Source organism: Capricornis sumatraensis, chromosome 1 (assembly GCF_032405125.1).
Source record: "Capricornis sumatraensis isolate serow.1 chromosome 1, serow.2, whole genome shotgun sequence".
NCBI classification, from domain to species: domain Eukaryota; kingdom Metazoa; phylum Chordata; class Mammalia; order Artiodactyla; family Bovidae; genus Capricornis; species Capricornis sumatraensis.
The window spans coordinates 49,343,711-49,920,426 of NC_091069.1; the positions used below are offsets into that span (position 1 = coordinate 49,343,711).

At 38.1% G+C, this 576,716-nt stretch overlaps 2 non-coding genes and 2 pseudogenes across 2 annotated transcripts; 2 read left to right on the top strand and 2 right to left on the bottom strand.

Annotated features, from left to right (window-relative positions):
• Nucleotides 1-19,030: 19,030 nt before the first annotated feature.
• On the bottom strand, nucleotides 19,031-19,193 carry LOC138094118 (U1 spliceosomal RNA). The gene has a single exon (XR_011146206.1). It is a non-coding gene; the product is annotated as a U1 spliceosomal RNA (small nuclear RNA).
• Nucleotides 19,194-35,907: 16,714 nt separating this feature from the next.
• On the top strand, nucleotides 35,908-36,804 carry LOC138076955 (etoposide-induced protein 2.4 homolog; annotated as a pseudogene).
• Nucleotides 36,805-84,357: 47,553 nt separating this feature from the next.
• LOC138074859 (ribonuclease H2 subunit B pseudogene) lies at nucleotides 84,358-85,044 on the bottom strand (annotated as a pseudogene).
• A 288,963-nt stretch (nucleotides 85,045-374,007) lies between these two features.
• On the top strand, nucleotides 374,008-374,116 carry LOC138093550 (U6 spliceosomal RNA). The gene has a single exon (XR_011146115.1). It is a non-coding gene; the product is annotated as a U6 spliceosomal RNA (small nuclear RNA).
• Nucleotides 374,117-576,716: the final 202,600 nt, after the last annotated feature.

The window sequence follows — 576,716 nt, forward strand, 5'->3', positions numbered from 1 at the left end:
AAAAGAAAGAAAAAAAAACGAACCTCTGTTAGCCTTTACCCTACTTCATTTTCTACTCCAATGTCAAATTTGCCTATTACTCCAGGTATCTCTTGACTTCCTACTTTTGCATTACAACGCCCTATGATGAAAAGGACAGCTGTTTTGGGTGCTAGTTCTAGAAATTGTTGTAGGTCTTCATGTAACTGGTCAGCTTCAGCATCTTTGGTGTCAGTGTTTGGAGCAGAGACTTGGATTACTCTGATGTTGAGTGGTTTACCTTGGAAATGATTGAGATTATACTGTCATTTTTGAGATTGCACCCAAGTACTGTGTTTTGGGCTCTTTTGTTGACTGTGAGAGCCACTCCATTTCTTCTAGTGGATTCTTGCTTACAGTAGTAGATGTAATGGTCATCTGAACTAAATTCTCCCATTCCTACCCACTTTATTTCATTGATTCCTAAGATCTCAACATTCACTCTTGCCATGTCTTTATTGACCACAGCCAATTTACATGACTCATGGACTTAACATTCCAGGTTCCTATGCAAGATTAGTCTTTATAGTGTTGGACTTGACTTTCACCATCAGACATCCACAATGAGTGTCATTTCTGCTTTGGCCTGGCTGTTTCATTCTTTCTGGAGCTATCAGTAATTTCTGTCTGCTCTTTCCCAGTAGCATATTGGACAGCTTCCAATCTACCACCAGTTTCTTCTGGTGTCATATCTTTTTGCCTTTTCATACTGTTCATGGGGTTTTCACAGCAAGAATACTGATATGGTTTGCCATCCCTCCCCCTTTAGTGGACTATGTTTTGTGAGAACTCTTTACTATGATCTGTCCATCTTGGATGGTCCTTCATGACATGGCTTATAGCTTCATTGAGTTACAGAAGCCCTTTTGCCATGATATGGTTGTGATTCATGAAGGGAATTATACTAGTAAAATTGAGCATTTTAATCCGATATTATTAGATGAATTCCTTATTGTGAAATGGCAAGTTAATTTAAATTTAGAGTTTAAGGAGAGTAGATCACCAAAATGCTGATAAAAACAAAACACAACTCAATGTTGAGGACCACGCTAAGGAAATAGGCAGCAAGAGGAAATTTCTCCCTAAAAACAATCACATTATGGATATTTACATATCCTCATCAGTACAAATAGTTTACATGCTTTATCTCATTTAGTTTCAGAATCTGAAGTTAATTTTTTTTAATTTTCATTGATTTAAAGATTAAGATTAAGAAATGTGTGAAGAGTAATTCATTCAATGTGACTCTGAGAATATCAAATCCTAATGAAGAAATGTTAACAAATTTATCATTTATGGTTCCAGTTATGGGATAATTGAGGAGGGATTAATTAAAAACATGTTTTTTATTACAAACATATGAGCAGATTAAAGGTAAACAACCCAGAGTAAGGAAGTATCCTGTCGCCTAACAGAAGAGAAAGCCCTTGGCCCTCATTCATTGACCTTGTGGGACAGAAAGAGGCAGAACCCTGAGTAATCTGCTGTAGGAGAGGAGATTATTGGTAAAGGTACACAGTCACCTCTTGGTGACCTTGAAGAGAGGTAGGCAGATGAATAATTACCTCTCCTTAAAAGTTGGGTTAAAGCTCAACATTCAGAAAATGAAGATCATGGCATCTGGTCCCATCACTTCTTGGGAAATAGATGGGGAAACAGTGGAAACAGTGTCAGACCTTATTTCTTGGGGCTCCAAAATCACTGGAGATGGTGATTGCAGCCATGAAATTAAAAGATGCTTACTCTTTGGAAGGAAAGTTATGACCAACCTAGATAGTATATTCAGAAGCAGAGCCATTACTTTGCCAACAAAAGTCTGTCTAGTCAAGGGTGATTTTTCCAGTGGTCATGTATGGATGTGAGAGTTGGACTGTGAAGAAAGCTGAGCACCAAAGAATTGATGCTTTTGAACTGTGGTGTTGGAGAAGACTCTTGCAAGTCCCTTGGACTGCAAGGAGATCCAACCAGTCCATCCCAAAGGAGATTAGTCCTGGGTGTTCATTGGAAGGACTGATGCTGAAGCTGAAACTCCAGTACTTTGGCTACCTCATGGGAATAGTTCACTCATTGGAAAAGACCTTGATGCTGGGAGGGATTGGGGGCAGGAGGAGAGGGGGATGATAGAGGATGAGATGGCTGGATGGTATCACCGACTTGATGGACATGAGTCTGAGTAAACTCCAGGAGTTGGTGATGGACAGGGAAGGCTGGCATGCTGCGATTCATGGGGTCGCCAAGAGTTGGACATGGCTGAGTGACTGAACTGAACTGAACCTCTCCTCTACTCTGAACTTTTGCTAATGGATCTCTTTCCCCAAGCTCATGCAGAAAACAGAATAAATGAGCATTTTGATCTAGACCATAGGATCAGCTTCTTGAAATATAAAAAAGAATGGAAAAGTGTTTATGGAGTGAATGTAGAGAGAAAAATAGAAACTATCCATCACAACTCTTTGCATATCATATAGGCAGATAAAAATCTCCAGATAGATAAGATTCACTAAATCAAAATAAAAAGCAAATGAATTATAAAATGGTATAAAGAACAGAAGCCAATGAGAAAACTACATGAAAGGATGTAGAATTTGAGATGTTTGAATGGAGATTTTAACAATAAAATTTGACAGCTGTGTATGTCTATTTGCTTTGAATATTATAATACAACGGCATATTTATATTTTTAACTTTGTATTTAAAACTGAAACTAACAACCACACACTTCAAGACGTATCACTCTCTCAATAACAAGTCTGGGGACCTGAGCCCTCACTACAAGTCTCAGAGGCAGCGGGATGACTATACAAGATACACTTCTGGAAGCCAAGCCAGACTAAGCATCAGAATGACAGACTACCAAATATAGTGGGAACAAAGCACAATAGGAATTAAAACAAATGAGAGTATCAGTCAAGACGCAGATGTGGCAAACTGTTAGTGGTTAACAATAAATAGTGAAGGAAATTCCAAATCAATTGGAGAAAGGACGTCCCTAAGAAATTGTGTAGTACTGAGTACTCTGAATAAGCTACTCATCTTTACAGACAAACATTTCATTATAAATGTTCAAGGTTATATGAACTGTGTTCATATCAGTTGTACAAAAGTAGCTCCATCACATCTCCACACCTTGAATATATCTGTTCAGAAGATGAAAACAGATAAGAAAGCATTTTATAAGTAGCATATACTTCAAATCAACCTTTGAACATTTTTCCTGGAATAAATTCTAATTTAATTCCTGTTTTGCCCAGAAGAGTGGTGGATGTATAGTAAGTATTTAACAAGTATTTTTGAATTAGTAACAAAAAATACAAATAGCTTCCGGGTTAGGAGATGATGCTAGATTTCAGAAGTGATTCAGAATAATTTCAGGACAATCTCAGGAATTTGATAATTCCTAAAGTGTCCTAGACCTAAATCTGAAGGAGCAACAGCATATTTGAAACTCAGGTGTGACATTCTGACTCTCCAGTTAATATGAAGACTGATATGTCAGTTTTTTGTAAGAATGTTATTAAGGATATTAATTATATTGCTGTTTCTTTTGCTTCTTATCCTCTTTAAAAAAAGAAAAAAAAAAAAAGACTAAAAATGTTCGAGACTAAAGCAGCAGTACTCCACAGGTGACTCCTTCTCTCCTGACTCTCATAATTAGACACTGGTGAATGCCAAATGCCTTCTGTGGTTAGAGACTTTTAAGTCTCATGCTTTCCTGAGCTCCATGAAATGGCACTTTAATAAACTTCATCTTGGCCAGTCACTTGTAATGTTACCTTGTAGGCAATCCAAGGATGAGTTGTGAGAATCTGTCTCTCTACCCAGGTAGTAATGCTTATTGCCATTCCTAGTAAACATAAAAGAGATGTCTCTGTTGTGGTATCTTAATAGATCCTGTAGTTCTCAGACATTTTGGTAACTGTTTGATATAATTATTATGTCTCATAAAAAATAAATTTTAAACTGTAATACTCCAGCTTGCTGTGCTGCTTCACTTCAAAATAACTTATGGCTACTGGGTTCCCCTGAACAATATTGGTCCACAACAATAATAAAGTTGTCATCAAGAGGTGATGATAGACCACTTTGCATTGTTATAACTGCCTTTTTGTAGTATAACTGTTTGCAACTTTATGAGGTCTTCATAAATGTGATCAATTGCAATAATAAAGTTGTGAGGCATTTGTGGCAGCTTATTTTTCTCTGCCTCAAAACAGGACCTGCCTTGCTTGTTGGTCTAATGCCTGTGCTTGTGCCACTGACTGCCACAGAGCTCTGGGCTATGAAAGGAACAACAAAATTAGCTTCCTGAGTTGTTTCTTGGCTTCCAGGCACTTCCAGTAATTCATTCATGTAACTGTAAACATATCAAGTTCAAGCAATGGCAGGATAACTTTTTTGCCCTACATAAACTGGGAGAGGCAAGTCAAGCACTCCATAAAGGGTCATTTTTCCTTTTATTTTTTCCAGGCATTATTAAGAAGCTAAGTGGTGATAGTGTTAAAGAAACTGCACTAGTGGTAGAGAATTCTCCTGGCAATGAAGGAGAAGCAGGAGATGTGGGATCGATCCCTGGGTCAGGAAGATCCCCTGGAGGAAGGTATGGGAACCACTCCATTATTCTTGCTGGGAAAATTCCATGGACAGAGAAGCCTGGTGGGCTACAGTCCATGGGGTGGCAAAAAGTTGGACATGAATGAAGCGACTAAGTATGCATATTCTAAGGATTGACTTAAAATTATTATTTGTTTTCATTATAATGAATTCCCTGGTGGCTCAGACAGTAAAGCATTTGCCTACAATAAGGCAGACCTGGGTTTGTATCTGGATCGGTAAGAGCCCCTGGAGAAGGAAATGGCAACCCATTCTAGTACTCTTGGCTGGAAAATCCCACAGACAGAGGAGCCTGGCAGGCTACAGTCCATGGGGCCACAGAAAGTTGGACAAGAAACACAGAGACAACTGAGCGACTTCACTTTCACTTTTCATTATAATGGTAACATACAGTAATATGTTCATTTACTTAACAAATGCTATAAAAATACATATCAGCAAAAATGATAAAGCTTTTGAAAAAGATACCTCCAAGAAAAGGTATTTCTCCATAATAGCTACAGGAAGACATATAGCCCAATTATTTTTTTAAATAAATAATTCTAATGATAATTAAAATGTTATATGTGTTGTGCTGTGCTTAGTGGCTCAGTTATGTCTGACTTTTTGCAACTCCATGGACTGTAACCTGCCCGGCTCCTCTGTCCATGAGATTCACTAACCAGAAATACTGGAGTGGGCTGCCATCTTACTCCTCCAGGGACATATATATATATATATATTACAGACATGGTGTAGATATGGCATATCTATATAGACATGGATATGGTATATATACATATAGATGCATATAGATAGATATCTTTTATATATATATAGATAGATGCTGCTGCTACTGCTAAGTTGCTTTAGTCGTATCTGACTCTGTGCGACCCCATAGACCACAGCCCACCAGGCTCCCCTGTCCCTGGGATTCTCCAGGCAAGAACACTGGAGTGGGTTGCCATTTCCTTCTCCAATGCATGAAAGTGAAAAGTGAAAGTGTAGTCGCTCAGTCGTGTCTGACTCTTAGTGACCCCATGGACTGCAGCCTACCAGGCTCCTCGTCCATGGGATTTTCCAGGCAAGAGTACTGGAGTGGGGTGCCATTGCCTTCTCCAGATAGATAGATAGATAGATGGTGAAAATACACCTACTATATTTTCACAGTCATCTGCACTAGTCTCCAAGCATGACAGCCATAATACAATAAAAGTAGAAAAGATCAATACTACCTTTGTACTGACTTGGTTTTTTAAACCATGTTTTTCCTTTCCTAAAATAATATAGATTGTTTCCTTCTTCCCTTCTCTTGAGACACTTCACCACAAACCCAGTTGAAACATTTATAAAGTAGATAAATGAGTTATACCTGTGCAACATTATTTACATTACTTCATTCAGAAATAAATCAATTAATTGATAATAATCCTAAAATAATTAAATACATGCATTTGAATAATATCTGGTTAAAATTTAAATAACAATTTAAATTTAAAAGCTTATCTATTTTTAAAGTCATGCATTTCAAATTTTTATTCAAAATACTTCATACCGTGTACTTATTCTGTTCAATATTGCATATAATAAGATGCAGTTTAATTAAACAATTAGATTGTAAATTGGGATAGAGTCAAAGTACATATTTTTGATGGATTTTCACTGACCAAGAAAAATATTGATAGTGTACAAAGTATCTATATTAATAAAATGCTTTGTTCCTATAGCATTTAGTGTAATAATCAGAATTTTTGATAATAGCTTTTCTTCCTATAGCATGTAGTATAATAATAAATTTAAAGAAATTAAATATTATGCTTTGAACTATACACCCATTTTTTGCCTCTTGACTTACCAAATGATTTTGACAAGAAGGAACAAAATTAGTAAACAATTTATAGTCTCAAAATTTTTGATTTGAGTTCATTAAAGTGACAGTGAAAGTTGCTCAGTCGTGTGCTACTCTTTGGGGCCCCATGGACTATACAATCCATGGAATTCTCCAGGCCAGAATACTGGAGTGGGTAGCCTTTTCCTTCTCCAGAGGATCTTCCCAACCCAGGAATCAAACCTAGGTCTCCTGCATTGCAGGCAGGTTCTTTACCATTTGAGCCACAAGAAAAGCCCAAGAATATTGGATTGGGTAGCCTTTCCCTTCTCCAGAGGATCTTCCCAACCCAGGGTTTGAAATCCAGTCTCCTGCATTACAGGCGGATTCTCTACCAGCTGAGTTTCATTAAACATTCAATTAATTAATCTCAGGATTATTTTTTTAAAAAGCTCCCCTTTTTAATTAGGTATGTTCAGTATGCATATAAGTTGTCTCCAAATTGCTAGCCTATGCCTTCTCCATTAGTTCTCTGGCTCCTGTGTACACTTGATTCCACATGCTTGCAAAATGAGACCAGAATTGGAATTTCCCAATATTTATGTAAAGCTCAAGCATGAAAAAATCTCTCCAAAGGATTCTGTGAACTATTTAGTTTCTGGCATGTTTGCTGTGGAATGTAAAGACAATATCTTAGGAACAGTGGTATTTTCATTAATTCAGCAATCCTTGGTGGTAAGAATAGTAGGTTCTAGAGTAAAGTCCTAGGTTCAAATACTAACTCTGGTCCTTGTTGGGTGTAGTTTGCAAGAAGAAAGATTAGAGCATATATTAAGGAACAATTTTCTGATACTTCTATATAATTTGAAAGGGAAGGAGTGCTTTGAGAAACAATAAGATCTCATTACTGAATGTGTGTGGTAAATGTCTGAGTAATTTCATATAAAAGATTTCGAAGCAAGGATGAATGCATCAACACATGAATGGTGCTGATTCCCTATGTTTCATGGGGGTCTTTTGATTATTAGAGACAAAGATGTCACCCCATGCATCTTTCCTTAATCATTTCTCTTCACCATTTTAATTTCATGAACCTGACCTCCTGCTATTTCAAACTATCAAGTTATTTTAAATAGGTAATAACTCTAAAGGTGGAGGGCAAGTATGGGATAGTGAAAAATTACTACATTTTACATCATTTTTATGAAATATGAACTTTCACCATCACTGTCAAAAGAGAACTTAGCTGTACTTAATTTTTGCTTTAATTATCTCTGTAGATTATGCTCCTCCACAAGTTCTATAAGTTCAAGGATGCAGATAATTTGGAGACTATCCAGGAAGAAGCAGTGAAAATGATTAAGATGCTGGGAAATTGGCTCTGTTATTAAAAGAAAAAGAATCAGATAGACTGATGGCAATGTGTTTTTTCAAGTATAATTTAAATGTATTCATAAGGTACATAATTACTTTTTCCTTGATATACTCTAAGGACTGGCACAGGAAAATGGGATTAAATTGATTCAAAATTGTAACTATACTCCAATTTTTAAAACCTAACATAAAAGTTGGACATCAGAAAAAAATATGACACTCATTTTGTTCATTAAAAAAGTATTCCTTCAAAAGCAAATATATCAATTACTACTTGACAAAGACATTGGAGGCAGTGAAAACGAACATTTTAGGAATGCCTTCCAAGTGAAGAGCAATTAAATAGGAAAAGTAAACCAAAAACAAAAAGGAAGCTTCTATTGAAATTATAGATTAAGTTAATGAATATATTATTCAATAACTTAAAACTACTGTATAGAATGGGGTGCTCTAAGTTTTGAACCTGTGTTTACCTGAATGGACTTTTAATATCTACACAGAGTTGTGAGTGAACAGTGAGAAATAGAACCAGAATTCAAAACTCAGTAGGTATGACCATACTATTCCTTGCACATACTGTTGATCTACACATGGTTTTACTTTTGTTTGTTTGTTTTTACTTTGCAATATTGTATTGGTTTTGCCATACATAAACATGAATCCACGATGGGTGTACATGTGTTCCCCATCCTGAACCCCCCTCCCACTTCCATCCCCATACCATCCCTCTGGGTCAATCTAGTGCACCAGCCCCGAGCATCCTGAATCATGCATCAAACTTGGACTGGCGATTATCTTCACATATGATATTATACATGTTTCAATGCCATTCTCCCAAATCATCCCACCCTTTCCCTCTCCCTCAGAGTCCAAAAGACTGTTCTATACATCTGTGTCTCTTTTGCTGTCTCGCATACAGGGTTATCGTTACCATCTTTCTAAATTCCATATATATGCATTAGTATACTGTATTGGTGTTTTTCTTTCTGGCTTACTTCACTCTGTATAATCAGCTCCAGTTTTATCCACCTCATTAGAACTGATTCAAATGTATTCTTTTTAATGGCTGAGTAATACTCCATTGTGTATATGTACCACAGCTTTCTTATCCATTCATCTGCTGATGGACATCTAGGTTGCTTCCATGTCCTGGCTATTATAAACAGTGCTGCGATGAACATTGAAGTACATGTGTCTCTTCCAATTCTGGTTTCCTCGGTGTGCATGGCCAGCAGTTGGATTGCTGGGTCATAAAAGAAGAGAAGTAAAAAGCAAAAGAGAAAAGGAAAGATATAAGCATCTGAATGGACAGTTCCAAAGAATAGAAAGAAGAGATAAGAAAGCCTTCCTCAGTGACCCATGCAAAGAAAAAGGTGAAAACAACAAAATGGGAAAGACTAGAGATCTCTTCAAGAAAATGAGAGGTACCAAGGGAACATTTCATGCAAAGATAGCCTCGATAAAGGACAGAAATTGTATAGACCTAACAGAAGCAGAAGATATTAAGAAGAGGTGGCAAGAATACACAGAAGAACTATACAAAAAAGATCTTCATGACCAAGATAATCACGATGGTGTAACCACTCACCTAGAACCAAACATCCTGGAATGTGAAATCAAGTGGGCCTTAGAAAGCATCACTATGAACAAAGCTAGTGGAGGTGATGGAATTCCAGTTGAGCTATTTCCAATCCTGAAAGATGATGCTTTGAAAGTGTTGCACTCAATATGCCAGCAAATTTGACCACTCAGCAATGGCCACAGGATTGGAAAAGGTCAGTTTTCATTCCAATCTCAAAGAAAGGTAATGCAAAAGAATGCTCAAACTACCGCACAATTGTACTCATCTCACACACTAGTAACGTAATTCTCAAAATTCTCCAAGCCAGGCTTTAGCAATATGTGAACAATGAACTTCCAGATGTTCAAGCTGATTTTAGAAAAGGGAAAGGAACCAGAGATCAAATTGCCAACATCTGCTGGATCATCGAAAAAGCAAGAGAGCTCCAGAAAAACATCTATTTTTGCTTTATTGACTGTGTCAAAGCCTTTGACTGTGTGGGTCAAAATAAACTGTGGAAAATTCTGAAAGAGATGGGAATACCAGACCACCTGACCTGACTCATGAGTAACTTATATGCAGATAAGGAAGCAATAGTTAGAACTGGACATGGAACAACAGATTGGTTCCAAATAGGAAAAGGAGGACATCAAGGCTGTATACTGTCATCCTGTTTATTTAACTTCTATGCAGAGGACATCATGAGAAACGCTGGGCTGGAAGAAGTACAAGCTGGAATCAAGATTACAAGGAGAAATATCAATAACCTCAGATATGCAGATGACACCACCCTTATGGCAGAAAGTGAAGAGGAGCTAAAAAGCCTCTTGGTGAAAGTGAAAGAGGAGAGTGAAAATGTCGGCCTAAAGCTCAACATTCAGAAAACGAAGATCATGGCATCCGGTCCCATCATTTCATGGGAAATAGATGGGAAAACAGTGGAAACAGTAACAGACTTTATTTTGGGGGGCTCCAAAATCACTGCAGATGGTGATTGCAGCCATGAAATTAAAAGACGCTTACTCCTTAGAAGGAAAGTTATGACCAACATAGATAGCATACTCAAAAGCAGAGACATTATTTTGCCAACAGAAGTCTGTCTAGTCAAGGCTATGGTTTTTCCAGTGGTCATGTATGGATGCAAGAGTTGGACTGTGAAGAAAGCTGACAGCTGAAAAATTGATGCTTTTGAACTGTGGTGTTAGAGAAGACTCCCTCGGACTGCAGGGAGATCCAACCAGTCCATTCTAAAGATTAGTCCTGGGTGTTCTTTGGAAGGACTGATGATAAAGCTGACTCCAATACTTTGGCCACGTCATGCGAAGAGCTGACTCATTGGAAAAGACTCTGATGTTGGGAGGGATTGGGGGCAGGAGGAGAAAGGGAAGACAGAGGATGAGATGGCTGGATGGCTTCACCGACTCGATTGACATGGGTTTGAGTGAACTCCAGGAGTTGGTGATGGACAGGGATGCCTGGCGTGCTGCCATACATGGGGTCGCAAAGAGTCAGAAATGACTGAGTGACTGAACTGAACTGAACTGATGGCAATTCTATTTCCAGTTTTTTTAAGGAATCTCCACACTCTTCTCCATAGTGGCTGTACTAGTTTGCATTCTCACCAACAGTGTTAGGTGGTTCCCTTTTCTCCATACCCTCTCCAGCATTTATTGCTTGTAGAGTTTTGGATAGCAGCCATTCTGACTGGCGTGAAATGGTACCTCATTGTAGTTTTGATTTGCATTTCTCTGACAATGAGTGATGTTGAGCATCTTTTCTTGTGTTTGTTAGCCATCTGTATGTCTTCTTTGGAGAAATGTCTGTTTAGTTCTTTGGCCCATTTTTTGATTGGGTCGTTTATTTTTTCTGGAATTGAGCTACAGGAGTTGCTTGTATATTTTTGAGATTGCTTCTTTGTCAGTTGCTTCATTTGCTATTATTTTCTCCCATTCTGAAGGCTGTTTTGAGAAAGAAGAATGATACTGGAGGAATCAACCTGTCTGACTTCAGGTTCTATTACAAAGCCACAGTCATCAAGACAGTATGGTACTGGCACCAAGACAGAACTATAGATCAATGGAACAAAATAGAAAGTCCAGAGATACACCACGCACCTATGGACACCTTATCTTTGACAAAGGAGGAAAGAATATACAATGGAGAAAAGGCAATCTCTTTAACGAGTAGTGCTGGGAAAACTTGTCAACCACTTGTAAAAGAATGAAACTAGAACACTTTCTAACACCATACACAAAAATAAACTCAAAATGGAATAAAGATCTAACTGTAAGACCAGAAACTATAAAACTCCTAGAGGAGAACATAGGCAAAACACTCTCGGATGTAAATCACAGCAGGATCCTCTATGACCCACCTCCCAGAATATTGGAAATAAAAGCAAATATAAAGAAATGGGAGCTAATTAAAATTAAAAGCTTCTGCACAACAAAGGAAACTCTAAGCAAGGTTTTACTTTTAAAGTAAATGTCCAATATTAAAAATTAGAAGATTTCATGTCTAATTAGAGGTTTCTATCTTTTCTGGGGCAGCGGGGAATACTATAGGATCAGTCATCAATTCAGTCACTCAGTCGTGTCTGACTCTTTGCAACCCGATGGAATGCAGGACACCAGGCTTCTCTGTCCATCACCAACTCACAGAGCCTACTCAAACTCATGTCCATCTTATCTGTGATTCCATCCAACCATCTCATTCTCTGTCATACTCTTTTCCTCCATCCTTCAATCTTTCTCAGCACCATGGTCTTTTCCAATGAATCTGTTCTTTGCATCAGGTGGCCAATGTATTGGAGTTTCAGCTTCAGCACCAGTTCTTCCAAAGAATATTCAGGACTGATTTCCTTTAGGAAACACTGGTTGGATCTCATTGCAGTCCAAGGAATTCTCAAGAGTCTTCTCCAACACCACAGTTCAAAATCATCAATTCTTTGGCGCTCAGCTTTTTTTATAATCCAACTCTCACATCCATACATGACTACTGGAAAAAACATAGCTTTGACTAGAGAGACCTTTGTTGGCAAAGTAATCTCTCTGCTTCTTAATATGCTGCCTAGGTTAGTCATAAACTTTTCTTCCAAGGAGCAAGTGTCTTTTAATTTCATGGCTGCAATCACCATCTGCAGTGATTTTGGAGCCCAAAATTCTTCTTTGCATGAAATGTTCCCTTGGTATCCCTAATTTTCTTGAGGAGATCTCTAGTCTTCCCCATTCTATTGTTTTCCTCTATTTCTTTGCTTTGATCACTGAAGAAGGCTTTCTTATCTCTCCTTGTGATTCCATGGAACTCTGCATTCAAATGGGTATATCTTTTCCTTTCTCCTTAGCCTTTAGCTTTTCTTCTTCTCACAGCTATTTTTCAAGGCCTCATCAGATAACTTTTTTGCATTTCTTTTTCTTAAGAATGGTCTTGATCACTGCCTCAGGTGTAGTATCACAAACCTCCATCCCTAGTTCTTCAGGCACTCAGATCTAATCCCTTGAATCTATTTGTCACTTCCACTGTATAAGAGGATAAAATGACAGTTTATCTGATTCTTCCCTCTTAAAAATACTATAGGATATGAGTGTCTGCACCCTCTATAGGATAAGAGGATCTGCACCCTCACAGGGAAATGAGTAGGTGAAGCTGTATAATAGCATTTATTCCTTAGGATAAACCACATGTGCTTTTGTTCACCATGATTCTCATTTCCCAATATTAAATAGATTCCTAAAGTATACCAAAGTCTCATATGAGGTATCATTCATCATGTTGGGGCAGTTACATTTCATTTATTTATCAGTTTGTCCTCTACTCATTTATTGAAATTCATGACATAGTGTATTCTGTGCTTTTTCAAAGGCTGTAAGAGGATTCAGCAACAATTTGATCTGTACTGGGTACAAGTTGAGACATTCTTGTCATTAGATATTTGCTTTTAGATACAAAAGGAAAATCCAAAAGGTCACTTGAAATATATTGGCATTTGAAGCATGGGGAGATTAAGGTATTACCATATTGCTGCAATCTGACAAATCATTATGAACTAATTATTAAATTGGCTTTTAGTCACTGGTCATTTGAAGGTCATATAGCAACTGAGACAAATCACGTTCTGTGCTTTCCCTCGTGTTTTCATTACTGAATTTCTCTAATTTCAGTTACTAAATAAATAATGTTAGATAATCCAGAACAACAACAACAACAAAATATGAAAACAAAAACATCCAAGTAAGTTCTGTTTTTATTTTCTTTATATTTCATCAGTGCCATACTTGAATAATTGGGATGTGGTCATAATTTTTCATTTGCATTAAGCATGTTTTAAAAATCTATTATCCTTTCAACACTTAACTAATAAATATATACTAGACAATTATTGGACTGCATCATTTTCTAAGTACTGAGCATAAGCCTATGAGTGAACCACTTTGCCCTCATCCAATTTGCATTCAGGTGGGCAATACACACACAACAAGCAAGACAGATAAACCAATTGTAAAATGCATTTTTGTTAAATGCTGAAGAAAAAAACAGGGAAGAGTGACATAAAAGCAAAAATTAAAATTTTACAAAGTTTGACCAGGAAATAAGCTAACTTTTAATATAAAACTAACACTTGAATCAAAGTCTTGTGGAATCAAATGAGTTAGTTTTACAAATAATATCTGCTGCTGCTGCTGCTGCTGCTGCTAAGTTGCGTCAGTTGTGTCTGGCTCTGTGCAACCCCATAGACAGCAGCTCACCAGGCTCCCCCGTCCCTGGGATCCTCCAGGCAAGAACACTGGAGTGGGTTGCCATTTCCTTCTCCAATGCATGAAAGTGAAAAGTGAAATTGAAGTCACTCAGTCATGTCCGACTCTTAGCGACCCCATGGACTACAGCCTACCAGGCTCCTCTGTCCATGAGAGTTTCCAGACAAGAGTACTGGAATGGATTGTCATTGCTTTCTCCCAAATAATATCTAATTATATACTTATTCAGTATTGTTACATATAGTGTGTTTTGCCATTTTCTTTATAATTATTTACCAGATTGAGCACTGTGATTTTCTTTACCATATCAATATTTCTGGAATTCCATACTGCTGCAAAATATTGCGATACAAACTCACACAAGCAAACAAACAAACAAACAAATAAAAAACACAATGTATCTTAAGCTTTGTTTTGAAAAAATGGGTAAATACATATATAAAAGATATCTACATGTTTGAGGTGCACATCTAAGATGTGTGTACTTTAAGTTAAATATATTTCATCTCAATTAAAAAAATAAAAACAACAACAATAATAGTAATACTACTACTACTATATCTTCATTATTACTCTCACTGTTTGAAGCTTTATTATCTCTAAGGCCTGTATGAGCGATTTTCCATACATTATTTTATTTAGTAACTATTAAAAACTTTGATAGAGGAATATACATATGAAACAATTTGCTGAAAATAAATACTGTGCACTACTGGAGACATACTAATGAAAAATAATGCAAGATGATTCTCCTCACAGATCTTAACTGTAGTAAGACAGACATTAAAAGTTTCATTAATAAGTGTTTTTTCATTAATTAGCTACTATATTTCTTCAATGATTAGGACACATTTCCCTATGTTTTTCCCTTATCCCCAGGGTAAGAGGAAATAACCACCAATAGCAGTTATTCTCAAGCTTTTTAATCTGATGACACTTTAATATTCTTAAATTTACTCAGAACTCCAAGGAGCTTTTGCTTATATGTATATACATTGATACTTACCACATAAGGATTAAAACAGATGTTTAAAATTTCTACTTAGAACTTTATTTTAAAATAATACTGTAATTATCATATGCTAAAAAAAGCACCTATTTTAGTAAAAAAAATAAAAAGCCAATATCTGCTAAAAGAATAATTGCATTGTTTTCCATTTTTGTAAATTTCTTTGATGTGAGGTTTCTGGTTTCTTATATCTGCTTCCACACTGATCATGATTCAATATTTCACACTATGCAGCTTCTGGATAACTCCCTCTACGCTCATAAAAGAAAAAAAAAAAAAAAAAACATTATTATTGAGAAAGTAGTTTTGACCTCATCGGGCTCCTAAAATGGCAACACACTCTAAGATCTGCTGTCCTAAGAGGGAAAAAAAAAAAAAAAAAAATCCCCACATAACATGGGGAACAAGCAAAGTAACTACAAGAATGATAAATCTAACAATGGAGTCAAAAGGGAATTTAGTTGCTGGGGATAATAATAGTAATGTTAATCAAAATCTGGTGAGTCACTCATTATGGGAAATCTGTTACTAATCACCTCCATCACCTAAAGTATATCAAATAAATACTGCAGAGACTTTTAATTTAAAGTGAGGGATTTAAACTATATCCTCAAACTCCCTCTGCAACATGAATATTCTATCATTTTGCAAAATCAAGATATTCTTGGGGTTTCTTCCCACTGCCATACTGAAGATTTTACATAGCAGTGAAGGATAAATAAAGGAACAGAAATGTGTTTCAGAACATAATTGTCCTGCTCACTCTTGAAATGCTGTTACTGAGAAAGCTTCTAAGATGAGCACTGCTCCTTAGGGAGCACAGACCTTTAACAGAAGAGGGGTGAGCATATTCTGAATTAATTATTGGTCCCAAGAATGATAGAATTTAAGCCAGTTAACAACCAGAAGTAGTTACTAAGCCCTTTAACCTGAAAGGATGCTAACATAGCAGAGATTTCTCTGGCAGGTACAGTAAAGTAATGGTGCCTGGGATCAACGGGAGTATAATTTGAAGGTGCTGTGGTCATGGTATCTTTTGATACATGTTTAAACACAACTTGTACTAGTTATAAACTGTGCTTGACACAGATGCTGGTTTACCTGAAAATCTTATTCCTTTCAGATATAGTTTTGTAAACATTTAGTGTTCTACCTACCATTTTTTTTTCCATTTGGGGCTCTGTCCAATCAATTCAACTTGATGTTTTGTAAATTATAAATAACAATGTAAGTGTATTCCTAATAGCTGTTTATAAAATAAGCAGCATATTTCAAGTGATAATGGAACTTTTGTATGTGTGCTTTTTTAAATTCCCATGAGTGTCCTTTTCCTAATTTTTTTATTTATAAAATATCAAGGATTTTTTAGCTAGTTTGTCAGATCACTGTTTTTTTGTTTTTGTTTTTTTTTTTTTTTCCCCAAAAAATAAAGTCTCAAGAATTTGGAATGACTCTAAGTATCATTATGTATTATATAATCAAGTATAATCCTACATTTAGTTGTCTTGAAAAATATAATTCAGTGAAAAAATATCCTTCTAAGCTATTTGTCTGTCAATTGTTCTTTCAATGAAAATGGCAAAACTGTTTACCAGAAACAATTGAATATATACTTATTTTGTTAATAAACATAAAAAAATACACAATAAGAAACAATGGAAAAGCAGAAAATAGCAAGAAGATAAATGAAAAATGAATTGTGCTAAATGTGTAGGCTAATTTCAATAGTATCAAAAACTCTTCTAATTAAACTTACTTTCTAATTATAGTATGATGCATATAAGTCAAATCTTAAACTTATACACTATTCTATCTCAATTATATTTTTAAAAAATGAAAGGAAAACAAACTAAAAAAGCTCTACATATCTGGTTCTCCATATTTTGAGTTTGTTTTATGACCCTAGCTGAGTCAAGCTTTCTTTAATTTATCAAATATTTACACACATTTACTGAATATACTCATAATTGTTCCCCCCTTTGACTTTTTTGTCTATTGTGAATGATAATTTTCCTTCATAATTTGTAAGTAATTATTATGGACATAGAGGGAAGATAGTTATTTAGAGAAAAATCAATTATTTTTATTTTGTTATGTCAGTAAACTATCAATTCTAATTTTTCATGCCTGTTTTAGGGCTTCAACATAAGCTATATAAATAAAAAATAAGAAGTATTTTCCTAAACATAGTTACTTTTGTTGCTTGAATGGGTTATTTTTCTACTTAGCACCTCCAAAACTATGCTAAATAAGAAGGGATTTATAGGAAATGTTTCATTAAAGGCTAATTTTATTTTTTCTCTCCAAAATGTGTTTTCTTATAATTCAAGAAATGTAGATATTCAGTTTAACATATCAAACTCCACAGAAGGTAATAAATGAATTAAATTCTCACTCCTTCCATTCCCCAGTCATTGACTTCTCTTTCATAAATAGTCATTAAACTTTTTATTGTCTTTTAGAATATTTTTATCAGTATTTTTTTTTTTTCACTTCTTCAAGTAGGGAAAAAACTGTTCAAATTTAGTCTAATTCACTCTGATTGCTTTCTATCACTCCATGAATGTTCTGCTGCTGCTACTGCTGCTAAGTCGCTTCAGTCGTGTCCCACTCTGTGCAACCCGGTAGACGGCAGCCTACCAGGCTCCTCCGTCCTTGGGATTCTCCAGGCAAGAACGCTGGAGTGGGTTGCCATTTCCTTCTCCAATGCATGAAAGTGAAAAGTGAAAGTGAAGTCACTCAGTCGTGCTTTACTCTTCGCAACCCCATGGACTGCAGCCTACTAGGCTCCTCTGTCCATGGGATTTTCCAGGCAAGAGTCCTGGGGTGGGTTGCCATGCAGCCAAATGTGATGTTACCCAGAGGAACTCTGAACCCAGGCCACAGATTCAAGTCATTTTCTCAATGTTCTGTCCAGAGATGATATCTCATCTGTAGTATTCCTCCCCACTTTAGTTGTATGGACAGTTAAATGAATTAGATATGCGTGTGTGTGTTTGTGTTCAGCTGCTCAGCTGTGCTTGACTCTTTGTGATCCTATGGACTGTAGCCTGCCACGCTCCTGTGGGCATGGATTTTTCTAGGCAAGAATACTGGAGTGGGTAGACATTCCTTTCCCCAGGGCATCTTCCTGACTCAGGGGTCAAACCTGCATCTCTTGTGTTTCCTGCATTGGCAGGCGGATTCATTACCACTAAAGTCACATGGGAGGCCCAAATAAATTACATGTACCTTAAATATGAGGCTTAAGTAAATTAATAGATATGTAGAGAGATTGTCTACCAGAGAGTAAACACTCTAAGAGCTAGCTATATTTATCAATCCTCACAAATATTGTTGAAGTTGTATTTAATAAGTCTAGATCTCCATCGTATTCTCAATTATTTCCACCACACACACACACACACACACACATATATATATATATATATATATATATATATATATATATATATATATATATATCTTCTTTCTACTGCCAAATAGGCAGCATTTTAGATTACCTTTCCTACCTGGACTACTCACATTCTAAATCATTTTTCCAGAAATAGAGTATGTGTACTCACTAGAGGAGATGTGCAGGATAAACCTCTGAAGTTTCTAAAGATAATTTTAAATTTTATATTTACTTCATGTTTAAAAAGTTGGAAAATGAAGATCGTAATATTTAACCGAGGGTTGTGACCCTGCTGACTACAAGCATCAGGAGAACTCCAATTAGTGAAGGAACATAAGGAAAAGGTGTCCTGAGTGGAAGTCTCTTGCCACTAAAAGGGTTTAATAATGATACTGATAGAGGAATGTATGCATGATCAAAAGAATTTACATATTGTGTCAAATATTTTTTAAGACCATGATCCAAAATTGAGGAATGGCTTTCAAATTTTCCCCATCACTAGGTGAAATTGCAAACACAGTCTCCTGCTAACAGAAGAAATGCAGTTTTGTTTACCACCTTTGTTAAAATTTCAGAGGTTAGCAATTCCGTAGTGCAAGGGATAAGCCTCACCAAGAGAACACCACCTTCTTGATGATGATATCTCCCCTGCTAGCAAGTATCAAAGTAAATATTGACTGAAAAGGGTATTGATCCTACAAGTAATAGAGAATGGAGGGGAAAAGGCCAGACTGACACTTCTACTCCTGACTTGAATTCTACCCCAGCCTCATTATTGCTCTTGTTTCTTGGAACTAAGTCGTGTCTGACTCTTTGAGGTCCCATGGACTGCAGCATGCCAGCCTTCTCTGTCCTCCACTATCCCCCAGAGTTTCCTAAAATTCATGTCTAGTGAGTAGATCATGCTATCTAACCATCTTATCCTCTGTTTCCCTCTTCTTGTGCCTTCAATCTTTCTCAGTATTATGATATTTTCCAAAGATGGTCATCTGAATTAAATTGGCCCATTTCTGTCCATTTTAATTCACCAAGAAAAATAAATTTTAGTGCATTTTAGTTCACAAAGAAAAAGAAATGCAAAAAGGAAAATGATTGGCCAAGGAAGCTTTACAAACAGTTGATCATTATATCTACTACTACAAAAGGGCAAGACTCCCTTTGAAGAATTGCAGCAGCCCTCATAGTTAGTCAACAAGAGTCCATAACGTGGTACTTGAGTGCAATCTCAAAAATGATCTCAGTTCATTCCCAAGACAAATCATTCAACATCACAGTAATCCAAGTCTATGTCCCAGCCACTGATTCTGAAAAAGATGAAGTTGACTGATTCTATGAAGACCTACAACACCAAAAAAAAGATGTCCTTTTCATTATAGGAGACTGGAATGCAAATGTAGGAATTCAAGAGATACCCAGAATAATAGTCAAGTTAGACCTTGGAGTATAAAATGAAATGGGGAAAAGGCTAATCGTTTTGTCAGGAGAATATGCTAGTCATAGTAAGCACCCTTTTCTAACGATCCAAATGATTACTCTACGCATGGACATCACTAGCAGGTTGATACTGAAATCAGATTGATTATGGCCTTTGCAGCTGAAGAAACAGAGATCTATCCCATGTCTCTCTTTACTTTATTTATTTATATCACTAAAAGCTTCTTTCACATCATCACAGAAATTTTCCAAACAAATTTTTAAATAAAATTTTGCATATAGGTAGAAAAGAATACAAAATAAATGTATGAAGTAGTGTCAACTTATTTAAAAAAAAAAAAAAAAGCACAAAGTTAGAGTTGAGAGTCCAGCTTTATTTAGGGCAAAATGAGGACTGCAGCCCAGGAGATAGTACCTTAGATAGCTCTGAGAAACTGCTCAGAAGAGGCGGGGGGAAGGTCAGCATATATGTGATTTTCTTGAAGGAGGAATACATGCAATCAAGCACCTATTTTTCCAGAAGGTTTCTGCTAGTCATGAGAAACAGTTGCCACCGTAAAGGATTTTAGTGCTTTTATATATGATGAGATATGAGGTACAAGAACTGGGCTCATAAAATTAGCTCCTAAAAATATCTATCTGAAGTCCTGTCCTGCCAGTTTCTCCCAGAGCGCAGAGTGCTTCATTTCTGCTCTCCACCCTGAACTCCTTTCAGGCAGTATTGAAGGTCAGTAACTGCCACAGCACATGAATTAATTCTTGTAGAGGAAGATGGGAAGTACCAATTGGTAGCTGACAGTAGTACCACTGAAGTCTTACTTTCATTTAGATCTATAGCCCGTTATGGGCTATCATTTTCAGTAATGACAGATAGTAAAGTCACATAGAGAAATTAATTTAACTTAAAACCACACTTAGGAGCTATTGCATCACAAAGCATCCAATCAATATTTTCAAATTACAAAATAAATGTAATCAAATTTCTCTCACTAAAATTATTGAAGAATATTATGCCAGTGGGCTTCCCTGGTGGCTCAGTGGTAAAGAATTTGCCGGAGTGCAGGAGACATGGGCTCAATCCCTGGGTCAGGAAGATCCCTTGGAGGAGGAAATGGTCATCCGTTCTTCCTGGTAAATCTCATGGACAGAGGAGCCTGGGTGGGTTGCAGTCCATTGGGTTGCAAAAGAGTCAGACAGGACTTAGCAACTAAATAAACAAACAATTACAACAACAACAAAACCCAATTATACCATTAGTCAATATAATAGATATTTTTAAAACTTTGTTTAGTTCTTGTATTCACACATTGTTCATGCTTTATAACATAAATAACATCACAATTAAGTCATATATATATAATTTATAGATAAATACACCAATAAGAAACATGGATAGTCACTTTTTAGAAATGGAATGATCAAAAAGTTTGAAAGGAGTGTTCTAAACATACTTACACTACCTGGAAAACCGCATTTCTATACATTAAATGATATGGAGTCTCATTCCCTTTTCCTATAGTAAAATCTAATATTTCTAAGAGCTACATCTCAAAAGGAAAACTTTAAACTCAACACCTCCTTGGTCATTCCCTGCCAAATTGCTTTCAGAAAATGGAGTATCTAATGAACAGATGACAGCAGAAGGAAGAGGGGGCACCAACCTTCCACCTGGCTCACACATAAACAACTGTTTCATTTTCTAGAGCTACAGAACCCTAGTTTCTGAGTCTGCAAATGGAAAATGTGATTTACAGTATCCTTGCAGTATGGTGATAGTTTCAAGAGCACATTTCTGGGCAGCTTCTGAGATAAAACACACATTTGTTTTGATTTTCTCTTTTTGAACCAGGTGCCTTTATTAGAGCATCATTCCAATGTTTCAAATTATGTTGATTATCAGCTTTATAGTTTAGCGTTGAGAGCATTTGTGTTTTTGTTGCAGTTATTGTCATGTCTTCAATAGAATTTTAGTAATAAAAAAAGAGAATAAGCAATTGGAAGAAGATAAAGAAATAGAGCACTGGGAATGTATATTAGTGCTTTATTGTTTCCTGTAAACATTTCCAGTATGTTTCTGCAAAGTTAATTGTTTAAAGATATTTTCTTGAAGAAGCTTTCCCATATGAGATAATCCTAACTGCATTAAACTAATTAAAAAGTTGTCCCAAACTGATTCATCTCAGTTAAGATTCAGAACATAAATGACAAATTTTCCAGTGTAGACCTTTTTCTTTTAACTTCAGAAGTCACCAATGGTAGGGAAAACAATCACATCAAAAAAAAATCAAGATTTTACATAACACAATTCACCTTTTCAAAAACTCCATCTTACCTGCTTTAAGAGTTAATAAAGATGAAATATTTATATTTCAATGAGTATTTTTCCCTTCATCCCTTTTTATCTTTAATTTGGCCCTGCAGGGTGAAAACTGCTTTGAGCTATGTTACTGATCTCTGAACTTCACAGAAGACTGATATTGCATAATCTCAATTAGAAATCTGCTCCAAATTAGGAAAAAAAAAAAAAAAAAACAGAAATATATCCCAGGAGAAAAATCCAAATATCAGACCCAAGTTGGTCTGAAGAGTAATTCAATTAAAATTTGAGTTTTTCAGACATCTGAAACAGAATGGCCTGAACTATTTATCCATCACTTTCAGGTCCATCCTTAACAAAATAAGAAGTTTGTTTTAGGTAGCTTTTAATTTCCTCTTTTAGTGTTTTTTTTTTTTTTTCTTTTTTCACCCAAGTGTCCATTCCTTTGCAGACCCCTTTTTAATATAGTTTTTCTCAAAGTGAAAGTGAAGTCACTCAGTCATGTCCGACTCTTTGCGACCCAGTGGACTGTAGCCTTCCAGGCTCCTCAGTCCATGGGATTCTCCAGGGGATCTTCCAACCCAGAGATCAAGCCCGGGTCTCCCACATTGGAGGCAGAAGCTTTAACCTCTGAGCCACCAGGGAAGTTTCTCAAGGAGACACTAATTAGAACCCAGTTCCTCTTGAGAACATCAAATTAGAATTAATTTGGCATATATTTGGAACCCAATGTCACAATGTATTACTTTATTGATGCTATAAAATTTTAATAGGAAGTGGGATTAAAACTCCCAAAGATTAACAATACCTTTAAAGTTGCAGTGCTTAAAACTGCCAGATACAGAGGTACAACCTTAAATCTTCTTTCTCAAATTCTAGAATATATTGTTATGTTATTTCCCCACAGAAGTATTTTAGGAGAATATTTCAAAGTTGCAAGCTCTATTTCATTTGCCCTCAAATCATATATAGCAGCTGACAAAATGAGAACACTGTGAAGTCTAACTACTCAGGTGTAAACCACAGCCCTGACACTTGCTAGTTACATGAATTTGGGCAAATTGTATTTAAATTCTCTGAACCTCCATAGGCCAAGCAAGAAAATTATGCATAGAACACAGTATCTGTCCTGGAGAAGGAAATGGAAACCCACTGCAGTATTCTTGTCTGGAGTATTCCATGGACAAAAGAGCCTGGCAGTCCATGGGGTCACAAAGAGGTGGACATGACTGAGTGACTGTCACTCACTTATAGTATCTGTTCAAAAATTTACTAAGAGAATTGTGAAGTAATTTATGTAAAACATTTAACACACTACCAACCACATAAAAAACTCTCAGCAAGTCATGAGCTTTAGAGATATATTAGAGCTAAAAGAATATACATTTTTTAACTCCTGTATCCCCACACCTTCACCCAGCCTAGTCACTGGAACAAATGAGAAACTCAATAGCTATTTGTAGAATGAATGAATGAATGAATGCATTGTCTTGTCCAAATGAGCTGTTTGTTGAAAACAGTAATAAAATTACATGAGATTTTGATTGATTCCTTGCCATGAATCTCTTCCAGATGCTTGAAACATATGGCTGTTCAATAAATATAATTTAACGTGCTGAAGCTTATGAAGCCATGAAGAGTTAATAGCCTTTTAGCAGGAGTATCCCATATTAAATTCTGTTACTTTCTCTTTCACCAAGTTGTATGTTAGAAAAAATGCAATATTTTTGAAAATTTTATTGAGTTTTACACATTATAACTTCATGAAATAAAACTGGTATGTCTAAAGTCTATGAATTATTTTTATGACCCTGGTTAATGGTGGTTTAAGAACACATGCATTTTAGCATCACCTGAGTATAATGTATACAAGTATAGTGTCTTGGCAAGTCAGATAATAATGTTAAGTGGTATTAAAGACTGTATGTTTCATAAATCCCTCTTTGTTTAATTTTTACTTTTATGGGGCTCCCCTGGTGGCTCAGATGGTAATGAACCTGCTTGCAATTCAGGAAACCTTGTTCAATCCCTGGGTTGGGAAGATCCCAGTTCATCCCAAATAGATTTTGCATAATATTTACTTTTATTACTCAAAATTTATTTGGGATGAACTGGAATCATGCCAGCCTGTCATTAAGAATAAATTCATTTTCTCCAAGCTTATGACATAATTTTTTCATTACATACAAAAATGACTTCATTTGGTAACTGGCTTAACTATCTAAGGAACTCCAAATAGATGACAATAATAATATTAACATTTTTGACAAGCAAATGTTATCAACTTAAATGATACAACTCTAAAACACCTTAAATCATAAGCCTATTTAGATGAACTAAGCTAAGCTAAGCTAAACCAAGTCACTTCAGTCGTGTCCAACTCTGTGCGACCCCATAGACGGCAGCCCACCAGGCTCCGCCGTCACTGGGATTCTCCAGGCAAGAACATTGGAGTGGGTTGCCATTTCCTTCTCCAATGCGTGAAAGTGAAAAGTGAAAGTGAAGTCACTCAGTCATGTCCGACTCTTAGCGACCCCATGGACTGTAGCCCACCAGGCTCCTCCATCCCTGGGATTTTCCAGGCAAGAGTACTGGAGAGGGGTGCCATTGTCTTCTCTGAGTTAGATGAACTACTAGTATCTACTTTTGGTAGGAAATTGCATGACTTGAGTACCCTTGGTGAGCAATTGAGAATATCTGCTGTTAAAAAAAAAAAAAAAAAAAAAAAGCTATAGACTATAATTAGCATGGGTAAATCTTACAACATAAATTTTTGTGCTCCCAATCATCCATAATTATTTCTAAAGATGACGCTGTCCACAGATGTTGCTGAGATTTAATTCTACACTGAATCATATTGGTCAGTCATTTCTTACTGATTAGCCTCCTGAATTTGTACAAGAGTAAGCCTGCCTCTCCTTGCTTTCTATTTGCCACTAAGTTATATGACTATTGTTAATCAGAAGCCTTGCATAGCTGCACTCTAGATTTTGACAAAGAGCATAATCTGCAATTTTAGCCACCCACATCTTGGAAAGCTTCAGGAAAGACAGACAATGTTAAAGAAGGTTGCTCAAAATAAAGGAGGTACATTCTTTTATCTATATATTTCACATTTTACCTTTAGGGAGAGTTAGGCTAAGGATGTTGGAAATCTGCTCTAAGATATCTGACCTGTTGTTGTTAAGTTTCTTTTTCAGTTTATGTTTAACAATGAGGAATATTATAAAGGACAACTTTTCTATGGCTCATTATGCTGTTAACATATCAAGTATCTGGGACAAAAAAGAAATTTAGAAATTAAATAATGTATTTCATTATATACTTTATATAAGTATATAAATATTTAAAATTATATATATATATGTATATATACATATATATTCACTCAATCATGTCTGACTCTTTGTGACACCATGGACTGTAGCACACCAGACTCCTCTGTCCTCCACTATGGCCCAGAGTTTGCTCAAATTCATGTCCATTGAGTTGGTGATATTATCTAAACATCTCATCTTCTGCTGCCAATTTCTTTTGCCTGCAATCTTTCCCAGCATCAAGGTCTTTTATCTACTAATTACTTAAAAAAACCCAAATATCTAAACCAGCATTTGACTTGCTTTTGACACACAACTGATTATAGCCCTAAGTCTTAAAACCAGGATGTCTAAAATTAATCATGACTTTTCCCCTCCAAATCTGTTTATCCTTCTAGGTTTCCTAAGTAAAATGTCCTAAGCCCCAAACTAGAAAATCATTCTAAACCAGCAGTCACTTCATTGCCCATATTCAACTAACTACCTAGTTATGACATCTGCATTTTCTAAACATTTCCCAAATCTACCATCTCTACATTAACCTCAACTGCTACAGCCAAAGGCAGAAGCATTTCTCTCTACCATTATGATAACATCCCCTAAACAGTCTCCTGGTCTCCACTAAAGCTTCGTCTCAATCCATTCTACAGTCTGCAAAATAATGTGATTTCTTCATGTAAAATGAATGAAGGCCTTGTGCTGGATAACATGAGCAGACCAAGAAAGTGAACCCAAGCCACTAGTAGAATGCACTGAGCAACAGAGAATGATAAAAGAGAATTCTGAAGAGTTTGGGCCAGATCAAATAATGCAGGGCTTTATAGCTAAGGACTTCAGTATTTATTCTCAGAAAGGATTGTGTTAACAAATTTCAACTAAGTAAACAACATGACTATTTCTGAAATATATTCCGCAACAGTGGAGTCCACTTTGTGGCAGTAACCTAGAAAGAAATGTATGAAGCTGTATGTTAGAAGGAAAGAAAAAACTATTTAGACAATCTTATCCCTTTAAACTGAATATTCATTGGAAGAACTAATGCTGAAGCTGAAACTCCAATACTTTGGCCACCTGATGCAAAGAACTAACTCGTTGGAAAAGTCTCTGATGCTGGGAAAGATTCAAGGCATGAGAAGGGGACAATAGAAGATGAAGTGGTTGGATGACATCACTGACCCAATAGACATGAGTTTGAGTAAGCTCCAGGAATTTGTGATGGACAGGGAAGCCTGGTGTGCTGCTGTCCATGGGGTCACAAAGAGTCGGACTCAACTGAGCAACTGAACTGACTGACTGATACTTTTAAAAATAATGAATCAAAACACATATATTGAGCTGTTCACAAATAACTTTCTGTCAAAGAAGTGATGACCCCAAAATTGTGAAAATATTTGTGTAGATAGATGGAGACCATTTAGATTGCTATTTCATTAAATAAATGAGGAGTGTATGGTATCTCATATTATGGTGGTGATGGCTAATACAGAGTCAAATGGGTTAATAAAAAAGATATTCATAAAGAGTCACTTCCTTATTATGATCTAAGTTAAAATGGATTGTGTTGTTTTTTAGTTGCTAAGTCATGTCTGACTCTTTGCAACCTCATTGACTGTAGCATGCAACCATTCTCTGTCCTTCAATATCTCCCAGAGTTTACTCAAACTCATATCCGTTGAGTAGGTGATACCATCCAACCATCTTGTCTTCTGTCACCCCCTTTTCCTCCTGCCCTCAATCTTTCTCAGCATCAGAGTCTTTTCCAATGAGTTGGCTCTTTGCATCATGTGGTCAAATTATTGGAGCTTCAGCTTCAGAAGTAGTCCTCCCAATGAATATTCAGGGTTGATTTCATTTAGGATTCACTAGTTTGCTCTTCTATCCAAGGGACTCTCAAGAGTTTTCTTCAGCAGCACAATTTGAAAGCATCAATTCTTTGGTGCTCAGCCTTCTTTATGGTCTAATTCTCACATCCCTACATGACTACTGGAAAAACTATAGCTTTAATTATATGTACCTTGGTCAGCAAAGTGATGTCTGTACTTTTTACTATGCTGTCTGGGATTGCCATAGGTCTTCTTCCAAGGAGTAAGTGTCTTTTAATTTTGTAGCCACAGTCACTATTTTCAGTGATTTTGAAGCCCAAGAAAATAAAATCTGTTACTGTTTCCACTTTTTCCCCATCTATTTGCCATGAAATGATAGGACCAGATGCCATGATCTTAGTTTTTGAATGTTCAGTTTGAGCCAACTTTTTACCTCTCTTCTTTCACTCTCATGAAGAGACTCTTTAGTTCCTCTTCACTTTCTGCCATTAAAGTAGTATTATCTGCATATCTGAGGTACTTGGTATTTCTTCTAGTAATCTTGATTCCAGCTTGTGAGTCATCCAGTCTGGCATTTCCCATGATGTACTCTGCATAGAAGTTAAATAAGCAGGGTGACAATACACAGCCTTGACATACTACTTTCCCAATTTTGAATGAGTCAATTGTTCCATGTCCAATTCTAACTGCTGTTTCTTGCCCCATGTGCAAGTTTCCCCAGAGGCAGGAAAGGTGGTCTGACCTCCCCACCTCTTTCAAAAATTTCGACAGTTTGTTGTTATCCACAGTCAAAGTTTGGCATAGTCAGTGAAGCAGAAGTATATATTTTTCTAGAATTTTCTTGCTTTTTCTGTAATCCAGCAGATGTTGGAAATTTTTTTTTTTTGGTTCCTCTGCCTTTTCTAAATTCAGCTTTCTCTTCTGAAAGTTCTCAGTTCGTGTAACGCTGAAGCCTAGCTTGAAAGATTTTCAGTATTACCTTGCTAGCATGTGAAGTGAGCACAGCTCTATGGTAGTTTTAACACTATTTGGCATTGCCTTTCTTTGGGATTGGTATGAAAATTGACATTTTCCAGTTCTGTGGCCACTGCTGAGTCTTGGAAATTTGCTGGCATATTGAGTGCAGCATATAAATGGCATCATTTTTAGGATTTTAAATAGCTTAGCTGGAATTCCATCACCTCCACTCATTCATAGCAATACTTCCTAAGGCCATTTTACTTTATGCTCCAGGATGCTTGGCTCCAGGTGAATGACCATACCATCATGGTTATCTAGGTCTTTAATAAATTTTTTATACTTCTTTTGTATATTCTTGCCACTTTTACTTAATCTCTTCTTCTTGTGTTATGTCCTTGCCATTTCTTTCATTTATTGTACCTATCTCTGTATGCAATGTTCCCTTGGTATCTCCAATTTTCTCAAATATATCTCTCATCTTTCCTATTTGTGGGGAGAGAGCAAATTAGCCAAGATGGCATGTTCAGGCTCTGTTGCCACATGTTTTATAAACAATAATCATGTAACAGCTGATATCATTTATAGCACTGCACATGTGTGTCACGAGTTACTCGCTTGGTCACGAGCTACTTTGTGCTGTACATATGTAGGAGCTTCATCCATAAAGTGAGGGGAACTACTGCTGTGTCGTGGCTGTGTCTGTCATGAGAGGAGAGAATATACTGTGAATGCTGCTACAGCTATTTCATCAGCCAGGAGGAAATATTGTTATGGCCACTGTGTCATCCAGGAGATAGGTTGTGTGTAGTTATGTTGTGTTATGTTATGTCTGCTGCTCCAGCTGTTGTGCCAGCCAGAAGAGAATAAATGTGTCTGCAGTTCCTAAGGCTCCTGGCATCTTCTTCTGGCCTCTTAGCTTGCACCTTGCCTACCCTGGATTCAGCAAGTAGTGTGGACAGTGAGATACAGCAAAACAACTGGCATCAAAAACAGGATCAGCAATACACTATTCTATTGTTTTCCTCTATTTATTTACATTGTTAACTTAAGAAGGCTTTCTTATCTCTCCTTGCTATTCTCTGGAACTCTGCTTTTAATTGAGTATATCTTTCCCTTTCTCCTTTGCCTTTTGTTTCTCTTCGTTTCTCAGCTATTTGTAAAGCCTCTTCAGACAACCATTTCTCCTTCTTGCATTTCTTTTGCTTTGGAGTGGTCTTGATCACCACCTCCTGGATAATGTTACAAACATCTGTCCATAGTTCTTCAGGCCTGTACCAGATCTAACCCCTTGAATCTATTTGTCACCTCCTCTGTATAATCATAAGGGATTTGATTTAAGTCATACCTGAACAGCCTAGTGGTTTTCCCTACCAGCTTTATTTCAAGCATGAATTTTCCAATAAAGAGTTGATGATTTGAGCCACAGTCAGCTTCAGGTCTTGTTTTTGCTGAATGTACAGAGCTCCTCCATCTTTGGCTTCAAAGAATATAATCAATCTGATTTCATTATTGACCATTTGGTGATATCCATGTGGTTTAAAAGAGATTACAAAAGCACTGAAATGTTTTCTAGTGATAGTAAACACCACTTTGACACCCAGAGTTCAGGAAGGTTAAGGTTTAATGATTTTGTGCCTTTTAGATTATGTTTATCATACTGCTTTGGGAATTAGAAAATATAAGAAATTGAGAATAAAACTTGAAAAGCTTATAAAATTAACAATAATATCATAAAAGAATTAGAAAAGTCATCTGAATCTTCAGACTTGTAACAATGAAGAAAGATGGCTAAGAGTCAATCTAGCTAAGCTCTAAGTAACACTTTAAGAGTTTTATAGTAGTAAACAGCCTTATTTGTTCCACAGTCAAGTTTTGGACTTATTTTTCTTAGTGATTTTCTTGTATATTTACTAGCCATGTGTTGTTACATATGTTCTATTTTGTCAAATTGTATAGAAACTTTAAAATATTTATGATATTACCCCTTTCTTTAAAATCCCTCTAAAATTTTCCCATTTGACATAATACACTTATGTTTCTAAAAACTCCAAAAAGTAAAGAGATTTGTTTTGATCTGTGAAACAAAATAATAATTCATATTTCTTCTAAATCTACCTTAATTATTTTATGTTGCTTTGCAATTTTTTATGTTTTAATAAATGCACAATAGATGGTTGGAACCCAGAACAGGAGATCTGTTAATATTTTGAACTATATATAAAAGATATTTTATTAAAATAAATTTATGCTATATTATGTGTAGAAAAAAATCCTATAAAATACTGTTGCAGAAACCAGTAATTGAGAAACCAAGCACCACACTTGAAGAGTTGGAAAACTCAGGTTTATAACGCTGGCGGGTCCAAAGGAGTTAACACTCCGAGCTCTGAACCCTGAACAAATGGGTTACAGAGTTTTTATAGACCGACTATAGTGGGCAATACTTGCTGCTAATAGGCTGGTTTAAACTAAGGGGTTTCACGTGTGCAGGGACAGCAGTCAAGACAGGGAGGGGGCTGCCTGACCTTTACAAGGACAGGCATGATTAAGCAGGTTTGCAGGGGCTGGGCAATTGCAAAGAACAGGGCAAGGGTGAATGAGATAAGCTCCATTTCTTAGTATTCTAAGTCCCCACTTTCTGAAACTACATGATCTATGTGATCCAGGCTTTGCAAGGAGCAAGCTGAGTTACAGGGCAGAATGAACAGGAGATTATGTAAAATTTTATTTTTTCCTCTTCAATGCAAGCTCTTCACACCTTAGAATGTTCATAGGAAAAGATAATCCACAGAAAAACCACGTTATTTTAAAGGACTTTCATATTTACAACCACAAATTTATCAATATTTTACTTTTGTTTAAATTTTTATATATTATCTTCTTTTAGTCATTAACCTGATGAGTAAAATAAGCAAGGTTTTTAAAAAAAGATTACCTTGTTTATATTTATTATCTTATTTGTGGAAATACATCTAGGACATCAATTCTATAAACTTACCCCTTGTGTATTATTTTGAATTAATTGAAAACTACCTTTTAAGTAAGTTAAAAACTGAAACTTTATTTCACATCATCTTGTATTCATTATTCTCACTGTAAAAATGGTACACTTAGAAAAAGCATATTTAAATATAATTCTCCTGAATTGTTTTCAAAACCATACTTACAATTTATGATAATACCTTTTCAAAATGCCAGTTAATATTTTTAAAGTTTTTGAGTAGCATATTTATAGCTTTTACAGAAGTACAAAATTCAAATATTAAGTATATTTCAAATTTCAACTCTTTATGAAAATCAATATGAGTGCAGAGATAAATGACATTTCAGTAGCATGCTAGAGGTTTGTCAGTGAACATTTTCAAACTATTCACATTATTTTCTGATGGCAAAGACATCTCAAAAGAAGTGTGATATGGTCTATGAATACCATCAAACCTCCTTGCTGTCTTACATTCAGCAATCGATGGTAGATTTGCTTTTCATGACAAGATGAATATATTCCAAATGCAGCTGTTATAAAAGTAGCTGACATTATGAATAAGAAATGGGAAGAAGGTCATTTCCATTGAAACTAATTTTAGGGAACCAGACAGGCATCAGTTTTACTCAGAAGAGTGAAGGGTTATCTGAAAATGCCAATATAGATTGTGTGAAAACTGCCAGTGTCCCTTTATTAGCCACAGATTTCTAGGCATGCTAGATTAACTTTAAAATTCTGTTCACAGAATCTTGGGAACTTTCTTGATCTCATCATGCCTGATAGCTGTATGAGAGCAGGTAAAACAATGCCTCCAGCTCCAGTTAGTATAAACTTTGAAAATAGTACACATATATAATGTCTACCTGTTCACAACATATTATTGAGATACACTTCATGCATCATTCATTATCACTGAACATAAAGCTATAGAAGTCAAAGAATGTGCTTTTAGGAGAGTGCCAGGAAGAGTTTATCATGACTACAAATTCCAGATCAAAGGTGCTTTCCCACAAGATGATGTTGATCCGAAAGATTTTCACCAAATATACTCAAAGGTTTAGTGTAATACACTTGAGAATATTATAATAAATAAAAGAATATCTCAGCAGGTAAAGCAATTATATAACATATAATCAAATTTAAGTATTAGAGCTAGCATACAATATCTGAGGTGAAAATATTCTCTGGATAAACTGTATAGTAGAATAGTAAAGAATTAGTGAACTTGAAGATAGATTAACAAAAATTATCCTACCTAAAAAAAAAAAGATTCAGAAACAACTGAAACCTTTGAGACAAGGTTCAGGGATCCTTACGAGGCAGTAAGAAAAGACTGACTGAATATTTGTCAATTGTGTAAGTAATATATATTACACACATACATACACACTGTCTATATGTAAAGTATAACTAGTAGTAAGGCCTAGAAGAAGATAAATTTCCCTGATAGCTCAGTTGGTAAAGAATGCACATGTAATGCTTATTCAATTCCTGAGAAGAGAGACAATAGGTCAAATAAAATATTGTATTTAAAGAATATCAGGCAAAATGTTCCCAAATTTAGTGAAATTTTAAAAGAACAATAAACAAAAGAACTTTGCTTTCCCTAGATAAACTACACTTGGTCATGATATTGTTTGCTTTGAAATTCTGATAATTTAAAATATAGATATCTGTGCTTATGACAAATATTAGTCTATTTTTATTTTCCTGTAATGTCGTTAGTGTGATTATCTGAGAAATTCTGACCTTGTTAAGGACAGTTGAAAATTGTCCCCTTCTTATCTGTGTTCATAGTTTTTGTAGAATAAGTATTGCTTCCTTTATAAATATTTTATAAAATTAGGCAGAATTTTCCATCAAATCCAGGACTTTTATTTATTGACATGAATTTATTTCTTTAATATATAGTACTTATGTATCTATTTTTAATGTGAAATATGATACTCTGTCTTTTGAGAATTTTCTATTTTATAAAAATTATCAAATTTACAGACACAGAGTTGTTTTTAGTATTCATTAATTCTGTTTACTCTTTCTATGGTAGAGATAGACTCAATTTTATTTTTAATATTTATGATCTGTGCTTTATTTTTCTTGGTTAAAGTGGTTAGAGGTTTATCAATTTCATTAATTATTTTTCAAAGAACCAGGTTTGGTTTATTAATATTTTGTATTGTGCTTTTAATTTTCAGTTTCTGCTTTTATATTTACTATTCCCTTCCTTATTCTTGCCTTGACTTTAATTTGCTCCTCTTTTTCCAGTTTCTTGATGTGGGACTTTAGATCAATGAATTGAGACCTACGTGTCTTTGTAACATAAGCCTGAAATGTTATAACTTTTCAGTAATGATGACTTTACCAAATGAAGATATGTTGTGTCTTCATTTACAACCAACTCAAAATATATTCTAATTTCTCTTGTGATTTTATTTTTGAACCATGGTGTATTTAGAAGTGTGTTGTTTTAACTTAAAGTATTAATATTTGAGATTTTCCATAAATTCAGGTATTATCAATATTTAGCTTAATCTGTTTTAATCTGGGGAAAAACGCTTCATATATTTTAATTTTTTCAATTTGCTAAGCTTTGTTTTACGACTCAGAAAAATGTTCTGTTTGTGAATGTTCCAGGTGAACATATTTTAAAATGCGTATTTGGCTGCTGTGGGTGGAGTGTTCTGTACACGTTAACTGATAAGTCTTTAGGGTTGTTCAGGGCTTCTATACATATAAACACACTGATTTTTTATGTACTAGTTCTACTGTTATTCTACTAATTACTGAAAGGTTATGTTAAACAGGAGGTTAGGCATGAGCAAGGATGTGTGGCCTAGCTAAAAAAGACTCAAGCTGATATCTAAACCCCACCCTAGACACGCCCCAACGTGGCACAGAAGAGCTTGCAGATATGCTACAAAATAAGCATAGAGATGGGTCCAACTCTGACGCCTGCACCCTAAATGCACAGTGGATGCAAATAACTACAGGGGCTTCTCCAACTCCCGCATATGCACCTTTGATGCACAGCTGTGTCCTCAGGTGGCCTTAGGCAGCAGGGAGCCAATTAAAGGTTCATAAATATTCTATACATGCATACATATGATTATAACAGATTGAATTATGGGAAAGACATGTACAATAGAGCTGTGGTTATGTAACTTGAAGAAAAAGTGAAAGTCACTCAGTCATGTCCTACTCTTTGTGAACCCATGGACTAAGTCCATGGAATTCTCTACTCACAGGAGTGGGTAGCCTTTCTCTTCTCCTGGAGATGTTCCTGACACAAAGACTGAACCCAGGTCTCCCGCATTGCAGACAGATTCTTTACCAACTGAGGCACAAGGGACTTACAAGATTACTGGAGTGGGTAGCCTATCCCTTCTCCAGTGAATCCTCCCTACCCAGGAATCAAACTGGGATCTCTTTCATTACAGACTGCCAATCAAAACTCTCAGTCCATGCCCACCTGAATGAACATCTAAAAGCCCTGTCTTGAAAAACCTTCATACCTCATCATTCGGGCGCCAGAGCCTCTCTTGGCTTGGTCCACCTCTCTGCTGAGGTGTTCTTTATGTTCTTCCTTCAATAAACCAGGGTCCAGTGCCTCTCTTGGCTTGGCCCATCTCTCCCTTGAGCTGTTTTTCCAGTTGTTTCATCAATAATCTTGTTTTTGCCATGGGTAAGACCTCGGATTCTTCTTTGTATCCTTACCAAGAACAGAGGCCCACAGGGGAGGGTCCTTTTCCATGCTCCCTCTATCCACTAATAAGTAACTGCACATATCATAATGGATTTGTCTATTTTTCTTTGCATTCTTTCAGTTTTGCAATTTTGAGAATTTTTTCTTAGTTGCTTTCACTTTTAATGTTGTTATATATTCATTGGAAATTTATTTATTTATCCTTGAATAACGATCTTCTGGACCTAGTACTTTTTGTATTAAAATCTGTTTATTCCCATATTAATATAAATATTCTAGCTTTTTGAAAGAGTAGATTGGATTTTTCCATCATTTCAGTTTAACTCATGTATATCTTCACAATTAAAGTGGATTTCTTATAAATAGCATATAGGTGGATTTTTTTTTTTCCACTTTGAAAATCTTTACCTTTTATTGGAGTGTTTAGACAAATAACTTTAATGGAGTCATTGAGGCTCTTGATTAAAATTTATCTAACTGCTAGTTGTTTTTTTGTTAGTCGCATCAGATTTTGTCTTTTGTGTTCTTTGGGATTGAATATTTTTAATTTCTTTTTTCTCCACAGTTGTCTTAAATTTTTTCTCTTTTAAAAATTGTAGGGGCCCCATGTGGTCTGGGCATGCTGAGTGGAGATGACAGCGGCCTGAGCAGGAAGCAGAGTACCAGTACAGAATGGTGCTGAGTAGCCTAGTGGACCTTTGGTGGCCAAGGGCAGGGCTGGAAAAGGGTCTGGCCCAGTGGAACGATGGCAGCAAAGCTGCCAGGCCCTTCATGATGAAAGATTTGGAGACACTTCTATCTCCTTTGTATAGTTTATAGTTTGGGTGGTGAAGAGATAGATGGCTGACAGTATCAAAAATTTCTTCAGGGCCTTCCCAGGGGAATCAAAGACTCCATCTGGGGAATTTCTATTAATACCATCTCAAAGCTAGATGCTTGAATTCAGCAAGAGAGAGAGGAACAGTGGAAAAAGAACAAGCAGGATCCTGGTTCAGAGGAGAGTCCAGAGTATAGTAAGGAAGCAAGAGTGTGAACCATATATTTTCAGTAGAATTTTTCAGTGCTGTGCTTAGAATAGTGGCATTGTTTTGGTTCCTCTTGTTTTATCGAATGTTTGTTCCTGTGCTTCAGTCAGTAATGGCCCAAATTACTGGTGACCCATCATGACATGGGAACGTTTGTTTGCAGTTGGAATGCTTCCTCACATCAAATTTCAGTGTTCTTTGGATGCTTCTCCTGTTTGCGTTTAGCAAAGCTGTGAACCCTATTTTGTTTCAGGATGTAGCTGAGCTGGCATTTGAGGTATCAGAGAGGAAGCCTCACTCACTCCCTAGCATCAGCTGAATAATAGCTGATATGCTCTTCAACCTTGTGCTACAGGCTCTCTTCCTCCTCTAGAGGATGTTTGTGAGTCTTTTTCCCATCTATCTTGCTGGTCAGTTGGTTGGCCTCCTGTATATATCTCTTCTCTACTCACTACACTGCTTCAAATATCATTGGTTCAACAAAGGAACTGAAATACATCAGAGGTTGTCAAACATAAAAGAAATTGGCTTTACTACTTTGGATTCAGTTTGCCCTTGGTTTTCTCACAGCGATGAAGTCCCCCTACACAGTCAATGGATGTCTCTTATCTGTCCTCTTTCCTTTATTCATTTTCAGCACCAATGAAGCAAAGATCTCTGCAAAAGCATATCTTTTCCAATTACACCACTTCTCCTTGGGGGTTGTCTTAAGCAACAGAGTCCTCCATAAGATGGTCTACCTTCAGTCTGCCCTCAGTAGCTCCACTTCTGCAGAGAAGTTCCCCTCGCCTCACCCATCTCCTGCAAACTCAAGTTGCTGCTCGTCCCTGGAGTCATCTGCCATCCAGTGGAGATGGGTGGGACAGGAAGGACTCCCTGGCAGTTCTTTACCTTGTTCACCTCCCCAACCAGGGAAGGCAGGACCCACTGTGCCAAGGGCCCTGTGCACATTCCCGTCCCTCTGAGGAATGGGGATTTTTTTTCTCTGGTGCAGGTAAGGCAGAATCTCCCTGCATGGATTTTAAACACCAGTGAAAAGTGAAAGTACCACAAGTTTTTCTGCAGCTCTTTTCTAGCATTGGCCAGCCCCACATCTGGACTAATTTCAGGACTTTTCCTCTCTGTGCTATTTAACCTCTCACTTGTCTTTCCTGTCTTCAACCACACTTGGACGAATGGATTTTTGTAATTCTAGCCATTGTATTCTGTGGACCTGTTATTTTTGTCTTCTGTGAAGCACATATATTGGATGTGGGCGGTAAAAGAAACTCTGCTGCTTCATATCACTCCCTTTATAGCCATCACTGTCTTGTTTTCCATAACTTGGGTTATATTTTGATTTCTTGCTCCACTGTAAAAAAAGAAAAAGAAGAAAAAAATGAGACTGAGGAGATTGCACAGAATTGAAGATCTCACAGTCAGATTTGCTGGGTTTTGAGGAATGATTTTCCTTCTTTGCCTTGAAAGAGAAAAAACTTTTCCCCCACCCCTAGTTGTACATTTAAAGATCCTCCAACTGTAAACGTGAAGAGTGAAAGTGTTAGTCTCTCAGTTGTGTCTGACTGTTTGCAACCCCATGGACTGTGGCCCACCAGGATCCTCTATCCATGGAATTTTCCAGCCTAGAATGCTGGAGTGAGTAGCCGTTCCTTTCTTCAGTGATCTTCTTGACGCAGGGATTGAATCTAGGTCTCCTGCATTGCAAGTGGATTCTTTGCTGCAAATAGAAGCAAATGTTATTTTAATTACATTTCCAAAATCTTTGTTGCCTTATATTGTTGTTGTTCAGTCACTAAATTGTATCTGACTCTTTGCAACCCCATGGACTGCAGCACATCAGGCTTTCCTTTCCTTTACTATCTCCCTGAGTTTGCTCAGACTCATGTTCGTAGTGATGCTTTCTAAGGCCCACTTGACTTCACATTCCCGGATGTCTGGCTCTAGATGAGTGATCACACCATCGTGATTATCCAGGTCGTGAAGATCTTTTTTGTACAGTTCTTCTGTGTATTCTTGCCACCTCTTCTTAATATCTTCTGCTTCTGTTAGGTCCATAACATTTCTGTCCTTTATCGAGCCCATCTTTGCATGAAATGTTCCCTTGGTATCTCTAATTTTCTTGAAGAGATCTCTAGTCTTTCCCATTCTGTTTTCCTCTATTTTTTTGCATTGATTGCTGAAGAAGGCTTTTATCTCTTCTTTCTATTCTTTGGAACTCTGTATTCAGATGCTTATATCTTTCCTTTTCTCCTTGGCTTTTTGCTTCTCTTCTTTTCACAGCTATTTGTAAGTCTTCCCCAGACAGCCATTTTGCTTTTTTGCATTTCTTTTCCATGGGGATGGTCTTGATCCCTGTTTCCTGTATAATCTCACAAACCTCATTCCATAGTTCATCAAGCACTCTATCTATTATATCTAGGCCCTTAAATCTATTTCTCACTTCCACTGTATAATCATAAGGGACTTGATTTAGGTCATACCTGAATGGTCTAGCCATTTTCCCTGCTTTCTTCAATTTCAGTCTGAATTTGGTAATAAGGAGTTCATGATCTGAGCCACAGTCAGCTCCTGGTCTTGTTTTTGTTGACTGTATTGAGCTTCTCCATCTTTGCCTGCAAAGAATATAATCAATCTCATTTAGGTGTTGACCGTCTGGTGATGTCCATGTGTAGAGTCTTCTCCTGTGTTGTTGGAAGAGGGTTTTTGCTATGACCAGGGCATTTTCTTGGCAAAATGCTATTAGTCTTTGCCCTGCTTCATTCCGCATTCCAAGGCCAAATTTGCCTGTTACTCCAGGTGTTTCTTGACTTCCTACTTTTGCATTCCAGTTCCCTATAATGAAAAGGACATCTTTGGGTGTTAGTTCTAAAAGTCCTTGTAGATCTTCATAGAACCATTCAACTTCAGCTTCTTCAGCATTACTGGTTGGGGCATAGACTTGGATTACTGTGATATTGAATGGTTTGCCTTGGAAACGAAAATAGGTCATTCTGTCGTTTTTGAGATTGCATCCAAGTACTGCATTTCGGACTCTTTTGCTGACCATGATGGCTACTCCATTTCTTCTGAGGGATTCCTGCCCACAGTAGTAGATGTAATGGTCATCTGAGTTAAATTCACCCATTCCAGTCCATTTTATTTCACCTATTCCTAGAATGTTGATGTTCACTTTTGCCATCTCCTGTTTGACCACTTGCAATTTGCCTTGATTCATGGACCTGACATTCCAGGTTCCCATGCAATATTGCTCTTTACAGCATCGGACCTTGCTTCTATCACCAGTCACATCCACAGCTGGTATTGTTTTTGCTTTGGCTCCATCCCTTCATTTTTTTGGAGTTATTTCTCCACTGATCTCCAGTAGCATATTGGGCACCTACTGACCTGGGAAGTTCCTCTTTCAGTATCCTATCATTTTGCCTTTTCATACTGTTCATGGGGTTCTCAAGGCATGAATATTGAACTGGTTTGCCATTCCCTTCTCCAGTGGACCACATTCTGTCAGATCTCTCCACCATGACCCGCCCATCTTGGGTTGCCTGGCGGGCATGGCTTAGTTTCATTGAGTCAGACAAGGCTGTGTTCCTAGTGTGATCAGACTGACTAGTTTTCTGTGAGTATGGTTTCAGTGTGTCTGCTCTCTGATGCCCTCTTGCAGCACCTACCATCTTACTTGGGTTTCTCTTACCTTGGGCGTGGGGTATCTCTTCAACGCTGCTCCAGCAGAGCACAGCCGCTGCTCCTTACCTTGGATGAGGGGTATATCCTCCCACCACCCTTCCTGACCTTCACCATGGGATGGCTCCTCTAGGCCCTTCTGTGCAGCACAGCCACCACTCCTTGGGTGTGGGGTTGCTCCTCCCGGCTGCCATCTCTGGCCTCAGGCTCCGCCCCTGGCCTCGGACGCAGGGTAGCTCTCCGCCAGGCTTAGTGTGCCTGCCACCACAGCCTGCTATTATGACCCTATCTCTAGATAAGATGACATTCTGAGATACCTGTGATTAAGATCACAACTTTTTTTTTTTTTTTTTTGAGAGGAAGATATGATTCAACCCATAAATATATCTCTTTATGGTATTTTGGGAGAATTTTCTACTTATGTGAAAATAAATAAAATGAAGAATGCCAGGTCTTAAAATGCAAAACTGGTACCATAACATAAAATCCAATGTATAAAACATGCATTAATATTAATGTTCACAGTTTGTTCTCTCTCTCTCTCTCTTTTTTTTTTTTTTTCTTTTGGTTTCATAGTGCAAAGAATCATCAGCTGGTATTGGTGAAACAGAAAAATAAAACAAAACCAAGACATAAGAAATTTCAAGTTGTTTAGCAACATCAAGTTGATTTTAAATAATTGTAGCATACAAAGGAAAACAAAACTTTCGCTGTCATGTTAAATATTTACATTACAATATCTATGATAAAACCAGTTTTAATACATGCATACAAGCATTCAAATATATTTGACTCTCAAGTGTTAAAATTTGAAGAAAATATCAAGCTTTTTATTGTTCTGAATAGACAGTTTCTTTATATAACAAACACTCTAGTTTCTTAAATAGACTGTTTAAGTACTGATAGACCAAACTTTAGTAGATTCACAACAATATTCTTGCTTCTCAGGAAATAATATTCTTTACCTGATAAGATTTGACCCTTTCTCAGATAAGGAAATCTTTCCATTCATATGGTTTCGGTTGAAAACTTCTGAAGAATTTAGTCTAATGTATTTCTGGTCTGAGTCCTATACCTGGAGTGTTTTTCACCTCCCAGGCTCATATTGCTACAAATGTCCTGTTGTTACTTTACCCTGTGGGGAGATGTTCTTCTCAAAGTATTAATAACTAACCTTCTTATCTAGTGCAGTAAAAGGAAAATCACAAAAAGAAACATGTAGAATTTATTTCTCATCATTTTATCCCCAGAAATATATATATAATATTTTTGTCCATTCTGACTAGGTGGTATCACTCAGAGACAACTTTGAGTTGAAGTTGAGTTTACCAGCTTAATTTATTTCTTTAGCTCATTATCCCTGAATGTAGATTTTTCTACATTCAAGGAGTATGAAAAAATGGTTGAAAAAGAGAAAGAAAGCAGGAAGAAAGGAAGAGGGAAGGAGGAAAAGTATGAATCCCAACCCTCCTAGAAAAAATAATCAGGGCATGGAACCGGCTTATCTGCCTGTTCTTCTCTGAGACTGCCATTTCAGCCTCCCCTTTCTTTCTTTCTTTCTTTCTTTTTTTTGAGTAGAATTTATATTATCAAATAAAATTGATTGAAATAAAAATCTATTTTCCCATTACCCAAAAAGTTGCAGAAATGTGCGTTTTTGTCATTGTGCATTTTTAGCAAGTGAGTCATTTATGCAATTGCTTAACTTTACTTAGGTTCCTAACCCAAATGAAGCACGTCAGCTGCGACGGACCTCACAGAAGCATGGCCGAGAAGAGCTACCCCCGCCTGAGGGCAGCAGCCGGGAGGAGCTAACCCAAGCCTGAGGTCAGGGGCTGCAGCCGAGAGGAGCAACCCTACCTCCAATGAGCGGTGGCTGCCCGGGCACAGGAGGGCCGAGAGGAGCTACTCCACATTCATGGTCAGGAGGGGAGGCAGTGAGGAGATACCCCTCCTCCAAGGTAAGGAGCAGCAGCTGCGCTTTGCTGGAACAACCATGAAGAGATACCTCACATCCAATTAAGAGAAACCCAAGTTAAGACGTAGGTGTTGCAAGAGGGCATCAGAGGGCAAATACACAGACACCATAATCACAGAAAACTAGTCAATCTAATCACATGGACCACAGCCTTGTCTAACTCAATGAAACTAAGCCATGCCCTGTGGGGCCACCCAGGATGGATGGGTTGTGGTGGAGAGGTCTGACAGAATGTGGTCCACTGGAGAAGGGAAAGGCAAACCAGTTCAGTATTCTTACCTTGAGAACCCCATGAACAGTATGAAAAGGCAAAATGATAGGATACTGAAAGAGGAACTCCACAGGTCAGTAGGTGCCCAGTATGCTACTGGAGATCAGTGGAGAAATAACTCCAGAGAGAATGAAGGGATGGAGCCAAAGCAAAAACAAAACCCAGTTGTGGATGTGATGCATGATAGAAGCAAGGTCAGATACTGTAAAGAGCAATATTGCATGAGGTCCATGAATCAAGGCAAATTGGAAGTGGTCAAACAGGAGATGGCAAGAGTGAATGTCAACATTCTAGGAATCAAAGAACTAAAATGTACTGGAATGGGTGAATTTAACTCAGATGACCATTATATATACTATTGTGGGCAGGAGTCACTTAGAAGAAATGGAATAGCCATCATGGTCATCAATAGTCTGAAATGTAGTACTTGGATGCAATCTCACAACAGAATGACCTCTTTTCATTTCCAAGGCAAACCATTCAATATCACAATAATCCAAGTCTATGCCCCAACCAGTAATGCTGAAGAAGCTGAAGTTGAATGGTTCTATGAAGACCAACAAGACCTTTTAGAACTAACACCCAAAAAAGATGTCCTTTTCATTATAGGGGACTGGAATGCAAAAGTAGGAAGTCAAGAAACACCTGGAGTAACAGGCAAAGTTGGCCTTGGAGTACGAAATGAAGCAGGGTAAAGACTAATAGAGTTTTGCCAAGAGAACGCACTGGTTGTAACAAACACCCTCTTCCAACAACACAAGAGAAGACTCTACACATGGACATCACCAGATGGTCAACACTGAAATCAGATCAATTATATTCTTTGCAGCCAAAGATGGAAGAGCTCTAAACAGTCAGCAAATCAAGACCGGGAGCCGACTGTGGCTCAGATCATGAACTCCTTATTACCATATTCATACTCAAATTTAAGAAAGTAGCAAAAACCGCTAGATCATTCAGGTATGACCTAAATAAAATCCCTTATGATTATACAGTGGAAGTGAGAAATAGATTTAAGGGACTAGATCTTATAGAGTACCTCTTGAACTATGGAGGGAGGTTCATGACATTGTACAGGAGACAGGAATCAAGACCATCCCCATGGAAAAGAAATGCAAAGAAAACCAAAATGGCTATCTGGGGAGGCCTTACAAATAGCTGGAAAAAGAAGAGAAGCAAAAAGCAAAGGAGAAAAGGAAAGATATAAGCATCTGAATGCAGAGTTCCAAAGAAGAGCAAGGAGAGATAAGAAAGCTTTCTTCAGCAATCAATGCAAAGAAATAGAGAAAAACAACAGCATGGGAAAGACTAGAGATCTCTTTGAGAAAATTAGAGGTAACAAGGGAACATTTCATGCAAAGATGGGCTCGATAAAAGACAGAAATGATATGGACCTAATAGAAGCAGAAGATATTAAGAAGAGGTGGCAAGAATACACAGAAGAACTGTACAAAAAAGATCTTCATGACCAAGATAATCACAATAGTGTGATCACTCACCTAGAGCCAAACATCCAGGAATGTGAAGTCAAGTGGGCCTTAGCATCACTATGAACAAAGCTAGTGGAGGTGATGGAATTCCACTTGAGCTATTTCAAATCCTAAAAGATGATGTTGTGAAAGTGCTGCACTCAATATGCCAACAAATTTGGAAAACTCAGCAGTGGCCACAGGACTGGAAAAGTCAGTTTTCATTCCAATCCCAAAGAAAGGCAATGCCAAAGAATGCTCAAACTATTGTACAACTGCACTCATCTCACACGCTAGTAAAGTAATGCTCAAAATTCTCCAAGCCAGGCTTCAGCAATGTGAACCATGAACTTCCAGATGTTCAAGCTGATTTTAGGAAAGGGAGAGGAACCAGAGATTGAATAGCCAACATCCGCTGGATCATGGAAAAAGCAAGAGAGTTCCAGAAAAACATCTATTTCTGCTTTATTGACTATGCCAAAGCCTTTGACTGTGTAGATCACAATAAATTGTGGAAAATTCTGAAAGAGTTGGGCATACCAGACCACCTGACATGCCTCTTGAGAAACTTGAATGCAGGTCAGGGAGCAACAGTTAGAACTGGACATGGAACAACAGACTGGTTCCAAATAAGAAAAGGAGCATGTCAAGGCTGTATATTGTCACCCTGCTTATTTAATATATATGCAGAGTACATCATTAGAAACGCTGGGCTGGAAGAAGCAAAAGCTGGAATCAAGATTGCTGGGAGAAATATCAGTAACCTCAGATATGCAGATGATACCACCCTTATGGCACAAAGTGACGAGGAACACAAAAGCCTCTTGATGAAAGTGAAAGAGGAGAGTGAAAAAGTTGGCTTAAAGCTCAACATTCAGAAAACGAAGATCATGGCATCTGGTCCCATCACTTCATGACAAATAGATGGGGAAACAGTGTCAGACTTTATTTTTTTTGGCTCCAAAATCACTGCAGATGGTGATTGCAGCCATGAAATAAAAGATGCTTACTCCTTGGAAGCAAAGTTATGACCAAGCTAGATACCATATTAAAAAGCAGAGACATTACTTTGCCAACAAAGGTCCATCTAGTCAAGCCTACGGTTTTTCCAATGGTCATGTATGATTGTGAGAGTTGGACTGTGAAGAAATCTGAGTGCTGAAGAATTGATGGTTTGAACTTTGGTGTTGGAGATGACTCTTGAGAGTCCCTTTGACTGGAAGGAGATCCAACCAGTCCGTTCTAAAAGAGATAAGTCCTGGGTGTTCATTGGAAGGAATAATGATAAATCTGAAACTCCAGTACTTTGGCCACCTCATGCGAAGAGTTGAGTTACTGGAAAAACTCTGATGCTGGGAGGGATTGGGGACAGGAGGAGACAGGGTTGACAGAGGATGAGATGCCTGGATGGCATCACCAGCTCAATGGACGTGAGTCTGAGTGAACTCCAGGAGTTGGTGATGGACAGGGAGGCCTGGTGTGCTGCAATTCATGGGGTCACAAAGAGTCACACACGACTGAGCAACTGAAATGAACTTAACTCAAGGAAAGATTTGACCATTGAGAGACAAAAAATGAAAGTTCTTAGCAGATAAATGTATTTCCTTTTTTTCTCCAGAAAAAGTGAAGCAGTTGTTAAGAGGTAACACATAGCCTGTTTGAAGATGGCCCATTTGATCTATATAGTACTAGTAGAGGTATTGTTTTCTTTATTCTATAAATAAAGAAACTTAATTAGCTAAGGCTGCTATAACAAAAATATCATAGAATTGGTGGTTTAAACAGCAAATATGTATTCCCCACAAATCTAGAGGCTGGGAAATCCAAGGTGGAGGAACCAGCAGACCAGTGTCTGGTGAGAGCTCAAGTCCTGGTTCATAGAAGAGAATCTTTTTGCCATGTTCTTGCATAGCTAGGGAGGGGCTAGAGACCTCTCTGGAATCTCTTTTCTAAGACCACTAATCCCAATCATCTTTTTTTTTTTTTTTTTTCTGGGGGGTGTTCGTTATGAAAGGTCTTGTAGGTCTTCATAGAACCATTCAACTTCAGCTTCTTCAGCATTACTGGTTGGGGCATAGACTTGGATTACTGTGATATTGAATGGTTTGCCTTGGAAACAAACAGAGTTTATTGTGTCATTTTTGAGATTGCATCCAAGTACTACATTTCAGACTCTTTTTTTGACTATGATGGCTACTCCATTTCTTCTTAAGGATTCCTGCCCACAATAGTAGATATAATGGTCATCTGAGTTAAATTCACCCATTCCAGTCCATTTTAGTTTGTTGATTCCTAGAATGTTGACGTTCACTCTTGCCATGTCCTGTTTAACCACTTTCAATTTGCCTTGATTCATGAACCTAACATTACAGATTCTTATGCAATATGGCTCTTTACAGTATCCGACCTTGCTTCTATCACCAGTTATATCCACAACTGGGTGTTGTTTTTCCTTTGGCCCCATCCCTCCATTCTTTCTGGAGTTATTTCTCCACTGATCTCCAGTAGCATATTGTGCACCTACTGACCTGAGGAGTTCATCTTTCAATGTCCTATCTTTTTGCCTTTTCATATTATTCATGGGGCTCTCAAGGCAAGAATACTTAAGTGATTTGCCATTCCCTTGTCCAGTGGACCACATTCTGTCAGACCTCTCCACCATGACCGGTCCTTCTTGGGTGGCCCCACATGACATGGCATAGTTTCATTGAGTTAGACAAGGCTGTGGTTCATGTGATCAGATTGGCTAGTTTTCTGTGACTGTGGTTTCAGTCTGTCTGCCCTCTAATGCCCTCTCTTAGCACCTACCATCTTACTTGGGTTTCTCTCACCTTGAAAGTGGGGTATCTCCTTTCTGCCACCTCTCCTGACCTTGGATGTGGGGTAACTCCTCTCAGCCACCATTCCTCACCTTGGACGTGGGGTATATCCTCTCAGACACTTCTGAGCCACCCAGCCACCACTCCTGCCACAAAGAGACACAATGCCAAAGAATGCTGAAAGTACTGCACAATTGCACTCATCTCACAAGCTAGTAAAGTAATGCTCAAAATTCTCCAAGCCAGGCTTCAGCAATACGTGAACTGTGAACTTCCAGATGTCCAAGCTGGTTTTAGAAAAGGCAGAGGAACCAGAGATCAAATTGCCAACACCCGCTGGATCATCGAAAAAGCAAGAGAGTTCTAGAAAAATATATATTACTGCTTTATTGACTATGCCAAAGTTTTTGACTGTGTGGATCACAATAAACTTTGGAAAATTCTGAAAGAGATGGTAAAACCAAAAGAGATGGGAATACTGAACCACCTGACCTGACTCTTGAGAAACCTGTATGCAGGTCAAGATGCAACAGTTAGAACTGGCCATGGAACAACAGACTGGTTCCAAATAGGAAAAGGAGTACATCAAGCCTGTATTTTGAAACCCTGCTTATTTAACTTATATTCATAGTACATGATGAGAAACACTGGGCTTGTTTCTTCCAGCTGGAATCAAGATTGCTGGGGGAAATATCAATAACCTCAGATATGCAGATGACACCATCCTTATGGCAGAAATCAAAGAACTAAAGGACCTCTTGATGAAAGTGGAATAGGAGAGTGAGAAAGTTGGCTTGAAGCTCAACATTCAGAAAACTGAGATTGTGTCATCTGGTCCCATCATTTCATGGCAAATAGATGGGGAAACAGTGGAAATAGTGGCTGACTTTATTTTTTGGACTCCAAAATCACTGAAAATGATGAGTGCAGCCATGAAATTAAAAGATGCTTACTTGGAAGGAAAGTTATGACCAACCTAGACAGCATATTAGAAAGCAGAAACATTACTTTGTTGACAAAGGTCCATGTAGTCAAGGCTATGTTTTTTCCAGAAGTCATGCATGGATATGAGAATTAGACTATAAAGAAAGCTGAGCACTGAAGAATTGATGCTTTTGAACTGTGGTGTTGGAGAAGACTCTTGAGAATCCCTTGAACTGTAAAGACATCCAACCATTCCATCCAAAAGATCAGTCCTGTGTGTTCATTGGAAGGACTGACGTTGAAGCTGAAACTCCAATACTTTGGCCACCTGATGTGAAGAAACCCTGATGTTGGGAACGATTGAAAGCAAGAGAAGGGGACGACAGAGGATAAGATGGCTGGATGGCATCATCGACTCAATGGACATGAGTTTGGGTGAACTCTGGGAGTTGGTGATGGACAGGGAAGCCTGGAGTGCTGTGGTTTATGGGGTCCCAAAGAGTAGGACATGACTGAGTGACTGAACTGAACTGAATCCCAATCATGAAGGCTCTATCCTGATGACCTAGTTAACTCTCAAAGACACTCACTCCATAAAACTTTAACATTGGGAGTGAAAGTTTTATCTTTATTTATTTTGAAGAAGACATAAACATCCAGTCTATATCAGAAACAGACAGGAAGAATTGAAATTGCAGGTGGTACAAATTCAATGTGTAGAGTTAAGTCTCTGGATTTCTACCTTGATGTTCTTTCCTTTACACTATGGAGCCTCTGAAGATAGATGAGCAAAATAGTTTAAACAAAATCCCCAAATCAACTTCTGAGCCTTAACAATCCTATTTATCATGTAATCATAATTATGTTTACTAGAGAGCTGTCAAACTCCACTTGACTTTATTCAGGTGTAGGCACAACGTTTTCCTGTGAGTGAGCTGTCCATGTATACCCTTCTCTTTTAGTGATGTACTGTCATGTAGTTTCCTTTCTGACATATTGAAAATAAATATTGGAATAAATAGGGTGCAATCACTCTGGAAAAAAAGCAATATTCCTGCTCTTTTTCCCCCTATGGATAATTACTTTCAAGGATTGGGCATAGCTTCTCCAGGATGAGTAGAAATGCATTCTACAATACAGGTTTTAAAAGGAGCTTTGCATCAGCAAGATTCCATAATTAATTAACTGAATTGGGTAATTTACTCTTCTTAACAGAATATCCTATAATCAACCCACATTTTTTCTAACCCCAGCTGTGATTTAACTAGCAATTCTGATTAATAATTACTCTAAATTCACTCAAATATTCACTGTCAGCTGTTGCCTGCCCATATTCTTATGATTAATTCTGACTTAACTATGTTATTCTGTTTTAAATTCAATTTCACTGTTATGCTTGAAGAATTTTCTTCTGGTACAACACCCATGATTTTATTTCAGATATATTCTGCTTTACAGAACAAGTGTCTTCTAGAGTTCACTTGACTATGGGCTAAATCATAGACATTTATGATACTGTCTGTTGATCTGATTTATTGGCTGTGCATTGCTATTTGAAATAAAATAATGTGCATACAGATATGTCATGGATGCATGTCCACACTCTTAACAAATTATCAGTATTAACTGGATGCCTATTATGTGCTCAACACAGCACTCAATGAGGTACAAAAAAATACTTCAAAGGACATAAAAAGGTTAAATCATCAAAATAAATACTTGAAACAATAGCAAAAGTAAATAACATATATTTAAGTGGTAGTTAAGTGATACAGTATAGCATTAAATTTTACCCCGTGTTGAACATTAGCAGACATTATTCCTCTGTTATTACCTTATAAACACAGTAGGAATGTAGTAATCTACAAAGTCATAGTAGCATTGGAGTAAGAAGTCTGCTTTTTGAAAAATAACCTTTCAACTTCTGTAATTATTATTTTTGAGAGTATATGCTAAACAATCAGTACAAACAGTTCTACAAAAGCTTTCTCTAAGAGAAGTATTCTTTATGATCTCAAGCCCCCAATTTTCCTAGGTCACACAAACATAATTTATATTAAAATTTGGATGCATTTTGGAAGCAAAAGTTCTCTAACATGAATATGGATTTTTATCATGGAAATAATGTCACAGCAGTCGTGGTAGTTTAGTCACTAAGTCATGTCCAACTTTTTGCAACCCCATGAACTCTAGCCTGCCAGGCTCCTCTGTCCATGGGATTCTCCAGGCAAGAATACTGGAGTGGGTGGCCATTTCCTCCTCCAGGTATCTTCCCGACCCAAGCAGATTCTTTACCACTGAGCCACCAGGGAAGCTCAAAAGAACGTCATATGGTTTCTAAGTACAGTGAATTTCATGGAAATGATGATGATGATGATGGATGGTGATCTTACTTTTTACTTTTTTTTTTTTTTTCTTTAGACATTATTCAAAACCAGGTCACTTCTGTGGGCTTTACTTGGTATGTTTTGCTTGGTTGATTGGCTGATTTGTTTTCTAAGTGATTGTGATGGTTTGTAGTACTAATTTTTCAAAAATTTCAGAAAATGTGCTTGTCACAAAATATGCTGGGGAATTAACTACATTTGGATTCCTGTTGGAGTCAATTCAAGTGTTTCCCAAGAATTCCTTTAGCTTTGGCTGCAAATACTACCTAGTTTTTGGTGTTTATGTTCTTAAGCCATGGGGTGCCCACATATTAAAATAGCATTATTATGGGCATTTCTGGGAGAGTGTTTTTAGACGAAGTTAACTTTAAGAATCAGTGAATTGATTCAAACAGACAGCCCTCCATAAAATAGATGATCTTCATCCAATCAGCTGAAGGCTTGAATAGAACAAAAAGGCAGACTCTTCGCCAAGTAAGAAAGAATTCCTGCCTGATTGCCTTCGAGCTGGAAAATATTTTTTTCCCCACCTTATGACTTAAAATAAAACATTGGCTTTTCCTGGGTCTTGGGACCGAAACAGCACCAACAGCATCTGCTGTTCAGGTGTTTCCAGCTTACCTGCTTACCCTGTAGATCCTAAAACTTGTCAGCCTTCATAATCATGTGAGGTAATTCTTTATTATAAATCAGCCTCTTTCTCTCTCTTCTGTTTCTGTTCTATTTGTCTAGAAAATTCTGACTAATACTTGTTCTTTGGCTCAACTCTGAAGGACATTACAGTTGTGTTTTCAAAAATACATTTTAACTAAATTCATCAAATATTATATAAAGATAGTATTTTTTCTCAATTGTCATTTAAAGCATATGAGTCTGCTTGACATTATTTAATTATTTTATAATTGATACTAAGATCAAATTCCAATTCAAGTCCTTTGCATAGATAAGGTGCAAAATTATATAGAATGTGTTTATTTCCCCATGCTTTTACCTAGTTATATTACAGACAGAACTTCAAACGTGCTAAACTTTAGGAAGGTATATTTATTTTAAAGCTTTTTGTAAAATATCAGAATTGTTTTTGAAAAAGTCATTTATTTCTCTCAGTTTCTATGTAACACAAGTATATTTAATTAAAAATGCATCTTCCCAGAAGTAAACCGTTCACTTTTAAGATACCTAGGGTACAATAAAATTATTTTTGTATCCCTCAAATAAGAATGCATAGCCATATGCCATAGGATCACAGTACAACTTTCATCAGCAAGCACATCTCTCAGTCTTTAAATGTCAAATTAAATTGGCATTTAAGAAAATTGCTTCAGGATATATATCACATATCTTTTAAATACTAGTTGGTATTTTTAGCCATTATTTCATTACCATGAAATTGAGTACTAGTGTCCAATTAGACATTAATTACCAGTCTAAATATGGCTAATGTTCTAACCAGGATGTCACTAGGCATTTTAATTTTACTAAATTAAATGCAATGAAATTTAACTTTGCAGATTTCACAATTCAAATACACCTTTATAATTAAAGGTGTATTTGAATGGAAGAGAACAAATGTTCTCTAACCTTAAAACTCTGATTAAATTAAACATGATCTTTAGTGGAATCACCCAAGGAGCTCCGAAGGGTAATGGCCCATTAGGTATCCTTCAGGTAAATCTCCCACTCATCACTCTAAAACCTCCCCATGTCAACCAGAGCCACTGCTTCAACAACTTCAGCAGCAAAGAGTACTAAATGTTGCAAGTGGCTTTCTTTTATTAAGCAAAGTATCCCCACTGTAATGTTAGTCTTTTATTTATGCCATTTGGAGCAGAGTAGAATAAATTTATTACTCGTCAAATATTTGATGATGAGTACTCTATTTTTCCCCTGTTTCATGTTCTCTGGGTTAGCTGGATATATGGCAGTACACCATCATCATTTTTGTTGCTCTCTTAGCAATCAACATCCTTCTTAAAATGGGAGCCTGTGATATGGGAATGGAATCACTCCAAAGTCCTTTCAACTCACATCCTTCTTTAATATAATAAACCATATCCTCTAAACATCTATCAGAAATACCTCTAAAGGCAAAGCAAGAGATGTCTTTGACATATTTTTATACCATAATATCATTTTAAGAATTCTAATTGTTTTAGGCCCTTTAACTTGTGAGCAACAGAAAAGATATGCATAGTCAAAGCTACGGTTTTTCCAGTAATCATGGATGGATGTCAGAACTGGACTATAAAGAAGGCCAATCACTGAAGAATTGATGCTTTCAAATTGTAATGCTGGAGAAGATGCTTGAGAGTCCCTTATACTGCAAGGAGATCAAACCAGTCAATTCTAAAATAAATCAATCCTGCCTATTAATTGGAAGGACTATTGCTAAACCTGAAGCTTCAGTATTTAGCCATGTGATGTGAAAAGCTGACTTATTGGAAAAGTCCCTGATGCTTGGAAAATTGAAGGCAAAAGGAGAAAGGGCTGGCAGAAGATGAGATGATTAGATGGCATCAGTGACTCAAGGGATATGAGTTTGACCAAACTCTGGGAGACAGTGAAGGACAGAGGAGTCTGGTGTGCTACAGTCCATTGGGTCACAAAAAGTAGGACATGACTTGGTGACAGAACAACAAACAAGGCACTGCAAATTTATTTTTCTCTTAAATTTCTACTTGTACAGATTAAAACAATAAAGTGAGTACTTAAATAAAACAAATAGGAAATTGCAAATATCAAAGCAATAACAATAACTCTTCTCTTGAGTCTATAGGCAAATTGTCCAGGAAGCTTACATTTTCTCATCTCTTCCTTATCCTAATTTCCCTTGATTTAAATATATTTTTATCTTGACACAACCAAGTTAACATGAAAATATGTTTTACATTAAAGATTTTAATTGTTAGTTCTTACTAATGCTTCTTCTCACATGAAACATATACTAATATGTTTTTTCAAGATATTACATAGACAGTATAGCTGTAGAGAATCTGTGTATGTGAAAATGTCTTTCAAATCTTAAATAAAGTTTTCTAGAATGTGGCACCCTTTGAACATAACCAATTTGGGTGAAAAATAAAAATTTCAGACTCATGAAAATGTTTGTTTAATTAAAAGAATGGGAACTATCAAAAGTATCAGATCAAGATTCCCTGACATGAAAGGAACTTATAGAAAAGAAGCAAGTAAATTTAAGTCTCCTATTTTTTAAAGAATGTTTCTTGGGCCTGAAGGTCCTTGCAGCTACAAAGCATTAATGACTCAGAAGTCAGGAGAGATTTCTCTGCTATGAAAACACAAATTGAAATTCAAAAATAAATTTGTGATAATGAATGGTGTAAAATATATAATAGAAAACAAAAAATTAAACTCAGTGAATAAAGAGATGCATACAAAGTATCTAATGGAAATAGACTAAAGAGATAAGAAATTCAATAAATGAAAGTTACACATTTGAGAAAAAAGATAAAGAAGTGAAGAGATAAATATTGATAGCAATAATTGGAGAATCATTTTTTTAATCTGAAGAAAATAGTCATTACTATAAGTCAAACTCAATAGCAGAGGCTCCTATGAAATATTTTTAGAGTTATTTTAATTTCAAGATTAACAAAATAAATCCTACAAATGCCAAGAGTAAACAAAAAGGAATTAAAGAAAACAAAGAAACTGAACAAAACATTTCATGGACAAGGCAAGGGGAAGGAATCAGTCTGGAGCACAGCTCTAAGATTCTGAGAGAAAAAACAAGCGAAAAAAAAAAAAAAAAAAAAGAAAGAAAGAAAAAAAGATTGTAAAGTAAAAAGTCTCCATTCTGTCACGGACCCTAGTGATGTCTTGAAAAGAATTACCAGACACAGAGTATCACAGAAATGAGTGAGTTCATTAACAACAAAGGGCAGAGATAATGTGGATGCTGCAAGCACAGCAGGCCAACCTCCAGACAGGCCAGGGAGAGCTGATGCTTTTCGTGGGTTAGTAGCCAATTTTTGTAGCCTGAAGACAAAGAAAATTGCTGCTGGAAATTCCTTCTGGAAGGGTGACATAAGTCGATTAGTTCAGGAGCTATAGGGTGAGTACAAGGGTGAGTGTTTTTACCTAATACGCCATCAAGGAACTGACCAGTAAGGATGGTTTGGCCAGGGGGAGGGCTCTCGGCAATGGTTACAGTGGGGCTCAGTCAGTTCCAGAGATGACCTTGGTACAGGGCTCTGCATGTGTGGTATTGATACAATACCTCTTACCTGTGACCTTGGTAAAGGGTTCCATCGATTTAACCATATGTAGAAACTGCAGGAAAACAGATTACTTATATATCCTCCCCTCCAAGTTCTCAGAAATATTCTTCAGAGCTTATTCTTGTAACCTGCATTCTATGACTGGCTGAGAGATCTAAGAACTCTGTGTCTAGCGGGAAATTCTCCACTCTCCCTTTCACTCATAAAATTCCCCATGAAGCATCCATTGGAATGTGTCTACCCTGTCTTGCTTTAGTAAATCGAACTGTATCCTAAGGAAGATGTCCTGTTTCTAATTCTAAAAGTTACTGGATGATGTATTTCTCAAAAAGTTCTTTCTTGGATGCTATGTATAAATTTGCTATTTTCAATGACTTTTTGAAGGTTGTTGGGGAAGACCTGTAATGATTAAGAATGTTTTTTGCCTCTTGAATCTCTCTCACTTCTCCCAAATCCACCACAAATAAACATAAAATTCGTGGTTTTTGTTTTTGTTTTGTTTTCCTTTGTCTTACTATGTAATTGTAGCTCCAAGAGAAATTCTCTATCTATCCAACTGTATCAATACTCTGAAACCAGCCATTTCTTTTTAGACATTGTATAAAGTTGCCACTATTGTGGGAATAACTAATTCTATACTCTCCAGTAGAATTTTTTGCTCAATTTAGCTTCTGACAATTGGAAAAATGACTGCAGCATCCACACAGCAAATGGATGGAGACTAAATTCCGCAAGGAGTATGAAAGTGAGGCACAAGGTTACAGCATGGACTCACTAGAGTCAGGTCAAAAAATCCATAAGCTAGCTTGCCAGGTTAATGCCAGCTTCTGTTCCCTTCCCAGCAAGACTGTGGAAGTTGGCTTCTGAATCAGTAACAGGAAAAGAGTCCCTTAGAGAGGGCAGGCCACATCGCTAAGAGCAGCAGAGAATACATGAACTGGAGCTAACAGTGCAGGAGAAACCATTCTTGTTTCATCTGTACTGAGTAAATCCATATCCAAAGGACAATAGTCCATTTGAATTTTAACAAACAAATATTTATAAAATGCATATTTTAATGCATTTACTTTTTATTATTGCATCTCCTTTTGATATGCATCAGTCACTTTAGAAATACTTTTAAATACTGGGTGGCAGTGGGGGGAAGAAGGCCCAAGAGGGAGGGGATATGTATATATATATTTATGGGATTCCCTGGTGGCACACATGGTAAAGAATCTGCCTGCAAGCGTGAGACCCTTGGATAAAAGAATGACTATCCACTCCAGTATTTTTGCCTGGAGAAATCCTTGGACAGAGGAACTTGGTGGGCTACAATCCACGGGGTCCCAAAGAGTTGGACACGGCTGAGTTGGACACGACTGTGAGATATATATATATATATATATATATATATACCACACCTGTTGGTGGCACAGTGGTAAAGAATCCACCTGCTGATGCCAGAGACACAAGAGACACAAGTTTGACCCATGGGTCAGGAAGCTCCCCTGGAATAGGGATGGCAACTCACTCCAGTCCATGGGCTTCCAAAGGAGTCATATATGCCTGGGTGATGGAACACGTGCACACATACATAGCTAGCTCACTTAACTGTGGAGCAGAAACTAACACAACATTGTAAAACAATTTTAATCCAATAAAAATAATAAAAAGATAAAATTGTCATTATAGATACAGTACCAATAAAACCTGGACACACAGAATAATAATGACAATATGATATGAAAATGTCTTAAATATAAGAAATCTACCAAAGAACACTACTTTTCTTCCTCCTTACCGCTTTCTGCTCCTTTTCTTCTAACATCTGTCCTCCAGGTCCTGGTGAAACATTTATAAGTGGTTTAACAATTCCATTACTGACAGTTATTTCTAGAAGTATTTCTTTTCTATGATTTTTTAAAGAAAAGGGCATTTATAAGATGTGTGACTTTTTCAGTTCTCCTATATCATATGTTCTTAATAGTTTTATATAGAGGAGACTGACATTTGGCAAAAATAATTTTCTTTCTAAAGTTGAGAGCCATTTTTGTTTCTTTATTTTTTTCTTCAGATTATATGCATAAGCCTTCTATAAATAGACAGTAAATCTATACATGGCCCAAAGGTTGATGGGATCTGACTGGTGTTCTGTCATATACATATATATTTATTCCAAAGTCAGAATCTGGTGAAATGAAGATCATGGCCGCTCCCTTAGGCTCACAAAATGGGGTCATGGGATTCAGAGTTCTCCTGTCTTCAGGTACCCTAGGAAGAAGCATTGTCACCTTGGGGGACCTCACCTGATGGCCAGACCAGGCTATGGACGGGCTCCAGATGTGTGGGCTGTGTTCTCCTGCTCAACCACTTCCAGCTGAAAAATTATTTTTTTAAGCTTCCAAAATATCTCAGCTAAGTGCAGAAATAAAATTTACAATAATTATATAGGATTTAAGATGAATGATGATATTAAATATCAAAATTATATAGAATATAGAGATAAAATATGAATACCAAAATGAGATCTCATAATTTTCAGGTTGGGAGAAATTAACAAAACCAATTATTGACAAGAAGAGAGAAAGAACTTTAATACTCTATTGTAGGATGTATGAATTGCCACACTCACTTTGGAAAGTACTCTGCAAACATCAACTAAAGTTAAAAATGTGTGTGCTTTATGACTAGAAATTCCACTTTGGTATTTGTTCCTTATATAAATGATTTACATATTTGAATAAAAAGCTACACAAGGATAGTCAGAACAATCTCTGCTAAACTAATAAACTAGAGATAATCTCAATACAAACCAGTATTTGAATGCATAAATAAATGGCAGTACATTTAAACAATGAAAAGCTGAACAGAAATGCAATTAATAAATTAGAACTAGCTATAAAAACCAGGATAGATCTCAAAAACATAATCATGGGTGACTGTAAAAATTGCAAAATTATATCTTTAAGTCCATGTTAATAACATATAAGTCAATACCAATATATACCACAACTTATTCTGGCTAAAGTGTAGAGAAATTATGGGCAATAGGGAGGCAGTAAATATGGTGAAATATGAAAGTACCATGACTACACTGGAGAAAAGAGAGATTTCAAAAATAATTCAAAGAAACATGTTTCTCTTTGTAAATGTTATTTCTTTAAAAATGTCTAAAAAAATATGGGGAAGATAGTTAAATCTAGTGATATTTCTTGGGTGTTTATTATTCTCCAGTGTAATTTTTGCACCCTTGATATATTCCAGTAACACAAAAGGACATATTTTGAAATAATTATAATTAACTGGGTTTCTCTGATAGAATAGCTGTGAAAAGAAGAACAAAAGACAAAGGAGAAAAGGAAAGATATATCCATCTGGATGCAGAGTTCTAAAGAATGGCAAGAAGAGATAAGAAAGCCTTCCTCAGTCATCGATGCAAAGAAATAGAGGAAAACAACAGAATAGGGAAGACTAGAGGTCTCTTCAAAATTTAGAGAAACCAACAGAACATTTCATGCAAAGATGGGTGCAATAAAGGACAGAAATGATATGGACCTAACAGAAGCAGAAGATATTAAAAGGAGGTGGCAAGAACACACAGAAGAACTATATAAGAAAGATCTTCATGACCAGGATAATTATGATGGTGTGGTCACTCACCTAGAGGCAGACATCCTGGAATGCGAAGTCAAGTGGACCTCAGGAAGCATCACTACGAACAAAGCTAGCGGAGGTGATGGAATTCCAGTGGAGCTATTTCAAATGCTAAAAGATGATTCTGCGAAAGCGCTGCATTCAATATGTCAGTAAATTTGGAAAACTCAGCAGTGGCCACAGGACTGGAAAAGGTCAGTTTTCATTTCATCCCAAAGAAAGGCAATGCCAGAGAATGCTCAAACTACCACACAATTGCACTCATCTCACATGCTAGAAAACTAATGCTCAAAATTCTCCAAGCCAAGCTTCAACAGTATGTGAACTGTGATATTCTAGATGTTCAAGCTGGATTTAGAAAAGGCAGAGGGACCAGAGATCAAATTGCCAACATCTGTTGGATCATCAAGAAAGCAAGGGAGTTCCAGAAAAATATCCATTTCTGCTTTATTGACTATGCCAAAGCCTTTGACTTTGTGGATCACCACAAACTGTGGAAAATTCTTAAAGATAGGGGAATGCCAGACCACCTGACCTGCCTCTTGAGAAATTTGTATGCAGGTCAGGAGCAACAGTTAGAACTGGGCATGAAACAACAGACTGGTTGCAAATTGGGAAAGGTAATATTTTGTCACCCTGCTTATTTAACTTTTGGGCTTCCTTTGTGGCTCAGCTGGTAAAGAATCAGCATGCAAGGCAGGAAACCTGGGTTCAGCTCCTAGGTTGGGAAGTTCCCCTGGAGAAGGGAAAGTCTAATCAATCTGGCATTCTGGCCTATAGAATTTTGTGGACTGTATAGTCCATGGGGTCACAAAGAGCTAGACACAACTGCGTGACTTTCACTTTTGGTTTTCACTTTCACTTATTTAACTCATATGCAGAGTACATCATGAGAAATGCTGAGCTGGATGAAACACAAGCTAGAGTCAAAATTGCCAGGAGAATTATCAGCAACCTCAGACATGCAGATGACACCATCCTTATGGCAGAAAGCAAAGAAGAACTAAAGAGCCTCTTGTGAAAGTGAAAGAGAAGAGTGAAAAAGTTGGCTTAAAACTCAACATTCAGAAGACTAAGATCATGGCATCTGGTCCCATCTCTTCATGGCAAATAGATAGGAAAGCAATGGAAGCAGTGATAGATTTTATTTTTGAGGGGTGCTCCAAAATAACTGCAGATGCTGATTGCAGCCATGAAATTAAAAGACACTTACTCCTTGGAAGGAAACTTATGACCAACCTAGATAGTATATTAAAAGGCAGAGACATTACTTAACCAACAAAGATCCATCTAGTCAAAGCTATGATTTTTCTAGTAGTAATGTATGGATGTGAGAGTTGCACCATAAAGAAAGCTGAGCATCAAAGAAATGATGCTTTTAAACTATGATGTTGGAAAAAAAAACTATTGAGAGTGCTTAGACTGCAAGGAGATCCTACTAGTCTATCCTAAAGGAAATCAGTCCTGAATATTCACTGGAAGGACTGATGCTAAAGCTGAAACTCCAATACTTTGGCCACCTAATGTGAAGAGCTGACTCATTTGAAAAGACCTTAATGCTGGGAAAGATTGAAGGCAGGAGGAGAAGGGGACAACAGAGGATGAGGTGCTTGGATGGCATCACAGACTCAATGGACATGTGTTAGAGTAAACTCTGGGAGTTGGTGATGGACAGGGAGGACTGATGTGTTGCAGTCTATGGGGTTGCAAAGAGTCAGACACGACTGAGTAACTGAACAGAACAGAACTCTAATAGAGTGTGTCTTGTGGGTTTACTGCAAACAATTTCCAAAGCTCTCCCCTCTTCTACATACTGAATTCAGGATGGCTTTACCTTCTGGATTCATAATCCCCATTAGGAGCCCTGGATGTCTTCCAACAGGTTCTACAGCTTCGTTAGTGATCAGTGTTCCTCTTTTTGCTGTTTTTTAGTCACTAAGTTGTGTCTGACTCTTTGTGATCCCATGAATTGCCCCACACCAATCTTCTCTGTTTTTCACTATCTTCCTGAGTTTGGTCAAACTCATGTCCATTGAGTCAGTGATGCCATCCAACCAGGTCATCCTCTGTTGTTCCTTTCTCCTCCTTCCCTCAATCTTTCCTAGCATTAGGGTCTTTTCCAATGAGTCAGCTCTTCACATCAGGTGACCAAAGTATTGGAGATTCAGCTTCAGCATCAGTCCTTCTTTTAACCTTATGTAAATTATGTCTGCCTAAAATAAATTATTTACTTTTTGGGCTCCAAAATCACTGTGGATGGTGATTGCAGCCAAGAAATTAAAAGACGCTTACTCCTTGGAAGAAAAGTTATGACCAACCTAGATAGTATATTCAAAAGCAGACATTACTTTGCTGACTAAGTTCCATCTAGTCAAGGCTATGGTTTTTCCAGTGGTCATGTATGGATATGAGAGTTGGACTGTGAAGAAAGCTGAGCAGTGAAGAATTGATGCTTTTGAACTGTGGTGTTGAAGAAGACTCTTGAGAGTCCCTTGGACTGCAAGGAGATCCAACCAGTCCATCCTAAAGGAGATCAGCCCTTGGATTTCTTTGGAAGGAATGATGCTAAAGCTGAAACTCCAGTACTTTGGCCACCTCATGCAAAGAGTTGACTCATTGGAAAAGACTCTGATGCTGGGAGGGATTGGGGCAGGAGGAAAAGGGGATGATAGAGGATGAGATGACTGGATGGTATCACTGACTCGATGGATGTGAGTCTGAGTGAACTCCGGGAGTTGGAGATGGACAGGGAGGCCTGGTGTCCTGAGATTCATGGGGTTGCAAAGAGTCTGACATGACTGAGTGACTGAACCGAACTGAACTAAAATAAATTCTGAAGTTGACTTCAAAACCAATGAAAAATGTCCAAAACCAAAGGAAGGTGCTGGTTGATATTCAGTAGTTTGTTTGTTTGTTTTAATCCACAGTTAATTCTAGGTTGCTTTGGTCTAGGGTTTCAGGAAATTTTGTTTATAAGAAACTTTGATCTTTTCTTAGAAATGTTCTTAACCTTCCAAGACCCAGATTTTAGCTAATGAAAATATAGAGCAATATAGTAGCAAAATCCACTCCCCACTCTAAAATTTAAGAAAAATTATCCATAAAAATTCAGTGTCCTTAAAATGAAAAGAAACTTAAAATTGCAACTTAAATATTATTAATGACTATTGACTCAGTGTTTTGGTTTCAAGAAATTTCAACCATACTATGTCAGCTATCATATCTTCCTCCAAATACAGTTATACCTAAATGTAGTTTACTATAGCAAAGTAAGGGCTTCTCATTGAAGAAAATGACCTATCATAAAATATTACATTTTAGCTATTTAAAATCCAAAAATAAACACTGAATATTTGAGAAGCCAAGTCAGTTCTTAGAATGACCCAGATAAATAAATATGAAGCTGAGATTAGAACCTGGATCTCTTGATTACCAGACTCAAAAAAGAAAATGGGCCCAAGTATTTTGCTGTATGAACATGTAGACAGACATTTAGTTTCATTTGTATGTAATCATTACTTCACTCATAGTTGTAAGAATAATCGTCAAGGACAGGAAGTTCAGTGAAATAACATTAGATGCTGATTTCATTTCATATGTACCACAGACAGAGATCTGTCAGCACTAATAGTGAGTAAGAGAGATTCCTGAAATTGAAAGTGAGTGCAGGAAACCTTTTATGTTTAGAATAAAAATTACCTAAGAATTGGCTGCAGCCCATCTCAAAGTGGATTGACATTGTAGCTCAACATTAATTGACTTTCCAGAATATTTTGTAGGAGATATGTTACAATCCCCTATAAATACCACTAATGTTTTCCATGCAGAACAGTTAGAAACTAAAAGCTAATGCTTCAAGTCATTTAGAATACTCTCAGGGCTCATAACTACTCTGACTGAAAAAATTATGATCAACAAACATATATGAAAGATTTTGAAGCCAAAATAATAATAATAAAAGAACTACTATAAAATCAACATGTTCAACTGATACCACAATTTATACTGACTGCATAGTCTGGGTCTCTGATTTACAGGAAAACTGATTGATGCAATTTGAGTAGTAAGGCAAATGTGACTGGGAAAACTACTTTTGACCTTAGGACTTTTCAATTGTTTTGTTGTTGCTATTTTTGCTTTATTTTGTCATCTATATAAAGTATTGGAGAACACATGTAACTCACAAGTATCTAGTGAACAGTTACCATTTATATGTAAGATTACTGTATAACAATGTATAGTTATCTAAATCTGTGTCTCCTTTTGGGTTTCAGCCCAGTCTCCCCATCCAGGTTCAGCTCAAGTAATGACTGCAGTCATTAAATTGAAAGACGCTTACTCCTTGGAATAAAAGTTATGACCAACCTAGATAGTATATTCAAAAGCAGAGACATTACTTTGCTGACTAAGGTCCATCTAGTCAAGGCTATGGTTTTTCCTCTGGTCATGTATGGATGTGAGAGCTGGACTGTGAAGAAGGCTGAGCGCAGAAGAATTGATGCTTTTGAGTTGTGGTGTTGGAGAAGACTCTTGAGAGTCCCTTGGACTGCAGGGAGATCCAACCAGTCCATTCTGAAGGAGATCAGCCCTGGGATTTCTTTGGAAGGAATGATGCTAAAGCTGAAGCTCCAGTACTTTGGCCACCTCATGTGAAGAGTTGACTCACTGGAAAAGACTCTGATGCTGGGAGGGATTGGGGACAGGAAGAGAAGGGGACGACCAAGGATGAGATGGCTGGATGGCATCATGGACTCTATGGACATGAATCTGAGTGAACTCTGGGAGATGGTGATGGACAGGGAGGCCTGGCGTGCTGCGATTCATGGGGTCGCAAAGAGTCGGACATGACTGAGCTACTGAACTGAACTGAATGTTACAAATCTTTCTCAGCCAATACTCAGACGAATTTCGCCCTTCTTAAAATTAGTGTGACATGCATAGGAAACAAATAAGTTGGCATTTAATCAAAACCCTCTTTTGCTGTTTTCCTTTTGCACTTGAGTAAACCCTGCTTCTCTTGAAGATAAATACAAGAGACAGTGAAGCACAGTACTTAAGAACATGGGTTATGGCAATCAGAAGTTTGAATGTAATTTCTAGGTGTCTAATTATTGACTGGGTATTTTTGGGCAAGAAACAGAAACTCTCTTTATCTCTATTTTATTAAAAAAAATGTGTAAAAAGCAATAATAGACATTTCATAACATTGTTTTAGGGTGTATGAATGTGAGAGTTGGACTATAAAGAAAGCTGAGCGCCAAAGGATAGATTGATGCTTTTGGACTGCAGTGTTGGAGAAGACTCTTGAGAAACCATTGGACTGCAAGGAGATCCATCCAGTCCATCCTAAAGGAGATCAGTCTTGAGTGTTCATTGGAAGGACTGATGTTGAAGCTGAAACTCCAATTCTTTGGCCACCTGATGCAAAGAGCTGACTCATTTGAAAAGACCCTGATGCTAGGAAAGATTGAGGGAAGGAGGAGAAGGGGACAACAGAGGATGAGATGGTTGGATGGCATCACTGACTCAATAGACATGAATTTGGACAGACTCCAGCATCTAGTGATGGATAGGGAGGCCTGGTGTGCTGTGGTTCATGGGGTTGCAAAGTGTCGGACACAACTGAGTGACTGAACTGAAATGAACTGAACTGAAGGGTTTAAATCAACGGGTCTCAAACAGGGAGAAAATTTGTTCCCCAGGGGAATTTGGGCATTGTGTGGAGATATTTACATTTGTTACATCTGAGAATAAGGAGGTGGTTACCTGTATCTGGTAGGTGGAATCTCAGGGTACTGCTTAACATTCTATAAGGCACAGGGAAACCCACAACAAATAGTTATCTTGTTCAAAATATCCTGGTTTAAAAGAATGAATTCATGTAAAACACTTAGAGCAGTGACCAGCACATAGAGAGGGTTCAGTAAAGAATTAAAAGGTATTAGTATGATTATTCTATTTCTCTAATCACTAGAGGTTGACTAAGTTCCACATTTATTACCTATATTTCCCTCTTTCTTGGCATCTTCTTACAACTTATGCATCTCATTGCATTTTCTATCATTGCAAATCCCCTTTATCTGTAAACAGTTGGTTTTCATTTTATACTTCTTTAGAAGCAAATGTCTTCATACTAAAAATGAATAAAAAAAAGTCTGTGAAACATTCTCAATTTTGAAAAGGGTCAAACTAAAGAAAGCCTTAGAGGCCAGCAAAAGATATCACAAAGGCTCTTTTAAAAGAAAAAGTGTCATATCTATTATTAAACTAGAGGATTTGGGCCTGATATGTCACAGCTTTAAAAACTGGGGACTCTGTGTTTTCATGAGGAGTAGGAAAGGAAAATTTAGAAAGGTTCCAAAACCGTACTTTAATGTGTCTCTATGTGTCAAATGAACAATTTTGAATGTAGACTATGAGTCTTTGAAAAATGGATATATATCTGTGATCATGGGTATCTATAAAATAATGAATATAGAGATAAATATGGAGTACTAAACCTTTTGCCTATGCTTCATCTCATTGATTTCTATAAAAATATTGAAGTATTAGCCTGCCATAGGAAAAACGTGAATAAATATCAAAATACAGTATAGTAATTATTGCAGTCAGTTGGCTACAAGTCTGCACAAATTATGATATGATTTTCTTCAGGAAACACATTGTTGAATAATCTAACAATTATCCTAACATTGATATAACTTCAGTCAGTTCTACATTCTACTTATAACAGCTGCACTTGCTCATATCACTTATCAGATTTGGAAAAAAAAAAAAACCAAAACCAAACCGCTAAAGTATCCTCATTCACTTCAAGGGAATACTGAACTAATTTTTATCATCAGATAGGACAGAATAAAAAAAAAATGTGAGAATTCAATTTGTGTTTTGAGAGAGTTAGGAATTGACTTCCTGAATATGATTGATGAAACCCACTTAAATCATTAATTACATCATCACCCACTGGCAAAACAATCACCATAATGACTTAATGGGTGATTAAAATTTTGAAATAGCCAATATGGGACCAAAGCCTGGAATCAATCCATTTAATAATAGATCTTCTTGGGGCTGGTGCATGGGGATGACCCACAGAGATGTTATGGGAAGGGAGGTGGGAGGGGGGTTCATGTTTGGGAACACATGTAAGAATTAAAGATTTTAAAATTTAAAAAAAATAATAGATCTTAATTTATTCAAAAGTAAAACTGCAAACAAATACTTACATTTGTCTTCAAATCAGAAGTAAGAGATGAGTCAAAGTTCATAAGTTTGTGATAATATATAGACATTGATCCTTACTAAACTGGAGGTTAAAAGTAGCAGTATACATAAAGCATTTCTCTCAAAGTTGTTTGTTCCCATAGTGAACATCAATGATTCTGTGACCTCTTCCCTTCTCTCCTGCTAGCATCTATTTCTCCTTACCTCATTTTATCCCTCTTCTTCCTCCTTTCTCTCAATTCTTTCCTCAATCTGAAGACTCTCCCTGGAGATTTTATACATGTATGTGTATACAAGTGTACACATACCTACCTACCTACAAGCATGCATACATATATATATAATGCACCCATGTGTATAAAATTTTATATGTATAAATATGATCTACCTTTTTTATGACCATACCACATTGTCATCTCATTCTCAACATATCCACAAGTATGCTTCCTTTTTCTTTCTAATATAGTAGTTTATCTATTGATAAATCTAGCAGCATTTTTTATGAATTTGTCTGTGAAGGATCAGTCATGCCAACTCTTGAAGGCATTCCTTCAGAGAGTTCACTTAGACTTCTATCAATATTCCCCAATACAGTCCAGGTTTCCTCCCTCGTTATTTTGGCTTGGTGTACAAAGTCCAGGCTCACCTGCCCCATAACACCACCTTTAGGCTCCTATCTTCACTGTGGTGTCATCATGATAACTCCTTCCTTACCAGAGTCTGCAGGTACAGGCTGGTTCCATCTGACTCCTTCTGACATAGCTTCTTGCTGCTGCTCTCACTCCCATACCTATCCTATGACCTCAATGGCCAGCCTGGCTCCCATTGCTCCTACCTGTTATCCAAGAGCTCTTGCACCACTTCCTAGCCATTTATTCCAATTCTATCTCCTGGCTCGTTGGCTTTAACTCTTGGCAACTAGAGGCTGTGTCACCTTTGTTATTTATTTGCTCATTTGTGTGGTTTTGGGCAGGATAGGGGTGGGTATTCCCAGAGACTTCTACTATATTTGGAGGTATCAACTATGCCTCAAGAGTTGTGTGATAGCATCCCTCAAAACCAGTCTAGAGACATCCACAACTGGGGGTTGTTTCTGCCTTGGCTCAGCCTCTTCATTCCTTCTGAAGCTATTTCTCCACTTTTCTCCAGTAGCATATTGGATGCCAACAGACCTGGAGAGTTCTTCTTTCAGTGTCCTATATTTTTGCCTTTTCATACTGTTATTGGGGTTCTGAAGGAAAGAATATAGAAGTGGTTTTCCCAGTTATGGATGTGTCTGGTGGTGAAAGTAATGTCTAATGCTGTAAGAACAAAACTACATAGGAACCTGGAATGTTAGATCCATGAATCAAGGTAAATTGAAAGTTGTCAAACAGGAGATGGCAAGAGTGAGCCTTGACATTTTAGGAATCAGTGAACTAAAATGGAAAGAAATGGGCACATTTATTTCAAATTATATCTACTACTGTGGGCAAGAATCCCTTAGAAGAAATGGAGTAGCCATCATAGTCAACAAAAGAGTCTGAAATGCAATATACTTCAGTGCAATCTCAAAAATGACAGAATGACCTCTGTTGGTTTTCAAGGCAGGTCAATCAATATCACAGTAATCTAAGTATATGCCCCAACGACTGATGGTGAAGAAGCTGAGGTTGAACAGTTCTATGAAGACCTACAAGACCTTCTAGAACTAACACCAAAACAAAAGATGTCCTTTTCATCATAGGTGACTGGAATTCAAAAGTAGGAAGTCAAAAGATACATGGAGTAACAGGCAAGTTTAGCCTTGGAGTACAAAATGAAGCCAGACAAAGGCTAACAGAGTTTTGCCAAGAGAACACACTGGTCATAGCAAACACCCTCTTCCAACAACGCAAGAGATGACTCTACACATGGACCTCACCAGACGGTTAATACCAAAATCAGATTGATTGTATTCTGTATAGCCAAAGATGGAGAACCTCTGTACAGTCAGCAAAAACAAGACCAGAAGATGACTGTGTCTCATATCATGAACTCCTTTTGAAAAATTCAGACTTATATTGAAGCATGTAGGGAAAACCACTAGGCCATTCAGGTATGACCTAAATCAAATCCCTTATGATTATTCAGTGGAAGTGACAAATAAATTCTAGGGATTAGATCTGATATAAAGAGTGTCTGAAGAAATATAAACAGAGGTTGGTAATACTGTACAGGAGGTAGTGATCAAAACTATTCCCAAGAAAAAAGAAATGGAAAAAGGCAAATTTGCTGTCTGAGGAGGCCATACAAATAGCTGAGAAAAGAGAATGAAAGACAAAGGAGAAAAGGAAAGATATATCCATCTGAATGCAGAGTTCCAAAGAATAGCAAGGAGAGCTAAGAAAGCCATCCTAAGTGAAAAATGCAAAGAAATAGAGGAAACAATAGAATGGGAAAGACTAGAGAGCTCTTCAATAAAATTAGAGATACCAAGGGAACATTTCATGCAAAGATGGGCTCAATAAGGGACAGAAATAGTATGGACCTAACAGAAGCAGAAAATATTAAGAAGAGGTGGCAAGAATACACAGAAGAAGTATACAAAAAAAGATCTTACTGACTCAGATAACCACGATGGTGTGATCACTCACCTGGAGTCAGACATCCTGGAGTGTGAAGTCAAGTGGACCTTAGAAAGCATGACCAAAAACAAAGCTAGTGGTGGTGAAGGAATTCCAGCTGAGCTATTTCAAATCCTGAAAGATGACACTGTGAAAGTGCTGCACTCAATATGCCAGCAAATTTGGAAAACTCAGCAGTGGCCACAGGACTGGAAAATGTCCGTTTTCATTCCAGTCTCAAAGAACGCAATACCAAAGAATGCTCAAACTACTGCACAATTGCACTCATTTCACATGCTAGCAAAGTAGTGCTCAAAATCCTTCAAGATAATCTTCAGAAGTATGTGAACCAAGAATTTTAATATGCACAAGCTGGATTTAGAAAAGACAGAGGAACCAGAGAGCAAACTGCCAACATCCATTGGATAAAGAAAAAGCTAGAGAATTACAGAAAAACATTTGTTTCATTGACAACGCTAAAGCCTTTGACTGTGTGGATCACAACTAATTGTGGAAAATTCTGAAAGAGGTGGGAATACCAAACCACCTTACCAGCTTCCTGAGAAACATGTATGCCTCTCAGGAAGCAACTGTTTAAACTGGACATGGAAAAACAAATTGGTTCAAAACTGGAAAAGGAGTATGTCAAGGTTATATATTGTCACCCTGCTTATTTAACTTCTATGCAGAGTACATCATGTGAAATGCCAGGCTGGATGAAGCACAAGCTGGAATCAAGATTGCCAGGAGAAATATCAATAACCTCAGATAGGCAGATGACACGCTTATGGTAGAAAGCAAAGATGAACTAAAGAGCCTCTTGAATGAAGTGAAAGAGAACAGTGAAAAAGCTCGCTTAAAACTCAGCATTAAAAAAAACGAAGATCTTGGCATCCTACCCCATCACTTCATGGCACACAGATGGGGAAACAAGGGAAACAGAGACAGATTTTTACTATGCTGACAGTGCTGACAGTGCTGACAGTGCTGACAGATGCTGACAGTGACCGTAGCCATGAAATTAAAAGACACTTGCTCCTTGGAAGAAAAGCAATAACAAACCTAGACAGCATATTAAAAAGCAGACATATTACTTTGCCTACAAAGATCCACATAGTCAAAGCTATGGTTTTTTCAGTCATCACGTACAGATGTGAGAGCTGGACAGTAAAAAAAAGACTGATCACTGAAGAATTGATGTCTTCAAACTGTGATGGTGGGGAAGACTCTTGAGAGTCCTGTGGATCACAAGGAGATCAAACCAGTCAATCTTAAAGGAAATCAATCCTGAATATTCATTGAAAGGACTGATACTGAAGCTGAAGCTCCAATAATTTGGCCACCTGATGCAAAGAGCCAACTCTTTGGAAAAGACCCTGATACTGGAAAAGTTTAGGGCAAGAGGAGACTGGATAACAGAGGATGGGGTGGTTGGATGACATCTCCAACTCAATGGACATGAGTTTGTGCAAGCTCTGGGAAATGGTCAAGAACAGAGAAGCCTGGAGTGCTGTAGTCCATGGGGTCACAAAGAGTCAGACAGGACTGATGGACTGAACAACAACAATCCCTTAAATGGAGAAATTGGAAGATAGCAGTTACAATTCCAGAATTGTAACTGCTATCTTCCAATTTCTCCATTATCAATATATTCTCAGGAGGTTTGTCAGTCTCTCCATTTCTTCATTTCTTGTGTGTCTTGAATTCTCTCTGTACAGACTTTCTTTCCTACCACTCTACTGAAGTTGTTTATACTGAGGTCATAATGATCTCCATTTTGTCAAAGATCACACTTGATTCTTAATTTCATCTTGCTCAAACTCTCCACAGTACTTACCAAATTCCCTCCTTCATTGAAGTAATTCTGAAACTGGACCCACAAAATATTCTCCTGGTTTTTTTCTAACTCATTGGCTTCTTTCTAGTTTTTCTCTTGCTTCCTTTCTACCCAAACGGTACCCATCCCTGTTCTTGGACCTCTTATTTTCTCCAACTGCATTCTCTACCTTGGTGTTCTCATCAGGTCCTAATGCTTTTAATTTCATCTGCACCTTGTGGATTCCTAAACTTGACCAGTCTTGACCTCTTCCTGACCCTGGGTGCCCCTCATGTATCCAATGCCTCTTTGACATTTCCTGTTGGTATATATACTGTGCAATTCAAATTTAACAGATGGAATTAAACATCATCAACAACAAAACAGAAATGTTGACTCTGCCCAAATACATGTTTCTCTTCTGTTATTCCCCATTTCAAAACATGATATCACTTTTGCATCAGTTGCTTAATCTAAAATTGTTCATTGCTTTGTTACTCTTATGCTATACAAGCAATAAATCCATAAGAGCCTTCAGATTTATCTTTAAAATTCATGCAATATTTCACCACTCTTCAGCACCTCAACTGCCACCACCTATTCCAAACAAATATCTCCTAACCAAACAAACATAATAGCTTTCAAACTCTTCTTCCAACTTTGATTATGACTACAATGTTTAATTAAATGTTGCTTTTGTTGTTGTTCAGTCTCTCAGTCCTGTCTGAGTCCTTGTGATCCCATGGACTGCAGCATGCCAGCCTTCCCTGTCCTTCACCATCTTTCAGAGTTTTCTCAAACTCATGTCCATTGAGTCAGTGATGCCATTCAACTGACTCAATCTCTGTTCTCCCCTCTTCCTCCTGCCTTCAGTCTTTCCCAGCATCAGGATATTTTCCAATGAGTCGACTCCTCTCATTGGAATTAACTAAAAATATTAATTTGATGATATTACTCTCTAATTTTGTTTCCTACCACTGTAATGACTGTGAGAATTACTGACCTTCTTTCCTACACAGCTTTTTGGGCTCCAAAATCAATGCAGATGGTGACTGCAGCCATGAAATTAAAAGACGCTTATTCCTTGGAAGGAAAGTTATGACTAACCTAGATAGCATATTCAAAAGCAAAGACATTACTTTGCCCCACAAAGGTCCGTCTGGTCAAGGCTATGGTTTTTCCAGTGGTCATGTATGGATGTGAGAGTTGGACTGTGAAGAAAGCTGAGTGCTGAAGAATTGATGCTTTTGAACTGTGGTGTTGGAGAAGACTCTTGAGAGTCCCTTGGACTGCAAGGAGATCCAATCAGTCCATTCTAAGAAGATCAGCCCTGGGTGTTCTTTGGAAGGAATGATGCTAAAGTTGAAACTCCAGTACTTTGCCCACCTCATGCAAAGAGTTAACTCATTGGAAAAGAGTCTGATGCTGGGAGGGATTGGGGGAAGGAGGAGAAGGGGACGACCGAGGATGAGATGGCTGGAGGGCATCACACACTCGATGGACGTGAGTCTGAGTGAACTCCGGGAGTTGGTGATGGACAGGGAAGCCTGGCGTGCTGTGTTTCATGGGGTCGCAAAGAGTCAGACACGACTGACCGACTGAACTGAACTAATATATTGACAGGTGCCACCAACATTTCATAAGTAAATAACTATGTATAACATATACATATATCCATGTGTGCGCACATGCTAAGTTGCTCCAGTGGTGTTCAGCTCTTTGCGACCCTATGGACTATAGCCTACCAGGCACCCCTGTCCATGGGATTCTCCAGGCAAGAATACTGGAGTGGGTTGCAATGCCCTCCTCCAGGACATCTTTTTGACTTAGGGATTAAATCCAAGTTTCTTACATGTCCTGCACTGGCGGCAGGTTCTTAACCATTAGTTCCACCTGGGAAGCCCATGTATATCCATGCATATGTGTATTAGAATAAATATGTACAGATGGACAAACATACATATAAAATAACATTACATATCATACATATAAAATACACATAGATATGTCTATATATACAGATACATATGCACATATATAAAAATGTATGCATGTTTGGTTCTATTTAGACTAGATAGTATATTTTATGAGGACAGAAATTTTCCTGTCCTGATTACCTATTTATTCTCATGTTCCACTACAATCCTGGTTCATAGTACATGTTCAGTACATATAAATTGAATAGTAAATAAAAAAAATATACAATAACCGTGAGACAAGATATGCAAAACAACAGAAAAAATAAAGCTATATACAACAATTAACAGCAAAAATTATGATGGGTAATTGTAACACACATTTGCAATTTTAAATGTAACACAATATTTTATACATTGGAAGAGCACACAGACATCTTTCATTTACATTTTGTATTGTGGTAAAATATACATAGCATGCAATTTACAATTAGTGACATATTTTTAATCTTTGAAATTGATTTCAATAACTAAAAGAATGAGAATTTAAATGGCATTTTGCTACATCACTAAGAAATAATGGAATGCTTATCATGATTAGGTACTAGCTCATTCAACTTTTTTTCTGCCAAAATTACATTTAGTTTTGTAATGCCTTTGAAATTTAATTTTTTCATAAACCATACAACAAATTAAACCTCATTTAATTCTTAAATTTGATGTATATTATAGACTGTGACTACATAAAACTAATTGACAAAGAATATTAAAGCTCCAAATAAATCCTACAGAAATCACAGCACAAACATTTGGAAGCTAAACAAAACAGCTTTTTAGTTGTTATAGATGATATTAACAGATCTATTTTCAATTACATACTATTTGGAAAACAACAAAACTGAGAAGAAAACATCAAAATTTATGAAATGCAAAATTTGAGTAGTTTAATTATGAAATAAGTTAATTTTAATATACAAAATCATATTTTTAAGCAAGAACAACAGAACAACAAAAGGAACATAATAAATATAAAAGAAAGTAAATGGTAAAGGCAAACAGAAAATAATTACTTACAAAGCAAGAAAAAAGTAAAGCTGCAATTTCAAGAGATGATTTTTTCCAAAAATTAATTTAATGGAAAAGCGTAACACATCTCCAAGGACAAGCTTCACTACTAGACCTGATGTTTTCATATATTCCAGGCTTCTTAATATATTGGAACTAGATTTATTAAGCTGTTTAAGAAAAACTCCATATGGAAGAGCAAAGTGTTTTGTCTTCCAGACCACCATACACACTTTGGAATGCTTTTCCTTCATGAAGAAATGGTGTCTCTGCTTGCCTGCAACTACCTGCAAGACACCTTACCTTTGACAAGAATGATTCCAAAAAAAGCAAGAGACTTCCAATCCCTTGTTCCAGCATAACAAAATTCAAATGTCATTTTAGAGCCATCCTGGAAAATGGCTAATAGAATTTAGCCATCCTAGCTTTAGAACACTTTATCCTTTGCCTTTGTTATGTTTTTAATCCATTTTTGTCTTTATATATAAAGTACATTTCTTGTAGGCAGAAAATGGTGGCTTTTGTTGCTTCTTCAATCAGACAATCTTTGCTTTTTAACTGAGATGTTTAGATTGGAATCAGAACCCTATCACCAGTGGGGCAAATCTGACTAATGGGTCAAATCCAGCCAGCATTCATACAGTTACCCATTACCTACAGCTGTGTTTGTGCTGTAACAGCAGAGTTCAGCTCTTAACATAAGGCCAAAAATATTTTCTATCTGGTCTTTTACAGAAAAGATTTTCTGATTTCTTGTTTAAATTTAATAGGATTCTCAAAATAATTAAAGGCTATAATTTTGGTTTTGTTTTCTATTTGACCCATTGTAATTTGACCCCTAACTTTTATTACTATTTCTGTCTCTTCTTTATATTAATTGAATCTTTTTATAGTTCCAAATTATCCCCTTTATTGGCATACTAGCTATAACTTTGTTTTGTTATTTTAATAGTGCTATGGTTTAGTAATTACATATTTAACTTATTAAGTCTACATTCAAGTAATATTACACAACTTCATTAAGAGTGTAGACTCCTACAGTAGTAAAATTTCATTTGTCATCTCCTGCAAGCCCCCAGATAACATCATACTCAATAGTTAAAAGCTGAAAGCTTTTTCTCCAAGGTCAAGAACAAGACAAAGGTGCCCACTCTATTTATCATAGTACTGGAAGTCCTAAATATAGCAATCTGGCAAGAAAAAATAAAATAAAAAGCACAGAAAATGGAAAGGAAGATGTAAAATTACCTCTGTTTTGCATATGACATGATCTTATATATAGAAAGTCCTAACAATTCTTTTCAAAAAAAACTGTTAGAAGTAATAAATTAATTAAGATTGCAGAATGCAAAATCAACATGCAAATTCAGCAGTGTTTCTATATATTAACAACAAAATATTTGAAAAGAAATAAAACAACCTCACTCACAATAGCATCAAATAAATAAAATAAAATACTTGCATTTGAAGAGGAAACACCTCTTCAGACTGGCTTCAATGGAGAAAGACTTCCACCTTCAGGTGGCTCTGGGGGCTCCAGTTTGGTGGGGTGAAGTGTAGGATTTCTGATTCCTGGGAGGGTATAGCAATATAATTTCTTTGCAGATCTATCAGCTAAGAGTAATTTCATCAAAGATGGCAGGTGGCTTCTGTGTCCAAAACTAAGGATGTCCTGTATGTGGCAATGGAGGCTAGGGTTACAGGAGTCCTGACAGGTGGAAGCTGCTGGGGCTTCTTCTCTTTTTTTTTTTTTTTTGGGGGGGGGGGTTCCATAGGAGGAAATTTTAAACAAGGGCATCCCTCTTGGCACCAATCCTGGCACACAAGCAGTGAGAGGCTGTGGAGCATGGATCCTGGGATAAGGCACTACTATAGCACCTGGGTCCCAGGGTGCAGGTACAATTACTGTGGTAATGATGCTGGTGGCTGAGGTGTAACCATGCACAGATCTCCTGTGGGATCACAGTCTAGGTCTCAGGGACTTGGCAAAATAATTTAAGGCAAGTGCAGAGAAAAAGAGAGTGAGCTGGTCAATCAGGCAAGAAAAGGGAAATTTATTACAGGGAAAAGAGAAGGTGACTTGCTCTTAAGGAGAACCAGCATCCTCCCTTTTTGATAGGGTCCTTTTTATACCCCACCAATGAAAAATTCTTTGAAGGGATGGCCACTTAGCTGGAGGTATGGAATCTGGTATTCTCATAGCTTTGAGAAGACAGGAGCCAGTGAGAAAACAGCATGCAATTTGGGCAATTTGGGCAATTTGGTCAGTCTCACGGATCACTGTGATTTTATTCTTTGTTTGCGAAGTCGATATAATGAGTCATCTTATCAATGAGACACCATGTGGGCCCTAGCAATAATCAGGCAGGGAAAAGGCAATGGGGAAAATACAGCAGCAGCACTGGTTTGGCATAACAGGATGCAGTGGTGGCTTGAGGGCAGAGGGCAAGACGTGCAGTAGCAGCATAGACTGAGGATGGGGAGATAAAATCGCAACTCTAACCCCAAGGTGAAGTTGCAGAACTGCAGCCTCATATCCATAGTGATGGCCAGTTAAAGTCATGTGTCTAAACCCAGGGGGCAATGTGTAGGGCAGGGGCAGCTCAGCCCAGTTTATGTCAGGTGATAGCCATGACTCAGGACCCAAGGGCAGCCTCCAAACAGCAGCAGCTCCAGTCCTATAGATGGCGATGCTCTGTGGCATGTGGATCCTGAAGGGTAGGTCACAACAGCAACTAGGGGCTCCTGGGGAGCAGCTATAGCTCTAGCCCCAGGAATGAAACACAGAAGAAAATCTCGCTCTGCCAGCTGGGTTCAGTATGATGGTGAAGTCTGTGGGAGTTCTCATAGAAAAGACTGAAAACGCCTGGGTAGTGAGTCTTGCTGGGCTTCTGCTCTCCTTTGTCCTGTGATAAAATTTCTCTGAGGGGATCACTCCTAGTGATGGATTGGGGGATGGGTTGACCGGGTTAAATGCTTCCTTTGCTTTTATCTGCAGACATCCTCTGTTTTTCTGTTCTGGGGCAATTCTGTGCCTTATTATTGTAGTCTAGTGCTTTCCCAGAGCTATTTTTGTCTGTTTGTATCTGTTCACCTATTGTTTGTATATTTTTGTTGTTGTTGTGGAAACAAATGTTGGAACCCCCCAACTCACCATCTTGCTGATGCCATCTCCCTCATTTAGGCTTTCAAATACTGTACAGTTCAGTTCAGTTCAGTGCTCAGTCATGTCCGACTCTTTGCGACCCCATGAATCACAGCACGCCAGGCCTCCCTGTCCATCACCATTTCCCGGAGTTCAACCAGACTCACATCCATCGAGTCTGTGATGCCATCCAGCCATCTTATCCTCTGTCGTCCCCTTCTCAACCTGCCCCCAATCTCTCCCAGAATCAGAGTCTTTTCCAATGAGTCAACTCTTTGCATGAGGTGGCCAAAGTACTGGAGTTTCAGCTTTAGCATCATTCCTTCCAAAGAAATCCCAGGGCTGATCTCCTTCAGAATGGACTGGTTGGATCTCCTTGCTCATTATTAGAGAAATATAAATCAAAACTACAATGAGATACCACCTCACATCGGTCAGGATGGTCATCATCAAAAAGTCTACAGAGGGTATGTAGAGGGTGTGGAGAAAAGGGAACACTCTTGCACTGTTGGTGGGGATGTAAATTGATACAGCCACTTTGGAAGGAAGACAGATCTTTCCATAGTGGCTATATCAATTTGCCAATGAAGGTCCATCTAGTCAAAGCTATGGTTTTGCCATTAGTCATGTATGGATGTGAGAATTGGACTATAAAGAAAGCTGAGTGCCGAAGAAATGATGCTTTCGAACTGTGGTGTTGGTGAAGACTCTTGAGAACCCGTTGGACTACAAGGAGATCCAACCAGCCCATTCTAAAAGAAATCAGTCCTGAATATTCATTGGAAAACCTGATGCTGAAGCTGAAACTCCAATAGCTTGGCCATCTGCTATGAAGAGCTGACTCATTGCAAAAGACCCTGATGCTGGGAAAGATTGAAGGCAGGAGGAAAAGGGGATGACAAAAGATAAGATGGTTGGATAGCATCACCGACTCAATGGACCTGAGTTGGAATGAACTCTGGGAATTGGCAACGGACAGGGAAGCCTAGCGTGCTGCAGTCCATGGGGTCCCAAAGAGTCAGACACGACTGAGTGACGGAACTGAAATGAACTATGGAAGATGGTAAAATACTAGAAATAAAACCACCATAAGACCCAGCAATCCCAGTCCTAGGCATATACTCTGAGGTAACCAAAACTGAAAAAGACACATGCATCCCATTTTTCATTGCAGCACTGTTTACAATAGCTAGAACATGGAAGCAACCTAGATGTCCACTGATAGAGGAATGGATAAAGAAGCTGTGGTGCATATACACAATGGAATACTACTCAGCCATAAAATGGAACACATATGAGTCAGTTCTGATGAGGTGAATGAACCTAGAACCTATTATACAGAGTGAAGTGAGTCTGAAAGAGAAAGAAAAATATTATATTCTAATGCACATATATGGAATCTAGAAAAATGATACTGAAGAATTTATTTACAGGGCAGCAATGGAGAAACAGACATAGACTTATGGACATGGGGAGAGGGGAGGAGAGGGTGAGATGTATGGAAATAGTAACATGGAAACTTATATTACCATATGTAAAATAGATGGCCAATGGGAATTTGCTGTATGACTCAGGAAACTCAAAACGGGGCTCTGCATCAACCTTGTGGGGTGGGATGGGGAAGGAAATGGGAGGGAGGTTCAAAAGGGAGGGGATATATATATACCTATATGGCACCCCACTCCAGTACTCTTGCCTGGAAAATCCCATGGACAGAGGAGCATGGTAGGCTGCAGTCCATGGGGTCGCAAAGAGTCGAACACAACTAAGCGACTTCACTTTCACTTTTCTCTTTCATGCATTGGAGAAGGAAATGGCAGCCCACTCCAGTATTCTTGCCTGGAGAATCCCAGGGACAGCGGAGCCTGGTGGACTGCCATCTATGGGATCACACAGAGTCGGACACGACTGAATCAACTTAGTAGCAGAATGGCTGATTAATGTTGAGGTTTGACAGAAAGCAAAAAAAAAAATCTATAAAGCAATTATTCTTCAATAAAAAAATGAATTAAAAAAGTAAACAATTGGGCTGCACATAAAACATGAATATCCTTTTTATCTTAGCATCCCCATTCATTATCTATCAAAGCGGCCTGATGACAATGAATAATAATTATGGTTTTTTATGAAATAAAGTTGTTTATATATAAAGGATTCTTTGCTGATTTCTATTTTCCTGAACATTCATGTTGAAACAGGTATTGAATGAAATCTTTCAGTATTTCTGTCATCCCTATTTTAGTATCTGTCACAGACAGAATTCAGATGACCTTTTCTGTTTGGTCATTATGGAGTACAGTTAAGAATCGCAGAATAATATTTCTCCAAACGAGGTCTGAATTTTTGGTTAAAAGTTCATGTGACAATAACCAAGAAAAAAAAGTGAAAAAAAAATCTTATTAAATGCCCCCAGAAACAGTCCTGACAGTTTATAATTGAAGAAAATTCTCCCTATCCTAGAAGCATCTTTGTGAAACTCATTCTAGGAAACACAAATTTAATACCTATTATATAATCCCTCAGCATATTAGAGTCAGGAAAATAGTAGGAGGAAATTGACTGGTATCTGGAGACATAGAGTATTGAGAAGTGACAGCCTAGGAGCCCGGAAATGCATACTGTCCTGGGACAATTTATAGGAAGATAAAATTGTCCCATAAACCCTGATAGCTCCTGGGACTATCACTGTATTAACGTGAAACAGCCAAATAACAAATGTTAGTGTTTGATGATGAGATGTCAAAACAAGATAAATTATACTTCTAAGAAAAATGACAACTTGAGGGCAAGCATATAAATCCTCTCCTCCTAAGTACTGACTGATAGAGACAAAGGAATACATTACAATGAATAAACTCTCAAAGTAGTTTTAAAAATGAAGCCAAATTCCAAACACAGGATCTACTTTAAGCAGTTTATTCTAGTCTTAGATTCAATGAGGCCAAATGGAAGAAGACATTAAAATGACTCCCAGCCTCCAATTGTATTACAATGTTTCTGAGTTGTAAGAAATCAATAGCAGAGACTATGGTAGAGCTCCATTACAATCATTCATTTCAGAGGTCAGGGTAAGCCACTGGACAAAAGGAGATCCCTCATTCTGGATCTCTTTTCTCTCCTCAAAAATCAATATCAGTGGAAAATCCAAGGACAAATCTAGCAATATCAAATAGAATGAGGTTAATTTCTCTGTGGCTCTAATTTAACAATAAAGAAAAGTCCCATTTTAAATGGGGCATAAAATCAAGTCCAAACAACTAAAGAAGTAGGAAAAAAAAATGAAAATCTGATTCAGTGGCTTTGAGAAGCAAAAGAAAACAAAAGTGAGTCTGGATATATGTGAAAACTTAGTTCATATACCACACCACTTAATCTGAGTAGAAATTTTAAGACCAAATACCAGAATATAGAACAAATATCAGATATAGACTATGAAAGGCTTATTCCTTTTATGATCAATATATCAAGTAATCTCCAACCGTAAGAAATACTTAAATACCATTTCCCCTAAACGTTTGCTATAGAGAAATACATTATGATAAATAATTTATACATACACATATATCATCTATATAGAATAGATTAGGTTGTTTTGAAAGACTGATATAAAGATATGACAAGGATCTAGATTTTATAAGCAAAATAGTTATAATAATGACTGTTGCTATATACTATGAGTCCATGAGATTGCAAAGAGTCTGACACAACTAGCTGAGTAAGTACAGCACAGCACAGTGGTCTAAAGAAAGTGCAATAGCTGCACTAATGAATGTCAGAAATATTCTAATTTTAATTCTAAGTAAAAAATCTCTGTTTAATAAAACCTTCTCATTTCTTAAAGAAAAGACCGTGTGGGCTTATGGCAAGCTAAATAAATGCAAATAAGTTAGTTTTCTAGTTTCCAAAATTATTTTTAGCCCTCCACAGAGTTACTTGCACATATTTAAACTCCTATCTTCCCTCAAAATGGGGTGGAGAGGGCAGAGTCTTCTTCAAGGTTAAGTCTATCTTAAAGGTTAAGATACAAATATGGTTTCTTACTCAGAAAAAAGGGAATTTTCACTGACAAGATGATTCAAAACATTTCATTTGGTTCTGTGTTACTGACTATCACAAAATCATGTTTGATTCATTTATATTCTTCACCAAGAGAATTAGAATTACTTTTATGTCTTTCAAAAGAAGATGTATCTTTTTAGGGAAAAAATGCACATATATCTTTTATTTCCTCAACTTGTGAGGACACATAACAATAGATACAGCTTTTAAAAAGATATAAAAATTGCTGAAGTTAGAACAAGAATAGATTGAACAACAAGAAAATCATTCAAGTACCTGAAAAACTTGATACATGAAAGAGAAGGGGATATATCAACAAAACAAGAGCAAATGTCAGTGAAGAAAAAAAAAAAAGGGACAAGGAAGAGACAAAACATAGAGATCAATGAACAAAAATAATGTGCAATCAATTATTAAAAATCAGATTTTAATAATAAGAATGAATCTAGCACACTTGATTCAGGCAAACACTTTCCCACAGACATCAACTGCATTCATTTAATAGACTTGTGTATTGCCACATTCCTAGTATGGCCTTCTTTTTATGTTTCAATGGGAATCAAATGATCAACTCAGATAACTTCTTAAATAACTGTTTTACTCATGATCTTCTTTATGTTGCTACAATAATCTACCCTCTTATTTTATAAAAGCATATACAAGAGACTACCTCTTTCTTTCTTAAAACTTTCAAAACGAAAATGAATTCTTCTGAGAATATGATGAAATAGTTAGAAAGCAACTTGAGGATTTTTATCAGAATTTAGCACAACAATAAAAATAAACAGAAATAATAATAAAAATATCTAGAAATAAATCTAGAAGATCAAAATTTTATTATTATAATTTCCAGCAGATGAACAGAGAATTAAGATATAATAGAAAGATTTTCTCCCTGATCTGGCATAGTATTCACATTTCTTAGTGTAATAATCTAATAGTATTAATAATATCTATACCATAATTATGAGAAATAAATGCATGATTAATGTGAAAAAGATGTAGCTCAAAAGGCTAATAATTCAAGTTTCAAGTATTAAGGATTCTCAATTTCTTTTCTCTCCTTTGTCTCTGTGTTTATTACTTTACACATATACACACAACACAAGGGAAATTTTAAATATTCTGATTTAGTAATAATGGAAACACAAAATCTTAATATTTGTGAGACAGAGAAAACAGTGCTTGGGAAAAATGTTATATTAAATGCTTTTACAAAAGACAAAATTAGTAAGTGAAAAAATTCACCTTAAAAACTAGAAAAAGAAGAAAAATAAATGCAGGAAGAAATAATAAAATAATAAAGATAAGAGCAGAAATCACTAAGGTCATGAGAAGAAAAATCACAGAAAAACTTCAGTGAAACTCAATATTTCTACTTTGATCAATAATAATAGATCTCTGAAAAGATCTTTAAAATAAATAGGTATATAATACCATAATTGTCATCAATAAATGAGAAAAAGAATATTTCTGTAGGTTTTAAGGACATTAAAGGCTACTAATGATTATCAATTATCTAGTTTTGCCAGTAAATTTGATATCTTAGAGTGAAATGAATAAATTCCATAGAAGACAAACTACATAATTTACTTGCTGCTGCTGCTGTCACTTCAGTCGTGTCCAACTCTGTGTGACCCCATAGACAGCCGCCCACTAGGCTCCTCTGTCCCTGGGATTCTCCAGGCAAGATACTGGAGTGGGTTGCCATCTCCTTCTCCAGTGCATGGAATGTGAAAAGTGAAAAGGAAGTCGTTCAGTCGTGCCCGACTCTTAGCGACCCCATGGACTGCAGCCTACCAGGCTCCTCTGTCCATGGGATTTTCCAGGCAAGAGTACTGGAGTGGGGTGTCATTGTCTTCTCTGACATAATTTACTTACTAAGAATTAAAATCAGTTTTACCATAACAAAAACAAATTCAAAGATTTTATAAGTGATTCTGAAAGCTTCTAGAGATCAATATTCTCAGAAATATAGCTTCAGATGTCCTTAATGAAATATTAGTAAATCAAGTATAGCAATAAATAAAGATCATTATGCATGATGGCCAAATGGGGTTATCCTAGGAACACAAGGTTAGTTCAAGGTCTTAAATTCAGTAAATGAAAATCACCATAGCAACACACTTCAGAAGAAATACCATATAGCTCTCTCAAAAGATATAGAAAAAGAATCTGGCAAAGCTTCATCCTTTCATCTATTAGGATAAAAGGCAAAATTATCTTTTAATTGGTATGCTTTTATCAATCAAGGATGTGTCACAATTGCAATTGGTAGTATGACTTTTGTTTTAAAAGCTCACAAAATAATGATACTTCTCCCAAATAACAGAATTTAAGATTCAGAGAAATGTAACAGTTACATTATGTAACTGTTCTTCCTGCCCTAAAGCCAGGGTATTCTCTATTTTCATTATACTGTGTATCAGTTTTCCATGGCTGTTAAAACCAATGACCACAAGAACTGGTGGCATAAAACAACTAAAATTCATTCTTTAGTGTGTTACCAACTTGTTTATTAGTGTATTAGCAAGACAGTATATTATCTATTTTCACTATACAGTGTATTAGTTTTCTGTGGCTGTTATAACCAATTACCACAGACTAGGTAACATAAAACCACTAAAATTTATTCCCTCGCTGTTTATTCCCTCACTGATCCAGAGGTCAGAAGTTCAAAATCAAGGTGTTGGCAAGCTTGAATTCCTTTCAGAAGGACTGTGCAGGAATCTTTCTCTTGTTTCTTCTAATTACTGGTTGCTGCCAGCATTCCTTGGCTTTCTTTTTATTTGTATTGTAGTTAAAACGTTTAACAGGAGATCTAGAGTCTTCGGTTTCCCAGGAGGCTAAGTGGGAAAGCATCTGCCTGCCAATGCAGTTGATGCAAGTCGCAGATTTCATCCATGGGTCTGGAAGATCCCCTGGAGTAGGAAATGGCATCACACTCCAGTACAGTACTCTTGCTTGGAAAATTGCATGAACTGAGAAACCTGGTGGGCTACAGTCCTCGGAGCCACAGTAGAACATGACTGGGCACTAGAATCTTAATAAACTTTTAAATATAAAATACAATGTTGTTAACATACAATGTAGTATTGTTGATTACAGACACAGTGTCATTCAGCAGACCTCTACAACTTACTCATCTTTCACAGCTGAAACTTTAGATTTGAATAGCAACTTTTCACTTTGCCCTCATCACAGCCACTGGAAACCAAAATGTTACTCTATGACTTGATGAGTTTTATTATTTTAAATACCTCATTTAAGTGTAAATATTTGTTCTTCTGTGATTGGCTTAGCATACTGTCCTCAAGGTTCATCTGTGTTGTACTTATAGCAGGATTTTCATTTTTTATGACAGTGATATTTGTGTGTATATAACACATTTTCTTTATGCATTCACTTGTTAATGGACATTTAAGTTGCTTCCATACCCCTTGGTTACGGTGGATAGTGCTCCAATGAGCATGGGAGTGTAAATAGCTCTTCAAGATCCTAATTTTGATCCCATTGGATAAATACTTAGCAGGATTGTTAAGTCTTATAGCAGTTATATTTTTAATTTCTGGAGAAATCTCCAGTTTTTCACAGCAGCTGCCCCATTTTACATTCTCATCAATATTGATGATTCCACTTTCTCTGCATCTTCTCCTACACTTGTTATCTTTCTTTTGATGAAGTGTTAATGATATTTCCATACATCCTAACTGGGTCAGGAAGATCCTCTGTAGATGGGCATGGCAACCCACTCCAGTATTCTTGCCTGGAAAATTCCATGGACAGAGGAGCCTGGTGGGCTACTGTCCATGAGATCACAAGTCAGACATGACTGAGAAACTAATGCTAACAGCTGTGAAGTAATAGCTCATTATTTTGATTTGCTTTTCCCTGTTGATTAATGATGTTGAGCATTTTTCATATAGCTATTGATTAATTTTGCATTTTCTTTAGAGAAAGTTTATTCAAATCCTTAGTCTATTTTTTTTTTTTTTTCAGTTGAGTTCTTCGGATTTTTGCTTCTTGAACAGTAGGAATTCCTTATACATTTTGAACATTAACACTTTATGGATATGTTGCTGTTGTTCCATTCCCAAGTCAAGTCCAGTTCTCCATGCTTGTAAATATTTCTTTCCATTCCATAGATTTACATTTTACTCTATTAATTTTCTTTTGCTGTGTGTGAAAAAGCTTTTTAATTTGATGGAATTTTACTTATCTGTTTTTGCTTTTGTTGCCTGTGCTTTGAATGTCAAATCCAAAAATAAATATTGCCAAGATCAATGTCCTGAAGTTGTCTGCAGTTCTCTTCTCTGAATTTTATAGCTTCAAACCTTAAGCTGATGCTTTTAATCCCCTGTTGAGTTGATTTTTACTTTTTTTTTTCTTTTTTTGGTCACATCAGTTTATTGGGGAATTTGTGATGCTAAAGGTTAATTCTATTCACTTGATTATTTTTCATGATGTCAAATAAAACTCCAAAGGCTGTAAGCCATGATGTTTCACAATTACTTTCCCATATTTTTTTTCAGGAAACACAAAATTCAAATCCAAAGAAATGTTCCAGTGAATGTGAAAATTGCTCTCATCCTACCTTTTTTCAAAAAGTGGTAATTAAGGGTTCGGAAGTACAGTGGCAAGGAGGAAGGATGAAAGTAGAACATGAAGAAAGCAGATATTTTCGCTCAATTTCACTTTCAAAGGTCCAAATCATTCCAATTTTTTTTTAACATGTTTTGCACCAAAAAAGGAATCAACACTTTTCATTCCACTTTTGTCAACTTTAGTCAAAGCCTTCTGCTGCAGCTGCGGCGAAGTCACTTCAGTTGTGTCCAACTCTGTGCAACCCCATAGACCGCAGCCCACTAGGTTCCTCTGTCCCTGGGATTCTCCAGGCAAGAACACTGGAGTGGGTTGCCATTTCCTTCTCTGAAAGCCTTCTGAGTTGTGGTCATTTTGCTATTTTTCTTCACGGTATTGAAATCTTTACAGTTAAACTTAGTGTCATATTGTTTTGCTTCTACAGGCTTATCTGATAACTTTGCTTTCTTCTATGGAGGGTTTGGCACTGAAGCTGGAGGTTCTGGAAGGTTTAAATATTTAGATAAGTTATCACTTAATTGTTTAGGGATGTATCAGATATCAGACCATGGGCATAATGGACATAATACTCGTCCTTGTCACTGGAAACCTGGCCACTAGAGAAAAACGTAATAGACTGTACCCTGGCACTGACGTTTACCTTATTGGTTTTTAATGCTGCCATAGTCTCATTAACCTTTTTTTTTTTTTTTTCCCCAAATCATTTTAATGTCTTCTCTTTGCTGTACTTGTAGTATTTCTTCTTGTCTATTTCTTTCTCCTCTGTCACGTGTCCAAGTAACTTCTCAAATTCAGGAAGTTTCACCAACAAGTTGCAATCCAGGAATATGTCATCAATCACAACTTGATCCAGGGGCTGAAACTTTACCTCTTTATTGCCCATTATAAGGTAGTGGAGAAGTAGAGAGCCCATAGATGTGGCAAAGTGAAGAAAACCTCCTGCTTGAACTGAATCATTTATAAACCAAGATTTTTTTTTCCTTGAAAATTTTTATTTCAAACAGCTGCGGTAGACACATATTCAACAAGTAAATGGCTCCTTCCCCTGAACGTGGGTTAGCCAGTTTTACAGACACAAGCCCACTTTTCATCTTCTTTGACGCATCCTTTAAATATTCCAGAAGCAGGAACACGTGCTACCAGGCGCGAGTCCTGTCCCCGCCTTCCGCGCCGCCCGCCATGCCGCTCCTCTGTCTCTCAGCTGCAGGCCTCAGCCCTCGGAGCGCAGGCTCAGCGAGAGGAGGTTGGCAAATGGAGGCAAAAGGGTCGATTCAGGGAAGCGTGGCGCTGCAAGCAGCACGGCCTGCCAGGCGAATGTCGTTTGTTTCCGGAGTCCACCAGCAGCCATGTTTTCAGTGTTTAAATTGAGCGCCAGGCTCAGGCCATCAGCCCACTCGATTTTTACTTTTTTGAATGACGTAATCAAAAGGTAAAATTTTATTCTTTGTGTTCAGTTCAGTTCAGTCGCTCAGTCGTGTCCAACTCTTTGCGACCCCATGAATCGCAGCACACCAGGCCTCCATGTCCATCACCAACTACCGGAGTTCACTCAGACTCACGTTCATCGAGTGTGTGATGCCATCCAGCCATTTCATCTTCTGTCGTCCCCTTCTCCTCCTGCCCCCAATCCCTCCCAGCATCAAAGTCTTTTCCAATGCGTCATCTCTTCGCATGAGGTGGCCAAAGTACTGGAGTTTCAGCATAAGCATGATTCCTTCCAAAGAAATTCCAGGGCCGATCCTCAGAATGTACTGGTTGGATCTCCTTGCAGTCCAAGGGACTCTCAAGAGTCTTCTCCAACACCACAGTTCAAAAGCATCAATTCTTTGGCACTCAGCCTTCTTCACAGTCCAAATCTCACATCCATACAGGACTACTGGAAAAACAATAGCCTTGACTAGACGGACCTTAGTCGGCAAAGTAATGTCTCTGCTTTTGAATATGCTATCTAGGTCGGTTATAGCTTTTCTTCTAAGGAGTAAGCGTCTTTTAATTTCATGGCTGCAGTCACCATCTGCAGTGATTTTGGAGCCCCCCCCCCCCAAAAAAAATAAATAAAGCCTGACACTGTTTCCACTGTTTCCCCATCTATTCCCCAAGAAGTGATGGGACCAGATGCCATGATCTTAGTTTTCTGAATGTTGAGCTTTAAGCCAACTTTTTCACTCTCCTCTTTCACTTTCATCAAGAGGCTTTTTAGTTCCTCTTCACTTTCTGCCTGTATGAAAATAAAGTTTCCCAACACTTTATTGAACAGATTTCTTTCCCCACTATATACTTCTGGCACCCTTGGTAAGGATCACTTGGCTCTACAGACAACCACTGAGTTGCAGTGGTTCAACTTACAATTCTTCAACTTAAAAATGAAAGGAAAGTAATATACACTCAGTAGAAAATGTGCTTTGAATTTTGATTTTTCCCAAGGGTAGAGATATTTGGTATAGTGGCAGCAAGCCACAGCAACTAGGAAGTTAAGCAGTTGCAAGGGGAAATAACCAAAACACTTACAACTGTTCTGTACCCATATAATCATTGTTTGTCACTATCAGTACAGTTTTAATGAATTATTTATAAGACATTAGATACTTTATTATAAAATAATCTTTGTGTTAGATGACTTTGCCCAACTATAATCTTAAGTATTCTGAGCATGTTTAAGGTAACCTAAGTTATGCTGATCCTGACTGATAGGTTAGATGCATAATTGCATGTTTAATTTAGAATATCTTCAACTTAACAATGAATTTGCCAGGAGATGACCTCATCATAAGTACAGGAAGTTCTTATATGCATGGGTTTATTTCTGGGTTCTCTATTGTATTGGACTGTATGTCTTTGAGCAAGAATACTACAGCTTTAACTACTGCAGCTTTGTAATGTTGACATATTTTGAAGTTAAGTGTGATACCTCCAGCTTTGTGATTCTTTCTGAAGATTATTTGGACTACTTGGAGTTTTTGTAATTCCATAATAATTTTAGGATTTTTTTTTTCTATTTCTGTAAAAAATGCCATTGGCATTTTGATAGAGACTGCAATGAATCTATAGATAGTTTGGTTAGTGCACTCATGTTAGCAATACAGTCTTCACTAAATTTTCCTCTTCAAAAATTTAGATTTATGTTTCCTGTAAGTGTGGTTTCCTCCATTTTTATGAATGCTCTTATTATTTCATAATAAAGTGAACAAAAAGATCATCACTGACATGTTCATTGTAAATAATACATTTTAGTGTTAGAAAAATCCTTTATTTAAAACTTTGAGCTGAATTCCTTTGTTTAATATTTAGATTTCACCACTGTGTCTGTACCTTTATTATATACATGTGTCAATATGTCTTTGCCCATCTTTTTATTTTCAATAAATATGGTATATTTTAGATAATTGTTCATATCATACTATGTTGGATACTCAGCAGTGGTGACAGGACTGGAAAAGATCCATTTTCATTCCAATCCCAAAGAAAGGCAATGCCAAAGAATGCTCAAACTACCACACAATTGCACTCATCTCACACGCTAGTAAAGTAATGCTCAAAATTCTCCAATCCAGGGTTCAGCAATATGTGAACTGTGAACTTCCAGATGTTCAAGTTGGTTTTAGAAAAGGCAGAGGAACCAGACATCAAATTGCCAACATCCGCTGGATCATCAAAAAAGCAAGAGAGTTCTAGAAAAACATTTATTTCTGCTTTATTGACTATGCCAAAGCCTTTGACTGTGTGGATCACAATAAACTGTGGAGAATTATGAAAGAGATGGGAACACTAACTAGACCACCTAACATGACTCTTGAGAAACCTGTATGTAATTCAGGAAACAACAGTTAGAACTGGACATGGAACAACAGATTGGTCCCAAATAGGAAAAGAAGTACATCAAGGCTGTATATTGTCACCTTGCTTGTTTAACTTATACACAGAATATATCAAGAGAAACGTTGGATTGGAGGAAGCACAAGCTGGAATCAAGATTGACAGGAGAAATATCAATAACCTCAAATATGTAGATGATACCACCCTTATGGCAGAAAGTGAAGAATAACTAAAAAGCCTCTTGATGAAAGTGAAAGAGGAGAGTGGAAAAGTTGGCTTAAAGCTCAACATTCTGAAAACTAAGATCATGGCATCTAGTCCCATCACTTCATGGCAAATAAATGGGGAAACAGTGGAAACAATGGCTGACTTAATTTGGCGGGGGCTCCAAAATCACTGCAGATGGTGAGTGCAGCCATGAAATTAAAAGACACTTACTCCATGGAAGGAAAGTTATGACCAATCTAGACAGCATATTTAAAAGCAGAAACATTACTTTGTTGGCAAAGGTCCATCTAGTCAAGGCTATGATTTTTCCAGTGGTCATGTATGGATGTGAGAGTTGGACTATAAAGAAAGCTGAGCACCAAAGAATTGATGCTTTTGAACTGTGGTGTTGGAGAAGACTCTTGAGAGTCCCTTGGACTGCAAGGAGATCCAAGCAGTCCATCCTAAAGGAGATCAGTCCTGCGTGTTCATTGGAAGGACTGATGTTGAAGCTGAAACTCCAATACTTTGGCCACCTGATATGAAGAGCTGACTCATTTGAAAAGCCCCTGATTCTGGGAAACATTATGGGCAGGAGAAGGGGATCAATAGAGAATGAGATGATTGGATGGCATCACTGACTCAATGGACATGAGTTTAGGTAGACTCTGGCAGTTGGTGATGAACAAGGAGGCCTGGTGTACTGTGGTTAATGGGGTCACAAAGAGTCAGACAGGACTGAGCGACTGAATTAACTGATGTTGGATACCATTATATAATATGAAAATCTACTCTTTTTAATACAGGAAAAATCTTAATGGCGTATGCTACTGTAATAGCTGTATTTAATATTAATATTATTACTTCCTTGGTGACTCAGAGGTAAAAGAATCTGCCTGTCAATGCAGGAGATGCAGGAGACTCAGATTCGATCTCTGAGCCAGGAATATTCCATGGAGAAGGGAATGGCAGCCCATTCACTTACACTTCTGGTATTCTTGCCTGAAAAATCTCATGGACAGAGAAGCCTGGCAGGTGACTGTCCATAGGGGTCACAAAGTGTCAGACACATCTGAGCCCACACACACTTATTACTTATATTTTAATTCCTATTTTCTGTCGTTTTTTTTTTTAAGTTTCATATATTGTCTCTTTATTTGTATTCAATTATTCTGATAATTAGGAAGGCTTATGCTGAGAGGTTATATTCACAAGTTTATATAAAACCTTTAGTTTTCTAGTCATTGCAACAATATCTATTCTTCTACAAAATTAAAATAGTTAAGTATAGTATTAGTGCATTTAGAGTATTTCCTCTTTCCACTCTTTTCTTACTGTTCAGATTTTGTATGATTAAATATTATTAGGTTTGATTTTAGTTACACAGATGAGGCAATCAGCAAATGACTCTAACCTACTAAAGAAACGTGAAAAATAGGCTTGCTGACAGTCAAACAATACTATTCCCCCAAAATGCTGAAAAACCATGCCATGACCATGTTTGAGACAAGGAAGAACAAGGTCACATCACAAAGACAAAAGAATCTCCAAAATTGCTCTCCTGACTAATATGACTCGTTGATGTTTTATTAAAAATGAAAACTCCAATGGAATATAAATGCTCACATCTCTGGATTAGTGAATTAAGAAATTCTATCATTAAATGGTCCCCATTCTTGACAGCATCTGATTAAATCTGATCTGCTATTCCTTAGTTACTTCTCAGAACCATCCACCACAAATCCATCTCCTCTATGATGTGTTTAGGTGCCCTAGTTTCTCTGGTTAGTGCTCTGCTCTGTGGCACAAAGTTCATTAAACTTTATATATGACAGTAGATGCAATTAATGAAATAAACATATATACATTTTATATATAAAGAATGAATTCAGTTCAGTTCAGTCACTCAGTCATCTGTGACTCTTTGCGACCCCATGAAACACAGCACACCAGGCCTCCCTGTCCATCACCAACTCCCGGAGTTCACTCAAACTCAAGTCCTGCCCCCAATCCCTCCCAGCATCAGTGTCTTTTCCAATGTGTCAACTCTTCGCATGAGGTGGCCAAAGTACTGGAGTTTCAGCTTCAGCATCATTGCTTCCAAAGAACACTCAGGGCTGATCTCCTTTAGAATGAACTGATTGGATCTCCTTGCAGTCCAAGGGACTCTCAAGAGTCTTCTCCAACACCACAGTTCAAAAGCATCAATTCTTTGGCACTCAGCCTTCTTCACAGTCCAACTCTTGCATCCATACATGACTACTGGAAAAACAATAGCCTTGACTAGACGGACCTTAGTCAGCAAAGTAATGTCTCTACTTTTGAATATGCTATCTAGGTCGGTCATAACTTTTTTTCCAAGGAGTAAGCATCTTTTAATTTCATGGCTGCAGTCACCATCTGCAGTGATTTTGGAGCCCCCTCCCAAAAAAATAAAGTCTGACACTGTTTCCACTGTTTCCCCATCTATTCCCCAAGAAGTGATGGGACCAGATGCTATGATCTTTTAGTTTTCTGAATGTTGAGCTTTAAGCCAACTTTTTCACTCTCCTCTTTCACTTTCATCAAGAAGCTTTTTAGTTCCTCTTCACTTTCTGCCATGAAGGTGGTGTCATCTGCATATCTGAGGTTACTGATATTTCTCCCGGCAATCTTGATTCCAGCTTGTGTTTCTAATAGAGGAAACTTATGGATAGAAACTCTAATATATATATGCTGGAACTGTAAGTAGAAGTAAACTTATCTTAGGAAAATTTCCTGGTAAATTTTGCAGATATATGTATATCTGTAAAACACTTTGATCTCAACTCCACAGATATAATTTTTTGTAAGCAATGAAAATAATGTCAAAAAGATTCATATAAATGAGTGATCTTTTTTTTTTTTGGCTTATAAAAAACAAACTTACTTCTCATGGTTCTGAAGGTTCAGTTCATTTCAGTTCTGTCACTCAGTTTTGTCTCTTTGTGACCCCATGGACTGTAGCATGCCAGGCTTCCCTGTCTTTCACCAACTCCCAGACCTTGCTCAAACTCATGTACATTGAGTTGGTGACACCATCCAGCCATCACATCCTCTGTTGTCCACTTCTCCTCCTGCCTTCAATCTTTCCCAGCATCAGGGTCTTTTCTAATGTGTCAGTTCTTCACACCAGGTGGCCAAAGTATTGGAGTTGCAGCTTCAGCATCAGTCCTTCCAGTGAATATTCAGGTTTGATTTCCTTTAGTATTAACTGGTTGTATCACCTTGCTGTCCAAGGGATTCTCAAGAGTCTTTTCCAACACCACAGTTCAAAAGCATCAATTCTTTGGTGCTCAGATTTCTTTATAGTCCAACTCTCACATCCTTACATGACTACTGGAAAAACCATAGCTTTGACTGGATGGACCTTTGCTGGCAAATTAATGTCTCTGCTTTTTAATATGCTATCTAGGTTGGTCATAGTTTTTTCTTCCAAGGAGTAAGCATCTTTTAACTTCATGGCTGCAGTCACTGGCTGCAGTGATTTTGGAGGCCAAAAAGTAAAGTTTCTCACTGTTTCCATTGTTCCCACTTCTATTTGCCATAGACTGATGGAATCAGGTACCATGATCTTATTTTTTGGAATGTTGAGTTTTACGCCAGCTTTTTCACTCTCTTTCATTTTCACAAGAGGCTCTTTATTTCTTCGCTTTCTGCAATAAGAATGGTGTCACCTGCATATCTGAGGTTATTGATATTTCCCCCAGCAATCTTGGTTCCAGCTTGTGCTTCATCCAGCTAGGCATTTCACATGATGTACTCTGCATATAAGTTAAATATGCTGGGTGACAATATAAAGCCTTGATGAACTCCTTTTCCGATTTGGGGCCAGTCTGCTGTTCCATGTCTAGTTCTAACTATTGCTTCTTGACCAGCATACGGATTTCTCAGGAGGCAAAAAAGGTGGTCTGATATTTCCATCTATTTAAGAATTTTCCATAGTTTGTTGTGATCTACACAGTCAAAGTCTTTGGCATAATTAATAAAGCAGAAGTAGATGGTTTTCTGGAACTCTCTTGCTTTTCCTGTGATCCAGTAGATGTTGGCAATTTGATCCTCCTCTGCCTTTTCTAAATCCAGCTTGAACATATGGAAGTTCACCGTTCAAGTACTGTTGAAACTTGGCTTGGAGAATTTTGAGCATTACTTTTCTAGTGTGTGAGATGAATGCAATTGTGTGGTAGTTTGAATATTCTTTGGCACTGCCTTTCTTTGGGATTGGAATGAAAATTCTTCTTTTCCAATCCTGTGGCCAATGCTGAGTTTTCAAATTTGCTGGTATATTGAGTGCATCACTTTCACAGTATCTTCTTTTAGGATTTGAAATAGCTCAGATAGTATTCCATCGCCTCCACTAGCTCTGCTGGTCATGATGTTTCCTAGGCCCACTTGACTTTGCATTCCAGGATGTCTGGCTCTAAGTAAGTGATCACACCATTATGGTTAACTGGATCTTGAAGGTCTGTTTTATATAGTTCTGTATATTCTTGCCACCTATTCTTAATATCTTCTACTTCTGTTAGCCCCATACCATTTCTGTCCTTTTTCTGTCCTCTGCTCATCTTTGAATGAAGTATCCCCTTGGTATCTCTATTTTCTTGAAGAGATCTCTAGTCTTTCCTATTCTATTTTTTTCTCTATTTGTTTGCATTGGTCACAGTGGAAGGCTTTCTTATTTCTCCTTGCTATTCTTTGGAACTCTGCATTCAAATGGGTATATCTTTCCTTTTCTCCTTTGCCTTTAGATTCTCTTCTTTTCTCAGTTATTTGTAAGGCCTTCTCAGACAACCATTTTGCCTTTTTTCATTTCTAATTCTTGGGGTCAGTCTTGACCACTACCTCCTGTAAAATGTCACAAGCCTCTGTCCATAGTTACTCAGGCACTCTGTCTATCAGATCAAATCCCTTGCACCTATTTGTCACTTCTGCTGTATAATCATAAGGGATTTGATTTAGGTCATATTTGAATGGTCTAGTGGTTTTCCCTACTTTCTTCAGTTTAATTCTGAATTTTGCAATATGGAGTTCATGATCTGAGTCACAGTCAGTTTCCAGTCTTGTTTTTGCTGACTGTATAGAGCTTCTCCATCTTTGGCCGCAAATAATATAATCAATCTGGTTTCATAATTGACCATCTGGTGATGTCCATGTGTAGAGTCTTGTGTTGTTGGAAGAGGGAGTTTGCTATGACCAGCGTGGTCTCTTAGCAAAACTCTATTAGCCTTTGCCATGCTTTATTTTGAACTCCAAGACCAACTTTGCCTGTTATTTCAGGTTATCCCTTGACTTTCTACTTTTTCATTCCAGTCCCCTATAATGAAAAGAACATCTTTTTTTTGGGTGTTTGTTCAACAAGGTATTGTAGGTCTTCTTAGAGCCATTCAACTTCAGCTTCTCCAGCATTAGTGAAACAGTAGAACACTCAAGATCAAACAGTCAGAAGATTTAGTGTATGGTAAGGGCTTTTTTTTCTGGTTTATAAGCAGCCATTTTCCTCTGTGTAAGTGGATGGCCATTAAACAAGGCTTTTGTGTGTGTGTATGTGATTTGAAGTCCTGTCTTTCCCGTGAGTTACTCAGTTCCTTACAAAAACCACATGTAACAGCTTTTTTGTATAGCTAACGCTATGTGTCCTGCTGTTGATTCATTTTTAGCTCTCTGTAAATTGTCTAATAAATGTAAACTTGTGTATTCAAATATTTAAGCATTGAAAAGGGTAAATAAGCCATCATGCTTGTTTAGTTCAGTTCATTTCAGTTGCTTAGTCGTGTCTGACTCGCTGTGACCCCCATGAGCTGCAGCATGCCAGGCCTCCCAGTCCAAAACCAACTCCCGGAGCCTACCCAAACTCATATCCATTGAGTTGGTGATGCTATCCAACAATCTCATCCTGGCATCCCCTTCTCCTCCTGCCTTCAATCTTTCCCAGCATCAGGGGCTTTTGCAAGTGCAAATGAGTCAGCTCTTTGCATCAGGTGGCCAAAATATTGGAGTTTCAGATTTAACATCAGACCTTCCAATGAACACTCAGGACTGATCTTCTTTAGGATGGACTGCTTGGATCTCCTTGCAGTCCTAGGGACTCTCAAGAATCTTCTCCAACACCACAGTTCAAAAGCATCAATTATTCGGAGCTCAGCTTTGTTTATAGTCCAACTCTCACATCCATACATGACCACTGGAAAAACCATAGCCTTGATTAGACGGACCTTTGTTGGCAAAGTAAGGTCTCTGCTTTTTAATATGTTGTCTAGGTTGGTCATAACTTTCATTCCAGAGTAAGCATCTTTTAATTTCATGGCTGCAATCACCATCTGCAGTGACTTTGGAGCCCCCCAAAATAAAGTCTCTCACTGTTTCTACTGTTTTCCCATCTATTTCCCTTGATGTGATGGGACCAGATGCCGTGATCTTAGTTTTCTGAATGTTGAGCTTTAAGCCAACTTTGTCACTCTCCTTTTTCACTTTCATAAGAGGTTCTTTAGTTCTTCTTCACATTCCGCCATAAGGGTGGTTTCATCTGCATATCTGAAGTTATTGATATTTCTCCTGGCAATCTTGATTCCAGCTTGTGCTTCTTCCAGCCCAGTGTTTCTCATGATGTACTCTGCATATAAGTTAAATAAGCAGGTAACAATATACAACCTTGATATGCTCCTTTTCCTATTTGGAACCAGTCTGTTTTCCATGTCTAGTTCTAACTGTTGTTTCCTGACCTCCATACAGACTTCTCAAGAGGCAGGTCAGGTGGTCTGGTATTCCCATCTCTTTCAGAATTTTCCACAGTTTATTGTGATCCACACAGTCAAAGGTTTTGGCATAGTCAATAAAACAGAAATAGATGTTTTTCTGGAACTCTCTTGCTTTTTCCATGATCCAGCAGATGTTGGCAATTTGATCTCTTGTTCCTCTGCCTTTTCTAAAACCAGCTTGAGCATCTGGAAGTTCACAGTTCACGCATTGCTGAAGCCTGGCTTGGAGAAATTTGAGCATTACTTTACTAGCATGTGAGATGAGTGCAATTATGCTGTAGTTTGAGCATTCTTTGGCATTGCCTTTCTTTGAGATTGGAATGAAAAAGGACCTTTCCCAGTCCTGTGGCCATGCTGAGTTTTCCAAATTTGTTGGCATATTGAGTGCAGCACTTCCACAGCATCATCTTTTATGATTTGAAATAGCACAACTGGAATTCCAGTACCTCCAATAGCCTTGTTTGTAGTGATGCTTCTTAAGACCCACTTGACTTCTCATTCCAGGATGTCTGGCTCTAGGTGAGTGATCACACTATCGTGTTTATCTGGGTCATGAATAATTTTTCTGTACTCTTCTCAGTATTCTTGCCACCTCTTCACAATATCTTCTGCTTCTGTCTGGTGCATACCATTTCTGTCCTTTATTGAGCCCATCTTGGCAGGAAATGTTCCCTTGGTACCTTTAATTTTCTTGAAAAGATCTCTAGTCTTTCCCATTCTATTGTTTTCCTCTCTTTCTTTGCATTGATTGCTAGAAAGACTTTCTTGTCTCTCCTTGTTTTTCTTCGAAATTATGCATTAAAATGGGTATATCTTTCCTTTTCTCCTTTGCTTTTTGCTTCTCTTCTTTTCACAGCTATTTGTAAGGCCTCCTCAGAGAGCCATTTTGCTTTTTTGCATTTCTTTTTCCTTGATCCCTGTCTCCTGTATAATGTCACAAACCTCCGTTCATAGTTCATCAGGCACAGCACAATAAAATATCATAATTTCATCAATAGTGGCTGCTAATGCATTTATTTTTAAAACATTAACTTCATAATCAGGCAACGTATGAAACTAATGAGAATTACAGTCATCATAACTGTTTCACTCAATTCTGCATTTAATAAATATTTCACATTTATGATACCTCCTTTCCATGTTACACACAGTAAACAGGAAGATAACCATGAAGTCTGTCACTTCAGTCATTCAATCATGGCCATCATTTTGAGCCTCCATGAACTGAAGCACGCCAGACTCCCTCATGGGGAACACACAGTTCTTGCTCAAAATCATATCCATGGAGTCCGTGATGCCATCCAATCATCTCATCTTCTGTCGTCACCTTCTCCTTCTGCCTTCAATCTTTTCCAGCATCAGGGTCTTTTCCAATGAATCAGTTATTTGCATCAGGTGGCCAAAGTATTGGAGTTTCAGCTTCAGCATCAGTCCTTCTAATGAACATTCAGGACTGATTTCTTGAAGATGGACTGGTTTGATCTCCAGCAGTTCAAGGGACTGTCAAGAGTCTTCTCCAGCACCACAGTTCAAAAGCTTCAATTCTTCAGTGCTCAGCTTTCTTTATTGTCCAACTCTCACATCCATACATAACTGCTGGAAAAACAATATCTTTGATTATATGGACCTTTGTCAGCAAAATAAAAGGAAAAAAAAGTGAAAATGAAATTTGTTCAGTTGTGTTTGACTCTTTGAGACCCAGTGGACTATACAGCCAATGGAATTCTTTAAGCCAGAATACTGAAGAATACTTTTCCTTCTCCAGGGGATATTCCCAACTGTGGATTCAAACTCAGGTCTCCCGTATTGCAGGCAGATTTTTTACAAGCTGAGACACTAGTGAATCCCAAGAATACTGGAGTGTGTAGCCTATCCCTTCTCTAGCAGAACTTTCTGGCCCAGGAATCAAACCAGGGTCTCCTGCATTGCAGGTGGATTCTTTACTAGCTGAGCTACCAGGGAATCCCATCAGCAAAATAATGTCTCTGCATTTTAATATGCTGTCTAGGTTTGTCATAGATTTTCTTCCAAGAAGTAAGCATCTTTTCATTTCATGGCTGCAGTTACCGTCTGCAGTGATTTTGGAGTCCAAGAAAATAAAGCCTGTCAGTGTTTCCATTGTTTTCCCATCTATTTGCCATGAAGTGATGCGACTGGATACCATGATCTTCGTTTTTCACTCTCCTCTTTTACTTTCACCATGAGGCTGTTTTGTTCCTCTTCACACTCTACCATAAAGGTAGTATCATCTGAATATCTGAGGTTATTGATATTTCTCCTGGCAATTTTGATTCCAGCTTTTGTTTCATGCAGCTTGGCATTTCTCATGTTATACTCTGCATATAAGTTAAATAAGCAGGGTAGCAATATACAGCCTTGACACGTTCCTTTCCCAGTTTTGAATCAGTCTGTTGTCCATATTCAGCTCTAACTGTTGCTTCTTGGCCTGTATACAGATTTCTCAGGAGGTGGGTAAGGCGATCTGATATTCCTATCTCTTTAAGAATGTGTTTGAATCCTGGCTCTGTTTTTGAAGTACCTGCTTTAATCACTATTTTTCAATAGTTCCTCAATAACTGGATACAATAATACGTATATCATATTTTAGGTTGAGGTTTAAAGAAGAAAATTTTAAATTCTTAACACAGTTGCTGCCATAAACTAGGCCCTAAACAAATTCTAGCTGATTTTACCATGATTATGCCTTTCTTATGAGATCAGTCTTTTCTATCATTTGATACACTTAATTTTACAGAATATTTTACATTCCTTAAAAGTGAGAATTATGCTTTATTCAGTTTCAACCCTCTTCCAAACTAAATGTTAAGGCATTGTTGAAAATAAATTTCTTAAAATTATAGTGTTGAAGAGAATAAAACAATAATATATATGTCAGTTATATCTCAGTAAAGGTGGAAAATAATTAAATTCTAACCTTGTAAATAAGTTATTTGAAATAGAGTATAAATCATATCGTCTCTCAACATAAGATACATTTGATTACTAATCAAATAATCATTTATGTTTGTGTAAAATCTGTAACTTTATTATAAAATTTTTATGGTAGAATAATTTAGAAAAAAATAGCTTTGATTATTGAGTTTCACACTAGTCTCATCACCTAGAGGTCATCTCAGTTTACTCATCTGTAAAATAGGTACAATGACATTAATCCAAAGATATTACCATTCTGAGGGTTACATGAGTTAATGCTTATGAAATACCAAGCTTATGACTGAGAGTTCAGCTCACTCTTCCCCAGCAATGCTAGGGACTGAAATACTTTTACTTTTGACCCTACTTGTAAAATTCACCAAAGACACAGGCAACACCTACACTCACAATATTTTAAAGACAGTTCTTGGGGTGAATTCTTAGGTTGGCTTCTGCAGGAAAAGTTCCAGCAGTATGATATACTAGCTCAGGTGTAATGAAAGGATTTCTCAAATCTATAGGAAGTCGAAAAGTACTATTATTAGTAATAATAATAATTACTGCTTGGTGAATTGTTCACTCCATGCCAGGAACTCTTTTTTGCACTTTGCATGTAATAGTTTATTTAGTCTTCACAAGTCTCATAAGAAACTTTTTAATATTCAATTTCAACAGAAAAGGAAACTAGGCACTAGTTAAGTGGTAAAGGCTGGATTCACACTCAGGCATCCTGAGTAAGTTCTCACAACTACAATGTTATATTGTCTAAATAAGGGGAAGCAATAAATTAGGTCAGAAAGAAGCAAGGACTCTTAGTATATATGCAGGGGAAAATTTCAACCTTAAAGACAGAAGTATAGAAATTTGAAGAATATGTAGAATGACAGAGTCCAGTAAAAATGAAAAACAGAAGGATCCCCTTGTTGTCATAGATACATTTCTAAGAGAATCTATACAATTCATGACGTTTGAGGCCAAGATAAAATTTATGATCCTAATAAAAATGTGTCAATTATTTGTATCATAATTTATTCTCAATCCTAGGAGTTAAATATTAACAAAGAACACATTGATGAAAATTTATCATGATACCCTTTATTAGAAAAATTTCTTTTCATCTTTTGCAATACAGTTAGGTAATGGTACACATTAACTGAAAAATTAGCACTGTTAATAAGTTGTTAGTGAGTAGTTTTAAAGAGTGAAGAAGGCAATGGCACCCCACTCCAGTACTCTTGCCTGGGAAATCCCATGGACAGAGGAGCCTGGTAGGCTGCAGTCCATGAGGTCGCTAAGAGTCAGACACGACCGAGCGACTTCATTTTCGCTTTTCACTTTCATTCATTGGAGAAGGAAATGGCAACCCACTCCAGTGTTCTTGCCTGGAGAATCCCAGAGACGGGGGATCCTGGTGGGAGGCCGTCTATGGGGTCGCACAGAGTTGGACACAACTGAAGCGACTTAGCAGCAGCAGCAGCAGCAGCAGTTTTAAAGAGATGAAATTTGTTGCTACCAATTCTAGCATGTTCTTTTGTTTCACTATTCGTGATATGACACTTGGGACATATTGATACTATCTCAAATGCACTTTAATGACACTCAAGATCTACTTTTTGCATACTGTAATATACCAGAATGCTAGGTGACAAAACAAGTGTATTTTTCTCCTTAAATAAAAGAAAGTAGGTGCCTGATAGGTCTGGGACAGACTGAAAAACACAGCCTGTCTGACACTGTCAAAAGTAAGGGGAAATAGCAAATCCAGCATTCATTCATTAGTACAATCATATGCCAAAGGTGTTTCTTGACTGAATTTTTGAATTCCTGCCTCCCAATGTGTTATTATTTGGAGATAGGAGCTTAGGAAGTTAATTAGGAAAAGACAGGGTCATGAGGGTGGGGTTCTCATGATGGGGTTAGTGGTTTTATAAGAAGAGGAAGAAAGAATGCTCTCTCTACCATGGGAGGATGCAGAGAAAGTGGCCACCTGTAAGCCAACGAACCATATTAGCTGGCGCTTTGATCTTGGACTTTCCGGCTTCCACATCTATGAGAAATACATATCTATTGCTTAATCCAGCCAGTGCATGGTAATTCATTATAGCAACCCAAGCAGACTATATAGGTTTAACTTTGTAAGTGGCCACAGGACTGGAAAATATTAGTGTTCATTTCAATCCCATAGAAGGACAATGACAAAGGAGGTTGAAACTACCATGCAATTGTGTTCATTTCACATGCTGAAGATTATGATCAAAATCTTTCAAGCTCTTCAGCAGTATGTGAACTGAGCACTTCCAAATGCACAAGTTGGGTTTCAAAAAGGCAGAGGTACCAGAGATCAATAAGCCAACATTAGTTGGATCATGAAGAAAATAAGGGGATTCCAGAAAAAAAGATACTATCTTGGATGAATCATAAATTATACTTGATTCCAGGGAGGAATATTAACAACCAGAGATGTGCAAATGATATCACTGTAATGGCAGAAAGTGAAGAGGAACTAAAGAGATTCTTGATAAGGGAGAAAGAAGAGAGTGAAAAGCTGTCTTGAACTCAACATTAAAAAACAAACAAACAAACAAAAAAAAAAAAACTAAGATCATGGCATCTGTTCCCATCACTTCACAGCAAACAGTTGGGGAAAAATTGGAAGCAGTGACAAGTTTCATTTTCTCAGCCTCCAGAATCACTGTAGATGATGACTGCAGCCATGAAATTAGAAGATGCTTGCTCTGTGGAAGGAAAGCTATGACAAATCTAAGCAGTGTAATAAAAAGCAGAGACATCACTTTGGCTACAAAGGTCTATCTAGTTAAAGTTATAGTTTTTCCACTCATAAATGGATGTGAGAATTGGACCACAAAGAAGGCTGAAACTGAAGAATTAATGCTTTCAAATTGTGGTGCTGAAGAAAACTTTTGAGAGTCCCTTGGACTGTAAGGACATCAGACCGGTCAATTCTAATGGAAATCAATCCTGACTCTTCATTGGAAGCCCCAATACATTGGCCACCTAAGGTGAAGAGCCAACTCATTGAAAATACTCTGATGGTGGGAAAGATTGAAGGAAAAGAAGGGGATGGCAGAGAAGGAGATGGCTAGATAGCATTGATAAAATATAATCAACAGCAGTGCAGAGTCAGAAAGACCAGAAAAGGGTAGTCCTTGATAAATATTGCCCACTGAAAAACAGAAACTAAGCTTACCAGATAGGAAATGTGCACCAAAGTTGAAAATTTCTATATTCTCTCTTAAACATAACAGCGTCCAGGGAAGGGTTTGAGTTACTGATAAAATGTTACCCAAAGACAGGAGGTGAACAAAATCTGTTGTAACACAAACTCAAATGGTATTCAATATCAGGACCCTAGCCACAAGAGAGAAAAGCTTTTTCTCTGCTTTCACTCTATGACCCTGTTCCCTGCTCTTCTATGTTTCTGCTATGATGCAAGTGAGAGAAAGTAAGGGTTTATTATTTGTGCATTGAGATTCTCCCTGAGTCAGAAAATTTTGCCTATCTCTAGTGCAACTTTTTGAAAGTAAACATTTTAAATGATCATTTACTTTTAGTATAAAAACCTCCCTTAGGAATCATACATATAAGGACCACTTTCACCACTGAAAAGTGTTTTTAAAAAGTGTTATTAGGTGAGTCGTTTTATAGCTTACATCTTTATAGAGCCTGATTACATGTTGCAAAATTTTAAAATTTTCAAGAGGATTGCAATTGGGGTAAAAATATCAGGGAAATGATATAGTGAATATCCTCACATGCATAATATTTCATTACTATAACAAAATGTATTTGAGACTTGCTGCTAAGCTTGAGAAAGATCCATTTAATAATATTAATGAATATGAAGAAGGAAATGGCAATCCACTCCAGTATTCTTGCCTGGAAAATTACATGAACAGAGGAGCCTGGCGAGATACAGTCTGTGGGGTCACAAAGAGTTCGGACATGACTGAGCATGCACACATGCAACGTATAGTATATAATTTTTACTCCTGTGCAAAACAAAGATCTTTCTCAAGATTTTCTAACTTAAAATAAGAATATTAATAAATAGATCTTTAGAGCTGTGTCACTAAGAATTGGGCTAAGAATTAAGAAATGTCCTCAAGTTTCAGACACAAGTTGGCTGTCAACAGAGCCTACACACTTATTTTCATTAACATGTATCTTGAAGCAAAATGAAATACATGTAATTTCTCATATGCATATGTTTTATTATTTCCAAGAAGTTCATTAGTGTATATATGACACAGAGTTAAATATCTTAGAAGAATAATTACATTTAACGTTGCAAAGTAGAAATTCATTATTCTTTAATATCACTCAGTAAAATAGTAACAGCTCTTTCCCGTGTTGTTTGATTTGTTATGTGAATTATAAAAGTATGCAAAGCTTCCTTTTAAAATAATCAATACTCCTAAGATTTCACCCATGAATTTTATGCAAAAGATAATACATTTTTTTCAAAATTACTGATTCTAACATTCATTCTGGAAAAAAAAATTTAATGTAGACTAGCCAAAACAATTTTACAAAAGGGAAAGTTTATAAGATTTATAATACATCATTTCAAAATTAATTAAAAACCTACATTAAACAAAACCTTGTGATATCAAATCCCAGTTATAATAAGATTGGTGGACTGGAAAAAATACCTAAGATGATAAATTAATTTTAAATAAAGATTTAAAGACAGTTCAGTAGAGAAGGGACCACCTTTTCAATAAATGTACAATAAGATACATATTCATAGAAAAAAAATGACCTTCAATTCATACCTCATACCATGTACAAAACCTCTAAATGGATCATAGATGCAAACACAAAACCTAAAACTATAAATATAATAAGGATAACATAAGAGAAAATATTTGTAAACTTGAGTTAGGTAAATATTTCTTAGATACAGTACATAAAACAATTAATAAATGAATAAGTTGTTAAATAGGGTTTCATCAAAATAAGAAGTTATGTTCTTTAAAACACAGTCAAATGGCAAGTCACAAACTGGAAGAAAATATTTGCAAATCATATATTTGATATAAAATATCTACATCCAGAGTATATAAATTTCTAATCTCAATAATAAAACAAGAAGAAAAACAATAACATTTTAAAATTGCCCCCAAATTGAACACTTTACCAAGGAACATGTACAGATGAGAAATAAGCATATGAAAAGATATTTAACAAGATTTTTAATTAAAGAAATGTTAATTAGAACCAAAGATTCTATCACTTAACTATTGTGGTGATTTAGTCACTAAATCATGTCCAACTCTTGCAAACCCTTGAACTGTAGCCCACCAGGCTTGTCTGTGTATGGGATTTCCCAGGGAAGTACACTAGAGTGGATTACCATTTCCTTATCCAGGGGATCTTTCTGATCCAGGAATCAAATATGTGTTTCCTGCATTGCAGGTGAAGCTATTAATATGCCTAAAATTAAAAAGATGGACCTCATTAACTGTTGACAGGGATGAAAGTCAACTATCAATAGAAGTCCCATATGCTGCTTCCTCCTACTACAGGACCCACCCCTTCTATAATTACACATTTTATCAAATAAATAAAAATACATTCCTATATAGAAACCTGTATTCAAATGCTCATAGCAGCTCTATTTAAAATAACCATATATTCTCCAGTAACCAAATGACCATTAATAAGTGAATGGACAAAGTAATGTGATATATTCTCATAATAGATTCATTGGAAGAAAAGCAATAACAAACCTAGACAGCATATTAAAAAGCAGAGACATTACTTTGCCTACAAAGGTCCATATAGTCAAAGCTATGGTTTTTCCAGTAGTTATGTATGGGTGTGAGAGCTGGAGAAAAAACAAGGCTCAGCTCCAAAGAATTAATGCCTTTAAACTGTGGTGCTGGATAAGATTCTTGAGAGTCCCTTGGACAGCAGGGAGATCAAACCAGTCAATTCTAAAGGAAATCAACCCTGAATACTAATTGGAAGGACTGATGAATGTGAAGCTCCGATACTTTGGCCACATGATGCAAAGAGCCCACTCATTTTAAAAGACCCTGATGCTGGGAAAGATTGAAGGCAGAGGAAGGGGATGACAGAGGATGAAAGGGTTGAATGGCATCACTGACTCGATGGACCTGAGTTTGAGCAAACTCCAGGAGACGGTGAAGGACAGAGAAACCTAGCATGATGTAGTCCTTGGGGTCTCACAGTCAGACACAACTGAGCGACTGAACAGCAACAGTGATATTAAAAAAAAGAAGTACCGATACCTGTAACAACACAGATGAATTCCAAAAGATTTATGCTGAATGAGAACCAAACAGAAAATGCAGTCTCAGGGACTCCATATGTAAAAAAAAAATTGTAGAATACTCAAGCTAATCTATAATGTTAGAAATTATATCAGTGGTTATCCACGGATTCCCAAGGGGTGTGAGTCATCTTTGAATTGTGGTGTATATGTTAATTATCTTAAGTGTGGTTATAATTTCACTTGTGTCAAAGTATTAATTCTTTCGTTAAAGGGTGAATTATTTTTTGTATATCAGCCATATCTAAATAAAGCTTTTTTTTTTTTTTTAACGAAGAAATGAAACATCATGATTTCCAGGGATAAACAGTTTCAATTCTAGATTCAAAACTAACCATATCTAAGATTATTTGTTCAATTTTAGGTAATATGTCTTCCTATGATTGGCTTATCTAGTTTCAGTAATTAGGATGGGTCCTTTTCAAAAAGAAAGCAAATAAAAATGTTAATAGAATCTCACAGTCATTGGCTCTACCCTGTCTACTATGACTGCATGCCTCCCAAATATGAACTATCTTTGACATTAGTTGACCAATATGCCTTAAGTTAGAGTCGTCTTTCATTCTTTTGCCATACACTGTTTTTGTCCATTCAAAATCATTCCTTACAACCAATAAACCTACTGATGTGTAGTGACTTTGATTTCCTAACATAACCCAAGACCATTGTTTTTGAACAGAAAGGGCATAGCATTTGTTTATTCAGGTATTTCTTTGCTTTTTTTTATTGAGATATATTTGACATAGAAAATGTATTTCGTTTAGATATACAGCATAATGATTTAATATATGTATATTTTGTGAGATGATTATAATAGTTCAGTTAACATTCATTAGTTCACATAGTTATGAATTTTTTTCTTGTGACTAGAATTTTTAACATATACTCCCTTAGTGGCTTTCAAGTATACAAAAGACTTCCTTGGTGGCTCAGTAGTACAGAATCACCTGCCAATGCAAGAGACCTGGGTTCAATCCCTGGGTCAGGAAGATCCCCTGGAGAAGGAAATGACAACCCACTCTAATATTCTTATTGAGGAAATCCCGTGTACAGAGGAGCCTGGCAGGCTGCAGTCCATGGAGTCCCAAAGAGCCCTACACCACTTAGCAACTAAACAAACATGGATAACTATCATGAACACAGTGTAAATTGCATTCCAGGGTCCTATTTGTCTTAAAGCTAGATGCTTGTATCTTTGGATCACCTTCACCTTTTAGCCCAGCCCCCAACTCCCACCTCCAGCAACCACCTATATCTTCTCTGATCACCATTTTTTTAAATCTCATCTATGAGTTACCTTTTATTTTCCACCCTGCATGTAAATAAAATCGCACAGTATTTGCCTTTCTCTGTCTGCTTTATTTCACTTAAGGTAAGTCCTCAAGTGTCATCCACATTGTTGTCATATTTTGCTATTAGAATGTATGAATCCTTTATATACCTTGCATTTTAACCCTTTTCAGATGTATGATTTGCAAATATTTCTTCTCATTCCATAGTTTGCTTTTTCATTTTCTTAAGGATTTCCTTTGCTGTATGTTTTCAGCTTAATGTAGTATACTTGTTTATTACTGATTTTGTTGACTTGATTTTGATGTTAAATTAAAAAAATCATTGCCAAGGCTTTTGCCAACATCAAAAAGCTTACCTCCTCTTATGTTTTCCTTTAGAAGTTTTATGGTTCCATATCTTCTGTTCAACTGTTAATATATTTTGAGTTGATTTCTGTGTATGGAATAATATACTGCTCCATTTTCATTCTTTGTATGTGGCTCTCTTGTTTTCTCAACACCATTATCCTTTCTCCAATATATATTCTTGACTTCATCAGTGTAAATTAATTGACTATATGTACATGGGTTTATTTCTGTGCTATTCTATTCCATTGATCCCTGTGTCCGTTTTTATAATGATACTATATGATTTTTGAGGGCTCCCCTTGAAGCCCAGTCGGTAAAGAAGCTGCCTGAAATGCAGGAGACCCGGGTTTGATTCCTGGGTCAGGAAGATCCCTTGGAGGAGGAAATTTCAATCCACTCCAGTATTCTTTCCTGGAGAATCCCATGGACAGAGGAGCCTGCCAAGCTATAATCCAGGGGGTCACAAGAGTCAAACACAACTTAGCAACTAAAACACCATATGATTTTGATTACAATACCTTTGTAATATGGTTGAAAATAAGAAGATGTGATGCCTCCAGCTTTGTTCTTTTTCTCAAGATTGCTTTGACTATCAGGATTTTTTCTTTTTTTTTTTTTTTGGTTCAAAACAATATTTAGAATTATTTGTTCTAGTCCTGTGAAAAATGACGTTGGATTTTTGATAGGAATTGCCTTGAACCTATAGACTGCTTTTGGCTGTGTGGTCATTTTAGCAATATTATTATTATTATTTGATCCCTGAGCACAGAAAAGATTTCCATTTACTTGCATCATCTTCAATTTCTTTCATCAACGTCTTATCCTGAAACCAATCCACATGTTTTTAGAGTTGTGCATGATCAAGATTTTCTAAGATTGGGTTAAATCTGGTTGGGTGAACAGATTTTGGTGGGAATGGGCTAGGGCAATTTCAGATTAGGTTTCTTGCTTCAAAGTTTTCTTGGAATACTGCTTTTAACAACAATTTGTGAATTTCTTTGCCTTTAAGTAATCTGTATTCCTGCTTCCAAGGTAGGTGTCTCAATGGTACAGAGCCTGCCAGCCAATGCAGAAGACACAGGAGTCACTGCTTCCATCCCAGGATCTGAAAGATACCTTGGAGGAGGAAAGAGCAATCCACTCCTGTATTCTTGCCTGGAGAGCCCCATGGTCGGACAAGCCTGGTGAATGGCATGTCCCAGGGTGTCACAAAGAGTCAGATACAACTGAGAGATTGAACATGCATATATGCAATCCAGTTTCACCTTTGAAAGCTTTTCACTTTAGTAAGGTGAATAAGTATCAAAACCATCCTCAAGAAAAACAGTGCAAAAAGGCAAAATGGTTGACTAAGGAGGACTTAAAAATAGCTGGGCAAAGAAAAGAAGTAAAAAACAAAGGAGAAAGGGACAGATATATCCAACTGAATGTAGAGTTCCAAGGAATAGCAAGGAGAGATAAGAAAGCCTTAAGAACAATGCAAAGATATAGAGGGAAAAAGACTAGAGATTCTCTTCAGGAAAATTGGAGATACCAAGAAAACTTTTCATGCAAAGATGGGCACAATAAAAGACAGAAATGGTAAGAACCTACCAGAAGCAGAAGAGATTCAGAGGGGGCAAGAATACACAGAAGAGCTGTACAAAAATGTTCTAAATGACCATGATGGTGTGATCACTCACCTAGAGCCAGACAACCTGGAGTGTGAAGTCAAGTGGGCCTTAGAAAGGATTACTACAAAAAAGAAAAAGAAAAAAGAAAAAAGAATCCAGGGGAGGTGACAGGATTTCAGCTGAGCTATTTCAAATGCAAAAAGATGATGTTGTTAAACTGCTGAACTCAATGTGCCAGCAAATTTGGAAAACTCAGCAGTGGCCGTAGGACTGGAAAAGGTCAGTTTTCATTCCAATCACAAAGAAGTGCAGTGCCAAAGAATGTTTAAGCTACTGAGCAATTGCACTCATCTCACAAGCTAGCAAGTTAGTGCTCAAAATTCTCCAAGCTAGGCTTCAACAGTATGTTAACCAAGAACTTCCAAAAGCACAAGCTAGATTTAGAAAAGACAGAGGAATCACAGATCAAATTGCCAACATCCCGTGAATCATAGAAAAAGCAAGAGAATTTCAAAACAAACAAACAAACAAACAAACAAACATCTACTTCTGCTTCATGAACTATACTGAAGCTTTTGACTGTGTGGATAACCAAAAACTGTGGAAAATTCCAGAGAATACCAGACCATCTTACCTGCCTCCTGAGAAACCTCTATGCAAATCAAGAAGCAACAGTTAGATCCAAACATGAACCAATGGATTGGTTCAAAATTGGAGAAAGAGTACATCAAGACTGTATATTGTCACCCTCCTTATTTAACTTATATGCAGAAGGCTTGCATGTTTGCTTTGTCACTTTAATAGTATCTAACTCGTTGTGACCCCATAGACGGTAGCATGCCAGGCTCCTCTATCCATGGGATTTCCCAGGCAAGAATAGTGGAGTAGCTTGCCATAATACATCATGTGAAAGCCAGGTTGGATGAATCACATGTTGGAATCAAGATTGCCATTAAAATTATCAACAGTCTCAGATATGCAGATATCACCCTAATGGCAGAAATTGAAGAGGAACTGAAGAGCCTTTTGATGAAAGTAAAAGAAGAGAGTGAAAAAGGCGGCTTAAAACTCAACATTCAAAAAACAAAGATCATGGCATCCAGGCCCACTACTTAATGACAAATAGATGGGGAAAAAATGGAAACAGTAACAGACTTTATTTTCTTGGTTGCCAAAATCACTACAGATGGTGATCACAGCCATGAAATTAAAAGATGCTTCTTGGAAGAAAATCAGTAATCCTAGACAGCATTTTATAAAGCAGAGACATCACTTTGCCAGCAAAGGTCAACAACATAATCAAACAACTATGTTGTTTGCCAACAACATAGTCAAAGCTGTATTTGATTGATTGTTTGTTTTTTCCAGTAGTCATGTACAGATGTGAGAGTTGGACCGTAAAAAAGGCTGAGCACCCAAGAATTGATGCTTTTGGAATGTGGTGCTAGAGAAGACTCTTCAGAGTCCCTTGGACAACAAAGAAATTAGACAAGCCAATCCTCAAGGAAATCAACCCTGAATGTTCATCGGAAGAACTGATGATGAAGCTGAAGCTCTAATAATTTGGTCATCTGATGTGAAGAGCTGACTCACTTGAAAAGACCCTGATGCTGAGAAAGGTTAGAGGCAGAAGGGGTAGAGGATGAGATGATTGGATGATATCACTGACTCAATGGACATTACTTTGAGCAAAGTGCGGGAGACAGTGAAGGGCAGGGGAGCCTAGTGTGGTGCACTCTGTGGGATCACAAAGAGTCAGAGATGACTTAAAACATAACAATAATGTTGTTCGACAGTTTCTAAATATTCTTTAGACCTCCAACTTACTTTTAGATGCTTCAGAGGGCCCCTAAGCATCTCAGATAGAAATATTTAACTCAAATATTTTGTATGTTAAGTTAAGGAAAGATTGAAAGCAAATGGAGAATAGGATGGCAGAGGATGTGATGGTTAGACAGTATCACCAACTCAGTGGACAAAAATTTGAGCAAACCCCTGGAGATAGTGAAGTACAGGGAAGCCTGTCATGCTGCAGTCCATGGGCTTGTAAAAAGTCAGACAGGGCTTGGTTACAGAACAACAACAAACTGACAAGGAACTACTGTATAGCACATGGAACTCCACTCAGTATTATGTGGCAGCCTGGATGGGAGGTGAATTTGGAGAAGAATGGATATATGTATACATACGGCTGAGTCCCTTGCTTTTCACTTATAACTATTACAATACTGTTAATCATCTATGCATGCTATGCATCCATGCTACGTCGCTTCAGTCTTGTCCGACTCTGTGCGACCCCATAGATAGCAGCCCACCAGGCTCCTCTGTCCCTGGGATTCTCTAGGCAAGAACACTGGAGTGTGTTGCCATTTCCTTCTCCACCAGTTCTATCAACACAAAATTATTAGTTTGAAAAAATAAGAACAACAAAGATCAAGTTACCTGAGAGAAGACTAAAAGAGTGCAGGCTCTACCCACATCCTAATCTTATCAGAGGCCCCATCTTTGAACCACTATTAAACCTTCATTAAATTCTATGCGATTAGGGCACATAGTTTACAAGACAGAGGCTTAATGAGTCTCTCTTTGCCTGGCAAAGCAATAAGACTATCCTTTTCTACTTCACGTGGGCTTCCCTGGTGGCTCAGACGGTAAAGCGTCTATCTGCAATGCTGGAGACCAGGGTTCAATCCCTGCAGAAGAAAATGGCACCCCACTCCAGTACTCTTGCCTGGAAAATCCCATGGACAGAGGAGCCTGGTAGGCTACAGCTCATGGGGTCACAAAGAGTCGAACACGACTGAGCAACTTTACTTTACTTTCTACCCCATCCAAAACTCATCTCCAAGATTGGATTCAGTACTGGTGTACACAGACTGAGCTTTTATTTTTTTTCTTTATTTTAATTTACAATACTGTAATGATTTTGCCATACATTGACATGAATTCACCACGGGTGTACATGTGTTCCCAAACATGAACCCCCCACCCACCTCCCTCCCCATAACGTCTCTCTGGGTCATCACCATGCACCAGCCCCAAGCATGAACCACTTCACACCAGTCAGACTGAGCTTTTAATAAAAATACTATTCACTTATAGGTTTTTCATCTCATTGGTTTAATTTATTCCAAGATGTTTTATTCTTTTTGATGCAATTTTAAGTAAAATCATTTTCATATCTCTTTCTAGTAGTTCGTTATTAGTGTTTAGGAATACAACTGAATTTTGAATGGCAATTTTTTTCCTGAGACTTTACTGAGATGGTATTGCATTTGCTTATTCCAGTGTTTCTTAAATAACCATTACCATTATTATTTATTGAGTTCCTACTTCAGTTAGACATTTATTCTCCTGTGATGATAGGTTTTAGAGGTCAGTTTGCCTAGGCTACAGTCCTCAGTTATTTAATCAAATATGAAACTAGCTATTACCTAAAAGGGTATTTTGTAGTTTTGATTAGAGTCTGCAATCAGTGACTTTAAGTAAAGGAGATTTTTCTAGATGATGTTGGAGCACCTGAGTCAAAACAATCTTCTATGAAAAGAAACTTTAGCTAATATCCAAAAGTTTCAACCTGCCCTTCCTGATGGCCGGCCCAACAGATTTTGAACTTATCTTACCAGCCTTCACAAGGGTATAAGCCACGTCCATGAAATATATATGTGTACCTACACATAATCACATACCTCTTCTATAGGTTATGTTTCTATGACTGAACATTATTTCTTAAACCAGTGATTATGGTGTTTTCTATGCCTTTAAATTATTTTTGTAGCTTATAATTTCTACTCCTTAGAAGGAAATTTGTCTAGCTTTCTAAGTATCTAGTTTTAATTGCATCCAAAGATTTCAACCTATCTAAAAAGTTTTGGGGATATTTTTCTCTAAATGTTAAGATATAATATAAAAGCTCCTTTTTTTTTGAATTTTTATAGAATTATTATTATTATTTTTTTTTTCAGCCATCCTCTTACCTTCTCTAATCGGGACTGTTTGCATTCTAGGACCAGTAGATGGTGATCATTCTGGGACTTCTCCACACTACTTTGCACTGGATAACATGTGCCTTGAACCTCATATCTTCTATTGTCTTCTTTCAATCTTTCATCTTGCTAAAGCACATTCTCCAGCAATATTGTAAGGAAAAGTATGTGGCAGGTACAGCCTTTACTACTTGCATATCTATAAATTTCTTTATACTAACTTGCATATTTCAGAGTTTGCATAAGAAAAAAAATAATTGAAAATTATTTTTCCTAGTATTTTTGAAACATTGCTCCATTGTCATTTTTCATCATAAATTGATGTTGAGAGTCTGATGATGTTTAGAGTATAGTTTTCTTCAGGTAACATTTGTTTATAATTTTATCTGACATTTAAGCCTTCTTTTTAGTGTTGTTCTGACAATATTTCACAATGGTGTGCTTTGCTGCATAATTATATAAATATGAAAAACAAAACTGAATATTTAAGTCAATAAGTGGATTCTTTTTCCTTTGTGTAGGGAAGTGTAGCAAAATTCATTAAGGAAAAAACTGATACATATAGACATATAGATACATATTTATATATATATGTAATATTTTTTAAATAAGTAAAATTTGCATATCATAAAAATATAAATGAAGAATTCTCACCTGGGGCAAGATATTTGTTATAAATAAATGACAAAGAATCAATATATTAAATATATATTACTTTTACAGATCAAAGTTGTTTTTCTTTTTTCTTTCTTTTTTTATTTATTTTACTTTATTTTTCTTTACAATACTGTATTGGTTTTGCCATACAGCAACATGAATCCACCACGGGTATACACATGTTCCCAATCCTGAACCCCCCTCCCACCTCCCTCCCCATACCATGTCTCTGGGTCATCCCAGTGCATCAGCCCCAAGCATCCTGTATCCTGCATCGAACCTAGACTGGTGATTTGTTTGTTATATGATATTATACATGTTTCAATGCCATTCTCCCAAATCATCCCACCCTCTCCCTCTCCCACAGAGTGCAAAAGACTGTTCTATACATCTGTGTCTCTTTTGCTGTCTCGCATACAAGGTTATCATTACCACTTTCTAAATTCCATATATATGTGTTAGTATGCTGTATTGGTGTTTTTCTTTCTGGCTTACTTCACTCTGTATAATCGACTCGTTTCATCCACCTCATTAGAACTGATTCAAATGTATTCTTTTTAATGGCTGAGTAATACTCCATTGTGTATATGTACCATAGCTTTCTTATCCATTCATCTGCTGAGTTACTCGGACCTGTTTTTCTTTTTTAAAGCTAAAAACCCAATAATTTGGCAAACATATGAAGATGAAACCATTAATCATGTAATGTATTTAAACTAGTAACTTAACAGTTGGGAAAACACGAATCAGTCACTTTCTACTATTTGTAATCCAATTTAGGGATATTTTATACTCTAGGAGCCTTTCATTTCAATTTTTCAGGGAAATAAACTTTATTATTTTATGTTACATAGAAAGGGGATAAGAAGAAAGGAAGCATCTTTGCAGCTGATACTATGAGAATAAGACAGTGGAAGGGGAAATAAAGTCCCATATATCGTGCTCAAAGATTTATTGTTATCTCATTTGTCCACATAGTCTTTTGAGACATTTCTATTATTATGTTATGAATAAGAGAACCAAATCTCATATTTACCTTTCTACATTTTTCCTATTGGCATTTATTTTTATTAAATGTTTTGTCATAGTTTTATTGGATCATTGTTCTTCATTTTACTATGATCTTGGTGGTGTTGCTGTTGTTCAGTTGCTAGGTTGGGTCCAATCTGTTGTGATTCCATGGACTGGAACATGCCAGTCTATTTTGTCTTCCACTATATCCTGAAGTTTGCTCAAATTCACATCTACTGAATTGGTGTCTATTGAGTTTAGTTGCTACCTAAAGTCTTCAGACCCCTTCTCTGTTTGCCTTCAATCTTTCCCAACATCAGGGTCTTTTTCAATGAGTTGGTTCTTGGGGTGAATATTAACAAATCTTATTTTTATAAATTACCTTGCTCCTACTATTTTAGCTGTAGCTCATGCAATAATTTTAGATATCTAGTATTCATATTTTGCATTTGTTATGTGTAAATTTTATTTCTTTGAAAGACAAATTGAAAGAATATTTTTGCCATATAATTTAGATAAATCCATTTTTTCTCAAATGATTCAGAAACTGCAAATTTTGTTTTCATTTTTCTATTCTTTTTAGTTTTCAAAATTAAACTGAAATTCATGTTCTTTATCAAAATCCTAACACTGATTATCATATTATATCATTCTTTATGGAAATATATTTTTTCAGGTTTATTTATCCTTTTCCTTATCCAATTTTCATATGCTTGATGAACTAAAATTTTTAATCTAAATTGTTATAAAATACACATTTTTCCCAAAAAATACTTGATATTTTTATTAATTTTGTAATTTTATAATTGAGTCATCAACAGAGACATCAGTGATTTAATGTATGGGGATACTTACACACCTGGTACTTACACACAAGGTCCTGGAGTCCTTGATGACCACCTGAATTCCACCATGTGTGCAGCTAAAAGAGGCCATAGTGGCAGTCTGAAAAACCAGCAGAGGGGCAGACCCACCACTGCCTCACTGATAAGAGCACTCTCTAGCTGTGGCCTAAGAAATTCAGATTGTAGATTGCAGTGGAAGAAGGCATTGGTTGGTTGACCAGGGGATGTATGGAGATCAAGACAACAGCCATTTCAAGTGGCCTGATCATACACTTATTAACACAGGTTATTCAGACAATGTTTCTGATTTTTCTGTTCACCACCCTTCCTTTTTTTTTTTTTTTTTTTTTTTTGCTGAGGAAAGTTCTTTTTTATTTTTTTTTAATTTTTATTTTTACTTTATTTTACTTTACAATAGTGTATTGGTTTTGCCATACATTTTTATAACTCATCTTACTCATAGTCTTGTTTATTTTTCTCACATCAAGAAGCACTTGAAGATATATGAAGTACTTACATGTCAGAACCTCCTCTTGTTTAGCTTTATAAAATTATGTACTAGGTTCATATTTTTTAATCCATTTATGAGTTTATTTCCTTAAAAATCTTAAAATTATTTTTATTATTTTATGACAAAATTTCATAGAAAATTTCAGAAAATAATGTAATATTTTTGCTCCTGTAGGTAACTTGATCTTTTATTTTCTGATTATATGATTAAAGATTATTTTTTCTGTTCCATTTTCTGTAAACTTGAGAAATTTGATTATGATATCCAATTGTGGCATTCTTCTGATCAAATTTGTTTAGAATAGATAGAATATATTTTTTCTTGTTTCTTTTGATATCATTATTTAACTGGATAACATTTACTTTAATTTCCTACAGCGGTCCTTTCTATTTGATAGCTACCTGTTCTGAAAGTAAAGTTTTGCTTAGTTTTGTACTTATACCTTTAAAAAATATGTTTTCTACTTTTTGTCCAAATTTAGATATGATAGTTTGAATTTATAGATATTGCAGGTCTGTGTTTAAAACATTTAGTCTCAGAAAAAGAGAAACAGAAAAAAGTTGATCTTTTCTGTTATTTCATTTCTCTAAATCATGAATTGACAAAGTACAGTGCATGTGTATCCCAAAACTGTCTAATATCTGTTTTTATAAATACAAGTTTACTGTAACACAGGTATCTCCATTTATTCATGTACTGTCTATGGTTACTCTTGCACTAGAACAGCAGAGTTGAGTGCTTGCAATAGTCTAGGCTGCATGGTTTAACAAGTTGAAAGCAATTACTACTCTGGTCTTTATGTAAAATGATTGCCAACTTCTAATCTTGAATATGGGCTTCTCTGGGGGCTCAGAATATAAAGAATCCACCTGCAATGTGGGATATTTGGGTTCAATCCCTGGGTTGGAAAGATCCTCTGGAGGAGGGCATGGAAGCCCACTCCAATATTCTTTCCTGGAGAATCCCCATGGACAGAGGAGCTTGGTGTGCTACAGTCCATTGGGGTCACAAAGAGTTGGACATGACTGAGGGACTAAGCACGTGGAAGTATAATCTTGAATATACATGATTTATAATCTTGAATATACAGTGGATGTATAATCTTAAATATGCGTCTATTTGACCTATGTATTGGAATGGGCTATTGAAAGAGTAAGTAGTACAGTAGAAACTTAATTTCACAAACATCCTTCTTTAAATGGTATAATAATTCCCCCTGGAACTCAGTGACAGCTGTGCCTTCAAGTTTACCCAACTCAGCATCAGCAGCAAGTTGGGACTTTGAGAAAATACCTTGCATCCAAGCATAGTCTGCCCAGTCAAGTAAATTTCTGCCATCTTGAGTTTTATGATATTTTTTGCATTTTGATAAAATATCCCTCTATTCTCTTTATATCCATTGATTTTTGGACTGCCCATATATCCTTCAACCAGCTCCACCTTCATCATCTTAAAAATCATGTTGTTTTTTTTTACACTAAAAATTAACACATTTATTTTCTATTCCAATCTCAAAGAAGGGAAGTGCCAAAGAATATTCAAACTACTGTAAAATTGTGCTCATTTCCCTTGCTACCAAATTTATGCTCAAAATCCTTCAAGCTAGGCTTTAGCAGGACATGAACTGAGAACTTCCAGATGTACAAACTGGGCTTCAAAGAGGCAGAGAAATCAGAGATCACACTGCTAATATTTGTCAAATCTTGAAGCAATCAAGAGAGTTCCAGAAAAATATCTACTTCTGCTTCATTGACTATGCTAAAGCCTTTGACTCTGGGGATCATAAATAACTGTGGGATCATAAATAACATAATAAATACTTAAAGAGATAGGAGTACCAGACCATCTTACCTGTCTCCTGAGAAACTTGTATGCAGTTCAAAAAGCTACATTTAGAATCAGACATGGAACAACTGACTGGTTCAAAATTGGGAAAGAAGTAGATTGTCACCCTGTTTATTTAACTTCTATGCAGATTACATCATACAAAATGCCAGGCTGGGTGCAAAAAACGCCAAGTTTGCTGGAAGGAATATCAACAACCTCAGATATGCAGAATTCAGTTCAGTTCAGTTCAGTCACTCAGTCACGTCTGACTCTTTGCAACCCATGAATCACAGCACGCCAGGCCTCCCTGTCCATCACCAACTTGCGGAGTCCACCCAAACCCATGACCACTGTGTCAGTGGTGCCATCCAATCATCTCATCCTCTATTGTCCCCTTCTCCTCCTGCCCCCAATCCCTCCCAGCATCAGGGTCTTTTTGAAACTCAATATTCAAAAAACTAAGATCATGGCGTGTGGTCCCATTACTTCATGTAAACTAAAAGGAGAAAAAGTGGAAGTGGTGACATATTTTATTTTCTTGGGCTCAGAAATCACAGCGTATTGTGAGTGCAGCCATGAAATTAAGGGGTACTTGCCCCTCGGAAGGAAATCTATGACAAACCTAAAGTGAAAGTGAAAGTGAAGTCGTGTCCAACTTTGCGACCCCATGGACTGTAGCCTACCAGGCTCCTCTGTCCATGGGATTTTTCAGGCAATAGTACTGGAGTGGATTGCCATTTCCTTCTCCAATGACAAACCTAGATAGCATGTTAACAAGCAGAGGCATCACTTTGCCAACAAAGGTATATATAATCAAAGCTATGACTTTTCCTCTAGTCATATATGCATACGAGAGTTGGACCATAAGGAAGGCTGAGCACTGAAAAACTGATGCTTTCTAACTATATTGCTAGAGAAGACTCTTGAGAGTCCCTTTGACTTCAAGGTGATCAAGTCAGTCAACTCTAATGAAAATCAAGCCTGTATATTTATTAGGAAGACTGATACTGAAGTTCCAACATTTTGGCCATGTGATCTGAAGAGCTGACTCATTCATTGGAAAAAATCAAGATGCTGGGAAAGATGGAAGGCAAAAGGAAAAGGGGTTGTCAGAGGATGAGATGGTTAGATAGCATTGCTGACCAAATGGTCATGAATTTGAGCAAACTCTGAGAGATAGTGGAGGATGGGGGAACCTGTTAAGCTGCAGTTCTGGGGTCACAAAGAGTCAGATATGACTTAGTGACTGAACATCAACAGTATCTATTTTCTAGCCCAGTCCATTTGCCTATTCTCTTATTTTATGTACATATATTTAGTCCTGTAGGATATTTCTTAAACTAAATAATTAATTTTTGCAGGTCATAAACATTTTATTATGAAGAATACTGTAACAATATTTTTTAAAAGTTGTTATAATAGTAAAAATTTTAAGAGTCACTATATTCAGGGAATAATTAAAAATAGCATTTAGACACTACATGGAAAGCAGTACAACTAAAAGGAAATTGTCTCCTTTTAATTTTTCTGGAAGTAGAATTAATATATTGGAAGGGATCAAGCTAGTCATTAACACTGCTAGTAAAATTCAGCATCAGATACAAAGAACTAGATTAAAAACTGGAGATAACACTGACTGTGCAGTCATATCACATAAGTTTTACACATTTGCCATTTTTATTTAACCTGCATGGTTTTAACAATACATTAGGTGACAGCCAATCTTTACCAAAAGTTAGGACATTAGTTCTAGTTTTCTGCATCTGGGAGTCTCATAGAGAAACTAAAATCTCCTATAATCCAAACCACTACTAGCCAACTTTCCTTAGGACCTCAGTACTATTACATACTTTTCTCTTTCGTCTAAATCATGATTATAAAAATTTTCAGAGTACTATTTTCCTTCTCACATTTAGAGTTTTGGAATCAACTACTTGAGGAATCTCTTTCATGGATCACAGCCTTGTTATGGTGAAAGGGCTTATGTAACTCAATGAAGCTATGAGCCATACTGTGCAGAGCCACCCAAGTCATACAGATCATAGTGAAGAGTTCTGACAAACCATGGTCCACTGGAGGATAGAATGGGAAATCACTCCAGTATTCTTGCTGCAAGAACCCAAGAACAGTAGGAAATGGCAGAAATCTGGAATGGCATGAATTTTCATAATTTCTGCTTAGATATGTTTCCACATAAAATACATAATCAACCACCGAAAATTAATTCCAAAGAGAATATAAATAGCAAGATTTACTGAACTTAATGCACTGACATGTTGCAAATAGGACCTTTCACACTATAAAGTGAACATCATATTCACCTCAAAGGGGTTATTATGTAGACTAAAATTATTCAGCAAATTTGAATAGATTCCATTCTGTAGGCACTAGGCTAACTGTTAGGAATACAAATAAGATATAATTCCTGTTTTAGATTGTTTCCTATCTGTTAGTGCATACAAAACAGTTACTATAAATGATAGAAAATACTCTGTTATAATAGAGTGATATACGATATGAGACCATATAGAAGAGACACATGATTCAGGTGGAAGCTAGCAGAGCAAGGTTTTATAGCAAAGATAAAATTAAACAGCCCTACGATGAATTGTAATCAGGAACAAGGAAGATATATTCAATGTCATTGGAGCAGCATGTAGAGAAGAGTGAAAAATATAGTTTTCTGGTATAGCTGAGAAAATAAATATGCAGCTGAAAGTGAAATAAGGGAGCAGATGACAGATTAGGAGTTTTCAGCTTTTTTCTCTCACAGATAACATCAAATTTGACAACCATTCATGCACTAGAGTAGTTTTGAGGGAATCTAGTTCAGCAGAAACTATGTCTTCTGTGTCTTCTGCATTGCAGGCAGATTCTTTACCCACTGAGCCATTAGGGAAGCCCTTTCATAATAAAAATCCTCAATAAATGAGGTGCAGAAAGAATATGGCTCATAATGATGAATCTCATATGTTACAAGACAACAATTAACATACTTTATGGTGAGTAGCTGAACATTTTTCCTCTAAGATTAAGAACAAGTGAAGGGTTTTCAGTCTTACCATTCCTATTCAACATACTAGAAGTCCTAGCCAGATCAACTAGACAAGAAAAAGAAAAAAAAAAGTCATCCAAATCAAAGAAGCAAAATATTTCCTAATTACAGATGATATGATCTTCAAGAAGGAAATCCTAAAGAGTTAAAGAAAAAAAAATATTAAAACTAATAATAACAAAGTTTCAAAATACAGAATTAACATACAGCAGTCAATGGTATTTCTTTACACTGACAATGAAATTGTTGGGGGAACCACTGAGAGAAAACTTTCCCCCTGGCTAGGCTTGATTGTAATCACTTACATGAGTTACCTTATAAGAGGAAATCCTGGTAAGAAGAAACTAACACTATACCACCAAGCAGAAGAATTTGGGAAAGGTCAAAAGAAAAGAGGAGAAATCAATGTATATGTCTTACCACTGAACTGAACTGAACCTCCCCACATCCTTCTCACTGGAGTTTATCTTGGCTGAGTGATGTGTGCATGACCAGGAAGAACCCTGAGTCAAAATAGTTGTCCAGAGACAATCCAGAAACCAACCCCATTACCACGAAAACAACTGTGAGCCACATGACAGAGCAGTTCTTCCAGATTCTTTACCCAGATGCTCTCTGTTTAGGAACCCCTTCTTGGTGAAGTATCTTGCTTTTTCAGCACATTTTCTCCTTAGACAATTCATTCCTGAGTGTTAGACAAGTTCTCACTCTCTGGCCCTGGAAGGGATCCCCCTTCCTACAATGAATGCCAATTCAGGTGGGGTTTCTTCTCCACCATGACTGACATTCTGAGAGTTTCGCGTAGTCAGGGACCAGCTTGCCCACTGATGAACCAGACTTAGAATGTAAGTGGGACCTTTTTGACCCTGATCTCCCTTGACATGGATGATTGTCATGTCATTCCAACCAGATTAGAAACAATAGACTTCTTTATTGATATATTTTCCCTTCCAGACATACAAGCTGGACTTTAGAAAGTACAGAGGAACCAGAGATCAAATTGCCAACATCTGGTGGATCACAGACAAAGCGAAAGTATTTCAGGAAAATATATTCTTCTGCTGCAAAGATTATGCTAAAGCCTTGTCTGTGTGTATCACAACAAACTGTGGAAAATTTTTATAAAGAGATAGGAATATCAGACCACCTTAGCTGCCACTTGAGAAACCCATATGCATGTCAAGAAGTAACAGAACTGGACATGAAACAATGGACTGGCTCAGAATTGAGAATGGAGCACATCAAGGCTATATATTGTCTTATTTAACTTATATGCAGAGTACGTCCTGAGAAATGCCAGGGTGGGTGAATTATAAGCTGGGCTGAAGATTGCTGGGAGAAATATTAACAACCTCAGATATGCATATAATATTATCCTAAAGGAAGAAAGTGATGGGCAATTAAAGAGTCTTTTGATGAAAGTGAATAAGTAAAGTGAAAAAGCTGGCTTAAAACTCAACATTCAGGAAACTAAAACTACAGTACCTGGTCCCATCACTTCGTGGCAAATAAATGAAGAAAAAATGTTAAGAGTGACAGATTGTCTTGGTTTAAAAAATCACTGCAGATGGTGACTGCAGCTATGAAATTAAAAGATGCTCACTTCTTGTAAAAAAAGGAAAAAAAAAAAAAAACTGTGACAAACCTAGACAGGATATTAAAAAGAAGAGACATCACTTTGCCAACAAAGGTCCATGTAGTCAAAGCTATGGTTTTTCCAGTAGTCATGTATGGATATGAGAGTTGTATCATAAAGAAGTCCAAGTATTAAAGAATTGATGCTTTTGAATTGTGGTGTTGGAGAGGACTCTTGAGAGTCTCTTGGACAGCAAGGAGATCAAACTAGTCAATACTAAAGGAAATTGACCCTGAGTATTCACTGGAAGGACTGAAACTGAAGTTTCAATACTTTAGCCACCTGATTGGAAGAGCCAACTCATTGGAAAAGACCCTGATACAGGGAAAGATTGAGGGCAGCAAGAGAAGGACAGAGGATGAGATGGTTTGGTGGCATCACTGACTCACTGGACATGAATTTGAGCAAACTCCAGGTGATAGTGAAGGACAGGGAAGCTTGGCATGCTGCAGTCCATGGGGTCACAAAGAGTTACACACAACTTAGAGACTGAACAGCAACAGCTGGTTGTTTCTGGATAGAGAAGAGAATGGAGGACAGGAAAGGATGGAAGTTTTGTGGATGGTCAGGGCTGACTAGGTTTAGACTGTAGTTCACTGAGGAAATGAATCTTGAAAGTAAGTTGGTATAAAACCTGAATTTGGCTTTTCTCTTTGTTAAAATGACAATTTTCTTAAAGTGTTAAACTGCTTCTGGTAACAGATTTTAAGTTCTTTCTCTAAGTGATCTGTTCTATATTTGCCTTTGAAATGTTTTATCACCACTTTGGCTAAGTGATTAACTATTGCATCACAGTGACCCATGATCCTATTCGACTGAGTCTTCTCAAATATTTGATATTTTTTGACAAAACTTCCTAAACAAATATTCACTGCAATTCTTTTGAACTTCAGCTAACTTTGAGATGCTTTAGAAGGCCCATGTGGCATCTCAGACAGAAATATATAATTAGTATTTTAAATTACATGGAGAGTATTATTACCATAGTGATAAGCCTTTTAAATATATACTGTATGGATAAATGTTATTAATATGGATATTCTAGAAATCACATAGAATTCCTCAAAGTCTAGTTTGTCCTGGAAAAATGTTACCATTCATAATTTTAGTTACTTTAAAATGTTACATATCACAGCAGTAACAAAGTTTATCTTGTCAATTACATTGTGAGCAAATTTAGTAATGACTTTTTTGTGTTTCTGTGATTTACAGACATTTATTGTTGTATTCTGATAAATCTCAGATTATATTGGGGAACTGGGTAAATTTTAAAAAAAAAATCCTTGGGGAAAACTTAATGGCTTCATAAAAAGTTAATCAAGAGGGTTATTTACAGATTGAAATTACATGATTATAATTTTTATGGTTTCTATCTGAAGCATTATTAGCTTTTAATCTATGTTTTCCAGATGTAAAGAAACATTTATTCACAAATTAATAATGACATACCAATTTGGTAACTTATACCTTTGCAAGGAGAATTTGGGCTTCTCTGGTAGCTCAGCTGGTAAAGAGTCCACCTACAATGCAGGAGAAGCATATTCAATTCCTTGGTAGGGAGGATCCCCTTGAAAAGGGATAGGCTACCCAATGCAGTATTCATGAGCTTCTCTGGTGGCTCAGACAGTAAAGAATCCAACTGCAATATAGGAGACCTGGGTTTGATCTCTGGGTTGAGACGATCCCCTGCAGGAGGGCATGGCAATTCAGTCCAGTATTCTTGCCTGGAAAATCCCCATGAACAGAGGAGCCTGTCAGGCTACACAGTCTGTGGGGTTGCAAAGAGTTGGACACTACTGAGTGATAAAGCACAGCACAGAACAAGCAGATTGCTACACTTCACTTTTCTCTCTACATGGTCCCTCCAGAGACTGGAGACTCCCAGGTTCCCAAAAACTTTATCAGTTAAATTAGGAAGTCTAACTGCTGAAAGGTGCAAGACTCTGAAGGTATTTTGTAGACCTCAAAAAGGGAGGAAGTTTCCTGAATCTATAAGGCAAAACCTGACAAGTCCTTGGCATGGCTTTCCCGGAATTGGAAAGACTTTTATCGATTAATCAAACTTAGTTTGCAGACAAAGTAGCTTTGATTTGGCTATCTTTGATAAAAATGAGAGTAATTTTAGAGAAAAAGAGATATTGTAATGGATATCAAAATAGAATTCTGTTTACTGAGGTCTGTTTTCTCTAGATCTCACTTCTCAGAGTGAATGAGACATTTTTATGTTATGTTGTTGTAAGGTTTAACTGAATTATTAGAAGGACATTTTGAATTTGCTTCTGAAGTTTAAGTAATCTATCTTTGGATAAAAATCAGATGCTCCATGATCTGCAGTCAGGTGGTTAACATCAGATTATGGTTCAGTACAGTTCAGTTCAGTTCAGTTCAGTCGCTCAGTCATGTCCAACTCTTTGCGACCCCATGAATCGCAGCATGCCAGGCCTCCCTGTCCATCACCAACTCCCGGAGTTCACTCAGACTCACGTCCATCGAGTCCGTGATGCCATCCAGCCATCTCATCCTGGATCGTCCCTTTCTCCTCCTGCCTCCAATCCCTCCCAGCATCAGAGTCTTTTCCAAATTTCCAAATTTGCTGGCATATTGAGTGCAGCACATTCACAACATTATCTTTCAGGATTTGAAACAGCTCCACTGGAATTCCATCACCTCCAGTAGCTTTGTTCGCAGTGATGATTTCTAAGGCCCACTTGACTTCACATTCCAGGATGTCTGGCTCTAGGTGAGTGATCACACCATCATGATTATCCGGGTCATGAGTATCTTTTTTGTACAGTTCTTCTGTGTATTCTTGCCACCTCTTCTTAATATCTTCTGCTTCTGTTAGGTCCATACCATTTCTGTCCTTTATCGAGCCCATATTTGCATGAAATATTCCCTTGGTATCTCTAATTTTCTTGAAGAGATCTCTAGTCTTTCCCATTCTGTTGTTTCCTCTATTTCTTTGCATTGATCGCTGAAGAAGGATTTCTTATCACTTCTTGCTATTCTTTGGAACTCTGCATTCAGATGCTTATATCTTTCCTTTTCTCCTCTGCTTTTCACTTCTCTTCTTTTCACAGCTATTTGTAAGGCCTCCCCAGACAGCCATTTTGCTTTTTTGCATTTCTTTTCCATGGGGATGGTCTTGATCCCTGTCTCCAGCACAAGGTCACGAACCTCATTCCATAGTTCATCAGGCACTCTATCTATCATATCCAGGCCCTTAAATCTAATTCTCACTTCCACTGTATAATCATAAGGGATTTGATTTAGGTCATACCTAAATGGTCTAGCGGTTTTCCCTACTTTCTTCACTTTAAGTCTGAATTTGGCAATAAGGAGTTCATGATCTGAGCCATAGTCAGCTCCCAGTCTTCTTTTTGCTGACTGTATAGAGCTTCTCCATCTTTGGCTGCAAAGAATATAATCAATGTGATTTCAGTGTTGATCATCTGGTGATGTCCATTTGTAGAGTCTTCTCTTGTGTTGTTGGAAGAGGGTGTTTGCTATGACCAGTGCATTTTCTTGGCAAAACTCTATTGGTCTTTGCCCTGCCTCATTCTGCATTCTAAGGCCAAATTTGCCTTTTACTCCAGGTGTTTATTGACTTCCTACTTTTGCATTCCAGTCCCCTATAATGAAAAGGACATCATTTTTGGGTGTTAGTTCTACAAGGTCTTGTAGGTCTTCATAGAACCGTTCAGCTTCAGCTGCTTCAGCATTACTGATTGGGGCATAGACTTGGATTATGGTGGTATTGAATGGTTTGCCTTGGAAACAAACAGAGATCATTCTGACCATTTATGCGCAGCAAAAGAAATAATCACAAAGATGAAAAGGCAGCTTATGGATAGGAGAAAATATTTCTACACCATATATCTGATAAGGGGTTAATATAAAAAATACATATGGAGCACTTACTAAAATCGGGAAAAAGAGACTTTCCTGGTGGTACAGTGGATAAGAATCTGCCTGCCAATGCAGAGGATAAAGGTTTGATACCTGGTTCAGGGAGATTTCACATGTGCAGAGCAGCTAAGCTCATGTGCCATAGTAAAAGAAGTCTGCCTCCTCTAGAACCTGCACATCACAATTACTGAAGCCTGTGTGCCTAGAACCTGTGCTCCACAACAAGAGAAATCACCGCAGTGAGAAACCTGTGCACCTCAACAAAGAGTTGCCTCCAGTGGCCACAACTAGAGAAAGCCTGAGTGCAGCAATGAAGACCCAGTGCAATCAAAAATTAATTTTAAAAATTAAATTAAAACAAGAAAAAAGTTAACCTAAAAGAATTGGGAAAGGACCTTAATAGATGTCTTTTAATAGAAAGCAACCCCATGGACTGTAGCCTATCAGGCTTCTCTGTCTATGGGATTTTCCAGACAAGAGTGCTGGAGTGGATTGCCATTTCCTTCTCCAGGGGATCTTCCCAACCCAGGAATCCAACCGGGGTCTTCCGCATTGCAGGCAGACGCTTTACCATCTGAGCCACCAGGGAACAATAAAAAGCAAAAAGAAAATATGCTTAAAAATCAGTAATCATCAGTTCAGTTCAGTCTTTCAGTCGTGTCCGACTCTTTGCAACCCCATCAATTGCAGCACACCAGGCCTCCCTGTCCATCACCATCTCCCAGAGTTCACTCAGATTCACATCCATCGAGTCAGTGATGCCATCCAGCCATCTCATCCTCGGTCATCCCCTTCTCCTCCTGCCCCCAATCCTTCCCAGCATCAGAGTCTTTTCCAATGAGTCAACTCTTCGCATGAGGGAAATTTACTGGAGTTTCAGCTTCAGCATCATTCCTTCCAAAGAAATCCCAGGGCTGATCTCCTTCAGAATGGACTGGTTGGATCTCCTTGCAGTCCAAGGAACTCTCAAGAGTCTTCTCCAACACCACAGTTCAAAAGCAGCAGTTCTTTGGCGCTCAGCCTTCTTCACAGTCCAACTCTCACATCCATACATGACCACTGGAAAAACCGTAGCCTTGACTAAACGGACCTTTGTTGGCAAAGTAACGTCTCTGCTTTTGAATATGCTATCTAGGTTGGTCATGACTTTTCTTCCAAGGGGTAAGCGTCTTTTAATTTCATGACTGCAGTCACCATCTGCAGTGATTTTGAAGCCCCCCACAATAAAATCTGACACTGTTTCCACTGTTTCCCCATCTATTTTCCATGAAGTTATGGGACCAGATGCCATGATCTTCGTTTTCTGAATGTTGAGCTTTAAGCCAACTTTTTTACTCTCTACTTTCACTTTCATCAAGAAGTTTTTTAGTTCCTCTTCACTTTCTGCCATAAGGGTGGTGTCATCTGCATATCTGAGGTTATTGATACTTCTCCCAGCAATCTTGATTCCAGTTTGTGCTTCTTCCAGCCCAGTGTTTCTCATGATGTACTCTGCATATATGTTAAATAAGCAGAGTGACAATATACAGGCTTGACGTATTCCTTTCCCTATTTGAAACCAGTCTGTTGTTCCATGTCCAGTTCTAACTGTTGCTTCCTGACCTGCATATAGGTTTCTCAAGAGGCAGGTTAGGTGGTCTGGGATTCCCATCTCTTTGAGAATTTTCCACAGTTTCTTGTGATCCACACAATCAAAGGCTTTGGAATAGTCAATAAAGCAGAAATAGATGTTTTTCTGGAACTCTCTTGCTTTTATCAAACTACTGCACAATTGCACTCATCTCACATGTGAGTAAAGTAATGCTCAAAATTCTCCAAGCCAGGCTTCAGCAATACATGAACTATGAACTTCCAGATATTCAAGCTGATTTTAGAAAAGGCAGAGGAACCAGAGATCAAATTGCCAACATGACGATCTGAAGAGGTATAAATCTCCATAACCACTGCTTTGTCATTTTCACAAGACACTTTAGGAAAAAGAATGAATGAGACAATATTCTTTGAATGTGTTGCATTGCACAAAGCTTGGAGAAAAAATAAATAGTAATATCTTTCTTCTTTTTCACACTTTCCGCCTATAAGGGACTATACAGAAAAGAAAAAAAACATGCATAAGGAAAAATTTATCTTAATAGTAAGAGTTGTAGCAGTTTTCCATGACTGCCATAAGAAATTATGACAAGCTTTGTGGCTTAAAACAATAAAAATTTATTCTCTCACAGTTCTTCAGGCCAAAAACCCAAATTCAGTTTTATTGAGGATAAAATAAAGTTTTAGCTGAGGTTTAGTTCCTCAGGAGGTTCTAGGGGAGAAACTGCTCATTTCCTCTTTCATCATGTGGTGGCTGCCAAGCATTCCTTAACTTGTAATCATATCACTCAAATATCTGTCTGTGTGGTCACATTTTTCTCTCGTCTTCCTGTCAAATGTCCCTCTTATAAGGATATATGGCCCACTCATACAATCCAGGATAATCTTTCCAATGCAAAAACTTTAATGACATTTTACGTGCTATATGGCAGTGTTTGAATGTTCCAGGGGTTGGGACCTGATTATCTTCTGGGAGCTTAGTGTTAGTATTAGATGACCAAAACTAAGAAATAGTTTTTTGAGCAAGTTATTTTCTGAAGTCTTATTTAAGTCAGGGTTTTCAAGAGAAACAAAAACAATAAGATATAGAGAGATGATAGATATAGATACAGCTATTTTCTGTAGCTTACTGCCAAATTCAGACTTAAATTGAAGAAAATAAGGGAAAACTACTAGACAACTCAGGTATGACCTCAATCAAATCCTTTATGATTATAGTAGGCTTCCCTGATGGCTCAGACTGCAAAGTGTCTGCCTACAATGTGGAAGACCCGGGTTCAATCCCTGGGTCAGGAAGATCCTCTGGAGAAGGAAATGGCAACCCACTTCATTACTCTTGACTGGAAAATTCCATGGACTGAGGAGCCTGGTAGGCTACAGGCCATGGGGTTGCAAAGAGTAGGATATTACTGAGCAACTTCACTTTCACATTTTTCGCTTTACCATTATAGAGTGGAGGTGAGAAATAGACTCAAGGAATTATATCTGATAGAGTGCCTGGTGAACTATGGAAGGAGGTTTGTGACATGGTACAGGAGACAGAGATCAAGACCATCCCCAAGAAGAAGAAATACAAAAAGCCAAATGGCTGTCTGAGGAGGCCTCACAAATAGCTGTGAAAAGAAGTGAAAAGCAAAGGAGAAAAGGAAAGATATATGCACCTGAATACAGGATCCAAAGAATAGCAAGAGAGATAAGAAAGCCTTCCTTAGTGATCAGTGCAAAGAAATAGAGGAAAGCAATAGAATAGGAAAGACTAGAGAACTTCTTAAGAAAATTAGAGATACCAAGAGAACATTTCATGCAAAATGAGTACAGTAAAGAAGAGAAATGTTACGGACCTTACAGAATCAGAAGATACTAAGAAAAGGTAGCAAGAATACACAGAAGAACTATACAAAAAAGATCTTCATGACCCAGATAGTCACGATGGTATGATCACTCAACTAAAGCCAGGCACCCTGGAATGCCAAGTCAAGTGTGCTCTAGGAAGCATCACTACAAACAAAGCTAGTGGAGGCAATGGAATTCCAGTTGAGCTATTTCAAATGCTAAAAGATGATGCTGTGAAAGTGCTGCACTGAATATGCCAGCAAATTTGGAAAACTCAGCAGGGGCCGCAGGACTGGAAAAGGTCAGTTTTCATTACAATCCCAAAGAGAGGCAATGCCAAAAAATGCTCAATCCACTGCACAACTGCACTCATCTCAGACGCTAGTAAAGTAATGCTCAAAATTCTCCAAGCCAGGCTTCAACAGTGTGTGCACTGTGAAATTCCAGATGTTCAAGCTGGTTTTAGAAAAGGCAGAGGAACCAGAGATCAGGTTGCCAATATCTGTTGGATTATCAAAAAAGCAAGGAAATTCCAGGAAAAAAAAAAAATCTGTTTCTGCTTTATTAACTATGCCAAATTTTTGACTGTGTGGATCACCACAAACTGTGAAAAATTCTTAAAGGGATGGGAATAGCAGACCATCTGAACTGCCTTCTGAGAAATCAGTATGCAGGTCACGAAGCAATAGTTAGAATGAACATGGAACAAATAGGGAAAGGAGTACATCAAGGCTGTGCATTGTTACCCTGCTTATTAACTTATATGCAGAGTACTTCATGAGAAATGCTGGGCTGGATGAAACACAAACTGGAATCAAGATTGCTGGGAGAAATATCAATAACCTCAGATATGCAGGTGACACCACCCTTATGGCAAAAAGCAAAGAAGAACTAAACAGCCTTTTGATGAAAGTGAAAGAAGAGAGTGAAAAAGCTTGCTTAAAACTCAACATTCAAGAAAGTAAAATTGCGATACCTGGTCCTATCATTCCGTGGCAAATAGATGGTTCACAGTGACAGACTGTATATTCTTGGGCTCCAAAATCACTGCAGATAATGAGTGCATCGATGAAATTAAAAGATGCTTCTCCAGGGAAGGAAAGTTATGACCAAACTAAACAGCATATTAAAAAGGAGAGACATTACTTTGACAACATAAGTTCGTCTAGTCAAGGCTATGGTTTTCCCAGTAGTCATGTATGGATGTGAGAGTTGTATTATAAAGAAAGCTGAGAGCTGCAGAATTGATATTTTTGAAACATGGTGTTGGAAATGACTCTTGAAAGTCCATTAGACTGCAAACAGATCTGACCATTCCATCCTAAAGGAAATCAATTTTGAATATCCAAAGGAGACCACTCCTGGATATTCATTGAAAGGACTGATGCTGAGGCTGAAACTCCAATACTATGGCCACCTCATGAAAAGTGTTAGCTCATTGGAAAAGACCCTGATGCTTGGAGGGATTAGGGGCAGGAGGAGAAGGGGACAACAGAGGATGAGATGGCTGGATGGCATCACTGACTCAGTGGATGTGAGTCTGAGTGAACTCCAGGAGTTGGTGATGGACAGGGAGGCCTGGCGTGCTGCGATTCCTGGGGTTGCAAAGAGTTGGGCATGACTGAGTGACTGAACAGAACTGAATTGAAGTATATATATTCAATGGAATAAATATATGAATATACACAAAGATATCACTTTGCAGACAGAGGTCCATATAATCAGAGCTTTTTCCAGTAGTCATGTATGACTGTGAGAGTTGAATCATGAAGAAGACTGAGTGCCAAAGAATTGATGCTTTTGAATTGTGGTGCTGGTGAAGACTCTTGAGAGTCCCTTGGACCACAAGGAGATCAAACCAGTCAATCCTAAAGGAAATCAACCCTGATTATGGATTGGAATTACTGGTGATGAAGCTGAAGCTCCAATACTTTGGCCACTTGATGTGAAGAGCCAGCTCATTGGGAAAGACCCTAATGCTGGGAGATTGAGGGCAGGAGGAGATTGAGGCAACAGAAGATGTTTGGGTTGGATGTCATCACCGACTCAATGGACTTGAGTTTGAGCAAGATTTGGGAGATAGTGAAGGACAGGGTATCCTAGTGTACTTCAGTGCATGGGGTCACAAGGAGTCAGTCAGGATTTAGTGACTGAACAACAATGTATAGATAGATATTGAGTTAAGTCCCTGTCTGAGTCTGAAGCCAAAGGTAAGAGATGTTCTAATGTTCCAGCTAGAAAACAGTCACACTGTGTGAGCAATTCTCCTGCCATTTTCTTTTACTCAGACCTTCACCAAGTTGGATGATGCCCATCCACACAGGGGAGATAATCTGCTTTACTCAATCTATTGATTCAAATATTATCACCCAGAAACACCCAGAAATATGTTTAACCATTATATGAGTACTGCACAGCCCAGTCAAACTGGCATATGATTAATAACCATCTCAGGAATCTAAATCACTATTTTAGAGGTAGCAAATATCAATTATAAATGGAATTCTTGTTAGGTTGCTCCTCCTACCTCATTATTTGAAGCACTGTTATCAGTAACTACTCTAAGTGTTTCTAGATATTAAAGAAGATGAGAAAAGTGTACCTTACATATGTAGCAAAGCAGGCACAGTGCATTATTTACCTTAGATTTCTCCTAAGACTAGGGCTGATAGCAGAAGCTACAAATACCAGTGTGGAAACAAAATGTAAATATTCTAGAACTCAATTATAAAATATTTTTCCTACTCTATCGTGTGATTAAAGCACTTCTTATCTCATTGCAGACCACTAGTCTCTATACAACATAATATCCTACTTTTCCAGTAAAAAATACACTGGACTTTGAAAACAACTTTTCTTCTAGTTCTCAGCCTTATTATAAAATGCAGATGTCTTTGAAGTCAAAAGTTTATAGTAACCCAACTTTCAAAATATCAACTTAAATCTTTTATGATAGAATAAATACTACAGTTACATATAAAATTTCTCCATATAATAAAATGCTCAAGGTTATTTCCAACTGTGGTAATTTACATCACCTGGTTGTGAAGTTTCTGACAACTCTAACACATGGACTTTTGACTAAATGGACCATCTGTTTTTCCCTCACACAATGACAGCTAGGGCCCAACTCTGTGTGAAAATCTATCAGAGCTTCTTTAGATTTACCTGGTCACTGGGAGTGCTGAGAATCCAGACTGTTTGGTATTCATACAAGGGACTGTTTCCACTATTCACCACATTTTGAGAAACACTATAGTTGGCAGTTTTACTAAACAATGGGGGAAAACAGCTAGTGCTACAGAATTGTAGAATCCATGTGATTTACAGAGGGAGTTATAGAAAGTTGTAAGGTGAAATTATAGGTAAAATAAAGGAAGTCTTTTGAAGCAATCTTTCCACTAACAGTTTATGGAAAGTTTAGTATTGCAGCTGTCCAGGAAGCCTAATTATTCCATTCTCTGTTGATTTACAAAACATCCACACAATAGAGCAGGAAGGCAAGTGGGAAGACAGTAAAACTTAAGCATTCTTCTTTCTCTTTATTCCAGATACATAATAAAATCATTGCATTGTGAAGAATTATACAAATTTAGTAAAGACTTTAAAACAGAAAACTCTAGTTTCAGTATCACATAAACCATTTTAATAAAATAGAAATGCATATCATTATGTAAATTACTGCTATCAAAATAATGGAAAAATACAGAATAAAGAATATGAAAGTGAGATGAATTTAAATGTATATATTATGAATATTTAGAAAGTACCAACTACTATAATTATGTATTAAAAGTTGGTGATATGTATTTTACTACAACAGATGGAACATAGGATGAGTATTATAGATTATTCTAAAATGATTTTGAAACACAAATATAGTGATATCAAATATTAAAGTAAGAGGAAATATACCAACACATGACAAATATGACTTTACTAAGTAGGATACTTTTATAATATTTAAAACTATTTGCTCCACAGTTGACTATAGGTCTTGCCACTCTCTTTAAATTTAGTAAATTCACAATAAGGAAGCTTTTCAAAATTATTTAGCAGGTGAAAGTGCTGCACTCAATATGCTAGCAAATTTGGAGAACTCAGCAGTGGCTACAGGACTGGAAAAGGTCAGTTTTCATTACAATCCCAAAGAAAGGCATTGCCAAACAATGCTCAGACTACCACACAATTGCATTCATCTCACACGCTGGTAAAGTAATGCTCAAAATTCTCCAAGCTAGGCTTCAGCATTACGTGAAACGTGAACTTCCTGATGTTTAAGCTGGTTTTAGAAAAGGCAGAGGAACCAGAGATCAAATTGCCAACATCCACTGGATCATGGAAAAAGCAAGAGAGTTCCTATTTCTGCTTTATTGACTATGCCAAAGCCTTTGACTGTGTGGATCACAATAAACGGTGGAAAATTCTGAGAGAGATGGGAATACCAGGCCACCTGACCTGCCTCTTGAGAAATCTGTATGCAGGTCAGGAAGCAACAGTTAGAACTGGACATGGAACAACAGATTGGTTCTAAATAGGACAAGGAATACATCAAGACTGTATATTGTCACCCTGCTTATTTAACTTATATGCAGAGTACATCATGAGAAACGCTGGGCTGGAAGAAGCACAAACTGGAATCAAGATTATCAGGAGAAATGTCAATAACCTCAGATATGCAGATGACACCACCCTTATGGCAGAAAATGAAGAGGAACTAAAAAGCTTCTTGACAAAAGTGAAAGAGGAGAGTGAAAAAGTTGGCTTAAATCTCAACATTCAGATCATGGCATCCGGTCCCATCACTTCATGGGAAATAGATGGGGAAACAGTGGAAACAGTGTCAGACTTTATTTTGGGGGCTCCAAAATCACTGCAGATGGTGATTACAGCCATGAAATTAAAAGACGCTTACTCCTTGGATGGAAAGTTATGACCAACCTAGACAGCATACTGAAAAGCAGAGACATTACTTTGCTGACTAAGGTCCGTCTAATCAAGGCTATGGTTTTTCCAGTGGTCATGTATGGATGTGAGATTTGGACTGTGAAGAAGACTGAGAGCCGAATTGCTGCTTTTGAACTGTGGTGTTGGAGAAGACTCTTGAGAGTCCCTTGGACTGCAAGGAGATCCAACCAATCCATTCTGAAGGAGATCAGCCCTGGGATTTCTTTGGAAGGAATGATGCTAAAGCTGAAACTCCAATACTTTGGCCACCTCATGTGAAGAGTTGACTCATTGGAAAAGACTCTGATGCTGGGAGGGATTGGGGGCAGGAGGAGAAGGGGACGACAGAGGATGAGATGGCTGGATGGCATCACTGACTCAATGGACGTGAGTCTGAGTGAACTCCGGGAGTTGGTGATGGACGGGGAGGCCTGGCACGCTGTGATTCATGGGGTCGCAAAGAGTCGGACAAGACTCAGCAACTGAACTGAACTGAACTGAAAAGAAGACAACCTTTGCCAAGTAGAGACACTTTGTATCTGTGGGCTCCACATTCTAGGATTCAACTAACATGGATGAAAAATATTTGAAAAAATTCAAAAAGTTTCAAAAAACAAAACTTCAGTCTGCTGCACACCAGCAATTTTTGACATAACATGCACATTATATTGTTTTATTATTAATTTTAAGATAGATGATTTAAAATTTAGAGGAGAATGTGCACAGATTTCAAACAAATACTATACCACCATTTTATTTAAAGGACTTGAACAGCTTTGGATTTTTTTTTTTTTTTTTTTTATTGGAAGAGAGATACTCCTAGAACCAATCACTTGAAGACATCAAGGAATGCCTAATTACTTTCCAGGAGAATTTTTCAGAGTTAACAGAGGCTGAGGAAAATCTGCACAGTAAAGAAATGATTCCAGTTTTGAGGGCTTTCCTTGTAGCTCAGCTGGTATAGAAGCCACCTGCAATGCAGGAGACCCTGGGTTGGGAAGATCCCCTCGAGAAAGGATAGGTAGCCCACTCTAGTATTTCTGCCTGGTGAATCTCCATGGAGAGAGGAGCCTGGAGGGCTACACTTTATGGTGTCTAAAAGAGTCAGGCAGGACTGAGCAACTAAGCACAGCACAGCACACCAGTTTTGGAGAGTCTGTAACTTAGCAGACAGTATAAGATCTAGCATACTTGAATTCTGCTGTTTTGGGACCCAGAATCCTTGCCGTGTTTGACCTGAATAGGGAAGCTAGCAGCGCTGCATTCTCCTTCAAAACTGAAGCCAAAGTGAATTGAGCTATGTAAGCTATAACCAAACCTCCAGCTAATTCAACTTCTAATAAGATCAATGATAACAACAGCTCAGCTTAGTGGAAGTTTGGTAACCAATTAAAAAAAAAAAAAAAACTGAGATCATAGAATTTCGGGTTTGGAATGCCAAAACCTTTTTGTTAGAAAAAAAAAAAAAAAAGAAAGAAAGAAATGTTGCCCCTTTGAAAGAATAGTGCAAATTCCTTGAAAATCACCATTTATAAACTGAAACAATAACATAGAAAACTTGAATAGCCATATTAAAGACATTAAATTCATACCAATAACAGTTTTAGAAAGTTCTTCCCAAGAAATCTCCAGGCCCAGAGAGCTTCACTGGTGAATTCTATTAAATTTTTATGTGTGAATTATGCCAATAATTTTGTAAACTTTTTTTCAGAAAATAGAGGAAACTCATCTCCATTCATTTTGTGAGGACAGCATTACCACAAAACCAAACTGGATGATCATATCACAACTTAAAGAACTTGATTTAATGCTGCCATCATGTTGAAATACTTAGTCATTTTTTAACCCAAGGCCCCAAAATTTCATTTTGTACTGGACCTCCCTTAATTTTAAAAGACTGAGTGCTTTCTTCTTAAGATCAAAAAAGGTCGATATATACACTTTCCCAACTTCCACTTGAACTTTCTATTCGAAGCCCAGCTGGAGAGGAAAAAAGAAAAAGAAAAGCAAATTATCTCCAGCTCTTAAGCAGAAAAGCCCAAAAAATATATTATAAAAATTATTAAAATTGTGAAGTCAGTTTATCAATCTGGCAGATAAAAAGCCAATACACAAAAATTATTCACATTTCTACATGCTAGCAATTAACAAGTTGAAAAGGAAAATTTCAAATTAACATCTAAATTTGTATCTAACATAAAATGGTATTTAATTTCACAAAAGATGTGTAAAGTCTATACTAGAAATATATAAACATTAGAGTGAGATATTAAGGGACTATTAAGTGAATGAAGAAATAGACCATGCTTATGAATTAAAATACTCAACCTTGTTACAATAACAATTCTCCTCAAATTGATTTATAAGTTAAATTCCAATAAAAAACCCAAGGGTTTTTTTTTTGTGTTTTTTTGTTAGTTTGTTTGTTTTTGGCTTCTTAGAAATTGACAAAATGAATCAAATTTATTGGAAAAAATAGCTTTTAGAAAGGCCATAACAATTTTGAAAACAAAATTTAAGGAAGGATTTGCACTACTTGATTTTTAAACAATGTGAAGCTGAAGATATATTGATGAGAACAATAATAAATACATCAAATGTATAGAATAAAGGAAGCTGAAAAAAATCAACGCTCATAGTCAGTTGATTTTTAACAGATGAGCCGAAAGAATGCATAGGGAAAGGAATTGTCTTTTCAAAAAATAAGTGATGCAACATCCAGGTGTCTGAGGTTGTAAATGTGTAATATTGATCCCATTAAAATATTAATGGAGGATGGATCATAAAAATAAAAGCTAAAGCTATAAAGACTCCAGAACAAAACACTAGAAAATATCTTAGCTACCATGAGATGGATAAAGATTTCTTGTTAGGTATAAAAGAAAGCATAATGAATTGGATCTCATCACAATTAAAATCTTCTACAGTTCAAAAGGTAGCTTTAAGCAAGATAGAAAACAAAACACAATATAGACTACAGGAAATATTTATAATAAATATATCTAACAAAGTCTTTATGCTTAAAATACATAATCTCTATAACCCAATAACAAAAAATTATAGCTTAAGATGAGTGAAACATGAACATATATTTCATGAATACAACTTATATCTCAATTCACATAGTTTCATGGCTATATACATTTTATAAAACTCACCAAATTGTATTGTTAAAATCTGTGCCTCTTATAGTAGTTAATTATAATTAAATAAAATTGATTAAAAATTAAAGTGGAAAATGTCCCTAAAATCCCACAATAGGTAAAAATATTTAAATTTCTCTGTAGAGTTTCCACACTTTATCTGCATGTTTATTTTTTGCCTATCTATGTTTATAAATATTTTTTGTTAGTTTCACTTCCCATTAATTGAGAAAGAAAATAAAAATAATTTTCACAATTTCAATTCTGTTTTTATGATAACCATTTTATTAGTTCCTCCATTTCTAATTGTCATAGCCATCACTAATGGAGGATCTCTTAGTTTTCTGGCAATGTATAAGGTCATTTGCATGCATTATTTCATCTTAATCCTCAACTTATCGTTTAGAAAACAGTTACCCTAATGAGCAACATTATATTGATTTACATTCTTTTTTAAGAATTAATGTATCTAAAATTATGCATCTACCACTGAAAAAGAAATATCCCCACTTTCTCATGAAGACATACTGTATGCTCACTATTCATATTTCTTCATATTCAGTGCCATTTTTCACTCTCATTTTTTTTGAACTATAGGAGTTGTTTCTAGGTGTATCAATTTCCAAGAGCGGTGTATTGGCTAGAATTTTTAGTTATAAACACTAGAATCTACGTTAGCTAATGGAAGAAGAAAGATATGAATAAGGATATAGAAATATTGGGAGAGATGAAGAAATAGCTAAACTGAACTTCTACATGAATAGTTCTTTAAGGTTTAGCATAAGAACTTGTCTGCTGAAGGACTGCTGCTTCTCCTATAACTAGGACATTTCAAGATATTGCTACCACTGCTTCAGGCTCCGGAGGTACTCTATCTTTCCCAAGCAGAAATTCTATTACTGCCACTGATTGCAGGAAATGACCATGAAACAGATATTGTGCTCTCTGCCTGATTTTGTCCACATGACTTTTTCCACATCAAAGTAAATGAGTTCTATGAGTATATCAGATTGGCACAGCCTAAATCACAGGTATGTATTCCGATTGCAAATGAAACTGGAAACGCAGAAGTTTCATTCATTCATCCATTCATTCATTCACTCTCCCACTGAGTTAATTATATTCCACAGTAAGGATCCAGGAAGGATAAGCCTCAACATGGTGGGAAAATTGAAAAAGAATTTAGACAGTGTTGAATAACAAATTCACAAACTTAATGGAGTTGAATCCTTGTATTTTAACATTTATTTAAATGTTCCTCCCCAAATAAGCTGTACTATTTTGTTCTTTAATTTTATAATTTATTGATATTTTCTTTTTGTCTGATGCATGATTAATTTTAATGCTCCATAAATGTGGAAAAATTGCATATGATTTTTGTCAGGTGCAAAGTTTGACACACACACTGATAGCTATCACTCTTCTATAGCTATCATTTTTCATAAGCTCTAACCAAAAGTGACTTCTATTGCTTTCCAGTCACTGATTGGTTGTTTTTCATTGTTCATCAGCTGCCTGAACAGTCATTTACCTCTTTGCCCTATTTAGATTGCATCTTTCATTTCTCTAATTTTATCCTTACATTCTCAATTCCCTCTGCATACTTTTCCATCCAGTGGAACCTCAGACACCTGGATGTTGCATCACTTATTTTTTGAAAAGACAATTCCTTTCCCTATGCATTTTTTCCATCCAGTGTCCTCACATGGTAAAATCCAAACCATTGTTAAAATCTTCTTTCTATTAAGTTAGGTGTCATACACAAGCAGCTGAATCTATCTAGAGAAATGCTAAAAGCAGGATGACAGATTTCACTTTCCATTTATATCCATGAATATCAAATACATCCTCAGAACTTTCAAAATTCTGTTTTCCTCATCGATTCATTCTTTCAGTTTCCCAGACTGCAATTTCATAACTTTTGGTTCTCAGACTTCTCACAGGATAATCTTGAATTTGAGTAGTTGAGAAATTTTAGAAGAAAACTTCAGGTTGCCACCCAGCAACCTCCCAACTTCATACACACACACTCTACCTTCTCTCATAAGGAATTACTGTGCATCCCTGCTCCTCTTTAAAGGCAATTTGTTCATTTGCTCTATTTAAAGGTTTGGTACCTGTAATATATATTTTTTTCTACCATATCATCAAATTCTTCTCTACTGTATCATTTCCAGAGACACATAAACATGCCATTATATATATTTTTTTTAATTGCATTCTCTTATGTACCCATTCAGTTAACCACCAATCCACTTATTTGCTTCTTTTTAAAGGAAAGTCCTTGAAAGAGATAAAATTTAAGGTTACTGTCTCCTCTTCCTCTCTTGTATTTTCTTCTCAGCCTAATCAAGCTTTCATTCCCACTACATTACAAAGCCATTCTCAACAGACGTAAGTATGTTGTAAATCAATAAATTATGTGTCAGTGTAAGCAGCTCCATTGCCCCTTTTCTCTTTGCTCATCCCTATTTTCTTTAGACCTTAATCACAAAGATGAGCTCATTAGGCAACAGTTAACTTAGCTCCGGATTTCTGCTTTGCTAAATATACACAACACCTTACCTAACATGTTGATTCCTTTCCTAGATTAAAAGGAGTAAAAATGAAGGAGTACGTACTTAAAGAGTGACTGACCGTGACCCCTAGCTTCCTTTAGTAAATATGCTGGTGGATCCCCCCAGGTGCAGTAGATCAGATGGGCAAGAGAGCATTCAAATGCAGGCAGATCATGTGAACTAGACTGCTTCCCAAGAAAGACTCGAAGTCAGCAGTCCTATATGCCATGGAAAAATGGCAAAGAATCTGATTTCCTGCCTTAACACCTGAGATTCTTTCCCCCATTTCCCTTTAATCTTCCAAGTTGATTTTTAGACATAAGTTCACCCTCTCCCCAGATTGCTGGCTTTTTTGAGCAAAATAACTTTCTTCCCTTCCAAAGCTTGCCCCTCAATGTATTGGCTGTTGAGTGGTGAGCAGCTAAGCCTGTGTTCAGTTACACTGGGCCCCTTGCTTTCATCCAGCCCTGTCAACGCCCTGAAAGGGCTCTAGCCAGGTTTTCACATTGTCATATATTATTGCTCTTATTGTTTTAATTTGTAAAAGAAAGACAAATTAACAGCAACTTGGTCGGACAGCTGTCTCACGGCACCCATTGCATCATGCTATCCAGCCCAGCCGCCTCTACTTCTTGCCTGACTCATTAAAATGACCTCTTTATTGGTCTCCCTCAGCCACTCTGCCATCTCTTCCAGTCAAGTATACATAAGAGAAAGGTAGATCTTCCTGAAATATAAAGTAAATGAGCTCTCTCCTGTGAAAGATTCTGAAAGACTAAAGGTTTTCTACAGTAGTCCTCCTTTAGCTCCCAGTCACCCCCCTCCATCCTTCTAAATAAACCCAGATTGTCCAACCATGGCTGCTAAACCAGAACCCCAGGCTTGCTGCTCCTAATAGCCTCTCCTGTAACTAACTCAACATAAAATTTCCCGACATTTGAACTGCAGCAAATTATCAAAGAAACTGACTTTTCCTTAGCTATTCTATAATGTCTTTAGCTACATACCCACCCAGAACAGTTTTTTAGAGTTACTCTCACACTATATTTCTATAAAACCTTGTGCTTATGGGCCTTTGTCAATTTTCTCCTTTGAAACTGATAGACTCAATTCTAGCTTGTGGATTCCTTTAACAGAAAGTAAATTGATTAATTAATTAATAGATTATAAATTTGCTCATAACCTTTCCTACCATTGATTCCTTGCTCACTGTATTAGCTACACAGGGCTACCTGTTTTTCAGATAAAACAAGATATTTCCCCATGATGTCTTTTGTTCATATTGTTTATTATGTCTAGAAAATGCTTGCCTCATGACACTCATGTGTTTACATGACTTCTTCTCTCACATATTTTTAGGTCCTTTATCAAATGTCACCCCAGGGAAAAACTGGTTCTTAGTAATCGATCCATGGTAGTACTGCCAACCTTTCCCTGCCCTTACCTGCAACTCTTTCCCCTACATTGTGTATTGCTATCATAGTACACAGTCTTATATGCCTTATATTAATATTTGATTATTTAATGTTTTCCTTTCATTGACAGTAGGAAGAACCAGGAATTAAGAAATATTTCTGGCCTCTTCATCAATCACTTTTTATATTTCAATCATTTGATTTTTATAAATAAATTAAAAGTTAATATCATTTGACATTCAAAGATTTCTAGCAAATATTTTTTATGTTTGGACTGAACCCTTTACCCAGGGTGGTAACAAATTACCATTGATAGGATTATGAAGACATAAAAACGACTGACTTTCCCTGTCTATGTGGAACAGAATGTTCAGAACATGGGCAGAAAATGAGAGGATCATTCTGAAAGCTTCCATATCTATGGCATGCTTAAATAAGTTTCACTAAAGATGCCTACACCTTGATTCCCAGGATGGCAAAAGGTATTACAGGGAAGTGATAAAATGCAAGAGTGTTGTAATGGAGACATATACCCAGATTATCCAGATGGGTTCTAGATAATCACATGAATTCTTAAAAAAGAGAGGCGGGAGTATCAGGGGCAAAGGGAAACGTGACAACAGACACAGAGATCAGAGAAGGAGAATGGACAATGCTTCTCTGCTGTTTGAAAATAGAACAAAGAGCCACAAGAAGGGAATGCAGGAGGCTGGAGACTTTTAAAGGCTGGAAAAGGCAACAGGCAGATCCTCTTTCAGAACTTCAAAAAAAAAAAAAAATAGCCATGCTGACTTGCTGATTTTGGCCCTATATATGAAACTCATTTTCAGACTGATGACCCCAGAACTGCACAGTTAGAAATTGGGTTGCTTTGAGACACTAACTGCCAACATCTGCTGGGATCATCAAAAAAGGAAGAAAGTTCCAGAAAAACATCTATTTCTGCTTTATTGACTATGCCAAAGTCTTTGACTTTGAAAGAGATGGGAATACCAGACCACCTGACCTGCCTCCTGAGAAATCTGTATGCAGGTCAGGAAGCAACAGTTAGAACTAGACATGGAACAACAGACTTGTTCTAAATAGGAAAAGGAGTATGTCAAGGTTGTATATTGTCATCCTGCTTATTTGATTTACATGCAGAGAACATCATGAGAAATGCTGGACTGGAAGAAACACAAGCTGGAATCAAGATTACTGGGAGAAATATCAATAACCTCAGATATGCAGATGACACCACTCTTATGGCAGAAAGTGAAGAGGAACTAAAAAGCCTCTTGATGAAAGTGAAAGTGGAGAGTGAAAAAGTTGGCTTAAAGCTCTACATTCAGGAAATGAAGACCATGGCATTCGGTCCCATCACTTCATGGGAAATAGATGGGGAAACAGTGGAAACAGTGGCTGACTTTACTTTGGAGGGGCTCCAAAATCACTGCCGATGGTGACTGCAGCCATGAAATTAAAAGACACTTACTCCTTGGAAGGAAAATTATGACCAACCTAGACAGCATATTAAAAAGCAGAGACATTACTTTGCCAACAAAAGTCCATTTAGTCAAGGCTATGGTTTTTCCAGTAGTTATATATGGATATGAGAGTAGGACTATAAAGAAACTGAGCGCCGAATAATTGATGCTCTTCAACTGTGTTGGAGAAGACTCTTGAGAGTTCCTTGTACTGCAAGATCCAACCAGTCAATCTAAAAGGAAATCAGTCCTGAGTGTTCATTGTAAGGACTGATGTTGAAGCCTAAACGCCAATACTTTGGCCACCTGGTGTGAAGGGCTGACTCATTTGAAAAGACCCTATTGCTGGGAAAGACTGAGGGCAGGAAGAGAAGGGGAAGACAGAGGATGAGATATTGGATGGCATCACCAACTCAATGGACATTAGTTTGGGTAGACTCCGGGTGTTGGTGACGGACAGGGAGGCCTGGCATGCTGCATTTCATGGGATTACAAAGAGATGGACACAACTGAGTGACTAAACTGATCTGAACTGAAAACACTAAGTTTGTGTGAATGTCTTACAGCAGTAATGGGACAGTAACACAGATGCATCATAGTTCTCAGATACAAAATTGTTCATTCCTTTTTGATGCATGAGATCTAGAATTTGCCTCTGGTTTAATAATATGGTGGATGATGTGATAATTCTGAAGTTCTCTTTTTCTCTATAGTTTGCATAGCTTGTCTTTGCTGATCCACTCTAGACTTTTCTCACATTATAAGAGAACTCTCTTTTAGAACTCATGAATTTTACTTTGCAAAGTGTATTTTTTTTAAGATAGGTTTTAGTCTTTTTACAATTTACCTTGGTTATATGTATTTGGACTAAATTAAATCATTCTACTTTATCTACTTGTGTTTACTTTTTATCTATTTACTGTCTTATTTATCCTCTGTAGCTGTATCTCCTTTCATTCTAAACCTCCACTTTCCTGTTTTTAACTCTAAGTATCATGCTAGTCTCTACTCATATAAATGAAGAAACTATTTGTGAACCTTTAGTCCATCCTGAATTATGTTAAGAATCTCCTGTTTATCTATAGAGTCATTTTTTTTAATCAGATATTTTCTTTGCTTGAAGAAATTTTACATGCATTATTTGTTTGATTCTCCTAGAAAAACCTGGAATGCAGGTAGGGAAGACCTCATTGTTCCCATTTCTGTAGACTCCTAGTAGTTTTAAGCCCATTAAACTTCTTTCCTTATCAGCACTGCCTTTAGTCTCAACCAATTATCTCAAGTAAGAGCAGGGAAAGACAGTGGTACAATGCAGGTAACGGAAAAATCATCATTAGTTTGTTGTATTATCACTAATACACTTATATCTGAACTATAGTTTGTTATTTTAAAATAAATCAGCTCTTGGTGGTAGTGCTGACTCTCATGTGACTTTAGTGTGAGAACCGGTAGAGGGAATTACTGACAGTGAGAAGATATCAGAAATTAAATTAGAATGGAGTGGCCAGGATAAGCAGAAATAAAACCTAACCCTAAAGTTGCTAATGGATAATTTTGTCATTAAGTCATTTCATTTACTCACTTTGACACATTCTCTGACACATAACGTAAATTGGACTTCTGTTGCACATATTTAACCAGAAAGAAAAAAAAAAAAAGCATAGCATCAAACTGTGTTTGAAGGGAAAGCTAGATAGTATTAGAGAAAATATATATTTAACATAATTTTTAGGAAACTCTGATATCCCAACTTCAGATACTGATACAATTATAGACAGTCCAGGGTTATAATAACTGCTGTCAGATCAACAGAATAATTTTTTATTATTCTTCCACCCAAGTAAGAAGAAAATAAAACGCAATTTGTTGAGTACCTTTGAATGCTAGGTATGGTACTGAGAACATTTATGTATGTTCTCATTTCATCTTGTCCCAGTAAATCTGGTATTTTTATTATATTCAATATATTATTTAGAAAACTATGATTAGAACACACACACACATTTAAAAATGACCAAGAACAAAATACACAGTAAGCATAGTATTTCATATAACAGTCTACAAAATCAGGCTCATATAGAACATAGAAAAGAAATACTTTATTTATCTTGTTATAATATTCAATTCTGAAAAACATAAGCTTCCTCTGTTGTGATGGTTCTCCAAATGAGGTCCTGGATCAGTAGAATAGGCATGACAAAGGAAATTAGCAGAAATGAATACTATTGAGTCCCTCCCTAGACCTACTAAATGCAGCAATCTGTTTTAACAAGACCCCTTGGTGATTTTGGATGCCTCGAGTTTGAGTTTGAGAAGCAATGCCTAGTCTTTGCCTCTCTGCTTCATTCTTTTCTCCTTTTCCCATAAAAAGTGTGTTAGTCGCTCAGTCGTGTCCGACTCTGTGAGATTCCAAGGACAGTAGCCCACAGGCTTCCCTGTCCATGGACTTCTCCAGGCAAGAATACTGGAGTGGGTTGTTGTTCCTTTCTCCAGGGGATCTTTCCAACCCAGGGATCGAATCAAGTTCTCATATATCACAAGTAGATTCTTTACCACTGAGCCATCAGGGAGGTTCTTTCTGTAAAAACGTTCCTTGCAAAATCTTCCATAAGACAAGACCCCCACTGAGAAAATTATTTATTTTGTTTCTTAGGTATTTTCTTGTAGAATGGATCCTGGAGTTTTCTAGACCTTCCTTGGGCTTCAATATAGTGTGTCTGAATCTTATTCTCTTTCCACATTGCTAAGAACATGTTTTCTATTCTTCTAGGAGCTCCAGTTTACAAGTTTATATATATATATATATATATATATATATATATATATATATATATATATATATATTATATCCACATTTAAGGGTATGAAAAGGGAGTGGGCACTTAAGGAAAAGATCAACTAGATCTTTGGTCAGTCTTGATTGATCTGTGTGATTTTTGTGATTTCTTTAAATGTCTTTTGCTAGGGATAAAAATGTAGAATATCTTATTTTTTAAGGAATGGGAGATGTTATGCTTAAGCTCAATATTATTTACTCAGTATAGGGTCCTGGAATCATTTTTAATGATTAATTGCCATGGGCATATGCTAAGGTGACTCCCAAAGGTTTCTACCTTCTGGTGTTCAAATCTTCATTAAGTTAGTTTTAAGATTTTTTTTTAAATCTTGTTGACCATTTTTAAAAACTATTGAATTTGCTACAATATTTCTTCTGTTTTATGTTTTGTTTTGGTGGGGGTGGGGGGGTGGCTGAAAGGCATGTGGGTTCTTAGCTCACTGGATAGGGATCAAACTGTACCTCTTACATTGGAAGTCCCTTCATTAAATTATTTTTCCTTGGTATGAGCAGGACCCATGACTAGTGTCTCACCAACGGAAGATGGCCAAGGTGATAAGATGTCACTCCTATAATTAGATTTGTTATTTATACAATTTTATCATAGCTCACTGGAGCTAAAAACTCTCCTTGCAATCTTGAAGTAAGTGGCCATTTGGGATAGTCCATGTCATAAGTGTCAGCTACAAATTGACACTTGCCATCTATATCTACAAAGATTAAATCATGTGCTACTGCAGCTGCTGAATTTCAACACTCCCTGAAAGGACTTCAGGGTGAAGAGCAGAAATAAGGAAGTTTGTGCTCTGGGAAAAACTAGCAGAACAGGTCTTCAGAGAGTTAAATATTTTCTGGAGCTGATTTTATGAGCCCAATTCTTGTATCTCCTAAGATCTAGAAAAGCACTATAATCCTTCATGGTGATGACTGCTCCTTGTGACTAGCAGAAACCTTCTGCAAAAAATATACGTTCTTGATTATATGTACTCTCCCTTAACTAAAATTACATGTATACTGACTTCATCTTGCCTGGGAAATCTCATGGAGAGAGGAGCCTGGTGGATTATAGTCCAGGGAAGTCACAAAGAGTCAGGCATGACTTAGTGACTAAACAATAAATATTGACCTTTCCCCTTGCCTTATTAGAGCAGTTTCTCAGAGCTATCTGAGATGCTATCTATTGGACTGTAGTTCTCATTTTACCCCAAATGAAAGTTGACTCACAACTTTGTGAATTTTTTTTTTTAACTTGACACGAGGAAATTTGGGCAGCCTGAAGGGAAACTACAACCAGGATAAAGCTAGAGATCATGGTCATATAGCAACAAAGAGATCTATTCTTCCCACAAAATGAAAGAACTTAGAAGTAGATTTTTCCTCACCTGAGCCTCAAGATAAGGATATGATCCAGCCAATATCTGCCTTGTGGACCATGAGACCAATTCTGATTAAAAGACCCAGGAAAGCCATGTTAAACTCCTGATTTACTGAACCTTTGAGGTAATATTTCCAATTTTTTTTTTTTTTTTAAACTGCAGGTTTGAGACCATTCTGCTACTGCTGCTGCACTGCTATGTCGCTTCAGTCGTGTCTGACTCTCTGTGACCCCATAGACCGCAGCCGACCAGGCTCCCCCATCCCTGGGATTCTCCAGGCAAGAACACTGGAGTGGGTTGTCATTTCCTTCTCCAATGCATGAAAGTGAAGAGTGAAAGTGAAATCACTCAGTCGTGTCCGACTCCCAGCAACCCCATGGACTGCAGCCCACAGGGCTCCTCTGTCCATGGGATTTTCTAGGCAAGAGTACTGGAGTGGGGTGCCATTGTCTTCTCCATGAGATCATTTTATTATACATCAATACAAAATTAGCACACTATTTTCCTCTGGTTTTCAACTCTTGTTACACTTTTCACTCTTCTCTGGCAGCAGCCTGTAAAGGAAAAAGACAAGGAGAATCTGATAATGTGGACCACACTGTTCCTAGTGGACTCCTATCTCCCTCTTCCCTGCAGGCTGCCCAGTTCCACAATAGTGCACACCTTGCTTAGTTTCTCTTTAGGATCAGTCTTGTTTTGGGCAGAAATAATTATCTCTGGAATATCAGAATAATATTAATTGGTCTATTTCCCTTTTTCCTCACAGAATGAAAATAAAAATTGCAAAGTTTGTGAAGGCCCCCACCCTCCTGATAACTTTGCAGTAATTGTTGATGACTTCTTTTCCAGGAGTTTTCAAGTCATTCCTACTGACTGCTTAATTATCTATCTCTTCAGTCCACTTTTTTTCTGAATATGAAGCATTTGTGAGATTGTATCTCACTGGCTTCCCAGTACTGCTTCTGGGAAGGCTGAGGTAGAAACTAAGACTTTGTTATTGCTATATTTTTCTCTTTCTCTCCCTGTTCACCACTTTTTTAAAACAATTATGACATAACACTGTGACTTTTCTTTTAGTTTCAGTAATATGGGTATTGTTTCCTAGTTTTCATCTTATTTTTTGTTATTTTCTAGAAAGGATATATTTTTTGAAATATCTTTTGTCCTTAAAATCCTCTTGCCCTCTGGCTTCCCTCCTATTGAATCAATGTGTTTCAGTGCTGCAAGGGAAAGATAAATTACCAGCTAGGGAGATAAAATCATTTCTCAACTTTGTTATTTCTTCTTTACTCTTTGCAAACAATAATTTTGAAATCGAAGTCTGGCTTAAAAAATAAAATAGAAAGTTTTACACATTTCTTGAGCTACCATTATGTTATCATGGGTTTCCATTGCCTTCTCTGAAGTTAGCAACAGCTGTGCTTATATCCTGAATACTTCCACTAATCTGAGGAATCTAGAATAGACTCAGAAAAGCAGAGATTGGAATGGTGGTGGCCAGAGGTTGGGGTGGGGGGCCGGAATCAGAATTTTCAATGAGTATAAAGTTTCAGTTATGTAAAATGAATATGAATATGTAAAATGAGTCTAGAGAGCTGCTGTACAGTATAGAATCTAAAATTAATATCACTGTATTGTGTGCTTAAAATGTGTTAATGGGCAGCATACAGAATACAGTTAATAATGTTATAATAACTTTTTGTGGTGACAGATGGTAATTAGACTTATTGTGGTGACTATTTTAAAATGCACATAAATATTGAATCTCTGTGATGTACACCTGAAACTAACATACTATTAAATGCAAGTTATAAACCAATAAAAGAGGGTAGATCTTAAGTGTTCCTGTTAGGAAAAAAAAAAAAAAAAAGACAAAAACAAAAGTGAAGGGGCACAAGGGAACTTTTAGAGGTAATGGTTATGTCTGTTACCTTTATTTGGTGATAGTTTTACAGGTGCATATGTTTTATACTCAAGCTCATCAAATTCTATATATTACATATATGCATTTTTTTTACATCACTTATACCTCAGTAAAATTATTTTTTAAAAAGCAGTGCTCATGTACTTGTATGATAATTTTTCTGTAAGTCAGTGCTTCTCAAAGTGTTGCCCCTAGACTAGGAACATTAGTATCATCCTAGAACTTACAAGAAATGGAAATTCTATGCTCCTTCCCAGGACTATTGAATAAGAAACCCTAGGAGTGAGGTCTAGCAATCTCGATTCATGAAGCCCTCCAGGCAATTCTCTTGCATAGTAAAGATTGAGACCTGCTACAATGAAGATAGGTGTTGAAAGAGAAGATAGCAGTGATGATGTACATTTAAGAATTTGCTGAAAAATGCAAAAGATCAAAGTTCTACATCTCTAGCTAGCTTCAGAGACATAGGAAGAATAAATGAAGAACTGTAACTAGTGGAACTCTCTAAATATATCTGGAGACTTTGAAAATATTGGAGCCTGTGGCCTATTGTCCTGGGCATTCCCTAGAGTTTGGGTGGGATACAATCCTTAGGAGAAGTTTCACTTTAATGTTGTTTCAAACGGTGTCAGAGCAATAGAGTATGTTTGGCAGAAGGAGATTTGTGAAATAGATCTCATGGGATAATGCTGTTGCTACTCCATGTGTTATGCACAGTATGCAGGACACTGAGATTTTCCTCTTTTACCCACATAGGATCCCAGAAATATAGAAAGGATGTTAAGGACCTTTGGTTGGGAATATGAAGCTATGTGAGGAAAACCCAGTGAAAAGAGATGATAACAAGTGATTGACAACCATCTGGTTAATTGCCAGCATCATTGGGCACCAGCATATCCCCAAAGGTCAGGCAGCACCAAGCATATCACAAGTGGGGTAGGTGTGGGAAGAGGCTGCTCTCTAGACATAAGTGAGCTACAATAGCTCAGTTGGAGGCCCTAGAGAAACACAGCATATGTAATTCCTCCCTCCTGCCAATAGTTACTGTGAAGACTCATGTTCACTACATTTAGTCACCATATTGTGAAAGAACAGAGGGAAGAAGGGAGAATTCTTTTTGAGAGTTTGATTTATATTGATGCAATATTTAACAAAAAGGGAAAAACTTCAAACAAAAAGGATATTTAAACCAATGATCACTGATTTATCCTTGAGAGATGAGTTTATACACATACCTCATAATCTCCTATCCTGCTTCCACTTGAGATATAGGTGAATGAAATTAATAACATCTGTTATAGAAAATAAGGCTTTATTTTTAGTAACATAACATAAGCTTGAGTTAAATTTCAGTCTTATTGGATTATGTTAATTGTTAGGAATAAGAATTTGAGATTCAACTTTTATTTTTTGCCATTTTACAGTGGCTTCCCTGATAGCTTAGTTTGCAAAGAATCTGCCTGCAATGCAGAAGACCCTGGTTCGATTCCTGGGTCGGGAATATCCACTGGAGAAGGGATAGGCTACCCACTCCAGTACTCTTGGGCTTCCCTTGTTGGTCAGGTGGTAAAGAATCTGCCTGCAATGCAGGAGACCTGAGTTTGATCCCTGGGTTGGGAAGATCCCCTGGAGAAGGGATAGGCTACCCACTCTAGTATTCTGACCTGGATAATTCCATGGACTATACAATCCATGGGGTCACCAAGAGTCTAACATGACTGAGTGACTTTCACTTTCACTTTCACTTTTCACAGTGGCTATTAGAATACTTCTGTTTACTCTGCTTCTCAAGGACAAAATATAAAGTTTTTATTTTTTTAATTTTATATAAAATATTTTTAATATTTGTCATATTTATGCAGGTGACTTAGTTTTAATCTAAACAAAATATTTTTAAACTAGCTCAATTTATATGGTTAATCTGATTATGTTTAATTTGAGAAAAAGAATAATTTTTATTTAATCACATATTGAGTGCATATATTTCCCTCAGGTTTTTAATTTAATTTTGCTTTTAGGTGATTTGTTTTGAATACACACTGTATATATTACCATTATATGTAACTATAGATTCCTTGATCACAGTATCGATTATTACAAAGATATTTTCAGAACAGTGATAAAATCAATAATTCAGCCTCCAACTGTAACAGCAGAAAGTGCTTTCCAGGTTGAGCCTAGAGATTACATGGTTAAGTTCAGGGCTTTGATTGCATTTTTTCCTGTTTGTAGATGTATAAAGAACCTGTAGTGGGTTGAAGAAAGTTCCACATGATTATTGGTAATGTGAGAAGAAAAAAATGTTGATTTAATGTGTTTGGGTTCATTCATTTGAAAATATGTTTTAAATTATTTTTTTATTTCTATCTTAAGCCCTTGGGACCTTGATGGGGTCAGGGTAGATGTAAGCTTCTCTCTATAACTTGTTCATGATATAGTTTAAAGACAAAATGTAACTGATGACAGAGTAAATAACACTTTCTGAAAATGGAACTATATTCAAAGTATAATTTTATCATTGGAGAAAGATACACTAAGTCAGCCTGTAAGTGATCAGGACAACTTCATAAAAGTGGCAAAATATGAGCTAAAATTTAAAAAAGACAATCTAGAGGGACAAGCAGGGGAAATATATTCTAGAAGAAAGGTCGTTTATCCCTTGATATACTTCTGAGAAAGATTGGAAATTTAGAGTAAAATGCTCCGTTGTAAGCTACAGAGATAAAACTGTAAGAATAAAATTGTTAAAACTGGAAAACAAAGGTTGTTCTCCATCACTGAAATAAAGACAGTGAATCTGTGATTACAGCTAATTAAAAGAAACTCAGATATGGTTGGTAAATCCTGGAGTGGATTGTGCAGACTGTTTAATATCCTTCTGAACTATAGACAAAACTGTCCTTGGCTACTACTTTGTTAGAAGAAAAAAAAACCATGAAAAATTTCAAGTCAAAATTTGTACTGCTTTACTATTGGGAAACAAGCCACTGTCTCCTGATTTTTGAACAACAAAAGAATCCCAACTAAAGTGTGTCTCATAATATCAGCACCAGCTGAAACCACAAAAATATCAACTTGTGTAAATGAAGCTTGCTCTCCTCTTAATAAGCCAGAATTTGAAAGAAATACTCTGTGACCTCTGCTATTAATATATGGTTGATAAAGTTTCAAACTTAACTGTCCTCCATTGAGAAATGACAAAGACATTGTATGTGTGGTACACATTGGGTAATGGCAGAGTTGTCCTCATTGACAGAGTATTAAATACCCTTAATTGTACTTTAACGGTATTGCCCTATGCTAGTTTCTGTCACATTCTCTCTGGTTCTTCACTGCCTTTGATTTATCTTAGAAACAATCTCTGAAGCTCTAGTCAAGTGGTACTGCTTTGAGTACAACTGGCTCTGCTTCCCAAATATAGTGCAAGGCCATCAAACCTGTCCAAAATGCTAAATACTGTTACATAAAACTCTAAAATTGATTATCAAATTGCACTTTCTTACTCCTTATTTTCATAAAGATGTTAGTTTCAATGGCAAAGATGTAAGAAGAAACCCACTGTTACCAGAATTTAGGTGAGTTCAGTGCAACAAAAGAGCACATTTTGATTGGTAAAAACAATCTTTTAAATTCTAGATCCTTTGCTTTTATGATAGGTAACAAAATTCACTGAGTACAAAAATGAATAAATAAGTTATTTTTTCTGCTAGTTCTACATGCAGTGACTAAACTCACATCCATTTGAACTATACATATCCATATTCTTTCTCTTTGTATATTTTATTTTACAACACAAATATAGTTCTGTTCACTTGAACAAAGGGAACTTATTCTTAATGGTATAATAATCCCAAGCTAAGTGACTGATAATATCAGAAAATTATATGTGACAATGGAAAAAAAAATTATTATGCAGAACAAAATATAGAAACTGTTATAAAAGGTGTCCTGTAATCTATGTTCTATTTACACTGTATGAAATAGTGCAAGGAAAGAACATGTGTTGTCATGACCTGGAATAAGTTGTTTTGTTTGTTTGCTGAAGTCCCTGCAGACTGGTCTGGCCACCCCATTATTCCCCTGGCTCTCAGAGCCATATATGAGCACTCTTAAATGTGACAGGAAAAAAAAAAAAAAATGGTAGAGACAGGGCTGCTGAGTGCAGACTCTTCCCAGGACAGATTGGGTCACAACTTCCTTCCAGGCCACTTAAGGACCAACCTGAATCAGCAAAAGCCAGAAGTGAACCACTGCTGTTCAGACCTGGAAAAAGAGAGAGTTCTGTCACTTTTGCTCATGGCAACTAGGGAATTATCAGATGGCCAGGTCCACTTAGGACATGGGCTTCAACAGTATATGAACCAAAAACTTCCAGAAGAACAAGGTGGGTTTTGAAGAGGAAAAGGAACCAGAGATCAAGTTGCCAACATTCATTGGATCATGAAGAAAGAAAGGGAATTCCAGAAAAATATCGATTTTTGCTTCATTGACCCCTTGAAAGCCTTTAATTATGTGGATTACAACAAACTGGAAAATCTTAAAGAGATGGGAATATAGACCACCTTACCTACCTCCTGAGAAACCTATATGTTGGTCAAGAAGCAGCAGTTAGAACTGGACATGGAACAAAGGACTGGTTCAAAATCAAGTAAGGGATATGACAAAGCTGTATAATGTCATCCTGCTTATTTAAGTTCTATGGAGAGTACATCATGCAAAATGTCAGGTTGGATGATAAATCACAAGGAGGAATCGAGATTTCTGGGAGAAATATCAGTAACTTCACATATGCAGATGATACCACCCTAATGGCAGAAGTTGAGCAGAATGAATGAGCTTCTTGTTGAAGGTGAAAGAGGAGAGTGAAAAAGTTGGCTTGGAACTCAACATTCAAAATCTAAGATGATAACAAAAATAAATTAAGATCATGGCATCCAGTCCCATCAGTTCAGTTCAGCTCAGTCCAGTCGCTCAGTCCTGTCTGACTCTTTGCGACCCCATGAATCACAACACGTCAGGCCTCCCTGTCCATCACCAACTTCCGGAATTCACTCAGATTCACGTTCATCCAGTCAGTGATGCCATCCAGCCATCTCATCCTCTGTCGTCCCCTTCTCCTCCTGCCCCCAACCCCTCAGAGCATCAAACACTTTTCCAATGAGTCAGCTCTTCAAATGAGGTGGCCAAAGTACTGGAGTTTCAGTTTTAGCATCATTCCTTCCAAAGAAATCCCAGGGCTGATCCTCCTTCAGAATGGACTGGTTGGATCTCCTTGCAGTCCAAGGGACTCTCAAGAGTCTTCTCCAACACCACAGTTCAAAAGCATCAATTGTTCAGTGCTCAGCTTTCTTCACAGTCCAACTCTCATATCCATATATGACTACTGGAAAAACAATTAAGCTATTTTTAAGATTTTTTTTTTTTTTAATGTGGACCATTTTTAAAAACTGTTGAATTTGCTACAATATTTCTTCTGTTTTATGTCTCTTTGGGGGGGTGCTGAAAGGCATGTGGGTTCTTAGCTCACTGGATAGGGATCAAATCTCTACCTCTTGCATTGGAAGTTTCTTCATTAAATTATTTTTCCTTGGTGTGAGCAGGACCCATGACTAATGTCTCACCAATGGAAGATTGCCAAGGTGATAAGATGTCACTCCTATGATTAGATTTGTTATTTATATGATTTTACCATAGCTCACTGGAGCTAGAAACTCTCCTTGCAATCTTGAAGTAAGTGGCCAACTTGGATTGGATTACCGTGATATTGAATGGTTTGCCTTGGAAACGAACAGAGATCATTCTGTCGTTTTTGAGATTGCATCCAAGTACTGCATTTTGGACTCTTTTGTTGACCATGATGGCTACTCCATTTCTTCTGAAGGATTCCTGCCCGTATTAGTAGATATAATGGTCATCTGAGTTAAATTCACCCATTCCAGTCCATTTTAGTTCGCTGATTCCTAGAATGCCTAAGTTCACTCTTGCCATCTCTTGTTTGACCACTTCCAATTTGCCTTGATTCATGGACCTGACATTCCAGGTCCCTATGCAGTATTGCTCTTTACAGCATGGGACCTTGCTACTATCGCCAGTCACATGCACAGCTGGGTATTATTTTTGCTTTGGCTCCATCCCTTCATTATTTCTAGAGTTATTTCTCCACTGACCTCCAGTAACATATTGGGCACCTACTGACCTGGGAAGTTCCTCTTTCAGTATCCTATCATTTTGCCTTTTCATACTGTTCATGGGTTTCTCAAGGCAAGAATACTGAAGTGGTTTGCCATTCCCTTCTCCAGTGGACCACATTCTGTCAGACCTCTCCACCATGACCCTCCCATCTTGGTTTGCCCCGCGGGCATGGCTTAGTTTCATTGAGTTAGACAAGGCTGTGGTCCCATCACTCCATGGCAAATAGAAGGGGGAAATATGGAAGCAGTGACAGATTTTCTTGAGTCCCAAAATCACCGTGGACAGTTACTGCAGCCACAAAACTAAAAGACACTTGCTCCTTGGAAGGAAAGCTATGACAAAACTTTAGTTTACTAAAAAGCAGAAACATTACTTTGCCAACTAAGGTCCATATAGTCAATGCTGTGGACTTTCCAGTAGTCATGTGCAGATGTGAGAACTGGACCATAAAGAAGGCTGAGTGAAAAAGAATTGATTCTTTTGAACTGCAGTGCTGGAAAAGACTTTTAGAGTACCTTGGACCACAGGGAGATCAATTCAGTCAATTAAAGGAAGTCAACCCTGAATTTTCATTGGAAGGATTGGCTGAAACTCTAATACTCTGGCCACCTAATGTGAAGAGCTGGCTCAGTTGAAAAGATCCTGATGCTGGGAAAGAGTGAAGGCAAAAGGAGTAGGGGGTGGCAAAGGATGAGATGGTTAGATAGCATCACCAACTTAATGGATATGAGTTTGAGCAAACTCTGGGAGATAGTGGAGGACAGACAAATCTGGCAAGCTACAGTCCATGGAGTTGCAGTGTCACACATGACTGAACAACAACAGGTCCATTGCCCCTTCTAAAATGGATAACCACATCCCCTTACTCTGGTATCTAAAAGTGGATTTGTTAAAGTCTTTGAGCCTCAAAATATACGTTTTATTATTTATGATAATATGTTATAAAAATTATATGTAAGCTATAGCTCTTAGAATACTGTCAACAAATGTGGCTGTTTTCATACATTTAAAATAAAAAAAATAAATAAAAAGCTTTTTTTGTGGTTCTGAGTACACTCTCATATTTACTACCTTTCTGAGACTTTATTTTGGCCACCTATATAGCTGATTTCTACAAATGATCTATATGTTTAAAAAAGATAGTGCTTTCTCTATATCTCATGTTAGAGCTAACTGTCCTCTATCTAGCTATTTAACATGATCTATTTTTCTGTTTCTCCACCGATAAGACATTATTTTTATACATACACCACAGACACAAGCACACACGCCAAATCTTTCCTTTTCTGTTTTTGCTTGATCATTTTTTTCTGCTAATGATTTAAAATAATTCACAAATAATGATTTGTCTATTTTTCCATCTTTGAGAGTTATATTTTCCTGTATTTTGAAGCAAGTCAGTTAGATGCATATTCATGGGCTATTTTCAATGCTGTCTTCATCATTTTTATCAGGACATAGTTTTATTCTATATTTCTCATCTTAAATTTTGTTTCTCTCTGAAATTAAATTTATTTAACATCTTTTCCTTTAGCCCATAATATGTTTCTAATTCTTTATTTTTATTTTTCTGAATCATATCTATCTAACATGTTTGTTTAAATTTCAAAATATTGAATCTCATGTGATTGTTGAGCCTGACGGTATCTCTACTTTGATTTTTATATTTAATCTCATGATTATTATTATATTGGGATATATTTGCTTTTTTAACTCATGATTTATATTTTGCAAATTTTATTTTTTCCTTCCCTTTTTTTTTTTTTTTTTACTTCTTTCTGCTTCCAGTTAGAGTGCATTTCAGCTGCTAGACAGAAAATTATTCATTTAAATATCTACCTGATGTTTCCTTAATAATCATATTTATATTTATTTTTCCCTAATCCATCTTTAAATATATGTAATATTTCCCTAGACAAACAACTTCTCTCAGCACACTTTCACTTCCTGGTTTCCTTGCCTGTGTTGATAGCAAATGGACTTTTGTTCTGTTTCTGGGTATGAGACGAAGGTGAGGGACTGCTGCATAGCTTCCCATTAGATTCCTTTTCTTCCTTGTCTTCTGCTTATTCTCTTGCTTTCTGAAATATTCTATTTTAATCTTTCACTTCAAAAGTAGTGAACCAGATATAAAAGTATAGGATACAATTTCTTTCCCTCAAAACTTTGAAAATATGTCTATTTTCTCCTTAAAGTTTTTGTTAAGAAATTTGATGTTATTTTAACTTATGTTTGTACTATTGCTGTCTGCCAAAAAAATGTGAATTTTTTACTGTCTAAGATATTTGGCTTTTTATAAAGATTTTCAATCTGATTTCTTTCACATTAACTATAGAAAAATCATAGTCCTGATTTTCTCAAGCCTATCATCCTTTCTATTTATTTTTATCATATTCATAATTAGATTATTTTCCTTTCATTTACCTTAATATTATTTTAATTTTTAAAACTTTCAAATGTTTTTGCAGTATAGTTTCTCCATTTGACAATGCAGCATAACAATTCAGCCATGGATTATGTATATTCACCTATATTTGAGCATTTTGAACTATTTCATATATTTCCAATTGGTTTTTATTTATTATTATACTACCCTTAGGCTTTTGAAAAATTCTCACTTATTCACCCTTCCTTATTAATTCTACATCTGATATGAATTATGCTCCTCAGAGTCTACACATTTGTATTTCTTTGCAAAACCTATATCCCTCTTAGTCTATATTGATCAGTCATATGTACCCAAATTAAGGTACTAAAATCCCAAGCCTAACTAATAGGGTAATAGGTACATATTTAATTTTATAAGAAATTCAGACAGTGCTTTAGAAAATGGCTGTAAAATATGATATTCACAACAAATCATTGGAAATTCTTGTTCCTCTGCATAATGAACTGATGATGAACATTTTCTCATGTGCTCATTTTCCACCTGGATATCTTCTACACTGAGCTGTTTTTTCAAATCTTTCATTTTATCAATTTAAATATTTTTATTGAGATTATTGTTCTTAATATTTTCTAACTACAAAATCTTTGTCATATATAAATATTAAAATAATTTTCTCCTAGGTCATGTCTTATTGCTTTATTTTCTCTGCGTTATCTTTTCAAGAGCAACAGTTTAAAGTTTGGATGAAGTAAAATTCATTTTTCTTCATTATGTATTGTGTTTTTGCTGTGATACACAAAAAATATTTATTTGAAGGTTGCAAAGATTTTCCCATATGTTTCTTATAGAAGTTTTATAACACTAGGATTTTTTTTTAATCTATGATTCATTTTGAGTTGTTTTCGTATGAGGTGAGGCATTAAATTTTTTTGTTTTTCATTCAAGTATCCCCTGAAGTAGGAAATCCCTATAGTGTGATTGTTAGGAAAATTGCATGGACAGAGGCTGGCAGGCTATATAGTCCATGAGGTTGCAAAGAGTTGGACATAACACACACACACACACACACACACACACACACACACACACACACATACACACATTCAACATTTCCATCACCATTTGTTGAAAAGATTATTATATTCCTCATTGGATTTCTTTGTACCTATATGAAAAATCAATTAACTACTTATGAATGGGTATATTTCTAGATTTTTGTTTTATTGATTTCTGTGTCTGTTCTTTAACCATATTCAGTGTCTTGTTTATTGTATTTAGAGTAAATCTTAAATTTAAATACTGTAAGTCTTCAATCTTTCTTTTTTAAAAAGTTTTATTGGAGGATATTTGCTTTACAATATCATGTTAGTTTCTGCTATACAGCAAAGTGAATCAGTTATACAAATGCATATATCCCTTCTTTTTTTAGATTTCTTTCCCATTTAGGTTGCCACAGAGCATTGCGTATAGTGTCCTATGCTATACAGTAGGTTCTCATTAGTTATTTTACACATCATTGCTATTTAGTGGCTAAGTTTTATGACTCTTTTGCAACCCCATGGAGTACAGCCTGCCAAGCTCCACTGTTCATGGGATTTCCCAGGCAAGAATACTGGAGTTAGTTGCTATTTCCTTCTTCATGGGATCTTCCTGATTTAGAGATTGAATCCACCTTTCCTGCATTGGCAGGTGGATTCTTTACCTCTGAAACACCAGAAAGTGAAAGTGAAAGTAAAAGTCACTCAGTCATGTCCTACTCTTTACAACCCAATGGACTATACAGTCATAGAATTCCCTAGGCCAGAATATTGGAGTGAGTACCCTTCCCCTTCTCCAGGGGATCTTCCCAACCCAGCGATTGAACTCAGGTCTCCCACATTTCAGGCAGATTCTATACCAGCTGAGCCACAAAGGAAGTCCAACTGTACTGGAGTCAGTAGCCTATCCCTTCTCCAGCAGATCTTCCTGACCCAGGAATTGAACCAGGGTCTCCTGCATTGCAAATGGATATTTTATCAACTGAGCTGTCAGGGAAGCCTGAACCATCAGGGAAGACCTATTTAATACATAGTAGTTTATACATGTCAATCTCAAATTCTGATTCTTCCTACCCTTCCCTTTTCCCCATAGATATCCATGGATTTATGCTCTAAATCTGTGTCTCTCTTTCTGTTTTACAAATATGTTCACCTGTATCATTTGTCTATATGTATATAAACATATCAGTGATAATACAATATTTTTGTCTAACTTACTTCAGTCTCTATGAGTTTTTAGTCCTGTCCATGTCTCTGAAAATGGCACTCTTTCATTCCTTTTTATGGCTGAGTAATAGTTCATTTTATATATATTTATATATATTTATATATATATATATATGTGTGTGTGTGTGTGTGTGTGTGTGTGTGTGTGTGTGTATACACCATCTTCTTTATCTACTCCACTGTCAATGGACACTTAGGTTGCTTCCATGTTCTAGCTATTATATATAGTGCTGCAATGAAAATTGGTGTGCATGCATATTTTTGAATTATGATTTTTTTCCAATTATATACCCAGGAGTGGGATTCCTAGATCATGTGGTAGTTACAGTTTTACTTTTATTGAGGACCTTCCATACTGTTGTCCACAGTGGCTGCACCACTCTACATTTACATTCCCACAAACAGTGTATGATGGTTCCCTTTTCTCCATATGATTTCTCATGGATTAGGTGACCATAGGAGCATGAGTTTATCTCTTGGGCTTTCTAGCCTGTTCCTTTGATATATAATTCTGTTTTTATGCCAGCACCATACTGTCTTGATTACTGTAGCTTTGTAGTATAGTCTGAAGTTAGGAAGCCTGATTCCTCCTGCTCTGTTTTTCTTTCTCAAGATTGCTTTGGCTATTTGAGGTCTCTTTCATTTCCATACAAATTGTGACAATTTTTGTTCTAATTCTGTGAAATATACCATTGGTAATTTGATAGGTATTGCATTGAATCTGTAGATTGCTTTGAGTACTATAGTCATATTCATAACAGTAATTCCTCCAATCAAAGAACATGATATTTCTTTCTATCTCTTTGTGTCATCTTTGGTTTATTTTATCAGTATCCCAGTTTTCTGAGTATAGGTCTTTTGTCTCCTTAGGTAGTTTATACCCAGGTATTTTATTCTTTTTATTGTGATGGTAAATGGGATTGTTTCCTGATTTCTCTTTATGATCTTTCATTGTTACCATTATGGGACTGCAAAATATTACAGTCTAATTATTTTATATACTGCAACTTTACCAAAATCATTGATTAGCTCTAGTTGCTTCATGGTGGCCTTTTTAGGATTTTCTATGCACAGTATCATGTCATCTGCAAACAATGACAGTTTTACTTCTTTCATAATTTGGATTCTTTTTATTTTTAATTTTTCCATCTTTGTACTTACTTTTCAGATTCATTTAGACTAGTCTCATTCCTTTAACTTTCCAGACTAATTTTAGAATCAGCTTAATCATTTTTATAAAAAATATTGGATTTTGATTGGAGCTGTTACATCAATAGATAAATGTTGAGAGAATTGACATCTTAATAATATTGATCTTTTAAACCTATGAGCATGGCTTATCTTCTCATTGATCAAAATGATCTTTACTTTCATAAGAGTTTTGTAGGCTTCAGGATACTGATTTAGTTTATTTACTGTACAGATTTGCTAGATTTAATGTGCATTTATATTTTATGTGCTGTTTTAAATGGAACTATTTTTTAAATTTCCATTTCTGATTTTTGTTTGTCATATAGAGACCACTTGGATTTTGCATATAAATTATACAACTTTGCTAAACACAAATGTTTGTGCTTAGTCGCTCAGTTGCATCCAACTCTTTTGTGACCCTAGGGATTATAGCCAGGCTTCTTTGTCCATTGGGATTCTCCAGGCAAGAATACTGGAGTGGATAGCCATTTCTTCCTCCAGGAGATCTTTCCAACCCAAGGATTGAACCCAAATCTCCTGCATTGATAAGTGAATTCTTTATCAAGTGAGCCACCAGGCAAGCCCTAAACACAAATATTAATTCTAATGTTCTTGGAGATACTTTAGAGTTTTTTCTATATTCTATTGTAAATATAGCTTTATTTCTTCCTTTACAAACTTTGTGCATTATATATATTTTTATGTCATTGCTATAAACATAGCATGTTACTGAACAAGCAATGAGGAGAGGTATGGTCCCAATCTTAGGGAAAATATCCAGCCTTTTGTCATTAAGTATGATATTAATTGTAGAATTTTATAGATGTATTTTATAAGATAAAAACATTTTAATTCTGTTCCTAGTTTTTATGAGAGCTTTTGTAGCACCACTTCAGAACCTGACCTTATTTGGGTTTCAGTTGTCTGTTGATGAATTATATCTTGGCTCCTGTTCAGAGAACTTGTATTTGGCATCCTGTTGTCCACAAGGATTTCAGAAAGACTCCCATTTGAATTTGAGACCTCTCTTTCTTTCTAATCCTGAAAATTAACTCCCACATAGATATACATATATTCTTTTCTCGTTGATATTGTTGAACTCTTCTATATATATTTAAAAATACAATTTCTCAGTGTTTCTGGATGCAGAACATTCATTTAATCTTGCATGTTGCTAAAAATAGAAATTATTATCCTTATGTGACAGGTTATTAATGAAAAATCAGGTACCTTCTATTTTGCAAAAAGGAAAACTGAGTTCCCAGGATGTTAAGAAATGAATAAAATTCAGATCCACCTGATCTTAAAATTTCCCCTTTCTGGTAGTCCAGTTCAGTTCAGTTCAGTTCAGTCCAGTCGCTCAGTCCTGTCTGACTCTTTGCGACCCCATGAATCACAGCACTCCAGGTCTCCCTGTCCATCACCAACTCCCGAAGTTCACTCAGACTCGCATCCATCGATTCAGTGATGCCATCCAGCCATCTCATCCTCTGTTGTCCCCTTTTCCTCCTGCTCCCAATCCCTCCCAGCATCAGTCTTTTCCAATGAGTCAACTCTTCGCATGAGGTGGCCAAAATACTGGAGTTTCAGCTTCAGCATCATTTCCTCCAAAGAAATTCCAGCGCTGATCTCCTTCAGAATGAACTGGTTGGCTCTCCTTGCAGTCCAAGGGACCTTCAAGAGTCTTCTCCAACACCATAGTTCAAAAGCATCAATTATTCGGCACTCGGCCTTCTTCACAGTACAACTCTCACATCCATGCATGAACACTGGAAAAACCATAGCCTTGACTAGACAGACCTTTGTTGGCAAAGTAATGTCTCTGCTTTTGAATATGCTATATAGGTTGGTCATAACTTTTCTTTCAAGGAGTAAGCATCCTCTAATTTCATGGCTGCAGTCACCATCTGCAGTGATTTTGGAACCCCAAAAATTAAAGTCTGGCACTGTTTCCACTATTTTCCCATTTATTTGCCATGAAGTAATGGAACCAGATGCCATGATCTTCGTTTTCTTTTTTTTTTTATTTTTCTTTTTTATTTTTACTTTATTTTACTTTACAATACTGTATTGGTTTTGCCATACATTGACATGAATCCACCACGGGTGTACATGCGTTCCCAAACATTGAGTTTTAAGCCAACTTTTTCACTCTCCTGTTTCACTTTCATCAAGAGGCTTTTTAGGTCCTCTTCACTTTATGCCATAAGGGTGGTGTCATCTGCATATCTGAGGTTATTGATATTTCTCCCAGCAATCTTGATTCCAGCTTGTGCTTCTTCCAGCCCAGGATTTCTCATGATGTACTCTGCATATAAGTTAAATAAGCAGGGTGACAATATACAGCCTTGACGTACTCCTTTTCCTATTTGGAACCAGTCTGTTGCTCCAAGTCCAGTTCTAACTGTTGCTTCCTAACCTGCATATAGGCTTCTCAAGAGGCAGGTCAGGTGGTCAGGTATTCCCATCTCTGTCAGAATTTTCCACAGTTTATTGTGATCCACACAGTCAAAGGCTTTGGCATAGTCAATAAAGCAGAAATAGATGTTTTTCTGGAACTCTGTTCCTTTTTCCATGATCCAGTGGATGTTGGCAATTTGATCTCTGGTTCCTCTGCCTTTTCTAAAACCAGCTTGAACATCTGGAAGTTCACGGTTCATGTATTACTGAAGCCTGGCTTGGAGAATTTTGAGCATTACTTTACTAGCGTGTGAGATGAGTGTAATTATGGGGTAGTTTGAGCATTCTTTGGCATTGCCTTTCTTTGGGATTGAAATGAAAACTGACCTTTTCCAGTCCCGTGGCCACTGCTGAGTTGTCCAAATTTGTGGCATATTGAGTGCAGCACTTTCACAGCATCATCTTTCAGGATTTGAAAGAGCTCAACTGGAATTCCATCATCTCCAGTAGCTTTCTTTGTAGTGATACTTTCTAAAGCCCACTTGACTTCACATTCCAGGATGTCTGGCTCTAGGTGAGTGATTACACCATCGTGATTATCTGGGTCATGAAGATCTTTTTTGTACAGTTCTTCTGTGTATATTGTCACCTTTTCTTAATATCTTCTGCCTCTGTTAGGTCCATACCATTTCTGTCTTTTATCGAGCCCATCTTTGCATGAAATATTCCCTTGGTGTCTCTAATTTTCTTGAAGAGTTCCCTAGTCTTACCCATTCTGTTGTTTTCCTCTATTTCTTTGCATTGATCACTGAGGAAGGCTTTCTTATCTCTTCTTGTTATTCTTTGAAACTCTGCATTCAAATGCTTGTAGGAAGCATTATATAGATGCAAAGAATATCAAATTGGTGGGAAAAGGCATGATTTAAGCAATAGGCATAATTTTATTTGTGACTTCTAAATTATTTGATTTTATAAAAAGTGTGATAAATATTTTGTTAATTTAAAATATCTTCTAATGATGAATTTTTACCTGTTACAACCCTTATTGAATTAATTTTAAGCTATAGCAATATAAAAATATACATAAGACAAAATGATTGGAAGAGATGGTAGAATCTAATAAATAATGGATACTTCTAATTTAATAACAGAAAATTTAAAAATACATAATAATACAGAAAGACTTTCTAATAATCATCTATTTTCATATTTAATGTCTTATAATATAACATACACTTAAGTGACCTTAACTTTAGTTGGTACTATGAATTTGTGTTTAAAAGAGCCAGACCTTAAGTTAAATAAAAGCAACAAGTAAACTGGTTTTTGTTTTGTTTTGAATGAGAGTCAATTTTACCTTTTTAGGTAAAATGAACATGTAGTGCTAGATACAAATCACTGACATTTAAAAAATCTGCTTTATGTTATATTTTGATCATTTTCAATGAAATTCTATGCTTTATTTTGACTTCTAAAGCAATAAAAAATTCAAACTGCCCTTCTGAGGACTATACTTTCAAATATTTTAACACCTTAATGGCTGCACACTGAAGATAAAAATATTTATACATTCATTTTTCAAAGCATTTAGATTATGGAAAGTGCATAATAAGATGTAAAAACAAATTGTGATTACTAGAGCATAATTTTTGTGTGTGTCTACATATGCATAATGAAAGGAAGAAAAATGCCTTACTAAAGCATATTAATACAGATATTCATAAAATGGGAAGAAGGGAAATAATTAATGACTTCCTCCCAGCACGTTATTTATACAAACTTCTTGACAGGATAAAGCAACAGCTACCAAGTTTCCATTTGTGTTAAGTGTTTTCATATGATAACGGATGAAATAACTCTGAATTTAAGAAAATTTCTGATCTGTTCCTTTTTATGTCTCCCGTATTTTCCAGCTGCTCTACCAGTCTTTAATTTATCTTTTGTCACCTGAGCAATTAAAGATGGGCTTTATAGTTAATCATGTTTATCTCATAAACTACTCAACTTGTCATGACAAACACCAAAAATGGCCTCATGTTGTGTCGTAAATAGAACCAAATGAGGAGTCAGAAAATTTACTCTGTAGTGTGAATGCCAAAGCAAGGCAGTCTTATATGCACAAGGGTTAGGTAATCATCTAAATAAGCTCATTTGAGAAGCACTTGGGAAAGAATTCTGCTAGGCCAGGATTTCCTCCACTATTTGACACATTTCCTGAAATTATACATTTAGGATTCAGTCCTGTGGCTTCAGACATTGGACTTTTTAAATTTTTCATTTCTAAAAGGCAGGCGGCCTGGAAATTACAGTAATAGTTCCCAATCTAGCTACTTATCCATTGTTGTTTATAGATCAACTGATTTTATTATAAATAAAATTATAAACATTTTACTTACTAAAATTTTCAATTTGATTTCTCTGGTCCTCTGATACTTGCATCCCCCTGTTCTACTAGTTCATTGGTTCCATTCCCAATATGAGAGAATATCTATCTACATGATAAGCTTTGCTATAGTTTCAGTATTAAGATTTATATGTACCCTATGAAATACTGAAAATAGTCTGTTGCCTTCTCATCCTCAAACATGTTTATACATTTTGCTCACTATAATTCCTTTATTCAAATGACAAAAGTATAGATCTTCCGTGCAGATATTTGTTAATTTTGTGAAAAGCTTAGTGTTAATTTAATAAAAATCTGAAAATAAAACAGCTTGGGCCCTGGGTAGCAATATTTGGTTATTTGGTTACATAATTTAAATCCAGATTATCCTTTACTTATGGGAGATACATGTGTTTAGAGAAGGGACACCATTATTAGGTATTGCTGCTAAAAGCTATTACATTATGAAGACTGACTAGGACTGCCTTACCACTTGTAAGGCATATCAAATTATATCAAATGGAACAGCTGATATCAAACGAAAATTCTCCATAAATTTTGAAGTAAATTCCCCTAAAGTCCATTAGAGATGAGTGAATTTTAGAGATAATCCTTTGACTAAGTTTTATTTTGTTCTGTGATTTTTTCATCAGATCAGATAGCACTTTTGTTTCTTGCATGCATTCTTGGTTGCTCAGACATGTTTGACTCTGCAATTCCATGGACTTTAGCCCACCAGGTTCCTCTGTCCATGGAATTCTCTAGGCAATATTACTGGAACCTGTAGCCATTCCCTACTCCAGGGGATCTTCCCAGACCAAAAATCTAACTTGTGTCTCTTGCATCTCCTGCATTGCCAGTGGATTCTGTCTGAGCCAACAGGTAAGCCCTTCTGTTTCTTCAGTTAAGTTCAGTCGTTCAGTTGTGTCCGACTCTTTGCGACCCCATGGACTGCAGCATGCCAGGCCTCCTTGTCCATAACCAACTCCTGGAGTTTACTCAAACTCATGTCCATTGAGTCAGTGATGCCATCCAATCATCTCTTCCTCTATTATCTCCTTCTCCACCTGCCTTCAGTCTTTCCCAACATCAGGGTGTTTTCAAATGAATCAGCTCTTCACATCAGGTGGCCATAGTATCATAGTTTCAGCTTCAACATCAGTCCTTCAAATGAATATTTAGGACTGATTTCCTTTAGGATGGACAGGTTGGATCGCCTTGCTGTCCAAGGGACTCTCAAGAGTCTTCTCCAATACCACAGTTCAAAAGCATCAATACTTCGGCTCTCAGCTTTCTTTATCGCCCAACTTTCACATCCATATATGACCACTGGAAAAAAACATAGCCTTGACTAGAGAAACCACTGCTGACAAAGTAATGTCTCTGCCTTTTAATATTTTGTCTAGGTTGGTCATAACTTTTCTTCCAAGGAGAAAGTGTCTTTTAATTTCATGGCTTCAGTCACCATCTGCTGTGACTCTGGAGCCCCAAGAAATAAAGTCGTCATGGTTTCCACTCTTTTCCCATTTATTTGCCATGACGTGATGGGACCAGATGCCATGATCTTAGTTTTCTGAAAGTTGAGTTTTAAGGCAACTTTTTCACTCTCTTCTTTCACTTTCTTCAAGAAGCTCTTTAGTTCTTCTTTGATTTCTGCCATAAGGATGGTGTGCTTTGCTTATCTGAGGTTATTGATATTTCTCCTGGCAATCTTGATTCTAGCTTGCACTTCATTCAGCCCAGCATTTATCACGATTTACTCTTTATATAGATTAAATAAGCAGTGTGACAATATACAGCCTTGAGGTACTCCTTTCCTGATTTGGAACCAGTCTGTTGTTCCATGTCCAGTTTTAACTCTTACTTCCTGACTTGCATACAGATTTCTAAGGAAGCAGGTCAGGTGGTCTGATATTCTCATATCCTTAAGAATTTTCCACAGTTTGTTGTGATTCACACAGTCAAAAGCTTTGGTGAAGTCAACAAAGCAGAAGTAGATGTTTTTCTGGAACTCTCTTGCTTTTTTGATGATCCGACAGATGTTGGCAATTTGATCTCTGATTCCTCTGTCTTTTCTAAACTCAGCTTGATCATCTGGAAGTTCACGGTTCATGTACTGTTGAAACCTGGCTTGGAGAATTTGGAGCATTACTTTACTAGTGTGTGAGATGAGTGCTATTGTGCAGTAGTTTGATCTTTCTTTGGCATTGCCTTTCTTTGGAGTTGGTATTAAAACGGACATTTTCCAGTCCTGTGGCCACTGCTGAGTTTTCCAAATTTGCTGGCATATTCAGTGCAGCACTTTCATAGCATCATCTTTTTTTTTTTCCCTTTATTTATTTATTTTTTAATTAATTTATTTTTTTTTAATTTTAAGATCTTTAATTCTTACATGTGTTCCCAAACATGGACCCCCCTCCCACCTCCCTCCCCATAACATCTCTGTGGGTCATCCATATGCACCAGCCCCAAGCATGCTGTATCCTGCGTCAGACATAGACTGGCGATTCAATTCTTACATGATAGTATACATGATAGAATGCCATTCTTCCAAATCATCCCACCCTCTCCCTCTCCCTCTGAGTCCAAAAGTCCATTATACACAGCTGTGTCTTATTTCCTGTCTTGGATACAGGGTCATCATTGCCATCTTTCTAAATTCCATATATATGTGTTAGTATACTGTATTGGTGTTTTTCTTTCTGGCTTACTTCACTCTGTATAATCGGCTCCAGTTGCATCCATCTCATCAGAACTGATTCAAATGAATTCTTTTTAGCGGCTGAGTAATAGGATTTGAAATAGTTCAGCTGTAATTCCATCATCTCTACTATCTTTGTAGTGATGCTTCCTAAGACCCAATTGACCTTGCATTCCAGAATGTCTGGCTCTAGGTAAGTGATCATACCATCGTGATTATCTTAGAATGGCTATTATTAAAAAGACAAAAAATAACAATTGTTGTTGAAGATGTGGCATAAAGGGAATTTTTGTTCCCTCTTGGTGACCATGTCAACTCATGCAATCACCATGGAAAACAGTATGGTGGTTGCTTTAAACATTGAAAATAGAATTATTATATAATTCAGCAATTCCATTTCTAGGTATTTGTCTGAAGAAAACAAATGTATTCACTTTCTCCATGTTCATTTCAGACTTCCATTGAGGCTCAAATGGTAAAGAATTTGCCTGCCAATGCAGGAGACCCAGGTTTTATCCCTGGGTTGGAAGGAAATGACAATCCACTCCTGAATTCTTGCTTGGGAATTCCCATGGACAGAGGAATCCATAGAGTCCCAGACAGTCAGAGACAACTTAGCAACTAAACAGAAGAACAAACATCTATACAACAATTCCCACACACATAATAAAATGTTGCCATTTGAGACAACATTGATGAAATGTGAGAGCATTTTGCTAAGAAAATAATTCAGACAGATAAATACGAATACTAAATCTAAACAACAAAAGGAGGTAAATCTCAAAGGTACAGAGAAGAGATTTGTTATTGACATAGGCAAAGCATGGGAGTTGGGCAAAATGGGTGAAAAGATTTAAAACATGTAAACGTAGTTATATATATTAGTAAGTAATGGCTTTGTACTGTATAGCATGTTGCCTATAATTAATAATATTGTTATATATTTAAAAATTTGTGAGAGGAAATTTTAAAAGTTTATCATGAAAAAATGTGTAACTATGTATGAAGATGGATGTTAATTTAAATGATTGTTATGACAATTTTTCAATATATAAAAATATTGAATCATATTATATACTTGAAACTAACATACTAATATATGGCAATTACTCTGACACATAGAAATTTGAAGTAAACATTAGTGAAAGCTTGATTTAAATTTAATGGGGAGTTTTTTTCTAATGTTTCCCAACCTAACATTGCCTTTTGAAAAGGAATTGATAACATGTTGGCTTGATAGAAGCAAGGTCCGATGCTGTAAAGAGCAATATTGCATAGGAACCTGGAATGTCAGGTCCGTGAATCAAGGCAAATTGGAAGTGGTCAAACAAAAGATGGCAAGAGTGAACGTCGACATTCTAGAAATCAGCGAACTAAAATGGACTGGAATGGGTGAATTTAACTCAGATGACCATTACATCTACTACTGCGGGCAGAAATCCCTCAGAAGAAATGGAGTAGCCACCATAGTCAACAAAAGAGTCCGAAATGCAATACTTGGATGCAATCTCAAAAACGACAGAATGATCTCTGTTCGTCTCCAAAGCAAACCATTCAATATCACAGTTATCCAAGTCTATGCCCCAACCAATAACACTGAAGAAGCTGAAGTTGAACGGTTTTATGAAGATCTACAAGACCTTCTAGAACTAACACCCAAAAGAGATGTCCTTTTCATTATAGGGGACAGGAATGCAAAAGTAGGAAGTCAAGAAACACCTGGAGTAACAGGCAAATTTGGCCTTGGAATGCGGAATGAAGCAGGGCAAAGACTAATAGAGTTTTGCCAAGAAAATGCACTGGTCATAGCAAACACCCTCTTCCAACAACACAAGAGAAGACTCTACACATGGACATCACCAAATGGTCAACACCGAAATCAGATTGATTATATTCTTTGCAGCCAAAGATGGAGAAGCTCTATACAGTCAACAAAAACAAGACTGGGAGCTGACTGTGGCTCTGATCATGAACTCCAAATTACAAAATTCAGACTCAAATTTAAGAATGTAGGGAAAATCACTAGACCATTCAAGTATGACCTAAATAAAATCCCTTATGATTATACAGTGGAAGTGAGAAATAGATTTAAGGGCCTAGATATCATAGATAGAGTGCCTGATGAACTATGGAATGAGGTTCGTGACCTTGTGCAGGAGACAGGGATCAAGACCATCCACATGGAAAAGAAATTCAAAAAAGCAAAATGGCTGTCTGAGGAGGCCTTTCAAATAGCTGTGAAAAGAAGAGAGGTGAAAAGCAAAGGAGAAAAGGAAAGATATAAGCATCTGAATGCAGAGTTTCAAAAAATAGCAAGAAGAGATAAGAAAGCCTTCTTCAGCAATCGATGCAAAGAAATAGAGCAAAAGAACAGAATGGGAAAGACTAGAGATCACTTCAAGAAAATGAGAGATACCAAGGGAACATTTCATGCAAAGATGGGCTCAATAAAGGACAGAAATGGTATTGCCCTAACAGGAGCAGAAGATATTAAGAAGAGGTTGCAAGAACACAGAAGAACTGGACAATAAAAATCTTCATTTCCCAGATAATCATGACGGTGTGATCACTAACCTAGAGCCAGACATCCTGGAGTGTGAAGTCAAGTGGGCCTTAGAAAGCATCACTACGAACAAAGCTAGTGGAGGTGATGGAATTCTAGTTGAGCTTATTTAACTTATATGCAGAGTACATCATGAGAAATGCTGGACTGGAAGAAGCACAATCTGGAACCAAGATTGCTGGGAGAAATATGAATAACCGCAGATATGCAGATGACACCACCCTTATGGCAGAAAGTGAAGAGGAACTAAAAAGCCTATTGATGAAAGTGAAGGTGGAGAGTGAAAAAGTTGGCCTAAAGCTCGACATTAAGAAAATGAAGATCATAGCATCTGCTCCCATCACTTCATGGGAAATCGATGGGGAAACAGTGGAAACAGTGTCAGACTTTATTTTTGGGAGCTCTAAAATCACTGCAGATGGTGACTGCAGCCATGAAATTAAAAGACGCTTACTCCTTGGAAGAAAAGTTATGACCGACCTAGATAGCATATTCAAAAGCAGAGACATTACTTTGGCGACTAAGGTCCGTCTAGTCAAGGCTATGGTTTTTCCTGTGGTCATGTATGGATGTGAGAGTTGGACTTTGAAGAAGGCTGAGCACCGACGTATTGCTGTTTTTGAACTGTGATGTTGGAAAAGACTCTTGAGAGTCCCTTGGAATGCAAGGAGATCCAACCAGTCCATTCTAAAGGAGATCGGCCCTGGGATTTCTTTGAAAGGAATGATGCTAAAGCTGAAACTCCAGTACTTTGGCCACCTGATGCGAAGAGTTGACTCTTTGGAAAAGACTCTGATGCCGGGAGGGATTGGAGGCAGGAGGAGAAGGGGACGACAGAGGATGAGATGGCTGGATTGCATGGCTGACTCGATGGACTTGAGTCTGAGTGAACTCCAGGAGTTGGTGATGGACAGGGGGGCCTGGTGTGCTGCGATTCTTGGGGTCACAGAGAGTCGGACACGACTAAGCAACTGAGCTGAATTGAAAGATCATGTAGGGAAACACTAGCTGCCATGCTTGGGCCAAGCATCTCATTAATAATCTTCTAATCTTGCCTATGAGACCATTGCTTTTATTTACTCCATTTCAAGATGAGCAAAGTTAAGTTCCTCAAGTTATATGACTAGAGAATAAATTTTTGTTCTAAATTAGCTGTCTATTTGAGGATCTCTTTGCCTCTCCGTTCCTGTTCCCCTCTCCTCCCCGATCTTCTCTTCTTCTCTTTCTTTCACTTTCTCAGTGATTTCAGATTTTCACTGAACTGTTTAATATTTCAGTGTCATTTGTATCTTTAAACCCTTAGACATGTTTGAATATAATCTTCACGTTCAAAATTTATACGCAACCAAAGGATCATTGTTATACAAACAAATGATACAAAAGACATTACAGAAGTGAGAAAATGGACACTCAGCTGACAGCCTTGCCCATTATGTTCTTTGCCTAATAGGGATTGGGAGCAGGGGATGCAATTTGAGGATGTCAACTCTTAATTTATTTTCAACATTATGCTGGAGGTTCTAGACAGTGTAATCAAGAGAAAATAAATCATGACCTCTATATTGAACCTGTGGGGCTTTCCAGGTGACACTAGCAGTTAAAGAACCAGCTTGCCACACAAGAGACTAAAAAGAGACATGGTTAGATCTCTGGTTTGGGAAGGTCTCCTGGAGGAGGGCATGGCAACCCATTCTATTATTCTTGCCTAGAGAATGCACATAGACAGAGGAGCCTGGCGGGCTACATTCTATTGAGTCACAAAGAAACACGACTGAAGCACCTTAACACACATGCACTCTTACCATTTCTTTTCACCATTTTACTGGAGGTTCCAGATAGTGCAATCAGGGAAAACTAAATCACGACTTCCATATTGCGTTGGATGAAGCAATATTGCCTATATTCTTAGCTGACATGGTTCCATATGTAGAAAATCCCAAGGAATCAAAAAGAAAGAAAGAGGGAGAGAGAGAAAGAAAAAAAAAAAAAAAGGAAAGACTGTACTAGATCCAATAAACTCATTTATCAAGGTTGCAGGATTCAATTGTGTTTCAAAATATTAGCAACACAATTTGAAAATAAAACTAAGAAAAAATCCATTTAAAATATTATGATAATATAAAATACATAGCAATAAATTTAACAAAGAACAGAACTTAAACACTAAAAACTGCAAAGTATTACTGAGCAAAATTAAAGATCTAAATGAATGAAGAGAGGTTCTATGTTCATTGATTGAAAGAATCAATATCATTAAGATGACAATTCTCCCCATATTGATCTACAGTTTCAGTGTAATCACTATCAAAATTTACAAATTAACCCTAATATTTGTGTGAAAGTACAACCAACCTACGTTTTCAAAACAAATTTTAAAAGAAAAGGCAAATTTGAGTATTTATGTCCCCTTAATCCAAAACTTACTGTGAAGCCACAGTAAATAAGAGAGTGTGTTATTGGTTCAAGGATAAGCTTATTAATCAACAGAGTGGTGGAGAGGGAAACAAGACAAGAATATAGAGAGAAGCATTCCTTTGTTTTCTATCTGCATTAGACTTCACATCTCTGTTTCAAGGTGAAATATAGTGTCTGTCTACCCCAGAACTATAAAATCTGCCCTTTCTCCAAGGGCTTACTCTTAATCTCCTCATGTATTCATTATCAACTCTGGATGAAATAAAGAAACTAAAAAATCTGTCTGCAACTTATTTAATGAGATGCAAAATGAACAACAGTCTTAACATGACATTTGAAACTTCAAATAGTTCACTCATTTCGGGATCAATATGATAACCTTTGCTTCATGAGTAGTTTTCATGTGAAACTATGCTGAAGGCAATCATGTATCATCAAAATTTATGCCTGTGTGTGTGAGTGTGTCTGTGTGATTTTACCTTCTCAATTTTGAGTCATCTACTGGCACCAGTAAATGTATTTCTTTTTTCTTTGAAATTAAATCACTCAGTCATTTCTTCCCCACTATGCTATTAATAAATAGCACCTCTGTTAGATGAAAGAACAGGAACATTAGCTGATAGGTATTAGAAAAATTTTTTAAAAAGAGAAGGAAATACATTGTAATAGGAAAATATAAGACCCTGAATTTTTTCCAGTTCAATTTTCCATTGTGCCAGCATTAAACAGAATTTCCAGAACACTAGCAGTCTCACACGACTGGGTCAAAATAAGCCCTTGATGAGTAATAACACATTGAAATGGCAGGTACTATAGAGAAAGAACTTCTGATGAGGATAGATTTTTTTTTTTTTTAAAAGCCAAATATTTAAAGGACAGTTCACTTGAAAAGTTGTTTAAAAAAAAACATACATTTAAGTAGTGATTATTTTTGTGAAGGGTAAAAAGAGAAATCTCACTGTTGTATTTCTTTTATTGCTATTGCTTTCTTTATAAGCCGTATGATTGTAAAAATACAGGTAATAGCAGAAAATCTGGCCTTCATTCTGGCTTCATAAGTTTCTTTTCTCAAGGGGAAAAAACAACAACAAAAAGAAACTAGATGTACTTTGAAAAGTTATGTTAAAAGTATAAGCATATAAATGTTAAATAGTATTTTAATAAATCATATGTCATTTTATTTGGCAAAATTTATCACATTCAAAAAGTGAATTTAAAGTTATAAAGAATAATTTTAAAATAGTTCCTTTCTGTTAAAGTTTTACTATTTGCTCTGAACTCACTAGGCTATTTAGCTCATTTACTGTTGGCAGTATTTCTATGAAGTTGATATAATAGTACCACTTAAAGAAAAAATAATCTTCATTCATTCAAAAAAATTTATGACTTCCCAAGAAGGCATATGACCTCCTTAACACCACTCTGCAAGATAACAGTTTGAACTGACATTGAAATCCATTTTGACTTTACAGCACATATCCTTTCACACTGATTCTATCTTGCAAAGATATTGAAAATACATGCAACTGATATATTCTTATGCAAAGTGTCTATCTCAATTTTTATGTGAACATCACCATTACCTTTATCATTAAAGTAAATTTACAGAAACATAAACATGAAAAATTAATATTAAATATAATTTTAACATCTAGAATACATCATATATAGCCTTCCAGGTCTTTTTCTGTGAATTTATGTGGAAAATTTATCACAGTGGCACCCTAGACCTGAGGCTATTGTATTTGTTTTAGATGTTGGGACTACTTTACTCAATTCTCATGACTCTAAGAAAAAGGCATTTTTATCATTTCAAATTTACAAGTGAAAAAAGTGATACACTTTCCAGTTTTATCTTGTACATTTATTGCCCTAGACTGGGAGTTCACAGTTTCTCCAAGTGGCCATAGTTTCACCTTTTAGTTGGAAATGGTATTTGGCATTAGAGGTACCATTTATTCTAGACATTTTCAATGGACAACTTTGGTGAATAATTTTGTTTACAGATAAAATACATCTTGAGCTCATACTGATATTTTCAATTCAAATATATCCCACATTACATTTGAGTAACAAACTCAACAAAACAGCAAAAGCAATAAATCTGGATACAGTTTTGTTTTCTTTTCACAGTTCTTCTTTTGTTTTTTTTAATCCTTGGATTATCCTGAAATAACATATCTTCAAAATGCTTATTTTAAAAGTGATTTGGAATAGTTCTTCTTTGCTCCTTTCTCTAAAAAGAGACATACTTTGTTCCTTTTACTTTGACTTTTGACATTTAGGCTTTTTTTTTTCCACAGAATAATTTTGTTTTGCAATTACAATTACATAAACTACCTATCTTCTTTTTCTGTCTGTTCCACTGTCCTTTCTCCCCCTCTTCAGAGGTAAACATTTTAACAATTATATAAGTTATACTTCCACTTAAGTATAATGAATTATATAAACAAAGATTTCCCTATTGTTAGAAAAATAATAGCATATCATAAGATTTTTCTTTACTTTTTTAATATAAAATCTTAGAGATCATTCCATCAAAATATATGGCTAAATACCTGATTCTTTTGACAGTTGAGTAACATTCATTTACTCCTTGTGTTATATCTTATTCAATCTGCCTTTTATTGATAGATGATTGGGTTACTTCCAGTCTTTGACTTTAAAAATGGTACAACTATTTCATTTTTTAACCAGTGTCATCAGAATGGGCTCTTAGAAGTAAAATCACTAATCAAAGTGTAATTGCGTATGTAATTTTAGTGGGTATTGCCAAATTCCCCTTCTAGAGGTTGTACCAGTTTGCATTTCTGCCAGCAATTATGAGAGTGCCTATTTCCCCATAGCCTTGCCAATAGAGTATATTGTCAAATTTTTGAATTTTTGCCCATTTAATAGATGACAAATGTTATTCTCCTGTAATTTTACTTTACATTTCTCTTATTATGTGCAAGGGTGATCATTTCATTGTGTGGTTAATAGCTATCTGCATTTCATTTTATGTGATTTTTCCTGTCCATATTTCTAACATCTCTTTTAAAAATTCATTTTTTTATATTCTTTGTGTATAAGGAATATAAAACCTCTAATATAATAGAAATTCAAATAAATTTCTCAGTTATTTCTGATTATATGATACATATAATATTTTAAAAATTACAGTTAACTATAACTATATAGATGTAATAATAATGCCATGCCAAACTTTCTTTTTAATTTTTATAGTCTATTTATCTATGGTTTTATTTTTTTGCCACCTGGATTTTTGCCACCTAGAGTTAGGAAAAATTTCCTTACTGTAGTTTATAGAGGAATTCTTCCATGTTTCTTATAATAAATACTTATATATTAGTTACATTTAAATGTTTAATCAATTTGAAATTTATAGTTATATAGTTTATACTGACCAGATACAATTTTTATCATTTTATTATGTGCTTGTTTAGTGAGAAGTTTCTTTCCATTACTAACTTGAGATAGCATCTTTATAATTTAGTAAATCTGCATATGTAATTCAGAGAAGGCAATGGCAACCCACTTCAGTACTTTTGCCTCGAAAATCCCAGGACAGAGGAGCCTGGTAGGCTGCAGTCCATGGGTCGAAAACAGTCGGACACGACTGAGCGACTTCACTTTCACTTTTCACTTTCATGCATTGAAAAAGCAAATGAAAACCCACTGCAGTATTCTTGCCTGGAGAATCCCAGGGACGGGGGAGCCTGGTGGGCTGCCATCTATGGGGTCGCACAGAGTCGGACACGACTGAAGCAATGTAGCAGCAGCAGCAGCAGCATATGTGATTAGATATCTTTCCAGATATTCTGCTCTCTGCCATTGTTTGTTCTGAGTATGTGACAATACTAATTTTTTAAACTTTAGAGTATAATTTATGTTAAAGCTAGACACCTTCTCCAATTCTTTTGCTTTCAGGGTTTCTTGTCCATTCTTTGTTTAAATATGCAAATATACTGACCTTCATGCAAATATATTTTATAAGTTTTTTTCAGAACTTTTCAATATGTTAAAAAATAAATTTCAGCAGTAGTACATTTTGCATACGTAATTCAATATATTAAGCAATTCATGAATTGGGAAACAACTCATCTAATAAGCAGCTAGATATTCAAAAAATTAGTACAAGATGGAAGGTTTTCATGGACAGAATTGTGGGACAAGGAATTATTAGCAAAAAGTATAGAATCTTTCAAAGGCCAGGTCATTTTCTTTGGGGGGAAGGGAATGGCATGGGAAGCATTATGCAAATTACCACAGTTCAGTTCAGTTCAGTTCAGTCCTCAGTCGTGTCCGACTGCTTGCGACCCCATGAATCGCAGCACGCCAGGCCTCCCTTTCCATCACCACCTCCCAACTCGTGTCCATCGAGTCAGTGATGCCATCCAGCCATCTCATCCTCTGTTGTCCCCTTCTCCTCCTGCCCCCAATCCCTCCCAGCATCAGAGTCTTTCCCAATGAGTCAATGCTTCACGTGAGGTTGCAAAAGTACTGGAGTTTCAGCTTCAGCATCGTTCCCTCCAAAGAAATCCCAGGGCTGATCTCCTTCAGAATGGACTGGTTGGATCTCCTTGCAGTCCAAGGGACTCTCAAGAGCCTTCTCCAACACCACAGTTCAAAAGCATCGATTCTTCAGCGCTCAGCTTTCTTCACAGTCCAACTCTCACATCCATACATGACTACTGGAAAAACCATAGCCTTGACTAGACGGACCTTAGTTGGCAAAGTAATGTCTCTGCTTTTGAATATGCTATCTAGGTTGGTCATAACTTTTCTTCCAAGGAGTAAGCATCTTCAAATTACCTCACTAGTGCTAATTAGGAAATTTCAGATAGTCTGTTTAAAGGTCACAGACTAAAACCTGTGACTAGAAGTTTCCTAGAAGTTGAAAGTACAATTAAATCTTGGCTTTCTGTTGGCTTCCCTGGTGGCTCAGCCAGTAAAGAATCTTCCTGCAATGCAAAAAACCCAGGTTTGATTCCTGGATTAAGAAGATCCCCTGGAGAAGGAAATGACACCCCAACCCAATAATTCTTACCTGGAGAATTCCATGGACAGAGAATCCTGGCAGGTTATAGTCCATGGGGTCGCACACAGTTGGGCACGACTGAGGGACTAAGACACACACACACACACACACATACACACGCATACACACACACACACACACATTCCTGTCTGTTGAGGGGGCAAATAACTCCTCCCTCGTGGCTTAGACAGTAAAGTGTCTGCCCCAGGGTTCGATTCCTGGGTTGGTAAGATCACCTGGAGAAGAAAATGGCAATCCTCTCCGGCACTCTTGCCTGGAAAATCCCATGGACAGAGGAGCCTGATAGGCTACAGTCCATGGGGTCGCAAAGAGTCCGACACGACTGAGCGACTTCACTTCACTTTCACTTTCATGCCTATCATCTCTTTTCCTTTTTTAACAGTATGTTTTAAATTAGTTAAATACATAAAAGTTTTTAAAAATTGGTACAATAAAATATACTTAGTTTTCATATGTGCAATCATGCTTGGAAAGTCCTGGAACATTTAAAGTACAAACAGAAAAATCATATCTTAATCTAATTTGTGCCATGCTTTTTTGTTTGTTTTCTTACACAAAAATATTAAAGGATAAAGAATGGCTCAAGCTTTTTTTCCCAAAAGATGTTTTTTGGCTCAATACTGTTTGCTAAATTAAAAATATTTTTGTGTTAATTTAAAACATCAAGATTATTTTCACTTAAATTTTCAAGATACTGGAAACTGAAGTTTGAGAGGAGTTCCTCAGGCAGAGATCTTTTTTTTTTTTTTTTTTTTTTTCCAAAAAGGCCTTTATGCACAGAAAAGGCAGTGGTTGGTCTGAGAAGGAAGGCTTCAGTGCAGTGTGAAAACACACAGACTATGAATAAAACATTTATACCCTTGAGATAAAGGAAGTTGTTGAAATCCGACTGCCAGGCCTCCAATGTTCCATTAGGCAGTTTTAAATGTCTGGGAGCAGTACAAACAAGTTTCTCTAGTTTGTATTTCAGACAAGTGGGACTAGTGAAGTAGACACTTTGAGGCCTTATTAGTGTGTCTGCACGCCCTGACCCCCAGAATATTGATTCATGAATATTATCATTTTGTCAGTAGAGCAATACCATAATGATTGTATAGTGGTGAGGACTGGGAATTTTAGGATCTCCAATAAGACCGGGTTGTCATTTTGTTCAAATCAGAGTTTTCTCTTTATCAAATGAACAATAACTGAATATCCAATCTTGTTTTTCCTTGGCTGAGATCAATTGTTGAGCTTCTTTAACCAGTTTCTCAAAATTATGATTTTGAGGAAAAAATCTTTTGGACCATAACAGAGGTGTCTTTCATTAGTCTTCTTAAGGATTGCATTTCTTAAAGAAATATCAGCAAGGAGATTTCCAGAGAGTCAAGTTTAGATTACCCTAGATTCTTAATAATAGCTAAAGCAGGAGGAACAATATTAGATCTAATAATTCCTGAACATGGAATCACTTTAAATTTTATTTCCTCTGTAAATTAGGAAGCCACACTGCTTCCACACAATTCCAAAATCATAAGCTACTCTGAAACCATATCTGCTATCAATATTAATATTGTCAGTTTGATCCTTGGCTATATTACAAATCCACGTGGAGCAAACAATTCAGCCTAATGGGCTAAAGTAGTCATAAGTAAAGATTTTGTATGAAAACATCCAAAGCAGTTACAATATAATAATTAGAGAAATGTAAAACTATAATGACCTATCATTTCACACTAGTTAGAATGGTCATCATCAAAAAAATCTATAAACAAAATGCTAGAGAGGGTATACCGACTTCCCATACTGTTAGTGGGAATGAATTGGTACAGCCATTATGGAGAACAGTTTAAAGATTCCTTAAAAAACTAAAAATAGAGCTACCATATGATCCTGCAGTCCCACTGTTAGGCATATATACAGAGAAAAACATGGTTTGAAAGGATACTCCAATATTCATTGCAGCAATGTTCACAATAGCCGAGACATGTAAACAACCTAAATATTAATTGACACATGGGTGGATAAAGAAGATATGGTACATAAAACACAATGGAATATTACTCAACTACTAAAAAGAATAAAATAATGTTGTTTGTAACAACATGGATGGACCTGGAAATTATATTAGTAAGTGGAGTAAGTCGAACAAAAACAGCTATCAAATGATATTGCTTATGGGCTTCCCTTGTAGCTCAGTTGGTAAAGAATCTGCCTGAAGTGCAGGAGACCTGGGTTTGATCCCATGGTTGGGAAGATCCCCTGGAAAAGGAAATGGCAACCCACTCCAGTATCCTTGCATGGAAAATCTCATGGATGGAAGAGCCTGGTGGGCTGCAGTCCATGGGGTTGCAAAGAGTCTGGCATTTCTGAGCAACTAACACTTACTTATTTATATGTGGAATATAAATGTAATTATTTGCAAAACAGAAACAGACTCACAAACTAGAGAACAAACTTATGGTTACCAAGAAGAGGGATAAATTTGGAGTTTGGGATTGACAGGTACATACTGGTGTATTTAAAATAGTTAACTAACAAGAACCTACTGTATAGCACAGAGACTCTGCTCAAAATTCTATAACAACCTAAATTGGAAAAGAATTTGAAAAAAAAAAATTATACATATGCATATGTATAACTGAATCCCTTTGTTGAATACCCAAACTAATGTAACATTGTTGATCAGCTATACTCCAGTGAAACAAAAATTTTGAAAGAAATAAAATAGCAAGAGTATACAAGAACAAAACGTTTTCCATTGTCACCTTTTAAAATAGGAATCATCAATGAAACCAAGTTCCCCTGAAGCTAAGTTCTTCTGCTGACTTTATGATTAACTTCTCTATCCAAAACTTTATTCCTTTTCTTTTCCCACACCTATTCCCCTCTAGATTGAGGAGTATCAAAGGAATGGGAGCATTAAAACCAAGCAGGACCCTGAAGGGCACTCACAGTTACAAAAACCTTTCCAAGTCCCCTGTGGGGAGAGAGCCAATTAAAAAGATGGCATGTTCAAGCTCTCTCGTGCCATGTTTTGTAAATAATGACTATGTAACAGCTGAGACCATTTGTAGCACTGTGCATGCACGTCATGAGGTACCCACTTGGTCATGGGCTACTTTGTCATGTAGGGATATGTGAGCTTCATCTAAAAAGCAATGCGTATTACTGCTGCATCAAGGCTATGTCCACTGAGTCAGTCACAAGAGGAGAGAATATGGCGTATCTGCTTCTATGGCTCCTGTGCCCACCAGAAGAGAATACTGCTTTGGCTGCTGTGTAAACCGGGAGAAAACAAATGTGTCTGCAATCCCTATGGCTTTTCAAGTCTTCTCCCAGTCTCTTAGCTCACTCCTTGCCTAGGTTCAGTGAGCAGTGTGAAGAACAGGACAACAGGCATCATCAACAGGGTCAGCAATACCTCCCCCATTTTTTGTTTGTAGAAAAAGGCTTCCAAGGGGCAGATTCAAATAGTTACTAATTAGGAAAATGAGGTAATGCAGAAACAAAAGAAAAGAAGTCAAGAAAAAATGGTGCAGGAATAAAGCAGAGTCCTAGTTCCTCCACAAAATGTATACATATCAATCAGGTAGAGCTGTTTGAATTCTTCTACAGACCCTCATTCAGGTGGAGAATAGAAACTTTAGACAGTATAAGCATTTAGATTCCAGAAGGCTGATTGTTATTCTTGAAACATCACCATGTTACCTCACCATCAACCAATCAGAAGGAATTCATAAACCTTGCAGTTCTTCCCCCCAAATTTGTCTTTAAAAAGTGTTTCTCAAAGACTATTAGATAGTGCTGGTCTTTTGAGCATGAGCTGTCTATTCTCCTTGCTTGGTGCCCTAAATAAAACTCTGTTACAAACTCCAGTGTTGCAGTTTGTCTGGCTTCTCTGTGCATCAAGCATGTGAACTTGGGTTTGACAATATCAATGAACTATGAGAAATCAGTTACCAAGTGGCATTTCCTATAGATCATCACAAGGAATCAGGAAGTGATGCATCAACATGAAGCAGTTGTAATGATTTTTACCATGGCTGGAGGGGAGATGAGCTGCAAATTTAAGATTATTCAGTTTAGTTCAGTTCAGTTCAGTCACTCAGTCGTGTCCGACTCTTTGCGACCCCATGAATCGCAGCACACCAGGCCTCCCTGTCCATCACCAACTCCCAGAGTTCACTCAGATTCATGTCCATCGATTCAATGATGCCATCCAGTCATTTCATCCTCTGTCCTCCCCTTCTTCTCCTGCCCCCAATCCCTCCCAGCATCAGAGTCTTTTCCAATGAGTTAGCTCTTCACATGAGGTGGCCAAAGTACTGGAGTTTCAGCTTTAGCATCATTCCTTCCAAAGAAATCCCAGGGTTGATCTCCTTCAGAATGGGCTTGTTGGATCTCCTTGAATTCCAAGGGACTCTCAAGAGTCTTCTCCAACACCACAGTTCTAAAGCATCAATTCTTCAGCAATCAGCCTTCTTCACTACTGCTTATTTAACTTATAGATAAACCACATCATGCAAGAAACTGTACTGGATATTTCACAAGCTGGAATCAAGATTGCAGGGAGAAATATTAATAACTTCAGATATCCAGATGACACCACCCTACTGGCAGAAAGTGAACAGGAACTAAAGAGCCTCTTGATGAAGGTGAAAGAGGAGAGTGAAAAAACTGGCTTAAAACTCAACATTCAAAAAAATGAAGATCATGGCATCTGGCCCCATTACCTCATGGTAAATGGATGGGGAAACAAAGGAAATAGTGATAGTTTTATTTTCTTGAGCTCAAAATCACTGCAGATGGTCACTGCAGCCATGAAATTAAGATACTTGTTCCTTAGAAGAAAGTCTATGACAAACATAGACACCATATTAAGCAGAGGCATCATTTTACTGACAAAGGTCCATATATTAAAAGCTACACTGATGTAAGAGTTGAATCATAAAAAAGGCTGAGTGCTGAAGAATCGATGCTTTCAAACTGTGGTGCATGAGAAAACACTTGTGAGTCCTTTGGATAGCAAGAAGATAAAACCAGTCAATCCTAAAGGAAACCAACCCTGAATATCCATTACAAGGGCTGATGCTGAAGCTGAAGCTCTAATACTTTGGATACAAGATAATGAAGAGCAGACTCATTAGAAAAGACCCTGTTTCTGGGAAAGATTGAGGGCAAGAGAAGGTGACAGCAGAGGATGAGATGGTTAGATAGCATCACTGATGCAATGGACATGAGTTTGAGCAAATTCTGGAAGATAGTGAAGGAAAGGGAAAGGCGGCGTGCTGCAGTCTATGGGTCACAAGGAGTCAGACATGACTGAGAGACTGAACAACAACATATATGTGTGTGTGTCTGAATGTGTGCATGATCATACGTTAGTTGCTCATTTGTGTCTGACTTTTTGCCACCCGTGTGTGTGTGTGTGTGTGTGTGTGTGTGTGTTAATTGCTCAGTCATTTCGGACTCTCTGTGAACCCTGTAGCCTGCTAGACTCCTTGATCGATGGGATTTCCAGGCAAGAATACTGGAGCAGATTGCCATTTACTTCTTCAGGGGATCTTCCTGACTTCCTGACCCAGGGACTGAACCCAGGTTTCTTGAATTATAGGCAGACTCTTGACAATCTGAGCCACCAGGAAAAGGTATATATATATACACCATATACACATGTAATCTACCATGGTAGTAAAGTAATCCTCAAAATTCTCCAAGCCAAGCTTCAGCAATACATGAACCACAAACTTCCAGATGTTCAAGCTGGTTTTAGAAAAGGCAGAGGAACCAGAGATCAAATTGCCAACATCCTCTGGATCATCAAAAAAGCATGAAAGTTCCAAACAAAACGTCTATTCCTGCTTTATTGACTAGGCAAAAGCCTTTGACTATGTGAATCACAATAAACTGCAGAAAATTCTGAAGGAGATGGGAATGCCAGGCCACCTGACCTGCCTCTTGAGAAACCTGTATGCAGGTTAGGAAGCAACAGTTAGAACTGGACATGGAACAACAGACTGGTTCCAAATAGGAAAAGGAGTATATCAAGGCTGTATATTGTCACCCTGCTTATTTAACTTATATGCAGAGTACATCATGAGAAATGCTGGGCTGGATGAAGCACAAACTGGAATCAAGATTTCCGGGAGAAATATGAATAACCTCAGATATGCAGATGACACCACCCTTGCGGCAGAAAGTGAAGAAGAACAAAACAGCCTCTTGATGAAAATGAAAGAGGAGAGTGAAAAAGTTGGCTTAAAGCTCAACATTTAGAAAACGAAGATCACAACATCTGGTCCCATCAATTCATGGGAAATAGATGGGAAAACAGTGGAAACAGTGTCAGACTTTATTTTGGGGGGCTTCAAAATCACTGCAAATGGTGATTGCAGCCATGAAATTAAAAGACGCTTACTCCTTGGAAGAAAAGTTATGACTAACATAGATAGCATATTGAAAAGCAGAGACATTACTATGCCAACAAAGGTCCATCTAGTCAAGGCTATGGTTTTTCTAGTGGTCATGTATGGATGTGAGAGTTAGACTGTGAAGAAAGCTGAGCACTGAAGAATTGATGCTTTTGAACTGTGATGTTGGAGAAGACTCTTGAGAGTCCCTTGGACTGCAAGGAGATCCAACCAGTCCATCCTAAAGGAGATCAGTCCTGTATGTTCATTGGAAGGACTGATGTTGAAGATGAAACTCCAATACTTTGGCCACCTCATGGGAAGAGTTGACTCATTTGAAAAGACCTTGATCATGGGAAAGATTGAGGGCAGGAGAATGGGACGACAGAGGATGAGATGGCTGGATGGCACCACCGATTCGATGGATGTGAGTTTGAATGAACTCCGGGAGATGGTGATAGACAGGGACACCTGGCATGCTGCAATTCATGGGGTCGCAAAGAGTCGGACATGACTAAGCGACTGAACTGAACTGAACTGAAGAGGATTTAGGATATGAAATTCCAGCTTAGCTAGCTGGAATTTGTTCCTAGTAATATTTCCTAAGGCCCACTTTACTTCACACTCCAGAATGTCTGATTCTAGGTTAGTGACCATACCATCACTGTTGCTGATGCTGCTGTTAAGTCACTTCAGTCGTGTCCGACTCTGTGAGACCCCATAGACGGCAGTCCACTGACCCTTGGATTTTCCAGGCAAGAACACTGGAGTGGGTTGCCATTTCCTTTTCCAATGCATGAAATTGAAAAGTGAAAGTGAAGTTGCTCAGTCCTGTCCAACTCTCAGCCACTACATGGACTGCAGCCTACCAGGCTTCTCCATCCATAGGATTTTCCAGGCAAGAGTACTGGAGTGGGGTGCCATTGCCTTCTCCTCCATCATGGTTATCCAGGTATTTAAGACCTTTTTTTGTATAGTTCTCCTATGTATTCTTGCCACCTCTTTTTAATATCTTATACTTATCTCAGGTCCTATGAATCAGATACTTTAGATGTCCAAGGGTAAAAGGGTTTATCAAACTCTCCTTTAAGACTTTGAAAACTAAGCACTCTTTTGCTTTTTCCCATAAAATTTGATTGGAGTGGTTATTGCTGAATAAAAATATAGATAACATCCATAAAAGAGAAATTTGGAATTCATTTCTGGCAAAAATCAGTTAGTGCTAGAAAACCTATTACTGCTTAGTTTTGGTTTTCAGGAAACTTAGGGCACCACAAAGTCTACCTGGATCTCAGTTTAGCCCTTGTTCTAATAGCAGATGCTCTAAATATCAAAACTGGACTTGGGAAATTGCAATTTTTTGTTGATAAATTTATGTCCTTTGAACACTAAAAGCTTTAGCAAGTGGATAATGTCTTCCTATATGAGGTCTGAGAAGGAGAGCAAAGAAGCAAAGCATCCATATATTGCAACAAAGTAGACCCTCTAAGGAACTTTAAAGCATTCTGATCAGCCTTCATGATTTGTGAGAAATGAAGAATCTCAATAAAATCCTAAAGCATTGCTGTCTAGGTAAATTATTTCTCTTCCTATGTGAAGGCCAAAAAGTACTGGCTAGCTTTATCAACTGGAATACTAAAGAATACACTACATAAATCTATTATTGTAAATAATTTGCTTCCACTGGGAGTGGATGCTAGTAAATTATGAAAGTTAGGAACACAGAACATGAGGTGTCAAGGGATAGCAGTGCTGTTTATTGCTCAGAGGAGACATTGAAAATACTTCCCTCCTTGGCCCTTAGATTTTCTCACCACTAAAACTGAGAGTGCTACAGGGACCTAAGACAAGGGAGAATGAGAGCTTAAGCCTTGTAATCTTCTATTATCGGCTTTATGTCTTGCAGGGTTTCTTTACTTAAGAGTATTGATTAATTCTGAGAAGTTTTAAGAGGTCTGTTTGAATATTGATGAGAGGTCTGCTGTGAATTTTGTAACATCAGCTGGAGATTTCTGTCTCCAAGAAAGGGGTACATTATACAATATGGACAAATTATCAAGTTTCTAGAATTAGTTCTAGTGGCATCAGAAATGGAAAAAATCATAGATGTCAAAGTGTTATTTTATTCAGCTGGTTGGTTACTTTGATGACTACTGTCAATTTCTGTCATTATTTTTCCCTTTTGGGAGGAAGAAAATTTTCCATGATATATATCTAAGAAGTTTGACATAGTAAATGGGCAGGGGTAGAGGAAGTAAGGAGAAAAGAATGTGTATCTCAAAAATCCTAAACAATAGAGAAAAAATTTCGGAGACAGAAACCTTTTGAGGTTCATTAGTGATCTCACAATTTGAATAGTACTCTGGGGCAGGAGTTGTTTTATGAGTGGGGTTGAATAATGAGCATGTGGCTCTATTGTCAATTAGAACTGGAAGATATTTGCCCTCAATCTGAAGAAATATTTATCTAGGACTATATAAAGGGAATGTTGGGAAGAACTTCTGTAGTTCTTCAGAGCAACATCATTAAGGACTGAGAGAATGTTGGAAAGGCTGCATAGAGAGCCAAAGGAACCTGAGTGCTTAAATTTGTAGCAGTGACTTTTCCAATGTCCTACCTTTTGCAATAGTAATAAGCTAGGTAGAATTTTGTATTTCTTAAGGAGCCATCATTTGCTGGAGCAAAGATTAAGAATTTGGGTGGTCTTCCTTGGAAGTGATTGTTCTGAGTGTGAAAGAGTTTCTCTACCAGATGAAGTAAATACAGAACATATTTTCCATTCCAGTCCACAAATCAAGAATGTGTGTCTTACACTGTTGGTGGGAATGCAAACTAGCACAGCCACTATGGAGAACAGTGTGGAGATTTCTTTAAAAAATGGAAATAGAACTGCCTTATACCCAGCAATCCCACTGCTGGGCATACACACTGAGGAAACCAGAATTGAAAGAGACACGTGTACCCCAATGTTCATTGCAGCACTGTTTATAATAGCCAGGACATGGAAACAACCTAGATGTCCATCAGCAGATGAATGAATAAGAACGCTGTGGTACATATACACAATGGAGTATTACTCAGCCAGTAAAAAGAATACATTTGAATCAGTTTTAATGAGGTGGATGAAACTGGAGCCTATTATACAGAGTGAAGTAAGCCAGAAAGAAAAACACCAACAGAGTATACTAATGCATATATAGGGAATTTAGAAAGATGGTAACGATAACCCTGTATGCGAGACAGTAAAAGAGACACAGATGTATAGAACAGTCTTTTGGACTTTGTGGGAGAGGAAGAGGGTGGGATGATTTGGGAGAATGGCATTGAAATATGTATAATATCATACAAGAAACAAATCGCCAGTCTAGGTTCGATGCAGGATACAGGATGCTTGGGGCTGGTGGACTGGGACGATGCAGAGGGATGGTACGGGGAGGGAGGTGGGGGGGAGGTTCAGGATGGGGAACATGTGTACACCTGTGGTGGATTCATGTTGATGTATGGCAAAACCAATACAATATTGTAAAGTAATTAGCCTGCAATTAAAATAAGTAAATTTAAATTAAAAAAAAAAAAATGTGTGTCAGACCTTCATATCTTTCAGCAAACTAAGAGTCTTGAGTCTTGTTATGGTGCTAGACAATAATCTAAGTTATTACCAGTTTCCCAACCCAATGAGTATTCTGTATTTCTCTGTTTTCACATTTCCTGATCATTAGCTCTTGAACCAGTTTTCGGAGACTCAGGGGAGTCTTGAGAGGCCAAAGTGAAAGTTTTCTTATTGTTGTTTTTTAATCAACAAATCATGTTAGACTCTTTGTGACCTCAAGGACTGTATAGCACATCAGACTCCTTTGTTCACTATCTCCTGGAGTTTCCTCAAACTCATATCCATTGAGTCAGTGATGCTATCTAACCATCTTATCCTCCACCACCCTCTTCTCCTTTTGTCTTCAATCTTTCCCAACATCAGGATCTCTTCCAATGTATGGGCTCTTCACATTAAGTGACCAAAGTATTGGAGCTTCAGCTTCAGCAACAGTCCTTCCAAAGAACATTCAGGATTGATCTCATTTAGGATTGAACTGTTTGGTCTCCTTTCCATTCAAGGGACTCTCAAGTGTCCCATCACAAACAATTCTAATGTATCAATTCTTCACCACTCAGCCTTTCTTGTGGTCCAATTCTTACTTATATAAACAACTACTGGAAAACAAATATACAGACCTTTGTCAACAGAGAGATGTCTCTGTTTTTCAATACACTGTCTAGGTTTGTCATAGTCTTTTGTCTAAGGATCAAGCATTTTTTAGTTTTGTGGCTGTAGTCACTGTCCACAGTGATTTTGGAGTCCAAGAAAGTAACATCTGTCATTGCTTTCAATATTTCCCCTACTATTTGCCATGATCTTAGTTTTTTGAATGCTGAGTTTCAAGTCAGCTTTTTCACTGCCCTTGTTCACCATCATCAAGAAGCACTTTAGTTCCTCTTCACTTACTGCCATTATGGTGGTATCATCTGCATGTCTATGGTTTATAATATTTTTCCCAGCAATCTTGATTGTACCTTGTGATTTATCTAACTCAGAATTTCACATGATATAATCTGCATATAAGTTAAATAAGCAGAGTGACTATATACAGCCTTGCCATATTCCAATACCAATTTTGAACCAATTAGCTTTTCTATGTTGGATTCTAAATGTTGCTTCTTGACCTCTGTGTAGTAACATGATATGGTATTCTTATCTCTTTAAGAATGTTTCCCACTTATTATGATCCACACAGTCAAACTCTTTAGCCTAGTCAATGATGTAGAAGTAGAGGTTTTTTCCTGGAATTCCCTTGTTTTCTCCTGGAATTCCCTTGTTTTCTCCATGAACCAATGAATGTTGCCAATTTGATTTCTGGTTCCTCTGCTTTTTCTAAATCCAACTTATACATCTGAAAGTTCTTGACTCACATACAGCAGAAGCCTAGCTTGAAGGATTTTGAGCATAAACTTGCAAAATGCAAAGTGCAAAATGAACAAAACTAAATGGTAGTTTGAACATTCTTTGGAATTGCCCTTCTTTGGGATTGGAATGAAAACTGACCTTTTCCATTCCTGTGGCCATTGCTAAGTTTTACAAATTTGCTGGCATGTTTGAAGTGCAGCACTTTAACTACATTATCTTTCAGGATATTAAATAGCTCAGATGGAATTTCATCATTTCCACTAGATTTGTTCACAGTAATATTTCCTAAGGGCCCCTTGACTTCACACTTCAGGGTGTCTGGCTATACGTGAATGACCACACTATCGTGGTTATCTGGGTCATTAAGAACTTTCCTATTTTGTACAGTTCTTCTGTGTATTCTTGCCACCTCTTCTTAATATCTTCTGCTTCTGTTGAGTCCTTGACTTTTCTACCCTTTATCATGCCCATCCTTGAATGAAATAGTCCCTTGATATCTCCAGTTTTCTTGAAGGGATCTCTAGCCTGTTCCATTCTGTTGTTTTCTCTATTTCTTTGTATTGCTCCTTTAAGAATGTATTTTTATCTCTCCTTGCTGTTCTCTGGAACTCTGCATTCAGTTGAGTGTATCTTTCCCTTTTTCCCTTGCCTTTCACTTCTCTTTTTCCCTCAGTTATTTGTAAAGCCTCCTCAGAAAACCATTTTGCCTTTATTCATTTCTTTTTCTTTAGGATGGTTTTGATTGCTGCCTCCTTTATAATTTTACAAACCTCCTTCCATAGGTCTTCAGGAACTCTGTCTAGCAGATCTATTCCTTTGAATCTCTTCATCACCTTCACTGTATAATCAAAAAAGATTAGATTTAGATAATATCTGAATGGCTATTGGTTTTCCCTACTTTATTCAATGTATGCCTGAATTTTACAATAAGGAGCTCGTGATCTGAGCCACAGTCATCTCCAGCTCTTATTTTTCACTGACTATATAGAGCTTCTCCATCTTTGGCTGAAAAGAATATAATCAATCTGTTTTTGGTATTGACCATCTGGTGATGTCTATGTGTAGAGACATTTCTTGTGTTATTGGGAAGACATGTTTGCTATGATCACTGTGTTCTCTTGGCAAAACTCTGTTAGTCTTTGTCCTGCTTCATTTTGTACTCCAAGTCCAAACTTGCCCGTTATTCTGGGTGTCTCTTGACTTCCCACTTTTGTATTCAAAACCCCTATGATAAAGAAGACACCTTTTTGTGGTGTCAGTTCTAGAAGATCTTGTAGGTCTTCATAGAAGTGATCAACTTCAGCTTTTTCAGAATCAATGGTTGAGGCATAGACTTGGATTATTGATGTTGAATGGTTTACTTTGGAAATGAACTGAGATTATTCTGTCATATTTGAGATTGCACCAAAGTACTATGTTTCAGAATGTTTTGTTAACTGTGAGGGGTACTCTATTTCTTCTAAAGACTTCTTGCCCACAGTAATGGACATAATGGTCATCTGAATTAAATTCTTCCATTCCTGTCCATTTTAGTTCAATTATTTCTAAGATGTCAATATTCACTCATTTCATCTTCTGATTGACTGTGTCCAATTTATATTGATTCATGGACCTAACATTTCAGGTTCTTATGCAACAGTGTTCTTTACAGCATCAGACTTTCCTTTCACCACCAGACACTTCCATAACTGAGCATTGTTTCCACTTGGGCCCAGATGCTTCAGTCATTCAGGTTGTTGTTGTTGTTCAGACAATGAGTTATGTCCAACTCTTTGAGACCCCATGGACTGCAGCATGCCAGGCTTCCCTGTCCTTCACCATCTCCCAGAGCTTGCTCAAACTCATACACATTGAATCAGTGATGCCATCCAACCATCTCATCCTCTGTCTTCCCTTCTCCTCCCACCTTCTATCTTTCCCAGCATCAGGGTCTTTTCCAATGAGTCAGCTTTTCACATCAGGTGGCCAAAGTATTGGAACTTCAGTTTCAGCATCAGTCTGAGTTTTACCTCAAGAGACATGGACACAGGGTTTCAATTCCTCCCTCACTTCTTTGATACTCCTCAGTCTTGAGGAGAACAGGTTTTGGACATGGAAGGGAATAATGTTTCGGATAGAGATGTTAATCATGAACTCAGCAGAGGAACCTAATTTTAGTGGCACTCAGTTTAGCGCAGGAGGAGAAGGGGATGACAGAGAATGAGATGACTGGATAGCATTGTTATGGCCAAATGCTCTGGGGAAAAAAACTCACTCAGAAGGACAGTGTGGACAGTGGAGTGCAGTTTATTACACTGGTGGGTCTGAGGCACAGTTTCCTGTTTAACCAGGGACCCAATGACTTTTGTGAAAACCTTATAAACTTTAAGTGTACTGCTCAAGCCCACATCCCCAAATTCCTTAAACCTAGCCTGGAAAGAGTTAAAGAGAGATACAATCAGGTTACAGCCATGATTCATAATCAGAAGGGTCAGCTGGTTGTACATTGTAGCCTACACCAATGGGTGCCACAAAGATTAAAGAGGTGATTGACTACATAGGGGATTATTACATTCTTTTTGGAGATAGGAAATCTTGGTATGGAATCTGGTGTTTATCAGTCTGGGAGGCCAGTTCTGCCATAGGTATGTTATCCCCAGGGCTACCAGGCACATAGTCCAAAGCTCACTGAAAGTTCAAGATGGAATTTCCTTTTTTTTCAAGATGGAGTCAGCTCAGACTGTTCCTTTCCTCCATCAGCATCACCAATTCAATGAACATGAATTTGAGTAAACTCCATGAGATAGTGAAGGACAGGGAAGCCTGGCATGCTGCAGTCCATGGTGTCATAAATAGTCAGACACAACAGGGTAACTGAACAACAACAGAAGTATCAGGCATGTCCTTTACCGAAGAGCATACGGACTAGTTGATTTAAGTCAGAGAATCTAGGTTGATCAATTTGAGTGACCATATTAAATTTATCAGCAAATCTGTGAAGATCTTCAGTTACTTTGGGAAATCTTTGACAAATATTTAAGGGTTTAACTTCTTGGTCCTCAGAAGGCTTAATTTTGAGGAGGGCCATTTTTGACAATTTCAGAGGAAAAAGGGTGACAACAATTTCAGAGAAAAGTTAAATTCAGTAAAGTAATTAGTATGAGGGGATTGAGGGTATAAAAGTGGAGAAGGCAATGGCACCCCACTCCAGTACTCTTGCCTGGAAAATCCCATGGACGGAGGAGCCTGGTAGGCTGCGGTCCATGGGGTCGCTAAGAGTCGGACACGACTGGGCGGCTTCACTTTCACTTTTCACTTTCATGCATTGGAGAAGGAAATGGCAACCCACTCCAGTATTCTTGCCTGGAGAATCCCAGGGACAGGGGAGCCTGGTGGGCTGCCGTCTATGTGGTCGCACAGAGTTGGACACGACTGAAGCGACTCAGCAGCAGCAGCAGCAGAGGGTATACAAGAAGCATAAGACATATAGAAGGAAAGGAGAATGATGGCACCAGGAGAGGGACTTGGCCATAAGGATCCAAGGGAGAGAGAAATAATGACACAGATCCTGAGACAAGAAGTGAAGAGAGAAGAGCCTGAGGCTTTGGAAATCACTTTTTGTTTTTAAAATTATTTATCTGACTCAGTTAATCTTAAAATCTTATTTTGCAGAGAGGCAATTTTAGACTCCTGATTGCCGGGAGCCAGTGTGAGGAATCCCGCCCGTGACAAGGTCATGAGGAAGGAAGCTGACATACGCAAGGCATGCTCAGACTTCAGGGACCCCTCTGGAAATTCCTAAGCATGTACCCCAACAAAAATCTGCCGGCTTTTGTGCTCTGCTTTTCCGCTTTTCTGATATTTTCTGGAAAGAAGTCAATTCAGGGTTTTAGTCTTCTGCATTTGAAAGGGATGTTTCAGTTAAACCCCTCTGATAGCTCTCTAGCCTGCCTAACAGGTTCCCCAGACCTCTTGCAGCTTGTGAATTGCTTACAGCCCCCCAACCTCGGGAGGCACAAAGCTTAAAATCATCTTAAAGATACAGAGCCTTTTCTAAAGAGTTAAAAATTATATTGGTAGAGGGTTTTCACTGTTGACTCAAGGATTGCTGCCAGACCTCCATATTCTTTATATTTTAGGCACCTGAAAAGATGTTAATGTAAGCAGGATGTAGAAAAAGATACATAGTAGTTTTGATGTGAGCAACACTAGACTTTTGAGTTAATTGCTTCTCTTTTGCTGTAAATCACTGCACTCCCTCTACTTGTTATAAGTTGCTGTATCCTTGCTGTGTAAGAATGTAACTTTATTTAGTGCTTTCTGAGAGTGGCACCAGACCTTGGGAAGATCAACACAAATAAGTCTTGTGGTTGACAAACCCTTATCAGAAAAAAGGCTGTAAAATGTTAATTGGCCCTTTTGGTTGGAAGATGATGTAAATTACCTAAGACGTGTGTATACAATTAGGTATGCAGAGAGAAAAGCCTGGTTTTGATAAGAGTCTGCACTGCTAACACTGCATAACTTTGTGTTACCCATTGATCTCCATGTTTTATCAAAAGTATAAAAGGCCTTCTGAACAATAAAGGACGGGACCAGATTCTCGGACCAGTTTCTCGGACTAGTCTCGGCCTGGTTTCTTGGGAATCTGGCTCCCCCCGTGTCTCTCTCTCTCTCTTTTTCTCTCCCTTTTCTTCCCTCTGCTCTTTACTTTAATTTCAGGCTGAATTTCCATCTGGGGCGCGGAGGCTCGCCAGGTCTACTTATTTGCCCTGGTTATTAAGATCCGCGCGAAAGGGAGCTTAAGGCGAGGCACCCTTAGATATTCAAGTGGGCACCGGTGGCCCAACGTAGATGGTGTAAATTCCTTGTCTGGAATTTTATTGGTCTTCCACGTAAACCAAGCTATTCAGCCCTCTTTCTCCACTTAATCTTCCTACTGCACTATAGTTTCTTAATCTAATCTTATATTAATAAATAAACAAGTCTTTCCACGCCAACACCGTCCACCCTTCGAATTCCCTGGATCCACCGGGGCTGGACCCCAGCACCTGATAAACTGAGAAGCATGAAAATACTAATTAAAAACAGGCATTTCACTCATTCTAGAAATGTCTGAGCTGTTTTTAGTCCAATTCAGTTTTAAAAAACAAGTTTTGGCATCTCACTTTTATTTTTTTTTTTTATAATGGCTTTAGACATTACGTGTTGCTTTTGGTCAGATTGGTCAAATTAGTTATAAGGGCATATGATGATTTTAAACATGAAATCAGTTACAGTCCCTGTTTGGGAAGGGTAATCTCAAAATATTTAGATAACTGGAATCCCATTTCTCAGAAGGTTTTCTTCAGATGTAAAATAGCAGTTTTCAAACAGTTGTCTTTTCAATTGTAGAGTGAAAAATTTATGTTAGTTTTCATTAAATCTTGGGTTTTCTGAGGATACCTTCTGGTCTTTTAGACTTGGCTATGCACTTGCAATCATCTATGATCTATTGCAGCAATGTCTTCGGCTTCTTCCTGTCTATGTCACTCATAGCTTGTCATTATAAGGTAAAGCATTACATGAGGCCAACAGTTGCTAATGCTCAAGGATCCATTGCCCAAAATTTGGAGTCTCTGTGATAAGGACAGAGCAGGATAATCAAATAGCTAGTTTAAAATTCCCACTTGGGATCAGAGAGGGAATTTTCAGAGACCCCTGTAGTTAATAATCACTCAAGAAAGTAGGCTTCAGTTCACTCAATTCAGTCCCTCAGTCATGTCCGACTCTTTGTGATGCCATGTACTGCAGCACGCCAGGCCTCCCTGTCCATCAGTAACTCCCAGAGTTTACTCAAACTCAAGTCCATTGAGTCGGTGATGCCATCCAGCCATCTCATCTTCTGTTGTCCCCTTCTACTCCTGCCTTCAATCATTCCCAGCACCAGGGTCTTTTTCAATGAGTCAGTTCTTCATATCAGGTGGCCAAAGTATTGGAGTTTCAGCTTCATCATCAGTCCTTCCAATGAATATATAGGACTGAATTCCTTTAGGATGGATTGGTAGATTTCCTTGTAGTCCAAGGGACTCTCAAGAGTTTTCTCCAACACCACAATTCAAAAATATCAATTCTTCCATGCTCAGCTTTTTTATAGTCCAACTCACACATTCATACATGACTACCAGGAAAACAATAGCTTTGACTAGACAGACCTTTGTTGGCAAAGTAATGTCTCTGCTTTTTAATATGCTGTCTAGGTTGGTCATAACTTTTCTGCTAAAGAGCAAGTGTCTTTCAATTTCATGGCTTCAGTCAGTCACCATCTGCTGTGATTTTGAAGCCCCCCCAAAATAAAGTCTATTGCTGCTTCCACTGTTTCCCCAACTCTGCCATGAAGTGATGGGACCAGATGTCATGAGCATAGTATTCTGAATGTTGAGTTTTAAGCCAACATTTTCACTTTCCTCTTCACATTCATCAACAGGTTCTTTAGTTCTTCTATTTCTGCCATAAGGGTGGTGTTTTCTGCATATCTGAGATTATTGATATTTCTCCTGGCAATCTTGATTCCAGCTTGTGCTTCATTCAGCCTAGCATTTCTCATGATGTAGTCTGCATATAAGTTAAATAAGCAGGGTGACAATATACAGCCTTGATATACTCCTTTCCCAATTTGGAACCAGTCTGTTGTTCCAAGTCTAGTTCTAACTCTTGCTTCCTGACCTGCATGGAGGTTTCTCAAGAGGCAGGGCAGGTGATCTGGTATTCCCATCTCTTTCAGAATTTTCCACAGTTTGTGATGATCCACAGAGTCAAAGTCTTGGTATAGTTGATAAAACAGAAATAGATATTTTTCTGTAACTCTCTTGCTTTTTTGATAATCTGATGGATTTTGGGAATTTGATCTCTGGTTACTCTGACTTTTCTAAAACCAGCTGGAACATCTGGAAGTTCACAGTGCATGTACTGTTGAAGCCTAGCTTGGAGAATTTTGAGCATTACTTTGTTAGCATGTGAGATGAGTGCAATTGTGTGGTAGTTTGAGCATTGCTGTTCTTAGGGATTAAAATGAAAACTGAACTTTTCCAGTCCTTTGGACACTGCTGAGTTTTCCAAATTTGCTGACATATTGAGTGCAGCACTTTCACAACATCATCATAGGATTTGAAAAGCTCAACTGGAATTCCACCACCCTCCACTGCCATGGTTCACAGTGGTGCTTCCTAAGGTCCAGTTGACATCACATTCCAGGATGTGTAGCTCTAGGTGAGTGATCATACCATCGTGATTATCTGAGTCGTGATGAACTTTTTGTATAGTTCTTCTGTATATTCTTGCCACATATTCTTAATATCTTCTGCTTCTGTTAGGTCCATGCCATTTCTGTTCTTTATTGAGCACGTCTTTGCATGAAATGTTCCCTTGGTATCTCTAATTTTCTTGAAGAGATCTCTAGTCTTTCCCATTCTGTTGTTTTCCTCTATTTCTTTGCATTGATCACTGAGGAAGGCTTTCTTATCTCTCCTTGCTATTCTTTGGAACTCTGCATTCAGGTGCTTATATCTTTCTTTTTCTCCTTTGCTTTTTGCTTCTCTTCTTTTCACAGCTATTTGTAAGGCTTCCTCAGACAGCCATTTTGCCTTTTTGCATTTCTTTTCCTGAGGATGGTCTTGATCTCTGTCTCCAGTACAATGTCATCAACCTCCATCCATAGTTCATCAGGCACTCTATCAAATCTAATCCCTTGATTCTATTTCTCACTACCACTGTATAATTATAAAGGATTTGATTTAGGTCATACCTGAATGGTCCATGAGTTTTCCTTACTTTCTTCAATTTAAGTATGAATTTGCCCATAAGGAGTTTATGATCTGAGCCACAGTCAGCCTCTGGTCTTGGTTTTTGCTGTCTGTATAGAGCTTCTCCATCTTTGGCTGCAATGAATATAATCAATTTGATTTCAGTATTGACTGTCTAGTGATGTCCATGTGTAGTCTCCTCTTGTCTTGGAAGAGGGTGTTTGCTATGACCAGGGTGCTCTCTCAGCAAAATTCTGTTAACCTTTGCCCCGCTTCATTCTGTACTCCGAGGCCAAATTTGCCTTTTACTCCAGGTGTTTCTTGACTTCCTATTTTTGCATTCCAGTCCTCTATAATGAAAAGGACATCTTTTTTTGTGTGTTATTTCTGAAAGGTCTTGTAGATCTTCATAGAACCATTCAACTTCAGCTTCTTCAGTGATCCTGGTCAGATCATAGACTTGGATTACCATGATATTGAATGGCTTGCCTTGGAAATGAACAGAGATCATTCTGTCGTTTTTGAGATTGCATCCAAGTACTGCATTTTGGACTCTTTTGTTTAGTATAATGGTTACTCCATTTCTTCCAAGGGATTCTTGCCCACAGTAGTAGACATAATGGTCATCTAAGTTAAAGTCACCCTTTCCAATCCACTTTAGTTTGCTGATTACTAAAATGTCGACTTTCTGTCCTGCCACCTCCTGTTTGACCACTTCCAATTTACCTTGATTTATGGACCTGACATTCCAGGTTCCTAAACAAGTATGCTTACTTAGCAACAGAAGCATGAGGCATATTCCAAAACAGGGCTGAAGTGAGACCTATATCCTGCCCATTGAGAATGGCAAATTAATGATCCCCAAGAAGGGGTTATTTCTGTATTTACTAAGAGCAGAAATATAGGGGAAAGGTGAATTATACTTAAACATGAGATGATTTGCCTTTACTTTAGCATAGGTTACCACATTTCTGCTCATTAGCATAGTTCCATAACAGTCCTGGTTGAGCCATATAGGTACAATGCCCCCCTCATTCAGCACCCCACACAATATAGAGGAGGAACTGATGATGGAAGCTTAACTTTCATTCAAGAATGAGGAAGAAGGTGGTCTTTTCCTATCTCCCCATTTTTCCTTTGATTATAAAAATGCAACACCTTTTGTTTTCAGGGCAGTACACTCTTGCCTGCTGCTTGTATACTTCACAAGCACCCTATACTAGTGAATCACTAATAAATCTGACCTATCATTTGCCTCTCACTGAATTCTTTCTGTGCTGAAATGTAAAGAACCTGAATTCCATCAAGCCCTGAGATGCATTCTGTGGTTTCATCTGTATGATCACATATATTTGTGAGGGTAAAATGGGAACAGAGGTAGGAACACTCTCTCTTTGTCCCATTTTAGCACTCAAGAAGAACATTCAAGTGAACAGACACAGTGCTTTAGCTTTCTAATATTATTTCCAATCAGTTTCTATTATAAGTAATAAAACCAAGTAACACCAAAAGCAGAAGTATAAATGGGCTTTATTTTTAACTCTGCTCCATAATTAGCAACAATTGTTTTATCTGTGAGTGTTTTCCTTCAAAACTCTTTTGTTTTCTTCTTTTAGCCATCCAAAATGATTCAGTGTGATTTTGACAGAATGTTTCTGGAGATCACTGGTCAGATACCATTTGAATGCAGAAATCAGCAGTTGTCTTTTAAGTGCAGAAAGCAATGATTTCATTATCCTAGGCAGTCTTTTTTTTTTTTTTAAACAAATTATTTAAATTGGTAGTAGAAAGTCAACATGACATTAATTATTGTTTGCCAGCAGTTCTCTGTATGGACTAAATTCAGTTTATTCATTGTCTTTTTTAAAACATGGAATTAAAGTTCTGCATTTGAGGTTTTGATATCAGTGGTTAATTTTCTTTTCACCTTGAAAATGACTGTAGCAATCTTCAGTGTTCCTGAGTGTAAATTTCACTTATTTGTGGCTCAGTAACTCTGCTTTCAGTTTCCTACCCAAAGCTACAAAATCATTTTGTAGAGTACCATATAAGTAAATTAAGCCATCAAGTCATCAAGCTAGGAATGTCAAACCCAGGAGGGTACTTTAATGCTGATAGCAGTTACTTTGTGGCTCCAAAAAGAATTTCCCAGTGCTGAAAGCATTCCCAGGCTCAGATATTTCATGGGACATAAACCTTTACTTCAAAAATAAAATTTGTATATTGAAAACAAACCATTTATTGTTTGTATAAAAGGTCACTGAATTTTGTTAGAAAGCAATTTAACAACTCCAATTTATAAAAATATGTGGACAAGTGATTACATATGTAATTTTTACTTTAAGTCCATATGCAGTTTAGCCCCTTGATTTTAACACTATGTTGCTTAGCTGTTTGCACAGAGCAATTTCTGGGACTCTAGCACTATATATATATATATATATATATATATACTTTCATTGATTTTTGTTTCTTAGTGCATGGATCTTCCCCTCACAAATAGACAAAGATTTAGAGAACATGTACAAATGTACATGAAATCTTGTCAAATTTAAAGCAAAATTCACTTTATATATCAGTTATAATCATTTGCAATAAACTTATAAATAATACCTAAAAGCAAATTGATATATATGGATCTGTTATATTTCACAATGTACATAGTGTCTGACTGAAAAAATAATGCACAACTTAAAAGTTGAGAATTATATTTTATTTGGTGTATAAAATTAGGACTTAAGTTTAGGACATAGTCTGTCAAGACAATTCCAAGAAACTGTTCTGAAGAGGTAAGGGGGGAGCCTGGATATATAGGAGCTTTTGCAGCAAAGACCAGGTAGAGTCAGAACCTCAAAAGCTTATTATTAAAGAAAATCTGAAAAGCTGAAGCTCTAATACTTTGGCCACCTGATGCAAAGAACTGACTCATTGGAAAAGACCCTAATGCTGGGAAAGATTGAAGGCATGAGAAGAAGGGGATGACAGAGGATGAGATGTTTGGACGTCATCACTGACTCAATGGACATGAGTTTGAGCAAGCTCTGGGAGTTGGTGATTGACAGGGAAGCCTGGCATGCTGCAGTTCATGTCTGTGCACAGAGAGTCAGACACGATGTAGTGACTAAGCAACAACTGCTAACTTCAGGGCAGATATATCTGAGGACATGTTTAAATACCGTTTCCATGCACTCTTAGATTTATTTTCCAAAGCATTAACACAGGAGTAACAGATAACTTGTATTAAAAAAAAAATAAATAACTTGTAGAGAATAAATAGTAAATAGATAAATAAATAACAACACTTAAAACAGAAATGTTGATACCAGCTCACTCTATTTGCTAGATAATCAGTGCTGGACATTATTATTATTGTTGTTACATTTTAGAATCTTTATGATATTTAGCTATTCTTAATCCCAAATACATAAATCATGCTATAGTCATAATTTGTTTCTGATAATGATGTTCAATATGAATATTTCCTGGAGATGGATAGGGAAAAGATGAAAGATGGAATATGGGGGGAGAGGCGTTGACTCTTGGGTAATATGTTTCTGAGAGAGAGTTCTCACCTCTGAGAAATATATGCTGTCAAAAAAGACACATTGCACTGGAGAAAATTAACAGACAAGAAAGACTTTTATATTATTTTCAGTTTTACTGAAATACAATTCAAAATTAAAATTGTGTATATTTAAAATGTACTACAAGACCATTTGATATATGCATACACTATAAAATGAATCCTGTAACACAATCAAGTTAGTTACCATGTCTATCATCTCATATCAATAATTTATGACTATTTTTACATGTAAGAATGCTTAGCATATATTTTCTTAGCAAATTTTGTGTAATGTCAACCCACTCCAGTACTCTTGCCTGGAAAATCCCATGGATGGAGAAGCCTGGTAGGCTACAGTTGATGGGGTCACGAGAGTCAGACACGACTGAGCAATTTCACTTCACTTTAATACAATATTATTTACAGTTAATATACACTATACATTAGATTTCTTGGAATGGTATTATAAAGGAAACTTTGTAATTTTGACCAACGTCTTCCCATTTCCCACACTTTCACTCATCCCTTAACAATTAGTCAACTCTGTTTCTGTGACTTCAACTTATTTTTTTAGATTCCACATGTAAATGATATGCTTACCTATGAATAAGTCTAGCTTATTTCAGTGAGCATAATGTTCTCTGGTTTCATCAATGGTCTCACAAATGACACTGTTTTCCCTTTTTCATGACTGGATAATATACCACTATGTATAGAGAAATTTATTACAGATAGGTATGTGATAGATAGAGAGATACAGGGAGATATCATAATTCTAACCCATTTATCTGTCAACAGACATGCTGTTTCTAGATCTTGACTATTGAAGACAATATTGCATTGAACACAGGGATGCAGATAGCTCTTACAGATAGTAATTTTATTTCTTTTGTATATACACCCCAAAGTGTAATTACTGGAGCATAAGGTCATTTTATCTTTCAATTCCTCTGTACTGTTTTCCATAATGTTTGTACCAATTTACATTCCATTAACAGTGTATAAGGGCTCCCTTTTCCTCATATCCACGCCAACATTTGTTATCTTTTGTCTTTTTTTGTTGTTGTTAGGCATTCTAACTGATATAAGGTGATATCTAATTGTGATTTAGATTTGCATAATCCAAAGGAATCCTTTAATCAAGCGTTTTGCAATAAGAGAAAGAGGCCAGAACCAAAATCTGAACTCAATGACCCTAAAAGAAGGGGGTGGAGAATTTTCCAAGATGAAGTGAGTAACATTACCTGTATTTACTAATGACCTTTCTCAAAGGAAAAGCAAATTTATTCTTACCACAGAAGAGGAGGTAATTTTACAACTTGGAGCAAGACAACCACAAAAGTCAGGCTCCTACTCCCTCATGTGGACTGGAACAGAGGACTCTGTCTTTGATGATTAGATTTCAAAGAGATGTTTCTCAGGTCTTTAAGAAAGACATTCCTGGTTTGTCAAACTAGTAAGAGGCACACTTTTTAAAAACATTGAAAATATTTATTTTTTATTTAAAATAATGTTAGTTTCAGGTGTACAATGTAGTGATTCAATATTTTTATAGATTATAATCCACTTGAAATTATTACAAAATAATAACTGTTTCCCTCTGTTGTACAACATCCTTATTGCTGTTGCTTATCTATTTTATGCATAGTAGTGGGCAAGAGACTTTTTAAACATTTACCTCTTGAAGGGGAAGAGAATGGATTTGCAATTGCAAGTTTTCTAAAGTAAATGTTCTAAGAAAAGGGGAAACTGGGTCTTAGAGTCTTAGAGTCAGGAAGAAGCCTATTTAAAGATTGATCAAGATAAAGGAAACATTAAGAGAATTTTGGTTTGTGAATTCTCTCTTTACAACCTATGAAAAGTTATTTATAAGAAACTAAGTCACATTTCAAATATACTTTATAAACTATATAACTAAATGTTAATTTTAAGGATTTGATAATTAGTTTAACTCTACCTAAGAAATTTTTGTTGAAGGATGATCTATAGTGTTAAAAAAATGAAAGCAAATAACTGTGCATTAGTATGAAAATAGAAAACAGATTGTGATACAAACATACTATGACGCATGAAGCAGCTATTGCTATAAATGTAACAGATGTATACTAAAGGGATTCAAAATGAGCCTCTCCAAAATCTGTAACTTTGCCATTTAATACTATGTGAGCTAAAGGCAATCAAGATCCAGTAGAGTCAGAGCAAAAAGAAAACAAAAACTTGTATCTTCCCCTTAAATATCTAAAAGAATTTAAATAGGGGACTTGGCCCAGAAAGAAAGCTATTACCAAGGAATAGCATTTTATCTGAACGACCTATCTCTATGGCAGGACAAACATCTAATTACCAAACACCTGCTCTTCTTATCTTCCTGTGAATCACCCTCCTCCCCTTTGAAGCCCCAGGTGGCTATTCCATTCCTCAGCTCAAGATGGTATATAAGCTTCAATTGTCAGGATTGTCCTTGAATTTCATTGTCTTTGTGGGGCTCCCATACTAACATAATTAAATATATATATATTTTTTTTTTCTCTTGCTAGTCTATCTTATGTTGATTTGATTATTAAACCAGTCAAAGAACATAGAAGAACAGCAGAATATTTATATAATTTTCCTTAAAGGAATATGCAAAATACATTACTTCAGTTGCTCAGGCCAAAATCCTTATCTACATATCTCTCACATTCCACTCCAAATCCTTCAACAAAGCCTGTTGGATCCAATCTCACAATATGTCCATAGTCTGATTTCTTCTCATTACCTCTGCTACTACCATCTGGCCCATTCATCATCTGTATCATGGACTGCTATGATAACCTCCTCGTTGGTCTCCCTGCTTCAAGGATGCCTATCTTTCCAAAAACATAGCCTCACACTGTATTCAAAGTCAGCTTTAAAAAACTAGAGCCACATCAGTAGGTCAGATCATGTTAACCCTCTGCCTCAGTTACTCACTAACTCTGTGATCTGGCCCCTTACTAATCCCCAAACATCTTAATGCCCCAGTGCTTTGCACAGGCTGCTTCGTTTCTGGGTTGCTCTTATCCCATCACATCTAACTGTACCAGTTTAAATTCTGCTAAAATCTCACACTTTCTTACTGAGGTCAATTCTTCCCATTCCATTTTAGAGCACAGCCTGCTATGCTTCCAATGTACTTCCAAACTCTCATCCTGATGGCTTTTATCACCTTCTAGCAAACTTGTGTTTACTTAATTTTATGTATATGATCTATTTTCTGTCTCTCCCCCTAAAATGAAATTTCTACAGAAGTGAACAATCTGTGCTTTTTGTTTTTTCCTGACACAGATGCTGCCCATAAAATGTTTACTTGATATATGAATGTATGATAGACAAAAATATGTCACAAGAATAAGGTAAAAAAACTCATGTGAACTATCAAACTGTACCTCAATATCTTATTTATTCAGTTTAGTTCAGTTCAGTTGCTTAGTCATGTCCGACGCTTTGCCACCTCATGAACCACAGCACACCAGGCCTCCCTGTCCATCACCAACTCCTGGAGTCCATCCAACCCATGTCCATTGAGTCAGTGATGTCATCCCACCATCTCATCCTCTGTCGTCCCCTTCTCCTGCCCTCAATCTTTCCCAGCATCAGGGTCTTTTCAAATGAGTCACCTCTTCACATCAGGTGGCCTAAGTACTGGAGTTTCAGCTTCAACATCAGTTCCTCCAATGAACACCCAGGACTGATTCCCTTAGGATGGACTGGTTGGATCTCCTTGCAGTCCAAGGGACTCTCAAGAGTTTTCTCCAACACCACAGTTCAAAAGTATCAATTCTTTGGTGCTCAGCTTTCTTTATAGTCCAACTTTCACATTCATACATGACCATCGGAAAAACCATACTCTTGACTAGACAGACCTTGGTTGACAAAGTAATGTCTCTGTTTTTTAATATGTTGTCTAGGTTGGTCATAACTTTCCTTTCAAGGAGTAAGTGTCTTTTAATTTCATGGCTGCAATCACCATCTGCAGTGATTTTGGAGCCCAGAAAAATAAAGTCAGCCATTGTTTTCACTGTTTCCCCATCTATTTGCCATGAAGTGACAGGACTGGATACCATGATCTTAGTTTTCTGAATATTGAGCTTTAAGCCAACTTTTTCACTCTCCTCTTTCACTTACTTATTCATGAGTATGTTTTTTTTAGTAGTCTTAATATACTAACAGATATTATAAATATACACCTATCAAAAACATTTTAAAACTAGCTTTAATATTATGAATGTCAAGTTAATTGAAATATGTATATTACATTTTAAGCTATTAAGTCCACAAGTATGATTATTAATAGTGAAGTTTTTATTATGAACACTTATCAAAAACACTTATCAAGATCAGGATGCATATAGATTAAATTAAAAAGTAAACATAAACTAGGAAATATGACTCAATACTTATTGGGATAAAACTAGAATGATGTAACTGGATTTTCAATGAAGTATCCATGTAGATAAGGCAAAATTAATATCCTTACTCATTATTTATTTGTGTAATCAAGGCAAGATTATTAACCTGAGCAGAAGATTGTTTAATGTTACTTTAGGGGAGAAAAAAGTAGAATATGCCAGTGCACTGTACTGACTCATTTTTAAATTATTGAATGATCTAAATTAAAAGATAAATAAACTGAGATAAAATCACCGTAGAAAATATGTTTCTGGGACAACTTTTGGATTTTTAATTTATCTGTTTGAAGTGATTCTATTTAGAATACTTATTTTGGATTGTAATAATAATTTGTTTGATTTATAAATATCTTACCACCACTAACAAATTTTATGATATATTTTTCTTAAAATAAAAGATTAAATGTGTCTTACTTTTCTCACCCTTTTCTTTTTTGTTTTGTTTTGTTTTCAAAATACTCATGCAAGACCATGAACATGATAGCACAACAGAGGTAAGCATGTTAGAGAAAAAAATAATAATCTTGTGCCACATGGATAATCTTTTCTTTAAAAGCAAAGATAGGTAAATAAAAAGCTCTACCAATCAAAATTATCTAAGAGTTATATTAAAATAGCTTATTTATTCTTGAAATGCTTATCTGAATTAAAGTCACAATAATTTTTGACTGAGCCTTCACTATCTTCCAAGAAATAAGATATGGATAAAGTTAAAAATTAGAAGTATGTTATGATGTACTGAAGCTACCTTCTGGGAAATACACACACACACACACACACACACACACACACACACACACACACATAAATGGAAAATATGATATTTGCTATTGGATGAAAATAAAGAAAGTCAATAATTCATAGCACCTGCTCCCCCAAAACCAAGCCATGACAGCAACAAATACTAAGGCTATTTGATAAGCCAGAGGTTATTCACAAAACAAAAATTATATGCTTTGTATTAACTGTATTTCTTGATAATGAACACTAGAAATTTATTCTGGCTACTCTAATGAGAAAAAAAATGTTTTCTGGAATAGTATTGGGTATCTCTGCAGAGTAGAATACAGCAAAAATCACACTGCAGGAAGAGGCAGCCCAACACTAGCACCGCCAAGAGTTTTAACTGTCTCTGTTTCTTTGAACCATTCTTTCCCCATTCAACATCCAGGCCTGGAGTATGGTTCAGTGATCTCATATATGGCTGTGCTCCAGTAATAGCCAAGGTCTAGTTTATCTGTCTTCATCTAGAAGCAGGGGCTCTGGGTTCTAGTTCTAGCTTTGCTATAAATGGTTATAATTTTTAGTAAGCAACCTGACTATCTCATTTATAAAAAGAAAAGCCTATAAATGATCTTGAACGCTACTGTGGCATTTTTTAAATGATGGCTCCGAAAAAAAAGGAAATATAAAATCCTCCTGAAAACTGAGATTAACATACCTCATATTATTATGCTTCACTTTATTGCCCTTTATTACATGTTTTACACTTTTAAGATTTGTGGTAACACTGAGTCAAGCAAGTTTTTTGGCATCATATTTTCCAATAGTATTGCTCAATTTGTGTCTCTTGTTGTTGTTGTTGTTGCTGTTCATTCACTCAGTGGTGCCCAAATCATTGCAACCCCATGGACTGCAGCTAGCCAGGCTTCTTCACTGTCTTTCACCATCTGCTGGAGCTTGCTCAAAGTCATGTCCATTGAGTTGGACATCCAACCATCTCGTTCTCTATCATCCCCTTCTCCTCTGGCCTTCTGTCTTTCCCAGCATCAAAGTCTTTTCCAATGAGTCAGCTCTTTGTTTCAGGTGGCCTAAATATTGAAGCTTTAGCTTCAGGATCTGTCCTTCCAATGAATATTCAGGGTTGATTTCCTTTAAGATTGACTGGTTTGATCTCCTTGGAGTTCAAGGGATTCTCAATAGTTTTCTCCAACTCTATAGCTCAAAAGCATCAATTCAAAAAGCATCAAGCTCAGTTTTCTTTATGGTCCAACCCTCACATATGTACATGACTACTGGAAAAACCATAGCTTTGACTATACGGACATTTTTTGGCAAAGTAACGTCTCTACTTTCAATATGCTGTCTTTTGTCATAACTTTTCCTCCAAGAAGAAAACATCTTTTAAATTCAAGCCTGAAGTCACCATCTGCAGTGATTTTGAAGCCCAGGAAAATAAAGTCTGTCACTGTTTCCATTTTTTTTCCTCATCCATTTCCCATGAGGTAATGGGACCAGAGGATATAATGTTAGTTTTTTTAATGTTCAGTTTTAACTCAGTGTTTTGACTCTCCTCTTTCACCTTCATCAAGAGACTCTTTAATTCCTCTTCACTTTCTGCCATAAGGGTGATGTCATATGTGTATCTGAGGTTATTGATATTTCTCCTGGCAATCTTGATTCCAGTTTGTGCTTCATCAAACCAGGCATTTTTCTCATGATATACTCTGCATATGAGTTAAATAAGCAGGGTGACAATATGCAACCTTGACATACTTCTTTCCCAATTTTGAACCAGTCCATTGTTCCATGTTGAGTTTTAACTGTTGCTTCCTGATCTGCATACAGATTTCTCAAGAACTTATGAAATTCTTGGTCTGGTATTCCCATCTCTTTAAGAATGGGTCTGGTCTGGTATTCCCATCTCTTTAAGAATTTTCCACAGTGTGTTGTGATCCACACAGTCAAAGGCTTTGGTGTAGTTGATGAAGCTTAAGTAGATGTTTTTCTGGAATTCCTTTGCTTTTTTTTTTTTTTTTAATGATCCAATGGATATTGGCAATTTTGATCTCTACTTCCTCTGCCTTTTCTAAATCCAGCTTGTACATCTGGAAGCTTTCAGTCCACATACTTCAGTCCTCTCTAGCTTGGAGGATTTTGAGTATGACCTTGATAGAAAGTGAAATAAGTGAAATTGTGCTGTAGTTTGAACATTCTTTGGCATTTCCTGCCTTTGGGATTGTGATGAAAACTGACATTTTCCATTCCTGTGGCCACTGCTGCTGCTGCTACTGCTAAGTCACTTCAGTTGTGTCCGACTCTGTGCGACCCCATAGACGGCAGCCCACCAAGGTCCTCCATCCCTGGGATTCTCCAGGCAAGAATACTGGAGTGGGTTGCCATTTCCTTCTCCAATGCATGAAAGTGAAAAGTGAAAGTGAAGTGAAGTCACTCAGTCATGTCCGACTCTTAGCACTCCATGGACTGCAGCCTACCAGGCTCCTCCAGCCATGGGATTTTCCATGCAAGAGTACTGGAGTGGGGTGCCATTGCCTTCTCTGAATAGTAACAGCTAATACCCTGGTAATATTTTCTGTGCTAGGCACTGTTCTAAGCACTTACATACAAACTATACTAACTACTTTGTGGCAAGATTGTGAAAATACATTTCACCTGACACAATATAAACACACTGCTACTGTTTTTAAACCAAAAAACTTTCAAGGTCAAGTATGTCATTTAAAAAAATTAAGGTAATGTTCTTACAAACTGCTCCACTTCAGTAAACTCACTGTTTTCTGAAAGTAGTTTGCCCAGTGCACGAGCAGAGCAGGCTGAAGGCCAGTTTTTTCCTGGCCTCGTAGAGTGTTTATGTCACGATGAAATAGAAGTTGCAATTTTGCTGAAGTCCCAGGTACTGCTTTTCTAGTTTTCCAAATTTGCTGGCATATTGAGTGCAGCACTTTCACAGCATCATCTTTTAGGATTTGAAATAGCTCAACTGGAATTCCATCAGCTCCACTAGCTTTGTTCATAGTGATGTTCCTAAAGCAAACTTGACTTCATATTCCAGGATCTGGCTTAGATGAGCAATCACACTATCATGGTTATCTGAGTCATTAAGATCTTTTTTGTGTAGCTCTTCTGTGTATTTTTGCCTTCTCTTCTTACTGTCTTCTGTCTATACAGTTTCTGTCTTTTATTATATTTTGCTGAAAGGTGAAGGGAAAGTGAAAGTCATTCAATCATGTCCAATTCTTTGTGACCCCATGAACTTGTCCATGGAACACTCCAGGCCAGGATACTGGAGTGAGTAGCCTTTCCTTTCTCCAGGTGATCTTCCCAACTCAGGGACCTAACCCTGATCTTCCTAGTGTCCTGTACTGCAGTTGGATTCTTTACCAGTGGAGCCACAAGGGAAGCTCAACAATATTGGAGTGGGTAGCCTATCCCTTCTCCAGCAGATCTTCCCAACCCAGGAATCAAACCAGGATCTCCCTCATTGCAGGCAGATTCTTTACCAACTGAGCTATCAGGGAAGCCCTTACATTTTGCTACTTCTGGCAATATTGCAAACTTTTTTTTATTATTTTCATATTCTTGGTGATGATTGTTTCAGGGCACTACAAACTGCACCTATTTATAAGACAGAAAATTTAATAAATGTTGTGTCTGTTCAGACTTTTCCATTGATCAAATGTTCCCCCATCTCTTTCCCTCTCCTTGGATCCCCTATTTTATTAGACACAATATTGAAATTAAATTAGTTCATTACTCTACAATTGCTTCTAAGTGTTCAACTGAAAAGAATAATCACATCTCTAATTTTAAAACAAAAGCTAGGAATGATTAAGCTCAGAGAGGAAAGCTTGCCAAAAGATGAGACCATCTTCTTGTGCCAACAGTTTGCCAAGTCATAACTGCAGAGAAGAAAATACTAAAAGAAATTAAGAGTGCTATCTCAGTGAAAGCACAAGTTATAAGAAAGTGAAACAGCCTTACTGTTGATAAGCAGAAAGTTTTGGAGGTCTGGATAGGAGATCAAACTATCCACAACATTCCCGTAGCCAAAGCCTAATCCAGAGCAATGTCCTAAGTCTCTTCAATGCTGTGAAGACTGAGAGAAGTGAGGAAGCTGAATCTGAAGAAGAAATGTTTGAAGCCAGAAGAGGTTGGCTCATGATGTTCAAGGAAAGGCTTCTCTATAACAAAGCAGTGCAAAGTGAAGCAGCAAGTGCAGATGTAGAAACTACAGCAATTTATCCAGAAGATTTAGTTGAGATGATTAATGAAGATGGCTACTACTCTAAACAGCAGATTGTCGATGTAGATCAAGTTTTCCTTATATTGGAAATAGATGCCACTTAAGCCTTTAAAAAAATAATAAATAAATGTATTTATTTATTTATATTTTTTGACCGTGCCACATCTCATGACTTGTGGGATCTGAGTTCCCTGAACAGGGATTTAAAAACTGAACCTGGGCCCAAAGCAATTAAAATGGTGTGTCTTAACCACTGGATTGCCAGGTCATTCCCCACTAGGTCTTTCATAGCTAGAAAGGAGCAGCCAATGCCTTGTTTCAAATCCTCGAAGGACAGGCTGACTGTTTTCTTAAGGAGAAGTCATAAACTAATGAAGTTTGTATCTTTAAGTTAAAGCCAGTGCTCATTTGCCATTTCAAAATATTACGGCCCTTAAAAATTATGCTAAATACCCACTGCCTGTGCTCTGTAAATGGAAAAATAGAGCCTAGTTTTACAACGTGTTCTATAAAATATTTTAAACCCACTGCAAAGAACTACTTCTCAGAATTACTTTCAGAGAATTATTGCCTTTGACAATGCACTCTCTGGTGGCTCAGACCGTAAAGAATCTGCCTGCAATGCAAGAGACCCAGGTTTGATCCCTGGATTAGGAAGATCTCCCAGAGAAGGAAATGATAATCCACTCCATTTGCCTGGAGAAATCCATGGACGGAGGAGACTGGTGAGCTGCAGTCCACAGGGTGACAGAGTCTGACATAACTAAGAGACTAACTCTTTTATTTTGGTCTCCCAAGTATTTCAGTGGATGTGTTCAATGAGATAAATGCTGTTTTCACACCTGTGAACACAGGATCCATTTTGTACCTTATGGATCTTTTGCTTTCAAATTTTATTATTTAAGAAATAAATATTTTGTTAATCTATAGCTGAAGGATCTGGGCAAAGTCAATTAAAAGCCATCTGGAAAGGGTTGACCATTTTATTTGCCCTTAAGAATATTTGCGATTTATGGAAAGAGCTCAAAATACTAACATGAACAGGAGTCTGAGAAAAGTTTATTCTAGCCCTCATGGATGACTTTGAGGGCCTTTAGACTTTAGTGGAGGAAGTAACACCAGATATGGTGAAAATAGCAAGAATTAGAAATAGAAGCAGAGCCTGAACATGTGCTTGAATTTTTTCATCGTTATGATAAAACTTTAATGGATAAACAGTTGCTTCTTATGAATGAATAGATAACATTTCTTGAGATGAAATTTGCCCTGGTGAAGACACTGTAAAGATTGTTGAAATGACAACAAATGATTTAAAATAACACTTAAATTTAGTTAATAAAGCAGTGTCAGGTATCGAGAGGATTGATTTCAATTTTGAAAGAAGTCTCACTATGGATATCATGCTATCAAATAGCACTGCATGCTACAGAGAAGTCATTTGTGAAAGGAGTTAATCGATCTGCAAACTTTACTGGATCTTATTTTAAGAAATTGCCACAACTACCCCAACTTTCAGCATCCATCACCCTGACCATTAAGCTCTCTGAAGGCTCAGATGATTGCTAGCATTTTTTAGCAATGAAGTATTTTAAAATAATCTATGTACATTTTTTAGATATGCACACTTAAATAGATTGTGTGCTTAGTCGCTCAGTCATGTCTGACTGTTTGCAAGCCCATGGACTGTAGCCTGCCAGGCTCCTCTGTCCATAGGATTCTCCAAGTAAGAATACTGGAGTGGGTTGCCATCCCCTTCTCCAGAGGATCTTCCTGACCTAGAGATCAAACCCAGGTCTCCTGCATTGCAAAAAGAGTTTTTACAGCATGAGCTACAAGGAAGTTTCTTAATAGATTAGATATAGTAAAAGCATAACCTTTACATGCACTGGGAAACAAAGAAATTCATATGACTCACCATATTTTATATTTACTTTATTGCAGTGGTCTAGACCTGAACCCACATTTCCAAAGTATGCCTATAACAAAGTGTCAGAATCTGCTTGGCTAATAGTGGATAGTGACAGATTAAGAATTTAAAATACCTTCAGGAAAGGTGGTGGTGGGTGGATAAATTAAGAGTTTACAATTAGCATATACATACTGCTACATATAAAATAATCAACAAGGATCTCTTGTATAGCACAAGGAACTCTAATCAATATTCTGTAACAATCTACATAGGAAAAGAATTGGGAAAAGAATAGATATATGTATATCTGAACCACTTTGCCATGCACCTGAAATTAACACTACATTGTAAATCAACTCTTGTTGTTGTTTCTGTTCTATTGCCCAGTCGTGTCCGACTCTTTGTGATCCCATGAATCACAGCATGCCAGGCCTCCCTGTCCATCACCAAGTGCGAGAGTTCATTCAAACTCACATCCATTGAGTTGCTGATGCCATCCAGCCATCTTATCTTCTGTCGTCCCCTTCTCCTGCCTCCAATCCCTCCCAGCATCAGAGTCTTTTCCAATGAGTCAATTCTTCGCATGAGGTGGCCAAAGTACTGGAGTTTCAGGTTTAGCACCATTCCTTCCAAAGAAATCACAGGGCTGATCTCCCTCAGAATGGACTGGTCGGATCTCCTTGCAGTCCAAGGGACTCTCAAGCGTCTTCTCCAACACCACAGTTCAAAAGCATCAATTATTCAGCGCTCAGCTTTCTTCACAGTCCAACTCTCACATTCATACATGACTACTGGAATAAAACATAGCCTTGACTAGACGGATCTTTGTTGGCAAAGTATTATCTCTGCTTTTTTTTTATTTTTATTTTTTTTTATTTTAATTTTAAAATCTTTAATTCTTACATGTGTTCCCAAACATGAATCCCCCTCCCACCTCCCTCCCCATAACATCTCTGTGGGTCATCCCCATGCACCAACCCCAAGCCTGCTGTATCCTGCGTCAGACATGGACTGGCGATTCAATTCTTACATGATAGTATACATGATAGAATGCCATTCTCCAAAATCATCCCACCCTCTCCCTCTCCCTCTGAGTCCAAAAGTTCGTTATACACAGCTGTGTCTTTTTTCCTGTCTTGCATACAGGGTCGTCATTGCCATCTTTCTAGATTCCATATATATGTGTTAGTATACTGTATTGGTGTTTTTCTTTCTGGCTTACTTCACTCTGTATAATCGGCTCCATTTTCATCCATCTGCTATCTAGGTTGGTCATAACTTTCCTTCCAAGGAGTAAGCATTTTTCAGTTTCGTGGCTGCAGTCACCATCTGCAGTGATTTTTAGTAAACCTGAACTTGATTTCTAATGAAGTAATAATCTCATCTACATTCATACTTCAAATTGTTATCTATACTGACACAGAATAATGCTCTGAAGCATAAAGCAGTGAGTGTGTATGCTTCTTTTCTTCCCATGTCCTTCCAGGAAGAGAGTGGCCTTGAGTGTGTTTACTCTAGAAAGAAACATGGTAGGCAGGCCACAGAAATGCATGAAAGCCTTTGTTTTTTTTTGTTTCAAGAGCTTCAGGAAGCATAGTATTTTCAGTATATACAGAAACACCTGGAAGAACAAGTGGGAAGAGACTAGTGCTTCTATCCAACTTAGACAAAAAATGTCTTCTCAGATAAAGTGAGGAAAAGAAAGGTAAGTGAACGAGCAGAGAACCCTACATGAGGCCAAAAGCAGTGGTAAAATCCAAAAAGAGAAAAAGTCTGCATGACTCCTCCAGTCAGAAGGTCCATGGACAAATTCAGCAAAGATTCCTCTATGTCAGAATGTTCCAGTAGCAGCCAAGGGTACCCCAAACCACAGAAAAGTGAAACTAGATGGAGTGTCTGAATCTAAAGTGACCATGTGAACAGAAGAGAGAATGTGAATGTAGATTCCACAAGGACAGGCACTTTCTCTTTCCTCTATTTCTCCAGTTGCAGAACATGCCAATCACATTATAGATGCACAGTTAATATTTGCTGCAGAGCGACAGGGAAGCCTGGTGTGCTGCATTCCGTGGGATCATGAAGAATTGCATATGACTGAATAACAAAAATGACTTCCCTGGCTATCCAGTGGTTAAAACTCTGGACTTCCATTTCCTGTGGCATGGATCCAATCCCTGGTCAGGGTACTAAGGTCCTGCAACATGCACAAGGCAGTCAATTTTTTTTTTTTTCTTTACTGCATTATAAACAAATGAGTAAGTATAAATGAGAACTAGCTATGCCTCATGGCAACCCAGTAGAACAAAGGGTGAGAGGAAGCTAGCTATATCTGGCAGTGCATTGCTTCTGGCACATTTTTTTTGAGGGCTAGTTTCATCTTGTATCCACCTTTGCTTTGATGTCCCAATACAATATTCACTGGGCTTCCCAGGTGGCACTAGTGGTAAAGAACCAACCCAGGCAGATTTGATATCTGGGTGAGGAAGGTCCGCTGGATGAGGACATGGCAATCCACTCCAGTATTCTTGCCTGGAGAATTCCATGGACAGAGGATCATAGGGTTGTAAAGAGTCGAACATGACTGGAATGACTTTACCACATATGCACACACTATCCACAGCAAGGAATTCAGACATATCTTCAAAGAAACTGTAGGGAAGTGTGATGGAGATGAAGATTTTGCCCCACTTCCACAGTAGAATTTCATACTAGAATGTAGCTCGTTTATTCTTCAACAGTTATTTATTAACTCCTCTTATGTGCCAGACACTATTCAAGGTACTAGGTAGATGTCAGTAAGCCAGAGTAGAGTTATAGAAACACAAAGCTACATTTCGTGTACATAAGTAATATTTTTAGTCATGATTATAAGTCATTGTTGTCGCTTAGTCACTAAGTCATGTCCAACTCTTTTGTGATCCCATGGACTGTAGCCCTCCAGGCTTCTTGATCCATGGGATATTACAGCTCAGGTATTATTAAATGTATTATAATTAATAACTCAAAAGAACATTCAGGTAGATATTATGATAACAAATGTTTTACAGATGAGAAAACTAAAACACAGAAAAGTTAAGCAATTTGTTCAAGGTCATAAAATTAGAAAGTGTGGATTCATAATTTGAACCCAAAGCCATTCAAGTTTCAATTCTATACTCTTAACTATGAGTTTGTGAGCTGATATTAAATTGTTTACATCCTAATTTAAAGAAACAACACCCTCAAAAGCACATCTCTACTCAGGACCTCTTGCTGGGGCCCCACATCCCTACATCCAATTGCACAGGCACCTCAGACTCAATTTACATGAATTCACCACAATTCTTTGCATTGATCACTGAAGAAGGCTTTCTTATATATCCGTGCTATTCTTTGGAACTTTGCATTCAAATGAGATATATCTTTCCTTTTCTCCTTTGCCTTTGGCTTCTCTTCTTTTCTCAGTTATTTGTAAGGCCTCCTCAGACAGTCACTTTGCCTTTTTTTTGCATTTCTTTTTCTTCCAGATGGTCTTGATCACTGCCCCTGGTACAAGGTCATGAAGCTCTGTCCATAGTGATCTGATCACTTACTTAGAACCAGGCATCCTGGAATGCAAAGTCAAGTGGGCCTTAGGAAGCATCACTGTGAACAGAGCTAGTGGAGGTGATGGAATTCCAATTGAGCTATTTTAAATCCTAAAAGATGATCCTATGAAAGTGCTGCACTCAAAATGCCAGCAAATTTGGAAAACTCAGCAGTGGCCACAGGAATGGAAAGGGTCAGTTTTCATTCCAATCCCAAAGAAAGGCAATGCCAAAGAGTGTTCAAACTACAAAATTCTCCAAGCCAAGTTTCAACAGTATATAAACTGAGAACGTCCAGATGTTCAAACTGGATTTAGAAAAGTTGGAGAAACCAGAGATCAAGTTTCCAACATCCATTGCATCATCAAAAAAGCAAGAAAATTTCAGAAAAATATCTACTTCTGCATTATTGACTACACCAAAGATTTTGATTGTGTAGATCATGACAAACTGTGGGAAATTTTTAAAAGAATGGGAATAGCAGACCACCTTACCTGCCTCCTGAGAAATCTGTATGCAGATCAAGAAGCAAGAGTTAGAACTGGCCTTGGAAAAACAGACTGGTTCCAAATAGGGAAAGTAGTATCTCAAGGCTGTATACTGTCACCCTGCTTATTTAACTTATATGCAGAGTATATCATGCTAAATGCCGGGCTAGATGAAGCACAAGCTGGAATCGAGATTGCCGGGAGAAATATCAATAACCTCAGATACATAGATGACACCACTCTTATGGCAGAAAGCTAAGAAGAACTAAAGAGCTGCTTGATGAGAGTGAAAGAGGAGAGTAAAAAAGTTGGCTTAAAACTCAACATTCAGAAAACTAAGATCATGGCATCTGGTCCCATCACTTTATGGACAATAGATAGGGCAACAATGGAAACAGCAAGAGGCTTTATTATTTTGGACTCTAAAATCGCTGCAGATGGTAATTTCAGCCATGAAATTAAAAGACGCTTGCTTCTTTTATGAAAAGCCATGACAAACCTAGACAGCGTATTAAAAAGCAGAGACATTACTTTGCTGGCAAGTGTCCATCTAGTCAAAGTTATGGTTTTTCCAGTAGTCATGTATGGATGAGAGAGTTGGACTATAAAAAAAGGCTGAGAGCCAAAGAACTGATGCTTTTGATCTCTGGTGTTGGAGAAGACTCTTGAGAGTCCCTTGGGCTACAAGGAAACCCTACCAGTCCATGCTAAAGGAAATCGGTCCTGAATATTCATTAGAAGGACTGGTGCTGAAGCTAAAACTCCAATATTTTGGCCACCTGATGGGAAGAACTGACTCATGGGTAAGGACCCTGATGCTGGGAAAGACTGAAGGCAGGAGAAGTGGACAACAGTTGATGAGATGATTGGATGGCATCACCAACTTGGACATGAGTTTGAGCAAGCTTTGGGAGCTCAGGATGGACAGAGAAGCCTGGTGTGCTACAGTTCATGGGGCCACAAACAGTTAGACATGACTGAGAGACTGAACTGAACTGACAACAATTCTTCTCAACCTTGCCTGGACTTCCTACATCAGGGAAGGTATTTCTCTTGATCTTTCTGGTTATATAAAATATCTGCTTTTCATCCTTCCTTCTTTCCTTCCTTCCCTCTCCCTTAAGCACAACAAAACCTTCATCTAGTCAAACACCATCTCCTGTTGCTTCTCTGTTTGTAACATCTGCTAAGGCTCTTGCAAACTGGGCTGCTCTCATTTCTTATTTATATTATTTTCATAGTATAATTATTAATATCTTGTCCTTCCAACCCAAGCTTCTGCATTACAATCTCCACAATCCAGCCAAACTGAGATTTATGAAGGAAAAATCTAACTGCTTCATATTCATGTCACCATAGCTTATGAACAAATCCCAATGTTCTTTTTAACATACCACATAAAATGAGTCATGATGAATACACTCTGTGGCCCTAGCTTCATCTCTCAGACTCTTCCCTTTCAGTTCTGCTGAACTTTCTGGAATCCATCAGATGCATATTCTGCATCTTTGCAAATAATTTGTGTTTTTGAATAAATCCTTCATAATTCCTTCTTTATCAGGATAATCCAATCCATTGTTATGATATCAGTAGATGTAGTTTCCTCCAAGAAGACTTTTTGAAACTTTTCAAGCTAGTTTAAGTGACCCTTCTGTGCATGTTATTGTTTATTCGTTCATCTTCTCTTCAAGACCACACTTTCCTTGTGGGGTGGGACTGTGTCTTCAGAACTATGTGTACACTTATTTATCTAGGAAGAGTGCAATTAAAAAAAAATACTGTTGAGTGAATGAAAAATGATTACATTAATTAATTCTTGCTGGATAGTGAGTAAGCAATAAACCAATCCAAATATGGGGGAGAAAACATTTTAAAGTAATATTTGGCATAAAGGGAGTGTGAAATTAAAACAAGGATGTGATCATAAATCTTATACTAACTGAATCAAATCATTAGCATTCTCACTTGCCATCAGCCAAAATACACAGCAACAGCCACAGCTGCCTTTTCTTTGAAATACAAAAATAAGAACAGTTTTCACTGTACTGGTTTACTGTACTAACAATGATCAATAATTGGGGATATCAGTTTATAAACAAGCAAGTTAGGTGATTATATTAAAACACATAAATCTTAAAGCAAGATAACAGTTGAATTAAAAACATTCCTTGGTAGAGTGAGTCTGGACAGCCAGGAACTGAGTAGGGTCCTTGGCTAAGGTGTTTAGATCTAAGTAGTTTATGCCTAAAAGGATACTGTATAAGGAAACACTTCAAGACCTAACCTCCTTTCAGGATAATAGGGATTTTATCAGGATTCTGAAACTCTCTGCTCTCATGGTGTTAACTAAGTCATTCTCATTTTTAAGTTAGTAATAACATCTTCCAATTGCCTCGGATGTTGTGAAGCTCAAGTGATAGCAAGACAAGTCCAAGGTGTGACACTTAATGATGTTTCTATTTAAAGACCTCACTACCAAGAGATCTCCCAGTGAAGTGAGGGTTAAACCAGTGGTTCTTAATAGGTGTGTTACCACCATATAGAATGTTTTAGAGATCTGTGTATGTTTTAATTGACAATGAGAGGGGCTATTGAAGTTAAATGTGAAGTGAACAGTGATGCAAGTAATCTTGCAGTGAGCAGAAAATTTCAGCATTATAAAGAATTTTCTCTTGTATGGCAAATTTTAAATGATGAAAAATTCTTCAACTTATGGGAAGATTTTACTAACTATGGAGATAGTGAAGAACAGGGAAGCCTGGCATGAGGCAGGTAACAGAGTCACAAAGAATTGGATGCAACTTAGCAACTGAACAACAGCAGCAATGGAAAACTTTAAAATGTCTTGATGTAAGTGAAAAGTCTGTCTACAATAAACACAAAAGCCTCTGCAGTGTTTGTCCACTGCACAAGGATTCCTGGCTATAAGGCCACATAAGGCCTTAAATTGAAGAAAGTAGGGAAAACCACTAGACCATTCAGGTATGACCTAAATCAAATCCCTTATGATTATACAGTGGAAGTGAGAAATAGATTTAAGGGACTAGATCTGATAGAGTGCCTGATGAACTATGGAATGAGGTTCATGACATTGTACAGGAGACAGGGATCAAGACCATCCCCATGGAAAAGAAATGCAAAATGGCTGTCTGGGGAGCCCTTACAAATAGCTGTGAAAAGAAGTGAAGCAAAAAGCAAATGAGAAAAAGAAAAATATAAGAATCTGAATGCTGAATTCCAAAGAAGAGCAAGAAGAGATAAGAAAGCTTTCCTCAGCAATCAATGCAAAGAAATAGAGGAAAACAATAGAATAGGAAAGACTAGAGATCTCTTCAAGAAAATTAGAAATACCAAAGGAACATTTCATACAAAGATGGGCTCAATAAAGGACAGAAATGGTATGAACCTAACAGAGGCAGGAAATATTAAGAAGTGGTAAGAATACACAGAAGAACTGTACAAAAAAGGTCTTCAAGACCAAGATAATCACGATGGTATGATCACTCACCTAGAGCCAGACATCATGGAATGTGAAGTCAAGTGGGCCTTAGAAAGCATCACTACGAACAAAGCTAGTGGAGGGTGACGGAATTCCAGTGGAGCTATTTCAAATCTTGAAAGATGATGCTGTGAAAGTGCTGCACTCAATATGCCAGCAAATTTGGAAAACTCAGCAGTGACCACAGGAATGGAAAAGGTCAATTTTCATTCCAATCCCAAAGAAAGGCAATGCCAAAGAATGCTCAAACTATTGAACAATTGCACTCATCCCGTATGCTAGTAAAATAATGCTCAAAATTCTCCAAGCCAGGCTTCAGCAATACGTGAACTGTGAACTTCCAGATGTTCAAGCTGGTTTTAGAAAAGGCAGAGGAACCAGAGATCAAATTGCCAACATCCACTGGATCATGGAAAAAGGAACAGAGTTCCAGAAAAACATCTATTTCTGCTTTATTGACTATGCCAAATACTTTGACTGCATGGATCACAATAAACTGTGGAAAATTCTGAAGGAGATGGGAATACCAGACCACCTGACATGCCTCTTGAGAAACTTGTATGCAGGTCAGGAAGCAACAGTTAGAACTGGACATGGAACAACAGACTGGTTCCAAATAGGAAAAGGAGTACGTCAAGGCTGTATATTGTCACCCTGCTTATTTAACTTCTATGCAGAGTCCATCATGAGAAACGCTGGGCTGGATGAAGCACAAGCTGGAATCAAGATTGCCAGGAGAAATATCAATAACCTCAGATATGCAGATGACACCACCCTTATGGCAGATAGTGAAGAGGAACTAAAAAGCCTCTTGATGAAAGTGAAAGAGGAGAGTGAAAATGTTGGCTTAAAGCTCAACATTCAGAAAATGAAGATCATAGCATCTGGTCCCATCACTTCATGGGAAATAGATGGGGAAACAGTGTCAGACTTTAATTTGGGGGGCTCCAAAATCACTGCAGATGGTGACTGCAGCCATGAAATTAAAAGTGCTTACTCCTTGGAAGGAAAGTTATGACCAACCTAGATAGCATATTCAAAAGCAGAGACATTACTTTGCCAACAAATGTCCATCTAGTCAAGGCTATGGTTTTTCCAGTGGTCATGTATGGATGTGAGAGTTGGACTGTGAAGAAAGCTGAGAGCTGAAGAATTGATGCTTTTGAACTGTGGTGTTGGAGAAGACTCTTGAGAGTTTCTTGGACTGCAAGGAGATCCAACCAGTCCATTCTGAAGGAGATCAACCCTGGGATTTCTTTGGAAGGAGTGATGCTAAAGCTGAAACTCCAGTACTTTGGACCCCTCATGTGAAGAGGTGACTCATTGGGAAAGACTCTGATGCTGAGAGGGGTTGGGGGCAGGAGGAGAAGGGGATGACAGAGGATGAGATGGCTGGATGGCATCACTGAGTCGATGGATGTGAGTCTGGGTGAATTCTGGGTGTTGGTGATGGACAGGGAGGCCTGGAGTGCTGCAATTCATGGGGTCGCAAAGAGTCGGACACGACTGAGCGACTGAACTGAACTGAACATGTCTGGTTTATATGGCATTTATATGCATAGTTAACAGCTATATATAGAGATATGCACCCATTTAATATTTCAAAAACAAAAAGAATCATCCAGTAAGACTAATGTTTTCATGAAACAATATAAATGGCTAATATCTAAGATTTAAACTTGCCTTCTAAATCTTGATTTTATTGACCTCTCTGTATATCACATAATCATTTTCATTAATCAGGCATCAATTTAGATATTGTCCATTTCTTGTTATTTTAAATGAAATAATAACAAAAATCCATATATGTGTGTATGTATAATTCATGTATATATTTATCTACCTCATTATTTTCCAATATACTTCTAAAGTATATTGCTTGAATTAATATCACAGTCTTTATTAAATTACTTTTGTAATATTTCTGATATCTGAGAAGGCATGTGTCCTTAACTCATTTTTCTCTCCAAATAAAAACTCATTCTGCCCTTTGGCACTTATCACACATTGTAGAATTAGCTTATCAATTTGCATGAAAATTTTCCATAGGTTGTGGTTGAAATCACATTAAAGTTGGAGATAATATCTTTATCATATTGACACTTCTCAAACATTGACACAGTAAATATTTCTATGAGCTTTATCTTTTAAAATCTTTTAATAAAGTTTAATAACTTTCCATGTAAGTCTTGCACATTTATTATCACATTTATTCCAAGTCACCATATAATACTTTTATTAGTATTAAAATTTTGTTGAATGTTGACACGCAGCCAATTTGCTGAATTTTATTACTCATTCTAAAAATTCACTCACATACTTTCAAGATATTTGTACAACAAATCGTATCCTGTTAAATGAGATTCATTCTTCTGTTTCATTTTATCTTTATCCTTTATTTACTTTTCTTAAATCTTGTCAGTTCAGTTCAGTTCAGTGGCTCAGTAGTGTGGTACATATTTAAATAAAATCTCTTTTAGCAGGCATCTTATCTCATTCCTAATTTTAGTAGGAATTTAACATTTCAATCATAAGTATGATGCTCTCTGGAGCACCTTATATTTATGCTTCCCTTCCACAATGATTTATAGTATCACCCCTGTCATATATAATTCCCATACTTATGTGGATCTGCTTCTTTTTTCACAATTCTATTCCATTGATCTATTTGTCTATCACTGTGACAATGTCAAATATTATTAGTATTGCATAAATGATCATTAGTATTGCTATTGATAAGGGACACAGTTTAAATATATTATTCTTTAAAATTAACTTAGCTCATTTAAGAACACTCTTTAATGTGAATTTCAGGATCACTTTGAGTTTTTCATGAAATATCTTGTTTTGATAGTTTTTAAGATTGCACTGAATATTTTTAGAAAAATTAGGAATTACTGACATAATTAAAATAGCACTATTTCCTATCTAACAATATTCCATTTATTTGAGTATATTTTATTGCATGAAGAATTTTATTGACAATTTTTAGTGTAACTTAAAGGAGCAGTGGCTGCTTGGGCGCAGGAGGGCCTAGAGGAGCTATTCCAAGTTAAAGGTCAGGAGGGGCGGCAGTGAGGAAATACCCCTCGTCCAAGGTAAGGAGCAGTGGCTGTGCTTTGCTGGAGCAGCCGTGAGGAGATACCTCACTTCCAAGTAAGAGAAACCCAAGTAAGATGGTAGGTGTTGCAAGAGGGCATCAGAGGGCAGACACACTGAAACCATACTCACAGAAAACTAGTCAATCAAATCACACTAGGACCACAGCCTTGTCTTACTCAGTGAAACTAAACCATGCCCAAGGGGCCACCCAAGATGGGCGGGTCATGGTGGAGAGGTCTGAAAGAATGTGGTCCACTGGAGAAGGGAATGGCAAACCACTTCAGTATTCTTGCCTTGAGAAAGCCATGAACAGTATGAAAAGTCAAAATGATCAGATACTGAAAGAGGAACTCCCCAGGTCAGTAGGTACCCAATATGCCACTGGAGATCAGTGGAGAAATAACTCCAGAAAGAAAGAAGGGATGGAGCCAAAGCAAAAACAATACCAATACCCAGCTGTGGATGTGACTGGTGATAGAAGCAAGGTCAGATACTGTAAAAAGCAATATTACTGAGGAATCTGGAATGTTAGGTCCATGAATCAAGGCAAATTGGAAGTGGTCAAACGGGAGATAGCAAGAGTGAACGTCGACATTCTAGGAATCAGCAAGCTAAAATGGACTGGAATGGGTGAATTTAACTCAGATGACCATTATATCTACTACTGCAGCAGAAATCCCTTAGAAGAAATGAGTAGCCATCATGGTCAACAAAAAATCTGAAATACAGTGCTTGGATGCAATCTCAAAAACGACAGAATGATCTCTGCTCGTTTCCAAGGCAAACCATTCAATATCACAGTAATCCAAGTCTATGCCCCAACAAGTAATGCTGAAGAAGATGAAGTTGAAAGGTGCTATGAAGACCTACAAGACCTTGTAGAACTAACACCCAAAAAAGATGTCCTTTTCATTATAGGGGACTGGACTGCAAAAGTAGGAAGTCAAGAAAAACCTGGAGTAAAGGGCAAATTTGGCCTTGGAATACAGAATGAAGCAGTACAAAGACTAATAGAGTTTTGCCAAGAAAATGCACTGGTCATAGCAAACACCCTCTTCCAACAACATAAGAGAAGACTCTACACATGGACATCACCAGATGGTCAACACCGAAATCAGATTGATTATATTCTTTGCAGTCAAAGATGGAGACGCTCTATACAGTCAACAAAAACAAGACTAGGAGCTGATTGTGGCTCAGATCATGAACTCCTTATTACCAAATTCAGACTCAAATTGAAGAGTAGGGAAAACCACTGGACTGTTCAAGTATGACCTAAATCAAATCCCTTAGGATTACACAATGGAAGTGAAAAATAGATTTAAGGGACTAGATCTGACAGAGTGCCTGATGAACTATGGATGGAGGTTCATGACATTGTACAGGAGACAGGGATCAAGACCATCCCCACGGAAAAGAAATGCAAAAAAACAAAATGGCTGTCTGAGGAGGCCTTATAAATAGCTGTGGAAAGAAGAGAAGCAAAAAGCAAAAGAAAAAAGGAAAGATATAAGCATCTGAATGCAGAGTTCCAAATAATAGCAAGAAGAGATAAGAAAGCTTTCCTCAGCAATCAATGCAAAGAAATAGAGGAAAACAACAGAATGGGAAAAACTAGAGATCTCTTCAAGAAAATTAGAGATACCAAGGGAATATTTCATGCAAAGACGGGCTCGATAAAGGACAGAAATAGTATGGACCTAACAGAAGCAGAAGATATTAAGAAGAGGTGGCAAGAATAAACAGAATAGCTGTACAAAAAAGGTATTCATGACCAAGATAATGACGATGGTGTGATCACTCACCTAGAGTCAGACATCCTGGAAGGTGAAGTCAAGTAGGTCTTAGAAAGCATCACTACGAACAAAGCTAGTGGAGGGTGATGGAATTCCAGTGGAGCTATTTCAAATCCTGAAAGATGATGCTGTGAAAGTGCTGCACTCAATATACCAGCAAATTTGGAAAACTCAACAGTGACCACAGGAATGGAAAAGCTCAATTTTCATTCCAGTTCCAAAGAAAGGCAATGCCAAAGAATGCTCAAACTACCACTCATTTGTGCTCATCTCACTCACTAGTAAAGTAATGCTCAAAATTCTCCAGCCAGGCTTCAGCAGTACATGAACCGTGAACTTCCAGATGTTCAAGCTGATTTTAGAAAATGCAGAGGAACCAGAGATCAAATTGCCAACATCCGCTGGATCATGGAAAAAGCAAGAGTTCCAGAAAAACATCTATTTCTGCTTTATTGACTATGCCAAATACTTTGACTGTGTGGATCACAATAAACTGTGGAAAATTCTTCAACAGATGAGAATACCAGACCACCTGCATCTTGAGAAAACTGTATGCAGGTCAGGAAGCAACAGTTAGAACTGCACATGGAACAACAGACTGGATCCAAATAGGAAAAGGAGTACGTCAAGGCTGTATATTGTCACCCTGCTTATTTAACTTCTATGCAGAGTACATCATGAGAAACACTGGGCTGGATTAAGCACAAACTGGAATCAAGATTGCCAGGAGAAATATCAATAACCTCAGATATGCAGATGACACCACCCTTATGGCAGATAGTGAAGAGGAACTAAAAAGCCTCTTGATGAAAGTGAAAGAGGAGAGTGAAAATGTTGGCTTAAAGCTCAACATTCAGAAAACTAAGATCATGGCATCTGGTCCCATCACTTCTTGGGGAATAGATGGGGAAACAGTGGAAACACTGTCAGACCCTATTTTGGGGGGCTCCAAAATCACTGCAGATGGTGATTGCAGCCATGAAATTAAAAGACACTTACTCCTTGGAAGAAAAGTTATGACCAACCTAGACAGCATGTTGAAAAGCAGGGACATTACTTTGCCAACAAAGGCCCATCTAGTCAAGGCTATGTTTTTTCCAGTGGCCATGTATGGATGTGAGAGTTGGACTGTGAAGAAAGCTGAGCACTGAAGAATTGATACTTTTGAACTGTGGTGTTGGAGAAGACCCTTGAGAGTCCCTTGGTCTAGAAGGAGATCCAACCAGTCCATTCTGAAGGAGATCAGCCCTGGGATTTCTTTGGAAAGAATGATGCTAAAGCTGAAACTCCAGCAGTTTGGCCACCTCATGTGAAGAGTTGACTTATTGGAAAAGACTCTGATGCTGGGAGGGATTGGGGGCAGGAGGAGAAGGGGACAACAGAGGATGAGATGGCTTGATGGCATCACTGAATCGATGGATGCGAGTCTGAGTGTACTCCGGGAGTTGGTGATGGACAGAGAGGCCTGGCATGCTGCAATTCATGGGGTCGCAAAGAGTCGTACATGGCTGAGCGACTGAACTGAAGTGAACTGAGTGTAACTTAGAAAGAAAAAGATTGTAATTTACCTAAATAATGAATTTGATCAGTTCTGAGTTATTTCTGTTTTTTCTCATTGTACCACCTTTAAAATTAGGGTGCATGACATAGTAGTTTTGCTAAGAAAGCATTGTGTCCTCCTTTAAATCATGAATTAATTCTACATTTTACTGAATGAATGGGTTGAATCAATTTAAATTTCCATGTATTTGATATCTTTTAATGGTGGAGAATTATATTGATATATTTGTATTTCCTTAATTTTCCCAAACAAACTTTACTTGTCATTATGTATAACACTCACAATATTATCTATGTAAGGTAGTTCTATAATTATTTAATTTGAAACAATAAAAATTGTTATTTTGCACTTATATTCAGTCAGTGCAATTCAGCTCTTTCTTATTCTTGCTTTTTCCAATTTGAGTGTTGTGATAGGCAAACTGGATGTTCTTCCTAAAGATAGCCCCTAGAACATATACACATATTATGTTACATGGTATGAAAGAATTAAGATGGAAAATAGAATTAAATCAGTTGACTTTAAGGTAGAGAAATTCTCCCGAATTATCCAGTTGGGCTTCATGCCTTCACAGTGCATTTAAACCATAGCAGAGGGAGATAGAAGAGTCAGTGTTGAAGTGATGTCATGAAAAAAAGCTTCAGTCACACATTACAGACTCTGAAGAGGAAGAGGTCCAGGAGCCAAGAAATATAGGCACCCTCTAAGAGATAAGAGGCAAGAAATGCATTCCCCCCAGCACCTCTGATAAAAGACTGTAGCTTTGCTAATGTCTTGATTTTAGTCCAGGGACACCCATTCCAAAAGTCTGACTTCCATAACTCTAAAAGTGTAAATCTGCCTCGTTCAATGTTCACAGTAATTTGAAACTAATATTAGGAATGATTTTAGGAAACTATTACAGGTATGCTGCTGCTGCTGTTGTCACTTCAGTCATGTCCAACTCTGTGTGACCCCATAGATGGCAGCCCACCAGGCTTCTCTGTCCCTGGGATTCTCCAGGCAAGAATACTGAAGTGGTTTGTCATTTCCTTCTCCAGTGCATGAAAAGTGAAAAGTGAAAGTGAAGTCATTCAGTCATGTCTGACTCTTAGCGATCCCATGGACTGTAGCCTACCAGGCTCCTCCATCCATGGGATTTTCCAGGCAAGAGTAATGGAGTGGGTTGTCATTTCCTTCTCCAAATTACAGGTATAATAATTATATTAGCTTTTACAAAACTATGATATTTTACTGAATCTAAGGTGTCATTCAATTCAACACAGTCTTTGTGGCCTAGTATCTGATAGTTCAGATAGACTTTATCTAAGGCTGTTTGGTTTTTTTCTAATGATAAATAATAGAAATATATCTGCAATTAGAGGGTTAAATATAAATTGGAAATTCTATAGGGAAAGAGAAAGATTGTGATTTTACTTCTGTCCATATCATCCATATTCTCATTGCACCTTGCCCAAACTTTAGCCCATTTGGCAAACAACTAGAACAATATTTAATATGGATAATTCAATCTCCTTGTTCAATTACTTGTATTTAACTAATGCTTTTTTGCAAAAGAGGTGCTAAGACCCTTCTGAGCATTAACTACCTTGACGTGGGGTTCTCCTCTTTGCCGCTGCTCCTGACCTCGGACGTGGCGTAGCTCCTCTCAACCCCACATCCAAGGTAAGAAGCAGTGGCTGCACTTTGCTGGAGCAGCTGGAAAGAGATACCCCATGTTCAAGGTAAGGGAAACCCAAGGAAGATGATAGGCCACTGAGAGAGGGCATCAGAGGGCAGGCAGACTGAAACCACAGTCACAGACAACTACCCAATATGATCACATGGATCACAGCCTTGTCTATCTCACTGAAATTAAGCCATGTCATGTGGGGCCACCCAAGACGACAAGCAATGGTGGAAAGGTCTGGCAGAATGTGGTCCACTGGAGAAGACAATGGCAGACCACTTCAGTATTCTTGCCTTGAGAACCCCATGAACAGTATGAAAAGGCAAAAAGGTAGGACACTGAAAGATGAACACCCCAGGTCAGTAGGTGCATGATATGCTACAGGACATCAGTGGAGAAATAACTCCATAAAGAATGAAGGATGGAGGCAAAGAAAAACATCACCCAGTTGTGGATGTGACTGGCAATAGAAGCAAGATCTGATTTTGTAAAGAGCAATATTGCATAGGAACCTAGAATGCTAAGCCCATGAATCAAGGCAAATTGGACGTGATCAAACAGGTGATGGCAAAAGTGAACGTCAACATTCTAGAAATCAGTGAACTAAAATGGACTGGAATGGGTGAATTAAACTCAGGTGACCTTTATATCTACTAGTGTGGGCAGGAATCCCTTAGAAGAAATGAAGTAGCCATCATCAACAAAAGAGTCTGAAATGCAGTACTTGGATGCAATCTCAAAAACGACAGAATGGTCTCTGTTCATTTCCAAGGCAAGTCATTCAATATCATCGTAATCCAAGTCTATTCCCTGACCAGTATTACTGAAGAAGCTGAAGTTGAAAGGTTCTATGAATATCTATAAGACCTTTTAGAACTAACACACAAAAAAGATGTCCTTTTCATTATAGGGGACAGGAATGTAAATGTAGAAAGTAAAGAAACATCTGGAGTAGTAGGCAAATTTGGCCTTTGAGTACAGAATGAAGCAGGGCAAAGGCTAATAGAGTTTTACTAAGAGAAGACACTGGTCATAGCAAACACCCTGTTCCAACAACACAAGAGAAGACTCTATATATGGATATCACAGGATGGCCAACACCAAAATCAGATTGAATATATTTATTGCATCCAAAGATAGAGAAGTTCTATTCAGTCAGCAAAAATAAGACTGGGAGCTGACTGTGGCTCAGATCATGAACTTCTTATTGCCAAATTCAGACATAAATTGAAGAAAGTGGGAAAAATAACTAGACCATTCAGGTATGACCTAAATCAAATCCCTTATGATTATACAGTGGAAGTGAGAAATATATTTAATGGACTAGATCTGATAGACAGAGTGCCTGATGAACTATGGATGGACACTGTACACAAGACAGGAATCAAGACCATCCTCAAGAAAAAGAAATGCAAAAAGGCAAAATGGCTATCTGAAAAGGCCTTACAAATAGTTATGAAAAGAAGAGAAGTGAAAAAAAATGGAGAAAAGGGAAAGATATAAGCATCTGAATGCAGAGTTCAAAAGAATAGCAAGGAGAGATCAGAAAGCCTTCCTCAGCAATCAATAATATAATTGGAAAGACTAGAGATCTCTTCAAGAAAATTAGAGATACCAAGGGAACATTTCATGCAAAGATGGGCTCAATAAAGGACAGAAATGGTATGGACCTAACAGAAGCAGAAGATATTAAGAATGCACAGAACTGTACAAAAAGATCTTCACTAGCCAGATCATCACAATGGTGTGATCAGTTGCCTAAAGTCAGACATCCTGGAAATATAAAGTCAAGTGGGCCTTAGGAAGCATCACTATGAACAAAGCTAGTGCAGGTGATGGGATTCCAGTTGAGCTATTTCAAGTTCTAGAAGATGATGCATGTATATTTTTGAGATTAGTTGTTTGTCAGTTGCTTCATTTGCTATTATTTTCTCTCATTCTGAAGGCTGTCTTTTCACCTTGCTTATAGTTTCCTTTGTTGTGCAGAAGCTTTTAAGTTTAATTATGTCCCATTTGTTTATGTTTGCTTTTATTTCCAATATTCTTGGATGTGGGTCATAGAGGATCCTGCTGTGATTTATGTCGGAGATGTTTTGCCTATGTTCTCCTATAGGAGTTGTATAGTTTCTGGTCTTATGTTTAGATGTTTAATCCATTTTGAGTTTATTTTTGTGTATGGTGTTAGAAAGTGTTCTAGTTTCATTCTTTTACAAGTGGTTGACCAGTTTTCCCAGCACCACTTGTTAAAGAGATTGTCTTTAATCCATTGTATATTCTTGCCTCTTTTGTCAAAGATAAGGTGTCCATAGGTGCATGGATTTATCTTTGGGCTTTCTATTTTGTTCCATTGATCTATATTTCTGTCTTTGTGCCAGTGCAGCTCAAATAAATGACCCAATCAAAAAATGGGCCGAAGAATTAAATAGACATTTCTCCAAAGAAGACATACAGATGGTCAGCAAACACATGAAAAGATGCTCAACATCACTCATTATCAGAGAAATGCAAATCAAAACCACAATGAGGTACCATTTCATGCCAGTCAGAATGGCTGCGATCCAAAAGTCTACAAGCAATAAATGCTGGAGAGGGTGTGGAGAAAAGGGAACCCTCCTACACTGTTGGTGGGAATGAAAATTAGCACAGCCACTATGGAGAACAGTGTGGAGATTCCTTAAAAAACTGGAAATAGAACTGCCTTATGACCCAGCAATCCCACTGCTGGGCATACACACTGAGGAAACCAGAATTGAAAAAGACACGTGTACCCCAATGTTTATCGCAGCACTATTTATAATAGCCAGGACATGGAAGCAACCTAGATGTCCATCAGCAGATGAATGGATAAGAACGCTGTGGTACATATACATAATGAAGTTATGACTTAGCCATTAAAAAGAATACATTTGAATCAGTTCTAATGAGGTGGATGAAACTGGAGCCTATTATACAGAGTGAAGTAAGCCAGAAAGGAAAACACCAATGCAGTATACTAACACATATATATGGAATTTAGAAAGATGGTAATGATAACCCTGTATGCGAGACAGCAAAAGAGACACAGATTTATAGAACAGTCTTTTGGACTTTGTGGGAGAGGGAGAGGGTGGGATGATTTGGGAGAAGGGCATTGAAACATGTACAATATCATATTTGAAACGAATCACCAGTCCAGGTTCAATGCATGATACTGGATGCTTGGGACTGGTGCACTGGGACGACCCAGAGGGATGGTAGAGGGAGGGAGAAGGGAGGGGGGTTCAGGATGGGGAACACGTGTATACGTGTGGTGGATTCATGTTGTTGTATGGCAAAACCAATGCAATATTGTAAAGTAATAAACCTCCAATTAAAATTAATAAACATATAAAAAAAAAACAAAAATAAAAAAATAAAGATGATGCTGTGAAAGTGCTGCACTCAATATGTCAGCACATTTGGAAAACTCAGCAGTGGCCACAGGCCTGGAAAAGGTTAGTTTTTATCCCAATCCCAAAGAAAGGCAATGTCAAAGAATGTTCAAACTACCGCACAGTTGCACTCATGGCACATGCTATTAAAGTAATGCTCAAAATTCTCCAAGCCAGGCTTCAGCATTATGTGAACTGTGAACCTCCAGATGTTTAAGTTGGTTTTAGAAAAGGCAGAGGAACCAAAGATCAAATTGCCAACATCTGCTGGATCATCAAAAAAGCAAGAGAGTTCCAGAAAAACATCTATTTCTGTTTCACTGACTATGCCAAAGCCTTTGACTGCATGGATCACAGTAAACTGTGGAAAATTCTGACAGAGATGGGAATACCAGACCACCTGACCTGCCTCTTGAAAAACCTGTATGCAGTTCAGAAAGCAACAGTTAAAACTGGACATGGATCAGCACACTGGTTCCAAATAGGGAAAGGAGTAAATCAAGGCTGTAAATTGTAACTCTGCTTATTTAACTTATATGCAGAGGACATCATGAGAAACTCTGGGCTGGAAGAAGCACAAGCTGGAATCAAGATTGCAGGAAGAAATATCAATAACCTCAGATATGCAGATGAGACCACTTTTATGGCACAAAGTGAAGAAGAACTAAAGAGCCACTTGATGAAAGTGAAAGAGGAGAGTGAAAAACTAAGATCATGGCATCCGGTCCCATCACTTCATGGTGAATAGATGGAGAAATAGATGTTTCCAGCCACAGTGGAAACGTGTACTGTCTTTATTTTGAGGGTGCTCCAAAATCACTGCAAATATTGATTGCAGCCATGAAATTACAAGATGTTTGCTCCTTCGAAGGAAAGTTATGACCAACCTAGACAGTGTATTAAAAAACAGAGACATTACTTTGTCAACAAGGTCCATCTAGTTAAGGCTATGGTTTTTCCAGTAGTCATGTATGGATATGAGAGTTGGACTATAAATAAAGCTGAGTGCTGAATAAATTGATGCTTTAGAACTGTGGTATTGGAGAAGACTCTTGAGAGTCCCTTGGACTGCAAGGAGATCCAACCAGTCCATCCTAAAGGAGATCAGTACTGAGTGTTTATTAGAAGGACTGATGTTGAAGCTGAAACTCCAATATGTTGGCCACCTGATGTGAAGAGCTGACTCATAGGAAAAGAACCTGTTACTCAGAAAGATTAAGGGCAGGAGGAGAAGGTGATGACAGAGGATTAGATGGTTAGATGACATCACCAACTCAATAGACATGGGTTTGGGTGAATCCGGGAGTTGGTGATGGACAGGGAGGTCTGGCCTGTGCGGTTCATGGGGTCGCAAAGAATTGAACACGACTGAGTGACTGAACAGAACTGAACTGAGCCTTAATTAGAAAGGAAAAAGGATAAATTTTAATTTTGACTTCAGATTAAAATGGCTAGTAGTTTCATTCCCTTAAGCACTGCCACTTGACTTTGAAATGAGAAGTGAGCTTGTGCTATACCTGAAGATTTTCGAGACAGGTGTTGTGAAATTCTATGATTTAGTGCATTCTGAGTACCTACTTTGGTATAAATGAAATGAGAGACCAAGACATTGTTGGAATATAAGGATTTTTATAGTTATATTTAACTGATAGATTTAAAAAATAGAGTTCAATGATGTTAATACTGATTTCTGTAAATTTGTGGGGTGAAAGAAAGGAAAATATATGCTTTATAAGAAATAGTCATTCTGAGTAGAAACACTTTCTGCTGAGGTAAGCAGAAATGACATGGGGATAGCAAAGAACAATGATGTCCAGATGCTACTGAATTTTAACCCGAATAACGATGGGGTCAAGATGTGACTAAGTTACCAATGTGTTGCTGAGGAAATTATTAATAGGCTGGAGAGGAAAACAGGAAGGTTATTGGGGTTATTGACTAAATTTGTTGAGGTCACCAGTTAGAATAGATAAGTTAGCCTCTCTTTCAAAAGAGGGCAGAATGGTCAACAACAGTGTTCTGAATTGACACTTCACACACAAAAAAGCAAGTTATGTCTTGGTCCTAGGGGATGAAGTACAGGTAATGAAAGAATAGTCTCTATTAGATATTTCCTAGATAAAAAGTTATTTATTTTAGGATGTTTAGTTTCAGTTAATGTAGATAGGCATTTTCCATGGGCTTTAAAACAGTTTTGCCTATGTTTTTCAATAATCTTTGTTAAATTAGTGAATTTTATATGTGTTCTTTAGATATTAATTAAATGTTCTCCATATTAGGTACCTATTATTTCTATTTCTTTCTTCACTATACACATATTTCCATTAACAGGAAATACTGAGCAATTAGAATTTAGACTTTATAAATTTTAGAATTATCTACACTGATTTTCATATTTTTACAGGTAAGCAATTACATCTTCACATGTCTAATGTTACTGAATTTTGTCATCTGGAAACATTAGCAACTTACCCTTTTCAACCTTCTCATGAAGCTGAAAGTTATAATACCTTATATTTTATCTAATGTATTACCATTCTTAATCATGAGACCACGTCATTGTACTTAAATCATCTTTCTCAATTTTCCTTCTTATAAAACCTAGAAAATTATTTAGTCCAACCACCTGATTTTTTTTTTCTTTTTATCTTTCATTCTTTGGCAAATAATTAGAAAACATAAAAAAATTCAACGCTTCTTTATTGTAGGTCCTTCAGACTATTTTGAAAAACCACTTAAATATTTGAATGGTCCATAAATTAATCTTAATAAATTGTATGTGTTTTTAAGATAACTTAATTAAATTAAGCTATTGTTCAAAAATAATGCTTAAATACTATCAGAAACATTTACAGTTCAGATATATGATTCAAAATCTTATGAGAAAATAATTTTGGAATTCTAAAATGACCTTTAAAAGAGGCATTGCCTAGATGAAAATTGTGGGGATGAGGAATAGGTGAAAAGAATAAGGAATTTTTATTACAATAAAACATATTATATGTGATAAGATATGAGTCAAACTAAAGGATTCAGCTAGTTACATTCATCATTTGTCAAAACTAATGTATTGTTTCCTTTTTTGTAATTTTCTTCTGTATTCCAGCCACAAGAATTCAAGAGGGATAGAGGGGAAAATTCCCATTCCCTAACAAGGTTATGTGATTCACCCATTGCTATTTACTCAATGAAGGCTTGAATCATTATTAAGACCTATACTCACATTCCAAAGAACTATTATAAGTGCATTGAAACAAAGATTTGAAAATTCTAAAACTGGAAAAAATGATTAGTGTAGTTAGCTATCAAAGACACATTATAATTTAGATACTATAAAACAGCAATGAAGTTAGAATGTGAGTATAGGTCTTAATAATGATTCAAGCCTTCATTGAGTAAATAGCAATGAGTGAATCACATAACCTTGTTAGGGAATGGAAATTTTCCCCTCTATCCCTCTTGAATTCTTGTGGCTGGACAAAAAGAAAAAATGACATACTAATTTGACAAAAGATGACAAACTAATTTGTGGTTACTATGCCATACATGTTGCCTATGTCTATGTTTATTTGTTTTAATCTGTTAGTCACTTAAACTCAATCATATTTTAAAAGATTTACACATTCTACTCTCTTCCCCTAGACTTCATGTTTTTGATGCCATATTTCAGATCTCAATGTTTGTTCCTTCACTGTTTATTGTAGTTATATCTTCACTGTTTATTGTAGTTATATTTGGTTTTACATATATATTTTTTTTTATCTTCACATTACCTTACTTAAGTGGTTTGTACTCAACATTTGCTATATATTTACCATTACTACTGGGATTTTTCCTTTCCTAAAGATACTTCTTGAGATAGCATTTTTCACTTAAAGAACACCATTTTAATATTCCTTTTAGGGATATTTCAGTATTGATGGAATCTTCGAGTTTGGTTGTTTTGAGAAGTTTTGGTTGTATAAGGATTTCTTTATCTCTTCTTCAGTTTTAAAAATAATCTTGCTGGGCATAACATCCTAATTTGATTGTTCCCTCTCGTCACCTTTCAGCACTTTAAATATATCATGCTTCTCTCCTCTGGCCTGCAGTGTTCTTGCAGAAAAATCAGCTTATAGCCATATGGAAATTCCCTTGTATACAACTCTTTGTTTTTTTCTTGCTGCCTTTAGAATTGTCTCTTTATCTTTAACTTTTGCTATTTTAATTATGGTATGTCTTGGTGTGGATCTGTTTCAGTTCATCTTGTTTGGGACTCTCTGTTTCTTGTATCTGGTTATCTGTTTCCTTCTTCTGATTTGGGAAGTTTTAAGCCATAATTTCATTAAATATATTTTAACCTCCCTCTCTTTTTTTTTCTCCTCTGTCACCACTATTATACCAATGTTGGTACATGTAATGTTCTTTATTCCATTTTTTGGTAACTTATTGTAATTTAAATAATTGTCATTTTGTTCACCTATTTTCCTTAATTTCATTAGCATTCCTATTACTAATGCTTTGAATTATTCCTCTGGAATAATTTGTATTTTTTTTCAGTTGTTTTTCATACTATTTCTGTTGAAAGCAGTACCTTTGTATCCTTTTGATAAATTTTCTCTCTTTGAATTTTCTATATTTGAATTTTCTCTCTTTGAATTAAGTGAACCAGTTCCCTGTTGTGGTTTTAAAGTTGTATCCTTAAACAGTTGTGTACAGTCTGTGTGTGCCCAGTGCCTTTGTTGGAAGAGCTGGGTTTGATATAATTACAAGTCACATCTTTCCTCAGGGTCTACTGGCAGCTCTCACCTTTGTAGCAGGTTGAAATACACATGCTGGGGCCAGGCTTGAGCCAGGATTTTCCCTCTGCTCACTGGCCATCACTACCCAGGTGTGGGGTTGGATCCTAAGTTTCTGGAGCAGAATCCCTGAAGGATTGGGTCCAACTTTCCTCTGTCCATTTTAAGTGTGTGCTCTTCCATCTGCCAGCATTGGTACCTTTGACTCAGAGAGGAGCAGTGCTGAAGCAAGAGAGTCTCATGCACATTTCAGTGAGACGCCATAGACAGATGACCAAGCTGCATCTGATTCGCCACCTGTGTTACCACCAGTAGTGGCTTCTCCCAAACTCCTCACATACAATTTCAGGTCTGTTTCTTTTGTCCATCATAGGACACTCTTCCTAGGGTAGATCTTCTCCTGTGTGTTTTCTCTCTCCTTCTGAGTCATCATATTCCTGATTGCTTCTTTTTCTTTCCTACCCAATTTCATGTGGCTCTTTCTTACAACCCATCTGCCAGTTTCCAATTAATTTTAAGTCAAGATTGCTTCACAAGTAGATGAATTTTTTATGTGTTTGTGGAGGGAGGTGAGTTCCATGTTCTCCTAATTCACTATCTTGATCAATCTCCACCTTTACTGCTGGGCAAGAGTGTCTTAGAAGTTTGTGTTTTAAAAGGATTTCCTTCTTTTTTTTTTTTTTCTTTAATTTCAATTGCACTAATCTGTACATTGAATGAATATTCATTGAAAGGACTGATACTGAAACTAAAACTCCAATACTTTGACCATCAGGTACTGACTCATTTGAAAAGACCCTGATGCTTAGAAAGATTGAAGCCAGGAGGAGAAGGAGATGACAGAGGATGAGATGGTTGGATGGCATCACTGACTCAATGGACATGAGTTTGAGTAAGCTCCAGGAGTTTGTGATGGACAGGGAGGCCTGGTGTGCTGCAGTCCATGGGATTGCAAAGAGTTGGATATGGCTAAGTGACTGAACTGAACTGAACTGAATCCATACATGCAGATAGCGAACAGGCATATGAAGAGATATTCAACACCACTAATCATCAGGAACATGCAAATCAAAACCACAATGAGGTATCACCTCACAGTTGTTAAAATTATCATTATAAAAAAAATGTAATTGTTTCCAAGGATGCAGAGAAAACACTTGTGCACTGTTGATGGAGATGTAAATTGATGCAGCCACTATAAAAAACAGTACAGATAAGCCTTGACAAATTAAAAACAGAACCCCATACAATTCAGCAATGCCACTTCTTGGTATCTATCCAAAGAAAACAAAAACACTAATTTGAAAACATATGCATCCCTTTGTTCATTGCAGCATTACTTGCAATGGCCAAGATAAGGGAGCAACCTAAGTGCACATCAATAGATGAATTGTTAAAGAATTTGTGGACAAATATGCAATGAGATATTACTCACCTATAAAAAAGAATGAATTCTTGTCATTTGGGAAAACATAAATGGACCTACTGGGTATCAGACAGAGAAAAATAAATACTGTATAATTTCACTTATAAGTGGAATCAGAAAACCAAAACAAATAAACAATATCAAGATAACAAGAGAGAAACAGAGTATAGATATAAAAAACAGACATGTGATTGCCAGAAGATAGGTGAGGTGGGAGGGAAATTAAGAGATACAAACTTCCAGTTGAAAATTAAATGTGTCTCAGGTATAAAATGTAGTGGGGAGAATATAGTCAATAATTAAATTATGTAATATATTTGTATATTCAGAGAGTAACTAGATTTATCATGGTGATTGTTTTGAAATGTATAGAAATATTGAATTACTAAGTTGTATAAAAGAAACTATCATGCTGTTGTTATAGGCTAATAATACTTCAAAGTAAACAAGCTAATAGAAAAAGATCATATTTGCAGTTACCAGAAAGATGGTGTTGGAGACTGAGTGAATTGGATAAAAACAGTAAAAAGGTATAAAGTTCCAATTATAAGAAATATAAGAACTAAAGATGCAATGTGTTATAACAGATACAATTAATATTGTTATATTTTATATATGAAAGTTGTTAAAAGATTAAGTGTTAAGATATCTCATCAAAATAAAAAATTTCCTATTTCTTTAATTTTACGTCTATGTGGATGTTCACTAAACTTGCTGTAATAATCATTTCATGGTGTATATAAGTCAAAGCATTATGCACTACACTTTATAAAGTGCTGTCTGTCATTTATATCTTAATAAAACTGAAAGGGGAAAAAAGTTTTTCTTTCCCTCTCTCTTGTTTTTTTGATCATTTGTTTGTTTTAGTTTCTACCAATTGATCTAACCCAGGCTCAGTCTCAGCCAATGCAGGCTGTATTTGTATTTCAAAGACATGATAAGATTTATAAATAAAAGTGCAGAGAATGAAAATATAAATTTTATCCTGAGAGTTGGAGTATATTTCTATATTAGCCTAAGTCTTAGGATAATTATTATTCAAAAAATGTCTTCTTTAGTATAGTTTTGCTATACCCTGATCTTTTATAATATCTGTAAGCATTTGCAAAGAAATAGCTGAGAACTTGACATTGGTAAAGATAGGTGGGTTTTGATTTGCTTTTAGAGCTATAATTCCAGTTTTGTAGAGATTTCAAGATAAATACAACTATTATCATTAACCCTTGAATATTGGCCTCTAACAGATTTATTTTCTAATTATTTGTAAGAGGGCCTAGGGAACTGTTGAGGAGATGCGGCAATTTAGAAGTGGAATTTATGTTTGACGTTTTAAGTCTAATGTCTAGCCATTATCCTTTTTTTCACTTCACTTTTATTCCTCTAGCAGTACCAACTTGACAGCTGTTTATGATAAGCATTCTCAAAAAAACTTTCCTATTAAATATAGATTAGATCCATTGTCTGGCCATTGAGAAGTAAGATCTTACATAATTTCAAACAAAAACTCAAACCACTAAGTTTTTTTTTTTTTTTTTATGGCTTAACCAAATACACAAGAGGTATCCCACAAGAGAAGATGTTGCCTTCATTAGACCCAGAAAGTTCACTTCCAGAGGTAGCCAAAGAAAATCAAACCCTTTGCTGCTACAGGAGGTAAGAATGCAGCGAAAATGGTGTCTCCATTTTCCCGTGAAAATGGATGCCTCCAGTCACAGACCAAGTGTGGGGAAATTAACAAGAGGCGTCATTCAGGCTCTCTCAGCCCAGGCTCTCAGGCTCTCTTGCCCATGTTCTGCAAACAATGATGGCACCTTTAGGTAACAGTTGAGGTCACATATAGCACTGCGCATGTGCCTCATGAGGTACTCGCTTGGTCACAGGCTGCTTTGTGTGGTATGCCTATATAAGCTTCACCAGGAAAAAGCCCTGAAGGGTTGTGTGTGACCATGTTATGTTATGTCATGTCTGCTGCCGCGGCTGGCTGTGCCAACCAGGAGAGAATAAGTGTGTCTGCAGTTTCCGTGGCTCCTTGCCTTTTCTTCCAGCCCCTTAGCTCACATCTTGCCTACCATGGGTTCAGCGAACAGTGTACCCAGTGTGAACAGCAAGACGACTGGTGTTATGGACAAGATCAGCAATAACATCAGGTATGTGACACTGCAGGAACTGGACTTTTTCAGCACTAACAAGGCAACAAAGTTTGAGATAACAAAGGACCCTTATGGACTGGGACCTCTTATGACAAATTCCGGTGAGATCTGGCACAGCAGGACAAAGCGCTACTTGTGATTTTATGTCTTGACTCCAATCTATGGATGATTCACTAGGTGCATTATGGTGAATGCACCTTCCATATATTGAAGACCAGAGAAAATATTCTCACTGGACAAAAAGCCAATCTTTCAAGACACAGAACAAGGTGGAAGGAAAAACTTCATCTGGTTTCTGTATAGAGCTGCTACTGCTGCTAAGTCACTTCAGTCGTGTCGGACTCTGTGCGACCCCATAGATGGCAGCCCACCAGGCTCCCCCATCCCTGGGATTCTCCAGGCAGGAACACTGGAGTGGGTTTCCATTTCCTTCTCCAATGCATGAAAGGAAAAGTGAAAGTGAAGTCACTCAGTCATGTCTGACTCTTAGCGACCCCATGGACTGCAGCCTACCAGGCTCCTTCATCCATGGGATTTTCCAGACAAGAGTATTCTGTATAAAGGACCCACAGAAAAATTTGTCTAAATAGATGTTGATCTGGTGAGAGATATTAATACCAATCTGTGAGGATGGCTTAAACAGCAGGCTTCCAAAGGGCCTTTGCCACGGTTCTGCTGTATGGTTCTTCCTCATGACAAACAACACAACAGACAGAGACAAACAAAAACAGTTACTGTCTCTGGAAGAAAAGGATCAGTACAAACCAACAGTACTCATTAATTGAATATCAGAGCTGCTGTGTCATAAGGAATTAGTTCCACAAATATTTTCTCCTTCTTTTCTAAATATAAAGCAAAAGCAAAAAAGGACTTTCTCCACTTTTCCTTCCACTACATCCTGCAGGCAGAGATCCACGAGGCTGATGTGGTAGGAAATTTCACATCTGCTTGCAGTTGTCAGATGTTGCAGAAATTCTCAGCTGTAACTGCCTTGGTCCAGGGTCCATCCAACCTCCTGCCTGGCTTGCCAGCCATCATGGAGGGGGAAATTTCTCCCTCTACCCTTCTTGAGTTCTTGTGGATAGACCACTAATAAAATTGGCATAAGATAGATTAGCAGAAGGAAAATAAACAAATTTCATTTGCACCCACAGATGTCTCATAGAAATGGCACCTAAGAAGTGGCCAAAGCAGACAGCTATTATACTTTTTAAACAAAAGAATTGACAGGACAAATAGGCTTTGGGTGTTTACTTAGTAAGGAATTTAAGCAAAGTTTGGACGTGAGTAGAAATTAGTAAAGAAGTAACAAGGTTTGTTTCTTTAACCTTCTTAACCCTGAATTCCCTTTGTCTGGTGATAAGGATGTCTTTCAACTCCTGGTATAAAGAGGGCACCTTTCACATGGGAGATATGTTTACTACTTTTAGGAAGACTAAAAGAAGGGTCAAAATGTCACTCTTGCATTTTCCATTTCTAAAGTAACTTTAATCTGAAATAATCAATTTTGCTCTTGTGGCATATTTGGGGGTGGCCTACCCTGGGCCCCAAATCATCACAATTCCTCAATTTCCTTTTAAGCAATATGGGAGTAAATATATTGCCTTCACAGTAGGAAGATTTAATTAGAAAATACATGCACAAGCACATGTAAATCTCCAAATCAATGGTTGAATTTTCATTAGGTAAATCTCAATCTGAAACTGAAGTGGATAGACACAACTGACCATAGAGAAAGATGCTATTTGTATGTTTGATATTCTTCCATAAAAAATAGAACAGACAGAATCTTTATAATATTTTGTCCATTGAAAAAAGTGTTAATGTATATTGTACTTAAAATAGGAAAAAATGTAGTTGGCTTAGGAAAAAATGTAGTTGGCTTTTTAAATGTTTGTATACTTTTAATACTGCCTGTATAGTGTTAGAATGGATATTGCTATAAATAAAATGTGGTTAAGAAAGTGAACTGGACCATCTAATTATCTAAATTATTAGTAAACTATAAAAGTCTATAATTTTTATATCTATAAAATTTATTGACCTATAAAAACAATAGATAAAAAGATGATAGTCATCAATCACTAAGGTTGTAATTATAAACAGAAACTTTGCCCCAACACTCCTGAGAACAATACCTATAGTTATTTCAGTTCATAGATATTTTTTTTCTTCTTGGGAAAACTTATTTTTGTCTGTGTGATTTGGACTGCAATACTTACTTATAATTTCTTAACAGTTAAAGAAAGCCCCATTCTTTCTTTTTATTGCTGTTTATTTTTAGTGGCAATTCCCACTAGAATTAATGTTTTAGGCTTATTTAGGACAGAGGATAGTCTCTTAGTCTTAGCATCCATTATGCATAGCTCAGAAATTACTGGGACCCATAGAACTGTAGTCTGTTTCAGTCCATTAATCCTTGATTCTGGACAGCTTAATGCATATGTCTTCTTAGTTGAAATCTTAAAATCTCAGGATAGTTGAATAGAAGAATGTCTTTATTATTTGGAATGATGAATAAAAGTATATAAGAAAAAATAAGATATTCCACTATACATCTGTAACGGAATATGTATACATTATATAATTTATTGTATTTTAGTGTATAAATTTGTATGTATGCAACATCTATAATGCATATAATAAATTGAATATCTGAGGCTTTTTCAGTTTGAGAGTTTTCTAAAATTTCAAAATTTCTGTACCATTAAAACAAACAAACACAAAAGAACCAGATAAATGATCTTTACTTTAAAATTCGGAATATTTAAGAAAATATACCCTTCCATCATCATAACCATTATCGTAACTATCACATAATCTAACATCTCGTGATTATTGTTTGATAGATTTTATGCTAGATTTGTATAATCAAAGCAGCCTGAGCAGACAGAGCATAAATAAAACTGCTAGGCTTCTATATGTGAGTGTCCAACAGAAAATACAGAGCTGGTGTTGAAGATTGGGGACAAAAGTGAGAGCATAGATGTTTTGTGTGAAACTTGAAGTCTTGTCATTCTTTAGTCAGCATCAGAAGACATTTAAAATGACTTGCAACAACAGAATAGAAATAATGTTTGTTTCCTCTCTTAAACTCCTTAAATTTATACATAAATTTATAACTGCTAGATTTCATGAACACATATGTATAGAAATCACCTTTTCATCTTCATTATTCTATGCTATTATTTTTTTAATGAAACAATATACATGGCAGCCCTCCTAAAGAGTGAAGCATTCATAAGTTTAATTGGCATAATTTAGGATCCTCATTCTTTCCCAGACCTTGAAGTCTCCTTACTTCAAGGAACATAGTGACCCTTGGTGGTCATTGGCTTCTCTCTGAAAACTTTATTTAATGTAGGATGGATCTTGGACCAAGTGACCCAAGAAGTCTTTCTGTGATTTAACTGTTTTTATTGGCCTAATTAATTTAAAAAGCTTAATTATGAAGCCACATGAGTGCTCTGCAAAGTCTGTAAAGTACCATTCAATGACAGTCAGATGAAAAATGCATCAGTAGAGCTTTTTTTTTTTAACCTAATTAGCCAAATAAACTAGAGAGATTTATAGCACAAACTGTACTCTAAATAAAATAACTCTACTTTTCCTAAATTATCACGGAAATAGTAATAGGAATTTTATTTTTTATTTATTTATTTATTTATTTATTTATTTATTTTTGTTGCATCCCTGGGCTTCTCTAGTGACTCAGTGATGAAGAACCCACCTGCCAATGCAGGAGACATGGGCCCAGTCCATGATCCAGGAAGATCCCACATGCCACAGATCAACTAACCATGTGAGCCACAACTATTGTGCTTGTGCTTCAGAACCAGAGAACCACAACTATTGAGCCCATATGCGCTGAGTACTAAAGCTCATCCACCCTAGAGCCCAAGCTCAGCAACAAGAGGAGCCACCACAATGAGAAACCTGCCCACTGCAACTAAAGAGTAGCCCCCATTTGCTGCTATTACAGAAAAGCCAGGGCAGCAATGAAGACCCAGTCCAGCCAAATGTAAATAAATAAATAAAATTATAAAAGAAAATTGTATGCATATGCAAACATTAATAAGTTACCATATATTCCAGTTGCTATTGCTAAGTCACTTCAGTCGTGTCCGACTCTGTGCGACCCCATAGACGGCAGCCCACCAGGCTCCCTCGTCCTTGGGATTCTCCAGGCAAGAACACTGGAGTGGGCTGTCATTTCTTTCTCCAATACATGATAGCAAAAGGTGAAAGTGAAGTCACTCAGACATGTCCAACTTAGCGATCCCATGGACTGCAGCCTACCAGGCTCCTCCATACATGGGATTTTCCAGGCAAGAATACTGGAGTGGGGTGCCATTGCCTTCTCCATATTCCAGTTATCTATTAGTTAATAAAATATAAACTCCAAACTTCATGGTTCAAAGCAATACCAACCATTTTTATTGCTCATAGATCTGGAGTGGACTGAATTCAGCTAGATAGTTCCCACACAGGGTTTCATATGTTTGTTGTCAAACCCATCCAGATTTGCTGGGAGGGAAATAAACTACCCCCCTTTAGGGAGATAACCAACACTCTGGAAGTGCATGTGAACCAGAAAATAACATGTAGCCATTTTTGGTAAATACAAACGAGTATTGTCAATCAATACTCAGGGAATGTTAGATTATGTGATAGTTATGATAAACTGTCAAATGGGCTCATTTGAAGGCTCCCTCACACATGCATCTGTCACTTGGGTTGAGAAAGCTGGTTAAACTGGAAAAGCTGGGGCCCTTCAGAAACATCCTTCCACTGAGATGTTCTTTTCACATGTTCCACCCAGGACAGCAGCTTTAGAGCAGCCGGACTTTTACGTGGTGGTTCAAGGCTTCAGAGGCTAATAACCCACAAGAGAGAGAGAGAGCCTGGCAGAAACTGTATCACCTTTTATAACTAATGCTCATTTTTCACACAGAATCACTTCTGCCCCATTTTATTCATAGATCGTAAAAACCCAACCAGATTTGCTGGGAAGGAAATACACTACCTCCCTTTAGAGGGATAACCAATACTCTCAAAGTGCATGTGAACCGCAAAATAACATGTGGTCATTTTTGGTAAATACAGTCTACCATACCATTCTCATGCTGGAATCTTTATATCTATATCTCAGGCAAGTACAGACAAGAGGGGATAGAGATAGGAGCCACCAAACATGTGATTTAACACATAGAAAGGAAAAGCACATCCAGGGCATCAGGAATGGATACCAGCTAACATTCTTCCCCTCACCAAAACCCCTAAATTCCATAAAAGAAAAAGAGAATGATGATGTCTGTGGGGGTGAGTCTTGTTCAAGGAGAGATCAAGCAGGAGAAGGCAAGGAGGAGGAGATGAAACAAAAGAAGGCATATGAAGTGATAAGAGAAAAGGAAGCAAAATTATATTTTAAAAAAGAAGCAGAAAATTAAGTGGCCTTGAAAAAAGTCTATCTCTTCAAGACATTACAAAAATATCTTACTGACTTTAGTGAGAAAAAGTTACAACCAAAGAGATTTGGGTTCTGCAATTTTCTATCTGTTTGAGAATGGAGAAGTCATTGGACCTTTCTCAGCTTTTCTCCTGAGCCATAAATTTTAAATAATGTTTGTATCTAAATCTTATCATCAGAGTGAAAATAAAATAAAACAATACGTAGAAAACACCAGGAACTGAGCGTGAGGGTCTAAATGATGCTCACTATTCCAGCAATAGATGACAGGTATCAAAAATTCATTTTTATCTTCGTAGGCTCAGCATGCTAACTTCAAGATATATAATATTAAATTCATATATTCCTCGGGTTTGTTTATTGGTTATTAATTATATATTTTTTTAAAATTTCTATGTATCACTGTCAAGAATACTGTTAAAAGTATTATAACCATTATATATGCATATACCTATTTATTTTCAAAATATTTTTAGTCTATTCTTAGATCACCAAATGTCCAGAATGTTGAAGGGTAGATGCTACTATTGAATAAGTCATTAAAGGGAAAGGAATTTTGATACCATTTCCCCCTGGCAATTTATGATTCTAGGAAGAAGTAGGATACATTGATGCAACTCTTCTCTAGACTGTGAGAGGCCATTTGACAATATTTAAACTTCACAAAGTTAAAGGTCCAAGGATTTTACATTTAATTGACAACATATGTGTAAAGATCTAAGTAAAATGTAAAAGCAATAGTCATATTAGCAAATGATTTTTATGAATCAAATGCAATGTCTACAAAATTTCAAGTATGGATCACAGATGGATACAGATGTATACCTTGAATAATTAGTAATGACTAATGTCAATATTGATGTGATTAATTCTGTTGCAGTTCATGAAATTATCTGGCTGAAGGAGTTATATGGATTTTATTTATAAATAAATGATAGCAATCAGCTCTTAAATTCTATGAAACAAGTTTTTAATGTATTTAAATTATGAGATATAGTACTTGTGTAACTATGCTCAACATTTCTATAGCCAGCTATAAGATCCGGGAGAGTGGCAAACATCATCTTTCAAATGCGAGAGATGGGAGAGTTTGATGATCAAAGGGGATGATAGTTGAGAAATTTTTATATGCCAGGCAATTGTGATAACTACTATCCTGTGAAGTGTTGTTTTTCTCATCATATGTATGAGAGAAATGTAGTTCAGAGAGGGAGCATTGTATGAAAGGAAATACACATGCATTACAAATGCATACACAAACCTCCTATATGAGGAAAGCTGGCCTTGATTCAAGTTTTTCAGATTTTAAAGCCTAACTTCCATCATCTCTGCCACATTGGTTCTCACTTTCAGGAAGTGGCATCATTCACATGTTGTTTTAGTCACTAAGTAGTGTCCGACTCTCTGAGACCCTGTGGACTGTAGCTGAGTAGGCTCCTCTGTCCATGGAATTCTCCAGGCAATAATACTGGAGCTAGTTGCCATTTCCTACTCTAGGGTATCTTTCTGACCCATAGACTGAACTTGCATCTCCTGCACCTCCTGCCTTGGCAGGTGGATTCTTTACCACAGCACCACCTGGGAAGTCACTGTGCCACTGCAGTAGTATATGGTATAAACAAAGTGACATAGATAATAAAAATAAGTATAATGCTGATTGCAGTATTATCTGTGTAATATCCTATAATATAGGATTATCTGTATTATCTGTGTAACATCTGTGTTATCTGTGTAACATTATCTGTATTATTATCTGTATTATCTGTGTAACATCCTATAATAGATGATACATGTAATTAACTCTTCCTCTAATAGCCACTAGACACACATAGCTAATGAGCATTTCAGATGTGACTGATCTGCGTTCTGATGTGTTGAAATGTAAAATATATATCAGATTTCAAAGACTTAGTGTCACAAAAATAATATGAAATATATAGAAATATTTTATCATGATTATAAGCTGAAATTATAATATTGAATGAAGCAGCTAATAAGAATTAATTTCACCAGTTTCTTTCTACTTTTTAAATGTAATCTCTATAAAATTTAAACTCATGTATGATTCATATTTCTACTGGAAAGCACTGACTTAGAAGCATGGGGAAAAAATGGATTTACTTCTCATGTTCCATACAAGAAAACTGAGGCATAAACTTATTAAGTTACTGGTTCACATTTATTTAAAGCTGGAGGGAAAGAAATTAGCCATTTCATCTTAACTATTGAAACATGATCTTTTAAACAGGAAGCGACCTTCAATATAGTCTGCTCTGATTCCTGTATGTGAGCATTTGAGAAACTTAGACTGGAGAGGTTACAAAACTGTCTTAGAGGGAGAACTATTGAGAACTGGAATTCTCAGTCAAATGTTTGGTCTACTCCATGACTCTATCGGTACATGCCATCATCCCATTAACTAGCCATATTAATTGCAAAAAAATATTAGGCTTACTTGGGACTGTATAATGAATAATCTTTACCAGGTAGAACCACTTTTTTTTTTTTTTTTTTCCAAACAGAGCCAGTTTTTAAGTTCTTAAACTCGGTGTCAACTCATCAATAAAACAAGGTTGCAGTTTGGACATTTCAGCAACTTTATTCTGAGGTAGCACCATTCTTTCATCTGGCTACATAGCAAAAGCTATCTGAAGCCTAAATAAAAAAATATTAATATAAAAGGTTTTGACTTTTTGCTGTAAAATTGAGATTTCATAAGGCCAATTCACTTGGCATATTGAAAAATAAAATGCACAAACCACAGTTTGAGGTTTTAATTTTCTTCTTAAACTTTAGATTATATAGCAACGAGTCTTCCCAATGAAGAGAACTAAAATCTTTGCTTTCTTTTTCTCAGCATTCGTTGAGCAGAAAATTACCTTTAAACACTGCTGACTATGACCTTAGAATAGTCATATTGGAAAACTCAGTACTGTTAAGATATTCAGGGAGCGTGCATAACATAGTAACAGGAATTGAGGTTTGGAGCCTGGATGCTGTGTTCATGTTCTAATCTTTCTTAGGTAAGATGTTTAAATGTTTCAGTATCTCAGTCTCTTCTTTAGAAAATTCACAATTGAATGTTATTTCCCTCTTTTTTGTATTGCTGTAGCAAAATGAGTTGGTGTATGAACTTATGCGGCATGTTACCTGACACAACATAGGTACTCTAAATACTTGAGTATGAATGCTTTGCAAGTATACTTACCACTGCTTGTCCCATGTAGAGAATCCTGTGGGCAGAGGAGCCTGGTGGGCTGCTGTCCATAGGGTTGCACAGAGTCGGACATGACTGAAGCGACTTAGCATGCAATAACACTGTTATCTTTCATAGATTAATTAGAGCTTATTTAAATAAATAATATCATATTAAGATGGAAATGCCATATGAAATCTAGTACATTCACATCCATAAGAATTTGTATATATAAGATTGGACAAATAGACAATTTACTTATTTTTACCTTTATTAGGGAAACAAAGGTCAGAGGAGAAAACAAATTTAAGTTTAAATTTAAACTTTAAAAATGTAAATTTTCCCCAAATTTAATAAGAAAACTACTCTGTCTTCTAAAAAGCATGTAGTGGAATTAAGGGTGCCTTAAAGTGAAAGTAAAAGTGAAGTCGCTCAGTCGTGTCCCACTCTTTGCAACCCAGTGGACAGTAGCCTACCAGGCTCCTCCGTCCATGTCCATGGGATTCTCCAGGCGAGAATACTGGAGTAGGTAGCCATTTCCTTCTCCAGGGGATCTTCCCAACCCAGGGATCAAACCCAGACTCAGGTCTCCCACATTGGAGGCAGACACTTTAACCTCTGAGCCACCAGGGAAGTTTCTCTGGGTGTCTTAAGTTCAGTTTAAATAATATACTAAATGGCCCTGAGAAACTCACTGATTATTTTCCTCTAATTTACCTATTGTTGCACTTTCTTATAACTATATGCCATTTGGGGCTTCTATTCTACTTTTCATTTCTAATATTTCTACAAGTAAATTTTATTTTCTGGATTTTTAATCCTATTAAAGATTATCATCACTTTTCAATTCTCATTCTAAGAGGACATCACTGACTTCATTATGATAAGCCTTCCCAAGGCCATTTATAAAACCAAGAGAAAGATCAATTCATTATCTAATGGCTTTTCTTGAAACTGAAACCATTGAAAGTCTCTGTCACTAAGTGAAACAACACCAATTTATAAGACATATTATTTATGCCAAACTAATCTACTTGGAGAAGGTGAAACCAATGTTAACAATTTGATCAAATTAAAATAAAAAGTGGCTTTTAACTAAAAATGATTAGTGAGAGACAGCAGAAGTAATTTTGTTTAATATGTAAATGTACATCTACTAACACTGAATCTTCTCTAGATGTAATCTCATAAAATTTAGTGTTAAATAGAAGAAAAATTCTGGCTGTGTTTCTTTTAAATAAAATTGGATTGAAAATAACTTGATTATAAATGAATTAGAGAAGTAATGAAATTGCCTAAGTATTTTAAGTAATTAAGGCTGTGGGTTTTCATTTGCTTAAAACTAAACTATTCAACTGTAGAAGTGACATATTTCTAGCTTTCCATATTATAATGCTTTTTTTTTTTTTTTAACTACAGGATATTGTCTTCTTGTACTGTTTAAATCTATGCAGAAAAATAATTAATCCAGAAGTCCTTATTATAAATACTAAACTATTGATTGGAGCAGTGGCTGCGCAGGCACAGGAGGGCCTAGAGGAACTATCCCATGCTGAAGGTCAGGAACGGTGGCGGTAAGGAGATACCCCTCATCCAAGGTATGGAACAGCGGCTGTGCTTTGCTGGAGCAGCCGTGAAGAGATACCCCACACCCAAGGTAAGAGAAACCCAAGTAAGATGGTAGGTGTTGTAAGAGGGCATCAGAGGGAAGACACACTGAAACCATACTCACAGAAAACTAGTCAATCTAATCACACTAGGACCACAGCCTTGTCTAAATCAATGAAACGAAACCATGCCTGTGGGGCAACCCAGGACAGGCGGGTCATGGTGGAGAGGTCTGACAGAATGTGGTCCACTGGAGAAGGGAATGGCAAGCCACTTCAGTATTCTTGCCTTGAGAACCCCATGAACAGTATGAAAAGGCAAAATGATAGGATACTGAGAGAGGAACTCCCCAGGTCGGTAGGTGCCCAATATGCTACTGGAGATCAGTGGAGAAATAACTCCAGAAAGAAAGAAGGGATGGAGCCAAAGCAAAAACAACACCCAGTTGTGGATGTGACTGGTGATAGAAGCAAGATCCGATGCTGTAAAGAGCAATATTGCACAGGAACCTGGAATGTTCTATTTATGCTTTTTGACTATGCCAAAGCCTTTGACTGTGTGGATCACAATAAACTGTAGAAAATTCTGAAAGAGATGGGAATACCAGACCACCTAACCTGCCTCTTGAGAAATCTGTATGCAGGTCAGGTGGCAACAGTTAGAACTGGACATGGAACAACAGACTGGTTCGAAATAGGAAAAGGAGTACGACAAGGCTGTATATTGTCACCCTGCTTATTTAACTTCTATGCAGAGAACATCATGAGAAACGCTGGAATGCAAGAAACACAAGCTAGAACCAAGATTGCCAGGAGAAATATCAATAACCTCAGATATGCAGATGACACCACCCTCATGGCAGAAAGTGAAGAGGAGCTAAAAAGCCTCTTGATGAAAGTGAAAGAGGAGAGTGAAAAAGTTGGCTTAAAGCTCAACATTCAGAAAACGAAGATCATGGCATCTGGTCCTATCACTTCATGGGAAATGGATGGGGAAACAGTAGAAACAGTGTCAGACTTTATTTTTGAGGGCTCCAAAATCACTGCAGATGGTGACTGCAGCCATGAAATTAACAGACACTTACTCCTTGGAAGAAAAGTTATGACCAACCTAGATAGCATATTCAAAAGCAAAGACATTACTTTGCCGACTAAGGTCCGTCTAGTCAAGGCTAGGGTTTTTCCTGTGGTCATGTATGGATGTGAGAGTTGGACTGTGAAGAAGGCTGCGTGCCAAAGAATTGATGCTTTTGAACTGTGGTGTTGGAGAAGACTCTTGAGAATCCCTTGGACTGCAAGGAGATCCAACCACTCCATTCTGAAGGAGATCAACCCTTGGATTTCTTTGGAGGGAATGATGCTAAAGCTGAACTCCAGTTCTTTGGCCACCTCATGTGAAGAGTTGACTCATTGGGAAAGACTCTGATGCTGGGAGGGATTGGGGGCAGGAGGAGAAGGGGAGGACCTAGCATGAGATGGCTGGATGGCATCATGGACTCGATGGACGTGAGTCTGAGTGAACTCCGGGAGATGGTGATGGACAGAGAGGCCTGGTGTGCTGCAATTCATGGGGTCGCAAAGAGTCGGACACTACTGAGCGACTGAACTGAAATGAACTGAACTGAACTGAAACTATTGAGTTGTTGAAATAACAGTAAAATGTTATATAAAGAACACTAGATTTTCATCTTAATAATTGAACTTCACACTAGTTGAAAAGCTAGACCTTTTACTAGGGTAAGAGTAGAGCATAGTTTCCAGAAGGTAGAGAGATACTGCTGGCATGTCTAGTTCCTAGAAGTGAGAAAGTGATGGCTCTCTTTCAAACCACTGGATTTTTATTTCTTCCTTCTATAATTCATCTAGCATGACTGTCTTAAAGATGTTATTATTTGTGCTGAGAATATACCCAGGAAGGTAACATTTTTTCTGCTTTTATGTAGCTCATAGCATAAGTTGAGAAACAGGCACTAAACAAGCATATTTGCATTACATCTAAGTAGTGTGATGTTATCAGAGCCACAGTGTCTTCTACAGAAGAGAATAATGAGAGGACCTCACTGTTAGGATGGTCAGAAAAATGCTATATGAATATGTGAGGGTTAACTGAAGATTTGACAAGTGTATTCCCCTTTACTTGGTGAATGGGAATGACAAAGGGGTTTGATTTTGCTGTGCATTAGGTGTAGCTGGTTTAAGAGAACTGTAAGCAAAACGGAGACTCTATGTGAAGATCTCTAGAGGGGGATGAAATTGTAATTGTTGCAATTCCAGAGACAAATTAATGGTTCAGGTAAGCCAACATCTTGTGGGCCTGTTAAGGGCTAGTGGTTTTACTTGAAGGCCAAAAATGAAGTGACGTCGCTCAGTTGTGTCTGACTCTTTGCAACCCCATGGACAGTAGCCTACCAGGCTCCATGATCCATGGGATTTTCCAGGCAAGAATACTGGAGTGGGCTGCCGTTTTCTTCTTCAGGGGATCTTCCCAACCCAGGGATCGAACCTGGGTCTCCTGCATTGCAGACAGACCCTTTTCCGTCTGAAGCCACTTGAAGGCCAAAGGAAAACCCAAATAAGATATGGCATAGCTTCCATTTTTGGAACATCTCTTTAGCTGCAATAAGGAGGATGAACTTTACATAGACATTGTGTCTGAAGAGAAATGAATTAGGGGACTATTGCAATATTCCAGGTGAAAGATTATGCAGACTTAAACTAGGGTTTTGATAGTGCATATATATATATAAAGTCTAGAGTTATTCCAGAGTCAGAGACGAATTATTCCAGAGTTAGAGACAAGAAGATTTTGTTATGTATCAGATAGGCAGAGGATGTTCACTACTGCATCAATGGAAGAAACTGAATAGATGACAAAAAACATTAATGACTAACAGAGAAAAATGTAGTTTAGAAAGAAAGATTATTAAATTTATTTTACTTATGCAGCACTTGAGACACCTTTTCTCCTAAAACTAGGGGCATCAGTAGAGAGTAGATTAAGGATCCTCAAGTTAGGAAAAGATGAACAGGCTTAATTCAAGCTTTGGAATTAGAAGTATGGCCCAAATAACTTCCAACTTGGGAATTAATGCAATGACCAAAGACAACAGTAAAATTAAAAGAGAAGAAGGCCAAAGGCAAAGCAATGATGAACTCTGTTATTTAAGGACTAGATGGAGGATATTAAAAATAATGACTAGAGGAATAGGACCAAGAGAGGTAAGAAGGAACAAGAAGTATGATATCAGAGGAATCAAAGGACATGTTTTAGGAAAGGGAGAATGGACAATGATTTAAATTGTTCCTGTTGAACTTGAAACATGAAAATTGCTGGTGATACTGAAAGTGGTAATTTCAATTGAATCATTGAAGGCAGAAGTCAGATAACTGCTGCTTAACGATGGGCAGAAAATTGTGAAAAATATGTAATGCATGTAGACATTTGTTTCATGAAATTTGACTTTAAAAGAAGTAGGTAAGATTGAAATTATAAGAGGACGTCAGGGTTAAATAATAATGTTAAGGGAAGAATGTGACTGATGCAATGAATGTTTCTGTTTTATTTTGAAGGTGGAAATCAATAGAACGTTCTTCAAGGATAACACAGACGATTTTGGAGAAAAGGAATGTGGTTTACTCTACAGGTAAGAGCGAGGATGCATAAGCAAAACACTTGAGATGATAGGGAGGTACAATAGTGAGAGAATGGAGAGGTAAATGAAGGCTCATCAAGTCCATTGCAATAGAAACATGAGCAAGTTGGTTTCTTGGTGGAAAGAAGAAACAGTCCACATCTGATAGCTTCTATATGATAGCAAGGGTATATACAAAAGAAATTTGAAAATATTTTATTGACTCATATATATTTAAAGTGTACAACATGATGTTTAGATATACATATACATAGTGAAATGATTACTATAGTCAAGTTAATTAATATGTCCATCTGTTCACATAGTTACTTTATTTGTATGTGCCAAGAGCACCTGAATCTACTCTGAGTAAATTAATAGTATATAATATAGTATCATTATCAGTCACCATCCGATAGATTAGATCTTGATACCTTATTCATTTTACACAACTGTTAATTTTTGCACTTTGACCAACATCTTATTTTCCCCACTTCCCCATGCTTAGTAATCACAGTTCTACTCTTTGTGTCTACTATTCAACGTTTTTAGATTCCACATATAAGTGCAGTAATTTTCTTTGTGTCTGGTTTATTTCATATAGCATTATGCTACAGTCCATGGGACTGCAAAGAGTCGGACACAACTGAGTGACTGAACAACAATATCTTGCAAATGTTCCAAACGTCAGAATCTTCACAATGTTCCAACTGTCAAAATCTTCTTTAAGGCTGAATAATATTTCATTACAGATAGGTGCATAAATATAATCTATTTATGTATACATATTTTATTTATTATGTATGTATGTGTAGCCTATTTCATTATATATATCATCATATATAATGTATTCCCATATATATTAATATATAATTATAAAATATTGTATATAAAAATATAATATATTATATGTATAATTATATTATGTATATATGTATATAATATATTACATATATTAATAAATATATAGATATATTAATAAATATACTATATTGTATGTATAATTATATTATGTATGCATGTATATAATATATATTCCATATATTAATATATAATTATAAAATATTGTATATAATAAATACAATAATTTGTATATAATAAATGTAATATCAGTTCAGTTCAGTTCAGTTCAGTCACTCAGTCGTGTCCGACTCTTTGTGACCCCATGAACTGCAGCATGCCAGGCCTCCCTGTCCATCACCATCTCCTAGAGTTCACTCAGACTCATGTCCATCGAGTCCATGATGCCATCCAGCTATCTCATCCTGGGTCGTCCCCTTCTCCTCCTGACCCCAATCCCTCCCAGCATCAGAGTCTTTTCCAATGAGTCAACTCTTCTCATGAGGTGGCCAAAGTACTGGAGCTTCAGCTTTAGCATCATTCCTTCTAAAGATTTCCCAGGGTTGATCTCCTTCAGAATGGAGTGGTTGGATCTCCTTGGAGTCCAAGGGACTTCCAAGAGTCTTCTCCAGCACCACAGTTCAAATGCATCAATTCTTCGGCACTCAGCCTTCTTCACAGTTCAACTCTCACATCCGTACATAACCACAGGAAAAACCCTAGCCTTGACTAGACGGACCTTAGTTGGCAAAGTAATGTCTCTGCTTTTGAATATGCTGTCTAGGTTGGTCATAACTTTTCTTCCAAGGAGTAAGCGTCTTTTAATTTCATGGCTGCAGTCACCATCTGCAGTGATTTTGGAGCCAAAAAAAGTAAAGTCTGACACTGTTTCTACTGTTTCCCCATCTATTTCCCATGAAGTGATGGGCTGAATGTTGAGCTTTAAGCCAACTTTTTCACTCTCCTCTTTCACTTTCATCAAGAGGCTTTTTAGTTCCTCTTCACTTTCTGCCATGAGGGTGGTGTCATCTGCATATCTGAGGTTATTGATATTTCTCCCAGCAATCTTGATTCCAGCTTGTGTATAATATATATTATATGTATAAAATATATACATATATTTCTTTATCCACTTATCTGTCAACTGATATTTAGGTTGTTTCCAAGCCCTGGCTATTATGAATAACCCTGCAGTGAACATGGAAGTGCAATAATCTCTTCAAGGTACTCATTTCACTTCCCATGAAATCAATAAATCTTTTTATGGAAAGAAAGGAAGAAATAAAAATAGTATGAAGAGAATAAGGAAGTTTTAATGTTTTCAAAGTCTGAAACTGTGGAAGATCAAATAGAAAAGAGAGATGACCACAAGTGGGATTGGGAGTGGGAGATAAAATAGTAAGTAGGTCCAAGATCTAATACTTTGACCAAATCAATAAAACAGGGTTTTAGCATATCTTTTACAGAGAAAATAAATAAATACAGAAATGTAAGATTTGGAATTTATATAAGAGAAGGCAATCAGGAAATTGAAGAAAGGATGAAAATAAGTAAGAAGTAACAAAATAAAGTGATAAAAATGCATTCTGGAGTATATGATAACCCAAGAGAAAGAGATATATCATGGCAAGTGTTTCATTTTTTTATAGAAAGTAATAAAATTCTGAATAATTTTAATAAATTTAAAGTGAGTAAACAACAGTAAGAGTTGACTTGGAAATTATAAAAATATAGAATTAAATTGAATGACACAACAACACCATAATGGAAAGAGTAAACATATTATAATCACTTGAGAATGGATTTGCCATGCCTTAGGAATAAATACTCAGTTACTCAATAGAGTAAGCATTATAACTGAGATTATAAATAGATATGAAATTACAATGAAAGACATGAGAAATTACATTAATATACACAGTCCAGCAAAAGAAAACTAGGTATGCATAAATTAATACCCAGTTGACTCTTAAAAAGTATTAATATATAGTTGCAAAAAATTCCCAGAAAGTAAAAATAAAAGTAGATTCAGATACATACGGCATTTAAAATATCAGGAAACAATACAGATCAATTTGTGCTGATGAATTCTTGGTTAAATTATTAAAATGCCAAGAGGGAAAAAATAAGGGCATTAGGCATTTAGGCTGAAAATCAAGTTATCATCCAAGGAGAATAATTGCAACACAGGCCTCTCCAGAGCAACTCCTAAGACAGATGAAAATAGAGTGCTATATACAAAGTGCTGATGGAAAGAAAATGTAATCAAGAATATTATACAAGCCAAGTTATTTTTTAAGTTAAATAAAACAGAAGCAAATTATAAATATTCAGCAATTAAACCATTCATCTTAATATAACCAATCATCAAATAAAATCCAGCAATAGAAATATGAACTGACAAGCTGGGGACAAAAATTAATGACAGAAGACACTGTAACTATGTCTTTAAGCTTAAATAAAGAAAAGTAAGAGATTTTTCTTACTAATGTAAAGTATCACATAGGAACTATTTACCATGTAATAATTTAAAGGATATAATAATTATAAACTCCTCAAAAATATTAACAATAAAATACAGATAGTCAAATAATGAATCAAAACTTGAGGTAATAAACTTGAAGATAGAAGGGCTAGAACTGGAAATAATTGGTTATAATTAGATATAGTTCAATATTCAGTTGGCTAAATTTAGTTTAATATATAGTTCAATATTTAGTTGACTAAATATCTGTCTTAATTATAATTGCAGAGTGGAATGTAAAAGGTATAAACATCAAAATACAAAAATGATGCAAAAGTCAAAATTGCTAGATTGGAAGAAATGTGGGAAAATGTGTTTAATAATACTGTAGCTATGAAATGTGAAGTTGAACAACTAAAACCATAATGATTTATCTCTTTTAAATATTTTCATATTTTCATAACTTTTAGAAATATTTTATTGGTACCAATTGTTATAAAAGCATATGTATATATATACACATATATATGTACTTCATTTTTTAACTCCAATTTGTTTACTATTAACAATTTAAGCAATGAGAATTTAAAGTAATTTCTGAAAATGTGTGTAATACTATATTCACTGTAGTACAACAATGTCTGCAACATTCCAACAATTTCTCTCACCATTCCTACATCTACATGATATCCATACTTGCAAAAAAGAAAAGAAAAGAAGAGAAACATCTAGAAAAATATTCCAATAATGATAAAAATAGCTTTATTTTTTCTTCCAAGTAATGGAAATGTTAGTGACATTTTTGTGTGTTTGCACTTGTATTTCTTCAGTCATATGAATATTCAGAAAAGACCCTGATGCTGGGAGACAATGAAGGCAAAAGGAGAAGGGAATGGCAGAGGATGAGATGGTTAGATAGCATTACCAATTCGATGGACATGAATTTGAACAAACTCCAAAAGATAGTGGAGGACAGAGGAGCCTGGTGTGTGGAGTCCATGGGTTCGCAAAGAGTCAGACATGACTTAGTGACTGAAAAGCAACAACAAACACATTTCTTATATTTCTTTTCAAGTAGAAGCCATTATTTACCCCAAATCTCTTATTTCAGTGGTCTCCAACCTTTCTGGCATAGGGGACCAGGTTTGTGGATGGCAACTTTTCCCAGACCTGGGGGGAGAGGGCAATTGTTTCAGGATGATTCAAGCACAATACTTTCATTATGTACTTTTTTTCTATTATTATTACATTGTGATATATAATGAAGTAATTATACAGCTCACTATAATGCAGAATCAGTGCCAGCCTTGAGCTTGTTTTCATGGAACTAGACAATCCCAAACAGGAGTGATTGAAGACAGTGACACCCAGAGTGTGTTGGTCTAGTCTATAACCTGGTTTTGGCTGCTGTCACTACAGAAAACTCTGCTTCACAAAGATAGGAAGTTGGAAATGGAAGCAGACTCAGTGCTTTTGTGGCAGTCTCAGGATATTCTGACTTAGCTTTAATCCAGAAATATGGAGATTTGAAGTTGTCTCAAACACATTTTTAAGGCTACTGTCATTTGTGACCTCAAGCAGTTGATACTTTTCTAGCACAGACAAAGTTGATTCACCTGGCTTATTCACAAATAGGTCATGGATCCATTCCTTCCCAGTTTCGGGATCTTTTGTGATTGGGAAGTAGTGCTCAGACTCTGAAAGCTGAGGTAGGTGATTATGAACCAGCTGGAAGAAAGAAGGCCCTTGGTTCAGTCTCTTTCAAAATCTCCACTAATGTTTGAAACATGTCAAAATTCAGAATGTTCACTCATCGCCCCCGTAACTCCAGTTTGGCTTTGAATGAAGCCACTTTATCTCAGATTTGAATACAATTGTCATCTTCCCATGATGTGACAGACTGAGTTAGTCGAATAGGTTGAATATGTCACACAAGTAAATTTTGCTACCCATTCTGTGTTACTGAAATATGCTGCCAATGGTGACTGTTTTTCTAAAAGGAATCTCTGGAGCAGCTCTCATAATTCAAAAACTCTGTCCTTTCTATAAATGAGAAGACATATGTGCTCTGTGTCCATATCCTAACAAAGCGGCACAAAGACACGAGTTATGAGCATGCACCATAATGTGGCTGATGATTTTAACCATACCCAACAAAATGTTTTTAAGTTTAGGTGACATTTTTCAGTTAGCCAGCATTTCTCTATGGATGACACAGAGTGTAGGTTCGCATTCAGAAGCTACCTCTTTGACCTGAGTAGCAAAACCAGAAAGCCATCCAGTCATGACAACCATTCTGTCCTTACGTATATCGACACAGAATGACCATTTCAGTTTTCCTGATATGTAAATATTCAAAGACATGAATGGTTCTGCAGCTGCAGTATTGGTTGGCAACAAAAGTACACACGACATATCCTTGTGCACATCTTCCTGAAGATCTATCACACAACACAAAACATTCTTGTGCTGTTGTCAACACTGGTAGACTCCTCAGCCTGGACGGCACACCACAGTGCCCCAGTCCTCTCCAGCAATTGTGCCTCAATATCCTCTGCTATTTCATCACTTCATCTAGCTATGGTCCTACCTGAAAGAGGAACCCATGCCATCTTTTGAACTGCAGCCTCTCCTTAAAGTTCATGGCAAATGTTCTTAGCAGCAGATATCACCAACTCTTCACCAATAACAAAGGATTTTTTAGTTCTAGCAATGTGACTATCCACGAAGAATAATACTGTCAGTGCAGACACATTTAATGAAGTGGTGGCCTTCAATAATCGCTTCTATTCTTCATGTTCACGTTTTTGTTTTTGTTTTTAAACCCCAAAGACTGGTCTTTTAATACAGGGTGCTTGTCTCCATATGGCAAAGCAGTTTTGAAGGTTTCATGGCTTCATTGGATAGCCAGTTGCCATGTATTTTACAAAGCAGCCTTGAAGAATGTAAATCACTTCTTGCAACGAACCTATAATTTAAGTGGGATTCTTGACATTTTCTTTTAAATATGGCTTTCTTTTCTTTTCTTTTCTTTTTTTTCTTTTTTTTTTTTTTTTTTTGCAGTCAGAGTCTTCTGTATTCTTCCTGTTGGATCTTTCTCCCTTTTCAAAAATGCTCTCCAGTGACATTTATTTTTTACTAATTTTGGTTAGGGTAAACTTCTGGGCTCACCAAAAATGTGATTGAGACAAGTGCTCAGAGCAGGAAGGAGGCACAGATGGAAGTGGTAGATAAAATAATGGGCAGGTCATGAGCAGATTAAGCTGTCGGATTCTAACTTAAAGCCTGATACCAGATGTGGTTTAATTGTCACTTGCCCTCACTGATAGTTTTGATATGTCTGTAAACAATTGACTTATTATTGCCTCTGTGCAATCAAACCTCTCTGCTAATGATGATTTGTATTTGCAGCCATTCCCTAGCTCTAGCATCACTGCCTAAGCTCCACTCAGTTCATCAGGCATTAGATTTTCATAAGGCGTGCTCACCTTAGATCCTGAGCATGCTCAGTTCACAATAGAGTTTGCACTCCCATGAGAATCTAATGCCACTGCTGATCTGACAGGAGGTGGAGCTCAGGGGGTAATGCAAGCAATGGGAAACATCAGCTGAAGCTTCACTCACTCACCCACTGCTCACCTCCTGCTGTGTGACCCAGTTTCTAAAGGGCCATAGACCAGTACCAGGGTTGGAGACCCTCCTCTTATTTAATTTTAAATCTTTAAATATAAACTAAATAAATGTTATTTAACTTAAAATCTCCACTAATCTACATAAAAATTTTCTACTACTTTTGATAAATCTGACATATTTCAAACATCAAAAATCTAAAAATCACAGAACAGAGGACACAATGTGTAGTACATATGATTCTGGATATAGAAGTAAATTTTTTGTATTTAATACTTGGTATCCAAATGTCAAAAATAATTTTATAAAGAACTTACAGAAAACATAAACTTTGTATTGGAAATGTAATATAAGAAGAAAAATATTAAGACATCAATGAGAAATTATATTTTCAATTTTTATTATTTTTCCTTTAAGGAGGTATTATTACTATACAACTATGTTACAGGTGAACAATATAGTGATCACAATTTTTAAAGGTTGCATTCTAAGTATATTTATTATCAAATATTGGCTGTATTACCTGTATTATACAATACATCCTTGTAACTTGTTTTATACCCAGTAGTTTTTAATTCTTACTCCTCTATCCCTTTATTGCTCTTCCCTCTTTCACTCTACCTGCTGGTAATCACTAGTTCATTCTCTAAATCTGTGCGTCTATTTTTTTTTTTTTCTATATTCAGTAGTTTGTTTTATAACTGATAATATGTAGTATTTCTCTTCCTCTGTCAGTTTACTTCACTAAGCATAATATATTCTAGGTCTACCCCTGTTGTTGCAAATAGCAGAATGTTATCTTTTTAAGGCTAATACTTCTCTCTCTTTCTCTCTCTCTCTCTCTCTCTCTCTCTATATATATATATATATATATATATATATATATATATATATATACATATAATATGTACATCACATATGTATATATGCATGTACATAATAATATAATATTCCCCTATATATGTGTATGTGTGTGTGTGTGTGCATGTATGGCACTGGTACTGGTTAGTCAATTGTGTCTGAGACTTTGTGACCACATGGACTGTAGCCTGCCAGGCTCCTCTGTCCATGGAATTTTCCAGGCAAGAATACTAGAGTGGGTAGCATTCCCTTCTACAGGGGATCTTCCTGACCCAGGGAAGGAAGTAATGTCTCCTCCATTACAGGCAGATTCTTTACTGTCTGAGCCACCAGTGGTACTGTTGTATATATGGCTATTCCCCTGCTACTGCTGCTGCTGCTAAGTCATTTCAGTCGTGTCCAACTCTGTGTGATCCCATAGACGGCAGCCCACCAGGCTCCCCTGTCCCTGGGATTCTCCAGGCAAAAACACTGGAGTGGGTTGCCATTTCCTTCTCCAATGCATGAAAGTGAAAAGTGAAAGGGAAGTTGCTCAGTCGTGTCCGACTCTTCGCAACCCCATGGACTGCAGCCTACCAGGCTCCTCTGTCCATGGGATTTTCCAGGCAAGAGTACTGGAGTTGGGTGCCATTGCCTTCTCCGGCTATTCCCCTATATATGTGCATATATGCATATGTATATACTAGTATTAGATTATTTATATTATAAATATTGCATTATTTATTATGTTTTACACTGCATTCTATTATGTATTATATTGTTATATATGCATATATAATGCATATATTCATATACTACTCATGTACATATACACATATGTGTGTGTGTGTTAGTCGCTCAGTCATGTCTGACTCTTTGTGACCTCATGGACTACAGCTCACCAGTCTCCTCTATTCATGGAATTTTCTAGGCAAGAATATTGGAGTGGGTTGCCATTCCCTTCTCCTGGGGATCTTCCCAACCCAGGGATCAAACCCAGGTCTGTGGCATTGCTGTCAGATTCTTTACCATCTGAGCCACCAGGGAAACCCCATACACATAAGTGCACACATACCACATTCTCTTCATCCATTCATTTATTGATGTATACCTAGCCTTCTTCCACATCTTGGCTATTGTAAATAATACTGATATGGATATTGGGATATATATATCTTTTCAAATCAGTGTTTTCATTTTCTTTAGATATATTCTCAAGAGTGGAACTGCTGCATGTTATAGTAGTCCTAATTTTAATCTTTTGAGTATCTTTCATAATTTTTCCACAGTGATTGCACCAATTTGCATTTCCATCAACAGTGTAAAAGGGTTACTTATTCTTCACATCCTCTCTAATATTTCTTGTTTGTGGTCATTTTGATGATAGCTATTCTGACAGGAGTGAAGTGATAATTCATTGTGGTTTTGATTTCCATTTCTCTGATGATTAGCAACGTTGAGCATCTTTTAAACTGCCCATTGGTCATCTGCATTTCTTCTTTGGAGAAATGTCTCTTCAGGAAAAATTTTAAATGAATTGTTTGATATTTTTCTTTAATATCATGAGGTGTATGAATTGTTCACATACTTTGGATATATAATTCCTTATCAGTCATATTGTTTTCAAATATTTTTCCCATTCAGTAGATCATGTTTTCGTGTTTTCAATGGTTTACCTTTCTCTGGAAATTTTCTAAGTTTAATCAAATCACATTTGCTAACTTTTGCTTTTGTTCCTTTTGTCTTAATACACAGACCCAAAAAACAAACAAACAACAACAAAACATTTCTATAATTTATGCATTCTTCCTATGTTCTCTTTTAGGAGTTTGCATGGTTGAAGTCTTACATTTAGGTTTTTAATCTATCAATATTTTGATTTTTTGAATTTGGTGTGAGGAAATGTCTTAATCTCATTGTTTTAAATTTAATAGTCAAGTTTTCCCAGTATCACTTACTTGAAGATACTATCTTTTCTCTGTTTTATAATCTTTCCTACTTTTTCAGTAATTAATTGTGTGTGGTTTTACTTCTGAGCTCTCCAATGATATAAATGTCTATTTCTGAGCCAGTGTGTACTTTTTTTTTTTTTTTAATTGTAGCTTTGTAGCATAATCTGAAGTCAGGGAGTATGATTCCTCCAGCTCTGTTCTTCTTTTTCAAGATTGTTTTCTCTGTTTGGAATTGTTTGTGTTTCCATATGAATTTTAGGACTTTTTTAAAGCTCTTTGAGAAACGCCTTTTGTATTTTGATAGAGATTGTATTGCCTCAAGTAGTATGGCTATTTTAATAACATAATTTTTTCCATTTAGTGAACAGTATATTTTTCCATATGTGTTGTCTTGAATTAGTTTCATCAGTGACTTATAGTTTTTTGAGTACAAATAGTTTACCTCTTCAGGTAGTAAATAAAATACCCTCCTGGGTATTTTATCCTTTTTGATATAATTGGAATTGGAATTGTTTTCTTAATTTCACTTTCTAATAGTTCATTGTTAGTGTATAGCAATGCAACAGAGTTCTGTATATTAATTTTATATCCTGTAACTTTACTTAGTTAGTGATTGGGTAATTAGTAATAATTTTTTGACATGTATTTAGGATTTTCTAAGTATAGTATCATGCCATCTATAAACAGTAATGGTTTATTTCTTCCTTCCCAATTTGGATTTTTTGTATTTATTTTTCTTGTCTAATTGTTGTGACTAGAATATCCAATGCTGTGTTGAATAAAAGTGGCCAGAAAAGGCATCTTTGTCTTGTTCCTGATCTTAGAGGAAATGCTTTCAGCTGTTCACAGTTATCTGTGGGAATAACACATTGGCCCTTACCATGTTGACGTATGCCCACTATATCCACTTTCTGGAAGGCCTTTATCATAAATGGATGCTGAGTTTTGTCAAAAACTTTTTCTGAATCTACAGAGATGATCATATGGCTTTCATTCTTCAATTTTTTAATGTAGCGCATCACATTGATTGAGCTTCAAATACTGAACCATCTTTGTGTCCCTGGAATAAGTCCCACTTGATTATCATGTATGATTATTTTAATATATTCTTGGATTAAATTTGCTAATATTTTGTTGAAGATCTATGTTCATCAGTGATACTGGCTAGCAATTATCTTTATTGTGATATTTTTATCCAGTTTTAGAATCAGGGTAGTTTTATCCTCATAGAATGAGTGTGAAAGTCTTTCTTCCTCTACAATTTTCTGGAATAATTTGAGAATGATGGGTATTATTTGTACTCCAAATATTTGGTAGAATTCACCTGTGAAGCTGTCTAGCTCTGAACTTTTGTTTCTTGGGAGATTTTTTAATTACTGATTAAATTTCTTTGCTGGCATATGATTCATTCATATTTTTGATTTCTTCCTGGTTCAGTCTTAGAAGACTGTTCATTTAAAGAATTTATCTATTTCTTTTAGATAGTCCATTTTATTGGCATTTAATTGTTTGTAGTAATCTCATGATCCTTTGTTTTTCTATAGTGTCAGTTGTTACTTGTACTTTTCTCTCCTGTTTTATTTTTTTTATTTTATTGATATGGGCCGTCTCTATCTCTTGATTAGTCTGGCTAAAATTTTATCATTTTTTTTTTTCTATTTTAAATGAACCAACTCTTAGTTTCATTGATCTTTTCTGTTTTCTTTGTCTCTATTTCATTTATTTCAGCTCTAATCTTAATGATTTATTTTCTTCTACTAAATCTTAGGTTTGTTCTTATTTTTCTAATATCTTTAGGTGTAAGGTTAGGTTGTTACATGAGATTTTTCCTAAAGTGAGCTTGTATTACTCTAAACTTTCCTCTTAAATCTGGTTTTGCTGTGTCCCATAGATTTTGGATCATGGTGTTTTTTTGTTTTCACTTTTCTTCAGTTATATTTGAGTTCCTATTTGATTTTTTCAGTGAACCATTGATTATGTATAGTATGCTGTTTTTAGCCTCCATGTGTTAATGTTTTTTGTAGGTTTCTTTGTAATTGACTTCTAGTCTCTTAGTGTTCTAGTCAGTAATGAAGCTTGATATTATTTCAATTTTCTTAAATTTACAGAGGCTTGTTTTGTGGCCTAGTAGGGCTCCCCTTATAGCTCAGCTGGTAAACAATCTGCCCGCAATGCAGGAGACCTGGGTTCAATCCCTGGGTTGGGAAGATTCCCTGGAGAAGGGAAAGGCTTGCCCACTCCAGCATTCTGGCCTGGAGAATTCCATGAACTGTATAGTCCATGGGGTTGCAGTCAGACACGATTGATTGACTTTCACTTTCAAGACTTTCATATGGCTTCCCAGGTAGAGTTTGTGGTAAAGAAACTGCCTGCCAATGCAGGAGACTTTAGAAATGCAGGTTGTTCCCTGGGTCAGGAAGATTCCCCTGGAGGAGGGCACAGCTATCCACTCCAGTACTCTTGCCTAAAAAATCCCATGGACAGTCTATCACCATACCGCCCTGAACACACCTGATCTCATCTGATCTTGGAAGATAAGTAGGGTTGTGCCTGGTTAGTACTTGGATGGGAGAATCCCATGGACAGAGAAACCTGGTGCACTATGGTCCATAGGGTCACAAAGAGTCAGACATGACTGATACAACTTAGTACAGCCCAGCACAGCACAGCACAGCACATGTAACCTATACTGGAATATGTTCCATGTACACATGAAAAAGAATGTGTAGTCTGCTCCTTTTTGATGCAGTGTTCTATATATCAGTTAAGTTCATCTGGTCTAATGTATCATTTAAGATCAGTGTTTCCTTATTTATTTTCTGACTGGATGATCTGTCTGTTAATGTCAGTGGGCTTTTAAAGTTTCCTACTATTTTTGTGTTACAGCCAACTTCTCTTTTTATATTTGTTTACAGTATTCTTGCCTGGAAAATCCCATGGACAGAGGAGCCTGGCAGGCTGCAGTCCATGGGGTCTCAGAGAGTCGGACACGACTGAGCGACTTCACTTTCATTTTCACTTTCACTTGTATTTTCTTTATGTACCCAGGTGGTTCTATGTTGGATGCATAGATATTTACAATTGTTCTTTCTTCTTCTTGGAATGATTCCTTGATCATTATATAATCAAGATAATTCTCGTCTTTTGTGATAGTCTTTATTTTAAAGTCTATTTCATCTGGTATAATTATTGATAACTTGGCCTTTAAAATCTCTATTTGAATGAAATAATTTTTCCCTCCCCTCTATTTCAGTCTACATTATTTTAGATCTAAAGTGAATCTCCTATAGGTAGTATATATATATATGGCTCTTTTTTTTTTATCAAATAAACTATGACTTTATTATTCATTTGTAGAAATTATTTTTAAAACTTTATTTATTTATTTATTTTTGGCTGTGCTGAGTCTTCACTGCAACACAGGCTTTTCTCTCATTGTGGCAAGTGGGGGCTGCTGTCTAGTTGCAGCATCTGGGCATCCTATTGCAATGGTGTCTCTTGTTGCACAGCATGGGCTCTAGGGTGCTCAGACTTCAGTAGATGTGGCATATGGAATAAGCAGTTGCAGCTTTCAGGCTCTAGGGTGAAGAATCAATAGCTGTGGTGCACAGACTTAGATGCTCCATGGCATGGGGGATCCTCCCAGATCAGGTATCAAACCTATGTCTCCTGCATTGGTAAGCAGATTCTTTATCACTGAGCCACAAAGAAAGCCCCAGGATCTTGTTTTTGAATCCATTCAGCCACTCTATGTCTCTTGTTTGGAGTATTTAGAACATTTATATTTAAAATAATCATTGATATATGTGTACTTATTGTCATTATGCTAGCTGTTTTTTGGATTCGTTTTGAGGTTCTTTTTTGTTCCTTCTTCTTTTTGTCTCTTATGATTTGATGTCTAGTTTTATTAGTGTGTTTGAATTCCTTCTGTATGTTGTGGGTATATTTACTATTTTTCTTTTATTTGTGGTTATCATGAGGTTTATATATATAATCTACCTGTACAGGGTTATTTTTAATTGGTGGTCTCTTAATTTGAAACATTTTAATGCACCTACATTTTTACCTTCTTCCTCTTGTATTTATTGATTCTGACACCATGTTTTACATCTAATTATTTTGTCTATCCCTCAACTGTTTATTGTGAATAAAGATGATTTTACTACCTTTGCCTTTTAGTGTTCTCACTAGCTTTGTAAATGGGTGGTTTACTATGTTTACTGTATGTTTGCCTTTACTGATGAGATTTTCTTTGAGTATTTTCATGTGTTTAGTTGTGGCTTTTTATTTTATTGTGGCCTTCCCTTGTGGCTCAGAAGGTAAAAAACCTACCTCGATACAGGATATCTTGGTTCTATTTCTGAGTTAAGAAAAATCCTCTGGAGAAGAGAATGGCTACCCACTCCAGTATTCTTGCCTGGAGGATTCCATGGACAGAAAAGCCTGGCAGGCCACAGTCCATAGGGTTGCAAAAGATTTGGACATGACTTAGCCACTAAAACACAAAAACATGGCACTAAAGTCACCCAGTTTATTCCTCTACTTCTATTATTTTCTTCTCCATTAATCTTTACTTTCTGTTTTCTGATATTTTTAAATGGTAGATAAATCTTATGAAGGAAACATTTCTGCAAGGGTGATTTTTTTCATGGAACATGAGCATTTTCATTAAAATCACCCATCTCCACATGTTCTTATAGACATCTTTTATATATGCATTTAATTTTATTTAAAATATTCAAAAGAACCCAAATTTTTTATAGTTTCTACCTAATATCAATAAACTGAATTACTTTGATCTCTTTCTGTTATGACTTCTATTTTTAAACATTGTTCAAATTTTCAAAAAAATGAATAAATTTTTGTTAAGCTCAAGTAAAAAATTATGTTCTGTTTTCTTTCTATGTAATTTGAGGTAAATATTGGTTTTATTTTCTCTCACACAAGGCTTGTTATTATTTTTATGTAAATTATTATTTTTCAGGACTTGGGCTTTTATAGCATGACTTTCTTATTCTTGATTTTTTTATTTTTTTTAGTCTCTTGCTTAACTGGAGTAATTTTAAGACTTATTTTTCAAAGAATATATGGCAGCTATTTATACTTTGGGACTTGAATATCTGAAAATTCCGTTCAGTTGTTTTCACACATAAATGATAACTTCACAAGATGTGGAATTCTGAAGTCACAAATTCTTTTCAAAGTTTTCTGATGGTTCATTACCTTTCAGTCCCTAATGTTTAAAAGAGAAATAAGATCCAACTTATTTTTTCTAGACTCATATCTTATAAAACTCTTGGGATTAAAATGGATGATATTGGGGTGAAGATCAAGTCATTGGTCAAGATTTCTTCCATCTCCTTTGCTTAAACTTATACTTCTCAAGAAGATTAATCATGTTTAAAGCCATGAGAGACCTTCTACAATCTGTTTATGTCAACAATAAACAATTTCAGAAAGTTGCCACTGTTTGGATAACATTCTCAACTGGTTTCTATCACAAATAGATTTTTCCCTTTATCTTCACATTTCTTAAGTAGGAACTAATTACTGAGGTGGCAGTCAGATATGTATGTATTATTAAGCCTCTTACTTTCTAGAAAATTTCAAGAATATTTTCTACATTAAATTCAGTAATAAATACTTATTTCTTATTATTATATATGCAGTATTGTTTCTTAAAGAAACATTTGACAAAAGACAAGGGCCTGCAATTTTAAACGTAATTAAGTACAGGTGATGTGATTCTGCAGCATACTAATAAACAATCGTTATGAACAATCTTTTATTGGTGAATAATAGTTTTATAGACAGTTATAGGCTCTGTATAATTTTCTTTATAGATTGCTTTAAAAAAATTGCTTATACTTTTAATAGAATTCCTGATGCTATTTCCTCGGACGAAAACCACTAACTGGGAGATCATGTTGACTTAAAACAAATAGACTGCTGATTATTTTTCCAATAAAAATAAGCCTATTGGTATCAGCAGCAGATTGCAATTTGGGGTCTGCAATGATGGCCAGCTATGTATAATTCTCAGTACAGCAAGGACAGGAAAACTCTTTTAAAGGGGGTAAAGGATATTGGGAGAACTTTAATAAGCAAAGAGTCCATTAGAGGAATTGAGAGCTCAGTGTATAGTGTATTTTGTTTCTCTGAGTTGTCACTGTCTCTCATGGATTGAGTGTGCCAAGGAAGAAGAGAAAGTCCTTTCCTGTTGGGCTTTGCTATTGTCATATGGCTTGAGAGTTCCCCTTTCTGGCCTCCTGACTATTTTAATGACTTATATTTATTAATCTTTATATTCCTCCATCTTTGATAAAGATCTTTATCTGAAAGTCCCTCTGATCAAGAGTCAGGTTTTCTGGTTTCAGCAGCTTATTTTACCCTCAAAGCCAGGAAGAACCTTTCTGGATGTAGTATCTTATGTCAGAGGGAAAGCACACTGATCACAAAACTATTGAGATCATACTTGAGTAACAAAGAGGAGTAGGAAGAAGAACTCACAGGCACTTTCTATCTAAAGTCCATATGTTTTAAATTATAGACATTGGCGATCACTTAAAGCTTTGTGATCATCAAATGTTTGATAGGCAAACTTCCAATGCACCTGGTTCAGATGTCTTAGGAAAGCTGTCTCATCATGTCAGCCACTTCAATTGTGGGAAGTCTTCCCTTTAAATCACCAACTAATGTTTAGGTACAGTCAGTGTTGGGTATGGGTATTTTGGAGTGTCCTATGAATCCAGAAAGTGTTTATTCCCTAGAAAGCGGTGGTACAAATGTTGGTTAGCAGTACCAGACAGGGGTCTTTTCAATAAGGTTGAAGGGAATCCTTTTGTATATGTTTTTACGAATATATGAAATTGTCATGGTGCAAGGTGTAAGGAGGTTGTTGTTGTTCAGTTGTTAAGTCGTGTCTGACTCTGCAACCCCATGGACTGCAGCATGACAGTTTCTCTGTCCTCCACTAACTGCCAAAGTTTGCTCAGATGCATGACCATTGAGTCAGTGATGCTATCTAACCATCCCATCCTCTTTTGCCCCTTTCTCCGTTTGCTGTCAATCTTTCCCAGCATCAGAGTCTTTTCCAATGAGACATTTCTTCACATTAGGTGGCCAAAGTGTTGGAGCTTCAGGTTCAGCAACAGTCTTTCCAATGAATGTTCAGGGTTGATTTTCTTTAGGATTGATGGGTTTGAATCCTTGCAGTCTAAGGGACTCTTAAGAGTCTTCTCCTGCATCATAATTTGAAAGCATCGATTGTTTGGTATTCAAACTTCTTAATGGTCTAACTCTTCTTTATAGCCCATCCATACATAACTACTGGAAAAACAGTAGCTTTGACTTCATGGACCTTTGTCAGCAAAGTGATGTCTCTGCTTTTTAATATGCTGTCTAAGTTTGTTATAGATTTTCTTCCAAGGAGCAAGTGTCTTTTAATTTTATGGCTAGTCACTGTCTGCAGTGATTTTAGAGACCAAGAAAATAAAATCTGTCAGTGCTTCCATTTTTTTCCCTTCTATTTGCCATGAATTGATGAGACCAGATGCAATGATCTTACTTTTTTAATGCTGAGTTTCAAGTCAGCGTTTTCACTCCCCTGTTTCACCTCATCAGTAGGCTCTTCAGTTCCTCCCCATTTTCTACCACTAGAGTGGCACCACCTGCATATCTGAAGTTGCTGATATTTCTCTTTAGCCACAGAAGAGGCAGTAGCCTGTGCAAAAGAAAAATTCTGTATGTGAAGCATAAAGACCATGACAAAAACATAAAAATCCTTTGATTTTTATATCCAAAAACATAGTTATATAGACAAAGAATACTGTATGAAATATATTTGCCAGAACTTAAATGGTCCATTAGGCCATTAAAATGTCCAGTAAATGTAGTAACAGACTTTCTTGGTTTGTTTTATGTTTAACAACTGGGATTAGTAAGGTAGGCACTTTTTGCAACCTCGTTAACATTTTTCCACCAATATTGACTCATGAATGCTTTCATTTTGTCAATAGACAAATAGTTCAATGCATTGTACAGTGGGGAAGAGTGAGAATTTTTTTTTCTTTTTTTAGGTTTCCACTGTTTATTTATAACAAATATTCCATGTCCGGAATCCTCTTCAGTCAGAAGTTCTTTGAGATGATGCTGTCGGCCTTGGCCAACAGGAGAAGTCATCTGATTCACCCATCCTGCGAATGGCCCCTCAGATAGCACAGGTTTTAAAATGGCCGTTGAACCTGCCTGTCACCTTGTCAACCTTGGCCACGTTCATCTGGATGGACGGGTGGTCCTTGGCGCATATGATACGGTTGCTGGCAGAGCATTTCCGAGGCACATACAGGTCCACGAACTCACCGGCGTCATTCTGCATGTTGAGCAGGCGTCTCAGGCCTCGCATCGTCCCCTTTGCCCAGACGCTGGCTACGCAGCCCGCCTGATGGTACAACGATGAGGGCGAGCACAGGAGTGGGAATTTTTAAAGTCTGTAGCAGGACTGAGTTGTTATTTGGTCCAAATTTGGTAAATGGGAATCCCACAATCGTTTGCTCAATAGCTTTAAACAAAAAGGCAGTAGCAGTAATGGTTCTAATAAGGCAGGTATCCCCATGCCGTAGAGTCCAGTTGCTATAGTACCTTTTTGGCTATAACATCCTATATAGGTAATTGGTGACCTCTGTGTTTTTGAGTGAATATCCTGAGGGCAAACACTTTTTATATACAGAAAGACAAAAGGAAGTTTGATAATTTGGATACTCAAGGGCAGGTGGGTTCATTAAATTCTCTTTTAAGTTGTTATAGGCTGTGTCATCAAGTTCTCCTCATAAACATTGAGTTGGTATTGTTATTATTCAGTGAAAAATGCAGACATTTAGCTACAAGAGAAATTTGAAATCTATTTTTTGCAATAACCAACTCTCCTGAGAAAAACTAAGAGTTGGTGTTTAGTTTGGGGTTTGGAGAAACTTAGGACACCGTGAAGTATATCTGAAACTAGGTGAAGCCCTTGTTTTGATATCAGATTCCCTAAACATTGATCTTGGGTTTGGGAAAACAGTTTTGGGGACAATCTTTCCACTGAAGACCAAAAGCTTTTGCAAGGGGATGCTGTCTTCAGGTTAGGTGAGCAAAGAAGCAAATCATCTGCAAATTGTAACACAGTAGAACTTACAGGGCACTTTTTAACACCAAGCTCAGCCTTCAAGATTTATAAGAAATAATAACTCCAAGTAAAATCTTGAGTCATTATTGTCCCAGTGAATTATTTTTCTTCCCAGTTCAGTCAGTTCAGTTTCTCAGTCATGTCTGACTCTTTGTGACCCCATGAATTGCAGCATGCCAGGCCTCCCTATCCATCACCAACTCCCAGAGTTCACTCAGACTCACATCCATCGAGTCAGTGATGCCATCCAGCCATCTCATCCTCTGTCATCCCCTTCTCCTCCTGCCCCCAATCATTCCCAGCATCAGAGTCTGTTCCAATGAGTCAGCTCTTCACATGAGGTGGCTTTTTTTTTTCCCAAGTGAAGGCAAAAAAAGCATCTGCTAGCTTCATCAACTGGAATACTGAAGAATGCACTGTATAAATCTATTGCAGTAAAGAATTTGCTTCCGATAGAAGTGGACACTAGTAATGCATTGAGAGATAACAATGTTTTTTATTGTTGTTATTACAATGTTGTTTATTACTCAGAGGTCCTGAACAAACTCTACCTTCAGTCCTTAGATTTTCTCACTAGTATAATAGGAGTATTTTATCAGACATTGTTAAAATAAAAATATTGCAGATATTAAGACTTGAGCCTTATAATCTATTATGGGTTTTAAATCTTAAAGTTCTTCCTCACTTATGGGATACTGATTAGCTCTGGGAAGAGATTTTGAAAGATCTATTTGAACACTGATGAGAAGTACATTGTGCATTTTGTCAATATCATTTGGAGATTTTGCCCATAAGAAGGATGGTGGCTGAATCAATAGAGCCAAATAATCAGTGCTTCCAGAATCAGCTCTACTATACTCAGGGACAGAGCAAATAAAAGACATCAAAAGGTTGTTTGATTCACCTGGTTGGTTGCTTTGATTGCTACAGTTGACCCTTGAACAACATAGTGGCTAGGGGCTGTGAATTTCTGAACTGCTAAAAATTTGAGAAAAACTTTACAGTCAGAGTCAACCAACTGCAGAAGTACTACTATAATACTTATTTAGGAAAACTTCAGCATATAAGTGGACCCAGGCAGTACAGACCAGTGTTGTTCAAGGGTCAACTGCATTACAAATTTTAGAATTATATCCCCCTTTCAAGAGTAAGAAATTCCAGTATGATGCTTTCCTAAGAAGTCTTTGCCTAATAAATGGACAGTTGCTGAGGAGCAAAAGACAAAAGGATTCACATGTCTCAAAGGGTTTAATAAAAGGAACTAGGTTCAGAGACAGAAACCTTTTGAGGTTCATTAAAGATCCCAGTATTTGCACTTGCAGTACTCTGAGGCAAGGGATGCTTTATGTTAGTGGGACTGAGCTCTTAGAGTGACTCCAGTGTCAATTAGGACAGCACAGCTTTAATGGAACAGCCCAATTCCCAGGGAGTCAGGGCAAAGGCTTAACAGTGCAGTTCCAATAGAACAGCCCCTGTTCTGAAAGGTACCAAGCTAAAGCCTGCATTGGCACCATTTCAGTGAAACAGCCCCTGTTCCAAAAGAAATTGGCCCCAAAGCTAGAAGAGTTCCAATTGAAACAGCCTGATTTCAAAATACTATCAGGCTGAAGTGCCAAGCAACTACTTACAGACAGAACAAAGCTTAAACAAAAAACATGGAGCCTTAAAATGTATCCCAAACAAAACCTGGGAGAACTTCAAAACATAAAGAAGGCAGAAGCTCAGATCCAAAAGAAAGACTTACCTTCAAACCCCAGGGCTGATGGAAAAGCAGTGTGCAAAAATGGACTAAATGTTGACCTCTCTACTCACCAGCCTCAGAGTCACTGAATGTCTTCTCTGGACCCCCATGCATGTCACAAAAATTACCTAAAATAAATATATTTCCAGTTATTTCTCCAGTAAAAATGGGCTTTTCAGTATCAGCAAATAATTACGATTCAGGGTCTGTAACCATGGTGAGCCATCTGTAAGTCCCAGCACAGCAAGGAGAAAATAACTCTTTTAAAGAGGAGAAAAGGAAAAAAGAGGAGAAAAGTAGGGCTGAAGTAAGCACAGCTCATTGAAGGAGTTGAGATTCAAAAAGCATAGTGGCTTTTAAAAAACTTTAATTTAAGAAAAATTTTAACTTGGAAGACGATTGCCAATATGTTGTGTTGGTTTCTACCATACAGCAAAATGAATCAGCTATAAGTATACATATACCTCCTCCATCATGAGCCTTCTTCTTATCCTGCCATCCCACCCCTTTAGGTCTTCACAGAGCATGAAGCTGGACTCCCTGAGTTATGCCACAGTTTACTTCTAGCTATCTATTTTACACATGCTAGTGTATGTATATATCAATGCTAGTCTCTCAATTCATCCCACCCTCTCCTTCCCACACAGTGTCCTCAAGAACATTTTCTATGTCTGCATCCCCATTCCTATCCTACAAATAGGTTCATCAGTACCTTTCCTCTAGATTACATATGTATGCATTAGTATATGATATTTCTTTTTCTCTTTCTGACTTACTTCATCCTGCTCTAGGTTCATCCACCTCACTACAATGTTCATTTTTATGACTAAGTAACATTCAGTTGTGGGCTTCCCTGGTGGCTCAGTGGAAAAGTATCCACCTACAATGCAGAGATGCAGGAGACACAGATTCAGTCCTTGGGTCAGAATGATCTCCTGGAGCAGAGCATGGCAACCCAATCCCATATTCTTGCCTAGAGAAATCCATGGACTGAAAAGCCTGGAGGGCTACAGTCGATAGGGTTATAAAGACTCAGATATGACTTAAGCATCTGAGCAGGCAGACATGTAATATTCCATTCCATTCTGTGGTATATATGCACCACAACTTCTATTGTAAATAATGCTGCAGTGAACATAGGGGTACATGTGTCTTTTTGAATCATATATTTTTTTCAGGGTATATGCTCAGTGGCAAGCTTGCTGAAGTTATAGCAGTTTTATTCCTAGTTTTTAAGGAATTTTCATACTGTTCTCCATAGTGGCTGTATCAATTTATATTACCACCAATAGTGCAAGAGGATTTCCTTTTCTCCAAATTCTCTCCACCCTTTATTGTTTGTAGGTTTTTTGATGATGGCCATTCTGATTGGAACCAGTCTGTTGTTCCATGGCCAGATCTAAATGTTGCTTCCTGATCTGCATATAAGTTTCTCAAGAGGCAGGTCAAGTGGTCTGGTGTTTCCATCTCCTTCAGAATTTTACACAGTTTACTGTGATCCACACAGTCAAAGGCTTTGGCAGAGTCAATGAAGCAGAAATAAATGTTTTCCTGGAACTCTCTTGCTTTTTCCATGATCCAGGGGCCATTGACAATTTGATCTCTGGTCTCTCTGCCTTTTCTAAAACCATCTTGAACATCTGGAAGTTCATGGTTCACATATTCCTGAAGCCTGGCTTGGAGAATTTTGAGCATTACTTTAATATTATGTGAGATGAGTGCAATTATGTGGTAGTTTGAGCATTTTTTGGTATTGCCTTTCTTGGGATTGAAATGAAAACTGATTTTTTCTAGTCCCATGGCCACTGCTGAGTTTTCCAAATTTGCTGACATATTGAGTGTAGCACTTTCACAGCACCATCTTTTCGGATTTGAAATAGCTCAATGGGAATTCCATCACCTCCACTACCTTTGTTCCCAGTGATGCTTCCTAAGGCTCACTTGCCTTTACATTCCAGGGTGTCTGGCTCTAGGTGAGTGTGAGTGATCACACCATTGTGATTATCTAGGTCATGAAGATCTTTCTTATACAGTTCTGTGTATTCGTGCCACCTCTTCTTAATATCTTGTGCTTCTGTTAGGTCCATACCACTTCTGTCCTTTATTGAGTCTATCTTTGCATGAAATGTTCCCTTGGTATCTCTAATTTTCTTGAAGAGATCTCTAGTCTTTCCCATTCTATTGTTTTCCCCTATTTCTTTGCATGGACCACTGAGGAAGGCTTTCTCATCTCTTCTTGCTATTCTTTGGAACTCTTCATTCAAATGGGTATATCTTTCCTTTTCTCCTTTGTTTTTTGCTTCTCTTCTTTTCACAGCTACTTGTGAGGACTTCTCAAACAGCATTTTTTTTTTTTTCTTCTGGATTTCTTTTTCTTCGGGGTAGGCTTGATTCCTGTCTCCTGTACAATGTCACAAACCTCCATCCATAGTTCATCAGGGACTCTATCAGATCTAGTCCCTTAAATATATTTCTTACTTAAACTGTATAGTCCTAAGGAGTACATCAAGGCTGTATATTGTCACCCTGCTTATATAACATATATATATAGTACATCATGAGAAACGTTGGGCTGTAGGAAGCACAAGCTGGAATCAAGATTACCAGGAGAAATATCAATAACCTCAGATATGCAGATAACACCACCCTTATTGCAGAAAGTGAAGAACGAAAGAGCCTCTTGATGAAAGTGAAAGAAGAGAGTGAAAAAGTTGGCTTAAAGCTCAACATTCAGAAAACGAAGATCATGCATCTGGTCCCATCTCTTCATGGCAAATAGCTGGGGAAACGGTGGAAACAGTGGCTGACTTTATTTTTTGGGGCTCCAAAATCACTGCAGATGGTGACTGCAGCCATGAAATTAAAAGACACTTACTCCTTGGAAGGAGAGTTATGACCAATCTAGACAGCATATTAAAAAGCAGAGACATTACTTTGCCAAAAAAGGTCCTTCTAGTCAAGGCTATGGTTTTTCCAGTGGTCATGTATGGATGTGAGAGTTGGACTGTGAAGAAAGCTGAGCACTGAAGAATTGATGCTTTCGAACTGTGGTGTTGGAGAAGACTCTTGAGAGTCCCTTGGACTGCAAGGAGATCCAACCAGTCTATCCTAAAGGAGATCAGTTCTGGATGTTCATTGGAAGGACTGATATTGAAGCTGAAACTCTAATACTTTGGCCACCTGATGTGAAGAGCTGATTCATTTGGAAAGACCCTGAATCTGGGAAAGATTGAGGGCAGGAGGAGAAGGGGGTGATAGAGGATGAGATAGTTGGATGGCATCACCAACTTAATGGACATGGGTTTGGGTAGACTCCAGGAGTTGGTGATGGACAGGGAGGCCTGGCGTGCTACAGTTCATGGGGTGTCAAAAAGTCAGAGATGACTGAGCGACTGAACTGTCTGAACTGAATTCTAATTGGTGTAAGATGATGCCTCATTGTAGTTTTGATTGATTGACTGAGCTGTTGTCATGCAAGAAGAAAATTTTCTTCTCTTTTGGGTTCTGCCATTGTATAGGTCATGAGAGCATCCCCTTCTGACTTCCTCACTCTATTTAAATTGAGTTTCTCTTTATCAATATTTACAATCAATATGGCTGATTTAAGGTAAATCTGAGAAAGTAAGATAAGTATCTATCGGGAGTGAAATATTCTCTTTCTTTATAAATTGGGAATATTAGCCAGAACTCCCACCCACATGGGGAGCTACTCCAGTGCTGCATTGAGGCTGATATAAGCTTCTTTGTGTCTTTTGCTCATGTTGTATTATACTGTCCACTCAGCTCCTATCTTTCATCTGTTCTTTTCAACTTAATGGCTAAGTTTATTTCCCAATGTTTTTTTACATCTGACTTTTTCTCCCAGTTTTATTAAGATATACAAATAAAATTATATAAATTTAAGGTATAAAAGATGATGATGAAGAATTGATCACAATAAAGTCAGTTAACACATCAATCACCTTGTACAAAGCTCTATATTATGCTGGGGGAAAACACTCAAAATCTACTCTTTTACTAAACTCAAGTATACAATACAATACAATAAAGACTATAAGACATTGATGAGACAAACTGAAGACAAAGAAATAAAAGATATCTCATGTTCATGTACTGATAGAATTAATAATTCTTTGTTATTGTTAAAATGTCTATACTACTCAAAGCAATTTATAGACTATATGAAATTTCTATAAAATTTTCAATGACTTTTTACAGAAATAAAACAATAAACAATGTTAAAATTCATATGACATCAGAAAAGATCCTTAATTGCCCAAGCAATCTTGAAAAGGAAGAGCAAAGCTGGAGGCAATTATGCTCCATGCTTTCAGGATATATTGCAAAACTTTAGTAATCAAAGCAGTATGCCCTGGCATAGAAACAGACACATAAACTGACTGAATAGAATAGAAACCTAGATATAAACCCATGCATATATGATCAACTAATATTTGACAAGTCATCAAATGGACTAAGTTGCTCAACATCAGTAATTATCAGGGAAATGCAAATCAAAACCATAATGAGATATTACCTCATACCTTTTAGTGTCTATTACCAAAAAAAAAAAAAACAAGAGGTAACAAGTGTTAATGATGATGTGGAGAAAATAAAACAAGTGTGCATTGTTGGTTTTAATGTAAATTGATATAATCACAATAGAAAAGAATACGGAGAATCCATGAAAAAAAGTTTTTTTAATCTACCATATGTTGTTTATGGGCTTCCCTGGTGGCTCAGCATAAAGAGTCCACCTGCAATGCAGGAGCTGCAGGAGACAAAAGTTCAAACACTTGGTTGGGAAGATGGAGGAGGGCATGGCAACCCACTCCAGCATTCTTACCTGGAGAATATCATGGACAGAGCAGTGTGGCAGGCTACAGTCTATAGGGTCACAAAGAATCAAACATGACTGAAGCAACTTAGCATGCATGGACACATGCTGTTTATAGCTTGCTGTGAAAAAGCTTTTAAGTTTAATTAATTCTCATTTATTTATTTTTGCTTTTATTTCATTACTCTAGGACGTGGATCAAAGGGAATCTTGCTGTCGTTTATGTCAAAGAGTGTTCAGTCTATGTTTTCCTCGAAGAGTTTTATAGTTTCTGGCCTTACATTTAGGTCTTTAATCCACTGTGAGTTTGTGTATGGTGTTAGGAAATGTTCTAATTTAATTATTTTATGTGTAGCTATCCAATTTTCCCAGCACCACTTATTGAAGAGGCGGGTTTGTTGTTGTTGTTGTTGTTGTTGTTTTTGTCCCATTGTGTATTCTTGCTTTCTTTGTCAAAGATAAGGTGCCCATAGTTGTGTAAGCTTATCTATGGGCTTTCTAGCTTGTTCCATTGATCTATATTTCTGTTTTTGTGCCAGTACCCTACTGTCTTGATGACTGTAGCTTTGTGGTATAGTCTGAAAGATTGATTCCTCCAGCTTTATTTTTCATTCTCAACATTTCTTTGGATACTCAGTTTTTGGGTTTTTTTTATGTTTCCATTAAAGTAGTGAAAAAAAAAATGTTCTAGAAAAAATAGTTCCAAATGAAGCAGCTGACAAAGGATTAATTTCCAAAGTATATAAGCAGTTCATGTATTCAAAGTCAGAAAAACAAGTAAGCCAATCAAAAAATGAGCAGAAGACCTAAACAGACATTTCTCCAAAGAAGACATGCAGATGGCCCACAAACACGTAAAAAAGTGCTCAGCATTGCTCATTATCAGAAAAGAAGCAAATAAAAACTATGATGAAGTATAACTTTACACAAAATTAGAGAGGTCATCATCAAAAAATGTACAAACAATAAATGCTGGAGAGGATGTGGAGAAAGGGAATACTCTTGAACTGTTGGTAGGAATGTAAATTGAGATAGTCACTATGGAGAACACTATGGGGATTCCTTAAAAAACTAAGAATAAAACTACCATATGACCCAGCAGTCCCACTACTGGGCATATACCCTGAGAAAACCATAATTCAAAAAGACACATGTACCCCAATTGTTCATTGCAGCACTATTTACACTACCCAGGACACAAAAGCAACCTAGATGTCCATCAACATGAATGGGTAAATAATTTACAGTGATATATATATATACATACATATATATATATATATATATATATATATATATACATATACATACAATGGAATTTTACTCAGCCATAAAAAATGAATGAGTTTGAGTCAGTTGTAGTGACATGGATGAAGCTAGAGCCTGTTATATAAGGTAAGTCAGACAGAGAAAAACAAATATCATATATAACACATATATATGGAATCTAGAAAAATGGTACTAATGAACTTATTAATAGGGCAGAAATAGAAACAAAGATGTAGAGAACAGACTTTTGGACACAGCAGGAAGAGGGGAGAATGGGAAAAAAATAAGAAAGTAACATTGAAATATATATACTAACATATGTAAAATAGATAACTAGTATGTAGTTGCTATATAACACAGGGAGTTCAGCCTGATTCTCTGTATTAACTTAAAGGGATGAAACTGGGGAAATAAGTGGGAGAGAGGGTCAAGAGGCAGGAGATATGTATATATAAATATATATATATATATATACATATATAGTATATATACATTTATAGCTGATTCATATTATTATACAGAAGAAACTAACATAATATTTTTAAAGTAACTATTCTCCAATTAAAGATAAAAATTAAAAATAACTGCCATATGACCTAGCAATATTGCTTCTTAGTATTGATATGTATAGTAAGTAAATGAAATCACTATCTGAAATCAATATCTATACTATGATGTTTATTTCACCATCATTCACAATAGCCAAGACAAGGAAACAACCTAAGTTTCTGTCAACAGATAAATGGATATAGAATGTGTTCTGTAAATGTAGATATATAGATATGCAGGTACACAGAATCATATACCTAGATAATACAGATATAAATATAGATGATATAGATATATATAGATACATATAATGGAATATTATCAGTCACAATAAAGAATGAAATCCATCCATTTGAGACAGTATGAAGGAATCTTAAGGGTATTATGCTGAATGAGATCAGATAGAGAAAGACAAATACTTTAAGGTATTGAATATATGTGGGATCTAACAACAACAGCCGAAGTGGTTATAGTGTAGAACTGTGGTTCCCAGGATCTCGAGGTTGGGGGAAATGGAGAAATATTGGTCAAAGAATACAAATTCTCAGTTTTAAAATGAATGAGTTCTGAGATCTAATGTATAACATCTTTACTATAGTTAATGATGCTATATAGTATTAATTTGTCTATCATAGTCTTCCAAGGGGCCTAACCCCTCTGACTTCAACATTAGGATGCCTTCAGTGGGTGATTTAACAGCATTAAAAGTGTTAACAATTCATTTCCTTGTGCTAACCAATATATCTGCAACCCACCTATTTCACCTTGGCAATCACGGTTTCCAATCAATATTAAGGATATTAACTCAGTTAGAGTATATCAAAATGAACCCAAATTATACATGTGGCATCCAGGAATTATGGGGAAATAAAGATTATGAAAGATAAGGGTTGAGAGGACTTATTTCGGCATATAGTGGATTCTCAAAAAAGCTAAATTCAGCTGGTTATCAGGTGGTTATTCAGGTGATTATCTTTAATTCTATTTAATATTTAAAATTGTTAAAGAAAAATATTGGTGAATATCTTATGAAAACAATCTTTTAGCTATATTTTAAATGAGGAAATGGAATTTCAGAAAGACATTTAGAAATCAGGCTTTCTGACTCTTGAATGCATAGCTTGTTTTTCTTCAATATATAATATAGAAGATGCCTTCTGGCTTTAATGGTCTGTGTTAGCTGATAAAGAAAAATTATAATAAAGGGGAGGAAACCAATGTTCCCCTTTACTCTTGGCATACTGATTATTGCATTGGGAGGAACTGTGGGAACTCTATATTTTCAATTGTTTAATTTTCCATTTTGACTCATTTCTTTACTTTTTCCTTGGCTCAGTGCCAAAACTATTCCATCTGAAAGCCCTTTCTTGACCAGCTTATCAGAAGGGCCCTTCTTAACCACTGTAATGGATTGAATGTTATCTGCCTACCCAAAAAAGACAGGTCAGTGGTCTAATCATCAGAAACTATAAATGTGAACTTATTTGGAAAAATTTTTTGCAAATGTAATTCAGTTAAGAATATTGAGATGCCATCATTCTGAATGACCCAGTTGAGCCCAATTACAACGTACTTATAAGAAAAAGAAGGAGATGAAAATAGAGACTGATGTTGTACAATGACAAGCCTTGGATATATGGAACCATTAGATACTAAAATAAGCAAAGAAAGATCCTCCTATAGAGTCTTTTTTAAAGATTTGTTCTTCTTTTTGGATGTGAACCACTTTTTTCTTCTTTTTTTTTAAATAAATTTTTATTTTTACTTTATTTTACTTTACAATACTGTATTGGTTTTGCCATACATTGACATGAATCCACCCCGGGTGTACATATGTTCCCAAACATGAACCCCCCTCCCACCTCCCTCCCCATAACATCTCTCTGGGTCATCACCGTGCACCAGCCCCAAGCATGCTGTATCCTGCTTCGGACCACTTTTAAAGTCTTCATTGAATTTGTAACAATATTACTTCTGCTTTATATTTTGGGTTTTTGGCTGTGAGGCATGCAAGATCTTAGCTCCCTAACCAGGTATCAAACATGTATGTACCCTTTGCATTGGAATGTGAAGTCTTAACTTCTGGATAGCCAGGGAAGCCCCTTAGAGCCTTTTGAGAGAGCACAACCTTACCAACACTCTGATTTAGGATTTCTAGCCTTTGAACTGTTGTAGCATAAGTTTATGCTGTTGTAAGCCACGAAGATTTTGGTAATTTGTTACAGCAGTCTTAAGAAACCATTACAACTACCCTATTTAAAATAATACTTTCTATTTCCTCATCTCCTTTATTTTGTACCTAGTACATATATTATAATATGTTTTATACTTGTTTATGTTACGTGCTTTATTGCTGTCACTAGCTTCAGACTGGCAGGAAGTTTGCTTATTTTTATTGACTACTGTATCCCTGATGCTTCAACATTATCTAATTCATGGGAGTAATTCATAATTTGAATGTATAAAGAATAAAGAAAGGAAGAAAAGGAAAGAAAAAGAGAAGAAAGAAAGATGGGGGAAGAAAGCAAGAAGGTAATGAGAGAAAGGAAGAAAGGAGGAAGAAATGAGGAATTCATATGATTAAAAGCTTCTTGCACAATCTTCACAAATCTACATTTGGAGTTCTATAAGAAATAGGAAAAGAAAACTCCAGGTGGCTCCCCACTGAACCCATTAAAACAGAACTGACTGCGAAGTGAGCTGCTTGGATTTGTTCTATCACAATTATTACAGCAGTGAGAGAATCAGCCAATGATTCTTAGGCACAGTCAACAAGATCAACTCCAAACGTTCAGTGGAAACTGTTATTCAGCGGTTTTCCTTCCTGCTTCCTAGTCATGCAGCAAGGACAGGGCAAACAATATCTGCTTTCTCAGTGTCTCTCTATTTTGCTTGTCATTCATACAACCATGGTGACAGAGTTACTTCTCAGGAGCAGGTCTCAGGGCTCCTGTTTAATAGGGCTGTGGGAGAAGACTCCTGAGAGTCCCTTGGACTGCAAGGAGATCCAACCAGTCCATTCTAAAGGAGATCAACCCTGGGATTTCTTCAGAAGGAATGATGCTAAAGCTGAAGCTCCAGTATTTTGGCCACCTCATGCGAAGAGTTGACTCATTGGAAAAGACTCTGATGCTGGGAGGGATTGGGGGCAGGAGGAGAAGGGGACGACCGAGGATGAGATGGCTGGATGGCATCAAGAACTGGACGTGAGTCTGAGTGAACTCCGGGAGATGGTGATGGACAGGGAGGCCTGGCGTGCGGTGATTCACGGGGTCGCAAAGAGTCGAACACGACTGAGCGACTGAACTGAACTGAACTGAAAAAAATCTATACCAGTTTTCAATTCTACTCCTCTACCCTGAAGCATGAGGTGGAAAAAGGAGCGTGGAATTCCTCATGGTGCCATGGAGTGGCTGTATTTAGCAAAATTCTCAAACTCAACCTTACTGACTCCAAATACTGATTCTAGACTGTGTCATAACTCAGCTACAGACTTTAGTCTTTTAATTGACTTTAGAAGTTAGAAGAATTTTTGCCATTCTGAATATAAGAGGTATATCTGAAATTGAAGGCATACTGGTTGAAAAGTTGGTAATTATCTAAAGCCTAGGATGAATCTTTGGTATCCCTGGTGACTTCTTTCATTGCTGAGGTCTAAAATTTAATCACTACCAGTTTAGAGCTTTTATAGTCACCATACACTATGTAAGTATGGCAAATTTCTTTTTATTGGCTTATTATTTATTTTATTCATTCTCTTTTATTAGCACTCACTTAAAAAAACTTTAAAACATGTATTATAATTGAAATTAAGAAAATTCATTTTCTTTTTTAAGGCTGAAAAATATTCCTCTGTATATATTCACCATTTGCAACAACATAGATAAAAATGAAAGACAATATGATAAGTAAAATAAGCCAGACAAAAAGGATGAAAGTGCATGATATCATGTATATAATCTTAAAAAATTGAATACATAGAGGCAGAGAGTAGAACAGTGGTTACCAGGGTGGAGAGGTGGAGGAAATGGGGAAATGTTGGTAATAGGACAGAAAGTTGCAGTACTATGGTATGAATAGGCCTATAGTAAAGTACAACATACTCTTGAGAGTCCTTTGGACTGCAAGGAGATCCAACCAGTCCATCCTAAGGAAATCAGTGGCTGATTTTGGGGCCCAGAAAATTAAAGTCAGCCACTGTTTCCACTGTTTGCCCATCTATTTCCCATGAAGTGATGGGACCAAATGCCATGATCTTAGTTTTCTGAATTTTGAGCTTAAAGCCAACTTTTTCACTCTCCTCTTTCACTTTCATCAAGAGGCTCTTTAGTTCTTCACTTTCTTCCATAAGGGTGGTGTCACCTGCCGGTCTGAGGTTATTGATATTTCTCCCGGCAATCTTGATTCCAGGTTGTGCTTCTTCCAGCCCAGTGTTTCTCATGATGTGTTCTGCACATAAGTTAAATAAACAGGTTGACAATATACAGCCTTGACATACTCCTTTTCATATTTGGAATCAGTCTGTTGTTCCATGGCCAGTTCTAACTGTTGCTTCCTGATCTGTATACAGGTTTCTCAAGAGGCAGGTCAGGTGATCTGGTATTCCCATCTCTTTCAAAATTTTCCACAGTTTATTGTGATCCACACAGTCAAAGGCTTTGGTATGGTCAATAAAGCAGCAATAGGTGTTTTTCTGGAACTCTTTTTCAATGATCCAGTGGATGTTGGCAATTTGATCTCTGGTTCCTCTGCCTTTTCTAAAACCAGCTTGAACATCTGGAAGCTCATGGTTCACGTATTGTTGAAGTCTGCCTTGGAGAATTTTGAACATTTTACTAGCATATGCCATGTGTTCAATTGTGTGATGGTTTAAGCATTCTTTAGCATTGCCTTTCTTTGGGATTCGAATGAAAACTGACTTTTTCTGGTCCTGTGACCACTGCTGAGTTCTCCAATTTTGCTAACATATTGAGTGCAGCACTTTCACAGCATCATCTTTTAGGATTTGAAATAGCTCAACTGAAATCCCATCACCTCCACTAGCTTTGTTCATAGTGATGCTTCCTAAGGCCCACCTGACTTCACATTCCACGTTGTCTGGCTCTAGGTGAGTGTGAGTGATCACACCTTTATGATTATCTGTGTCATGAAGATCTTTTTTGTACAGTTCTGTGTATTCTTGCCACTTCTTCTTAATGTCTTCTGCTTCTGTTAGGTCCATACCATTTCTGTCCTTTATTGAGCCCACTTTTGCATGAAATGTTCCCTTGGTTTCTCTAATTTTCTTGAAGAGATCTCCAGTTCTGTCTAACAAGGGTTTGCTGGATGATTGATATCTTAGGTACCAAAAATATCTTTTTTTGCTCCTTGTATGTAAAAAGGATAGGATCTACATAAATTCTTCAAAAATTGTCAATTTGAAAAAAAATTCCTACATGCTCATGATTTATAGGTAAAATTGATGTTGAGTCAAAGTCACTCAGTCATGTATGACTCTTTGTGATCCAGTCAAGGCCAGAATACTGGAGTGAGTAGCCATTTCCTTCTCCAGGGGATCTTCCAAACCCAGGGATCAAACTCAGTTCTCCCTCATTGCAAGCGGATTCTTTACATGCTGACCACAAGGGAAGCCCAGAATACTGCAGTGGGTAGCCTATCCCTTCTCCAGCTGATCTTCCCAACCCAGGAATCAAAACAGAGTTTCCTGAATTGTAGGCAGATTCTGTACCAACTGAGCTGTCAGGGAAGCCAAAATTGATGCTAATGGACCATATATTGGCATATATAATCTGTGTATGACTAAGTATACACCTAGAGCCAGATATCCTGGAGTGTGAAGTCAAGTGGGCCTTAGGAAGCATCACTACTAACAAAGCTAGTGGAGGTGATGGAATACAGGCTGAGCTATTTAAAATCCTAAAAGATGGTGCTGTTATAGTGATGCACTCAATATGCCAGCAAATTTGGAAAACTCAGCAGTGGCCACAGGACTGGAAAAGGTCAATTTTCATTCCAATGCCAAAGAATGTTCAAACTACTGCAAAGTTGCATTCATTTCACAAGCTAGAAAAACAATTCTCAAAAGCCAAGCCTCAAAAGTACTTGAACAGAGAACTTACAGATGTTCAAACTGATTTTAGAAAGGCAGAAGAACCAGAGATCAAATTGCCAACATCTGTTGCATCATAGAAAAAGCAAGAGAATTCCAAAAAAACATCAACTTCTGCTTCACTGACTATGCTAAAGCCTTTGACTGTGGATCACAACAAATTGTGGAAAATTCTTCAAGAGATTGGAATACAGGCCACTTTACCTGCCTCCTGAAAAACCTGTATGCAGGTTCAGAAGGAACAGTTAGAAACAGACATGGAAAAACAGACGGGTCCCAAATCAGGAAAAGAGTACATAAAGACAGTATATTGTCACCCTGTTTGTTTAACTTATATGCAGAGTACTTCATGCAAAATGCTGGACTGGATGAAGCACAAGCTGAAATCAAGATTGCTGGGAGAAATATCAATAACCTCAGATATGCAAATAACACCACTCTTATGGTAGAAGGCATCCGGTCCCATCACTTCATAGTAAATAGATGGGGAAACAGTGTCAGACTTTATTTATGGGGGCTCCAAAATCACTGCAGATGGTGACTACAGCCATGAAATTAAAAGACACTTACTCCTTGGAAGAAAAGTTATGACCAACCTAGACAGCATATTCAAAAGCAGAGACATTACTTTGCCCACTAAGGTCCATCTAGTCAAGGCTATGGTTTTTCCTGTGGTCATGTATGGATGTGAGAGTTGGACTGTGAAGAAGGCTGAGCGCCAAATAATTGATGCGTTTGAAGTGTGGTGTTGGAGAAGACTCTTGAGAGTCCCTTGGACTGCAAGGAGATCCAACCAGTCCATTCTAAAGGAGATCAACCCTGGGATTTCTTTGGAGGGAATGATGCTAAAGCTGAAACTCCAGTACTTTGGCCACCTCATGAGAAGAGTTGACTCACTGGAAAAGACTCTGATGCTGGGAGGGATTGGGGGCAGAAGGAGAAGGGGACAGCAGAGGATGAGATGGCTGGATGGCATCACTGACTCAAGGGATGTGAGTCTGAGTGAACTCCAGGTGTTGGTGATGTAAAGGCAGGCCTGGCTTGCTGTGATTCATGGGGTTGCAAAGAGCCAGACATGACTGAGCAATTGAATTAAACTGAACTGAAGAGGAACTAAGAGCCTGTTGATGAAAGTGAGAGTAGAGTGAAAAAACTGTCTTAAAACTCAACATTCAAAAATCAAAGATCATAGCATCCAGTCCCATCACTTCATAGCAGATAGACGGGGAAACAATGCAAATAGTGCCAGACTTTCTCTTCTTGGGTTCCAAAATCACTTCAGATGGTGACTCCAGCCATGAAATTAAAAGATGCTTGCTCCTTGGAAGAAAAGCTATGACCACCTAGACAGAATATTAAAATGTTTAGAAGTTATTTTTCTGACAAAGGTTCTACTGGTCAAAGCTATGATTTTTCCAATAGTCATATATGGATGTGAGAATTGAACCATAAAGAAAGGTGAGCACTGAAGAATTGATACTTCTGAACTGAATTATACTGCAATCATAATTCTGTACAAATATGTACCCACAAAATGCAACTGTGTTATATTAGCTTAAAAATGTCCAAGGTTTGGTTGTTTTTCTTAAAGCCTTTCTTGATTAAAATACAGTTTCATTTTTCCCATCTTCATAATAAATGCAACTAAAGTGTGCAATGATGACACCTGGGGCTTTATTGATTGTTTATATTCATGATTGGCTCAATAAAGGGAATGTTGAGAGTGAAAAATGACAAAAAGAGTGATAAACAATCACACTGACAGAAATCATCATTAGTCCAATCTTTTTCTGTTGACTAAAGATCTTACTTAAGTTAACGAGGATATACAGATTAATGAAACACAAACAGCTCATCCTTTGTCATTTTTCCAACTAAACTTTGAGGGAAAAGCCACCCTAACTATAAAAACTGATGGAAATACATAAGTACTTGGCCAATTAGTCTAAGCATCTTTAAAAAAAAAACTCAGTTGTCTGATGCCTAGATGAAATGAGTGGGAACAAAATAGCATATCTCAAAGCACTGTAAACCACCTCTATTTTAATGATGGCTTGAAAAGTCTGGGCATCTCTGATCAACCTAACATGTGATGTTAGGAACTAAAAACTAAAATCTGCATTGATATTAGGCTTACTAATCTCCTCTGAGTTCTCTAGGTACCTCAAGATCAACAGAGCTGCAATATTTTGCATTTTTCTATGACTAAGAATTTGTTTATCCTGGTTAGCTACATTTTTTCCTATTAAAAATATTTTCTTGTTAGTTATAATGGTTGCTTCTAATAAAGAATATTAAAAGTTTCCTTTAAAAATACCTTCTAAGATCAGCTTGACTTTTGAAAAATCTTGCTGTATGCAAATGAGAAAGCAAAATGCACAACCACACTCACATACAGATGCACACACACATACACACACACACACACGAGTCTTTCACTGAAATGCCTTATATAATGGGAAATATTAAAGGAAGAAACTCAGTTGTCTTCACCTTGCCAGTGTCTTCTCATCTCTACTAAATGAAGTGAGATGAAAGCCCAAAGCCCTTCTCAGAATGCTTTCAGTTGCCTGTATCCAACCAGCAGCAGTCTCTCCATGCATCTCACCCTGCTGGTGGGTAATGGATGTACCATTCTTTCCCTTTATTTCCTTACCTGTTTACCAAGTACCTGATTTCTATAGAACATATCACCATACCTTGTTTTCTAGTTAGAAAACAATCAGAGAGAAGTAGCAACACAAAACCAAATGTAGTAAGTGGGGAAGGTCAGGTTACTTGTTCTGCAGACTGCTTGCTGCCCCTCCAGGACCATAGTTTGGACAGTGTTGTCTTTCTTTTGTTCTTCTGCCCAAGACCTCAGATGCTGTGGGAAGTCTCTTTCCTATGTCAGCAATGTCTGCGAGTTCTAGTAACATTCTCCTCCTGCATCTTCAAGCCCCATGGTTTCCACTGTTGCTATCCCTGGATGTGTCATTCTATTCTGCTTCTCCAAATGCAGCTCACATCTCTGTAAGAGAGTCACTTCACTAAATTCTCTTCAGGTTATTCTTTGAATGCATCCTGTTTATTGACGTGAATTTGACTGATAGATCAAATTTAGAAGTTACTGCATCTGTCCAACATCTCGTTCATTATTTTAATGATACTTTTTATAACCTCCTTTAATCATCTGTTTACATATTTTTCTCTCCCATTAGACCCCGAGTTACTTGAGGGCAGAGATCAAGGAAATTTAATTATCAATATACCTTTAGCAGTTTACACAATACCTACTAAACAAATGTGTGGTAGGTGAAAGAATGGATACACACGTTTCTAATTCCATTCCACAGCAGCACATTTCAGTAAAAAAATTAAGCCATGCCAAAACCCACTTTTGCTTGGTTTGAAATACAGGATTAGTCATACAAGAGACAAAAAGTCCAGAGGAAAACAGTTTTAAACCTGCATCTGCTAATATTTAAACAGAAATCTGTGCCCCAGGCATTCAGATCAGTAACTGGGAGAGGCTTACAAAAGAAAGAGATTAAGGCCAGCATGTAATAGTACTTCACAAGCTGCATGTCGGGTTATACTAAGCCAGTAAACAAATAATTAACATGGATCTTTTACTTGTCATCTTCATGGTAAAGCAATTTAGAAGACATCTACTGTGTTATTCATGGGCTCCTTAGGAGGGGGCACCCCTTCACACCTAAATGAGGGGAATAGCAAAAGATTAGCAATGGCTGCAAGATAGATCCTTCTCCTAGATATTACATCACATAGATGCACAAAAGCACTGATTAGTTCAAGGGCCACCAAGTAATGCAATTTGTTCAAAAGGTACAATGACAATCTCGACTGTCCACAACGAACTCCCAAATTTTCTTAAAATCCTGTAACTGCTAACAATCTCAGATGCTAACAGTGGCATGTTAATGGAGATAACTGGGAATAGATTAATTTGCACAGTTAGTAGGAATTGTAGGCTGTAGTCCCACTGAGCAATCATGGCCAATGTCAGAAATGATATCTTTCATAAGAAGAAAAGTTTACTCCATATCAAAGCTTCCTTCTTCCCATTCATATCTTGTTCATTATACACATAGCATGTCAACAGTCAGTAAGACAACAGATAGCAACTTGACTGGGCAATCAGTCAAGCTGATAATTGTAAATTGTTTATTAGCAATATTACTTGACTTAAATGTGAAGTTTTCACTGTGGATTACCCACATGTCACCACTGTATTCTATCTAGTTCATTCTTAAAAGAATATTTATTTGAATAAAGTAGCTACCTCTCTCTCATGTAGCTCAATGATGCAATGGAAGTTCAGCTCACCTTTAGTTTCAGGATTGAATTTTAGTCTAAAGCTGTAGTTCTCAACAAGGGACAGTTTTGCCTTCAGGGATAATTTGTAATGTGTAGAACATTTGGGGGCTTTCCAGGTGGCTTAGTAGTAAAAGAATCCTCCTGCTAATGCAGGAGGCATAGAAGACGCTGGTTCAATCCCTGGATTGGGAACATCTCCTGGAGGAAGAAATGGCAACCCACTCTAGTATTCTTGCCTGGAGAATCCCATGTACAGAGGAGTCTGGCAATCCCCAGTCTATAGAGTTGGAAAGAGTTGGACACAGCTGAGCAAGCATATAGAGACATTTTGGGTTATCACATTGGGAAGGGGGCATGATATTTACTGGGTGGCATCCAGGCATACTGCTAAACCTCCTACCATGTATAGGGAAGTATTTTATAAATAATCATTATTTGGTCCCAAATGTCAATAGTGTCAAGGTTGAGAAACCTTGATTTAAAGATAATCCCATCATTTTTTTCAGGTATTTGTTTAAGGATAAACATAAGACCAAAGTCTGCCCAAGAATCTAAGAAAAGCTGATGGTAATCTTCAGGGAAAGTTCTTCCTTCAATCAGAAGCAAGAACCTTGAGAAGAGAACAGCAGACTGGAGAGGGACACCAAAGACCTGAACGTGTATAGATGTACTTTAGTTCGTGAAAGCACAGATTTCACCCAGTTCTAAAAATCTGCCTCATGTCTCATCACATGGTCATGTGAGCTTAGGACAGTTTTGTGTTCAGATTTCTGTTACATGCATCCACAAACATTCTATCTGGAGCACATCTGCTCTGTATGATGATTCATTGAAGTTTATGTTGGCTCTTGTGATCTGAGTGTTAATGCTGAGAAGTCAAGAAATGGGCATTAGTCCAGAAGCAAGAAAGATATGAAGTTCAAATATTCCTTGGAATAAAAGTAGATGGTAAGATATGTGAGAAGACAGAGAAGAGAAATGCATAAGTATGGGCATCAGTTAGTCATTCTGTCATTGAACTTTTTAGACAAACTCCATTTTATTAGAGGTTAAGTAGACAGAAAAAAGGCAAGAACTGGCACCAATACAGGCTCAGGATGGAGTATAGTTAATGATTCCTTTAAGAGAGGGACTACCTATTTCTAGGTTTTCACTTCAATTATATTTCTATTGTAAATTCCCAAAGAATCTTAGCAACTAGTAGCATGAGCATTCTAGCAGCCCTGAACTATGGCCAGCCCCAGACTTCTTATCATGGGGCCCTGTCTTATTTCTGTCTTTGGAAGCTAGAGGTTGCTTCCTACTGGCCTGTTCTCTCACAGCTTATTTACAAAACATAGTATTATTTCTGGCTGCATCAGTGATTTCTAAGATTGCTGTATTGGAATTGTGGGGCAATGGCACCCCACTCCAGTACTCTTGCCTGGAAAAGCCCATGGACTGAGGAGCCTGGTGGGCTGCAGTCCATGGGGTCGCTAGGAGTCGGACACGACTGATTGACTTCACTTTTACTTTTCACTTTCATGCAGTGGAGAAGGAAATAGCAACCCACTCCAGTGTTCTTGCCTGGAGAATCCCAGGGACTGGGGAGCCTCGTGAGCTGCCATCTCTGGGGTCACACAGAGTCGGACACGACTGAAGCGACTTAGCAGCAGCAGCAGCATATCATTCTCCAAACCACTTTAGTCAGCCTTGTTTAGCAAATTGTAATATTAGACACCATTACTATTTCAATGCCCAGATGTTTCTTAAAAATGTGGGAAACTGTAGTAAAAATGCTTTTTTAGTAAGCAGATATTTCTAATAGTTTATTTTCTTATTATCCATGGTTAGGCAATACTACATAGCACTATGATAAAAAATTCCATTTGCACTTAGATTTTAGCACTAAGTGGAAAATAGTGCTAGCCTTCATGTTGTACACACTAGGGCTTTTTAAATAGGATAATCAGAAACAGAGTATAGATGAATATATGGCTATCTCAATGAAATGGAAAATAGTAGCACCAAAGATGTTGGAAGGATGATTCAGATTTTTGTTTTAAAGACAATTCCATTAGTTGTTCAGTTACTAAGTTGTGGACTGCAGCATGCCAGGTTTCCCTATCCTTCACTGTCTCACAAAGTTTGCCCAAATTCATGTCCATTGAGCCATTAGTTACTAATAGTTATTATAAGAAGCACTATATTCTGCAGTGAAGGCAGCATTACCATGATAATGATCATCTCAGGTCCTGGTCTGAGTTTTGCACTAACTAGCAAATTAGTTGGGGGTTGAGGGTGCTCAAGTAAGTCCTTGGGTATTGAGTTATGTAAGCTTCAGAGTTTAGAGGGGATAATCTCAAACTGATATTGTGATGTCTTCATTAACGTAGCAGCCAGAGCAATTGTGTATATGTTTGTGTGCAATATGTATGTAATATCCCTCACGTATGAAATGCTTCCCAGGTGATGTCGTGATAAAGAATCCACCTGCCAATGCAGGCGATGCAGGAGATGTGGATTTTATCCCTGGGTCAGGAAGATCCCTTGGAGTAACCCACTCCAATATTCTTGCCTGGAGAATTCCATGGACAGAGGAGCGAGGTGGGCTGCAAGTCATGGGGTCACAAAGAGTCAGACACCACTGAGCACGTGCACATATGGACTTCAGGGAAATTACCATTAATGAGAAGGCGCCTCATTTCTGGAAAAAAAAAAAAAAGGTAAATTTTATACATGAAATTTTGGAGGGAGCATCTTTTCTTCATACTTTAAATATTCCCCTCTAGCCAATCACAATTTGTGTGCCTCCTTTCCTTATTCTGTCCAGTTACTCTTTCTCTTTGACTGGCATATTTGATACCAATAGATGGAGACAGGTACGTGGGTCAGCTTTTTTCTCCTTTTGTAAGTAAACTAACTACTGAATTTAACCATATCATAATCTACTTTTCCATAGTGGGCTCTTCTCTGGTCCAACATTATTTCCCCTGTATGAGGGTCTTGCTTTGGTCTAACATTGCTACAATTTGTTCGGTAACTTTGCTTAGTTTGGGAATTCAATTAGAAAATGTAACTGAATCTCACACTAAGATATTTCTTCAAAATTAATCTGTATCATTAAAATGAGGAATTCTCAGACCAAAGTTTCAAAAGGGAACATGCTATGCTTCTGTGTCCTCCTCTCTACTTTTCATAATGGAATTGGTGGCACCTCCCAAATGCAAAGGTTTGTAGTTTAAGTATATATTTCTAATGTCAATTAACAAATACTTAGAATGTAAACTGATAGCTGATACTCAAGGCTTGATTATTATAAAAGTTGTGACTATTGTGGTACTGGCACTGTGAAAAATCCTATCAATTTAATCCTCTGTAACAATGGAAAAATGGGCACATAAGGATTTAAGATAAAAGTAATCATAATTTGAATGTTCCAATGAAATTAGTATCAAAACAAGACGTTTCATCCTGAAGCTGCAAAATGTGGACCTATGTTATAGTCAAGTCACTAAGTGAGATGTCTTGACAATCAACTAGGAGAAATGGAATAGGGACTCCCTGTTTCTCATTTTATTGTAGAGAGTTGTCTTTAAAAACATATATTGTTTTTATTGTCATTATTGTAATTTTATTGTCATTATTGTCTCTGAGCCAGTTTATTCCGGCTCAGAGCCAATAGCAGCTACAGTGATTATTTATGCAACATCTCTTGCTCCTTATTGTCCTTTGTTGGGCTTCCCTGCTGGCTCAGCGGTAAAGATGCCACCTGCAGTACAGGAGGCAAAGGAGATGCCGGTTCGATTCCTGGGCCAGGAAGATGCCCTGGTGAAGGAAATGGCAAGTCACACTCTAGTGTTTTTCCCTGAAGAATTCCATAGACAGAGGAGACTAATGGGCTGCAATCCATGGGGTAACAGAGTTGAGAACAACTGAGAGACTGAGCAGGTCCTTTGTTAATAAAACTGTTACTATTTCCAAACTCAGCACTGATGTAAGCTAATCATGGTGCTTACAGTCCTATTCCAGGAATATTTTTCCCAATTTCTCTTATAGTTAGTTGAATGGACCATGTGACCCAGTCCTGATGAATGAGAGAGAAAAAAAAAAAAGAATTTTTCCCAAAAATACTCCCTTTTTTCTTGCTCAGGATATTCATGTGAGAACATACTGGCTGAAACTGCAGAATCCATTTTGGACCATGAGCTAGCATGTTTATGTTTTTTCCAGAAGTCATGTATGGATGTGAGAGCTGGACCATAAAGAAGGCTGAGCACCAAAGAATTGATGCTTTTGAACTATGGTGTTGGAAAAGACTCTTGAGAGTCCCTTGGACTGCAAGGAGATCAAACCAGTCACCCTTAAAATAAATCAACCCTGAATATTCATTAGAAGTACTGATGCTGAAGCTAAAGCTCCAATACTTTGGCCCCAACTGACTCATTAGAAAAGATCCTGATGCTGCGAAAGACTGAAGGTAGGAGAAGAGAATGACAAAAGATGAGGTCGTTGAATGGCACCACTGACTCTATGGACATGAGTTTGAGCAAGCTCCTGGAGATGGTGATAGACAGGGAAGCCTGGCATTCTGCAGTCCATGGGGTTGTAAAGAGTAGGACACAACTGAGAGACTGAACTGACCTGAACTAGCATATTAAAGTGCAAAGAACCAGAAGATAGTAGTACAGAAGATGTAACTTAAGAGTCTAGTATTTTGATGATATTGTGAAACACCCTATTTTGAGACTTCCTGTAAAGTAAGCAAGAGAGGTTATTTTCATAGTTACATTCCTGGAACTGGTTGTTTCCTACATAAAATAAAAGGTAGAGAATAGATCAGAGACATTCACTAAAACTCATCACATTAGTTTAAGATGAACTGGCGGAAGCAGCAACAGAAATTTAAAAAGCCTCTTGTTGGATAGAGAGTGAAATCAGCTTTTCCCAATAAAACCTGAGAGTAAGAAAAACTGCTGCTGCTGCTGCTAAGAAAGACTAGACTCCAGCAAAAAAAAAAAAGGAGACTCCCTCACACTTAGGGAGGGGAATGGGGGAAATGCTATACCCCAAGAGACTCAGAATACATGCATGATAAAGAAACATTTAAAGATTTTAATCCTCCCAAAATTAATCTTTAGGAAAAGTAAATTTATGTTATTTAATTTTTAAAATTTTATTTTATATTGAAATATAGTTGTTTAACAATGTTGAATGAAGTTCAATATTACATTTTCTTGAATGTTGCTCTGTAATTTTAGAGTTCATTTGAAAGAATAAATATGTCATCCAGACCAACTAAGCAAAATCTGTTAGGAATAATACTTTGACTTTATATGACACTGAAATTGTTTATAAATTAACAATAATAAAGACATCAGTGTTCACATAGTAGTAGACAAATATATAAAGGAGAAAAAATGTATAAAAATGAAACAAAAGCAATTCTAACAGTCTATAGTTAATATTAATTTTTCAATTTTGTTAAATATACTTATGCAAGATGTTAATGGTGACTGCAGCAATGAAATTAAAAGAGGCTTACTCCTTGGAAGAAAAGTTATGAGCAACCTAGATAGCATATTCAAAACCAGAGACATTACTTTGCCGACTAAGGTCCGTCTAGTCAAGGCTATGGTTTTTCCAGTAGTCATGTACAGATGTGAGAGTTGGACTGAGAAGAAGGCTGAGCACCGAAGAATTGATGTTTTTGAACTGTGGTGTTGGAGAAGACTCTTGAGAGTCCCTTGGACTTCAAGGAGATCCAACCAGTCCATTCTGAAGGATCTTCTTTGGGATTTCTTTGGAAGGAATGATGCTAAAGCTGAAGCTCCAGTACTTTGGCTACCTGATGCGAAGAGTTGACTCTTTGGAAAAAACTCTGATGCTGGGAGGGATTGGGGGCAGGAGGAGAAGGGGAAGACAGAGGATGAGATGGCCGGATGGCATCACTGACTCAATGGACATGAGTCTGAGTGAACTCCGGGAGTTGGTGATGGACAGGGAGGCCTGGCATGCTGCGACTCATGGGGTCGCAAAGAGCTGGACACGACTGAGCCACTGAACTGAACTGAACACTAGAATAAACTGGATAAAGGACAGAATGAAAACTCTCTGTACTACTTTACATTTTTTCTGTAAATTTAAAGTTATTCCAAATTAAAATTTCTTTTAAGACCTTATTACATGGTGAAATAATACTTAGAGTCAGTTAGATTCCTAGCTAATGACTTACTAGACAAATCAGATATTTATCGATTAAAAAAAAAAAAAACGAAACTCAAATGTTCCACTAACATGAACTTATATCAATAAAAACATGAATCTCTTTATGTAAGCCTTAAATATATACAAGATTTTTAGGAAACACTGTAAAAAAAGATAAAATATAGACAGAAAAATGTTTTCAACATACATATGATAATAATTAGTGATAATTATTACTTTGGCCACCTGATGCAAAGAGCTGACTCATTTAAAAAGACCCTGATACCGGGAAAGATTGAGGGCAGGAGGAGAAGGGGATGACAGAGGATGAGATGGTTGGATGGCATCACTGACTCAGTGAACTTGGGTTTGGGTGGACTCCAGGAGTTGGTGATGGACAGGGAGGCCTGGTGTGCTGCGATTCATGGGGTTGCAAAGAGTCAGACGTGACTGAGCAACTGAACTGAACTGAATGATTATCTAAAAGAACCATGTAGTTTAAATGTGACAAAACTGAAAATAAGGTATCAGGTGCTCATATTTTATTTCATCTCTTTCAATTTTAATTGTTTAATATTTTATTTCATTTATTTCCATGTTACTGGAAAGCAAAGATGAATGTAACTTTGTTCAATGGAGGTAATCATATTCCAAAGGGCCATGAGCCCCAAAAGATAAGTGCAGTTGTCTAAATTGGTAGTCTCATTATCATTTCCTTGGCTAATGTCAGTGGACTGCCAGCTGCCTCTGGCCCCTCTCCCTTTAGTTCCATTCCATTTGAACTGCCCAACCTCAAACAGTTCCAAACTCTTCTCTTTGGTCTGTCCAAGACCAGATCAAAGTAGTTCTTTCTCTAAGGCTAGATCAGCAATTAGAAGTGAAGAAGTGAAGTGAAGTCGCTCAGTCTTGTCAGACTCTTTGCGACCCCATGGACTGTAGCCTACCAGGCTCCTCCGTCCCTGGGATTCTCCAGGCAGGAATACTGGAGTGGGTTGCCATTTCCTTCTCCAGGAGATCTTCCCAACCCAGGGATCAAACCTGGGTCTCCCGTATTGCGGGCAGATGCTTTACCATCTGAGCCACGTCTCTCCTGCATATCAGCTGTTAACTATTGCCAAATTGTAAGAGGCTAGTGAAAGAAAATCTCTTTATCCTTCAAGTCAGGGGAAGCACTGAGTTGTAGTTTTGTTCCCATTTACCAACCGTTGAGTTCTTTTCAGATATTTTATTTCATACTAAAAAGATTTCAAATTGATTCACAGATCTTGATTTTTTTTTTAATCTTACTTTAACATATATAGTTTATTTTCTTATAACCCACACTATAATGGCTTTTTCTGGATTTTTACATGCACTTGAGAGTGAACAAAATTGGACTTGTATTCTTAAAGGTGAATATCTTGCTGAAATAATGAAGTAAATATGGCAAACAAGGACCACTGCAAATAATTGATTCAATTATTCGAGTTTTTATAAAAGTAGAGTTTTTGTCTACTCTGCTTAAGTTAAAATTACTATATCCCTTTAGCTGGCATTCAACTTAAAATGAAGTGTAAAATAAGCTATGTTCCTTTCTATTGATCAAGGGAGAAATTAAACATGTAAGGAGGTGCAAGGGAAGAGTTGGGAAGAGAGGGAGATGTCATTTCAGCAATTATGCAAATGTATTTCTGTAGAATAATACTGTTAAGGTCATTTTGTTAAGACCCTGAATACTGTTAATTCTAAATACATATTACATTTTAATCAAACCACCTACTTCCCACTCTTTGCTGAGAAATTTACATTCTGACTACATTTCGAGGGCAGTTAGAAACTAGCTAAGCTCTTAAATATAATAAGTATCAGGAAATTGTCCTGAATTATTCATGTTAATTATGCTGAACTAAACATTGTAGATAGGAAAATGTATTTCCCACTGAAATATGTTTGCCTTACAGAGATTTCTAAATTGATCATAGTCTCCTTTTCTTTTGATAAGACCTAAAAGCCCCTAGAATGAACAAAGAATTGAATTCCAAACACCATCAAGCTTTTAAAGCACAAATAACATCATCTGAATCAATTCTGTATTTTTCCTCAGTTTCAGAAATAATCATAGCTAAGCCCCAGTCTAAGTCAATTATCAATCATTGTAGCACACATCTATTTGGATTATATAGGGGAAAATGATTGTTGGTTGCATTCTATTTTTATACACACTTTATATTTCATATCATAAACTTCATAGCATATAAAATGTATCATTAATTCATTTTTATTTGTTCATTCACAAATTTGTTTATTCATTCAGTTGTTCAGAAAGGAATTATGAAACAGTAATTATGCATCAAGTATCATGTTCACAAATTTTCCCTAGTCTTGATTACATTTTGTGGTGTGCTTTCTATTATAGTTTGCCATGAAAGTGAAAGAGGAGAGTGAAAAAGTTGGCTTATTCAGAAAACTATGATCATGGCATCTAGTCCCATCTCTTCATGGCAAATAGATGGGAAAACAGTGGAAACAGTGTCAGACTTTATTTTTGGGGGCTCCAAAATCACTGCAGATGGTGATAGCAGCCATGAAATTAAAAGACACTTACTCCTTGGAAGGAAAGTTATAACCAACCTAGATAGCATATTAAAAAGCAGAGACATTACTTTGCCAACAAAGGTCTATCTAGTCAAGGCTATGGTTTTTCCTGTGGTCATGTATGGATGTGAGAGTTGGACTGTGAAGAAAGCTAAGCACTGAACAATTGATGCTTTTGAACTGTGGTGTTGGAGAAGAGTCCCTTGGACTGCAATGAGATTCAACCAATCCATTCTAAAGGAGATCAGCCCTGGGTGTTCTTTGGAAGGAATGATGCTAAAGCTGAAACTCCAGTACTTTAGCCACCTCTTGAGAAGAGTTGACCCATTGGAAAAGACCCTGATGCTGGGAGGGATTGGGGGCAGGAGGAAAAGGGGATGACAGAGGATGAGATCGCAGGATGACATCACCAACTCAATGGACGTAAGTTTGAGTGAACTCTGGGAGTTGGTGATGGACAAGGAGGCCTGGTGTGCTGCGATTCATGGGGTCACAAAGAGCCGGACACGACTAAGGGACTGAAGTGAACTAAACTGAAAGGATTTCAGGTACTGAAAGTGAAAAGTGAAAGTGAAAGTGAAGTAGCCCAGTTGTGTCCGACTCTTTGCGACCCCATGGACTAGTAGCCTATCAGGCTCCTCCCTCCATGGGATTCTCCAGGCAAGAGTACTGGAGTAGGTTGCCATTTCCTTCTCCAGGGTATCTTCCCAACCCAGGGGTCAAACCTGGGTCTCCCACATTCCAGGCAGAGGCTTTAACCTCTGAGCCACCGGGAATTCTGCTAATCATTATACTTATTTAATTATATATTATCATAATTTTTTATCAATTTATTAGTCATTCATCCTGCAACTGCAATCCCTTTTCTAACCTTAGCAGTTGCCCTACACAGGGCATACTCACTCTCTTTGGTTATATATTTGTATATTTAATCCAAATGAAAATATTGTATTTAGTATTGTTTTTGGTAAAATATGCTTTAATGTAGTAACTGGTATTGTGCTATATGTCTCATTCTATATGCTACTTTTTCACACTACATAATGTTTAATATAGATTTATCTAGTTGCTTCTGACAGCTGTGTGGTATTCAAGGACAGGCATATTCTACTTAATTTTTATTGATCTATGATGGACTGCATGTATAATAAGTATCTGATATATTCATACAGTGGACTATTATTCATCCTTAAAAATAAGTAATATTGTTCTTTGCTACAACATGGCTGAACTTGGAAGACCTTGTACTAAGTAGAACAAGCCAGACACAGAATGACAAGTAACACATAATCCCACTAACCAAAATCTAAAACTAGTTGAAATGAATATTCTACATGTTATGTGATGGAATAAAGACTTCAACTCTGCTTAGAACAGACAAGTCTGAAACAAATATCCAGTGAGCACCTCTGTGCATCAGTGTCAGCACTTCTTTAGGTTGTACAGGTAGGATAGAATTGCAAATATTCTATTTCATTGTCTAGGAAGGGCCAGATTCCTTTACAGATTGACCACACTAATTAACAGTCCCACCAGTCTTAAACTCCAGAAGCTGACCATCCATTTTTTTCTGCCAATGTGAAATGTAAATGTTCTTTCCATGTTAATTTAATTTTTATTTCTTTGATAACCAATCAAGTAGAATGTCAATTTGATAGCCCTATTGCTAATTCTTGTATGGAGAATTATTCACATTTTTTTTTTTTTTTTTGCAATTTCAATTCTACCATATCCTATGTATTTTTATTGTTGAGTTTCCAAGTTTCTTGGTTATTTGTAGACAATGCAAATATCTATCCCAATCTGTCACACAGCCTGTTTTATTTTTATTTTTATTTTTCCAGAGAATTAGTGACTGGAAGGGAATGTCCTAGCAGTGGGGAGCTCAAGAGGGCATGCAGTATTTGTTTTGTAAACAGACTTTGAACCAGTCCTTCTGTTTTTAAACCCATTTTTTACCATTGCTTCCAAAAGTAACTAGTCCTTCCATACTAAGGCACCTTGGAGGGTTAAGCCCTCCATAGATATTATGTTGCATACTAGATTTCCCTATTTCAACTTCAGATTCCATTTTCTTAGTTCTATTAAGTCATTGCCATTAGGCAAATATTTTCCAGCTTCTGACATTTTCTGCTAGTTTGTCTTCACTAATCTCTTTTAGTCCTTGAAAGTAGATGTCTTTTATAAAATTTCCTTGTCATTTAGTGCCTGTCAGAATGGAGAAGAGCTCAACATACTTGTGCAATCTGCTGTCTTTAACTAGAACTTCATTATATTTCAAGAATTTTTAATAATATGTTTCTCTTGAACTCTCTTTTTAGTTTATAATCTGTTGATAGGTTTACTCTGACATTATATCCTGCAGAAACTAGCTCCATAACAAAATCTTTCCTTAAAAATATAAGGAATCATGTATTAATCTTTGCCCCACCAAATTCTGACACTTTACTGTATTGCAGAGACTTTTGTAGAAATGATAATGGGTGAAAATAATATGATTAGGAAAATTATTTTATATATGCAAATAACTACAGTACTAAGCAGAACATTGCACAAACCCTGACAGATCTGGTTAAGCTATTCACTTCCCTCTCTTCCTTTCACCTAAAATTGCTAGAGGGGTTATATACAAAAAATACATTATTTTCATAATCCCTAGACCCTTTATTCTTTGAGACACATAGTAGTTTAAAAATAGCTTTGTTTCTTGAATGTATTGATGTAAATATAGACACAGAAATAAAAGCATCTGAAAATTGTATGCAACTCTTTTAAAATGGATCTAACTAATTTTACCTGTCTTTTTTCTGAATGAGTCTAAATTTTTACAATAGTAGTGTATCTGGCAAAATTTCTCATTTTTCTTTCCTGAAAGCTCTAAACTCAACAGAAATAACCTCTCCTGAACATAATTTCAGTATTCAATAAACAGAAGAATTATGTCCTGGTGCCCAAAGTTTGCTGATATACTCTCTCTAAGTTCACTTATCCCTAGCACTTCAATCTAATTAAGTGTTACCCTAAATAATTTAGTCATTAGGAGCCAACACTCCTTTAAGAGATTGCCAAACATATTGTAAAGGAATAAGCCTGGCAGAGGAACACATATTCAATTCCAAAAACCCAGCTGTGACCTGCTTCTCGTCAATCTATCAACATTTGATCAAATAAGAGTGATACATCAGCATAGAAAATATCAGCTAATTCATGTCCTATTTTGCCGTATAGAATCCCAACAGCTCACTAGAACCCCATTATGACTGAATCCTTGAGACAGTCTGTCATAAAAGCAAATTACTACCACTGTTGGAAGGAAGCTACATATAACTATCGCCAGATTTATAGTTCTGCTGCAAACCCTGTCATTTTGATCTAGTTGAATTTTCTGTCACTAAAACAGATGGATGTCTTGAGAAATCTTAACCTGATGAATACAAGGAATACCAATTAAAATGTCATATCCTTATTTCTAATCTCCAAGAGTACAGTTTCCACAGGATTTCATAAATATTTTAGATAAATCAGCACCTTTGTATTCCCACATCCCCAGATAAAATTATTTTGTTTGATATTGTTGGGATCCAAACTGTTATAACAAACTTAAGGTCTCAGAGGGATTCTTTATAAATAAGTATTTAAAAATTGTTGTAAATACTTAGTCAATATGTTGTGTTCAACTCTTTTGCAACCTCATGGACTGTAGCCTACCAGGTTCCTCTATCCATGGGATTTTTCAGGCAAGAATACTGGAGTGGGTTGCCATTTTCTTCTCCAGGGGACCTTTCTGAGCCAGGGATTGAACTGCACTATATCTCCTTCACTGCTGACAGATTCTTTACCATTGAGCCACAAGGGAAGCCCAGTGATATTTTAAAATCTCTCTGAACAACTAATCCCTCAGCGAAAGAAAATTAAGAATCTGCTTCAATATGAAAAAAGAAAACCTCAATATCTGAGTTTAGAATAAGGCCAGAAGGGGCAGGGGTATTGTTGAGATATTTGAATATGTGGGATGCAAATTAGAGATAACAAGGGAACATTTCATGCAAAGATGGGCTCGATAAAGGACAGAAATGGTATGGACCTAACAGAAGCAGAAGATATTAAGAAGAGGCGGCAAGGATACACGGAAGAACTGTACAAAAAAGATCTTCACGACCCAGATAGTCATGATGATGTGATCACTAATCTAGAACCAGACATCTTGGAATGTGAAGTCAAATGGGCCTTAGAAAGCATCACTACAAACAAAGCTAGTGGAGGTGATGGAAATCCAATTGAGCTGTTTCAAATCCTGAAACTGATGCTGTGAAAATGCTGCACTCAATAGGCCAGCAAATTTGGAAAACTCAGCAGTGGCCACAGAACTGGAAAAGGTCAGTTTTCATTCCAATTCTAAAGAAAAGCAATGTCAAAGAATGCTCAAACTACTGCACAATTGCACTCATCTCACATGCTAGTAGAGTAATGTTCAAAATTCTCCAAGCCAGGGCAATACATGAACAGTGAACTCCCTGACGTTCAAGCTCATTTTAGAAAAGGTAGAGGAACCAGAGATCAAATTACCAACATCCACTAGATCATGTAAAAAGCAAAGGAGTTACAGAAAACCATCTATTTCTGCTTTATTGACTATGCCAAAGCCTTTGACTGTGTGGATCACAATAAACTGTGGAAAATTCTGAAAGAGATGGGAATACCAGACCACCTGACCTGCCTCTTGAGAAATCTGTATGCAGGTCAGGAAGCAACAGTTAGAACTGGACATGGAACAACAGACTGGTTCCAAATAGGAAAAGGAGTACGTCAAGGCTGAATATTGTCACCGTGCTTATTTAACTTCTATGCAGAGTACATCATGAGAAATGCTTGACTGGAAGAAACACAAGCTGGAATCAAGATTGCTGGGAGAAATATCAATAACCTCAGATATGCAGATGACACCACCCTAATGGCAGAAAGTGAAGAGGAACTAAAAAGTCTCTTGATGAAAGTGAAAGAGGAGAACTAAAATGTTGGCCTAAAGCTCAACATTCAGAAAACAAAGATCATGGCATCTGATCCCATCACTTCATGGGAAATAGATGGGGAAACAGTGGAAACAGTGTCAGACTTTTTATTTTTTGGGGCTCCAGAATCACTGCAGATGGTGACTGCAGCCTTGAAATTAAAAGACGCTTACTCCTTGGAAGAAAAGTTATGACCAACCTAGATAGCATATTGAAAAGCAGAGACATTACTTTGCCGACTAAGGTCCGTCTAGTCAAGGCTATGGTTTTTCCAGTAGTCATGTATAGATGTGAGAGTTGGACTGTGAAGAAGGCTGAGTGCCAAAGAATTGATGCTTTTGAACTGTGGTGTTGGAGAAGACTCTTGAGAGTCCCTTGGACTGCAAGGAGATCCAACCAGTCCATTCTGAAGGAGATCAACCCTGGGATTTCTTTGGAAGGAATGATGCTAAAGCTGAACTCCAGTACTTTGGCCACCTCATGAGAAGAGTTGACTCATTGGAAAAAACTCTGATGCTGGGAGGGATTGGGGGCAGGAGGAGAAGGGGACCACCGAGGATGAGATGGATGGATGGCATCACGAACTCAGTGGACGTGAGTCTGAGTGGACTCCGGGAGATGCTGATGAACAGGGAGGCCTGGTGTGCTGCGATTCATGGGGCTTGCATATAGTTGGACATGACTGAGCGACTGAACTGAACTGAACTGAAACACAAGCAAGAGTTTCTCTTCATTGATGCTCAACTTGCCACTCTCTTCTTTGTTTCTGAAATGGTAAGAAGCTAAATCAATAATCTCCTCTGAACTTGTAAGCCAAACAATGAAAATTAGATATTTCTAAAGTAGTAGATGAGTTATAAATGTGACCTCTAAGAAAAAAAATTCTTATTTTATCACTCAAGTGTAGGGAGACACTGTATTGATAAAATTTCATGGAGGATTATTGGCCTGATGTAGATAGGAAATGGGGTACACCAGTGGCTCAGCAGTAAAAATATGCCTTCAATGCAGGAGCCACAGGATACATGGGTTTAATCTCTGGGTTCAGAAGATCTCCTGGAGCAGGGCATGGCAACTCACTTCAGTATTCTTGCCTGGAGAATCCCATGGAACGAGGAGCCTGACAGATATATTCCATAGGATCACAGTCAGGCTCAATAGAAGTGACTGAGCATGTATGCACACAGGCATGCAGGTAGGGAATACTGTGCCTGGGAGTTTTACTAGGGTAGATGGAATCCCTCGGGGCCTGGAAATCACACTGCAATACATGCTGCCCACTTTTCTTAAATGTAGGGACATTTCTGATATCCTGACTACAGCAGCTCATCAGTGTAACCATCTACCTGAGGTCCATTTCTTGCTTTCTCATAACTGAAGGGCACTGGAGTTTCTCTAGGTGAAAGGATGGGTTTCCCAAAAAAGCCTGGTTACGGGAAAGCTTCAGACAAGTTATTTTCAGACTCATTGGTTAATTTGTTGTCATTATTATCCATGTCACATAGAAAATGGTGACATGGTTCTAAATTGTTGACCCTGAGGAACAGAATAATGTTCTCAAAAGGACAGGCTGAAGCCTGGGGCACATTATTTGAAACAGGGGAATAATGTGTTGCCATAAAGCCAGAATTTACCTAATTGTTATCACAGAGAAGAATTTCTCTAAGATCATGCCAGGCCCCTTAAGTGCCAACTTCTTTCTCTTGTGCTGAAGCTGAAAGATTATACAAACTGATAGTTGTCCTGAAAGTGAAAGTCACTCAGTCATGTCCAACTCTTTGCAATCCCATGGGATACACAGTCCATGGAATTCTCCAGACCAGAGTACTGGAGTGGGTAGCCTTTCACTTCCCCAGGGGATCTTACTAACTCAGGGATCAAACCCAGGTCTCCCACATTGCAGGCAGATTCTTTACCAGCAGAGCCACAAGGGAAGCTTGATAGTTGTCCTAGCATGTTTTTATTAGTGAATCAATTCACTTATTCAGTGGCTGTAACAAACATTTTTTTAAATAATCAAAATTTATCAAGCTCAGTCATGCCCAACTCTTTACAACCCCATGGACTGGAGCCCATCAGGTTCCTCTGTCCAAGGAATTTTCCAGGCAAGAATACTGGAGTGGGTTTCCATTTCCTTCTCCAGTGGATCTTCCTGACCTAGGGATCAAACTCATGTCTCCAGATTCTCTTGCATTAGCAGGCTTATTTTTTTACCACTGCATCACCTGGAAAGCCCTCAAGATGGGTAAAAGGTATCCAAATAAAACTAAAATCAGTTCTCCAATCTGAAACAACACTGTTTTTGTAGAGATATTGATATATTCTACAAAACAGTAATTTCCATTGTAGTGTATGAGCAAATTAAAAAATTAATATAAAATTTGAAATTATTAATATTAAACATAAAATTTAAAGAGGAATCCCCACATAAATAATAAGAAAATAAATATTAGTAAAAAACATTTAATATATACCATGCTGCTAGCTAGATTATAAATTAATCCAGCATAGGACACATGAAGACAATGTTACATGTGAATCTGGTGCAGTTTTTAGCTTGTTTCTTTTCTTAATTTTTAATGGGATCAAAGTGTACATGTCCACTGTAGTTTATGTAAAGATTTTGTTTGAGTGGTAATAATAGCAACCCACTTCAGTACATGCTATTATATTGCGCCCATTCTGGTCCATTATTTTCTATTCCATCATATTTTATTTCACTTTTTAAAAATTCTGCTCATGGCACAGTAAGTCTATTTAATAACTCTATAACATGTCACAACATGTGCTGTTCTATAACATATTATCTGCATCTTCTATTTGATACATCGTTCTTCTGTCACAGGGTCATTCACACAATTCCAAGAAATTTCTGGAAAATGTGATTAATATTTCAGGAAAGGTACCAGATTAGAGAGAATCAGAATCTGAGGGGTGCTGACATTCACTTTAAGAACTTCTCTTATAATGCCAGCCATAAACTAAAATTCCCTGAGGGTCATGGGCAGAGGTAATAGTGGAGGTGGTGGAAACCCAGAGTGAAAGCTTTTCTATCAAGCATCAAGCAAAATACATTATTGTAAATAAAGCTATGTCATTATGAGGATCAATCTAATAAAGTGATTATTAGCTCTGAGTAGGGGCTGTGCATGTTTATTTTAAAATGTTTTTACTGAACACCTAACCACCTAAAATGTAGCTCTGCCTCAGATGATCCACTGGAACCTGACTTACCAAATCTTAGTAGGCTATGCTAGACCTCCCTATAGTTCAAAACTATTATAAAACATTATACCACAGTATTTACTGAATTGTTGTGCCTTAGTTCCAGAAAAACATCTATTTCTGCTTTATTGACTATGCCAAAGTCTTTGACTGTGTGGATCACAATAAATTGTGGAAAATTCTGAAAGAGATGGGAATACCAGACCACCTAACCTGCCTCTTGAGAAATCTGTATGCAGGCCAGAAAGCAACAGTTAGAACTGCACATGGAACAACAGACTGGTTCCAAATAGGAAAAGGAGTATGTCAAGGCTGTATATTGTCACCCTGCTTATTTAACTTCTATGCAGAGTACATCATGAGAAATGCTGGACTGGATGAAGCACAAGCTGGAATCAAGATTGCTGGGAGAAATATCAATAACCTCAGATAAGCAGATGACACCACCTTTATTGCAGAAAGTGAAGAGGAACTAAAAAGCCTCTTGATGAAAGTGAAAGAGGAGAGTGAAACAGTTGGCTTAAGGCTCAACATTTAGAAAACGAAGATCATGGCATCTGGTCCCTTCACTTCATGGGAAATAGATGGGGAAACAGTGGAAACAGTGTCAGACTTTATTTTTGGGGGCTCCAAAATCACTGCAGATGGTGACTACAGCCATGAAATTAAAAGACGCTTACTCCTTGGAAGAAAAGTTAAGACCAACCTAGATAGCATGTTGAAAAGCAGAGACATTACTTTGCCAACTAACGTCCATCTAGTCAAGGCTATGGTTTTTCCAGTGGTCATGTATGGATGTGAGAGTTGGACTGTGAAGAAGGCTGAGCGCCAAAGAATTGATGCTTTTGAACTGTGGTGTTGGAGAAGACTCTTGAGAGTCCCTTGAACTGCAAGGAGATCCAACCACTCCATTCTGAAGGAGATCAACCCTGGGATTTCTTTAGAAGGAATGATGCTAAAGCTGAAACTCCAGTACTTTGGCCACCATGCTAAGTGTTGACTCATTGGAAAAGACTTTGATGCTGCGAGGGATTGGAGGCAGGAGGAGAAGGGGATGACCGAGGATGAGATGGCTGGATGGCATCACGGACTCAATGGACGCAAGTCTGGGTGAACTCTGGGAGATGGTGATGGACAGGGAGGCCTGGCGTGCTGGGATTCATGGGGTCGCAAAGAGTTGTACATGACTGAGCGACTCAACTGAACTGAACTGAAATGAATTATTTGTTTCTTAACATTTCATGTCTTTGCCTATGCTATCTGAATTACATAATAATTACTTTAAAGATAAGAAACTTATCTATAACTCTCCTACTATACTGGTTTCACACAGTAGATGCTTCAAACATATTTAATGGCTTACTGAGAAACATCAGAAGTCATACTCTTCCACCAAATTGATGATTTATCTAGGTAAAATGTTGCAGTTATTAAGATGCAAGATTCTCTTTCCCTATTCGCATTATCCTTACTTTTCCAGAACCATATAATTATTAGTCACTTAGCACCTCTTTTTGGATATATTAAAGTTACCCTAAATATATTATCTATAAAATTAACTGCATCATATTCCTCTCTAGTCCTGTTCATGTCTCATCTTTAATCTTGTTCCTTGTCTCAGAAAAGAGATTTATTATATACTTGGTTTTGCAAACTGAAAAAACCCGGCAATTATCCTTGTCATTTCCCTTTCTTATACCTCTCTTTCCTAATTCACCACCAAGTTCTCAGATTTAACCTTTAATATATCACCCAAAGTCATTGGCTTCCCTTCATCTCCACCAGTGTCACTTTTGTCTAGGCTTGCATCTTTAACATCCATCATCCACAGGCCTCTACTTCATTCTCCTCTAAAATTCTTTCTTACTCTCCAGTGTTATCAAAACACACATGCAAGCATGATTACTTCATGCTTAAAACTCTTTTCATTGTTCTTTTGATAAAAGCCACACGTCCTTAACATTTCCTGTGTGGTAATTTTTAATCATGGCCACTAATTCTTTGACTACCCTCCATCAAGAGCTGAAGTCAATATTTCTTCCTCTTGTATCTGGGAATTACGCAACCAATAGAGTACATTAGAAGTAACATTATATGGCTTCCAAAGTTAGATCACATATGGCCATGCAGTTTTCCTGTTGGTAGAACACTTACTTCTAGAGTACTAAGCTGACAAGTAGCAAGTCGTTTGACCCTAAGACTGATTTGCTAGAGGGGCCACATGTAGACACCTTTTGCCAGCCCCAGCTGTGTCATTCTTCAGTCATCCAACTTCAGTTGCTAGATATGTGAATAAAGAAAGGATCTTGGAAGGGGATGTTTCAAGCCCAGCCATTTCATTCTCCAACTATTCAGGTCATTCAGACACCACGTAACAGAGAAGGGCCATCCTCATTGTGCTCTCTCTGTGTTACTGATAGGCACTATCTTTGAGCATAATAAAATGATTATCTAAGTTATAGGGTTGTTTGTTATGCTGTAATAGATAACCGAAACATACTGAAAGTCATGGCAAAGTCCCTCTTATCAAGCTATCCTGCCTCATCTAACATCATATTCCTCTTCATTTTTACTCTCTAGACATAATCTCTCTGGTTCCTGAACTTGGAGTGCTCCCTTTCAACATATGGCCGCTGAACAGGCTGCTTCCCTCTGCTATATCCTTTTACTATTCACATTGCTAAACCTTTGCAACACTCAAATCTCAAGTAAAAAATGTTTCCTTACCTCTCTCACTTAGATCATATCCCAAAATTATAGTATCTAGTAAGCCAGAAATGTCTTTTTAGCACTTTTAAAAATTACAGTTTTATATTTGTGTGTATGATTTGTGGATTAATATTTATTTCCCTCTTCAACATTTACCCTCAAAAAGAAACCACTTGTGTCTGTGCTAAGCATTGGATACTCAATATTCGAAGTCATATCCCTGGTAACTATTGCAGGTCAGTTCAGTTCAGTCGCTCAGTCGTGTTTGACTCTTTGCGGCCACGTGAACCACAGCTCACCAGATCTCGCTGCCTATCACCAACTCCTGGAGTCCACCCAAACTCACGTGCATTGTGTTGGTGATGCCATCCAAACATCTCATGCTCTGTCATCCCCTTCTCCTCCTGACCTCAATCTCTCCCAACGTCAGTGTCTTTTCAAATGAGTCAACTCTCTGCATCAAGTGGCCAAAGTATTGGAGTTTCAGTCCCTCCAATGACACCCAGGACTAATCTCCTTTAGGGTGGACAGATTGAATCTCCTTGCAGTCCAAGGAATTCTCAAGAGTCTTCTCCAACACCACAGTTCAAAAGCTTCAATTCTTCTGCGCTTAGCTTTCTTTATAGTCCAACTCTGACATCCATACATGACTACTGGAAAAACCATGGTCTTGACTAGATGTTCACAAAGTAATGTCTCTGCTTTTTAATGTGTTGTCTAGGTTGGTCATAAATGTCCTTCCATGGAGTAAATGTCTTTTAATTTCATTGCTGCAATCACCATCTGCAGTGATTTTAGAGTGCAGAAAATTAAAATCAGCCACTGTTTCCACTGTTTCCCTATCTATTTGCCATGAAGTGATTGGCCCAGATGCCATGATCTTAATTTTCTGAAAGTTGGCCTAAACCAACTTTTTCACTCTCCTGTTTCAATTTCATCAAGAGGCTCTTTAGTTCTTCTTCCCTTTCTGCCATAAGGGTGGTGTCATCTGCATACTTAGGTTATTGATATTTCTCCCAGCAATCTTGATTCCAGCTTTAGCTTTCTCCAGCCCCACATTTCTCATGATGTATTCTTCATATAAGTTAAATAAGCAGGATGACAATATACACCCTTGACGTACTCCTTTTCCTATTTGGAACCAGTCTGTTGCTCCATGTCCAGTACTAACTGTTGCTTCCTCACATGTATACAGGTTTCTCAAGAGGCAGGTCAAGTGGTCTGCTATTCCCATTTCTTTCAGAATTTTCCACAGTTTATTGTGACCCACACAGTCAAAGGCTTTGGCATAATTAATAAAGCAGAAATAGATGTATTTCTGGAGCTCTCTTGCTTTTTCCATGATCCAGCAGATGTTGGCAACTTGATCTCTGGTTCCTCTGCCTTTTCAAAAACCAGCTTGAACATCTGGAAGTTCATGGTTCAAGTATTGCTGAAGCCTGGCTTGGAGAATTTTGAACATTACTTTATTAGCATATGAGATGAGTGCAATTGTGCAGTAGTTTGAGCATTGTTTGGGATTGGAATGAAAACTGACTTTTTCCAGTCCTGTGGCCACTGCCGAGTTTTCCAAATTTGCTGCCATACTGAGTGCAGCACTTTCACAGCATCATCTTTTAGGATTTGAAGTAGCTCAACTAGAATTTCATTGCCTCCCCTAGCTTTGTTCATAGTGATGCTTCCTAAGTCCCACCTGACTTCACATTCCAGGATGTCCAGCTCTAGGTGAGTGTGAGTGATCACATCTTCATGATTATCTGGGTAGTGAAGATCTTTTTTGTACAGTTCTTTTGTGTATTCTTGCCACCTCTTCTTAATATCTTCTGCTTCTGTTAGGTCCATACCATTTCTGTCCTTTATTGAGCTCATCTTGGCATGAAATGTTCCCTTGGTATCTCTAATTTTCTTGAAGAGATCTCTAGTCTTTCCCATTCTACTGTTTTCCTCTATTTCTTTGCATTGATCGCTGAGGAAGGCTTTCTGATCTTTCCTTGCTATTCTTTGGAACTTTACATTCAAATGGGTATATCTTTCCTTTTCTCCTTTGCTTTTCACTTCTCTTCTTTCCACAGCTATTTGAAGGCCTCTGCAGATAGCAATTTTACTGCTTTGCATTTATTTTTCTTTAAGATGATCGTGCTCCCTGTCTCCTGTGTAATGTCATGAACATCCGTCCATAGTTCATCAGGCACTCTATCAGATCTAGTCCCTTAAATCTATTTTTCACTTCCACTCTATAGTCATAAGGGATTTGATTTAGATCATACCTGAATGGTCTAGTGATTTTCCTCACTTTATTCAATTTAAGTATGAATTTGGCAATAAGGAATTCATGATTTGAGCCACAGTCAGCTCCCGGTCTTGTTTTTGCTGACTGTATAGAGCTTCTCCATCTTTGGCTGTAAAGGATATAATCAATCTGATTTTGATGTTGACCATCTGATCCAGGAACATATTAGATACTCAGTAAAGATTTACTCTTTGGAAGATTTACTCAGTAAAGATTTACTCCTTTGAAAAAAAGTTATGACCAAGCTAGACAGCATATGAAAAAGCAGAGACATTGCTTTGCTAACAAAAGTCTGTCTAGTCAAAGCTATGGTTTTTCCAGTAGTCATACATGGATGTGAGAGTTGGACTATAAAGAAAGATGAGCAGGGAAGAATTTATGCTTTTGAACTGTAATGTAGGGGAAGAGTTTGACAGTCACTTGGACTGCAAGATCAACCCAGTCCATCCTAAAGGAAATCAGTCCTGAATATTCATCGGAAGGACTGAGGCTGAAACTGAAACTCCAATACTTTGTACACCTGATGTAAAGAACTGATTCATTTGAAAAGACACTGATGCTGGGAAAGATTGAAGGCAGGAGAAGAAGAGGCTGAAAGAGGATAAGATGGTTGGATGACATCACCAGCTCAATGGACATGAATTTGGGTAAATCTGGGAGTTGGTGATGGACTGGCATGGAGGCCTGGCATGCTGCAGACCATGGGGTCAAAGAGTCGGACATGACTGAGTGACTAAACTGAACTGAACTGAAAGATTTAAATCTTGGTATGTTAATGTTGAGCAAATTTCAGAGCAAGTATATACTTCCACTTCTCAGAGGGAATTTGGAAAGGATAAAAGAATAGTACATGTGTGAGTTTTTACTCTTATTTATCAGGTTTCTTTTGCCAGTTTCTTTGGAAAGCAAATATCCTAAGGTTGAAGAATAAAGGTACAATAATGATTATTATTTTCCAATTCTAATCACTTCACATTTTAAGACAATGAGCTGTTTCCAATGTTCAAGGAATTAAAAATGAAAATTACAGTCATTGCAATTCTCACTTGCTGTTCTCTCAAGCAATCCTTTCATCAGCCTTCCAAAGGGATTATACTTGTCTTACAGATGAGTAAACAGATCCAGAAAACTAGATGAAAGCTGACCAAGTGGCAGAGAAAAAATCTTTTCAACATCCAGTTTCTTTATGCTACTCTATATTAGCTTCAAATCAACTGGCAGGCAAAGAAGAGGAAAGGAAATGTGCTTTCCTGCTATTGGGAGGAATAGTTACAAGACATTTGCCCCATAACTAGTGAACTATTCTCTTCTCCCATAGCTCTATAACAAAGTCAGAGAAAGATTTTTGGGAAACAATGAAGCTAATAATGTTATTTACTAATTATAAAATGAACAAAATACGGATATTTGATATTTACACAACTTCTAATGCTTCCTGTGTAAATCTAAGGACACCAACATCTTATGAACACAATTGCAGTAAAGAAAAAGTGCCCTTAGAGTGCTGTTTAATGAAAAATGGTATCACTGATACATACATATCAAATAAGAAATTATCTACAAATAAAATTTAAGATTTATTCTAGCTTTAATACAGTTACAGATAGTCAAGACAAAAATCAAATCTTATTAATAAGTTAAATAATTAATTTGTTTAGTACAAGGTGGCTTGTAGATACCAGTGAAGCATTTCTCAATGTTCAACTGAAATGCTTGGAAACAGAGATAAAGAAGATTCAAATTTAAGATGAAAACAAAAAATAACATCAATAACTTGAAGGTTAATAGAACTAATTGGACAGTCTGTGACCACCTCATCAGAGAGAAAGCAAAGCCAGCAATTAGATGGCACACAGCAAGAATCTTCATGATTTCCCATATATATGAACCCTGGTTGAAAAACTCCAAGTATCCAATAATAATATGATTTACTACAGTATCCCACTGCATTGCTGTTGATTGTTGAAGCAAATATTGTGTCCTTTACTTCGTCAGTTATGTCCTCTACTCCATCCCTGGTGGCTCAGATGGTAAAGAATCTGCTTGCAGTGAGGGAGACCTGAGTTTGATCCTTGGGTTGGGAAAATCCCCTGGAGGAGGGCATGGCAACCCACTTTAGTATTCTTGCCTGAAGAAACCCCATGGACAGAGGAGCCTGGTAAGCTATAGTCCATGGGGTCACAAAGAGTTGGACATGACTGAGTGACTAAGGACACAAACACACTCTATCAATATCTATTTTTATACACAAATGAGCAGAAAATAAAGGAGAAAACTGACAATGGTATAGCCCCAACAGTGAAAGATCTGCAGGCACTAGAGAACAACAACAAAAAAGAGCAGAAGTAAAACTAAGTTTTAGTTTTGTTTCATTTGGGGGGAGGTGTTTGCTTTTATTAATGTACTTTAACTGCTAAGAGTACCATATAATGAGAGAATGATAAAGAGAAGGCTCCATCTAGGGTCACTAAGACTACTTTTGATGAAATCTGACAGACTTCTTTTTCCTAGAAATTGGGGACCGGCAGAGAGATGTGCCTGCATCTATCTCTTTTTTATTGTAATTCTGAGAAGAGAATGAGACTAGCGTCAAATGCACACAGAGAGAAGCTTAAGGGCAAACCACCCAATTTATTTTGGTCACTACAGAGTCTAGATAGATTTCTCATTCTGACTCTCTCTCTGGCTTTATCTCTATCTCTCTATCTCTTTTCTGGAGGATGAGTAACAGGAAAAGTGGACATAGAGAAAGATCATATTAGTTAGGAAATAAAAATAATTCTGAAGGTTAAGAGAAGGAATAGCTCTAAATATGATTATAAACAAATTTAGAGGACAGTTTACTATTGTCAACAGAATGCAAGAACACACAGCTTCAACAATATAAGAACAATAGTAAATTTAAAAATATATATATTAAAATGAAACAAAATGAAACAAAAAAGAAAGTTGGGTAAAGATTTTTCATAAAGTTACTGATCATTTGTATTCCTTCTATAGTGAATTACCAAGCCAAAACAGCTTTACACTTTCTTCTATGAAAGCATTTTAATTGTTTTCTTTCTTTGTTATTAATAAATTTTAGTTTTTTACTAAACTCTTTTTATATTATACTAATATAAAGTACAAGAATGAAAATAAAAATCAATTATAAACTTATTTAGTAAAAGAAAACCACTCAGATTTTGTGGCTGTATTTTCAGTGCCTGTACAGGACGGTGTAGGCTATAGAGCTGAGCATTTACTTTCTACCACATCACTAATGTCACTACATATTTAGCCACCTAATCTTGTTTATTGCTCCCCTGACCAAGATCATTGTTTCTTTAACTCTGCATTACCCTCTAGTAAGGATACTGGTTTCCTCTTCCATTCCACACTGATCTGAATGAGAATCAGCACAAATATTCCTTTGGAGAATCAAAGATACCAATTATTAGATCAGCTAAAGATGTCATATTTCTTCATAACTACTTTAATAACCTTTTATCTGCTAAATAAAAAGGAAGGTCAGACAAAACATTTAAATATAACACTGTTACCCATAGCAGAGAACTGGAACTGAACAAAGATTACTAATACTAAACCTCTAAAGACATAATTAATTGCTTAATTTAATGACCCCCGTTAATTATCAGGCCATAAACATAGCTGAAATTACAACCTGAACTTGAATCTTAAGAGACAAGTTGACTTCATCTTATTTTAAGATTCCTAAATTACTGATGAGTCTTTCTTGATTGGAATATGGGCAAAATGAAAGATTAGATAGATCAGTTTCTAAAATGTACCATGGTAACAATTTCAGGAGATTATGTGAAAGAATATTTTTTTTTTGGCTTTTTGTTTTAAGATAATTTTGTGTTCATATGCAGTTGTAGGAAATGCTACAGAGAGATTCTTTGGACCTTTCAGTCATTTTTCCCCAAGTGTAACATTTTACAAAACTCTAGGACAAATCACAGCTATCAACACTAGTATTAATGTCAAGATTCTACCACCACTAAGATCTCTGGTGTCTGTTTATAGTTATGCCAGCCTACCTTCTATATTTACCTGCCATGGTCTAAAGCCTTAGCATTTACTAGCGTGTTCTTCATTTCTTAATTCTTGTCATGTGAAGAATGTTACATTTGAAATTTTAGATTATGTAATTATATATCCATATACTGAATAATTATATAATCTTTTGATTGACATTTAGTGACTCAGCATAATTACAGCCAGATTATCTAAGCTATTGTGTCCAAGGATATTTCATTACATTTTCAGATCACTTCAGTTCAGTCACTCAGTCGTGTCCGAATCTTTGCAACCCCATGACTCACAGCACACCAGGTCTTCCTATCCATCATCAGCTACCAGAGTTCACTTACTCATGTGCATCGAGTCGGTGATGCCATCCAGCCATCTCATCCTTTGTCATCCCCTTCTGCTCCTGCCTCCAGTCCCTCCCGGCATCAGGAATTTTTCCAATCAGTCAACACTTCATATGAAGTGGCCAAAGTATTGGAGTTTCAGCCTCAGCATCAGTCCTTCCAATGAACCCGAGGACTGGTCTCCTTCAGGATGGACTGGTTGGATCTCCTTGCAGTCCAAGGGACTCTCAAGAGTCTTCTCCAGTACCAAAGTTCAAAAGCATCAATTCTTTGGCGCTCAGCCTTCTTCACAGTCCAAATCTCACTTTCATACATGACCACTGGAAAAACTATAACTTTGACTGGATGGACCTTTGTTGGCATATAATATCTCTGCTTTTTAATATGCTATATAAATTGGTCATAACTTTCCCTCCAAGGAGTAAGTGTCTTTTAATTTCATGGCTGCAATCACCATCTGCAGTGATTTTGGAGCCCAGAAAATAAAGTCTGACACTGTTTCCACTGTTTCCTCTGTTTCCCCATCTATTTGCCATGAAGTGATAGAACCAGATGCCATAATCTTCGTTTTCTGAATGTCGAGCTTTAAGACAACTTTTTCGCTCTCCTCTTTCACTTTCATCAAGAGGCTTTTTAGTTCCTCTTCACTTTCTGCCATAAGGGTAGTGTCATCTGTATATCTCAGGCTATTGATATTTCTCCTGGCAATCTTGATTCCAGCTTGTGCTTCTTCCAGTCCAGCATTTCTCATGATGTATTCTGCATAGAAAGTTAAATTGGCAGCGTGACAATATACAGCCTTGGCGTACTCTTTTTTCTTTTTGGAACCAGTCTGTTGTTCCATGTCCAGTTCTAACTGTTGCTTCCTGGCCTGCATACAGATTTCTCAAGAGGCAGGTCAGGTGGTCTGGTATTCCCAATCTCTTTCAGAATTTTCCACAGTTTATTGTGATCCACATAGTCAAAGGCTTTGGCCTAGTCAATAAAGCAGAAATAGATGTTTTTCTGGAATTCTTTTGCTTTTTCCATGATCCAGCAGATGTTGATAATTTAATCTTTGGTTCCTCTGCCTTTTCTAAAATCAGCTTGAACATCTGGAAGTTCACCGTTCAGATATTGCTGAAATCTGGCTTGGAGAATTTTGAGCATTACTTTACTAGCGTGTGAGATGAGTGCAATTGTGTGATCGTTTGAGCATTCTTTGGCATTGACTTTCTTTGGGATTGGAATGAAAACTGACCATTTCCAATCCTGTGGCCACTGCTGAGTTTTCCAAATTTGCTGACATATTGATGCAGTACTTTCACAGCATCATCTTTCAAGATTTGAAATATCTCAACTGAATTCCATCACCTCCACTAGTTTTGTTCATAGTGATGCTTTCTGAGGCCCACTTGACTTCACATTCCAGGGTGTCTGGCTTTAGGTGAGTGATCAGACCATTGTGATTATCTAGGTCATGAAGATTTTTTGTACAGTTATTCTGTATATTCTTGCCACCTCTTCTAAATATCGTCTGCTTCTGTTAAGCCCATACCATTTCTGTCCTTTATGAGCCCATCTTGAAATGAAATGTTCCCTTTGTATCTAATTTTCTTGAAGAGATCTCTATTCTTTCCCATTCTATTGTTTTCCTCTATTTCATTGCATTGATCACTGAGAAAGGCTTTGTTATCTCTCCTTGCTATTCTTTGGAACTCTGTATTCAGATGCTTATATCTTTTCTTTTCTCCTTTGCTTTTTGCTTCTCTTCTTTTCATAGCTATTTGTAAGGCCTCCTCAGACAGACATTTCGCTTTTTTGCATTTCTTTTCCATGGGGATGGTCTTGATCCCTATCTTCTGTACAATGTTACAAACCTCCGCCCATAGTTCATCAGGCACTCTGTCTATCAAAGCTAGTCCCTTCAATCTATTTCTCACTTCCACTTTATAATCATAACGGATTTGATTTATGTCATTCCTGAATGGTCTAGTGATTGTCCCTACTTTCTTCAATTTAAAACTGAATTTGGTAATGAGTTCATGATTTGAGCCACAGTCAGCTCCCAATCTTGTCTTTGCTGACTGTATAGAGCTTTTCCATCTTTGGCTACAAAGATTAAAAAGAAAATTGAATATAATCAATCTGATTTCGGTGTTAACCATCTGGTGATGTCCATGTGTAGAGTCTTCTCTTGTGTTGTTGGAAAAGGGTGTTTGCTATGACCAACGCATTCTCTTGGCAAAACTCTATTAGCCTTTGCCCTGTTTTATTCCATATTCCAAGGCCAAATTTGCCAGAATGTGGTCCACTGGAGAAGGGTATGGCAAACCACTTCAGTATTCTTGCCTTGAGAACCCTGTGAACAGTATGAAAAGGCAAAATGACAGGATACTGAGAGAGGAACTCCCCAGGTCGGTAGGTGCCCAATATGCTACAGGAGATCAGTGGAGAAATAACTCCAGAAAGAATGAAGGGATGGAACCAAAGCAAAAACAATACCCAGTTGTGGATATGAGTGGTGATATAAGCAACGTCCAATGCAGTAAAGACCAATACTGCATAGGAACTTGGAATGTTAGGTCCACGAATCAAGGCAAATTGGAAGTGGTCAAACAGGAGACGGCAAGAGTGAACATCAACATTCTAAGAATCAGTGAACTAAAATGGACAGGAATGGGTGAATTTAACTCAGATGACCATTATATCTACTACTGTGGGCAGGAATCGCTTAGAAGAAACGGGGTAGCCATCATGGTCAACAAAAGAGTCTAAAATGCAGTACTTGGATGCAATCTCAAAAATGACAGAAGGATCTCTATTCGTTTCCAAGGCAAACCATTCAATCTCATGGTGATCCAAGCCTATGTCCCTACCAGTAACGCTGAAGAAGCTGAAGTTGAATGGTTCTATGAAGACCTACAAGACCTTTTGGAACTAACACCCAAAAAAGTTTTGTTTTCATTACATTTTACTGCTACCTAAATTATCATACAATTTTATAATCTCACCCACAATGTATGAGTTATTTTTTTAAAATAATAATATTTGATATTGTTATTATTTTAAAAAAACTTTAGCCATTCTGAGAGTTTGTAGTAGTATACCATTGTGGTTTAACTCTATATTTCCCTAATGTTTAATGATGCTAAACATTTTTCATGTGCTCATTTGCCATCTGTTTGTCCTTATTAGTGAAATGTCTGCTCTTATCTGTTGCTCACTTTATAACTGGATTGTATTTTGTTTTTTTCATTTTACTGTTGATTTTTGAGAGTTCTTTGCATATTTTAAATTCAAGTCCTTTGTTGAACCTGTGATTTTCAAATACTGCCATCTACGCTGTAATTTGTCACTTTATCTTCTTCACAGGGTCTCTCAAAGAGCAAGCAGTTTTAATATTGATGAGGTATATGATGCTCTTTTAAATGAGGAACAGGACAATATTCTGTTTCTTGGAGATTTCTTGCAGTATTCTATCAAGTTCTATGAGGTTCACCAGTATTCTTACCTCTAATGTCGGTGTCATTTCTAGTAAATCAAATCCTCAAGCTAAATAAAGTGTGGTGGTTCCTATAGCTTATCATTGAGAATACTTACTTGCAACTATTTATTATAAAATTCAGTATACTGAATTATTCCTTTGCAGTGTTTATCCATATGAGTCTATAAAAGACCAAGTCATGGGTAGGCCAAGTCATGGATTTCCAAATGTGTGGGACATCTGGTGATCAGGTTTCCCACTTTTCCCTGTGTACTCCCATGGCCTAAGTAATACACTTGAGTTTGAAAAAAACTCAAGTTTATCTTTAAGATTATAACATAAAAGGAAGAGAGTGCATCTCTAAAACCTAAATAAATTACTGTACACATATACTGTTGATTCCCCACAATATAAGTAGATATGAATCTAGGTGCACGGAGAAGCTAAAAATGATGACAAGGATTAGGAGTTTAATTTGTGGGACCCAGCATGAAGGCAAATGAGAAACTCTTTGTTCAAATATTACTTAAAAATTCAAAATGGTGACAGCAGCTGGAAACCAAGCACAGGGTCCTTCTCAGAGTGAGGACTTGTGCTACTGCACAGATTGAACGTTCATGAAACTGGCTCTAATATTGAAAACAGATCTTCTACTGTAAGATAAACATCTGTACTGAGAATTGATAAGAGGATGACATTAGAGTTGATACTACTGGAAAGAGAAGTGTACAAACCTATCAAGTTCTCTTTAGTCTGGTACAGAGCAATATCCTTACCCATTTGCCTATTTGACAAGCAGAAAGGAATGTTTCTACAGATAACACAAGGGATAGTATTCCTTTCTTCAGTTAGACAGATTATAAACATTGTATCTATTTAAGTTGAATAACTTTTATAATCTTTATAACTTAATTCTCTTGTTTAAAGATTTAATTTTTTAGTAGGCATGGTGCTAGTTTTCATAAAGGCAAAATCAGTTCAGTTGAGACTTTTAAGGGTTTGAGTATTTGTCCTACATCTGGGTCACCTTTGTCTCAGAGACTATGTGGGACAACTTACATTTTAAATAAGGGAAATATCACAAAGTGGGTAGTTAATCTGTATCATCAAATGGCTGAGGATTCTTTAATGGGGCCAAGAAGGCTTTCTGACTACCTATGGTGATAGGATTAGTGATTGAATTATAGCTTGTTTGTCCACTAGGAAAGGGATATTTCATCCCTACAACTGAAGAAATATATTCCCTTCAGAACAAAGTGGGAATTGTGGACACAGAAAGTACACTACTTCCTTGGACAGCCCTCTTGTAGAAAAAGGGCTTTATTCTGTTTCCATTTTTTGTGTTTTTGAGCCAATTCTGGGCAATTAATTGTCCAATGATTCTTTCTCTTACAATATCACCAAATGCTCTTATCTGTTTGTTTTCAGTTAGATATTTTCACTTAGACTTTCACTTCATGATTTATCTAATTATTTAAGTTGGAGGACCATCAGTTTTTTTATGGTGTTTTCTCTTTCTTCAAACAATTCTATCCTAAAATGATCTGTATCCTGCAACTTAATTGAAGAAGTAGAAGGTCAGAGAGTGTTCTGGTTTTTCATGGTTCAATTTATTGAAAGTTCTTGAATATCTGTAGAGAAGTTAGAGAGGGTAATGGATATGTCTTTTTCCTCTTCTAATATTGGATATACCTTGCAAGTTTGTAATATTACTCAGCCATAAAAAGAAACAAAATTGTGAAATTTACAGAGATGTAGATGGACCTAGAGCCTAAAGACTAAAGTCAGAAGGAGGAAAACAAATATTGTACAATATCTTTTATATGTGAAATCAAGAAAAGTGATACAAATGAACTTATTTGCAAAGCAGAAATAGAGAACGGATATATGGATACCATGGGGAGAAGGTGGGGATGGGATGAACTGAGAGATTGGGATCGACACATATACACTGTGCATACGCGCTTGCCAAGTCACTTCAGTCATGTCCAACTCTTTGCGACCCTATGGACTGTAACCCACCAGGCTCCTTTGTCCATGGAATTTTCCAGGGAAGAATAGTGGAGGGGGTTGCCATGCCCTCTTCCAGGGGATCTTCCCAGTACATACACTGGGTGCATGCTAAGTCGCTGCAGTCGTGACTGACTCTTTGAGATCTCATAGACAGCAGCCCACCAGGTTCCCCTCTCCATGGAATTCTCCAGACAACAATACTGGAGTGGGTTGCCATGTCCTTCTTCAGGGGATTTTCTTGACCTAGGCATTGAATAGTATCTCTTGTATCTCAGGCAGAATCTTTACCATCTAAACCATCAGGGAGCCCCAAGGCAACTATACCCCAATAAAAGAAAAAAGCTTGGGACAGCCCAGATTGTCCCTAAAATCCAGAACAGATTCTGTTTTTTCTTTATTTATAAGATTGGATTTGAAACCAAGAAATATTAGCTGTTAATACCTTAGGGAACAGAGAGGAGGGATCACATCCTATTTCAATTCCACCGTATATAAATGTATATTTTTCAGTTAATGCTAGGTCAAGTTGGACTAAATCTTCTTTGTAACCTAAAATGAAGACATTATTTGTCAGTGTTCCTTGTGTATTTCAAAAAAATGTATAGTCTCTGATTTCTGTTAAATAAGAATTTCTGAATATATTAAATTAACCCAAATTGCACTATGTACATTGTGTGTGTGTATGTGTGTATTTGTATTTTCCTTCTGCTTAACTTCTCAGTTCTTGAAAGAAGAGTGTGGCTGGTTGTGAATTTCATACATTTTTACATTATGCATCTTGAAGTTACTTTTGAGATCCCCTATTTAACATAGAACTTTAATTTTTTTCTGACTTTATTGATACATTATTGAGAATTTAAAGGTGTATGTATTTAGGTTGTATATTTGATTTTTAAATGTACAGTGTGATGATTTAATAAGCATATATACTGTGAAATGACTACCACAGTCATCACGTACATAGTATCTGAAGGAAAATTATCTGATTTTTTTGCATTCTATCTCTGTGGAGTTTTATACACTTGATTTTTGTTTCTATTTTATTGACATTTGGTTGGATTAATTGAGTCCCTATTTTGTTATTCTAAGTTTTATTTCTACAGACTTGACAGTTACATACTTCCAAATTCAGTCTTTTAGTAGCTACTTTTGAAATTTATCATATAACATAAATTAGTGTGCATGCTCAGTTGCTTCAGTCATGTCTGACTCATTACAGCCCTATGGACTGTAGCACACCAGGCTCCTCTATCTATGGGAATTCTCCAGGCAAGAATACTGGAGTGGGTAGCCATGCTCTGCTCCAGGGAATCTTCCTCACCCAGGAATTGGACCCACGTCTCTTATGTCTCCTGCATTGGCAGGCTAGTTCTTTATGACTCACACCACCTGGGAAGCCCATACATAAACTTATAAACCTCTAATTAAATTAGTACTTTATATATTTATCTTGGAAAACAAAAGAAGATTAGAATATTTTAACTCTGATTGGCTCACTCTCAAAGTATATTTTAAGATATCTGTATACCTGTCTGTGTGTTTTTACCAGTTACGTTACTCATTCTTGCATCTCAAAGCTTCCAATCAATTGAAACTAATTTTGGACTACTTGTCACAGTGGCCAGATTACAGCGACTTTAATAAATCAGGAGTTATTTTTATCATGTCTAAGAAGTTTGGAACTAGGCAATCCAGAGGTGTGTCTGTGATTCAGTAAAGTCATTAGAGATTGTTAAAGAACAATAGTACTGGACAAGATGGACAGATTCGATTTATTCAGATACTATTGCCAGCAATAAAGAATAGACTACACACAAGTCTGGATACCCAGTTCTGCTGAAACAAAGGTCAGGAGAAATTTTAAGAGCTAGGGTCATCAGTGTTTCTTAATTAGCATCACCCAGAGGAAAAGCAAACCTTCTCCTCTCTTCCTGGCAAGACGTAGTTTTTAACTAGGTGAAAGCCATCTGCTGAAGTTCAGCTCCTATCCTTCAGCAGAGACTGGTATATAGGTTCCTATCTTTTTTTGATGCTTACATTTCAGAGAGATGGTACTCAGGTCCTTGGGAAAGAGGCTTTTAAGGAGATTAATATACCTTTCAAATCTGCAAGATAGGATTTACAGTTACAAATTTTCTAAAGTAAACGTGGTAAGAAAAGGAGACTCAAAGGCTAAGTACCAGGAAGAAACTTGTCTACAATTTAGTCAACCTGAAAGGAACATTATGACCATCTTGGTCAGGATCCAGAACTTTCTCCCTTTTTGCAAACCACCTTTGGTGTGTTGCTTCTAACTTCAAAGTCACAGGAGGGCTGTAAGACTCTAGCCACAATGCTTGTATCCCAGATTGGAAATAAAGTGTGAAAAGTAAAATGGCAGTCTTCAAATCTGGACCAACTACCTTAAAGGAAATACTGGAAGTGCTACCCAGTAATTTCTGGTTACATTTCTTTCCCATTTTGGTCTTCAATGAAGCTGGAAAATTGCATACTTTAAGCAATCAATAAAATCAGTTCAGAGGAAAATGAGAATTCTGTTTTAAAGTTGAAGGTGAAATGGAATATTTGATATCCTATACAGTCTCTGTGACAGCCCCTATTTAACTACACGTATATTTACAGGTCATTTTTCTATTAATAAAAGTACTTTTTTCCTCGCCAAAAGGCAACAACTCAGTTTCTAAATGTGGTAAGTGCATCCAGCTCAAAGCCCAAGTATATCAGGTCTCCATATAGCTTCTGTGATCTGGTCAATTGTAAATTAATTATGTTTATCTGTCCTCCCATCCCAACATACCTAATATAAGATAGGGAAAGTATAAAAAGAAAACAAATAGATGTAATAAAAATGTCTATTTGAATAAGAAGTATATCACCACCACTGGGCCAGAACAATAAACCTAACCTATTTGGAAGAAAGAGTGGGAAATCTCTTCCTGGCAGTGAAGCACATTCTGTGAGTAACTCATCTGGTGATCTCTGTACTGCCTTCCATTTCTTTCCACAGCCTCTAGCTCTTTCATCCAAGAACTTTGTCCGCCCATTTTCTCTCATGGTCCAACAAGGTAAGCATGGGCAAGGCTGTTCGCCCTGGAATCCACATAGATTTAACAACTTCATTCCTCTTGGTAGACGTTTGGAGGCAGGTTATTGTTGTGGTAATTTAACAGTAAGAGACTATTATAAGCCTGACTTAACAGTTCTTTAGAAAAATTATTTTCAAACCTTGGTAGAACCTCAATGTATTGGCTTCTGGTCAGGCTCATGATCAAGTAAATACAGCCAAAGGCTAGACTGAATATTTTGTATAAAGCTAAGAAATTCTCTCCAACTTTCTGGCTTCTATACTCTGCCTATTCCCTTACTGTTGCTGCTGCTAAGTCACTTCAGTCGTGTCCGACTCTGTGTGACCCCGTAGACAGCAGCCCACCAGGGTCCCTCATCCCTGGGATTCTCCAGGCAAGAACACTGGAGTGGGTTGCCATTTCTTTCTCAAATGCATGAAAGTGAAAAGTGAAAGTGAAATCGCTCAGTCGTGTCCGACTTCGCGACCCCATGGACTGCAGCCCACCAGGCTCCTCCATCCATGGGATTCTCCAGGCAAGAGTACTGGAGTGGGGTGTCATTGCCTTCTCCAGCCTATTCCCTTAGCTCCTAATTAAAAGTGGCTACTTTGAGTCTATTTGAAATAAAAGCCTCTGTCTGAAAGTAATACTGCTAACTGACCACTGCTGTGCTGTATGTGATTATGCCTTCAGAAATTTTACCATTTGTTCCACTAGACTGCCGTATTTATGTTGTAAATTATTCTTGTTATATTGTCACTGTTTTTGAGAATTATTGTGGATCCTCAGGGACTTCATCTCTGAAATGCATATAATCCCAAAATGAATCCTAGAATTTTGTATGCTTTAAGGGGACACGGAAACAAAAGAGATGATTTATTGTGAGATACTGGACAGTTGAGAGAGCAGCAATTAAAGAAGAATGGCAACCAATTTCAATTTATGAAAACAAAGGTTCTTTGGAAATTTCCATTTTATTTGTAGTCTTTTGGGTGGTAAGCAAAAAGCACAAATTTGAACTTAGAAGTTTTGTGGAAAAAAAAAAAAGATCTCTAATATAATAATGATAATGGCAGTGATGAATAAGACAAGTTTCAGAGCTGAGTACTATGCTAAGATTTTACATGGAATATATCACTTCATTCTCAAACAAGTTGCTGTTTCATGTTTTGGAAGGTGATTACTAGAACCTCTCATCTGGTTCAGAAGTAAAACATTTAAATTACTTAATTTTGGCACAGTTCCTGGGCATTTACATGAAAGCCAGGTCTAAAGTAAGGAAACAAAAGGCATGAAATTATGTATTGGATACCTTCTGTAATGTTTACCATCTATGTCCGTTTTTTGTTGTTATTTTAATTTTAGGTGTCTATGCAACACTTTAAGACCACATGATTCTCTAAGGGTCTTTTATTAAAATCCATCAAATGTTGATCCTTTTATAATAGACACCTCTGCCTACTCCAGCTGTCACTGTGGCAACAAGATGTGTATTAACCGTGACTTTCAAGCCAGAAAGTTTCACATTTGTTTTGACAGCCTACAGTGAATTCTCTACCAAAAGCAATTTCTTGTGAGAGTATTGTGAACAAGTCCTTGCAAAGAGGAAAATGTGGGGACGTTTTGATGTGAGAACTTGCCTTCTCTATACAGCATTGTATTATTGACCAAGGCTGTTGTCTAACAAATGACCCATTTTATAAACCCAGTTTGTTTTCAGGATGGTACGTTTAGCTTTTAAACTGTCTTTTTTAGGTTAAGACAGCAAGAATGTTGTAGAGAAGATGAACAGAATTTTGTTACTTGTAAAGCATAACCTGTGTCAATGATTTCCTTGTCATACAGTGTTTTGCTATAGGACATAAAACAAAGGCTGATGAAAGAAGTATACATTACCCTCTCTCTGTAAAGAAATGCAGCATGATGATGCCGAATTAAAAAGCACACGAAAGAGAAAATGGAAATATCTGGCTACCTAAAAATGAAAGTCTGAGCTTCTCTGTGTGTGTGTGTGTGTGTGTGTGTTTTGAGGGGAGTGAGGTGGGGGAATGCAAACAGTAAATAGGAAAAAAAATACTTGCAATATTTTGTATCAGGTAATTTTTCATCATTTATCATCTGTCAAACACAGTATTGATTTTTCACGGCAACCCTGTGAATTAGGTATTATAGGTTGAATTGTATACCCTGGAAATTCACATGTTGAAGGCCTGATGCCTATTATGGCAGAATGTGAGCTTCTTTAGAAGTAGGGTCATTGCGGATGTAAAGAGTTTTCCTAAAATGAGACCGTACTGGAATAGGATGGACCTCTAATCCAAAATAACTGTGTTCTCATAAAAAATAAATATAGGTACAGAGAGAAACAGGGAGATGGGCATGTGAAGACTGAAGCAATTCTGCTACAAGCCTAGGAAAGCCAAAGATTGCTGAAAAACCACTAGAAGCTTGGTTCGAGATAGGGTACAGATTCTCCATTACAACCCTTGGAAGAAACCAACAGCTGACACCTTGATTTCAGACTTCCAGTCTCCAGAACTGAGAGACAATATGTTTTTATTGTTTTAGCCACTGGTTTATAGTACTTTCTTATGGCAATCCTAGAAAACTAATATAGTATTATCATTATTCCCACTTTTAGATTAGAAAAGACATGTTCAGAAAGTTTCAATGATTGTTTTATGGTCATGAATTTAGTAAATGATTAAATGGGTATTACAACTAGGCCTTTCTAATGCCAAACTACCGACTTGGCAGTAGCAGACTAGGTAAAAGAGCATTCTAGGTGGTAGGAATAGCCAGTGAAAAAATATGGAGATAAGGAGTGAGGTGTTTTGGGAATTGGAGAATAATTTTATAGAGAGAAAGATTAAGGTCAAGAGGTTCACGAAGTGAGTGGAAGAGACAGAGCAATTGTTCTACTTGAGATGACTCTTTTATGCAATATTCAAAGTTGATTTATCCACCATGGCTGACAGTGGTTTTATCAATACTAGTTCATGTTCCCAGGAAGATTTCCAAAGTGATTTCTTGAACAAGCTATCTGAGTGCTGTATGGGCCTTATTCAGATCATTTCTTAGCCAGTGACACACTGTTCATGCAGAAAGCAGTCTCATTGATCCACAGTGCAGATATCAAATGGAGAGTGAGTTCAAATATTTATTCACAATTCCTAGTTGCCTTTGGACTCTTCATGAAAACTCCTTCCCCACCCCCCACCCCCCCATGGAAAAGATCCCTTCATTTTCCCTCTGTTCTTATTATTGTATACCTCATTATATTCCTGATTTCTAGGCATAGACGTTTCTCTGGCATTCAGCTTTTAGTACCTGCCTAATTAATCCCACTATTAACTGAATTTATATTTTTCCTGCCTATGGCCTTTATATATCCAGTCTAGGAGACATAACATACTATTATTTGGTTTAGAATTCTTTCATCTTGTTTCAAACACAAATTTGTATAATTTTATATGTTTTAAAGCCAATTACTCAAGTATACTTTCTCTCTGAACATCACCCTACATGCAGTCCAATGTTCCATTTCTGATACAAGCATCTCTGTTTATGTTTCTCCATTTTTCTTGAGCCACAAAATGTGTTTTATGTGCTTCTTATATATCTAATAGAGTGGAGTAGCAAAAAGAAAAATTAGGAAGCACTGCTTATACATAAATAAAAGCAAATATTATGTTATAGCTTTGAATTTCCCTGGTATCTTAGGAGTAAAACATCTGCCTGCAATGCAGGAGACACACGAGACATGAATTTGATCCCTGGGTCTGTAAGATCCTCTGAAGGAGGAAATAGCAACACACTCCAGTATTCTTCCAAGAAAACTCTATAGACAGAGGAGCCAGGTATGTTACAGTTTTTGGGATCACAAAGAGTCAGACATGACAGAACACACACATACACACAAATTGTTTACAGGATAAAGTAGTAAATGATAATGAAAAGAAAAAAAAAAAATCTTACAAATTAAAAGACATGGAAGATGACAATTGGCTTTAGAAATTCACTTAATTGCCAAAACATTTAAAATATCTAAATGACTATTTCAATGCAATTTGTGGTAGTGAAGCTGTTGCAGGAAAGGGGACCCCTTCCAGGGCCCGAAACTGGGCTCTTGTCTAACACTTGGAAATGAATTGTCCGAGGAGAAGCATCTGCTGACAAAGCAAGAGATTTTATTGGGAAAGGGCACCTAGGTGGAGAGCAGTAGGTTAAGGGAACCCAGGAGAACAGCTCTGCCAAATGGCTTGCAGATTCAGGTTTTATGGTGATGGGATTAGTTTCCGGGTTGGCCTTAGTCAATCATTCTGACTCAGAGTCATCCTTGGTGGTGCATGCCTTGTTCAGCCAAGATGGATGCTGGAGAAAAGGATTCTGGGAAGTGGTCGGACACGTGGTGTCTCCTTTTGACCTTTCCCAAACTCTTCCAGTTGTTGGTGGCTTATTAGTTCCATGTTCCTTAGCAGTACCTCCTGTTGTAAAACAACTCATGCAAATAGTTACTATGGTGCCTGGCCAGGGTGAGCAATTTCAATCAGTGTGCGTCCCCTAACAAAGCCACTGTTCCAATGTACTTCAGTTTCCTTAAGGCAGCTTATTTATGTCAAGTCACTGCAACCAATATTTACTTACTCAGTTCAGCTAATAAAGGCTAGTCCTACTATGTACTAGATTCAGGTATATAGCAAGAAAAAAAAAATCTTATCTACACAGATTTTTCAGAAATCTCCAATTAAAATAAATAAATTTATATTAAAAAATAAATTTAAAAAAACAAGCTAGGAAATACAATTATTATAGAATGACATTATACTAAGTACTCTGCTAAAATGAATAGAATGATAAAATTAAATACAACTGGTAGACATCTCTTTAGTTGCAGGGTCAAAGATTTGAAGGATAAAACTAGTCCAGCTATTCAGAGTTGGAAAAAAAATAATTTGTACTTGTTTTCTTTTGCTGCTTAATATATTAGCACTTGGTGGTGGTGGTGGTTTGGTTGCTAAGTGGTGTTTGACTATTGTGATCCACGAGGCTCCTCTGTCCATGGGATTTCCCAGGCAATAATACTGGAGTGGTCTGTCCTCCTCCAGGGAATCTTCCCTACGCAAGAATAGAACCCACATCTCCACCAAGGCCATGTCTCTGTCATACTCAAGTCTCCTTCACTGCAAGTGGATTCTTTACCACTGAAACACCAGGGAAGCCCAACTTAGTGGCTTAAAAAATACAGCCATATATTAGCTCACAGTTCTGTTGGTTAAATGTCTAGCAGGCTCAACTGGGTTCTTGTTTAGCCAGAAGTTTTCACTTTCATCTCAGGTTCAAAGGATTTGTTAACAAAATAAGCCACATGTTATATACAAATAAATAATATAAATATTTATTAGAGAATTATCTAGCTTACTTTCAACACACTAACATTAATAGAAAAGAAAAATAGAAAGAACAGAGAATACATCACCAAATTGGGTTTTGACTAACATCTAGACTTAAACAGTGCTGGGAAGTCCCATGTCACAGCACATCAAGAGTCCCAACTGTGAAAGGGTCCCAGGCAGCGTGTCCACTCCATGGGTGAGATCAAAGATTGCAGTTCAGGATTCCTGTTTATAATCCCAGGACAGAAGGAAACTGGTATCATCATCAATCTGTGACCAAATTGCAGCTCTGGTTTCATGTTAATGCTGTTTGTTTTGTTGTGTAAAACTTGGAATGTGGTTAAGCCTGGAACTTTGTTGGCCAGGCCCCCTCCAGGGTCTCAACAATCTCAAGATTTCTCCCCCATCTCATCTATGGTACTACAAGTCTTACAATGACAGCAGACAGTCACTCCCAGTCAGGGCAGTGTCCAGGCAGGTTAGAAGCAAGGTCAGAGGCCTGCTTTGCTTTGTCTCTGAAGCCTAAATAAGGCTATTCATTTAATTTCCCTAACAGTTCTCTGCTTAAGTATGACAAGTTCTAAATTAAAGGTTGGCTGGCTGGGCTTTTATCTGGAGACATTGGGAAGAATCTGCTTTCAAGTATATTTAAGTTGTTGACAGAATCCAGTTCTTTATGGCTATAGGTTTGAGGTTCCCAGTTTCTTGCTGGAGCAGCCATCAGTCAACCATTCTCAGCTTCCAGCCACCTGCATTCCTTCTTATATGATTCCACCTATCTCATTTAATCAATAGAGTATTGAATCCTTCTAATGCTTCCAATATCCTTGATTTCTTCTGCTTTTCTTTCCCCCACTATTCAGAGGAACTTATCTGCTTTTATAAGCTCATGTGAGTAGATTAGGCAAATCTGGATAATCTATATTTTTTAAAGCACAACTTTAACCTATAGCATAACACAATCTTGGGAGAAATATATAATCACATTCATGGCCTTTGTGGATTCAAAGGATTGAGATTTGGGGGGACATTTTTAGAATGTGCCTTCTATAGATTTCTAAAGTCTAATATATACACCTAAGACCTTAGCTTAGTTTGCTGCTATCTTTGCTTACTTTTGTCTCTTGAAATTCTGAAGAACCACTGTACGCTTCTGAAGTCATAATATCAAAAAGCAAGGCATGGGAAAACATTTAGGAGAGAAAGGAAGTGCTGATAGTGACAAAATCTAGGAATTTGTGGAGCAGGTTAATTGAAGGCCTTAAACACAGTGTCGATGAATGAGTTATGAGTCAGCATTTATGGGATCACATCTATGCTGTCTCACAAAATTCTGATCTGGTTTCATTCTATTCCAGCTTGCCAGCATAACAGGGCTCAAGTCCATTGGCAAAATTATTAAATTTTCCTCCAAGAAAAGCAAAAGGGAATTTGGCACTGTAGATGTTACACTGAGTCTGCTATTGAATCTACTATTTGGTATTGTACAGTGTGTAAAATTGAAGAAAAATTTTGCTCATTATAGAAGAAGAAATTTAAATCTCCTAGGTGGTCAAGCAGTGACTCTCCTTGTAAGAAACATGAAAAACCAAATTTTCAACACATTGTACTTTGGATAAGTTGTCTACTTGCCTACTTTCTTAGCTCTAGTAGAGAATTATACCTATTTCATAAAATTCAATATCTAACCCATAAGATAGTATATGTGCATATGCCTTGCATTATGCCTGACAAATAGCTTCTACTCCAAATCCTAAGTCCTTTATTATTTTCCCTTCTTTGAGCCCAAGGTCTTCTTAACTATAGCAAAGTATAAAGGAACCTCTGTTCTTTGTCTGTGTTTGTAAGACAATCAATGATTTTACTGTTAACATTTATTTAAAGGTATGGGTTGACATTTACAGGTTGCATTATATTTTGTTGTGCTGGGTTTTCTAATTAAAGCATTCAGGATTGGGGTTTATAATCTATCACATGGTCATTTAAGTATCTCTAATGTAAAAAAAAACTGTGGAAGAAACTCATGAAATTTGTTGTCCCAGGGCTGAGTGGCAGCTAGAGTGACTCTGCATGTAGACTACAATAGAAAATGGGAAAAACCAGGTAGTACGTTGGTTTTCTGGGCCTAATGCTCAGATATTGGGCATGTTTAATTTTTCACATAAAGTATCACTGTGTTCAGTTTCCCCCTTGAATTCAAGCTAGAAATGATGTTTCCCACAAACACACTGATCATATGACTTTCCCATCACTGCAACTATGCAGAGAACCATGATAGCTAGTCAGAGAAACCAAAACTTCAGTGGAAGAACTCCAATCCTTCTCAGCATGTCACAAAGAAGACCACCAACACAGAAGGTTGCTTTTAGCAAATATTAACCATATTTACATGAAACAGATGATACATGAAAGCTAATGCTAACACACAACATTAAAATATTTATATTTATTTTCATCAAATATGTTTATTACTCTTAAAACTCTCATTTTTTCTCTTAAGTGAGGACAGCCTATATCAGTTTTTAGAACTGGGAAACTGCCTGGACTGAGAGTGAAGACAGAAAAAACAAAACAAAACAAAACAAAAAAAACTATATTTGAGGATTTAAATATCTATTATTGTGATATTCTAAAGCAAAATTTCAAGTAGTCCCATATTTACCTGAGATCCCTCTAACTATCCCTGGATTCTGGAAAAGTAGAAAGAATCAGAACGAGATTTGCTCCTTGGCCCATAACACATTTAGAAAAATGCTATGATAGGTCTACATAGTACACAAATTACTACTTAGTTTCCCTTTTCTCAGAAGTAGCTTATGGACACTTCATGATCTACTCTCCAGTTTGGGAAAATCTTCAGTAACTTTTGAAGGAATAAGCATAAGAACAAGGAGAAGAATAAATATGACCACCAGACACTTGTGAATGAAGGAAAGGAGGTAAAAGGAACTATCGTGAAGGAGTTAAATTGAAAAGTTCTTGGCTGATTTGGTTGCTAAAAAATCTACAATCTTGGTCCCATATCTAGTTGAGCATCCATTTAGTCTATCTTTTTATCCAAAAGACATGGAAGGTCATGATACTATCCAGAACGAAGGAAAAAATGGAGAGAATAATTAATTTAGAATGATTGAGCGCCACTTTGCTGTGATTCATGTATATGATAAATATCTGTGACATGTGTACTCAGTAGCTCCTGACTCTTTTTGACCCTGTGGACTGTAGTTTGCCATGCTCCTCTATCCTTTGGATTCTCCAGGCAAGAATCCTGGAGTGGGTTGCTATTTTCTCCTTCAGGGGATCTTCCTGACCTAGGGGTCGAATCCTCATCTCTTACATCTCCTTGCACTGGCAGGTGGGTTCTTTTACCCCCCAGTTACCTGGGAAGCCAATAAATACCTATTGAAGTCCTTATATTAGCCCAGGTGGGGAACAAATATTTCCGGTAATCACATGCAATGACAGGAAATGACTTTTTGGTCAATATCTAGGGGTTATCTAAATCTAGAAGTAAAAAGGGAAATCTCATTTTCTAAAAAAATGGCTTACCATTTTCTGAAAAAAATGATATTTTTCCTGTGTGAAATGGGCACATTAGCTGAAAGAGTCCTTAGGCCATCCCTCCTAAGACCATGCATTCTGAGATCAGAGAGACAGTCATCTCCCCAAATTCCCCAACAACACACATTGCTACTGACACAAACCTATGCACTTTTCTTTCTTTTAGGCCAGAATTGGGCAGCTGAGGTCCCTTGCCAGGTTTGGGGATCAGTGGACACAGGCTGCACAGTATGCATATGACCATTGCCATGGCCTGCAATTTAGCATTCGTTTTTTTCTCATAGCAATTAATAATGATAAAGTCTAGATCAGCCTTTGAACTGCCTTTAAGTAAGAGAGAAGATTCTTGTCATTATTCTTTCCATGCTTGAGTTATTGAAAAAAGAAAGCAGGTCACTCCTCCACCTCCACCAAATTAGATGGAATTGATTAAGATTGCCTGTGTTGCGGCTACACTGGAGTTGGATGGTAATCATAAATAAACTTATATATAACACAGTCAATAAAATAAGAATTAACTGAAGTTTTAAAAAGTCCCAGGAAAGTTGTTTTGCTTTTGTTTTTTAATTTGGCAAATGGCTAACAGTCCCCAAATTCATTCTCTCCTAATATCTCACAAAAATACCATCTAAAACTCATAATGATAAGAAAACAGAAAATGTCACCAACAGATGAAAGAATACCAAGACATAGTGTAGTGGAATCTTTGAACAATTGTAGGAAATACATAAGACAGATAGAACCGGATTGTGAAAGTCTGTGCAATCTTCATTCTAGCTCTGGCTAAATGTCATGGAACACCAACTACTTTAAAAAAGCAGGCCTTTTATTCCAATATGAATGTGCTATGAATCCTTCTTGGATTCTTCATTTCAATTATATTTTACTTCCTTATAATGCACTCTATTTGAACTAACTGGAGTGAGTTTCTGTACTTGATAACTCAAATCTCTAATTAAAGCATATTCTCACCTTCTTCTTTTTCTGTTTTTAATACTTTTCACTTAAAACTATTGTTTTGAAATTCCAGTTTTCTAACTTTAAGCATGTCATGTGCACACACTTACACACAGTGTTCACAGCAGCAAAGCTGTGTGACATTCTAAAGGCCTGTCCTGGTGACTCACCCATGAGCTCAACAGTTAGGGATAAAAAATTATGTAAAGCTTACTAGTATTAAGTTGTATGGAAGAACCAAATGCACTAAAATGCCTTTTCCCCCCATCTTTTCCTCTTGTCAGACTTCATGACTATTCTTCATGACTCATCTCAGGTATCATATTTTCTGGGAAGACTGCATTGACAACCTTTCAGTCACTCCACAAATGTGCCACATGCTGAATTATCTTCCCTGGATTTGCACCATGAAAATAACAACAGCAGTATCAAGATCAATAGCTAACAATTTTGAGTGTTTGACATGTGCTAAGCAATGTGCTAAATGCTTTATACACATTGGCTCACTCAATCTTCACTCCAAATTCAGGAAGCAAGATCATTTCACAGATGACAAAACCATTACTTTACAGATGAAAAAACTCAGGTTCCAAGCACTACACTCTGCACTTTACACTTATTGCTTCATTTTATCATCAGAGTGATCATTTGGAGCAATTCTGAGCCCTTCTGTAAAGATGAGAAAATTAATGCTCATAGACTTAATCATCTAATTATTTTGTTTTTATTTCCATTATATCTACTATAGAATTTATTCAAATGGAAATGATCTGTTTAAGTGTCCATCTCCTCTTAACACAATAAGCCAAAGATAAAGGCTGTATTTTATTCATTTTTGAATTCCAGATTTTGTGCTCTGTAAATGTCTACTTAGCAATGGATGTTAGTCTTAAGATGCTTAAGTTTTAAATATGCTTCAGTGGCAAAATTAACACAACTGCATTTTCTTTGAAAGACCATAGCATTTTTATGTTTCCACTACATTGCTGTCTCCTCTGCAAATGATCCCCAGGGAGTGACTTTTTAAAAAATTTTATTTCATATTGCAGTATTGACAATGGTCCATATAGTCAAAGCTATGGTTTTTCCAGTAGCCATGCTTGGATGTGAGAATTGGACCATAAAGAATGCTGAACACTGAAAAATTGATGCTTTCAAGTTGTGGTGCTGGAGAAGATTCTTTAGAGCTCTTTGGACAGCAAGATCAAGCCAATCAATACTAAGGGAAATTAACCCTGAATATTCATTGGAAAGATTGATGCTGAAGCTCCAATAATTTGGCCACCTGATGTGAAGAGCTGACCTGGTGGAAAAGACCCTGATGCTGGAAAAGATTGAGGGCAAGAGGAGGAGGGGGTGACAGAGGATAAGATATTTGGAAGGCATCATCGACTCAATGGACATGAGTTTGAGGAAGCTCTAGGAAATGATGAAGGACAGGGAAGCCTCGTGTGCCATAGTTGATGGGATCGCAAGGAGTCGGACACGACTTAGTGACTGAACAACAACAGTATTTATTTAACAAACAATGTTGTGATAGTTTCAGGTGAAAAATGAAGGGATTCAGCCATACATATACACATAACCATTCTGCCCCATAACCCCCTCACCTCCAGACTGCCACATAACATTCCAAGTGCTATACAGTAGGTCCTTGTTGGTTATCCATTTTAAGTATAGCAGTGCATACATATCCATCCAAAACTCCCTAACTATCCATTCCCCACATCCTTCCCTAATGAAGCCATCAGTTGAGTCTCTAAGTCTGGAATCACACTCTTTGAGGAATTCAGCCCAAAACACATCTGATGGCTGCTCTTTCCCTTTCTGGCCTTAAGGCAGGAACTCTGCTCTGTTGTGGCTCAATCATTAGTCATACTTCCTCTTAGGCCATTCAAGGACTTTAAGGTCATGGCCATTAATTCTGGTTGTGCCCAACAATCCATGCATGACCCTGCACTGTTGCAGGCAAAGCTGTAATATGGAGACAGTAGCAAAAAGCTTGTGCTATGGGCCATTCCAAACCTGACTGTGAGAAGCTGGGGAAATTTCACCTCCCAACACCAGATCTCCTCAAGCCTCTGAAACCTTGACTTCAGCCTCCTTTTCCAAGGACGCAGAAAGAAACTTGCCTTGTCCATATCCTCAGATTTGTTCCTTCACAGTCGTGGTAACAAGCAGCATCATCATTCCTCTTCAGGGCAAAAGGATGTGTCACTGCCAATGACCCTCAAAAGGGAATCAAGGAAATATTAACACAGTCTAAATTCTTCCCTTTTATCATCAGTTACCTGGTCACAGTCACATTACAGTGGCGGAGGTGAAGGTAAAATGGCCCTACCTAAAAGCATATAATGAAAGTTAATGTGAAGAACGTGTCTACAGACTACTAACTGCACAATCGTGATGAAGAAAAGCCCTTTTCCTGTAAAGCAAAAATGTGGGTGATAAACCACCAAGGCACTTCTGTGCTGTGGAGTGATTAAATCCTGCAGTCAGTGCCAGGCAGCATTAATCCTACTGCTTCAGGGGCAGAAAACACGTCATCAAACTGTCGGAACGTCACTGAATTTTTCCGAAGTGCTTTTCCTCTCATCTGGATTGAACATCTAAATCTTTTCTTCTACATCACAAACAAAAAATGAATGGATGAAGAATGGCTTGAAATCTCTTTCCAGTAACTATGAACATTACGATCTTATGAATGAAGCTGGGCCTCTTGTGCTCTCAGAGTCTATAGGGACTGATTTATAAATTAACTGCTAATGCATTGATCTCTGCTCATTACTTTCTCTATAAATCTCTTTCGGTGAGTTATCTGCACATCAACCTCGGAAAGGCACCTTTCCATGTCTGGAGTCTGGCTCTCTCCATAGTGCAGCAGTCAACATGCTTGTACAATAGATTAGTCTAGACCTTACTGCCCTTCAAATAAATCATTCTAAAATCCCTTCACACATTTCTTATTATTTCTAGGTCACCAGTAGATAATTTAGATGGCAAAAGAAAACCAAGATTTTAAATATATTTTGCATATTTTTAGTCAAATACATATTAGAATGTAATATATATTATAATGTAATATATATTAATTAACATTTTTTATCTTCTCAGCCACATCATCTAATTTCTGAAGTAAACTGTAGGGATTTGTTAAACAGATTTAAACAAAGATACTACTGCTTCACAGTTATATAAATGGAAGACTCAAGAAGATAGATGATTAGCCTCAAATGGATAGATAGATTCAGCCTCAAAGAGAGGCTGAATATGTTTTTTAAGGAGGTATGCATACACTTTATGACACCACTAGGAAATCCTGGGAATAAACTCTTCTTCCTTCTATAAAAGGAAAGAAATGAGGGTTTTCTTTGTTGTTTCTTTTCTGTTTCTTTTTCTTTTCCTGTCTTTCCTTGTATTCCCCTTTGCATTAGATGTTCTGATCTGACATTTGATATGAACACAAAGAGCTGGAGGCCTTTGTTGACTTTTAGTAAATCTAGGAAATGGAATGGGGGAGTTCTATACTGCAGTTTTTGCTAAAATTCACTTGTAATGGTTTGATTTTTTTCCTTAATGTGTGCTCTTTGCCCACTGTCCTTATTTCTTGCTGTAGATGACTTATTCTGCATTCATGCCGACTATGTTGCAAGTCTGTTTCATCTAATTAGCTGAAATTAATGCTTAATTAAAAAAAAAACTTTGAAAGAAGATCTCTAGTGGTATAGGTAGCTTACTGTTGTCACTGCTGCTGTGTTGACTTTTATTTCAGATTCCAGAATTATCCTCACCACCAGGCTCAGTCTGTTTCATGAGGCTATGAGTCAGTCACTTTAGGTATACAGATCAGGGGAGCATCAAGTTAATGTTAGCAGAGAATGCACTCAGCTACACCTCCAAGAAGGTGGAAACTTGAAGAATAATATGCAAGTATTGCCTAGGAAATAAAAAGGTGATGAAAAAGTAGAGAGAGATAGAAATTTTAAAACTAAGAAAAATAATCACAAAATTTCAATTAAGTTATCAATATTCTTCTTAAAACCTGGGGCCAGCTCAGAATGACATAAAATTATAATGAAAGAAACCAAGAACTTTCGGAATTTTATCTTACTTCAATGGGTGTGCGTTTACTCAGTGTCATCCCTCATCAAAGTGAGAAAGCCTGAGATATGATTTAGTAAGCTTTCTGGTGGGGGACAGGGAGGGGAAGGGGGGACAGGGAGTCCTTTAGTTGCATTCCTGAGTTGGAAAGATCCACTGCAGGAAATCATGGCAACCCACTCCAGTACTCTTGCCTGGAGAATCCCCATGGACAGAGGAGCCAGGCAGGCTGCAGTGCATGAGGTCATAGAGTCAGACACGACTGGGCAACTAAGCACACAATATATAAGGGCTAGGCATTAGTGTTTGGGACAAAAATTCTACTTAGTAATATAACTTACCTGGGATTGCTCCCTGGGTCAGAAAGATCCCATGGAGAAGGGAATGACTACCTGCTTCAGTATTCTTGCTTGGAGAATTCCATGGAGAGAGGAGCCTGGTGGGCTGTGGTCCATGGGGTCTCAAAGAGTTGGATACAACTGAGCAACTAACACAGAGATTGCTCTCATGTGTTGCTCTACAATGACCATTTTCTCTTATGGAAAGCTTCAATAACTTTTCCCTAACTACACCAAAAAAATATTATTATTCCTCAACCATAGACAGGATGTCAAAATTGGACTCAGAAATAAAGAACAAATCCAAAGTTGTTCTCCAGCACTGACTAGGGCCCAAAACTCCCAAAGTATTAGAGGGAGAAAGAGTTAAGATGGAAAACAAGAGGCTACAAGCATGGCATTAATGACAACAAATTGCAAATAGACTAAACTCCTTTCCTATTGTCAAGAACTATGTCAGATGAAAATATGGAATTAAGCAATGTGCTACCTATTCAACATAATAAAAGAGTAAGAGACAAGAATTGGCAGAGCAAAGGTAGAAATATTAATTTCAAATAAATTTGAGTTCAAATGAAAGGCATATTTAAGAAAGTGAGGGTCATCAACACACTAACAAAAGAAACAGCATAAAATAAACTCATACATGGACTTGCATATTTTTTTAGATAAATAAGAAAAAAGACTGATGAAAATGTCAATGAAAAATGACAACAACACTATTATAAAAGGTACTTTCATCATCCACTGCTCAGTCATTAGATCATCTACTTAGTCATTCTGCAAATATCTCCTGACAATACATTTTATATAAGTCCTGTGTGACATATATATGGAATTTAGAAAGATGGCAATGATGACCCTGTATGCAAGACAGCAAAAAAGACACAGATGTGTATAGCGGACTTTTGGACTCAGAGGGAGAGGGAGAGGGTGGGATGATTTGGGAGAATGGCATTGAAACATGTATACTATCATGTAAGTATCGAATCACCAGTCTATGTCTGATGCAGGATACAGCATGCTTGGGGCTGATGCATGGCGATGACCCAGAGGGATGTTGTGGGGAGGGAGGTGGGAGGGCGGTTCATGTTGGGATGGCATGTACACCCGTGGTGGATTCAGGTCAATGTATGTCGAAACCAATACAGTATTGTAAAGTAAAATAAAGTAAAAAATTTAAAAAAAAAAAAAAAAAAAAAAACTCCTGTGTTAGGTATTAAAGCTACAGTGATGACCAAGATAATGATGGCTCCTGCCCCATGGGTCTTAGAGCTTGAGGCCAAGACATTTACTGATTAAACAATTAATAAAAAGTTAAACAGTGTGGTTAATAGGAAAAGCAGGGACAGGATATGAGACAACGTGAGACAGGCTGATGACAAAGCTTTCTCTAGGGACATAAAATTTAAGTGGAACCTGCAGGCCAATTATGAATCACATAGGTAAAGAGCCAAGGAAAATTTCTTCCACAAATAGAAAAAGCATGAGCGAAGGCTAGAAAAGGCCATGTGGCTAGAATGCAGTAGAAGGCATAAAAGTGAGTTTGGAGAGTTAAACCAGAGTCAGATCATGAATGCCTTATTAGACCTTGGGAAAAGGTTACAATTCTAATGCTTGTACTTCCTTGATAGCTCAGTTGGTAAAGAACCCACCCCCAATGCAGGAGACACTGGTTCGATTCCTGGGTCAGGAAGATCTCTTGGATAAGGGATAGGCTACCCACTCCAGTATTCTTGGGCTTCCCTGGTGCCTCAGCTGGTAAAGAATCCACTTGCAATGTGGGAGACCTGGGCTCTATCCCTGAGCTGGGAAGATCCCTGGAGAAGGGAAAGCTACCCACTCCAGTATTCTGGCCTGGAGAAGTCCATGGAAACCATAGGATTGCTAAGAGTCGGATACAACTGAGAGACTTTCATTCACTTCACTTCACTAACCCTAGTGCAACAGGAAATCATTGGAAGATTGAGAAGACAGATGAATTTATATATATATATATATATAATCATGTTGCAAACTACATGAGGAATGGACAAATGTGGAGCAAGTTGGGAGTTGGGTTATATGATGAGGCTTCTTTCAATAGTCTAGGGAAGAGATGTGAACAGGCACAGTTTATAATTTGATATTACAATAACAAGACCTAGTGATATTTGGCATCCCACTCCAGTAGTCTTGCCTGGAGAATCCCAGAGACGGCAGAGCCTGGTGGGCTGCCGTCTGTGGGGTCACACAGAGTTGGACACGACTGAAGTGATTTAGCAGCAGTAGTGATATTTTAGATTTACCAAGTGAGGGGGAACAATGCATTGCATCTTCCTTTTGAGCAATGAGGTAGTTGGTAATGCTACTGATGAGATGGGAATTCCTGGGAAAGAAATATATTGGAATTGGAAAATTCACTTTCAAACATATTAATTTTGTTGCCTAACAAATAGGAAACTAAAATATGGATTTCAAACACAAGGAAATAGAGATAAAAATGTAAATCATTACGATTTATTTGATATTTAAATTCATGGAAAATAATTACTAAGGAGAGAATGAAAATAATATAAGGATGCAATCCAGAATAGAGACTGAGATGCTCCAACATTTAGAATTTAACTGAAATTGGAGACTGCAACTAGATGGGGAAAAATTGGAAACAGTGACAGACTTTATTTTCTTGGGCTCCAAAATCACTGCAGACGGTGACTGCAGTTTATGAAATTAAAAGATATTTGCTCCTTGGAAGAAAAGCTATGGCAAACCTAGACAGTGGAAAAGTGAAGTCGCTCAGTCGTGTCTGACTCTTTGTGACCCTATGGACTGTAGCCTACCAGGCTCCTCCGTCTATGGGAATTTCCAGGCAAGAGTACTGGAGTGGGTTGCCATTTCCTTCTCCAGGGGATCTTCCCAACCCAGGGATCGAACCCAGGTTTCCCGCATTGTAGGCAGAAACTTTACCATCTGAGTCACCAGGGAAGTTTAGACAGCGGAGGTTAACCACTATTAAAAAACAGAGACAAACATGACTTTGCTGACAAAGGTCTATATAATAAAAACTATAGTTTTTCCAGTAGTCATGTATGGATGTGAGAGTTGGACTCTAAAGAAAGCTGAGCACCCAAAGAATCGATGCTTTTGAACTGTAGTATTGGAGATCCTTGAGGGTACTTTGGACTGCAAGGAGATCCAACCAATCTATTCTAAAGAAAATCGTCCTGAATATTCATTTGAAGGACTAATGCTGAAGTTGAAACTCCAATATTCTGGCCACCTGATGCGAAGTACTGCCTCATTTGAAAAGATCCTGATGCCGGAAAAGATTGAAGGCAGGAGGAAAAGGGGACAACAGAGGATGAGATGATTGGATGGCATCGCCGACTTAATGGACATGAGTTTGAGCAAGCTCCAGGAGTTGGTGATGGACAGGGAAGCCTGCATGGCACTGGAGCAGCGAGTGGTGGCTGCGCAGCCTGGAGCAGCCATGAGGAGATACCCCATGTCCAAGGTCAGAGAAACCCCAGTAAGAGGGTAGGCTCTGGAGTGGCTGTGAAGAGATATCCCATGCCCAAAGGCAAAAGAGAAGCCCCAGCAAGATGGTAGGAGGGGCAAATTCACATTTAGAATCAAACCCCATTCCCACCAGAGATGCTAAGAGGGCTCAAACAAACCTTGTGCACATCAGGCCACAGGGACCCCACAGAAACTGACACAGAACTATGTGTGAGCATCTCCTGTGGAGGCACAGGTCAGCAGAGGCCTGCCACAGGGACAGGGGCTCTGGGTGCAGCAGACTTAAGTATGACATTAGCCCTCTTGGAGGAAGTTGCAATTAACCCCACCATAGAGCTGCCAGAAATTACACAGGCCTGGAAAATAAACTCCTGGAGGGCACAAACAGAACCTTATGCATCAGGACCCAGGAGAAAGGAGCAGTGACCCCCACAAGAGACTGACCCAGACTTCCCTGTGAGTATCCAGGAGTCTCCAGTAGAGACATGGGTTGGTGGTGGCCTGCTGCAGGGTTAGGGGCATTGAATGTAGCAGTAAATGCTTGGGATATTTTGAAGGAGGTCACGATTATCTTCACTACCTCCACCATAGTTTGGCCCCAGGTAAATATCAGGGAGGGAACATAGCTCCACTCATCAACAGAAATTATTTTTTTTTTACTTTTTTTTAAATTTTTCAACAGAAAATTGGATTAAAGATTTGCTGAGTATGGCCCTGCCCATCAGAACAAGACCCAGTCTCCCCCTCTGTCAGTCTCTCCCATCAGGAAGCTTCCATAAGCATCTTATCCTTCTGCATCAGAGGGCAGACAGAATTAAAACCATAATCACAGACAACTAACCAATCTAATCACATGGCCTGTCTAACTCAATGAAACCATGAGCCATGCTGTGTAGGGCCACCAAGACAGATGGGTCATGGTGGAGAGTTCTGACAAAATGTGGTCCACTGGAGAAGGGAATGGCAAACCACTTCAGTATTCTTGCCTTAAGAACCCCATGAACAGTATGAAAAGGCAAAAAGATAGGACACAGAAAGATGAAGTCCCCAGGTCAGTAGGTTCCCAATATGCTACTGGAGATAAGTAGTGAAATAACTCCAGAAAGAATGAAGAGATGGAGCCAAAGCAAAAACAACACCCAGTTGTGGATGGGACTGGTGATAAAGGCAAGGTCTGATGCTGTAAGAGCAATATTGCATAGGAACGTGGAAAATTAGGTCCATAAATCAAGGCAAATTGAAAGTTGTCAAACAGGAGATGGTAAGAGTGAACATCAATATTTTAGAAGTCAGTGAACTAAAATGGACTGGAATGGGTGAATTTAACTCAGATGATCATTATATCTACTACTGTGGGCAAGAATCCTTTAGAAGAAATGGAGTAGCTATGTAGTCAACAAAAGAGTCCGAAATGCAGTACTTGGATGCAATCTCAAAAGCAACAGAATGATCTCTGTCAATTTCCAAGGCAAATCATTTAAATATCACAATGGTATTCCAGGTCTATGCCCTGACTAGGAGTGCTGAAGAAGCTGAAATTGAACAGTTCTATGAAGACCTCCAAGACCTTCTAGAACTAACACCCAAAATAGATGTACTTTTAAATATAGGGGACTGGAGTGCAAAAGTAGGAAGTCAAGAAACACCTGGAGTAATAGAAAAATTTGACCTTAGAGTACAGAATGAAGCAAGGCAAAGGGTAAAAGAGTTTTGCCAAGAGAACGCACTAGTCACAGCAAACACCATGTTCCATCTACACAGGAGAAGACTCTACACATGGACATCACCAGATGGTCACACCGAAATCAAATTAATTATATACTTTGCAGTGAAAGATAGAGAATTATCTCTATTGAGTCAGCAAAAAAAAAAAAAAAAGTCCAGGAGCTTACTGTGGCTCAGATCATGAACTTTTCATTGCCAAATTCAGACTTAAATTGAAGAAAGTAGGGAAAACCACTAAAACATTCAGGTATGACCTAAATCAAATCCTTTACTATTATACAGTGGAAGTGAGAAATAGATTTAAGGGACTAGATCTGATAGAGAGAGTGCCTGATGAACTGTGGACAGAGGTTCATAACATTATACAGGAGGCAGTGATCAAGATCATCTCCAATAAAAACAAATGATAAAAAGGAAAATGGCTATCTGAGGAAGCCTTACAAACAGCTGTGAAAAGAAGAGAAGCAAAAAGCAAAGGAGAAAAGGAAAGGTATAAGCATCTGAATGCAGAGTTCCAAAGAATAGCAAGGAGAGATAAGAAAGCCTTCCTCAGTGATTGGTGCAAAGAAAAAGAGAAAAACAATAAAATGGGAAAAATTAGAGATCTCTTCAAGAAAATTAGAGACACCAAGGGATCATTTCATACAAAGATGGGCTCAATAAAGGACAGAAATGGTATGGACCTAACAAAAGCAGAAGATATTAAGAAGAAGTAGCAAGAATACACAAAGAACTGTACAAAAAAGATCTTCATGACCCAGATAATCACGATGGTGTGATCACTCATCTAGAACCAGACATCCTGGAATGTGAAGTCAAGTGGGCCTTAGAAAGCATCACTACGAACAAAGCTAGTGGAGGTGATGGAATTCCAGTTGAGCTATTTCAAATCCTAAAAGATGATGCTGTGAAAGTGCTATAGTCAATATGCCAGCAAATCTGGAAAACTCAGCAGTGGCCACAGGACTGGAAAATGTCAGTTTTCATTCCAATCCCAAAGAAAGGCAATGCTAAAGAATACTCAAACTATCACACAATTGCACTCATCTCACATGCTAGCAAAGTAATACTCAAAATTGTCCAAGCCAGACTTCAACAATATGTGAACTGTGAAATTCCATATGTTCAAGCTGATTTTAGAAAAGGCAGAGGGGCCAGAGATCAAATTGCCAACATCTGCTGGATCATCAAAAAACCAAGAGAGTTCCAGAAAAACATCAATTTCTGCTTTATTGGTTATGCGAAAGTCTTTGACTGTATGGATCACAACAAACTGTGGAAAATTCTTAAAGGATGGGAATACCAGACCACCTGACCCGCAGATTCTTGAAAACTCCGTATGCAGATTAGAAAGCAACAGTTAGAACTGGACATAGAACAACAGACTGGTTCCAAGTCGGCAAAGGAATACATCAAGGCTGTATATTGTCACACTGCTTATTTAAATTATATGCAGAATAAATCATGAAAAATGCTTGACTAGATGAAGCACAAGCTGGAATCAAGATTGCCAGGAGAAATATCAATAACTGCACATATGTAGATGACACCACCCTTACAGCAGAAAGTGAAGAACTAAAGAGCCTATTGATGAAAGTGAAAGAGGAGAGTGAAAAAGTTGACTTGAAGCTCAATATCCAGAAAACTAATGTCATGGCATCTGGTCCCATCACTTCATTGCAAATAGATGAAGAAACAGTGGAAACAGTGGCAGACTTTATTTTGGGGGGGCTCCAAAATCACTGCAGATGGTGACTGCAGCTATGAAATAAAAGATGTTTACATCTTGGAAGGAAAGTTATGAACAACCTAATCAGTATATTAAAAAAGCAGAACATTACTTTGCCAACAAAAGTCCATCTAGTCAAGGCTATGGTTTTTCCAGTAGTCTTATATGGATGTGAGAGTTGGACTATAAAGAAAGCTGAGCACCGAAGAATTGATGCTTTTGAACTGTAGTGTTGGAGAAGACTCTTATGAATCCCTCAGACTGCAAGCAGATCCAACTAGTCAATCCTAAAGATGATCAGTCCTGAGTGTTCATTGGAAGGTCTGATATTGAAGCGGAAACTCCAATACTTTGGCCACCTGATGTGAAGAGCTGACTTATTTGAAAAGACCGTGATGCTGGGAAAGATTGAAGGCAGGAGAAGAAGGGATGACACAGGATGAGATGATTGGATGGCATCACCGACTCAATGGACATGAATTTGTATAAATTCCAGGAGTTGGTAATGGACAGGGAGGCCTGGCATGCTACAGTCCATGGGGTCACAAATAATAGGACCCAACTGAGTGACTGAACAGCAATAAAAAATTGTTGGTATTGCAAGGGAGAATAAGAAAGACAACCAGGAACATGAAAATAAATTGATAAGCAAGGATATTCTAAGGAGGAAAGAGTCAACTCCATAGAATGCTTTGAAAAGTTAAATAAATGAATCATACACAGGAACTCACATGCAGAAGATTTGAAAAGAGACATTGCAGATGAACTGTAAGGATGAGAATGTCTTCAGTCAATCAGAAATTACGATGAATCCCTTAAAGATTGAAGGTACATGGGAATAAGTTGAAAGAGGAAAAATTAAAGTTCAAAACTTGCAGGGAAATTTCAACTAAAAACAGTGGCAGTTTTCTCTGAAGTGAGCCTTAGAGCAAGCTAAAATCCAACTTCAAGTCTGATCATCATATTAATAAAACTGGATGAAGGTTCATCTCCCATCCTCCACTGTGTTGCAAGAAGCAGAGGCTTCTGCCTCAGGGAACAATAAACAATGAATTCGAGTGCTTGGGATGAGTGAGAGAACTCTGTTTTTGTTGCTAGAAATTCTAAAATTCCAACCCTCTAGTATTCCATTTCCTTATTAACAGAAACTGAGTAGAATGAAATATCACTCCTGTGACTGTTAATATATGTCTTAGCAAAGTTGAATTTAAAATACAGTAAGTTCTCTACATATAAATGGGTTTTGGAAGCATGTTCATAAGTCTAATTTGTTCATAAATGCCACAAAATTAGCCTAGATATGGAAATAACACAATTGACTACATAGTACTATACTGTAATAGGCTTATAATACTTTTCATACAAATAATACATAAAAATAAATACACAAATAATAAAGAAAACATTTTAACCTTATAGTATAGTACCTTGAAAGATACAGTAACACAGTACAACAACTGGCATACAGGGGCATATTAGTAGCTTTGAAAGTTTGCAACTTGAAGGTTCATATGAAGGGGACTTACAGTGGGGAGATTATTCCAGATTATCTGGAGGTGGATCCAATATAGTCACAAAAACCCTTAAAAAACAAAGCTGATTCCCTAGATGGAAGGATAAGGGCAGGCTGGAGAGATTCTAAGAGTGAGGAAGACTTCACATAATTTTCTTGATTTGAAGATGGAGAAGGAAAAGGAATGTGAGCAGCCTCTATGCTGTGAGTTGACAGTTGGCACTAGTGGTAAAGAATCTGCCTGCCAATGCACAATACATAAGAGATGTGGGTTTGATCCCTGGGTCAGGAAGATCCCCCAGAGAAGGGAAGGGCAACCCATTCCAGTATTCTTGCCTGGAGAATTCCATGCACAGAGGAGCCTGGCAGGCTACTGTCCATAGGGTCACAGAGAGTCAGATGCGACTGAAGCAACTAAGCATGCACACAAGAAAACAGAAACCTTGACCCAGATCCACAAATAAGCTTCAGACCTATATCCACAAAGAAATTGACCCTGTAACAACCTGAGTGACCCTTGAAGCAGATTCCTCCCCTGAGCCAGCAGATCTTTACAGCAGTTCAGGTGATTTTTATCTCAGCCTTGTGAGATCCTGAGCAGAAAATACAGCTAAGCCCACCTAAACATCAGGCCTTCAGACCATTAGGTAATAAATGGGTATTGTTTTAGGTCACTTCCTTTGTGGTAATCTGTTACACAGTAATAGAAAAGTAACCTCAAAGGTCCCCAGTCACATCATTTCCCTACTTCCTGGAGACAGACCAGTGTAAACAGATAACAGAAAACAAGGTAAGGTGATTGGGAATACTAAATATAAGATGAGCACGCAATCAAGAAATATCAAATATATTCGAAAAGTCAGCCAGAAAGAATGACATCTGGACTGAGAATCAATAATAACAGCAGATGAGAAAAGAGAGGAGACAAAAGGAGACTCAAAAATAAGTTTTAAAAATACTCAAAAGTACAAGAAAAGACAGAACAACACAGAAGAGATTGCTTTATAAAATACAAATTACAAATCCTGGTGATTAAAATATATGATTATTGAAATATTAATGAAATAAACTCAAACATAGGACTAAACAGTTAAATGTGTACATTTGATAACAAATTAGTGAACTGAAAGATAGGGCCAAAGAACTCTCCTAATATGCTGTGAAAGAGGAAAAAAGCATGGAAAATAAAAGTTAAGGGATATTGAAGAAAGCATCAGAAGTTCCAACAGAGGAAATAGAGAATGACAGGCAAGGAAATAGAGAAAGACATTATGAAATAAAATTCTTTAGACTAAGCAAATGCATCATATTTTCTACCATGGAAACCACCACTTAGTTTCATTTAAAAAATAAGTTAAATAAAATAAAAAATTTAATTTAAATATACATACAACCACTAAGAAAATTTTTTAAATTAATAAAATGATGAAAAATTATAAAAGTTTTCATAGCCTACAAATTAAGATTAGAATCAGACTTGACACTTTAATATTAACTGCAAGAGAATATTGAATGGGTCAGTATATTTAATATTATGCATGAAATTGATTTTGAAGCTAGAATTATTCTTTACGTATTTAAGCAATTGTTCTAATCATGATGCTAAACAAATATGTTTGGATCTATAGTGTCTCGAACATTGTACTACAAGTCATTCTATGCCGGATCAGAACTGAAACTGTCCACAGGAAGCTCCTGGTAACAAATCTCTCAAAAATAGTTTCTTCAACAAATTAGTCTCTCTCTGTGTATAGAGAGATATCTATGCTCTGCCTTCCTTCCTTTTCTTTCTCCCTCCTCTCCTCTTCTCTTCTCTCCTCTTCTTTCCTGTTACCACCCCCTCCCGAAACATCTTCTCTTATAGAAAAGAAATCTGGAAATACTTCTAGCTGCTCAACATGCTATCCTTGGGTTATGACTCCAGTCTTCCTATATGTTCTCAAGGTGCCTGACAAAACCCTAGGAAAAAAAAAATGTACATACAAAAGCTGAATCAAACTGTATAGTGTTCCCAGAGCCCTCCAAGTTGTTCTGTATTTTTCTTCCTGCTGTGTCTATCATCAAAGGACACTGAGACATTGCCAGACCAAATAAAAGTGGAACTCTCTTGATGAGGAATATAGAGGATGGCTATTGGGTGCTCCAGACTAGTAGTAAAGTTGTTTCGGATGCTGATGATTTTCAAGATTAAAAAAAGCAAGGAATCCACAAGTCTAAGCTTTTTCTGTCTGGAGTACATTTCACTCCACAAGGGCTGTCAGGACCACTGATTTGGGGACAGTCTGCATAAGGCATAAAGAAGAAAATGGGGTGCTGCATATCTAGGCTTAGATTCTTACCACATCTGTGTTCATTCCACTACCTGTTTGCTACTTCCAGGTCAAACAAAGTGAAAACAACCCTTGACTCTTCCAGTCATCCTTCTCCTTCAGCCTTGCACTGAAACTCCATTTTCTAACTTAGCTCTTCCTCTCTGAACAAGTTTCCTGAAGATTAACTCCACTGTTAAACAAAGATAATGGATACAAGAAGCATTATAACAAAAACAAAACAAAAAACAAAATGTAGTGAAACACACCTAGGTTTAACTACATAGTCATTATTTAAAATCTAATGTGACAGAGGATGAAATGGCGGATGGCATCACTGACTCGATGGACGTGAGTTTGAGTGAACTCCAGGAGATAGTGATGGAGAGGGAGGCCTGGCGTGCTGCAGTTCATGGGGTCTCAAAGAGTCGGACATGGTGGAGCGACTGAACAAAAAAAGAAAAAAGAAAAAAACCACTTGGAAATAAAATCATGAACTAGAGTGATACACAGCAAATTTATGACATATAGTTGCTTCTGGAGATGAAAATAGGGAAATTGGATTTAGGAGGAGAACAAGTGGGGATTCAACATTGATTGAGATTTTATTTCATACACGCACACACAGATATAACTGCATATTCTAAGCAAAATAAATTTTTAACATTTGTGCATTCTCATTTCATGAATATTGTCATCACAATTTCTATGCATTTTGAAGTTTTACAATATTTAAATAGCAATAAAAATTGTGAAGCCTTGTAGACTAAGAATGCTGCTTGCCATACCAGTAAACAAATGATGTTGAGGACATCACACCTGCAGCCACTGCAGCAGACCCTGATTGTGTACCCTGACGAGATTTAGGATGGAGAAAAGGGGTGTACTGGCGCTAGATAGTTAAGGTTGAGCCCAGACTCTGGCATCTTCCCATGCATAGAAAAGCACTAAATTAACTTGAGATGTCCAGTCTTCTTTAATTAATAGTAATATTTTAATGTTTCAACTACATGCTTTTTGGTGCAAAACTCCCATATATCCTGGTTCTTCACTTATTTCTTTGGATCAGTCCCTCAGAGCTGAGAGGCTGCCTCCCAGGCTTGAGTTTTCAGAAATACCTCAGAATAAAGCATCAGTTAGTCAGTCAGTCAGTCAGTTCAGTCACTCAGTCATGTCCAACTCTCTGTGACCCCATGAATCGCAGCACGCCAGGCCTCCCTGTCCATCACCATCTCCCAGAGTTCACTCAAACTCACATCCATTGAGTTGGTGATGCCATCCAGCCATTTCATCCTCTGTCATCCCCTTTTCGTCCTGCCCCCAGTCCCTCCCAGCATCAGAGTCTTTTCCAATCAACTCTTTGCATGAGGTGGCTAAAGTACTGGAGTTTCAGCTTTAGCATCATTCCTTCCAAAAATCATCCAGGACTGATCTCCTTTAGAATAAAGCATAATACTCAGCTTTTAGGTTGTGCCTTTTTTTTTTTTTTTTCAGTTGATAGCCTCATAAGTAATTTAAAATGCAAAATAAACATTATGATTCTCGTTCTTTTCCCCTATTATGTCAGCAGAAGATGTAAATAGTTATTTCGAATATTAGAGTCATGTATGTCACTGGTACATTTGATACAATTATTTTAGAAGTTGATACAGACATGTTTATCCAAAGAGTTAGTAATGCACAACCATTTTAATCTAGAAAATCCCACTTCTGGGAATTTGTCCTAAGAAAATAACATGAAAGGTATATAAACAGACAAATATAAAATTCTTTATTAAAATATACTAGCAAAAGGGAAGAAAAAAGGAAACATGGACAAAAAAAAAAGAGAAAAGTACTTAACCATGGCTTATGGACTCAGTAAAATACAATATAATCTTTAACAATGAAGTGGTAGAAGTTTATGTTCTCATTGAAACCCTTATCCAAAAAAGATACAGAAAATGTTAATGGAAATTATCTCCAGATGGTGAAATTATAAGAGCATTAATTTATCATTTTAGGAGTTTTTTTTATACTTCCTAAATTCCCCAAAATGAATATGCACTACTTTAGTAGGGCAAAAAGATTATTTTTTAGCAAAAATTAACAAGTTGGAATTAAACTCAGTTTGAAATAATGCAATTACTTCAATGTTACTTGTGTAAAAGTTCACTGCTTAGAAAAACTAATTTGAATGCCAAGCTTTTACCTAAATGATTCTATTTTTAAATTTCCTGACCACTTGTATAAATTTTGATTATTATAAATTCTTTTGTTTGGTCCCATAAAATAGCTTAGATTTAATATACTTTATTAGCTCTGTTATTAATATATTATCATAAAAATATAATTATATATTATTTTTAAGTAGAAATTAATCCATCAAATTCAAGGCTCTGTCCACTCCATTATTAAAGCCCATGAGGCCCAAATTAAACAAAGTTCATATGCATCAGTTATTCATTCTTTTCCTAGCATATAACTAAGAAGTATTTACCAGTAGGTATTAAATTCTACTTCTTAAGCATTCCAGCGAGCTCCATAAATGTGTGAAAATTCCCTATATGTATATTTTAAATGCAAATTTCTGTGACAATTTTATGAACAGCTGTAGAGTTCAAAAAAAGTGCATTTCCTAATTCATACTATCTATATGCAAAGTCACGGAAAATATCAGATGTGATATGCTATAGCTTGTTTCAGTAGAATATAACCATTTATATTTATAGTGCACAGTACCCCTCTTTCCCAAGCACTTCCTTAACTCAAAGAGAAAAGTTAGTTTGCTTGCTGTTACAAAGAACCATCTTCAGGATGAAATAATGGCATCCTCTCAAATATGAAGCTATAAGCTGCTTCAAATTGAAGGAAAGAAATTATGACTGATCAACCTCAAGAATGTTTTTAAAGGTTGAAGTGAGCTTAAATTTCGCTGAGAAACCAAAGGCAGTGTAATTAAATGAGTATCAGATTGGAAATCAGAACCATGTGCATGTTCCAGTTCTGAAAGTAGGAAGCCATTGGCCATGAGCAACCACTCAATTTTCTGAGGTCTCTCCAAAAAGAGTAAAGGGGAAAACCTAAAAAGTCTTTAAAATCCTATCCTGTTCTGCATTACTCTTAGTAGACAAAACTATTCTAGCATATAAACTCTCCTTCATCCCAGATATGAGCACATACTGATCCTAAGGGAACAAAATAAATAGAAGGACAGTGAAAGAGAGGGAATAATGGTACTTTCCCCTTTCAAGTCAGTGGAGCAACAGGGGGGAAACACACACACACACACACACACACACACACACACACACACTCACACACGAAAGATAAAAGACCCATTACTGTAAAGAAACATGTATTGACCATACACACATTCTAGATCTTTTATTAGACATTTTGAAGACAAAAAAGTGAAAGTCTCTCAGTAGTGTCCAACTCTTTGCAACCTCATAGACTGTAGCCCATTGGGCTCCTCTGTCCATGGAATGCTCCAGGTAAGAATCCTGGAGTGGGCTGCCATAGTTACAATCATAGTTACTTATTGACAGAAAAGGTGCAAATCTTAGAATCAGATTGGACACTGGCACTTTCATTTTCCATTCCATATTGATTTTCACACAAGACTTGCTTTTTGTTGTTGAAACCACAAAAAAACAAGCAAAGAGTTTCACAAAGATTGGATACCAGTGAAAAAAAAAAAATGTAGCACAATCTAATATTGAAATTAGTAAATACTTCAATATTATAGTTCCTGTGCCTTTTGACATATAGCAAGTATTGCTGTATTTCAATAGAACTTTAAAATACTATATATTGACCTGGGAATTTTTTAGGGACCTGGGGTAGTTCAGTGTACATTCCGGGAACTGCTATTTTAGTGGGGGTTTATTGCTAACTGTGTTTAATATATAATACCACAGGCCCCTCTGGAGTTATCAAATTCTCTATTGCACCTCAGTAGCCTTTTCCACTCCAGCCTACACTAATAGACTGAATTCACCTATAAGTGCCAACAAAGACGGTATGACTTAAGAAAAGAAGCCACCGGTCAGAATGTGCAAATTCTCAGATAGAGGATTGTGAAAGTTTTCTGTTAATCAGAAACTGAATGAAATTAAGACCAGGGAAGAGAAGACAGGAAAGAAAGAGACTATACAGACAGAATAGGAAGAGGTAAGGAAAACTTGACCCTGGGTTAAGATGAGGGAATGAGGGTCTTGTAGCCCCTAGCATTCTCTTCATCACTGAGGAAGAAACATACCCATACCAACAAAAAGCTTCCTCAGGGATTGAATGGTGTAATTAAAAAAAAAAAAAAAAGTTTCACCACCTAACCAAGTTGGGACTCTACAAAATAACCAGAGATTGCTCTCTGAACCAGGAGAGCAGTGAAGAGAACACCTTGATTGCATTCATTCCTTAGTTATGAGAAATGGGGTATGTGGATTATTAATTTATTCTGGAGAACAGAATCCTCATATTCCTTTTCTGGAATATAATTTATCCAAGTAATTTGCTTTCTGAGAAGCCAAAATTAGTCATCACACTGTCATTTGTGGAGTTAAGAAAACAAAAAAGTTGCAAGGAATAAGAGATGCATATACCCTGAAACATGGAAATTCTCTTTGACCTACTGCAAATTTTACACCCATGGAAGTTTGGCAATTTCATTATTTGTGTGCCACCTTCCTCCCACAAACTCTGGCAATATCATTAATTAATCAGGGAATGCTTTCTCAGTGACCCTGGAAGCATCCTGATAATCATTCCCATTACACTTTCAGACACTGTTCCACAACAGGTTACTCAGAAATGAAATGTTTTCCAGCACAGGCCTGCAATGATAGGAATGTTCATTTCCATATCTGCATCTCTCTTTTAATACAATTCTGGGTAAAAACTACTAATTTTTTTTTTTTTGTCCAGATTGCATTTTTCTATTCTTCCCATCCCCTCTGTAGCTAAAACTTTACTTATATGAATTAAAATCACTAACTATGGTAAAAGCAAGTTGGCATGCTAGTGATTTCTGGTGAGTGCTGGAAACTTCCACCCATGAGATGCTGAACTAACAAATTTCAAACTGATGAGATGACCTAATTTTACACTCTGGAATCACATCATGTTTTCACTACTCTGCATGGGTGCATCTTAACAATCAGGAGAGGGGTAACACGGTGCTTAACTCTGAATACAGTAACTAATCCTCCACTGCTCAATTTTGGAAAGTCAGTACCTTGAGAAAGAAATGGATTCACTCTGTTAAAACTCACATGAGGTTGTCAGAATCTTACTACCATATTCCCTAATAAAAAATATAATAACCACATGGAACATTAGGTTATCAGTTCATTTTCTCCCTGCTGGAGATCCTCCCTTAGGAATATAAGACCACTTAAAAAGGATTTGGAGCAAGAGCAATCAATGCGACTAACAAACATAATCTAGCTCAAGTCAACCAGATGCTATCTTTGGCTAGTCTCTGTTTTCTTTTGCCAAGCAGTGCTATAACATGACACTCTGCTAGCTGCCATCTCAAATCTTTTGGTTTCTGGAAAGGATCCTAATCTCTTCAAAAAGAGAGCTTCTATAGATAGTAATCTCAAGCACATCTTGACTTTAGAGGCATCTGCCTACACAAGCATTAGGACAATCCAAATAAGGCAATTTGAGAGCAAAAATATTTTAATAAATAGACCCGAAGTAACATATCTTCTACTCATCAAATATTCAACATTCTCATGAATTAGTTGCCAGTAGTACTTGCATTGAATACCTTTATCTGGAATCATACAGTTTTTGTTGTTGTTACTGAGGATTACATGACAAGTTATACAGTTCCAAGACAAATGTACATTAGTATATGCACAAAATCAAGTATAGATTTTTTCAGCTTTGCAAAAATTAAACTTTAGCAAAGTCTTTCCCATTTTAAATGAATGGAACTTAGCTAGTTAATTGTTTCCATTTTAAAATAATTAGCAGTGGAAATTATCCACATATGTAATTGTCTTACACATAAATAAAAAGAAAATATGTTAATCATCTGAAACTGCATCACCATATTAAGTCCCAACATTTTGGTTTTTTACCAGAAATTGGCAAATATTATCTTCCAAGTGTCAGATGGCAAATATTTTAGGTTTTACAGGTTATGTAGTCTTAATCTCAACAATTTAACTATGCCACTGCAGCACAAAACAGCCAAAGATAATAAATAAACAAATAGACATGGATATGTTCCAATAGTTTTATTTGCAAAAACAGAGAGCAGGCTTGATCTAGACTAAAGGCTGCCATTTCCCTACCACTGGAATACACACTCATAGAATTGTTTTCATTGTAAATATACACGTGCACACACTCACAAGTCTACATATTTACATGTGTGCTTACAAATATATATTAATATATGCATATTCATATATGCATGCATGTCTTTATACATACACACCAATATGTCTCTGTGCGTTCACAAAAACATATTTAGGAAAATCTCATGAGGTTAGATAATCTATCCATGAGGTTTTGCAAGATCAGGTTTTCCCTAGAAAAAATATTACTTATAAACAAGAATATATTTAAAAGCTGCAAAATATTAATTGAATAACTAGATTAGGATTCATTTTCTTAATTCTATCTTGTATTTTTATTCAGTTTATTGTTATACTTTTTAAATGATGCTTTAGTTCAGTTCAGTTCAGTCGCTCAGTCATGTCCGACTCTTTGCGACCCCATGAATCGCAGCACGCCAGGCCTCCCTGTCCATCACCAACTCCCGGAGTTCACTCAGACAGTGATATCCATTGAGTCAGTGATACCATCCAGCCATCTCATCCTCTGTCGTCCCCTTCTTCTTCTGCCCCCAATCCCTCCCAGCATCAAAGTCTTCTCCAATGAGTCAAATCTTTGCATGAGGTGGCCAAAGTACTGGAGTTTCAGCTTTAGCATCATTCCTTCCAAAGAAATCCCAGGACTGATCTCCTTCAGAATGGACTGGTTGGATCTCCTTCCAGTCCAAGGGACTTCCAAGAGTCTTCTCCAACACCACAGTTCAAAAGCATCAATTCTTCGGTGCTCAGCCTTCTTCACAGTCCAACTCTCACATCCATACATGACTACTGGAAAAACCATAGCCTTGACTAGACAGACCTTAGTCGGCAAAGTAATGTCTCTACTTTTCAATATGCTATCTAGGTTGGTCATAACTTTTCTTCCAAGGAGTAAGCGTCTTTTAATTTCATGGCTGCAATCACCATCTGCAGTGATTTTGGAGCCCCCCAAAATAAAGTCTGACACTGTTACCACTGTTTCCCCATCTATTTCCCATGAAGTAATGGGACCAGATGCCATTATCTTCGTTTTCTGAATGTTGAGCTTTAAGCCAACTTTTTCACTCTCCTCTTTCACTTTCATCAAGAGGCTTTTTAGTTCCTCTTCACTTTCTGCCATAAGGGTGGTGTCATCTTCATATCTGAGGTTCTTGATATTTCTCCCGGCAATCTTGATTCCAGCTTGTGCTTCTTCCAGTCCAGCGTTTCTCATGATGGACTCTGCATAGAAGTTAAATAAGCAGGGTGACAATATACAGCCTTGACACACTCCTTTTCCTATTTGGAATCAGTCTGTTGTTCCATGTCCAGTTCTAACTGTTGCTTCCTGGCCTGCATACAGATTTCTCAAGAGGCAGGTCAGGTGGTCTGGTATTCCCATCTCTGTCAGAATTTTCCCCAGTTTATTGTGATCCACACAGTCAAAGGCTTTGGCATAGTCAATAAAGCAGAAATAGATGTTTATTTGGAACTCTCTTGCTTTTTCCATGATCCAGCGGATGTTGGCAATTTGATCTCTGGTTCCTCTGCCTTTTCTAAAACAAACTTGAACATCAGGAAGTTCATGGTTCACATATTACTGAAGCCTGGCTTGGAGAATTTTGAGCGTTACTTTGCTAGTGTGTGAGATGAGTGCAATTGTGCGGTAGTCTGAGCATTCTTTGGCATTGCTTTTCTTTGGGATTGGAATGAAAACTGACCTTTTCCAGTCCTGTGGCCACTGCTGAGTTTTCCAAATCTGGCATATTGAGTGAAGCACTTTCACACCACCATCTTCCAGGATTTGAAACAACTCAACTGGAATTCCACCACCTCCATTAGCTTTGCTCATAGTGATGCTTTCTAAGGCCCACTTGACTTCACATTCCAGGATGTCTGGCTCTAGATGAGTGATCACACCACTGTAACTATCCCAGTCATGAAGATCTTTTTTGTACAGTTCTTCTGTGTATTTTTGCCACCTATTCTTAATATCTTCTGCTTCTGTTAGGTCCATACATTTCTGTCCTTTATCCAGCACATCTTTGCATGAAATATTCCCTTGGTATCTCTAATTTTCTTGAAGAGGTCTCTAGTCTTTCCCATTCTGTTCTTTTCCTCTATTTCTTTGCATTGATCACAGAAGAAGGCTTTCTTATCTCTTCTTGCTAATCTTTGGAACTCTGCATTCAGATGTTTATATCTTTCCTTTTCTCCTTTGCTTTTCGCTTCTCTTCTTTTCACAGCTATTTGTAAGGCCTCCCCAGACAGCCATTTTGCTTTTTTGCATTTCTTTTCCATGGGGATGGTTTTGATCCCTGTCTCCTGTACAGTGTCAAGAACCTCATTCCATAGTTCATCAGGCACTCTATGTATCAGATCTAGGCCCTTAAATCTATTTTTCTCTTCCACTGTATAATCATAAGGGATTTGATTTAGATCATACCTCAATGGTCTAGTGGTTTACCCTGCTTTCGTCAATTTCAGTCTGAATTTGGTAATAAGGAGTTCATGATGTGAGCCACAGTCAGCTCCTGGTCTTATTTTTGTTGACTATATAGAGCTTCTCCATCCTTGGCTCCAGAGAATATAATCAATCTGATTTCAGTGGTGACCATCTGGTGATGTCCATGTGTAGAGTCTTCTCTTGTGTTGTTGGAAGAGGGCGTTTGCTATGACCAGTGCATTTTCTTGGCAAAATTCTATTAGTCTTTGCCCTGCTTCATTCCACATTCCAAGGCCAAATTTGCCTGTTCCTCCAGGTGTTTCTTGACTTCCTACTTTTGCATTCCAGTCCCCTATAATGAAAAGGACATCTTTTTTGGGTGTTAGTTCTAAAAGGTCTTGTAGGTCTTCATAGAACCGTTCAATTTCATCTTCTTCAGCGTTACTGGTTGGGGCATAGACTTGGATTACTGTGATATTGAATGGTTTGCCTTGGAAACGAACAGAGATCGTTCTGTCATTTTTGAGATCGCATCCAAGTACTGCATTTCAGACTCTTTTGTTGACCATGATGGCTACTCCATTTCTTCTGAGGGATTTTTGGTGAATATCATTGCTTGGCATCTGAGCATCTGACCCCCTAGAGTAATTCCCCACATGTAGAATTATATGAGGTGGAGTCGGTATATGAATAGGTCAATTTCCCACTCTCCTAATTAACCGAAGTATTATGCTCAGTGTTGTTTTTCAAACTGCTACCTGAAAAGTAAAATATTTAAAATTTTCATTGCTTCGATTGAAAATCTTTATGTGATGTCCTTCCCTTTCTGTGCACGTGCATTTAGGATGGATGAGAGGATTCATATTTTGTAAATTGGTTTGTAAATTTGCATTCTTCATTTCAAGAAATAGAAGCCTAATCAATGTGACTCAGAGGGTGTTCTGTGAATAGTGGGAAAACAGGGAGAAATTGTTATTTAATAGAGAAACATTCTATATAAAATCCTATTGCCTCATTGTCCACACAGTAGAATTAAGACTTGAAAAATTATCTCATACCATGAATCCCTTACTTTGTTTGTCTTTTCATTTTTTTCTCTCTGCAAGTAAGTTTCCTTGGTGGGTTGTTGTTCCTCTACCTACAATGTCAACAAGAGCAAAATAACAGTAGAAATACTTTCATAATCATTATAAAATTGCTAGGCATAGTTTTAAGTTCTTATTTAATCACTCAGTTGTGTCCAACTCTTTGCGACCCCATGGACACCAGGCTCCTCCGTCCATGGGAGTTTCTAGGCAAGAGTACTAGAGTGGGTTGCCATTTCCTTCTCCAGGGAACTTCCCAACCCAAGGATCGAACCCAGGTCTCCCACATTGTAGACAGATGCTTTACCATCTGAGTTACCAGGAAGTCCAACTATTAATCCTTGGAGTGAAGTGAAGTGAAGTGAAGTCGCTCAGTCGTGTCCGACTCTTTGCGACACCATAGACTGTAGCCTACCAGGCTCCTCTGTCCATGGGATTTTCCAGGCAATAGTACTGGAGTGGGTTGCCATTTCCTTCTCCAGGGGATCTTCCCAACCCAGGGCTCTAACCCGGGTCTCCTGGATTGTAGACAGATGCTTTACTGTCTGAGCCAAAAAGGTAGGAACTATTATGATCGCCACTTCAAAGACAAGAAAACAGGCATGGAGAAGTCAAGTAACTTATTCAAGGTTACACTTAGAAGTGGTAGAGGTTCAATTAAAAAGTAGGCAATCTAGCTCCAGAGTCTTGAGCTTTTCCACCAAACTGCACTAACTCCTCAGTTCACTTACCATTGGGGTTGCCAAGATGTCAATTTTGGTTCCATCTCCACATGGTCATATAGCTTGTGAGCCCTTGAAAATTCTTGTTTGACTTAAAATATATTTCTCAATTACAAATTTTGCCAGAAGTTGATTGGCTCATTTTGATTCAGAAGTTGGCACAAGCTACAACATCTCAAGACAAGGGGAAAAAAAAAATGTGTAAACATGTAAAGCATACAATATGATGTTTTGATATATGTTTCTACATTGTGAAATGACTACTACAATCAAACTAAAATATGATCTCCTCACATTTTTTCTGGTAAGAGAACTTGAAACAAATTCTCTTAACATATTCCTAGTATTCAGTACATTATTATAGTAGCCATAATGTTATATATTAGATCTCTAGAGTTATTAATCATTCAGTTCAGTTCAGTTCATTTGAGTAGCGCAGTCGTGTACGACTCTTTGCGACCCCATGAACTGCAGCACGCCAGGCCTCCCTGTCCATCACCAACTCCCGGAGTTCACTCAAACTTACATCCATTGAGTCGATGATGCCATCCAGCCATCTCATCCTCTGTCTTCCCCTTTTCCTACTGCCCCCAATCCCTCCCAGCATCAGAGTCTTTTCTAATGAGTCAACTCTTCCCATAAAGTGGCCAAAGTACTGGAGTTTCAGCTTTAGCATCATATCTTCAAATAACACCCAGGGCTGATCTCCTTTAGAATGGACTGGTTGGATCTCCTTCCAGTCCAAGGGACTCTCAAGAGTTTTCTCCAACACCACAGTTCAAAAGCATCAGTTCTTCAGTGCTCAGCTTTCTTCACACATCCATACATGATCGCTGGAAAAACCATAGCCTTGACTGAATGGACCTTAGTCGGCAAAGTAATGTGTCTGCTTTTCAATATGCTATCTAGGTTGGTCATAACTTTCCTTGCAAGGAATAAGCGTCTTTTAATTTCATGGCTGCAATCACCATCTGCAGTGATTTTGGAGCCCCCAAAAATAAAGTCTGACACTGTTGCCACTGTTTCCCCATCTATTTCCCATGAAGTAATGGGATCATATGTCATGGTCTTCGTTTTCTGAATGTTAAGCTTTAAGCAAATCTTTTTACTCTCCTCTTTCACTTTTATCAAGAGGCTTTTTAGTTCCTCTTCACTTTCTGCCATAAGGGTGGTGTCGTCTGCATATCTGAGGTTATTGATATTTCTCCTGGCAATCTTAATTCCAGCTTGTGCTTCTTCCAGTCCAGTGTTTCTCATGATGTACTCTGCATAGAAGTTAAATAAGCAGCGTGACAGTATACAGCCTTGATGTACTCCTTTTCCTATTTGGAATGATTCTGTGGTTCCATGTCCAGTTCTAACTGTTGCTTCCTGACCTGCATATAGCTTTCTCAAGAGGCAGGTCAGGTGGTCTGGTATTCCTATCTCTTTCAAAATTTTCCCCAGTTTCTTGTGATCCACACAGTCAAAGGCTTTGGCATAGTCAATAAAGCAGAAATAGATGTTTATTTGGAACTCTCTTGCTTTTTCGATGATCCAGTAGATTTTGGCAATGATCTCTAGTTCCTCTGCCTTTTCTAAAACCAGCTAATTAATCATTAAGTAACTGAAATACTGCACTTTTGGACCAATATCTCCTCATTTCCCCTTACTCTCAATGCCAAGAAACCATACTTCTACTTTCTGCTTCTATGAGTTTGATTTTTTTTTTTATATGCCACTTATAAGTAGAACATGTTGTATTTGTGTTTCTGTACCTAGGTTATTTTGCTTAGCATAAATCCTCCAGATTCATCCATGTTTCCAGAGGTGGCAGGATTTCCTTGTTTTTATGACTAAATAATATTTCTTTATATATATGCTATATATATATATGTTACATATTATATACATACACAGTATACATTATATATATATATATATATATATGTTTTATCCACTTATCCTTAGATGCACACTTAAATTGATTCTATAACTTGGCTATTATAAATATTGCTGGAAGGAACAAGGGAGTCTTGATTTCAAGATACTGATTTTGGAATGCTTTTGATATATGAAGATTTTTTTTTGAGAAACCTCCATATTGATTTTCATAATGGCTATACTGATTTTCATTCCTACTAAGAGTACACAAACGTTCTTTTTCTCTACTTCTCTGCCAATATTTGTTACCTGTTGTCTTTTCAATAAAATATTCTAACATATATGTGATGATATGTCTTCATGGTCTTATATACATTTAGTTGCTCAATCGTGTCTGACTCTTTGCAGTCCCATGAACTGTATAGCCCGCCAGGCTCCTCTGTCCATGGAATTCTCCAGGCAAGATCACTAGAGTGGGTAGCCATTCTCTTCTCCAGGGGGTCTTCCTGACCCAGGGATCTAACCTGGGTCCCCTGCATTGCTGGCAGATTCTTTACCATCTGAACCATGAGGGAAGCCCCTTCATGTACACTGACCTGATGATTAATAATATTGAGCACTGGTATGTTTTCTTTTGAAAAATATCTATTGAGGGACATTGTCCACATTTTAGAAGATTACCTATTTTTTGTTCTTCAGTTGTTTGAATTTCTTATTAATTTTGGATGCTAACCTCTTTTTAGATAAATGGTTTACAGATAATTTCTCCAATTGCATAGGTTGCCTCATCACTCTGTTGATTCTTCCTTTTGCTGTGCAGATATTTTTAATTTGATGAATCTCCACTTGTCTATTTTTGTTTTTCTTGCCTATATATTTGACATTATATACAAATACTATTAACCATATTAAGAAGATTTTTCCTACATTTTCTTCTAGGAAGTTTACAGTTTCAGGTCTACATTTATATCTTTAATCCATTTTGAATTGATACTTATTTATGGAGTGGGATAAGGTCCAGTTTCACAGGTTCTTTCTAATATTTTCTAACTCTTTGTAGATGTTCTATGTTTTTTCATTCTTTTTCCAAATTTGATCAGCATCCTTATGACCATTACCTTGAATTCTCTATGAAGTAAATTGCTTATCTCTTTTTCATTGTTTCCCCCCCGCCACCCTCCACCTGGAGGTTTCTTTTTCTGTCTCTTCATTCTGTTTTACTTCCCGTGTTTGTTTGTACAGATTAGGCAAAACAGCCACCGCCCCAGGTCTTGAAGCTGTGGCTTTGTGTAGGAGCATCGCTTGTGTAGACTGGGTGTTATGCAGCTTTGACAGGCCAGCTGGAACTGGAGTTGGTGTGTGCTAGGGGATCCCAGGGCATGCACACCAGGACTGCTTTGGAGGGATGGCTATAGCTAGTGTATAATATGAGCCTGGGGTGTTCTGGGGCAGCCTGTCAAACTGGTAGAGTGCCTGGATGGTGTTCCTGACTCTGCTTTCAAGGTTAAAGAATGCAATAAAAAATACTCTTCTGCACTGCCTCAACCCCAGAGAGAGTTCCAGCTATTTCTCAAATCTGCTTGGCAGATGCTCTGCTGCTACTGCTACTGGTGCTAAGTCATTTCAGTCGTGTCCGACTCTGTGTGACCCCATAGACGGCAGCCCACCAGGCTCCCCCGTCCCTGGGATTCTCCAGGCAAAAACACTGGAGTGGGTTTCCATTTCCTTCTCCAATGCATGAAAGTGAAAAGTGAAAAGGAAGTTGCTCAGCCGTGTCCAACTCTTCGCTACCCCATGGACCACAGCCTACCAGGCTCCTCTGTCCATGGGATTTTCCAGGCAAGATTACTGGAGTGGGGTGCCATCGCCTTCTCCGGGCAGATGCTCTAGGTTTAGTAAATGGATTTCCTTAACATGTAGACTAGATGCTCTGTAAACTGCTGAGTTTTTTCTTTACCTCAAGGCAGATGAGTCTGTGTGAAAGTCTCTGAGTGATATCACTTCATACTGCAGGTTGCTGTGACAGGCATGGGGTTACCATCAAGTTTGTGTCTCCATCACTAACCATCTTTATCTCTATGTGATGCCTTCATGGTTTGTTGCATAGAAGATGTTCAGTCAAAACTGTTTTTCTTCAGAAGAAATTATTTTATATGTAAATGTAGCTTAAAATGTCCATGGGAGGAGGTGGGTTCAGGATCTTTCTGCATCAACCCATCTTGATCTGAACCTCCACTAGTGGAATATTAATAGAAATTGCATTGATTTGTAGGTCATTTTAGCTAGTATGAATACTTTAACAATATTAATTCTCCCAATTCATAGACATGAGATATCTTTCTGTTTGTGTGTTCTTCAGTTTGAGATGATGTGTTTCTTAGATCTACACATCCCAAGCTGTGTTTAAAGACTTTTATCCAATTCTACAGTTTTCAGTTTTCTGTAATCTTTTTCACATCATGCCACACAAAGAGATCACAATACTCATGGCACAGTGGAGAAAAATATGAGGCCCACTGCAGTCAGATACTCCATACCCTTCCCAGTGTTCAAATTGATTTATCTCAGTCCATCTATAAATTCATCATGAGACATCAAGGCACCACAGTGTACTGCTTAGGGAATTTTTCTCCAAGTATGTGGGAGACATAGGAGAGAAAGTATTGCAAATATTTAAATAAAATATGAATTACCTGATTATGAAACATATAGCAAATTTTTTTACAAGATTGTGATATGTCCTATTTTTACCTTGTACATTATATATATTCCCCATGTAATTTTTTTAAATAATGAAATTCTATTAATCTTCCCTTTCATGGGTTAGAATCTAAAGATTTTTAGTTATTCATCCAAATATTTTAGTATAGGTATATTTTTACTTCATGTTTAAATCTATATTAAATTCAAACATATTCAAAGGTAATATAAATAATCAGGATCAATTGTGCTTTCTCCCCAAATATACCAAGCCAAAAATCTTGTCACTGTTTATTGAATAACTCTTTTTTTAACCCCTAATTTTAAATTCCATTTACTTTATGCAGCAAAGTTTACATAAATATAAATTTGGTTTTTTGTATTTTTGTTTTCACATCTGATTTACTGATCCACCTGTTTACTTTAGCACCAACAGCATTCCTTCTTATACATTTATTGTGGCTTCAAAGCATATTTTTATACCTTGGAAAGCTAGCATTTACTCTTTATAATTTTTTATTTCAAATATTTTCTGACAGTTCTCATGCATTTGTACTTATAAATATTTCATAATTATTTGGGGTAAAGTCCCCAGTTGTTTTTATAGTAAAATATAAGAAAACCCAACACCATTTTTATAGTGGGCACTCCCACAGGAATGTACTATTTATCTCTTCATTTGCACAATTCCTATTTTATTTCCCTCAGTAAAATGTTGAGTTTTCAGTGAAGTAGTGTGGTAGGGCTCATCAGTTAGGTTTAATCCTAACCATTTTATTTTAATGGATTATCTAACTATAGGCACAGATGATATTGATGTTGGTTTATTATTATGCTAGGCTTAGACTTGAGTGTTATGCTGCTGCTGCTGTTGTTGCTGCTGCTGCTCTTGCTAAGTCGCTTCAGTCGTGTCCGACTCTGTGCGACCCCATAGATGGCAGCCCACCAGGCTCCCCCATCCCTGGGATTCTCCAGGCAAGAACACTGGAGTGGGTTGCCATTTCCTTCTCCAATGCATGAAAGTGCAAAGTGAAAGTGAAGTCGCTCAGTCATGTCTGACTCATAGCGACCCCATGGACTGCAGCCTACCAGGCTCCTCCGTCCATGGGATTTTCTAGGCAAAAGTACTGGAGTGGGGTGCCATTGCCTGCTCCGAAGTTATATGCTAGCTGGTGTAAAAGAAATTGAGAAAATTTTTCTTTCTGTATATCTGTGTTTATTTTAAATGGAATATGAACTATTTTCCACATGAAATTATGTTGGCTTATCCTTTGTGGAGAAGAAAATTAGTTATTTGGCAACTTTCTTAATTACTTTCCTAATTATTGGCTATTTAAGGATTTTTATCAAAAAGTTTTCTCTATATTTCTAAAAAATATTTCATGTAATTCAGATTTTGAAAAATATTAGCCTAATTATAAAGCACAATCTCTATATTTATTCTAATTCATCAATAGTTGTTATTATAATTCTTTTCTCACTTATAATTTTCTGATTTTCTAATTTTGTGTATTTTTATTCCATCCACATGCAAATTTTTAGTTAGAATAATTAGTGGCATATGTGCTTCATTTGTCTGTTAAAATTTTATTTTAGGTCTTAGCTTTATATTTTTAATTAATTTATTTGTAGGACTAATTTTTCTTCTGTTCTTCCTCCTGTTTTATACAGGTTTTGTTTTATCTTTTAATATGATCTCTTGAATCAATATTATAATTCATTTATATTCATTATCTTTTAGTAGGAAAACTCTTATAAACTTTTCTCTACGTACAGCTTAGCCACAGTGTTTAAGCTTTTATAATGATTTTAAGCATTGCTATCATTTTCTAAATATTCTGAAATCACTGAAATGATTTAAGATTTAAGAATTATTTGGGAGGCTTTTCATTTAAATGAAGTTTTTGTCTTTACTTTTAGAAGTTAATTGAATTTGGGTCACAGAGCAGGACATATTCAATATTTTTTCTTTTAAGAACTGACAATTTCTTTGTGAATACTTATTTTTTTTTAATATAAATAGCCCATGGAAGCTGATAAACAAAATATATTTTCTGTTGAAGATACAAAGTGCCTTCCCACTGAGGAAGAATTCTTATGAAGCTGAAATGTACTTCTTAGTAATTGAGAGTCTGTTTTTCCTTCCTTCAGCACACACTTGCAAGTTGGACAACCCTTCATCAAAGCAGTGACAAAAGGAAAACTCAAAAAGAAAAAAGAAAAAAAATCTCAGAAAAGTGCTGGAAAGATTTCTATGCATGATTGCAGAGTTTGTTTCTCAGTTTCAGAGAAAAGAATAGACCCATATAGTATACTTAATTACTTTGTTTCAAAATGAAGTTCATTAATTTGCAGAATCCACTCTAAGTTACTAATTAGGCAATTCTTACTACCATACCCTGATGAAAAACAACCACCATCACACATTTTTATCTTGGGTGCTGGATGAGGCATTCAGAGCTTTGATTCCATTTTATAAACCCCAGTCAATAAATGAGATCAACATTAGCTGATGCTATTATTCTAAGTTTATATTAGGACTATTTAACTGAACTGACTCATGGAAAAATTGTCCTTATTTTTTTTCCTCTAGAAGTCAACGTTTATTTTAAATTAATCAAAGTTCTCAGCATCTTTTTAGATTATTTCCATCACTTTTTAACTAGCTCGCATGCTTCTGCCCTTGATTCTCATAGTCTCTTCTTAAAGAGAACTGGAATGATCCTTTCAACTAGAGAATTGATATATTTTTTAAAATTTATGCCTGTCTTCAATCTTTGCACTATTTACTACTTCTGCCTAAAATGATTTTCCCTCATATGACTACAAGCTTAACTTCCTCACTTTCTGAATGTCTTTGCACAATTTTTTTTTCTTTTCTATAAGGCCTAATTTGATCTCTTAATACTACTCTCTTCTCTGATGCCAGCATTGCCAACCTTGCTTACTTTGTTCTCCTTTCCCATTTTTCTATAGCACCTTCTGACATATTATATGTATTTATGATTTGTTGGTTTATTCTCACTGCTTAAATGTAAGCAGCAGGTCAGAGATCTTCACCCTTTTTGTTCATCAAGGTATCCCAAGCACTAGCCCAATTGCTTCTACATAATTGGCACTCCATACATATTTATTGAGTGTTTGATTAACAGTATGATTTTCAACTCATTTGTGCCTTTTTAAAACACAGTATTAAAAAAAAAAGCAATCAAACTTACTACAATAATTTAAAAGTCTAAACACAAACATTTAAACATGCAAAGGAAGAATTAAACAAACACTAGTCTTATGATGACTAGTGAGACATGTCATACATTTATCCACAAGGAGGTGAGGGTATAAGGAACAAGGGTGCCCATGAGCTCTATTTGGGTTTATGCTGAGCATGGAGAAGCCTTAGTACAGTGTGATAACCAAGTGTACAGTTTTATGGGAATAAGCGTTCATGTGCCTGCATTTACCATGAACACATGAAAACACAACAGATCCAACAATTCCTAATCAAGGGCATGTTTCTATCAATTCAGATTGATGCATGGAAATTTCAAGGAAATTTTTGTTCTGAGGTTTTCATAACACCAGTTTCTTCCAGGCACATTGGTAAACAGATTGTTTAAGTCCAATGTGTCAAAATATAGAAAATGATGCATCTGAATGTGTTTATTTTAAAATTAAAAACTGTCCAAAACATTAAAAAGAAACATGAATCAAATAATTGCAAAACATTTTTTCTGATTGCCTGAAATAATAATAGACATTATGATGTTTGCTGTCACTACAATTAGATAGGACTTTTAAGAATTTATTCAATACCCATATTCTCTAAAGCTAATTTTAAATCTCAAGCAGTACATACATGTTCAACTCTGTAACTAGTGACTGTGTACTTGTGGCATGTCAGCCAGAAGCAGCAGACACCAGAGTGTCCTACCCCCATTCTTCAAACTTCATGTGATCTGGCCAACTTCCAATGGCCAGGGTCTTTATCTAGATGCCTGGAGAGGTTTTATTTTTTTGTTTTTTGTTTTTGTTTTTTGCCCTACATCTTAGGAAGACTCCTTTGTCTTCACCAGTAGATCATACACCAGTGTCTCTCAGAGAGCTAAGTATCCTATCTCCCTCATCCTTGCAGAGATTTTAATGCCTATGTTTTAGGCATTTGTCAGTTTTCCCACAGGCTTAAAATAACACACCCTTTATCATTCGCCTTGTTGTCTAAGTAGTACTTGCTCATTGCTCTGTAAGTAGTTTCCGAATATCTAAAAAAAAATAGTACTCTCACACATATCCTCAAGTTACCAGATAATTAAGCTACAGCCAGCATAAAAACACCACCAAGGGTTGATGATGATACATGGGACATTTCCAAAAGCACTTTTTCTGTCCAAATATGGCACATTATAATGAACTGTACACATTTTATTGATGTAAATGTACTGGATATATTCTTTTTTTTTCCATCTAAATATATTTTCATCCTTTTACATCTTATTCTATTTTGCTCCCAGTTTAGATCTCCATGGACTTGGCGGACTCCCTTGACCTCTGATTTCTGACAGGTTAGCCAATGGGAGGAACCTACAAGATATTAAGAGTTAAAGGTGAAAGGAGTTAGGGTATTCATTCTCTTGGTGTTTTTCCCCTTTTGGCATCATTATGGATTGGCTGCACTCTCTTCCACAGGTTACCCTTCTGTCATGCTGTTCTAACCAGCTAATCTTCCCCATTTGATGATCACTCTCTCTCGTTCTCCTTTAGATTCAGGTGTAATGGCTTCCTGGGGCTTTCCAGGTGGCTCAGTGGTAAAGAATTGGCCTGCCAGTGCAGGAGACATGGATTCGATCCCTGGTAACAAAGATCGCCTGGAAATGGCAACCCATTCCCGTATTCTTGTGTGGGAGATACCACAGACAGAAGAAATTGGCAGGCTGGGCTACAGTCCATGGGGTCACAAAACAGTTGGACACAGACTTAGAGACTAATTAACATCAATAATAATGGTTCACTACTGTTACTAAGCCAGGGTGAAACATTTCTACTGTTGGTTGAGAATGTCATATGGAGATTTCTATGTATGCATATACTCAACTAAGGTATGTAGAAAACTCCATAGGGCATTCTCAACAAATGGACATGGAAATTGAGGTTGATCCTTGTGATTTCCTAAAATGTAGTGGAAAGCACTTTTACATAGGAAAAGAAGGGTTAGGGTCACTGGCAGAAGTTGTCCTGGGATGTACAGTGTGTTGGGATAGGTTGTCTTGGAGGAAGTTGCCATTAGGCCCATCATAGAGACAGTAGACTTACCATAGAGACTACAGACTCTAGGACTGGGCTGCCTCAGGACAAACTACAGGGAGTGAGCATAGCCCTTTCCATTAGCAGAAAATTGGATCACAGATTTATTGAACTTAGCCCTCCCCACCAGAGAAAGACCCAGCTTTCCTCATAGAAGTCCCTTTTATTAGAAAGCTTGCACAAGCCTCTTAGTCCTATCCATCAGGGGGCAGACAGAATGAAAACCACAATCACAGAAAACTAACCAAAGTGATCACAATGATCACAATCTTCTATAACTCAATGAAACTATGACCCGTGCCATGTAGGGCTACCTAAAACAGATGAGTTATGGTGGAGAATTCTGACAAAATGTGGTTCACTGGAAAAGGGAATGGCAAACCACTTCAGCATTATTGCCTTGAGAACTCCATCACTTCATTTCAGTTCAGTTGCTTAGTCGTGTCCAACTCTTTGTGACCCCATGAATTGCAGCATGCCAGGCCTCCCTGTCCATCACCATCTCCTGGAGTTCACTTAAACTCATGTCCATCGAGTCGGTAATGCCATCCAGCCATCTCATCCTCTGTCATCCCCTTCTCCTCCTGCCCCCAATCCCTCCCAGAATCAGAGTCTTTTCCAATGAGTCAACTCTTCGCATGGTGGCCAAAGTACTGGAGTTTCAGCTTTAGCATCATTCCTTCCAAAGAACACCCAGGACTGATCTCCTTTAGAATGGACTGGTTGGATCTCCTTGCAGTCCAAGGGACTGTCCAGAGTCTTTTCCAACACTACATTTCAAAAGCATCAATTCTTCAGTGATCAGCTTTCTTCACAGTCCAACTCTCACATCCATACATGACTACTGGAAAAACCATAGCCTTGACTAGACAGACCTTTGTTGGCAAAGTAATGTCTCTGTTCCCCCATGACACTGAAAGATGAATCCACAGGTCTATAGGTATCTAATACACTACTAGGGAGGATCTGAAAAAAACAGCTCCAGAAAGAATAAAGAGGCTGAGCCAAAGCAGAAACACCAGTTGTGGATGTGTCTGGTGGAGAAAGTAAAATCCAATGCTGTAAAGAACAATATTGCATAGGAACCATGAATATTAGGACCATGAATCAAGGTAATAACATGGAAGCGGTCAAACAGGAGAGAGCAAGATTAAACATTGACATTTTAGGTATTCTTGAAATAAAATGGGCAGCAATGGGCAAATTAAATTTGGATGACCATTATATATCCTACTGTGGGTAACAATCCCTTTCAAGAAATGGAATGCCCTCATAGTCAACCAAAGAGTCTGAAATGCAGCACTTGGGTGCAGTCTCAAAAATGACAGAATGACGTTGGTTCATTGCCAAGGCAAATCATTCAACATCACAGTAATCCAAATCTATGCCCCAGCAATTAATGCCAAAGAAGCTGAAGTGGAATGGTTCTATGAAGACCTATAAGACCTTCTAGAACTAACACCAAAAAAAAAAAAAAAAAGTCCTTTCATCATAGGGGACTAAAAAGCAAAAATAGAAAGTCAAGAGATACCTGAGTAACAGGCAAGTTTGGTCTTACAGTACACAATGAAGCAAGGCAAAGGCTAACAGAATTTTACCAAAAGAACACACTGGTCAAAGCAAATACCCCCTTCCAACAACACAAGAGATGACTCTGCACATGGACATCATCAGATAGTCAGTATTGAAATCAGATAGATTGTATTCTTTACAGCTGAAGATGGAGAAGCTATATATAGACAGCAAAAGCAAGACTGGGTGCTGACCACCACTCAGATCATGAACTCCCTACTGCGAAATTCAGGTTTACATAGAAGAAATTAAGGAAAACGACTGGGCCATTCAGGTATGACCTAAATAAAATCCTTTATGATTATACAGTACAAGTGACAAGCAGATTCAAAGGATTAGATCTGATGGACAGAGTACCTGAAGAACTGTGGACAGAGGTCCATAACATTGTAGAGGAGGTAGTGAACAAAACCATCCCCAAGAAAAAATCAAGAAGGTGAGGACCTAACAAAAGCAGAAAACATTAAGAAGAGGTGGCAAGAATATACAGAACTACACCAAAAAAGGTTAATGACCCAGATAATCACAATGGTGTTGTCACTCATCTAGAGCCAGACATTCTGGAAAGTGAAGTCAAGAGGGTCTTAGGAAGCATTACTATGAACAAAGTTAGTGGAGGTGATGGAATTCCCACTGAGCTGTGTCAGATCTTGAAAGTTGTTGCTGTTAAAGTGCTGAACTCAACATGCCAGCAAATTGGGAGAACTCAGCAGTGGCCACAGGACTGGAAAAGGTCAGTTTTCATTCCAATCCCAAAGAAGGGCAATACCAAAGAATGTTCAAACTACTACACAATTACATTCATTCCACATTCTAGCAAGGTAATGCTCAAAATTCTTAAAGTTAGAATTCAACAATATGTGAACTGAGAAGTTCCATATGTACAAGTAAGATTAGAAAAAGCAGAGGGGCCAGTGATCACATCAGTGGGCTCATAGAAAAAAAGGGAAACTCCAGAAAAACATCTACTTCTGCTTCATTGACTATGCTATAGGCTTTGACTATGTGGATCACAACAAACTGTGAAAAATCCTTAAAGAGATGGAAAACCATACCAGCTTATCTGCCTCCTAAAAAACCTGTATGCAGGTCAAGAAGCAACAGTTAGAACCAGACATGGAACAACAGATTGGTTCAAATTTGGGAAAAGAATACATCAAGGCTGTATAGTGTCACCCTGCTTATTTAGCTTATATGCAGAGTATATCATGAGAAATGCTGGACTAGATGGAATCAAGATTGCCAGGAAAAATATCAATAACCTCAGATATGCAGATGACACCACCCTTATGGCAGAAAGCAAAGAGGAGCCAAAAAGCTTCTTGATGAAGATGAAAAACTACAGTGAAAAAGCTGGTTTAAAACTCAGTATTTAAAAACTAAGATCATGCCATCAAGTCCCATCATTTCATAGCAAATAGATGGGGAAACAATATAAACAGGATAGACTTTTTATTTTCCTGGGCTCCAAAATCATTGTGAACAGATACTACAGCCATGAAATTAAAAGAAACTTTCTCCAAAATCACTGTGGATGGGGACTGCAGCCATGAAATTAAAAGATGCTTGCTCCTTAGAAGAAAAGCTATGACAAACCTAGACAACATATTAAAAAGCAGAGATATCATGCTTGCTTCAGCAGCACATATACTAAAAAATTGGAATGATACCGAGAAGTTTAGCATGCCCATTGTGCAAGGATGATATGCAAATTCATGAAGTCCATCATATTTTTAAACATAAAAGCTTTTGCACAATTAAGGAAACTGTAGGCAAGGTGAAAAGGCAGCCTTTAGAATAGGAGAAAATAATACCCAATGAAACAACTGACAAAGAATTAATCTCCAAAATATACAAGTAGCTCACGTAGCTCCATACCAGAAAAATGAGCAACCCAATCAAAAACTGGGCAAAAGAACTAAACAGACATTTATCTGAAGAAGACATCAGTTCAGTTCAGTTCAATCACTTAGTCGTGTTCAACTCTTTGTGACCCCATGAATTGCAGCACGCCAGGTCTCCTTGTCCATCACCATCTCCCAGAGTTCACTCAAACTCACATCCATTGAGTCGGTGATGCCATCCAGCCATCTCATCCTCTGTCGTCCCCTTCTCCTCCTGCCTCTAATCCCACCCAGCATCAGAGTCTTTTCCAATGAGTCAACTCTTTGCATGAGGTTGCCAAAGTACTGGAGTTTCAGCTTTAGCATCAGTCCTTCCAAAGAACACCCAGGACTGATCTCCTTTAGAATGGACTGGCTGGATCTCCTTGCAGTCCAAAGGACTCTCAAGAGTCTTCTCCAATGCAACAGTTCAAAAGCATCAATTCTTTGGCGCTCAGCTTTCTTCACAGTTCAGCTCTTACATCCATACATGACTACTGGAAAAACCATAGCCTTGATTAGACGGACTTTGTTGGCAAGGTAATGTCTCTGCTTTTGAATATGCTATCTAGGTTGGTCATAACTTTCCTTCCATGAGCAACTGTCTTTTAATTTCATGGCTGCAATCACCATCTGTAGTGATTTTGGAGCCCCAAAAAATAAAGTCTGACACTTACAGATGGCTAATAAACACATTAAAAGATGCTCTACATCATTCATTATAAGAGAAGTCCAAATCAAAACCACAATGAGCTACCATCTCACACCAGTCAGGATGGCCAACATCAAAATGTGTACAAACAAATAAATGCTGGAAGAGGGTGTCGAGAAAAGGGAAACCTCTTACACTGTTGGTGGGAACGCAAACTGGTTCAGCCACTATGGAGAACAGTAGAGATTTCTTTAAAAACTGGCAATAGAACTGCCATATGGCCCAGCAATCCCACTGCCTGGCATACAAATTGAGGAAACCAGATTGAAAGAGGCACATGTACCCCAATTTTCATTGCAATGCTGTTTACAATAGCTAGGACATGGAAGCAACCTAGATGTCCAGAGGCAGAAGAATGGATAAGGAAGTTGTGTATATACACACAATGGAATATTCAATTCAGTCTAGTTCAGTCGCTCATTCATGTCCAACTCTTTGTGACCCCATGGACTGCAGCATGCCAGGCCTCCCTGTCCATCACCAACTCCTGGAGTTCACTCAAATTCATGTCCATTGAGTTTGTGATGCCATCCAACTATCTCATCCTCTGTCGTCCCCTTCTCATACCACCTTCAATCTTTCCCACCATCAGGGTCTTTTCAAATGAGTCAGTTCTTCGCATCAGGTGGCCAAAGTATTGGAGTTTCAGCTTCAGCATCAGTCCTTCCAATGAATATTTTAGTACCTATTTCCTTTAGGAAGGACTGGTTAGCTCTTCTTGCTGTGCAAGGGATTCTCAAGAGTCTTCAACACCACAGTTCAAAAGCATCAATTCTTCAGAGCTCAGCTTTCTTTATAGTCCAACTCTCACATCCATACATGACCACTGGAAAACCATAGCTTTGATTAGACAGACCTTTGTCAGGAAAGTAATGTCTCTGCTTTTTAATATGCTGTCTAGGTTGGTCATAGCTTTTCTTCCAAGGAGCAAGCATCTTTTAATTTCATGGCTGCAGTCACCATCTGCAGTGACATTACTCATCTACAGAAAGGAATACATTTCAGTCAGTTCTAATGAGGTGGGTGAAACTGGAGCCTATTATACAAAGTGAAGTAAGTCAGAAATAGAAACATAAATACTGTATATTAAAGTATATATATGGAATTTAGAAAGAAGGTAACAATGATCCCACATGCAAGGCAGCAAAAGTGACACAGATGTAAAGAACAGACTTTTGGACTCTGTGGAAAAGGTGAGGGTGGAATGATTTGAGGCAATAGAATTGAAACATGTATATTACCATATGTAAAACAAATGACCAGAGCAAGTTTGAGCACTCAAAGTCAGTACTCTGGGACAACTCAGAAGGATGAGATGGGAAGGGAGATGGGGGGGGGGGGTCAAATGGGAGAACCCATGTGCACCTGTGGCTTATTCATGTCAATGTATGGGAAAAATCATGACAATATTATAAATTAATTATCCTCCAATTAAAATTAATTAATTAATTTTAAAAAAAGCAGAAACATCACTTTGCTAACAAAGGTCCGTATAGTCAAGGTATAGTAGTCATAGTATGGATGAGAGATTTGGACCATAAAGAAGTCTGATCACTGAAGAACTGATGTTTGACAACTGTGGTACTAGAGAAGATTCTTGAGAGTCCTTTGGACAGCATGGAAATCAAACCAGTTAATGCTAAAGGAAATCAACTCTGAATATCCATTGAAAAGATTGATGCTGAAGCTGAAGCTCCAATATTTTGGCCACCTGATGCAAAGAGCTGACTCATTGGGGAAAAACCCTGATTCTGGGAAAGACTGAGGGCAGGAGAAGGGGATGACAGAGGATGAGATGGTTGGATGGCATCACTGACTCAATGGACATGAGTTTGAGCAAATTCTGGGAGATAGTGAAGGAGGGAAGCCTAGTGTGCTATAGTCTCCAAGATCACAAACAGTTAGACACGACTGAGCAACTGAACAAGAATAAATGTACCTTAGTTGAGTATGTCATGCAATAGGGCTTTCTGTACTGCTTGGGCTTGTTGTATAATAGAGTTCTTTCTACACCCATTGAGATGTTATATGGTTTACTGCTTGGATATATTATATGGATATGTTCCCTAATTGAATATCACATGAAAGTTTCTATGTATGATGATTGGGCATGTCACATGTAGTTTATTTACATATCAGCAATGGGAAGAATTAAATAGACTGGGCAAAAACAAAAAGAAAAAAAAAAAAAAAAAAGAGGTTTATTCTATTGTGTTCATGCCCAAACCTGAAGTCCTTCCCATTCATCTATAAATCATTACACTTCTTAAAAATATCTGTGTCTAGTTTTAGCTGGGATTAAATATTAATCATTCCATTAGTCACTCTTTCTATGAAAATGATTGAACAAAATAGGATAGGGCTTTGCTACCACATCTGAGTTTAAAACTTTCAATAATCTCATTGTAAAGCTAGGCACCTTTTGAGACACTGCTCCATCTCTGCCACTGGTGTTCTCAATATTTGGTATCTGTTCTGCCTCTAGTGTCCTCTGAGACACTGTTTTCTTTATTTGTTTCCCACTGACACTAAACTTGTATTCACATTTTTCATTGTATCTAAGTGTCCTGTCTATTGGTGGTTCTCCATTTAATTTTCAGCTTGATTATGGGTTTTTCTTTCCTGGAGAGACACTATGGAATGGCAGTTAAGACTACTGGTTTAAATTTAAACTCAAATTCTGCCATTTACTCCTTCACGATCTCAGGAAAGTTACTCATTTACCCCAGTTTTCTCATTTGTACATGATAAAACATTTTATCATTGCAGGGAAGATATTAATATATACCTCATAGGTATAACAAGGATACTTAGTGATTTAATTCTCATTAAATACTTAAAATATTCCCTGGCCTATCTTAGATACTTGATAAATATTAATTATCATTATTCTGCATTATTGAGTAGCATTTTGGGAAGAAAAAGAAAGCTTAGTGGCTATATCACTAGCTTGAGCCACAAAACAAGAAGGCAAACATTAATTTCAAAATTATTTTAGGTAAATATAGGGAGAAAACAAAATTTTAACTATGAAATAAAATGCAAGTACTTATCAGTGCTGTCTGTGAATCTGTATTTGTCACCAACACAAAGGAACATTGAATTGCTTCCTGGAGGTACCACGTTCTTAATCCATGGCTGATGTAATAATATTCCAAAACTTTGGAATGAAATTTCAAGAGGATTATTTAATAAGCTTTTCATTCTTGTCAAATCAAAAGTTTACTAATTTCTCAGTTTTGATAATAAGTATTAAAATTAAGATTCATTTTAGTCCTGAACCAAGAGTTCAAATTTTGTTTCTTTCCTACTTACACTACATTGGTTAAAATTTTGCACTTGATGACAAATTACTAACTTTTATTTAAAAAGAATATGTCAAGACTGTATATTGTCACCCTGGTTATTTAATTTCTATGCAGAGTACATCATGAGAAACGCTGGGCTGAAAGAAGCACAAGCTGGAATCAAGATTGCTGGGAGAAATACCAATAACCTCATATATACAGATGACACCACCCTTATGGCAGAAAGTGAAGAGGAACTAAAAAGCCTCTTGATGAAAGTGAAAGATGAGTGAAAAAGTTGGCTTAAAGCTCAACATTCAGAAAACGAAGATCATGGCATCTGGTCCCATCACTTCATGGGAAATAGATGGGGAAACAGTGGCAACAGTGTCAGACTTTATTTTTTAGGGCTCCAAAATCACTGCAGATGGTGACTGCAGCCAAGAAATTAAAAGACGCTTACTGCTTGGAAGGAAAGTTATGACCAACCTAGAGAGCATGTTAAAAAGCAGAGACAGTACTTTGCCAACAAAGGTCCATCTAGTCAAGGCTATGGTTTTTCCAGTGGTCATGTGTGGATGTGAGATTTGGACTGTGAAGAAAGCTGAGTACTGAAGAATTGATGTTTTTGAACTGCGGTGTTGGAGAAAACTCTTGAGAGTCCCTTGGACTGCAACGAGACCCAACCAGTCCATTCTAAAGGAGATCAGTCCTGGGTGTTCATTGAAAGGACTGATGCTAAAGTTGAAACTCCAGTACTTTGATCATCTCATGCTAAGAGTTGACTCATTGGAAAAGACCCTGGTGCTGGGAGGGATTGGGGGCAGTAGGAGAAGGGGACGACAGAGGATGAGATGGCTGGATGGCATCACTGACTCGACGGACATGAGTTTGAGTAAACTCTGGGAGTTGGTGATGGATAGGGAGCCCTAGTGTGCTGCAATTCATGGGGTTGCGAAGAATCAGACACGACTGAGCCACTGAATTGAGCTGATTTATCACTCAAGGTGTGGCTTGAAGTTAGATTTTGTTACAGCAAGCCTTATATCTAGCATCACATTGGTTTCTTTCTTTTATGAAATATTCATAAAAGTAAATTTTCATTTTTCCTGTTGCATATGTCTAAATATAATTAGACTACTGAAGGATAAACTTCAGTGTATTTCTCACTGATTTTTTAGAAATGTACATTCAAATTGTTATCATCCCACAACACTGAAAATGATGCCATTCTAAAGAGGTATCAGTTTTTAATTAAAATAAATATATAAATTACATTATTTTAAATAAAATACATTTTTAAAAATCTAACTGGTGTTTTAACTCATCGACTCTAAAGTAAGCATTGTCCTTCCTCAAATAGCATCATTACTAACTAGGAACCACTTTGTCCTAGAGAGTCAAAAATCAACACAGAGAAAATGTCATAATCTTTCTCAGTATAAGTTGATATTTTGAATAGATTTCTGGCTACATGTTATTTATATCATTTAGTTTAAACCAAGATTCTGACACTAAAATTAAAATTACCAAAATATTCAGTTAGCCAAAAGCAAGTACATTTGAATAAAATCAAAGAAGAGAAGAATGAAAAAAAAGCACAGTCATATCCTTGGCCCAGGTTTTAAAAGAATGGTCTCGTAGCACCACTTCCTTCCTCTCTAAACAGCAGCAGCAGCAATGCAGCCATTCAACTAAGCATGAAATGAGCATGATTTCCAGGTGGCCTTCATCAACAGAATAGCATTCAATGACAATTTAAATTTGCCAGGAAGTGAAACATTCCAAAAATAAGAAGCTTATACAATCAGAATTCTGCCAAGGAATGAAGAAGGGAAGATTTGAAACTGATACCTACTTCATACCACCATCATCAAATATTCCAACATTTTTTAAATGAACAAATTTAATAATAATGAAACTAATTTTGCCACATCATTCTAGGGGAGGAAGATTTTCTATAAACTTTTGCTATTAACTGCTAAGATATTCTGAAACTATTTACCATTAAGAGATAAGGACAATGAGAAAAGGTAAGTTTTAATATGCAGCATAGAATGTGGAAATAAAACCAATGATATAACAGAATCCCAGTATAATAGTGTTTGCAACAGTCAACTTTATAGTTAAGGTTACAACTCAATTTCATATCCTTGCTTCACTTACTCATAAAAGCTTGGTAGAAAGTTCTCCAACATTAAAACTTTCCATACTCAGTATCCAAGTAAATACAGCTGATAAACATGGATGTCTTTCCATTTTAATAAAGGATTTATTTTCCTTTTCTTTCTCCAAGGACAATTCCCCAACAGAGATGCTCAAATACAGTAAACAACAAAAATTTTGAAATGAATGAATCTCATAACTAAACTTCAAATGTGTATTATAGAACACTTGAAATTAAGGGAATTTAAAATTTTCCTGACAAAACATTGGTCCCTCAAAATGAACAGCCTAGATTCCAAAACCACAGTAATCAGTTGAAACATTCATATCCTTGGAGAGAAGATAAATGTGATTATTGGAATTTTAATAGACTTGAAACATACTTCATATACCACAAAAGTCATATAAAACCATACTTTTGCTAACAGACCTGCCCTAGAATTTTCCCCTTCCCTAGATGGGGAAGGGGAAATGCCTCCTTGGCAGGGAGACATTGTTTAGTCTTACCAATAATCAGACCCTTAATATTTGGCAATACTGATTTTTTTCAAACTCTTCCATCATATAACCTCTTTCAAAAATGTATCTGTTATACCAATAAATATCTAGCTATGCTTCCATTGATGATGTTCAGTTCAGGTCAGTCACTCAGTCGTGTCCAACTCTTTGCGACCCCATGAATTGCAGTACACCAGGCCTCCCTGTCCTCACCAACTTCCAGAGTTCACCCAAATTCATGTCCATCGAGTCGGTGATTCCATCCAGCCATCTCATCCTCTGTTGTCCACTTTTCCTCCTGCCACCAATCCCTCCTAGCATCAGGGTCTTTTCCAATGAGTCAACTCTTCACATGAGGTGGCCAAAATATTGTATTAAAATGCTGACCCCTCTCAAGACCTTCTCCTAACTCCAAGATTAATTCACCTATTTATTTGCAGTAAGTAGGAGAAAGAACCCACCACTCATTTCCATACATTTGGAAATGTATGAAGATAGTAACTTGGGGAGTTGAGTTAAGAGGGTATCACTTGAGTTCAGTGAGTAGGAGTCAGGATGTTATTTATGTTGCAACATTCTGCAATCACACAAAGTTAATTGTACTGCCCAAAATGTCAATAGCACCTACTTGAGAAATAACGATCTACACAAACTCTTTCACCAAAGAATTGGTCACCTAGGATATTATTCATGTTAGACATGCCCAGTCCTAGATGTTTTAGCAAACTAAAGCTGTGGAAACACATTGCACAACCTGCAACCGAAAAGGGCGATATTGCCCTACATTTTGAAAAATTCTTGAGAAAATGCCCCTAGACTGACTATGGAAATTAGAAATAACTATTTGACATTTGACTATTCTGTCCTAAAGAACTTAAGCATTCACAGATAAGATGAGTTCAAGAATGTAAGTATTCTTACTCCAAGCCTCCACCAATGTCGCTCACTGATCATGAAAGCAGTGGGATGGAGGGCAAAGAGGGTGCAGGCATAGTGTGATCTGGAAAAAAAAAAAAGAAACTAATAAGAAAATAACAGTGTTCACATAACAAGAACTGTAGTGGCTATAATAACTATAAGGGGCTTCCCTGTAGCTCAGCTGGTAAAGAATCTGCCTGCAATACAGGAGACCCTGGTTCAATTCCTGGGTTGGGAAGATTCCCTGGAGAAGGGGAAATGGGTACCCATTCCACTATTCTAGCCTGGAGAATTCCATGGACAGAGGAGTCTGGCAGGCTACAGCCCATGGGATCCCAACATACATGACTGAGAGACTTTCACTTTTCAAAGATACTATTATTTAAGAGGATGTATTTTGTTGTCTGACACCCCCAGGTCCAAGACCCTTGTCTCATTACTTCGTATAAATGATATTGTGTGCTAGTTGCTCAGTCATGTCCCACTATTTGCAACTCCGTGAACTAGGGCTCGCCAGGCTCCTCTGTCTGTGGAATTCTCCAGGCAAGAATACTGGAATGGGTAGCCATTCCCTTCTCCAGGGGATCTTCCTGACCCAGGAATTGAACCCAGGTCTCCTGCATTGCAGGTGGATCTTTACCATCTGAGTCACCAGGAAAGCCCCATAAATGATATTAGTAATCTTCTTATAAAAGATAAACATGAAAAGAAAGAACTACAGATCCCTTTGGAACTACTTATCGTGAGAAATGTAGAAGCATTAAACGGTATTAGTAGGCAACGTATTGAATGCTTATTCTGTGCAAAGTGTTAAGACATTCATTATTTCCTTTAATTCTCACAATTCTAAGAGGTTTTCTGAGCCATTTTAAATACAGGAATCCAGAAGACCAGAGAGATGAATTAACATGACCAAGGTCATAGCAGCTGGTACATGGCAGAGTTAAGATGTGGACCCTGGTCTTCCTTCTGTACTTGAAATCAGAAACTTTAGCCACTATTCAAACTTTCCTTCTATAGAAGATCATGATAGACTGTCATGGAAACATCAGTTTTATAGAAATGAGGAGAATAAACAGTCCCAAGTCAGAGAGAGAGCCCTCCATGGACCTCAATTTTACTGAGAATAAGCAGATTTGAAAGAAGTAGTACTTCCTAGATTCACCTGACAGCCATGCTGAGCAGGAAGTTAGCAGAGAAGTGAGAGCTTGTCACTGGTACAGCATAAAAAGGGAGCTTGAACAGAATCTGAAAGCCATAGAAATGTGTGGGAGCATAACTGACTGAAGCCCCCAGAAGCTGCCTTGCTGATTTCAACACTGCACTCATAGCCTTGCACTTTTCCCAGCCATTGCAGAACTGCTTCTGTAAGACATGAGACTCTTACTGGCTGATGTCTTTGGCTTAAGGACTCTGATTGGCCTGAATAAAAATTCCTTAGAACTCTGCTACAGTTTGAGACTGTTCCTGGCCAAGCCTTCTTCTTTCTGTCTTTCCATTAGAAGGGTCATATTTGCACTGAGATTTTGATTAGAGGTGTTTTCCATCTTCTCTGGTATTGTTCCATTTCTCCATACATAGTTCCTCTAATAAATCGCTAACACATCTAATTATATCCTGGGATCTGCTTCCCTAGACCAAATATTATTTTAGGGTTCATCCTGAGCAACAACCCACATCCTTCATCTATGCTTTAAAAAATTAATAGTGTTAATTACAAAAGCACTAATTGATCATTTCTAGTATAATTCAGTTTTCTCATATAAAAAATGAAAAGGCATCATTTTCTTCATGAAAAAGAAAACAAATTTTATCAGCTAACATATCCAAATCTAAGTCTGAATCTGTGGGTAACAGTCATTTCTCCTTCTGTCATATCCTTCCGTCTTAACTTACTATCCTGTTTTGCAAACTTTAAAGGAAATGACAACAACACATGCTATATGAAATGATTGGGGAAATGACCAGAAAACAGAATTATGAGCCAAAAATATGTACATTATACAAAAAGGTAGAAAACATAATTTTTTTCTGCAAAAGCATATGTTTTAAAATTATGACGTTTCTTCTGCTATCTTTCTACATCCCCTCTTCCCTAAGCTTGTCAGAGTTCTTTGCCTAAAGGGTTATATTAGTAAGGGCAAGCTTAGGCTTCTGTAGTGAAAAGAGCCAACAGTAAGTCAGTGGCCTAAATATTACAATTCTATCTATCTTTTATAAACTGTACAGAGTGTTCATTCATGATGAGCATCTGGCAACCTGTGACTTCCAAGATGCTTCAGTCACTGTCATTTCTGGCTGGCAGGGAGGAAAATGTGGCAAACTCAGTGCACAGGATGTCATTTTAAGCACATAATATAGAAGTCAAGTTATCACTTAAGAAAGATCGCTAGGAAATAATGTTTCTAGTTGCACAATCATGCATCTAAGGCAAAGCAGAAAATGGCTTTGGGGAGAAAATTAACGACTCCCATCCTATGAAGTAACTCAAAATTTCATTCCTCAGGGGTCTGTGTCTTTTCTGATTCTCTGTGAATTTGCAGTAATTTCCCACTCCCATTGATCACTGGACAAAAATAAACTATCAAGATTCCCCAGATTTAAGACATCCTATTTACTCACTTCATTGTGTGGCATCATAGCTTTTTTCCCAGTGATAGTCAAGCTCAATCAAATATACCAGTCATCATTCTCAACTCCATTCTCCCTTGTACATCAGGTAGAAAAAGAAACTCACAAAATGCAGATGACAATCTCCATCTTCAAACTAAATTGAATCACTATCGTGTCCTATGGGCTTCCCAGGTGGCTCAGTGGTAAAGAATCTGCCTGCGGTGCAAGAGACACAGGAGATGTAGGTTTGGTCCCTGGGTCAGGAAGATTTCCTGAAGAAGGAAATGGCAATCCACTCAGTATTCTTGCCAGCAGAGTCCCATGGACAGAGATGACTGGAACCCTACAGTTCATATATTCATAAAGAATTGGATATGACTGAAGTGACTGAGCACACACACTGTGTCCCATAATGAATATCTTCTATTTTTCAGGGACCCAAATAGCCAAGAAATGCTGAAGAAGCTGAAGTTGAATGGTTCTATGAAGACCTACAAGACCTTCTAGAACTAACACCCAAAAAAAAATATGTCCTTTTCATTACACAGGACTGGATTGCAAAAGTAGGAAGTCAAGAAACACCTGGAGCAACAGGCATATTTGGGGTTGGAGTACAAAATGAAGCAGGGCAAAGACTAATAGACTTTTGCCAAGAAAATGCACTGATCATAGCAAACACCCTCTTCCAACAACACAAAAGAAGACTCTACACATGGACATCACCAGATGGTTAACACTGAACTCAGATTGATTATATTCTTTGCAACCAAAGATGGAGAAGCTCTATACAGTCAGCAAAACCAAGACTAGGAGCTGACTGTGGCTCACATCATGAACTTCTTATTGCCAAATTCAGACTTAAATTGAAGAAAGTGGAGAAAACTAATAGATTATTCAGATATGGCATAAATTAAATCCCTTATGACTATATATTGAAAGTGAAAAACAGATTTAACTAACTAGATCTGATAGACAGATTGCCTGATGAACTATGCACGGAGGTTTGTGACATTGTACAGGAGACAGGAATCAAGACCATCCCCAAGAAAAAGTAATGCATAAAAAAAGAAAGAAAAAAAATTGGCTATCTGAGGAGTTCTTGCAAATAGCTGTGAAAAGAAGAGAAGTGAAAAGGAAAGATATACTGATGTGAATGCAGAGTTCCAAAGAATAAGAAAGCCTTCCTCAGCAATCAGTGCAAAGAAATAGAGGAAAACAATAGAATGGGAAAGACTAGAAATCTTTTCAAGAAAATTAGGGATATCAAGGGAATATTTCATGCAAAGATGGACTCAATAAAGGACAGAAATGGTATGGACCTAACAGAAGCAGAAGATATTAAGAAGAGGTGGCAAAAATACACAGAAGAACTGTACAAAAAAGATCTTCATGACCAAGATCATCACGATGGTGTGATCACTCATCTAGAGCCAGACGTCCTGGAATGTGAAGTCAAGTGGCCCTTAGAAAGCATCACTACGAACAAAGCTAGAGGAGGTGATGGAATTCCAGTTGAGCTGTTTCAAATCCTAAAAGATGATGCTGTGAAAGTGTTGCACTAAATATGCCAGCAAATTTGGAAAACTCAGCAGTGGCCACAGGACTGGAAAAGGTCAGTTTTCATTCCAGTCCCAAAGAAAGGCAATGCCAAAGAATGCTCAAAGTACCACACAATTGCACTCATCTCACATGCTAGTAAAGTAATGCTCAAAATTCTCCAAGCCCAGCTTCAGCAATACATGAATGGTGAACTTCCAGATGTTCAAGCTGGTTTTAGAAAAGGTGGAGGAACCAGAGATCAAATTGCCAACATCCGCTGAATAATCAAAAAAAAAAAAAAAAAAAAAACACACACATGAGTTTCAGAAAAACATCTATTTCTGCTTTATTGACTATGCCAAAGCCTTTGACTGTGTGAATCACAATAAACTGTGGAAAATTCAGAAAGAAATGGGAATACCAGATCACCTGACCTGCCTCTTGAGAAACCTATATGCAAGTCAGGAAGCAACAGTTAGAACTGGACATGGAAGAACAGACTGGTTCCAAATAGGAAAAGGAGTATGTCAAGGCTGTATATTGTCACCCTGCTTATTTAACTTATATGCAGAGTACATCATGAGAAAGGCTGGGCTGGAGGAATCACAAGCTGGAATCAAGATTGCCAAGAGAAATATCAGTAACCTCAGATAAGCAGATGACACCACCCTTACTGCAGAAAGTGAAAAAGAACTAAAAAGCCTCTTGATGAAAGTGAAGGAGGAGAGTGAAAAAGTTGGCTTAAAGCTCAACATTCAGAAAACTAAATCATGGCATCTGGTCCTGAGAGAGTTATTTCCTTGGCATGTTGATAAGAAGTATAGGGGTCCCCAAGGAGAGAGGGGTCTGGAATTCTCCAGGAGGAAGAAAGGACAAAGTTTTTTGTCCTTCTGCATTCCTTAGGATTATATAACAATAATGTACCCTGCTTGAGGACAGTCTCTGGAAAAAACCTTCTGGCTAATCTTCTTATCTTAAAATGTAAATTATGGGAGTAGGTCTAGTGAGGTCCTTACAACCTCCAGACACTCTTTTGATTCATTGTAATAACTATTTGAAAATATATAAATAACTCCATTGCTAACACTATTAACGGGGTACTCTTTCTGCCCCCTTCGGATGCCTATGTTAGAAGCTTTCTCTATCTCCTTTATATATTAATAAAACTATATTACACAAAGCTCTGAGTGATTAAGCCTCGTCTCTGGTCCAGACTGTATTCTTCTCCTCCAGAGACCAAGAATCCTGGCATCATTTTGTGTGTCAGTAACAACCTTTCAGTCCCATCACTTCATGGAAAATAGATGGGAAAATAGTGGAAACAGTGGCTGACTTTATTTTGGGGGGCTCCAAAATCACTGCAGATGGTGACTGCAGCCAAGAATTTAAAAGACGCTTACTCCTTGGAAGGAAAGTTATGACCAACCTAGACAGCATATTAAAAAGCAGAGACATTACTTTGCCAACAAAGGTCTATCTAGTCAAGGCTATGGTTTTTCCAGTAGTCATGTATGGATGTGAGAGTTGCACTGTAAAGAAAGCTGAGCGCTGAAGAATTGATGCTTTTGAACTATGGTGTTGGAGAAGACTCTTGAGAGTCCCTTGTACTGCAAGGAGATCCAGCCAGTCCATCTTAAAGGATATCAGTCCTGGGTGTTCACTGGAAGGACTGATGTTGAAACTGAAACTCCAATACTTTGGCCAACTGATGCAAAGAGCTGACTCATTTGAAAAGACACTGATGCTAGGAAAGATTGAGGTAAGGAAGAGAAGGGGACAACAGAGAATGAGATGGTTGGCATCATCGACTCAATGGACATGGATTTGGGTGGATTCCAGGAGTTTGTGATGGACAGGGAGGCCTGGCGTGCTGCAGGTCATGGGGTCGCAAAGAGTCAGACATGACTGAGTGACTGAACTGAACTGAACTGAATTAGCCAAGCCAGTAGGACTCAAAGGTACAAAAATTAGAATATAATAATAAAAGGAGACACTCCTACTTCCATTTTATGTTACAATGGACTGCCTCTTCCATTCTGGTGATTTCTATAGGAAAGAAAAAAGTCTTTAAATCATACGTACATTTGGTCTCTATCTTTATTTGATAAATTCTTCTACAAACTGTAGTGAATAAGTTTGTGATCCAATTTATTTGATACCCCCCAGTCCCCTGAGCATGAGAGGCAGCCACACAGGTTAAGCGATTTTTCTACCAAGATGCAATCTTTCTTCTGAGAGGCTGTCCCATTTCTTAGACTAGTTAGTGCCTAGGGTAGCAGGATAATTCTAAGTTTGGTTCTCCTTACATGATGAGTCCACCAAGCTACAACTAGCAACCATAAAGACAGTATTTGCTGCTTCAGCTGCAAATGGCATCGCCATTCTTTCACTTAGTCATTAAGTCGGTTCTTTAGATTATGCCAGTACAGTCAAAGCTACCATCCCCTATTGTCTAGACTATCAGAAAAACCTCTTTCACAACACTCCTCCATCCACTAATTGTCCCTTTGGATCCACTCTTCACACACAATCAGACTGAACATTTCAAATATAAGAATCACACATTGCGGTCTTTAAACTTCCCCACTGATCACTTTCTAACACCACACACACACACACACACACAAAAAGAAAAAAACTCAAAATGGATTAAAGATCTAAATGTAAGACCAGAAAATATAAAACTCCTAGAGGAGAACATAGGCAAGACACTCTCCGACATAAATCACAGCAGGATCCTCTATGACCCACCTACCAGAATGCTGGAAATAAAAGCAAAAATAAACAAACAGAATCTAATTAAAATTAAAAGCTTCTGCACAACAAAGGAAACTATAAGCAAGGTGAAAAGATAGCCTTCTGAATGGGAGAAAATAATAGCAAATGAAGCAACTGACAAACAACTAATCTCAAAAATATACAAGCAACTTATGCAGCTCAATTCCAGAAAAATAAATGACCCAATCAAAAAGTGGGCCAAAGAACTAAATAGACATTTCTCCAAAGAAGACATACAGATGGCTAACAAACACATGAAAAGATGCTCAACATCACTCATTATCAGAGAAATGCAAATCAAAACCACAATGAGGTACCACTTCACACCAGGCAGAATGGCTGCGATCCAAAAGTCTACAAGCAATAAATGCTGGAGAGGATGTGGAGAAAAGGGAACCCTCTTACACTGTTGGTGGGAATGAAAACTAGCACAGCCACTATGGAGAACAGTGTGGAGATTCCTTAAAAAATTGCAAATAGAACTGCCATATGGCCCAGCAATCCGACTGCTGGGCATACACACCAAGGAAACCAGAATTGAAAGAGACACATGTACCCCAATGTTCATCGCAGCACTGTTTATAATAGCCAGGACATGGAAACAACCTAGGTGTCCATCAGCAGATGAATGGATAAGAACGCTGTGGTACATATACACAATGGAGTATTACTCAGTTATTAAAAAGAATACATTTGAATCAGTTCTAAAGAGGTGGATGAAACTGGAGCCGATTATACAGAATGAAGTAAGCCAGAAAGAAAAACACCAATGCGGTATACTAACACATATATATGGAATTTAGAAAGATGGTAATGATAACCCTGTATGTGAGACAAGCAAAAGAGACACAGATGTATAGAACAGACTTTTGGACTCTGAGGGAGAGGGAGAGGCTGGGATGATGTGGGAGAATGGCACTGAAACATGTATACTATCATGTAAGAAATGAATCACCAGTCTATGTTTGATGCAGAATACAGCATGCTTGGGGCTGGTGCACAGGGATGATCCAGAGAGATGATATGGGGTGGGGGTGGGAGGGGGGTTCAGGATTGGGAACTCATGTACACCCGTGGTAGATTAATGTTAATGTATGGCAAAACCAATACAGTATTGTAAAGTAAAATAAAGTAAATAAAAAATAAAATAAATAAAATAAAATTTCCCACTGACTTCAGTACACAATCTAAAGTTGTGACATCGACACTGAATCTCTCTATATCATATTCTACTGTATACTTTCTTGCTTTCTCTGCCCAAGCACACCGACCTTCTTAATTTTTTTGGAATAAACTGACCACGTTTTCTGTATGGTTTTTCCATTTTCTGTTTCTTCTGCTTGAACTCTTTACCCACAGATAGCATGACAGCTACTTACACTACTTCCTCTAAATCTTGTCTTGAAATTGACCTTACCAGTTGGTCCTATTCTGTCTTGATTGGATAAGTTAGCACCTTCCTAATCTCAACTAAGCATTTTTCAATTTTTGAAATACCATTTTGAAAAAGATGTCATGATGAAATTGAAAATTTTCCTAGGGAAATAGCTAAGCAGAAGATAGGGAAGGTAATTTTCATAAGAATATTCTATGAAAATTTGCTTTCTTCTATTTTATTTTTTTCAAATAGCCTGGAATTTATTTTATTGATGTTAAAAGTTATAGTAATTTTTTGGTTAGTCTAAAATTAAAGTGTATATGTGTGTGTGTGTGTGTGTGTGTGTGCGCGCGCACACACACACACTTTTGACTCATCTTATTTCAGTAGCTAGTTTTAAATAAATAAGGAGTGTCTTTGTGCTTGCGTCTCACCATGTGTATACCTGCTCCTTTGAGAACAATTTTAGTTTTACAAACAATGTGTCTTAGCAGAGGGTTGGATGACATCTCGCTGCCAAAATTAGTGGTATAATTAAAATGTGTATGAGACAGATAGATGGCAATTGACTCCCTGTGTTTCCCTCTAATATAGATTCTCTAAATCATGCCTTGGTTATGACTGCAGCAGTGTGTTGCCATATTGCCTTCTCCCTAACTACCTTCTTCAAAATTCAATGCACTATGCAGGGCATGGATTTTGCTTTATTAGCTGCAGGAAAGCAAAATATAACATAAGGCCTGAATGCAATTTTGCAAATTTTCTTTAATTGAGGGTATCCAATAAGATCAAAATTTCAATTCATGGAAGAGGACAGTAGTTCTCCATTTCCTAGAAATTACATTTTAGAAAGTAAAATGACAGAGTCTTCCAAACAAGTTAGCAATGGCAAGTTGCTTTAGATCTCACAGCTTAATGGAATGTTGCCCAACTTAGCTGTGTGGTTGAGAGTTGTCAATTTGTAGCAGAAGACAGAACTGAATGCTGGTAATTGGATATGAGAGATATAAAGCCAAAAACACAAAGGCAGAACTTCAAAGCTTAGGTCTTTAAAGAGGGAAAAAACTTTGGGTATGTGACCAAGAAAAAAGTGTGTCAGTATTTACTAGAGTTGTACAAATATTTGACCTAAAACTGAGTATGTGAAGTAAAAGTCACTCACTCCCAAATGTATGTGAACAATAAACATACTATTCAGGGAAACATATTCACTATAGCCAAAATACTGGAAACAACTTAAATATGCATCCACAGAGCAGAGAGAACAGTGGTGTATTCATGCAATAAAATTATATATAGCAATTAAAATTCATTAATTAGAGCTACAGTATGAGTATGAGTAAATCTCACAAGTACTATAGTAAAAAAAAAAGAAAAAGAATAAGATACAAAAGGAATCCCTACTATACTGTTCTACTTACAGAAAATTGCAAAATAGGTAAACCTGCACAGTTGAAATTTGGGTGGTGGCCCTCTTTGCAGTGGATGTGATGCAGTGTGATTGTCACAGGTTACAGATAAGACTTCTGGGTAGACGCTAGTGTCTAATTCTTGGCTTGGGTGACTCATATTCTGCACATGTGAGAAAGGAATGAAAAGAAGGTGGACAAGTTCTATAAAGCATCATCAAATGTTTTCTAAGGAAATCTCATGTGGCTTCTTAGAAGTTGACAAGAAGGAGAAACAGGCTTTTACTTGCCACTATCTAAAGGGGAAAAAAAATAAAAGTCAAATTCATAGTGATCAACCAAAGAAAGTGAAGGCAAAACTAATGTAGGGAACTGTCACAGCTTTAGCACTGAGAATGTTACTGAACCAAACTCAAGTCCAGTCTCTGGCATGCAGTAAAGTCGATCTACTGATGGAAGCTTGTAGTGAAGCAAAGTGCAGTGTTTATTGCAAGATATCAGACCAGAGTTCTGGGCAGCTAATGCTCAGAAAGCCTGAACTCCCCAGCGGGTTTCAGGGAGACATTTTTAAAGTCCAGGTGAGGAAGGGGAGTCCCAGGATCTGTGATCAGCTGGTGCACAATTCTCTGACCGGTTGATGGTGAGGTAACAGAGTGCTGTCAAAGGGGTTAACATCATGGATCCTCAGGTTCCAATTGTCTGGGACTCCATGCCCATGGTCATTGAGTAGTTAACTTCTTCCATTTGTTATAAAACAACTCAGGAAATGTACATCAGATACTGTTTATCTATTAATATATACTTCAGGGAGGAACTAAAGATTCTCTACTTGCCACATGGCTCAATAACTATTTAAGTTGCTACCAGCTCTCCTGACCTAGCTGCTAATTTCATCAATAAATGTGCATGTCTCTTCAGTCGTTAATTGTTGTGTCAGACTTTTGTGACTCAGAGGAGGCCTGGAAGACTACAGTTTTTCTACAAACAAAAGTCCGGCAGAGCATATGGAGGAAGGGTCCATCACAGGAAGACCACGTAGAGTTCTGCTTGTTTACAAGAATCCCATCAAAGCCCTTGTGCTTTGTCACTAAGTCGTGTCTGATTCTTTGCCATGCCATGAACTGTTGCCTGCCAGACTCCTCTGTCCTTGGGATTCTCCAGGCGAGAATACTGGAGTGGGTTGCCATTGGATTGAACCCAGGTCTCCTGCATGGCAGGCAGGTTCTTTACTGTCTGAGCCACCAGGGAAGATCCACTAAACCTCTCAGCCCTAATCAAATCCTTGATGATCAAGTCCCAGCAGAGGAACTGAGAAAGGACAATAACTGCTATACCCTTGTCCTGTCTTAGTAAAGAGATCTATTCAGCAGATTATCTACTCCTTAAAAGAGAACACATAATCCACAAATTCTCTTTACCTTAAAGCCCAAATATAACAGATCAAATGCCCTCTCTTCTTCTACACAAAAGGAAGGAGAGTTAAAGATACCATGGACATGTGTTTCTGCCCACAGTAACCTAGATGATAAAGAAAGATTAACAGGGAGATCAGTGATGAAGACAGAAAAGATCTTCACCAGGGACCTTTACAAGCACCTTTGAGGACACTTCAGCTTCTTCCTTCCAGCCTTAGAGAAAGCACACACATACACTTTTTTTTTTTTTTTAATTGAAGAACAATTATCAAGTAATTGGTCCAGGATCCACACATATCCAAATAAGTTAAATGCTTTTATCTAGGGTTCTTCTGATAATCTAAAATATTTTGGGGGAATTCTGTGACCAACTAGTGGTTAGAAATTGGTGCTTTCATTGCAGTGGCCTGAGTTTGACTCCTGGGCAGGAGACTAAGATCTCACGAATATTGTATTGTGGCCAACAATAATAAATAAATAAATATTAAATATTTTAAAAGGATAACATATTATACTTTCTGTGACTTCCTTCTTGCCTCACTTCTTAGCACCTATAAAATAGTGAACTGAAGGTGTATCATATTTGTACTCCTTTATGCAGAAAGTATAATCATAAGGGATTTGATTTAGGTCATACATGAATGGTCTAGTGGTTTTCTCTACTTTCAATTTAAGTCTGAATTTGGCAATAAGGAGCTCATTATCTGTGCCACGGTCAGCTCCTGGTCTTGTTTTTGCTGACTGTATAGAGCTTCTCCATCTTAGGCTGCAAAGAATATAACCAATCTGATTTCGGTGTCGACCATCTGGTGATGTCCATGTGTAGAGTCTTCTCTTGTGTTGTTGGAAGAGGGTGTTTGCTATGACAAGTGCATTCTCTTGACAAAACTCTATCAGCCTTTGCCCTGCTTCATTCCTTATTCCAAGGCCAAATTTGCCTGTTATTCCAAGTGTTTCTTGACTTCCTACTTTTGCATTCCAGTCCCCTATAATGAAAAGGACATCTTTTTTGGGAGTGTTAGTTCTAAAAGGTCTTGTAGGTCTTCATAGAACCATTTAACTGCATCTTCTTCAGCGTTACTGGTTGGGGCATAGACTTGGATTACTGTGATATTGAATGGTTTGCCTTGGAGACGAACAGAGATCATTCTGTCATTTTTGAGATTGCATCCAAGTACTGGATTTTGCACTCTTTGTTGACCATGATGGCTACTCCATTTCTTCTAAGGGATTCCTGCTTGCAGTAGTAAATATAAAGGTCTTCTGAATTAAATTCACCCATTCTAGTCCATTTTAGTTCACTGATTCCTAGAATGTCGATGTTCACTCTTGCCATCTCCTGTTTGACCACTTCCAATTTGCCTTGATTCATGGACCTAACATTCCAGGTTCCTATGCAATATTGCTCGTTACAGTATTGGACCTTGCTTCTATCACCAGTCACATCCACACCTGGGTATGGTTTTTGCTTTGGCTCCATCCCTTCATTTTTTCTGGAGTTATTTCTCCACTGACCTCCAGTAGCATATTGGGCACCTACTGATCTGGGGAGTTCCCTTTTCAGTATCCTATCATTTTGCCTTTTCTTCCTGTTCATGGGGTTCTCAAGGGAAGAATACTGAAGTGGTTTTCCATTCCCTTCTCCAGTGGACCACATTCTGTCAGAACTCTCCACCATGACCCACCCATCTTAGGTGACACCACAGGGCATGGCTTAGTTTCATTGAGTTAGACAAGGCTCTGGACCGTGTGATTAGATTGACTAGTTTTCTGTGATTATGGTGTGTGTGTCTGCCTTCTGATGCCCTCTTGCAACACCTACAGTCTTATTTGAGTTTCTCTTACCTTGGATGTGGGATATCTCTTCACGACTGCTCCAGCAAAGCACAGCCGCTGCTCCCTACCTTGGACGATGGGTATCTCCTCACCGCTGCCCCTCCTGACCTTGAATGTGGAGTAGCTCCTCTCGGCCCTCCTGCGCCCATGCAGCCACCGCTCCTTGGACATGGGGTTGCTTCTCCCAGCCGGTGCCCCTGGCCACAGGTGGGGGCATCTCCTTTCAGCTGCGCTTGTGTGCCCATGCTTGTGTGCGGGCTAGATCTGATAGAGTGCCTGATGAACTATAGACTGAGGTTCGTGACATTGTACAGGAGACAGGGATCAAGACCATCCACATGGAAAAGAAATGCGAAAAAGCAAAATGGCTGTCTGGGGAAGCCTTACAAATAGCTGTGAAAAGAAGAGAAGCTAAAAGCAAAGGAGAGGGGGAGCATAAAGATGGCGGAGGAATAGGACGGGAAGACCACTTTCTCCCTCACAAATTCCTCAAAAGAACATTTCAACGCTGAGCAAACTCCACAAAACAACTTCTGTAGGCTGGCAGAGGACATCAGGCAACCAGAAAAGCAGACCATTGTCTTCAAAAACAGGTAGGAAAAAATATAAAAGACGAAAAAGGAGACAAAGGAGGTGGGGAGGGAGCTCCATCCCGGGAAGGGAAGCCCGTCCCGGGAAGGGAATTTTAAGAAGAGAGGTTTCCAAACACCAGGAAACACTCTCCCTGCCGAGTCTGTGGCGAGTCTTGGAAACACAGAGGGCAACATAACAGGAAGGAAAAATAAAGAAATAATTAAAACCAAGAGATTGCAAGCCCAACAGTAACTCCCCCAGCGGAAAAGCAGCACAGACGCCTGCATCCGCCATTGGGAAGTGGGGGCAGGGGCAGGGACACGCGGGAGGCGCGGGCTGCAGTGCTTTGTAAGAATCGGTCAGGAATGCCCCACGCGCAACCAGAACGATCTAACTTGGGCTAGCAAACCAGATTGTGGGATAGCTACCGCATGAAAAGCTCGAACATAAGACACCGCCAGGACCAAGCACAGAACAAAGGACGGAACGGAAAAAGCCTGCTGCAGACCATCCCCCGCCGGGGACAGGCAGCCAGAGCCGTAAGGATTGGAAAGGGGCAATTGCAGACCCGGAGAGACTTTACTTACCTAACTGCAAGCAGGCTTCTTTGCTAAGACTTCTGGGGGTGCTGGACAGTCACAATCTGCCTCACGGGGGACGCCAGCGGTCCACCCAGAAAGCTGAGCAGCAGCGGCAGAAAAGGTGACAAGCCGCGGTGATCACGCTCGCCAAACTCCTGAGCTACTCGGACCTGGGAAGGGCACAAAGCGCAGTCCCAGCCGAATCTGTGCCTCTGAGGGCTGCCTGAGCGCCGAACCTGAGTGGCTTGGACCGAGGAAGTGCACGCAGCGAGGGCCGGCCCCAGACAGTTCCCGGCTGTGCATTGTAGAGCCGGAGCGGTTTGTGCGCTGCGAGAAGGGACAGGTCAAGCGGGGCTGAGACACTGTGAGCACACGACAGTGCTATTTGTTTGCAGCATCACCCCTCCCCACAGCGCGACTGAACTAGTGAGCCTAAAGAACCAGCAAATGGAAGAAGTTAAACAGAGGGAACCACCTTGGAAGTGATCCCACACGGCCCAAAATATCAGAGAAGGGCCAGATATATTTTTATTATTTTTAAAATCATTCCTTTTTTTTTTTTCTAACTTTTTTTTTAATTGTTAAGTCTTCTATTTCTCCTCTAATTTTTATTACTATAACATATTATTACTATTAAAAAAAAAGACCTTTTTTTTTTTTTTTTTTAAGGCAAACACCATATATAGCCTTTGGATGGTTGTTGGTGGATTTTTTTGTTTGTTTGTTTGTTTTGTTTTTTTTGTTTGTTTGTTTTAATAATTCTTGGTTTTTTTTTTTTCTTTCTTTCTTTCCTCCTTTTTCCTTCTGCTTCTTTTCTTTAATATTGTATCTTTGAAAATCCAACCTCTACTCTAGATTTTTAACCTTTGCCCTTAGGTTTTTGTTGTCAATTTTGTACATTTAAAAACCCAAACTTCACTACCCAAGTTTACCTGAGAGGGAGATTACTGGCTTGACCACTCTCTTCTCCTTTGGACTCTCCTTTTTCTCCACCAGGTGGCCTCTGTCTCTTTTCTCCCCCATCTCTTCTCTATCCAACTCTGTGAATCTCTGTGTGTTCCAGACGGTGGAGAACACCTAAGGAACTAGTTACTGGCAGGATTTGTCTCTCTCCTTCTCATTCCTCTCTCTTATCCTCCTGGTCACCTCTGTCTACTTCCTCCCTCTCCTCTTCCCCGTATAACTCAGTAAATACCTCTGAGCGGTCCAGACTATAGAGTGCACATAAGGAAGTGACTACTGGCTAGCTTGCTCTCTCCTCTTTTGATCTCACCGCATCTCATTCCAGTTACCTCTAACTACCCCCTCCATCTTCTCTTCTCCTTGTAACTCAGTGAACCTCTCTGAGTGTCCCTCAATGTGGAGAAACTTTTCATCTTTAACCTAGATGTTTTATCATCGGTGCTGTATAGATGGAGAAGTCTAGAGGCTACTGTAAAAACAAAACTGAAGACCAGAAGCAGGAGGCTTAAATCCAAAGCCTGAAAACATTAGAGAACTCTTGAATTCAGGGAACATTAAGCAATAGGAGCTCATCAAATGCCTTCATACCTACACTGAAACCAAGCTCCACCCAAGGGCCAACAAGTTCCAAAACAAGACATATCACTCAAATTCTCCAGCAACACAGGAACACTCCCCTGAGCTTCAATATACAGGCAGCTCAAAATTATTCCCAAACCTTTGATGTCTCATAACCCATTACTGGTCACTCCACTGCACTCCAGAGAGAAGAAACCCAGCTCCACCCACCAGAACTCCAACACAAGCCTCCCTAACCAGGAAACCTTGACAAGCCACTGATAGAACCCCACCCACAGTGAGGAAGCTCCATAATAAAGAGAACTCCACAAATTACCAGAATATAAAAAGACCACCCCAAATGCAGCAATATAACCAAGATGAAGAGACAGAGGAATACTCACCAGGTAAAGGAACAGGAGAGTTGCCCACCAAACCAAACAAAAGAGGAAGAAGTAGGGAATCTACCTGAGAAGGAATTCCGAATATTGATAGTGAAAATGATCCAAAATCTTGAAATCAAAATGGAATCACAGATAAATAGCCTAGAGACAAGGATTGAGAAGATGCAAGAAAGGTTTAACAAGGACCTAGAAGAAATAAAAAAGAGTCAAAATATAATGAATAACGCAATAAATGAGATCAGAAACACTCTGGAGGCAACAAATAGTAGAATAACGGAGGCAGAAGATAGGATTAGTGAAATAGAAGATAGAATGGTAGAAATAAATGAATCAGAGAGGAAACAAGAAAAACGAATTAAAAGAAATGAGGACAATCTCAGAGACCTCCAGGACAATATGAAATGCTGCAACATTCGAATTATAGGAGTCCCAGAAGAAGAAGACAAAAAGAAAGATCATGAGAAAATCCTTGAGGAGATAATAGTTGAAAACTTCCCTAAAATGGGGAAGGAAATAATCACCCAAGTCCAAGAAACACGGAGAGTTCCAAATAGGATAAACCCAAGGCAAAACACCCCAAGACACATATTAATTAAATTAACAAAGATCAAACACAAAGAACAAATATTAAAAGCAGCAAGGGAAAAACAACAAATAACACCCAAGGGGATTCCCATAAGGATAACAGCTGATCTTTCAATAGAAACTCTTCAGGCCAGGAGGGAATGGCAAGACATACTTAACGTGATGAAAGACAATAACCTACAGCCCAGATTACTGTACCCTGCAAGGATCTCATTCAAATACGAAGGAGAAATCAAAAGCTTTACAGACAAGCAAAAGCTGAGAGAATTCAGCACCACCAAACCAGCTCTCCTACAAATTCTAAAGGATATTCTCTAGACAAGAAACACGAAAAGGGTGTATAAACCCGAACCCAAAACAATAAAGTAAATGGTAACTGGATCATACTTATCAATAATTACCTTAAATGTAAATGGGTTGAATGCCCCAACCAAAAGGCAAAGACTGGCCAAATGGATACAAAAACAAGACCCCTCTATATGCTGCTTACAAGAGACCCACCTCAAAACAAGGGACACATACAGACTGAAAGTGAAGGGCTGGAAAAAGATATACCATGCAAATAGAGACCAAAAGAAAGCAGGAGTGGCAATACTCATATCTGATAAAATAGACTTTAAAACAAAGGCTGTGAAAAGAGACAAAGAAGGCCATTACATAATGATCAAAGGATCAATCCAAGAAGAAGATATAACAATTATAAATATATATGCACCCAATATAGGAGCACCGCAGTATGTAAGACAAATGCTAACAAGTATGAAAGGGGAAATCAACAATAACACAATAATAGTGGGAGACTTTAATATCCCACTCACACCTATGGACAGATCAACTAAACAGAAAATTAACAAAGAAACACAAACTTTAAATGATACATTAGATCAATTAGACCTAATTGATATCTGTAGGACATTTCACCCCAAAACAATGAATTTCACCTTTTTTTCAAGTGCTCATGGAACCTTCTCCAGGATAGATCACATCCTGGGCCATAAATCTAAACTTGATAAATTCAAAAAAATCGAAATCATTCCAAGCATCTTTTCTGACCAGAATGCATTAAGATTAGATCTCAATTACAGGAGAAAAACTACTAAAAATTCCAACATATGGAGGTTGAACAACACACTTCTGAATAACCAACAAATCACAGAAGAAATCAAAATATGCATAGAAACTAATGAAAATGAAAACACAACAACCCAAAACCTGTGGGACACTATAAAAGCAGTGCTAAGAGGAAAGTTCATAGCAATACAGGCATACCTCAAGAAACAAGAAAAAAGTCAAATAACTAGCCTAACTCTACAACTAAAGCAACTAGAAAAGGAAGAATTGGAGAACCCCAGAGTTAGTAGAAGGAAAGAAATCTTAAAAGTTAGGGCAGAAATAAGTGCTAAAGAAACAAAAGAGACCATAGCAAAAATCAACAAAGCCAAAAGCTGGTTCTTTGAAAGGATAAATAAAATTGACAAACCACTAGCCAGACTCATCAAGAAGCAAAGAGAGAAAAATTAAATCAATAAAATTAGAAATGAAAATGGAGAGATCACAACAGACAACACAGAAATACAAAGGATCATAAGAGACTACTATCAGCAGTTGTATGCCAATAAAATGGACAACGTGGAATAAATGGACAAATTCTTAGAAAAGTACAATTTTCCAAAACTGAACCAGGAAGAAATAGAAAATCTTAACAGACCCATCACAAGCATGGAAATTGAAACTGTAATCAGAAATCTTCCAGCAAACAAAATCCCAGGTCCAGACGGCTTCACAGCTGAATTCTACCAAAAATTTGGAGAAGAGCTAACACCTATCCTACTCAAACTCTTCCAGAAAATTGCAGAGGAAGGTAAACTTCCAAACTCATTCTATGAGGCCACCATCACCCTAATACCAAAATCTGACAAAGATGTCACAAAAAAAGAAAACTACAGGCCAATATCACTGATGAACATAGATGCAAAAATCCTCAACAAAATTCTAGCAATCAGAATCCAACAACACATTAAAAAGATCATACACCATGACCAAGTGGGCTTTATCACAGGGATGCAAGGATTCTTCAATATCCGCAAATCAATCAATGTAATTCACCACATTAACACATTGAAAAATAAAAACCATATGATTATCTCAATAGATGCAGAGAAGGCCTTTGACAAAATTCAACATCCATTTATGATAAAAACTCTCCAGAAAGCAGGAATAGAAGGAACATACCTCAACATAATAAAAGCTATATATGACAAACCCACAGCAAACATTATCCTCAATGGTGAAAAATTGAAAGCATTTCCCCTAAAGTCAGGAACAAGACAAGGGTGTCCACTTTCACTGCTACTATTCAACATAGTTCTGGAAGTTTTGGCCACAGCAATCAGAGCAGAAAAAGAAATAAAAGGAATCCAAATTGGAAAAGAAGAAGTAAAACTCTCACTGTTTGCAGATGACATGATCCTCTACATGGAAAACCCTGAAGACTCCACCAGAAAATTACTAGAGCTCATCAATGAATATAGTAAAGTTGCAGGATATAAAATCAACACACAGAAATCCCTTGCATTCCTATACACTAATAATGAGAAAGTAGAAAAAGAAATTAAGGAAATAATTCCATTCACCATTGCAACGAAAAGAATAAAATACTTAGGAATATGTCTACGTAAAGAAACTAAAGACCTATATATAGAAAACTATAAAACACTGATGAAAGAAATCAAAGAGGACACTAATAGATGGAGAAATATACCATGTTCATGGATCGGAAGAATCAATATAGTGAAAATGAGTATACTACCCAAAGCAATTTACAAATTCAATGTAATCCCTATCAAGCTCCCAGCCATATTTTTCACAGAACTAGAACAAATAATTTCAAGATTTGTATGGAAATACAAAAAACCTCGAATTGCCAAAGCAATCTTGAGAAAGAAGAATGGAACTGGAGGAATCAACTTGCCTGACTTCAGGCTCTACTACAAAGCCACAGTCATCAAAACAGTATGGTACTGGCACAAAGACAGACATATAGATCAATGGAACAAAATAGAAAGCCCAGAGATAAATCCACACACATATGGACACCTTATCTTTGACAAAGGAGGCAAGAATATACAATGGAGTAAAGAGAATCTCTTTAACAAGTGGTGCTGGATTGAAGATCTAAATGTAAGACCAGAAACTATAAAACTCCTAGAGGAGAACATAGACAAAACACTCTCAGACATAAATCACAGCAGGATCCTCTATGAGCCCCCTCCCAGAATTCTGGAAATAAAAGCAAAAATAAACAAATGGGATCTAATTAAAATTAAAAGCTTCTGCACAACAAAGGAAACTATAAGCAAGGTGAAAAGACAGCCTTCAGAATGGGAGAAAATAATATCAAATGAAGCAACTGACAAACAACTAATCTCAAAAATATACAAGCAACTTATGCAGCTCAATTCCAGAAAAATAAACAACCCAATCAAAAAATGGGCCAAAGAACTGAATAGACATTTCTCCAAAGAAGGCATACGGATGGCTAACAAACACATGAAAAGATGCTCAACATCACTCATTATTAGAGAAATGCAAATCAAAACCACAATGAGGTACCCTTCACACCAGTCAGAATGGCTGTGATCCAAAAATCTGCAAGCAATAAATGCTGGAGAGGGTGTGGAGAAAAGGGAACCCTCCTACACTGTTGGTGGGAATGCAAACTAGTACAGCCACTATGGAGAACAGTGTGGAGATTCCTTAAAAAATTGCAAATAGAACTACCTTATGACCCAGCAATCCCAATGCTGGGCACACACACCGAGGAAACCAGAATTGAAAGAGACACATGTGCCCCAATGTTCATCGCAGCACTGTTTATAATAGACAGGACATGGAAACAACCTAGATGTCCATCAGCAGATGAATGGATAAGAAAGCTGTGGTACATGTACACAATGTAGTATTACTCAGCCGTTAAAAAGAATTCATTTGAATCAGTTCTGATGAAATGGATGAAACTGGAGCCGATTATACAGAGTGAAGTAAGCCAGAAAGAAAAACACCAATACAGTATACTAACACATATATATGGAATTTAGAAAGATAGCAATGACGACCCTGTATGCAAGACAGGAAAAAAGACACAGCGGTGTATAACGGACTTTTGGACTCAGAGGGAGAGGGAGAGGGTGGGATGATTTGGGAGAATGGCATTCTATCATGTATACTATCATGTAAGAATTGAATCGCCAATCTATGTCTGATGCAGGATACAGCATGCTTGGGGCTGGTGCATGGGGATCACCCACAGAGATGTTATGGGGAGGGAGATGGGAGGGGGGTTCATGTTTGGGAACACATGTAAGAATTAAAGATTTTAAAATTAAATTTAAAAAAAATTAAAAAAATTTTAAAAAATAAAAAATAAAAGCAAAGGAGAAAAGGAAAGATATAATCATCTGAATGCAGAGTTCCAAAGAATAGTAAGGAGATATAAGAAAGCCTTCTTCAGAGATCAATGCAAAGAAATAGAGGAAAACAACAGAATCGGAAAGACTAGAGATCTCTTCAAGAAAATTAGAAATACCAAGGGAATATTTCATGCAAAGATGGGCTCAATAAAGGACAGAAATGGTATGGACCTAACAGAAGCAGAAGATATTAAGAAGAGGTGGCAAGATTACACAGAAGAACTGTAAATATATATATATCTTCACAACCCAGATAATCATGATGGTGTAATCACTCACCTAGAGCCAGACATCCTAGAATGTGAGGTCAAGTTTGTATTAGAAAGCATCACTTTGAACAAAGCTAGTGGAAGCTATTTCAAATCTTGAAAGATGATGCTGTGAAACTGCTGCACTCAATATGCCAGCAAAGTGGCCACACGACTGGAAAAGGTAAGTTTTCATTCCAATTCCAAAGAAAGGCAATGCCAAAGAATGCTAAAACTACCACACAATTGCACTCATCTCACATGCTAGTAAAGTAATGCTCAAAATTCTCCAAGCCAGGCTTCAGCAGTACATGAACTGTGAACTTCCAGATGTTTAAGCTGGTTTTAGAAAAGGCAGAGGAACCAGAGATCAAATTGCCAGCATCTGCTGGATCATGGAAAAAGTAAGAGAATTCCAGAAAAACATCTATTTATGCTTTATTGACTATGTCAAAGGCTTTGACTGTGTGGATCACAATAAACTGTGGAAAATTCAGAAAGAGATGGGAATACCAGACCACCTGATCTGCCTCTTCAAAAACCTGTATGCAGGTCAGGAAGCAACAGTTAGAACTGGACATGGAAGAACAGACTGGTTCCAAATTGGGAAAGGAGTACGTCAAGGCTGTATATTGTCACCCTGCTTATTTAACTTCTATGCAGAGTACGTCATGAGAAACGCTGGGCTGGAAGAAGCACAAGCTGGTTTCAAGATTGCCGGGAGAAATATCAATAATCTCAGATATGCAGATGACATCACCCTTATGGCAGAAAGTGAAGAAGAACTAAAGAGCCTCTTGATGAAAGTGAAAGAGGAGAGTGAAAAAGTTGGCTTAAAGCTCAACATTCAGAAAACGAAGATCATGGCATGTGGTCCCATCACTTCATGGCAAATAGATGGGAAACAGTGGAAACAGTGTCAAACTTTATCTTTTGGGGCTCCAAAATCACTGCAGATGGTTACTGCAGCCATGAAATTAAAAGGCACTTACTCCTTGGAAGGAAAGTTATGGCCAACCTAGATAGCATATTCAAAAGCGGAGACAGTAATTTGCCAACAAAGGTCTGTCTAGTCAAGGCTATGGTTTTTCCAGTGGTCATGTATGGATGTGAGAGTTGGACTGTGAAGCAAGCTGAGCACCAAAGAATTGATGCTTTTGAACTGTGGTGTTGGAGAAGACTCTTGAAAGTCCCTTGGACTGCAAGGAAATCCAACCAGTCCACTCTGAAGGAGATCAGTCCTGAGATTTCTTTGGAAGGAATGATGCTAAAGATGAAACTCCAATACTTTGTCCACCTCATGCGAAGAGTTGACTATTGGAAAAGACTCTGATGCTGGGAGGGATTGGGGGCAGGAGGAGAAGGGGACGACAGAGGATGAGATGGCTGGATGGCATCACTGACTCGGTGGACACGAGTCTGAGTGAACTCTGGGAGTTGGTGATGGACAGGGAGGCCTGCTGTGCTACAATTCATGGGGTCACAAAGAGTTGGAGACGACTGAGTGACTGAACTGAACTAAACTGAACTGGCGCAAAAAGTAAAATTTTGAACTCAATCCACTCCTATCTGTGACTAGGAAGAACCAGTAATAATGATTAGGGCTATGTTGTAGATACTACCTTCATTATTTCATCAATATGCACACACAGACACACACACCCATATATATCTACACATATATGAGGCTTCACTGGTGGCTCATATGGTAAAGAATCCACCTACAATGCCAGAGACTTGGGTTCAATCTCTGGTTGGGAAGATCCCTGGAGGAGGGCATGGCAACCCACTCCAGTATTCTTTCCTGGAGAAGAGGAACCTGGCCGGCTACAGTCTATAGGATCACAAACAGTCAGACACAACTGAGCAACTAAGCACAGCACACATACGTATATATGTGTGTATATACAGGAAATTTTATTCATGTGATTACTTGCACTTGACAGATTAGGAGACTTAGGGAGGTTAAATAATTCGCCCAAGTTTCACAACTGGTAGCATCAGAGTTTGAATCTGGTCTTCCTGACTCCAAAAGGACTTGCGCTTATTGTTCTGCTACACTGTCAAAAGAAACCCAGAAAATATTTTTCTGCTTTGTAAACAGGCATTCTTGGACATTTGACTGAGTGAACAGGAACAGAGCCTCTTGATGAAAGTGAAAGAGGAGAGTGAAAAAGCTGGCTTAAAACTCAACGTTCAAAAATCTAAGATCATGGAATCCACTCATCACTTCATGGCAAATAGATGGGGAAACAATGAAAACAGTGACAGACTTTATTTTCTTGGGCCCCAAAATCACTGCAGATGGTGACTGCCACCATGAAAATAAAAGATGCTTGCTCCTTGGAAGGAAAACTATGACCAAACTAGACAGCATGTTAAAAAGCAGAGGCATTACTTTACCAACAAGGTCCATATAGACAAAGCTATGGTTTTTTCAGCAGTCATGTATGGATGTGAGAGCTGGACCATTAATAACCTTGAGTGCTGAAGAACTGATGCTTTTGAACTGTGGTGTTGAAAAGACTCTTGAGAGTCCCTTGGATTGCAAGGAGATCAATCTAGTCAATCCCAAAGGAAATCAGTCCTGAATATTCATTGGAAGGACTGATGCTGAAGCTGATCTTAAGCTTCGCCATCTTATGCGAAGAACTGACTCAATAGAAAAGACCTTGATTCTGGGAAAGATTGAAGGCAAGAAAAGAAAGGAATGACAGAGGATGAGATGGTTGTATGGTATAACTGACTTGATGGACACGATTTTGAGAAAGCTCTGGGAGTTGGTGATGGACAGGGAAGCCTGGCGTGCTGCAGGCATGGGGTCACAAAGAGTTGGACACGACTGAGTGACTGAACTGAACTAAAAAATATAATTAAGGAAAGAACTTCTCTCTGAGGAGCCTTAGGCTTCTTTATAAAGTATTAGTGTCAATGGTGCTTAGTAATTTATTTTCTAAAGGCTGAAATGAGGGGGATTTTAATGCTTTTATTTTGCAAGAGGTAAAACTCATTACTTGTCAGAGAATATGAAAATCATTATTGTTCAAAAAAATTAAAGGCATTCAGGAAAGCAATGAATTCTAATTTAATAGGATATGTCAGGCATATGCTAATAGAGCTCATTCTATTTCCTTCACTGAAGAATGATGATAGAATATCTTACCAATGTTGTATAAAAGTTTGTATTTTTCAATGAAGCACTTTTTAACCTACAGTCATCAGGGCTGTATTTACCACAGTAGGTAAGTGAAAACATGATATTCATTTGTTTTAGCCTAGAAAAAGCTTGTAACTTAGTCAGGAATAAAACATACTTCAGGAAAACTTGAAAAGAAATTTTGAGTAAATAATATACATAAAACAGATAATCAGAACACATAATATAGTCCATATATGAACTGAATTTCTTTTCTTTCAAAATAACTATAACATAATTACCAGTACAATATGAAATGCTGCAAATATGTTATTTGGTACCTACGATCATAGCATCCAGTCCAATCACTTCAGGGCAAATGCATGAAAAACAAGGAAAACAGTGACTGACCTTATTTTCTTGGGCTCCAAAATCACTGCAGATGGTGACTGCAGCCATGAAATTAAAAGATGCTCTTTGGAAGAAAAGCTATGACCAAGCTAGACAGCATATTAAAAAGCAGAGACATTACTTTACCAACAAAGGTCCATATAGACAAAGCTATTGTTTTTCCAGTAGTCATGTATGGATGTGAGAGCTGGAGCATAAAGAAAGTTGAGTACAGAAGAATTGATGCTTTTGATTTCTTGGTTACCGAGCCAATGATTTGCCACAAAATGAATGGAGGAGAACATTCAGCCAGTTTATGTTGTGGTTCAAGCATAACAAATCTTAGAACACAACAGCTGTCATTAGGAATATTCATGTTTTAAGTCCTGAAGAGTAAGTTAATTTTATTTGTCGTGTTAAAGCATAAAAGCTTCCTTCACCGTGTTCCTGTGATGCACTCGTCTTCTGTAACCTCCAGCTCTTTTGATAATCACACTATATTTGTGCATCATTCACTTGAACATGTTTCCATAAATAGTTAAATTACTTCCCCAAGAAAGCTTGACTCCCTAACGGTTATTAAAGCTCATTCTAACTTTTTCATTACTAGAACTTTGAGAGGTATAATGAGGATTCTGAGGAAAATCAATTGTAAGTTGGATGTGCAATTATCAGGATCTTTAGCATATATGCAATAAGTAAATAAACATGGAAGAGTCTTGCTGTGAATGAATTCCAAATAAAACAAATGATAGAACTCTAGTTGAAGCCGTAGATTATTTCTCACCAGGTGCTGTGAGAATATGGAATCACACTGTAGTTTTTAGCTTTATTTTTGTTTTGTGATTTTTTTTTCTGTGTATTCTCTGAAACAATTGGAAACTGCCCCAGGAATAACATTAGGACAAATAATTTATGCCACACAAATCATTAAACCATAAGCAACTTCATTAAGTAGCTTCCCATTGGTAGCCTCAACTAAAACAGCTGGCCTGTCGGTTGGATATTGAAGAAAAAGTAAAATTCCTTTTGCAATCTAAATCCCTTCTCTCAGATTTGTAATGAGTTCCTTTATTTGAAACAACCCAAGGGGAAAAAGGAAGCCTATATAATGCTGACAAGTGAGGTCTGTGAAAATTCCAATCAAACGTTTGCTTTAATGATGACAATATCAATGGCAATAATTAATATTTATTGAAGGTTAAATATCAAACACTATTCTCAGTACTTTATTTTTATTAACTCTTTTCATTTTCACATAATCTCTATAAATATAATTGTTCTGGCTACACAATATGAGGGCTTCTCAGGTGGCACTGGTGGTAAAGAACCCACCTACCAATGCAGGAGACTCAGGTTTGATCCTTGGCTTGGGAAGATCCCTTGGAGGAGAGCATGGCAACCCATTCCAATATTCCAGCCTAGAGAATCCCATGGACAGAGAAGCCTGGTGGACAACAGTTCATAAAGTTGCAAAGAGTTGGACATGATTAAATCAACTTTAGCATTCACAGAGTGTGAGAGTCCCAGCGCAAAGGAGAATGCAGAGTTCTTTGTTCAAGGGCAACAGTCTCTCCCTTGCCCTGTCACAGTGTGTTTTTTGATGTTTTTGGTTTGTTTTTTTATTTGTTTTTTGCTATTTGATGTTGGGCTCCCTTGTGAGAGGGATAGAAAAGTGGTGACAGTGGTATTACCAACCTGCCAATTCAGGAGACATGAGAGACTGAACCGACTTAGCACACTTGCACACAGGATAGCTAAACAGGTAACTGTAGAAGTCCATTGTTTTAGTCATTAAGTCATGTCCAGTTCTTTGCAACACCATGGGTTGTGGCCAACCAGGCTTCTCTGGCCATGGGATTTTCCTGGCAAGAATACTGGAGTGGGTTGCCATTTCCTTCTTCAGGGGATCTTCTCAACCCAGAGATCAATCCCGTGTCTCCTGCTTGGCTGGTGGATTTTTTACCACTGAGTTCTCTGGAAAGTAGAAGACCATAGATAGAGAAACCTAAGAAAATTGGGAGGCCACTGTATAAGTTAATGATCACTCAAGAAAGCTATCAGAATGTCATGGAACAAAGTAAACATGCTTAATTATAAAGCCATGAATAAAAGCACTAGATAAAGGTGAAAGAAAAGTGATGTAAGCTTGACATCTACTCAAAGAAGGTTGACTTTTCCTCTCCTGAACTTTCCTTTTACTATAAAATTGCAACCCACTAAATCCTTGAGGCACAGCTCCTTTGCCTGCCCACTTGCCACTCATAAGTAACTTCTATTAATAAATCAAATTCTTGTCTATCACTTTGTCTCTCACTGAATTCTTTCTGTGATGAGGCATCAAGAACATGAGCTTCATTAACTCCTGAAACCAGATGTGTGACCATAATTGTAAGACCATGGATTTTGGTCAAGTTCAAGTCCCAGCACATGGGTTCAAGCACCAAACTGATGTGAATGGTTTCATTTGTCCATGGGGATCCAACCTGGAGTATTATGCTTCTCTTAAAGATGAGGCAATTGAGGACAAAGAAAGAAAATTTTCGTCTGGACAGGAGAGTTAGTTCAGAGAAGGGCACATGATGCAATCACAGCCAATGAAACAGGACAAGATATTGTTGGAGATCTTGGGAAGAAAACTCACTTTTCTAATTAGACTTAGAATGTGAGGTCAATGGCAGATACCACTGTAATATTTCTATGTAAAGTTGAGTCAAAAAGCAATGAAGACAGAACTAAAAGATGGTGGCCGAAACTGAATCTGTGAGCTATTCTAGATTTCTGGTTATGATATACATTGTTTGGATTTGTCAGTTACATAAGTTCATTAAATTCCATCTGATTCTAGACTCACTTGCATCGTAGGTTTGTGTTAGAAAACCTCTCCCTCCTAAAAAATGTTCAGAACCTAATTCCCAGAGCCTGTAGGTAAGTTGTCTTAAATGGCTAAAGGGACTTTGAAGATTTTATTAAGGTCATTGGTGTCATTCAGTTGCTAAGTCATATTTGACTCTCTGTAACCCTATGGATTGTAGCAATGGGAGGCTTCTCTTCAACATATCCTGGAGTTTCTTCAGACTCATGTCCATTGAGTTGATGATGCTATCCAACCATCTCATTCTGTTACACCCTTCTCCTCCTGTCCTCAATCATTCCCAGCATCACATCAGGGTCTTTTTCAATGAGTCGACTCTTCACATCAGACAGCCAAAGTATTAGAGCTTCACCTTCCAGCATCAGTCCTTCCAATGAAAATTCAGGGTTGAGGCTTCAGTGGTTAAGTGGTTAAGAATCTTCTTTGCAATGCAGGGAACACAGGTTCAACCCCTGGTCTGGGAGGATTCCACATGCCACATGGCAACAAAGCCAATGTGCCACAACTACTGAGCCCTTGCACCCTAGAGCCTGTTGTCCACAAAAAGAGAAACCACCTCAATGAAAAGCCTGTGTACCACAATTAGAAAGTAGCCTCCATCATTGCAACTAGTGAAATCCTGAGAGCAGAAACCAACACCCAGTGCAGCCAAAAATAAATAAATAGATATTCTTTAAAGGACAAAATTCAGGGTTGATTTCCTTTAAGATTAACTGGCTTGATCTCCTTGCAGTCCAAGGGACTGTCAAGAGTCTTCTCCAGAACCACAGGTTTGAAAGCATCAATTCTTCAGCACTCAGTCTCCGACTCTCACATCCATACATGACTACTGGAAAAATCAGTTTTGACTATACAGGGTTTTTTTTTTTTTTTTTTTTGGAAAACTGATGTCTGCTTTTTAATACATTGTCTGGGTTTGTCATAGCTTTTCTTCCAATAGCTTTAATTTCATGGCTGCCTTCACCATCCATGGTGATTTCGGAGCCCAGAAAAATTAAATTGGTCACTGTTTCCAGTTTTTCTCCATCTATTTGCCATGAAGTGATGGGAACAGATGCTATGATATTAGTTTTTGAATGCTGAGTATAAAGCCAGCTTTTTCACTCTCTCCTTTCACCCTCATCAAGAGACTCTGTAGTTCCTCTTTGATTTCTGCCATTAGAGTGGTATCATCTACTTATTTGAAGTTGTTGACATTTATCCTGCCAATCTTGACTCCAGCTTGTGATTCACTCAGGCTGGCATTTTGCATGTGTACTCTGTATATAGGTTTAAATAAGCAAGTGACAATATACAGCCTTGATATACTCCCTTTCCAATTTGGAATCAATCTATTGTTCCACGCCTGGTTCTAACTGTTTCTTCTTGACTTGCATACAGGTTTCTCAGGAGACAAGGATCATAAATTCAGGAGATTATGAGGGTGGGCTCAGAGTAATAATAAGGAATCTTATAAGAGGGAAGCAAAAGAGTCAGAGTCAAAGATGTGATGACTTGGTTGGAGTAATATGGGTCCATGAGCCACCTGGGAAAAGCTAGGAAAAGGTTTTTCCCTGGCTTTTCCCAGAGTTATCAAATAACTCTGCTAATCTTTTTTAGTCTTCTGAACTTCAGAGCTCTAAAATAATAAATTTGTGTTGTTTTAAGCTGTTAAATGTGTGATAATTTGTTGTAAAAACAATAGGAAACTAATAGAACATCTCTTGAAGAAAAAGTCCTGACACATATTTCTAGTAAGATACAAGATAGAGATTAAAATTTATTTAAATGGAAAAGAAAAAATGTGAAGAACTTGCTGTCAATAACAATAACATCAATTTGTTTTCTATTTTCTACATCCTTCCATCAAAATACATTTCCATGAGGTGGTTATGATTTACTGCCCTATCACTATTAATATTTGATTATAATTTTGACCAGTATGTTTTATATTCTGAAGAATTTATTGATTTGTTCTAATAAATTTTTCTAATAAATTCTTAAGAATTTGAAAAGCTGTAATACTTAGTGATAAGTCACTCTGATAGATTCTAAAATTTCAGGAACAGACACATTAAAATAGAGGTATCCTCAAACTTTCTTCTGCTCCCTACACCCCTGAGTGATATAGCACAACCAGAAACAACATTTTAAGCACATGGCCTGCTCCCTTCCTGCCCTTATTGTGAATCTCATCATCAACAATAGCTGTTAAGCTGTGATGAGAGCAGAGACATATAGAATCCTATGTCTGTTAACTTGACTATGAAAGTGAAAGTGAAGTTGCTCAGTCGTATCCAACTCTTTGAGACCCCATGGACTATAGCCTAGCAGGCTCCTCCATCCATGGGATTTTCCAGGCAAGAGTACTGGAGTAGGCTGCCATTTCCTTCTCCAGAGTATCTTCCCAACCCAGGGATCGAACTCTGGTCTCCTGCATTGCAGACCGACGCTTTACTGTCTGAGCCACCAGGAAGGCAGAACAATTCAGGATATGAATGTCTTTGGAATCTTATCTAGAGTGTTAATCAGCTTCCTTGCTGAAAGATTGTTGCAAGAATCTCTGCTTGGAATATATGTGCATGAAAGATACAGAAGACTCCTAATACAAAATCATCCTCAAAAAGCTCCCCACAAACTGCTTGAGGAGAGAGGCGGTTCATATGACAGCATGGAATGTTTCACTCAGAATTTTGCTGTGGTCGAGCCCCATGGGCTAGGATCTGGTTCTGGAAAGGAAGAAGCTACAACTCCAAAAAGAATGAAATGATGCAGAAGTCCTTCAGAGGAAATAAACATGAGAAAGTATAAACTGGAGCACTGGCACAGGGGCTTTAGCCCCCAGTGGAGAGCCTTGTTAATACTCAGCTTTGATATACAGAGGCTGAAGTGCTTCAGCATCAGCCAGGATGGAACCTAGCTCCCAGGAGGAAAAAGGTGGAGGCCCAGTACACCCAGTTCCCGCAACAGCAGGAGCCAAGATAAAAGAGTGAAGGCAAAGAAACAAAGTTCTCTCTTAAAAAGGACTAGGAGGCAGAGGGGAGGGGGGATGGGACTTTGAAAGCTTCAGCAATATCTGATAAAAATAGTCAGAAAAATATAGCTTGCTACTGTGCAAGTTTCTTGATTTTTACTCCCAAGGACCAAATAAAACACTGTTACCAACCTAGAGAGCATATTCAAAAGCAGAGACATTACTTTGCCAACAAAGGTCCGTCTAGTCAAGTCTATGGTTTTTCCAGTGGTCATGTACAGATGTGAGAGTTGGACTGTGAAGAAAGCTGAGCGCCGAAGAATTGATGCTTTTGAACTGTGGTGTTGGAGAAGACTCTTGAGAGTCCCTTGGACTGGAAGGAGATCCAACCAGTCCATTCTAAAGGAGATCAGCCCTGGGTGTTCTTTGGAAGCAATGATGCTAAAACTGAAACTCCAATACTTTGGGTACCTCATGTGAAGAGTTGACTCATTGGAAAAGACTCTGATGCTGAGGGTGATTGGGGGCAGGAGGAGAAGGGGACGACAGAGGATAAGATGTCTGGGTGGTATCACTGACTCGATGGACGTGAGTTTGAGTGAACTCCAGGGGTTGGAGATGGACAGGGAGGCCTGGCATGCTGCAATTCGTGGGGTCACAAAGAGTTGGACACGACTGAGCGACTGAACTGAACTGAACTGAACTGATAATGTAGTTTTGATCCTTCTGCTAATTTATATTTCCCATATGCATGCAAGCAGCCTAAGCCTGCTGCTGAGCTCCTACATCCCTTCTCTCTCTCTCTCAGTCTCTCTCTTTGAATCCCCCCTGGTATACATGCACAGAAACACACTTTTATCTGAGCCCTTGAATTTTAGCAATTTATATAACACATATTTTCATTTCAAGGAGAACTGATTACAAGTGGCAGAAACAGCAGCATAAGAATCAACTGGGGTTACCAGTGAAGAGAGCTGCCCTGTCTGTTTCCAGGCTACGAATGAATAAAGGCTGTTGATACCCAGTGAGGAGAATTTGTCCAAACTCTCAGAGAAACTTTGTACATTTCAAGGCAGGAGGGGAAGTGGCAATGAGTAGGCATGTGCTGTGGAAGGCTAGTTGTGTTACCAGATCCCCTCCAGATTCTTGGACAGCAATACCATAGAAAGGAGTATCTCTCCCACAAGACTCTAGGGCAAGCAGAGCTTTTTATTGATAGAATAGCCTAAATACAAAGGAGAAGTCAAGAAGGAGTGCCAGCTCCCTGAGAATTTCAGAGAAGGGGTTTTCAAGGTAGTGTGAGGGAGAGGATCACAGAGTACCTGATCAGCTTGTGCTCCGTTCTCGGATTGGTTGGCATCAAGGTGAAGTTCTAAGTATCATCAACCTCCTGGCTTTAACTGATCTGGGGTCTACATGCTTTGTCAGCAGTTTTCATCCTGTGTGTGGGTGGGGAGGGTCTGCTTCCTACAAAAGCAAGTTAGGAATGTGTGTCAGGCACTTATATCTTTCAGGAAAGTAGAGGTTGGTGATTCTGCTATACAGTCACACTTTTGTCCTTTGGAAATGATGAAGATACATTGGTGAAATGAAGATAGAGCTACTTTTTTACTCCTGCAGATCCTTGGTTATTATATCAGACACCCAGGCCTTTATGCGCTTTGTTTTACTGGGCTTGTTAGGCTGGTTTGCTGAAGGTTGTTCCCCATCCTTGTCCAAGATGGCTACAATCCTGTCTTCCTGTCTCAGTTGGTAGTAGTGAGAAAAGAAGGGCAAGAGAGATTAATTATTAATAATTTTTTTTTACCTGTAAACCAAATTTATTATTTTAAATAACAATGAGTTAAGGCCCTTGCTCAATCACAGGTCCCATAGAAGCAGATCATGGGGCCTCTACGGCCATGTCTATTGAATGTAAACAGAGTCTTACCAGGCAAAAAAGGAGAGCAGAAATTCAAGGACCAACACTGTCTATGGACCCAGTATGCACCCATTCCTCTCTGGTTTGGTAGTAAAACTTCTCTTTCTTATATTTCGAGTATTGAATGATAACTTTAAAAGGAAAGAAGGAAGGAAGGAAACCAAGATGACCTTAAGTTACCTTCAGTTTGACTAAACGTTAGATATGCTATTCCTAACTATAGGTCCCTGATTTCTCTTTCCTTAGAGCATTGACTTTAGACAACTTGTAATTTTAAATGCTTTTTTTTTTTTTTTGCCCCTTTGAGATATAAATGTTTGAAGATTTATAAAGTTACAATCCAGGCAATGTCCTACTCAAACTCCTGGTAGTCATACCATTTAAATTATATCTTCAAGAAAGCTAGGGTTCTGAGGGAGGGTGGGAGCTAGACTTTAATGAGGGACAATTTACAAACACAGATGGCCTATTCCCACTGACCAATCTTCCTGTGAATGTCCTCCAGCACTTTTCCTTTAACTTGCCCCAGCATTTAAAGATATTCACTTCTTTTTGTTCAGCAGAATTGAGTTAAATCTTTCTCTGCTATTGAAATAATCTTGATTACTATTTATTTTGAATAGTCTCTTCCTTTCTTTTTAACTAATCTGGTACAATTTTCTTTTTATTATAATTTGGAGGTCTGGGGATCACTCTTTCCATAACTTCAGCTCTGTCCTTAGCTCCACATATCCATTCTGTCCTTATCTAACTGAAATATTGCTGGGGTTACTCCTATCTGTTTCTCTTAACTGCTTGGAGAGTTGTGTCCTTAGAATTTTTATAAGAAATAGAATTAAATGCAGGCAACATTTCAACTAGGCGGTGCAGTGGTGAAGAATCCACCTACCAATACAGAAGACACAATAGACGTGGGTTCAATTGCTCTCTCAGGAAGATCCCCTGGAGAAGGAAATGACAATGCACTCTGATACTCTTGCCTGGAAAATTCCATGGACAGAGGAGCCTCTCAGGCAACAGTCCATGAGGTGGAAAAGGGTCAGAAATAACTGAGAAATGAGCACGCATACACACACACACACACACACGCACACACACACACACACCATTTCCACCTAGGCAGAGTCCTTGGGCCTCTATTCTATTTGCCTTTTCCCAGGCTGACTGGATGGCCAGAAAGTCCCTTACATTCATTTCTTCAGCAAGTATATATTGAACACTCATTTTGCATCATGTGATAGGAAAAGGCTTAGGGCTTCCCAGGTAGCGCTAGTGGTAAAGAACCTGCCTGTCAATGCATGCAATTTAAGAAACATGTGTTTCATCTCTGGGTAGGGTAGATCCCCTCGAGGAATGCATGGCAACCAATTCCAGTATTCTTGCCTGGAGAATCACATAAACAGAGGAGCCTGGCAGGCTACAGTCCATGGGGTCACAAAGTGTCAGACAGGACTGAAGTGAATTAGTATGTACACACACTCACATTGTCCATCTAAATGAATTCAATTCACCCTAAGGAACACACTATTCAGGATTTGGAGATTCCAAACTCTTTCACAGGAGAAGGCAATGGTACTCCACTCCAGTACTCTTCCCTGGAAAATCCCATGGATGGAGGAGCCTGAAAGGCTGCAGTCCATGGGGTCGCTGAGGGTCCAACACGACTGAGCGACTTCACTTTCACTTTTTGCTTTCATGCATTGGAGAAGGAAATGGCAACCCACTCCAGTGTTCTTGCCTGGAGAATCCCAGGGAAGGGGAGCCTGGTGGGCTGCCATCTATGGGGTCGCATAGAGTCAGACACAACTGAAGTGGCTTAGCAGCAGCAAACTCTCTCACACAGAAATGAGGTTTTATAAAACTAATACAATGTATTTTTAAAAACAGCTTTTCTAAAGTATGATTGACATATAAAAGCTTGTATATACTTAACGAATGCAAATCAATAAGTTTGGGGATATGTATACACCTGAGAAGAAAAGCTATGACTAACCTAAACAGCATATTAAGAAGCAGAGACATTACTTTGCCAACAAAGGTCTGTCTAGTCAAAGCTATGGTTTTTCCAGTAGTCATATATGGATGTGAGAGTTGGACTATAAAGAAAGCTGAGCACAGAAAAACTGATGCTTTTGAACTGTGATGTTGGAGAAGACTTTTGAGCATCCCTTGGACTGCAAGGAGAGCCAATCAGTCAATCCTCAAGGAAATCAGTCCTGAATATTCATTGGAAGGACTGATGCTGAAGCTGAAACTCCAATACACTGGCCACCTGATCCAAAGAACTGACTCATTGGAAAAGACCCTGAGGCTAGGAAAGATTGAAGGAAGACAGGAGGAGAAGGGGATGACAGAGGATGAGATGGATGGTTGGATGGCATCACCAGTTGGATTGACATGATTTTGAGCAAGCTCCAGGAGCTGGTGATGGACAGGGAAACCTGGAGTGCTGCAGTCCATGAGGTCGCAAAGAGTCAGACATGACTGAGTGACTGAACTGAACTGAACTGAATTGATACACCTGTGAAAACATCATCAGCATCAAGGCCATAAACATGACAACTATCTCCAAAAGTTTCCTCCCATCCTCTTTATTATTATTATCATGTGTTTTGGTGTGTGTGGTTAGGGCAATTAACATTAAATCCACCTTACTTAAAATTTAAATATGCAACACAGTATTGTTAAAAGGCACCATGATGTATAGTACATCTCCAGAACTTATTTATTTTCCATAACTGAAACTTTATACCTTTTGACTATCACTTCTTGATTTGTCTTTCCTTCTTGTCTCTGGCAATATCACTATTCTCTCTGCTTCTGAGATTGACTGTTTTAGATTCCACATACAATGTGATCACAAAATGTTTGTCTTTCTATTGCAGGCTTATTTCACTTTGCATAATGTCCTCTTGGTCCTTCCATGTTGTTGCAAATGGCAGGATTTGCTTCCTTTTTAACACTGGATAGTATTCCATTATATGTATAGACTGTATTCTCTTATCCATTTATTCCTCAATAGAAGGGGCATTCGGTTATTTCTACATATTGGTTGTTGTGAATAATTCTACAGTGAAAATGAGAGTGCAGATATCTCATTAACATTCTGATTTAAATTTCTAAAAATAATAAATTCTTAGCCCAGAAGAATGATAGTTCAATGAGTAATTTAAAAAGTCAAACGGCAAAGATTACCTAAAGGCAAGTTGCATAAACATCTACCAAAATATTGTGCACAAAGTCATGTTCTTGATTCTCGCCACCAATGGGAGATACTACTATACACTATTAAAAATGTCTACATGACTGATGAAGGATCTGGAAGCATCCTATAATGCTTCACTCCTTTGGATTTATTCCTCTTATATTCTATGGCAAGGAAATGAGAGTGGTTATCAACTTGGCATTTTGTTGATTAGATCAAGTTACCACAGCAATGCAAGTCAAAAATATCTTCCCCTAAAGAAAACCTTTAATAGCCTATCATTCATGTTTAAGGAGAGAAATAAAAAAAGAGGAAAAAAATTACATTTGTAAGAGGAAGATAAAATTCCATTGTATTCAAGTATTTCAAGCATAAAGCCTTCTAAAATCCGTTGTCATCTAATCGCTCTGCTCCGTAGGAGTAAACTGTACCGTTTGAAAAGCAATTAACTCTTTCAGATCTCAAAGGAGAGAAAAAATGTTTATCACTCATCACTGGATTAGGCTTGAGATGGTTAACACATTCAATGATCCCTCTTTGGGGTTGTTTTCTATCCTTAGGATGACATTTTGATGTTTTATGACAACATTTTATCCAAGGAAAATAAGAAAATAAATTGCAAATATTTGAGTATTTCACACTGATAGTATCTCTGTGATTTCAGCAAAAGGCTTTGGCAAGTTTCTCCACATAATGACTGCACTGTAACACAAATATTAAACCACAGAACCAAGGACAGTGGAGCCAGAACTTACTAGTTGTATTTGAACCCTGTTTATTTTTGAAACTCTTTTAGAGACTAAATTAAGCAATCTTTTTAGGTTTTTTTAGGTCTTGTTATTACAAGTCATTGTTGCATCAATCAATAAGTAGGGGAGAAAGCAGTTTTCACAGAATTTGGAGCCATAGGTACCTGAGAATACATCTCAGTTTCATTGTTTAAGCTTCCTGTGACTTTGGGTAGGTTACACTCTAAGGCCATTTTATCATCTAAAAGATAGCTATTAAAACCTACCCCAAAATATTATTTAGGAATTTGGAGAATGAATATCACAGTGTCTGGCATACTGTAAGTATTGCATAATTATATTATTGTTGACTCTTATTATTACATTGATCCAGTAAAATTGATCTGAGGTTGTCATTCCATCATAAGAGAAACATGATTGGAAAGTTAAGCAGGTTATCATTTTATTAGTGAAATAATGAACTTCACGGAAAAGCTATTGTGAGCTTTCTACTTTACAATAAAGAGAATGGGCTTAATAATTTAGCTTCCTCCTGATATTAGTCCTATCACTGAGGAAATTAGTGAAGGGGTTCAGAATGAGCATCCGTAAAGTATGCCACTTGGCATGTGGATTATTTTGGACTGAAAACAATCAAGGCCCAAATGACTTAAGAAAAGTTTTTACTTCCCTGTTAACTGCTTAAAATAATTTAAATAGAGGCCTTGGACCAGAAAAATAGCTTTCACCAAAGATCACAAAAATTATGGTATCAATCTGTGTGTTGTGCTAGACGGAACTTGGCAAGGCCTGTTTTGTTCAAATTCCTCTCTGTGTCCCATTGTCTTTGCAGAGCATGACAAACATGTGTGTACCAAACATATGCTCTCCCCATTTTCCTGTGAATGATCTTTCTCCTCTCTGAGGTCCTAAATCCTATCATCTCCTCCCTAGCTCAGGATGGTGTCTCAGCCTCAATAGCCAGTCAGTCCAGTACCTTTTCATGTCTATATGTGTCTCCTGCACGTGTTTCTCTGTTCTGTTCAGTCACTCAGTCTTATTCAACTCTTTGCGACCCCATGGACTATAGCACACCAAGCTCCCAAAGCTTACTCAAGCTTATGTCCATCAAGTCAATGATTCCATTCAAACATCTCAGCCTCTTTCCTCCCCTGCTCCTCCTGCCTTCAATCTTTCCTCGCATCAGGGTCTTTTCCAGTGAGTCAGTTCTCCACATCAGGTGGCCAGAGTATTGGAGTTTCAGCTTCAGCATCAGTACTTCCAATGAATATTCAGGATTGATTTCCTTTAGGATGGACAAGTTGGCTCTCCTTGCAATCCAAGGGACACTCAAGAGTCTTCTCTAACACCACAGTTCAAAAGCATCAATTCTTCAGTGCTCAGCTTTATTTATAGTCCAACTCTCACATCCATACATGACTACTGTAAAAACCATAGCTTTGACTAGATGGATCTTTGTTGGCAAAGTAATGTCTCTGCTTTTTAATATGCTGTCTATGTTCTTTATAATTTTTCTTCCCAGGAACAAGTGTCTTTTAATTTCATGGTTGCAGTCACCATCTGCAGTGATTTTGGAGCCCAGGAAAAAAAAGTCTGTCACTGTTTCCATTGTTGCTCCATCTATTTGCCATGAAGTGATGGGACCAGATGCGATGATCTTAGTTTTGTGAATGTTGAGCTTTAAGGTAACTTTTTCACTCTCCTCTTTCACTTTCATCAAGAGGCTCTTTAGTTCTTCTTCACTTTCTGCCATAAGGGTGGTGTCATCTGCATATCTGAGGTTATTGATATTTCTCCCAGAAATCTTGATTCCAGCTTGTGTTTCTTTCAGTCCACATTTCTCATGATGTACTCTGCATCTAAGTTAAATAAGCAGGGTGACAATATACAGTCTTGATGTATGCCTTTTCTGATTTGGAACCAGTCTGTTGTTCCATGTCCAGTTTTAACTATTGCTTCTTGACCTGCATACAGGTTCCTCAGGAGGCAGGTCAGGTGGTCTGGTATTTCCATCTCTTTAAGAATAAGACCCAGTCCCCCTTCAGTCAGTCTCTCCCATCAGGAAATTTACATAAGCCTCTTATCCTTCTCCATCAGAGGGCAGACAGAATGAAACCACAATCACAGAAAGCTAACCAATCTGACCACATGGACTGCAGCCTTGTCTAACTCAATGAAATTGTGAACCAGGCCATGTAGAGCCACCCAAGATGGACAGGTCATGGTGGAGAGTTCTGACAAAATGTGGTCCACTGGAGAAGGGAATGGCAAGCCACTTCAATGTTCTTGCCTTGAGAACCCCATGAACAGTATGAAAAGGAAAAAAGATTGGACACTGAAAGATGAAGTCCCCAGGTTGGTAGGTTCCCAATATGCTACTGGTGATCAGTGGAGAAATAACTCCAGAAGGAATAAAGAGATGAAGCCAAAGCAGAAACAGCACTTAGTTGTGGAAGGGACTGGTGATATAAGCAAAGTCTGATGCTGTAAGCAGCAATATTACATAGGAACCTGGAAAGTTAGGTCCATGAATCAAGGCAAATTGGAAGTAGTCAAACAGGAGATGGCAAGAGTGAACATCGACATTTTAGGGATCAGTGAATTAAAATGGACTGAATTCAAATGGGTGAATTTAACTCAGATGACCATTATATCTACTACTGTGGGCAAGAATCCCTTAGAAGAAATGGAGTAGCCATCATAGTCAACAAAAGAGTCCAAAATGCAGTACTTGGATTCAGTCTCAAAAATAACATTGATCTCTGTTCGTTTCCAAGGCAAACCATTCAATATTACAGTAATCTAAGTCTATGCCCCAACCATTAATGCTGAAGAAGCTGAAGTGGAATGGTTCTATGAAGACCCACAAGACCTTCTAACACTCAAAAAAGGATGTCCTTTTCATTATAGGGGACTGGAATGCAAAAGTGGAAGTCAAGAGATACCTGGGATAATAGGCAAATTTGTCCTTGAAGTACAAAACAAAACGGGTCAAGGGCTAACAGAGTTTTGCCAAGAGAATGCACTGGTCATTACAAACTCCCTCTTCCAACAACACAAAAGAAGACTCTACACATGGACATCACCAGATGGTCAACACCAAAATCAGATTGATTACATTCTTTGCAGCCAAAGTTGGAGAATCTCTATACAGTCAGTAAAAACAACACCAGGAGCTGACTGTGGCTCTGATCATGAACTCCTTATGGCCAAATTCAGACTTAAATTGAAGAAAGTAGGAAAAACCACTAGACTATTCAGGTACGACTAAATCAAATCCCTTGCAATTATATAGTGGAAGTGACAAATCAATTCAAGGGACTAGATCTGATAGACAGAGTGCCTGAAGAACATTTGTTTCTAACCTGATTTAATTATTAGACAAGCCAAAAGAGTCTAGAAGGTTAGAGGTAAATTAAATTATCTACCCCTACATTAGGGAATCAACCAGTCTTATCTGATAATAATGAAAACACATGACTGATCTTGAAAAATATACTCACTTTAGGATGATGTGAAGACTCATCACTTTGGTTATTGGCAAAAACAGCCAGAACAAACATATGAGTTACAAGAGAAAATAATTATCTTAAATGAATAATATTCCATTTATATATATATATATATTTTCCTACCATGGTAACATGACTATAATGAATTGCTAGAGGACTGATTGAAAATGCAATAGATGGCTCAAAAGAATAGCATAACTGGACTTTGTAACAAACAAGGTGATAGTGAAAGTCAGTCAGGCTGTTCTAGTCTCCAAAGAAAGTTCTATTGCCATACCTCCAGCCCAAAGACAGGATCCATTTAAGACCGAAAACTCTTGAGTAATTTTTATCAAAACATTGTTAGTGGAACTCACCTCATAAGAAGCTTTAGGAGAAAATTTAGGGTAGAAGGTAAGAGCAGAAATTCTAATTCTAAATTTCCTCACTCTGCCACTTTCTGGATGTATTACTTTGGACAAGTATCCTATCTTCTCTTACTTAGTTTCCTCATTTTAAAAATGATTACTGTAAAAGAGAAAATATAATCAAAAGTGCCTTTTTTTTGTGTATTGAATGAGTTAATATGAGAAGAGCTCTTATAACAGTACCTGATACACAGTAAATGCTCATTCTATGTGGCTATTTTCAACTTTCATTTTTCTTTCTTGTCTTGGCCACTTGTTTCAACATCTGTTAGTATATGGTTTCCCTGGCTACCAAGTAAACACACTACATTCCAAGTCACAAAACTTCCACTTCCTTTTTATCTGCAACAGTGAACAACTCAACTCAGACCTTCTTCCAAAGCCTTCACTTATTTCCAAGTGAGATGTTCTTGACTTCAACCATGACCACATTCCTTTTTGGCTTATGCTCTGTGTATGCCCAGACTTATCTTTAAATTCTCAAGGTTGGAATCAGTCCATCAACCAAGCTAATCTCCTATCTACGGGCTCAGACCATCTCTATCTCTCATCTTGAATTATCTAGTTCCATCATAAGCTCATTTGACCAAACTGCAGGTAGCCTCTTCCCAATACAGAATAAACATATTCACTCATTTACTAAATGTTTAGAAAACTGAGAAACAAACTGAATGATGGGAAATCAGAGGGCAAAGAGCCTTCAGTTGCTGGGTAAACAAGTAAGCATCTGCTATTAGATGTATATATACAGACAGGAGGTTTCCCAGGTGGCATTAGTGGTAAAGAATCTGCTTGTCAATTCAGGAGATGCAGGAAAGATGGGCTCAATCCCTAGAGTAGAAAATGGTACCCCTCTCTATTATTCTTGCCTGGAAGATTCCTTGGGCAGAAGAATGGTGGGCTTCAGTCCACAGGGTCACAAAGAGTCAGACACAACTAGTGACCATATAGATGGTGTTTGAATTGTGCAGCCTGGCCTCACAGCACTGCCAGAGGCTCTGTCTATATGTAAGTTGAAATTGCCTGGTTCACATCTGCTTCTTATGGGACCATGCTTTGCATAGCATAACTTTGGATCCTTGGGCACCCAGAGATAACTCAAGGACAGCCAATCTCACAGTCTTTTTTTTTTTTTTAAATAATGCTCTATGCCATGTAAAAACAAAAGAAAAAAGAAAATAAATGACTTGGGCCAATCAGACACCTTTGTAAATCTAAACTAAGAATGTTTGGATCCATTAGAGATAGGAGATAAAGTGGAAGACACTGTGAAGGAGAGTTCTGTGCCATGGCAAGCTGTGTTAATTGCACATTAATCATTTGAAGTGCTTGATTGCTGAAAGGAGTTGCAGGATTCACAGAGATTATACTCACAACAGTTTTACTGCAGGCAACAAGTATAGGTCAGCAATAGCAAAAGAATAACATAATTGGAAAGGGTCTACAGACCTCAGACACAGGCTTCTTTGCCCTCCTTTTTCTGGATTGGGTCACATAGAATTCAGTCTATCTCCTGGTACCAAACCATCACTGATGTGCATGCAAAGCACCTCAGCACCAAGAAGTCCAAAGTCAACACATAGAGGAAATATCTTAGAATGAAGTATCTGACCAGATTTAACCATTAAGATACTACTGACTCAAGTCATAAATCCAATTATTGTAACTAAACAATGCTTACAGGCTGGCACATTCTTCTCAGGGATTCATAATTACGAAACATCATATACTTTCAGTTAAGACATTCTATAGTTTTGACCAAGTGTCATAGCTCTGGAGATAAGTGTGTGATCAATCAGACCATTGGAGACTGGCACCTCTTATGCAGAAGTTCAAACTACAGTTGAGTAGAAACTGAGTAAACATAAGAAGCTGCTCAATGAAAAGAGAAACAGAGAGAATATAGAAGCTAAAAGTAAAGAAAAGTGAGCAAGAGTTAGGGAGTGGAAGAGACAGCAATTTTTAGGATTTTGTCCACCTTTAATTACTTTCCAGATCTCATTTCTTTTTCTTCTTATTCAACTAAGCTCATTTGTGCATGCTAAGTCATTTCACCCATGTCTGACTCTTTGAGACCCTATGGACTGTAGACTGCCAGGCTCCTCTGTCCGTGGGATTCTCCAGGCAAGAATACTGGAGTGGGTTGCCATGCCCCCCTCGAGTAAGCTGAGAATCAATTCTTCATAAAGCAAAGAAAATAAAGACAATACTCTAGGTAGATTTTTCTAGACATGGCAACTATACATCTCTGATCTGAGTTTCTGAGACAAATATTAAGGTTAACACAGGTCAAAGAAGTCATACCCCTTTTGCTATGGATTCTCAGTTAATCAAGAAATTTAAAAACATACGAGGATAGGCATCAAAAGATTAGTTTACTATAAGGAAGCAAGTAAATTAGAATGCTGTAGAATGCAAACCCTCTCAAGGCAACAGTTTCAAGAGCAAAAATACAGAAATATTTGAGGAATTAAGGCGACTGTTTTCTTTGCTAGTCTTAGTAATCCAACAAATCAATTCTCACTTCTTAAGAAATCATGAGTTAGCAATAATAATCTTGATAAACTCAAAGTAAATGAAGTTTTCTCACAGATATATAAGAACAAGGGATTGATATTTTCATAACCAAAGAATATAATTGACACAGTAGAATATATTAATGATCTGTTACAACAGTACAGATACTTTTACCTTTAACTGAAGTTGAGAGGTAACAGAATACAAGACCCAAAATGCACCCATAGCATGTGGACTATTATGAGCTAAAGACAATCAAAGCCAAACAGACTCAGAAAGAGTTTTGTTTTTGTTTATTTTTTTTTTTTGAATTTCTCCCTTAGTTTCCTAAAAGAATTCTGATAGAATTCCTATACCAGGAAGCGAGTTAGTATCAGAGATATACCAGAAAGACATATCTGCATGACAAGCAAACATTTGTTTACAGAATATTTGCTCTTCCAATATTCCCCTTGAATTATCTTCCTCACCAGTGAAATCCCCACCCTCTTCCCCTTAGCTCAGAATGGCTACAATCTCAGTTGCCTGAATACAAGAAAGCTTCAAATATTTAACCTCCTATACATACAAAATTTAGTGTTTTCCTTCTGTTAATCTATTCTATCAATAACCTCAGATAGGCAGATGATTACACACTAATGGCAGAAAGTAAAGAGGAACTAAAAAGCCTCTTGATGAAAGAGGAGAGTGAAAAAGTTGACTTTAAACTCAACATTCGAAAAACTAAGATCACGGCATCCTGTCCTATCACTTCATGGCAAATAGAAGGGGTAAAAGTGGAATCAGTGCCAGATTTTATTTTCTTGGGCTCCAAAATCACTGCAGACAGTGACCAGAGTCACAAAACTGAAAGACACTTGCTCCTTGGAAGAAAAACTATGACAAACCTAAACAATGTATTAAAAAGCAGAGACATTACTTTTCCCACAAAGGTTCATATAGTCAAAGATATGGTTTTTCCAAAAGTCAGGTACAGATGTGAGAGTCAGACCATAAAGAAGGCTAAGCGCTGAAGAATTGATGCTTTCAAACTGGTGCTGGAGAAGACTCTTGAGAGCCCTTTGGACTGTAAAGGGACCAAACTAGTCAATTCTAAAGGAAATCAACCCTGAATATTCATCGGAAAGACTACTGCTGAAGCTGAGGCTCTAAAATTTTGGCCACTTGATGTGAAGAGCCAAGTCATTGGAAAAGACCCTGATGCTGGGAAAGATTGAGGGCAGGAGAAGAAGGGGATGACAGAGACGACTGGATAGCATTATCGACTCAATGGACATGAGTTTGAGCAAACTCCAGGATATGATGAAGGATGGGGAAGCCTGGCATGCTGCAGTCCATTGGGTCACAGAGTTGGACTTGACTGAATGATTAAATAACAACATCAAGTTCTGCTATGTCAATTTTATTATTAGGCCAGCCAAAGAATATAATAGGGAAGAAAAAAAAGTTTTTCCCCTACAAAGTTCTCTTTGTTCCTTTTTTCCTTAAAAACTGGCCTCCTGGCATTTCCTCAAAGTCATGCACATATGATCATCTACCCTAAGAGAGGGGCAAAAAGCATCCCAACCAACCCAGAGTAATTTACCTTATGTAGCAAAATACTGAAAGTGAAATTCTGGATAATGAGGTGAACCATATCCCTTAGGGTAGTTACAGCTCTTTGAGTTTATATTCGAGCAAGGATTTGCTCCTGGAAGTCAGTCTGCCACTTTGTGCTTTTGTAGCAAATAAAAAAACTAGTTCCAAACTCAATTCATTGAACATTTTTAATCAACTTCCCTTCACATTAGTCTCCCATTTATCTCTGTGCTTCTAAGATTCTTTCTGACACCACAATTAGGGATGCTGAAATACTGAAATAAAAGGATCTGCTATAGTAACTTCTCTTCAGTTAGGCACACACATTATTAGGGGGAAATCTAGGAGACTGCCTACGGAGATATGTCTTCCAGTCCCTTGTTACAGACTTTTCTCTTAAAATATCCCAAGGGGTACTAATTGGCTCTCCTGGTGCACCCAGCCCATCACCACACTAGAATTCTTCTGGCTGATGTTGTGTTAAGAAGCAAAATATGGAAGTGTTGTTTCCAAAAATGAATGCAAATGCAAAGAAACAATATGCACAAAAGAAAATTTACATAATATAAAAACTAGTCATTTAAAAACACTGATATAATACTAAATTCTCCTCTTAACAAATAATTGGAATCAAGATAAGAGGTTGAAGAAATGAGCACTAAAGTCTTCACTGTAAATAGATGGAATCAAAAGATACTGTTGCAGTCATTCTGCATTATGATAATATCAGAAAAATAGTCAAAATGCTTTATTTAAATATAATCAAATCTAAACGTAAAATAAATATGTAACTTTCCAAACTATATGAAGATAAACAAAATAAACTCTGTGAAGCAAATTAATAAAAACAAAGGACCCATCACATCTGATCTTATTGACGCACTTCTCCTTGGTGGAGACTGAAGTCTGGGTGATGTGCAGCATGCTCTCCTTTCCCACACAGAAGCTATCTTTCTTCCAAGAGATCCCTTACACGAGCATAACTTCAGCTTGCAGAACCTATTAACAGTAGGGCTCTTACAGGTCTGAAGTTCCCATATCCTACTTCTATAAAATTTCAACTCACCTTGCTCATCTTTAGTAATCATTCTTTTCATTTTCCATCATGATTAGCTATATTTAACTCTGCTTGGCACTTTGCCATCTACCATAATAGAATTCTTTTGGAAATAGTTAAGGCTGGTTAGGTTTTATTTTTATTTTTATTTTTTTTTAATCCAGCTGTATCCTAACTCACCCCAAAGCATATATGGTTACACAATCACCTATTTTACGCTGTGTTAGGCCAATATCCTAATTTTGCATCCATCTACATTTTTTCTAGGAAATTTGAAAATTTCAGCATAATACACTAAATCAATACTTTGCTTTGTTGTGTCATTAAGTCTACTAAATGACGGTATCTCTGATGTTATTTTTCCTTCTACACATTTATGTTCCCATTCTTCCAGTTACACCAGGCTTACTGATGTAATATATATGATATAACAATTGCTGTAAGTATAAAACTCCTCTCAGTACTTCCAATCTTAAGAATTTCTCAGACCTTATGAATTTTTGTTCTATCCATCTGGCTCGTAGGTGGTCTAGATATGGATAGTAGAACATATGCTCAAACAAAACTTGATACAAGCAGAAATTTAAACTAAATAAACAATGTACTGAGTTTTGAGATAAAAATGGGTAGAACATACACTGATAAGCACATAAAACAGACTGAATATAATACATTTAAGCATTTGTGATGCTATCTTGGTGGGATTTAACTCTTGCTCTCTGCATTTTAATAGTTCTATATATTCTATAGGTATTATTTTTACAATATAAAATATTATTATATTTTGTAAATAAATACAATATTTAAATAATTGAAATATGTAGATAGATACATACTTCTCAATGAGTCATGAAATAGACTAATATAAATACCTAAGATTGACTTCATTATACTAGAAATAGAGTGAATGCATTCTCTAGAATGAGCCAGACATAGAGCTTTGTAGCTTACAACAAAATCATTCTATGATTTCTCTTAGAATGTTCCTTTTTCTTTTCCATCAAAATTCATAGGCAAATATTGTTGGTAGCTTGATAGGAATTGCATTGAATCTATAAATTCACAGACCTAGAACAAATAATTTCACAATTTGTATGGAAACACAAAAAACATTGAATAGCCAAAGCAATCTTGAGAAAGAAGAATGAAACTGGAGGAATCAACCTGCCTGACTTCAGGCTCTACTACAAAGCCACAGTCATCAAGACAGTATGGTACTGGCACAAAGACAGAAATATAGATTAATGGAACAAAATAGGAAGACCAGCGATAAATCCACGCACCTATAGACACCTTATCTTCAAAAAAGGAGGCAAGAATATACAATGGATTAAAGACAATCTCTTTAACAAGTGGTGCTGGGAAAACTGGTCAACCACTTGTAAAAGAATGAAACTAGATCACTTAAACTCAAAATGGATTAAAGATCTAAATGTAAGACCAGAAACTATAAAACTCCTAGAAGAGAACATAAGCAAAACACTCTCCAACATACATCACAGCAGGATCCTCTATGACTCACCTCCCAGAATACTGGAAATAAAAGCAAAAATAAACAAATGGGACATAATTAAATTTAAAAGTTTCTGCACAACAAAGGAAACTATAAGCAAGGTGAAAAGACAGCCTTCAGAATGGGAGAAAATAATAGCAAATGAAGCAACTGACAAACGACTAATCTCAAAAGTATACAAGCAACTCCTACAGCTCAATTCCAGAAAAATAAATGACTCAATCAAAAAATGGGCCAAAGAACTAAACACACATTTCTCCAAAGACATACAGATGGCTATCAAACATATGAAAAGATGCTCAACATCACTCATTATCAGAGAAATGCAAATCAAAACCACAATGAGGTACCATTTCACAACAGTCAGAATGGCTGCAATCCAAAAGTCTACAAACAATAAATGCTAGAGAGGGTGTGGAGAAAAGGGGACCCTCTTACACTGTTGGTGGGAATGCAAACTAGTATAGCCATTATGGAGAACAGTGTGGGAATTCCTTAAAAACCTGGAAATAGAACTGCCTTATGACCCAGCAGTCCTACTGCTGAGTATACACACAGAGGAAACCAGAATTGAAAGAGACATGTGTACCCCAATATTCACCACAGCACTGTTTATAATAGCCAGGACATGGAAGCAACCTAGATGTCCATCAGCAGATGAATGGATAAGAACGCTGTGGTACATATACACAATGGAGTATTACTCAGCCATTAAAAAGAATACATTTGAATCAGTTCTAATGAGGTGGGTGAAACTGGAACCTACTATACAGAGTGAAGTAAGCCAGAAAGAAAAACACCAACACGGTATACTAACACATATATATGGAATTTAGAAAGATGGTAATGATAACCCTGTATACGAGACAGCAAGAGACACAGATGTATAGAACAGTCTTTTGGACTCTGTGGGAGAGGGAGAGGGTGGGATGATTTGGGAGAATGGCACTGAAACATGTATAACATCATATGTGAAATGAGTCACCAGCCCAGGTTCAATGCATGATACTGGATGCTTGGAGCTAGTGCACTGGGATGACCCAGAGGGATGGTATGGGGAGGGAGGAGGGAGCCAGATACAGGATGGGGAACACGTGTATACCTGTGGTGGATATATGTTGATGTATGGCAAAACCAATACAATATTGTAAAGTAATTAACCTCGAATTAAAATAAATAAATTTATTTCAAAAAATCATAGACAAATAAATATACTCAGACTTGCTTTTCTTCTCTGCCAAAATTTTAAGTGTATAAAAATCCTAACTTTATGAATATCGTGAAGCATGCCAAAATAGATACATCCAAATCAGTATCAGGTGTCAGCTTTTCAAGCCATGAAAAATGCATAGCAACAGAAGTGTTAACTGAAAAGTCTTCTGAGGCATGGTGATGCTATAAACTGATGAACCAAAACAAAATTCTGAGCTGTTGGCAATCTTTAAGTCCAAAGCAAACCATTCCATATTATGATTTATAATTTTAAGTGGACTGAGCAATCATGCCTCCCAGGAGAGTTGAAATAGAATTCACCACAGACAATTAAGGTAAGCAATCAATGTTTCTAACAAAAATATAATTTCCAAAAGTAGGTCAAAACAGCTTAAGGTCACACATCCAAATGAAATATGTTCACATCTTCTTATTTTGGGGAGACACAAATTTGAATTAATTATCCTAGTCACAAAATATTTTATCATCTAAATGCAAAGTATAAGCAATCTATAAAAAACAATGCAAGAGAGTTCATTGTTGCATTTTAATAAACAGCTTTAAAAGTAACAGCTGGGTTGTATATACATAACATACCAGCCTTTTTAATGTCAAAGATAAATTGCTATTCCAAAAGGACAATAGCTCTAACTTCTATCACTAATGAAGAAAGGAAAATAAAAAAAATAAAATAAAGAAAAATAAGTTTTCAGAGGCATTATTCATAAGTGTGGACATTATGTTCAAGTTGAGATTTAAGAGTCTAAAATCAATTTGCATGAGGTTAAGAGAAATAATCAAATAGAAATGCTTTCCAGACTCAGACCCCTTCTTACCACCAACACAATCCTCATACTGACCTTGAAGCTCAATGTGGCCCCCAAAATATTGTCCATATTCCACTCACTCATCCTGTTTCACCTATTCAAATCTTAATCATCTTTTATGACAAAGGTTAAGATTCATCTCTTTCCTGAAGTTCCCTGCCATAACAGCCCACAGAGATCTCTGCTCTCTCTAACATACAGGAGCTTTGGAGCTTCTTAAAGGCAGACATTCCTTATATTTCTCTGAATCCCTACGTTGTCTAATAGCTTGTTTCTAACTAAGTGATATGATAGCCTCTGGTGGTGGTTTAGTCACTAAGTGAAGTGATGTCTGACTCACAAATCTATGCACTGTAGCCCACCAGGCTCCTCTGTCCATGGGATTTCCCAGACAAGAATACTGGCATGGGTGGCCATTCACTTCTCCAGAGGATCTTCCTGACCCAGGGATCAAATCTGGCTCTCCTATATTGCAGGTGGAGTCCTTACTGACTGAGCCACCTGAGAAGCCATGTGATATCCTTGAGCTATAGCTATGTCTCCCTCTGCATTCAGCTGTTCTCCTTCAGTCTTTCAATTGTTATCAACTGGCCATCATGAGTCAGTGTCCTAGACACAAGAAAAAGTTAGGGAACAAGAGAACTGAGGTCACAGTTCAGGGGGGAACTTGAATCTCATAGCCCCATACAATAGCCTCTCCACCCTAAAGGGAGAAACTTAAGTTTAAGGAGAATTTAATTCCTGGAAACAAGAAAGACTTTCCAGTAGAAATTTTAGATTTTTCCCAGGAGACGAGAAGGAGAGGAAGAACAGTGTTCACAAAAGATGTCCAAAGATATAAAATACTGAGATAATGTAGAATAGGAAAGCCAGCAGTTCTGTGCAGGGAACTTAAAGAAGTTCACCATTGTGGGTGTATGAGGGGCAAGAAGAGAAGTCAGGGGAAAAAGACTTGGGCAGTTTCATAGTGCCAGGTCATGAAAGACCTATGTGCTCTTAAAGATATTGAGACGTAATGGACAACTGAAAGAAGATTAAGAGAAATAACTCAGAAAGTGTTACAGATTGGCAACAGAAGAGTATCCTGCGGGGGACCATCTGGAATAATTGCAATAACTAAAGACTGAGGAGGCAAAAAAGGATCGAATTGAGACTCAGAAAGAAGTAGTCAGAGAGGTAAGAGAAAAGAGGAAAAGCGTATTGTCACAGAAACTTAGAGACCTGAGTTTCACATAAAGAAGTGCTGAGCAACCTAGAGTTTACACCTTGGCTTCTAATATTCATCACCAGTAAAAAGAGTCAGGCTTCCTGGAGAAATTGTTGACTGCCATATAGGGCCAGTTAAAGTACAAGATCATCCAGAAGTATTTTGCGGTGCCAGAAATTAAGAAAGTAATATAAAAAATACATACACATTGATGAGCACAGGTTAATAGGATACAGGAGACAACTGAAAGATCTCCCAGTAGCCAAAACTGAAATATTTTAAGTAAGAAAACAAAGTAGTTTTGAATTGTAACCCAAAGTATAAAACATATATCTATAAATTCACATTAATGTGAATAAATGATTTAATAATTAAATAAATAATAGAAACTAGAAATTTTTCCTATGTAGATTTCCAAAAAATTTATGTAGATATCCCATCCAAAATAAAGTCATGCATAACTCCCTACTCTTCAGTTGTGGGCTGTATATAGTGACTTTTTTCCAAATAGTGTAATATAGAAGAGAGAAAATATGAATTAATTCAGGGAGAGAAACCTTACAAACAGTACCCTAGTCAGGTTATCAAGGTCAATGATAAATCATATTGATAGTATGAAATGTAATGCAATATGATAAAATGGCACTTTACTCTGGATCTTCCCAAGACCCTGTGGATGTGCTCAGTTGCTTCAGTCGTATCTAACTCTTTGTGATGCTATAGGCTGTAGTCCACCAGACTCCTTTGTCCATGGGGATTTCCCAGGCAAGAATACTAGAGTAGGTTGCCATGTCTTCCTGCAGGGAATCTTCCCGATCCAAGGATCAAAGCCGAGTCTCTTATGTCTCCTGCATTGCCAGGCAGTTTCTTTACCACTAGCACCACCTGGGAAGCCCAAAGATTCATAACCCCACTCTAATTATGAGAAATCTCAACTGAAAGACCTTCTGAAAAATATCTGACCTATTAATTTTCAAAACTGTCAAAGTCTGAGCAAATTTGACAGTTAAGAGGGATCCAAGGAGCCATGACCAAATAAAAATGTGGTATCCTGGGGGGGACCATAGAACAGAAGAGGCATGAGGGAATGAGTGAAAATCTGAGCAAGGAATGGACTTTATTTAATTATATTGTATTAGCATTGGTCCATTAATTATAACAAGTGTGTCATACTAATGTAAGGTGTTAATAATAGGGAATACTGAATGTGAAGTCCATACTATCTTCACAAGAATTCTGTGAATCTAAAACTGTTATAAATTTTATTTTTAAAATAGGGCATGTACAACCATGTCAAATGCAGCCAAAATAAAAGGAAGATACAGATTGATAAATATCCTCTGGCTTTTCAGGGCTTGGTGATTTTCAAAGATTTGTTCCAAAATAGTGGAGGGACAAAAGCAATCCTGCAGTACAAAATAAAGAGGAAGACTTGAAGCACATAAGAAATCCCTTTAAGATGCCTGATTCTAAAGGAATGAGCATGAAGAGTAGAAACAGAAAAAGAAAGTGAGACTAAGAAGAAACAACTTTACAAAACAAAAGACAGTAGAGAAATAAGCTTTTAAACAATGAAGTGAAAAATTTGTGTACAAAAGCTTAGAAGGAGTAGCTTCCGAAGATATTTTTGGTGTTGAGACTGTTTCACCCCTCATATAAGATAAGTCATTTTCCTGTTTTATACTTTTCTTACATGAGCAAAAGACTCGGAGCCAGAGATTAGCATTTGAACTCAAGATCATTACACATAGGAAAAGCAGAAGAAGTTAGGTTATGAGGAAGTAGAGAAAGGACTTAGCCAACCCTGTCAGAAGCTCTGAAATTCATATGCAGCATCAAAGTTGTCTCACACTGCAATATGTAAATCAGACATTTATGCTCACTCATCTACCAGTCACTGGATGCCAGCTAACCCGGGTAGGGGCATGGTCTTGGGTGAGGCAGCTAACTCTGCTCAAGAGCTGACCACAGAGAATCGATGGCTGAGGGCAACCTTCGAGAAGTTGGGGCAAACAGGCCTTTCAGTACTGAAGAGGAACCTCTGCAGCATATCACACCATCTAATATACTTGGCATTCTTGCTACCCCTGTTTGATCTTTTCTGAAATTGTCTGATTATCCTTATATATTGATGTTCCTGGTTGCAGATACCACCTACATTGTTTAAATTTCAATCTTTAGTTCTCCTTTCCATTCTCCTTTTTGCTTTGGGGTGATTTCTGAAAGAAAATGTAAATAGGGCTTTGTGGGGAGTGAGCTTCTCTATTTCTCATTTGTTGTTCAGACACTCAGTCATGTCTGACTTTTTGCAACCGCATGAACTGCAGCACACCAGGCTTCCCTGTCCTTCACTATCTCTCAGAGTTTGATCAAATTTATGTCCATTAAGTCAATGATGAAATCCAACCACCTCATTCTCTGTCACCCCCTCCTCCTCCTGCCCTTTCTCAACATCAGGATCTTTGGGGTGATTTCTGAAAGAAAAGGTAAATAGGGCTTTGTGGGGAGTGAGCTACTCTATTTCTCGTTTGTTGTTGTTCAGACACTCAGTCATGTCTGACTCTTTGCAACCCCATGAACTGCAGCACACCAGGCTTCCCTGTCCTTAGCTATCTCCCAGAGTTTGATCAAATTTATGTCCATTATGTTAATGATGAAATCCAACCACCTCATCCTTTGTCACCCCCTCCTCCTGTTGCCTTTTCTGAACATCAGGATCTTTTCCAATGAGTCAGCTCTTCACATCAGGTGGCCAAATTATGTGTACAATCTCTGAGGATCACCCAAGGGCCTCATAGAAGGGAGGCTAGCACTACATTATTTTAAAAACAATCCTCCACAAAAGAACTTTTACTCAGAAAAGAATTGGAGATACACTTTCAAATAGAAAAAATAGAAGGGTGAGAGACACTTAGTAATTGTTCAGCCAAAAGGACTAGCTATTTTTGCCAGAGAAACATAAGCAGAAGTCCCCAGTCACTTTTCTGTGAAAAATCATTTAACTTTAATAATCACAGAAGTATTAAAAGTTATTACTACACAAGCCAAATTCCTCCAGAAAACACTTTTTCATGAAATCTATAAACTCTGCCCACAAGGACACAATGTGCCAAGTGAAGGCCCTTAAAACAATGGCTTCGGGTCCACTCATAGGCATCATGGGCTCCATTAGTTGTACTGAAATAGTAATTTGCTAAACGATACCACTGAGGCTCTTAGAAGTCTATTGACCTTCAAAAAATAAGCCTACACCCTCCATTCACTTGCTAATCAGACATAATCTAGTGCATTTTGGCTCATATTTCTATAACAACAGACTTACTTTTAGAAAGTAGCTTAAATGTGTAAACGGATGTTTAAAAATTAATAAAATTTAAAGCAACATTAAAGGTGGAGGGTAAGCACTAAATAACACACTTGGAAAAATAAATTTATTTTAATGTTAGCCAAATTAGTGCATTAGTGAATAAAGAATTTAAGGTTAAACTAATACCACAGACAATGGACTCAGGTTAATGAAAGGCAATAGCACATGGGGTAGGAAGGGCTCCTCCAGGCCCCCACAAGGCCATGTAATTACTTCCAACATTGTGTGACTCTGTGTGTGTGTGTGTGTGTGTGTGTGTGTGTGTGCGTGTTTATAAAGAGAGCCCTCAAAGTTGTATTAACTTGACACATAGACCTGAATATCACCCTTACTAGAAGCATACAGACATACAAAAATTGAATAGTATGTGAAAAAGTAAGGAATGCATGGTAATTTGCATCCCCCAATCTAAAATATTTACACTCCCATTGTCCTGAAATAAAATGTCACAAATACACATCTGTGTAATGAAACACCTAATTGGACACTGATAAATGTCATCATGGCAGATAAGTTCAACATTCAGGTTAAAAATTTAGTATAGTATACATGTGAAAACAATTCAAGAAGAGAGAAAGCAATTTTTAAACTACTATTTTTAACTGATATTTAATTGAGCACATACTATAGGTCAGGCAGGGTATTAGGTCTTCAGCAAATAAACTTCAAATGATCAGCTGAGTTCAAATGATCAGCTGAGTTCAAATGAAAAAAAAAAAGAAAAAAGCATTTTATGTTGGATACATGAATATCCAATGCACACAAATACAGCTTCAACAGTTGAGTTTATAGTCTGTGAATTTGAAAGAAATAAAGATAAAGAGATGTCTAAAGAACCATCCACATGCCATCAGACTTGTTCACTATATAATCATAGACGATTACAGCTGCGTAAGAGTTGTTCTCATATCTTCCAGCTGTTTGACCTTACATATATTATATATTTACTACACACCTCATTAAGAGTTAGTTACTTTAAAGGCACTATTCTGCATGGAGAAAGTGCCAAAGGCAATAGAAAGTGCAGTAATAAGTAAAACAAGTGGAGTAATAACAATTAAACATTCATTCATTCAACAAATACACGTTGTATACAGAACCCACTCATCATGCTCTAGGTGCTTGCCTGAGTTTGTTCAGGCTGTTATAACAAAATGCCACCTACTGGGTATCTTAACACAACAGAATTTTTTTTCCCATAGTTCTGGAAGCTGGAAGTCCAAAATCAGAGTGCCAGCATGGCCAGGTTTTGGTCAAGGCCCTCTTGTGGATTGCAGACCGCTGGCTTCTTGCTGTATCCTTACATGATAGAAGAAGGGCCCAGGCATTCCTATAACTCTTCTTTTATATAAGGCACTAATATCATTCACGAGGATACCACAGTGATGACTGGAGTACCTCCCAAAGGCCTCACTGACTAATATCATCACATTTGGGGGTTAACATTTCCCCATACAAATTTGGTGGGAACAGAAACTTTCAGACAAGAGCAGTGCTGGACATATATGAGTGAGCAAGCAAGACATAGTTCCCTCCTTAAAGCCCTCACCGAGAGCCAGAAAATAAAGAACAATTACAATACATTGGAGTTATAATTATAAAAGCCATGTGCAGGGTACTCTGAGAGCATATGGCAGGAGTATGGGACCCAGAGTTTTAATAGGGTGTAAACTCAGAGTGGAAGTATCTAATCTGGATCTAAACAAAGATAAAAGAGGGCTAAAGTATTACAGGAATTTAAAACTAGTCAAAATATTCAGAATAGAGAATACAATAAGAGTGAGTAGAAGAATAAGAATACAAGTATTTTCTTGTATAAGTGTATTCTTGTGTATGTGCATATATATGTATATAAGTGTATTCTTGTATATTTTTCCATATTCCTGTAATATTCTTATTTAAGTGTTAGTCACTTAGTCATGTCTGATACTGTGCGACTTCATGGACTATAGGCCACCAAGCTCCTCTGTCAATGGAATTCTCCAGGCAAGAATACCGGAGTGGAGAGCCATTTTCTTCTCTGGGGACCTTCCCGACCTAGGCATCGAACCCAACTCTCCTGCATTGCAGGCAGATTCTTTACCATCTGAAGCCCATATTCTTGTATATATATTTGGGCTTGTACAATATACTTGCTAATTTACAAGAATTCTTGTATATACTCTTGTATGATATAAGTATATTGTTGTATGAGAATGCAAGCCAGATCACCAAAATCTTGCCTCTCTATTTGAAAGAGTTTAAGACTGACCTAGGATGATAAGAAGGAAGACAGCATGGTATTTGGAAGCAGACCAGACTTCACATCCTATCTTCAATAAAAATTAGATGATGTGACCACGGCATATTATTTAACTTGTCAGAGGCTCGGTATTTTCATCTGTAATGAATGAATAACAACTTATTAAACAATGTTATGTGAAGCAAATAAGGTAATATATGGGTAAGCACTGTGGGGAAAAAAAAATGTATAGACATGTTCTACAACTATAAGATGCCATTATTGTATGAATGATTGCAAAGTGTGCTTAGGAAATGACACTAAAATTGAAGACAAAGTGCAGCGATATCCAAAGGCTACTCAACCAAGAGGATCTATGCTTTCTTCAGCACGGTTGATGTATGGTCGAGAAGGAAGTCTGACAGCACATTCCACTGCATCACAGCACACAGCTCCACAATGCAGCTGCGGCTTCTTTCATCCAAAAAGGGCAAGGATATTCAGAAGGACGCTGATTGCTGAATTCACACATTTGGCATTGCATTCATGCATGTGGGAAAGGTTCTCTTTGTAATCCTGAAGGTCACTTTTCTGAATCAAAAGGGTAATACTGATGGCCAATTTAAGAAATGATAATTATGAGCATAACAGCAGATCAAGGACTCTTCATTTTGAAGAGTTTTCTGTGTGTTGTTGTTGCTTAGTCACTCAGTCATGTCTGACTCTTTGTGATCCCATGGATGGTAGCTCTCCAGGCTCCTCTGTCCATGGGAGATGAGGAAAGAATACTGGAGTGGGTTGCAATTCCTTTTCTATGGGATATTCCCGACCCAGGGATCAAATGAACCCACATCTCCTGCATTGACAAGAGGATTCTTTACCACTGAGCAGCTAGTTAAGCCCTTTCTGTGTGTAGGAACCTTGAATTGAATTGCGTACACACACACTCACAAACACACATGCATATAGTGATCTTATAAGGTTGAAATGAATATTAGCTCCATTTGATGAAACTGAGGATTAGACAAGACAAATAATTTTCTCAATATCACCAATAGTGTTAGATTTGGTATAAGAACCATTTATTCATCTGACTCCAACATGCAAAACCTTAAATAATAAGATACAACACTGTGCAAAATATGGAGATTCTTAATTCTGGGTCAAAATGATGTCACCAATGCAACCAGTCCCAAATTATTACAGCAAAATCAATGAAAACAAGGAAAAACTACTAAAACTTTAGATATACAGATATCATAGGGTTAGAATCTAGGAAGAATATCTACTTAATATAAGACTATACGAATCTTGATTTAGAAAGAATGGCCAATGCCATAACTGGATGGCATATGAAAATGTAGACTCATGAAATTGATTCTGAATTAACCCAAGTTCAGTTCAGTTCAGTTCAGTTCAGTCACTCAGTCATGTCTGACTCTGCAACCCCACGGACTGCCACACGCCAGGCTTCCCTTTCCATCACCAACTCTGGGAGTTTACTCAAACTCATGTCCACTGAGTCAGTGATGACATCCAACCATCTCATCCTCTGTTGTCCCCTTCTCCCCCTGCCTTCAATCTTTCCCAGTATCAGGGTCTTTTCCAATGAGTCAGTTCTTCCCATCAGGTGGCCAAAGTCTTGGAATTTCAGTTTCAACAACATCAGTCCTTCCAATGAATATTCAGGGCTGATTTTCTTTTGGATGGACTGGTTGTATCTCCTTGAAGTCCAAGGGATTCTCAAGAGCCTTCAACACCACAGTTCAAAAGCATCAATTCTTCAGCACTCAGCTTTCTTTATAGTCCAACTCTCACATCCATACATGACTACTGGAAAAACCATAACTTTGACCAGATGGACATTTGTTGGCAAAGTAATGTCTCTGTTTTTTAATATGCTGTCTATGTTGGTCATAGCTTTTCTTCCAAGGAACAAGCACCTTTTAATTTCATGCAGTCCCCATCTGCAGTGATTTTAGAGTCCAAAAAAATAAAGCCTCTCACTGTTTCCATTGTTGCCCCATCTATTTTCCATAGAGTGATGGACTCATTGAAACATGTATAATATCATGTAAGAAATGAATTGCCAGTCTAGGTTTGATGCAGGATACAGGATGCTTGGAGCTGCTGCACTGGGATGACCTAGAGGGATGGTATGGGGAGGAAGGTGGGAGGGCAGTTCAGGACTGGGAACACATGTACACCCATGGTGGATTCATGTTGATGTATGACAAAACCAATACAATATTGTAAAGTAAAAGAAAATAAATAAATAAAATAAAATCTGGAAAAAAAAAAAGACTCTTTAGTTCATCTTTGCTTTCTGCCATAAGGCTGGTGTCATCTGTATATCTGATGTTTTTGATATTTCTCCCTGCAATCTTGATTCCAGCTTGTGCTTCATCCAGCCAGCATTTTGCATGATGTACTCTGCATATAAGTTAAATAAGCATGGTGACAATATACAGCCTTGATGTACTCTTTTCCCAATTTGGAAACAGTCTGTTGTTCCATGTGCAGTTCCAACTGTTGCTTCTTGACCTGGATACGGATTTCTCAGGAGGCAGGTCAGATGTATCTGGTATCCCATTTCTTTAAGAATTTTCCATAGTTTTTCATGATCTACACAGTCAAAGGCATTGGAGTAGTCAATAAAGCAGAAGTAGATGCTTTTCTGGAACTCTTGTGCTTTTTTCGATGACCCAATGGATGTTGGCAATTTGACCAAGTTCAGCCAGACCTTATTGTTGTGGGTTTCTTTCAAAGTCTTAAAAATGTATCACTATGCACCCCAAAGTTGTATTTTATCTTGAAGACAATAGGATTGGTAAATTCTGCAAACATAGAACATTTGGATTTTAGCCATTAGATAAGACCTTTTATTTTAGCCTTTTGGATATTCTGAAATAACATGAGCTAGTACCTTTAGCTTAAGGTGTAAATAATTTAAGTACATACTCAGTGGGAAATTTTTAATGAATTGATAGCCATAGGTACCAGAGAAGGCAATAGCACCCCACTCTAGTACTCTTGCCTGGAAAATCCCATGGACGGCTGCAGTCCATGGGGTCACACAGAGTTGGACACAACTGAAGTGACTTAGCAGCAGCAGCAGCAGCGGTCCCTTTAAATGTTGCCATGGGTTTGATCACTGGATTGGGAAGATCCCCTGAAGCAGGGAATGGAAACCCACTGCAGTATTCTTGCCTGGAGGATTCCATGGACAAAGGAGCCTAAAGGGCTACAATCCATGAAGTCACAGAGTCAGACACGACTGAGCAACTAACATTTTCACTTTCATTTGAAGTCAGTCTTTTGCTCTTTTCCAGCTTTCAAATGATTGGATGAGGCCCACCCAGATTAGAGAGAGCAATCAGCTTTACGCAGCTATTGATTTAAATGTTAAACTCATTCAGAAACCCCTTCATAGAAATACTCAGAATAACATGTCGGATCCACATTTGGGCACCCTGTGATCTACATAATTTGACACATACAATTAACCATTACAGGGGATAAACATAAGAGAATTAGAGTAGTTTCCAGTTTATGTGTAAGGTTTACCCATGAGGAAAATGGAACACTGACTTGGGGAGATGCTCTTTTCCCTGATGCTGTCCTTGTTCCTTAGAGAGGTCACCATTCTCCCATTGAAAATATATCTTGCCAGGGGGAGAGAGTTTTGAATTAGCAGATGCAAACTATTACACATAGAATAGATAGACAATGTATAGCATAGGGAACTATAATCAATGTCTTGGGATAAGTCATAATGGAAAAGAATACAAAAAAGCATGTGTATATGTATATAACCAAGTCACCTTGCTATACAGCAGTAATTAGACAGAACATTGTAAGTCAGCTATCAGTTCAATTCAGTTCAGTCACTCAGTTGTGTCCAACTCTTTGTGACCTCATTGACTGCAGCACTCCAGGCTTCCCTGTCCATCATCAACTCCCAGAGATTGCTCAAACTCATGTTCATCGAGTCAGTGATGCGATCCATCCATCTCATCCTCCGTCATCCCCTTCTCCTGCTTTCAATCTTTGCCAGCATTTTATTATTTAAAAAAAAAAAAGTAAAGAAAATATACCCTCAGGAAAAATGCATTATTATCCCTTCAATTTGCAGTCTCTGATTCTCCTCCATCTTTGGTAGGTAAAGGCTAATGCCCTACATTCCTTGTGAAAGAGAAATCTGGGGGTGAAAGGAAGAGGGGCATTGCCTGTAAAGATATTTTGAACATTAGCTGATTAGACCAGAATGTATTTTGTAAGAGAAGAGGTCTTTTATTTCTTTTTCATCCTCTCAGCAAGGCCTAATACCCACTCTACCTGTTAGAGCCTGTCTGTGGATAATTTAGTAGCTTCAATTTGTACACTACATCAAAACTCCCATTAATCTCTTACATTCAATGGCTACTGCTATTTTATTATTTTCCTTTGTGTCATAAATCTCTCAACTTATACTTGGCAGCAGAGTTGAAACCAAAACTGACATTTGATACCAGCTACATTGGCTAAAACGTTTCCCCCAGGTTGCCAGATCAGAAGAACAGTCAGGTTCAAAAAAATTCAAAGTCACTTTTATAAAAGTTTCCCAACCTTAAGGTTTTTCTTTCAGCTGAGTTCCAGAGGGATTTATGCTTGCAAGTTTTATCTTCCTGAATAAAAATAATTGCAAAGTAAGCAGTATCTAAACAGAGTATACAGAACTGAAAGAAAAATAAACGTAAATTAGGGGAACTAAGAAATGAGACTTTCAAAGGAAAAGCTAAGCTTATACGTTATTCAAAGGAAAAAATCAGTCAGTGTGCCTCAGAAAAAACTCTTCAGGAATACAAAAGAAAAGTCAAGAACAGTATGCCACACCAGGAAGCATAAAACACTGTTCATAAACATCCCTGATGTTTACTTATTAAAGTAAATATTATCTCTTTTGTTCAATTTTTAAGAGGTAAATTTATTTAATTTTAAATAAGTTTTTTTTAATTTAATGACATAGCATTTAATTCACATAATATAAAATGCTGTTGATAGGATATTTGGCTTATTATCCATAATATTCTTAAGCATTATTTATTACTGAAAGGTGAATTTCCTAAGCAATTAGGCATGGGAGCATTCTAATTAAAAATTAAATCAGTGTTCAAATAAGCATAATCGAATAATCACTGTAATTCTCTGAAACACATTAACAGCAGGAAGAGTATCTGGTTTTATCACACTTTTAAAAAAATCTCATCATCCCTACAGTAAAACTTCTCTGAAAATACATTCAGAATTACTTTTTTGGGAGGCTTTCTGAATAATACTTTGAATTAAAGTGGTTGTGTGTGTGTTTCTTAACAGAAGGTAGAAACTACAACAGTGATGGATCCAGCAAAGGAATGAAAAGGGACTCCAAACGGTGCAAGAAGCACTGGGGTAGGACTGGAGTAGAGGGTTTCTAAAGTGCCTTGAAGTCTTGAAACACAGTGATTTTAAAAGATCCAAAAGAGTTCTTAACCTAAATTATCAGAATTACCAAAGCAAAGATATTTTAGATGAAATAGGGCAAAACAATTATTGAAGGCATAGAGACTCTGGAGCCAGACCACCTGAGTCCAAGAACCAGTTCCACCACTTATTAGCTGCATGACTTTAGAAATGTAACTCAGTTACCAGTTCCTTTAAAAAAGAAAAATCTATTTGTAGTTTTTTAAGGAATCTCCATACTGTTCTCCATAGTGGCTGTACTAGTTTGCATTCCCACCAACAGTGTAAGAGGGTTCCCTTTTCTCCACACCCTCTCCAGCATTTATTGCTTGTGGACTTTTGGATCACAGCCATTCTGACTGGTGTGAAATGGTACCTCATTGTGGTCTTGATTTGCATTTCTCTGATAATGAGTGATGTTGAGCATCTTTTCATGTGTTTGTTAGCCATCTGTATGTCTTCTTTGGAGAAATGTCTATTTAGTTCTTTGGCCCATTTTTTGATTGGGTCGTTTATTTTTCTGGAATTGAGCTGCATAAGTTGCTTGTATATTTTTGAGATTAGTTGTTTGTCAGTTGCTTCATTTGCTATTATTTTCTCCCATTCTGAAGGCTGTCTTTTCACCTTGCTTATAGTTTCCTTTGTTGTGCAGAAGCTTTTCATTTTAATTAGATCCCATTTGTTTATTTTTGCCTTTATTTCCAGAATTCTGGGAGGTGGATCATAGAGGATCCTGCTGTGATTTATGTCTGAGAGTGTTTTGTCTATGTTCTCCTCTAGGAGTTTTATATTTTTTGGTCTTTTGTTTAGATCTTTAATCCACTTTGAGTTTATTTTTGTGTATGGTGTTAGAAAGCATTCTAGTTTCATTCTTTTACAAGTGGTTGACCAGTTTTCCCAGCACCACTTGTTAAAGAGATTGTCTTTACTCCATTGTATATTCCTGCCTCCTTTTTTGAAGATAAGGTTTCCATAGGTGTGTGGATTTATCTCTGGGCTTTCTATTTTGTTCCATTGATCTATATTTCTGTCCTTGTGCCAGTACCATACTGTCTTAATGACTGTGGCTTTGTAGTAGAGCCTGAAGTCAGTCAGGTTGGTTCCAGCAATCCCACTGCTGGGCATACACACTGAGGAAACCAGAATTGAAAGAAACATGTATACCTCAATGTTCATTGCAGCACTGTTTATAATAGCCAGGACATGGAAGCAACCTAGATGTCCATCAGCAGACGAATGGAGAAGAAAGCTGTGGTACATATACACAATGGAGTATTACTCAACCATTAAAAAGAATACATTTGAATCAGTTCTAATGAGGTGGATGAAACTGGAGCCGATTATACAGAGTGAAGTAAGCCAGAAAGAAAAACAGCAATACAGTATACTAACACATATATATGGAATTTAGAAAGATGATAATGATAACCCTGTATGTGAGACAGCAAAAGAGAACAGATGTAAAGAATAGACGTTGGACTCTGTGGGAGAGGGAGAGGGTGGGATGATTTGGGAGAATGGCATTGAAACATGTATACTATCATGTAAGAAATGAATCACTAGTCTAGGTTCGATGCAGGATACAGGATGCTTGGGGCTGGTGCACTGGGATGAGCCAGAGAGATGATATGGGAAGGGTGGTGGGAGGGGAGTTCAGGGTTGGGAACTCCTGTACACTGTGGTGGATTCATGTCAATGTATGGCAAAACCAGTACAGTACTGTAAAGTAAAAAAATAAAATTTAAATAAAAAATAAACTCAAAAAAATAAAATAAAAAAGAAAAATCACAATATCAACACTGCAAGGGTCATTGTGGGGATTAAATCAGGTAATGACATGTAAAGTCCTAGGATGGTGCCTTACACATAGTAAATGGTCAACAGATTCCTAAACTGGATCTGTTGTTTGGATGTGAAGCTGGCACACACCAGGGGACACTGTAGGTCAGAGTGACAATCCTGAACCTACTGCTTAATCCTGTGTGACTTTGGGCATATTATTTAAGCTCTCTGACCCCCTATTTTATCATCTTCAAATAAGGTAACTCAATACTTATGCCACAGGTTGTTAAGATGGTTAAGCAAGAAAATGAGGGGTGAGTTCATAACTAAGGAGGCTTAAGTGTGGGATCCCCAAGAAGGAATAGATATACCCCTATTGTGGCACAGGGCCTTGGTACTCTCTACTGTGCATTTAACAATGACTTTTAATCATGTACTGCCTTTTTTCCTCTAAGACTGTTGGAAATAAACTTTTTTTTTCATGAAATTAAAAGCATATAGCAGGGCTTCCAAAGGTTTCCCAGTAACATGAACTGATTTGTCAAGTACTGAAGCTTTTAGCCAAGCATACTCATGCACCAAAGTAAAGGGGCCACATGTGTTCATCTCATTTCTTGGCTGGGTGAATTTAGAGTTTATAAAACAGTCAAACACAAATGAATTAGTCACCTGTGTTTCATGGAAAAAAATGCAAAGGATCTTGTCCTCTCTGTTTTCCTCCTTACGCTGCTGCTGCTGCTAAGTCGCTTCAGTTGTGTCTGACTCTGTGCAACCCCATAGATGGCAGCCCACCAGGCTCCCCCATCCCTGGGATTCTCCAGGCAAGAATACTGGAGTGGGTTGCCATTTCCTTCTCCAATGCATGAAAGTGAAAAGTGAAAAGTGAAAGCGAAGTCGCTCAGTCGTGTCCGACTCTTAGCGACCCCATGGACTGCAGCCCACCAGGCTCCTCCATCCATGGGATTTTCCAGGCAAGAGTTCAGGAGTGGGGTGCCATTGCCTTCTCTGCCTCCTTACACTATATTCCTTTAAATGGTGACACCATTTAGAACCAGCAGCACCTTCTACTAGCTACAGAATGTGGGAACAAGTGAAGTGGCATTTTTTCATAGTTTTAAAGACCAATGTGTTTCACACCAGACTGACACAGAAAATGCTTGGAAGAGGAATTCTGACCTGGGTGCATGGTGAGGCTTTGATTTGCCTGATCTGACTGCTAATGAGTATAATTCTGAGTCACCTGTGTCATTTGGACACGTTCCCTGCAGATGAAACAGCCAGGCCAAGCATTAGCCGAGGGAAAGAATTTCAACTGCTGCCAACTTGGGCATGTTTCCAAACAGAATCAAAGCAAACACACTGTGGGATTTGGAAGAGGACCCCAATCTCTGCAGTCTCCCTCGGGACTTCCTCAATCTGTGTCTCACTTTACTGTCTTCAGGTACATTAGGCAGCTAAAGGGAGAGGATAGTTTTATCCAGAGGATTTGGGTATTAAGCAACTCTTAGCAGAGAGGAAGGTGGTAGAAAAATGGGCAAGCCAGAGATTGGCAAGTTCTGCTCATCTCGATTGCAAATGTGAAGGCAGTGTCTCAGGCCACTGCTGTCTGGCTCACTTACTCTTCACTTGGCTAAAGTCTCTCATTCTCCTCTGTTGAGACCTCTCTCCACACCTGCCCTCCAAGCTATGTTAGGCCTTATGTGCATATATTCTCTGTGGTAGGCAAAATTCTAAGGTGCCCCCCAAGATGCTCACTGTGACATATATGCCATGAATAATCTGTGGGACAGTGATGAGGTTCCATTCCAGGGCACAAGCCACTTTGAGAAAATAGATTCTTTTGAATGAGCGTGACTTATTTAGGAGACCCCAGGCTTCCCTGGTGGCTCAGTAGATAAAGAATCTGCCTGCAATGCAGGAGACATGGATTCAATCCCTGGGTTGGGAAGGTCCCCTGGAGAAGGAAATGGCAACCTACTCCAGCATTCTTATCTGGAGAATTCCATAGACAGAGGAGCCTTTGGGGCTATAGTCATGAGGTCACAAAGAGTCAGACATGACTGAGTGACTAACTTTCACTTTATTTTAAAAGTGACCAACCTCTTCCTGAAGAAAGAGATTCAAAGCATGTGAAACATTCAGCATGAGAGATTATCCACAGCTGGCTTTGAAGATGGAAGAGTCCACCCACATAGCCTAGAATGTCGACTGAGTAAGGCCCCAGTTTACAGTCAGCAAAAAAGAAATGAGCCCTTCTTCCTCCAGCTGTAAGGCACTGAATTAAACATGTGAGCCTGGAAAAGAATCCTAACTCAGATAAGAATGCAGCCCAGTGATGCTGTGATTTAGTCCAATGAGACCTTGAGCAGAAAAAGTAGTCTTGCCATGCCTGGATTTCTGACCTACAGAACAGTGACCCAATAAGTGGTGGTTGTTCTAAGCTACTGAATTTTTGGTAATTATGAAGCAATGCAGAACTAATCCTAATATGCTGCATTAGGATTCCATAGGATCCTGTACTTACCTTTGGGAAACTTACCTAAGCCCTGTTAAGACAGGGACTTTATTTCTTATTCACTCTTCTGTCCCTAGCACCCAGCTTGGTGCCCAGAATATAGTAAATGCTCAAAGAAATATTTGTTAATGAATATATATATATATATATATATATATATAAATATATATATATACACACATACATACATATAAACCCAACTTTTTAAGTCACATTATTTTCTATTAGATAAATTAAAGTATTCCAATCATGAAGTTCGAGGGGGATATTTTTTATTTACATTATGTTATTTTTATCCTTTTTTATATAATATGTTTTATTGATTACTTTCATTCATTTAAACAAGACTGTAAGACTGAGACTGCTCACATGCAGAGTCAAGAGGTATAGTCATCATCTATGGAGTTCATCCCACCCAATCTTTGTTTATCAGCCTCTGAGTTCTGCACTCTGGTTTTGAATAGCACACTGCATGCATGCATGTATGCAAAATGAGTTTCCATGGGTGCTCCAGGCCACTTGCAGCAAAATGATATATAATGTTTCCCTTAAGATTTTTTTTTAATCTCCTTCCCTCTCTAGTATTGCTTTCTCACATACCCTGTGATCGTTAACACCAAAGTATATCTAGCTTCACACCATCACCCCTGTCCTTGCCCAAGCCCCCTACCAGTTGTATCTGCTTACCAGATTGTCCTCTATTTGTGTGACCTATGACATCCTCAATGCATGAAAAATGTCGTCTCATTCATCAAGATCCATATTAAATGCCAACTCTAAAACTCTCCTTGTTCTTCCTTCATCATTGTTTTGTATGTAGTACTTCTATTTCTCACTTGGGCCTTCCAGGGGGCACTAGTGATAAAGAACCCGCCTGCCAATGCAGGAGACGTAAGAGACATGGGTTTGATCCCTGGGTCCAGAAGATCCCTTGAAGGGGAGCATGTCAACCCGCTCTGGTATTCTTGCCTGAAGAATCCCACGGTCAGAGGAGCCTGGAGGGCTTACAGTCCATAGGGTCACAAAAAGTTGGACACGACTGAAGTGACTTAGCATGCACACATGCACTTTGCACTGATGTGTCAGTGAATTCCTTTCTATAAGAGAGCTATCTGTTTACACGCATATGAATCCTCTCTGGACTATAAATCTTTAGGCTTGGAAACAAACCCTCATACCCAGCAGAACGCCAGTTCCAATGAAGCGTTTATATATTCACCTATCATTTTATCTTTGCTTATGGTTGAAAATGATTTAAGACTAGACCTTCAAAGAGCATTGTTGTGTTAAATAGAAAATATTGAATGCAGTACGCCTTACTCTATGGTTTAAGGGAAAATCTGCCTGTTACTAACCCACTTTGAAGGAGGCAAATGAATAGTCATTACAGTGTTTTGTCTTATTTCATTCATGAAACTTGGGTCCCTCAAAAGTTCTATCAAAAGCTTACTAGCTTTGGAAATATATTTTAAAAGCAATATATATATATATACAGTATATATATAAGATACTATATATATAGTATATATATATATATATATAGTAATGTTGAAATATAATTATATTTTACAATGATAGGGATCAGTCAGTGAAATGTAGAGACCAGGGACAGAATTGAGACTTGATACAAATGGACATCAATGTACTTGGGCATACAATGTTGAACAAAGGTTTTAATTTTATGTTTTTCTAAATACAAAAAAAAAAAACAATTGCATTGAAAAATAAAAATATATAACTTTTAAAAATACATAACAAAAATACATAACTCAGGAATTTATTATGTGTCAAGTGCCTTATATGCTTTATTAATTTGAACTTCATGATGCATCTGAGATAGGTAAAGAATATCACTTCTGTTTTGTGAGTTAGGATTGTGAGTCTTGGAAAGTTATAATTAGTCCAAGGTCACATGCCTAGTCAGTGTCAGATTGGTGTGCCCAGTCATGTCTGACGTTTTTTGACACCATGGACTATAGCCCACCAGGCTTCTATGTCCATAGAATTCTCCAGGCAAGAATGGAGTGGGTTGCCATTTCCTGCTCCAGGGGATCTTCCCAACCCACGGATCAAATATGTGTCTCCTGCCTCTCCTGCACTGGCAGGCTGATTCTTCACTACTGCACCACCTGGGAATGTAGTCAATGTAAGAGCCAACACTCACACCCCAGTCAGACTATGCTCTCTACCTATGGGAGGTGAAAAAAGTATAACTCTCCATTGATGCAGTGGGGTTCCCTGGATGCCTAACTCACCTGGTAAAAGACAAAGGGAAACAGAACTCCAACTGGACTGGTGCTTTACAGAATCAGAGGCTTGATAAGTTGTACCCTTCATCCATCAAAGAGAATTTGACTAAGAGTCCCTGGGCTAAAAATTATCACAGAGTAAATATTCCATCATCAGGATTTCTCAATATTGGCTTTCTTTACATTTTCTTGTGGGAAACTGTTCTAGGTTCTTTATTGAAATGAAATTGAGCAGCATCCATGCCCACTACCCACCAGAAGCCAGTAGCACCTTCCAACCAGTAGTGATGACCAAAATGTCTCCAGATATTGCTGAATATCCCTGACCAGGGTGAGATAGGAGTGGCAATATAACCTTGGGCTGAGAACCAGTGTCCAAGTAGAACAAACGCTGAAATAGAAGTCAAAGATCTGGGTTCAAGTTCTCCTATAAATCATCTTTCAACTCTTGGTCTCCTCAGCTGAGAAATATTGGTAAATCTTCTCCCTAGATCATAGGACTCTTGTAAGAACAAAAATACAAAATCAAAATGAAATAATGTCTGATAAAACAGCTGCAGTAAGAATACTAGTATTTTAGTTCCCTCCATGAATTAAATAGTTTAGAGTTGTAATATGTGAAAAACACTGAACTGGATGTTGGAAAAGTTGAGTCTGATTCTGGAATTTGCTGGTGGCTCAGAGGGTAAAGAATTTACCTTTAATGCAGTGTACCAGGGTTCGATTAGTGGGTCAGGAAGATCCCCTGGAGGAGGAAATGGCTACCCACTCCAGTGTTCTTTCCTGGAGAATTCCATGGACAGAGGAGCCTGGAAAGCTACAGTCTATGAGGTTGCAAAGAGTCAGACAGGAATGAAGCAACTAACACACACACACACACACACACACACACACACACACACACACACACACACACCAGACACACATACACATTCCTGGCTCTGCCTCTAGCTATCTATATTTCAAGGAAAGGTCACTTCCTGAAACACAGTAAAATTTGTATTATTGTTATCATTATTAATATTGCTATTAATTTGCCTGGAGATTTCATCTTCACACAGCAATGCCAAATTTCTTTTGGAAAATTGTTTTTCCCTCACTACATGTAATCCTATTGGTATGGTAAACACAAGTGCTGCCTCGTTTCACAGAAACCCAACAGGTGGAGCCTTCCTCACATCATATCTGCATAGCCATGGGGCTACCGCATGACCCAAGCTCAGACTGTAGTTGCTCTTCTCCGGAGCTTTTCTTCCTGTTCAGGGGAGATGCAGATGGACATGTTGCTAGAATCCCACTGCTCTCTTCCTAGGAAACTATTCCTATGATTCTGCCTTCTAGCCTTTCAGAGTTGCCTTTTTCATCTCACTTCTATGAACTCCTTATATCCTTCTGTATCAGAGCCTGCTGATTGCCCCTACCTATGGATTCTGCCCTCTTCCTTAGGAATATTACCCTTTGTTTGATACATTGCCAACAAGAATATAACTTATATATCTCAGGTTCTTTAGGCAGATAGGTCAGGCTGTTTGATTAAGTTTTGGTTGATGTGGTATAAGCAGAAGTGATGTGTGCAAATTCCAAAAAGTGTCCTCAAGAGGAAAGATCATGACATCTTTTTTCCTTCTTTATTCCTACTGATTGGAAGATAGACATAATGACTGAAGCTCCAAGAATCATTTTGGACTATAAGGTAATCTTGGAAATGTGGAAAATTTGCATGAAAGAAGGATCTTGATTCCCTGAACAGAGTACTGTAACAGACCTGAATTATTACTAAAAATCTTGAATTTGACAGGAAAACACACACACACACACACACACACACACACACACACACACACACCTTTGTCTTGATTACTAGGATTAGTATCTCCTTTCCTTGAACTAATCATAACAAACTCACACTTTTATTTCAGTTAACCCAGGATATTGTCTATTGTTTATGCCCCTTTAAAGTGAGAGTGATTGAAAATTCTATTTAAATTGGGTTAAACAGTATGAAAAAAATAACATTTGCTTACAAAACTGCAAAGTTCTGGTAACCCAGACTTCAGGCAAAATTTAATCAACATTTCAAACAATGTCACCGGAGATCAGTTTGTCTACCATGCTCCCCTCCAAGACTTCAACTTCACTTTCAATTCCCTGTATGATGATTCTTTTGCAGCTGCAGCAACCCTTCATGAACTGGTGAGAAAGGTTGAAGTAGTTTAATACCTTACATTTTCACTTTTTCTCATTGGGGAGTGACAGTCTCTCCTATGGAAAAATCCTTCCAATAAATAAAAATATGTTTTCCTCCAAAGAAAAAACGAAAAAAAAAAAAAAAAAAAAAAACCACTCAAGAAATCTCAAGAATCTTTCCATCTAATTGGTTCTCACTAGATTAGGAACCTATCTTTGAGCCAGTCACTGTGGACAAGGGATTTGAGATATTGATTGGCTTCTATATAGCAGGCTTCTTTCCTGAGACTGGAAGGTGGGTCATACCTGCATAAACCATATAATTTAGAATAGGTAAGGTAGTTCCTGAAAGCAGAAGGGAGCTTTATTTATCTCTAAAACAGGAATAGTAACATTTATCCTACCTATCCAAAATGGTTAAGATGATTAAATCCAAGAAAATATCTGAAGGTGTTTTAAAAATTATGAATTACTACATAAATAGGGGAAATTATTAGTAGTATTAGATGAATTTATCTCTCTCTTTTGTTTTTTTCCCATTAAATTTTCTCAAAATTATGACACTACAGTTGACTCAAACAATGCAGGAGTTAGCAGCACAGGCTTTCCACACAGTTGTAAATCCACATGTAACTTACACTCAGTCCTCTGTACTCGCTGTTCCTCCATTTATGCCATTCTGCATTTTCAGATTCAGCCACCACAGGTCACATAAAATTGCGTACTTACTACTGAAAAAAAAAAAAAATCTGAGTATAAGTGGACCCACATAGTTGAAACTCATGTTGTTCAAGAGTCAACTCTACCTATAGATTATTAGCAATTTGGTTCCCTGGTGGCTCAGAGGTTAAAGAATCTGCCTCCAATGTGGGAGACCTGGGTTCAATCCCTGGGTCGGGAAGATCCCCTGGAGAAGGAAATGGTAACCCACTCCAGTATTCTTGCCTGGAGAATCCCATGGACTGAGGAGCCTGGTGGGCTGCAGTCCACGGGGTCACAAACAGTTGGACACAACTGAGTGACTTTACTTACTTAAGCTAGTAGAGGTGATGGAATTTGAGCTATTTCAAATCCTGGAAAATGATGCTGTGAAAGTGCTGCACTCAATATGGCAGCAAATTTTGAAAACTCAGCAGTGGCCACAGGACTGGAAAAGGTTTCAGTTTTCATTCCAATTTCAAAGAAAGGCAATGCCAAAGAATGCTCAAACTACCACACAATTGCACTCATCTCACATGCTAGCAAAATAATGCTCAAAATTCTCCAGGCCAGTCTTCAACAGTACGTGAGCCATGAACTTCCAGATGTTCAAGATGGATTTAGAAAAGGCAGAACCAGAGATTGAATTACCAACATCTGCCGGATCATGGAAAAAGCAAGAGAATTCCAGAAAAAATCTACTTATGCTTTATTGACTATGCCAAAGCCTTTGACTGTGTGGATCACAACAAACTGTGGAAAATTCTGAAAGAAATGGCAATACCAGGCCACCTGACCTGCCTCCTGAGAAATCTGTATACAGGTCAAAAATCAACAGTTAAAACTGGATATGGAACAACAGACTAGTTCCAAATAGGGAAAAGAGTATGCCAAGCCTGTATATTGTCAAGCTGCTTATTTAACTTACATGAAGGGTACATCATGAGAAGTGCTGGACTGGAGGAAGCACAAGCTGGAATCACAATTGTGGGGAGAAATATCAGTAACCTCAGATACGCAGTTGATAACACCCTTATGGCAGAAAGTGAAGAAGAACTAAAGAGTCTCTTGATGAAAGTGAAATAGAAGAGTGAAAAAGTTGGTTTAAAACTCAGCTTTTAGAAAACTAAGATCATGGCATCTGGTCCCATCACTTCACGGCAAATAGATGGGGAAACAATGGAAACAGTGACAAACTTTATTTTGGGGGGCTCCAAAATGACTGCAGATGTTGACTGCAGCCATGAAATTAAAAGACACTTGCTTCTTGGAAGAAAAGTTGTGATCAACCTAGATAGCATATTAAAAAGCCAGAGACATTACTCTGCCAACAAAGTTCTGTTTAGTCAAAGCTATGGTTTTTTCAGTAGTTATGTATGGATGTTGAGAGTTGGGCTATAAAGAAAGCTGAACACTGAAGAATTGATGCTTTGGAACTGTGGTGTTGGAGAAGACTCTTGAGGGTCCCTTGGACTGCAAGGAGATACAACCAGTCCATCCTAAAGGAAATCAGTCCAGAATATTCATTAGAAGGACTGATGCTGAAGCTGAAACCCAAATACTTTGGCTACCTGATGGGAAGAACAGACTCATTGAAAAAGACCGTGATGCTGAGAAGACTGAAGGCAGGAAGAGGGGATGACAGAAAATGAGATGGCTGGATGGCATCACCGACTCAATGGACATGAGTTTGAGTAAACTTCAGGAGTTGGTGATGGACAGGAAGGCCTGGTGTGCTGCAGTCCATGGGGTCGCAAAGAATCAGACACAAATGAGCAACTGACCTGAACTGATAATTTTATAGACTTCCTCAGTTTGAAGAAACAAATATTTATGATGTGTGTATGTGAGCTCAATTGCTTCAATCATGTTTGACTCTTCATGACCCCATGGACTGTAGCCCACCAGGCTCCTCTGTTCATGGGATTTTCTAGTCAGGAATACTGGAGTGGGTTGCCACTCTCCTCCAGGCTATCTTCCTGACCCAGGGGTGGAACTTGCATCTTCTGTATTGCAGGCAGATTTCTTACTGCTGAGCCACAGTGGAAGCCCAAACATGGCTTAATGGTCCTGCTTCAAGTGGCCCTGGCTACCCCTCAACATTAGTCTCCCCTCTCTCCCCTTGCCCTGTCCTCTGAAGTCATATAGAGCTCCTCTAGGCTCTTCACTCATGCCTCAGTCTCTCTTGGACTAAAACTTAATATTTCCCATGCCTGTGACCCTATGCCAATAATAGAGTGCCTGCCAGCACCACCAACAGGGTACCAATTTGATAATCCTACTTCCATACTCAGCTTACCATCATTTTTTTTTTTTCAGTGCACCCCCCCCCCAAATCTGAAGCATGAGACCTAAGAGAGTACTCCATTCTTTGGCTTTTTAGCATATCATGTTTCTACATTCAAAATCCTGGTCATCATTTGTTTAATGCCCATGTTTCCTAATTTTCTCTAAATACCCTGAGTTCAGAGAATATGTCATTTTCAGCACTATATCCTCAAATCTTTTACAATATTTAAAATATAATGGTATAAAATAAATATGTGTTTAATCAATGAATCCACAATGGCCCATAGAGTTTATTTCTAGAAATTAAAACTAGTAAAGTACATGAGGAAATGAAATATCACAAATGTCTACCTACTACAGAAACATGAATAGGCACATTGATAAAGGCTTCAGAGGATGAAAAATAGCTGAGCATTAAGTTATATTTATGACATCTTCAGTTTGATGTGCTGTATGTAATCTCTGACCCTTAGCTTTCAGAACTTTAGCATGTTACAATTTGTTTGATTTCATGAAGCTCTCATCTTTTAAAGTGATTTTTTTTTCTAATACAAGGGAGTAAGGATTATTTCTTCTTTTGATAGCATTTATCAGTACTTTCTGAGATAGCTGATAACTCCCTAGGTTCAACAACTCAGTGACTATATTCACTCAGTGAAATCTTAAAATGGCTACAAATCAGCAAATCAAATCCAGAGCTGGGAGGCATAGATCCATGTCTTGGTTCTTCTGTCTCAGGCTTCTAAGAAGGGGTTGAGAGGGCACAGAAAGGAGATACAGGTAGGAGGTAGGAACAAGCAAGCCAGAGCAGATCATAAAACAACTCCAGGTTGTTAACAGATATTGAAGCTGTCATCAATTTCAGTTCAATATAAGATAGTTTCTCTTTGTCAAAGTTCTGCCTTTAAAATGGGACATAAGAGGTTTTTAACCCTAGGACAGGAATTTAACCATGATGGATAGATGTTCCTAAAAAACCATAAAGAGACAATCTGAATACTAAGTTTGACTCTGAGATGGATTTTTCAGAAGTCTCTTGTGACCCTTTAATCTATTTTATAAAAGGGGCATTTTAAGTTGATTTAGTGAGGTGGCTAAAACTTAATTAGTTATCAAATAATTACCTAATGGACCTTTTTTTAGATATAAGGTTGAGCCACATCTCTGGCTGCCATGCAATTAATTTTAAATTTTATAAGCCATAAAAAGTAATCGCATCCCTATGAATCAACTAAGGTGAAAAGATAATATTTAGATGCTGCACTGACACCAAGACACCTAAAGCAGGTTAATTAGGTGGCAATTAGTAAGAAGAGTGCTAATCAACACACTACTCTTATATTACACAAATGAACTTACATTTCAGTTAACAGTTAAGAAATCAAACAATTCAAAATGTATGGGCAATAACAGCAATCAGCATGTTTCACAGAAGCCGAAGAAAAACTCTCCAGGAGGGGAAGTTTAATCTTGCTCTTAATTCAATAAGATTGGGATTGTTTTACCATTATTGTGCATGAATAAAGAAGTATAGCCCAATATTTAAGAATTGATATGTCATATCAAAGGTGATTTATAATAGACGATTCTAGAATTATATGTGAAGGAAGAGACTCATGGTTCATTTGGTTGAGATCTCTCCTTTATGAACAGGAGGAAACTATAACTAAGAAAGCATGAATGACTTGGTTAAATTCAAATAGTTAATTAGTGACACATCTGGATGGAGTATTCAGAGTACTGTTATGAGAACACTATGTGACTGCCAACAGTAAAACAATACTTACCATAAATAGTAGAGTACAAGTTTTAAGAGTCTGGTATTTGGAGTCATGCTCATCTGGTCTTTCACTTTCTAGCTGTGTGACTGGGAAAGTTATTTAACCTCTCTAAGCTTAAATTTCCTAACCTATAAAGTAAGGATAAGAGTACTCACTTCATTCTATTAAAGGTATTTATTGAAATAAACCATGAAGGGTTTGGCTTAACGACTAGCATATAGTAAGCACCCTCAGAATATTAGCTATTATCACTAACACTGGTTTTATAAAAATATGTTGATATAATTTGAGGAGCTCAGAAAAGTAATCCCTTTCCCTCCCAGGAAGTCATATTGCTTAAAATCTTCTCACTGAAAATTTTTTTGTAATTTTTGATTATTCAGTTCAGTTCAGTTCAGTTCAGTCACCCAAACATGACTGACTCTGTGACCCCATGAATAGCAGCACATCAGGCCTCCCTGTCCATCACCAACTCCCAGAGTTTACACAAACTCATGGCCATTGAGTCAATGATGCCATCCAGCCATCTCATCCTCTGTTGTCCCCTTTTCCTCCTGCCCCCAATCCCTCCCAGCATCAGGGTCTTTTCCAATGAGTCAACTCTTTGCATGAGGTGGCCAAAGTATTGGAATTTCAGCCTCAGCATCAGAACACCAATGAACACCCAGGACTGATCTCCTTTAGAATGGACTGGTTGGATCTCCTTGCAACCCAAGGGACTCTCAAGAATCTTCTCCAACACCACAGTTCAAAAGCATCAATTCTTCGTTGCTGTTTTTTTCACAGTCCAACTCTCACATCCATACATGACCGCAGGAAAAAACATAGCCTTGACTAGATGGACCTTTGTTGACAAAGTAATACTTCTGCTTTTTAATGTGCTATCTAGTTTGGTCATAGCTTTCCTTCCAAGGAGTAAGCATCTTTTAATTTCATGGCTGCAATCACCATCTGCAGTGATTTTGGAAACCAGAAAAATAAAGTCTGACACTGTTTCCACTGTTTCCCCATCTATTTCCCATGAAGTGATGGGACCAGATGCCATGATCTTCATTTACTGAATATTGAGCTTTAAGCCAACTTTTTCACTCACCACTTTCACTTTCATCAAGAGGCTTTTTAGCTCCTCTTCACTTTCTGCCATAAGGGTGGTGTCATCTGCATTATTAGTTCAGTGAAAATATCACTGGAAGCCATAACACTCCACCTTATTTTGAGCTCAAACCTTAGCAAAAATCAAAGTGCTAATGGTAACTGAATACAAGGGTCTGGGGACTTGAGACTTCTGGGATAGAATGTATGAGTGACTCACAGGCAAAGCAAATTGGGGCACAGAGATGTTGAAAAGGAAAATAGACCATACAAAATAAATATCACTGTCTTTCTCACTTTGCCAAGGATGTCTCATTGGGAAAATCTAGGTCAAAAACATGCCTCTATGAGTACAACTGTTGACATGCGAATTATCAGGTTTGGTGGCTTTGTTTTCAAGCTGTGCAAATATAATCAAAGATAAACAGTGATGTTAGTTATTTTGACCAATATAAATTACTTGGCTAAAACCACCCCTGTTTGAGGCACACACATACACGCACACACACACATACACACACACACACACACACACAAATCATTGGTCATGCTTCTGTTTTCACTTGAATTATCAGTATAAATACAATTTCCATTGTTGGCAGGGGTCTGAGGTATTACAAAGAACTCTGTCCATGAGTAAAAGTGACAGAGGAGAAATGAGCAACTGAGGCTTTAAAATGTTTTCTCTGTACATGTAGGAAACTGATCATTTGAAAATCTCCTTAAAAAAAAAAAAAATAGCTTACTTGACTGTAACAATGGATCCAGTTCAATTTGGGAAAAAGGGAAGTTGGCTCAAGAACTCCATAAAGAGAGCAGCACATTTTGAACAAAGTATATATATATAACTACAATGTATCTATAACCTTTACATTGCTCAAGGCCAAATCAAAGTTGAAGTTTCAAATGTGGTATCAGTAAGCTTCACTGTCATTGCTTCCCTGACTTTATTTCATTTCTTAAGCTTTTTTCAGATTCTACTTCTCACGCCTATTCTGTGGATTCATTCCACGTGCCTCACACTAACTCCCTCTCTAGAAGTACACAGGATCAGATACTCTGCACAGCTTTATTGATGGAAACAACTAAAAAGGCCCTAGGGTGGCCCCTATGATTCTGGCTTCTGGATAATTATGTTGCTGTTGTTCAGTTAGTAAGTCATGTCAGAATACTGTCGTTGTTCAGTTAGTAAGTCATGTCAGGTGATCCCATGGACGGTAGCCCGACAGGCTCTGCTTTTCTGAGATTTCCCTGGCAAGAATACTGGAGTGAGTTACCATTTCCTTCTCCAAGGGATCTTCCCAACCCAGGGATTGAACCCATGTCTCCTGCATTGGCAGGCAGATTTTTCACCGCTGAGCCTAAAGGGAAGCCCTCTCTGGATACTTATGCTCTTGTGTAATACCCTCACCTTTGGTGTGGACAGGATCAGAGATTTGCTTCTCACCAAAATTCACTTCTGTAAAGGGATCAAGACCATCCTCATGGAAAAGAAATGCAAAAAAAGCAAAATGGCTGTCTGGGGAGGCCTTACAAATAGCTGTGAAAAGAAGAGAGGCAAAAAGCAAAGGAGAAAAGGAAAGATATAAGCATCTGAATGCAGAGTTCCAAAGATTAGCAAGAAGAGATAAAAAAGCCTTCTTCAGCAATCAATGCAAAGAAATAGAGGAAAACAACAGAATGGGAAAGACTAGAGATCTTTTCAAGAAAATTAGAGATACCAAGGGAACATTTCATGCAAAGATAGGCTCAATAAAGGACAGAAATGGTCTGGACCTAACAGAAGCAGAAGATATTAAGAAGAGGTGGCAAAAATACACAGAAGAACTATACAAAAAAGATCTTCACGACCCAGATAATCATGTTGATGTGATCACTAATCTAGAGACAGACATCCTGGAATGTGAAGTCAAGAGGGCCTTAGAAAGTATCACTATGAACAAAGCTAATGGAGGTGATGGAATTCCAGTTGAGCTGTTTCAAATCCTGAAAGATGATGCAGTGAAAGTGTTGCACTCAATATGCCCTCAAATTTGGAAAACTCAGCAGTGGCCACAGGACTGGAAAAGGTCAGTTTTCGTTCTAATCCCGAAGAAAGAAATGCCAAAGAATGCTCAAACTACCACACAATTGCACTCATCTCACACGCTAGTAAAGTAATGCTCAAAATCCTCCAAGCCAGGCTTCAGCAATATGTGAACCGTGAACTCCCTGATGTTCAAGCTGGTTTTAGAAAAGACAGAGGAACTAGAGATCAAATTGCCAACATCCGCTGGATCATGGAAAAAGCAAGAGAGATTCAGAAAAACATCTATTTCTGCTTTATTGACTATGCCAAAGACTTTGACTGTGTGGATCACAATAAACTGTGGAAAATTCTGAGAGATTGGAATACCAGACCACCTAACCTGCCTCTTGAGAAATCTGTATGCAGGTCAAGAAGCAACAGTTAGAACTGGACATGGAAGAACAGACTGGTTCCAAATAGGAAAAGGAGTACATCAAGGCTGTATATTGTCACCCTGCTTATTTAACTTCTATGCAGAGTACATCATGAGAAACGCTGGACTGGGAGAAGCACAAGCTGGAATCAAGGTTGCCAGGAGAAATATCAATAACCTCAGATATGCAGATGACACCACCATTATGGCAGAAAGTGAAGAGGAACTAAAAAGCCTCTTGATGAAAGTGAAAGAGGAGAGTGAAAAAGTTGGCTTAAAGCTCAACATTCAAAAAACAAAGATCATGGCATCTGGTCCCATCACTTCATGGGAAATAGATGGGGAAACAGTAGAAACAGTGTCAGACTTTATTTTGGAGGGCTCCAAAATCACTGGAGATGTTGACTGTAGCCATGAAATTAAATGACACTTGCTCCTTGGAAGAAAAGTTATGACCACCTAGACAGCACATTACAAAGCAGAGACATTACTTTGCCAACAAAGATCTGTCTAGTCAAAACTCTGGTTTTTCCAGTAGTCATGTATGGATGTGAAAGTTGGACTATAAAAAAGCTGAGTGCTGAAGGACTGATGCTTTTAAACTGTGGTGCTGGTGAAGACTCTTGAGAGTCCCTTGGACTGCAAGGAGATACAACCAATCCATCCTAAAGGAGATCAGTCCAGAATATTTACTGGAAGGACTGATGCTGAAGCTGAAACTCCAGTACTTTTATACCAAATCTTAACAAGAACAGAACAAGGGAAATTATAGGCCACTCTAACTCATGAGCAAAGTTGCAAAATTCCTTTGAAAAATATTGAATTATTGAAGGTAAAACATCATTAGCATGTTGGATTAATGTTAGAAATTCAGGAATGAATTAACATCAGAAAACAAAAGAAGTTAGTTCAATATATTAATACATTAAACTAGAATAAATATGTAATAACCTTCAGTTCAGTTCAGTCTCTCAGTCATGTCTGACTCTTGTGACTTTATGTACCAAACCACACCAGGCCTCCCTGTCCATCATCAACTGCCACAGTCCACCCAAATCCATGTCCATTGAGTTGGTGATGCCATACAACCATCTCATCCTCTGTCGTCCCCTTCTCCTCCTGCCCTCAATCTTTCCCAGCTTCAGGGTTTTTTCAAATGAGTCAGCTCTTCACATCAGGTGTCCAAAGTATTGGAATTTCAGCTTCAGTATCAGTCTTTCCAATGAACACCCAGGACTGATCTCCTTTAGGATGGACTGGTTGGATCTCTTTGCAGTCCAAGGGACTCTCAAGTCTTCTCCAAAACCACAGTTCAAAAGCATCAAATTTCCTGTGCTCAGCTTTCTTTATAGTCCAACTCTCACATCTATACAAGAACACTGGAAAAACCATAACCTTGACTAGACAGACCTTTGTTGGCAAAGTAATGTCTCTGCTTTTTAATATGCTGTCTAGGTTGGTCATAACTTCCCTTCCAAGGAGCAAGTGTCTTTTAATTTCATGGCTGCAATCACCCTCTGCAGTGGTTTTGAAGCCAGATAAATAAAGTCAGCCTCTGTTTCTACTGTTTCCCCATCTATTTGCCATGAAGTGATGGGACCGGATGCCATGATCTTAGTTTTCTGAGTAATAATCTTAGATTATGTGAAATAAAAAACTTTATATACAATTCAACATCCACACGTGACAAAATTTCTGAAAATTGGGTGGAAGAGCATTTTCTTAATTAGACGAAAGGATCAAAATAAAAGCACACAGAGTTACAGAAAACACTTTGGTAACTAATGGGGGTAGAAGCAAGTTGGAGGTAGGGGAATAAGAGGCACAAATTACTGTGTATAAAATAAATAAATTACAATGCTATATTATACAGCACAGGGCATATAGCCAATATTTTATATCAACTTTATAATATATAAATTAGTATGCATTATTAGATCATATTATATAACTAATTATATATTACATAACTAATAATATTAATGTATAATATATACCAATATAGCATTAACTTTTATGCTATATAGAAATATTGAATAACTATGTTGCACATCTAAAACTAATATAATACTGTAAATCAGTCGTATATACTTCAATAAAAGTGGGATTGTCATTCATAGCAAACACACCACAATAAGATTCATTTTAAATTCACCAGACCAACAAAAAATTATAAAATCAATACTCCAAGTGTTGGCAAAGATGTGGAGAAATGAGGAAACACACAACTATTGTTAAGTGTACAAATAACGATCACTATTCCAGAAAATATTTGACATCACCCACTAAGTTAAGTATATTCAAACTGTAAAAGAAAGCAATTCTACTCAGGTATATTTCTAAGGAAAAAATATTGCATCTAATATGTATATACCTTAGGAAAAATTTTTGCATGTGCTTATCAAGTGAAATATTTATAAATATCCCTAACAGCAGTGTTCATAAAAACAAAAATTTAGAATGACTAAAATGACCACTAATAGTAAATAATTAGCTTGAGTGTTTATTCAATGGAAAAAAAAATGAATCAATTGCTAGTGCATGCATCAACCTGATTTAACCTTGAAAAGATGTTCACACATAAATTTCAAAGAACATTTGAGCAAAAGAGCCCCTGATACATATAGTAGGAGATTTTAAAACAAGGAAAATCATCCGCAAATCAATCAATGTAATTCGCCACATTAACAAATTGAAAAATAAAAGCCATATGATTATCTCAATAGATGCAGAGAAGGCCTTTGACAAAATTCAACATCCATTTATGATAAAAACTCTCCAGAAAGCAGGAATAGAAGGAACATACCTCAACATAATAAAAGCTATATATGACAAACCCACAGCAAACATTATCCTCAATGGTGAAAAATTGAAAGCATTTCCCCTAAAATCAGGGACAAGACAAGGGTGCTCACTTTCACCGCTACTATTCAACATAGTTCTGGAAGTTTTGGCCACAGCAATCAGAGCAGAAAAAGAAATAAATGGAATCCAAATTGGAAAAGAAGAAGTAAAACTCTCACTGTTTGCAGATGACATGATCCTCTACATAGAAAACCTTAAAGACTCCACCAGAAAATTACTAGAGCTAATCAATGAATATAGTAAATTTGCAGGATATAAAATCAACACACAGAAATCCCTTGCATTCTTATACACTAATAATGAGAAAGTAGAAAAAGAAATTGAGGAAACAACTCCATTCACCATTGCAACAAAAACAATAAAACACTTAGGAATATACCTATCTAAAGAAACTAAAGACCTGTATATAGAAAACTATAAGACACTGGTGAAAGAAATCAAAGAGGACACTAATAGATGGAGAAATATACCATGTTCATGGATTGGAAGAAACAATATAGAGAAAATGAGTATACTACCCAAAGCAATCTACAGATTCAATACAATCCCTATCAAGCTACCAGCGGTATTTTTCACAGAACTAGAACAAAGAATTTCACAATTTGTATGGAAATACAAAAAACATCGAATAGCCAAAGCAGTCTTGAGAAAGAAGAATGAAACTGGAGGAATCAACCTGCCTGACTTTAGGCTCTACTACAAAGCCATAGTCATCAAGACAGTGTGGTACTGGCATAAAGACAGAAATATAGATCAATGGAACAAACTAGAAAGCCCAGAGATAAATCCACACACCTATGGACACCTTATCTTTGACAAAGGAGGCAAGAATATACAGTGGAGTAAAGACAATCTCTTTACCAAGTGGTGCTGGGAAAACTGGTCAACAACTTGTAAAAGAATGAAACTAGAACAGGTTGCACTCTTCCTTCCCTGATCCTTCCTCTTGGTTTACGTTTTTTCCGAAGTGCTCAGCTCTCTGGGAACATAATTGGTGAGAAGCCTTGCCATGATTCCAGATGCTTCAGTAACCTGCCTGTCTGTGGGCATCCTTTCTACTTCCCTGGCATTGCTGAGGTGAATGAACAAAAAAGCTACCCTCTGGACTCTGGTGTCTTCTTTGCCAATGGCAATGGTGTGCCCAGACAAAATTCAGAAAATGTCTTTTCCCCTGTGTACTTATGCTATGCCCTTTGGGATATCAATAGTGTTGCCCAGTGAGTTTTAGTGCAAATAACACTTGCATCTTGTGCTAACACTCCCTCCCTAGAGTTATATTCAGAATCAATAGGGTGCATTAGGGAAACTATTTGATTCCAAAGAAATTAACTTACTGATTTTCCTTGACACTTAGAAACATTTGCTCTCACCTTGACCAAACCACCCTGCTTCACTCCCTTTTTTCTTGGGATACATTTTCTTCAAAAGGATTTTAGTCTACTCAGACAGCACTCTCTTCTTCCATTAAAAATGCCCAGAACTTTCTAAACATTGGAGCAGAGCAAGAATTTTATTAAAAATAGAAGCTTTAAATATAACCAAAATATCTTGATCTATTATTTTCAGTAATAGAATATCAAAAATGTTCCAAACTTCAAAGAATGAGAAATTAGTGAAATTAATTATTATGATATACCACATAATAGAATTTTTTAATGTTGATATTAGGTTCATTCAGTCACTCAGTCATGCCTGACTCTTTGTGACCCCATGAATTGCAGCACGCCAGGCCTCCCTGTCCATCACCAACTCTCGGAATTCACCAAAACATGTGCCTCTAGTTGGTGATGCCAGCCAGCCATCTCATCCTCTGTCGTCCCCTTCTCCTCCTACTGTCAATCCCTCCCAGCATCAGGGTCTTTTCCAATGAGTCAACACTTCATATGAGGTGGCCAAAGTATTGGAGTTTCAGCCTCAGCATCAGTCCTTCCAATGAACACCCAGGACTCGTCTCCTTTAGGATGGACTGGTTGGATCTCCTTGCAGTCCAAGGGACTCTCAAGAGTCTTCTCCAACACCACAGTTCAAAAGCATCAATTTTTTGGCACTCAGCTTCTCTAACAGTCCAATTTGCACATCCATACTTGACCCCTGGAAAAACCACAGCCTTGACTAGATGGACCTTTGTTGGCAAAGTAATATCTCTGCTTTTTAATATGCTCTCTAGGTTGGTCATAACTTTCCTTCCAAAGAGTAAACGTCTTTTAATTTCATGGCTGCAATCACCATCTGCAGTGATTTGGGAACCCAGAAAAATAAAGTCTGACACTGTTTCCACTGTTTCCCCATCTATTTCCCATGAAGTCATGGGACAAGTTGCCATGATGTTCGTTTTCTGAATGTTTAGCTTTAAGCCAACTTTTTTCACTCTCCTCGTTCACCTTCATCAAGAGGCTTTTTAGTGTCTCTTCACTTTCCGCCATAAGGGTGGTGTCATCTGCATATCTGAGTTTATTGACATTTTTCGTGGCAATCTTGATTCCAGCTTGTGCTTCTTCCATCCCAGCGTTTCTCATGATGTATTCTGCATATAGGTTAAATAAGCAGGGTGACAATATACAGCCTTGACGTACTCCTTTTCCTATTTGGAACCAGTCTGTTCTTCCATGTCCAGTTCTACCTGTTGCTTTCTGACCTGCATATACATTTCTCAAGAGGTAGGTCAGGTGGTCTGGTATTACCATCTCTTTCAGAGTTTTCCAGAGTTCATTGTTATCCACACAGTCAAAGGCTTTGGTATAGACAATAAAGCAGAAATAGATGCTTTCCTGGAACTCTCTTGCTTTTTCCATGATCCAGCAGATGTTGGCAATTTGATCTCTGGTTCCTCTGCCTTTTCTAAAATCAGCTTGAACATCTGGAAGTTCATGGTTCACGTATTGCTGAAGCCTGGCTTGGAGAATTTTGAGCATTACTTCACTAGTTGTGATATGAATGCAATTGTGCAGTAGTTTGAGCATTCTTTGGCATTGCCTTTCTTCGGGATTGGAATGAAAACTGACCTTTTCCAGTCCTGTGGCCACTGCTGAGTTTCCCAAATTTGCTGGCATACTGAGTGCAGCATTTTCACAGCATCATCTTCCAAGATTTGAAATAGCTCCACTGGACTGGCTCGAGGTGAGTGATCACACCATCATGATTATCTGGGTTGTGAAGATATTTTTTGTACAGTTCTGCTGTGTATTTTGCCACCTCTTCTTAGGATCTTCTGCTTCTGTTAGGTCCATAACATTCCTGTCCTTTATTGACCCCATCTTTGCATGAAATGTTCCCTTGGTATCTCTAATTTTCTTGAAGAGATCTCTAGTCTTTCCCATTATGTTCTTTTCCTCTATTTCTTTGTATAGATAGCTGAGGAAGGCTTTCTTATCTCTCCTTGCTATTTTTTGGAACTCTGCATTCAGATTCTTATCTTTCCTTTTCTCCTTTACTTTTCATTTCTCTTCTTTTCACAGCTGTTTGTAAGGCCTCCTCAGACAGTCATTTTGCTTTTTTGCATTTCTTTTCCATGGGGATGGTCTTGATCCCTGTCACCTGTACAGTGTCACAAACCTCCATCCATAGTTCATCAGGTACTCTGTCTATCAGCTCTAGGCCCTTAAATCTATTTCTCACTTCCACTTATAATCATAAGGGATTTGATTTAGGTCATACCTGAATGGTCCATCGCAGCCAGCATGCTGCAAAGAGAAGCTACCCCACACCCGAGGTCAGGGGTGGTGGCCAACAGGCGCTGCCCTATGTCCAAGGAGCGGCAGCTGTGCACATGCAGGAGAGCTGAGGAGCTACTCCACATTCAAGGTCAGGACAGGTGACCTCATCCAAGGTAAAGAGCAGTAGCTGCACTTTGCTGGAGCAGCCGTGAAGATACCCCATGTCCAAGGTAAGAAAAACCCAAGTAAGATGGTAGGTGTTCTGAGAGGGCATCAGAGGGCAGACACACTGAAACCATAATCACAGAAAACTAGCCAATCTGATCACACAGACCACATCCTTGTCTAACTCAATGAAATTAAGCCATGCTATGTGGGACTACCCAAGATGGACGGGTCATGGTGGAGAGGTCTGACAGAATGTGGTCCACTGGAGAAGGGCATGACAAACCACTTACAGTATTCTTACCTTGAGAACCCCAGGAACAGTATGAAAAAGGCAAAATAATAGGATACTGAAAGAGGAACTCCCCAGCTCGGTAAGTGCCCAATATGCTACAGAAGATCAGTGGAGAAATAACTCCGGAAAGAATGAAGGGATGGAGCCAAAGCAAGAACAATACCCAGTTGTGGATGTGACTGGTGATAGAAGCAAGGTCCAATGCTGTAAAGAGCAATATTGTGTAGGAATCTGGAATGTTAGGTCCATGAGTCAAGGCAAATTGGAAGTGGTAAAACTTCCAAGGAGATGGCAAGAGTAAACATCAACATTCTAGGAATCAGTGAACTAAAATGGACTGGAATGGGTGAATTTAACTCAGATGACAATTATATCTACTCCTGTGAGCAGGAATCCCCTAGAAGAAATGGAGTAGCCATCATGGTCACAAAAGAGTCCGAAATGCAGTACTTGGATGCAATCTCAAAAACGACAGAATGATCTCTGTTCGTTTCCAAGGCAAACCATTCAATATCACTGTGATCCAAGCCTATGCCCCAACCCGTAACACTGAAGAAGCTGAAGTTGAATGGTTCTATGAAGACCTACAAGACCTTTTGGAACTAACACACACAAAAAAGATGTCCTTTTCATTATAGGGGACTGGAATGTAAAAATAAGAAGTCAAGAAACACCTGGACTAACAGGCAAATTTGGCCTTGGAATAAGGAATGAAGCAGGGCAAAGGCTCATAGAGTTTTGCCAAGAGAATGCACTTGTCATAGGAAATACCCTCTTCCAACAACACAAGAGAAGACTCTACACATGGACATTAACAGATGGTCAACACCAAAATCAGATTGATATTAGGTAGGAGAATTTAAATAAATTAAAGGTTATCAATCATACAGATTTAAGTATAAGTGCAATTTATACGGTATGAAATCCTGTTTATATGTTTATGTGAGTGTGTATGTCTGTGTACCTGTGAATGTGTGAATGTTTTGAAGAATGCACACAAAGGAATTAACAGTAGTTATTTCTGGGTGTGAGATTATGGGTAATATTTACTTTATATTAAAAAAAAACACAATTATTTATATGATTTTAAGTTCCCTTATAACTGTAACATTTCTTAAAACTATGCAAGTTAAGTTCCATACAATCTGATGTATATACTTGGCTTTTATAATCATTAAAAATTAATGTGGATTTATTTAAGTATAGTTTCCATATCTTATCATTTTTATCAAATGGATGAAATTTTTTAAAGAAAAACTGATAACATAGAATTCTAACTTGCCAATCATATTCATGCAAAGGCTTACAAAAAATTGATTGTTATATAGAAAATATACATCTTTTACTATTTAATTAAAACACAAAAGACAATCCCAGTAGAAATATTGAGAATAGAATGACAGCATCATTTTTACTTCTTGTTATTTAAAAAACAGCTATTCACAGCAGAAAAATATTTTATTGATTGTGTCAACACTGATAAGCAGGTGCTTTTGCAAACATGCAAAAGCAAAAAACAAGAAAACAAACAATAAAGTGAAATTAAGCATATGTCCTATATATCAGTCTTGCCTAGCCAAGAAAATTTACATTATTAATATTGCTTTTCATAATTTTTTCTCTATTCTTCCTATTTTTTGTTTTATAACAAGATCTTAACCAAGTCAAATAGAGAGCTCAAAAGATTCTAAAGCAGAAAACATAGCTGCAAACATTCAATTACATTGTTCTCAGGTCTGGTGACTCCAGAGATAAACTGAAAAACTTGGAGCTGCACATGGACATATTTGTGCCATCGTGTAAGAATAAGTGCCAAGTTAAACTAGGGAGAAAAAGTATAATTAAATTAAACTAAATTTAATTAAATTTAATTTTAAAATGGAATTGTAGAGCTTTATCTACTGATGTATGTTCAAGTAAATATATACATTTTGTGGAATTATATTAGATGATTGAGGCAAGCTGGTGACAGACATCCCACTATCCAGGGCAAGCCCTGTCAGAATTTCCTATTAAGCTGTCAGTCACAATACACTAAGTACCAAAAAGGATGAAGCTGTACATTTTGTTTCCTAATTCATTATTCCCCAAAATCACAGGACAGAATGTGCCCTAAATATCAGTCTCTAGTTATTATAATAAAATATTACCTATTTTTTTCAATATATGGCTAAATATATAAAAGAAATGCATACAACTAGGGAAATAAAACTTTTGCTTCATTGATTATAAACATATAAGTATTAAGATGTAAATTGACACAAATAAATAATGCTGTTCTCGTGTCACCTGACTGCTACAAAACATAAACTGAAATTGATTTAGACATGGGATATGTACTCCTTTATCAGTTTTAATTACCTGTTTTAAAGAAAGTGGTTTTAAAAGAAAAGCAAGCTATTAGATGTTCAGTTTGATAACAGTCAACACTTATACAGAAAATTCATTCAAAATTTACTAAGGCGCTCAACAGAGTCTTATTTTTATTGTCAGGCACTGTTCTAAATCCTGGATATGCGATGGTGAGAAGAATAGAAAGGGTCCTCATCTATTGCAGTAGGGAAGGCAGATTGTTTCAAACACACAAATTGAAGTCTGTGATAGGTGTATAGCAGGATGAATATTTTTCTTGCTCACCTGACTCCTTTTTTTTTTCTTTTCACATTTCCATCTCCATTGCTCCCCTACTCAGTCATTTCTGTCTGTTTGTAAGTAACTAGATTTGATAAGATAGAGAAAGAATATAGTGAGAAAGACATGGCATAAATAGTGGCCAATATTAGTGAGAGAAACATTGTTTCTGCTGCAAATAGTTCTCTCTGAAAAATCTAGAAGAATCAGCACCTTCTCCCACAACAAAACCAAGGAGCTGCTGCCTTATCTCCCTGGTGACAGGAGCACAGAGCAGGTCAGGGGTGTATAAAAGATGATATTTTGATAAGATGGAAGCAAAGGAAGGGAGATCTTAGAATGGAATGCAGAGAGACCTAGCTAAAGTGTAGGCAACACAATTACTAATCCCTCTGGTTTCCATGATATAATACAATATTTTTCCTGGTTTTGTATCAAACATTGCAAACATACATGAAGACATCAAATACCTAACCAGAAAGCAAATAGCAAGACCAAAATTAATGGGAAATAGGCAGAGAAGTCAGGGAGGTTCTCCTGAGAAAGAAATATTTCAGCTGAGATCTGAAAGATTAGATTTCATTAGACAAATGGCACAAAGGGCCATTTTGCACAAGTTAGACATGTTATAAGGAAGACAAATTCCACAACTTAAAAAATGCTGCGAGTTTGGGAGACAGGCATAAAAATGACAGCATTGATTAGGCAGTGGCAAGACCATATAGTGCCCTGAGGTCAACATGAAAGACTATTCTTCACCTTGAGAGTAATTGGAAGACTTTGAAGATGGTAAGAACGGCTGTGATAAGATCACTGAGGCACTGATTTAATATGATCATTCCACTAGAGATGAGGAGAGGCAGGCAGGCAATTATAAGGCAATAATGTTGTACAAGAGAGGTAATGGCCACCTAAAAACTCAACATGTTAGCATTGGAGATGAAGAAAAACAGGCTTGAGAAGTATTTGGAGGTTAATTTGATCAGAACAGGTAGTAAATTGTGGATATGGAGTAAGAGAAAGGGAAGGTATGAAGAATTTAGACAACGCTGATGCTGGTGAGTAAGATGGGGAAAATTAGATCAGAGTAGGTTTGACAAGGAAATTTTTAAAATTAAATACACTGTGTTAAGATGCTCTTGAAATAAGTATCCAAATGGAAATGCAAAAGAATTCCAAATAGAAACTCCACCACAGAACATTCAGGTCAAGATTTAGAGGAACAAGTCAAGAGTAGAAGCAGTTAAACTGGGAAATGTTTGAGATTTGGAATAAGGACACTGTCTAGGTGGCACCTGCAAAGGCTGATTCCCAGGCACCAAATAAGAGGCTAAAGAATCTGAGAGATTCGTTAAAAAGAATCTCAATACAGATTCTATTCCCTTGTGTCTCCCTAAAATGTCCAGGAGATGCTCTCCAATCATTAGGTTCATGGACATTTTAAGACTCTATCTTAAAAATAAGGCATCAGTCAATTCACCTAAATTTAGAGGCAAGTCATTTGCTAAATGGAGAAGGCAATGGCAACCCACTCCAGTACTCTTGCCTAGAAAATCCCATGGATGGAGGAGCCTGGTAGGCTGCAGTCCATGGGGTCGCTAAGAGTCGGGCACGACTGAGCGACTTCACTTTCACTTTTCACTTTCATGCATTGGAGAAGGAACTGGCAACCCACTCCAGTGTTCTTGCCTGGAGAATCCCAGGGACAGAGGAGCCTAGTGGGCTGCCATCTATGTGGTCGCAGAGAGTCAGACAGGACTGAAAGCAACTTAGCAGCAGCAGCAGCAGCATTTGCTAAATCAATAAATTTGACCAAAACTATACAAGAAATTCAGTTAAGGACTCTGAGTGATAAAAAGGTGAAACAAAAGCAAACATTTGGTGACGACTTCTGTGAGACCCAGTATTCTAAGTAGTCCATATATTGACTCATTTCATTTATGCCATGAGGTAAATAAAACTGATCTCTCCATTTTACAGAAGAAAAAATGGAGGAATAGGGTGACTCTGTAATATGCCAGTGATAGCAGATCTGGAATGTGAAACTAGGCAACATAGCTTTGGACTCATACTTATTAATTGCTATATTATTATATAAAATAAGACCAGGTTGGCTTTATAATCCAGAATATAATAAATAAAGGCCATAAGAATATAATAATATATTGTAAAATATAATAAATAAAGGCCATAATGTATAAGATAAAATTGTAAAGCAACTTGTTACTCAGATCTAGGAAGCTCTAGAGATCTGTCACAGGTGCTAAAATATACTTTCTCAAATGAGTGCAGATACTTCAGTTAGGCTAGGCTAGGAAAAGCTATGAAAACAATCAACTGCAAAATATCATTTAACAAAACAAAGGTTTGTTTATTATTTTTTCTTCCATTGTTTAAAATTTATTTTAATCTGAAGATAATTGCTTTACAAGGGTGCATTGGTTTTTGCCATACAACATAAATCAGCCACAAGTATACCTATATCCCCTCCCTCCTGAACCTCCTTTTCATCCTACTCCCATCCCACCCCTCTAGGTTGTCACAGAACACCAGGTTGACTCCCTGTGTGATACAGCAACTTCCCACTAGCTATCTAGTTTACACATGGTAAAGTATATATTTCAGTGCTACTCTCTCAATTTGTCCCATCCTCTCTTTTCCTCACAAATCTGCTCTCTATGTCTGTGTCTCTATTCCTGCCCTGTAAACAGGTTAATCAATACCATTTTCCTAGATTCCATGTATATATGTGTTAATACATGAAATTTCCTCTTTCTGACTTATTATACTCTGTTAAGTCCTAGGTTCATCCACCTCAGTTCAACAGACTCAAAGTTCATTTACTATTGACACTACATCTCCAACATGAGTATGCAGAGGAGTGTTGTTCATCATTATTAGTTAGGGACCCAGGAAGACAGAGGTTACATCTTGAATTTGAGTTCCATACCCTCTCAGAAGGATAACAAAGAGTATAGGCTCAAACACAGACTTTTGAAACATCCACCTAGAACAATCAGATTACTATGAACCCAGATCACATTTCATCGGCCAAAGCCAGTTATTCATAGCCACATCTAATTTTAAGGGGATAGCAAAAGAAAAGTGAAATATTTGTCAATATCCTTACAGACTACCTCACCAGACTCCCCATAACTTCATGGTGAAGCAAAGTGAAGTCACTTAGTCGTGTCTGACTCTTTGCGACCCCATGGACAGTAGCCTACCAGGCTCCGCCATTCATGGGATTTTCCAGGCAAGAATACTGGAGTGGGCTGCCATTTCCTTCTCCAGGGGATCTTCCCAACCCAGGGATCGAACCTGGGTCTCCTGCATTGCAGACAGACGCTTTATCGTCTGAGCCACCAGGGAAGTCCCAACTTCATGGTAGCACCTCCCATTTCTAGACCACTCATTGTCAAAGGAGAAGATGATGATTCCTGTGCAGAGTATTCCTTTCTTTGTTTCCTTCACGCAACTCACTTCAAGCTACCACTCTTGAACAGAAGATGTCTGAAAACTATCATCTGGTTAGGTGTCACCAGAGGTCAGAAAAGAAAAAAGTACTCCAAGCCAAGATGTAATAGACTATAAGTTCAAAGACAAGAAGAAAAAGAGGCAGAGGTAAAATTTAATTGTCAAAATGCCAAAAGCAGTAATAAATGCCTCAAAAAGTTGTTTTTCAGTGATAATAAGACATTTTCCTTTTGCCAAGGTCCTTAGGAAGTGTTGGAGTAGGTTTAAAAGAAAGAGAAACACAGACTGTCTGATACTAAACTTTATAAAGATGAAATTGTATTCTAACATACCACTTTTTCAAACTTTAAAAAATCAGAGCTATTTGAAGGAAAGAGTTATTTCAACTTCTTATTGTCTTAGGACACATTGTCCCTGAGTACACATGGATCAAAGCTTTACTTATCATTCTAGACTACTGTTCCTTCTACCATCTAGTACCTGGGACAGCAAATAATCATGACATAGCATAAATGGTAATTTGCAATTAGGGAAAAGGTTGTATAAGACTGAGAAAATGCAGGTTATAATCTTTTTAAATTTTTTTTTTTTATTTATAGTAAGCTTCCAAAAAGAAATGTTAGCACTCAAAACTTTATTTCTGTGACAGAAATAAAGAAATATATTTTATGGACTTATTTGTAGACTGGGCGTGGCTGAGTTAAGAATGCCTGAGCTTGAGTAAATCTCAGTGAAGCCCTCCAAATCTAAAAATCAAAGATAGTAAAGACTGAAAAACAAAGAAAAAAAAATCCAAGTACTAAATAACACAATAATCATATTTATTATATATAATTGACATCTGTGGACTAATTTATGCAATGACAGAAGACTATGTATTCTTCTCAAGCTCACATGGAACATTCACTAAAATAGGCCACATACTGGGTCATAAAATAAACTTCAACGAGTTAAAAAAGAAGAAATCATACAATGTCTATACTCAGGCCACAATGAAATTAAACTAGAGACAGAAAGATAACTGGAAAATTCAAAAATACATGGCAAATAAATAATAAAAATATTAAAACAGAGGAAGAATCTAAAATCAGTCATCTAGATGGAACTCTTAGTAAAATCAATTAAGAAGAACAAATTAAATTCAAAGTAGGGAAAAGAAAAGAAATAACAAAAAATCGAAGCAGAAATCAATGAAATAGAAAAGAGGGAATGAATAGTAAAAATCAATGAAAACAAAGCTGGCTGAATGAAAAGATAAATTAAATCGACTAGCCTCTAGCCAAGCTAACTAAGAAAAAGGAGAGAGATGACACAATAATATCAGAAGTAAAAGAAGAGATATCATTACAGAACTATAGAAAATTAAAAGAATAATAAAGAAATGTGAGTACACTATGCTCACAAATTTGATGAAATAGACCAATTCTGTTGTTGAATTTAACAAAATACATATGAAATACATTGGAAAAAAATAAAACTCTGCAGGAAAAAACACAGCACTACATATATAAGAATTATTTCATGTCCATGGGTGAGAAGTCTCAAAATTTTCAAGATCCTGATTCTTGCCAACTTGATCTGTAGATTGAATTCAAGGTCAATAAAAATCCCATAAAGATAATGACAAACTGATTCCAGAGTAAGTCTGGAGAGGCAAAATATCCAGAATGTCTAACACAATATTGACTGGGAAGAACAAAGTTGGATGATGGACAGCTTTAAGCCAACTTTTTCACTCTCCACTTTCACTTTCATCAAGAGGCTTTTTAGTTCCTCTTTACTTTCTGCCATAAGGGTGGTGTCATCTGCATATCTGAGGTTATTGATATATCTCCTGGCAATCTTGATTCCAGCTTGTGCTTCTTCCAGCCCAGCGTTTCTCATGATGTACTCTGCATATAATTTAAATAAGTGGGGTGACAATATACAGCCTTGACATACTCATTTTCCTATTTGGAACCAGTCTGTTGTTCCAGGTCCAGTTCTAACTGTTGCTTCCTGACCTGCATACAGATTTCTCAAGAGGAAGGTCAGGGGGTCTGGTATTCCCATTTCTTTCAAAATCAATAACCGCAGATATGCAGATGACCCCATCCTTATGGCAGAAAGTAAAGAGGAACTAAAAAGCCTCTTGATGAAAGCAGAGAGTGAAAAAGTTGGCTTAAAGCTCAACATTCAGTAAATGAAGATCATGGCATCTGGTCCCATCACTTCATGGCAAATAGATGGGGAAACAGTGGAAACAGTGTCAGACTTTATGTTTTGGGCTTCAAAATCACTGCAGATGGTGACTGCAGCCATAAAATTAAAAGATGCTTACTCCTTGGAAGAAAAGTTATGACCAACCTAGATAGCATAGTCAAAAGCAGAGACATTACTTTGCCAACAAAGGTCCGTCTAGTCAAGGCTATGATTTTTCCAGTAGTCATGTATGGATGCAAGAGTTGGACTGTGAAGAAGGCTGAGCACCGAAGAATTGATGCTTTTGAACTGTGGTGTTGGAGAAGACTCTTGCGAGTCCCTTGGACTGCAAGGAAATCCAACCAGTCCATTCTGAAGGAGACCAGCCCTGGGATTTCTTTGGAAGGAATGATGCTGAAGCTGAAACTCCAGTACTTTGGCCACCTCATGCGAAGAGTTGACTCATTGGAAAAGAGTCTGATGCTGGGAGGGATTGGGGGCAGGAGGAGAAGGGGACGACAGAGGATGAGATGCCTGGATGGCATCACAGACACGATGGACGTGAGTCTGAGTGAACTCTGGGAGTTGGTGATGGACAAGGAGGCCTGGCATGCTGCAATTCATGGGGTCGCAAAGAGTTGGACATGACTGAGTGACTGAACTGAGTGATTGACTGACTGTCCTATCAGAATCTATTATTAAGTGCACTACAGCTCAGTGGTAAAGAAGTCACCTGCCAATGCAGTAGATGGAGTTTCCATCCCTGGGAAGGGGAGCTCCCTGGGAAGGGGATCTGGTAACCTACTCCAGTATTCTTGCCTGGAAAATTCCATGAACAAAAGAGCCTGATGGGCTATACTCCATGGCTTCTCCAAGAGTCAGACAAGACTGAGCAACTGAGCATGTATGCATGCAATAAAAACAGCACGGTGTTAGTGAGGAAGTAGATTACATAATGGAAATAGTGGTACATAAATAGAGAGCTCAGAAACAGACCACCACAAATAAATAAATAAATAAATAAATACAGGCTTTGTACCTTTCACAAAAGTTAACTCAAAATGTATGATAGACTTAAATTTAAAACACAGAACTATAACACTCATAAAACATAAAGTGGAAGAAGGCCATATGACCTTGGCTATGACAATAATTTTTTAGATACAATACCAAAGGTTTTATCCATGAAACAAATAATTGCTGAACTGAGCTTCATCAAAATTAAAAATTCCTCTGTGAAATATGATGTCAACAGAATGAGAAGACTAACTAAACACTAAGAAAATTATTTTAAAAACACATATCTGATAAAACACTGTTATCCAAAATACAATAAGAATTCTTAAAACTCAACAATAAGAGAAAACAGCCTAATTAGAAAATGAGGAGAAGATAGACACTTTACTAAAGAAGATATAAAGATAAAACAAGCTAGTGAAAATAACAAAAAAGAAACAGACTCATGAATATAAAAATCAAACTAGGGCTATCCATGGAGAAAGGGGGTGGAAGAGGCAAGATAGGTGAGGTGATTAAGAGATACAAAATATTATGTATGAAATAAACAAATGATGAAAAATATTGTACAACACAGGGTATATACTAACAGTTTTATAATAACTATAAGTGGAGTATAACCTTTAAAAATTGTGAATTATTATGTTTTACACATGTTATATATATATATATATATATATGTTATGTATATATATATATATATATATATACACACACACACAGAGACAATATTGTACAGCAACTATACTTCAACACAAAAAAAAATGTTTTAAGATATAAGATATAAAGGTGAAACATACACTAGAAAAAATAATCCATATTATATGCTATTAGGAAACTGCAAGTCAAAATAACAGTAAGGTACCACTACATTCTGAAAGAGATAGGAATACTAGACCAACTGACCTGCCTCTTGAGAAACCTATATGCAGATCAGGAAGCAAAAGTTAGAACTGGACATGGAACAACAGATTGGTTCCAAATTGGAAAAGGAGTACATCAAGGTTGTATATGGTCACCCTGCTTATTTAACTTATATGCAGAGTACATCATGAGAAACACTGGGCTGGAAGAAGCACATGCTAGAATCAAGATTGCTGGGAGAAATATCAATAACCTCAGATATGCAGATGACACCATCCTTATGGCAGAACATAAAGAGGAACTAAAAAGCCTTTTGATGCAAGTGAAAGAGGAAAGTGAAAAAGTTGGCTTAAAGCTCAACATTCAGAAAACGAAGATCATGGCATCCAGTCCCATCACTTCATGAGAAATAGATGGGGAAACAGTGGAAACAGTGTCAGACTTTATTTTGAGGGGCTCCAAAATCACTGAAGATTGTTACTGCAGCCATGAAATTAAAAGATACTTACTCCTTGGAAGAAAAGTTATGACCAACCTAGATAGCATATTCAAAAGCAGAGACATTACTTTGCCAACAAAGGTCCATCTAATCAAGGCTATGGTTTTTCCAGTGGTCAAGTATGGATGTGAGAGTTGGACTGTGAACAAAGCTGAGCACCGAAGAATTGATGCTTTTGAAGTGTGGTGTTGGAGAAGACTCTTGCGAGTCCCTTGGTCTGCAAGGAGATCCAACCAGTCCATTCTAAAGGAGATCAACCCTGGGTGTACTTTGGAAGGAATGATGCTGAAGCTGAAACTCCAGTACTTTGGCCACCTCATGAGAAGAGTTGACTTATTGGAAAAGTCTCTGATGCTGGGAGGGATTTGGGGTGGGAGGAGAAGGGGACACTGACAGAGGATGAGATGGCTGGTTGGCATCACTGACTCGATGGACGTGAGTTTGAGTGAACTCCAGGACTGATGATGGACAGGGAGGCCCGGCGTGCTGTGATTCACGGGAAAGAGTCGCAAAGAGTCAGACACAACTGAGCAACTGAACTGAACTGAACTGAACTGAACTGAACTGAACTGAACACACATTAAAGAACCAAAACCCAGAACACTGACTACTCAAAATTCTGTCAAGGGTATGGAACAACAAGAACTCTAATTCACTGATGATGGGAAGACAAAATGGTACAAGGATGTTCACTTATCACTTTTATTCAACATAATGGTAGAGGTCTAAATCAGAACAATTAGACCAGAAAAAATAAAGACATCCAAACTGAATGTTGTTATTCAGTCACTAAGTCATGTCCAGTCTGCAACTCCATGGATTGCAGCATGCCAGGCTTCCTGGTCCTTCACCATCTCCCAGAGTCTGCTCAAACTCATGTCCATTGAGTGAGTGATGCCACCCAGCAATCTCATCCACTGTCATCTGCTTCTTCTTCTCTTACCCTCAGGTTTTCCCAGCATCAGGGTCTTTTCCAATGAATCAGCTCTTCACATCAAGTGGCCAAGGTATTGGAGCTTCAGCATCAGTCCTTCCAGAAAATATTCAGGGTTATTCCAGTGAATATTTAAAATTGACTGATTTGATCTTCTTGCTGTCCAAGGGACTCTCAAAAGTCCTCTCCAGCACCACAGTTTGAAAACATTAATTCCTTGACCCTCAGCATTCTTTCGGAGAAGGCAATGGCAACCCACTCCAGTACTCTTGCCTGGAAAATCCCATGGACGGAGGAGCCTCGTAGGCTGCAGTCCATGGGGCCGCGAAGAGTCGGACACGACTGAGTGACTTCACTTTCACTTCTCACTTTCATGCATTGGAGAAGGAACTGGCAACCCACTCCAGTGTTTTTGCCTGGAGAATCCCAAGGATGGGGGAGCCTGGTGGGCTGCTGTCCATGGAGTCTTACTGAGTTGGACACGACTGAAGCGACTTAGCAGCAGCAGCAACATTCTTTGTGGTCTAATTCTTACATCCGTGCATGAATACTGGAAAACAAAACAAAACATAGTTTTGACTGTATGGACCTTTGTCAGAAAAGTGAAGTCTCTGCTTTTTAATACATTGTCTAGTTTTGTCATAGATTTTCTTCCAAGGAACAAGTATCTTTTAATATCATGGCTGCAGTCACTGTCACAGTGATTTTGACACCCAATAAAATGAAGTTTGTCACTGTTTCCATTGTTTCCCCACATATTTGCCATGAAATTATGGGACTGAATGCCATGATATTAGTTTTTTCAATATTGAGTTTTAAACCACTTTAAAACCATTTTCTTCTTTCACCTTTATCAAGAGGATCTTTAGTTCCTCTTCACTTTCTGCCATTAGGTCACTTTCTGCCATTAAGGGTGGTATCATCTACTATCTGAGGTTGTCGGTATTTCTCTTGGCAATTTTGATTCCTGCTTCTGAGTCATCCAACCAGAATTTTGCATGATGTACTCTGCATAGAAGTTTAATAAGTCGGGTGACAATATAGAGCCTTGACATACTAATTTCCCAATTTTGAACCAGTCCATTGTTCCATGTCCAGTTCTAACTGTTGCTTCTTGACCTGCATACAGGTTTCTTAGGAGGCATGTAAGATTGTCTGGTGTTCCCATCTCTTTAAGAATTTTCCATAGTTTGTTGTGATCCACACAGTCAAAGGCTTCAGCGTAGTCAATGAAACAGAAGTAGGTTTTCTTTTTGGAATTCTCTTGCTTTTTCTATGATCCGACGGATGTCAGCAATTTCATCTCTGGTTTCCTCTACCTTTTTCTAAGTCCAGCTTGTACATCTGGAATTTTTTGGTTCAAGCATTGTTAAAGCCTAGCTTGAAGGATTTTGAGCATTACCTTGCTAGCCCTTCAAATTAATGCAGTTATATGGTAGTTTAAACATTCTTTGGCATTGCCCTTCTCTGGGATTGGAATGAAAACTGTCCTTTCCAATCCTATGGTCATTGCTGAGTTTTCCCAGTTTGCTGGCATATTGAGTGCAGTACTTTAACACTTTAACAGCACTTTAGTACTTTAGGATTTGAAATAGCTCAGCTAGAATTTCATCATTTCCACTAGCTTTGTTTGTAGTGTTGCTTCCTAAGACCCACTTGACTTTGCATTCCAGGATGTCTGGCTCTAGGTGAGTGATCACATGATCGTGGTTATCTGGGTCATTAAGACCTTCTTTGTACAATTATTCTGTGTATTCTTGCTACTTCTTAGTCTCTTCTGCTTCTGTTAGGTCCTTATCTTTTCTGTCCTTTATTTTGCCCATCTTTGTATGAAAAGACCTACCTGTGAGTGTCTGAGGGTCTCCTGTGGAAGTGTGGGTCAGCAGTAGCCTTCTCTGGATACAGGGGCTCTGACAGCATCAGTCTTAGGAGGTGTATTATGTTGCCATAAGTCATCTTGGAGGAGGTCCCAATTAGCCCTACCATAGAGCCACCTGGTAGGTGACCCACAAACAAGAGAACGATTATGCTAAAGAAGTTCTCACACTATCCTGAAGGTTCTAGACTCCACGTCAGACTTCCAATCTGGGCATTTGGAAAAGGGACTGGAAATTCCCAGGTTTGAAGGTTAGTGGGATTTTATTACAGAACTTCCATAAGACTGGGGAAACAGAGACTCTTGGAAGCCACAAACAAAACCTTGAAGTAACCCCACAAGAGACTGAGCCAGACATGCCTGTATTTGGGGGTCTCCTGCAGAGGAATGGGTGGACAGTGGCCTGCCTCAGGGTCAGGGGTACTGGAAGCATCAGTCCTGAGAGGTGCAGTGTGTTGGCATAAGTCCTCTTGTAGGAGTTCACCAGTTGGCCCTACCATAGGGATATAGCCCTACCATAGAGGCTGCAGACTCCAGCACTGGGCCACCTCAGGCCCAACTATAGGGAGAGATCACAGTACTACCTATTAGCGGAAAGCTGGATTAGAGATTTACTGAGCATGGCCCTGAAAACCAGAGCAAAACCTTTTTGTTGTCATTGTTGTTGTTGTTGTTGTTTTCCCTACAGCCAGTCCCTCCCATCAGGAAGCTTGCACAAGCCTCCTATCTTCATCCATCAGAGAACCAACAGTAAAAGCAAGAACTGCAATCCCATAGCCTCACAGGAAACTAATCAAAATGATCACATGAATCACAGCCTTGTGTAATTCAATGAAACTATCAGCCATACCATGCAGGGTGACTCAAGACAGATGGGTTATGGTGGAGAGTTCTGACAAAATGTGCTCCACTGGAGAAGGGAATGGCAAACCACTTCAGTATTCTTGCCTTGAGAACCCCATGACAGTATGAAAAGATTAAAAGATACGAAACTGGAAGATGAGTCCCCAGGTCAGTAGGTGTTCAAACTGAATAAATAGTCTCTATTCATAGATGATATGATCATACAAGTAGAAAACCCTAAAGATTACTCACAAACACAGATAAGCAAAATTGCTGAAGTAAAATTAATGCACAAAAATCAGTTCTGCTACTATACACTAAAATGACTAAATTGAAAAGGGAATTGAAATAATACCATTTATTACAGCATGGAAAACACTTAGAAATAAATTTATTGAAGAAGGAGAAAGACTTGCACACTGAAAATTATAAAACATTGCTAAAAGAAATCAAAGAAGACACAAACAAGTGGAAAGAAATCCCATTATGGATAAGAAGACCTAATATTGTTTAAATATCCTTACTATCCAAAGTGATCTACAGATTCAATGTGATATCTATCAAAATCTTAGTGGCATTTTTTGCACAAATGGAAAAAAATTCCCCAAACTTGTGTGGACTCTTAAAGGAGCCAAATTAGACAAGATGACCTTAAAAAACAAAAGTTGGAGCATTCATACTTCCTGATTTCAAAGCATACTACAATGCAATAGCAATTTAGATGGTATTTTACATAGAAAAAGTATTAAAATAGACTCAAAAGAGGTAAATATTTTGAATTAACCAGTTATCTAGAATTATATTGAAAAAGTTATCATTTTAAAAATATGTAAGAAATCTACTCTTGGAAGTGCTGAAGGTACACATAATTTAATGAGTACTTGCTTTTAAATAGTCATGGACAAATTAATTCCCAGTATGTATAAATTTAACCAAAGCACAGTGCTCACTTCAGCAATACATATACTAAATTTAACTAAAGCACAAGAAGAAGTTAAGTTTTTCAATTCATTTACTCAAGTAAGTGTGATAAACTTGTTACAAATCACAATAAGAGAAAATTGTATACCAAGCCTATATCTCAATGAAGGAGTTTTATTTAATAAACCAAGAAGTCAAATCTAGAATAATAGTAATGGAAAAATTAACATTATGATGTACAACATATTTTTAAATAATATTTTAGCATAAAAATATGTTTATATAATTCACAGTCAGTGTGATTTCAGATCTTAGAAGACGGACTTCCATTACTAGCTCCACCTCATAACTTTCTGATTGTGAGAAAATTACCTAATTGTTCTGTACTTCTGTTTTCTCTCAGACAAAATGGAGATAAAATATCATCAGCCTCATAGGCCTGTCTGTTGTGAGGATTAAGTGTGATAATATGTATAATGTACCTAGGACAATACCTGGAAAATCTTCAGTAATTAACTATTAGTATCCTGTCCTTCATTATCTCTTGGAGTTTACTTAAACTCATGTCCATTGAATCAGTGATGCCATCCAACCATCTCATTCTCTGTCATCCCCTTCTCCTGCCTTCAATCTCTCCCAGCATCAGGGTCTTTTCCAATAAGTCAGCTCTTTGTATCAGGTGGCCAAAGTATTAGAGCTTCAGCTTCAGCATCAGTCCTTCCAATGAATGTTCAGGGTTGATTTCCTTAAGGACTGATTGGTTTAATCCCCTTCCAGTCCAAGGGACTCTCAAGAGTCCTCCAGCACCACAATTCAAAAGCATCACTTGTTTAGCACTCAGCCTTCTTTTATAGTCCAACCCTCACATCTGTACATGAGTACTGAAAAGAACATAGCTTTGACTATAAATAGAAATTTGTAAAGGCATTTGATAAAATTTAACATCCACTCCTGATTTTTTAAAGAAACTAGGAATAAAAGAATAGTATCAGAACATGATTAAAATTATGTTTACCTCAAACCACTAGAATTAAAGCAAAACAAAAAAGAAATTCCTGATACACTCAATAATAAAACAAAGTAACCCTTTTAATTGAGAGCTAGCCAAATTGCAAGGTTTAAGGCATAGTCCTTTGGACTGCTAAATTTGTCCAAGACTTCTAACACCAACTGCAAATAATTTGAGTCCAAAACCAAAGATTTTGGAAAGAGCTCACACATAATCCCCCTTACTTTTGACTACCCCAAGTTCAGCAGGTACCTAAAACCACCCTCAGTTTCTATAATTTGCTAAACAAATTTACAGAACTCACCAAAAACTACTAAACATATAGTTTTGGTTAATTACAGAGGAAGTAAGAAAATTAAAATCAGACAAAGGAAGATATTCACAGACCAAAATCTGGGTGGGTTCTAAATGGAAATCTTCTGTTATCCTTGGGATGTATTACCTTATCTTTATTGATGTGTGCTAATATACATGGATTATTCCCAACCTCTTAAATTCATCTAAGCTTTGTATCCAGAGATTTTATTAGAGTCTCATTATCTAAGCATGAGTGACTGACCATATTATTGAGCTCAATATTGACTCCCCCCCATACTCCAAAGATCAAGCAGTTATTCAATGGATCAAGGGGCCAACCATGAGTCACCGCATTAGCATAAGCCATCAGTTGTATCTAAGGTGCTCATGATGAACAGTAGAGACTCATCACTCAGGAAATTTCAAAAATGTGTAAGTTACCTCCCAGGAGTAACAAATATAAGTCAGACTTATCTTTAGGAAAAGCCTCATTCTTTATTACACATTTGTTTTTGCTACTAATTTTGTTCTGAATATTTTAATCAGTACAATTACCAAGGTATATTCTAAAATATGCTTTATTAGAAGAAAGAGATGGTTATTATTCACATATGGCATCATTTTCTGCCTCAAAACTCTAGCAATTACAATTGTAAAACTGAATCTACTTTTCAGATTCAGATCTGAGAATAGATTTTAATAAGGCTATTGATTCAAATATGGCTTCCCTGATAGCTCAAGTCTTCCTTGAGAGCTCGGTTGATAAAGAATCCATGGTCAATGCAGGAGACCCTGGTTCAATTCCTGGGTCAAGAAGGTCCTCTGGAGAAGGGATAGGCTACCTACTCCAGTATTCTTGCCTAGAGAAGTCAATGGACTGTATAGTCCATGGGGTCGCAAAGAGTTGGACACAATTGAGTGACTTTCACTTCAATTCATTGATTCAAAGCAAACAAACAAGAACTCCTTAGGGGTTGGAACCATTCATTCCAGATTGGGACCTGAACCCATGTGCTAGAATTCAAATCCAGCCAAAACCCATCTTGGGATTCTAACCCACATGAATGGGACTTGAACCTGGCCAAAACCCATAGTCTTCCAACTGAGATCACATGCCTGGTTTCAGGACCTAATGAAGCTCAGGTTCTTGATGTTGCCTTGCAGAAATAATTCAGTGAGAGATAAAGTGATAGGTAAGAAGTAGATTTAATTAAAGAGAAACAGTCTACAGACAGAGTATCAGTTCATTTCAGTCGCACAGTCGTGTCTGACTCTTTGCAACCCCATAGACTGCAGCACACCAGGATTCCCTGTCCAAAACCAACTCCCAGAGCTTGCTCAAACTCATGTCCTTTGAGTAGATGAAGCCATCCAACCATTTCATCCCCTGTCACCCCCTTCTTCTCCTGCCTTCAATCTTTCCTAGGATCAGGGTCGTTTCCAGTGAGTCAGTTTTTCGCATCATGTGGCCCAGTATTGGAGTTTCAGCTTCAACATCAGTCCTTCAAATGAATATTTAGGACTGATTTCCACTAGGATAGACTGGTTTGATCTGCTTGCAGTCCAAGTGACTCGCAAGAGTCTTCTCTAACACCACAGCTCAAAAGTATCAATTCTTCAGTGCTCAGCTTTCTTTACAGTCCAACAGGCAGAGCATGGGTTATCTCAAAAGGTGAGGAGAGCCTCAAATTGTGGTGTGGTCAGCGTTTATGGGCTGGGTAATTTCACAAGCTAATGAGTGGGAGGATTATTTCAACTATTTGGGCGAAGGGGCAGGGATTTCTAGGAATTGGGCTGCCATGCAGGTTTTGGTCTTTGATGGTAGGCTTTAGAACTATAGTGGCACCCACCTGCCAATGCAGGAGATGTAAGAGACACAGGTTCAGGTCCCTGGGTCAGGAAGAACCCCTGGAGGAGGACATGGAAACCTACTCCAGTGTTCTTGCCTGGGGAATGCCATGGACAGAGGAGCTTGGCAGGCTACAGTCCATACGGTCACAAAGAATTGGACATGACTGAAGTGACTTAGCACACACACACACGCTTAGAGCATCCATTGTGCCTGTGGGTGTGTCATTTAGCTTATTGATGTGTTAAATAAGCACATACTGAAGCTCAAGTTCTAGTGGAAGTCAACTCTTCTGTCATCTTGGATCTCTTTGGTTCTAATTAGCTTATGTTATGTCCTTGGGTTGTGTCATTCTTTAAATGGTTGTGCCCTGCCCCCTTCCTTCTTATTTTAGAGTTATAATATCATTCTTATTAAACATGTATATTAAGTAGAGAACTGACAGCTTCAAATCCACATTCTATATCACTTTGCTACATAAGTTATCATGGACTTGGTGATTTTTATCACCCTCAGGAATTATTTCTCTCTTAATTTTTACTAAGCATTTTATGAAAAACAGATGCTGATTTTTTAATAATATATATTTTGGTGAGGATGAAATGATGTGACTATTTTCATTTGTCATGATAAACTTGCTAACAAATTTTCTAAATATAATTTATTAATTTCCTTGGGATGAAAGAAACTTAACAGTGTGCACTCAATTTTTTACTCTGCTTTTAAGACTTTTTTCTTTATCCTTTGTTTTAAACAATTTGACTATGATGTGACATGGTAGCTTTGTTTATGACTCTTTGAGTTTATTAAGCTTCTTGGGTTTGTAGATTTCCAGCTATTTTCTAACAAATTTGAAACTTTTCAGCTATTAGTTTTTCAAGTATGTCTTCTGCCCCCTCTTCTTTCCTTCAGGGACTTCATTTACCTATTTTTCAGGTTATCTTAAGTTGTCTAGCAGCCAGCTGATGTTCTGTTCATTTTCTTCAATATTTCTCTCAATGCATTTTGTTCTGGACAGCTTCCTATTGAACATCTTCAAGTTCACTTATCAATATTTCTGAGGTATACAATCTGCTACTAAGCACAGACATTATAATTTTCATCCATAAATGTTTAGTGTGAGTTTCTTTTATATCTTCTATGTTTCTATTAAATACGCTCAATCTATCCTCTACCTTTCTGGGTATATTTTTCACACATTTTGTCCACCTTTTTACTTGTCTCAACCAAGAAGGAAAATATAGCCCCTGTCATTTTAATCCTGAAGCAGAAGTTCTGTATAATCAATTTTTATCTTTTTTGTAAAGAATCTTAGATCTCCATTTAGAAGTGTAATTGGATTATTAACGTCTTGCTACTTACGTTCATGTTAATATCATGAAATAAACTTGAAAATCTTACATTTTTAATGTTCTAAAACAGTGAACAATCAGTATTAGAGGAACACAAGTTCTCCATAAATCAAAATGCTGTTAAATTACTGGATGATGCTGGAGGAAGATTTATCAACATTATCTGAAAATATATTTGAAAAAATGATATACAAAGAAATATTGAAAACGGAAGAGAAATAAGAGAATCTACCCCTAAAATATTAAAATCTGATGTAAGAATATAAAGATCAATGAAATAGGGCAGAAAGCATAGAAACAGTTCTTAGTTAGGCATAATTTATATATGGGACAAAGAAAATATGGCATATATAAATGGACTTAAGTGGCTCTGAAAGAATAGTTAACAATAATAAAACCACTGTTGCCCTACCTCGTTGTTGTTTAGTCGCTAAGTCATATTCTACTCTTTTGTGACCCTATGGACTATAGCCCACCAGACTTCTCTGTCCATGGTATTTTCTAAGCAAGAATACTGGAGTGGGTTGCCATTTCCTTCTCCAGGGCATTTCCAAACCCAGGGATGAACCCACGTCTCCTGTATTGGCAGGCAGGTTCTTTACCACCACCAGGGAATCCCATGCCCTACCTCATACCACTAGCCAAAATACCTACCATAATGAATTATGTAGTTAAAATTTAATTGAAATGAACACACACTTACTACTATATAAAAGATAAATTACCACCAAGGACTTCTTGTATAGCATAGGGAACTCTACCCAATAGTTTGTGATAACCTATGTGAAAAAAGAATCTAAAAACAATAAATGTATATGTATAACTGAATCCCTTTGCTGTATACTTAAAACTAACACAACACTGTAAATCAACTTTCAGTTCAGTTCAGTTCAATTCAGTCACTCAGTTGTGCCCGACTCTTTGTGACGCCATGAATCGCAGCACCCCAGGCCTCCCTATCCATCACCATCTCCCGGAGTTCACTCAGACTCATGTCCATTGAGTCCGTGATGCCATCCAGCCATCTCATCCTCGGTTGTCCCCTTCTCCTCCTGCCCCCAATCCCTCCCAGCATCAGAGTCTTTTCCAATGAGTCAACTCTTCTCATGAGGTGGCCAAAGTACTGGAGTTTCAGCTTTAGCATCATTCCTTCCAAAGAAATCCCAGGGCTGATCTCATTTATGATGGACTGGTTGGATCTCCTTGCACTCCAAGGGACTAGAAAGAGTCTTCTCCAACACCACAGTTCAAAAGCATCAATTCTTCAGCACTCAGCTTTCTTCACAGTCCAACTCTTACATCCATACATGACCACTGGAAAAACCATAGCCTTGATTAGATGGACCTTTGTTGGCAAAGTAATGTTTCTGCTTTTCAACATACTATCTAGGTTGGTCATAACTTTTCTTCCCAGGAGTAAGTGTCCTTTAATTTCCTGGCTGCAATCACCATCTGCAGTGATTTGGAGCCCCCCAAAATAAAGTCTGACACTGCTTCCACTGTTTCTCCATCTATTTGCCATTAAAGTGATGGGACCAGATACCATGATCTTTGCTTTCTTTCTTTCTTTTTTTTTTTTTTATTTTTACTTTATTTTACTTTACAATACTGTATTGGTTTTGCCATACATTGACATGAATCTGCCACGGGTGTACATGAGTTCCCAAACCTGAACCCCCCTCCCACCTCCCACTCCATATCATCTCTCTGGATCAAAGAGGACACTCATAGATGGAAAGTACACCATGTTCATGGATTGGAAGAATCAATATAGTGAAAATGAGTATACTACCCAAAGCAATCTACAGATTCAATGCAATCCCTATCAAGCTACCAGCGGTATTTTTCACAGAACTAGAACAAATAATTTCAAGATTAGTATGGAAATACAAAAAAACCTCGAATAGCCAAAACAATCTCAAGAAAGAAGAATGGAACTGGAGGAATCAACCTGCCTGACTTCAGGCTCTACTACAAAGCCATAGTCATCAAGACAGTGTGGTACTGGCACAAAGACAGAAATATAAATCAGTGGAACAAAATAGAAAGCCCAGAGATAAATCCACACACATATGGATACCTTATCTTTGACAAAGGAGGCAAGAATATACAATGGAGTAAAGACAATCTCTTTAACAAGTGGTGCTGGGAAAACTGGTCAACCATTTGTTTTCTGAATGTTGATCTTTAAGCCAAGTTTTTACTCTCCAATCTCACTTTCATCAACAGGCTTTATAGATCCTCTTCACTTTCTGACATAAGGATGGTGTTATCTGCATATCTGAGGTTATTGATATTTCTCTGGCAGTCTTAATTCCAGCCTGTGCTTCCTCCAGCCCAGCGTTTCTCATGATGTACTCTGCATATAAGTTAAGTAAGCAGGGTGACAATATACAGCCTTGACGTACTCCTTTTCCTATTTGGAACCAGTCTGTTGTTCCAGGTCCTGTTCTAACTGCTGCTTCCTGACCTTTTCAAGAGGCAGATCAGGTGGTCTGGCATTCCCATCTTTTTCAGAATTTCCCAGAGTTTATTGTGATCCACACAGTCAAAGGCTTTGGCATAGTCAATAAAGCAGAAATAGATGTTTTTCTGGAATTCTCTTGCTTTTTCCATGATACAGTGGATGTTGGCAATTTGATCTCTGGTTCCTCTGCCTTTTCTAAAACCATCTTGAACATCTGGAATCTCACGGCTCACGTATTGCTGAAGCCTGGCTTGGAGAATTTTGAGCATTACTTTACTAGCCTGTGAGATGAGTGCAACTGTGTGATAGTTTTAGCATTCTTTGGCATTGCCTTTCTTTGCAATTGGAATGAAAACTGACCTTTTCTAGTCCTGTGGCCACTGCTGAGTTTTCCAAAGTTGCTGGCATATTGAGTGCAGCACTTTCACAGCATCATCTTTCAGGATTTGAAATAGCTCAACTGGAATCCCATCACCTCCATTAGCTTTGTTTGTAGTGATGCTTTCTAAGGCTCACTTGACTTCAGATTCATAACACCCAAAAAAGATATCTTTTTCATTATAGGGCACTGGAATGCAAAAGTAGGAAGTCAAGAAACACCTGGAGTAACAGGCAAATTTGGCCTTGGAATACAGAATGAAGCAGGGCAAAGACTAATAGAGTTTTGCCAAGAAAATGCACTAGTCATAGCAAACACCCTCTTCCAACAACACAAGAGAAGACTCTACACATGGACATCACCTGATGGTCAACACTGAAATCAGATTGATTATATTCTTTGCCGTCAAAGATGGAGAAGCTCTATACAGTCAACAAAAACAAGACCAGGAGCTGACTGTGGCTCTGATCATGAACTCCTGATTGCCAAATTCAGACTTAAATTGAAGAAAGTAAGGAAAACACTAAACCATTCAGGTATGACCTAAATCAAATCCCTTATGATTATACAGTTGAAGTGAGAAATAGATTTAAGGGACTAGATCTGACTGACAGAGTGCCTGATGAACTATAGATGGAGGTTCATGACATTGTACAGGAGACAGGAATTAAGACCATCCCCATGGAAAAGAAATGCAAAAAAACAAAATGGCTGTCTGAGGAGGCCTTACAAATAGCTGTGAAAAAGAAGAGAAGTGAAAAGCAAAGAAAAAAGGAAAGATATAAGCATCTGAATGCAGAGTTCCAAAGAATAGCAAGAAGAGATAAGAAAGCCTTCTTCAGCGATCAATGCAAAGAAATAGAGGAAAACAACAGAATGGGAAAGACGAGATCTCTTCAAGAAAATTAGAGATATCAAGGGAACGTTTCATGCAAAGATGGGCTCAATAAAGGACAGAAAAGGTATGGACTTAACAGAAGCAGAAGATATTAAGAAAAGATGGCAAGAATACACAGAACTGTACACACATACACCAAAAAAATCAACTATACTCCAATGAAAAAATATAAGGAAATTAGCAAAAAATTCAGATGAATCACTTATAATGGGGAATAAATCTCTATAAACTCAAAATATGCAAATAATGGAGGAAAAGGTCAATAGATTTGAAAACATTAAATGTTTCTTCTACTTTAAAAGAGATAAATGCAACTAAAAAACAAACTGGAATAATTACAATATTGAAAGAAACAAATAATTTTTATAATTAAAAACTCTTATAGATCAGTAATAAAATTGTCCCAAATCTAATAAATAAAAGCAGAAAATAAATGTCATCCAAAATGCAATAAAGGTAAAAATAATTAATAAACCTATCAAGAATATTTACTGTACTAGTAATAAAAAGATCAAAGTTATAAATTAAAAGTACATTACCACCTCAAAATTTGTAAAAATTAAAAAGAGTTCCCAGAGTGCTAATGGTAGTGGAAAAGACATTCCTATGCTGCTTATGGGAATTTAAAATTTGAGGGTAGTAATTTGGCAATATGTATATTAAAAGCTTTAACAACATTGCATCATTAAAAAAGTTAAAATTATGTTCTCAAAGTCCACTTAGGAGCTGGACCATTCATGATATAGTCTAAATAGAGAATTTAAAAATGCATATGTTGTCTAATATACCAATTTAATAAGATTTTGGGAGTTTAGCTGATATTTTTGAAATGAAATTACTTTAATCACCATAAAAGGATTCAACCCTTGTGACTCTTCAATCCATTATTAATTGTCACTATAATATAGGCACTTTACTGAAGTGGTAATGGGGGATCTCTTCTGTAAGAGAATAAATTAAAGTGTCCACTCCCCAGATTACTGGTACCCATTTTAGAATAGCAGAAATTCTCCAAGAAACCCTGAAGCCCAAAGAATTTCTCTTCCTCTCCCTCTCTGTAAGTCTGTCACTGTGAAGTTTAATCCTTTTGCTGATAGTCAGGCAATTTCAGTACTAACTTTTTAACGCTGGACAGAGGCAAGGGATAGAATGCTTTTCTTTAGACCTATGTCCTTCATTATGTCAGTCTCTTTATAGCTACTGCTTCAGGGTGACCTTGAAAGGAAATGCCCTACAGAGACAGGCATTGGGTAGTGTTCACTACAAAACAGTACTGCATGGCTCAGTGTATCAGGAGAAGTTACTTTATTTCTCAAAGAAGGTGCAGCACCATCTGTCTATGAAATGAGTAGAGATGGTCGTCTGTACATAAACCTTCAAAAGAAGTCTCACCACTGCAGAAAAGTGTATCAACTTCAAGTGTTTCTCAAAAGTACATAGGTTACTCAATAAATGTCTGGTAAGTGAATAAATGGAAAATGAATGAGGTGCTGCAGTTTCCTTTGCCCGATGACTATGTCAGAGCTTTTAATCCTCAATTCCTTCAGTAACATTTGAGGGGATTTTTTTTTTTTTTTTTTTTTTTTTTTTTTTTTTTTTTTAGCTGCAGTTTCCGTGATGCCTCCTCCAGAGATATAACTGCATCTGGTTTGGACAGAAATCTTCCAGGTCCTCCACAGAGAGTTGCATAGGCTGTTCACTGGAAAAAAGTACTCAGGCATGGAGAAAAATGAAGTCTAAAGTTCAGCCTAGGGTTTGGAACAGGCTAAGTTTGCCCAGAAGAAGAATTTGTTTTTTCTTATCATGCAAAGGAGTGCCTGATGATCAAATCATCAGGACCCAGGGGTGCATCTTATCAGAGGTCATACCTTTTTCTATTCATACAAAGATTCAGTATACTACCTATAGCTCCAAGTCCAGAAGCTATAGGTAGTATAGCTCCATCAGAATTTTATTTAAATTTCCTCCAGCTTAAACAAACAAGCCATTATGATTGATAGCTGCAGAAAAATATCAACTGTTGCCAGAAAGGAGCTAATGAAATCAGATTTGTCCCTATAGAATTTTGCTCCTATTTTTTTTCCCTGTCACATCCAAGCTTACCCTGCACTTTCACTCTCATCCCCAATCTCACATACATCCCATCCCCACCCTCTGCCCTCATTTCTATGAACCTCAGCTTCTATACAGCAGCCAAGTTCAGAGTTTTTGATAACCTATCATATGCCACAGCTTGCAGGACACTGGACAATCCACTACAGGAGACACATAGTTGAGCTTTGGAGGGTGTGGTGTCACTCTAGACATACACTTGTAACAACTGGGAATGCCAGTGAGTCCAGGAAAGGTAATGGGTGAAGAAACAGCTACACATGACTTTCAAAAGATGTTTCATCATCCATAAAATTTAGATAATGCAATTCATTTCAGTACAACCAAATATAGCCTATTTTTGGTCTTCCATGTATTAGGAAATCTAGGTTGTCATAATAGGGATAAGACATAGCCCTCACCACCAAGATCTACATAACCTAGAGAAAAAAAAAAAAGGCAATATCAAAAGCTTGGACAAATATGAATATACACCAAATATAAGATAGAAGGAAGAGCAAATCCTCACAGAATACATCCAGAAGGAAGGGAAAAAGATAATACAGAAAATTGCCATCTGAGTAATGTCAATGGAGGAAAGAAGAGAGACACGAAGTATTGTGGTGGATGTACACACTGGGCTCTGGAGATTTTCAAAGCTCATCTTAATAAAAGTGAGGGAAAGAGAATAGGCAAAGAAAATATTCTTACATCTGTTATGAGCATGCCAAATGTGTTTCTTCAAAACAGTGGAACTTGAGCTAAAGGCTGTGCCCACTGACCTCCAGGCTAGACCTCTAAAGGGGATTCTACACACATCCATGCATAAGCTTGGAGATACCTGGTGTTTACCTGTATAATGTGGCAATTTGACTTTCTGTCCAAGGAAAAGGAGGTAATATACAGGGGTTTGTTTTAAAAACATCGTAACTTTCTGGGATTTTGTTTGAAACCTTGTGAAAAAATCCTCCCATGCTAAAAATGAGCAAAAGTAAGAACTGAAAATATTATTTCTGCATTCAAGATGACCATATGAGAAGTCTAAAAATAAAAAAAAGACAATAAACCTACAAGTGAATAATTTAAAAAATGTGAATCAGAGGAATGAAACATTATCTTAAAAAAAAGAAAATATTACTTCTGAATAAGTTTCATACAAGAAAGAAGAAAAACACTGCAGTGAGATACATTACCTACTGAAACTACAAAGACTGGCAATACCAGAATGTGACACCATTAGAACTCTCATCCATTATTAACGGAGTGGAAAATGGTATAGCCACTTTGACAAAGGTTTGGTACTGTCTTGTCATTTTAAACGTATAAGTACCTTGTGACTCAGCAATTCCACTCCTACATCTTTAATCCAGAGAAATAAGAACATGTTTCTGCAAAAAGACTGGCCCTAGATTGTTCAGTTTTGAACATAATGCCAAAAAACTGGAAGCAACCTAAACATCTATGAATAGGTTAATATTAATAGACTAATCACAGTCAAAGTGTGGGAAACTTACTCAGCAACAGAAAGGAATAAACCGATAATGAACATAATTAGTGGATGAATGTCACAAACTGGACTGAATGAAAGAAGACTTACAAAAATAGTGCATACGGTATGGTTCAATTTATATTAATTTTTCTAACAGACAAAACTAATTGGTGATTTTAAAAATTGGGATAAAATTTGTTTTTGGGATGGGACAGTGACTCAGTTGGTAAAGAATCTGTCTGCAATGCAGGAGATGTGGGAGATACAGGTTTGAACCATGGGTTGGGAAGATCTCCTGGCGAAGGCGATGGCAACCCACTCCAATATTCTTGCCTGGAGAATCTCATAGACTGAGGAGCCTGGTGGGCTACAGTCCATAGGGTTGCAAAGAGTCAGACATGACTGAAGTGATTGGGCACACTGGGATGGATCATAAGCTGACAAAAAGTGTTAAGAGGAAATTTTTTAGGATAGTGATAGATAGGAACTTGGGTTGCATGTATTAGTCAAAACTCAATGAATGGTTTACTTAAGATTTTCTTATTTTATTAAATGCATGGTTAACTTCACAAAAAAGAAATAAATGTCAAATCCTGTTTACTTTTCTAATTAGTTCTATTAATCTTGAAATGTTTAAGGGTAAAGTACTATATTAGTGATCTATTACTCTGTAAAATATTATCCCGAAATGTAGTGCCTTAAAATAACAAATATTTTATTATATTATAGTTTGTTTGTTTGCTTTTTTAATGGGTGAACAATTTGAGAGCTGCTTAGTTAGGTTGTTTTGACTCAGTATCTCTCAGGAAGCTACAATCAAGATAATATAAGAAGCTGTAGTTACCAGAAAGCTTGATAGATATTGGGGAGTTCTACTATGAGCTAACACTCATGGCTATTGGCAGGAGGCTCAGCTGCTCATCATGCCAGTTGCTCTATAGGGCTTCTCATGATAAGATAGTTGACTTCACCTAGAGTGAACAGCCCAAGAAAGAGTGTAAAGAGGAAGACTTGGTGCCTTTTGTGATCTAGCCTTAAAAGTCATCTATTTTTGCTCATGGAATTCTCAAGTCAAGAATATTGAAGTGGTTCTCCAGTGAACCATGTTTTGTCAGAATTCTCCCCCATGACCCATCCGTCTTGGGTGGCCCTACCTGGGTGTCTGATAGTTTCACCGAGTTAAGCAAGACTGTGGTCCAATGTGATCACTTGGATTAGTTTTCTGTGATTATGGTTTTCATTCTGGTTATCCCTCTGTGGGATAAGGATAAGAGGCTTATGGAAGCTTTCCGATGGGAAAGACGGACTGGGTCTTGTTCTGATGGGCAGGGGCATGTTCAGTAAATCTTTAACCCAATTTTCTGTTGATGAACAAGGCTGTGTTCCCTCCCTGTTTTTTAACCTGAGACCAAACTATGGTGGAGGTAGTGAAGATAATGACGGCCTCCTTCAAAAGGTCCATGCACATTCAGCCACACTCAGTGCCCCGACCCTGTAGCAGGCCACCGCAGACCCATGCCTCTGCCTGAAACTCCTGAACACTCAAACGGCAAGTCTGGGTCAGTCTTTTGTGGAGTCATTGCTTCTTTCTCCTGGGTCCTGGTGCATGTAAGAGTCTGTTTCCCCAGTCAAGTGTAAGTTCTGTAATCAAATCCCACTGGCCTCCAAAGTCAAATTCTCTGGGAATTCTCAGTCCCCTTGCCAAATCCACAGGTTAGGAGATCTGTTGTGGGTTCTAGAACGTCCTTAACAGTGTGAGACTTTCTTTGGTAAAACTGTTCTGCAGACAAACAGATTCAAGGGATTAGATTTGATAGACAGAGCCCCTGAAGAACTGTGGACAGAGGTTTGTGACACTGTACAGGAGGCAGTGATCGAGACCATGCCCAAGAAAAAGAAATGAAAAAGGCAAAATGGTTGTCTGAGGAGGCCTTACAAATAGCTGAGAAGAGAAGAGAAGCTAAAGGCAAAGGAGAAAAGGAAAGATATACCCATTTGAATGTAGAATTCCAACGAATAGCACAAAGAGATTAGAAAGTCTTCCTCAGTGATCAATGCAAAGAAATAGAGGAAAACAATAGAATGGGGAAGACTAGAAATCTCTTCAAGAAAATTAGAGATACCAAGGGAAAATTTCATGCCGAGATGGGCACAATAAAAGACAGAAATGGTGTGGACCTTAAAGAAGCAGAAGATATGAAGATGAGGTGGCAAGAATACACAGAAGAACTGTACAAAAAAGATCTTCATGACCCAGATAAACATGATGGTGTGATCACCACCTAGAGCCAGACATCCTGGAATGAGAAGGCAAGTGGACCTTAAGAAGCATCACTTTGAATAAAGCTAGTGGAGTTGATGGAATTCCAGTTGAGCTATTTCAAATCCTAAAAGATGATGCTGTGAAAGTGCTACAATCAATATGCCAGAAAATTTGGAAAACTCAGCAGTGGTCACAGCACTGGAAAAGGTCAGTTTTCATTCCAATCCCAAAGAAAGGCAATGCCCAACAATATTCAAACCAGTGTAAAACTGCACTCACCTCACATGCTAGCAAAGTAATGTTCAAAATTCTCCAAGCCAGGCTTCATCAGTACATGAACTGTGAGTTTCCAGATGTTCAAGATGGAAGAAAGCAGATAAAAAAGGCAGAGGAACCAGAGATCAAATTGCCAACATCTGTCAGATCATAGAAAAAGCAAGATAATTCCAGAAAATCATCTACTTCAGCTTTATTGATTGTGCCAAAGCCTTTCACTGTGTAGATCACAACAAACTATGGAAAATTCTTCAAGAGACAGATATATTAGACCACTTTACCTGCCTCCTGAGAAATCTGTATGCAGGTCAAGAAACAACAGTTAGAACTGGACATGAAACAACAGACGGGTTCCACAGTGGGAAAGGAGTACTTCAAGGCTGTATATTGTCACCCTGCTTATTTAATATATATGCATAGTACATCATGCGAAATGCTGGGCTAGATGAAGCACAAGCCGGAATCAAGATTGCCAAAGAAATATCAATAACCTCAGATATGCAAATGACACCACCCTTATGGCAGAAAGTGAGGAGGCACTAAAGAGCCTCTTGATGAAAGTGAAAGAAAAGAGGAAAAAAAGCTGACTTAAAATTCAACATACAAAAAGCAAAGATCATGGCCTCTGTTCCCATAACTTCATGGCAAATAGATGGGAAAACAATGGAAACAGTGAGAGACTTTATTTTCTTGGGCTCCAAAATCACTACAGATGGTGACTGCAGCCATGAAATTAAAAGATGCTTGCTCCTTAGAAGAAAAGTTATGACCAACCTAGACAGTTTATTAAAAAGCAGATACATCTCTTTCCCAATAAAGGTCCATCTAGTCAAAGTTATGGTTTTTCCAGTAGTCATGAATGGATGTAAGAGTTGGACTATAAAGAAAGCTGAGCACTGAAGAATTGATGCTTTTGAACTGTGGTGTTGCAGAAGACTTTTCAGAGTCTCTTGGACTGCAAGGACATCCAATCAGTCCACCCTAAAGGAAATGAGTCCTGAATATTCATTGGAAGGACTGGTGCTGAAGCTGAAACTCGAATATTTTGGCCACCTGATGCAAAGAATTGATTCACTGGAACAGACCCTGATGTTGAGAAAGACTGAAAGTGGGAGAAGGGGACAACAGAGGATGAGATGGTTGGGTGGCATTACTGACTCAATGGACATGGATTTGAGCAAGCTCCAGGAATTGGTGATGGACAGGAAAGCCTGGCGTGATGCAGTCCATAGGTCGCACAGAGTTAGACATGACTGAGTAGTTGAACTGAACTTAGAAGTTATATACCACTACCTTTGATATATTCTAGTCTACCAATCACATAGACTAACTCTGATAGGTGGGACTACACAAGGGTGAAAATATCAAGATGTAAGAATCATCTCAGAGACTGGCTACCACAGGCTAGTGATGTCTACAATCCATGTTAAATACATTTAGAAAAAGACAAGCTGATAGATGGGTTGATGAATAAATATATTGATAGACAAGGAATAAAACTTATATAGGGAAATATTACCAATTATGGGATCTATACAGTAGGTATATGTGTATTTTCTGTACAACACTTTGAACTATCCATATGTTTGAGTTTTTTAAAATTAAGCAAAATTTGGGGAAAATCACTTAATCCTAAGGAGATAAGAGAAGTCATCAGTTCAGTCGCTCAGTCATATCTTACTTTTTGCAACCCCGTGGACTGCAGCATGCCAGGTTGCTCAAACTCATGTCCAATGAGTCAGTGATGTCAGCCAACCGTCTCATCCTCTGTCATCTCCTTCTCCTCCCACCTTCAGTCTTTCCCAGCATCAGGGTCTTTTCCAAGGAGACAGTTCTTTGCTTCAGGTGGCCAAAGTATTGGAGTTTCAGCTTTAGCATAAGTCCTTCCAATGAATATTCAGAACAGATTTCCTTTAAGATGGACTCGTTGGATGTCCTTGCAGTCCAAGGGACTCTCAAGAGTCTTCTCCAACACTACCGTTCAAAAGCATCAATTTTTCGGTGCTCAGCTTTCTTTATAGTCCAACTCTCACATCCATGCATGACTACTGGAAAAAGCATAGTTTTGAATAGATGGACTTTTGCTGGCAAAGTAATGTCTCTACTTTTTAACATGCTGTCTAGGTCAGTCATAGCTTTTCTTCCAAGGAGCAAGCATCTTTTAATTTCATGGCTACAGTCACCATCTGCAGTGATTTTTGAGCCAAAAAATATAAAGTCTGTCACTGTTTCCATTTTTTCCCCATCTATTTGCCATGAAGTGTTGGGACCAGATGCCATGATCTTCGTTTTCTGAATGAGTTTTAATTTTTAAGCCAGCTTTCCCCTCTCTTCATTCACTTTCATCAAGAGCCTCTTTAGTTCTTCTTTGCTTTCTGCCATAAGTGTGGTGTCATCTGCATGTCTGAGGTTATTGATATTTCTCCTGGCAATCTTGATTCCAGCTTGTGCTTCACCCAGCCTGGCATTTCTCATGATGTACTCTGCATATAAGTTAAGTAAACACGGTGACAATATACAGCCTTGAAATACTCCTTTATTGATTTGGAACCAGTCTGTTGTTCCATGTCCAGTTCTAACTGTTGCTTCTTGACCTGCATAAGATTTCTCAGGAGGCAGGTCAGATGTTCTGATATTCCCATCTCTTTAAGAACTTTACAGTTTGTTATTATCCACACAGTCAATAACATGGCCTCCTTTAAATAAAAACAGTAATCTCTAAGAGATAAGTCAAATTTGAAGGCAAAGATATTGAAGGGTGATGGTTGAAATAAGACCTAGATATTGTTCTAAGAGAATGGATAGAAGAAATGTTTGCATTGGGTGTCCAGCAGACATGCCTGAAATAGCCTCAAAGTGAACACCCCATTTACCCCCAAGATATAATGGACAGCAAGTTACTTGCTGTGTCTGTAGGTGACAAAGAGAGTGGTAAAATGGAAGCTGCCTTAGGATTGAGATACCAGGGAAGATAGCAATGGCCTGTGTCATTGAAAACACATCTGAACACCAAATGGGAATAGGGACACATCAGTGGATACTGGTGCAGGTTAATGACAAACCCCTAAATTATATGCAAACCCAAACTCACTCCCAGATCCAACTACAATCCCAAGGAGAAAAGAGTTGGGAGTGATATTGGGAGAGGGACTAGGCAAGCATGGCTAATAATATAGGAATTCATAGTGGTTAATGGTTTTCTGTAAGCACTTGTGTCTTAAATAATTTTATATGTCTTTCAAACTTTCAAAAGGAATAAGAAATATTTTTGGATGATTGGCACTGAAAATAATTAATGTCAAGGACATGATCGATAATCTTACACAGAGAGGGAACTCTCCAAACTCTGAAATTCCTATCAGTGTTATTACAATTATAGGTCTTTTTAAAAATATAATGTGACTTTTCCTCAAAGGATATAATTCAAGTGATTTTCTTAGGAATAAAACAGTTCATACATAAAATAAAACAAACAATGTGCAGCTCCCAGGTCTATATTTGACTGAGTGTGTATTATTAAAAAAAAAAAAAAACTGTAAAGTGAATCATCCCATATGATTAAACCATGTATTAATAGAGAGAAACAGAAGCTCAAAAGCACATGCACCCACACACAGACTCAAAGACTGAAATGGAAAGAAAACCAAGCCCAGAACTGCTAAGAAATGGGGAGCGGCAGAGACACGGCTAAAGATAGCACTTGGGCTTTTGTCCTGTTGTGTGTGCCCTTGCTCCCATGGCCTCTTCACAGAGTCCAAACAGGCAACCTCAGGGACAGACAGCAGGTAAAAAAAAGGTTTTCAGACAGAGCAGTTCAGAACAATAGGAACAGGACACTGTAGAGACTTGAAGAGCCCCTCCCCTCTAATTGTTAGGAATTTGAATGAAACATCATGAATCCAGGTTGAAGGCCATTGGAGGAGGGAGGAGGTGTCTCAGGCTACCTTTCAGTGGCCAAACTCACCTCCCAGAGGCCTGTATCTCCTCAAGGGATTCAGGAATATTTGGTTGTTTCAATTCGATGCACTTTCGGGAAAGCGTGAACATCAAAGGAAGCAAAAATCCTTGAGTCTGTGTTACTTTTTTGGATAGGTATTTACTTTTTAAATTTTTTCTTATAAAGTCTTTAACTTCTCTTTCTGTTTTCACTTCTTTCTTGTCAAGGAACCTGCATTATCTCCTTTTGAGCAAGTAGTAGAAGCTCAGAGGTTATTCTTTCCCTACTGAACTTTTGATAAAGTGCAGAGCAGAATGGGGTGGTCGGCAGGGGGAGACGGTCATCCTAGTACTGACCAAGGGTGGTGTGCCCACACAGTGATGAGAAAATTCAATCTCCAGGAGAACAGAATTTGTTTTTCTGCTTATAATCCACAGTCCTTTGAGGATGGCATTACCCAGGTGTGGCAGAATTTATCAGGGTCCAGTGAGCATGTCCTTAGAATAACTGAGAGAAAAACAAATTCTTACAAATTAGATTAGTCTATGGAAACAGAAAGATGTGCACTATTTTGGAATCTCATCAGTTTATTAAAAAGGAGATTCTTGTTATAACACAGTGGTTAATTTGCACATTCTACCTTTCATATGATAGAATTTCTTAAAGCAGGGCCTGCCTGTAGTTAGCAATGCAGTTGCTAGAGGCAAATCTCACTTTCTAAAACCAAGACAAAAACAAGCTCTCCCAAGGAGATTTCCAGCTCTGAACTCCTGTGTCTGAGGACATATTAAGGCAGCTGTCTGTTCAGAAGACATGCAATAAAATATTCTATAAAGATACTCAGTTAAATTTCCAATTAAAATGATTTAGTGCCTTCATTTTTTAAGTTTTCCCAAGGTTTGCTGATGACTAAAATTATGTAATGAAGCTTTCAAGGTTTTAAATCTGCTAATTAATCTCTGCACCTTTACAATAACCCAGAGCAATAAAAGGCACTGTGAAAAGGAGCAGATTAATGTCTGAGTAGATTAACCCTTAGGAGACTGGTCTTTTCCAGTCTCGTCAGATGAAGGTTTGAAGTGGGTCAGACTATTATTTGGCTCTGCGTGGAAGGAGCAGTATCATGAGCAGTCTCACCTATGGCAGTTGTGTCAGAACTGATTTTGCTTCTGTGGAAATCCCTACTGTGAAGCCTGCTGTTATTCAGACAAGCAGAAGTTGGAGAGAAAGCAACAGCACAGTGGAGTCGTGGAAGGTAGAACTTTCAGAAGCAGAGTTCATTAAGGATTGAAATGATTCTGAAAAAGTTGAAGGGATGAAACTCTAATGGGGAGTCCAGGAAACCCCAGTCTGTTTCCTGGCAGATGGAAAGCCACTTAACCAGCCAAACAGGTCTGAGAAGCAGAGAGAGGTGCTTCAGGGGAAAAGACCATTCACTGAGACATGAAGCTGAGTTGTACCCAAAGGGGATATTTATTATGGATTAGAGTTAACAAGGGACTTGTGTATATCTGCTCAACTGTGTTCCTGTTGTTTACAATGGCTATTTACATTGGGTAGGTAACTCTGCCCATTATTTATCTATTGACTAAGCTTTGAGACCACCTTCTATGCTGCTCTGGGATGCTGAGGCTGGAGTCTACAATCTATATTTCTCAAATTTCCTTGCTATAAACTACTGGCTCCGGTTAGGGTCTGTTAATGAAAGCTACTGTTGTTTTCGTTCAGTAGCTTCTGACTCTTTGCAACTCTTTTCGACCCCATGAACTGCAGCATACCAGGCTTCCCTGTCCTTCACTATCTGCCTGAGTTTACTCAAACTTAAGTCCATTGAGTCAGTGATGCCATTCAACCATCTCATCCTCTGTCAACCCCTTCTCCTCTGGCCCTCAGTCTTTCCCAACGTCAGGGTCTTTTCCAATGAGCTGCTGACCAGAAGCTTCTGAATGGAGATTGAAAAGAGGAAGTAGAGGAGGAAGAGTTCCTTTGCATTTCAGTTTCAGGCCACATCATGGAAGCAGGTGACACAAGCTACTTGTGGATTAGGCCTGATAAGAGACAGAGCTAGGACTGAGACTTGGTTCTGCTTGACTGCAAACATTATATGCTGTCTTTGATCCTACTTCGTCTCTCTGGTAGGAAAATTGGGAGAGAGTGACATCGGAAAACCCTAAGAAGGATCAAAAAACTGTCTAGCAGTGCTTCGTGCCACAGAGTGGGTAAGAACTGAGAAGGTGAAAACTGAGGCTGGTGGACTTGGCAACTAGAAGGGTGACAGTGACCCGGAATCTTCTTTCTGTGGTTTATAATCTTGGTTGCTAGTTAGAACCTGTAATTTGTTTCTCGCCAGTAGAATGTGGCAAAGGTGAAGAGACTTTGCAGATATAATTAAGGCCTTAATCAGTAGGATCTGAGTTATTCAAGAAAGTTATTCTGAATGGGCCTGACCTATTTAGGTGAGGCCTTTAAAAGAAAAAAAAAAAAAAAGCATCAGAGAGACTGATGCTTGCTGGCCTGGACGAAGAAGCAAAACTGCCACAGTGTGAACTGCTTGTGAAGAGGGATGACCTCTAGGAACTGAGGGTCTCAGTCCTACAACCTGAAGAAATGAAATTTTGCCAACAAACATATGAGCTTGAAAACCTCAGGTGAGGGCTTCCCTGGTGGTCCACAGTGGTTAAGAATTCACCTTGCAATGCAAGGGACACTGGTTTAATCTCTGGTTGGGAAAGATCCCACGTGCTATGGAACAACTAAACCTGAGTGCTACAACTCTAAGTCAGCGCTCTAGAGCCCACGAGCCACAACTACTGAGCCCATTCGAGATAACTACGGAACTGCACTCTGCAACAAGAAGCCACCACAACGAAAAGCCAGGGCACTGCAACAAAAAGTAGGCCCTGCTTGCCACAACTAGAGAAAGCCCTCATGCAGCAACAAAGACCCAGTACAGCCAAAAAATAAATTAAATAAATAAATCTTAAAAAAAATAAAAAACTCAGATGAAACATCAGCTCTGGCCAAATACCTTGATTTCAGTGTGATGAAACCTTGAGCAAAAGACCCAGCTAACTCTTGCCCCAAATTCCTGACCTGTGGAAACTAAGAGATAATAAATGCATGTGGTTTTAAATCCCAAAGTCTGTGGTAATTCGTTATGCAGTGATAGAACACTAACACAGGAACAGAAGCCAGACTTCAGGCAAACACCCACACACCCACACTGTTCTTCCAGTCACTGGCAGAACAGAATCCTGATACCAAACAGATCCATCATTTGCAATTGTGCTGTCAATGCCCACCTGCCTAAAACAGCTTACCACTAAAACCCAGCCAGCCGACAGGATACCATTAGATAGCAGTCTTACTGCAGATCATGCCTGGATTCACATGCCCTTTTGGAAGTTTGTGTTGAATTTCTGACTCAACTCTCTGAGTACCAGTCCCAGGTTCTTATTACAGTATCTTAAGAGAGAAAAAAAAAAAAAAGGCAATGTTTTCTGAATATCTTTATTTCTGTTGTGCTGTTATTTTACTATAAACAAAAGAAAGGCTAAGGGAGTTTTTAAATTCAATTATGGTATAAAGACTCTCACTAAACAATAGCAAAATAAAACCTGTGAAAAGAGAGGCAGCAATAGCAATATGGAAACAAAAGGTCACCATTATATTTCTGAGGTCTGAGCAATTGAAATGGAAATGAATGCTGTTCCTGAAGCTTTTCTAGATGACTGGTGATTTTGCTTTCCCTACCAGGCAGTGCTTGCCCATGCTAGACATGATGACAAAAGCATCCATAACAGATTCACAAAGGGATACACAGCTCCCTCTGTAATAAACAAGCTGAAATAGAAACTGGTAGCAGTATCCCATACAGTGGAGCCCAGAACTCCTTAAGAAAGCAAACTGAATAACCTTGTCACATCCATTCTCCATACTTTTCCTTTGGCAAGTGTTCCATGTCCCCGTGAAGCCTCATTTCCCCATCTATTGCCAAAGGCTACCATTTCATATCACACATCAAAGCATGAGAAATGTCAAGGTAATGAAAACTGACACCGTGGCAAAGAGAAGGTGAGCCACAACCACTGTGGGGAAAGCTGGGCCAAGGTCTCCCAAGAGAGCACTGCTCCAGGCCCCTCTGCAGCTGAGCCTGCCCGAGAGCTGGACTCTACAACACAACTGTGCCTCCTGAATAAGAGCCACAAAATGCAAGCTTGGGATTCACAATTAATTCAATAGCAAGACAGCCAAAACGACTTCGGTATTCCAAACCGAGATCACTCTTGACCTTGAAAGATTTATATGCTTCTGAAATGTCCCTGGTTTACCTTAATAAACTGACTATTGAGCTTTTGTCCATGCATCTGGCCAAATGTACTTAAATCTTTCTCAAATAAAATTATATGTTAAATCAGGAATTTGGCTTACGAGCCACCTCTTGCAGAAATGGATCCATATAATTAAAGTCTTGGAAAATCTGAAGGCTTTGGTTCTCATACAGATCAAACATTGATGTGCACTGGGTCTTTGGCCAAGTCACGGAATTTCTTTCTTCAGTTTTCAGTTTAAAAGAGTGAACTCTGTTTCAGACCTTGAACTTATTTCTAGCCCGACTGCCAGGGATTCTCTTTTGCAAAGAGAAGTGTTGGCACTGAGTCCCAGAATGACACCAAGGCTAGTGATGTAATTGAGGTAATTAGAGATGGTCATTTGGAATTTACTGATTCCGTCAGTGAATTCATACACTGTTACAAAGCCTTCCAATACTGCACCGGCATTCAAAGCCACTGATTGGATACTTACGTTTGCTTAGAGGTAAAATAACTCTGAAAGGATGATATTTTGGGGACTAAAAAGGTTAGTATTTCTATCTAGAGTGAGAAATGCCTCTTGATGAAACATTTAGAGGTTATATCTGGATAAAATAGCATGCAGTAACAGAAGTGAAGATATTAAATGAAGCTACTAAGGAGTTTGTGGTTTTTAAGAGGATCTTCTGCCATCCTTTTCACTAGTCTTCTCTTACAATATGCTATTTGGTACTCTATTTGAATTGTAAATAATATCAAACTCCCTGTCTTGATGCATCCCCTTGTCCTGAGCTGGGTTAAGTTGAGATCCACATCCCTATATCCCCATTACTGGATATAGAACACTGAGAATGCTCCATCCTTTGCATCTCCAGTTCACTATTTCTATGCATAATCTATGACTTCAATACTACCATGCAAAGTTCATCACATCCCTTCCAATTCTGAATTAGTCCCTTTCACCAAACACAAAGTTATTTTTTTTAATTAAAATTTTAGAGCATTTTCACAGTTACAGCAAAATCAAGGGGAAAGTATAGAGCTTTCCATATACTCTCTGCCTCTGCATATGCACAGCCTCCATCATTATCGACATCTTCCACCAGAGAGGTATATTTGTCACAACTGATGAACCTACACTACTATATCAGAAAACCCTAAGTCCCTAGTTTACATTATGGTTTACTCTTGGTATTGTGTATTCTATGGGTTTGCAAATTATGTGAGAAAAATCTGTCATAAAGTTCTCACAGAGAGTTTTTTAGGGCTTCCCTGATACAGGAGACATAAGAATCATGGGTTCGATCCCTGGGTTGGGAAGATCCCCTGGAGGAGGAAATGGCAACCCGCTCCAGTACTCCTGCCTGGAGAATCCCATGGACAGAGGAGCCTGGTGGGCTACAGCATATAGGGTCACAAGAAATCAGACATGACTGAAGGGACTTACGCAGCTCGTGGCTCAAATAGTAAGGAACTCGCCTGCAATACAAGCAGTCTGTGCTGAGTCCCTGGGTTGAGAAGATCCTCTGGAGAACAGAATGGCAACAGACTCCAGTATTCTTGCCTAGAGAATCCCATGGACAGAGGAGCCTGGTAGGCTGCAGTCCGTGGGGTCGCTAAGAGTCGGACAGACTGAGTGTCTTCCCTTTCACTTTCCTGCATGCTTGGAGAAGGAAATGGCAACCCACTCCAGTACTCTTGCCTGGAGAATCCCAGGGACGGAGGAGCCTGATGGGCTGCTGTCTATGGGGTTGCAGAGAGTCGGACATGACTGAAGCGACTTAGCAGCAGCAACTTACCAGCTTTATTTCTGGGGTTCTCTGTTTGTTCCATTGGTTACTTTGTTTACTCTTTGGCTAATGCCAGACTTTCTTGAATACTGTAGTTTCATCATGAATCTTAAAGTTGAATAGGTCAGTCCTCCAACTTTGTTCTTCTTCACTATTGTGTGTGCTATTCTGGGTCTTTTGCCACTCCATCTAAACTTTATAATCAGTTTGTCAATGCCATAAAATAAAGTGCTGGGATTTTGACTGGGATTACAATCAATGTATAGATCAAGTTTTGAAAAACTGATATCTCACAAACATTGAGTATTCCTACCCATAAATATAGAATAGCTCTCCATTTATTTAGTTCTTATTTGAGTTCATTCATCAGAGTTTCATAATTTTGCTCAAATGGTATATATATTTTGTTAGGTTTATAGCTAAACATTTCATTTTTTGTATGCTAATGTAAATGGTTTTCCATGTCCAGTTCTAACTGTTGCTTCCTGACCTGCATATAGGTTTCTCAAGAGGCAGGTCAGGTGGTCTGGTATTCCCTTCTCTTTCAGAATTTTCCACAGTTTACTGTGATACACACAGTCAAAGGCTTTGGCATAGTCAATAAAGCAGAAATAGATGTTTTTTCTGGAACTCTCTTGCTTTTTCCATGATCCAGCAGATGTTGGCAATTTGATCTCTGGTTCCTCTGCCTTTTCTAAAACCAGCTTGAACATCTGGAAGTTCATGGTTCACATGTTACTGAAACCTGGCTTGGAGAATTTTGAGCATTACTTCACTAGCATGTGAGATGAGTGCAAGTGTGTGGTAGTTTGAGCATTCTTTGGCATTGCCTTTCTTTGGGATTGGAATGAAAACTGACCTTTTCCAGCCCTGTGGCCACTGCTGAGTTTTCCAAATTTGCTGGCATATTGAGTGCAGCATTTTCACAGCATCATCTTTCAGGATTTGAAATAGCTCAACTAGAATTCCATCACCTCCACTAGCTTTGTTCGTTGTGATGCTTTCTAAGGCCCACTTGACTTCACATTCCAGGATATCTGCCTCTAGGTGAGTGATCATACCATCGTGATTATCTTGGTCATGAAGGTCTTTTTTGTACAGCAGACTGGTTCCAAATAGGAAAAGGAGTACATCAAGGCTGTATACTGTCACCCTACTTGTTTAACTTATATGCAGAGTACGTCATGAGAAACACTGGGCTGGAAGAAGCACAAGCTGGAATCAAGATTGCTGGGAGAAATATCAACAACCTCAGATATGCAGATGACACCACCCTTATAGCAGAAAGTGAAGAGGAACTGAAAAGCCTCTTGAGGAAAGTGAAAGAGGAGAGTGAAAATGTTGGCTTAAAGCTCAACATTCAGAAAACTAAGATCACGGCATCTGGTCCCATAAGTTCATGGGAAATAGATGGGGAAACAGTGTCAGACTTTATTTTGGGGGGCTCCAAAATCACTGCAAATGGTGATTGTAGCCATGAAATTAAAAGATACTTACTCCTTGGAAGGAAAGTTATGACCAACCTAGATAGCATATTCAAAAGCAGAGACATTACTTTGCCAACAAAGGTCCGTCTAGTCAGGGCTATGGTTTTTCCAGTGGTCATGTATGGAGAGTGCCGAAGAACTGATGCTTTTGAACTGTGGTGTTGGAGAAGACTCTTGAGAGTCCCTTGGACTGCAAGGAGATCCAACCAGTCCATTCTGAAGGAGAACTGTCCTTGGTGTTCTTTGGAAGGAATGATGCTAAAGCTGAAACTCCAGTACTTTGGCCACCTCATGCGAAGTGTTGACTCATTGGAAAAGACTCTGATGCTGGGAGGGATTGGGGGAAGGAGGAGAAGGGGATGACTGAGGATGAGATGGCTGGATGGCATCATCGACTTGATGAACATGAGTCTGAGTGAACTCTGGGAGTTGGTGATGGACAGGGAGGCCTGGTGTGCTGCGATTCATGGGGTTGCAAAGAGTTGACACAACTGAGCGACTGAACTGAAATGAATGTAAATGGTATTGTGTGTTCAATTTCAAATTCCATTTCATCATTACTGTTATTTGGAAAGTAATGTTTGTTTTGTATATTTACCTAATGTCTTGTACTTTGCTATAATTACTCATTAGTTCCAAAGGCTTTTTGGTTGATTCTTTTGGATTTTTTGACAGAGATCATCACATCATCTGAGAACGAAGAGTTTCATTTCTTTCTTCTCAATCAGTATTCCATTTTTTTCCTCTTCTTTTATTAAATTAGCTAATACTTCTAGTACTAATGTTGAAAAGAGGAGGCAAGAGAGGGCACTATGAACTTCTAAGGTGTTCTGCTGTAACTTACTGTTTTGATCCACCTGGCCTGTGAATGAACTCACTTCTTGAATTCTCAAGTATTCCATTTGCCTTTGCTAGTATTGTTCTTTCTCAGGGCCACCACACCACTGCTGAATGGCCATCTCCCCTATCATCAATTCTCCTGCTGCCAAATGACCACTGTATATCTTTTACTATATCACTTCACTGTTTGTTCTGTTACCTCTTGGCTCACTAAACTTCCCTGGTCTCATCCAGATAATAACATGGGATTTCTGCTACTTTTTATTCAGCACTGGGCAGAAAAAAATACTTATTCTAAATATATATTATATATATATATATATATATATATATTAATGAGACACAAGTAGGTAATCTCAGATGCTCACATAAATGGTGGAAGAGTAAGTTTGAAAATATAGAACAGAGAAGAATGATACTAGGGAGTGTTTCCATAAGGTATATATAGAACGAACACTATCAAAGTAAAATTTTTAAAGAGTGGAGGCCACAAAATTGAAGGAAAGAAAAGTGATGCCTGAGTCCAAAGCAAGCCAGAGGTTACATAAGCTGTTAATGACTACTTTGTCTAAAATTCCCCACTAGCAACTGTTTTATTAATTTTTCCAATTCACGAACACACAATGTCTTTTCATTTATGAGTATCTTCTTTAGTTGCTTCCAGCAAGGTTTTGTACTTTGTAGTGTGCAAGTCATTTTCCTTTTTAGTTAGGTTTATTCCTGAGTATTTTATTTCTTTTTTTTAATGTATTCATTTGGTGCTATTGTAATTGGAACTGTTTTATTTCCTTGTTATTTTGGATTGTTCATTATTAACGTACAGGAACAACTGATATTTTTTGGGAGGATGACTGATTTTTTTTTTCTTTAATGTTGATTTTTCATCAGGTAACAACCACGATGTAGTTACTCATCTAGAGCTGGACGTCCTAGAGTGTGAAGTCAAGTGAGCCTTATAGAAGCATTACTATGAACAAAGCTAGTGGAAGTGACTGAATTCCAGCTGAGCTATTTAAGATCCTAAAAGATGACACTGTTAAAGTGCTGCAGTCAATACATCAGCAAATTTGGAAGACTCAGGAGTGGTCATAGGACTAGAAAGATCAGTTTTCATTCCAATCCCAAAGAAAGACAATGTCAAAGAATGTTCAAGCTGCCATACAATTGCACTCATTTCACATGCTAGCAAAGTAATGCTCAAAATCCTTCAAGTTAGGCTTCAGCAGTACATGAACTGAGAATTTCCAGATGTACAAGCTAGGCTTTGAAGAGGCAGAGGAAACAGATCAAATTGCCAAAACTGGTCGGATCATGGAGAAAGCATGGGTTTCCAGAAAAACTGCTACTTCTACTTCATTGATTACACTAAAGTCTTTGTGTGGATCACAAAAAACAATGGAAAATTCTTAAAGAGATGGGAATGTCAGATCACCTTATCTGTTTCCTGAGAAACCTGAATGCCTGTCATTAAGCAACAGTTGGAACTGGACATGGAACAATGGACTGATTCCAAATTGGGAAAGGAGTACATCAAGGCTGTATATTGTCACCCTGCTTATTTATCTTATATACAGAGTACATCATGTGAAATGCTAGGCTGGATGAATCACAAGCTGCAATCAAGATTGCCATGAGAAATATCAACAACCTCAGAAATGCAGATGACACCATTCTAATGGCAGAAAGTGAAGAGCAACTAAAGAGCCTCTTGATGAGAGTGAAAGCAGAAAGGGAAAAGTTCAACAGTCAAAAAACTAAGATCATGACATTTGGTCCCATACCTTCATGGCAAACAGAAGGGGGAAAAGTGGAAGCAGTGACAGCTTTTATTTTCTTGGGCTCCAAAATCACTGCAGATGGTTACTAAAGCCATGAAATTGAGATGCTTGTTCCTTGGAAGGAAAGCTATGGCAAAACTAGACAGCATATTAAAAAGCAGAGACATCACTGTGCTTACAAAGGTACATATAGTCAAAGCTATGGTTTTTCCAGTAGTCACATATGGATGTGAGAGATGATCCATAAAGAAGACTGAGCACAGAAGAACTAATGCTTTCAAATTACTTTTGAGTCTTTTGGACTGCAAGGAGAGCAAACCAGTCAATCCTAAAGAAAATCGACTTTGAATATTAGAATGACTGTTACTGAAGTTGAAACTCGAATACTTTGACCACCTTGTGAGAAAAGCTGACTCACTGGAAAAGACCCTGATACTGAGAAAGATTGAAAGCAAAAGGAGATAGTTGGATAGCATCATCAACTCAATGAATTAGAGTAAGCTCTGGGGTATAGTGGAGGACAGGAGCCTGGCATGCTGCAGTCCATGGGGTCGCAAAGAGTCGAACATGACTGATCAATTGAACAACAACAAAGATATTAAATCCATTTATTTTTCATGATTTCTATTTAATAACAGTTTTATGTAAAGTAATTAGACTTTTTACACATAAGATCATGTCATCTGTGAAAAGAGATAATTTTACTTCCTCCTTTCCCATTTTTATGCCTTTTATTTCTTTTTCTTTTCTAATTGTTCTAAGACTTCTATTACTATATGGAATAGAGGTACCAAAATCTAGCATCTTTGTGTTGTATCTAATATTGGAGGAAAAGCTTTCAGCTTTTCACAATTGAGTATGACATTAGCTCCTAGTTTTCTTTACATGGTTTTATTATGTTGGCATTCTTTCATTCTATTTCTAGTTTTTTGAGAACTTTTATCATGAAAGTAGGGCGAATTTTGCCAAATTTTTTTTACATCATTTGAGATGATCTTAAGTTTTGTCCTTCATCTTTTTTTCCATTAATTTAGTATTCATATTATACTGATTTTTGTATATTGCACCATATTTGCACTTCAGAATACATCCCACTTGGGGATGCTGTGTAATCCTCTTAATATGCTATTGAACTCAGCTTGCTAGTATTTTGTTGAAGATCTTGGCATCAGTATTCATGAGACAAATTGGTCTGCAGTTTCCTTTTCTTAGAGTGTCTCAGTCTCATATTGGTGTCACAGTACTGAGTCTAATAGAATAAGTTAGGAAGTATTTCCTCATCTTCTGTTCCTGGGAAAAAGAGAAAGATTGATAAAATTCTTCTTTAAATATTCAGTAGAATTCACCAGTGAAGCTATTTCTTTGTTGGGAGGCTTTTTTTGATTCCTGATTCCATCTCCTTGCTACTTATAATCAGATTTTCTATTTCTTCATATTCAGTTTCAGTAGGTTGTATTTTTCTAGAAATCTGTCCGTTTCTTCTAGGCTGTCCAATTTGTCGGTGTACAATTGTTTATAAGTACTCTCTTACAATTTTTTTTCTAGAAAATTGATAGCAATGTCTTTCTTCTTTTATATTTTATTTCAGTTGCTTGCGACTTTCCTCTGTTTTCTAGTCATTCTAGCTAAAATATTTGATATTATTGATTTTTTCAAAGAACCACTCGGTTTCTTTGATTTTCGCTATTAACTTTTTTATTCTTTATTTATCTTGGCTCTAGTCTTTATTATTTCTAAAATATGTTTATTTTACTGTATTAAATTATATCTCAATAAAGTTTACTTTAAAGTAGAAAAAAGTCACCATATCCCAACTCAGGTCCAGTACAATATTTATTCTGAGTAAGTGAACAAGTGGCTTGTGTTAAGTAACAAGACTTTGTCCTTCTGTTCTCAATGGCCAAAGCATTTTCAAGTGTCCCTTGCCCCACTGGTTGATATAACTGTCATTGTTTTATATTATACAGCTGTTAAATGGCATCTATTTTTCTAGATGCTTTATGAACATTACTTTTTCAGCCCACTTTGAAGAAAATGTTATTCTCACTTTGCTCACAGGCCAAAAAAAAAAAAAATTGAGAAAATACACAAACTCAAAAATTAACGTATGACAGAATTAAATGTACTTTTGTCTTCTCATTTCCATTCTACCTTTTTTGACTTCGTTGGTTCAGGAAATAAAATAGTTATGTGACTCAGTCTCAGAATTTCAAGGGAGAGAGAAAGAAAGAGATAACTATTAGTGATGCAAAATTATGATAGGATACCTGGAAATGTGGTATGGCATACAAATGTCATCTCACCAGCAGGTCAACTTTGTCCACTATCAACCTAGGTTGGGAACTGAAAAACCTTTCAGGCTCACTCAGCATACTAAACTGAGCCCAGATGGCCCATTTTCTTTGTTTGCCAAGCAAATACATTTCCTCAAAATTGTTTCAGTAGGCATGGTGATAACTACTATTCAACATACAGTTCCTTTTAGAAGGTGTTAGCTCTAAGCCATAAGTGGCTGGACTCTCTAATCTCTAGACCGCATATGGCTGCCTCCACAATCTAAGTTACCCTGCCCTTGATATCCCAGCATTCACCTTATGCACAAAACACATTGCTTAAATTACAGCAACTAGAGCCTTGGGAGAACTGATAGTTGCTTCATTTCTCCTAAGGACTCACATGGCCTCAACTGTCAAGGCTAGTCAGACCAGTCCACTAGTGGTTAGTTCATTGCCTCCAGCGACCTGGCAGCAAGGATCCCTGTTCTAAGAGATTCTGAACTTACAGAACTAAAATTGAATCTAAGAGAGTAGCATCCATGTTCCCTTGAGGAATGTGTTCTATTTTTTTAAACTTCAACTGGCTACTTAAATATTTAATATTTCATTAGTCCATCAAGATATTTAGTAAATATTTATTGTCAAACTGGAAGAAAATATTTTTAATGGATAAAGAGATACCTGGTTCTTAAAAGCAATAAATGATATGTTCCTGGTGATGGATACCAACCATAAATAAAACATTTGTTCGGGCAATTAAGCACTTTGAATTGGAGTGTTCAGACAGTGGGAGGATTTGAGTACAAAAAGAAGACAGGTGCAAACATTCCATGAAAGGCAGAGGGATATTGCAAAGACAAAGGATGAGTCAATTTGGCCATGGATTCTCTACTAATCTTTCTTATGCTTTCTTCCCTGCTCAGGATTTAACAGCTTCTAAAAACCAACTCTTCCTTCTCTTTGTAGGTACCAGACACAAATCCACCACCACCTACTAGTGAGTGACCTTGGACAAATCACTTAACCCCTCAGCTTTGGGTGATGAATTTATACATTGAGGATAACATCAGCTAGCAGCTTGTTGTGGGGATTAAAGGACTGGATGTGTACAAAAGAAACAAGTAAAGCATGTGGAACATAGAAGCCAATCCAAAGAAACAAAACAAACCCACCAAAAATATGTCCTTTCCTTTTGCCTTTTCACCTACTTCCAAAGCATTGCAAATGTTAAGGGGAAAAGAGTAGCTAATTGGGAGGAAGACATAACCTACAGTGTGGTCCATGGTGAATAATCAAGTTTGCCTCAGTTGCTTTCAAAACCCAGGGGAGGTCTTATCAAAAACAAGAAAGATGGGCAGCACTGCCAGAAGCCTTGTGCTCCCGGATCAGCTTTCATTACCTAGAGAGAGTTTGGAGCTTACACATTTCTGACTCGGAGGGGTCTGACTCAGGTGTCAGACTGTGCTCTCAGACAAGAATTCCTAAAATTGACCCTGGGAGAGGCCAAGGGCACCCGCGTTCCCAGAGAACACAGGAGCCAGCAGGCTCCATCCTGCCTCAGAGCCAAGGACTCTGCTTGTAGGTGCTTCACCAGCCCTCTGCAGCTGAGAGAAAAGAACATGGTCGACAGATTTCCAACCTTCACAGAGCAAAGAAACCTTTTCCTGCTACTTGTTTGCAGCCTGAGTGGGGGCTTTTCCTGAAAAGGGAAGCTCGCCTCACAGTTGGGGCCACACTGCCACCTGCTGGCTCTTTGCTTCTTTTACATCAAGGAACATGATGGAGATTTTCCCAGACAGCCTATTCAGATGAATCTGAAAGGATCAATTCAATAGACTCTAACCTATTAACCCTGAATGTATGATCAAATCTTGAGAGCTTTATCGAGTGAAAAATTCAACATTATTCCTCTGTGGCTATTCAAGGTTATACACTTGTGACTAAAATCAGTAGCCAAGGACATTTGAGAATTCCTTCAATAACAATTTCAATTCATTTATGAGTACTAGGCATCTCTTAACATGGAGGAGTATTTTCAGCACTTTATGCCATGTGATACTGGTGAAAGAGCTTTCTTTTATTTGGAATTTATTTATACTTACATATACAACAAGAGACAATAAAACAGTATTCTTGTTAAACACCTCTGGCATTTGGAACTATCAGTAATTCAGATTCGCCCTCATTAATTTACACCATTAGGCACTGTGATTAATCTTCTACTATTGGAATAGTGCAGAGGTTAAAAGTTAATACACATATAAATGGAACAAGCTCTGTAATTTTATCAGGAAAGTGGTTTGAGGCTAAGAGTTCAGGAGCATTTTATTTGAAATGGCTTTTGTGTTTCTGTATCACAGACAATGTTGTTTGAGCCTGGGACCTTTAATTGGTTCTATGCCCTCTGCCCAGTTACTCAGCATGTGTGTCTACCCTAGTGAATAATATTTCATAGTGATCATCTTCCCTTTTCACTCTAAAATTTGGCCCATGACATTAATATAAATATTTAGATTTTATATAGGCACATTATTTAGTTACATATTGCCTTTAATTTCTCCATTTTGAAGCTAGATTTTGGCTTTTCATTTTCATAACCAAAATCCATTAAAGTATTATGTTTGGCTCTTTTTTTTTTTTTTTTATTGCTCTATCTTTTGTGTAACAAGAAGATAAAAAGGACTTCTTGACATTTCCAGCCAACAAGCCTTTTAAAAATATTGATGTCCAGTCTCAGATCTCCCCACTTCATAAGCCTAATGGTGCAAGAAGTGAATGTACCCACCTGTAACTCACCCTGCCCTTGGAGTGCCCTTCTCCCCCTCTCAAAATACAGTATTCTCCAAAGTAACTGAAACATAAAAATGGTAGATTGACAGATGCTCTTGAGACATGTGAAAAGGAGACCAATGGTGCTGAGACCCCAGTTCCTCCATAGCAGAGCCTCCTCTGAGTGTCCCAGTGAGAGGAGATTATGCTCAGAGGAGGTCAGCCCACTCACTGGGCTCATTTCCTTTGCACTGCCTTGTACCCATCTCCTCTTAGCTATCAGACCAGGCTACATGCTCTGTAGTGTGGGAGGCCATGCAGCAGACAAAACAAAACCCCAGATTTTGAAGAACTGCACACAGGTAGGGTAGGCACTCCTTTCAGCTTCCCTGATAGCTCAATTGGTAAAGAATCAGCCTACAATACAGGAGACTCTGGTTCAATTCGTGTGTTGGGAAGATCCACTGGAGAAAGGAAAGGCTACCCACTCCAGTATTCTGGCCTGGAGAATTTCATGGACTGTATAGTCCATGGGGTTGCAAAGAGTCAGACACGACTGAATGACTTTCACTTTCACTTGTAGGTACTCCTTTCTGCCAACTACAGTCTCCACAGTCCTGGAGAAGTCACTTAGCCCTTGTGTAAAAGCACAATAATGGTACCCACCTTGTACAGTTATCTGAGGCACAAAGATGACATAAGAACACATCCCATCTATGGGAAACGTGTGCGCTAAGCACTGTGCTAAAAACCTTGCACAAACTAGTTTAACCAATGCTCACAACAACCACTTTATTATCATCATCATCACCATTAGAGATAAGAAATGAAGACAGAGGACAGGCTAAATCATTTCTCCAAGATCAAAAAGCACAGATACAGGAAAAGCCTTCACAAGGAAGCAGATCTGACCCCAGTGGTAGAGCTCATTTCATAACATGAAGGCCTCACCCAGGGAGTGCCTGGCAAATAGGAAATGAGAAGGAAATTATGAGCATAATGCTAGCCAGGCACAGAGATTGCATGTCAGAGATCTTTTCCCATCGCTCCTGATGTGTTCCGTACAGAGTAGCCTTTAGGGACTATGTGTGCCTTGCTTTGATATTCCAAAATACACACACATACATAAGCACTTAACCCAAGAGTTTCCTAGGTTGACTATTACAAAGTGCCCCAAACTGGGTGGCTGACAACAACAGGAGTTTATTGTTTCACAGCTCTGAAGGTTCAAAGTCTAAGATCATGGTGTTGAAAGAGCCATGTGCTCTCTGAAGCTTAACGATTTGTGGGCAATCTACGGCTTTCCTAGGCTCTATGGTTCATCACTCCAATAGTCCATCTTGATGTTCTCCTTGTGTCTGTCTTATACGGCCACCTTCTTGTAAGGACATCACCTCTGCTGGATTCACAATCCGGTCTACTCCAGTATGTGTGTGCTCAGTTGCTCAGTCATGTGTGACTCTTTGTGGCCTCATGGACTGTAATGTACCAGGCTCTTCTGTCCATGGGATTCTCCTGGCCAGAATACCAGAGTGGGTTGCCATTTCCTTCTCCAGGGCATCCTCCAGCCCCAGGGATTGAACCCACATCTCCTGCATTGGCAGGCGGATTCTTTATCACTGAGCCACCTGGGAAGCCCCCACTTCAGTATGACCTCATATTAACTAGCTAATTACCCCTGCAATGACCTTATTTCCAAAAAAGTTTATATTCTGAGATACTGGGGGTTAGGACTTTTACATTTGCATGTGTGCCTGCTAAGTCGCTTCAGTTGTATTCGACTCTTTGTGCACCTATGGATTGTAGCCCTTCAGGCCCCTCTGTCCAAGGGATTCTCCAGGAAAGAGTACTGGAGTGGGTTGCCATGCACTTCTCCAGGGGCTCTTCCTGAGCCAGGGATTGAGCCCACGTCTCTTAAGGTCTTCTGCATTGGCAGGCAGGTTCTTTACCCCTAGTGCTACCCGGGAAGCCCAACATATCTATTTGGGGAGAGATACAATTCAACCCAAAATAAGAGTGGGATGATTTGAGAGAATAGCACTGAAAGTTATACATTACCATATGTAAAATAGATAACCAGTGCGAGTTTGATGTATGAAGCAGGGCTCCCAAAGTCATTGCTCTGTGACAACCTGTAGGGATAGGGTGGGGAAGGACATGGAGGGGGTTCAGGATGGGGGCAACACAAGTATAACCTATGGCAAATTCATATTGATGTATGATAAAAACAACCACAGAGTGTAATTATCCCCCAATTAAAATAAATTTTTTAAAAGTTTTACAAAAGAATCATCTCTCTTTAACTACATCTAGATGAGAATAACTGAGCAACCGAGCCCTGAGTATCCACAATCAGATAGACCTGGATTCAAATTAGGTGTGTGTCCTGAGGAAAGCTATGTAGGTTTCTTTATCTGTAAAGTGAGGGTATTAAAACCATCTGCCAAAAAGATCACAAAGAGCAGTGATCTTTAACTACAATACTGAGATCCTTGAGCAGTGCCCCTGGCACATGGTAAGTCTTTAATCCCACTAGTAGGGGTAGGGTACACTGCCTTGGGTTTCCACCAGGAAGCACCGCAACTTTAATGATCCCAATCCCCTGTGCAGATGATACACACAACCTTCAGTTAGGCAATCATATTCTCAGCCCTTCCTCCAGTCTCCTCTGCTCTTTTGAAAAGCAGCAAATGACACCTGCCCACGCATAACACAGAGTCAGAATAATCACTCTGATTTAAAAGTTAGAAGTTTCACTAGCTTGGCATTATCCTTGGAGATTTAGCAGCCCAGACTAAGTCGACTTTGCATCTCATCATTGTCAAATCTGGCTTCTGAGCATCCTGCTGTGTGACACAGGAACTGGCTACAGCATGAAGGCATCACTAGAGCAACTGTGAGGCAAGGGAAGCAGAAAAGAGTGGCTTCAGCTACGCCTGCTGCAGAAGCCAGCCGGTGAACATTAAACCACCTCTTTAATCACAATTCTGCATCCCAGAATCTTCAGCTGACAGAAATGATAATCATTTGGTTCATTGATTCTGGGATTAATCACTGAAGTTAATCTTGGCATGTATTGATTCCATTTCTGCTGGCTGTAACTAAAGTGTTCAAATTACTTATTCCAACTCTGACAGCAATGGCTTCCCAAAACAAAGGAAGTCAAAGATGAGCTATTATACCTGACAGCTCTGCACAGCACCTAGTGACAGCACTGACTACCCATTCCTCGGCAAGAGGAGCCCCTAGTAGGAAAGGATCAAGCACCTGTTCTCACTATTATACACTGGCATTTTATAAAGTTGATCCATCTGTGTCTAGAAAAATTGGAGGCAGTTTTACCTCCAAGAATCTGAACTCAAACTTGGCTGCAAAGGCACACATACCATGTAGGCAACCTAGTAAAATAAGTCCATCTCACCAACCTGACTTTTAAACACCAGCATCTATTATACCATGAAACCCTCCAGAATGTCACAGTGCTGATCATTAGCCAATAAAGGCTTTGCTGCAAACGTTCAATTTGCAAAATGACAACACAGTGTATCCACCCCTTCCTTAACTTGTTATGTGAACGTCTGGTCTGATGGAAGAAACAGACTGTCAGTTATTAAGTATTCTTTCACATGGCCTTCTGACAGAGATGCAGGGAGACTTCCACCCTGGTGCTAGGGCTGACTAGGGATTCCAAGTAACCCTTTCACTACAGCATAACTAAAGCATAGAGAGGATACAGTATTTGTGGCACCCCTGGTTTCACAGGTGAAGTCTCAAACCTAGTAAGAGTAAACAAAGGCCAGAGTGATAAAAATGATGAGGGGCAAAGTGGATAATCCGTTGCTGTGAAAGGCTATCCTTGTGCTGATTTTTAGCACCACCTCTGTTCTCTACCTACAAATGAAAGCAGCACATGGCCACCCCTTTTTAGCACAGAAAATGTTTCCAGACATTGCAAAATATCCTTTGAGGGGAGGAAGAGGAATTACTTCCAATTGAGAATTACTCATTTAATTTTATACTTTTTAAAGTTAAACATATATGGAAAACTTTCAAGGATCACTACCCAAATATACTATATAAATTCTTAAAAAACTGAGAGAAAAAAATCAAGCAAAAAACAGTTTTTAAATTCAAAATTTTTAAAAATATGTTAAAAAATTAGACAAATATACATCTTAAAAGAATGACAGAAAACAAGTCCAAATATGCCCCTCATAATACAGAGTTTTACTTCTACAAAAGTGGTGTGAGGAGCTATTTTCTGCAGTAAAGCAGCCATAAAAAGTGAAGTTTATTTAAAATAAAAAGAAGACATCTAAAGTCTCTGAGAAGTATTTTAAGAACCTACAGCAAATAATAAACACTTATTTGATAAAATTACTAAACCTCAGTGAAAACAGAGTTTGTGGCGCTTGAGCCATGATATGCTCTCTCTTCATCCCCCTCGCCCCCAACTCAGCATGATTGAGTCAGGGAACTGAAGAGGAAGTTAAATTACACCTGGGGATGCAATCAGCCATGTCTAAAATGTTGCACAGGACAAATGGCATTATTTCTCCAATGTATTCATGGAAAGTAAAAAAAAAAAGAAAGGCTACTGCCTGACTTCCCTGCCTGATTCGTGTCGTTTCAAGGAATTTGATTCCATTCTCAACCGCCAGGATAAAGCCCTCCACTTTGGCTGAGACAATTCCACCACCTCCACCATACGCCAAGTCATTTCCTCTAGTTCTTGTGGGTAATACATATGATCATGCAATCTAAGGATTCTAAACAAACAGAGCCAAAGAACTTGGGTACTTCTGCTGGGAAATATGTCAGTGGCATACTCTGTTCACTTGGATATGTCATTATGAACATGTAAGATTTGAAACTGCTGCAAAATTTTGAACCATAGTGGAGGCAGAGCCAAGGAATAAGTATAGACATGACAAAGATGAGAGCATCACAGAGGAAGGGAGCTGGAACCTTGAATAAACTACATCAAAACTCTTCAACACACCTCTTTTCAGATATGCTATCTAATACTGTCCCTTCATTTCACAAGCAGGTTTGACAAGAGAGGTCCTATACGTTGCAGAAATCTGGCTACTGGGATCTAAGTGTGGGTAGTCTCTGAAAGCATAAAGGCTGTTCTCAAAAGAGCTAGGCAATATCACCTCACCAAGGAACAGATCAAACATGCTATTTATCAGATACTAATTTTCCTGACTAACTCATGTCCTCACTTTTAGGAGGAAGAAAATACCAGGCACTCAAAGGCATGAAAAATATAGCCAAGTTATCAGACAGTAGAGTCATTGTTTTATTTGTTTTTAATTAATGCACATACTTGATAACTTTTAAGTCTTTGGGACTCATGATTATGTTAATTGACTATATTAGATTTTGCTGGTGGTTTTTATTGCTGTTTTCAGATTTAACTGTCTAAGGTATTAAACATGGATGGCTTTCCCACTGTGAGGAAGTCAGCAACAGTCAAAGTGTGTCTGCTCAAATACAAACATGACTAATCTTTTCCCTAAAAGAACACATGTTCTAAAAGAGAATGCAGACAGCATATCAAAAAATTCCTCAAACTGTATCCTAACTTTCATGAAAGAGTCATACACAGAGGAGAGGAGGTAGGGATCCTGACAAGGGTGCATCACTCAAGTCTCATAATTTGTTCACTGTCTTCCCACCAATTGGACCATCAGCTGATCCCAACAAAAAGGATTAAAATAAAATTATGATACAACGTAATATCACTTTTTCAACTGGGTGAGAGTGGCCCACACTACTCATATTGTTGTTATTGTTTAGTTGCTCAGTTATGTCCGACTCTTTTGCAACCCCATGGACTGTAGCCCTCCAGGCTCCTCTGTTCGTGGGATTTCCCAGGCAAGAATACTGGAGGGGGTTGCTGTTTCCTTCTCCAGGGGCTCTTCCTGACAGGGATCAAACCTGGGTCTCCTGCATTGGAAGGTGGACTCTTTACCACTGAGCCACCAGGGAAACCCACTACCCATATTATGCACTATCTAATTAGGCAAAAATGGAGTAGGAAATGGCAGTTCACTCCAGTATTTCTGCCTGGAGAACATAGGCACAGGATCCTGGTGAGCTACAGTTCATGGGGATCGCAAAGAGTTGGATAGGACTGAAGCAACTTAGCACATGCGCAATCAGGAAAAATAAACCTTTACCTTAAAGGAAATCAGGAAAAAGGAGGGGCAACTATGTAAAAATTTGGCCTCCCTTCTCAAGTTTTCTCTGGTATCAATAGCCTCTTCACCATTTGGATCAAATTTTTTATGCTTTGCCTTAAATCTTGCTATAGCTTCAGAGTCTTGGTTTTGGCTTCCAACCCCCTGAGGTCAGAGGAAATGTAGTTCTTATATTTTCATTCAATCTGGAACTAATACTAAACTTCACCTCATCTTCTGAGAAGAAAGGCCAAACTTGAATGTCTATCCCAATTCCTCTGTGTGCATTTCTCTGTTCCTGAAACTTCTCAATCATCATAATAATCTGTTTTTCAGAGGTTGATCAATTTAGTTGTTGGTTAAGATTTTCTAATAATTCAATTCTACAGGTACTTTATATTTTCCTATTCTTTCTAAGTGGCCTTTCTCTAATATACTCTAAATCATTTTTCAAACATTTGAAAGCTACAGTAGGATATTAATTTTACATCACAATCCCATATAAACATACACACAAAGTGTGTGTCATATAACACAGTGTCATATAACATTTTCCCTTACTACTTCTGATGTTTACTGTCTTATTCAATGCTTTTAAATTCTCATTAAAAAAAAAAAAAGACTGATTTTTCTACCCATGAAGCTTTGATAACACAGCTTTAAAAAATCTAATGACCTACATGCTGTAGATATCTCTTCTGAGATTTTGGTTTTCAATTTTAACTTACTCATTATTTGTCTCTAATTCCTTCTATTATCAACAAGGTGGTAGATAGGGAATTTCTCAAGTAATATCTAAAATATCTATCAAATAAAAAGATGGTGTTGTAGTACTGAGTCCTCCCTATCATAAAATATTTGGATATACTCTCTCTCTAGATATATATATATAATTAGTTCATTCTAATAATTGTCTACAATGTTTCTACTGATTTCCAGTTACATCTTACTCCCAGTTGCCAAAAAAAAAAAAAAAAGAATTCACTGTCCCTTGATATCTAATCATTTTACATCACGAATTTTCTGCATGCTTTCCCCCAATGCCCACATGTCATTAGTGACATGGACAAGGAACCTAGAGGATGATTTTCATTTTAATAATCACTGGTTATACTTGCAAAATATTGCTGTCATAAACATAACTTACAAATATTCCAGAAATAATCCAATTCACAAAGTGGCTGCCCTTTTCTTTTTAATCTCATCTAGCTAGATGTATATACAGTGCATAAATCTGACAAAGCGTATAAAATGAAATATGCATTAGAAACCCATGGAGTATGCCAAACTTTGTTTTCCAGACATATGGTCCAAGAACTCTAACTTCTTTAACATTCTAATATTCATGAAAATTCTAATATTCTATCCAAAGAAATATACCAATCTATCTCTAAATTAAATTTAAAATAAATAGAAAGCTGTCAAAGTAATTTTTGGCTTCTAGTCCTGCAGAGTAAACAATAGTCAAGCTGACTTGTGGCTAATTTGCTAAGCAACGATTCAAACATTCTTGTAATCACTTACAGTTAAATAGAGCCCAAGACCTTGGTCCCTAGAGGAGGCAAGTCCTTAAATATAAAAGTTAAAGTCATAATTTTGTTAAATGGTGTACCACATTGATTGATTTGGATATGTTGAACCATTCTAGCATCCCAGGGATAAACCCCACTTTGTTATAGTGTATGATCTTTTTAATGCATTGTAAAATTGGTTTGCTAGTTTTTTACTAAATATATTTGCATCTATGTTCATCAAGGATATTGGCCTATAGTTTTCTTTTCTTGTGTTTCTTTCACTGGTTTTAGTATCAGTGAGACCAAATTAGAAAGAAAACATAAGACACAATCATCTCAATAGACATGGAAAAAGCATTTGACAAAGTTCAATATTCATTTGTGATTAAAGCTCGCTACAAAATAAGAACTGAAGAAAGCTACCTCAACACCTGGAGGAGGGCACAGCAACCCACACAAGTATTCTTGCCTGGAGAACCCCATGGACAAAGGAGCCTATTGGACTACAGTTCATAGGGTCACAAAAAGTCAGACATGACTGAAACAGATTACCACACACACACACACACACCTCAATACAGTAAAGGCCATGTATAAAAACCCTACAAACCCTACAGCTATCAATAGGGAAAAGCTGAAAGGTTTTACTCTAAGATACAGTACAAGGGAAAGATGCCCACTGTCACCACTTCTATTCAACACAATACTAGAAATCCTCGCCAGAGTAGTTAGACAAGAAAAAGAAATAAAAGGAATCCAAAGCAAAAAGAAAAATGTAAAATCATGTCTATTTGCAAATGACATACTCATATATTTACAAAACTCTAAAAACTCAACAACAGCAAGAAAAACCTATTAGAACTAATAATTGGGCTTTCCAGGTGACTCAGAGGTAAAGAATCCCTCTGCCAATGCAGGAGCCTGCAGGAGTCTCAGGATCGATCCCTGGGTTGGGAAGATTCCCTGGAAGAGAAGATGGCAACCTACTCTAGTATTCTGGCTGGGATAATGCCACAGACAGAGAAGCCTTGTGGGTTATAGTCTCTGGGGTCACAAAGAGTTGGACAAGACTGAACCAACTGAGCCTGCACACAGAACTAATAACAAAATTCAGAAACGTTACAGGATGCAAATCAGCATAGCAAAAACAATTGTGTTTTTATTCACAGACAACAACCTATCTGAAAAAGAAACAGAAAATAATCCTTTTCACAATGACAACAAAAGAATAAGATAACAAAGGAATAAAGTTAACCAAAGAGATGAAAGATTTACACACTGAAATTATAAAACACTGAAAAGGAACTAAAACGGACAAATAAACGGAAGACTTCTTAGATAGGAAGACTTAATATCATTAAAATCTCGATACTACAAAGTTATCCATAGATTCAATGCATTCTTTGCCAAACCCTAATGGTATTCTTTATAGAAGCAGAAAGTCATCCTAAAATTCTTATAAAATTCATAAAGACACCAAAAAACCAAAGCAATGCTAAAAAAGAATAGAGCTGGAGGCATCATATTTTTAAAATTCAAGGCAATAGTCATCAAAATAGTATGGTACCGGTGTAAAATCAGACATATATACCAACAAAACAGAATAGAGCCCAGAAATAAATCTCGACATCTATGACAAAATGATATTTGAACAGGGTGCCAAGAATATATGATGGGGAAAGGATAGTTTCTTCAATAAATGATGTTAGGAAAACTAGATATTCAAATGCAGAAGAATGAAACTGGACCCTTATCTCACCCTATATATGGAATACAACTCAAAATGAATCAAAGACAAGTATAAAAGCAGAAAGTATAAAACAACTAGGCAAAAGCACGGTGAAAATTTTTCGACATTGGTCCATGCAATGATTTTTAGGATATGACCCCCAAAATATAAGCAATAAAAGCAAAAATAGACAAATGGATGGAATCCAACTGAAAAGCTTCTGTACATCAAACAAAACAAGCAACAGAGTGAAAAGGCAACCCACAGAATGGAAAGAAATATTAATATCTGCAAACCACATATCTGAAAAGGGGTTAAAATGTATAAGAGACTCAAACAACTAACAATAAATAAAATATTCAATTTAGAATGGAAAAAGGGTTTGAATAGATATTTCTCAAAAGAAGACAGGAAAACAGTCAACAGCTATATGTAACATCACTAATCATCAGGGAAATGCAAATCAAAACCACAATGAAATACTATTTCATATATATCAGAATCACTATTATCCAAAAGACAAGTAATAACAAGGATTGACCAAGATTTGGAGAAAAGGGAACCTTTTTGAACTATTGGTGGGATTATAAATTAGTATAACCATTATGGAAAAGAATATGGAGGGTCCTCAAAGATTAAAAAAGGAAGCTACCATCTAATTCATCACTCCCACTCCAGGGTTTGAGACACACACATGCACACACACTGGAATATTAGTATTTCAGTTCCTGAAAGAAGGAACTCTTGCCATTTGCAATAGCATGTATGGATCTTGATGGTATTATACTAAGTAAAATAAGAGACATGGAAAGACAAATATTGCATGATCTCACTTATATGTGGATCTAAAGAAGGCAAATTCATAAAAACAGAGAGTAAGCCAGTGAATGCTAGAGGCTGAAGGATGGGGAAGGAGGAGGTGTTGGTCAAATGGTACAAAGTCTTAGTTATGCAGGAGGAATATGTTATGGAGATCTAATATATGGGATGGAGACTATAGCTAATAGTACTGTATCATACCCAGTTTCCCATATTGCAGGCGGATTCTTTACCATCTGAGCCACCAGGGAAGCCCTCACTGTATTATATCAGAGATGGAAATGGCAACCCACTCCAGTATTCTTGCCTGGGAACTCTATGGACAGAGGAGCCTAGTAGACTCCATTCCATGGGGTCACAAAAGAGTTGGACACAACTTAGAAACTAAACAACAACAACTGGAACTTTGATAATGGAGTTGATATTAAGTGTTTTCACCACACAGATAAAAATCATATCTGTATAAGGTGATGGATATATTAATAAGGTTGACTGTAGTAATCATTTCACAGTGTATACATACATCAAAACATCACATTGTACATCTGAAAAAATTCACTTTTTATCTGTAACATGCACCTCAAAAAGTTTGGGAAGTGAAAATCACTCAGTTGTGTCCACAGTCCATGGAATTTTCCAGGTCAGAATACTGGAGTGAGTAGCCTTTCCCTTCTCCGGGGTATCTTTCCAACACAGGGATTGAACCCAGGTCTTCCGCATTGCAGTTAGTTTTTTTACCCACTGAGCCACAAAGGAAACTCAAGAATATTGGAGGAGGTCAGTTCAGTTCAGTTCAGTTCAGTCACTCAGTCTTGTCTGACTTTGCAACCCCATGAACCGCAGCATGCCAGACCTCCATGTCCATCACCAACTGCCGGAGTCCACCCAAACCCATGTCCATTGAGTCGGTGATGCCATCTAACCATCTCATCCTCTGTCATCCCCTTCTCCTCTTGCCTTCAATCTTTCCCAATATCAGAGTCTTTTCAAATGAGTCAGCTCTTCGCATCAGGTAGCCAAAATATTGGAGTTTCAGTTTTAACATCAGTCCTTCCAATGAACATCCAGAGCTGATTTCCTTTAGGATGGACTGGTTGGATCTCCTTGCACTCCAAGGGACTCTCAAGAGACTTCTCCAGCACCACAGTTCAAAAGCATCAATTCTTCTGCACTTAACTTTCTTTATAGTCCAACTCTCACATCCATACATGACCACTGGAAAAACCATAGCCTTGACTAGACGGATCTTTGTTGACAAAGTAATGTCTCTGCTTTTGAATATGCTATCTAGGTTGGTCATAACTTTCCTTCTAAGGACTAAGCCTATCCCTTCTCCAATGGGATTCCTGACCCAGGGATCAAACCAGGGTCTCCTGCGTTGCAGGTGGATTCTTTACTAACTAACCTATCAGGGAAAGGTAAAGCTTAAAAACAAGCAAACAAACAAACTGACCTTCAGGCCAACCTAATTTGAACTTAGAGATGCATCCTTCTTCTCTTCAAAACTGAGCTTCTTGGTAAAGCAACCTATTCCACATGCTTACTTTTAATTGTCTCAAATTTACTCCTAAATTTACTGAATGTAATCTTAAAAGAGCCTAAAGAACCCAGTGTACATTGTCCTGTCATGACTTTTGGTACAGTAAGCAGAATCCTATGAGTAACTCCTTTCACTTCCATGATCTCTCTGGTTTTTCCCTTTCTATTTATCAAAGAGATCAGAAACAGTTAATAAATGGACTCCTCTTACCCTTTGTACTGAACTCATTCTTTAACTATACATGTGGCCTCAGTGATCTATCCTCAGCCTCTTTTCTTTTCCATAGAAATACTGACCCATGGTCTCAATGATCATTTTCAAGCTGCTAACTCCAAAAATATGCATTTCCAGCCCTCATCATCTACCTCTGAAGCAAACCTATGTGGATATTTGTTAGGAAACTGAGTCTCAAAGCTAAAAGCAAACGCTCCCCTCAAAGCAAACACTTCCTTCTCCCCTCAATGTCTCTTTCTCCAGAATTCTCCATTTAACTAATGAAGCCATCATCAATCACCATCAGTTTTAAGCCAGTAACCTCTCTCTGGTTCTCTTCTCCCTTACTCTCTGCTCCTCAGTCATACCCAATTTTTTGCAACTCCATGGACTGCAACTTACCAGGCTCCTCTGTCCATGGGATTTTCCAGGCAAGAATACTGGAGTAGGTTGTCATTTCCTTCTCCAGGGGATCTTCCCAACGCAGGGATCGAATCCTTGTCTCCAGCACTCCACGCAGATTCTTTACCAACTGAGCTATGAGGGAAGCCCTCCGTTTTTCTAGACACACTTTATCTAATCTGTCTCTTGAATCAGCCTCCTAATCTCCAAGAAACCACCAAGTGAAATAAGTGACAGTACTGGGAACAGACACTAAGTTTCCTACTCCTACTCTTAAAGCCCTTTACACAACTCTACATTCTAGCAGTGAAGGCTTTTACCATGTGCTAAGCACCACACTAGCTATGGTTTTTCCAGTAGCCCTGTGTGGATGTGAGAGTTGAATCATAAAAAATGCTGAATGCCAAAGAATTGATGCTTTTGAACTGTGCTGTTGGAGAAGACTCTTGAGAATTCCTCGGACTGAAAGGAGATCAAACCAGTCAGTCCTAAAGAAAATCAATACGCTGAAGCTGAAGCTCCAATACTTTGGCCACCTGATGCAGAGAACTGACTCATTCGAAAAGACCCTGATGCTGGGAAAGATTGGAGATGGGAGGAGAAGGGGATGACAGAGGATGAGATGGTTGGTTGGCATCACTAATTTGGTGGACATGAGTTTGAGCAAGCTCCAGGAGTTGGTGATGGACAGGGAAGCCTGGCATGCTGCAGTCCATGGGGTTGCAAAGAGTTGAACATGACTGAGTGACTGAACTGGACTGAAGCACCACACTGACCACTTTATACACTTAATTCAGTTGAATCCTATATAAAACAGAAAATCAAGGATAAAGAAATTAAACAAATTGCTCCAAATCACACAAAACTCAAATTTCAACCAGGGCTTATCTGACACCGAAACCACTCTCTTAGTTACTGGATGATACAGTCTTCCACTTGCTAAAGTTTTCAGTCTCTACCTAAACTATTGAAACAGCACTCCAAGTGATCTCCCAACTGCCAGCCCCTTCTCCACTTCACCCCTAAATCCATTCTTCACAGTGCCCTAAGATTTCATAAAAGAAATAATAAAGCGTAGCTTATTATGTCCTCCAAAAAACTACTGGTTCCCCCTGCCTTACAGAACAATTCAAAACCCAGCCACTGTATCTTTTCCATATCATCTCCCCTTCTTCCAACCCTTATCTCACATTCCAGGTTCTAGCTTTAATGAAATACATCCCTGGGAAATACCCAGCATCAAACCTTTACCCTCATTTTATTTGTTTTATTCATTCGTCAAAATCTAATTAAAAGTGTCACTGTGTCTTCAGGTTCAAGTCATGCCTCCAAAACAAATTAGGTGCCCCTCCTCGACACCTGACTTTATTTGTACATTTCTGTGCTGATTCATGTGTCACACCTTACTCACTGCAATTAGTTTACACATCCATCTCCCTCGCTAGTTTTCTGACCCTAGCTCCCAATTCACAGAGCCTCAATATTTTAAAAGTTAATAAAGTGATCTCAGTTGAAGGAATTAAAATGTCAAGGGCTAGGATGTTAAGCTGACACTAAATCTGCAAATAGTTGCCATTTATCCTAAATTTACAGAAACAGTGAGAGAGAGAGAAACTGAGATGCTTGGATGGCCCAGCACAACACTGCCTCACCTCTGCAGAGGGAACCTCTGCTTCTGTGTTTTCAGGTTCTGTAGGGAGGAGAATAGAAAAGGCCGTGGACTAAACTTCAAAATGATTAGGGGTCTAGTCCATAGAACATCACTGATCATTTTTGTCTCCTTAAGAAAGCTATTAGTCCACCATCCTCAATTTTTTTCTTTCGTGATACAGAGTTTTAGAACCTACTCCATGTATCTGAAAGGCCCAGGGGTAAATAGTAGGGGCGGGCAGTGATGCTAGGGCCTCAAGTCATGTCCACGTGGCTCTCAGATAACTACCAGGAGGAACAGCCTACTGCTCCTCACCACTGAGACACAAAGAGAAATGACTATTGGATCAGCACTACAAAGCAGGAAGTCACTCACCAGGCCAGGGCCCTCCTCCCCGGGGGCTGAGTTCCACACACAAGGTTGCCTCCTCATCTCAGGACGCTGGTCTCTTTGCAAACCATGGCCCAGAGAGAAACTCCTTTCTCAAACTATGCTAGAGAGAGGCTGCAAGTTACCCTTGGCTTGAGCCCTGGACTGTATTCAGCCAAAAGTTATTTGAGTGAAAGAAAACCTGTTGGTTAATATCGATAATTTAGTTAAAATGACACTTGAGACAGAAATTTAAATCCCCACTGATTTGTTTTACTGATACTACATGTTGGGTGTCCATAGAGGTCTTGGAAATGGTGTGGGCTTTACAACTCTTTCTAAGCATTTGGCTGTTTTTCAGAATAAATACTTTGTTTTCTTTCTTAAATTTCTAACTCATTTTTTATCCAATAGTCTATTCTGCATAATAGTTACAACTGTGAACAACACATCGGATCGTGTCCTTTCAGTCCTGCGGGTTGGGGTAGGGGTGTGCTACGTGGGAACTGCTGATCCCCAACCTCCGATACTTCCAGCCAGGCCCCTAGTCTGTCAGACTTGGAGGAAGGCAGGCTGATTGCCTCCAGACACCGCTTGAGAATTGCTCCCTCTTACTATTTAATTTTTTACTTATCTTCCAGACTTCTTTTATCATTTCTCCTTCCTTACTCCCCATCCTACTTACACTTTTCTCTACCCCTCCTTCATCTTAGTCTTTTTTAAATTGCTTTTGCCTTTCAGTTCAGTTCAGTCACTCAGTCATCTCTGACTCTGCAATCCCCATGGACTGAAGCATGCCAGGCTCCCCTGTCCATCACCAACACCCAGAGCTTGCTCAAACTCATGTCCATCAAGGCAGTGATGCCATCCAACCATCTCATCCTCTGTTGTCTCCTTCTCCTCTCACCTTGAATCTTTCCAGGCATCAGGATCTTTTCCAGTGAGTCAGTTCTTCACATCAGGTGGCCAAAGTATTGGAATTTCAGCTTCAGCATCAGTCCTTCCAGTGAAAATTCAGGACTGCTTTCCTTTAGGATAGACTTGTTGGATCTCTTTGCAGTCCAGGGGACTCTCAAGAGTCTTTTCCAACACCACAGTTCAAAAGCATCAATTCTTTGGCGCTCTGCTTTCTTTATAGTCCAACTCTCACATCCGTACATGATTACTGGAAAAACCGTAGTTTTAACTAGATGGACATTTTTTGGCAAAGTAATGTCTCTGCTTTTTAGTATGCTGTCTAGGTGAGTCATAACTCTTCTTCCAAGGAACAACCATCCTTTGATTTCATGGCTGCAGTCATCATCTGCAGTGATTTTGGAGCCCCCAAAATTAAAGTCTCTCACGATTTCCATTGTTTCCCCATCTATTTACTATGAAGTGATGGGACCAGATGCCATGATCTTAGTTTTCTGAATGCTTAGTTGTAAGCCAACATTTTAACTCTTCCTCTTTCACTTTCATCAATATGTTCTTTCATTCTTCTTTGCTTTCTGCCATAAGGGTGGTGTCATCAATGTATCTGAGCTTATTGCTATTTCTCCTGGCAATCTTGATTCCAGCTTATACTTCATCCAGCCCAGAATTTCTCTTGATGTACTCTGCATGTAAGTTAAATAAGCAGGGTGATAATATACAGCCTTGACGTACTCCTTTACCAATTTGGAACTAGTCTGTTGTTCCATGTCCAGTTTTAACTGTTGCTTCTTGTCCTGCATGCAGATTTCTCAGGAGGCAGGTCAGGTGGTCTGGTACTCCCATCTCTTTCAGAATTTTCCACAGTTTATTGTGATACACACAGTCAAAGGCTTTGGCATAGTCAATAAAGCAGAAGTAGATGTTTTTCTGGAACTCTCTTGCTTTTTTGATGATCCAACAGATGTTGGCAATTTGATCTCTGGTTCCTCTGCCTTTTCTAAAACCAGCTTGAACATCTGGAAGTTCACAGTTCACGTATTGCTGAAGCTTGGCTTGGAGAATTTTGAGCATTACTTTGCTAGCGTGTGAGATGAGTGCAATTGTGTGCAATTGTGTGGTAGTTTGAGCATTCTTTGGCATTGCCTTTCTTTGGGATTGGAATGAAAACTGACCTTTTCCAGTCCTGTGGCCACTGCTGAGTTTTCCAAATTTGCTGATGTATTGAGTACAGCACTTTCACAGCATCATCTTTTAGGATTTGAAAGAGCTCAACTGGAATTCCATCACCTCCACTAGCTTTGTTTGTAGTGATGTGTCCTAATGCCCACTTGACTTCACATTCCAGGATGTCTGGCTCTAGGTGGGTGATTACACCATCGTGATTATCTGGGTCATGAAGATCTTTTTTCTATAGTTCTTCTGTGTATTCTTGCCACCTCTTCTTAATGTCTTCTGCTTCTGTTAGGTCCATACCATTTCTGTCCTTTATTGTGCCCATCTTTGCTTGAAATGTTCCCTTGTTATCTCTAATTTTCTTGAAGAGATCTCTAGTCTTTCCCATTCTATTGTTTCCCTCTATTTCTTTGCATTGTTCACTGACGATGGCTTTCTTATCTCTCCTTGCTATTCTTTGTATTCAAATGGGTATATCCTTCCTTTTCTCCTTTGCCTTTAGCTTCACTTCTTTTCTCAGCTATTTGTAAGGCCTCCTCAGACAACCATTTTGCCTTTCTCTTTCTTGGGCATGGTCTCGATCACTGCCTCCTGTACAATGTCACGAATCTCCATCCATAGTTCTTCAGCACTCTGACCTCTGACTATCATATCTAATCCCTTGAATCGATTTGTCACTTCCACTGTTTCTGCGCTCATCCACATGGCCAGCAGAGGGCGCGCCACGTCCCGCAGTGCGGGACTTCTCTGATCAGCAGTTCCCTGAATCTCCGTCTCTCTCCGCCCCAGGAGCCAACCTTGCCGCTTCTCTAAGCCTCGCCGGGATTTTGCCCCAGCCCCCTACCAAGGACTTTTTTTTTTTTTTTTTCGGCTTCGTAGAGCACCCGCACCGCAGGACCCATTTCCCAGCAGGCTGGAGGGCGGGTCTGGGCGGGGTTGGAGGGTAGAGGGGGGCGGTGAGGAGGGGCTTCTCTATTCAGCCTTGGATTCCCGCGTCCCCGTCCTTGCCACTACCTGCCCTAAATCGCCACGGCTCCACGGCTGTCACACGTCGGGGGACTGACGTGACGCTGATCCCCCGCCGCACATCGCTGTCCTTTGGGTCGCTCGACCTAAAAGCCTGGGCCTCTCCTCTCCGCTGTGATCGACTCTCCTTCTCGGCGCAGAAACACTACTACCAGGGGTCGCGGCCCACGCGCGGCTCCGACCTCAGCACCCAGCCCGGCCGAGACCTCGGCACGCTTCCCTCTGAACCCCGGGGCCTCGGGGGACCCCCATCAAGTGAGCTGCAGTCAGCCCTCCACTGTCTGTCGGATCTCCCTCCTACCCCCACCCCTACCCCCCTCCCCCGACCCCAGCCCGACTTCCCTGCCTGCCCGGGAGGGAAGAGAGCAGGATCCTGGGCCCTGCTCTCCTCTCCCTGGAACCATCGCCCTGACTCTGCGGTCGGTCCCATCTCGAGCGCCCTTTACCGCTGCCCCCAACTCCCTGCTCGTCGGTGATGCTGCAAGAATCCAGCTTTTCCCTGCTCCTCGCTCTCGGTCTCTCAGCTCCAAACTTTCCCGAGACGCTCTAACCTGCTCCTCCCTGGATCCCCGGGTCCTGAGGTCTACGTCTGAGGGTCGTTGCCTCTTCCCCTACACTGTGACTTGCATCCTTTCTGGTTACACCAAGTGGGCTGCTCTAAGCTTGCCCTCTTGCCAAGATAGGAGTTTCTGGTGACCTGCAGGGCGCTCCTTTCCCAGCGCTTCTCAGATACTCTTGACAATTACAGAACCTCCATGCCATAAGCCTGGCCCTTCTGCCGCGCTCTTATTGATCCCTCCTGTACAGGCCTTGGACAGCACTGTCTGTCCCCAGACTTCACTCACTGACCCCATTGGCGAGGAGCCATTCCGAACTACTTTCAGGACCCCTGAGATGTCAGTGTACTGTGTCGCGCCTCCACCCATGCCCCATCTCGGGAGGTCAGTTTTCTTATCAGTAAAATGGTATGACTCCCTCCTCATAATGGTGAATAGGAAGATTAAATGGAATTAATTTGAATAGTTTACGAAGTAGTCAGACTTTTGCTAAGTGTTCAGCATGTTAGTAATCACTATTCTTACTGACCTAAAACCCCTAGCAACATGCTTCTTTAACTTCTGTCTCCAGCACCTGGACAATACACCTCCACCAGTCTCCCCTTCTCTCCAAGGATACCAGCTCTTTTTGGTCAATGCTTCTTTTAGCTTGGGCTTCCCTGGTGACTCAGCTGGTAAAGAATCCACCTGCAATGTGGGAGACCTGGGTTCGATCTCAGGGTTGGTAAGATCCCCTGGAGAAGGGAAAGGCTACCCACTCCAGTATTCTGGCCTGGAAAATTCCATGGACTGTATCGTCCATGGAGTCACAAAGAGTCAGAAACAACTCAACAACTTTAACTTCACTTCTCTTAGCTTACAAAGTCCTGTGTGCCCAAGGAAAAGGAACTCTTCATCCCCACAGCCCACTGCAGGAAAAATGTGTTTGATGGAAAACAGGACCACACCGTACTGGTTCTCATTTTGAATCCAATTCTAATTCTAAGAGGAACCTGCCCTTTCATTGTCTTTGGAGCTATTCGACAACAGTTATTGTCAACAGCTATAGACAGCTATTGACAACAGAAGTTTTAGATACCCGATCATAATGTAAATAACCTTGTCTGTAGAATATACCCCAAATTCTGTTAGGACAAAACCTCTCCCCTAAATCATTTGTAGATACACCAGTTTTGCAACCATTTGCCAATTCATTTCACGGGCTTCCCAGGCAGTGCAGTGGTAAAGAATCTCCCTGCCAATGCAGGATGTTCAAGAGACACACCAATTCATTTCAGTATTCTTAACCTATAAACACCTCTCCTTTTTGACTCTTTTAAAAGTTTTTGAATTATTGTAATTGTTCTGTCACTAAATAATGAGTCAAATAAAATACTGGACACATTCACTTTATGCCTGTAATCATGATTTCATCTGTTTTAAATACACTCTTTTAACAAGAGCTATGAGGTCATTATTATTAAATTTCCCTTTAATGGAAGATAAAACGGAAATTATAACTCAATCTGAGTGGAAACCTTACTTGGCTGACCCTAATGGAGACCCTTCCCCAAGTGCTTCTGCCCAAATCAAGCCTTCTCAGATTCACCGGACTTTTTGTGACCCCAGGGGCTGTAGCCTGCCAGGCTCCTCTGTCCATGGGGATTCTCCAGGCAAGAAAACTGGAGTGGGTTGCCATTTTCTCCTGAAGGGGATATTCCCAACCAGGGGTCGAACTCGTGTCTCCTGCATTGCAGTCGGATTCTTTACCACTGAGACACCTGGGAAGCCCTTCTTAGCAGAGTGTCCTATAAAGGACTCCCAGTGATTCCTGGCAAGTTGCTGCCCTGGCAGTGATTGAAGGCAAGGGCCTGCACAGGTGCTTTGTGCCGCGCAAAACCTCACAGAGGCTTCTGTATTACCTGAACACCAGCCTAACCTGCCCTGAGGCTGCCTTACTTCATAGATACCTAGAAGAAGCCTTCACATTCCAGGATGTCTGGCTCGAGGTGAGTGATCACACCACTGTGGTTATCTCGGTCATGAAGATGTTTTTGTATAGTTCTGTGTGCTCTTGCCACCTCTTCTTAGTATCTTCATCCCGGAATGTGAAGTGAAGTGGGCCTTAGGAAGCATCACTACAAACAAAGCTAATGGAGGTGGTGGAATTCCAACGGAACTATTTCAAATCCTAAAAGATGATGCTGTGAAAATGCTGTACTCAATATGCCAGCAAATTTGGAAAACTCAGCAGTGGCCACAGGACTGGAAAAGGTCAGTTTTCATTCCAATCCCAAAGAAAGGCAATGCCAAAGAATGCTCAAACTACCACACAATTGCACTCATCTCACACGCTAGCAAAGTAATGCTCAAAATTATCCAAGTCCAGCTTCAGTAGTACATGAACTGTGAGTTTACAGATGTTCAAGCTGGATTTAGAAAAGGCAGAGGAACCAGAGATCAAATTTCCAACATCTGTTGGATCATCAAAAAAGCAAGAGAGTTCCAGAAAAACATCTACCTCTGCTTTATTGACTACACCAAAGCCTTTGTGTGGATCACAACAAACTGCGGAAAATTCTTCTTGAGATGGGAATATCAGAACACCTGACCTGCCTCCTGAGAAATCTGCATGCAGGTCAAGAAGCAACAGTTAGAATAGGACATGGAACAACAGACTAGTTCCAAATCAGGAAAGAAGTACATCAAGGGTGTATATTGTCACCCTGCTTATTTAACTTATATGCAGGTTACATCATGAGAAATGCTGGGCTAGATGAAGCACAAGCTGGACTCAAGATTGCCGAGAAAAATATCAATAACCTCAGATATGCAGATGACACCACCCTTATGACAGAAAGCAAAGAAGAATGAAAGAGCCTCTTGATGAAAGTGAAAGAGGAAAGTGAAAAAATTGGCTTACAACTCAATAAATATAAGACCAGAAACTGTAAAACTCCTAGAGGAAAATACAGGCAAAACACTTTCTGACATAAATCACAGCAGGATCCTCTATGACCCACCTCCCAGAGTAATGGAAATAAAAGCAAAAATAAACAAATGGAACAAAAATAAAAAGGAAAAATAGAAAATGAAGCAACTGACACAGAATTAATCTCAAAAATATACAAGCAGCTCATGCAGCTCAATTCCAGAAAAATAGATGACCCAATCAAAAAATGGGCCAAAGAACTAAGTAGACATTTCTCCAAAGAAGACATACAGATGGCTAGCAAACACATGACAAGATGCTCAACATTACTCAGTATCAGAGAAATGCAAATCAAAACCACAATGAGGTACCATCTCATGCCAGTCAGAATGGCTGCTATCCAAAAATCTACAAGCAATAAATGCTGGAGAGGGTGTGGAGAAAAGGGAACCATCTAACACTGTTGGTGGGAATAGTACAGCCACTATGGAGAACAGTGTGGGGATTTCTTAAAAAACTGGAAATAGAACTGCCATACAACCCAGCAATCCCACTGCTGGGAATACACACCGAGGAAACCAGAATTGAAAAGAGACACGTGTACCCCAATATTTATCACAGCACTGTTACCTAGCACTGTAGGTAGGACATGGAAGCCACCTAGATGTCCATCAGCAGATGAACAGATAAGAAAGCTGTGGTACATATACACAATGGAGTATTACTCAACTATTAAAATTAATGCATTTGAATCATTTCTAATGAGGTGGATGAAACTGGAGCCTATTATACAGAGTGAAGTAGGTCAGAAAGAAAAACACTAACACAATATATTAATTATATATATATATATATATACATATAAAATTTAGAAAGATGGTAACGATGATCCTATATGCAAGAGAGCAAAAGAGAAACAGAGATAAAGAACAGACTTTTGGACTCTGTGAGAGAAGGCAAGGAGGGGATGATTTGCGAGAATAACATTGAAACATGTATAGTACCATATGTGAAATAGACTGCCAGTCCAGGTTCAATGCATGAGACAGGGTGCTCATTGCCGGTGCACTGGGACGACGCTGAGAGATGGGATGGGGAGAGAGGTGTGAAGGGGGTTCAGGATGGGGGACACATGTACACCTGTGGCTTATTCGTGTCAATGTATGGTGAAAGCCACTACAATATTGTAAAGTAATTAGCCTTCAATTAAAGTAAATAAATTATGTTTTTAAAGAAAACTCAACATTCAAAAAAACGAGATCATGGCATCCAGTCTCACCACTTCATGGCAAATAGATGGGGAAGCAGTGACTGACTTTTGGGGGGAGGCTCCAAAATCATTGCAGATGGTGACTGCAGCCATGAAATTAAAAGACGCTTTCTCCTTGGAAGAAAAGCTATGACCAACCTAGACAGCATATTAAAAACCAGAGACATTACTTCACCAACAATGGTCCATCTAGTCAAAACTATGGTTTTTCCAGTGGTCATGTATGGATGTGAGAGTTGGACTATAAAGAAGGCTGAGCGCCAAAGAATTGATGCTTTTGAACTGTGGTGTTGGAGAAGACTCTTGAGAGTACCCTGGACTGCAAGAAGATACAACCAGTCCATTCTAAAGGAGATCAGCCCTGGGTGTACTTTGGAAGGACTTATGCTAATGCTGAAATTCCAATACTTTGGCCACCTGATACGAAGAACTGACTCATTGGAAGAGACCCTGATTGATGCTGGGAAAGACTGAAGGCAGGAGGAGAAGGGGACAACAGAGGATGAGATGGTTGGATGGCGTTACCGCCGATGGACGTGAGTTTGAGTAAGCTCCGGGCATTGGTGATGGATAGGGAAGCCTGGCGTTCTGCAGTCCATGGGGTCGCAAAGAGTGGGACACGACTGAGTGACTATTCGAACTGAACTGAAGAAGATGCCTGCTTTCATTTGGCTTCAGTCCCAAACCACCCACCTCTTGTACAACTCTGGGTCCCCAGAAGAGGGCGCCCGAGACCACTACTGTTAGAGGCAGAAAGTCCCCTCAGGGAGCTACTCTGGGCACAAGGCACCCGCTTAGCAGTTCCCGTCTTCCTTTTCAGCAGCCATGGCACCCACTCCACCTCCTGCTCACCGTGTCGTCTGTTCCAGCCCAGTACCCCTCCCACAACAATGCATCTCAGTGTTGTTTCCTGAAACTCCATCACACTCTCGGAGCCACCAGATTTGAAAGCATGTCTGACTCCTGATCCTATGCTTTTTTCTACTCTCTGATGTCTACCAGCTGGGGACTCCTGGGTTTGGAGATAGTAAATGATAATGATAATAGTCATAGAAGAGCAGAGATTCATCCCTGTCCTGAAGGGTGTAAGGGCAAGCAGACAATGCCAACTTTATGACTTGTCCAACAATTTTATGTGTATCTCACACAAGTGGGTGGAGGTGGGCATCTCTCCTCAATATTTAAAGAAATGGTGAATAAAGTATTTTTGGAAACACAAAGAATTTATTTAGGAGTTTTTCTTATTCAAAAATTTGGATTTTTTTTTTTTTCCCCATAAAATGGATTCTCCCCATCCTTAATCTTTGGCTGCAAGTAGTAGGGAGTATGAATACAAAGCCAACTCCCCTTTAAATACTTTAATGTAGAGCAGAAAAAGCCAATGGAATAAACAGTTAAAAGAAACAAGAACACTTGAACACTTGACCTATTAGATTTTAGCAAATTGTGTGAATTGCCTTCGCTGACCACAGGAAGCACCAAATGTTGACTCAGTTGAATGGAAGGAAGTGCTGTGTATTCCATGGGCTGTGGAAGTACAAAGTTTGGTGCTCCTTGAACCTGTGGAGGTTCAAAGTTCTCTGAACTTTGAAAAGGTTCAGAGTTCTCCTTTTGAGTTTTTACATCTACATGCTTTACAGATTTGGGGGCTGAGGTTGCATTATTTTGGGTATGAAACAAAAGAATCATAACATCTTATATTTGGGAGGCTTTCTAAGTGTAGTGAGTTCACCTGCAATCCTGGGCGACATCTCATTTCAGTGTCTCTTCTAGCGGTCCTCTAGTCATCCAAACTCTGAAATCCAGGGTCAGAGACCCTGTTGTCTCTCTCCAGACACCAGCAGTCTCAGATATAAAGAATACATAGCTAAGCTTATATCCATGTCAGTCCCTGAGCCAAGCGTGGACTATAAATTCTTATAAAACCACTTCTTGTAAATCAATAAAACCTCTAGTCAATGTACAACAGAGATTTATCGTTAGATTAAAAAAAAAAAAAAAAAGATGTGTGAAAGGGAATTAAAGACCTGAGGAGATGAGTCAATAAAACCATCCCCTTCATCCCTGGCCAGGTCCTTCCTTTGGATAATAAGGATGTTATCATCTCCAGCTCTGTGTCCCAGGCATGGCCAGAATCCAATCCAAACAGTGAACAATGTCACTGAAATCTATCTGAATTGCAAGTTTGTGCTCTGCTGTTCCTTTGTGGGGTAATTAAAGAAAAAGAAGAAATCTGCATGCACTCAGACTGGCATCGCAGTTAGTCCAAGTCACTGGAACCCCTTGGCTGCTCTCATCTCTGTTTACTTCCAGCTTGACCCCTTCGTGTCTCCAAGAACCACTTTCCTCATTCTACAATGGACAGGTCAGACTAGACCAGGAACTCACTCACTTTTTCTGTAAAGGGCCAGCTATTAATATTTTAGACTTTGTGAGAGTCTAAAATGCATTCAGTCCCTGCTGCAACTTTGCCTTGATAACACAACAGCCACAACAATAACAAATGAGGGAGGCTATGTTTGCAGCCCTGGACCTGCCAATCTCTTAGCATTTATATCCCAAGGTTCAATTTAACAGAGCCCAGCAGACCTTGGTGATGTCCAGTTCTAAGAGCCCAGGTTGGGTCCTGCACTTCCTGCTCTGACAGCCTGTCTGGACCCAGAGTTACACAGAAATTCTCAGTTCACCACTCTCCTGCCGTGCCTCCTGCCCAGCCAGACGCAGGAACACTGCTGCTAACCCAGTGACCACCCACCCTCCACGTATGCCTGATCCCGCCAAGAAATAAAACTGGTAAAAAAAAAAAAAAAAAAAAAAAAACTGGTAGCAACACATTCTGTTCACCCTGAAATCAACTTCCTCTTTAACCCAGCTCCACCTTGCTACTATGCCCACTCAGGGCTGCTGGGACCACTTGATTTTCTGTCTGGGTCTCTTCTCTTGGAACGAAGGCCTGTCTCGTACTCCACAGCCTCAGCTCTGACGGCCAAAATGGACCATCTCTCAATACCGCGGTTGTTCTGTCTCCCTCCCCTGACCTGCCCCAGAGAGCACTAGTCCAGATCTTCGATCCTTCTTCTTCTGTCCGGTATAGGTCACTGCTGCTGCTGCTGCTGCTAAGTCTCTTCAGTTGTGTCCGACTCTGTGTGACCCCATAGACGGCAGCCCACTAGGCTCCGCCGTCCCTGGGATTCTCCAGGCAAGAACACTGGAGTGGGTTGCCATTTCCTTCTCCAATGCATGAAAGTGAAAAGTGAAAGTGAGGTCGCTCAGTTGTGTCCGACCCTCAGCGACCCCATGGACTGCAGGCTTCCAGGCTCCTCCGTCCATGGGATTTTCCAGGCAAGAGTACCGGAGTGGGGTGCCATTGCCTTCTCCGGATATAGGTCACTAGAGCTTGCTAAATGAAGTCTTAAGATGCATCAACTCTCAGGACAGATTCAGATACAAGATCAGAATCGGACTAACAGTGAAGCTGACAGATTCCTGGTAAGCTGTAACATTTTAACCCCTACGTGAAGAATGTCAGTGAGGTCGAGTGACACAGAAATCATTAAAAAAAAAAGTCATTTAAAAATCAGACATTAAATGCTAAGGAATCTATTTTTAATTTTATTCCTTAGGATGAGCGTATGGCGCCCTCTGGTGTTTACTTCTGAGATGTGCAGGCCTCTGTCTGAACTACGTGTTGTTTCAAATCGCTTACATTCCCTCCTCTGATTTTTTTAATTTAAACTGTCTGCTTCATTCCCCACTGAAACTCTGAAGAAGACAAAAATGTGTAGCACCACACCTAAGTTTCAGCTTAGTCTGAAATCTGTATCTTATCGTATTTTATTTTCAAATCATCCATCTGAAGAAGGAGGCCATGCCGTACTGACTCCTTTGGAAACAGTGGAGGCAAAGGGTCTGAGGTCACAAAGCTAGTCTCTGACAGAGGAGCCAAGACATCCCCTGGGGATCCTTCACTGGTTATTCCTCAAGACTTTTCAGGTGGAGCACAAACATCCACAGTTCCCATCTGTCCTAGGGTCAAGACATCACCAATGCAACCAGGAGTCCGTGGTTCCAAGGAGTGTTGAGTTGCAAGTAGGAAACCAGTATTAAATACAACGCCAAGAAAGAACCACTGCCAAACAGGACATCCGCATCCCTGCCCACCTGTCTCTCCCACCTGTGCTGAGTACCTGGGTAGCTGTGTTCTACAAGGGCAGGAGCAGAGTGGGGCTGGTGTTTGTGCTCTGTGAGGGGCCAGGAGTCTGGAGCAGAGATCTCACCACTGAAACTGGAGGAGGTTGCAACCCTTGGGACCTCATTCCCAGGCATGCTAACCATGCTGCCTGTGTTCCAGACACCCTCTGCTTCTCACCTCAGCTGCATGTGTCTGTCCATCTATGTGTGTCTTATCGTTCAGTGATGTCTGACTCTGTGATCCCATCGACTGTAGCCCACCAAGCTCCTCTATCCATGGAATTCTCCAGGCAAGAATACTTGGCTGGTCAGCCATTCCCTTCTCCAGAACTTTCCAACCCAGGGATTGAACCCAGGTGTCCTGCATTACCAGGAAGATTCTTTACCATCTGGGCCACCAGGGAAGCCCATATATGTCCATACTCTACACCCTTTCTCACACGGTTTATGCTGCCTGGACGTATATCCTGTTCTAGCCTTCAAATCCTTTCCTCTCCTCCTCATTCTTGTGGCCACAACCTGAGCTCACGCCTCTCACTTCTCACATGCACCAGTCTGGTCCCCTGGGGGTGACAATGTGGCAGCAGAGAAGCTTGGGGAGGATGCCTCGGATAGGGCAGGACAGGACGTACAAGAGGCTTTATTCTAAGTGGCCAAGGGTTGGACCATTTCCTAAGGCCAGGTCTGGGCTATTAACTCATGATTAGAAAGAAGAGCTATTTGGTTAGGTTAGGTTAGATACCAAGGTGACACAGATAGAGAAGAAAGCAAGTGGAAGGCAAATGGCACAACTGAGTCTAGGGAGTTGTTTTTCAGTTACCCAGTCTGACTCTTTGTAACCCCATGGACTATAGCCCACCAGGCCGCCCACCCCTCACTATCTCCCAGAGTTTACCCAAGTTCATATCCATTGCATCGGTGATGCAATGCAGCCTCTGTCACACTCTGTCACACTCTTCTCCTCCTGCACTCAATCTTTCCCAGCATCAGTGTCTTTTCCAATGAGTTGGCTCTTCACATCAGGTGATCAAAGAATTGAAGCTTCAGCTTCGGTCCTTTCAATGAGTATTCAGGGATGATGTCCTTTAAAATTAACTGGTTTGATCTCCTTGCTGTCCAGAGTACTCTCAAGAGTCTTCTCCAACACCACCATTTGAAAGCATCAATTCCTCAATGCTTTGCCTTCTTTATAGTCCAGCTCTCACAATTATACATGGCTACTGGAAAGACCATGGCCTTGACTATCCCTATGCTGTGCTCAGTCATGTCCAAATCTTTGTGACCCCCTCAACTGTAGCCCGCCAGGTTCCTTTGTCCATGGGATTTCCCAGCAAGAATACTGGAGCTGCCATTTCCTTCTCTGGGGGATCTTCCTGACCCAGGTATTGAACCTACATTGCTTGAGTCTCTTACATTGGTAGGTGGATTCTTTACCACTAGCACCATGTGGGAAACCCTTGACTATATGGATCTTTGTTGGCAAAGTGATTTCTTTGCTTTATAACACACTGTCTAGGTTTGTCATAGCTTTCCTGCCAAGAAGCAGTCGTCTTGATTTCATGGCTGCAGTCACCATCCACATTCATTTTAGAGCCCAAGAAGAGGAAATCTGTCACTATTTCCAACTTTTCCCCTTCTATTTGCCATGAAGTAATGTGGCTGGATGCCATGATCTTAGTTAGTTTGTTTGTTTTTAGCTCTAAGCTGGCTTTTTCACTCTCCTCCTTTACCCTCATCAAGAGGTTCTTTAGTGCCTCTTCGCTTTCTGTCATTAGAGTGTTATCCCCATATCTGAGGTTGTTGATGTTTCTCCCACCTACTGTGATTCTAGCTTGTAACTCATTCAGCTTGGCATTTCTCATGATGTGCTCCATGGATAATTTAAAAATACAAAGTGACAGCAGACAGCCCTGTCATACTCCTTTCTCAATTCTGAACCAATCCAGGTTCCATACAGGGTTCTAACTGTTGCATCTTGACCCACATACAGGTTTCTCAGGAGGCAGGTAAACCCACATACAGGTTTCTCAATCTTGTATTCCCATCTCTTTAAGAGTTTTCTGCAGTTTATTATGATCCACACAGTCAAAAGCTTTAGGGAGGTCCATGAAACAGAGATAAATGTTTTTCTGGAATTCCCTTGCTTTCTCTATGATCCAATGAATGTTGGCAATTTGATCTCTGGTTTCTCTGCCTTTTCTAAACCCAGCTTGGACATCTGGAAGTTTTTGGTTTGTATAACGTTGAAGCCTAGCATGCAAGATTTTAAGCCTGACCTTACTATCATGGGAGATGGGTGCAATTGTCTGATCATATGAACAGTCTTTAGTACTTCTCTTTTTGGGAATCAGCATGAGGATTAACCTTTTCCAGTCCTGTGGCCAGTGTTGGGTCTTTCAGATTTGCTGACATATTGAGTGCAAAGCTTTGATAGCATCATCTTTTAGTGTCTCAAATAAATCTACTGGAATTCTGTCACATCCACTAGCTTCACTGACAGCAGTGCTTCCGCAGGCCCACTTGACTTCACACTGCAGAGTGCCTCCTCTGGGTGACGGACCATACCACCATGGTTATCCAGTTCGTAAGATCTTTTGCATATAGTTCTGTGCATCCTTTCCATGTCTTCTTGATCTATTCTGCTTTTACTAGGTCTCTACCATTTCTGTCCTTTACTGTGCCCATCTTTGGGTGTAATGTTCCCTTGATATTTCCAATTTTCCTGAAGAGATCTCTAGTCTTTTCCCTTCTGTTGTTTTCCTCTGTTTTTATGCATTGCTCATTGAAGAAGGCCTTCTTGTTCTTTTTTGGAGCTATTCTTTGGAACTCTGCGTTTAGTTGGGTGTACTTTTCTATTTCTCCCTTGGTTTTCACTTCTCTTCTTTCTTCAGCTATTTGTAAAGCTCCTCAAATAATCTCTTTGCCTTCTTGCTTTTCTTTTTCTTTGGGATGGTTTCACTCACTGCCTCCTGTACGATATTACAGACCTCCATCAACAGTTCTTCAGGGACACTGTTTACTAGGCCTTTACTAGACCTAATCCCTTGAAAATATTTGTCACCTCCACTGCATATTCATAGGGGATTTGATTTAAGTCTTACTTGATCTCCCTAGTGGTTTTCTCTGCTTTCTTTAGTTTAAGCCTGAATTTAGCTATGAGAAGCTGATGATTTGAGCCACAGTCAGCTCCAGGTATTGTTTTTGCCGACTGTATATGACTTCTCCATTTTTGGCTACAAAGAATGTAATCAATTTGATTTCATCATTGACCATTTGGTGATGTCCATGTCTAAAGTCATGTCTTGTGTTGAAAAAGTGTGTATGCTATGATGAGTGCATTCTCTTGGCAGAACTGAGTTCGCCTTTGCCCTACTTCATTTTGTACTTCAAGGCAAGACTTGCCTGTTACTCCAGGTATCTCTTAATCTTCCCGCTTTTGCATTCCAATCCCCAGTGATGAATAGAACATCACTTTTCGGTTTTAGTTCTAGGAGGTCTTCTAAGTCATCATAGAACTGATCACTTCCAGCTTCTTAGGCATCGGTGGTAGGGGTATAGACTTGGATTACTGTGATAGTGAATGGTTTGCTTTGGAAATGAACCAAGATCATTCTGTCATTTTTTGAGGTTGCACCCAAGTACTGCATTTCAGACTCTTTTGTTGATCATGAGGGTTACTCCATTTCATCCATGGAATTCTTGCCCACAGTGATAGACATAATGGTCATCTGAATTAAAGTCATCCATTCCCATCCATTTTAGCTCATTGATTCCTAAGATGTTGATGTGTGTTCACACCATCTCCTGCTTGACCACATCCAAGGAGATGTGATCTAAGGAGACACAGCCCCTTCTTTGTGTTTGGTACTGTCCAGTTGACAGATTGGAGAAGGCAATGGCACCCCACTCCAGTACTCCTGCCTGGCAAATCCCATGGACAGACGAGCCTGGTAGGCTGCAGTCCATGGGGTCACTAGGAGTCGGACACGACTGAGTGACTTCACTTTCACTTTTCACTTTCATGCACTGGAGAAGGAAATGGCAACCCACTCCAGTATTCTTGCCTGGAGGATCCCAGGGACAGAGGAGCCTAGTGGGCTGCTGTCTATGGGGTCACACAGAGTCGGACACAACTGAAGTGACTTAGCAGTTGACAGATTAGTGGACAGGCTTAAAAATTGCTCAGAAAGGTCTCTGTCCTAAACATTGCCAAAAGACTCCAAGTACTACCCTGTCTTCAGACATGGGTTCCAAACAAAAAGAATTCCACTCTCCTTTGGTCGTTAGAGCAAAAATTACCCCAGGTCCAGCCTCAGCTCCTTATCACTTCTGTTCCTTTCTGAGTCAGGGCTGTGGGGCTATACCTTGCTGGCAGTACAGCTGAACACTCTTTCCAACCACTCTTATCAGTGTTTGTCTTAGGAGATAGGAATGTTCCCAAAGAAGATTGCCATTCAGTCACCTCTCTTGACACTGAGCACAATCCAGTACAAGCAGTCTAGGTTGGCCCTAAGCCCAGGCCTGACCCTGCAGCCAGGATTCCATCCAAGGGCCAGTTTCAGAGCATGAGCCTCTGCATCCCTAAAGCAAATTCCTGTGTCCTGTGCTTTCCAAGACTTCCCACTATTCTCTTCCGTTCCCCGAGGCTGGAATTTAGGTGGTGACCAGGAGCAAATTCCACAGCTGGGTACCACTTCCCTGCTGCAGAAGCTCCATGCATATCTCCTATAAGTATGTGTGGCAGGGTCTCACCAGAACACCCAGAAACCCAGGGTCCAGACCCGTGAGAGTCCCTCATTGCCACGTGAGCCTAGTTTGCTGTTGTCAATCTCTCTAGGCCTGTTCTCTTCTGGCCTCTGAGATGACCATCTCTGTGACCTAAATAAAAAGTGAGGTCCTAGAGAAGAGATCAGGCTTCCCAGGTGGCACCAGTGTTAAAGAATCCACCTTTCAGTGTAGGAGATCTAAGAGACATCAATCCCTGTGTTGGAAAGATCCCCTGGAGAAGGTTTTAGCCACCCACTCCAGTATTCTTGCCTAGAGAATTCCATGGAAAGAGGAGCCTGGCAGGGGTTGCAACAGACATGGGGTTGCAACAGTCCATGGAGTCGCAAAGAGTCAGACACCACTGAAGTGACTTAGAACACACACAATCAGAGGAGAGATAAGCACGGCAGGATGGGAAGAACCTGAGCTTACCTCCCCTCACAAACACATCAAAACTACAACTACATATAGAGTGACTCTCTCTGAAATCTACCTGGGGGCTAGAAGGACAGCTCCTCTCCAGTCAAGATTGTAAAGATTAATCCATATGGAGTCCAATAGGAAGGGAGGAGAAGCTGTTTAGTCAAGACTGCAACCTTTGCAGGGGGCACAGACAAGCAGGAGGTTATCACAGGCTAATGGCTAATGGATCCTCCCAGGAGAGAATGGAGTTCAGTCCACATATAGGCACCCCAGTGCTAGGATCTAACACCAGGATGATGGGATTCCTTAGCTGGTTTGAAGACCAGCAGGGCTTACCTAATGCCTATAAGAAACCAAAACTCCACTCTCAAAGAGTGCAGACACAGGCTTGCTTTGCTTACTCCCAGTCATAGTACAGAGTCAACACACTGACAACAACAATTTGGGGCTCTGATTGGCTTTCCAAGTGCACCTTAAGTCTGTACCACGTTCCTGCTCCAGACCCTCTTGATCCCACTAAGACAAAGGCTGCTGTTGACAATGGGAGTGCACAAGCTTGGAGGGAACAGAGGCAGCTCGGACCCTGGCCTTGCCTCTGACCAAGGCAGAAGCAGCCATTGCCAGCTCAAGCAACCCTGCAAACAGGCTAGGGTGAAATTGCTCCAGGGTGGAGACCACAGTGCAGGAGTGCTTATTCCCTGTGCACATGCGGGAGGGGGTGGGACCAGCTCAGTGGTGTGATGCCAAGCAGCCTCTAACCAAGGCATGCACGCTGGAGAGAAAGTGAAACCAGCACAGCAGGGCAGCCTCAAGCCCTTAGGCCCTGGTTGCATCCCAGAATGAGGTGGAAACTACCGTCAGATATGGGAGAAACCCAACACTCACAGGCTTCCTGCTCCAGCCCCTCAGACCCTGACCCCACTGCCAACAGGTCACTGAGTATAGAGAGGCTCAGCTCATGCCTGGCCCTGGCTCTAACCCCTTCACCTCCAGCCTCATCACACACCAAGGTGACAGCTGCCAGCAGACCCTGGGGGCAAATACAGATCCTACTCACTGCAGATCCAGCTGTCCCTCCAAAGCCACTGGGCACAGGCCGACTGCATAGGGATAATCCCACCCAAGGACATACATTCAGGACTGAGATAGGTAAATGTGTCACCTAAATTCAGATACAGAGGAAGTTAAACAAAATAAGAAGGGAGAGGAGAATGTTTTAAATGAAAGAACAAAAAAAGTATTGAAAAAATCCTAATGAAACTCAGATAAATAATTCACCTCATAAAGAGGTCATTGCAATAATAATAAGAGTGCTAACTGAACTGGGGAAAATATACAAACACAGTGAGAATTTTAGCAAAGAACTAGAAAACTTGAAAAAGAACCAGTCAGACCTGAAGAATACAATAATTGAAATTAAAAAAAAAAAAAATACACTGGAGGGAATCAACATATTGAGATTAGGTGATACCAAAGAATGTGTAAACAATCTGGAAGACAGATTAACAGAAATCACCCAGTCAGAAAAGCAAAAAGAAAAACAGACTTTCCGTACTAACATCCACATTATAGGGATCCCAGAAAGAGAAAAGAGAGACAATGATATACAAAACACATTTGATAAAATTATGGCTGAAAACTTGCGGAATCTGATGAAAGAAACAGGTATCAAGATACAGGAATGTAGAGAGACTCAAACAAGATGAACCCAAAGAGACACACAGCAAGGCATATCATAATTATTAAAGATAAAAAGAATTATAAAATAACAAGAGAAAAATAAAGAAGTATGTAGACGTGAACTCCCATTATACTATCAGCTTGTCTTTCTGCAGAATATTTGCAGATCAGAAGGGAGTGGTATATTATATTTAAAGAGCTAAAAGGAAAAATTCTACACCCTAGGATATTTTACCCAGAAAGGTTATCACTGAGAAACTAAGGAGCGTTAGTGAGTTTTTCACACAAGCAAAACTAGAATAGTTCATCAGTAATATACCAACCTTCAGTTCAGTTCAGTGGCTCAGTCGTGTCTGACTCTTTGCAACCCCATGAATCGCAACACGCCAGGCCTCCCTGTCCATCACCAACTCCCAGAGTTCACTCAAACTCACATCCATCGAGTCAGTGATGCCATCCAGCCATCTCATCCTCTGTTGTCCCCTTCTCACCTGCCTCCAATCCCTCCCAGCATCAGGGTCTTTTCCAATGAGTCAACTCTTCGCATGAGGTGGCCAAAGTACTGTAGTTTCAGCTTTAGCATCATTCCCTCCAAAGAAACCCAGGGCTAATCTCCTTCAGAATGGACTGGTTGGATCTCCTTGCAGTCCAAGCGACTCTCAAGAGTCTTCTCCAACACCACAGTTCAAAAGCATCAATTCTTTGGCGCTCAACCTTCTTCACAGTCCAACTCTCACATCCATACATGACCACTGGAAAAACCATAGCCTTGACTAGACGGATCTTAGTCGGCAAAGTAATGTCTCTGCTTTTGAATATGCTGTCTAGGTTGGTCATAACTTTTCTTCCAAGGAGTAAGCGTCTTTTAATTTCATGGCTGCAGTCACCATCTGCAGTGATTTTGGAGCCAAAAAAATAAAGTCTGACACTGTTTCCACTGTTTCCTCATCGATTTCCCATGAAGTGATGGGACCGGATGCCATGATCTTCGTTTTCTGAATGTTGAGCTTTAAGCCAACTTTTTCACTCTCCTCTTTCACTTTCATCAAGAGGCTTTTTAGCTCCTCTTCACTTTCTGCCATAATGGTGATGTCATCTGCATATTTGAGGTTATTGATATTTCTCCCGGCAATCTTGATTCCAGCTTGTGCTTCTTCCAGCCCAGCATTTCTCATGATGTACTCTGCATAGAAGTTAGATAAGCAGGGTGACAATATACAGCCCTGACGTACTCCTTTCCCTATTTGGAACAAGTCTGTTTTTCCATGCCCAGTTCTAACTGTTGCTTCTTGACCTGCATACAGATTTCTCAAGAGGCAGGTCAGGTGGTCTGTTATTCCTATCTCTTTCAGAATTTTCCAGTTTATTGTGATCCACCCAGTCAAAGGTTTGACATAGTCAATAAAGCAGAAATAGATGTTTTTCTGGAACTCTCTTGCTTTTTCCATGATCCAGTGGATGTTAGCAATTTGATCTCTGGTTCCTCTGTCTTTTCTAAAACCAGCTTGAACATCAGGAAGTTCACGGTTCACGTATTGTTGAAGCCTGACTTGGATAATTTTGAGCATGACTTTACTAGCGTGTGAGATGAGTGCAATTGTGCAGTAGTTTGAGCATTCTTTTGCATTGCCTTTCTTTGGGATTGGAATGAAAACTGACCTTTTCCAGTCCTGTGGCCACTGCTGAGTTTTCCAAAGTTGCTGACATATTGAGTGCAGCACTTTCACAGCATCATCTTTCAAGATTTGAAACAGCTCAACTGGAATTGCATCACCTCCGCTAGCTTTGTTGGTAGTGATGCTTTCTAAGGCCCACTTGACTTCACATTCCAGGATGTCTGGCTCTAAATGAGTGATCACACCATTTTGATTATCCGGGTCATGAAGATCTTTTTTGTACAGTTCTTCTGTGTATTCTTGCCACCTCTTCTTAATATCTTCTGCTTCTGTTAGGTCCAGATCATTTCTGTCCATTATTGAGCCCATCTTTGCATGAAATGTTCCCTTGGTATCTCTAATTTTCTTGAAGAGATCTCTAGTCTTTCCCATTCTGTTCTTTTCCTCTATTTCTTTGCATTGATCGCTGAAGAAGGCTTTCTTATCTCTTGCTATTCTTTGGAACTCTGCATTCAGATGCTTATATCTTTCCTTTTCTCCTTTGCTTTTCGCCTCTCTTCTTTTCACAGCTGTTTGTAAGGCCTCAACAGACAGCCATTTTGCTTTTTTGCATTTCTTTTCCATGGGGATGGTCTTGATTCCTGTCTCCTGTACAATGTCATGAACCTCCATCCATAGTTCATCAGGCACGCTATCTATCAGATCTAGGCCCTTAAATCTATTTCTCACTTCTACTGTATAATCATAAGGGATTTGATTTAGGTCATACCTGAATGGTCTAGCGGTTTTCCCTACTTTCTTCAATTTAAGTCTGAATTTGGCAATAAAGAGTTCATGATCTGAGCCACATTCAGCTCCCAGTCTTGTTTTTGTTGACTGTATAGAGCTTCTCCATCTTTAGCTGCAAAGAATATAATCAATCTGATTTCAGTGTTTACCATCTGGTGATGTCCATGTGTAGAGTCTTCTCTTGTGTTGTTGGAAGAGGGTGTTTGCTATGACCAGTGCATTCTCTTGGCAAAACTCTATTAGTCTTTGCCCTGCTTCATTCTGCATTCCAAGGCCAAATTTGCCTGTTACTCCAGGTGTTTCTTGACTTCCTAATTTTGCATTCCTGTCCCCTATAATGAAAAGAACATCTTTTTTGGGCGTTAGTTCTAAAAGGTCTTGTATGTCTTCATAGAACCGTTTAACTTCAGCTTCTTCAGCATTACTGTTTGGGGCATAGACTTGGATTATGATGATATTGAATGGTTTGCCTTGGAAACAAACAGAGATCATTCTGTCGTTTTTTAGATTGCATCCAAGTACTGCATTTTGGACTCTTTTGTGGACCATGATGGCTACTCCATTTCTTCTGAGGGATTCCTGCCCTCAGTGTAGATATAATGGTCATTTGAGTTAAATTCACCCATTCCAGTCTATTTTAGTTCGCTGATTCCTAGAATGTCGATGTTCACTCTTGCCATCTCTTGTTTGACCACTTCCAATTTGCCTTGATTCATGGACCTGACATTCCAGGTTCCTATGCAATATTGCTCTTTATAGCATCAGACCTTGCTTCTATCACCAGTCACATCCACAGTTTGGTATTGTTTTTGCTTTGGCTCCATCCTTTCATTCTTTCTGGAGTTATTTCTCCACTGATCTCCAGTAGCATATTGGGCACCTTCTGACCTGGGGAGTTCCTCGTTCAGTATCCTATCATTTTGCCTTTTCATACTGTTCATGGGGTTCTGAAGGAAAAAATACTGAAGTGGTTTGCCATTCCCTTCTCCAGCGGACCACATTGTGTCAGACCTCTCCACCATTACCTGCCCATCCTGGGTTGTCCCATGGTCATGGCTTAGTTTCATTGAGTCAGACAAGGCTGTGTTCCTAGTGTGATCAGACTGACTAGTTTTCTGTGAGTATGGTTTCAGTGTGTCTGCCCTCTGATGCCCTCTTGCAACACCTACCATCTTACTTGGGTTTCTCTTACCTTAGGTGTGGGGGGTATTTCTTCACGGCTGCTCCAGCAAAGCGCAGCCGCCGCTCCTTACCTTGGACGAAGGGTATCTCCTCACTGCCACCCTTCCTGACCTACAACGTGGGCTCTCCTGTGCCAGCGCAGCCACTGCTCCTTACAAGAAGTATTAAAGAATCTTCTTTATTTTTAGTGTGTCATGTTGCTTAATTTTTTAAACCCACAAGGTAAATCTTTTCAGACACTTAACACTTTAACAGCTATTAGAGACCCAAAACCAAACAAGAAGGAATCAGACATACCCACATAGGATTGCATTAAGAACAAAGAGAAGGGAAGAAGCTATTTGTAACCGGGTCCTAATCTCCTATCTGTTAACCCACAAAACTCCAAGTTAAATATTGACTCTCTTTAACCATGATAATGGCTGTGATCCACAGCCACAGCCAATATATCCCTCCAGATGGCCCAAGTGCTAGGGTGACTGGGTGGACAAGTCCAGATAAGCCACCAACTCTTGACTCAGAGCAAGGACTTCATAAACTCTCTCTTTCTTCTAACATTTTCATTTCTCCTCTGCCTTCTCAAGAGAAAGGTCTATCAGGGCATCAAGAGAAGTCAGAGCTAAAGTACCATAAAGGTCAAATGGAACAGAGGCTTCATAATTCATGGAGGAAGCTGGTCCTATAGGCATGCACCTGTACAAACAGAGAGAGACATCTGCTTCCTGCAAAGCCACAGCCTCATCCTGGCAGGCTCTAGGAATATCACACTCAGTGTGTTTACTGGACCAACAGAAGGGCATGGCCCCCTTATTCTTCCCCACATTGGAAGAGGACAGATGGCAACTCTGCCCTCCATCTTGGATCAGAGCTGGAGGCCGTCCAAGTTCCACATGGCTCTCCTCATGAGCTTTCATAATATCCTTCTGCTCCTCCAAAGATGGAACACAAATATCTCTTTGCTCCACCTCTACTCAGCTCATCTCCAGGCTGAAATTTCACTAAACAGAGAATGCTCAGTCAAGAAGGGCCATCCAGAAATCCTCAGGAAAAATGTCCAACTCTCGCCTGCCCCAAATGGTCCAGGCTTGCCTGCAGGCTGCACATGGTGAGTGCACAGGTATCCATAAACATATCAACTGACAATAAGCATATTGGCTTTTGCACAGTTTTAGCTATAAAATGGACCAAGGATGCTCACCCCACATTTGGGCTCTCTGCTACACTCATCAGAGCACAACAAGGAGGAAGAAAAGGCTGCCATGTCACCCAGAGAAAGTTCTGGATTCTGAGAAGTACTGCAGCATTGTGGTTGACCAGCCACTCCCGTGTTTTGTCTGCAGGGTTTGCATAGTAAATCACTCTACACAGTGAGTCACCTCCTGTCCATGGCTGGGTCACCTCTGTTCTTCCTTCAATTTGGGGTCATTGACATGGCTGTGGCTGCAGAGCCAAACTTTTTCCAGGGCTAGCTTTTCTCAGCACCTCCAATCTTCAGTCCTCTGAGGCCTGACAGCTCCATTCATCTCACTTTCTGAGATGAACAAGCCAGGACACTTGGATACGGTCATAGCTCCAAAGGGTTTTCCTTAGGTGAAAAAGAAAAGGCTACATTAAACATTATGAAATCAGAGGAAAAGGGTAATCTTACTGGTAAAAGAAAATAAATACTACACTGCAACAACCACAAAGGCTAATGCATGTGTGCATGTGCCTGGTGGGTCACTCAGTCGTGTCTTACTCTTTGCGACCCCACGGACTGTAGCCCACCATGATATTTTTCCCATCAAGAATGCGTTCAGTCAGTCAGTTCAGTCACTCAGTCATATCCAACTCTTTGTGACCCCCATGAACTGCAAAACGCCAGGCCTCCCTGTCCAACACCAGCTCCCAGAGTTCACCCAAACCCATGTCCATTGAATCGGTGATGCCATCCAGCCATCTCATCTTCTGTCATCCCCTTCTCCTCCTGCCCTCAATCTTTCCCAGCATCAAGGTATTTTCAAATGAGTCAGCTCTTCACATCAGGTGGCCAAAGTATTGGATTTCAGCTTCAGCACCAGTCCTTCCAATGAACACCCAAGACTGATCTTCTTCAGGATGGACTGGTTGGAGTCTCCTTGCAGTCCAAGGGACTCTCAAGAGTCTTCTCCAACACCACAGTTCAAAAGCATCAATTCTTCAGCACTCAGCTTTCTTTATAGTCCAACTCTCACATCCATACATGACCACTGGAAAAACCATAGCCTTGACTAGAAGGATGCTTGTTAACAAAGTAATGTCTCTGTTTTTCAATATGCTGTCTAGGTTGGTCATAACTTTCTTTCCAAGGAGTAAGCGTCTTTTAATTTCATGGCTGCTATCACCATCTGCAGTGGTTTTGGAGCCCAGCAAAATAAAGTCAGCCACTGTTTCCACTGTTTCCTCATCTATTTCCCATGAAGTGATGAGACTGGATGCCATGATCTTAGTTTTCTGAATGTTGAGCTTTAAGCCAACTTTTTCACTCTCCTCTTTCACTTTCATCAGGAGACTTTTTAGTTCTTCTTCACTTTCTGCCATAAGGATGGTGCCATCTGCATATCTGAGGTTACTGATATTTCTCTCGGCAATCTTAATTCCAGCCTGTATTTCTTCCAGCCCAGCATTTCTCATGATGTACTCTGCACAGAAGTTAAATAAGCAGGGTGACAATATAGAGCCCTGATGTACTCCTTTTTCCTATTTGGAACCATTCTGTTGTTCTGTGTCCAGTTCTAACTGTTGCTTCCTGACCTATAAACAGGTTTCTCAAGAGGCAGGTCAAGTGCTTTAGTGAGTTGCCATTTCCTCCTTCAAAAAATCTTCCTGACCCAGTGATTGAACCTGTGTCTTCTCCATCTCCAACATTGGCAGGTAGATTCTTTACCACTGATTCTAAAAGATAATTAAATTGCAAAGTCAATTATAAATAAAATAAAGAGTTAAGTGACATACACGAAGACCTAAAATATGACATAAGAAAACGCAAAAAGTTGGGTTGGAAAGACCTTTTAGAATGAGTTTAAATTCAAATGACTATCAGTTTAAATTAGGTAGATATACTTATAGCTCAGCATATATGAATTTTATGGTAATGGCAAATATTGCATTGGCCAAAAAATTTGTTCATGTTTTCTGTAAGTTCTTACCAAAAAACCTGAATGACCTTTCAACCTAATAAAAAAAACAACCTATCATAGATATATAAAAGCTTAAGAGAAAAGTAACACAAATACAAGACTAAATAAAATCACCAGGTCACAAGAAAAGAGATTAAAATAGGGAGAAAAACAAAGACATACAAAACAGTGGAAAACAAATAACAAAATGAAAATAAGTATGTTTTCTATCAATAATCACTTTAAATGTCAATGAATTGAATGCTGCAATCAAAAGATATAGGGTGGTGGGTGATTGTATTTAAAAAACAAGACCCATAGATAGGCTGCCTACAGAAGACTCCCTTCAGAGCTAAAGACACTCATGAACTAAAAGTGAGGGGATAGAAAAAGATATTCCAGGCAAATGCAAACAAAAGAAAGCTGGAGTAGCCTTACTCATTTCAGACCGAGTAGATTTAAACAAAGTCTATAATGAAGGACAAAGACAGACATTATATAATCATAAAGGAATTAATAAGAGGATACAGTGTTCATAAACATATATACACCCAGTATAGGACCATGAGGGCTTCCCAGGTGGTGCTAGTGGTAAAAAATCTACCTGTCAATTTAGGAGACATAAGTTTGATCCTTGGGTTGTGAAGATCGCCTGGAAGAGAGCATGGAAACCCACTCCAGTATTCTTGCCTGCAGAATCCCATGGACAGAGGAGCCTGGTGGGCTATGGTCCATAGAGTTACAGAGTTCATTAAAAGGACTAATGCTAAAGCTGAAGCTCCAATACTTTGGCCACTGTATGCAAAGAGCTGACTCATTGGAAAAGACCCTGATGCCATGAATCAAATGGGCTGGGATGTTATTTGTAGAGACAGAAATACTTGTAATCAAATGGACAGCTTTTTTTTTTTTTTTTTTTTTTTTAATTTGAGGACTGGAAAAGTATGGCCTCGTTCAAAAGAATAAGTCATTTCAAAATGAAAAAAAAAAAAAAAGAAGAAGAAGAAAATTCAGTGATGACTTTTCCTCTGAAACTTGACTTTAGAAAGAGGCTTTTTCTCTACTGGAAACCTTTGATGATAAATGAGGTCAAATTTCACTGTGGAGGGATCATATTAATCAGGAGGAAGAATCTGCAGGTAGTGCTAGCGATAAAGAACTGCCTGTTAATTCAGGAGACATAAGAGATCCAGGTTCGATCCCTGGATTGGGAAGATCCCCTCGGGGAGGGCATGGCAACCCACTCCAGTATTATTGCCTGAAGAATCCCATGGACAGAGGAGCCTGGCCAGCTACACTCCATTGGGTTTCAAAGAATCAAACAGGACTAAAGCAACTTAGCATACATGAATCAAATGAGCTTTGCTTTTTTTGTCTCCCTTCTTGCTTTGTTCTTCATTGTAGGAAACAAATTATGAAAATGTATAATTTATCCACTTTGTTCATCATGCTTAATTGATTTTCAGCATGAATAAAAAAAAAAGGATAAGTTAGGAAAAGGAAACCTCAAGCCTCATGAGTATCCTCTTAATAACCATTTAATTTTAAGTTGCTTTCACAACTGCTAATTATACACACCTCTAATTGTACATGTCACCCACCATGGTTGAGTGCACATCCATTTCTTGGGCTTTGACATAATGCTCTATTACTACCCAGCCTGCCAAGGAGCTGGCAGGAATTAAGCCTTTTTACTTTCTACTTGAGAAAGCAAAATTGGTCAGCTGTTTAAGCCTTATTAATCAGCATTCATCAGTGAGGAACGTGTGTTTGGATGTTGGAGCCTTTGCCAGAGCATAAGATAGGACCCCTGCAGCTGTAGCTCAATATTAATTAATAAATCCATGGAATTAATTAATTCAGTTTTGGAGACTCAGAGATGAGTTAAGATAAAGCTCCTGAGTTTTAAGTCAGTTTTTTCACTCTCCTCTTTTACCTTCATTAAGAGGCTCTTTAGCTCCTCTTCACCTTCTGCCATTAAACTGGTGCATATCTGAGGCTATTGCTTATTCTCACAGCAATCTTGATTTCAGCTTGTGATACATCCAGCCTGACATTTCACGTGATGGAATCTACATGCAAGTTAAATAATCAGGGTGACAATATACAGCTTTGTCATAATCCTTTCCCAATTTTGAACCAGTCAGTTTTTCCACGTAAAGTTCTAACTCTTGCTTCTTGACCTGCATACTAGTTTCTCAGGAGACAGGTAAGGTGATCTGGTATTCTCATCTCTTTAAGAATTTTCCACACTTTGTTGCAATCTACACAGTCAAAAGCTTTTGTGCAGTCAATGAAGCAGATGTTTTTTTCTGGAATTCCCTTGCTTTCTCTATGATCCAACAAAAGTTAGCAACATGTTCTCCAGTTCCTTAGCCTTTCCAGTGTGTACATCTGGAAGTTCTTGATTACCATACTGCTGAAGCCTAGCTTGAAGAAGTTTGAACATTACCTTACCGTCATGCAAAATGAGTGCAATTGTCAGGTAGCTTGAAAAAAGTGGCTTACAATTTGACAATCAAAAAATTAAGATCATGGCATCTGGTCCCTACTTCATGGCAAATAGAAGGGGGGAAAGTGGAAAGAGTGACAGATTTTATTCTTTTGGGCTCCCAAGTCACTGCAAATGTTGACTGAAGCCATGAAATTAAGATGACTGCTCCTTGGAAGGAAAGCTATAGCAAACCTAGACAGCTTATTAGAAAACAAAGACATCACTTTGCTGAAAAACATCCATATAGTCAAAGCTATAGGTTTTTCCAGTAGTCGTGTATGGATGTGAGAGTTGGACCATAAAGAAAGCTAAGCACTGAAGAACTGATGCTTTTGAACTGTGGTGTTGGAGAAGACTCTTGAATGTCCCTTGGACAGCTGGGATATCAAACTAGTCAACCCTAAAGGAAATCAGTCCTGAATATTCATTGGAAGGACTGATGCTGGGGCTGAGGCTGAAGCTCCAATTCTTTGACCACCTGATGCGAACAGCTGCTCCACTGGAAAAGATCCTGATGCTGGGAAAGACTGAAGGCAAAAGGAGAAGTGGGCAACATAGTAAGAGATTGTTAGATAGCATCACTGACTCAATGACCATGCATTTGAACAAACTCCAAGAGATAGCAAATGACAGGGAAACCTAGCATGCTGCAGTCCATGGGGTTGCAAAGAGTTGGACATGACTTAGCCACTGAACACAACACACATAGTTCCTGACATCAGAGAAAATTCATACTAGAAAGAGAGACACTTTTTCCAACTTACCAAGGCAAATTTTGTCAACAGTTGTGATGCTGGCTCAAGCAACCATTGGTGGAGAGCAGAGAATTCTTCAGGCAGTAACTAATCAGAAGGAGAAGGAGAGGCTGTTCGAGGCAGAGGGATGTCCAGAATCTTAGAAATGTCAACTGGTTCAGGGTAGATCTATACTAGCTTATAATGGGGTTACATCTTGATAAACTGGCTCATCATAAACTGAAAATAAGATAAATTGAAAATGCAGTTGATGCACCAAACACCATAGCTTAGCCTAACCCACCTTCAACATGCTCAGAACACTTATGTCATCCTATAGTTGGGCAAAGTCACCTAGGACAAAGAATATTGTACGATAAAGTGTTGAATGTCTCATGTAATCTTTTGACTATTGTGCTGAAAATGAAAAATACAATGGTTATCTGAATAAAGAATGGTTGCAAGTCTATTGGTCATTCACTCTCCTGATTGCATGGCAGACTGTGAGCAGCGGTCATTGCTGCTGCCCAATATCATAATAAAACATCATACCACATGTCATCAATTTGAGAAGTGATCAAAATTCAAAGTATAGTTTCTTGAATTATATCACTTTCACACCATCATAAAGTTGAAAAATCATAAGTTGAACCATCCCAAGTCAGGGACAGTCTGTATCCCTGTGAGGTTGAATATAGGGCTATGCCAGGAAGGGTCCCAGCAAAGTCAGGGTAAGATCCAGGTAGAGAAGACCAGAGGTGTTTCCCTAATGAGTCTGGAGTTCATCCGTTAGAGAGGGAGTCATTGATTCTGGAGATAAGAATTAATCTTACCTGAAATTTGATGAAATCACACTTCAGTGGCAGATTTATGTTGATGTATGGCAAAACCCAGGGACGGGGGAGCCTGGTGGGCTGCCATCTATGGGGTCGCACAGAGTCGGACAAGACTGAAGCAACTTAGCATGGCAAAACCAATGGGATACTGTAAAGTAATTAGCTTCCAATTAAAATAAATAAATTTAAATTTAAAAATAAATAAATAAACACAATTTTGTGGGCAAGTAGAATGTTCAAGGACAAAAAGCAATGATAGAATATTTCCAGTTATTAAAGATGAACTGATATATTAATAATGAAGGTTATCAAAAAAAAGAAAGAAAGAAATCACACTCCCATTCACAGATGCTTCAGACTGCCCTGTGGCTCATTTGTGTAGGTGATGCTTGTCACTGAAGCCTCAAGGCTCTTGTTCACATCTTCTCCTCCTAGTTCTCAGACCTGGCACGCTTGCCTCTTTGTGGGAGTCCGGCTGGGGCCCATTTCAGAACATGCAGGTTCTCAGCAGACCCTGACTCATCACATAACAGCAATAGAACACAGCTCAGGGGCTCTTAACCTTCTCCATTTGCAGAATGCTTTCATTTTGGACTTACCTTGTGGCTCAGATGGTGAAGAATCGAAGAATCTGCCTGCAATGCAGGAGACCCAGGTTCGATCTCTGGGTTGGGAAGATATCCTGGAGAAGGGAGTGGCTACCCCTTCCAGTATTCTTGCCTGAAGAATTCCAAGGACAGAGGAGCCTGGCAAGTTACAGTCCATAGGGTTTCAAAGAGCTGGACATGACTGAGTGACTTTAACTAACTTTTCATTTTGGAAATGAAATGGGTGTAAGTCAACAGCATGGGGAGCTGTTTGTGTGAAATCAGAGGGACATAGTCTGCCCTCCATCTCCAAGGAAGAGTCAGAAGTGAAGCCAGACTGCTGAGGTCCTTGAGCAGGTACTATCATCTGTCACCAGCACAGCAAGGGAGAAAGGACGATGCAGGAGGCTGAACACAAACCGAGTCCCAAACTCTAAGAGGCAAGGGACCTCAGAGAAGGAGAGGTCCAGAAAATTAGGTCATGGAGCAGAGAGATCAATTTCCTAGATACCGTTCTGCTTGCATTTTACCGTTCTGGTGACATTCTATGAACTAGAGCTCCGAAGTAGAAAATCAGGTAGCTTTCTTTGTCTGTAAATCTTCTCATCTTGCTCTTGAACTCTCATTCCTAATGAGGGCAGAAAATAAAAAGGGAAAACTTAAATGTCACAAAGATATTACATTTATTCCTAGTGTAAAATTTATGTTTGAGGTAAATAGATAACCAACTTGTAATGATGTACAAGAACATTTCTTTTTTTAATTGAAATATAGTTCATTTACAATATTGTGTAAGTTTCAGGTGTACAGCAAAGTGATTCAGGTTTTTTGTAGATTATATTCATTTCTATCATTGAAGATGAATTTCTATAATACATTCATCTTTGATATTAGAAATAGTTTTGTTAAATATACTAATATTAATGGACATGAGTTTCAGCAAGCTCCAGGAGTTGGTGATGGACAGGGAAGCCTGGCATGCTGCAGTCCATGGGGTCATAAAGAGTTGGACACCACTGAGCAACTGAACTGAATAAAATATTAATAGATAATGCTTGATAAATAGAGCATGTGTGTGTTAAAAATGGATAGGAAGAGATGGGAAAAGCAAAAGATACCTAGCAGTCATGAAGCACCTGGGTAATAATGACTGTTCCACACTAAGTATGCATCAGATTTACAAGGTACTGAGTAGATTTATAAGATAAATGTATTGAGACACTAAGTATACATGAAGCTTCGATTCAGTTGCCTACTAGAGATCTCCATTCTGGTTGTACGTGTCCTGTTCCCAAGAAACAAACATGAAACTCTTCATCTGACTCATTGCCAAGCCACAGTGGTCAGCCAGGTATATTGTCCCTGAGTCTTTTACTAGAGCTAGTCTGTGTTGTTGGCCTAGGGCCACTTCTGTCCATGGCCTCTTACTTGAATGTCAACTCTGATCCTTGTAATGATATCATCAGTGGGGGAGGTTGAAGGTCATAGACAGAGACAGGAGATGCAGACATCCTGGATCCCAGGACTCAGGTAGTGTGGTTGGTCCTTTCATCCTGCCTACAGCATCTCTAAACTGTATTAATTTGCTGCATATTTTCCCTTTGCTTCATTCTCACTGGCAGTTTCCACTGACTTAATGAAGACTGTGATCCAAGCATTTCAATTTGCTCTGAGTTCCTATGTCCATGGGTTTGGGGATAGCCTGGTACTGAAGTTAATGCAGCATCAAGCTGACTGTCCACATGGTACAAGTCAAAGTTTAAATGGCATTTGTTTTTTTCAATACTGTCTGAAGAAGTCACTTTTTATCCTTCTCAGGTGGAAGCAAAGATTAAGCAGCATCATGACTATAAGTAAGGGCTGCTGGTTCAAAAATGCCTTTGGACCTGTTCTTCCCACCTGGGAAGCCAAAGAAATGAGGTAGCCAGTGGGGCTGATCTAGTTTAAATCTTTCAGAGGTCATTTTAGCTTCTGTATAAAGAACAGAGAAATTATGAGTAGAACTAAAAGATCTGATAGGGGCGTTACAGTCCAGGTTCCAGTGATACTGGCCTGGACCAGGATGGTAGCATTAGAGATGGGAACAGTAGTCTGATTCTAGATCTATTTGGGGATGGGGGTGTAGTTGATCCTGAGTGAAGGAAATAAGGGCCTCAGGAGCCCTCTCAGGTCTTGGTTTGGCAACTAGGTAGACGGTGATGTCACTTACAGAGATGAGGAAGACTCATTTGAGAGTACTGCAGTGGTGGGGCATCAAGGTGTTTCAGAATGGCATCTTAAAGATGATCTTTGTACATCATGTTCTGGGGAGACACTGTGTGAGGAGACTTTCTCACATGGAACTCCATAGGCCCCTGCACATAAGCAATGGCCCCGGCCCTCCAGGAGTTGTTTGGACATACTGTTCTCTCCTTCCTCTGAGGGCAAGTCAGCCGGCAGTTTGCACAGCCTCTCCTCCTGTGGCTTCTCCTGAACTTGCCCTCTACTTCTTCATTACCTTACACATTTTTTCCTTCATCTCTGTAAGAGTGGTCCAGGACCCATCTGCCAGCCTGGGAGTGGGGAGGCCCCTTGTCTTCAGGCCTTCAACTAAAAGCAAAGGCGAACAGCAGCAATCTGAATTGTAATTAATTCCTCTCCATCTGCAAGCTGGTCACCCGCCCTATCTTGCGTGGCCTTGCCCAGAACAAGTTCCCAGCAGAGGACTGAGGATATATTTTAAACCTAAGCCTGTTTTCCCAGTTTCTTTCCAGGATCCGGGAAAGGGAGTGAATGATTCTGTGATGGAAATTGATAAAGAAATTGATTACCACACACACTGTATTTATCAGCTTCCTTCTGCCAGGAATTCCCACAGAAGGTTCTCACCTCCCCTTAGGTGACCCCTTATGATCTCAGTGACCCAATGGGGCCACTCACCTGTGTCAGGAAGTGTGTTGTTAATTACTCTTTGATTATATTCCAGGTGAATGCTTTCATTTATTTAAATATATTTACTGAGTGTCAGCAGGTTCAAAGCAAACATTTCAGGCTAATGACACAGCAATGAACTTGCAAGGCCAGGCCCTAATCTCTTGGGGTTCTCACTCTTCCAGGGGTCAGGCCATAGAGAAATGAACAAGCAATCAAACCAGCAAATAAAGGTAATCTCAGATAGTGATAAGAGTTTCCAGGAAAGTAAGGCAGCAAAATGTGAAGTAGACAGAAGGTTAGAGCAGGTGAGGGTCATATGGGGAGGATGAGGAAGGGTTGCTGAGGAGGTGAACTCTGAGTTAAGAATGAATTAGCCTGCACAACTCTAGGCAAAGTACATTCCAAGTCATACATCAGCAAGGGCAAAACCCGTCAGAAGAGGTTACAATCAGAACGACGGTGGTCTACAGCCTGCTGAGGTCTGGTCACAGCCCTGGTGAGCCATCACCCTGGACTCCGCATGTGCTCAGGATGCCCTAAAGCAGAAATCACATCTCATGTATCAGCTCTTTTCCCCATAGAACTGAGCATGGGGTTACACTTAGAGGAAGTAAAAGACACAGTTTGGGGGGAAATGAAGCAGGTCAAATGGGATTGTAGAGGACCGACTTAGGGTGTAATAGCAAGTTACACTGGTTGTTTGTTTCTCCTGACATCACAGTGATCCTGAAGCTTCACCAGGCAGCTTGTCACCCCCTGCACACACCCACTTTGCTCTTAAACCCCTGTTTCAAATATTTCCCTCCTCACTTCTCGTGGGTGGCTAGCTCGTCTTCACTCTTTAAAGCTTCTCTCAATGTCACCTCCTCCAGAAAGTGTCAGCATCACTGCTTCCTCAGTTGTGATAACCAAAAATGTCTCCAAACATGGCCAGAAGTTTGCAATGGGGGTTTGCGGGGAGAGTCTCCACTCCATTCTTCCTTCTTCCCTCATATTCCTGATTCTCTCCTTAGGGAGAGAAGTAAAGCAGGAAGAAGCAAGGTGCTGGGACACAAGCAGCTGCCCCACATCAAGTTTTGTTATTACAAAGCAGTTCTGGGTTAAGCCCACCCACAGCCTGCAACATTTCCAGAGCAAAAAAGATATCACCGATTAAAAGAAAAATAAAAAATAAAAAATCAGAGAAAAAGGGAGCAGTTTACCCAGAGCTACTGAGATGCTGTCTCCTGGGCTCAGAGTCCTAAACATTCCCCCCAAACGAAATAATTCTACTTTCAGATTATGACTATATTTTTCAGTAGACAGTTTTGGTGACCAACACAAAGGGACACAGAGCAGAATTCTCTCCTTCACCTGAATTCCACAAGAAACTGGATGGGGGTATCAGCGGAGGCCCCTTGTGCCCATCTGCTTTGTCAGGAGTTCGGGACAGATTTATTGTTCTACTCTATTGCTTTTGCAAAAGTGAAATCCATAAAAAGGACCCTACCAAGTACTCTTGATCTCTGCCCCGACTGCCAAAGCACAGGGTGAAAAACCTCCAGTGCATATTTCACCAGTGAACAAGACTTCACCTGACATCTAATCCCAGGCAAACACTGAAGTCTCAAAATCAAATGGACTAGGAAGAGAAGTAACTGATATGAAGATTATCTCTTGACTAAACAAGGATGTGTCTGTGCTATGGTCAACACCACTTCTATTTGCATTAACATTTCTGCCATGTCATGTTTCAAATATATAACTTCTAAGAAGAAGCCCGTTGGCTATAGAAAATGCAATCAGCTTCATCTTGGAATTTTGATTTATTTAGCTGGTTATCTACAGGATTGGGCTCAGGGTTTAGATCTATACTTCAATTTGGTCTCTCTGTTCTATTTTCAGTTTATTTTGTGTTGTGGTTTTTAACGTATTCAGTTTTTGTTTATTCAGAGTTTGTAAAAACAATAAGTCTGAAACACTGATGCCTGCATCCATGCTTTTGAAATGATACCTAAAACCTGTATCTTTGACAAAGTCGTCCTGCTTTGACCCTCCACTTTGACTCAATATAAGAAGTTGTTCAAATGTGGCCTTTTGGTTGCTTCTAACTTCAAAGCTTCTCTCACTCTGAAGAAAGATGTCCAATTGTGTCAAGATGTAGAAAAATAAACAAACAAGATAATCAGTCAAATAATGAAGTCTGTGCAGAAGAAACACTTGGCAATATGTTGGGTTATCAAACCCCCTAATGGATCCTTGCTTAAAAAGGGGAAAATGAAACCAAACTGAAGTGGAGTTATGTATGGCAGGAAAAAAAAAATGAAGTTGGTCAAGGCAAGCTCATAAAGGAAACTTAATCTAGCCTCATAGGAATTTGCAGCTCTTCTCAGTAAACAGCAAAGATATCAACCAACTCCCAACTGCCAAGTCTGCTCCTGCCACCTCTGAACTTCCTTGTTTCTCTGATTCAGCTATCCTGATTCAAGTTGATGTTTAAATTTGTTGTTTCAGTTCAGTTCAGTTCAATTCAGTTGCTCAGTCATGTCTGACTCTTTGCAACCCCATGAATCGCAGCATGCCAGGCCTCCCTGTCCATCACCAACTCCCGGAGTTCACTCAGACTCACGTCCATCGAGTCAGTGATGTCATCCAGCCATCTCATCCTCTGTCGCCCCCTTTTCCTCCTGCCCTCAATCCCTCCCAGCATCAGGGTCTTTTCCAACGAGTCAACTCTTCCCATGAGGTGGCCAAAGTACTGGAGTTTTAGTTTTAGCATCAGTCCTTCCAAAGAACACTCAGGACTGATCTCCTTTAGGATGGACTGGTTGGATCTCCTTGCAGTCCAGGGGACTCTCAAGAGTCTTCTCCAACACCACAGTTCAAAAGCATCTATTCTTCAGCATTCAGCTTTCTTCATAGTCCAACTCTCACATCCATACATGATCACTGGAAAAACATAGCCTTGATTAGATAGACCTCTGTTGGCAAAGTAATGTCTCTGCTTTTCAATATGCTATCTAGGTTGATCGTAACTTTCCTTCCAAGGAGTAAGCGTCTTTTAATTTCATGGCTGCAATCTGCAGTGATTTTGGAGCCCCCCAAAATAAAGTCTGGCACTGTTTCCACTGTTTCCCCATCTATTTCCCATGAAGTGATGGGACCAGATGCCATAATCTTCGTTTTCTGAATGTTGAGCTTCAAGCCAACTTTTCACTCTCTGCTTTCATCAAGAGGCTTTTTAGTTCCTCTTTACTTTCTGCCATAAGGATGGGGTCATCTGCATATCTGAGGTTATTGATATTTTTCCCAGCAATCTTGATTCCAGCTTGTGCTTCTTCCAGCCCAGTGTTTCTCATGGTGTACTCTGCATATAAGTTAAATAAGCAAGGTGACAATACACAGCCTTGATGTACTCCTTTTCCTACTTGGAACCAGTCTGTTGTTTAAGGGAAGTCAATAAAATTCAGTTGTCATTTTCCTCGATGGTGGGACAGGGCAATTGAAATTGGTTCTCCTCATTCTCAAGAGATATGTACTCAATATAAGAATGTCTTTGATGAAAACAAATTAACAAAGAAGGAAGGAAAACAATGTCTACACTATACATTTGATCAGCAATGTCTTCTGTGAAAGCTCTTGATCCAATGGGGAAAATGTAGAATGATTCCAGCCTAGAATTGAACTTGAGAATATGAAATGATAGAACGTCATGTATCTGCCCTCAGAAGAACAGAACATGAGACTGATCTCTGTTAAATACCTAATTTACAGAAGATCAAGCATTATTTCCTGATCCATGGACATCCACCAAGAATCTCTCTCCATCTTCAAGCCCAAGAACTTACTGCTTGAAATCTGGTCAGACTCCTCACTCTTTGTACTCCTTGACTGTAAATACAGCCCAATCCAAATCCTAAAAATACTTTACTACAACATGTGTTTCTCAAGTTTCAACCCCTCTGCTATTCCCAAATGATGTCAATTTCAAGTAATTAGAGCTTGCCTTAATTTACTATTACCCAGTTGCAGGAAGAGTTCTGAGATACTCATTCCCTAAGGAATTAAGCACTGCTGCTAGCATAATATACTGTGCCCCTCAAATGAACTCACAAATTAATCTTCCATAGTGTAGGCTGGGGAGAGGAGAAACAAGTTCCTTTTCATTTGTTCGTGTTTTTTTTAACAACCTAAATGTCCATTGACAGATGGATGGATAAAGAAGTTATGGTACATATACATAATAGAATATTACTCAATTATAAAAAGGAACAAATTTGAGTCAGTATAACTGAAGTGGATGAACCTAGAGCTTGTGAGTTAAGTGAGTCAGAATGAGAAAAACCTAGAAAAACACTACTGATGAACCTATTTGCAGGACAGGAGTAGAGACACAGACATAAAGAATGAACGTGTGGACACAGCAGGGGAAGGAGGGGAAGGGGACAAATTGAGAGAGTGGCACTGACATATCTACACTGCCATGTATAAAATAGATAGCTAGTGGGAATCTGCTATAGAATGCAGGGAGCCGAGCCAAGGTGCTCAGTGATGACCTAGGGGGTGGGAGGAAGGCTCACATGGGATGGGAGAAGATATATACTTATGGCTGGTTCACATTGTTGTACTGCAGAAACCAACACGACATTGTAAATCAATCATCCTCAAGCTGAATTTTTTTTTTCAATCTACATGATATTGTCAATGTTTCCTCCATTTGTAAGCCTCTACCTTGTTTCCTTTTAAAGCACTATTAATAATTATGTATATAAATAGCTGTTCTCATCCACATTGTAGCCTCTAGCCCCTAGTGAGTAACTGAAGGTGATTAGTCTGAACTGAGACATGCTGTCCGTATAAAGTGCAACCGAGGTCTTGAAGATTTAGTGTGAAAAGCTATAAAATAACTCATTAATAATTTTATGTTGATTACATGTTAGAAGGATATTTTGGATATATTAGAGTAAAATATATAATAAAAATTATTTTCACCTGTTTCTTTCTGCTTTTTATGTAGTCACTGGAAAATTTTAAATTATGTATGTGATTTATGTTTAATTTCTATTGGATATTGCTTATATAAAGATGTGCGCCTCATTAAAGTACTTTTATCTTCATTTAATCTGTAAGAGACTGATCATTCACCCCAAAATATTGAAACTGAGGTTAACAATTGGCTCTTGATCACACTAGCAGCAAAACCAGATCCAGAGTTTGCTACCTACAAGTATCCTCTATGTAAAAATTCAAGGATAACATCAATCCCTTTTGATAAACAATGGACTTTGGTCTCAAGCAGGCAAACTTTAACACAAACCCCCCCCCTTTTTTTTTTTTTTCTAAAACTTTATACTCCTCTTAAAGCAATTTTTCAATTTTTAAGTCAGAACAGCAAAGACAGATGGAAAGATAAGGAAATCTCACTGCTCAGAAGACTCAGTGGGGCCCATGCCTAGGAAATACACGGCGCTGCAGGAGAGTGAAACAAAAAGCACTGGGAGAGAAAGCCCTATTGTAACAAACCAAAGAGGAAAAAAAGAAAAAAAAAAAATTAAGTCCTTTTCTTCACAGAAAATAAAGTACTTGAGCTGACTGCCTGGTAATTTGCTTAAAACCCTCCTTCCCTTCCCGAGCTTGGCAGAGACTAATTACTCACATCTTGCATTTTGCTATGACAAACTGAGGGGAGACAAGCTTTGCTTTTCTTCCCCAGAACACCTGCCACATCCTTCTTGCACCAGCAGTGATAAAGTAAGATTAGGCTGTTGTCATCCTATCCCAAAGTCATCCTATCCCAAAGTCATTCTCCTGTGTCCTTCATTCCTGGCCAGAACCCTTGATGTCCTGTCTCATTGTCCTGGGTGAACCCAGAATGTGGGGCAGACAAAAATCTGGGGCTGGGATCAAAATGTTTGTCTCAGGAGACTAAGTTTCCCCACAGATGGTACTTAGATTTTACACAGAGTTGCTTTGGATCAAATTTAGTGTATCTTCCAATCGTGTGTGTGTGTGTGTGTTACTCAGTCGTGTCTAACTCTTTGCTACCCCATGAACTGTAGCCCACCAGGATCTTCTGTCCATAGCATTCTCCAGGCATGAATACTGGAGTGTGCTGCCATGCCCTCCTCCAAGGAATCTCCCCAATCCAGTAATCAAACCAGCATCTCCTGCATTGCAGGCTGATTCTTTACCCACTGAGCCACCTGGGAAGCCCTAATGCTAAGACTCAATAAATTTATGGCAAGGGAATTCAGCAGAGGAAAAACAACCTTTCAAACTTCCAGATGGTGGGCCTATCCATCCCCCACTCCTTCTGCCTCTGGCCATCGCTTCTGAGATGACTATTCCACTGCTGATGAGGTGTCCTTTCCTGGTTCTGAGAAAATAGAGTCTCAAAGACTGAAGATAAAACAGCAAGCTCAGGCTATAAAAAAAAGCAGCCTTGATAATGGGGCTCAATGGAGATAGCTGTGCCAGGAAATATTTAGGTGTTGAATGTGATTTCAAAGGTCAATAAATATGCCACGTGGATGCATCCTGACACTGAACCCACAGTGATAGCAGGATGAGGAACCAGATTGTTTTCCTGCCTCTGTGCTAAAAGAGTTTAAGTGTCCCTTTGAGTTATCCTTGTATTTGGACATTTTTGTAGCAAGTTAACATTCTTTAAACTTCTGCTTCTTTTTTTTTAATAATTGAAGATTTTCTCTGAAGCATGACAAGGAACAATAAATCACACAGTCTTGATATTTATTTACATTATTTTACTTGTCATAGACATTTGGGGCTAGAGAATTCAAGTTGTTATCTGGAGGCCTATTTTTCTCTCATTTTGAAGTCCTCTGTGCCCAGCCCAGTGCTAAGTACTATGGTATATGAAAAGTAAGGCAAAGACACAGTTCCTGCCCTTGAAGTGCCTTGATATGGTTGAAGAGACATGTGGATTCACAAATATCTCAGCATTTTGCCCACATGGCAAAAGGCGTTATTTGCCCTGCCTTTGCTTGCTTTGCTATCTTCCTTGTCATCTCACAGACACTCAGGCTTTGACCATTTCAGCACTATAGGTTAGCTCTTTCCTTCAGTCACCCACACCAATGGATTCAGGAATCTTGTCAAGTAGATGCTTCACTGTGAAATCTAAACCTAACCTTGTTTCTGACCTTCAGCATCACATGTCCTCCTGGAATTCCTACCAACACACCTTAAACTAGCATATCCATAATCAAAGTTCTTTCCACTTTTAATCTTAATTGTCTTCTGTTGTTGTTCAGTCACTAAGCCAAGTCCAACTCTGCAACCCCATGGATTGCTCGAATTCATGTCCAGTAAGTTTGTGATGCTATCTAACCATCTCATCCTCTGTCGTCCCCTTCTCCTTTGCCTTCAATCTTTCCCAGCATCAAGGTCTCTTTCAATGAGTCAGCTCTTCATGTAAGGTGGCCAAAGTATTGGAGCTTCAGCCTCAGCATCAGTCCTTCCAATGAATATTCAGGGTTGATTTCCTTTAGGATTGACTGGTTTGATCTCCTTGCTGTCCAAGGACTCTCCAGTGTCTTCTTCAGCACCACAGTGCAAAAGCATCAATTCTTTAGCTCTCAGTCTTCTTTATGGTCCAACTCTCACATCTGTACATGACTACTGGAAAAATCATAGGTATGACTATTCAGACTTTTGTCGGTGAAGTGCTAGGTGCATATATCACTGTTACCTAGATTCTGAGTGTGCTTTATATCTCACCAGATATGTACACTTGGACAAGTCATGTTTCCTCTCTAAAGTTCAGATTTGTCACAGGGAATTTGGATTACTAGCATCCATCTGACCCTATCCCTCCTTTAATCCATTTTCTAGGAAACCAGTGGAAAATAATAAGACAGTGAAATCAGATGCAAGCATCATTACTATTATTGTGATGGTAGGTACACATTTGTCCACAGAGCATTTTTCAGCTCCTAACTGGTCTCCCATTTCTAGAAGGTATGACACATTTTAACTCCGATTCATATCACTCCTCTACCAAGGTAACTACACAGAATTTATCCTGGATTTCAGCTTTATCTCCCAAGTATCAGACTGAGCCTAAATTGTACCTACAGCTTGGCTTCAGATGTGTCTCAGCATCTATATGGAAATGCTCAGGCCAAACAATCTTATTTATTTATAGTAGGGTAAGAAGAATTGATGCTTTTGAACTGTGGTGTTGGAGAAGACTCTTGAGAGTCCCCTTGGACTGCAAGGAGATCCAACCAGTCCATTCTGAAGGAAATCAGCCCTAGGATTTCTTTGGAAGGAATGATGCTAAAGCTGAAACTCCAGTACTTTGACCACCTTATGGGAAGAGTTGACTCATTGGAAAAGAGTCTGATGCTGGGGGGGATTGGGGGCAGGAGGAGAAGGGGGTGACAGAGGATGAGATGGCTGGATGGCATCACTGATTCGATGGACGTGAGTCTGAGTGAACTCCAGGAGTTAGTGATGGACAGGGAGGCCTGGAATGCTGCGATTCATGGTGTCGCAAAGAGTCGGACATGACTGAGCGACTGAACTGAACTGAACTGAACTGAACTGAACTGAACTGAACTGAAGGAGTGTTTTGGGAAAGACTTACCAAGAAGAGAGGATCAGGCAGACATATCTGACTCTCACAATGCCTTCACCATGAGGGCAAAGGAAAGACGCTGAATACAGCACCATGATCATCTCACAAAACCTGCCCCAACCCTGTGACTCAGATTCAGAGAAAGAGAAAACTGTCTAGTCACACAAACTTCTTGTTCAGTAGAAAAGCATTGGAATAGTACATCTCAAGCAGGGGCCATCTCAATGAAGTAGGCGCCTTGGCACTCCTTTGGAAATCCTCTCACAGGATGTAAGTTGGAGTAGGGAGATCCATCTTTCTCTCATCTTCCCTGCACGAGCTTCTACACAGTCCACATCCAGGTCTAGAGGGCTGTCTCGTGAGCACTGGTGACCTTGCCCATTTGCAAGCTACATATCAACGGTAATGCCCTGTTGGAGACTTTAGTGGACTCCTTACTAGAAATTGGAATTGCAGCATGGGCCTACCCACTGGCCCTCATGAGGTACCCCTTAAACTTGCAGAAGCTCTTGAGGTGACATGAAGGATGGGGAGTTTGCAGAAAGCCCTACATCAGCAGAGGTGGTCAGAAATTAGTGAGATCTAAATTTTTATTTCTAAAGGGAATCCACAATTATAATTCAAATGCATGATTAAAGATACCCAGGTTGTAGTTACAGGTCCTCCAGTCACATCCAGAAATTCCCATGTACAAAAACACAGTTTAAATATGATGAGCTACACATATACTAGCTAAATAAATGTTGAATGAACTCCAGATTTCTGATGTCATATCAGCATTCTGTGTGGCCCATTTTAAAGATCCATGGAAAACCATTCCCTTCATAGATACCTAAAGTCTAAATATGTATACACAGAGAGAAAGAAAGAAAAAAAATTCCCAGATAGTTTGCCATGGAGGATAAAATGAGCACACTTTGAGACTGTTCTTCTTGCATAAAGAATGATGTCTCCATAAAGAGCTTTTGATGTTTTTTTCAGTCTTATAATATCTTTTTAGCATTTAATCTGAAAGAATACTTAATTTTTACCTCAAAGAAACAAAAAGGGGTCTATAATTGGGACCAAGAATAAACAAATTCTGGTCCCAGAGATAGATTTCAGCTGGAGAAGTTTAGACGAGATGGTGGGATGTGACAGATGGCCATGGGCCTCAATGAGGCAGCACAAGCACCTCAGGCTGATGGTCCAAAGGGGTATGGGAGGAAAGAGTGGGCAGAGCATGCTGGAAGATGAGTTATGATTCCAAAGCTGTTAGGTGGCAGCAAATGTTTGTTCGTCCTAAAAAGAAGCCTGCATGGTAGATGTTATCATCACCATTTTATGGAGAGAAAAAAAAATTAAAAACTAAAATTGAGATGACATGAGCAGCACTCAGACATGCAGTTGGCAGTGAACTAGCTTGTGAACATCAGAATAATTTGATCCAAAGGACTGTGCCACCTCATTGCCCTCATGCTGTGCCGAGAAAGTCAATGTTTCTCTTTAATTCTCAGAGGAATCTTGAGATATTGACTCTATTTTATCGCTAATGAAACAGATGTAGAGACATCAAGTTACTTGCTTTATCTCACATAACCAGAAACTGGAAAAGCTTACATTTAAACTCATCCTTGACCTGAAAATCTCAGTTCTTTATTCTTCCTCAAACCTTTGTTCTAGGTTAAAAAAACAGCGTGCAATAGACTGCTCCCCTAACACCACATGCATGCCTATCACTAGCTGGTGGGAAAAGTTTAGTAAATAAACTTTTCACTAAAATAAACTCCAGCCAATAACTTCCTCCATGGCTGCTTTTTGCTGCATTCCTGATTTTATGAGGTGAATAAAAGAACCTTAATACTTTATTTAAAGCATATATAAAGTATATACCTAGAGGTACAAAGCTTCTCAGTTTATCTTCAACTGTCCCCCTGTGAGAAGGTTAAAATACATTTTAAAGTATCATTGAGACATAGCTTATATGTGAGATAAATGGTGATTAATGGTTATGAGAATGGTTGGAGAATCTCTGCTTTTGCCTTGAGCTTAAGCCAAGAACACCAAGGTAAGCATGTTCTGCTACATAATTCAAACACTTGGAACTTTTCCTGCTGCCTTCTCCATTTGAAAGCAATGTCCCTGACCACTCGTTAGTACCCATTAATAGTGCTGAACTGTGAGTCATCTCCTTGGCAGAGGAGAAAGTTTCACTGATGCCCATTCATGCAGCTTGAGGACCTGCATTTATGAGCTGCTAGTGAAATTCAATGTCAAATTCTTGACTTTCCCCAAACCAGATATTAAGACACAGGAGGCTAGAGAATAAATATTCAAGAACTCAAGCCCTTACTGGTCTTTCCTCTTAATAAAATAAGTTGGAGCTATCCACCTCTTTCACTTAGTAGTAAAATATGTAAAATAGACAGCCAGTGGAAATTTGTTGTATGATGCAGGGAACTCAAACTCGGTGCTCTGTGGCAACCTAGAGCAGTGGCATAGGGTGGGAGGAAGGTTCAAGAGGAAGAGGACATACATATACGTGTGGTTGGTTCACGTTGATGTATGGCAGAAACCAACACACGTCTGTAAAGAAATTATCCTTCCATTAAAAATAACCAAATTATAATTTTTATATTGTTTTGAAGAAATTAGAACCCAATTTCAGTTCTGCCACTGAACTTGAGTGAGTCATGAGTTGTTTCGACTGCAACTTTTGTGGGTACATATATATATATACACACACACACACACACACACACACACACACACATTCATATTTATATGCTGCTGCTTGGTCACTTCAGTTGTATCCAACTCTGTGAGACCCTAAGGACTGCAGCCTGCCAGGCTTCTCTGTCCATGGGATATGGAATTCTCTAGGCAAGAGTACTAGAGTGGGTTTCCATGCCCTCCTCCAGGGGATCTCCCTGACCCAGGGATTGAACTTGGGTGTCTTGTATTGCAGGCAGATTCTTTACCACTGAGCCACCAAGGAGTATATGTATATATATACACATACATACATACACATACACACACACACACACACACACACACCTGATCTCATAAAATGCAGCTGAAACCAGATGTAGAGAACTTTGTAAAGGATAATGTTAATGGCATCCATATGCTCCTAAAAGCATTTTTGCAGCATTGATCCCACTGGATTTTCATATCAGTCCTCTGAACTAGAAAGGGTCATGAGAACACTATATCTCAAGAAGATAACTTATCAGTTACCAAAGAAGTTAAGTTTGAATTCATTGCTTGTCTATGCAAGCCAAATGGTATTCTGGGTTTAGAACACCAGTCTTCTACTGGAGAATTCTTTTTGCTATCCAGACTGAAACTCAAGTAGATAAGAAATCAGAAAACCCGGTTCTAGCCTCAGCTCTGATAATTATAGCCACATAGCATTAGAAAAAATCTCTTAACGTATGGCTTTTAGGTGGCTCAGACTCAGGCCAGACCCAGTGCTAAGGATTGAGGCATAGCAGTAAGCAAGAAAACTGTAGTCTCTTCCTTCACTGATCCCACAACCCAGAGGGAAAAATATTAATAGGTATAAAGTAAATACTCCAATACTCTGGCCACCCGATGCAAAGAACTGAATTACTGAAAAAGACCCTGATGCTAGGAAACACTGATGGCAGGAGGACAACGGGACAACCAAGGATGAGAAGATTGGATGGCATCATAGACTGGAAACGAGTTTGAGTAAGTTCCAGGAGTTGGTGATAGACAGGAAAGCCTGGTACACTGCAGTTCGTGGGGTCACAAAGACTGGGACATGACTGAGAGACTGAACTGAAATGATAGAGTAAATGATTGCAATAAAGCACAAAGAGTCTATATGCTATGGGACTGCACGGCAGAAGAACATCATTTAGATAGGACTTCATGAAAGATCTTCCTAGAAAGTGATGTTTAAGGTAGACTTTAATGATAACTGGAAACAAGCTGGGGAAAAGAATGAAGGAAGAAGCAAATGAGTGAATGAAAGACCTGTGTCAAGTGCCTGAAATGGGAGAGAACGTGGCAGTTTCAAAAGAGCACTTTCTCCACTCTGATTCTTTCCATCTCAGACTCAAGACCAATCTAACAAAGGCGCCCAGTGTTTTAGTAGTTCTATACACTATCTTCAGTTCAGTTCAGTTCAGTTCAGTCGCTCAGTCGTGTCTGACTCTTTGCGACCCCATGAATCACAGCACGCCAGGCCTCCCTGTCCATCACCAACTCCCGGAGTTCACTCAGACTCACGTCCATCAAATCAGTGATGCCATCCAGCCATCTCATCCTCAGTTGTCCCCTTCTCCTCCTGCCCCCAATCCCCCCCAGCATCAGAGTCTTTTCCAATGAGTCAACTCTTCGCATGAGGCGGCCAAAGTA